This window comes from Orbicella faveolata, unplaced genomic scaffold (assembly GCF_042242905.1).
Source record: "Orbicella faveolata isolate gen_17 unplaced genomic scaffold, um_ofav_v1 contig_2, whole genome shotgun sequence".
Taxonomy (NCBI): Eukaryota; Metazoa; Cnidaria; class Anthozoa; order Scleractinia; family Merulinidae; genus Orbicella; species Orbicella faveolata.
The window spans coordinates 24,393,282-24,964,567 of record NW_028301547.1 but is presented as its reverse complement, the minus strand read 5'-3'; the positions used below and the strand labels follow the sequence as shown (position 1 = coordinate 24,964,567).

The 571,286-nt window shown below is 39.0% G+C and overlaps 40 protein-coding genes, 4 long non-coding RNA genes, 1 other non-coding gene and 4 pseudogenes across 67 annotated transcripts; 29 read left to right on the top strand and 20 right to left on the bottom strand.

Annotated features, from left to right (window-relative positions):
• Nucleotides 1-14,646: 14,646 nt before the first annotated feature.
• Nucleotides 14,647-17,884, top strand: LOC149112583 (uncharacterized). Its single transcript, XM_089288986.1, has 5 exons — nt 14,647-14,830; nt 14,924-15,144; nt 15,377-15,467; nt 15,686-15,835; nt 16,284-17,884. Exons 1-5 carry the CDS (start codon nt 14,647-14,649, stop codon nt 16,820-16,822), a joined length of 1,185 nt encoding a protein of 394 aa, XP_089145112.1. The 3' UTR covers nt 16,823-17,884.
• Nucleotides 17,885-21,533: 3,649 nt separating this feature from the next.
• LOC110056295 (uncharacterized) lies at nt 21,534-23,280 on the top strand (annotated as a pseudogene).
• Nucleotides 23,281-27,946: 4,666 nt separating this feature from the next.
• LOC149112582 (TNF receptor-associated factor 5-like) lies at nt 27,947-32,209 on the top strand. The gene is made up of 5 exons (XM_089288992.1): nt 27,947-28,299; nt 28,778-29,251; nt 29,372-29,531; nt 30,449-30,642; nt 31,264-32,209. The coding sequence occupies exons 1-5, from the start codon at nt 28,235-28,237 to the stop codon at nt 31,439-31,441; spliced, it is 1,071 nt and encodes a 356-aa protein (XP_089145118.1). The 5' UTR covers nt 27,947-28,234; the 3' UTR covers nt 31,442-32,209.
• Nucleotides 32,210-37,032: 4,823 nt separating this feature from the next.
• On the top strand, nt 37,033-39,231 carry LOC149112581 (uncharacterized). The gene is made up of 4 exons (XM_089289344.1): nt 37,033-37,037; nt 37,584-37,665; nt 38,505-38,561; nt 38,896-39,231. The coding sequence occupies exons 1-4, from the start codon at nt 37,033-37,035 to the stop codon at nt 39,139-39,141; spliced, it is 390 nt and encodes a 129-aa protein (XP_089145470.1). The 3' UTR covers nt 39,142-39,231.
• Nucleotides 39,232-41,965: 2,734 nt separating this feature from the next.
• LOC110056297 (gamma-glutamyl hydrolase-like) lies at nt 41,966-56,700 on the bottom strand. 2 transcript variants are annotated; one of them, XM_089288998.1, is made up of 8 exons: nt 56,398-56,700; nt 55,153-55,267; nt 53,867-53,917; nt 52,129-52,355; nt 51,643-51,749; nt 49,936-50,032; nt 49,023-49,160; nt 41,966-42,522 (listed from the first exon to the last, which is right to left on the bottom strand). In XM_089288998.1, exons 1-8 carry the CDS (start codon nt 56,507-56,509, stop codon nt 42,476-42,478), a joined length of 894 nt encoding a protein of 297 aa, XP_089145124.1. In that variant the 5' UTR covers nt 56,510-56,700; the 3' UTR covers nt 41,966-42,475. The 2 variants fall into 2 exon arrangements, with proteins under 2 accessions (XP_089145124.1, XP_020618410.2); XM_020762751.2 differs by lacking the exon at nt 41,966-42,522 and adding an exon at nt 46,885-47,953.
• Nucleotides 56,701-56,720: 20 nt separating this feature from the next.
• Nucleotides 56,721-61,858, top strand: LOC110056298 (NADPH-dependent 3-demethoxyubiquinone 3-hydroxylase, mitochondrial-like). 2 transcript variants are annotated; one of them, XM_020762752.2, is made up of 6 exons: nt 56,721-56,912; nt 57,433-57,547; nt 58,608-58,692; nt 59,329-59,389; nt 60,510-60,578; nt 61,115-61,858. In XM_020762752.2, exons 1-6 carry the CDS (start codon nt 56,721-56,723, stop codon nt 61,190-61,192), a joined length of 600 nt encoding a protein of 199 aa, XP_020618411.1. In that variant the 3' UTR covers nt 61,193-61,858. The 2 variants fall into 2 exon arrangements, with proteins under 2 accessions (XP_020618411.1, XP_089145134.1); XM_089289008.1 differs by lacking the exon at nt 61,115-61,858 and having other exon boundaries at nt 60,510-61,069.
• An 869-nt stretch (nt 61,859-62,727) lies between these two features.
• LOC110056296 (uncharacterized) lies at nt 62,728-82,788 on the bottom strand. Of its 3 annotated transcripts, none has more exons than XM_020762750.2 (8): nt 78,650-82,788; nt 73,389-73,437; nt 72,531-72,773; nt 68,981-70,662; nt 68,627-68,758; nt 68,215-68,346; nt 67,508-67,705; nt 62,728-64,585 (listed from the first exon to the last, which is right to left on the bottom strand). In XM_020762750.2, the coding sequence occupies exons 1-8, from the start codon at nt 78,695-78,697 to the stop codon at nt 64,223-64,225; spliced, it is 2,847 nt and encodes a 948-aa protein (XP_020618409.2). In that variant the 5' UTR covers nt 78,698-82,788; the 3' UTR covers nt 62,728-64,222. The 3 variants fall into 3 exon arrangements, with proteins under 3 accessions (XP_020618409.2, XP_020618408.2, XP_089145099.1); XM_020762749.2 differs by lacking the exon at nt 78,650-82,788 and adding an exon at nt 73,771-73,907; XM_089288973.1 differs by lacking the exons at nt 72,531-72,773; nt 73,389-73,437; nt 78,650-82,788 and adding an exon at nt 71,510-71,890.
• On the top strand, nt 77,650-79,043 carry LOC149112580 (uncharacterized). The gene is made up of 2 exons (XR_016207055.1): nt 77,650-77,752; nt 78,577-79,043. It is a non-coding gene; the product is annotated as an uncharacterized LOC149112580 (long non-coding RNA).
• A 679-nt stretch (nt 82,789-83,467) lies between the features above and the next one.
• Nucleotides 83,468-90,634, bottom strand: LOC110056313 (centromere protein X-like). Of its 2 annotated transcripts, XM_020762768.2 has the most exons (6): nt 90,532-90,634; nt 90,254-90,308; nt 88,342-88,395; nt 87,507-87,538; nt 86,670-86,726; nt 83,468-85,418 (listed from the first exon to the last, which is right to left on the bottom strand). In XM_020762768.2, the coding sequence occupies exons 1-6, from the start codon at nt 90,553-90,555 to the stop codon at nt 85,404-85,406; spliced, it is 237 nt and encodes a 78-aa protein (XP_020618427.1). In that variant the 5' UTR covers nt 90,556-90,634; the 3' UTR covers nt 83,468-85,403. The 2 variants fall into 2 exon arrangements, with proteins under 2 accessions (XP_020618427.1, XP_089145143.1); XM_089289017.1 differs by lacking the exons at nt 83,468-85,418; nt 86,670-86,726; nt 90,532-90,634 and having other exon boundaries at nt 87,414-87,538; nt 90,254-90,367.
• Nucleotides 90,635-90,668: 34 nt separating this feature from the next.
• LOC110056312 (BUB3-interacting and GLEBS motif-containing protein ZNF207-like) lies at nt 90,669-99,642 on the top strand. Its single transcript, XM_020762766.2, has 8 exons — nt 90,669-90,822; nt 92,193-92,458; nt 94,257-94,418; nt 94,646-94,715; nt 95,173-95,311; nt 95,812-95,929; nt 96,475-96,587; nt 96,717-99,642. The coding sequence occupies exons 1-8, from the start codon at nt 90,782-90,784 to the stop codon at nt 97,257-97,259; spliced, it is 1,452 nt and encodes a 483-aa protein (XP_020618425.2). The 5' UTR covers nt 90,669-90,781; the 3' UTR covers nt 97,260-99,642.
• Nucleotides 99,643-104,922: 5,280 nt separating this feature from the next.
• LOC110056303 (GATOR1 complex protein NPRL3-like) lies at nt 104,923-119,746 on the bottom strand. Its single transcript, XM_089288976.1, has 17 exons — nt 119,529-119,746; nt 119,383-119,437; nt 118,401-118,436; nt 117,448-117,586; nt 116,513-116,581; nt 115,849-115,931; nt 114,833-114,903; nt 113,720-113,795; nt 112,979-113,087; nt 112,485-112,519; nt 112,171-112,284; nt 111,361-111,403; nt 110,246-110,352; nt 109,674-109,803; nt 109,180-109,233; nt 108,078-108,358; nt 104,923-105,403 (listed from the first exon to the last, which is right to left on the bottom strand). Exons 1-17 carry the CDS (start codon nt 119,641-119,643, stop codon nt 105,244-105,246), a joined length of 1,677 nt encoding a protein of 558 aa, XP_089145102.1. The 5' UTR covers nt 119,644-119,746; the 3' UTR covers nt 104,923-105,243.
• Nucleotides 119,747-121,115: 1,369 nt separating this feature from the next.
• Nucleotides 121,116-135,669, bottom strand: LOC110056311 (nuclear protein localization protein 4 homolog). Its single transcript, XM_089288974.1, has 17 exons — nt 135,559-135,669; nt 135,391-135,471; nt 133,867-133,979; nt 133,020-133,184; nt 132,164-132,212; nt 130,771-130,865; nt 130,315-130,438; nt 129,531-129,617; nt 129,029-129,121; nt 127,033-127,318; nt 126,446-126,483; nt 125,768-125,890; nt 125,586-125,657; nt 124,145-124,246; nt 123,485-123,601; nt 122,723-122,837; nt 121,116-121,678 (listed from the first exon to the last, which is right to left on the bottom strand). The coding sequence occupies exons 1-17, from the start codon at nt 135,568-135,570 to the stop codon at nt 121,527-121,529; spliced, it is 1,824 nt and encodes a 607-aa protein (XP_089145100.1). The 5' UTR covers nt 135,571-135,669; the 3' UTR covers nt 121,116-121,526.
• A 35-nt stretch (nt 135,670-135,704) lies between these two features.
• Nucleotides 135,705-137,858, top strand: LOC110056309 (baculoviral IAP repeat-containing protein 5-like). The gene is made up of 4 exons (XM_020762764.2): nt 135,705-135,879; nt 135,993-136,102; nt 136,577-136,694; nt 137,588-137,858. Exons 1-4 carry the CDS (start codon nt 135,769-135,771, stop codon nt 137,666-137,668), a joined length of 420 nt encoding a protein of 139 aa, XP_020618423.1. The 5' UTR covers nt 135,705-135,768; the 3' UTR covers nt 137,669-137,858.
• Nucleotides 137,859-141,097: 3,239 nt separating this feature from the next.
• On the top strand, nt 141,098-164,078 carry LOC110056302 (meiosis regulator and mRNA stability factor 1-like). The gene is made up of 21 exons (XM_089288970.1): nt 141,098-141,540; nt 141,686-141,809; nt 143,076-143,248; nt 144,263-144,719; nt 146,401-146,645; nt 146,972-147,256; nt 147,566-147,744; nt 148,478-149,162; nt 149,723-150,326; nt 150,828-151,027; nt 151,814-152,041; nt 152,625-152,670; nt 152,854-153,065; nt 153,997-154,215; nt 154,783-154,837; nt 155,385-155,578; nt 156,238-156,465; nt 156,932-157,214; nt 157,447-157,527; nt 157,633-157,674; nt 158,066-164,078. Exons 1-21 carry the CDS (start codon nt 141,166-141,168, stop codon nt 158,734-158,736), a joined length of 5,586 nt encoding a protein of 1,861 aa, XP_089145096.1. The 5' UTR covers nt 141,098-141,165; the 3' UTR covers nt 158,737-164,078.
• Nucleotides 164,079-165,517: 1,439 nt separating this feature from the next.
• LOC110056307 (uncharacterized) lies at nt 165,518-168,144 on the top strand. Its single transcript, XM_020762762.2, has one exon. It carries the CDS (start codon nt 165,539-165,541, stop codon nt 166,214-166,216), a length of 678 nt encoding a protein of 225 aa, XP_020618421.2. The 5' UTR covers nt 165,518-165,538; the 3' UTR covers nt 166,217-168,144.
• A 283-nt stretch (nt 168,145-168,427) lies between these two features.
• On the bottom strand, nt 168,428-182,899 carry LOC110056301 (UNC93-like protein MFSD11). Its single transcript, XM_089288980.1, has 18 exons — nt 182,601-182,899; nt 181,660-181,702; nt 180,850-180,871; nt 179,973-180,080; nt 179,535-179,614; nt 178,657-178,753; nt 177,847-177,905; nt 177,016-177,110; nt 176,759-176,808; nt 176,461-176,507; nt 175,388-175,453; nt 175,046-175,090; nt 174,278-174,355; nt 173,312-173,495; nt 172,365-172,428; nt 171,915-171,986; nt 171,388-171,456; nt 168,428-170,758 (listed from the first exon to the last, which is right to left on the bottom strand). Exons 1-18 carry the CDS (start codon nt 182,691-182,693, stop codon nt 170,663-170,665), a joined length of 1,368 nt encoding a protein of 455 aa, XP_089145106.1. The 5' UTR covers nt 182,694-182,899; the 3' UTR covers nt 168,428-170,662.
• A 40-nt stretch (nt 182,900-182,939) lies between these two features.
• Nucleotides 182,940-188,355, top strand: LOC110056306 (membrane protein BRI3-like). 5 transcript variants are annotated; one of them, XM_089289015.1, is made up of 4 exons: nt 182,940-183,008; nt 183,132-183,226; nt 185,428-185,601; nt 187,234-188,355. In XM_089289015.1, the coding sequence occupies exons 3-4, from the start codon at nt 185,451-185,453 to the stop codon at nt 187,461-187,463; spliced, it is 381 nt and encodes a 126-aa protein (XP_089145141.1). In that variant the 5' UTR covers nt 182,940-183,008; nt 183,132-183,226; nt 185,428-185,450; the 3' UTR covers nt 187,464-188,355. The 5 variants fall into 5 exon arrangements, 4 of the variants coding, with proteins under 4 accessions (XP_089145141.1, XP_089145142.1, XP_020618419.2 ...); XM_089289016.1 differs by having other exon boundaries at nt 185,410-185,601; XM_020762760.2 differs by lacking the exon at nt 182,940-183,008 and having other exon boundaries at nt 183,015-183,226.
• A 4,290-nt stretch (nt 188,356-192,645) lies between these two features.
• Nucleotides 192,646-215,242, top strand: LOC110056314 (BAR/IMD domain-containing adapter protein 2-like 1). Its single transcript, XM_089288978.1, has 17 exons — nt 192,646-192,838; nt 192,910-192,982; nt 193,105-193,194; nt 195,552-195,613; nt 197,660-197,731; nt 198,942-198,986; nt 199,551-199,643; nt 203,348-203,413; nt 203,609-203,695; nt 204,189-204,263; nt 205,744-205,787; nt 206,710-206,773; nt 208,305-208,375; nt 208,732-208,785; nt 209,296-209,498; nt 209,818-209,989; nt 213,147-215,242. Exons 1-17 carry the CDS (start codon nt 192,767-192,769, stop codon nt 213,211-213,213), a joined length of 1,410 nt encoding a protein of 469 aa, XP_089145104.1. The 5' UTR covers nt 192,646-192,766; the 3' UTR covers nt 213,214-215,242.
• On the top strand, nt 198,323-198,426 carry LOC149112579 (U6 spliceosomal RNA). The gene has a single exon (XR_016207581.1). It is a non-coding gene; the product is annotated as a U6 spliceosomal RNA (small nuclear RNA).
• Nucleotides 215,243-219,586: 4,344 nt separating the features above from the next.
• Nucleotides 219,587-243,739, top strand: LOC110056317 (uncharacterized). Its single transcript, XM_089288971.1, has 3 exons — nt 219,587-219,772; nt 235,231-235,945; nt 237,583-243,739. Exons 2-3 carry the CDS (start codon nt 235,243-235,245, stop codon nt 240,663-240,665), a joined length of 3,786 nt encoding a protein of 1,261 aa, XP_089145097.1. The 5' UTR covers nt 219,587-219,772; nt 235,231-235,242; the 3' UTR covers nt 240,666-243,739.
• A 10,517-nt stretch (nt 243,740-254,256) lies between these two features.
• On the top strand, nt 254,257-259,482 carry LOC149112578 (uncharacterized). Of its 3 annotated transcripts, XR_016207051.1 has the most exons (7): nt 254,257-254,586; nt 255,288-255,615; nt 256,520-256,607; nt 257,086-257,157; nt 257,649-257,850; nt 258,171-258,340; nt 258,564-259,482. It is a non-coding gene; the product is annotated as an uncharacterized LOC149112578 (long non-coding RNA). The 3 variants fall into 3 exon arrangements; XR_016207050.1 differs by lacking the exon at nt 256,520-256,607 and having other exon boundaries at nt 254,261-254,482; nt 255,570-255,615; XR_016207049.1 differs by lacking the exon at nt 256,520-256,607 and having other exon boundaries at nt 254,263-254,586.
• Nucleotides 259,483-266,913: 7,431 nt separating this feature from the next.
• LOC149112576 (uncharacterized) lies at nt 266,914-303,307 on the top strand. Its single transcript, XM_089288972.1, has 3 exons — nt 266,914-267,067; nt 292,507-293,221; nt 299,311-303,307. Exons 2-3 carry the CDS (start codon nt 292,519-292,521, stop codon nt 302,190-302,192), a joined length of 3,585 nt encoding a protein of 1,194 aa, XP_089145098.1. The 5' UTR covers nt 266,914-267,067; nt 292,507-292,518; the 3' UTR covers nt 302,193-303,307.
• On the bottom strand, nt 281,205-287,453 carry LOC149112577 (uncharacterized). Of its 2 annotated transcripts, none has more exons than XR_016207052.1 (2): nt 287,237-287,453; nt 281,205-283,133 (listed from the first exon to the last, which is right to left on the bottom strand). It is a non-coding gene; the product is annotated as an uncharacterized LOC149112577 (long non-coding RNA). The 2 variants fall into 2 exon arrangements; XR_016207053.1 differs by lacking the exon at nt 281,205-283,133 and adding an exon at nt 286,498-286,997.
• Nucleotides 303,308-309,889: 6,582 nt separating the features above from the next.
• LOC110060289 (uncharacterized) lies at nt 309,890-326,134 on the top strand. 3 transcript variants are annotated; one of them, XM_089288982.1, is made up of 14 exons: nt 309,891-310,221; nt 310,518-310,539; nt 312,554-312,623; nt 313,611-313,720; nt 314,757-314,879; nt 317,249-317,416; nt 317,810-317,855; nt 318,462-318,606; nt 319,498-319,608; nt 320,327-320,409; nt 321,544-321,702; nt 322,066-322,141; nt 324,311-324,360; nt 325,021-326,134. In XM_089288982.1, exons 1-14 carry the CDS (start codon nt 310,143-310,145, stop codon nt 325,123-325,125), a joined length of 1,347 nt encoding a protein of 448 aa, XP_089145108.1. In that variant the 5' UTR covers nt 309,891-310,142; the 3' UTR covers nt 325,126-326,134. The 3 variants fall into 3 exon arrangements, with proteins under 3 accessions (XP_089145109.1, XP_089145108.1, XP_089145110.1); XM_089288983.1 differs by lacking the exon at nt 314,757-314,879 and having other exon boundaries at nt 309,890-310,221; XM_089288984.1 differs by lacking the exon at nt 313,611-313,720.
• Nucleotides 326,135-326,605: 471 nt separating this feature from the next.
• LOC110060284 (voltage-dependent T-type calcium channel subunit alpha-1H-like) lies at nt 326,606-350,352 on the bottom strand. Of its 2 annotated transcripts, none has more exons than XM_089288967.1 (26): nt 350,116-350,352; nt 349,457-349,551; nt 349,026-349,197; nt 347,057-347,363; nt 346,460-346,552; nt 344,645-345,706; nt 344,128-344,279; nt 343,223-343,526; nt 341,217-341,375; nt 340,149-340,388; nt 339,489-339,635; nt 338,912-339,018; nt 337,739-337,862; nt 336,993-337,061; nt 336,422-336,606; nt 335,417-335,543; nt 334,865-334,990; nt 334,097-334,186; nt 333,025-333,208; nt 332,348-332,496; nt 331,425-331,534; nt 330,861-330,988; nt 330,120-330,190; nt 329,773-329,851; nt 329,374-329,495; nt 326,606-328,738 (listed from the first exon to the last, which is right to left on the bottom strand). In XM_089288967.1, the coding sequence occupies exons 1-26, from the start codon at nt 350,244-350,246 to the stop codon at nt 327,563-327,565; spliced, it is 5,709 nt and encodes a 1,902-aa protein (XP_089145093.1). In that variant the 5' UTR covers nt 350,247-350,352; the 3' UTR covers nt 326,606-327,562. The 2 variants fall into 2 exon arrangements, with proteins under 2 accessions (XP_089145093.1, XP_089145094.1); XM_089288968.1 differs by having other exon boundaries at nt 340,278-340,388.
• A 3,551-nt stretch (nt 350,353-353,903) lies between these two features.
• Nucleotides 353,904-355,686, bottom strand: LOC149112575 (uncharacterized). The gene is made up of 2 exons (XR_016207056.1): nt 354,737-355,686; nt 353,904-354,374 (listed from the first exon to the last, which is right to left on the bottom strand). It is a non-coding gene; the product is annotated as an uncharacterized LOC149112575 (long non-coding RNA).
• Nucleotides 355,687-366,982: 11,296 nt separating this feature from the next.
• On the bottom strand, nt 366,983-380,221 carry LOC110060312 (COP9 signalosome complex subunit 1-like). The gene is made up of 18 exons (XM_089288979.1): nt 380,106-380,221; nt 378,225-378,311; nt 378,026-378,126; nt 377,378-377,455; nt 376,929-377,004; nt 376,395-376,456; nt 375,869-375,919; nt 374,885-374,969; nt 374,601-374,678; nt 373,852-373,906; nt 372,833-372,918; nt 372,202-372,296; nt 371,230-371,335; nt 370,992-371,072; nt 370,187-370,324; nt 369,282-369,368; nt 368,751-368,798; nt 366,983-368,313 (listed from the first exon to the last, which is right to left on the bottom strand). The coding sequence occupies exons 1-18, from the start codon at nt 380,139-380,141 to the stop codon at nt 368,260-368,262; spliced, it is 1,404 nt and encodes a 467-aa protein (XP_089145105.1). The 5' UTR covers nt 380,142-380,221; the 3' UTR covers nt 366,983-368,259.
• Nucleotides 380,222-381,471: 1,250 nt separating this feature from the next.
• LOC110060231 (melanocyte-stimulating hormone receptor-like) lies at nt 381,472-383,541 on the top strand. Its single transcript, XM_020766978.2, has one exon. It carries the CDS (start codon nt 381,721-381,723, stop codon nt 382,630-382,632), a length of 912 nt encoding a protein of 303 aa, XP_020622637.2. The 5' UTR covers nt 381,472-381,720; the 3' UTR covers nt 382,633-383,541.
• A 2,325-nt stretch (nt 383,542-385,866) lies between these two features.
• Nucleotides 385,867-386,805, top strand: LOC110060244 (melanocyte-stimulating hormone receptor-like). The gene has a single exon (XM_020766997.2). The coding sequence runs from the start codon at nt 385,867-385,869 to the stop codon at nt 386,761-386,763; it is 897 nt and encodes a 298-aa protein (XP_020622656.2). The 3' UTR covers nt 386,764-386,805.
• A 3,219-nt stretch (nt 386,806-390,024) lies between these two features.
• On the top strand, nt 390,025-390,947 carry LOC149112574 (trace amine-associated receptor 365-like). The gene has a single exon (XM_089289004.1). The coding sequence runs from the start codon at nt 390,044-390,046 to the stop codon at nt 390,935-390,937; it is 894 nt and encodes a 297-aa protein (XP_089145130.1). The 5' UTR covers nt 390,025-390,043; the 3' UTR covers nt 390,938-390,947.
• A 3,076-nt stretch (nt 390,948-394,023) lies between these two features.
• Nucleotides 394,024-395,938, top strand: LOC110060238 (melanopsin-like; annotated as a pseudogene).
• Nucleotides 395,939-398,723: 2,785 nt separating this feature from the next.
• LOC110060283 (tachykinin-like peptides receptor 86C) lies at nt 398,724-406,071 on the top strand. 2 transcript variants are annotated; one of them, XM_089288995.1, is made up of 5 exons: nt 398,724-398,935; nt 400,928-401,073; nt 402,813-403,083; nt 404,261-404,509; nt 405,091-406,071. In XM_089288995.1, exons 2-5 carry the CDS (start codon nt 400,946-400,948, stop codon nt 405,466-405,468), a joined length of 1,026 nt encoding a protein of 341 aa, XP_089145121.1. In that variant the 5' UTR covers nt 398,724-398,935; nt 400,928-400,945; the 3' UTR covers nt 405,469-406,071. The 2 variants fall into 2 exon arrangements, with proteins under 2 accessions (XP_089145121.1, XP_089145122.1); XM_089288996.1 differs by lacking the exon at nt 398,724-398,935 and having other exon boundaries at nt 400,410-401,073.
• Nucleotides 406,072-410,151: 4,080 nt separating this feature from the next.
• Nucleotides 410,152-418,332, top strand: LOC110060225 (uncharacterized). 2 transcript variants are annotated; one of them, XM_020766973.2, is made up of 4 exons: nt 410,152-410,235; nt 415,076-415,345; nt 415,951-416,032; nt 417,176-418,332. In XM_020766973.2, exons 2-4 carry the CDS (start codon nt 415,093-415,095, stop codon nt 417,228-417,230), a joined length of 390 nt encoding a protein of 129 aa, XP_020622632.1. In that variant the 5' UTR covers nt 410,152-410,235; nt 415,076-415,092; the 3' UTR covers nt 417,231-418,332. The 2 variants fall into 2 exon arrangements, with proteins under 2 accessions (XP_020622632.1, XP_089145140.1); XM_089289014.1 differs by lacking the exon at nt 410,152-410,235 and adding an exon at nt 413,344-413,431.
• A 1,516-nt stretch (nt 418,333-419,848) lies between these two features.
• LOC110060224 (uncharacterized) lies at nt 419,849-423,650 on the bottom strand. The gene is made up of 3 exons (XM_020766972.2): nt 423,230-423,650; nt 421,636-421,926; nt 419,849-420,288 (listed from the first exon to the last, which is right to left on the bottom strand). The coding sequence occupies exons 1-3, from the start codon at nt 423,648-423,650 to the stop codon at nt 420,044-420,046; spliced, it is 957 nt and encodes a 318-aa protein (XP_020622631.1). The 3' UTR covers nt 419,849-420,043.
• A 101-nt stretch (nt 423,651-423,751) lies between these two features.
• On the top strand, nt 423,752-440,322 carry LOC110060221 (intraflagellar transport protein 56-like). Its single transcript, XM_089288975.1, has 22 exons — nt 423,752-423,892; nt 424,048-424,194; nt 426,793-426,885; nt 427,965-428,079; nt 429,580-429,629; nt 430,009-430,071; nt 431,027-431,109; nt 431,506-431,575; nt 431,856-431,893; nt 432,130-432,193; nt 432,369-432,443; nt 432,744-432,824; nt 432,966-432,987; nt 433,741-433,796; nt 434,086-434,139; nt 435,582-435,645; nt 436,148-436,236; nt 437,491-437,574; nt 437,930-437,999; nt 438,438-438,544; nt 438,926-439,059; nt 439,770-440,322. The coding sequence occupies exons 1-22, from the start codon at nt 423,890-423,892 to the stop codon at nt 439,882-439,884; spliced, it is 1,677 nt and encodes a 558-aa protein (XP_089145101.1). The 5' UTR covers nt 423,752-423,889; the 3' UTR covers nt 439,885-440,322.
• A 559-nt stretch (nt 440,323-440,881) lies between these two features.
• On the bottom strand, nt 440,882-449,509 carry LOC110060222 (actin-related protein 2/3 complex subunit 1A-A-like). Its single transcript, XM_020766970.2, has 12 exons — nt 449,314-449,509; nt 449,024-449,109; nt 447,680-447,745; nt 447,188-447,293; nt 446,389-446,458; nt 444,092-444,139; nt 443,655-443,714; nt 443,426-443,535; nt 442,874-443,053; nt 442,031-442,235; nt 441,644-441,734; nt 440,882-441,077 (listed from the first exon to the last, which is right to left on the bottom strand). The coding sequence occupies exons 1-12, from the start codon at nt 449,384-449,386 to the stop codon at nt 441,039-441,041; spliced, it is 1,134 nt and encodes a 377-aa protein (XP_020622629.1). The 5' UTR covers nt 449,387-449,509; the 3' UTR covers nt 440,882-441,038.
• Nucleotides 449,510-449,605: 96 nt separating this feature from the next.
• Nucleotides 449,606-458,578, top strand: LOC110060223 (ketimine reductase mu-crystallin-like). Of its 2 annotated transcripts, none has more exons than XM_089289000.1 (9): nt 449,606-449,877; nt 451,645-451,795; nt 454,001-454,063; nt 454,190-454,291; nt 454,955-455,132; nt 455,938-456,059; nt 456,575-456,659; nt 457,158-457,214; nt 458,096-458,578. In XM_089289000.1, the coding sequence occupies exons 1-9, from the start codon at nt 449,702-449,704 to the stop codon at nt 458,113-458,115; spliced, it is 954 nt and encodes a 317-aa protein (XP_089145126.1). In that variant the 5' UTR covers nt 449,606-449,701; the 3' UTR covers nt 458,116-458,578. The 2 variants fall into 2 exon arrangements, with proteins under 2 accessions (XP_089145126.1, XP_089145125.1); XM_089288999.1 differs by having other exon boundaries at nt 449,608-449,877; nt 457,158-457,265.
• Nucleotides 458,579-459,221: 643 nt separating this feature from the next.
• On the bottom strand, nt 459,222-466,418 carry LOC110060263 (hemagglutinin/amebocyte aggregation factor-like). 3 transcript variants are annotated; one of them, XM_020767020.2, is made up of 5 exons: nt 466,268-466,418; nt 462,918-463,311; nt 461,793-461,975; nt 460,237-460,426; nt 459,222-459,568 (listed from the first exon to the last, which is right to left on the bottom strand). In XM_020767020.2, the coding sequence occupies exons 2-5, from the start codon at nt 463,303-463,305 to the stop codon at nt 459,463-459,465; spliced, it is 867 nt and encodes a 288-aa protein (XP_020622679.1). In that variant the 5' UTR covers nt 463,306-463,311; nt 466,268-466,418; the 3' UTR covers nt 459,222-459,462. The 3 variants fall into 3 exon arrangements, with proteins under 3 accessions (XP_020622679.1, XP_020622680.1, XP_089145129.1); XM_020767021.2 differs by having other exon boundaries at nt 466,141-466,394; XM_089289003.1 differs by lacking the exon at nt 466,268-466,418 and having other exon boundaries at nt 462,918-463,362.
• Nucleotides 466,419-475,232: 8,814 nt separating this feature from the next.
• Nucleotides 475,233-482,793, bottom strand: LOC110060253 (PRKCA-binding protein-like). Its single transcript, XM_020767008.2, has 13 exons — nt 482,664-482,793; nt 482,320-482,560; nt 481,696-481,762; nt 481,132-481,221; nt 480,622-480,675; nt 480,439-480,501; nt 479,863-479,950; nt 479,488-479,566; nt 478,819-478,878; nt 478,380-478,430; nt 477,871-477,920; nt 477,058-477,152; nt 475,233-476,753 (listed from the first exon to the last, which is right to left on the bottom strand). Exons 1-13 carry the CDS (start codon nt 482,693-482,695, stop codon nt 476,608-476,610), a joined length of 1,116 nt encoding a protein of 371 aa, XP_020622667.1. The 5' UTR covers nt 482,696-482,793; the 3' UTR covers nt 475,233-476,607.
• A 27-nt stretch (nt 482,794-482,820) lies between these two features.
• LOC110060252 (dynein regulatory complex subunit 3-like) lies at nt 482,821-493,160 on the top strand. The gene is made up of 11 exons (XM_089288977.1): nt 482,821-483,111; nt 483,214-483,330; nt 484,685-484,851; nt 486,679-486,945; nt 487,490-487,602; nt 488,121-488,295; nt 488,572-488,703; nt 489,104-489,175; nt 489,683-489,805; nt 490,866-490,943; nt 492,193-493,160. The coding sequence occupies exons 1-11, from the start codon at nt 482,952-482,954 to the stop codon at nt 492,355-492,357; spliced, it is 1,569 nt and encodes a 522-aa protein (XP_089145103.1). The 5' UTR covers nt 482,821-482,951; the 3' UTR covers nt 492,358-493,160.
• LOC110060254 (uncharacterized) lies at nt 493,103-495,198 on the bottom strand. The gene has a single exon (XM_020767009.2). The coding sequence runs from the start codon at nt 494,857-494,859 to the stop codon at nt 493,819-493,821; it is 1,041 nt and encodes a 346-aa protein (XP_020622668.1). The 5' UTR covers nt 494,860-495,198; the 3' UTR covers nt 493,103-493,818.
• A 13,251-nt stretch (nt 495,199-508,449) lies between these two features.
• On the bottom strand, nt 508,450-511,212 carry LOC110060313 (uncharacterized). The gene has a single exon (XM_089289009.1). The coding sequence runs from the start codon at nt 511,066-511,068 to the stop codon at nt 510,331-510,333; it is 738 nt and encodes a 245-aa protein (XP_089145135.1). The 5' UTR covers nt 511,069-511,212; the 3' UTR covers nt 508,450-510,330.
• A 3,986-nt stretch (nt 511,213-515,198) lies between these two features.
• LOC110060232 (uncharacterized) lies at nt 515,199-519,645 on the top strand. Of its 2 annotated transcripts, XM_020766981.2 has the most exons (5): nt 515,578-515,707; nt 516,076-516,140; nt 517,115-517,225; nt 517,665-517,805; nt 518,436-519,645. In XM_020766981.2, exons 3-5 carry the CDS (start codon nt 517,195-517,197, stop codon nt 518,909-518,911), a joined length of 648 nt encoding a protein of 215 aa, XP_020622640.1. In that variant the 5' UTR covers nt 515,578-515,707; nt 516,076-516,140; nt 517,115-517,194; the 3' UTR covers nt 518,912-519,645. The 2 variants fall into 2 exon arrangements, with proteins under 2 accessions (XP_089145138.1, XP_020622640.1); XM_089289012.1 differs by having other exon boundaries at nt 515,199-515,707; nt 516,018-517,225.
• Nucleotides 519,646-523,147: 3,502 nt separating this feature from the next.
• LOC110060282 (uncharacterized) lies at nt 523,148-528,236 on the top strand. 2 transcript variants are annotated; one of them, XM_089288991.1, is made up of 5 exons: nt 523,148-523,597; nt 523,967-524,031; nt 524,970-525,068; nt 525,620-525,766; nt 526,400-528,236. In XM_089288991.1, the coding sequence occupies exons 1-5, from the start codon at nt 523,305-523,307 to the stop codon at nt 526,876-526,878; spliced, it is 1,083 nt and encodes a 360-aa protein (XP_089145117.1). In that variant the 5' UTR covers nt 523,148-523,304; the 3' UTR covers nt 526,879-528,236. The 2 variants fall into 2 exon arrangements, with proteins under 2 accessions (XP_089145117.1, XP_089145116.1); XM_089288990.1 differs by having other exon boundaries at nt 524,958-525,068.
• Nucleotides 528,237-530,141: 1,905 nt separating this feature from the next.
• Nucleotides 530,142-532,150, bottom strand: LOC110060294 (uncharacterized). Its single transcript, XM_020767053.2, has one exon. The coding sequence runs from the start codon at nt 531,942-531,944 to the stop codon at nt 531,315-531,317; it is 630 nt and encodes a 209-aa protein (XP_020622712.1). The 5' UTR covers nt 531,945-532,150; the 3' UTR covers nt 530,142-531,314.
• A 5,434-nt stretch (nt 532,151-537,584) lies between these two features.
• Nucleotides 537,585-539,222, bottom strand: LOC149112573 (uncharacterized). The gene has a single exon (XM_089289005.1). The coding sequence runs from the start codon at nt 539,051-539,053 to the stop codon at nt 538,163-538,165; it is 891 nt and encodes a 296-aa protein (XP_089145131.1). The 5' UTR covers nt 539,054-539,222; the 3' UTR covers nt 537,585-538,162.
• A 7,766-nt stretch (nt 539,223-546,988) lies between these two features.
• On the bottom strand, nt 546,989-548,136 carry LOC110060280 (uncharacterized). Its single transcript, XM_089289343.1, has 2 exons — nt 548,121-548,136; nt 546,989-547,652 (listed from the first exon to the last, which is right to left on the bottom strand). Exons 1-2 carry the CDS (start codon nt 548,134-548,136, stop codon nt 547,084-547,086), a joined length of 585 nt encoding a protein of 194 aa, XP_089145469.1. The 3' UTR covers nt 546,989-547,083.
• A 6,078-nt stretch (nt 548,137-554,214) lies between these two features.
• LOC149112572 (uncharacterized) lies at nt 554,215-557,722 on the bottom strand (annotated as a pseudogene).
• Nucleotides 557,723-562,515: 4,793 nt separating this feature from the next.
• On the top strand, nt 562,516-566,395 carry LOC149112571 (uncharacterized; annotated as a pseudogene).
• Nucleotides 566,396-571,286: the final 4,891 nt, after the last annotated feature.

Sequence of the window (571,286 nt, the reverse complement as noted above, 5' to 3'; positions counted from 1 at the left end):
TGACGTAACAAAGCACACGAGATCTCCGTTGGCGGATTTTATGATTTATGGTGCTTCCATATCTTTAACAGCCAAGGACGATTAAACATTTTTTCCGTTCTAGATGAGCGATGTTAAACGATGCTAAAAATGTTTCATTTAACTAAAAAGACAAACAGTAAAACCATTACCGTGACGTAATTAGCTGAGTGGTGTATTGCTCGATCCTGTGTACCTAGTAATTATAAAACAAAGCCGGGCAGTTGGTAGGATTTGTCATTGTAAGGCACTTTCCTCAACCTAGCCAAGTTCGAAACATTATCGCCGATAATAGCTTTGAACAAATAACGCAGCCTAACCTGGCCTCTGGTGATTTCTGGAAAGTCTCTGTTCGTTAAGACCTTGGTACAATGATGACTTATAATTGACTAAACAGAACATATTTACCTAGGCCAAGAGAACATGAACGGTACAAGAGTTTATTCGTCACACAGGCGTTTTTCCCAAAGTAATCTCTCTCAAGTCATTTTTATCACTCCCAGTTTCAGAAATATCAGGAATATCCAGAGAGAGCGAATCCTGCGACGGGGATTTCCCTCACTTGGACAGCATCCTACACGAAAATATCCACGCAACGCGAGTGGGAACACTATCCACGGACGATCTGAGTTCCACGCCCAAAACTAACTTGAGAGATTACTTTAGGAATAAAGCCTATCTAGAGGATTAACTCTCTCACCCTTCAAGCTAACTTGCTTAAGCTATTAAACACTAGTAATAGTTATCATAAAATCTGCCCACGCTTTCTTTTATTTCTGCTAATTGAAAACAATAATATTGAACATTTTTGTATGAACTAAAATTTTTTTTTTTGTAAACTATATCACTCATACTGTTCCAGTAACTTAGGCATCTTACCATGAATATGATCCAAACAATCAACTAATAAGTTAACTAAACCAAAACATTCTGTTTAACTCGTTCTATAAAATGATATTCTTTACATAATACTCTCACGAAGCATTTACAGCAGAGCAGTTTACCATATCTCGTTAGAAAGGAAGCAAAAAGTACCTTCTGGAAAAAAAGGTTGCATTGCCTTCCTGGAAACTCATATTTCTTTTACAAAAATTCCACTCAGTAGAACTTTATCGGGAAAAAAAGGTTAAAAATCCATAGCGAAACAAAAAATCAAGTCAAACTACTCTGCTGTTCCAATTTGATGCTGAAACAAACCATTTGTCTTGATATACGAGCAAACGTATCTCGAAAGCAGAACGGAAGTCGATTTTTTTGCGAGTCGTAAACAGAAGAATCGCGTTACAGTCACCATATATGCAAATTAGAGTCAAGCTTTTTGACCTCAACGAAAACGCTGCAAAAAAATTGCATTTACATTTGGGATCCCTGCAAAGTCACCCAATCGTCACATGAGCTCTACGCCACGTAGGATTTCTCAATACAAATAAGCGATCCGAATAAACCAGATGCCAAAGGTAAAACTGGCCATCGGAAGGGTATTTAACACTGGCCTCGAATTTCTAGTATACTTCAGAATTTCTTACGATACCTTCTGAGTTGTTTTTGTCCAGGAGCCATAACCGGGGACGGAGACCGCAAGTCTCGGGATTCGCGCGCACCTATGATATGGGACAATTTTTCTATTTTTAGAACAAATTGCGCCATCCTGACGTCATATCTCCGCGCGGATTCACGCACATGTCAGGGGCTCTCGCGTGGATGTTGTCACGTTGCGTGATCAAATGGTGAGAGTTGAGAGATTCTCTTGCGTATTTTTCACAGCGATGGCAGGGAATAAGGCAGGGAATACGAACCAGGGCGCTTATATGTAGTTTTATGCTCTGAGCTAACGGAAAAGGTGGGTTTTTCAGGGTCGAAAACAAGACTTCAATCTCGCGCTGGAAATGAATAATAAGATCTGCTCACGCTAGTTGTAAGCTTACGCGTATGCTTAAGAATATAGCAAGAAAACTCTCTACTCTGGTAACGAGTTAATTTGTGAGTTTCTCAGACAATGTTTAATCATAACCAAAACCTGTTTTGATGGTTTCTTATTGTCTCTGCTTGTTTGGTGAGTTTGCAAAAGTTTTTGAAAGGAAAGTCTGACGCGTACAATTAGCTCATTTGCATAGTGCATGTAGCTCGTGCACTTTTAAGTCCGAGTCGGTGTTTTCAATTGTCAACAAATCTTGACAAAGATTTCTTTCGTTATCTTTTGTGCTGAGATGCTGCAACAAATTTCACGAATGCAAAAAAGGCTTCTAACATCATGTGTGTTTCTTCAACATAAGCATAGTGAAGTTTTACACTGCGAAAATGAAAATAGACAAGGCGTTTTGATAACTCGATCATCTAAATCGAAATCGTTATTCCAAGTTGATTAAAGAAAGCGTCATCGTAACTTTGCTGATTGTTTCTGCTTTATTCACATATTTTCAGCTTAGCTTTTAATATGTTCTCAAACATTTATCAGTCTTAAACATATTTAAAAACTATAGAGCTATTGTTTGAGTTCGATGTACGCTTTCACATGAAAGTGCGGCGGAAGTACAATTTGTCATGTTTACTGACTGTACAAAACACGCATCGGCGGGCGCTCTCATTCATCGACAACAGAGAATTTACTGGATTTTTACACCAATAAAGCTGAGCAGTATCTACGGACGTAAAGTTGTTGGGACTTGATGAAACATCAAGCGTTGCTTACAATTCAAGCGAAACTCAAACTAGCAATTATTTTGTTTTACTTTTCGGTCGCGATAGACTGACAAATTCCTCGCAAGCGTGTGGCAAGAGGAGCTAGGAAACTATGAAGTCCTGAAGCTCTGCTATATTTAAATATATCCAGCTAGTTTTTTGCTGTGTAATGGAAAAGCTGTTAATCTTCAACACATGTGAAATTTAAAGTGGAGTAATGTACAGCTCATGTAAAAGAAGCATCAGTCGGAACACAACTTGGTCAGCGATATATATAAGCTTACAGCGGAACATACCTAAATTCGACACTGTCTTACTTCACTCAAACTGGAGCAGCTTACGACGAAAATACTTAAGCAAAATGCCAACAGACGTAAACGCGTTGAGTTGTGGGGCAAAAACATCATGTGAAACATTTCGGGAATTTTGGACGCCATTTCCCCCGCGCGACATCCGCAAAAATCCTCGCAGCATGTACGCGCGTGTGTCGCAGGCGATGGCGCAATTTGTTCTAAAAATAGAATTATTGTCCCATATCATGGGGACAACCCCAATACTTGAAATGGCGCGCGCTTACGGTCTCCGTCCCCGATTATGGCTCCTGTTTTCTCCCAAAATCCATCTTCAGGATCTTTGAAATCGTTTTCAGTTTGTCCTAGATGAGAATCTCGGCCATTTCGAAGCGAATTCATTTGATCGCGCTAAAATCGTCATGCAGGCCATATTGCTGCATATTGTAATTGGAGAGTATTTTTTGACCTTGAAATGCTGCTCGAAGACGGCGAAATGCAAACTCGTGGTTGGGAGACCTTGAAATGCTGCTCGAAGATGGCGAAACGCGAACTCGTGGCTGCAAGAACCTTGAAATCAAGAATTTCATGTACCCGACACCACTCCAGCCGTTTTGTGAGCCCGCGTTCCTTGCCCCACATTACCCGAGACCACCGTGCGCGCCTAGTCTCATCAAATCGAGAACGCTTCGCATACTACCAACACATTTCTCACTTTTTTGACATTCCTTGTATGTATACAAGCGGGGAATCCTAGGATGCCTCCTCGGGTTTTGGCCTCTGGGCCAAAACCCTGCGGATGCAATTATAAATAAGAAAACTTGGCGACTAGGGATGGCCAGACATGCTTTTTCTACGGCAGTGACTGCATTTCAAACACCGCTTTATTTTCTAAGGTTAATGAACGTTTTCTTTAATACAGGTTCAGTGTTCAAGTTCTGATCAATGTTTACAATCACCCAACTATAATAAATAGCTACAGTGAACTGAACAAGTAGCTATGAAGTTAACTGCGTCTGTTTCGTGTCTTAATGATCTGAGGAAGAAGTGGAGAAACAGAAAGAAGCGTCCTGTTTGGGTTAAATATTAGATCGCCAGTAAGTGGGAGATGGAAGATAATTGCTCACGCTACAAATCTTGATAGCTAGGACAGCTAGCCTTGCATACGACCGATGCGCCTGCTATTAGAATTGGCCAATCAGGATTCAGCAGGTGGGAAAACTGCACTGTCCTGACGTCAAATGCATGTTTTAAAACAGGAAAGGCATTGAAGACGGCCACCTTTTCTCACTAGAGGCGGCATATTAAATATTCAAGAAAAGGGATTTATAATTCCAAAAACCATTTCAAATTGTTGAAAGTGAAAAATATGAAACATTTTGAGTCAACAGGCTTTTAATTTGGCGCCAAAAATACGCTAGCTGACCAAATTCGGCAACTCGCTCTTCGATCGCTATCACCAGGTAGCATAATAGTAGTGTCATTTTGAACAAAATATGCTGTTCCTCGTCAAATTAAACCCAGAATTCTCCATTTAAACATTAATAGAGGCCAAACAGCTTTAGCATTCCCTCTATTTTCTGTTAACTGCGAAGAGAAAGACTATGATTGTGTGGTTTCGGGCCGTTTCGGTAGGACGGCTGAGGACAGCTCGGTTTTGACTGCCGCTCGTACCACGGGAGTAGCAACCATATAAAAAAAGTTACAATATCTGGAGGGGAAGCCACATCAGCCTTAGGTGGTTTTCATGAGGGTCTTTTATACTGGTCGAATTGGAATTTAGAGTGTTGTTTTTTTTAGAGGGTGGAAAACCGCAGAAAAACCCTCGGAGCAAGGGGAGACCCAACAACAAACTCAACCCACATATGGCATCGGACCGGAATCGAACCCGGACCACATTGGTGGGAGGCGAGCGCTCTCATCACTGCGCTTCTCTGCTCCCCAAGGGAATGGGCGGAGCATTTAACTTTTTTGGGAGGAGGGAGGAGGTGGGCGAAAAAAGTATCCTGCAAGCATACTTGTCAGCAAAAAATTCATGCACACGACCACTGCCGAAAAAAAATTCTCGTACGTTCAGTTTGCCGAAAAAAATCATGTTACACGGAGAAAAAATACTATGAATACACACGTCCGGAGAAAAATTCCTAGTACATGAAAGGGTTAAAAAAAAGTTCGTGCCTGTACCAAATCATACACACAACCCCTCAAAAGTCAACCGGTCCACCCCTTACAATAGATTTCCACGGCTCAGACAATTAAATATTCAAACTTCGCCACAACTAGCTACCTCTCATCGTCCGCCTTGTGCACTATGTGAAATCTCCGTCGGTTGACGAACACGGATATATCGTAACTGATTCTAAAAAAAGTGAAATATGCCCATAATTGAAGTCGTCCAGCTGCGTGATTTGAAGACTGGTGATCAAATTGCTGTGATGGCAAACGTTGTTGATCTTAATCCGTCACTTCTCCCGTTAATGGATCACACTAATGGTATATACTTTCACCATGGCATTTTCGACAAGGAAAAATTGGAGGTGATCGACTTCCATGGAGATAGCAAGGCCGCTGCCAAGCCGAAGAGGCGCTCCGTCCTTGAATTCGCCGCTGGACGTTCCCAACTTTTTCGCGTTGTTCACGAAAATTGTCTGCCAGTGGAGACAACTGTGAAGATGGCGAACGAGGCAGCGGACCAACATAGCTATTGGCCAGGGTACGATCTGATCACAAACAACTGCGAAACCTTTGCCACTTATGAAGACATTCAGCACAGGCTTCTGCAGCTCTTTCAAATCTCTTTAGCAATGCGGCTGCCTTTACTGAAGCAGCAGTAGCAGCTGGATCGATATCTGTTTGTTCAATCGGGAGCCTGCGCTAATAAACGATGCAAGGAGTGAATAACGAACGAACATTTACGAGGCTTCAAATACTTTGATGTTTGAAAACATTTAATAGAAGTTTTTGTATTAGAGGAATCACATAAAGCTTAAAAAGCTCCCTGTTATAGAACTAATATCAAGCACACTTCGGGTCTGAACTGCGCCCGTTATCTAAACGTATGTTTTACAGTTGACTGCACAGGTAATATTTATCACTTGAATGTAAAATTAAACTTTTTCCAAATCGATTTACCAAGCAAGTAAGCATATCATTCGGATTCAGTGGAATAAACTTAGCTTTACATTAAAAAACTGAAACTTTGTAAAATTATCAGTGTGTTTCCTTTGCAAAACAAAGCCATCAATTCTTAGAAAAGCCTTTTGTCTGTAATAGTTGTCAGGCCTCATTTGAACTTTTGTCAGTTTTTACGTTTTGTCTGTATTTCTTGGAATAAGCAACCGCATTAAAGATAGTCACGATCTCATGGCATGTTTAACCTCAAATATCCTCTTAGTTATTTCAGGCTAGGTCTTTTTGTTAGTCTTCTTTTTTTCGAAAGCTAAATTTGATCTCGGCAAGGCCGAAATCTGAGCGAGATTTGGGTAAAATTGACGCTGTCGCGTCCATGTAAATTTCTTGTCTACCGATTCAAGGCAAATAATATGTACTCCTTTAACTTTCTATGACATTTTGTTCTCTTAAATTTTAAGCAAGTTGTAATTGTAAAACGTCTCGAATTTTGTCGAGTCATGTTTCTCGTGCATGTTTCTCGAGTTATGTTTTCACGATGAAAGTCAACAATTCTCTGACACTTGGGGTGAGTAATGTAAATTTAAACTCTATCCGGCCTTGGACAAGCAGGCGGTGGTCTGAGAGGCGGTAGGATGTCTCAATATCTCGTGAAACTAAACAATATCACATGAACAATATAAGGAGAAAACTGTTAGTTTCTTTTTTCACCGGATTCAGATCTGCCTAACTCAGATACCGTTGAGTTCAAACCATTCATATGATCCGCGAAAGAACCTAAAAATAGATTTCTCATTGTTTTATCGTCGTGTAGTTTTGGACAGGTATTTTCGTTGAGCTAAGGACGTCGTTATGTTTTCTTAGTTTTCCATTAAATAAATTAACATTTCAATAAGTTTCCTGTTTTTATTTTTGGAAATGCAGCCATGTAGGGAAGGCACAGGGAGACGTCCATTCAACCAAAAACTCCGAAACTCTCAAAACAGGAGAAAATGGTGCGAAACCAAATTGAACCGAAAATTCCGGACATTCCGCGAGGAATATCACACGAGATAGAAATTTCTGGTTAGAACTTTTGCAAAATTAATATTTCGGTAAAGCTCGTGAGGTTGTCCTCTTCTCGAGAAATTCTAAAAATTGTTGTTCCATTCGCCACTGGAAATTTCTGGAAATGCAAACCGGAATTTTTGGTAGAATTGAAAGCGCCCACAAATTAATTGAGAGGGATTAACTCTCTCACCGTTAATACTGTCTTGCAAAGCTAATAAAAATTCATGGCTGGCGATGAGATGGCGGCCGCCAGCTCCGTAATCCCAACCGTGGCGAAAGTATTCGAACGGGTCGTTTATGACCAACTTTATCATTATCTAATCAAAAATCATATTCCCTTCCCGTTACCAATCTGGTTTTCGTTCCTAACATTCTACTGTAACCGCTTTGCTTGAGGCTACAGACAGTTGGACAATGAATATTGATCATGGTCACGTCAGTACCGTTGTTTTCTCAGACTTAAAAAAAGGTTTTGATACTGTTGACCATGATATATTGTTGACGAAATTACAATACTATGGACTACGTGGTCCCTGTTACGAATGGTTTATTGTTTTTATTGGATATCAATGACCTGTCAAATTGCTTACATTTTGCACAACCTATTGCAGAATGTATGCAGATGACACCAGCAGTGCCGATTCTTTTACATTATAATACAATAATTAACTGGAATATAATACAATTTCCATTGGTGTGAAGCATGGCAAAATCATGAAAAGCATACGGAACATTCTCGGTTGACAAAAAAAGAAATTTATCTGGTCCACAACTACATATCAGTCCTGTACTCCGGGACTTAGAAATTTGGAACTTTTAATCTCTAAGAAATAAAACAAGAAATAATATTTGCCTGTGTGCGGTTAGGCGTTATAAACATGTTGTTCTTGTTGTTCTTTTGAAGTAATGATTGTAATGCTTCTTTTCACATTTTTGATGAGGCTTACCATTTTACGCCCTCTTAAACATCATAACGTGTTCACACCTTGACTGGCCTCCCTGAGCTCGTTATCACCGCTCTACCAGTAGTAATCGTAGATTAAAGAGTGCGTTCGAGTATTGGTAGATCTGGTAGGTTAAAAAAGCAAAAAACGTGGCAACAGCATTTTGTGGCAGAGCTGTTAGGTAAACGTGAAATTGGCCTCCCTCCAGTACGGGTGAAAACAAATGAATTGATCGCGAAGCACGTGCATACGAGAGGGTTTGTTCTCGTTTACACATGTGTTACGTGATATTAGTTAAGACCGCCCCGTAGGTCCACAGTCTGCAGTCCGCAGTCCGCAGTCCGCAGTCCGCAGTCCGCAGTCCGCAGTCCGCAGTCCGCAGTCCGCAGTTCGCAGTCCGCAGTCCGCAGTCCGCAGTCCTTGTTTTATACTGACCGGAAACCCACGATTCTCGACCGTGTAAATCGACACAAACGTTGGCCGTTCCGTCGGTATGCGAGACGACATGCATTTACTACCAAAACTTGGACAATTATTCCGTCTACAAGTAGACGGAATATAGAAAGCTGAGATACACAAAATCTCTACTTTTTCCCTTACCCGATTAGAACTGCGTTCTCTCGAACGCAACTAGTGACTAGTTCTTCCGATTCAACAGCTAAATGATCATCACGATACGCAAATGGAGTTCTCTACAAGACATTTGAGACCTTTAATTTGCGCCAATTTGTTTTTTCTTTTTTCTTACGGTTAACGGTTTTCTTTTTGTTTCACGGCTAACGGTTAAGATTTAAGCCTTTTTAGTGCCTAACGGTCAGGTTTTTGGACCTTTTACAGCACACGGTTAAACCCCATTGAGACCCTCCACTGAGTATCATCAGTTCCTGAGCTGCTAAAAGAAAAAGCACATTTATCCAAGGAGAGTCTGAAGTCCTTCACGATACTTTGAACTAAAAACGAAACAAATACAAGGATTGATGGCACACCTTGCTCGAGCCATAAAAAGGGCAACAAAGAATTGTTTCGTTGATTTATATCAATTTCGTTCATTGACATTTGATTACTTAATTAGCCGCGTGATTGAGGGTCGATGGCGTAATCGCTAGGTAAGTTGATCTTCGAGTTAGAATGACACGTTTTAAGAACCACGAAATCAGAGACAAAGGTTACAAAGCGTTTTTTGTACCTGACGTTCAGCATCGCTATCCTGTAGTGTTTTGCTGCTCGATCTGCTGACCCGTTTCGCTGACCTGTTACTGAAATACGTTTGACTGGATATCGCCACAGAAGTAAGTAATTTGTTTTTGTAACCGGTTGAATTTTGAGAATTATATTTTCCATGTCATTTTATGAGGTTTCTTAAGAATTATGTATCTCCCTTATAGATCGAATAAAACAATGCAAAGATTATACGATTCCGTATCCAGTCATTCATCCGAGAACCATTTTCCTCTGGACCAGAATACGAAACGAAAGACCATATGTCCGATGCAAAGTGGCCGAGAAACGAGTAAATAGAGAAGGACAGCCAGTATACTGCACACCCTAACACAATGCAATGGCTATCTTTAACACGTTTCTTTCCCTTTCTGGCGTTGTTGTCCAGCGTTGAGCGATTGCTCGCCTGGACTCTTTTATGACTTGAGCTTTAAACAGATGATAATGTAAAGTGTGGCTATCCACACCAACGGGATAAATACGAATAACTAAACTGGTCCCGAGGTAAATCTTAAAGAATGAGGACTCTCCAAAGACTTCATTCAAATACAGTGCACACGCCAACCCTCCTGGGTATTGAACAACTTTGACGGTGACGAGCTCTGGGGACGCAACAGCCATCCCAACGATCCAAGCGGCTAGAATGAAGAACGGGCACAGCTTTGAACTGATAAGTGGGGAACAGAGAGGATATACCACAGCTCCAAATCGATCCACTGCTATCAGAACCAGGCTTTGAACAGGTACAACAGTGGAGAAGGTTGATAAGAAGTAAACTAGCTTACATAAAAGGCCTGGCCAAGAGGACCACCGATCAGCCACGAGTCTATGGAGCGTATGCACATGACGTCAGGGCAGCTATATTGGTGTTCCAAAACAATGAAACGGCGGCCATGTTGGCGTACCAAACCAATCCTGTGGGAGTTCAACTCTTTTGTTATGTAAACACTTTCTTTTCTTCCAATAAATTTGCATGGCTGCTGGACACGTGAGTGAATACTCTTCAGATAGCGCAGTTGCATCTCGGGGAGAACCACAAAAATCGGAAAGAGCAGATCAGACATGGCTATGTTTACGATTAAATAGTTGATTGGTTTTCTCATGGTTTTCGTCTCGCAGACAATAGTTATTCCGATGACGGTGTTCCCAGCCAACGAAACAAGGCAAATCACGCAGAAAGCAAAGGTTTTTCCGAATTTGTCTGCTGTAGGATTGCTGGAGCAGCTCGATGGCTCTATGCCATTTATGGTTGTTTTCGCGTTTTCTTTATCCTTTTTCTCGCTCACAAATTATTTTTTTTCAGTTGGCAACGTCACTCTATTCATATTCTAGAGAAGATGGGATAATTGTTCGGCTTGATGTCGTCTTTCTCGGGGTAACAATGAAGTATTAGGAATTCATTGGGGGGATTCTTTTTATTAGCCTTCCGTTGCCCAAATTTCAACAATAATTAGGTTTTCCTATTTCGTGAGAAGTTCAACAGAATGAACTCAATGAAGTGACCTATCAGCTTGCACCACAAATTGCCTTAACATCGACGAAATTGGCAGAGGACAGTGTTCTGTAACAATGTCACTGCTGCGCCAGATGGAGCAGCGACATGTAGCTGCGTTGCCCCTTTTAACTTCACCTCGGCGTGAAGCCTGATAAAGAGTGAGCCAGTGAGAACACAAGATATTACTAACTTTCGGGGATAACCAAGCAAAATTCAGTCAACGTCACAGGAAAGACGCTATGATCAACAACAAATGCACGAATACATGTTCAGCGTTATTCAGACTGCGAGTTTGAACCGATCAGTGGAGAGCTGCAGCCACTTGGACCAGCGTGAAATACCACACTGCAGTTATCAAACTGATTCGTTGTGAGGAACCTGTGCTGAAAACTGCTGGCGTTGTTACCGAGCGTTTATTCAGGTCGAAGCTGTACCTGGTCGGCCTCGGTGAAGCTGGAAGTCAGAGAGCTGCATTGAGATTCTGTTGAGAAAGAGGAAAGCTGCTTGAATCGCCCTTTTCACAGTTACCTTTGCTCATTTGCGTTACAATAAAATCTAGCATGTATGTGAGACAATTTTGGGCTATTTTGTAGTTTTAGCCCGAAATTACCTCGCATCCACGTTGGATTACATTGCAATGTAAATGAGAAAAATTAATCGTGAAAGGGCTATTCTTGGCGTTGGCCGAGTTGCTCTGTGATGATGTGAGAGATTTGTCGTTGCTCGGTCCTCATTACCTTCGTCGTGGTCATCCAAGGACTGCCATGTGCATATGACCAGTGACATGTATGATCGTCAAGCGCTCAACATTATTGGATCACAACTTCTTCACCAGTGGTTTTCTTGCGCTATGGTTTGTCAATCGCGTTGAAGAATTTTTCAGTGGTTGGTCTTTAACCACTGTCTTCATTATTTTGGCAGTTCCATTCTTACTAAGGTTTTGACGCTTGAACCAAACATTTGTTTGGGAATTTTGCATCGGTGCAAGGTAAAATGAACCTGTTGACTTCTTAATTACTTTTTATTTATAAAAAGCCACAAGGCATGTGTCGTCGCCGATAGCGAACATTTTTGGCAGTTGTTTTCTTTGCTTGATGTGCAGACTTCCTTCACGAGTTTTAGTCGGGTTCCCACGAAAAGCTACAAACTCAAGGCCATTGTCATCCCGACTCAGCTCGAAATCTTCAACAGCCATGCTGTGGCGCTCTTGTCTGCCGCGCAGCAAAGTTTCTCGAGTTTGTTAGCCCACCACTACATTTCCTGTTCTTGAAGCGTTAGAGTTTTCTCTGCGTTCGGTCTTTTGAAACGCCCAGGGTTACAAAGGTAACGCGCTTTTCCTTCAAGCACTTTCTTTGACTAGGAGAATTCTGTGTCTCGAGTTATCGAGAAATGATACTTGATACCTTGAAATGATACTTGACGTGTGTATATAACTTATTAATTTAAAAAAAAAAACAAAAAATCAACAAAAAAACAAACTAGAGTAGGAAAGTAAAGCTTACCGCGCTTTTTGTCTCCCATGGATCTGTCAGCATGGCCGCTGTTTATCAGCTGAAGATAAAATATGATCAGGACAAATTTGGAGCGGTTTTTTAGACCCATTCGACACGATAAGCTTTCCTCATGAAGATAAACACGTTATGAATGAACATCACGCAATACGAAAAAGTCATGACGCCGCACAGGAAAAATGTCCTTACGTGATGCATTTCAATGTACCGCGTGATTGGTTTGAAACAAACTCGCGGCATCAAAAACGTTAAGCCCTGGTCAAACGGCGCATGATAGTTGATGATAGTTGATTCTCTCCTAAATATCATCAACTATACCAACTATCACTCACATGGTCAAACCGCCAAAGAAGTTCGTGATAGTTGACGATAGTTCACCGACAGTCACGCGAGCAAAGTCACACGAGCAGCTAGTTCCAGGCTCTTTCCGCGTAAAATGTGGACACTAAATTGACTTCGCGTGTGACAAACTTGTAAAAGTATGAATTTTTCGCGACGAAAGAGTGCGGCAGCTTGTTTACCGGTAATCGATTTGTTGGAGGAATGTACGGAAGATGAATCTGGAGAGAGTTGGTGGAAGAGAGGACGGACAGGGGAATGGAACAAGAGGAGAAACGAAAGCGGGATGATGAAATTGGTGGAAGAATTGCGAGTGGAGGACACTGCCGCTTACAAGGAAATGTTGCGAATGAACTGTGAAACATTTGAGAAAATATTGACCGCTATCGGGCCTGTGATTACCAAAACAGCTGACCAAAAAACTATCATGAACTATCATACGCGTGGTCAAACAAGAAAAACTATCATCGACTATCATGAAGAACTTGAACAAGCGCTTAATCTGAAGGCGACAAAAAAATGCGTAGGTGTCGCGGTCTACTGGGAAGAGTAGTAACACATTGTCGCCAGCCATCTGTCTTTGTTGCGCAGTCTAACTTAATGTCCTCCTTTAAAATTATTTTTAGACAGTAAATTGTCTTTTGTGTTATTCCCCTAAACCTCGGAGTCAAGTTAGAATTTTAATATATCAAAATTGGCCTATTTATCTCGAGTTCCCGAAGTGATACTTTGGTCTGCGAGTTTCTGAAGTACGTTTGACATACAAGAGCACTCTCCACCTGCAGTGACGGACAGAGTTCTAAATTTAATCTGTTTCTCACTCCTCAAAATGTGACATAACGGACCGTGTCATCACTAAATTAATATACAAACCATTGTAAAATGACTGTGTTAAGGCAGGCGTAAAGGAAACCGGCCCTGCTTAAGTTGTAACGAAGTGTGTAACAATGAATTGTAAATAATCATGATGATTGTGTCACGATATGTTAGAGCATTTTAAAGTCCTTACACGGTAACATTCTTAATTTATAAGATAGCGCAAAGAAATATTGGCGAAAGAAAACAAATATAATTGTGGACTCCAGAATGTCGTTATGGAAAACATCCATAAAGAGGAAGTTCTTTTTATGAAAGCAGCTGTATGCCAAACAAAGGCGAGAATGGTGAACAATGTGAATGTTTCGAGACACAAACCTTTCAGTCTTTTAGTATGTCTTTTCCTTTAAAGTAAGTGAATGATTTCATTGCAGTCTCAGCGCACTTTCAAGCAAAGAACGTTGCTAGCTTTGATGTACCATCAAAAATATTTTATAGCCCTATGCGACAGTTTAATTAATTACGTGGTGATCTTGACATTTAGAATAGAGCAAACTAATTAAAAAGGACCGTTTTAACTTGATATAAATATAAACAAAGTAAATAAAAACCTGTAGGTATCTCCTTTGTTACTAAATACGTCTATTATTAATTATGGATAAACACGGCTTGGCATAAAAGTCTATCCGCTTTGGCCCAAATTCACAAAGAAACATTGAGCAAAACAAACAAACAAAGAACGGACTCCAGAATGTTGTTATGGAAAACATCCATAAACAGGAAGTTCTTTTCATGAAAGCAGCTGTATGCCAAACAAAGGCAAGAATGGTGAATAATGTGAATGTTTCGAGACACGAACCTTTTAGTCTTTTAGTATGTCATTTCCTTTAAAGTGAGTGAAGATTGTTTTTTATATACTATCTAAAATATTTTATGGCCCATGCGACAATTTAGTTAATTACGTGGTGATCCTGACATTAAGAATAGAGCAGACTAATTAAAAGGGACCATTAAACTTGATATAAATATAAAAAAAAGTGTATGAAAACCTGCAGGCATCTCCATGGTTACTAAATACGTCTATTATTAATTATGGATAAACACGACTTGGCATTAAAAGTTCAGTTTGGCCAAAATTCACAAAAGGAACTTGATGGATGCGTCAAACTTCGTTTCTCGACAACGTTTTGAACTGCTACAATCTGGCACACAACAAAACACCTTCGATGGCAGGCTCATGGCTAACTCAGCTGGCCTTTGCAGCTTTCAACATTCTGCTGGGAATGTTATTTGTGGCGGCAAACACAGACTTTTCTGCAAGCGTTTTTGAAACTCAAGTTGGTAAGTAAACACTTAAGAGACCCTCCTCTTTCCTTTTATTCAGTCTTTTTAGTTTGCATCAATAGAATTTTGATTTTTTTTTTCTTCTTTTAGACCATGTCTTACTTGGTCATGCCATGGACACGGTTACTGTTGTTGATGAGTTTGAATGCCAGCTTAAGTGCATCGGAAATAAAAGTTGCAAGTCGTTTAACGTTCGTATTGATGGCAACAATGTACAACGACGCATTTGTGAGCTTAACAACAAAACTCGACAGATGAAGCCAAGAGATTTTAAATGGAAGAAAGGATCCACATACTATGGCTCTGCTCAGGTCAGTTGAAAACTGTCATACATTCACATTTTCTATTTTAGTTAACTTCACCCGCGCTAACTTGTTCTTGTGCGGTCTTTCAGAATGAAATAGGCTGGCTTGTGTGGTTACAAAGAGTGAACATAGACTCATCCTAGACTCATATAAAGTTAATAGGTTAGGATATTAATACACCTTGTTGTTACTACTTAATTTATCGACTCGGTTTATTTCATATCTTAACCCAACACAGGCCTCCTGCATCGATGTTTCCCGTGAGCAAAACAAACAAACAAAGAACGGAGAGTGTTATCCAGGATACAAGGGGAAAAAATGTGAAAAACGTGAGTGTTGAAAATTTGTCTTGCAACGATATTTTGTATGATTTGATAAAGCAGGTTGAATTTTGTTTCAAAAGGTGCCCGCGTACTGCACAGTGCTTGTAAGAGCATTATTATTTTAGAGTAAAGTTAGCGATGTTGGCGGACTTTTTAGAAAGATTTCCCTTCTGCTTCAAAAGAATATGAAGAGTTTTATTTAAAACATGTTTTGCTTTTTGCAGCTATAAAAGGTTTGAATTCCAATCAGCCTGCTCATTCCTGTAAGGACATCCGGGACTCAGGAGACTCCAAAGGAGACGGCGAGTATTGGATCGACCCTGAGAAGAGTGGAAACCCTTTCAAGGTTTACTGTGACATGACAACGGACAGAGGTAAGTAATGGATAATGATATGAAAGTTAGAACTTTCTAAATTCTAAGGAATGAGTACACAAAGCCCCCACAGCTTCCCGAGAACAGCTTTGTATGGGTCTGTCCTCTCATTGCTGATAAATTGCGTCGTGACATTGTCAAATTATACTCATGGAGGTCCACGTCAAAATTTGACAAATACAAGTTCCTCTGTGGCCTTTCAGTTGGATTCAATCTCAAGAAAACGTCATCTTAAACAAAGCTCCCGTTTAGATGCAATTTGTCGATTATAATCGAGAAATGACAGCATTAAACAGGCTGTGAAAGTTTGGTAAAATTGTCAAGATCCACGCGTGATCCACACCTACTAATCGCTTTCTTGTTTCTTTTTCTTTTCGTGATAAAAGTAAATACAGTCCTCAACTGCTTTTATTTTTTCACGTGACCACTGAACTTTGTTTTATTGAAGGAGGTTGGCTTCTTGTCTCCAACGTTGTCATTGACAATCCGTCATCCCCAAAAATGTCAGTAAAGACGTCATACCGTGAAATCAGCAGTTACCATAACAACCAGACGTTTCTGACCAAGAGTGCCATGAATGAGCTCAGAACGCACCTGTCTTTCACTCAACTGAGATTCCACTGCAGTAAACAACAGGGACGTACTTTCCACGTGACCACGGTCGCTAACAGCACTGGTGAAGCTGTAGTCCAGTACTTCAGCGGTCAGACGGACGTCCAGCCCGATGCCTGTGGCTCGTTTGTTAGAATGGAGAATGACAACTCCGGATTGGCAGCAGTTTGCCGCCAGTGGGGATATAATGGTACGAGCCATTACGTCGGCAAATGGGGGTGGTATGCTGTAAATCAAGATAGATTGTACAACCATGTGGCTTATGTAGCATATTCGTATCACTGGCTGCTGACTCCAGATGGCTCAAGATGGGAATGTGACGACTATCTCGTTGGAGTGTCTTCTGGTGATTTCTGGAAAGTCTTTGTTCGTTAAGATCCTGGTCCACTGATCACTTGTAGCTGGACAAACGTTTTTATCTAATCTTCGATACATACAAAAATAACAATTTTAAGTTAAATAGAGTTGTGCGATTAGAAATTTTGTTTCACGTTTAAGGACCTTTTAGACAGTTATCAGCTCGCATAGAACGTCTATAAACACGGGAAATAACACCATCGTTAGCAAATCGAAAATGAAAATCCGATCGAAAATCCAATAAACGATGTGCAGCTTAATAATAAAATAAAACAAAACATAATTGTTTTATGGACAAATTAAATGTTCATCCTAGAGGGATTTGCTAAAAACTCTAAATAAACCAACTTTAGCTGAGCAGCGAGCTCGTAACATCGCTGCCTCGATTTTTAGAACAATCAACGGTCCTAGCCCGCCTGCTTGCGTGACTTAATACAACTTAGGAATTCGTCTTATAACTTGAGAGGTACTAACATTCTTAATATCCTTAAGGTGTACACCACTAAGTACGGCCTTAAATAATGGCGATATTTTGGACGCAAATTATGGAACAGTCTCCCGGACCTGAGCAGATCCTCGACCAGCTATAAAGCGTTTAGAACTGCTGCCATATATATGTGAACTAATGTTAACAATTTTTCCTTTTCATATCTTTTACGTGTAAACAGTTTTTGTCTGTACAGTTTATATACATTTTATAATCTTATACATTTTTAGATATTTTATATTAGCTAGTTATGTAATCTCTGTTTGTTTAGTTTAATATTTATTCCTAAATGTACGTTTTGACTTTGTTATTTTGTTTTCTTGGCGAACCTGTAAACTGGTGCGTCCTGTAGACTCTGCTTATCAAGTCTATAGGACGCACCGCTACCATAGCTAAGTGTACGATCAAGTTAAATAAACTATGCCCATGTCCATGTCTATAATAAAATAAAAGGTTGTAAAATAAAATGCTTTATGATGTTTTATGATCTTTTTTGTCGATATATTTGCTCTTATCATAACAATTTATCATTTCCTGTAACTCTACTGTCTGTCATGAATTAAATATGCAAAAACAGTTATGGTGCATGGTAACAGCGTTATATTGTCTTGTTTTACTTTAATTCGCAAACCGATGAAACTTCACACAAATACAATTCCCTGCGATATTAAAATTTCGATCACTCTAGGCTCTCATAATCCTGTAAAGAGCTTAATATTTGCTATTTTCTTTTCCGTTTAGAACTAACTGCGATCATGATCAGTGGTTTTTCTCGATTAGTTTATTTTTTTCTAGAAAATAACTTAAACAACAGGCAGCCCAGAATTAGAAAACAACGATATGTAAGACACATTGCGGTGACAAACATGACAAAACAACGTATGTCGTAAAAATTATGGTTTTGTGTTTGACTTTTCGTATGCTACAACATCATGGATCGCGTAGGGGGGGAGGGGCTAGGGGAGCCTTAGCCAACCCCCGCCCCCCTCAACCTCCACTTTCTCACAGTAAAAATTAAATAAGTAAAGCAAAACATAATATAATACAGCAACCTTTTATGAACACCATGCAGCTAGTCTTGTGTGTGCCTTGACGGGAAATTCCGTGGTCGTATTTATATACGTGGACGAATTATTGAGACCTAAGCTCAAATAATCACCTTTAGATGGGCTGAATTTAAAACAGCAGCAATGTTCCTACACATAATTTTGGAGAATAACTGTTCAGAGGACAAGGATGTCAGCTGTTTGTGGTGAACGAGTGGTTTATGTCCTGAGGAAGATGTAGAATGATGTAAGTTTGAAATCATTCTATGACGCGATTTTACTATAACCCTCCTGGCACTGAGAGGCAATGTTGCTGAAGCGAACGCGTACGCCAAGGAGAATTGAAATTGAGGAACCGTTCACTCTAATACATTCTAGAAATGATGCGTTTACGAAAACTATTCAAACATGTCCACAACACCGTTTCCCGGCAGCGTTTTCGCCATCCATCTGAAACCGCTCGAAAATACTGATACTCAAACGCCTCGGTTTTCGCTGTCGCCTTTAATAAGATAGAGTTCCGTTTTAAACTGTCTCCTGACTGTGGACACCGTTTTCGGATGTCTACATTTTTCGCTGACAACGATAAACGTCTGGAGAAAACGCATCAAATATACGTTTCACTGTGATAAAGTATTAGTATGGACAGGGCCAGCCGACTCGTTAACAATCCCCAGATGGCTTCTCTGGCCTTAGCAACTCCATAGTTTACCCAAGTTTCTATTTTCGTGTGAAATTTCAGCCGGTAAAATTCGTCGGCAGCTGGCCCTTAGCGACATCCTTTCCAGGCCTACTTTAGAACAGACAACCCACGTAAATACGAAACTGTTATATATCCTGTTGACTACAGCGTTTTAACCACCAAATGTTTTCAGCAGCAAACGCAACCCACATATGGAAACGGGCCGGAATAGAACCCGGACCACATTGGTGGGAAGCGAGCGCTCTCACCACTGCGCCACCACTGCGCCATCCCTGCTCCCCTGGAATTGGCCATTCTGCGTCTTCCAGAGGCATAAAATTGTAAACAGGTTTGTACATTAAACAGACGAACTTTAAACTGAACTGGGCAACCGCTCAAGCTGAAAATCGCAGGACAAAATGTTTAATGGACAGCGGGAGTTCTAAATCTTGATGCATTTTTTAGACTTGTTCGAAAGAGAATAAGGACAATTACCAAATTTCGATGTAATTTTCCACTGCTATTATATTCACCACTGATTTAACAAGTTCGACCGGAGCGATGTTCTTGCAGTGGTAGATTTTCAGTTTATTGCCTCTTTTCATGTGCCGTTGTCATATTCCGAAATAAAAATAAAACGTATCCTTCTGAGGTATGTAAGACCCTCTTAAAACTTGAAGTTTCATAGCTTTTTCGTTCTGTAATAGGGCCTTTTGAATTTCGAAACTTTTGAGTTGCAAAAATTGCGGCTCCATACAAAGCTCTATAAATTTGGGCGAACATATCTTTTTTATTATTGATTGCATGACAGGGAAAACCAGCAATTAATCGACGTTTATGCGTGCACTCAATGGTAATCAGGCTCCTTCCACACTGCGCCGGACGAATTTGAGAACGGAGTTTTCACACTGAATTGAATACGCATCAAATGTTTTCCGTCCACGTGCACGCAACGCAGGAGAAATTTAAAAATGCAACAATCACCGGTCATTTTGGATTTGTGTTTGAGGAAAACTCGGTCGTGGAAATCACGTGATTATCGTGATGTCATCGGTTTCGAAAAGCTCCATTTCCAAAATGTCTTCTATCCACACGAAAACGAAAAGCCGACGTTTTCAAATTCCTTCGGTTTGAAGAGCGTTTTCCTGACGGATTAGCGTGGACGGTAGGCCTAACCGTAGAAATAAAGCTGCGGTTTCTAATTTCTCCGGCCTAGTGTGGATGCTGCCTAAGTTATCAGCTGGGAGTACTTCAGCCCCATACTGTTAGAAACCGTGACGTCGTGACATTCTGCGTGACATTTGTGTGATTCAGATCAGTTTTCCAAAAAGTCGTTTCTTTCAGTTTAATTTACTTTTTGACTAAAAGGATCACAGTAAAGACAATGATTTGTGATAAGAAGAAACCACCAGAATAAGAACTTTTTTTTAAGCTGTCTCAATTGATGAAGGAACCAACAGGTGTTTTCACGTCATGATCGTTCCGTCGTGAACTCGCAATAGCCATGTCTTGGTTAAGAGCTAGAATTTTAAAATACAGAACATTTCGGTTTTCTCATATAAAAATGAGAATATCTCAGTGTTGCTTCAAGAATTTAGAGGGATATTGAGGAATGTCGAAAGCTAAGTGTTACTTGTTTTGCTTAACATGTGTTTGACACTTATCACCGCAAACCTTTGCGGTTTATGAGGTCTTGCTGTTCGCTTGTAACACGCCACGACCAAAGTATTTTTAAATAACACTAATCGACAGCAATCGACCATCAGCCGTTGTCTGAGAACATTTATTTTTATACAACGAATAACACTTCTTCCATCCAGTGAGTGATTATTTACTACTGCAAAACATTCCTTCCCTGAAGCATTATGCTACAACCCTTTGTTACTTGGAGGACGTCACAAGTTTCTGAAATGCAATTAGAACGAAAATTTGAATTCGTTTTTTCAACATTTCTTAAGCAATGCGTATCACTTGAAGCCAGCTGCGATGATTGAAAATGTCAAATACTCAAATGCGTCCAACTTTCTTGAACGCACATGTGAAAGCACTTCAACAGGTGCAAAGAGTTACGATGCCAAACAAACAATCAATTCGCGCTTGATTGAGCAATTCAAAGCAATATTTTCTTTCATTTTCAAAGGCGCCGAATGTCCTTTGTAAACCTCAACATAAAGGAAACTTGTTTTAATGAGGACAACATTCGCAAGTTTGCGTAAGACCTCTGATTAATTAAGCTAATTGCGAGCTGACCTCGATTATTTATTCTATGCCTAATGATCACGACACTCTCCATCAAGGTTGGCGTGAGATATTTGCAGTGATCTTAGCGTGACAAACGAAAACAAAAAAGTAAACAGAACCGATGTTTAACTTCTGAAAACTCCCGCGAACATTGCACAAATTGGTTGTTTAAATTCCTGCGACAGTTCAAAACACACTTGTCTTAGTACAATAGGCAAACGCTGTTTCCACCTGCTAGCCAATCAAACGCCGGTGCTCAAAATAAACTAGATTATCTAAATTTGCATATTGGAGTGTAAGTTCGTTTACTGCAGTGAAAATCGGCTGGTATCCATGTACAGACCCGAAAGGAAGACAAAATATTTTCGGTTTTTAAACTCGCTGGCTAAACTTAGCAACATTGCGAAGAAATTGCCTATTTAAACAGACGACATCGAGCAAAAGACTCTTCAAAAATTGCCGTGGAGACCTCTCACAATACTATACTCTAGATACAGCAACAACATCTTTATTACGATAATGGGAAATACGGTGATAGTTTCCGTACGTCGATTTCGCCCACGAATAAAGTTTCGTAGGCCTTTTCATGTGGTTATGCTAGGACTGGACAAGAGTGGAAAAACAGCCATTTTATACCGAAGTAAGTGGAAAGATTGGAAAGAAAGAATTGTGCCGACTCCTGTGTTTAACGTCGAAACTGTTCGACCGTCGAAAGACTTAAGATTTAAAATTTGGGATGTGAGCGGCAAGGAACATATCCGGCCGCTTTGGAAGGCGTACGTTCGGCAGGCAGATGCCATTATTTTCGTCGTTGATAGTGCAAACGAGGAGAGAATAGACGAAGCGAAGGAAGAACTGTTCAATCTTGTTAGCTCCGCTCAAATAAACGGCGCACCGATATTAATATTCGCTAACAAGCAAGATCTACCCAACGCATCGGCACCGGTGGAGGTTACGACCAAATTATCACTTCATAATCTGAGTTCGAGACACTTGTGGTATCTACAGCCTACCTCGGCCGTTTTAGGCGATGGGATTGTAGAAGGGCTACGCGTTCTGTCCGACATGATAGCGCAATGGAAGGCTGACATTAAAAACTTGAAGAGCGGCCGGCGAAAGAGGAAATTAGCCGCATCAAGAAGTAACTCCGTGAACAACATTTTATGATGATAGCGGTGTAAACTTAGAAAAAGAACATCAAAAATTGGTGTATTTAAGCCTAACAATTTTATTTGTGGCAATCTCAAGTTATAGACTAGTTATCTTTGCACGATTTGCAACCATCGATGATTCTTTTAATTATACCCGCTTCGGCTTGGAAAGTTTACACGATCGATAAGGCCGGTGCGATTAGATTCCGAAATTGTCGTAGAAAGTGCAATTTGTTGTCATTCAGTTTCTCACGATTTGTTCATTTTCAATGGCTGAGGAAACAGTTTTTCGACTGGCCCTAACAGTTTTGCTTTTTACAGAATAGCAATTCTTGATTCTACGGTTTTAGCGATGTTTACAGTTGTAATTATGTTTATTCATTTTGTCTCACGACATCGCGTAATTTTGAATTACCAAATGATGTGCTTTACAACTATGTTGCCTCAATTTTCAAGTTAAGATTTCATTGTATGCCATTTTTACTCACAACGAAGCTTTTTTTTTTCTTTTTAGTAAGCGCAGCCGGTTTAATGTTTTTGTTTTTCTTCACGGAACATTGAACATGTTGGATGCAGTGAAGGCCAAGACGTTTCACTTTGGATAATATATATGAAATTTGTATTCCAAACACGTTTTAGGAACAAGTAGTTTTCGCCTTTATTATTTCCTGGGCTTTCCTGAGCCGGATGAAGAAGAAATGTACATATAACTTTGTATTCTACCAAAGTGTATTTATTTCAGTTGTTAAAAACTATAAACTATTTATGATATAAATGTGAAACCCTTTTTCTATTCAATTTGTAGTAAACCATTGTGTTTCTCGGAAAAAAAATAAATGTCGCAGTTTCTGTGCGTGTGATTAATTTGAGACGTCGTGTGAGACAGGATATTTACTTCAATTAATTTTCTTGGTAACACTGGAGCATGGTCGTCATATTGTTGCGTAATCGAACATCTCGACATTTCTCGAGCGGGGTCCTCATAGATGTCGATGGTATGGGGAAAACTGGATGGTATAAACCCCCGGGGGGTGGGTACTCACTTACATGGGCTATATAGGTGTGAGGGTATGGTTTTTCAGTCATAAACATGGAATCGATTTTGGCCATTTCGGTCTTAATATACAAATAGGGTATGGTTTTTGCCAGTCTGGTCTTGAATTGGGTATGCATTGCCTAGAAGAAAATACTTTTTCATCATTATCGATAAGACCATCAACAAAAGCGCTTCACACATTATATTTATGGAAACTCCGTCAGGTCATAAATAGGGTATTTTTGTTCAGATAATAAATAGTGTAGGAAAAATCGCAGATTTTAGTCATAAATGGGGTTAAGGTTTTAGGAAACGGGCCTCACACCCCCACCCATTTTTTTCTGAGAGTATCCCTTGCGTCCCCGTGCTGTAAAAAATTTTGCCGCACTTTCGGGAAGTAGCTAGCTTTTTAGTTTCGAAACTATCGACGTATTGTATTGATAAAGTGCCGTTCTGGTCACAAAAAATACGGCTCAACGGAGTTATCAAAGTGACATTCGAAATTTACCCGAAGAAAGTAACACAGAAGCAAACTGCATACAGACATCTGTTGTTCGCCTTGAAGCAAAAGGAAATAAATGTACAGGAAAAACGAGTCACGGAAATAAGAAATATAAAACGAACCAGAGAAGCTGTCAACTCCAAGGCTGTTGTTGTTGTTGCCTGTTGTTGTTTTTTTTTTTTACATTTTCGAAGCCAAGTCTGCTCAATAGCTGGTCAACAACTTTGATTATGATGACCCTCCCGCGAATAAAGAAGCAAAAACCGCCATTGTTAGTATTTGAGAGCAAGGCAACTGCGAAATGAGAATCCGAACTCAATCCCGTCTAAATTTCCACAACGGTAGAGTTCTACGATCATTAGTGGCTTAACTGAATACCCCGCCTCTCTAATGAAATTCCGTAAGTCTTTCGTTGAGAAGCTAGTGACTGGCAAAGCAAACTTTTACTCAGTCACATAGCCATGTACTCTCAGTAAGAATGTTGATGTTATTTATTTTTGTTGACAGTTAAAATATATTTTGGAAGTATTTCACTGAGTTGCCAGTTAACAGATCAATCCTGATACTCTTAAAAATTACTCTTATTAAAGAGTTAACAAAGTAACTTTGAAGGAAACAGATAAACTGGAAAAGGCTTTCAGTTCCCAGTATACATTACATACGTGACAGCTCCTGCAGCCATAAGCGGTAAAGAGTACGAAATTCAAAGTCGAATAACTCGGAATAAAACAATGCCAAATATGAATTCAGAGCAAGCATTTTTTTGGAAACGAAATACGGTATTTCGTATGGGGCGCCGTTTGTAAATTTATTATTTAGACCGAATTTATGCCATTTTCCCCTTATTTATAAATAATTGGAAATGTCACAAAATTTGTTTATAAATAAGACACAAGAACTTGTCCGTTGATATGTAAATAATCATTTTAGGTACGTCCTGATTTATAAATAATCTTTTACCATAGAGTTATTATATATAAATAACAAACTAAACAACTTCAATTATTTATAAATCAGGTCATCTCTAAAATAGTTATTTACATATCATTAAGTTTGTAAATCCCATTATTTATAAATAAATTACTTCGCCGGGAGTGTAAATTAATTATTTATAGATAATGAACTTCACTAAGTGTGTAAATTCATTATTTAGAAATAATAAATTTCACCTCGCCGAGTGTAAATTTATTATTTATAAATAATGAACTTCACTGAGTGTGTAAATTCATTATTTAGAAATAATAAATTTCACCTCGCCGAGTGTAAATTTATTATTTAGAAATAATGAACTTCACTCAGTGTGTAAATTCATTATTTAGAAATAATGAACTTCACTGAGTATGTAAATTCATTATTTAGAAATAATGAAAGTATGAATGGCTGACTCAGCGTCTCTTGCCCGATCGATTTCGGAGGTTGTTTCTCGCGCCATAAGTGAGACAGTTAATGCTGCCCTTGCTCAGGTAGGTATGCAGCCTGAAATTCAGCAGTGGCGGATCTGGGTGAGGGGCCCGGGGACCCGTTCCCCCCCCCCCCCACCCCACGCTTCAAATATCTATTATGTCGTTCTTATTCACTCAACAATTCGGCAGCTCACACTGCAACAGGAACAACTACTCAAAGGCCGAGGTAACAAGTAAATTTTAAGAAAAGAAACTGCTGCATGAAGAAAATAAAAATCGCTTGGCGTGTTAAGTGAAAGGTCTGATTTCTATTGAAATAGACCTTTTTCGCTTGGGCGGTTTGTTGTTCCATTACAGACCACGTGATATTCTCTAGAGAATTGTTCTTTTATTCATCTAAAAGTTATTTGTTCATATACGCGCAACTATTTGAAAATTTGAAAGGAAGAATTCTCAAGAGTATCATCACATGGTCTGAAATGGGGCAACAAACCGCCCAGTCGAAAAAGGTCTATTCAACAATGGTCTAAACGTAAATTAATTTAGCTTTCCACGTGTACGATCTTTGGACTTGCCTGGAATAGACATGCTTAGCCGTGACTTGATCAAGCCAAACAAAGTGTGTCACACAGCTATCCGTCCAAAGGTCACAAAGGTCACAAAGGTCACAAAGAATTTAACCTGCGAGCATGCTCACGTTTGAGTCAAACGCACGAGTGACGAAGAGGAATAGCGATCGGCGGGAAAGAAGCGCCAAGAAAGTGACTTTCTCCTCTTGCGGCTTCGCCCGTCGATTTCTCGCTCTCAGCTACGCCGAGCGCGTTTGTGCTCCAACGTGAGCCTGTTCGCAGGCTACAAAGAATTATCTGAGCAAGTAAATACATTATTCGATTTCCCGATTTTAAAAGCTCTGCATTTTCTTCATGCAGCAATTTCTTGTCTTAAAATTTACCTGTTACCTCGGCCTTTGAGTAGTTGTTGTCGTTGTCGTTGTTCCTGTTGCAGTGTAAGCTGCCGAATTGTTGAGTGAATAAGAACTACACAATAGATATTTGAAGCGTGATTCTCGCTTAAACGCAATTATTCAAAATAAGGGGGGGGGGGGTGGGGGGAGCCTCCCCTGGATCTGTCACTGCTGAATTTCAGGCTGAATACCTACCTGAGCAAGGGCAGCATTAACTGTCTCACTTATGGCGCGAGAAACAGCCTCCGAAATCGATCGGGCAAGAGACGCTGGGTCAGCCATTCATACTTTCATTATTTCTAAATAATGAATTTACATACTCAGTGAAGTTCATTATTTCTAAGTAATAAATTTACCCTCGGCGAGATGAAACTTCATTATCTCTAAATAATGAATTTCTAAATAATGAATTTACACACACGGTTAAATTCATTATTTCTAAATAATAAATTTACAGTCGGCGAGATGAAACTTCAATATTTCTAAATAATGAATTTACACACTCAGTGGAGTTCATTATTTATAAATAGTAAATTTACAGTCGGTGAGGTGAAATTCATTATTTCTAAATAATGAATTTACACACTCAGTGAAGTTCATTATTTCTAAATAATGAATTTACACTCGGCGAGGTGAAATTCATTATTTCTAAATAATGAATTTACACACTCAGTAAAGTTCATTATTTATAAATAATAAATTTACACTCGGCGAGGTGAAATTTATTATTTCTAAATGATGAATTTACACTCCCGGCGAAGTAATTTATTTATAAATAATGGGATTTACAAACTTTATGATATGTAAATAACTATTTTAGAGATGACCTGATTTATAAATAATTGAAGTTGTTTAGTTTGTTATTTATATATAATAACTCTATGGTAAAAGATTATTTATAAATCAGGACGTACTTAAAATAATTATTTACATATCAACGGACAAGTTCTTGTGTCTTATTTATGAACAAATTTTGTGGCATTTCCAATTATTTATAAATAAGGGGAAAATGGCATAAATTCGGTCTAAATAATAAATTTACAAACGGCGCCCCATAATTTCGACGTCAGTATCGGTCACGTAATCTTTTTTTCCACGTAACGATTCTTAGCTATCAACCTTTGGACAAGAGAGGCAATAGAAACAGCCTGGGATCGAGGAAGACCTATGTGAGGTGGTACGCCGGACTACAATGAACGTCACAAAAACGTCATTAGAGTTAAACTGTTCTTCCTCCTAACACGAGACCGCAAGTTATGCCGCTCGAAAGTGGTCCCATACAAATGGCCTAAAGAAGTATGACGCGCCATCTGTAGCAAAATTACTTTTCGACATATTACGACTCATATTACGACATATCACGACTCATCATGTGTCGAAAAGACATGATACAGGTCGAAATAGGTCGAAATAGGTCGAAATAAGTAATGTGATATCATCATGTCATGTAATTCTATCTCGAAATAAGTTGGTTGTCATGGCTATACCATGTAATGCGAAGCTCGTAATGACTCATACCATGTAACGTGAAGCCGGTAGTGACGTTCGAACCCTTGGTTACCGCCTGTTGTTAAGGACGGAAACTGTTCTCCTACACGAGGCCTATTTACCCCAGTTCCTCTCGGTTCGATACAGTTCCGCCATATTTTGATCGTTTCGCTCTTTGCCCGATCGTCTTCTCGTGGAAGTGACCATTCAAGCTCACAGTTCGCTCGATAGGATTATTGCCGCTATATATTTACATTTAGTTCTTTTGATTTATTGCATTATTTATTTAGAGTTAGTTCCTCGATCTGTTCCTCTCGCACGTGCTTGATCGTTGCTGCCCTCAATCATTCTCTGTTCGATCCATCTTTCTTGTCTGTCTTTTCGCTCATTTTTGTTCGTAATTTTTAAGTCTTAACTGTCCGACAGAATCATGTCTGGGTATGCTCCTGAATTGTTTGTGGAAAATGTGGACCAAGAGTTTCTCTGCAGTATCTGGTGAGTGAATGTTATTCTTGCATATTTTCCAGCAATTTAAGAGTTCTCTGCCAACCCTGGAACGGTTTCAAAGACGTTACCATCCTTTGACAGGCCTAGTTTTACTTGTAGAGACCTCTTTCGCTTGGGCGGATTGTTGTCCTATTACAGACCACGTGATATTCCCGAGAGATTTGTTCTTTTATCCATCTAAGAATTATTTGTTCATATACACGCAGCTATTTGGAAAATTTGAAGGAAGAATTCTCAAGAGTATCATCACATGGTCTGAAATGGGGCAACAAACCGCCCAGTCAAAAAAGGTCTTTTCCGATTTATAAGTAATGCCATCAACTTTTCCATCGAAAATTGCGGAATTTTTCTTAGACGTATTTTTAGAATCAATTTTTAAGGCTGTGACAGCATCAATTTTGTGGCTACTGCCAAATTTTTTGGAATAAATTGTGAAATGTGTTTTTTGTTGTTGTTATTGTTGCAGTTATGGTGTGTTCAACAAGCCAGTCTCTTGTCAAGATGGGCATTCCTTCTGCCACCACTGCATCACCCAGTGGCAGTCAAATAACAATCATTGTCCAGTCGACAGGAGCGTTTTAAGTGGCACTTTGGTTAGAAATCTTGCAGTTGAAGGTGCTATTAGCAGGAGAGTAATGAAGTGTCCGTCAACGATCTCTCTTCCTGGTGGCTGCAGCTGGACTGGGCCAACAGCTGGTCTGGAGAATCACCTTTCAAATTGCAACATGAAGATTGTGGAATGCAATTTTAAAGGTAGAGGATGCATTCTTCGTTCTTACCAACGTGAACTTGCCCAGCTTCTGCTAATCTGCCCTCACAGGACAGAGAAGTGCCCTTCCTGTGGTGTGGACGTTCCACATAGTGATCAAATAGGTCATGATGAGCTTTGTGTTCGCAAATTGGTGCCATGTCCGAACAATTGTGGGATTCAGGTGGAAAGGTAGATTTTAGTCAATTATGTATTGTTATTGATGGGAGCTACTTGTGTTAGATAGTCTTCATTTGCTCTTTATCTAAAATGTTTCTTTCTCCTAAATCCTTTCCACTCATTTTTCTTTAGATGCAAGATGCTCTCCCATTTGGCTTTTGTGTGTTCAAAGGAAGGGCGACCCTGCCCCCTCTATGCTGTAGGATGTACTGAGGTGCACTCATTAGCTGATTCAGATTCCTCAAGCCACCTCAAGCTTCTCCTCGAAGCTCCTGTTTCTGGGGCATGTGGAGTAAGTCTTTATAGCAAAGATTTAGTTAGTAAATATCCATCAATGAACATACCATTTAACAAAATAATATTTGTCATTACACATGTCGTCATGTAAACCTACTACATTCAAAGCCATAGTAAGCTGCCACTCTCGGGGAAATGGGAGGTGGGTGTTTAATAGTGGTTGTTCATTATTTTTCGTCATCGGGCTAACTGCTTAGAACTAAATCATCATCAATGTGTGTTTGAGTGATTTTATTAGGCGTCCCTTTCTATTAAGGACTCTTATATATATATATATATATATATATATATATATATATATATCTATATCTATATCTATATCTATATCTATATCTATATCTATATCTATATCTATATCTATATCTATATCTATCTATATCTATATCTATATCTATATATATATATATATATATATATATATATATATATATAGACCTGTATTAAACTTTGGATGACCATTTAATAGGGTTTTTGTTTGTAGTAGTTAGGGAAAATTATTTCTCGATAAATGGCTAGTTAATAAGGGGTGGCTGTTTAATAAGGGGTGACAACTTAACGGGTGGCCGTTTAACATAGGTTCCCCCCAAAAAAATTTTTACAAGCAGCTGTGACTAAGGAATGGTACATTGGTAGTTAACATTAATTTTGTATATATTGTTTTATGTGTTAAATGGCAGTATTCATTGTTCATGTAACTTATAAGAGGCAAGGAGAATATTCTTCTCTGAAATTTCTCCCCTTCCACAGTCTTTTACCTTGTTTAAATGGCAATCATTTCTGGTTGTTTTGAAGACAATTGAAAATCATGGCTAGAATTTGCCCAAAAGAAAAACATTTCATTGCCTATGTGAATGCTTGGTCTGTAGTCATATGGATTTTTCATGGATTTAACTTCCGTATTTTGTCCCTTAGATTCCTAGTCCAGGTCTAGATGGCATGTCTTTTGCTGGGTCATGGCGAATTGGTGGTGAAGTCACTCTGCCTATTTGCAGTCCATTGTACAAAGGTCATGCAGGCTTGGTGAGGCTTGAAATACGCAGTGGTATTTCTCTGAAGCTTTTTTTTGAATCAAAGTTGCAGTTGCCTTGTTATGGTATTGTTTTGAGGTTTGTATTTCATTTTTGAATTACATGGTTGTATTTTACTTAATTTCTCTTTACACCGTATTGATTCGATTTCACACCTCCTACCATCTAGCGTGTTCTTCTTAATAAGCATCCACCGTAACTGTTTGTTCAATAAGTGCACCAATTTGAAACTGACATTGTTGATGGTGTTATCAGTATGACTCCTACTTTCTTCCTTTCCATTGGCAGAGAGCCCACCACCCGACCTGCTCACACGTAGTGCCATGTAAACATGTTTTGCTGTAGACAATATTCTGCTATGCGTAAATTACTGAAATCACGCTACAGAATCCATCAGAGAGTGATGTAAATATGAGAACAATCATTGTGATTGAATGACAAAACAATCATTGAACTTGGTTATTGCAAAATATGTTTTGTCAGTGTCTTGCTGATCAATTCATGTGGTCATCACCAACAAACCACAATATTTTGCTCAAAATGATCAACTCATTGCAGTTGCATCTACTGTCCAATGCACACATGTGTATATCTTCATGTGTGTGGATTTAGATGTACATTATACATCTCCTAGAGTTTGTTATGTAACCCGTCAATATAACTCTAAGGTCACCTTGATGTCACCTTGTCTATTTGCAGGTGTTGTTTCCGTTGTGGAACGGACAAAGTTAAGTTCAGTGCCCCTCAAGATTTAATGTGCCAAGCTTCTGTTGCATGCATTGAAATGCAGAATGTTTGCCCCGAGAACAAATTTTATGAGATGGCTCGTAACAACGATCCAGTTTTTTTGGACTTTCTTCTTACCATGTGTGCTTGAAAAACTTTTCAATGTGTAATTTCAAACATTACCAAGGGATATGTGGGTCACGTTGGCTCCTGAATATATGTGTTTGACAGTGTCCTCTTCTCGCAGATAACTTCAGTTGAGTTCCGCAGCATGCGCTATCCTAGGATTAAGGATAAGTACAAGATGCTGACTCCTGATGTACATGTTTGTGGAGATGCATGTTTAATCAGTTGAGGTCTGCAGCATCCAACATCCTTAGACAATTATTGAGTCATTTGTGCTTACCACCCAGAAACCTGTGTTGTTTCCTTTTTTTATTGGAATTTTGAAGAAGTTTTATTTGGTGTTCTATGGCAATGCAAAACCTAACATCTTTGCTATAGTTGTCTGCGTTTTTTTTCTGATGATTGTAATTTGATTTCTATTGGTCAAAACATCCTGGCCACAATGAGTTGAGTTGGTTACTCGATGATACCCCCTGTGTCTTAGTGTGCAACTTTTTCAGTGAGGGAATGAAAATTTCCTACTGAGACTGAAACTTTTATGAGGGTGACATACTACTAGTCCAATGGGATTTTCACCTAAGACAACAGGTTAATATCCTCTGGGGGAAGAGGAGGGGACTAGGAAACCGAAAATTATAAATAAAGAAACCCACACTTCTTTGACCTTCATATTCACCATTTCCCAATAAGCCATTTCTTCCTTTTCTCGGGTGGTTTTTTCATCAAATTGATCAATGATGAATAAAGATTGTAAAATTTTGATGTTAGCTCACATTAATAAATGATTATGACATAGACCTGAGGGTTTACTGGAAAACTCACCATTGGTAAAATTCATACCGAACTACATCTGTGACCCGAGCGGCGTATTTTCCATATCCTGGCCTGTAAACATATTGAAAGCGTCATTTTCCGTCTATTTATAGCTGGTTTTTCAACATCCAGTTTTCGATATAATAAATAGAAAATTGCAAAGTGGCTTGAAGATATGAATTTTATTTTCGCGTCTTTACTACAATATTGTACTCACTCGCTGCATTCTTTCGCTGCCGTGTAATGTCCTCCATTTATTATTTATAAAATAAGTGAGCTATTACGTGCGCTCTCATCGGTGTATAGGTGTGTTTAGATGAGAGCATGTAAACACAGTTGTGACGTTTTAGATTCGCACAGATTTTTTAGAATTATCTCATAACAGTAATACAGCACTTTTTCCATGTTTATATAGCCTCGGCTAAACACTCGTGAGGTCTATTCTTGAAAATTATGCAAAACCTCCACTATGTCTCGGGTTTTCATAACTGTCTTGAATTCTCACCACCCCCCTGACGTTTAGATGAGGCTATGTAAACACGGAAAAAGTGATCTATTGCTTAAATAGACACGCGCGTTGTGCTGGAAAATACACCACTCTTAAATTCATAGGCATCCACATCTACATTTAATAGGAAACCACATCTGGGACTCGTGTCATTAGTTATCATCGTTGGTCTTCGAAAATTTGCGGTAATTTTTTGTAAACGTTCGTGTGGCCTTTGGACATTTCCCGGAGAATCCTCGTAAATCTTCGGATAGTGTTCGGAAAATCTTTGAAAAGTCGTCAAGAACGCCGTTATCCGATCGGTTCTATATATCGAATATCTCTTCTCTTGTTTCACTTGGTATCTCAATCGTGAGATATCGAGTTCAAAACTGGAAGAGATATTCCATAGCTCGTACGCGCGCCCATGTATTGTCCTCTCTACATTCCCTGGAAATAGCGTCAATTCAACAAGCATTTTAAAGGGTATAAAGGGTGCAAAGCTTTGCCATGGAGGATCCTTCGACATGACTAACATACGGATTGAGATATTGTAATCTGAAATAATGACCTTCTGGCTAAACCTTTCTTAACTTTTTCTTTTACTTGAGGGTGCTCTCAAGAGTTTTTGCCGGTGGTGATTGTTGCGTTTTGAAAACATCTGATACGTTTTCGAAGTTCAAGCGCCTTTTTTTGTTAAATTTCTTAAGTATAGGAAGGACGGGGCCTCAGTTTGCTGAAGTTGTTTGTGGATCCATGACCAGTAAAGATCAGTAAATGAATGGTTAATCTAGTGATTGCGGTCCAACCACGGGCACGAAGAAAATTAGGCTTAATAAAAAAAAAAATGAAACTCCCTATCCTCGGTAAAGGTAGGACAAATTTTAGTAGGATCAAGTAATTAAATATCAGAACAAAAAACAAATGAAATATATCTCGCGGGGTAGGAGGCAGTACAAGCTTGATCCGGAAAAATAGCTCTTGCACGGTATCATGACAGGGACATACTCGACCTTATTAACTCTTCTCTTTGTTTATGGAAAGTACAAACAATTACAAACCTTTGTCCCTTCTGTAATTTATTACATGGGCAAGCAAAAGAAAAAGTAAACAAATTTGCCCGCTTTTTTTTCCTTTTTTTTTTTCACAAGTCCGCGGTAAGTGACGAAGCTTGTGTAGACACTTACAAAATACTTCAAAAATAATCGTGCTTTTTTTTTATTCAACTTTCCAATTTGTTTCGCCATTATTTGTTACTTGGAAAAATTTCAGGCTTGTAACTTGTTTTCGACTTGCGACGCACCGGTGGAAAATAGAAATATGTGTTCCACCTTTTTTCATGTGTATTCCTTTTGGCTACAAAATTCCGTGCATCCCTTTGATGAACTAGAGGCTTGGGAAACACTAAGAAGAACCACGAGGACTTCAATTAATTTCGTTGAGTACAAATAACGAGCGACGATTGTTCTAGTGCCGGTTAGATGGTATCTTATTATGTTCGACAGGTCGATTTTTCAGTTCATTTTCATTTCTGCTTCTCCAAGACTTAGCTTCCACTCATGTTTTTATAACTCGATAGAAACACGGAAAATGTTTTGTGTCTCTTCAATGGAAACTGGGCTTGCGCGGGCTTCTTTAAGAGTTTTCACGAGTCTGTGTTAGTAATTAACGCCAGCTTTTTATTTTTGTTCTCAGTGGGAGGAGAGATGCATAAAACCGACTTCAACAGTTTTTTTCCAAGGGAGAACCAGGGGTTCCTTTGGTTTCTAATTGACCCAAAAAGGATCCAGCGTAGACATACCATTTGAGATCACTAGGAAAAAGTGCGTTGCATCATCTCGATGGCGTCATCTCTGTCTGTATAATTATTATTTAGAATCGTTTAATTCGACAGTTATTTTAAAAAGTCTTCTTGCCTTCAGGCTTGTACATGTAGTATTCTATATATAAAATTTATAACTTATAAGTGGTTACACCTATGTCTTTACAAGGGTAGAATTAAGAAGTGCCGAAAAACTAAGATAAAAATGTTGGGTATTGGCCGTATTATTTTCATTTTAACTTGTCGTGCTTTTAACTGCTTTAACTCCTTTTCGTACCTCGATCGCAAAAATAGCTCTTTTTTCGATGCCTCTTAATTTTTGCGATTTTCAGGTGGAATCGTTTAATTGGAATACAAGATTTTCGTATTCTATTTAACTAAGCTTACAATCGATACGTGAAGCAACACGCAGAGATGTCAAACATGATAATCGTTGTCTCTCTATTAAATATGGGTTTAAAAGTAAGGTAAATATGGCTGTATTGCGTTCTATATTCTTATTGCGCGATTCCTACTTAATTCTTCGCACTTTGATAGGAAACTTCAAACGCGCAACGCCAACCGCAATATCATTTTCACTCTTATGGTGGATTTGTTTATAAATTCATCTGAATAGAAGAAGGATTTTAGCTAAAAGCTACGAACAAGATTTTATATGTTACCTTTTATTGTATAATACTTCGATTTTTTTGCGGGGGGGGGGGGGGGGCGGGGGCGGGTAATACCGTGGATTTAGGTTTTTTCTCAGTTCGTGAGCGGGCGGTTTTAAAAAAATCCTGCAATCTATTTGGTTCGTCGCGTTGATCTATTTTCGTGAGCAAATTTGCGATAATTAATCGTTAGTCTTTTGCCCTTTTTACTCCTCCATCGACTATTAATCAACGCAAGTTTTTCTTTATTAACACGAGAGAAACAAAAGTGATCGTGTGAGTGTGATGTGTGTGTGTGTGTGTGTGTGTGTGTGTGTGTGATTCAACAAACTGTGGCGACTCGAATTCTAGAATTTGTACTTCAGGTCTCACACAACAGTGAAGCAGCTAAGGAAAAAACGCGGTTTAAAATCGATTTCATTTTTCTCTTTTTTCCTATAAATGACATGTTCCCCAATGTTCTCGTATTTTGCAATTTAGAATAATTTTGGTATACAATAAACAATGATTTTTTCCAATTTTTTTTATTTTATAATACTTCAGAAGAATTTTGATTTGGCAATAATAACTAATTTTTCAACTTTCTCCGATTTTCCAGTGCCAATAGATTATGATAATATTTTCTTGCCAACACTGTACAATAATTTCGCTTTTTTATAAGTTTCTCGTAATATCTAATGTAAAATAAATTTTCCATTTTCTCAATTTTCCAATAAATATTTCTTCATATTTTTCAGGAAATTTGTTATATTTCACAATAAAAAACAATTTTACAAATAGAACCATAGAATATTTTCAAATTTCATCTCTCTTCCAATATACAGTGATTTTACATTTTTACTTTTTTCTTATTTAACGATGTAAAAAAGTTTCTTTTTCAACTTCCAATTTCCTATAATAACTTATTTTTCAAAAACAGTGTGTCATGATTTTATTTAAAGATCATAGTAACTGTCTCTCCGTACTGTCAGTGACGGTACTTTGAAAATCTTTTTTCCAAATTTTGTGGAGTCGGATTTTTTTACTTCCTTGTAAAAGTTATTATTAGTGAATTTCTTCTTCATTGGCCGCTCTTGCTCAAAACTACTCCAAAGTAAAATTTTCCTTTCTAAGATTTCTGCCTAGTTCCTGCTTGTCCAGAAAGCATAAATATGACCGGAAAATTGCATCGTTACTCAAAATTGGTATATCTTTCAGTCGAGTATATGAATAGTGCCTAAAAAGTTCACACAAACTCTTTATTCGATAGCGCGTCTTTTGCTAGCCGACTTTTGTCGGTCAATCTCGTTCCCAGGGTTTCTCTTCTTCCCAGCCCCTGGAGCGAGAGAGGGGCCGGAAGAAAATAGACCCTGGGAACGAGGTTATTTGTCTGATATTTTTGTGTCTATTTTGTTATTATTTTTTTAACGCGGTCAAATAAAAGTAAGACTCCCCGTTTCTCTTGACAGCTAGATCCCTAAAAAAAGAAGAACGCACGAAAAATAGTGGAACTACCCCGGTGAGAAGGGAGACTGCCTGCCAGACGTTTAAGTTTCAAGTGCATGCGATTGGAGCGTCTACGCGAGGTTGCGAGCGCGGAGAAAAGAGATTTTTTTTTCTCCGATTTGCCGCCTTTGAAACCTGTTTGATTGCCGGTTCCGCCCAAGTTTGATCGATCGCGTAATAGTGAACACTTCGAGTTTAGTTGAGTTCGTTCTTCGTTTTCAGTGGACGTTTTAACTGTAAACCCTTGGAATGATGGAATGAGCTATGAGAAACACCAAACAAGTGTCCCTAAAAGAGAGACGATATCGACTTTTCGTGATTTTCTGTTCGCTTCTTTCTCTAATTTTACATAACATTAAATGAGGTACAACCGACTACCCGTATCCTCTAGAGACCTCTAGGGTGAAGGGGAAAACTTAAAATGGAGGGTCTCTGAGCAACTATGCATCTTAACGGAATGTAGGCTGAAGTTATTCAACGTGTGGGCTGTAAACTCTACCAGTCCCTGCCCGTCGCCCGCTCGCTTTAATTTTCGATCGACCCCACTGACCGAGGCTGACCTCTTCCCCAGGCTCTCTCGGCTTTCGGATCCGTTCGTCCCGTTTTCGCGGCTACTTGCAACCAGCTTTCTTGTTGTGCTCTTTCAGCACATGTAGGCTAATATCCCGGGTATTTGTACAGTTCAGTGTAGCGATGGACCCATTGAACACGACAAAAACGAGACTCCTTCGAGTTGCGGGTGAACTCCTTTCTCTAGCTGATCAAAGTAAGTAAACGCATCTTATTTGTTGTACCTATTTTTATTTAAGTTTTTAATGAAGTACAAGGCATCAATCCATGAATCCCTCAATCGATCAATCAATCTATCTATCAATCCATCACCTTTTCATTGTGCAATATTAATTCATAGGCTCAGACTACAAGAGGAAAGGGAACTGAAGAGGCAGCAGGATCTGGACTATGAAGAGTCACTCCAGAATGACAGAGAGAAGGTGTGAAAAACTAGCAGCACTTTGGCACTCCATGATATGAAAAGAACTGTACAATAATTTTTAAATACTGGCTAATTATATGGCAAGATTTCCGTATAACCCCATACATTTATTATGCATACAGTTCTTTGTTTAACTAAACAATAACGAAAACAATAGCGCTCCTTTGAGACTTATCTGATTTGAATAACTCTAAATTTTACCAAGTGTCGCATACTTTTAGACTTAAATTTTTTTTCGAATTTTCTATCTAAAATACGCAAAAACGGAACGATTTCTTGGAGACTTAGAATAATTTTTCGAGTTTTAGGTCTAAATTACGGAAAATCGAAACGAAATATCATAATTTTGGGCGCATTTACCGTATTTGTAAACTGAGCGCAGGGTTAAAACTGCTTAAAATAATAGCGATTTAGACCTGTTCGCTAGTTTAAAAAAGCTTAAAATACTGTTTTAGGCCTAAGCAAGAGGTGTGCGAAAGGTAAGTGGTTCGAGACCTGATGGGGTACAAGAAAAAAAAGGGAAAAAAAATCCGTAAGGAGCCTGGGTAATATGGAGAAGAAAAAGAGGGAAGAGGGGAGCTAGGGGAAGAAGAGAATCGGCGAAAAGACAACGCGCAATAGCGCGCTATCAAATCCTCTTCTATTCACACAGTAAGTAGTAATTATCAATGTATATATTCAATACCTTAGGGAGTTGCTATTGTCTTCAAAAACAATAGAGCGCATACATAATTAATAATTCAGCATGCATAATAAATGTATGGGGTTATACGGAAATCTTTCCAATTATATCAAGTGATGTTCTAGCACATCTGATTAGTTCCTTATTTGCTTCAGGCAAAAAGGCAGAGGAATACAAAAGCCTGTCAGACAGACGATGAACCAGCCCCTGAGGTATCACATTTGATATTAGTAATGCAACAGATGAACTATTCTCTTGTTGCTTCTTGCTAATTCAAGCCATTGCCATGGTTAATGGCTGTAATGCATGTACCTCTATCATGACCTTACCACTGTAGAAAACAGGGTTGTTGGTTTTTTCTGTACCATGAAAAATATTTCGACGGCATTATTTTGGAAGCATAGATGTCCAGCATATATATACACCATCTTTCAAGGTGTTTCTCAAGCCGAAATAAGTTATTAATTAACAAATCATACCAGACAAATTTAAATCCAATAATGAATAATGGGTAATACATTTATAATCTGTGAATTTGTATTCCAGCCACAACCAGAACTAGATGAGGCCACAAATCCACCACCAACAAAGAGGCTGAGATCGGATGAATTGACTCGTGTCATCATTATTTTGCCAGATGGAGAAAGGCACCAGTTGGATATTTCATGGGAAAGTCCATTGAAGGTGGGTAATGTGAATACTCTGAAGAAATGCAGATTTCAATGCCTTTCATTTACCATTAATATTATAACCCAGATGTATGCACAAGACCACATAATTTGTTGTTTCTAATGTAGCCTGCATCACTTGGTTTGTTGTTGCCCCTTCAATATTGGAAAGTTTTGATGGTGAAATTCAATTTGCCCTTGTCTCAAGGCTCCCCTTTTTATCATATGACACCATGGAGTCATGGATATGCTATTCAAAAATATCATCCTAAGGGGCTCAATTTATGATGCTATGGGCAGTTAAGGTGCATGTGAACAATGTTTCCCCCAAAATAGGCTTTTTTATTTGAACAAAACTGTGTCATGAGCCATCGAAATGTAAACGGCCATGAGTTTTTAAGTCTCAGGCCCATGTTTCTTGTTATTCAATGCAGCCTAATCTTGAATCACACACTTCCAAGAGAGACAACTGAAACAATGAACCACTATAATGCAATATACTGAAGTCACTATTGGAAAAACTAAGCAGTAATTAGGGAGTAACTACAAAGTTAAGGATATAGAGTGGTAAAATCAGAGACGTGCCCATATCCTCATTTAAAATCCCAGACCTAGGCTGATTGGAGAACTTTTTTTTTTCACAATTCTCGCATGTCAGATGCCATGATTATTCCCATCATAAAATTAATGACCGCAACTGAACTTTTTAAAATTTCCATTATAAAAGAAGTAATCAGGAAATATCAACTTGACATCAATGTACAGCAGATGTCTCTCTCAGGTGTTTGCAACTCCAGGAGATGGCTGAAATTTAAGCTGTGTATAACCTCTTCTGGGAAATCAAAGAATATTATCGGTGTGAGTGGGTGGGCACAATCCATTGTCTACTAAAATAATATATTTGTTGTTATGTAAAGCAATTTGGTGAGATACTACTTCTAAGGGCCTCTTATCTCATCTGCTTGCATTTTAAATTAAACACAGGAGTTGCACCAACAAGTCAGAAATTTGCTACCTGAAGGCTCAACAACCATCTCCCTAGCCTAGCAAGTTGACGGAAACATCTGGAGACTAGTTCCTGACCATGAAACCATGTCTGTGGCACAGTTTCAAATCGAGCCAAATTGTGTCCTGAGGTCCAGTTATGGGGAAGACTTGAATGAAACTGATCCCTGAAATGACCATTTTCATTTGAGTCAAGAACCTAGCTCAATGAAGGAAATGCCTGACTTGTTTCTTCAGAGAATGGATATGTGGGAAATGCTGACGCCTGAAATTCTCTTGTGAGTGTTTCCAGTTGAGACTTGCAGCACACACTATCTTTAGCCAATTTAAAATGCTGACTCCTGAATCAGTTGAGAACTGCAGCATTCATTGAAATTACAAGGTTTTTCATTGATTTTAGCATATTTAAAACATGCTTTGGCGTGATTTATCAACCAGGGAAACTCAACAGACTTTTTAAACTTTTCTGCACCAAGCAAATGGAAAATTTATTCACTTATGTTTTAACAGATTGGTACCACTGAGTTTTTGATTTCATGCATTTATATTACTACTTAAATGAAAGTCAAGATCAGCATTCTTTCAATGAGCAACGATTTGAAGCATATTTCCGTTTTATACAAACTAACTGATCTACTCATAGTTTACACCTGTAAATCACGCCAGAGCATAAATGTGCCATTATTGACCTTTTTACAATCTTTTTATGCCTGGCAACAATGAGTCAAGTTGGTTACTTGATGATACCTCCTGAGACTTGGAATGCTACTCCATATCTATTGTGAAACATTTGGTCACACTACACACAGTTGAGTAGAGTAAGAGAATTCCAATGTACATCTGACCAAAGAAAGCAGGATAATACCCTCTTAGAAATGAGGGGGGGACCAGGAAACCATTGCCATAATAATGGGTCTGTCTTTGTTTAGTATAAGTATATAATTGGTATTGTTTGTCTAACTCCACAAAATATACTAACTGCCTTAGCCTTAAGTATGATTAGCAGCCTTATGGTCCCTTCCACAGTACACAAGGTAAATTTGAAAACACATGCAACTTTATTTTTAAGTTAGGCCTACTGTCCAAAATATAATCTGTCAGGGAAATGGAACTTTTCTAAAATGCTCTGCTCTACAAACTGGAGGAATTTGAAAATGCCAGTATGAATGAAAAAGTTTGAAAATGAAGCTTTTCGAAGATGATGGTATCACAAAAACCGTGTGATTTCTCTGCACGAGTTTACCTCAAACACAAGCAATCTCAAATTTCTCTGGTGTAGTGTGAAGGTCACAGTTTGTATTGAAAAGTATTCAAAATTAAAAACGGAAAAACATTGAAAAATATCATACTCTTCCTATAGTTAGGGTGTAGCCCAAACTACAGCTTAATTTGCAGCTAGCTTTTGATGTGTGGCTTATATAGACTACATACGAAAACATGCCAGGATACTTTTCCGTGAAAATTATCTGTTCTGAGGAGCGCACACAGGTTTTTGAGAGGACCAATGTGGTCTTTGAGGAACAGATGATGTCCATGGACAAATAGATGCGAATATTTTCCTGCCAAATGAAGGCTGTTGTGTTTATTGTCTATTGAATATTTTTCGCAACACGCTAAGTTTTGAAAATTGGGGAACATCACCTCAGTTTTATCTGGTGTATAATCAGTCACGTGACACATTTACACCAACTGCATGCTAGCTAAAATATCTGATGGATTATAATACCAGATATTAACTTGTCCTCAAGTGTGTAAGAGGGAAAAGTCGTTAATGTAAATGGTAAGAGAGGTTAAAGTCTCGTGTAGAATGGGTGTATGATTTTCTGCTTTCAAAAGACAGAGCTGTCCAAAATTGTTTTGCTGTTATCTTTTGATATCAAATATTGCCTGCTTAATGACATTTTGCAGGGCACAGAAAAGAAACTGAATACAGTCAGCAGAAGTATGATTATCATTGAAAGTTTAATGTTAGGTCTGATTCGATGAATGTTGATTGAAATAATTCTTATAAAAATCCTTATCTCCCTTAGTTGACAAAACAGAACATAGATTCTGAAAAGAAGTATTTACAAAAATTGATAAGTGAATAATGGATGGAGAGTTATTTTTCTTGGTAAGCATGGACAAAAGATAAAACATAAAGGTAACTTAGACTAGGAGATTTATACTAAAACAATTAGATTATTTGCTCTTGATTTCTATGTGTGATAGTCGACGAGGGCGCAGCACGCGATAGAAATCTCTAGCTCATAATCTAATTGCTTAAAGTAGTTGGTAGGCCTTAGCCTTTTGTCCAGGAGAAAAGGGTCTGGTTGTCAAAATAAGGTTCGGATAACAAGATGTTTGTACATGTCAGTTGCAAAAAGAATGAAATCAAGCAAAACTCGCTATTCTAAGACCCATCCTGTCCATTTTAATATCTTTTAGTGTTGAACAGTCGGATTTCCTCTTGTTCAGCTACACTCCCGCTGAAGTAACATTCCAGTATCACTCAGATCACCTATAGCAAGAAAGTATATTATTTTTTAACAGTGAGTTGACATTCAAAGACAATAAAGTCTGACCTGACAAGAAATTTTCATGTTGGTCATGTTTTTAGTGGAAAGGAGCACAGAGGCAGTTAATGGAAACATTATCGGGGTGGCAAAAGTAAAGTGATAGGGGGTGGCACAAGGAAAGTGATAATTTAAAAAGGGTAAGGGGAAGCTGTGAAAAGCCTGCATGAGAATATATGTAGACCCAAACATAACCCTGCCCAATTTAGTTGCACAGCAAGCTTTCCAAAAAAATCAGTTGGAGACAAGTAAAAGGCACACTGTGGCAGCCATTATAAATCACACCATGTACTCATTACAAATTGACTCTAGGGTCAAGGTGTTCATTGGAGCTTATTGCCAATACAGTGCCATTGTGAACAATATCATATGCTCATTTCGGAAAGCATTTGGCCCACAATTTTTTCCAAAGGAAACAAGTAATCCAAATAAGGAACTTTATTATCAGCAAAAGATACTGGTAATTACAAATTAATTTTCTGCAACAAAATAGTCTTTGATCTAACACGATAAACTATTCAAATGATAGAATATGGAACAAGTTGAAGAATTCACTTTATGTGCACATACCCTGAATTTCCTTTAAGAAGTTGCTTAAAGTATGAAAATAACTCAAATATCTCAAGCCACAATTTAAAGTTATCTCTTGTGATATACTGTCAGTAGTTACCTGTATGTTGCTCGTGTAACAGAAAAATGTTGACTTATATTTTGTCCCTATCAAGCTTCACTGGCACGGGAGCATGTGCTCGTGCACTCTAATAGAGGCGAAAAACTCAGTGAAATAAACTTAACAAACATACTGCAATACTGAAAACGAAATTTTGTTTAGTACAGAAAGAGGTGAAAAAATCGTCAAGGGAAAAGTCAGGAAATTTTAACTGAATAAAGGGAAAAATAACAACGTGAAGAACATTGACAGGAAATTTAAAAATGTCAACAGACCTGATTTAATCGTCTGGAAGAAACATTTGGTGTCACCGTGAATTTCATGATATTTTTACATAACAAAGAAGAAAAATTTGATGAAAACTAGCCAGTCTCTGTTACAGTCATCAGAATAAAAAAGGGCTGTAATTTGAGGTCAGAAACAGCCACTAAATCTGACATTTCATATTTGGTCATGGAAAATTTCATTATGATCAGAGAAGGGTAAGGGAATTTTGAAAAGTGATGTCCATAGCAACCATGTAACTAAGATAACTAGCAAACCAGCACTTGTCCTGTAGATGTTACCTTTTTTTTTACTTGCAAGCATGTAATTATTGAAAATGAGGAAAAATAAGACAACACCAGTTCGGGTTATTACTGTGTCATGAAATATGATATTTCTTTAACACTTGAAGCAATCCGTCCTTGCATTTGAAAAAAAGGAAGTGATGACTCACTGTTCCAACAATAATTATGCCAGTTCACGAACTCCAGACACACAAACATCCTTGCACTAAAACATGACTGACAGAAACAAGGTATGATGAATAGTACAAGTGAAACTTATCAAAAAAGCTGCCATCCTCAACTGAAATGACACTTGTCTGTAAATTTCAGGAGTCAGCTTTTACCACATATTCCTTGTCTGAGGATAGTGTATGCTGCAACAGTCTCTACTAAAATTCCATGCTCATGAAATTTAGGAGCCAGCATTTGCCCACATATCCATATTCTTGCAGATCTGAATCCAGCTTGATTTAATGGTTAAATTGTAGAACCAAAATAAAGCAGTAGAAATTGCCTGACTTGAAAATAAACATTAATTCCCTGGTTTCCATTCTCCTCCTCTGGATGAAATGATTCTTGTAGCACCATAATGACATGTTCTGGAACATATAGTGAAATTGGAGCCACCTCCACTCCTGATAATTCATTCTCCTGAGGTAGTGGTGCATCGGGGTCATCCCCATACATGACTAAATCATCTGGCAGGCTATCGTCCATAATACCTCTTACACCAGAGTAATTGGAAGAATGATGTTGCAGAATACCAGAAATCCATAACTGATGTGGAGAAAGGCTATGCTCAGTAGAGAGTCCATGATTATTAAATGTCTCAATAAACTGTGCTAGTGCATTATTGATCCTTGGGGTGTAAACATAATGTACGGCAAAGAGATCAATATTATTATTGCGACTAAGTAACCCAATTTGCTCCATATGTAAAAATAATCTTTCAATCCTTGTGTTGTGAAAACTCGGCCCGGTGATGAAACTTCCATGACCTTCACCCCTGTATTGAATCATTAGGTCACCAACTGCGATGTTTTCTCCTCCGTCATCTGCTCTGACTCTAGAAGGCAATCCCCAGGTATTGATTGATTCTTGAAACAAGGCAAGCACTGTTGCTGCCCTGTTGTTGTTACTGCACCTGAGATAAACAATCAACCGAGAGTAACCGTCAATGCAACTGTGGATGACAAATCGCCAGTGACGCAATTTCAGGTTGCTGTCAATGTGCCAGAGAAAATTGGGATGTGGCACTCTGTAAGGCCTACATGGTATTTGCTGTGCCCAGCGACAAGCTCTACCAATTGGATCCAGGGTGATGAGGGCATCACGCACCCGCCATCTCTGGACGCAGATCCCACATCTTCGTAGTGCACCTTGCATGTATCTTTCTCCACAACGAGGCATTGAAACAAGCTCCTCTTGCACAATTTGCTGCAATTCTACTTGCTGTATTGGGGAATATGTTAAAAATGAAGGAGGTATGTCTAGATCAATGGCCCGCCTACGTATGGTCCATCTAGACACACCAAGAATGTTAGCAATGCTGGTCCACAAAAAGTAACAGGAACGTAAAAGCATGATCTGTTCTCTAGAAATTTCATAAGAAGGACGGCCTACAGCGCCTGTATACCTAATGGGGGCATGGTAGGAGCTGGGAGTGAAAACAGGTAGCGCCCTAAATAAATCCTTGATTAAGCTGAGCTCTCTGGATAGCTGTCTTAGGTTGTTGACATCATTTTGTGAAAACTCAGGGGATCTTTCAACAAAGGCAATGACATGATGCATGTGACGCATTGCACCTCCCAGTCTAAGGAGCAAAACCTCTGCATTCTCCCTATCCAAAGGAGAATCGTGGCACCTATTTAATTCCTGCAGAAGGGACAAAATGGATGCCACAAAGCGCTGCAGTTGCCTGTTGGCATCTTGCCTAAACACAATGCATAGGAAAGTAACAAACAAAAACATGAACAGGAGTTAAAATGGCAGAAATATTCCCTCCGACCCCAGGCTAGATTTTAGATGTCATTTCCGCACTTAATTTTCATTAACTATCACCATTAAAATAAATATAGGGATAAAATAGAAACCAATTATTGTCAGCACATCACAATTTAAGCTTCACTTTATATTTAAAGTCCACATACGACTTTTTAAAATAATGTGTGTGAAAGAAGAAACTCAACATTAACGCAAGGCAAATAGACGGAATTGTAAAAATAAAGATATCTTAATAAGGATCTACATTAAAATTATCTCACCTTTCCACATAAACCACAGAAATCAGAAACAAAACCACGAAGATCTTCGTAGGAGTCATTGCACCACAACACTTTAAAAGCGCAAGATGTGTTGGTGACCCTCGGTGCGACAAGAAAAAGGAGATTAAAACGATATGGATAAGAAAAGCGACTTCTTTTGCCGAGATAAATCTTCGAAACACCTAAAGTCGAAGATCAAAATATGGCGGAACTGTATCGAGCCGAGAGGAACTGGGGTAAATAGGCTTCGTGTAGGAGAACAGTTTCCGTCCTTAACAACAGGCGGTAACCAAGGGTTCGAACGTCACTACCGGCTTCACGTTACATGGTATGAGTCATTACGAGCTTCGCATTACATGGTATAGCCATGACAACCATCTTATTTCGAGATAGAATTACATGACATGATGATATCACATTACTTATTTCGACCTATTTCGACCTATTTCGACCTGTTTCATGTCTTTTCGACACATGATGAGTCGTAATGTGTCGTAATATGAGTCGTAATATGTCGTAATATGTCGAAAAGTAATTTTGCTACAGATGGCGCGCCATAAAAGAAGAAGCCCACTGGGGAAATTCCCATTCCGTGACAACGACACCCGCTGGGTCAGCCTCATTGGAGAACATTTGCAGTATTTGCGCTCATCGCCTTTCAGTACATTATTTATGTTGGTCCACTCTCAAGAAAAAAAAAAAAAAAAATGACGGTAGTCTATCCAAAAGCGACATTCACACCAAACGCTTTGACCAACTCCACTCATGGTTTTTTCTTTTTTATAATTTCCAGTTGTCAACAGAGGAAATCCAAGTCAGCAGACGTGGCATTTGTGATTTACTTTATTATTTAAACCCCATAAAATGAAAAGGTTATGCATGTAAAAATACATTTGTTTTACAATTGTTAACATGAATTTTATTATCGCGGTAGAAACTGAATGAGCAATGCAGCCATTATAAAACTCCGTAAGAATTCTAAAATAAAAGACTTGAAAAAATATTAAATGGAAATCGGGAATAAATGCTTTAAGTACAAAAAGTAGATCTAACTTGTGACATATTTCCACCATAAACGCTGACATTATATACAATCACAAAAAAATTTCTTCCCCCCCCCCCTCCTAATCTTATATTTGAAATTATTGTAGCAATACTGTAAGTAATTAACATTACACTGATACTATGAAATAACCCCTCCTACAACTGAGCTGCCATTTATAAACATTACCACTCTCCCCTGTGGGGGTAGGGTTCAATCGACCGTAATATCGTAGATAATCGCCTTGCACCGGGAACTTGAACCTTATAAAAAAGAATTAAAACCGACGAGGGAAAGAGTGACACCAAAGTTGTTTATAGAAGATACAATTTCGACCATAGACCACTTTACTCTACCGACGATCAAGAGAGTTTTCTTTCATTCAGCTAGGAAAATTTGCTGCCCAGCAAATCTTTTTTTGTGATGACTTAATGGTTCAGCGAGTGCTTTTTAGGGGTCGTCACGCAAGGTCACGCAAGGTTACAAGGTGAGGATGATTACGTGACGGCCCGAAGTACAGATCACTCGGACGAGATTCTGCAGTTTGGACCTTGAAGTGTGAAGCAGGCACAAACTCTCTTGCTACACAAGCTTACATCCTAACTTAGTTTAATTGTTAGTTATTTTTTGAAGTCAGTCAAATTTTAAAAACAAGAGAATCGTTTGAAGTTTCAGGCGAAAATTCTGCAAAATTTCATGAATAACCAATCCTTTTTCCGCGTGCAAGCCTCTAGAAGAAGTAGCACTGTTCGAAGTTTGTTATTTGTACATCGCAGTAGACTACAGGGTACTTATAAATCAATGCATCTTCTTCTTCTTCATGGCTTGGGAAGCTATGTCCACTAAGACGAGCTGAAAAGCAAACCAATACCACAGGGTCACCACCCTCAGCTTAGCCACAGCCTTCGCTGTTTTTAAGTACTCTTAGTGACGGTCATTATCAGCCACTTAAAAACGAGAGAAAATCTAAGACGAGTCTCGTCTCGCGGTCTCGTTACTTGGGACAGTATGACTTCTCATCTTTTGTCCTGTCCCTAGTAACCGCCCCACAAGCCACTGCGAGATACGACTCACCCCCGATTTTTTTTTTTTTATTTCTCGTTCTTTAGGCACAGAGAAAGGTAAAATTGCGGGCGTGATGAAAAAAAAAAATTGTTTTTTCCTTGTTCTTCTGACCACAAGAATGCAGTGCTGTAGAAGGGTTAGTTTCACTCACTTTTCAGTTCGAAAAATAGTTTTCTCAGTCAGTAAGGGCGAACCGCCTTTGGGAGAATCATCTTCCGCGCAAAACAACCGCATTTTATCAACGGGGGTTTAGTTGTTAAAAACGTGGTAAGGTCCGGTTTATTTGCTAGTTGTTATATTGTTTCCGCATGGTAAGGTGTACGAGAGCGTTTCTTCAAGTTCACAGTCCGCGTGTGCCTCAAACAGAGTTCGCACCAGCTGTTTGCATTCCGAGAACACGGAACTCCGTTCCACTCTTTCTAAATCGTTTTGGCCCGCTTGTCTATCATAGTAAACTTTTAACTTGAAATTACGGTTTCCTTTGATTGGAAGACAAATCCTTACCTGAAGCGAAAATATCTGAAAAATTCTGAACTATCCGAAAAATTCGCTCAAGGATGACTCCCTTGTAAAAATGACAAGGGGTAATCGTCGTACCATTGGCGTCAAATTTGTCGATTGATATCTAAAAAGACCGCTGTTAGCGTTTCGCGGTATCTTTTAGGGTTTTGGGGCGAAAGATTGTCACCGCCAATTTATTTGTTGTACCCCTCAGGGGGGTGAAAATGACTATTTGAGCCACGCTTTAAAAACGAGAGTTTGGTATCTTTCAGGATTTTCCCCCACTACTTCCGATAACGCTGCCCAGCTCTTTTTATAGAGGAGTTTACAACAGATCTCGCACAACAGATCTCACCTTGATCGACAAAGAAATCCGCCATGTACTGCGTTACCAACACCGCTTCTTTGGAATGATTTATAGCTTCCGCAGTTGTCCATTCGAAAGAATTCTTCTCGGGATGCCACTGAACAGCATAGAATGGGTAATCATACGCTAGAGAAAGAATAAATTTATCACTTGTAAGACTAGGAGCAGTTCTTAATTACCTCCATAGAATCATAGAGTGAGAAGCCAGCACAATCAACAACAACAACAGCAAAAAGAGCGGGAGAAATAGCCAGGAAAAAAACCGCGCACAGGAACAGGGCGTGCCATTTTTCCGCAGCGGCAGCTTTCGCTTGTCAGTAATGATCTTTGAGAGTAAGGTCAGTAAGTTGATCTATGAATCTTCTGTATCCTCAGTGTAGGGACATCACTGGTTATATAAATAAAACCAACTCAAAGTCAAACTTCCCGCTCAGATGTCTGCGTAAGGCACGTATTATATGAAAAACTAGGCGGAAAGTTTTGCGGTCCATATAAAAAGTAACCTTTCGATAAGCATAGAATAAAGATGGAGATGGAAGAAGGATAAGACAACGAAAGGCATACTGATCGTTAATAAAAGGTTAAGTCTGCATATGAGCCAAGTGGCCCATCAGGCCGGAGCTTATCCCGTTTTCTGAAGCATGAAGCAACTAGGAGTATTTATACTCCCCCCTGGATGGGATGCTAGTCCATCGCAGGGTTACCCCCAGCATCAAATTCGCCAGTACCCATTTATACACCTGGGTGGAGAGAGGCACTGTGAGAGTAAGGTGTCTTGCCCAAGAACACAACACAATGTCCCTGGCCAGGGCTCAAACCCGGACCGCTTGATCCAGGGGTGAGCACACTAACCATGAGGCTTCTGCCCTCTAGATGCATGAAGAAGTTTAGTTCTGATCACCTTCAATGGTTGAAACATATTCTTTCTTTCCTTCTTTGTCTCTGTTGGTTGACAAACGCTTGTAAAACTTGTGAAGCTTCTCATTACTGTTGTATGTCTAGAGGATGAACATTGCACATTGATTTTTTTAAAAATTTAACTACAATGAACCTTTTACCAATGTCAAGCAATTACAAAACTACCTCAGATCAATTTATCTGGATTTATCATACAGAATTTAGTATTGCAATTAATTTAGTAGTAGTAAATTGCAATTAATTTAGTAGTAATTATGCAATAAGTTTCATAAAAATCCATATTACAAACACATGAAAATAGGAAATCCAAACTTACCAATTGTTATAAAGAAATGTATGCGAGGGGGTGGGGAGGGAGGGGCAGAAAGCATTGCCACCTGGCACACGTTTCTTTGCAAAAATGTAACTGTAGAGGGTAGCAAAGGGAAATTGTGATCCCATTTTGCATATTCAATAAAGTTTTAAAAACAAAATTATGCAAGCCACGTCTTTCAGTTGCTTTTCATGCATTATGTACTCTATAATTTTTGCCGTTATCATGTGTCATGCAAAACCCCATTTCCACCTTCAATGTATTCATGCTGTAAGGAATTACATGTTACCAAATCAGTCTTGGAACTTATTACTAACAGTACTTCCACTGAACAGGAATCAATATGAACCCCACAGAAGCATTTCCATCTTAATATCACAGGTCACAACTTACTTCCTAATTTTGGGTTTATTCAAGATTTCACATGTGAAATTACAAAATTGCCATGGCAACATTTGGTGCAAAGTTTCTCAATACTCAATGCGCAAGTCATTAAAACCCAAGATTATACACATAAGTGTACTTTGTCACCCATGATATTAAAAGGTAATTACGTACATAGTATCCTTCCGAAAATTTAGAAAATAATAATTATTTTGCTTGTGTTTTGTCAAAAATTATTCAAATCATTTCTGTCAACTAAAGGCTTGGTAAATTATAAGAATTTTAACAAAACACACACAAAATTATTTCCTAATTTCACTTGACACCATTTGATTATCCATACAGACAAAATAAACAAAAGAAAACTTTCATTGTTGCCATGGCAACATTTGGCACAAACTTTCTCAATACACAATGCACAAGTCATTAAAACCCATGACTGTAAGTGTACTTTGTCACCCATGATATTAAAAGGTAATTACGTACATAGTATACTTCCAAAAATTCAGGAAATAATCTTGCTTGCGTTTTGTCAAAAATTATTCAAATCATCTTTCTTGCCTAAAGGCTTGGGAAATTATAAGAATTTTAACAAGACAAGCATGAAATTATTTCCTAATTTCACTTGTCACCATTTGATTATCCATACAGACAAAATAAACGAAAGAAAACTTTCATTGTTGCCATGGCAACATTTGGTGCAAACTTTTTCAATACACAATGCACCAGTCATTAAAACTCATGACTGTAAGTGTACTTTGTCACCCATGATATTAAAAGGTAATTATGTACATAGTATACTTCCGAAAATTTAGAAAATAATTTTGCTTGCGTTTTGTCAAAAATTATCCAAATCATTTCTCTCACCTAAAGGCTTGGGAATCACAAGAACTTTAACAAAACACACATAAAATTATTTCCTACTTTCACTTGTCACCATTTGATTATCCATACAGAAAAAAAAATGAAAGGAAGCTTTCAAAATTTACTTACATCAGAGGAAATACAGTTACGATGATGGTTATAAGTAACATCCAGGGTTTTCAGGTAGGTTATTATCTGTTCAGAGGCAGATCCAAGGAGTCTGCTAGACCCATAACCTTGAAGAAAATCAAAATGTTCAGTTGTGTGAACAAAATTTTTTTAACTATTAGATGGATCCAATTAAAAACTATTCATGAAGGAACCAGCTCTGGTTTCTACATACTTGGTCCCTATCATTTAAAATTATCAACTAAAACAGACGGTTTTCCTGATTATAAATCTCAGTTAACCCATGTGCAAAGTTTCTGATGTCTAAAGAACCTGTTGTACTAGTCTTTTGTAATCTAGCATCATTGAAATTTTTTTTTGGAGAGTTTCTCTTACATAGGGATAAACTGGATATAACTCCTTTTCCAAATCTATACAACATTCAATGTATTTTTTTTTGTTTATGAATTTGAGTAAAGGGTAAGCATGCAAAGTTGATCAACCAACCTAGACTGAGGTTTAAAGGAACGCTGTAATCTTCAGCATCCACTGATGATGTTACGTTTTCACCGCCAGCGCCAAGACTCATGAGCAACTCGAATCCATTACATGTTCCCCAGAGTGGAAACACATCACCAGCATCATTTGCCTTCACAGCAAGATTGAAAAGTATTTTGGCTGTTCTTTCATAAGGGGAACCATAGATATTTGCAGAACCTCCAGGAAGTAAGACACTTAAAAAACATAAAACAGAACAGTTTAATGACAAACTGCTAAGCTAAGAAACACATAATAATTGTAACAAAATTTCTACAAGAAGACAAAATTATGTTACAAATGGCTGAAAAAGTAAAAAACCAAACATTTTCGACATGATGTTACCTTCGGGGTAAAAAAGGCTGTCTGCTACTCACATAATTTACATCTGTTAGGTAATTCCAGACAGAAATAGTTTTGCCATGTAACCGTGAATTTGTTCGTTCAAGCTGGGTTGCCATTGCAATGAAAGAAACTTAACTGCTTAACATGAGAAAAACTAGGCTCAATTTCCCCACGATTTTCTTGGGTTCAGTCCAGAGTCTGGACCGGACTACATATGTTCCTCCCTGAACAGCAGCTGGTTATCAAGCCTAGAGAATACTTAAACTTACCTGGAATGTGGGTCAAAACCAGGGGTACCCCCCATATATTAGTCACGAGTTTATTTAAGGTGTTCAGAGTATTGTAAACTTCATTTTGACAGGGTACAATTTTCTTTTGCCCTGAGGTGACTGTGAATACATACACTGTATGTATTACTACATAAAATTAATTATATATATTTACAATAATATTGTAGTATTGTTTTAAACAAATGAAATTTACTGTAAGGATAAGTCTGCATTCAAACCTAATTACCTTTCAGGCCAGCACTTGCCTCTGGTTTCAGTAGCATGAAGCAACTGATTAGAAGTATATATATTACCTATTACATATATCTTAGGTTTCAGATAAATTCTAAATTTTTATGACTCCATTAGCACATTAGATCCTTTGTTGAACAACCCCACGAGTTTTGTAGCTTTGAAAACTATCGTTTTAAAATAAAGGTTGATTGATTGATTATATGCATACATGTACTCCCTGCCGGATGGGATTTCTAGTCCACTGCAGGTTCACCCCACAGCATTAACTTTGCCAGTGCCCATTCACACACCTGGGTGGAGAGAGGCACTCAGAGAGTAAAGTGTTTAATGCCAAAGTACACAATGCAATAACTCTGGTCAGGGCTTAACCACAGACACTCACTCTCAAGTCCAGCAAAATAACCATTAAGCTAGTGTGCCTCCCAAACCAGAATAAAATGTACTATCTAATAAGCCAACTACAAGCTCTAGTGTATGTAAGTTGATATTAACTATTAGTATAATCTACTAGCGTTCTATCATCAATGCCGTTTTCTGATTGGCTATGCTACTCACTATCTATTCATTGATAGATAGTGAGTAGCGTAGCAGAGTGCCCTTGTTAACAAAATGACGGCTGCTTCTTGGCGTTTTCGAAGTGTCTGTGAGAGGATTTAGATTAAGTTTCGAACGACTAGTAGACTTATACTAAAACAATTAGATTATTCACTCTCGATTTCTATTGTACAATAGTTGACTTGGGCTGTGCCCTCATCCACCATCACGCGATAGAAATCAAGAGTGAATAATCTAATTGTTTTATAGACAGTATGTATATATTAGAGGGAAAGGAGTCTTACCCATTTATAGAATGAAAGAGCTCTTCCACTTGCTCCTCAGTCAGGTTGTTTCTGTCATGAGTTAAGACTACCATTTGTTTCTTGTATAATTTATTAAATGATTTTAAAATACTGTGGCCCACAGCCTTTAAGGCTCCTAACAAAGAATGGCAACCCCCTTTTTTAGGTTTAAGGCTTGTAACCTACTTTCTCTAACATTTGCCTTGCCAAAAAGGACTTAGACTGAAATAATATTAGGGAACTGGGGTTTTCTGTTAGCTACAAAGTTAGATAAAATGTGTGTCATGGAAATCCATGATAAGGGTATTAATATTTCCTTTCCCAATTTCCCATCAACAAAACAAGGACACAAATCAGAGCAAATGAAGACCAAGACTTCTACTTATCTTTACCAAGACAATCTATCTACTTATCTCTATGAACCAATGTTTAACTACATGCGTCATCAACTTTGATCATTGCAAGGTCCAGTTCCATGGTTATTTCATTAACACACAACTTTGCGCATACAGTACTGTAGAAGGCATCATGCTAGACATGAATTGACTAAAACTTTTCTTATCAAGAGCTTGTGAAACTTGGTAATTGGTGAAATTTTGGGCTCTTTGGGTGTAATATTTGGGGAGAACTTTCTGGGTGGCAAAAGCCCTAATGAAGTCATACATTCTTTGTAAAATTTTGAGTTTTAAAACAGGCGTCGTGCAAAAACTATTCAATACATTGGGCTCAAATTCCTTGGGACAGTTAAGCGTGCTATGCCCTTTCAATAATCAGAACTAATGTTTTAGTACCTCCATCAGAAACTGTACCGCTTATGCTAATGAGACAAATAAAGTAAACAAAGATTCTAGTATAAAAAGAGGGAAATGTCATGTATGTAGTAACTTCATGCTACTCTAGATGTATAGGGTAGGTAATGTCTGCATACAAGCCAAATGGCCCATCAGGCCAGAGCTTATCCTGGTTTCTGTAGCATGAAGTGACTAGGAGTATTTCTACTCCCCCCTGGATAAGATGCTAGTCCACTGCAGGGTTACCCCCAGCATTAATTTCGCCGGTACCCATTTATACACCTGGGTGGAGAGAGGCATTATGAGAGTAAGGTGTCTTGCCCAAGAACACAACAAAATGTTCCCAGCCAGGGCTCGAACCTGGACCACGCAATCCAGAGACGAGCGCACTAACCATGAGGCCACTGAGCCTCCAGATGTTTAGATATCTAGAGAACTGTTTGACAGTATGTGATGTGAAAGTCTGTTTCTGTGTTCTCTATCTTTGAAGGATACCTTATTGGTACAACTCTGCCTCCCGCAGACTCTATGTACTTGACGTAAGAAGCAGCAATGTATGTTGGACCAAAGTTCTTCTTCATGTACCCGAATGTGTCCTGGGCCAGTATTCCTTTAACGCCACAATTCAGTCAAACACTCAAAAAAAATTGTTATGCCACTTGTGAAAAGTATCCACATGCCACAGCTAGTTGCTGCTTCTAATTCTAAATCTTTACTGTGCAAGAAACTCCCTCGGGTGGGGGAGGGAGGGGGGCTATAATAGGCGAAAGCAGGAGCCCATCACTAGAAGCGTGCAACTCCCATACTAAGCCTACATGTATGTCACCGCATTTTTATGGACCGGTCTATTTTTAGGCTTCTTGCCCCACGAAACAAGTCAGTTTCGGTCTACAAGAGTGTGCATCCATTAAGAAAACATGGCCATTTTTCTATTTAATCTTTTGGTAAAATTATGACGTCAGTCAAAAATTAAGTCCATACTTGTGATTGGTCACCAAGGCTCCTGCGGGGGTCTGAATTCACGGTAAATTCAAACTAAATATAGATCGGTCTGTGAAAACCCCATGACAGGAATATGGGATAGTTGCATGCTCCACAGATCCTTCAGTGTGACTGCGCCCACTCTGTGGAACGCTCTTCCTGTTAGCCTCCGCATGATCAAATTATTTCCACTTTTAAGTCAAATCTTAAAACTTATCTTTTTAAATTAGCTTTTAATATTTCTTAAATATGCATATATAAATAAATGATGTAGTGTTTTTTTTTTTATTGTTTTTAAATTTTATTGTAGATTTTTAATACTTGTATAGTTTTAGGTTATTTATTGTTGTAATGCGCTTTTGATCACCTGGTATGTTAAAAAGCGCACTATAAATCAATAAATTATTATTATTATTGCTCCTAGTGATGGGCTCCTGGCAAAAGGGTATGGTTCTTTGGCCACAACCCCACCTAATTTTCTGCGAGTGCCCTCCCCCCTCCCCCCTCCCCCCCCCCCCCCTCCGTGCCGGGGAATCATCCTAATTAAGTGGGATTCTACATGTCTACTGGAACAACAGTTTATTGATAACTCAAGACTTTTGATTTAGTAATAGAAGCTGAAATCTTAGCTGATCTTCGGTATGTAATTTTGAGATGCCCTAAATAAACAAATTTAAGGCTGAAAGTGTAAAGGTTCTCATTATCGTTCGTAGATTTCTTGCAAAAAAAGCATATCACGAGTTTCAAACGCTCACTTACCTATGATGGGTCGATCTTTCTTTTGCTGGAACGATCTGAGCTGAGGTCGAGCATGAGTCAGCACAAGACAAGAGTATAAGGAAACTAACACAATCCATCCACTTGAATGCATTTTTGTAGCTGCTTCCCCAAGGCCGATGCTGTCTGCACGCTATGCAACTCAGGAACAGTATATCAGCGATGTATATGTTAAAACCGCCAATCCTCTTTTTGCAAGATCCGATATGGAAACATCACATGCTTCCTTCGTGACACTGTCGCAAAGTTTTTAACGAGGCTTCACACCACTAGTAACCAATCCCCTCGCTTAAGCGGCATTCAAAATGGCGGCGCCGGTGATGAGAATTTGTCGAAGGTGTATTTGTTCTCAGGCCAAAAAAACACATGTTAAACGAGCGAACCCTCATATAGATAGAATAGTTCGTGTAGACCATGCTGGAGAACTTGGAGCAGATCGTATTTACGCAGGGCAGATGGCAATCCTCGGAAGAACCAGTGTTGGGCCGACTATCCAGGTACGGCACGTTATGTAAGAATTAGGCATGTCAGTTTTTATTATCATTTTATTTTTTTCCTGTTTCACTTTCATATTCCTCTCTGTTAGACCAAGATAGAATCAAGCATAAAAACTTGAAAAACACTGTGATTGAACCAGGCCGTAACGAGAGACTCTATTATTAACCTTGCTGACTAGGGTGGCCCGTTTTCCAAGATCTTGAATCGTGATCTTTCTCTGTGGAAAAAAAAAAATGTTTTCATCTGAGGAGGCAAGCTAGCACTAAGATTGCAGTTTTTGATACTAAGATCTTGGTAACTGGCTGGATGTCTTACTCATATGGACACTATATGGCCTAGACATCAAGACAAGAAAGCTTTGAATGTTGAGGGTATCACAGTACTAAAATTCTTTCATTTTGCCAGTCAGGACTCTAACCAGAACCACAAGGAGTATTGGGTCACAGTGTCTCTATTGCTTGTACAGGTTTCATCTAAACCTTTTTTGACAAACTTTCTGTTTCTGTTGTAACTTGACAGCATATGTGGGACCAAGAAAAGGAACATCTTAAAAAGTTTGAGCAGATTGTAACTGAGAGAAGGGTGCGGCCCACAGTTCTTGTACCACTTTGGAACATAGCAGGATATGTTTTAGGTATAGTGAAATAATGTAAGTGTTAGAAGACCAATATGTAGATTTAGCCAAGCCTAAAAGCAGAGCTCTTGATTACAATTTAACCTAGCTTGAGCCTGCGATTCCATCAAAAACCAGTGCCTGGGCAGTGGTCAACTTGAAAGAAACACGCAGTCTCAATGAGCTCTAAACCTGAGCCCACGATATGGTCATGTGATACTAGTCAGCAGATACCAGGTTTTCACAGTGGTCAATTGACCGTAACATGGATTTTAAAAGATATACTGTAAACCAAGGCTGCCTGTCTGGAGTATGGCTGCCATGTTGCGTGACATCATTGTCATCATCATTGTCTTCATCGTGCGCATGTGCTGACAAGCAATACCACTAGCCATGATGACCATGAGAAAAGCCATTCACGGGTTCCTATGAGTATGGTGCTCTGCTTGGTGGCCCTACGGGTTGCCCAAGCTCTGCTATTAAAAGATGGTAAATATATAAAAGCAGAAGTGAGGAAATTACCTGTAATGTGAGCTATTTCGTGTCATGATGAGATGGTTATGAGTATCAACGTAGAGCACTGAGCAGTGTTCTTCCCAGACAGATCTTACATGCTTTTTTTGAACCTTCATCAAATTTAGGCGCTCATGAACATGCTAATCAAAATTCAGTATACAAAACTGGAGGTCACTGGATTCATGTTTGAGTTAAAAGCCCTTAAGAGTAAAATCGTGTTTTTAATGGGCTATTCTATTGCTATGGCAACCATTCACAACAAGAAGAAGGCCACAACTTGTTCACCAGTGACTGGGAATTTGTTTGATACCATCATTGTAGCATCAACTAAGAATGAGAGAATGAAAAGAAGTGTTGAAAATAATACTGGAAACTGTTATGAGCTACCTGAAGTAAGCTTAATTAAATAGATCTGTATTATTTTGTACATTGTGATTTTACAAAAATTAGTCCTTTATGGAATATTAAAGTATAAGTATATTTTGAGAGCACTGTGTCATACCAGATTTTCACTGTAGTTTACATGCTTCTGGTCTTTGTTTAGTTCATTGTGATTGCCATACAGGTGCAGGGACAGCACTGTTGGGAAAGGAAGCAGCCATGGCTTGCACTGTAGCTGTGGAAGAAGTGATTAGTGAACATTATGACAAGTGAGCATCATAGTCGTAGAGTTCCTCTCCACTGGGTATCGTAAATCCAAAACCAAAGTAATCACTCTGGCTGATCACAAAGGGAACACCCAGACAATGTAGTTAACTAATCAAATCTCGAAGAAAATACATGTAGCTCCATGTAGCACTGGGAAATAAACTAATCTGTGTAAGCAAGTCAAGATTGCTTTTGGTTTTACTTCTGATTGGATGACAAATTGGCACAAGTTTCTTTACGTAATTGCGTAGTATAGAAATGCAAGGCCAAAGCTAAATAATGCAAATTACTTTCAACACTCAAGTAAAAACCACTCTTGATGAATAATTAATTTGTTATTAAAGATATCTGAATGCATATAATATGAGGTATCAATCTCTTTTGTTCAAACCAAACTGATTTCTCTCACACATAATTTTAAGTTTTATATGTTTACTCTGCATATCATAGTCAGCCATTCCAGAATTTTTTAGAAAATAAAATAAATTCTTATAATTTTTAAATGAGGTTTGCACTAAAAACTACAATTCTTTATGTTTGTTGTCGATTGATGAGCTGCAGACCCACCATTTGTTCAACAAGGAAATTTAATTTACAGTTAGCTGATGAAAAATGTACTTGTTATTTTTCAATTTCAGTCAGCTCAGAGAACTGTTGTCATCAGAGGGTGTAACAGATGAAAATAAAGAATTATTAGATGTAAGTCAAAAGTCCTGTTATTTTCTTTGGTAATATAACTTCACCAAATTGTAAAGGAGTTACTGGTAGTACCGGTAGATGCCAGTAGCAATTACCATTGCATTATGATAAGGTTTTTCCAAAAGCAGCAAGCCAACCAAAAGAGATGGCTTGTGCCATTAGATTCATGATTCAGTTGAATTGTTTCCCCTTGAAGAGAGACAGGAAATGGTGAGGAAAATTTTAAATGGAAAAACAGGAGTACCTTTGGAGTTAGTCCACAATTTCTGAACAGATTTTCAGAAAGAATTAATTACTCTTAAGTTGACTCTCAGGTAATATATCAAACAGGAAAGACTGGGTTTGACCACATTAAACACCAAGAGAGTTGAAAATAAGACATGTACTGGTCAGGAGTGTTTCCCATGAACTTTGAGGTGTTTGGAAATATGGTCAGACACAGTCTTGAGTGAAAGTGAAGATGATCATCGCAGTAAATTTTCCGATTTAAGCAATTGGAAAGAAGAAGCCTGAAAAAAATCAGCGCTTCATGAAATAATTCATATTTCATAAATTATTTCATATATGCTTCACATCATTTCACTCCTCATGGGAAGATATGAACTCAATTAATTGACCTTGCTCCCAATGTGTGGCTTCATAGCTCAGTTGGTAGAGCATCGCACCGGTATCGCGGAGGTCACGGGTTCGAATCCTGTTGAAGCCCTAATTTTTTTTCAGGCTTCTTCTTTCCAATTGCTTAAATTGGAAAATTTACTGCGATGATCATTCTTCACTTTCATCTACAACCGCAGTTCAAATATGAATTATTTCATATATACTTCACAGTCTTGAGTGTTAGATATATCTTATCAATCGAGACTAAAACCTAAGGAGAAAATCGAGGAATAATATAATATTGTTTAAATCTATCCTGATTAAAATCAGATATCCAAACACCGTCACAGTCATGTTTTCCTTAGTATAAACTTGTCATGATGAATTTTTAATTAACTGAGTTTGAGAACAGATATTTCTGCAGTCTTCAGCTAAGTGGTTAGCACACAGTGTATACACATATTTTTTTAATTTGAAAAATAATTTTCCTAAAGGAACATTGTGGTCTTTCCCCAAATACTAGACAATAAAACAGTTCCGTGATGAGGAGCTGGAACACCAACATATTGGAGAAGAGAATGATGCTGAACAGGTGAGGCCTTTGAAACATTTGAAATATTCTCAACTGTGGAGGAGTTATTTTGGAAATTCTTGGGATGCAAATGGTAAAAGTTTGAAATCCACAACATCCAGCAAGCAGAATTTAACATCATTAAACTCTTCACTTTCACTTTTTACCATGATCCCTTGCAGGTACTGGGCCAGAAATTCTCCTTGGCTGTGCCACTTGGTTAGCCTCCTTAGCAGGCATTCATTTTGAAATGCATGCGAAGGAAATGAAACTGTGAGTGATTGTGAGTGCGAAAAATATAAAGGAGCAGTGGGAGGGGTTGGGTCACTTCCACCATTTTTTGCTCAACCAGGCATGCTTGTTTGCTCGCTCGCTTGCTCATTTTTCCCGCCTAGAAAATAAAAAGGAAACCTCTGCTATGTAGGCTAGCACTCTGTCACATACAAACACTGCTACCTTGCTGACCACAACACATAAACCTGCTATATTGTTACACATGCAGTTTACAAATCCAATTTGAAGGTTGCCACTAGACCTGTTTGATGTTTGCCTTTCAGGCACCAATGTATCATGCACTGTCAACAGTCATACAGACAGGTTGTAAGGCTGCCATTTGGTTATCAGAGAGGATATAGAAGAGATGTACTTTACTTAGAGCTACTTCACATGCAGGGGAGCCACTTCCTGGTTGGTCTCATTGAAGCAGCTAGTAACTTATGAAAGAACAAGCCTATTTTGTTTCAGTGACATTGGTGGCGTTACTTTGGCAGTAATCATTAGCATGGATAGAGAGATCAACTCAGCCTTCTGCAGGTGCAACACTATTCACTTGGGAGACTATTTCCTCTTTTAGTGGACACAGAGAAGAAGCTCTGGTCTTAGGAGTAACATACAGTAAACAAGAGTTGGAGGAAAGATTTTTTTACCTTCAGTCAAACAAGCTGCGAGTACATGTACACTAGCCATGAGGGTAAACATTGCCTACCTTTCAAAGAGTCAGTCTCCTGAACTCTTGAATATCCCAGTTTAACTAGGTTAAGACACCAGTCAAGAGTGAATTGAGTTAGCAATCACAAATTCATGTTTTAACACCTTTTGACCCATTTCCATGCAAGTTAGCCCTCACATGTAATGTTGATATTAAAGTTCACAATAGTTGCAAACTTAAAACTTGTCAGGTACTGGGAGAAGTGGTTATGAATCAAGGAAACACATGTTTGTTGTTATTTTGTTTACTTGTGTGGCTACCAGGTAAATGTTTTCAGTAACGTGGGTTGCAAATAAAATTAATCTCTGATGCTGGTAAATGCCTTTTTACTCTGGCTATTGGTATTGGTCAAAATTGAATTTACAGTACTCAAAAAAATTGAATTGTTTGTTGTAGAAAGCCAATTGAAGAAGGGACTGTTATATCTGTGTATAGTGTATAGAAACGGCAAACATGACAAGTTCATATTAAATGAAAATAAGCGGCAAAAAAGGTAAGTTTCTTTTGTAAGTCACTCAACATCTCTCTTATGTGGCTGGGGGCGGGGGAGCGGGCAGAAGAGGGTAAAAGCTAAGTTTGTTTTTGAACCAAGTGATGCATCCTTGCAGTGCTCATATCTGGTTTCTGTAGCGTGACGAGATGAAGAGTATTTCTACTCCTGCCTGAATGCTATGCCGGTCCACTGTGCAGTTCCAGAAAATATTCATTCAAAAGGGATTGGAATTTCCTGGAGGTGGCAGGGGGGGGGGGGGGGGTCTTTAAGACTGAAACATTTAAAGAACTGTATCAAGCTTAATTGGAATTTCCAGAGGGGTGGGGGGGAAGAAGTCTTTCAAAAAAATCCCTTCCATCGGGGAGGTATAGATATTTTCTGGAAATACAGATTGCACAGTTACCCCCTGTATTTAATTCACCAGTACTTGTTTACACACCTGGGTGAAGAAATGCAATGCCAGAATAAAGTGTCTTGAGAGAAAGCACACTTACTGAAGAGCCAGCCAGGGCTCAAACCTGAGTTGAGTGCACTAGTTAGCCATGAGGCCACAGCACCTCTCATGGGTGGAAAAGAAAGAGTTGTAATAGACACACTTCACTGTTTCATATGGAAATAATAAAAAAAAAGTATTGAACAATTTGATTGTGGTCTCTCCAAGAAGTAGCTTGTCAACAACACTTAACAGATACATGGGACAAATTCCTTTATTTAACAATTTTGATACAATACACTACAATACAGTACAATAGAATACAGCACACGTGTTCATGCTATAGGGTTTTGTGCTGTTGTAGAAAAACACTATTCATAAATTTATAGTAACTCTGGAGTTGCTAGAGTTAATACAGCAGCCAACATGCATTTCAACTGCAAACTCTGTAGTCTCTAAAAGTTAGTACAACATTAATTTTCTCTTTTCTGCTTTGGGATATATACCTCCCACAGGGAGATACTGAATTATGGACCTAGCCAAAGATTGATAGTTAACATTGAACATTTCCTGTAAGGGAACACTTAACCAGTCCCATTATGAGACAATTTTTAAACTTGCTAACTATTACATTTATTTACTTGATAAATTTATCTTTGTTAAAAATTATATTAAAATTTTGTAAATGTACACACTTTCATTTTATGGGACTTACATGTATAGATTTGGAATATTCAGGGAATCTTTACGACATTGCTTCCACAATACATAAGATACATTGATTGTTTTAAAATCTAAAAGGAGTCAAGATAAATACCAATATATACAGTACAAAAAAGTAAAAATTGTTCAGACAAGTTCAAGGCAATTAGAGCGGTTTTCAATTGAGTGTTGTAAAATCAGAACTAAAGTAATCACTTTGACCATCACAAAGGACAGACAATCCAGTGAACCAATCAAAACTCCAAGAAAAGAGGTATTACTGATGAGAAGCGTGGAAAACAATGTGTGAGCAAGTCATGGTTTTGGTTTAACTTCTCATTGGTTGAAAAGTGGTGTGAGCTTTTTAAACCAATCACTTAGGCTGGAAATGCAAAACCAATGCGAATTAAAAGTTCTTTTGACACTCAAGTGAAAACCCCTCTGATGTCAATAGAAAAGACTACTACAAACAAGACATGTGAATAGACTAACAGCTCATTAAGTCTAGTAGCCAAATTTTTGCTTGCTCAATGGACTAGTTAGGTTCAAATTTGCTTGCCTACCAGTAGGCAATGTGATTTCTAAACAGGCTTAAATTTCTGGCAAGGGAATCCTGGATTGTACAATAATTTTTGAATGTATGCTTTAATATTGGAGAAGTTTTGCTTGCCATATTAGCATGAACATTTTAATCTTTGATCAAGCTACCGATACACATGTTCAAACCCTGCAAACTGAAAGGCCATGATGCAGTTACTGGTAGATGTCCCATGAAATTAGAGTCTGATATATTAAACACTTTAAGTGTGATGTATATATTTAAAAACTTGAAATTTTAGAAAGAAAATACAGACTCATCAGCTTTTCTTGTTGCAGAACCACCGTCAACAGTTGCTAATTTTCACAAGCCCTGTAAATGTTTGGATTCAATAATATCTAGTAAACTGTATGATGCTTCCTCTATGCACAGTCATGAATGTGGTAACACATCAAAAAGTGAACATCAAAATCAGGATAAACTACCCTGTAAGCAAACTTTGTGGGGACATTTACGAGCTTTCCAAATCCAAAGAAAACCCAAGATCACTGATGATGTCAGGTCGTTGGATGTCTCGTAAAATGCCAACAAGTCTATCTAAGCTGCATCCAGGATCTCTCTGTTCCCATATGGTAAGAATGTGCTCCATGGGTGAAAAGTTGGGGCATTTCTGCGCCTTGTCATCTAAGCTCTTTATTTCTTCCACATGAAAGCCTAGGTGTCCAGCAACATCTCGCCAGTTGTTTCGTGAGTACAAGGTAATGTCCAGTTTCGTGCAAATTTCCTTCCTCTTGGTATAATTGGGAATTACCGGTTTCCAAACCTGGTTTCCACTGGTGTGGTGATTTCCATGTTGATCACAACTACAGTTTTGCTAAAAATGAATTTCACACAAGTTCATGTCAGAAATTCAAACTGTCGGACATCAGGAATGGTGGCTGTTAATTTCCACTTTTACAGGTACTCTTTCAATGCATGAATCACCCCCATGCTTCTCAAAAATAAAATGCACTGAATGTTAACCCTTGAAATTTGACAATGATTTTGGTAAAATATCAACAAAAGATACACATCCCATAAAGTTTTGTTAAATCTGAATTAGTTAATGACTGGGTGGAAAGGGTGGCTTAAAGCGCAACTAACCCCCCCCCCCCAATTTTTTTTGCTTAAATAAATCTCCTTGTTTTTCTGATCACCACTGCAAAAAATTTATCATTCTCCCTACATGATTTTTCAAAGTTCCTAAAATTGGCCGTTTTGGCGCCCCATGGCCAAGCAATAGCCCAGAATGGGGCGAGTTGGCCTGTGACGTCATCGAAGGACTAACAAAATTTCGCTTATGAGGAGAATGTATGTGAACATGCAATAGTGCGAATCAAAATCATCACAGAATGCAAGGTAGATGTGTTGTTGGAGGGAGTAGCAGTGCAGCAAGCTCAGGAGAGAGATATCCTCTTTCTTCGATACCTCTGCATCGATGGCACTCGTCCAGAAACGAGAAGAAGATGAAAGAAGTGTGCTGACTTGTGTGAAGTCGGACCGAAACAGGGAGTCATCGAGCAGTTCTTCGATCTTGGGTTCGCCACTAGTGTAAAAACCTAGAGATTTTCATGGCCTGTATACTATACTCTAGCTTCTAGTACAAAGCTCAACATTGTCAGGGTAGATAGACATGAATTTGGGATAAGCTGAGAGCCATCTGACTATTTTATCAAAATGAGCCCCAGAGTCGCAGACCAAAACAATGGAAACTAGGTGAGATAAATATAAGGCAAATCATTCGCATCACGTTTTTTGCCCTTGAAATAGAGAGTATTGTAATCAAATAGTCAACGACACATATATCCTACAACAAAGTGATTAAGATTAGTGAGGCTTCAAACTGCTGAACTAGCTATGTATTTTTGGATTTTATATACAACCACACGCAAGCTACATGCACGAGGTCAACAATGCGAGTTTCTTAAAGGCCCTTTCCCATACACAATTGTTTTGTTCTTTGAGGAAACAGATATATCTGTTTCAGTTACAAACTTAAGACGAATCAAGCATTGATAAGTATATATAAGTAAAGTAAAACAAACCATAAAGACTCGACTTTACGCACAGAGATTGAAGCACTGAAAGGAGAATGTGCTTGTTTTCGACCGAAATGCAACACTCGGGTTATTAGCGTACTAAAAAAGACTCTTAAGGTCATTCCTCACATTTGCATTGCGCATCCTTACTGCGCATAATTTATGGCGTCATTAGCGTGCGCTTGTGCATGCGCATATTGAAAACATGACGGATTTGCCTTGATATTGAGCTCTGTCAGTTGAAAAATGGCTCTAGCTCACCAACGAGCACGGGCACCCCAATGTTTTTCCCAGTCATTGTAATCAACTAATCATAAGCTTTGCGTGAGAAAAGACTGATTTAATTTCTATTGCTGAAAATTGAATAAATAAGAAAAATAGCAGATACACTGTGGCCTTTTCTATTTTGCAGTCGGTAACCACGTCAAGAAATTTGGTTCAAATTTTTAATCAAGGATTTAGCTTTCTGTCTGAATCAAACTTAAAACGTTTATTTTTGTCCGACACATTGTATTGACTGTAGTTTAATGTGTGTTCTTATGAGTCCGGGCTCACAAAGATGTTACAATTACTGGGAATGCGTTCTTATGATGAGCATTAAATAATGCCAAAATGGGGCATTTTCAATGCCTCACTGCTCCTTAATGAGCATGGGCACCCACCTTTTTTATTTCAAAATTGAAGTTATCATATGGCAAATATTCAGTGGACAAAGTTTGAACAAAAATCTATTGTAACTTTTATTTCAGAGGAATTACCTTAAAACAAAAGAACAGTGAAGGAGAAATGCATTCATTTATACCATACTGAACCTTTGGTCAAGATCTTCTCGAACGATTTTTAATTACTAGAATGAAATAGGCAAATTTGGGTAACTCATAATGTTTATGTTCACACAACTAATTCAGTACTTGACTTTGTATACATACGGTCAGTTGGCAATAACGAAGCGAACAGACGAATTTTTCCGTGAATATACTCATGTTCATTGACATTTTTATAACTCCTCAATAGTTGTAAGTTAACTCTTCATCCACAGTTTTAACCTTTATAAGCCAAAAGGGCCTGCAAATTGTCGATCGTGACTGATAGTGTGGTGGGCTCGACTTGTGACTCGCACTTCAAAATCGAAAAAATATATATAGATCGTAGCCATGCTAATCGTGGCTAGACTCCGAATTGTATTGCTAGATGATACAGTTCTTTCATTTAAAAGCTTGTCCATTTTCGATATAATATGAAGCACAAATACCCCAAATATGTTTTCACAGCGCTCGAAACTCAGTCTCTTGAGTGTTTTGAGCCATGTCCTTCAATGACATCAGAAGAGGCCCGACCCAGATCCCACCATGCTCGGTCCTGGGGTAAGAAATTACAACTTTAAATGCCTGTAGAATTGCAGGGATTTTATCAATCAAGATAATTTTTTTGCTGAAGTAATATAAAAAACTAGTAGTTTTCATTAAAGGAAAAACAAATTTGGGGGTTAGTTGCACTTTAAGGGGAGGCTGGAAGATGCTGCTATATCTGACATTTTGTATTTATTTGGTCAGGAAAATTTTATTTTTATCAGGAAAAAGTCAAGAAATTTTGAAAAGTGATGTTGGTGAACCATGTTGTCAAGTCTTGTAATCAAAGTTGTTTTTAGGATTTGCATTTAGAAGATAACATTTTCTAATGTCGACATTCAAGTATAGTGATGATCAAAGATGACTTACCTTCATTTCAAAGTCTTCAGTGATGCCAAGATAGACTCTCTTGTTTACAGGACACTTTTCACCAACAGGAAGATCTTTGGGTTCTACGCAGACATTCCCCACAAACTGGTCTGCGTCACTTCCCATGTGTGCCAAGTGGAACTCAATAACAAACCAAAAACCATGCACAAGATTCTCAATGATGTTGTAACCAACCTCCTGTTGACATGAATGCAGAAAAAATGATCAGTTCTATTTACAGTCAACTCTCTGGCACAGCTTAAGCGTACATTAACAGAAATGTTCAGGTTTGTAGAAAGGATTTGAACCAAAGTTTGAGACTTGTTCCTGACATCTAAGGGGCTAGGTCACTCATCAAAACTGGCAAATCATTAATCAGAATGAGAATAAGTTATCCAAAACCTCTCATGGTTATAATTAATTTGGTTTGTCTATCAAAATTGATGAATATTATTGATGAGTTTGAGAATTTGATTTTCTACACTACATGCAAATCTATGATTTTTCAGAGGACATGTTCATGCATGGCCTGTCTGTATGAGCACATCAACTGATAACCCAAATAATCACTACCTTGCTATCACCAGTGCAATCCTCAACCCTACGTCAATTTTTACTCACAGCTAAAATCCATTTTTTTTTAGTTTAAATTATGGACATTTAAGAGATTTCATCCATTATGTAAAAAGTACTAAGTCAGCTCTTACTTGGTAGTCTTCACTGGTAAGTTTAAACTGCAGGCACTGATGTTTCAATGAGACAACAATATCTGATGAAATGCAGAAAGGGTAGGTCTGTATCAGGTGATATTTGCTGGCAATTTCACGGTCCTTCACCATCTAAACAAAAACAACAAGTTGATAATCATTTAGAAGCAAGGCAAGTGTGTTCTTACTGTCGAAATTATTACAATACAAAATAGCGAGTGCTTGCATCTTGATATCCTTGCAAGGCATCGTTATCACAATTTTTTTCCAGATTTGCAACTTAAAAGGTCAACTCAACTTGTTTACTTGCAGCCTGAAGTAATGTTTTCCTTATTGTTATGGAAAAGAACTAAGAGACTTTGGCAAAATAATGGTAAGTCAAAGAGCTGCAGATATTTGAAAGTGGCATTACCTTGAATGTGGTGTCATCTGGATCATGTTTCATTACCACAATCCGCAGGAACCACACTCGACCTGAAACAGCTTTGGAAGCAAAAACAGCAATTGTGACTTGAATGTCTTGTTGAGCAATTGATAAACCCTCCTGAAACAAAAATGAATTATTCATTACTCATAACATTTAAAAATCTGTATTTATCAAAGAAAAATGCTCCATGTAAGAGGTTACAATAATACATGAGGCAACCCAAAAACAGCGCAGTGCACCAGTCCTGGCTATGCCATATAGTGAAAGCATTTTTCAGACCATACCACCAACAATGAAGGTAAAGGAATGAACTTACATGTTGAAATTTTAATTACATACCTTGGTAACCGATGCTTGTTTCTTGGGTGGGCGAGGGGGAGGTGGCCCACAGGAATCTCTTGTTTGCACAGGAAGCGCAACTGGAGGCTTCTGTGCTCCTTTTGAATCTTTTGGTACCCTCCTTGGTATTCTAGGTGGTGGCGGACGAGGTTGAAGAGCTGGAGGAGGAAGTGGTGGCGGAGATGTGCTCTCTTCTGACGCTACAGCTGTTTCAAACTTCTCACTGTAATACTGTTGCACATTTTCATAAATGCCTTTCATGCTGCGACTCATGAAAACATGACTGACACAACTTGCAGCCTCCTTAGGTGCTATCCTTGGATCAGGAAGATTCATGTAAAGATAACAGCTTGGTCTGGAGCCCTCTGGTAGATTTACATAATGACAAGTGCTGTCTGAACTATCCAGTTTATCTTTAAGTTGGCTTTTTTCATCAACAGCTTGGGTGTCACCATTAGAAGGTGCTGGCATGCAATAAGTGTGAGTTAAAGCCCTACTTTTTACACTTGTAGGCTTGAAGTCAAAGGTGTCTACACCATCCTGAGTTACCGCACAGCTAATGTTATTCCTTTGATCCTGTTTGGGTGGACAGACACTTTTCCTTGCCTCGGTGTCTGCTGCCCTGTTTGCTTGTAAATCCCTGTATGTGTCAAGGCAGTTTGCAGGCCTGGAATGTGGCTGGTCAAGGCATATTGGTTGAACAAGCTCAGTTATTGCAGTCTCTGTTACAGTAAGTGACGACTCACTTTTGAAGCGCTGTCTTTTTGGAGAAGATGGGGGTTGTTCAACAATCTGGAAGCTGCGTGACCTTTGAATCACCAACTCCTCTCCATGGATACTGTGATCTGAACACTTGGTATTATCCTGCAACTCATTCTTTACTTGCTCGGTACATGTACTTGCAGGTTTAAGTTTCCGTTGTGGAATGGGTGGTGGTGGGTGTTCATCTTGAATGTGATTCTCCCTGGTGCTCGATTCCTCTCCATCCTTAGTTCCATTTCTATCAGCATGCTTTTTATGAGCCGTTAACTCCAGTTGCGTTTGAACATTAAGCTCATTGTCACTATTTAAACCCTGCTCTGTGCTTGCTGACAACCTTGAATTAGTTGAACCATATTCGTCCTCACAAATGCTTCCATCAGATGAAAGTGGTGACTTTGCTTGTATATTAGAAGGTAAATGGCTCAATGAAGATAACTCCCCTAAACTAAATGATGGCTTTACCTTTGTAGGTGGAAAGATTTTAGATTTAGAAGGCAAAGGTTCAAAATGTATTTGATGTTCCCACTCACAACTTTTGCTTAGACTTGAAGCTGACATAATATTGGAATTGCCATCACATTGGTGTACTGCAGCCACTGAAGTGCTATATTGAAATTGTTGATGGTCAGCTGGTGCTAGGCACCGACGCCGTTCAGTTAATTTTGAACAAATCTCATGTCCTCTTTCAGTCCTTAAAAGAAGTGTCTTCTCTTCTTGTGCTTCACTCGTCACGTTCAAAGTAACACCCCTGTGTGTCATAAGTTGTTGTGAAAGAGAATCAATTTGCCATTCTCCAAGGAGTTTGAAGTCATATTCTAGGTTTGTTGATAAACATATGCTGTCATTGCAGATATGAAGCTGGGCTTTGGTCAAAGGAGAGCTTTTGGGTGTTTCATCAAAATCCACGTCAAAAGAAACGACTGTGGGTAAAAATGGAACACAAAATTATTGGCATTGTTGTCAATGGTGGTTAAACACAATAAAATTATTGTGACAGGTGTAACTATAAAAAACGCTATATTCCACTTGCAAATTTAACAACTGGCCACAAGTTTGAATATTGATTATACAGCTAGCAGGTGTTCAACTGTAGTAAGTTTCAACTGTCACTGCAAAAAGTTTTTAACTTGCAGAATTATATTACAAGATAATTTTACACATTGGAACCCTTATAAAAACACACTTTATCGCAAAAATTAATTGCCATCGACCAATAATGTCCAGTAACTGCCCAAAATGTAAGCAAATATTTTCCTGACCAGAAAACAATTTCTACTAACTATAAAAGGCCTGATGAAATGGAAAGTAGCTAATTCTTTATCAGGGCTCAAAATTTTCTGTCACATTAATTAAAAGTTCAAAAACAAAATAATTTCCCTGATATTGTTTTGCATTTGACATAAGTCAACAAAGTCTGTTAACGTATTGGATAATTTAAATATTGAGTTCTGCCGATTCTCCTGACCATCGAGCTACGTATAATTGCATTGTGTCTATAGTCAGTGGGTGGAAAGCCTTAAAGCCTTCCACCTGGAAAATGAGCAGTGTTGAGGTCGAAAGAGTTGTCAGGGAAATAAAGTTTCCAGGGTAAATGTAAAATTTTGAGGATATTCTTTTCTTATAGTTGCACATCTTTTCTCATACTTTACTAGCTTTTAATTATAATATAGATAGGACCCTGTGTGTGCTCTAATTGGTCAAAAACCCATGTTTTATCAGAGTATAAAACATAGAAAAAGTGTGTTTTATTGCTTTTTGCCACATTACCTCTGGTCAACATTTTTGTTAAAGATGGCGAAAAACATTTTCTTTGAAGAAATTTGTGATGGAGTTCTCTGTGAATCAGCAGACAGTTTTGAAGACAAGGCATATAGCACTTCAGTGGTATTAAATTGGGTCAGTTTGTCAATCTGTGTGCTTTGTTGTTTCTACTTGCGGAGTGTACAATCTATATAATAAACCAAATGAAGAAGGCTGGGCCGTGTACTACACTGTGATAAAACACTTCAGACATTTGAGAAAACTTGAGAAAATGTAGAAACACTTATCTGCGGCTTGTGTTTTCTATATTTCCCTCCTATTCTCAAATACCTGTCGTGTTTTATCAGACTGTAATACACGGCTTAAGCTTCTTTATTAGTTAAACAAAAAGCCATTTTAAAAGAAAAAAAAACACTAGTATTATCAAATGCAAATTTGCAATAATTTGTCTTTCATTTCTGTAAAACTGTTTAAATAACTGACATTTTTCTTGAATGTTTCACACCTGAACTTAATTCAAACAGAATAATTTAAAATTTGCATTTGATCACGGTGACAAAATGACGCATGTACTAGCCTTTTATAAAATTTCCTTCAATCAGAAGATGATACTTACGGCAGTGTCCTTTGAACAAAATTCAATGTAATTTGACTTGTTTTCTCAAACAGCATTGTGATAAAAAACAGATTAATGGCCCGAAATGTCTGACTTTGTTTGTTTTGTCCTCTTCTAGAAAATTTGCCCGGCCAAGGATATCAAATAGGATGGGATTCCTTGCCTAATACTAGTCATCTGATTTTGTGCCATGTGATGTGTTTTGTCCAATGGAGGGCCCAGATGACATTTCACTGGCCAGGCCTACAAATATTCATACTACAATATTTGTTTTAGTCTACTAATTGGCATTGGATGATACAAGTAATAAGTTTAAACTTGTTTATCTCAATAAGATGATATGCTCAATATTAATCCATGGTAACAACCAAACTGTTGTACTGAACAAAAGTCTCAAAACAAATACCTTACCATCACAACACTTTGCAAGAAGAACTTTGAGGTTATCAAGCTTTTCTCCACATTCAGATGAAAAAAAATGTCCTCGTATTTGGCTGCCTCCTCTCAGAGGTAGAATTCCGATAACATTCCTTTGATTTCCAAAGGAATCCAGGTGAACTATGGCATGACTGTTGGAAATTAGTTCAACAGTTTCAGGCCTCTTTGGTCTCAACAAACTGCGTTTTTTCTGGATCGGTGCAACCTTCACTAAATCTGACAACAGGAAGTGTAATGAAAGGAGAACCATTAGTCAGATGATTCTTGTTCTGATAAGTGCTAAGTAAAATATTTAGCAATTAAACACATTTTGAATAATAAAATTGAGGGTCACAAAAACTTGTGATCCAGTCTTCATATCTCTGAACCTTTTGTAATGACCCACAAAGGTGTCATTCTTGTGAGTTTCAATCTGCCACTCAGTCTGAAAATAGTGAAGTCTCAGTCCCGGTTTTCAAATAAAGGTCTCAGCATCTCAAAGCCTTCTATATAGTTTGATTTGGAACCTCAGGGAGTAGGGGATGATAATATGCAAATCACATGTTGACAACCATGCATCATGCACATTGTAAGCCAACTTCCTCAAAGTTTTCTTTTCGATTTGATTTTCGCTTTAATTGTGTCACAGACAATGCATTTAAGATGTCAAAATGACAACTGCAGACTAAATGGTTGATCGCACAAAAGAACTGAATCTTGCCGTTCAAAATAGCAACGTACAAAAGCTTCACATAAACTTAAATTGAAAAAAAAAGCTTAAATTAAACAAAAAAACCCACACATCAGCTTAATGTTATGCATGTTAAACCAGGGTACAGACAAAACACTCACATTTTCCGTTGCATCCACTCCTTTTAATGCTAACACTTCTTCGTTCCCACTGTTATCGGAGAAGGAAAAAAACAACAGTCATTCATTTGTCGTGCGGTAAAGTAAACGGCCAAAGTTGAAAGAAGTAAACTAAGCAAGATGGCCGACCGACGAATCAAACAGCATCATGACACTACGATTCGATATTGTCTGAAATTTTCATTCTTCAGTCTGCTCGAAAGTTAGTCCAAGTATAGATCCCTGGTTCTATAATGTTTTCGAAATTGCACAAATAAGAGACTTAAGTTATACAGAACGCTGTTATGCTATTTTGATGCGCTGGGACGCGAATGCGCCGAAGTATAAATTAGCTTTTAAAGACGAACCATTAACATTAGCATACCTTATGTTTCCTTTTCCCGCGATTACTATGATAAAGAACGTGTTCACAAACAAAGGGTTCCTTGCACGTGGACATGGCCACAGAATCTCTCTGCAAACCGGCGAATCCAGCGCCCAAAATAAAGCAGGCTAACCTTTCTGGGACCTTATATAGAAAGAGAAGGAAGTGGAACAGTTTGACGTCACGGAAACGTGACGTTTACGTACGTGGGTGGGGGAGTCCCCAGCCTTCGAAATCTTCTGTAAGATCAGATGGATGGCGTCTGAGTTATTTACTGAGATTTCATCGATATTGCTTGCTGTTTTAGAAGAAACGATGCCATGCCGAACCAAGTCTAAAGCAGTTTTTGGACAGAAGGAGAAGCATTTGCAAGAGCATTTATCAAATTGAAGCACCTGAACACGTGGATTAGGTGTGTCGAAACGGGTTTTCCCTTTTAGATGGTGAACAAGGAGATCAGTGGTCCATATCCGAACTCTGATTACGCTGTACAAAATTTCCGATAAAATTCGGTGAACCACATCACGCTAGATCTGAACGATATTACAATTTTCAGGGAATTTTAGTTTAAGGCTTGTGATTTCTACATTCATTGAGAAAGCAGCAACATTTAAGTAGGTAAGTTGAGTTGTAATGCGCATTTGAAGGAGCATATCCACATGAAATTTGCTTCAACAAATTGTACACTATTTTCATTATTTATTATATTATATGGTCTTCATTTTGTCAATTGTCGAACGAAAGAAAGCGAATCAATTTTATGAGCAAATCGAGAATTTGGCCGCAGAATTTCATAAGTATCGAGAAATTCAATTTACGTTGTTGACATTCTTTACTTTGGGCATGGTCAAATGAGAGCCGACTTAGGAAGAGTAAAGTTTAATCTTGCTCTCAGAGTTAACGGAAGTCAATGTAAACGTGGAAAGTTTGCTGGAATCCGGTCAGATCGTTCCGCTGTATACGTATGGTCAGAACGTTCCACAATACGCATGGTCACACTTGGAAATTGTTAGATGTCATGAAGTGCACACGTGTGAAGTTTCGGTCGAAACTCTTGAAAGGATCAGCTTTGATTCGATAAATTCAAAATGTGTTGGGTGAACACGGTGTAAACACACCTTGAGAGGAACTGTCATAAGAGGATTTTGGAAATAAAAAATATATCGCATTTGTTTTGTGCCAGTTTAGTGGCCGCCTGTTGGCCCTGGATACGTTGCTTCCATGATCCACGCAGTGAAATTATCTAGGTCGGTGGAGCTACTTAGTGTAGCTTGAATATGTCTTAGAAATCTCTAGTCACTTAGCTTTCAACCGACTGATTGAGGACCATTGAAGGTAGAATTCTATGGGGATAGGCGGGAGAAAACAATTTATTTATATGAGACGGAAAACAGTCGATTTGGCAGTAATTGCATCCCGTTATAGTGAAATACGGCATGATTTTTTGGATACTTATCGCATCGTGACCGCGGAACCGGAAGGGGATACTACCTAAAGATTTTGGTGGCGGCGGGAGCCCGAACCTTGAAACCTGTACTTTATTTCAGACCAAAATCTGATTTTCCATACATGTGCACCCTATTTCAGACCTGAGCTAAAAATCGATACCCCATTTTAGACCTCTAAAATTAGTACATGGCTCTAAAAATATGCACCCAGCTAACCAGAAATGGCTTCCATTTCCGCATAGTTCCGTCTACCAATTATGATTAACATTTGAAAAGGCTTCAAATTTTTCAATGTTGACGCGGAAAAAAGAGTTCCAATGTCAAGCAAAAGTGAAAAGGATACCTTATTTCAAGCCAAAATGGTCAAAATCTATACCTTCTTTTTTGACCAAAAACCATACCCTTTAGGGCCTCACACGCCCATATGAAAACAAGTCTCCATTTGGCGCGAAAATATGCTTGGATAGTTGTCCGCGGACATTATCCGTTCCAAGAAGCGAACAGTCTTCCGAGCACGTAGCTCGAGGAAAACTGTGAGCTTTGAGGAACAGATAATGTCCAAGGAAAAATATCTGAACATATTTCCGCGCCAAATGGAGACTATGGTGTTTATTATCCTTCAAATATTTTTCGCAACACGCGCAGTTTTGAAAATTGCGGAATACATCGGAGTACCTCCCAGCCTGTACATCCGAGTTTACTTACATGGCACGGAAAGATACCGGGATCGTCACTCCTAATCCTTTTCGTCCATACTGCTCTTTTGCGTTCGTGTTCACAAACAAACACACGGCTGGCCGCAAAAGAAAAGACTGGCTAACAGCAGTAATTTAAAATCTGTGGGGATTTATATGTACTGGATAAAAAAAATATTTACAAGAGACAATTAGCACTGGTAAATTATGAAGTTATCTTGATTACGCTGCGACCTGACGGCGCCGGAAACACGGCACGAGGTATAGGTTATCTAACGAAAGCTGACCTCTAAATAATTTAGTTTTGAGAAATCTACTTTCACTTAGCTATAGAAATAACACATTTTGGTTAAATATCCCTTCTAAAAAGACATTTGAAGCCGATGTGAAAAAGCAATCTCACAATACACACGCGCAGTCCGTGACACTGAAGATAAGCGTTTTTTTTTTTCAGTTTATCGATCAGAACACAGTGAGTAACTGTGATCAGAACGATCAACTGTTTTGAGGATCAAGGAGTAAATGTATTCATAGACCTCGACCCCTTGAAGTTCGTTGTTGTACATCCGACCTAGTTTTCGATGAATTTAACTTACCAAGCTTAATATCAAGTGCAACAATATCAACAAGTTGGAGTGACCTTGGAAGTTTAAAATAAGGTGCAGTTTCAGAGGGGGAAAAAAGTGTTATCGTTAGCATACTTTGCATCCTCCGACTGTCGGGCTTAGCTTGCGGACCATCGACCCATTTTCAGTGCAAAAAGAAACTGCTGAGTTTATTTTTAAATATCATCCGATAGACTGCTCGATCTATTTACGTTTTGTGTTTTGTATCAACATATAGCCTGGGGGCTCAAGAGATAACGGAAGTCAAATCTGAATTTTTGCCTGGTTGCATTTTAAAAATTGTTTATGCATGACAACTTGACTCGGAAATTTGAGCCATCGCTTAGAACACTATCGCATATGACAAAACTACGAATAGATCAATTTCACGTAAACAGTTAAGGAGTTAGAGGTCAGTAATTCTTCGACAGTTTCCGAGGTGGATATTTGCTGCCAGTTTCCCGAAAAAAAGAAAAAAAGAGAGAAAAAAAAAAAAAAAAGCGCGGCATTTTTATGACTTTAATCTGTCGGTGACGAAACGGCCTTCGAGTGCAACAGGATCACAACCCCACGCACGCAACGCTCAAACCACTGCACCAGAACGGAAGAAAAACGTCGAAAAACATAACACACGTCAAGTAAAAAGATCTTTAGACGGTATTTAGAGTTTGATCTGACTGTCGAGTACGATACATTTTTCCTTGGCATGTGGTGCTCACAGCACAGCCACTTTTTTAATGGAAAATAAGTCCTTATCATAACCTGTGTATGTCCGTCCCCTCCCCTTAACAAAATTGGGAAGTAGGTGCTCCTCCCCGATTTTCTGGACGGGAGGGGACGGATGTTCCCTTGCTACAGGCTAGTGAGACTTGTAGTCGGTGGGTGAAATGAAAGTATGAACGCGATCTTTAAAATTGAAGTTCATTTGTTTTCGTTTTGTGTTCTAAAAAATGCGAGCTCGTGTAATAAGTTTTCGTTTTCAAAAAAGAAAGTTATTAAAATAAATGCACATGTGTCAGTTCAAGGCCGTGGGGACTCCGGGAAGGAGTAGGTGGGAATTCAAGCAGGAGGTGGCCTCGTAACGTGATTGGCATTTTATACCATCTTGCGGTTTGGAACAGGAAAAAGTAAGAAACTTCCGTCACTGCTGTGCAAAGCTGTTCAACAAAGGCCCTTGTCAGAGAAAACATAAATACATGTATACATGAAACTTTCCTTGTGGAAACCTTTTCAGGTAAGACAATGCTTGCTCGTGATGTATTCCAGTATAAAGGTCGGCGCACACGAGGGGACTAGACCCTGGGACTAGTCTTTGCAACTAGTCCCCTGAAGAGTTTACACGAACGGACTGGTCGAAAGGACTTGTCCCACGAACAGTTCACACGAAGCGTTTTGAAGAACAAGTAGCCACTTTGAGTTCGTGGGACTAGTCGCAAGGACCAAACTTTGGTCCCTGCGACTGGATTTTGAAGCAAAAGTGGCTGGTCCACACGATGGGACTTGTCCCCGCGACTTGTTGCAGGGCTAGTCGCAGGGACCAGTCCCCTCGTGTGTGCCGACCTTAAGAGTAATCGATAGTCACAGGCAAAAAAACTTGTGGCTATGAAGAACTTGTAAGTTCTAATTTACAGTGTGCTCATAAGAACAAGAAATGATTTAAAACATGTTCTGAGCCAGTCTGAGTTACAAAATGTAAATTGTAATGCCAGCCAAGTTGGGCGCTCTGACTTACGCCACAGCTAATCGTGCTTAGATGTGTTTTTTATATGTTTCGTGAACATGTTCGGCCAAATCACAATAATCGTTATTAATTTCCTAACTGACTGTTGTAAAGCAGAAACTAAATAATAACACAACCGCTGGAGTGAAATTTAGTGTTCATTTAGAACGCTATAAGCTAGACTGCTGACAACTGTTCTTTTCTCTAAGGGTCAAGCGATAATCCCTGCCTGATTTCGAGAGAAATTCAGACTTGCTAGCGGTCTCAAACAAAAAACAGGCAAAATGCGGAAAAAGGATTATTAAAATAAAGTTATATCATTTCTTATCTATTTACAGTTCACTACTACCTAGGAGGAAATGTTTTCATGATAATTATGCAGATATTGTACTAGGTATTTTCAATGATCACCTGAGCAGATTCAATCCAGCCAGAAGCAGACTCCATTCCAACCAACATAAGAATACCAAGAGCTGGAGATCAACAGGATGCCAACACAGGAGAACCAACTTTCAAAAAGTACTCAGCACAAGCACCAGATTGTAACTAACTGAGCTCGGTAGATCATGAATACAAGTCTAAGTTGAAATGTGAGAACATCCTGTTTACATATATTGAATAGGTATGCAGCAGCTACCCGCAGATTTCCTTACGTGGTTGAGCCACATGCAAAGCAAAGGTAACTTGATTGACTGCATGTTCCTGTTTCTTTTAAGAAGGAAATTCACAGGGCTATTTTGAGAAATTACATGTCTCACAACTTTGTAATTGTTGTGAGTTCATATTAAATATCATCTTCACTGGTTACAGCCTTGGCATCAATGTTTATTTTTTTTTTTAGTAGTAACTGTCCAGAGATCTTGCATAACAAAAATTTTTTCGGCTTAACTCCAGAATACCCGGCCACTTATTAGCATCTCATTGAATAAGAATAGCAACTATTGTTATATACCTCGTTCTTCAAAGCCCACCGGCACATGTAAATAAAGTGGCCGGGTATTCTGAAGTTGCTCCCGCAAGTCGCCAGCTCGGCGACTAACATTAGCGTGACCTATGCGTCAGGAGCTTGAGCGGACTATCATCCGGAGCGAAAAGAAAAACGTTATGAGCATTAAGAATTCACTTTGCAAAGCTAGTTGTTGTGGGATTTTAACCAACAGAAATGGAGACTGAATAAAATGAAATGTTACACGGTAAACAAAGATCAAGGAATTGCATTCAGTTGACCTTGGGACGCGACGAAATTCGTTCCACTCGACTGAACTTTGGCACGTGACAATTTTACCTGGAAGCGTGAGACAACGCACGCAATCCGGTCATTTGCCATCGAAAAGAAGAGGAATTGCAAAAGCTTGGAAAGCTCGACGGTGACAGGATCCACAATATATTTGAGAAACATCCAGATGTATTTGAGAAACGTATTTTGTTTCAGTGGACACGAAAATACTTGACTTTACAGCAAACTTGATAACACAAGCACGGGGGATTCTATAAATAAAAAAAACTGTGATGAAAAGCGGCTCGCAGTTGTAAATAAATTTCACTTGTGTGAACGAACCTGGGTTTATTTTTAAATTGTCAAAGATTTCATCAATAAAAAATATCCGTCTTAGTGATTGCCCTAAAACTTGTGAAAGTATTTTCGCGTTGAGTATTCGCGTTCCGCGGTTCGCATATTAAATTCAAAACGACAAACAATTTGAGCGTGAACTTTTCTGTCCATTTCAATACAGTCTTTAATTTTCAGATGAAGTTTTACATCGTTTGCTTATTCAAGCAAAAAACGAGGTTGAACATTTAAAAAAGATCATAAGTGATAAGGTACAAATAGTGTTCACTTTATGGTCTCAGCAAGAATTTGATGCCGCCTTGATAAACATTGGAAAACTTTCCGCCATTCAGCTGCGAATGAGGCTATCTATTTGTGATCAACTCACAACACTGTTGCAATAATATAGTACTTTTTCATTGTGATCAGAAGCTATTTCATTTGATCATCAATCATTCCAATAAAAGCATATTTGAATCAACATTAGGTAGTTCTTTCACTGAACGGGACTTCAATTTACTTGGTGGCTTAAGGAAAATGTTATTAATAATAGTTACATAATAATAAGATTATTATTTGTTATTAATTAATTATTAATTTATGCATATATTTTGGCGACTAAAATTTTTCACTGGCGACCAAACCTGAACAGTCAGTGGCCAAATGGCCACTAAGGAAAAAAGTTAACTTGGAGGGTTGTATTAGAAGAAATGCAAATAATTTATTTTAATAAGGAATTACAGTCAAACCCATAAAGTTGTGAACCCCTAAAATGTGTCTGGAATGTTTCTTGTGTCATGACCAATCACAAGCGAGATATTCAGAACACAGAAGCCACAGAAACCACAGAAAACAGATGAGTTTCTGTCAGTCTCAGAACAAATTTGCTTTGTTTTGAAATAGACCCTCTGTTTTTGGTATACAGGAATTTAGATCATTGCTGTCCCACACCACATGAACACAAGCAATTTTCATGTTTTTTTTTTTCAATGTGAGGGGCTGAGTGCTGGTACGACTGGCAGTTGAACCACTCAAGGGCGTACGATCCAAATTAGTAGTAACAACTGATCTGCCAATGTATAATTATGATAATTTAAGAAGGGTCGTTATTTGAAGAAGCTAGTCATAAAAGGGAATAAGTGACGATTTTGGTTGCTTTTCTTTTTTCTTGCTCCAAATTAGCTGAAGTTTTGCATGTGGTCTTCAATGTAATAGAAAAATGTGGTTCTGTATTTTTGTCGCTGGTTTTTGCTTTGTTTTCGAGTTAAAACGTAGGCAAAAAACTTGGCTTTTCCTAGCCATGTCTTTAGGAGTTTATTTGTTGAACAGCAAACAGGCAGACTGTTTATAGTGTATGAAGTCAAAACCAAATCCCACAGCATATAGAGCGGAAATCTGGGAACGGATTGTTTACACCGGTTATTGTGACGTGAACACAACACGTGAATCGATCGAGCGTCAAACGAAATGCCATCAAACAAAAAAGAGATGTGCCGCATTAGAGCTCTGTCAACTAATATCTTAAGCATTGTTTTAAAGTACCTTGTGTGCCTACCTGGTGGTTGAGAGGCATCATAAAGCCTCGATAAACCCGTAAGTCATCAGCACGTTTTAAAGAATCAAAATGTGTTCTGAAACTTCGAAGGCAGCTGATATACCGTAATCGTGTTATCAGCGTTCGAAGTCAGATCGAGCCAGGTAGCAAAGTCCAAGAGCAGTTCTTGCCCAAGAAAAATACCCTCTGGTGAGTTGTGGCCCATTTGCCAAGCGTTGCTAGCGTCAAAGTTTGGAAAGCGAGAACTGGTTTTAGAGTGATAAAATTTGTCTTGTATCGACCGCCATGTCTCCCCGCGCACGAGGTGAAAAGACCCTTCCCGGCATGCATTGCGATTACGTTCTGCGGACGTTTCTCGAACTGGTAACTAGATTTAAACATAATAATGGCCAGCAAGTGGCGATCGATTGTAACAGATCTGTGATCCAGTTTGCGTTGATTTTATTTCAAATCGGCATGATTTGTAGTGTTTTGAGCTTCTGGGATCAGGGGACATGCAGATGTATGGAGACCCGTACGTTGCGCAGAAGGGTTCATCTGTTAATCTGTCAGCCCTATTTATAGAGCGTTTTCACGTGGAGTCATCAAATTCTTAAATCCAAAACTAAACAGCCGCCAAAGTTGTTATCCTCATCAGGCATAAGAGGTACCAGCGCATTTTGAACTTGGAAGTTATGGCGGTGCGTGACATCAAGCTACGATCGCGTTTGTCGAAAACTATGTTTTATCTCGTGATTTTTTAGCCATTGAAGACGTTGCCGTATTTGAAAAAGTGTTTATTGAAATGTTTATTTGTTTCATTTTATTTTTATTTACACCTTTTTTTGACCTGAAATCAGCATTTTTGAGCTTATACGTTGCGTGAAATTACCATTTTCAGGAGCCCATCATGGGCTCCTACCATTTTGCTGTTTTCTAAGTGAAACCAACATCCTTGCCGTCACGCGTTAACGTCAAATTAACATTTTAACCTATTTAGACCTGAAATCAACATCATCGAGCTTATGCGCTGCGTAAAATTGACATTTTGCTAGTTTCTAAGTGAAACCAACATCCTTGCCGTCACGCGTCAACGTGAAATCAACATTTAAACCTTTTTTGACCTAAAAGCAACATTTTTGAGCTTATACGTTGCGTGGAATTGACATTTTGCTGGTTTCTAAGAGAAATCAACCTCCTTGCCGTCACGCGTTAACGCGAAATCAACATTTTAACCTATTTAGACCTGAAATCAACATCATTGAGCTTATGCGCTGCGTGAAATTGACATTTTGCTGGTTTCTAAGTGAAACCAACATCCTTGCCGTCACGCGTTAACGCGAAATCAACATCTTAACCTATTTAGACCTGAAATCAACATCATTGAGCTTATGCGCTGCGTGAAATTGACATTTTGCTGGTCTCTAAGTGAAACCAACATCCTTGCCGACACGCGTTAACGTGAAATCAACATTTTAACCTATTTAGACCTGAAATCAACATCATTGAGCTTATGCGTTGCGTGAAATTGACATTTTGCTGGTTTCTAAGTGAAACCAACATCCTTGCCGTCACGCGTTAACGTGAAATCAACATTTAAACTTTTTTTGACCTAAAATCAACATTTTTGAGCTTATACGTTGCGTGGAATTGACATTTTGCTGGTTTCTAAGAGAAATCAACCTCCTTGCCGTCACGCGCTAACGTGAAATCAACATTTTAACCTACTTAGACCTGAAATCAACATCATTGAGCTTATGCGCTGCGTAAAATTGACATTTTGCTGGTTTCTAAGTGAAACCAACATCCTTGCCGTCACGCGTTAACGTGAAATCAACATTTAAACCTTCTTTGACCTAAAATCAACATTTTTGAGCTTATACGTTGCGTGAAATTGACATTTTGCCGCTTTCTAAGTGACATCAAAGTCCCTGCGGTCGCGGCGGGCCGATCCTTTGTTATGATGAACCGAGGCGAGACTTCGACTTATAACAAAGGCTTGGCTTGGTTATTATAACAAAGGATCGGCTCTGTTTATCATAACAGAGGCCCGGCTTCGTTTATTTGCAGCCTCGGCGGGAAAAGGGCGTTAGGTATTTTAATCAAAAGTGAACTTTGTCGAAAACGCTCCAAATTTCGCATAGAGTTTTGTTTAGGTATGTTTAGCAATGTCCCGTAGTTTTTGCGCTAAACCTTGCTTCGTTTTCAGGATATTGCGTATGCAAAAAACCACTCGGTTTTCCTAGCGGCGTCTTTATAAAGCGAAGCAAAAACCAGCGGCAAAAATACAGGAACACGTTTTTCTATTACATTGAAGACCACATGCAAAAATTCAGCTAATTTGGAGCAAGAAAAAAGAAAAGCAACCAAAATCGTCACTTATCCCCTTTTATGACTAGCTTCTTCATTTGGTAAAAATGAAAAGCAACGAGGAACATTCTGCATGAAAATGGAAGTCTTGATTTTAATTTTTTGATATGTAAATCAAGTGCAATTCATTTGCAAAGGAACAGAGAAAATTGGGGTGTTACTGTTAGTCATGACTCATTCCAACAATAGCAAACATTTGAAGTTCTCATCATCAATCTTCCCAGAGTCTTTCAGTCAACAAACCACCGGCCTAAAGGATCGTAATTGTTTGCCAAATTAACTTGAATAAATTAGTAACTTAACTAAACATGACAGCAAGGTTTATGTAACCTGTAGTAAAATTACTAGAATTTTATAGGTTTAATCATCCCTATTTATAGTAGTGTCAAATGAGCCAATGCATCTCCCTAGTAACTGTATATGTCAGCTTGTCATTTTTTCCCCAAATTTCTCAGACCATGTCATGGATGCCTGGGGGGGGGGGGGGTACTTCTGGGTGGGGATGTGCCACTGGGACCCTGGAACCCTTAGCCTATACCAGAGCTAGTTCAGTTGAATTTTGCTAACCTATACTAGAGTAAACTCTCCAAATCCCCCCATCTATGGACACTGTTGAGGCTGATTTGTGTAAATTTAAACTTGCCGATTTGATTTTTTTATATTTTTGAGTGGCAATTTCTGGTTTCCTTACTCTAGATAAAATCTTCAACCAACCAGTCAGTTTTGTGAAAAATGATACCCTATTCTAGACCCAAACGCTCTGATTTATATACCCTATCCTAGAGTAAACTGCTTGAAAACCATACCCTTCAAAGCGGCACATACCTATATAGCCCATATATGGCAGTGCCCCCCCCCCCCCAGGAATGGATGTGGCCCTTCATATGAAGGTATACATGTAGCTGCAATTAATTAGACTTTCAGTAATATATAAAAGAGGTTGTATCTTGAGACAAGTGCAAACCAAAATCTAAATTAATTTTGGAGTTTTGTGACCAATGGAAACTCATCCATTTTCAGTGGTTTCCATGATCTGGAAGATTTCAATTAATGAGATATCAATAATCTCATTACCAATAATCGTATTAAAAACAGGATAAACATTCCAGGCATATTAGTTGTTCACAGTTTGATGAGTTTGACTATATAACAATGAACGTTTTATACATGTAATTGAAAATTCATGAAGAGGGTTTTAAGCATGAGAAAAGCTTATTTGCATTCTCTTACCTCAGTGCAGATATGATAAAGAGGAGGTTACAACACCTCCTCAGCTCAGGAGCTATGAGACCACTAGAATGAATGAATGAATCTAGATAAAGGTACCCTGGCTAGAATGGTACCTTCTTTCTACTAGATCCCCATACGATTCATCCTTACACAACACTTGTTCTTGTTCAGTGGACTATTTCTTTACTTACTAATTTGCACTAGCTAGTTCTAAGGGACCACTTTCAGACATTTTTACAAACTATGATGAGCTACGAGGAACTAGTATCAAGTTAATTATACTTGTAATAAAGTACTTGATAAAATCCCTGTTTTAAAAGGAATTTTTTTAGAGGGCTTTAACACCTTTGAGATATTTCCATGTTCTTCAACCTGATAATAAGATTTGACTTTGCAGTAAATGTACATCTCTTTCCTTTGTTGTTGATCAATGTAGAAATTAGTGTTCCACCTCTAGAAATTTTGTGCAGGTCTTTCAAATGTTAAAAATCCAGAAGCTGTTAAAGTAAAGAAAACACAATCAAAAACGGTTTTTGATAAGCCAAGTCTAATAAAATTAGACTAGTTATCTAGTATTTTGTATTTTAGTTTTTATCGCTTACGTTTTGTAACGCTTAGTGTTTGCTTACATAATATTAATATCGCTTTTCAAATTCTCATGTCTTAATTTTACTCATATTATATGCAAAATTTTATTCACTAGACATCGAAACATTGTTTTTTATCTCTAGTTTTTATCCTAAAATGTGTTTCGAAACTAATCATTAAAATTAGTTTAACCCAAGATATAATATAGACAATTCAGCAATTTGTACATGTTCCACCAAGGGTTTCATTAATGTTTTAAACAGGAAGGCAATACGTTTTCACAGACAGGCAACACTTTTTGAACTGAACTACTTTATAAAAAGACCTTCTCTCTAGATGGTCAAACCAGGCGGGCAGGATCGTCTCCACACCTGGTCAATTTGCCTGGGTCTGAAACCCCAGCATCAGGACAATGTTAAATACTACAGTATTTTCTCTAGAATTTTTTGGAAAAGCTCAAATTTGCACTAGGAATTTGAGAGGAGGGCCAGAGAGATGGCAAGAATACAATTCATCTAATTAGATTTATCTCATTACAGTGGCTAAATTATGTCATACAATTAGTGCCCTGTTGCTTGTACAAATCTAAGCAACATTGATGGTGATTTTCACAACCATTTTTGAATTGTTTACCCAGGAAACCCAGATGGATGAACCGTCAGCCATCACAAACAGTCATTATCATGTGAAAATATTTTTAGTATCTTAAGAGTCCAGGGGTTTCCCCCAGGGGGGGGGGGGGAACTCTGGGCTCTAAAAAAGACGGGGGTGCTTGTTGTACCTTTTAGGGAGAAAAAGGTTTGGTGTCTCCTAGGGTGTTCAACCTAAAGAGGTCCACAGCAGGAGCTTTTGCTGTACCTTTTAGGATTTTGAGCCGACCTGGAAAACGTCAGTGTCAGTTAAAGTGTTTAGAATTGGTACCTCCTAAAGGGGTGAAAGAAATTCTAAGGCATACCCACAAAACAGAATCTTGGCACCTCTTATGGTGTTGTTTTCAAAATTTGCAACGAGCATCCCTGTCCTCTTTATATTAGAATCCCCCCCCTTGGGAGTTTTCCATCATTTCTTACAAATTATTATCTAATAATCAAGACACTAACTGTTAGTGATGAAACCACTCTTCTCTATACTTTGCTTTGTTCATTCAATCAATTCCTTACCAACTGCGGCAAAATCTTTTCCAAATGATCTGTTTCTACTGTTGGTGATGATTCAACCTACAGGTGCAAAGTATATACTTCAAATGTGACGTCCATCAACATTTTCCTATTAACTTGTCGGGTGACATAGCTGACTATGTCAAGTTTTTGATTTGAGACCTGTCTCTGATCTGAAAGAACGCTATGGTTGTTTAGTTTACATTTCCTTTAATTATTAGTCATGGATGATATTCATCTACATGTATGTCACAAGAATTAAGAGGGTGATTGCCAGAGAGATTCAATTCATTAATTTTCATTTGATGTATGTTCAAATACTGTCACCTAGCACATAGAGAGCTTTTCAATAAATCAAAACCAAAACCAAAGTTATCACTCTGACTAATCACAAAGGACACAGATAATACAGTGAACCAAACAAAACTTGAAGCAAATACGTGTAGCGGAGGCCAAACGTGGGAAAAAGGTTAAATGTGACTGAGGCAGTCATGATTGGTAAAATTGGTTTTACTGTACTTCTGATTGGATGTCAAAGTGGCACAAGTGTTTTAATTCCTTTGTGCAGTAATGCAAAACCAAATCAAATGTGAATGATTTTCAAAACTCAAGCAAAAACTGCTCTGCTTAATGAAACAAAAGCAATTCCATTTGGGAGAATTAGAAACAGGGCATTTGGGGCTTAAATATTAATACTATACAATTTGGCATGACCTCAAGTTCCAGAGGTGTTTTAGAGTTAGTGGCTTAAAAATCTGAAGATGGCCTGTAGATGGGAACTGGAAATAAATATGTGAAAAGTATCTTATACCCTCTGCATGAGACATAAACCAAAACTACCTTAGCTTGTTGTGCTGCTCTTGCTGCCCCCTCTGAAGCAAAAACAAAGTAATTAGTGCTCTTAATGTAACTATTTTATTTATTGCTTAGATTTGTACATATAGAAGGTATATTGACATTATGGTTACCAACATGGAGAGTGTTCGACCCTGGATCAGGAAGCCTTTTATCAGAGTGAAGCCTGGTGTATTGACCCCCCTCAATCTGTTTCTTCACACATGTAGAATCATTGCTCTGTTCATACTCTCTATAAGAGAAGGGCCATGCATTGGCAAGTTTTAGTTTAGGAAGGGCCTTGTTTAAATTTGGTGAGGCAAAAACAATCTCAGCAGCCAGAGCTTTAATTTCTAGGTCTCTTTACAGAGACAGAGTGATCAATCTCGTCTTCAGAGACACAGTGTCCTAACCATGAGCTCACTGGACATTCAATGAAGTAATCCATGTTTAAATGCTTGCAGGAGTCATCGCATTGTGATCTTGGGCAAGACGTTATACTCTCAGTCACGGTGCCTCTCTCCACACAGATGTATAAATGGGTACGGCAAATCTAATTCTGGGGGTAATGCTGTGATGGATTAGCATGTCATCGAGGGGAGAGTAGAAATACTCCTAGTCACTTAATGTAACAGAAATAGGGATAAGCTCTAGCAATTTTGATCACTTGGCGAAATGCAAACTGCTTAGATCTTACTGAGCCATCCAGAGGGAAATAACTGCTGATGGCAACCATCTCATCTAGTTGGTGTCACATTATAGTTTTAGCTGTTTCACTTAATACACAATAAAGGAAGTTTTTATCAATTAAATGTACAGATTATTTGCAGTTTACATGTACCTGCAATAAATATTCTCAAAAGTTCTGCCATGAGTTTTAGTGCATCTCCCGTGCCTGTAAAGCACAACGAAAGATGTCAGAACAACATAAATACTATAACCATGTTTATTACTTTGGGTGGGGCAAAGAAAATTTGGGAAAAAAATTCAGATCATGTGTACTAAAGGCATCTACAGTTGAGTGTTGATCGATACCCTCACTAGACCCTTGATTGACTATAGACACACTGGTTGATACTCAGTCAACACCCCATCAACATCTTGGTCAAGAGTTGACTAATTTTTGCGTATTAATGCCATTGAGTGTCGATTGATACATATGAGTTGGTTGTCACTCGGCTAACTATTGACTGAGTGTGGATCAAGTGTTAATTGAGATGTGGATTGAGTGTCGACTGACTATCGACCGACTGTCAATCAAGTGTTGATTGAGATGTTGATTGAGTGTCGACTGAGTATCAATCATGATGGTCATCGAGTGTTGAGACATGCTGTCGATCAAAGGTCAATCAAAGGTATCAATTATTGACACTTGACCAGAGGTGCCTTAAGTACACATGATCCAAATAATCAGACGAGTGAGTATATCTTACACTTAACTCAGTGGGCTATCTTAATACAGGATTGTTAAAGGAATCTGGCTGCCAGCAAAAATTATCAAAGACTTGATGATCTCAGCATGCTATGCTGCTGGGTAATTCAACTGATTCTTTAGAAAAAGATGGCACAATCAGCCACCTACTCCAACAAAAAAGCTGCCTTCTTCTGAACTTTTAATATAATATAATAAAGTACCAAAATATGATTGCAACAAGCCAAGCCATTGGTTTAGCCAGGGTAAATGTACAACGAATAGACTTGGCTCATGAAATCAGCTGCCAATTTTTGTTCGTATGCAGCTTTTTTCCACAAGTTACCAATAGGGAAATTTCATGATTAGAAATTTATCTACCCAAAAAAAACAAAACAAAACAAAAGACTTGGGATAATATTCAAGGTGTGCAGAGCAGACAGGGCAGAACAATGATTGAGCTTGTTATGAACCTGGTTACTTTTTTTTTTCCTCAGCTGCATCCATAGGAACTACTTTCTGTTTTGGTTCTTAATACTGAAGCAATGAAAATGAATTAAGGTCATGCTTACATTCTGATACCTTAAATGATTTGGGGATTTCATAATTTTGAGTAATCATCCTGCTACTGTTACAAGGGTGTGCCCCAGGCCTAGAATATATCTGGTAAAATATAATGTAAATCTCAGTAATGTGTCAGGTGAAAGTTGGCACACAGGTTACCGATAGCTGAAAATGGGAGCTATTGTTCATCATTACCGCAGAAAGCAAGCTGGAAATGGCCATTTGACGGTGTTTGCCTCTGACAGTGTTTGAAAAAATGACATTTACTTAGTATAGGGTGGTGTGCACTGGAGGACAATATGCAACTGTACAAATTATTTCCAGTTACAGTATGTAGTGTAATACATATTTCATTTCTAATTAACCCTCTCTCAAAATGAGGTCCATTGTGCACGATTTGCATTCATTTTGCCCAAAAGCCAGTTTACCGGATGCTAGTTCACCTGGACTGACGCTCGGTTCGCCCAGACTGTTAGCTCCATGGTCAATGTGGATTAAAGAACGAGAAATAAACAGGTCTGTTTTTTTTTGTCTGTGTTACATTATGCCCACAATGTTGTCTGTTTACATGTAGCTCTGTTAGCAATAATAGCATCTTTTACGACAAATAGATTCTGTCTTTGAACTTTCAGTCTAGGTGAACAGACTGTTAGTCCGGGCAAACTGACATCTGGCAAACCGGCTATTGGGCGAAACGACTGGTAACCTTGTACAAGACCTTTTACGTGCATGGATTTCATGCAAGAGATTTTGCACAGCCAGTACTTTAAAAACTCACATTTTGTTTTTTGTTTGTCACGAAAAAACTGCTGCAACAACTTGTTTACTGTTTCCTGTGAGAAGAAGAACACAGCCATTATCCACATTCATTCAAATAAAAATAAGTTAAGCTTAGCTATTCACATTGAGTAAGTCAAAACAAATCACAAATAATGAGACAGGAAGGCACAGGTAAGTGGAATGAGTAAGGTTAGCCAGAAAGGACAATTTACTCGTGCTCTTTCAGTTAACAGCATATAAAAAAGTTTAAGATAAACGCTAAGCGATTTAACTTACCGATTTAAATGTTGGATCGTCCATCGGTTTCCTACTTTTGCCCAAAATTGCTGTAGGACTTGAACGAAATTTACTCCACTCTTTGTTTTTACCGCCAAAGGTGGGCACTGTCCCAGCGTTCCTTGCTGCCTGATATCCGGGACTTTGCGTATGACGGCCATTGAAGTCCGAGATAGAGCACGTTGTTCGTTTTGTTGGGGGTGATTTTGTAGTTTTTTTTAGACCAGCTTTCCAGACTTCTTTTCGTGAAATGGGCCGCAAAAAGAAGAAGGCGACAAAGCCCTGGTGTTGGTATCCTTAACTAATTCTAATGTTATTTTACACCTGAATGTAGCATTTAGGTAACTACATAAAATCCAGTGACGAAGCAGAACGTTAACCAGGCGAACTAAACCGGCCGGCTTTGGTAAAAGCTGAGGGTTGTGAGGTTTTTATTTCCCAGTTCGCGTCTTCTGGGGCTTGTTTACGAGGAATAAATCGATCAAGGTTTGGCAAAAATCATCCAATGTGCTGAACAGTGAGAAATTGTCCGGGAAATATTTCGTTCATTCCATTCTACAAGTCTAGCGTAGTATGGAGTGTGTATGTCATCGTTCAGGTTGATTATGGATGCCTTGTTTTAATTTATCGTTTTGTTGGTTAAGTCTTAAAGTTTATGTCATATCGTTACGTAGATAAGGTTACATAGTTCAAGTTGAAAACTTGTGTCATGAAAAGTTGATACCAGACCGAATGCTTATTTTAAAAAGTTTGATATTGTTCCTACTATAATTCTCTAGAGAAGAGAGGGACTGTATTTTCGCTATAAAATATGGCTCATTGGAAAGTGCTTGCTAAAAGCCTTTTTTCTTGTTCAGTGACTCTGTTTAACACAAAACTAACTCGAGCAGTGGGGGATATATATTTAACGTTTTGATAATAATTGTTAAAACATGCAAGTGATTTTTTTATCCTTCCTTCAGGGTGTTATCCAAGACAAATGATTCCATGTTTCTATTGAGTTTTAGTATAAATGTACAAGCATTCCATTGCCAATACTGTCCTTTCATTGGACATGCTACCCACCATTTATTCTGAGTAGCCTAACAGTGTTCGGTTGTTGACTGAAATGGCAGCCACCTCTTTGCATTTTCAAAGTGTCTGTGAGTTGGCTTCAGATTATTCTCTTTTGATTTCTATGCATGATCCTCAATTAACATTTGATGGAAATCTCCAGCTGATAATCAAAGAATTATTATTGTTAAGTAGAAACATTCATTAGATCTTGGGAGAACTTGAAAAAGCAGTGGAAACAGTCATTATTTAGTCATCTTCCTATAGCATTACTTGTTCTTCAAACTTCCATAAATAATAAAAATATAAAAACTTCCCCACAAAATTTCATGTAAGCTTATCGTATTTGTAGAGCATGGTAACATGGTTCTTATACCGCAATCACTAAGGCAATGAAAACTCTTGAATTGCGTCATCTAATGATCCAGTTTTTTAATAATACCAGTTATCCTATTTACACTTTCTAAACATTATACATATGAATGATACAAATGCTAATATTTAAACATGGTGCCAGCAGTTTCTCACCATAGTACTGATTATGATGAGCATTTCAATGCTTGGGAGAGTTTCAGCTATGGTCAGTGTAGTCCTTAACCACATTGAAGGTATTGTAACCGTGACTTTGATGAGGAGAAAATATTGATCCAGCATCAAAAGGCTAAGCACTTCAAGTGTCCAATATGCCACAAGAAGTTATACACAGGCCCAGGGCTGGCCATTCACTGTATGCAAGTACACAAGGAAACCATAAGCACCATTCCAAACTCTGTGCCGAACAGGGGAGACCCAGAAATAGAGATCTATGGCATGGAAGGTATTCCTGAAAAAGACATGAAAGAACGTCAACAGAGGGGTAATAATACAGGCGATGGTGAGTGGTTGTCTGAACTATCGAAATGTGCTAGGATATATCCTAGTTATGCAATGCTTTTGAGTAGTATACCATTGAATATCCTAAGAGTCACTTGAGTCTTCTCAGTTTACTCACAAGCCTTTAGGTGAGTGTGTATTACCAAGCGATAATACAAATGACAAGTGGGATATTCCATGGTAAACCACAGGAGAGCATTGCATAAATGAAGAAGCTAGTCATAAAAGGGGATAAGTGACGATTTTGGTTGCTTTTCTTTTTTCTTGCTCCAAATTAGCTGAATTTTTGCATGTGGTCTTCAATGTAATAGAAAAACGTGTTCCTGTATTTTTGCTGCTGGTTTTTGCTTCACTTTATAAAGACGCCGCTAGGAAAACCGAGTGGTTTTTTGCATACGCAATATCCTGAAAACGAAGCAAAGTTTAGCGGAAAAACTACGGGACATTGCTAAACATACCTCAACAAAACTCTATGCGAAATTTGGAGCATTTTCGACAAAGTTCACTTTTGATTAAAATACCTAACGCCCTTTTCCCGCCGAAGCTGCAAATAAACGAAGCCGGGCCTTTGTTATGATAAACAGAGCCGATCCTTTGTTATAATAACCAAGCCAAGCCTTTGTTATAAGTCGAAGTCTCGCCTCGGTTTATCATAACAAAGGATCGGCCCGCCGCGACCGCGGGGACTTTGATCTCACTTAGAAAGCAGCAAAATGTCAATTTCACGCAACGTATAAACTCAAAAATGTTAATTTTAGGTCAAAAAAGGTTTAAATGTTGATTTCACGTTAACGCGTGACGACAAGGAGGTTGATTTCACTTAGAAACCAGCAAAATGTCAATTTCACGCAACGCATAAGCTTAATGATGTTGATTTCAAAACAAAGCAAAAACCAGCGACAAAAATACAGAACCATGTTTTTCTATTACATTGAAGACCACATGCAGAAATTCAGCTTATTTGGAGCAAGAAAAAAGAAAAGCAACCAAAATCGTCACTTATCCCCTTTTATGACTAGCTTCTTCAAATGTTGTATACCATGCCATAGAAAATACAGTGGCCAACAAAATTAATGTGAGATACATGCGGCACATGATAGGAAGGTTGGATGTAATAACTTCAAATACACAGTTTGGTTTTCCTGTTTTCTGATTGGCTGTATTTTCTATAGCATGGTATAAAGTAATTGTACAATGCTCTCTCGTGGCATACCATGGAATATCCCACTTATGACTTGTATTGAAAAATGCTTTTCAAAACCTTCACCAAGAGGTGACAGATGAGACTTGCACAAGAGTTTTTAAGTGTCAGGCAAACAAGAGTAAACTCTAGACAAGTATGAAGAAAAAAATACGAGTAAATATTAGTTCACAGAGGGTTCATGAGATTCACTAAGAGTTCATAAGAGATCTTATTAAATGAAGGTGTGTGACTGCGAATGAGGTCACCTACTGCTTCTGTTTGGCCAAGGCTTAACAGAGATGTCTGAAATGTTAACATGTTCAACATTGATAAGGTGCACTTCAGAAGTGTTGAGTCACTTATAGTAATGAAGTGTAATCTGCTATTAAAACAGCTGCACTTTATGCTATCGTTTACTGATTGTGCAGTTGCAGTGTTTATCAACTTTGATGTCGTGAAAAACCTTTGCAAACAATGCCTCTTTAACATTCATGTTATTTTGATATTATTGTGCAAGACCCTGAGAGCTTATTGTTTGAATTAAAAGTTTTCAAGAGATACTTTAATCTGTGTCATACATTTATGTGTGGTCAATTTTGTTATTTTATTGGCATAGATGATGAACCAGAAAAGAAAAAGGTCAAGAGTGAGGGTCAGGCCCAAGCCACGGCGGTGACAGCAGCTATTCCCGGTGCTGTACCTATGGTGCATATGATGCCTGTGCCAGGAATGCCTGTTCCTCCAGGTTTCCCTCAAGTTCCATTCCAACCAATTCCAGGTAAAATATTTTCCCAACAAGGCTGCATTATTTTTTGTGAGAAATCATCCACCAGGGAAGACACAAATGTAATGATTTCAAATTGGCATCTGAAGAAACGTGCACATGCAATACAATGTGAACAAGATAACAGTTGTCTTTGAACCTGTGGTGTCTATTCAATGGACTGATAAATGTGCTTCACTGTAGTTGTCTTCTCAGAAACTATAAATTGTTTTGCTTTGCAGGTGCACCACACATGCCACCTATGGGATTTCCAGGTCAGATTCCTGTTCCCATGCAAATGCCAGGCCCAGGGTATGTCAGCTTCTTTGATCTATCTGTTCTTGTGACAATGTCTCTTTGTGCATTTTTGAAGCTCATGTATTATCCATTCATCTAAATCTCCTGTTAACTGTTCAACTACAGTGGTGAACATGATATGATTAGATTTGGCAACAAAATATATACTTTGCCTGTTCAACTAGTATGCCTGAAAACCAGCTAACTGGAGACAAAATGAGACATGATCATTGAAGACTATCCACTTTCAACCCTTTACCGTCACTTACATGTGGTTCCTCACACTGTCATGCAAACAGGATGAGTGTTACAAAAATATTATTGTCAACTGCTCTGAGAGATACATGTAAATATTTATTGTCTCAATGTACCACCAAATTTTAAGACCTACACATAACATTTAAAAGAGGTGTATTGCATTTAATAAGGACAAAAATGAAAAGGATTGATGAATTGCTGGATGTTCTTTCAGCATGCCATACCCACATCCTGGAATGCCTCCAAGTACCATGCCATCATCAAGCACAGCCACAACCACTGCTCAACTACAAAAAGGTCCTGTTATAGGGCCTCAGGTACCCAACACCAAACCCCTCTTCCCTGCAGCACAGGTAAGCTTCTTTTTCTTAGTTCAGGGATTGTCTGCTTTTTTCCCACTAACAGTAAGTACATGTACAAAGCTTGTAGTATACTCTACTTTCACAAACCAAGTCTTAGGATATTCGTATCTGTAAGAATGATAAGGTCTTGCCTTTTTACATGTATGTGGTAAAGGGATTTTTTTTTGTTGGGAGGAAAGGGGGGAGGGGTCACCCTTCATTTCTACAATCTATGACCTGCCTGCCTCAAAGACATTATACCAGGGAAACAGAATAGTAGCAATATGATGCAAAGTCACTTCTGGGGATGTAAGCCTTGTTATTTAAAGTCATGTGTTCAAACCAACTAGCTGCTTGTGTATTTAAGCTATAGGTAGATTGCTTATTGAGGATGATATTACTACATTCTCACTTTATTGACTTTCCAGTATGTAGCAGATTTTTAAGCATAGCTGTTAAATATTTACCATGTTATGTTTAAAGAACATTGTTTTCCTGTTTACTCTGTCCAGAATGTAAATGGCACTGCTAAATCCAGTGCTTCATCAGGCCCTGTGGGTGCAGACTTTAAACCACTACAAACAACTGCAACAGCCACTAGTTATCAAAGCCCACCAGTCACTTCTACAGGTAACTACCCAGTGAATAAGTCACATGAATGCCAAAGTCATTCCCAGCCCATTCAATGACTTCTTGTAACATATCAAACACAAAAGACCATGTTTGACCACATTTCCAAACACCGATAACAGAGTTGAAAGTACATGTACAATGACCAGTGGAGTATTTTTGATGAACCTCGAAGTGTTTTGAAATGTGGTCAAACATTGTTTTGAGTGTTTGATATATCTTCTTAATAGAAACTAAAACCAAGGAGAAAATGGAGAATTAAAATTGCAAAAATCTATGCTAATTAAGAACAGATATCCAAACACCACCATGGTCATGATTTCCTTCGTTCAAACCTAATGAATTATTAGTGAGTTTGAGAAGTAATGTTATTGTCCTAGCAGGTTCTAGTTTTCTATTTTGATTCATGGTGGTGATTATTGTACTGGTTATCACACATTTAATAAATAAAACCCTTCTGCACTGAAGTGTCCCCATAGCCTGACATTCTCATACCTGATTTAGACTGACCCACAATATTTTGTGTGGTTGTTTTCATTTTGTAGGTAAACCAGTTGTTCCACCTCCAACATCAGCTCCTGTTGTTTCTAAGCCTGCCACCATTGTTGCACCAGGAGCAACCAGCCGTTTGATTCATCCTGATGAAGACATCTCACTGGTATAAACTCATTTGTTTCCTTGGAAGTCCAAACATTTGCTGTTGAGCTTACTCTGTACATCTGGTGTTCCAAGCCACGTTTAGAGCTGTCTTCAAGATGCTAAAACACTTCAATACTTTATTTTTCAGGAAGAGCGACGAGCATCACTTTCTAAATATGCTCCAAAGACACCTAGCATGCCTTCATCAAACCCACCCACCATGGGAAGTGCTCCTCCTCTGCAGATGCAGGCTCCTGGAAGCCATCCCCCCATGGCGCCCATGCCCTTGATGCCTAACATGCAACAACCTCCAGTAGCTATGTCATCAGCACCCACAGGGCCAATGCAAGGAGGGCCAATACAGGGAGGACCAATGCAGGGCGGACCAATGCATGGAGGACCTGGAGGTCCCATTCCTGGTGGTCCAATGCCTCCTGGAATGCGACCTCCTGGATTTCCACCCAATATGCCAGGACCACCACCACATCAACAAGGGATTCCTCCAGGGATGCCTCCAAGACCACTTGGCAACTTTCAAGGGCCACCATCGCTCATGGGACCACTACCACAAGGCCCCGGTGGAGGGCCTCCTCGTGGACCCCCTCCAAGAGGGGGGATGGGACTCCTTGGGCCACACCCAGGCGGTAGGCCACCTATGAGATTACCTATGGGTGCACCTAGAAGGTTTTAGAGAGTTGTAAAATTTATTTGATTAGTTGTTACAGAAATGCCAGATGATTTTACCTTGTAAAGTAGTTTATCCTTTTTGACTAGCTACAAGCATGAAGAAGTTCTACCCTTTTGTTTGTCTTCTGTCATGTATGTACATCTACATTGTGCTAGTTTAAAGCTTTTGAATTTCTTTAAGTTATCAAATAAGTCTTTTCATATTTAGACATAAGTTCACAACAGGTATTCACATTGCTGTATGTGCATGTGCCATGTTAACATTTTGAGCTGACATAAGGTGAGTCCATTTTTGCCTTTAAGTCCTCAACTGATCAATGTCTAGCCTTTCGTAACATTGTTGACGTAAATAATTGTCTAGCTGGAAGGTGACAAGAATAAACTAAATCATTAAGTAGGGCATATGGCATTGGTAGACTGCCATGTTTTGAGAACTGAAATTGATGAGGAAAGATGTATGGCCATCCGTTACAGTGCAGGAGAGTCTTAAGTGCTTTCTCTCCTGGTCTTTCATCTGGCATTCCTGTTAAATTCTTGATAAATAAGTTTTTATTTCCTCAACTACTTAGATTCCTTGTTAGATGTTCTTTTGACTTGTCCTGTCTATACGTCCTTCCCAGGAGGAAAGAGTCTTTGTGACAGGTCAAATGAATGTCTGTATGAGAAGCTGTTTAACTTAAGGAACAGCATGATAAAAGGTAGTGTGTCAAACTAAGTCAAACGTTCATTGTAGATTTTCTTTGTGTAACTCTATACTCGTTAGAAAAAGGTAGGTGTGAACTGATTTATTGAAATTATAGAAGAGTGACTGTGTATATCAAGTGCCAAATTATTACCATATTACATGATTTGGATATTTTCGCTAGTATATGTCACATATATACAGTAATTTTTTAAACTAAGTGGTTCTTCTTGTGTGCCTTAGTTTTGCTACATTCAATAATTCTTTTTTCAAACTTGTTAAGCCATCCAAGAAAAATGGAAATGCTGCACCTGGTGTATCCTCTGTAAATACAACGTAAATAGATCGCTAGCAGGTTTGACTTAGGTCATGTACAATAAACATAGTAGTTGTAAAATTAACTTGTCTTTGTCGGTTAATTTTATTTATGGAATAGATAACTGCGGCTTTGTTATTGCATAGCCCGATTCTCAAGTGTTTTTGGGATAATTCAAATGTGTCCACGTTGGTCTTGCATATACTTCTGAGTTCTCCCAAACTCTCTTATGTTTGCTTCAGGCTATGCCAACGAGGATGTGCAACAATTATTATGAAAGGATATGTAGTTCGCACTATTTCTTACCCGGGAAGCTCAGTTGGAAGTTGTTGCAATTTGATACAAAATAAGCCTGCTAGGATCGACATTGCTGAGTTCTCCATAATGTAGAATACATGTAGTAATAACATGTTATCATCCATCGCTTGAGTAACTACTCATCGCAACAATATACATTTACTTGTAAGCAATAGGGCTTGAAGTGGTCCCAAAAATTTGCATTAATTATTAAATTTGTGGAAGAACCTAGTAAGGTAGGTCAGTTGGGATGTAATTTTTTTCAATGGGTATTATGAATAAATATTTTAAAGTCAAATGCTTTACATGTAAATTGTAATTTTTGCAAACTTTTGGTCTAAATGGCAGTTCTTTTACTTTCAAGACGGTATTGATCGTTACTGTACATTGTATTAGATATTACTGCACGTAGGTACTGCTTTATATTTTTCCAAGTCTTGTAGTACGTTATTTTGGCGAGCATGAAATACAAATGACAAGTATTAATGTATGGTGATACTAAAGTCAAACTTTGAACTGTGGGAAAACTTAGAGGACATCATGAAACCTCGTAGACCCGTATCCTGGTAATCCTGCGTTATTTGTACTTATCTGAGTGTAGTTATCTTCTTGCTGTAAGTGCCAGTGGTCACTTGAAAGCTTCAAAACTCCCATAAGCCCTTCATTCAGAGCGTTAATTAATTCAGTGCTTTTGCCTGACCATCTCTTGATATAAGAAGTGGAGAAATATCCCACCTCACCCCCTCCCCGCTCTGTAAAAGCATCAACCGTTAAACGTTTGGGAAGAAATATGGTTTTTAAGTGACCACTAATCACTACGTACTTAACCATCCACTATTCCGTAGCTCATTAGATCATTTTTTTTCTAAAGCAATGACTTGTCATATTGACGTGCACTTCGCAAGGTAGGGTTCAATCATTGCTGATTAGTTTGGGTGCACTTATCTTTCCATTGGCAGAACTTTCCAACCATGTTTGTTCAAATTTGTGGAAAGGTAGGGCCACGTTATCCAGGTTTGGTAATCTTTAAACTTTATCTGTAAAATCAGTTTTGATGAAATTGGTCTAATTTAATAAAAGTAAACATTCAAAGTCTGGTTGTACCGTGTCCTTTGTACAGTGGTGCCTGTTTCTTTGTAAGGGCCTGTTCACATGGAATTGGGGGACCGCGGGCAGCTGAGTTCCCCCGCCTTGGTTGGGTAACCAATCTATCCATACAATCTCTCTTTTTTTCTTGATCGCGTTCACATGTGAGGTGGGATACCCCACCAAGGCGAGTTACCCGGTCACCCGGTCCAGGTAGTCCGCTTCGGTGGGGTGAGTTTTCTCCATGTGAAAGCTGTGGGAAAACTTAGGACATCATGAAACCTCGTAGACCCGTATCCTGGTAATCCTGCGTGTTAATTCGGGTTACATTTCATTCTGTTGAATGTAAACAAGTCGAGGACATTATAAATGCAATGCCTTCTAATAAGGCTCCTGGGATTGATAAAGTGCCAACTCGAGTCATTAAAGACTGCCTGCCGATTATACTCCCTTTTGTTACATCAATCATCAATGCTTCTCTTTCATCTTCAACATTCCCAGGGATCTGGAAAACAGCCGAAATCACACCTATTCCCAAACAAGGCAATCACGAACTTCCTAACAATAATAGACCAATTTCGCTACTACCTGTGTTGTCAAAGGTCTGTGAAAGAGTCGCTTATAATCAGTTTGTCACCTATTTGACAACAAAGAAGAGGCTGACGACAAAACAAAATGGAAGCAGAAAATGGCACTCTACTGAAACATCATTACTTCGCACGACTGATGCATTTCTTAAAGGAATAGATAAAAAGAAATTAACTGCCTGTGTTCTCCTAGATATGAGCAAAGCGTTTGATAGTGTCGACCACCAAATACTGTTACGAAAACTACAAGACGTTGGCGCCTCAACTAGTGTGCTACAATGGGTTAACAGCTATCTCACAAATAGATATCAAGTTGTACGAATTCACTCCACTGTTTCCAATCCAATACCAATTGAATATGGAGTACCTCAGGGTAGCATCCTGGGCCCCTTATTATTTAGTATATACGTTAATGATCTACCGGAAGCTCCACGGAATTGCTCTACTGAATGTTATGTAGATGATACAAAATTGTTTGTTTCTTTTCATTCACAAGACACCCAACAGATTGTTGAGGAGATGAACGAAGACCTCCTCGGTGTGCGCAACTGGTGCTTCAGAAATCGGCTATTACTAAATCCAGACAAGACGAAATTAATTGTTTTCGGGAGCCGACAGATGACTTCGAAGCTCCATGATTTTCGTTTGTCTTTGTTGGGAAAAGACATCTCCCCAGTACAATCAGCCAAAGATCTCGGCGTGATTTTGGATTCGAACTTGACATTTGATGATCATATTAAGACCACAGTATCGGAATGTATCGCACGCCTAGCGCAAATTAGCCGTGTCAAACATTGTCTTGACAGAACGTCGTTGTTAACCATGATAAATGCCTTGCTTTTCAGTAAGTTGTACTACTGCTCGAACGTCTGGGCAAATACCACAGAGAAAAATATAAGGAAATTACAGGCTGTGCAGAACTACGCATGTCGAATCGTTAGTGGTGCGAGAAAGTACGATCATGTAACTCCCCACTTAAAAAGTTTGTCTTGGTTACCCGTTAAGGACCAACTATACTACCGCCAAGCTACCATGGCTTTTAAATGCATTTCCGGACACGCCCCCAAATATCTGACGTCACAATTCATTACCCGCGAGCAAGTTACCAAGCGTACAACTAGGAGTGGCCAAAAGCTTGATATACCTTTTTTTAAAACAGCTTCAGGACAAAGAACATTTTATTATTACACCCCTTTTAAAAATCAAGCTGTTCAGTTCAAGTTTTTAAACGTATCTTAAAGAATAAGCTTTTAGACAATTTTGTAAATACTCCCTAAACTTCATTTATTTTTAGTATTTTTCGCGACTACAAAGCTTAGATAATGTTGTAAATGTTTTTTCAATTTGATTAATTTTGATTGTGTAGTTATTAGTAACTTAGTAATTTAAGTAATTGTTCCTGAAAAGCTCCATTGGGGAGGTAACAATAAAGTATGTATGTATGTATGTAACCCACCTAACGGGGGTATTCAAATCACTGCGCCAAAGCCCGCCAAAACACTCGGCAGAACAACATGGCTGCCTCGACGATTTCACCGCTAAAACGCTAATGAAACTGACAGTGCTGGCGACAATTTAAGCGCGGAATCGGGTAGTCGGGTTAGTAGGCTAATTTATTATTTAATAAATAAATAAAAAGTCAGCGGAATCAAACTGAAGTTTTGCCTGCAACGACGACCTTGAAGCGAAAGGCAGCTTCATCGGAACGAACGAACGTACCTCAGAACAAATCTGCGATGAGGTCAAACCGAAAACCGCCGAAAGTCAGGGTAGGGACTCCCGAACGTGTTGAACTGTCACTGAAATATCTTACATGCGACCGTGCGATTGCATTTTGGACCTCACTCCGCGTTTCCGGGGTTGCATGTGAAGACAAGTATTTCTTTACCGCGGGTAGGTGAGGTACCTCACCTCTTTGGGGTCCCCCGCTTCCATGTAAACAGGCCCTTAGTTTTCCGTTTTCTGACTGTTCCCATAGTACGTTCCATGTTCCATTACCCCGGATGCTGCTTCCTGCTCATCAAGTTAACTTCGCTTAGGGGTTGAACAGGTGATGTGAAACGTCTTGCGTTAACTCAAGTCATAAACACTGGGTACGTCTTACGAAGGCGGAGGGGAGAAGACGTGGAGAGGGATTCCTGTATGGAAAGCATTTCCCACTCTACCCGTCTATCAATTTTTTTTCCCTCCCTCTTTCGCCCTAATGGACTAGCAGATCATCTCCCTTCTAAGGGGCAGTAGAAATACTCCTAGTCGCTTCATGCTATAGAAACCAGGGTAAGCTTCGACCTGATGGGCCACTTGGCTCGTATGCAGACTTTCGTCCTTTCGCCCTAGCGTGTCGCACTCCCTTGGCGAGAAAGTAAAGACTGCTTTTTGGGTTATAGTAACGCGGCCTCAAACTTCATCCATAGTGTTTCGCTGAACTATAAAAACGTTAAGATAAAGTTTATGGTATGTTATTATTAAGTAATGGAGTCTTCCCGGGAGCTGAACCATTAAAACCAAGTGTTACCACATAGATTCCTTAATAGCTCTATTTTCGCTCTACAGCTACATCCACATATGTGATCTGCAAAGCGATTTTCCCATCACCACAGATTTAAAGAAAAACAATAGGAAGTAAATGTAACTAAATCACAATTGGGCTAAAAGGAGACGAGACTCACCTTAAACGCCTCGACACTCGGTTGGTCTATCGCTTTAGCAGGAAGTGTGTACTTCGCTCAAGTATAGTTCCTTCATAAAAAACTGATTTTGTAAGTATTGCTCACACAGGTTAAATGTGTGAATTTCATGGGATGGTACTGGTAATTGAAGTTACATAAATCAGTGAAGCAACAAACATTAAACAGGCCTTTCCATCTTTTCCCCCAGTTGACAATGGTTTCCAGCCCTCTAATTGCAACACGAACACGTTGATACAGTGGGATAGAAGAAGACAACTCTGGTTACAAGGCATAAAATAGACCTTGAGCTTGAGTTTCTAGTACTGAAAGAAACTGACATTGGTTTCGCTTCCGTCACTGTCAGTACAGTCGAGCCTCTCCATACGGTCACTTCCAATACGGACAGTTTCCTATGTACTGACAAAATTCTCGTACATTTCCTCTAAAAAAGCTCTGTAATACGGACCCTCTCTAAGACGGGGAGGCGCGGTGGCCTCATGGTTAGTGGGCTCGTCCCCGGAGCGAGCGGTCTGGGTTCGAGTCCTGGCCGGGCAGATCAGATGGTGTTGTGGTCTTGGACAAGACACTTAACTCTCACAGTGCCTCTCTCCATCCAGGAGTATAAATGGGTACCGGCGAATTGTTGGGGGAACCTAACAAAGTGCGGGGGCGTGACCTGCGATGGACTAGCATCCCGTCCAGGGGGAGTAGAAATACTCCTAGCCGCTTCACGCTACAGTAACCGGAATAAGCTCTGGCAGCTATGAGCCATCGGCTCCAAGGCTTCACATTCTCTAAAACGGACAACGGACACTAAATCTCGGCCCTAGGGAGCAAATTCATACAAATTTAACCTCTTTATTACGGACACTCCGGGGACCAGGTGTCGATAATTTACGGTATCTACCATTTCCCGTTGGCTATTATACAAACAATGACACTTTATCCTTAGATTCAGAAATTCACAAGACACTCACTTTTGGGCCTGATTTTAGATACTACACACTCTAAACTGTCAGTGGAGACTTGAAAGTGACGTCACTACAGTGACCTCTCCAATACGGAAACTTCGCTCTGCCCCTTCGGTGTCCGTATCAGAGGTTCGACTGTAGTGCTTTTGGCTATTAGTCAAAGAGCTGCCGCCCACTCCAAAGTTATTTCAGTTTCTGTGACTTCGTGACATTGAACAAGGAGTCCCCCACTCAGCAGCGCATCTTAATAGAGCTACGGAGAGCTGCCTAATACAGAAAAGGCTAAGTTTACAATAAGTAAAGTTTATAAAGGAAAACAGGAACGATAAAAGAAGTGTCAAAAATAGCAATATACACAGCAGAAAACTGTCACTCACCTTCCCACACTGCGACCAACGATGCGAGAGAGAGCACAAGATCAGACTGCGCATCTTAATGCTGCCATTCACGCATACCCACAATTCCTTGCGCCTTTGATCTTAAGGCTACCACAATTCCTTGCGTTTTGCAAGAACGTGCAAGGCCCCTACATTGTGACCTTTTCCCCATCAGAGAGCTGCCTCGTTCGTTCGCTTCAGGCTTACTCACTGCGGCAGCAATTAACCGAGAGTGAGGTCTTTACGGGAAAATCAGACCAAGACCTTACCGTGTTGACTGTGCGATAGCAAGGTCCATACGGCAAGATCGAGATTTCAGATTTTCTCGTAAAGAGCGAACGTTCGAGGTTAATAAGTTGCTTGTTATATGGATTTTGGCTTTGTTTTTGCGAGGCTGTAATCGCCCCGTGGGCATTACGGGAGAATAATGCCCTACAGTTGGCCAATCAGAGAGCGCATTATATCGGCTACAAGAACAAGCCATTTACAGTGAAACATGTATTAAGCGGACCCCATAATAAGCGGACACTTTCCATTAAGTTGACACCAGCTGGAGTCCCTAAATTTTCTTCCCACAGTTACTGTAAAATAAACCTGCATTCAGCGGACACCTCTGTTAAGCGGACTCGGACAATAAGCTCGGCCAAACGTTGCAGACTGCCTTCAGCACTCTGAAGATAGCTAACTTTTTCAGAATGCTTTTATTACTTTTAGGTTATTTTCAGACCTGCTAGTGTTAATGTTTAAAACATATTCGAGGCCCTGCTAGGGGTTTTAGGGATAAGGAATAACTGACTAAATAATTATAGGGATAAGGGATAACTGAGATAGTTTTAGGGATGACAGAAAAATAGCTTTGATTTCTCAATTGTCACACGTTTGGTCACTTTTGCCAGGCAGAGCAAGGCCAAGTCATGTCATTTGTCGTCGGTGTGGTGAACGTTCCATATTAATGTTCCCATATCTCCTTCTTCACTGTTCACTTGAACTTTTATATTCAATGTCATCTGTTGTAGAAATACAACGTGACTGGGTCTTCGTGCTGGCAAGAGAACAGGACATCCCTGAACTTCTCTATAAGTGTCAGAAGCTGGGATCTTCTCAGATTCTCGTAATACATCACTTCCTCCAGGTGATGGCTTCCTCGAAAATAAGGCGTCAATCTAAAAAGAAATCTCTGTTTAGATTTAGATTGCGAGGGCTTTAAATTATCAATAATGAGCAGATCGCGCTTTAGGGACGGAAAATTATTTTTTGAGGGAGGGGTTGTGCAATTTTCTGGGGCGTGAAATTTTTTCTCACCGTAATTGCCCATTCCCCCTCCCCCCCCCCTCAAAAAAATAATGAACCGTCCTTACATCATTCTTCCCACGACAAATGCGGATAGGTCCTTAAAACCTCCGTCATCCGTCTGTTCAAGAAATGAAGAAAAAGCAAGCTGACTATAGTATATTTTCTGTTTCACGGAGATTGAACCTTGCAAACAACTGGACTCTCAAGAATCTGATACTGAGTTGTTTATATTATTTTTATGAACAAAGCAAATGTGCTATTTTTTAGAAGCGCATAAATGGCTCACTTCCGAACTATCTCAATGAACACTTAGGAGGCCCTGCGCCTAAGAAACGACCGATGATTTCCGGCTAAAAAATAAAATCGGCCGATTTTTATCTCCCAAGTAGAGGTTACCTAATACTATTTAAAAATGAATTTCTTTTGTTTCAGTTTCGCTTTAAACCAAAAATATCGAGCCGCAAACTTTTTCCGTCTGATAGCAGCAAAATCAGGCCGAAAATAAGGCCCCGCAAAATACTGTTCAGAAATTACTATCGCAACGCAAAATAATGAGAAAACTACAGTGTTGAAGAAAAAGGCCTTTTAATGCAATATCATTCGATAAACATCAAAAACCTGCCGAAGCGATTAAAAAATAACGTTTCAAATGTTGCATACTAAATTAGATGGAGCGTTGGAGCTGATTTTAAAATAATTATTTCTCAAAAGTCCAACGCTTTTGAAAGCAATCACAGTGATGAATTAGACATTGGAGGGATACACATCACGTCTCTGGAAAAACATTTTTCGGCCAAAGTATATTGACCTTGTACAAAGCGTTCAAAGTTACCGTGTTTACCGTTATCCTGCTACTTCGGCGAAACACTTTTCTTTTGCCAATACGGCCGTGGATAGCGTGTTAACCGCCACTTTAAACCTTGCTAGGCATTCAAAGACCATCCTGAGTAGAAGGACGTAGAATTGAAAGAGACAGGAAGATGAAAAATACGCAGAAAAAGAAAATAACTCGAAATTACCATCTGCTAACGAAAGTTGAATCTGGAAAATGTCGTGGCGTGACAGCGGCCATTGACGTCATTTGTACAAATAGCGGCGGAATGCAAACGAATGTACAAATAGGGAAACAATTTTTCCCGGCCAGAAAACGTTTAGTGGAACAATGTTATGTTATTTTTCACCAATGATGGTCACTCAAAAAGAAAAACTTCCCCAACCGCCACACCGTTTTGGCCGCAGCGTGATCTGAGTTATGGGGTCACGACTGGATCCCTAGCCGCTGACCGCCCGAAGGACATTGCAGACTCGTTTTCCCACGCTCTTGCGACTTGACGTGACAAATGACGTCAATGGCCGTTGTCACACGACGACATTTTCCAGATTCAACTTTCGTTAGCAGACGGTAATTTCGAGTTATTTTCTTTTTCTGCGTATTTTTCATCTTCCTTTCTCTTTCAATTCTACATCCTTCTACTCAGGATGGTCTTTGAATGCCTAGCAAGGTTTAAAGTGGCGTTTAACACGCTATCCACGGCCGTATTGGCAAAAGAAAAGTGTTTCGCCGAAGTAACAGGATAACGGTAAACACGGTAACTTTGAACGCTTTGTACAAGGTCAATATACTTTGGCCGAAAAATGTTTTTCCAGAAACGTGATGTGTATCCTTCCAATGTCTAATTCATCACTGTGATTGCTTTCAACAGCGTTGGACTTTTGAGAAATAATTATTTTAAAATCAGCTCCAACGCTCCATCTAATTTAGTATGCAACATTTGAAACGTTATTTTTTAATCGCTTCGGCAGTTTTGTGATGTTTATCGAATGATATTGCATTGAAAGGCCTTTTTCTTCAACACTGTGTAGTTTTCTCATTATTTTGCGTTGCGATAGTAATTTCTGAACAGTATTTTGCGGGGCTTATTTTCGGCCTGATTTTGCTGCTATCAGACGGAAAAAGTTTGCGGCTCGATATTTTTGGTTTAAAGCGAAACTGAAACAAAAGAAATTCATTTTTAAATAGTATTCGGTAACCTCTACTTGGGAGATAAAAATCGGCCGATTTTATTTTTTAGCCGGAAATCATCGGTCGTTTCTTAGGCGCAGGGCCTCTTAGTAATTAACAATACACAACATAACAGAAGCACGCGGTATGCCAGCAGAAGCATATCACCTCATATGCTTCTGATGCCAGCTATAATTCTATCTGCTCTTATTATAAGCGTGAGACTGAAGGAGGCCGTTCTTTTGCTGTATCAGCTGTAAGACTTTGAAATAATGTGCCTCTAAACAGCGCAGCAACATTTTGGACCATTTTAGGACTTACCTTTTTAAATTTAAGTTTTTAATCTTATTGTAATTAATATACTCGCGTCTCTCATAAGTTTAGGTTTTTAACTTTTATTATATTATATATTTGTATTCATAGTTTTATTTTCTGAGGGCCACAAGTTTATTAGCCTTTAGCTATGAAGTGTTTAACCCTCCTTAAATAAAGTCTTTATTCTTCTTCTTCTTCTTCTTATTCTTCTTATTATAAAGCCTCACCTAGTAAATAACTTTAAATCTTCCGAGTCTAATGCAGCCGGCACTTGTAACACACTCTTCCTTTCGGCGTATGTCAAACCCTTAAGTTCCTCTTCTAATTCGGGATGTGTTTCGTTTTCGTTCGGTTCCTGTTGGTCAGCGGCAAACGACGACAGATCATCCGGGAAACTGTCACCAAATATCCAGCGTACCCTGCGGCCTCCTCGACCCAGGCCTCCGTTTTTAACATCAGGCCACTGGTCAGATTGGACGGTAGGTACCAGGAACACATAAGTGTGAAGCTGTAGTATAGCAACAGTAAGTAGACGGAGGTAAAGAAAAGAAAGTTACTAAAATCATTTGGAAAATTGTTTGCACCGTGCACAAAATTTTGCAATGGTTTAGGTTTACAGCCATACGCATCAGACAAACTTTGCACTTCCAGCACTTCATTCGTTTTTCGGTCGAATCACAATATGACCATTGAAACTCCTCGAGCCATTTAAGACAAAATTTGCGTTTCTTCACCTGGGTATCATCCCCCCGATCTGTATCACTTTCAGGTTTCTTTAATGTTGAAGGCTGAACGATATCGAATAAACTCTTTTGTGTAGACATGACCCGACGAATAACAAAATGACGGCTCGAAGGACATGCCATGATGATCGCAGAGATTTTTGGGTAGGGCCCGCCAGACCCAGTTTCTTAACTAGTCGGAACTTTTTTCTTGCGTCCCAAGGACGCACTTTGCCAAAAAACCGTGCATCCTTTTCATTTTTTGTACGTATAAGACGCACGCCTGTGCGTTAATGGGAACTCTGAATACTAGCTTTCACGCCATACGACAACTACCTTCAGCTGTTATCTTTTTGCCTGGTTTTAGCCAGTATCTGGGGGCCACAGCCCTAAAAAAATGTACCCAGGGTACTCCCGGAAAGTACGCAAAAGAACTTTATTCCTCCATCGTTTAAACGTCTCTCGGAAAGATTTACCATTTTTAAACGTTTCTGTGACGAGAAGTATGTGCTATTACAGGAGGCAACTCAATAAACCTAGCTAAACCTAAGTTGTTCTGTGATTTACAGGTCTATTTCTCGATATTTCCATGGACAAAACGCAATACCTGTATCAGCAGCCTTCGTTGCAACATCCACACAACCATTTGCACTTGCTCAGCCTGGGAAAACGAACACAAATTATCCAAGTTTCAAACCCTGTCGCTTAACATCAAAGACAGTCGTCACTGGAAGATTAAACTTAAAGTTTTCATTATAGGGAGTTCCGAAATCAAAGCTTGAAGATAGAACTAGGCTCGATTTTGAGTCCGGTCAAGCGCGGGCTCCTTTCCCGAACAGCGGCTGGTATATGTCCTGGTATATCGAGCCTAATACATCCATAACGTGTATAAGGTGGGGGAGAAAAGGGACAAGGAAGGGGGGGGGGGTGTATAGGACGAGAACGACGCCACTTAGATACTTTCCAGAGGCCTCTGAAAAGAAATGAGCGCTCTCTAGTTTCAAAACAGATTGCAACATTTTCTTTATTACCATGAAATAAATAAGACTATCTGTGAGAACAGTTTTAATAGAATTCAACAAGAATGAGAGGGGAATGTACCTGTTGCTGTGGTAAACCCAGTGGATTGTTATGTTCACTGAGAGGAGTTGGTAATGAGAACTCTGATAAGACGTTGAGCAAAGACATGCCAGGAAAGCGTGAGGTGAACTCTTTCACCAGAGGAGACAATCTAGAGAGCAGAAAAGATAGATACTGGCTCATTGTATTTGGCTGGTGTTTCGAGTACTCGGCAGACCAAACGAAAGAACAAACGAGAGACTGAACTAACGACGAAACGAATCAACAATTAATCAATAGACCGAACGAACGACCGAGCGAACAAACTATCGACAGATCGAATGGCCGACCGAACGAAAGAACGAACGAACGATCGATCGATCGACAGAATGAACGAACGAACGAACGACCGACCGATTGGCCACAGGAACGAACGACCAACTGATCGACCGACCGACCGACCGACCGACCGACCGAACGTAACGTAACATAACGAACGAACGAAAGAACGAACCAATGAACGAACACAAGCACTAACAAATGCAGGCAAACACGTTCGAGCGACCGAACTAGCGAATAGAATAAGTATAAAGAGCCATACATTGTCAACATACATGCTAGTGGAGGAGTCTGGTGCGACGACATACACGTTACTCTCGCAGAGAGGGTAAATGATCGTCGCCATTCCCCAGTACACCAGATGAGCTGCGATGGCAAACACCTGTGGATAACACAGAATGTTAAAAATACGACCAGCTGTATTGATTCATACATTAATTCATCTAAGACTGAAATGGTATAATGAACACTTACTGATGCGAACAATTTTTTTTACGAGTGCATCCCAGCGGGAGGGGTACTTCCTAACAAATTTAGATGGGGGTGTGGTGCATGGTACATGAAGCGACCTTCCTAACCCTATTTTAGGCCAACGTAGGTTATTTGCCCTACCCTATATCAGACCCACTCAAAATTGGATACCTTGCTCCAGAACAGACCCTACAGGAACTGCTTCGGTTTGCGTTAGCCTGTGAGAAGGACTCCATTCTCGTCCCCAGAGGCCGCGCTCCTTTAGGTCAACACCAAGAATCGCGACCTATGGCCGCACCTGATTTTCTGAGCACACGCAGAGTATTCGTTTCGCATTCTCAGCCTATCAGATTTGTTAGACTTGACGGGAAGTCCATGAATCGCGGACTTCCGGTGTTGGACCAGCCCAGAGGTCGCGATTCTTGGTGCTGACCAAAAGGAGCGCGGCCTCTGGGGACTCCTGATACATTTCTCGAGATCATAAAAATGATGGTTCTTCTAAGAACCATTCCCAGTTGTTGAACAGAGCATAAAAACTATACACCATTTCAGACTAATGTTTTTCCTTAGGCGCCCTACATGCATACAATCTCGTTTCTCAAGTCTTCGCTCCTTAATACAGAAGCTTCACGACAAGAGCGAATCTCAAGAGTTCTATTACAGGATCGATTTTGATTGGTTTTAAAGACATTGAAAGTGACCGAAGGCGGAAGTAAAACACCAGACTCGATTGAGCAGGATTGAGCCACGTGTTTGTCAGCAAGGCACGCGCAATTCAACCGCAAGTCCAATATTTTTGGACTCCCAATCAGAACTTTCCAGGGTCACTCCCTTCCCGACCGCTGGTCGAGGGCAACGAAGACTCAGGGTACGAGGCTGGTTTATGTAAGGGAGTACCCCTTGGGAATGACATGCGTACCTGGGATAGTGGAATATCGGTATCCTGTGATAATGTTTGAAAGCTGTTGATATAAAAATGAACACAATGAGTTGACTGTCGCAGAATTGTGCTCAGCAAGTTAAGCAGTGATTCTTGTTATTTCATTGGGACTTTGCTCTTCTCCAGCAGTCATCAATTGAGAATAGGGACCTTAGTAAAGATACGAGGACGGGAAGGCCAGGATGGGAACGGCAGTGGAAGCGGAAAACTCTTGGGGGTCCCATCGTGTCGCCAAAGACAAAAATAGCTAGGATGTGTATTGCTGAGAGGGGATGAAAGCCTTGTTAAAAGCTGTACTAGATTGCCTTGTGGAGGAGAAATGAATGGTTGTAACAACGAAGATTGGGAAACGAAATACGAAAACAAGCAAAACAAAAACGGACGCCAGAAAAGGAAAAATTCCGAACAGAATAGTGTTAGGATCCGGCTAAGGCTCGAACAATTTTACTTCCTTATCAAGCAAGCTAATCTGCTAAGCGCTCACATACTAAGAGAAGCCAGCCTACAAGAACAGGCATGAGGAATTCAAGTTAGGAAACAAAAGTCTAGCCTAAATTTCACCCACCTCTTCTGTTCAAGTAAACTGAAATTTGGGCTTAAATTTTAAAATACCTCGGTGGGATGTTAACCAAAACCTTCGAAAAACATCATTCATTGCACTACCGACTGAGCTGCGGGCCCAGCAGAGGGTAGGCTGCGTGTAGAGATAAAAGATAATTCCTTGCGAAAAAAATTGGAGCCCGGCTTTTGCTCAAGGTGGTTGTGTTGCACAGTGGGCACATGTTATACCTCTTGAGCGGACTGGCCATTCTTACAAGCCTAGTGACTGCTGGGGAACAATCCCCAGGGAGGGAGTCTACCAGGTATCCTTCATTCACTAGAAATAGAAGCGTGTGGTACGGCCTGCAGAGAGAAAGAACAAAGTACTTTGGTTCATTCAGTGAGTCTGTAGGCTACACTGCTTTTCAAAAACCAGTAAATCTTGAAACATACTGTTCGTCTGTAGAAACTTCCTCTGAACCAGTACAAGATGTAGATAAACAATTACAAATAACAATAACAAAAACAACAACAACAACAACAACAAACAGATCAAGACAAACCTGATGGCCGCAAGCGACTTATGTATGGTTTCGGGCTGGAAAGAAAAAAAAAAGCCTTATCCTTAAGTTGTTGTTGGTTATATTAAAAGTCAAGTTTACGTTCAAGTTTCATTGTTCCATTAATGTAGAGTACATTACAACTACATTGTATACCACAATTTATAATGTATAATTGTACAGCTAATGTAGGTTTGTAATGCAATGTAACCCTTCCCTTAGGGAACCCCATGTGGTGAAAACTGTGCTTTACCTGAGTATCAATGCCTTTAGCCATCACTGCATCTTTCACGGGAAGAAATAAAACAAACCACCATAATTTCCCCCTCGTGTGGTTTAACATGATCAGGCTCAACGTGATTTAAATTTCTTAAAAGCACTGAATGAGAATTTCCTGATGAGAATTCTACCCTACCCAGCCTGTCAGATTCTTGCATATTGTACTTTATCTCTGAGCATTTCTGTTTAATGATGCCTCTTCTCTGCAAAAAACTTACCTTGATGTGAATTGATCCCTGGTTCAAGTTGTGAACTTTGTGAGGAAGACAGAAGCTTACATTCACCCAGCCATTGATTTTAAGGCGCACAGATCCAGTAGCACACAAGCTGAAGAAAACAAGGACAAAAGAAATGAAAAATACATCTGTCAGGCTGGGTCGTAACATTGTAAACTGAAAGCACCCTAAGATAACTCTGGGGAAAAACCTTGTACAGGAAATATCCAAGGATCTTTCTGAATTTTTTTTAAGAATCCTGAATCCTGACATGATAACAGTTGGGTTTTTGGAAAGATCCACATGATTGGCCTGAAACCCTTTGAGAACAAACAACAGAAACAATGAGCCCCAAAACAAAAACATCTGCTACACTAAACTCATTCCCAGGGTATCTCTTCCTCTCCACACCCCTCCCCTGCCCACCCCTGTCAAGAGCACAAGAGATGCACAAAGAAGAAAGACGCTGGGAACAACATTCCTCCAACATTATGATGACAAATAGGATGACGGAGTGAAAAGCTTCCAGGCACTGCTACACTTACACAAAATAAGATTATTAGCTGATCTCTAAGGAAATTTCTTGACACAACCCTTAAAAAAACCCTGGCAAGAATTGTGAAAATCCTTGAGAATCTTTGAATTGTAAAAATCCTCATTACTTTATTTTTAAGATCCTTGCTGAAAGCTTCACTTTTTGTTGCTCTATTTTTCCCACATTTTACTTGATTGTGATCGACAAACCTTTTGAATACATCTTGTAAGTCTCTTGCCAGCTTGCTTTTAGGAAGGATGTGTTGAAATGGTGATTCTGCACAATCTGTTATAATAAAATTGGTTGGGTTACACTTAATCAATGTCTAGGAAGACCATTATCTACATGCTCGTATTTTACACAAATTTTAAAAGGAGAAAGAGTTTATCCAGGATTAAAATTTTCTTTTTTCCCCCTGTATAAAAATTGAGCAATAATTATTAAAGTTCAGACTACCCAAAGTCAAAATTGATAGGCTGATAATTCATAAATTTAATGACTAAATAATATATCAAACTGACAAATACATCAAACAGATTCAGACCACTTCTCTGCTCAGTCGGGCTCATTATTGATAGCGGAGCTCTGGCGGCCCGAAGGGCCACCAAGTGGAGCCCCATACTCATATAGGAAAGAAAAGGAAACCCATGAGTTGATTTTCTCACAGTTATCATGGCTAGCAGTATTGCTCGCAGGCGCGTACGCACGATGGTGACGATGATGACAATGACGGAGTTGCACAACATGGTGGCCATACTCCAAATGATAGGTTGACAGAGACATGCAGCCTTGGCTTACCATGTATTTCTTTGATATTGGACATCCATGTTACGATCAGTTGACATCTGTCAAAATAAGGTATCCGCTGACCAGTATCACGTGACCATATCACGGGCTCAAGTTCACAGCTCATCAAGGTCACGTGTTTTTTAAGTTGACCGCTGACCAAGTGCTGGTTTTTGATTGGATCGCAGGCTCATTTCAGGTTAAAGTGTTGAAAACAGGGCAGGATTGTTCAGAAGCCGGTTAATGCTGACCCAGGATTAAAAGTTAACCAAATCATAACTCTTTCTTCTATACAAATGTTTTTTGCTGCTTTGTTTTGTGTATATAGTGATTATTAACACTCAAAACAGAAGGCCAAACAATATACTAATACAGAAACCTCAACGCAAAGTTACAAAACTCAAATCAAAATTCTACCTTTTCCTGGGCTAGCTTACCGGTAATTTGGCTCTGAACAACCTGGCCCAGGAGCTATGCTTTTAGGCTGGCCTAAATCTATATATTAGTCAAGCTTGCTAACTCTTAAAATACCATACCTTCTGGCATTGATGACATTTCATCATGTACAGCAAGCATAGTTTCCCTTTCAGAGCTCAGATACCTACACCTAAAAATATCAATATTTAGAAACAATTATTTCTTAATATTTGGGAGCTACAAGTTGATGTCACAAAATGAATGTTAATCATGAAGATCTTATTTTTTAGTCCATGAGATTCTCCAAGGTATGATATCATATGACAGTTTGATAAATATTTAAGTTACGACTTCCAAACCATAACAAATTCATAATCATTCTATGTCTTATGAGGGACTACTTTAGGTGAAAAAGACTGCATAAGGGGTTGAGTGAACTGAAGGAGGGCAATTTACTAGCATTGCTTAAGGGGAGGTGACACTTGATGGCACTGTTAATCTAATCAAGCAGATTTGTGAGAAATTGTGATCTATATGCAAGGGATATCTACAAGATTGTGAGAGTCCTCTTAGGAACAAGCCAGTAGAACATTAACCTTTAGGAGCATATACGATCAGCTGGCCAAATACAAACTAACAGTGAATTATTTTGATTCAATTTTTGATCTTCCTATCTCCTAAATCAATATTGGAATATTGGGTCAACATGAAACCAGTCAACATCAACATTGTGTCAGGGATGGGGAGGGGAATATACTGTAAAGACATTTGAAGACAATTTGTTGGCAGAAAGCCAGAAGTACTTCTGATCAGGAATGCAACTGGTTGAATGCTGTGTTATGGCTTTTATGCAAAAAGAATCATTTAAAATATACAGTGCTCAAAAAATGTGCCGTCTGGTCATCTGGGACAAGTAGACTTTCCTGCAGGGCAAGTGACCTTTCATCCTGAGCTCACTTGCCCTCTAGGCAAGAGCCCAGGCAAGTTGTCTGCCAACTTAATCAAGAAAAGTAAACTAAGATTTGCCCAAAATTTGAGAACTGCCAGTCCAAAGGGCAAGCTGGAAATCAAGGTTTGTTTGAGCCATGAATTTGTAGGTAATAAGTGGACTTCCCTGGCAAATCAGTTACTGTACCTTATTTCTTCGTGTTTTAGGGCAATTGCTATTCTCTTTGACAAGTCATGATAGCAGTGAACCACAGATGGTTCCACACTTGCCTATAAAGAATGATATACAAGAATGACTGAGTGTTAACTTTCTTTTTTAACATGATATTGATGCCAAGGCTTCAGGTTTGAATCTTCTTAATGACATTTTATTCTTAATGTATGAAATCCTAATTGCAGTTAAAGAATGAACGAGTTAGAACGTAAGAGTGCAAAAGACATAAATTTCCATGTCCATGATCATCTTGACTTGTGCTCCTCTAAAAATGGTCCATGAGCCATGTTCTAGCCAGTTATGCACCACAATGTTATTATTAAAAAAGTTTCTAGAAAGTAGAAAGTATTTTTGACATAGATTTTTTCCTTTCCCAACGTAACACCAGGCCAGTCCAGCCCCTATAAAGTGGCCACCCATTAAACAGCCACCCCTATTAGGCAGCCAGTAACCAAAGTCCCCATGAGGGCTTTTCTATTGTTTTAACCTCTATTTTAATTTAAGTGACCAACCCCTTTTAAGCAGCCACTATACATTTCCCTGAGGGTGGCCATTTGGTAAGGGTTGAACTGCATTTTAGATGACGCAGGAAATAACTTATTAATAACATTGCATGCCAAAATGAATCTACAAGTACCTGAAGAACAAAGACAACATTGAAGAGCTTCATTATCACATCATCTTTCCTTGATGAGGAATCATTTCTCTATGAGCAGGTGAATTCCAGTCATTAAAATTATTATGATTCCGTGAAATTATTTAATGATCAAGTCGATCCTCTTTAATACAGACACCAAAGGTGCAAATCTAAGTGTCTGTATTAAGGTGTCTGTATCATTATACATAGAAGCAAAATGGTGAAAGGCAAAGTCTTCATACAAGCCAAGTGGCCCATCAGGCTTGAGTTTAAGCCAGTTTCCGCGGCATGAAGCGACTAGGTATATTTCTATCCCCCCCCCCCCCCCCCTGGATGGGATGCCAATCCATCGAAGGGTTACTCCCAGCACTAAATTCACCAGCACCCGTTTGCACACCTGGGTGGAGAGAGGCACCATGAGAGTAAAGTGTCTTGCCCAAAAACAAAACGCAATGTCCCTGGCCAGGGCTCAAACCTGGTCTGCTCAGCCAGAGTTGAGCTCACTGAGCATAAGGCCGCTGTGCCTCCACAATATATATTAATTTCCATTTTCTTTGGGACCAGGTGAACTGTCTGATATATAGAGGAGTCTGCATCATGGATGTGTCAATAAGTAGAGGTTCAACTGCTTACTTACTGCCTCATAGTTTTCATTGGTATGTTGACACACTTATCATTCACTCCTACACTAAAAAGGCAGAGCCACTTTATTCATCGTTGTAATAAATAGCACCACATAAATTAATTAAAGTACTCTCAAGAGGCACTGATTTGATTAGTCACACACCAAGACCACTTCATATACTGTTGGTTAAATCATGTTTGACTGCACTCTTTAAAAATTGATGAACAAAATACTTACTCATTTCTAAAGAAACTGTTGGGCTGAATCAAAATGGTGAGTATAAGCTAAGAACTGTCAGAACACTACTTACCTTGAATTCACGGTCATGTCTTTCATGTGCCAGGGTTGGATGGCCCACAAACAGCACCTCATCAACTTTCAACTCAAATTTGGTACCACAGGCATCAGACTTGGGCGACAATATGTTTGCTAGTGTGCTGTCCGAGAAACTTGGTAAAAAGAATATTCGACATTTCTTTGCTTTTTTATCAATTAACAAAATGAACATCATCTTCATCCCCAGAGGCCGCACTACTTTTGGTCAGAACCAAGAATCACCACCTATGGACAGACCGGATTCTCTGAGCATGCGCAGCGTATGTGTTTGGCATTCTCAGCCAATCAGATTTGCCAGATTTGACTGGAAGTCTATGAATCACGGACTTCCAGTGTTGGACCAGCCATTCTTGGTGCTGACCAAAAGGAGCACAGCCTCTGATGATGAGAATGAATGACCATGTGCATTGATAATTTATAAGCTATTAATCTGAAGATTCTTGTCCATTATAGTCCAACTAAATGGATTTTTTGTACAACAGCTTTTGCGAAGAAAGCAAATTTGACTGCATTTGCTCAAATTTGATTTGAATTTCCAAGTTGCTCCAAGCAAACTGTAACAACAGATCTAGAGCAAAACAGCATGTGACAACATATTGGCAAAGTTGCATAGCAAAGACCAAACAGATTGATTGCAAAACAGTGTGTTATGTAACATATTTGCAAAGATATACGGCAAAGAATGACCAAATTGACTGCAATAAATATTGTAAATGATTCTCATGAAGTCCTTCAAACCTCCTCTTGTTTAGAGTAACATCAAAATTCTTTGCTAAATATTATTTGGTCCATGTAACAAATACGCCATAATTGTATTGCACATTTGTTGTTAGGTACAACTGTATTTTTAGCCAGTCAACACTAAGTAGCTCTTTCAGAGTGCATTTATATTATAAACACTGCTCCTTTAATTATAATTTTTCTTACCCAATCAGGTGGCCGTCTTTAATACCAGAAAAATTTCTGAAGGAAACAAAAGCAAATAGAGTATTTTAGCACTTTTCACATCTATGGGACTCAGACATAGATGCCAAATGGTTTGCATGATGGACTCCAGATAAAAAGATCCATCAGGTGGCTACCGTCATGAAATTATAACATAAAAATTCACTGACATTTCTTTGACCACAAATTTAAGTGCATAAATAGCTTTGAATTGAATATACACTGCATGAACCTGGCTCTTAAAGAAGTCACCCTTCCCTAAGGTAGACCTAATTATGCTTTCTGTGTCATATGTATCATATCCTAAAGAATCATGGAGTTCATTTGATAGTTGTACATTGTGTTTCACAAATAATATTATGTTATGTTGCTCTTTAACTTAGAGATATTCTTGAAGCCCGCCTGAACAGAAAACTTTTCAGATACCAAATCTGTACCAAATATAATCCCAAAGATATTCCTTCTGAGAATGCCACTTTGTCCCTGGTAATGGACCATTCCATTTAATGTCTGCACCCCCCCCCCCCCCTCACCCCTCCCCCTCCATTGAGGTTTTCCATGAAACCTCTGACTTCAGATAACAAGTTTTGAGAGTGTAACCATATGATTTTTGTGATTTCCCTCCCCCCTCCAGAAATTCTGCGACTGCCTAAGTACTAAGGATTGTTACACTGTCTACATTTTTTCTTCTACAGTGCAAACTCATATTAAAAGGCACCCTTCGGAATCCTTCAAAGAAATTTTCCACATACTCCTTCAGACTTCTCACTTGTAAGTTCATCTTGTCTGTGATGATCCAAACCCAGATTTTTGCCCTCTTCACTATTAAATGGAATGGTCCAGTAAACCCCTCCCACCCAGCTCCCACGGAAGTAAATTATAAGCTTAAGCCAGACACAATTAAATCCTATTGCACAAATAAATTTCTGGTCATTTCACAGTATGATTTTTTTTTAATCTGTACCTTGTATCAGTATTTTCTTCCACTTTACCCAACGCAAAGCGATTCTTGGGAATTTCTGCAACCCAAATTTTAATACAAAGTCACTAAGCTACCTTACACCGTACACGAAGTAGCTGGAAATAGTTCCAGAAGCTCGAACTTTTTACCTTTTTCTCTTCGCTCCGTCTGGCATGGTGGTAGAAATGGATAACGAAATAACAGACTCTGCCCTCTACTGCCAGCTGTTACCAAAATAATGCTTACGGGATCGCAAAGATCCATTCACGACCAACTGCAATTCCTTGTGTCACATGCACAGCGAGTCAGATTGTCCGCCATATTTTATTTCTCCGAGCCCCAGTCTCTGCGGCCCTCTCACGAAATTCGTCCACACTAGAGTAAAGACTGGGGCGGGATAACCTCGCAACACTGGCGACACACGAGCTCCGTCCAAGGCACGAGTCTTCCAGGTTACAACTACTTTGAATCTACGTTGTGGGATGACAGGGGCTATAATTTCCGTTTTACCGGTGACTATTGAATAACTTGAAAAAGAACGTTAGGTTTTTTTTTGTTTCAATGTTTTTTGTTTATGAATTTTGTTAGCAGCAACGGGTTCTAGACATGCGACCGCCAGAGTCGAAAGCAACGGTCCTACTGTTTAAATTTTCAGCCTGATCTCACCACGATTGAAGTACCTTTGCTACGATAGTCCATGCCAATAATGCATATCACTCGGGGGGGGGGGGGGGTGGGGGGACGGGGGTGCTCGTTGTACCTCTCAGGATGTTCAACCTCAAAAGGTTCACCGCAGGAGCTTTTGCGGTCCCTTTTAGGGTGTTGGGCCGAAAAATATGACAGGAGATAATGCGTTGTTTTAGAATTGGTACCTCTTATAATCAGGCTTAGGGGTGAAAAAAATTTTAAGCCACACCCAACAAACGGGATCTAGGTACTGTCTCCTCCACGGGCTTTTCTTATTTTTCTCAGCTCAAGGAGCGATAGGGAGACCGGGAGTGAGCATGAAGGCGCGGGCGGGAGCTGATAGCGCCCCTCATCACTTTTTTTTTTTTTTAGACGAGCATCCCCTTCCTTTTTATATGGAAGTCCCGCAAGAGTAGAATAAACTTTAAACTATTTTGTTTTAATTTTCGGGGCTTACCCATTTGTTACAAGGATCGCTGTTTTAAAATAGAAAGTGGAGAAGTTCATTGCTCCGGCAATTTGAAGCAGGAAGAAAAAAAAATCGATACGAGGATTAAAGGTGGTGAAGAAGAGTACGAATGGGATATTTAGAAATATTCAAAGCTTTTTTCGTCTAGCCCTGTGTTTTCCTCGCTATTTTCTTGAAACAACAGGCATTTCTAAGTCAGAAACAATCCAGTTCAGAAAAAAATGTATTCCGTATCACTAAACGCGCTATTAAGAACAGCATTTTTTCATCCTGGTAGCATCAACGTGCCTGAATCTTCTTCCTCAATTCCTACTACCGCAAGACAAACTTGAAAATTTTGGGGCTGCACATACCTATGTAGGCCATCTAAGGGAGACCTCCCGCCACCCCAGGGGGAAGCACTGTTCATAAAGTGGAGTCGAGGGAAGGGTTCGAGAAGATGAGCGTGAGAGGCTTCACAAGAAACCGGAACACAAGGGCGACAAGATCTGGGCTTCAAACAAGGGCGGGTACAGAAATCTAGCAACACAAAGACCATTTGATAAGGGAAAGATAACTAAAGGAAGACAGGGCTGTCGACTGCTCGAAATGATGGCTGTTTTATTTGCTGTTGTGAAGCGTCTTCTCCGTGTAATCTTTCCGTATCCTCCTTTACACCGTTACGCCAGGACCTGAACGTGTCTAAATGTTTGGCGAATAGTTTAATTTCCTTTCAGAATCAAGACGTATCTCTCAATCTTGCAGTTGAGTTGACGTGGTTTTGAATGGCGCTTAAATAAACAGCGACAGAAACAAGTCCGCTGGAATCAAATTTAACGCGCGGACAGTCTTCCCACTTCTTGGACTAAACGTCTCAAACAGGCAAACATTCCTCAAGTGGTTGACAGCTGACTTCAAATAACGATACTTTTTAATCCCCTTCCTTGTGCCTTGTCCCTCAGTGTGTTCTTGCTAATGACATCGAGCCATCTCTTAACAGCGCAATCGTTGCTCAGTGTTCGGGAAGACCGCACATGTCGCAGTTCTCGTGCCCGTGTTGGTTAATATAGGTACAATGCTTGCACGTCCAGCCTGCACCACTGGGGGACTGAGACATATCGACCATGTCCACATCTCCTCCACCACGAGGTTCTGGAGATGGAGCTGAAAAAATAGGATCAAACGGGATTGAAGTATGAAAAATAAAAATTAGAGGCTCGAGTTTTTCAATGTTTAATACACAATTTTGCTAATGCTAGCTCCAGTCCCTTGTGGGAGGCAAAATTTGATATATTTAATGAATTAATGAGGCCATTTTTGGCCCAGTGATCACTTCTTGCCCCCACAAGGCAATGGAACTAGGAAATATTTGCATTTATTTAGCAAAATGGCCTATTACAAAACATCTGAGGGCGGTTGTTCAATTGAGAGTCACAAAACCAAACCAAAGTAATCAGTCGAACCAATCACAAACGACACTGACAATCCAGTGAACCAATCAAAAACACGAAGTTATAACCTGTACGACACACAAAGCGCGGGAAAACGCGTGCAAGCGAGTCACGATTGGCTTTGGTTTTACTTCTGATTGGATGACAAAGTGGCGCGAGTTTCTTAAGCCAATCGCTTAGCATAATAATGCAAAACCGAAGCGAATGCGAATTATTTTCGACACTCAAGTGAAAACCGCTCTAACACAACACGAAATTCCTTTGCCTTTTATCACTTATTTCTAAAAAGACATAGCGAAAAAAACTTTCGCGAGGTTTTATGTATTTTCTTTTGATGTTTATAGTTCGTGAGGCCGAACACAGCTTCAACTGAATAAAACGATTTTAGTATCCATGAAGAAAAAGGAAATCATAACCGTGAGGTGGTTTGAACGATATTATTTTTCCTTTCACTCCTTTGTTGTCATTTAGATGGGCAGTGCATTAAACACCACAGACAGTGTTTAATCACATTTCCAAAAACCAGCTGGAACTTCGTCAAAAGTACTCCGCTACGCGTCGTATTTCCAACTCTCCTCTTGGAGTCTGGAAATGTGACGGAACACTGTCTCTCGCGTTGGGTACAATTCTTAAAACAATTTTCCCGACTTGAAACCGTTTCAGTTATTCAACAAACTTTACAAGCAATCCTATTTAACGTAATGCGCAAAACAACTACGTTTTATAATAAAAAAAAAATCCGTATAAATTTTCTTACCATTTGCAGCTTGCATGAGCTGTACCACTGTGGACCACTGCTCGCTTTTACTCCAGCGGTGTGCGGCGTTTGTATCTTTATTTTTAACTGCTGCACACAGTTCTCCTAAATGATCCTACCACACAGCAAAGTGTACAAGCAAATTAATAGACAACAGACTCAACCCAAACTGAGCTGACTTATGACAGTAAGGAAGTGAACTTGACTGGTATCAATAGGGGCCTTGCTTAACTTCTGACTACTACTAAATAAAAAGACAAAGAGCGCTTTCCATTCGACCAAACAGAATTTCCGGAAATTTTTAGTGACGGATAGATCAACATTTTCCGAAATTTACGTTAAACAGGAGAGCGTCGCAAGGGTATACCAAAATTTTCGAAAATGTCTTACAGGGAATTTTCATTCCATTTGAATTTTCTCGCGGAATTTCTGGAAATTTCGGTCAAATAGTTCGAATCTCGGTAATTGGACAATTTTGGGGATGTCCAGAAACTTTCGAAGGACACTTCCATGCAATTCACCCCCATTTCGAAAGTTCCGCAATTTTTGGAGGAATAGAAAGCGCCCAAGGACACAAATAAACCTGTCCGCTCGGAGATCGAAACTTCAGCTCTCATTACTGGTCCTTAGCTATTTCTCTGATGTGAGTATGGTGAATTCACTTCAGTTTTTTGTCCAACGCTCGTCAGAAAACGAACAGTAACTTACTACAATGATTCATTTACTATGCACTGGCATTTAAAACACTGACAGTGCACTCACCTTTAAAGGAAGCATATCACATGTCGCGAGGAATACCAGAAGATGAAAATTTGACATGGCAGACAGGAAGTCATCAGGAGAAAACTGGTTCAAGTATCTTACTAAGGCGTTAAAATCCTGTGCACAAGGAAACAAGAGTATTACTAAGCAACGAAACTACAACATGTATTAAAGATGGAGGAGTAACCAGGATTGCAAACGTGACAGATTCCACAACAGAGCTCAAGAGCGCTTCTGTCAGCACTACACAATTTAACTTCGAATGCAGGAGAAATACTGAGAGAAATACCGTAATTTTAAATCTCACTCTCTCCTAGCTGACGTTGATAAGAAAGCTGTTGAATTTCTTAAGCAATACCAAATGTACAATAAATAAAGAAAGCGATGTTCATTTGAGTGTCCAAGGTAATTTGCAACTGCTTTGGTTTTGGATTATTACGCTAAACGATTGGCTTAAAATACTCACGCCGCTTTGTCACCTAATTAGAAATAAAGCTCACGCTCGCACACGTTTTCCTGCGCTCCGTGCGGCTTGATGCATTCACTTCGAGCTGTGATTGGTTCACTTGACTCTCTAAGTCCTTAGTGATTGGCCAGAGATCTTACTTTGGTTCTGGTTTTACGTCACGCAATGTGAAACCTTACTAACGATTTTCTTACCTGTAATTCTCCCATTCTAGAGCGGTTTTCCAACGGAAAAGGTTCTCCTTGTATCTGGTTGGAAAAAGTGAACTGAGGTTCTACAGGGAAAGCAGTTGGCACCTGCGAGAAACAAGACCGTACAGGACGAACATCAACTCACATGCAACTCAAATATTTTGCGAGACAGAACTGATTTTACCACCAGCTTCGAAAGACTCCGACCTTAATGACTGGTTCAAGAGAAATTGTCTTGACCAATCATAAGAAGGTAGTTGTCTTCTTGACCAATCACGCGCAAAAACCCAGAGCTATTGCGCGTCGTTTTCCCGCGCTTAGCATCAGTTGCATGTTCTTCCCACTCTCCGCCAGTTACGTGATTTAGATTTTCCCGCGCATTTCGAGATGTTGTACCCGCAGGTTTTCCCTCCCTTAGAATGCCTCGAATACATGCATGATCTCCCGCATAGCCCTCCGGTTGCATGTTTCTAATTTTCCCACGTTCCTCAATGGTTTAAAGACACGGTTTTCCCACACTTCTTGTCAGTTAAGGTTGAACATAAATTTGAGTTTCCTTTTCCCGCACCTGCAACAGGTTTCCATGTTTCCAAACGCGTACCCTCTGTTTAATGCGCCTACTGTCAGTTACATCTTCTTCATTTTTTTGTACTTAATTACTATTAGATTCATGTGTTTGTATCGCATTCTCACTAGTTATATATATTTCTTTGAGTCGCAGTAAAAGGATGTTTTACCCTTTTAACAAACGGAATAAAAAGCCGCTCTCTTAGGTCTCTTAGTTACATAACTTGAAAGAAATTTCGGACGATAAAATTACGGACGTTTAAGTTTCAGACACTTTTTATCTTATTTCGGATAAATTTCGGACAAAAAATTCGTACACTTTACTCAAACATAATTAAGGTAAACTCATGCCTACAAAACATGAATAACACTGAAACAACATCTGTGTAAATAATAGTTTTACTGCCCCCTCAAGGTTTTACAGATACACCGACGAGAAAATAACACAGATTCTATCAAGCCGTTACGTATCTCAAGCAGTGTATCAACTGGAGTTCACTCCACAAAGGAAACTAAGAGCTTTGGAGCTACTTTAAAGTTTCATACGATTATAAATAGTTCGGACGCTGAAAAATTCGGGCGCTTACTGCGCTTTTCAATAACATGCGGCCTCTAAAATTCAAAGCTCAACCGACAAATGCGTTTTTCGCTACCGTCAATCAAATATTCGGCGGCTCCTCCCAGCTTCCGACTATGTTGTCTGAACTGTACTCGACGACTTGATTTGATTACCGCGCGCTCGGAAGTAGTCGGAAGTTTGGGAGGAACCGCCTGTTTTATTGGACTGTTTTATTTTCGGACTTTTCTTTTGTAAAATCGTCGATAGTTTTTGCGAGTAAGGTAATCTCCTTGAGCGAACGTAATAAACGACACCTACCTGAACTAAAACATACTCAATAGGCATAGGGCGTGCTAGTAGGGTCACTTCATTGCCGTAGGAATCTGTAGTCTACAAAGAAAACAACAAAATTAACACGAAAGCAAAATCAAAAAAAAAAAAAAATCTTACGATGTTCACAAGTTCACTTAGGTTCAAGTGAATATCCCCAAAGCACCAACCTTATAGAAGACATCCGGGACGTACTGACCGCTTGAGGATTCCCGGATATAGCCTAGGCCTGGTTCGTCTATTGTGGGTACCAGGCAGTCATCGCGTACTAAAGCCATGCATTGATTAGACACCTGAGGAGAACGTGAAAAAGAATCCAGTCAAACCCCTTGGGGACAGAGAAAAGTGGTCGTTGCCGCGAGATGGCCGTTATGGAGAGGTAGGGGTGTAATATGACACCTGTTTTTTCGGGGGTGCAACATTTTCGTATTTAAAAAATGCTTATTGTTGCATAGAAATACCTAACACAATCAAAATATACTAATAAGACAGAAGCGACGTGCGGTGCAGATCAAGTTCCGTGACCGTTTACAATATAACATAGGGTTTAAACTTTGTTTTGGTATACATCGTTCGTCAGTCGTTGATTAACTGGCTGTTGTGTTCAGGTTATTTTGGTGGTTTGGGACGCGCTTTGGTGGTCGTTGCCATCGTCGAGAGGTGGCCGTTGTAGAGAGCTTACAATGAGAGGGAATGCATGGACTGTCCGCCGGGACCAAAAAAAGTGGCCGCTACAAAGAGATGGTCGTTGTAGGGAGGTGGCCGTTGAAGTGTAGGTTCAACTATACACACAGTATCAACAAAGACGAGAGAGACTTGTCTGATGGACGAAGAGAGCAAAACTGTACCTGAAAGCCATCAAAGCCCACTTGGTTGTCCATATTGCCTACAACACAAACCAAAAAGAACGTGTTTTAGGCGCAAAGTTTGTGCCGGCAGGTTGAATGAAACAGTGCACCGGTTTCAGTCGAAAACACTAATATCTGGCAATTTATTATTATGTACTCTATACAAAATCTGTCATCCTCGCTGCCGAGACGCGGATTGAGGCATCCAAAAAACAATGGAAAAACAAGCTTGACTAGTTGAGGTCATCTTGTTTTGGATTTTGGACGCCATTTTGTTTTGGCTGTCGTCATCCAGCGACAGACAGACAGACAGATAGATGGACAGACAGACAGACAACATAGCAAGATTAAAATTAAAGCACAGTAGCTCATGGGGTCGTGCAAAAAAAACATAATAAAATAAGAATTAAATTAAACTTCGTAAAAAGTGTATACATGATAGATACAATTAACCTAAAATTTGTCGAATTTTGCAGTCGGATCAGTGCTCCATCATAAGAAAGAGTAAAACAAACTGCGGGAACAAACTAAACGTTTTCTGGAGAAAGCGCAAGAATGTCGGAGGCGTTAACAGACGGAGAACATACCTGAAACAACAACAGTGGAAAACTTCGATCCAAACTTGCCATTAGACGATAATTTACACGGTGAAGGGTGTTGATTCTGTAACTGTCCTGCGAGGATGCACTCTTCGGCTGTGAGGAAGTGCGTATTGATATCTCGTAGGTGTTTTACCGTGCCCTTCCGAACATCATCTGCTACAAGGTCTGTAAATATCCAGCCGACCTTCTGAAGGCCAAGCTCAGCGGCTAGTTTATCGACGACTGCCTCAGCGGGGTCTGGTAAAAGCTTTATACTGTCTGGAGTATCTTCCTGAAAAATTGTCACTTTTAAATAAGGCCCAAAGAAGTCACCGACGCGCGACCGACGCACTGCCGACACACCACCGACGCATCTTCTACGTTATAAGGATACACAGTGGCCAACCCGTCGGGCGACTATCGGCCGACTGTTGACCGACCCTTTGGTGGGACCGGGTTCTTTACCTTGACCCAGAACTGTGTGCATATTTACACTTAGCAATACGCTCTTGATTTTCATATTTATCAAGTAGATTGTGAGCTCGAGATTTCTATGAGGTAATAGTTGATGAGGCTGAAGGCCGAATCAACTATCAACTCATAGAAATCGAGAGCGAATAATCTAATTGTTTTAGCAGAATTCTTCCTTAAATTTCCTTCAGCTAACCATTTCCAATTGTTTTTGTACAACGCATTTAACTTAACGCTTTAGAAAAATCGCGCGGACTGAATTGTCGTTTGGAATTTCCTGTTGTTTACGCGCGCTCATCAGTTTTTTCAACATTTTCTAATTTTTTAAAGTCACAAAACTGTGAATGCCCTTCAGTTTAGTCTTCTCAGAAGTTTAATTATCCATTTGTATTTGAATCCCGGGGGGAGGGGGGTACTCCCTTATATGGGCTATATAGGTATGTGCGGCCCCAAAGGGTATGGTTTTTCAGCCGTTTTGGTCATAAAAAGGGTATCGATTTTAGCTGATTTTGGCCATTTTGGCCATAAATAGGGTATGGTTTTTGCACTCTAGCCTTGATATGGGTATGCTTTTAAACGAAGCCACTTTTTCGCCATTATCGAAAAGAAAATCAACAAAAGCGCTTCACAAATTATGTTTACGGTAATCTAACATTGGTCTGAACTAGTTAACTTATTATACCGCAGGTCTGAAACAGGGTTTTGATTTAAGGATTAGGTCATAAATAGGGTTTCGAATTTTTGGTCAGGTCATAAATAGGGTAGGGAATATCGCAGATTTTGGTCATAAATAGGGTAAGGGTTTTGGGAAGCGGGCCGCACACCCCCCACCCGATTTTTCTGGGAGTACCCCCTCCCCGATTAGAATTTGTTTGAATAATCCGTAACTTCGCGAAAACGAGAAAACACCGCTATTTTTTAAGACGACCTTTAACCACTGCATTCTAATAAACAATTAGGTCGTGTTCTATTGGGATCAATCTTTTTTGGTTGGTTGGGTTGGTCGAGTTTCTTCGTGTTCTATTGGGGGAAAACCGTTTTCGGTTGATTTGGTTGATCACCTTTTTTCAACCGGCCTCAAACCAGGTTGAAACAGTTGAAAACGCATTTGCGTGTTTATGTGGCGTGATTGTAGTTTGCGTAAGGACCATTCCCAGGAGTTACCGCGTTTCAACCAAAACCGGTTGAAAAAGCGTTCTATTGAGAAACGTCAACTGTATCAACCCAAACCGGTTGCGGTTGAAACGGTTGATCCCAATAGAACATGACCTTAGATTATGAGCTCGAGATTTCTATCCCGTGATAGTTGACGAGGGCGCAGCCCTTGTCGACTACCACGCATAGAAATCGAAATTTAGTATAAATCTACCAGTCGTTCAAAACTTTATCTAGCCTGCGAACACAGACGGATTTCCCGCTTTTGTTTCACGCGGCCTAAAGCCAGAAATCCGTCTGTCTTCGCAAACAAACCCCATTGAAGTACTACTGCTAGAGTGCTGGTTCCTAAGACAAATTTCTAGAGAGTACGTACCTGTGGGGGCTCATAAATGGCTGCGACAGAAGCTCGTATTCCAAGGGGTACATCTTTATGGTGCTCATAACGGCCATACAGAAATCCCATCCTCTAAGGACACAATATGACGCTGTTATTGGAAAATTGTCAGTGCTTATAACAACGTTAAATGTGGCTGCTATAAACTTACGGTGCTATCTGCTGTTGTTGCTGCCAAGGAAATGCCTCTCTCCTCCCCCGGTGTCTGTATTTGGGAGGTGTATAATATACACTTCCAAAATATAAAGAGTATGCAGGTCTGGAAAATATCCATACTACCCCCACAGAGGGGATTAAAATTTCCAGTGGGGTGGGGGTTCTTAGAGAATTTCCCTTTCGTGAAGGAGGTATTTAGATATTACTACAATAGTACTATAAATAGTTGCATGGAAGAAAAACTAACTAACTGTCCCCAGCGTGCCACGTGGCACCTAGGGCCGCATGGGACACAAAGCAAACATTTGAAAGTAAATCTGCTTGCCTGATTTCCTGTTTTTCTCCAGTAGTTCAGAAATGGTTCCACAATAAAGGGATTTTCAAATAAGATGTTATCTACATGTCTGTACACCTGCAAGAAAGAATAAAATGTGGAAAGCCATTTAACAAATTGCACTCCAAAAAATCTAAATGTTACTTCAGTAAAAACTTATGGTGAAAATACCCTTCTCGAGGTGATTCCTTAGGAATGCAAAAATTTGTGCGTAACTAGGACGTGCACACCAAGCAAATGGCAGCTTTTTCTTTGTGGCTTAGCTTGCCACAAACACAAATGGTCACTTCTAAAAAAATGGTTGTGGTGACCTATAATTTTTTTCTTTATATTGAGTCTAGCAACATTGAACACGGAACCACAGCCTTATTTAAAATGGACACAATTTGTGCCACAGTTGCACAGAAGACTCAAAGATTGTAGCTTTACTTCAAGTATTATCTTCACCAGGGTTTTTGAAAAATCCTCAACCTCATATATGACCATACTAAAATCAACTCTTGTAATGATCCTTGAAGGATCTCTAATTTCTTTAGAATCATTGGCAGGTCTTTAAAGATTTCCAGAGAGCCTTAGTTATATTTTCAACTCTGAGCTCAAATAGGAATTCTCCTTACAGAATGCATTTTGTGTTTCAGTGTTTATTCAGAGAATTTAGTGATAGATCGATATTATCCAATGGTTAATGATCTTCTTCATTAGCTTCCCTCTAGGGAGAAATAAAAATTAATGTTGATCATTCTGAGTCTTATATATGAGTGTTTAAACAACTTACTTGTCTCTTCAGTGTAATAGCACTAGGTTGACATTTTGTACAAATTCCACCAGGCCATGGTGGATGTTCTGTACATCCAGGTTTTATTCTACAACTAGTGTCCTCCAGTACTGTAAACTTTCCTCTATTTCCAAGAAAATATTCAAAGAAAATATCCATCACTTGGCATCCTATATTATTTAGGTGAATAAATACTTGAAACCTTTGAGAAAAATAATTTAAAAAGTAGATCTCAAAATAGGTTGATAATATAACCACCCTAAAATAGAGTATTAGTTCTTGGGTGCTCTAATTTGGTTTGAAACTCTCACCCGTTTTTACTTATTTGGCCCACGCCTGCTCATGGCTGAGTAAAATTCACATGCAAGTTTCATTTTTTAAATATGCAAAGTTCTATGGGTGACTCTTGTTCTCATATGAAATTCCTTAAGTGCAATTTGTTGCATGATCACCCACCTGTCTGTACCTCCACCTAGCTTCTTAAGGAATGCATGGAATGACATGTGTTTGATGGGCGGCTTGTGATTCTTTAAGTACTCTTCATCATAAGGCTAACAAAATAACAAAACAAAAAGTGTATCAAGGGATGGTGAATGGTAAAAAATTAATGCCCAACTTTGCGATAAGGCGAGACTAGCATTATTCTTTGCAAGCCTGAGACATTTAAACATTTAAATTGCCAGACCAAGACTTCAGTGTTTTAACTATGAGCGACAAACTAACAAACAAAATTGGGACTTTGAGTTTTTCTTCACCTTGCCAAAACTCGAAACTCCAAGATGGCTTTGTGAAAAAAATCAAGAACTTGTAAGACACACACATAGCCGCTAAAAGACTGAAACTATGACTGAGACAATTTACTGAGACCCATGGTTTGTGAAAGACCTTTCGTCACAATTTTTTTGACTGATCAGATAACTGGTAAACATGCAACTGTTCTCTATGGTCAAAATATATCCTGCACAGCAAAATGCACTTGATACATAGGAGATAATACATGGGCGTGCACAGATATGGAATTTCAGTGGTGTTAAATATATAATAAAATCAGTTACAATAATTGCAACTGATTTTATTATTTTTATTCTTTTTTATTATTATTTTTTTATTGTCCATCATACCCTTATCAGGCAATGTCAAACTCATTAGTTTAATGACTGGGCAAGTGAAAATAATGCACATCAACCAATGATGACAGTGGTTTCAATATCTGGCTTTAATCAACATAAATTTTTGACAGTGCTATTTCTTTATTTCCATAGTTTTTCCATAGTTTAACTGTAAATATAATAAAATAAGTTAAATAATAATTATGGTTGATGTGTGTTTCATCTCAATAGACTGTAAGCAGTCTCTTTCTTTTCCTAGCATGCACGAAGTTAAAAGTTTCAAAAGTGTGCAATTGAGTTGCAAGCACCGAAGCCATGAGCTGCGAGAGGTGCAGGCATAGTTTTTTTTCCTGCCTCTCCCCATTCCCTCCTCATTTTGTTCCTAATTTATATAATATTAACTAAGTTCTGCACGCAGAGGATTTCAGGAACAAAAACCACTACTTAAAACTACTTGTAGTCAACATTTCCAAAGACCTCAGATTTTATCACAAACACTATCCTGCATAACGTTATTTCAACTCTCTTCTGGCAAATGATGTGATGAAACACTACCTCTCCTGTTTGACATAAAATCCACTCAGATATAGTTCGCTTCTTACATTGGATTCTTATAAAAATGTCCCATGCAGACACCTTCAATTTCTCAAATCCTACCATTTTATTTGATATAAAAAATTTACACAGAACACTGCTACTTACAGTGACTTCATGACCTGTACTTTTTCCAAGAATCTTACCTCAAGAGGTACACAATGAATACATTTGCTGTTTGGATTGTGATGACATCTGTAAAATATGCAGCATGATTATATTAAATGCTTCATTCTTTGCAGCTACAAAAAGATCAACTTGTAACTTGATCTATCAAAGTAGCAAATTATACTGATTTGTTTTAGTCGGCATCAATACATGAAGTACAGTGTTGAGCAGGCAGCAAATAATTTACCCCAAGCAAAATTACTAGCTGCTGACACATTTTTATAGCAGAGCTCCGGCAGCGCAAAGGTCTGCCACGTAAAGCAGCATACTCATAGGAACTCCTGAATTACTTTTCTTATGGTCATCATGGCCAGCTGAATTGCTCGTGGGTATGTATGCCTGACGACAATGACGATGAAGATATTGATGACGAGGACCATGATGACCAAGTCACACAACATGGCGGCCATACTCCAGCTAATAGGTCGACCAGGGCATGCAGCCTTGGTTTACAGAGTACATCTTTGATATTGGAAATCCATGTTATGGTCAATTGACACCTGTCAAGTATCCACTGACCAGTATCACGTGACCATATCAATGGCTCAAGTTTGGAGCTTATCGAAGTTGATCACTGCCCAGGTACTGATTTTCAATTGGACCACAGGCCCAAGCCAGGTTACCTTATTGTAATCAGGAGCTCCATTTTTGAGCTTGGCTAAATCTATATTATACTAGGACAGAGTGCACTAACCAGTTGGCTACCCCAATTCCCAACTTTACACATGTGGCTCTTATCGAGTAATAAGACAGTAATATGGTAGAGATCACTTCTTGCAGAGCACTGAAAACTTTTATCACCCTACGACTATTCTTTCAAGACTTCCTACTTACAGCTGAGGATCTCGTTCTCTATGGATTAGACCATTTTGCTTGGAAAGAAAACTATCTATTTCATCTTCCTTGACATTATTAGATGAGGTAAGGTGAGCTGAATTTGCTGGCACCTCTTTATCAGCTGCTGAAATTTCCTGAGACAAGAAAAGCATATCACCATGCCTGACAAGAAAAAAGGAAAAAGGTTAGTAAAGAATTTATCTCATGCCTTGAGAACTATAGCCAATAGCTTCTACAAGTACTTGACAATTCTTTTTCAACAAACAAGTCATGTAAACTCATGCCCCAAAACTTTTTTTGTCAGAGTCCCCGATCCTTTCTGGGCTCAATCTGTACTGTCATGACAGGACTACATAATTACAGCCGAACCTCGATTATCTGTACTTCGATTATCCAAATTTCTCAATTATCCGGACTTTTTCTCCAGTCCCAATTATGCCATGAAAATTTGTTAGTCATGATCAAGATCCGTAGCCATATTCTTTTCAAAACTACAGCATTGAAAAGTGCAGTCAAAAGTGAGTCTGTTGTGCTTTCAAATTTAAGAGTAAAAGTAGTACTGTGTAATACACACTATAAAGGTATTCACAATGGACAGTGAAGTTGTAGACCATATTGTTTTCCAAATGATTTGTAAAAGTGTTGTTTCATGTTTAACTGTTGCTTTCTTAATTTAATTAGTTTTGTTCTTCATTAACATTCATATTTTCGATTATCCAGACCCTCGGTTATCCGGACTATTTCATCTAGTCCCAACAAGTCCAGATAATCGAGGTTTGACTGTATATATCTATGCACCTGTAATCTAAAGAGATTACTAATTACATGTATATGTTCAACATACTTTATTCCAAGTGAAGACAGAGTCTTCCGTGTAGAGGTCTTAATCTCTCCCTTTTTGTCTCTATTTTGAAATAGGGTCCATCCTCTTCTTGGAAGGGCAAGCTCTTCTGCAACCTAACCAATCAAATTTACACTCTTGAGTACATGGTACACAAATTGATTCCTCTAGATGGTTAAACCAGGCGGGCAAGAATATCCTCACAGCTGGTCAATTTTCCTGTTACCCAGCTCTTAATGAAACCCCTGACACTGACCTTTTAGTTAATAGACTTGTCAAAGATTTCATGAGGAAAGTAGATGTCTCATTTGATTGACAAGACCCTGGGCATGTTAATGCTACCAACCTCCTGCCATCCTCAAGGATTGGCTGAGGGGCGACAACCCTCAGGATGGATGCTGATAACTGCATTACGATTTAAAAACCTGTCATCAGCATTCTAAGGTCATATCAAGTTTGCCCAGTGGGTCAACAAAATGCTAAACTGAATGTCTAATTTATCTCTGATCACAACTGCTATCAAATTGTTGAGATCAGCAGTTACAGCTTCATTTTGAAAACTGCAACGAATACCGTCCAAACAACAGTACAAATATACAGCAATATTGTACAGATATTTGTACAGTAAAAAAGCTGTATGCCGTACAGGTTGGAGCACGCATGCAAAACTCTCACACTCTCCCTCTTTCATTGATAAATTTATTGACTACAGCAGTTGGATAATACATCTCTAATTAGGTGTTTTGGTGTGTAGTATCGCTTTATATTTTTACTTGTTGTTTGTATTTTGACTCACCCTGCTGGCTTGTCAAAATACGGCACAACTCGTAAAAATATACAGCGATACTACACACCAAAACATCTAGTAAGATATATATATTGAAAACTGCATGGGAAATAAAAGTCATCGTCTACAAAAATAAGGCTCTGCCAAGGTTACCTTATACTTGTTAATTTCTCATAGATAACTAACCAAGGAACGATTCACATGTTAATATGTGATCAATGCCATGAGCACATTTAAATTTCTCGCATGGTGTGATGGAGAGTACTCACTTGCTGCAATCAAAGATTTCCCCAAAATGGTTTATAAAATATACTGAATTATTGCTATTGCTTACAGGACAATTATGCTTAAGAAGAAGAACAGCCACAGTTGTACAAAGTACTGTACACACACAGCTGGCTGTCACAGTTGCAGTATGACCTTTCAAACTTTTATAATCTTAAAATTTAGCCTATTATTGGGATGTTTGGACTCAAACTGTATGTGCTTCGGATTCCTTTTCCACTCAAACCAAGCGTTCTGGCCAAATTGAGGTTTCTTTAAAAAAAATTCCGGTATTAAGCTTTAAGTACATGCATGTACATTTGTAAATTTTAAACTTTTACAGAAGCTTTTCTTTGATCGTGCATGTACGCATACAAGGAAGTCTGCACTTCAGTCCCACGAAACAAAGCTCCGTGTAGAAACCGTTAGTTTAACGACATTGGATGACTTGATAATTCCCCACAAGGGTGTCTTACCTTAGTTAGAAATGAGGAGATAGTGTCCGTGATACAGCACTTTATTCTACATGTCCCTTCACGGGATTGCACACGAACAATCTATGGCAAAGGAAACATAGAAAACAGATTACACTGCAGTAGCACAGATAAGAGGAATCGTTCACTTAAAAATGACTCATTACTTACAATTTGAGACATGCTGTTGTCTTCAGGAAGTAGATTTAGTCCAATTTTATTTCGCTTTTCTTTTCCCTCGCCATGACATTACGTGTAACCGAGTGATGTAATTTGACGCCAGAGACTAAGTTCAAGTTTGGACGAGAGGTACTGGGACATAGCTTTCTTATCGTTGAACCGCCATTTTCAAAACGTCTGTTTAATTTCGAGGGACCGGTCATGGCTGAGTTAAACTATGATTTCAACATGAACCAGTTTAAGAATCGGTTGGAGACATTTAAAGACTGGCCCTTTACTGAGGAGACGGGCTCTAGTTGCACTGCTAGGAAGGTATATGCCGTTTTTCTGACTTCGAGACAACGCAGTTCACTACAGAACGTCTTCTGTTCACGGTGTAGACTTAAACTTTTTTCGCAACAAAACTGTTCTTTTTGTCTCGTCAGATGGCAGAAGCAGGATTTTTTCATTCTTCCAACGATCGTGATCCTGATATTGCGCGCTGTTTTGTTTGTTTCAAGGAACTTGAAGGATGGGAACCTGAGGACAATCCTTTGTACGTAGGAACTTTACGAAATTTACTCGTATATAGCTACTATAAGCTTGTATAGCAAAACAGAAGCTTATCACCCCGCTCAAGGTGACAAGCTGGCTGGTGTAAGAGAGAAGTGTGAAACCTCTTATATGGTGGGGACTTTGACGGGGACGGCAACACGACACGGGGCGGGGAGGTAGGTGTAAGTCAGAGATACAAACCTAAAAAAATTAAATCGAAATCCGACAAATCACCAATTTTTCCTTCTTAAACCCTGACAAAAGTTCGAAGTAGAGCTTCGCCAATTTAGGCAGAAAAACGCATCAAAGGTCCAACGTTTTTTTTTTAAAAAAAATGTCTTGCACTGTATTTTGTAAGCTGCTCTTTATTTCTCAGCCTTGGTCTATTTTCTGATGGAGTGAAACAGACTTTATGATGACGTAATTAAACGTATAAATGACAACTTGTCAAATGTCTTGTTTTTCATTCTTTTAGGGAAGAGCACAGGACTCACTCACCAAAGTGTGAATTTCTGTCATTAAACAAGAAAGAAGAAGACTGGACAGTGGAGGACTTCCTTGAGCTAGAAACCAAAAGACAAATCAACAGAATGGTAATATTTTCTATTAAATTAGCCAAAGGCTTGTTGCTTCCTTTTATTAGTGCAAACTTATTCTACGCATCACAAGATGGTTCTGGTCTTTGTTTTAGGTGTTTTTTTAAATATTTTATTTGATGTTTGTTTGCCAAGCATATTGATTAAGGGGAAAAACTGATGGTAAATTTATGGGCTAAACCATAGCGAAAGCTTGAAAACAATTGAACAGATCTCCAGCAAAGTCATCTCATGATGTGCAGAGGCCTATTGCCCTTAAATGCAAATTTCCCCAATGAGGTAAATACAGTTGAACCTCCAGCTGCAACCACCCCTCGTAAGTGACCACCTCTCCTCGGCAGCCAGTCTTCCAAAATACCAAGTTTCCACGTCAAATCACTATTTCTGGAACCCCTGTAAGTGACCACCTCTTGTAAGTGACGCAACCACTTTCAGAGCTAAAAGTTTGAATTTTCTTTTATTTGTTTTTAACCTCTTATACGCGAGCACTTGAGTGATGATAAAGCAGAAATTGGATAATAAGGTGTTGTAACATTATCGCATTCCTGGGTAGTACAAGAGATAGAAATTTCTCAATGGGAAGTAACACAGTTTTTCTCAAAATTGACTTTTCACAATGACATGAATAAAACATTTAAAACAAGGGGTAAGTCGATAGTCTCTGCAGTTACCATATGCTCTAATTTCATCTCATCCCTCATCATGCCCCGCAGGACACCCAAGGCCATATTTATTAGACAAATAACATTTATTCAATAAATATTGAAATTTTCAAGGATGTCACAGTTGATGGTTGCATGAAACCAAGTGCAATCATCATGTTACATGTTATTTATTTATTTGTTTGTTTTTTTTAATTATTGAAGTTACCTCTAACTTTCAATTTTCAGCAAAAGATAATTGAACTCAAGGTGAAGGAATACAAGGAACTAGCTCAGCATGCCCAGAGTGAAATGGAGAAACTTGTTTGAAGCACACTTAGTTACATGTACACCTTTGTGTTTTTTTGAATAAATATCAGCTGTAAATAGATTAAAAGTTGCAGTAGCAGCATGGACATTGCTTCATACTTATAATTATTTGCTAATACTAATCTGTCAGTGTGATTTATATTAAATAATGCTGTTAATGAAATAAATAAAAATTTAAAAAATCGTGTCATTGTGACTCCAAATTTGATTGAATTTTAGTATTACGTATTGACATTTATTTTCATCTTATTACTGTTTGGATGACTTTTTTCTGATAGTTTGTTCCCGCAAATCTTGCAGATACCATTTATAGCACATGACCTGTAGTTGACTTGCTTTCCTCAGTCTCAAACAGGCACAAATTGTATGCAACCTGTGAACAGGGTCTTATGTTTGGGTTTCATGTTGACTTTTGTACAAGAGCAAGACCCCAGACATGTAATACAAGGCTTTACAGATTACTGAGCTATGCAAGGATCTACAGGGTTACAGGAGTATGCAAGGGTTTTCTAGGGCATGGAAGGGTTTACATGGGCTTGCAAGGGTTTTTATGGATATACAAGGGTTTACAGGAGTATGCAATATTCATAGGGGTATATCAGGGGGTTTCAGGGGTACATAAACAATAGCCTCCATTTGGCACAAAAAATGCTCAGGTATTTGTCTGCAGACATTAATTGTTCAGTGCTTTGAGGGAAAGGTAATGTCCAAGGACAAACATTTTTGCTCCAAATAGAGGCTATTTTGTTTATTGTGCTTCAAATATTTTTTTTTAACACACATGGTTTTGAAAATTGGTGAATATCAGTCAGATACAGTAATAGCCCAAGTATAAGAATGTGAATTTTTCAATTTAGCCTAAATAGGTTCTTATATAAATGGTACTTAAAGCAAATTTAGGCTACCAAGGTTCTTAAAATAGGTTCTTATATTTTCATATGAATTTCATCTGAATATACTATATACATTATAAATATCATCTCATAATACAGTATAAATCATTTATTTGTACCATAGAGCAATGCCTATAGACAGTGCAGGTACAGTTAACAAAACATAACAAAGAAACTCCTGTTGCCACCAAATTCATAAAAAGTTCAAGCAATGAGCTTGAAAGAAAAAAAAGTTATGTCAAGTTACTTTTAAATAGATGACGATCTTAATTCTACCTATACAGTTTTACAGCAACCCCACTGATAAGAACCTAACTTAAAATTTTAGCCTTAATAGGTTCTTATGTGGAGGGAGCTTAAAATGAAAATTTTAGCCTAACACTTACAGGTTCGTAAAACCCAGGTTCTTATACATGGGCTATTACTGTATTCCCAGTTTTAACTGTAGCATATTCAGTGATGTGACACATTAGGCCACTCATGTGCATGCAAAAATGTTTGTTAGATTAGATATGCATTATTGCCCCTGCAGGGTTTTGGCCCAAATACCCGAGGAAGCACCCTAGGATTCCCCGCTTGTATACATACAAGGAATTTCAGAAAAGTAAGAAATGTGTTGGTAGAATGTAGCCTGCAAACACAGACTTATTTCCGGCTGTCGCTTGTCTCTGCCGAAAATAACGTCTGTGAACCTGAGCCAGGAAACAATTTCTGTGACGTAATGACTTTTGTTTCTCCTTGGCCAATCAGATTCCATGATAGAATGAAACTCGAGTGCTCCTTGCAGCGAATACCCCGCGCAGTAGTTCTGGGGCTACTTGAGCTAAACTGTGACTGGCTTAAAATTCCTACATCACAGAAATCATTTCCTGGCAAGCATTCACCAGACATTATTTTTGGCGAAGACAAGCAACAGCTGGAAATACGTCTGCGTTCGCAGGCTAGCTAGTATGCAAAGCATTCTCGTTTTGATGAAACTAGGCACGCACAGTGGTCTTGGGTAATGTGGGGCAAGGAACGCGGGCTCGCAAAACGGCTGGAGTGTTGCCGGGTACATGAAATTCTTGATTTCAAGGTTCTAATGCAACCACAAGTTTGCATTTTGCAATCTAGCAGCATTTCAAGGTTCTTGTAACCATGAGTTCGCGTTTCGCCATCTTCAAGCAGCATTTCAAGGTCTCCCAACTACGAGTTCGCATTTTGCAATCTTCAAGCAGCATTTCAAAGTCAAAAATACACTCCAATCTGCCGTAGGAAAAAAAGATGGCGACTGGTACATTTATCCATAATTTTTAGTGCACGGAAACTTGAGCAACGCTCATAAAAACATACAGAAAAGTTCTAAAACCTTCAAGCCTTAAAGACACAATGTTGTTAGCACAGGGAAAAAACTGCAAAAATATGGCTTTCCTTGTACTTTACGGGCTGTATTAGGTTCGCATGGTATTGTGGTAAAATGTACAGCCACCATCTTTTTTCCTATGGAGGATTACAATATGGCCTGCATGACGATTTTGGCGCAATCAAATAAATTTGCCTTGAAATGGCCAAGATTCTCATCTAGGACAAATTTAAAAAGATTTCAAAGATCCTGAAGATGGATTTTGGGAGAAAAACAACTCAGTATACTAGAAATTCGAGGCCAGTGTGGTTCAATTGCAACTAAATAGCTAAATACTATTCCGGTCGCCAGTTTTACCTTTGGCATCTTGTTTATTCATGTCAGTTATTTGTATTGAGTAATCCTACATGGCATAGAGTTCATGTCACGGCTGGGTGACTTTGCAGGGATCTAAATGTGAATGTTTTGCAGCGTTTTCGTTGAGGTCAAAAAGCTTGACTCTAATTTGTATAGATGGTGACTGTAATGCGATACTCCTGTTTACGTCTCGGAAAAACAACTTGACTTCCCTTCTGCTTTCAAGATACATTTGCCCGTATATCAAAACAATGGTTTGTTTCAGCATAAAATTGGAACAGCAGAGTAGGTTGACTTAACTTTTTGTTTCGCTATAATTTTTTAAACTTCTTTTTCCCTATAAAGTTCTACTAAGTGAAATTTTTGTAAAAGAAATATTAGTTTCCATGAAGGCAACCTATTTTTTTTTCCAGAAAATACTTTTTGTGTCCTTTCTTACAAGATATGGTAGACTGCTCTGCTGTAAATGCTTCGTGAGAGTATTATGTAAAGAATATCATGTGATAGAATGAGTTAAACAGAATGTGTTGGTTTAGTGAACTAAGTTGATTGTTTTGATCATATTCATGGCAAGATGCCTAAGTTACTGGAACAGTATGACTGATATAGTTTACAAAAAAAAAAATTAGTTCATACAATAATGTTCAATATCATTGTTTTTGATCTGGAGAAATAAAAGAAAGTGGGGCAGATTTAGAGATAACTATTACTAGTTAAGGATGTCAGGGGTGACTGCATAGGCCACTATATACATGTAAACGCCTGTGTAAACCCACTGCATCGTGCATTGCTTATGATTGGCAAGCCCGAAGTCACGTGACTTGGCTCTAATACGCTGAGCCTTCTGGGAAGCTATGTGATATATCCCGGCACACATCTTGGCCGGCGAGGGAAGATGGGTAAAGATGGCCGACTTTCCTGTGTGGGTCGGTGGACTGTCCTTAGATGTGAAAGAAAATGTACTGCATAGCTTATTTCACAAATTTGGGCCTATAAAAAATATAGTGATACTTAAAGATGAATGTGGAAGGTCGAAACAGTGTGGTTTCGTGAATTTCTTGTCGGAAGAAGTCGCCGAGCTTGCAGCGAAGAAATTAGATGGATGTCAGGTTTTGGGACAGGCGATTAAAACCAAGGGACCATTGGAACTTTTATCTACAGGAAGAAGTACAACCTTTGTGCCTTCAACGACTGGAAATTTAGAGAAGAAGGATTACAGACCCTTAACGGACTGCCCGTATTTTGTCGAGAATCGTGAATGTTTCCCGAAACCTGGCGAGGTACCTACGTAAGCTTACAAAAACGTATGCACAAGTTATGAAAATGATTTTGAGGGGGTAGCCTCCACAGTAATGTGAATGTTTCATGCAAGTCACTGTGTGTTGTGGACATTTGCTAACAGGAACGATTTTCGTCTTCATACAGTGCTCTTTTCGTCACTGCCTGGCGGCCCGCGAAACTGATGTTGTGTGCGAAAAATGGATACAGAAAAAATGTACAGATATTTCTTGCTGTAGGAGGCATCCTAAACTCATCAAACAACAATCAGGTACGAAGAAAAAACGAAACGATGTAGTCGTTATAACCTGCAGGGGCAGAAATTTTTTTCACAACGAGTGTAATTACTATGATGCCTTTGGATGAGTCGAGTTTGTTATGTAACACAATACTTGTCACACAATCGCACCATAGGTCACGTCTTTCCTTATAAACTTGGTTTATTACGTTATACACAAAAGAAAAACAAAACAGATCTTGGACAGCCAACTTATTTTTGCTTTTTCTTTTCTTTACATAAATGATTGAATTAAAAATCTTGCCCTTTGTATTAAGAAAACCCAGGTTGTAACTATCGGATACTAGTAAATCTCATCTCCAAAATACAAATGAATGAATGAATGAGTGAATTTTTATTTCCCATAATTTTACCATAGCTTTCAACATTCTACACCAAACTACATGTAAGTCATTGCTTGCCCATGTATGACAAGCACTGCCTTAACCAGATGTTAGTGTACAGCATGCCAAGGACCATGAAATAAAGCAGTAGCCATGTTCTTTTGAAACCCATGGTGCATAATCTACATTAAAGGAGCTCAGTCATGATGTTTTGAGTTATTATGGCCATGTACAAAATTAACTTTGAATTGAAGGAAACCTGAAAATAAAAGTACTAAAATAGAAAAATGCCAAAAAGATAATAATAAACCATAAAGGAACAAGGGTGGCTAAAGATGGAAAAGATTAGCACAGATTTCAAATGAAAATTTTAGGCTTAACTTTTCAAGATGCACAAAACACGACACAGCTCTGTTAAATACACCCAGGTTTTAAACAAAATGGTAAAAGAAGAGGCTAAAAAGACTCAAAATGTTGGTGAACGATATTATGGTGAGGAAACCGTGACATGGTTCATTGAAGGAGCTCAGTCACGATGTTTTGAGTTATTATGGCCATGTACAAAATTAACTTTGAATTGAAGGAAACCTGAAAATAAAAGTACTAAAATAGAAAAATGCCAAAAAGATAATAATAAACTATAAAGGAACAAGGGTGGCTAAAGATGGAAAAGATTAGCACAGATTTCAAATGAAAATTTTAGGCTTAACTTTTCAAGATGCACAAAACACGACACAGCTCCGTTAAATACACCCAGGTTTTAAACAAAATGGTAAAAGAACAGGCTAAAAAGACTCAAAATGTTGGTGAACGATATTATGGTGAGGAAACCGTGACATGGTTCATTGAGATAATAGAAATCTGATGTTGTTTATGACATGACTTAAGGCATGAATTATCCATTCTTACTTGACAGATCATGTTGTTAAAGTAACTCCTTTGCGATGCCCATCCCACAATGCATTCAAATGTACTGGTGAGTGTGGTTTTGATGACTGCAATACTCATTTTATGGAGCAAGAAGCTTTACAAGAGCACATCAACAGAGGAAGAGAGAAGAAGTTTTCCCTTACATCTTCATGTTCTCAGGTATTATTTATCACACCTATACAATGTGTTACCTGGTTCTGACCTATTGGGTTATATGCATATGTTGATAAATATACATGTAATCCTTTTTTAATTCTCATAAAAATACAAAACGTGTGAACACTTGTAGATATAATCAAACCACAGGGTAATTAAAAGGATATAATACAGTACCATTGGCGACAAAGTACTCCTTAACTTTGGCGCAAAATTTCAGCATTAATGTATAATGTTTTCACATGTGAAATTACAATATTTTTATGGCAACATTTGGTGTGAAATTGCTCAATACAATAAGCAAGTCATAAATAAGTGTAACATGTCATTGTGGTATTAAAAAGTAATCCAATAGTATACTAGCTAAATTATATCCTTAATTTCACTCATCACCATTTGATTACCCATGTTAATTAATCTATTAGTCTGACTGCAAAATCCAGTAACCCAAGACTTTCAGACACAGCGTTCTTTGTATGTTGTTTCTTCATGTGTCATTTGGTAAGGTATGGCTCTTATAAGGAACCAATTGAAAATACATTTAACAACTGCCTTGCAAAGTGGAGGTTGGGTGCCCAAGGCATCCAGGAGCTTCCGCTATTGGTAGCCAGCTCCTAGATGGAGACTGCTCCCATGGCTAGCAAATCCTGGACACCCAGCCATGGAGGGGAGAAAGCAGGCACCCATCACACTGATAAAACTGTGGAAAGAGAAGGGAGGGACAAGGGAGGGGAAACAACCTCTGGGCAGAGTCCCTGTGCTTGAGATTTAGACACTCAAGGAAAACGCTGACCATGTTAAACTACTTGAACACCTTGTGGCCCAAGAACACATGGAATCCTGGCACATGCGCAGATCTAAACACCACTGACCACAAAGGCAAGACCTGCGCTCCTTGTTGTTAACTCTGTTAAATTGTATTTAATTTGTATTTAACTGTATTTATTGTGAGTATTTTCAATTGGTAACTTACATGTATATAAAATAAAACAAGCTGTTCTATTTACTTTGTTTCAGTGCAAGGCTATTTTCTTCAGTGAACAGGAGAGACAACAGCATTCTTGTCTAAACGCTGCAAAGGGATCTTTATCTAGTTTACATGGTGTAGCTTCCTCTGCCTTTAATTTTCTTCAATCATCAAGTTTGCTAGCAAAAGAGAACAGTCCTGTTATGTTTACAAGCAGCTCTCCTCAGAATCTTATTAAACCCCATCGTCTATACAAAGCACCCAACAGTTCCCTGATGAATCATCACAACCACTGTGCCAATAGATTCTGTGATTGTTCTAGAAATCACACAGATTGTACTGGTAAAGCTAAAGGATCATTTTGTGTTTGCTCTTCTTGTGGAAAAACGTATGAAAACTCTGGGGATTCTTTAAGTGATTTTGATTTATCTGTTGATTCTGCGGGTACTGGAGGCCATAAATGTCCAAATTCACCTTCTGTAAGAGGAATCATCAGTGATGCAGACGGTATGTTTATTTAAATTATTATTAATAATGCTTTTGAAATACATATTTAAGCAAGTGACAAGTAAAAACTAACAATATAAAGTGAAGTTAAATCTACAGGTCTTACCTCATTAGAACTTGCTCTCATATGGTTGGTTTGCAGTGTCACACCATCAAAAATAAAAATCATATCCATTCAATAAATTAAATCAAGAAGCTGGGATATGAAAGATGATTGATAAATAAACAACCTCGTCAAGATTTAGTTCTGTGCGGTTTTTCATTCTCCAGTTATTCGGAGAAGTGTTTCACTCAAATTTATAGAGCTTCGTATGGAGTCGCTATGTTTGTGCCCCTCGGAGGGACACAAACATGGTGGCCGTAAAGTAACAGAAACATCTGTCATTGAGTTTTGCCATTGAAAGGAAAAGTTATTACTCTAGAGCTCCGACACATTGAAATTAACACTTCCTATAGAGCAACAACTGTCTAGTTAGCAAAAACTTGAGCAATAACTCATCTTTTGACCTATTCGAGAGTCTTATCGGGCCGCCATTTTAATGTCACAGAACGCATAAACTTGGAAATTCAATCGTGCCCTATTTCAAAATGAGGAACTCTGTCAAGCTTAAACGCAGCAAAACGTCAAGTTATTAGAGGGCCTTACATCTGATGAAACTTAAACTTCAGAGGGATTGGTAATTTCTTATTTTGGAAAATGATGACGTCACATGAAAAGCGGCAATATTTGCTTCTTGATAATGGCATCATGAGGCCACCAAAACTTTGGGACAATATATCAGTAGTTTCTACTTGCTTATTTATCATTGTTTAGTAATATTATTATTGAGATGATCATTTTTATTTATTTCTGATTCATTGCTGAGTAAGTGTATTGAGTAAATTGTCCTTGGGGGCTACTTCTATGTGAAAAGAGTTATAATCTTCTCACTCGCGATGTAAAGTGCACTTGATATTTTATGGAAAGTCATGCTATATAAATTCTAAATATTATTTTTCTGAATAATTTTTTCTCAGATTTAGGTATAGAGTAGTTGATAAGATTGTAGTTTTAGAAGACTGGGAGGATAAATAAACAGTAGCCTCCATTTGGCACAAAAAATATGCTCAGATATTTGTCCGTGGACACTGTCTGTTCGTTTCAAGGAACAGATAATGTCCAAGGACAAATATCCAAGCATATTTTAGTGCCAAATGGAGGCTATTGTGTTTATTATCCTTCAAATCTTTTTCGCAACATGTGCAGTTTTGAAAATTGGGGAATATTCTCGGATATTCCCCAGTTTTAGCGGGGGAATATTTGGTCACATGCATGTTTAGACCAATTGTGGGAGCAAAAATATTTGATGGATTATGCCACTGAGTGAGAGAGATCTGATTCAGTGTTTCTTTCTCATCCATTTTGTAGCATTCAGTATTGGAAAAACCAACTACTTGCAGAGTATTGGCTCCCTCTTCTTTTCCAGTTTATAAAATGTTTGTGCACAATCAGTGACTATCCATGAACATGCAAAGTCAGCATAATTATACAGTAGGCTCAACATTCTCCCAGTTTTGTACTTGATTTATAAAATAAGATATTGCACAAATGTGCATGCTTACATTTTCATCCCATACTAATCTTTCTAAAAGCCTAAATGGATTTTTTTTAGTGGTGATCACATCATGTTCTTATTCACAGCCTTGGCATTCAAGAGTTCTTTGACTGGATCTCCGAGCCAAGGGTCCACAGCTCCTGAACCAGAACCGATAGGTGTGTTCTGGGATATTGAAAACTGCCCTGTACCACGTGGCAAGTCTGCGTCAGCTGTCGTTCAGAAGATAAGAAAGGAATTTTTCAGTGGAAAGAGGGAGGTTGAGTTCATGTGTGTTTGTGATATCAACAAAGAAAAGAAAGAAGTCATTGAAGAACTTAACAAAGCTCAGGTAAAGATTTCAAATTCCTTGGACATGCAGTGTCTTTGTCAATCTCACTAGAACCTTGGATGAGGCTTGTGGAAACAAGCGTGAACCACTCATCATTGTAGTTGAGATGACCAAGATCAGGTGGTACGGTTACCTCCTCATGGACACCTTTATTTTATAGACAGGTCACTTTGTTTCAGTTCATAACTTCTCTTCCCTTGTATTTCAGACACCTTAAAACTATGCCCACTCAGCTCTCTCCCAGATATAACTGTAATTCTTTGTGGGTTTAAAGGAGCAATGAATGCAATTGCCTCCCAGACTAACAGTCCTGTGCTTTACTATAGGTAACTGTAGTTCACATCAATGCCACTTCAAAGAATGCAGCAGATGACAAGTTGCGTCAAAGTTTACGACGATTTCCACAGTCCTATCCTCCTCCAGCTACCGTCATCTTGGTATCTGGGGACATCAACTTTGCAGCTGAACTGTCTGATTTACGTCATCGGCACAACCTAGAAGTGATCTGTCTTCATAACGCCCAGGCTCAGGCTGCGTTACTGGCTTGTGCTCACAAGGCGAGACGATTTGATCATTTTACTGCTGATCTCCCTGTGGTCTTCCTTCCAAAGGTATATTCATGTTACAGTATGTGATTTTGTGATTCTTAAGAATTGATCACTGTAAATCAGTTTTTTGTTCACGTAGCATCCTGAATCAGTATGTTTGCTCAGTGCTTTCCAGTATTAAAGCAGTTTATTTCTCAGGTGATCGAATCCCCAATACAGAAAGTATATGAAGGTATTTATTTAGTAGTCACTAGTTGGTAAGTGTCTAAGTACAAATTTTGCACATAACTGTATATAGTTTGTGTGACTGATTGATTATTCTTTTGCTTTTTAATATAATTATTGTAAAGACAATTGTCCCATTTGTTCCAGGTTCCTGATGAGACTGAATTATCGTCAGAGCTTCTTGTACTAAATCTTCCAATGGGAAAGGATGTTACTCAAGTCAGGAACAGACTGAAGAAACTTTCTGACAATTGTGGAGGAAAGGTTGTAAGCATCTCTGGACGCACTTCTGTTCTAAGATTTCCAAATCCTGCTAGTGCTGCAAGGTAAACTTGAATCACAAGAAGTAGACTTGAGCAGAGTTACTTCACGTAAATGTACAGGGATAGGGATTTAGAAAACGCCCTATAAAAAAGTTCACCTTGACAGCAATGATGGTATAAAATGCCACTGTAAAACTAAAGACGCCAATCTTGCTCTTGGTAGTTGGTTTTTGTAAATGCATAGAACATAAAATTTTTCTCACTTTTAATTAATGAATGTCAGCATCTAATAACACAAGGCAGTATGCAGAGAAAGTCCTGTCCGATAGTCTAAAGGCTCATGGATTTTCAAGTGAAGTTTTTTGGGAAACGTTTTGAGGAATTTCAGATTACAGAAGGCATTGTGCATGTAAGAGATGAAATTTATGGGCCTATTGAGAGTGAATTATAGTCTAAGTATAACAAACAACTGTAGTTAAAGGCTGGCACTAAGGGTACATTTCCTGGGAAAATTTTTGAGGAAATTCAAATCACAGATTGAAGTGCTATATGAGGTGAAATTTATGAGGCTAGTTCATCATACATGTTCAACTGTAGGTACAGCTTGCACAAAGGGCAATCCTGAAAATTGGTTTTCTTCGCACATTCATTTGACAAAATACATACTTAAAATTGTATTGAATTTACAGGTTATAAAATATTTTTGTTATTTCTTTCTTTTATCTATTTTTTAATTTTTTGATGTTCATGTGATGCAGTCTCGTATAATATACACTGGGCAAATTCTTTCCATCAGGGCAAGGAGAAGAATGGACAAAGAGGATGTCTTTGGATCCACAATCCAAGTTGTGTATTCAACAACCAGTCAAGGAAATGCTTGTAGTCCCCAAAAGAACAAGAAAACACAACCATTGGAAACCACTGGTAATCTAACAAATAAAGGCAGAGATCCCTCAACACAACCCCCATACAACCCATTACAAAAGGAAAAGACAGGCTCTAACTGTGCAATGCTGGATGATTTCGTCATTGGGAATGGCTCGTCATCTAGGAGAGGTGCGAAACAGGAGACCACGCTCAGTACCACACCTGTAGATGATAGCCCAGATTCAGGTGACAGTACTGAGGAAAATGAAGGCAAGCAAGGAGCCTCCCTTGCAAGTTCCACTGGCCCCCAGTTCATCAGTCATCAAACCATGTTTAGCAATGGATCTTATGCCGGCATTTGGCCACACCCTATCTACCAGAACTTTATGAATTTACCAACACAGAGCACAAGTTTTCCAGGCATCACTCCCCTTGCCCCTCCACTGATGGGAGGACCACACCTTGCAGCCTCTTGGTTAGCTAGCCTGCATAACTTTACAGTTTTGGACCAGCAACGAGGAGGAATAGATTTGCTTGTCACAAATTTAGATGAGAGTGTGAGCAAGAAAGAGCTAAAGAAGAAACTGGCATCTGTGTTTCGAGAGCATTGTAAGGTACATGTGAGTGTATGTCAGATAATTCAGATTTAATTTCTATTTTCTATGATAGTTTTATTTCTTAGTACCAACGGTATCATTAATTTTTACCACTGTACATGTGAGAGGACGTATACAGATTTAACAATAGTCACTGTCACAGTCACTGTGGTTAAATTGATTGGTAAATTGGTTGGTTACAAGTTAAAATGAACAATGTTGGAGTTACCTGAAAATGTTATAAATGTTCATGTTGATTAATAGGATGTTTTCATCTAGTGATGCTACAATCTTCAAAATTTCTGTCGGACGTTGTTTGGCATGATGGACATGTACACTAAGGGTGTATACATGGAAGCTCCCTGTTGGTAAATTGACGCTGCAGCTGTTATTTTATTGTGTCAAACACACATACACATGTACAAAGATATATGACTTCCAATACTGGGAATGACCATTTTAGTTCATTTAGCTGGTCTACATGTTTAAACTACATGTATAGCATGCCTGCACAAAATACATGTAGGTTTTTATGTTGATCAAATTAATTCCAAGGTTGGGATTGTTCTTTTTTGTAGGTTCTTTCAGTCATTCTTCACAGTGGGGAAGGCATTCCTTTGAGAGCTTTTGTCAAAGTGCCAAAACCATCTGACGCACAACTGGCCATCTGCAAAGTTCACCAGAAGAAAATTTTCAACACTCTCGTCACTGTTAACATAGCAACAGACAAAGAGAAAGCTCTCTGCTTTCTGCGTTGTGAAGTCACCTCCATTCTCAAAGAGGCTCCATTGCATTTCTTGCCATTGAACAAATTCCTCAGTGATTACTACGAGAAATGTTCTCGTGCATTTGATATGAGCTCCATTGGACTTATTCACGATCTAGTTGTGATCACTGGAAAGCCAGGTAATCAGGCGATAAGCCTTGTGACACGAGCCATTGGCAGTGTAAAGGTGTCTGTTGAACCTGAAGAGTTTGCTAGAGATGTTCATGCACTTCTCAAATCCTGTGAGGGTTCACTGCCATTGGTTAGTTTTGCCGCTTCATATTGGCTTTACTTGGACAAGAAGATAGAGTCAAATGAACATGGAGCTGCCCTTGCTGATGTCCTCAGCTCTGTTCCAAATGTCAAAATATCAGACTCTTTGATGGTGTCTTGGGCTAAGCAAGCTATCAAAAATGGTATGTTGTAATTGTGGAACTGCTCTGTAGAACACTGAGATCTCTTGAGTGTATGCTACACATAACTCACAGGGGGGAGGCTTAGGGGACTTCCTCGTGAAAAAGTTGGGGATGCTCATCGCAAAATTTGAATGAAGCCTCTAGAGGAGACCAATATGGGCATGGCTCAGGCTGTATTTGACTCCTAAAAGATATCACTTAAAACAGAATTGGCTTGATTACCAGCCACTGTTTGAGAAAGTGGCATGCGCTAGAAGACAAGTTAAAGTTATTTATGCAACAACCATGACCCTAAAAAGAAAAAACAACAACAACAAAATGGATTGACATCCACCAAGCACAACTGGTAAACAAGGTTGTTTAAACTGTTAACAAACATTTTTTCTTGCCAATGTAAGCCATGTAAACTGTATGGAAAAATTAGTTAATGAAGTTCATACTTCAGAGTTCACATGCTGTAGCAATATTTTAGCTTAGAACTTTGTCTTCCTTTTTCAACAGGAGGGAATGTGGGGAAGCTTCTTGAACTAAGTAAAGACCTACATGAGTTGTTACTGACGCAGGAGGAATTTAAACTTCCCCTTAGTGCGGTTATCTCTGAGTACCAGTTGTGGTTTGGGAAGAAGACTCCATTTGATCCTGTTGTTTATGGATTCACCTCTATTGTGACTTTACTGGAAGCTTTGCCAGCTCTAGCACAGGTCAGTACATGTAGATGTGGAATATTTGTAAAATATTACACGAACATGTTGTTTGGATGCAATATTTTTTGTAATTTGGTTTGCCAGTTTATTTTGAGTCACTATTAAAAATTGTCATGATCAAGTAGTTGTTTTATGAAAATTCTGACATGTTCTTCTCAAACTCATTAATTATTTGCCAAGTTTAAACAAAGAAAATCATGACTGGTGATGTTTGGATATCTGATCTTAATTAGCATAGCTTGTTACGATTTTATTGCTCCATTTTTTTGTTTTCGAGAAGATATATCTATCACGTGACGGTGTTTGACCACGTTTCCAAACACCTTGAAGTTCTTCAAAAATACTCCGCTGCACGTCATATTTTTAAATCTCTTTTCGGTGTTTAGAAATGTGGTCAAACACGTTCTTTCATGTTTGATATATTACATGCAAACCCACCTAGGATGGGGTACTTGTGCTGGACTATACAGGCAAGTGCTACTTGTTACAGGCTGGAGGTACAGTAAATAAAAGGGAAGGGATTCATCCACAACCTACATGTTTGAATGGGTAAGGGTCTCTCTGGACCTGGCGAGCGATTTTCCCCACATTAAAGTTTGTTGAGTCCCCCAACCTCCAGTCATGTAAGTCACAACCCTGGAAACAGAAAATTAAAGTACGATAAGATTAATAAGGAGTACAAGTATTCTTACAGTGAATGTACAGTTTTCTATGTGAGTGTTTTGCAATCAAGTTTATTTCTTACTGTAAATATATAATTATATATTTTTGATTGTAATACAGGTAGCAGTACAAGGCTCCGAGAGATGGCTTATTCTTTCACAGCCCTTAAAACTCAAAGCCTTTGAGAGAAACCTTCAGATGTTACTCGATAGCCAACCTGATGGAATGATTGCATTGGGAAACTTTGTGTCAACTTACATGAAGTTCTTTGGTCAGAAGTGCAAGATTGCAACGTTTGGATTTTCAAAGCTGACAGACCTGATTGAAGCTGTACCCAAAGTTGCCAAGGTTCCACTCATTCTGTTTCTTTATCCTTAGATAAACTATAATGTTGTATAAGATGTATTATTAAGTTTATATGTTACACACTTAGTACAGTACAGGAATTTGTACCATACCACAGAAAACGTAGCCAATGAAAATATGTACCTAAAAAGCTCATATGTATACCGAGAAAATCCAATTGGCTTGTAGGATATTTCATGTTTTACCACCGGAAAGCATTGCACGAGAAAAAAGTCTGCATATGAGCCTAGAGGCCCACCAGGCCAGCACTTATCTCAGTTTTCAGTAGCATGAAGCAACGAGGAGTATTTCTACTCCCCCCTGGATGGGATGCTAGTCCATCGCAGGGTACCCCCAGCATTTTGTTCACTGGTACCAATTTATACACCTGGGTGGAGGGAGGCACTGTGAGAGTAAATTGTCATTCCCAAGAACACAACACAATGTCCCCGGCCAGGGCTCGAAACCGGACCGCTCGATCCGGAGTCAAGCACACTAACCATGTGGCCATCACGCTTCCTATGGAAATGTTGCATAACTAGTACGTGTTTGATTTTTGTTGTTTGTGATTATCTTTGTATCCTAGATCCAAGGGACTGGAGATCAACGACTGATCTGTTTAGTAGAAAAAGGTAAAACTTTGACTTTGCTAGAATGTTCAACTCAGTTTTGCATCAACTACTTTTATTTCTGTTGAGTTTTGATTGATTCACTGGATTGTCTGTGTCCTTTGTGATATGCTAGAGTGATTTTGGTTTTATGACACTTGCTTGAAAAACCGCTCTATGAGCAACCTTTACTTTTGCACTCTACAGACAAGAGCTCCAAGCCAGAGAAACGTAGCGAAAAGCAGACCCTTGTTAAAGAACTGAAAGAGCTGCTGTCCAGTTGTGAAGGTCAGAGAGTTCCTGTTGCGACAGTACTAGCAAGGTACTATCAGCATTTTGGCCGACTTCTCAAGATCGGAGATTATGGCGCCCGACGCCTTGAGGACCTTATAGATGGTTTACCTTCAGGTTCATTACAGGTAAGTGTAACGTGGCTAGCTCCGCGAGCAGCAAGATGAATCAGATCCTGCACTGCTACCCAAGCGGGGCAAGATAAGCCGCTGTGTCCCGCAAGAAAATGGTGTTCTTTGTGCCATAGAATAAATTTTTTACTGCCCAAACTCGGTCAAGATGACTGGATATTAACTCACTTTTTGTGTGTTTATGGACTTGGACTGAGTCTTGGTTCGTAAACGCACAAAAGACCACGCACTTGGCCATTAAAACCCATATTTGCAGTGGTACAAGTGTACGTTGTATATGGAGTGTCTTGAACCCATTGACCATGGTGTTTGGAATCCGTTAACATCATTCTTCAATTTTACCCATTCTTCAAGTTTACCCATCCTTGCCTCTCTTTGAGTTATTAAGTCTAATGCATCTCTTCTATATTAAACGTGATTTATTACCTATCCTTCCTTTTTGATTTGTATATTTTTCATAATAAACTCTTCTGATTACTAGTCCGTCAACGCTATTGAAAAATTTATCAACAACTGTATGAAAAACTTAAAATCTTGCGACTTTACATTTTGATTCAACTTCAAGCTGCCAGTACAATTAGACCTCCTATTATAATAGTTACCCCTTGCCCGGTATCTAAAATTTTAAATTCTTGCGGTTCGATTTGCGTTGCTTGAAGAGCATAAAATCGCGACTACACTTTAAGTGTCTAGGACATCTGGATCCCTGAATGCATTTGTTCATTTAAGCTTCCTTCTTACGGTATCTGAGGTCTGCAGTTGATAAATATTACAGATCAAGAAGTTGAAGATTCACGTTAGTTTTGTTTTCCTTTAGAAATACTCTGTTTTTCGCCATGTTCATACTCTCTTCCCTGTATTTCATCGTGAAAAACCTCGACATAATCAGCTTTTAAACTTGTCGTAAATGTTATCTTTTCTGTCTAAGATTACGGAGATCTGCAGCGAAAGGTACCTGACCCTCGCACCCAGGCTCACTCTGCAGTCTTTACAGAAAGACGTGGTGGAGCTTTTGGAACTTCAGGAAGGCAAATTTCTTCTGATTTCTCGCCTCGCTGCCACTTTTCGTAAACATCATGGCCGAAAGTTTCCGCTGGGCCAGGCTAAGTTGGAGGAGTTTCTTCGGAGTCTGGAGGGAATAGCAAAGGTACGCTGAGGTGACTCGTTTCTTTGGAATATGATCTTATGTTTTTTTTCCCTTCGAGAGTTGTTTTCCACTTTAAAACCAAGAAGGGAGACGTGAGTAAACTGTAAGGCGGCTCGTAATCAGAATTGGCTTTCCAGTCCGTGACCTTGGGATTTTTTTCTTAACATTCCCCGTGAATCTCTTGACCAGGCTATCTCGGGACCGTACTGGTATAGATTATCGCTCCTTTGTTTGCCTTTTTTAGCCTCGCTCGATCCATACTGTGAATGGTCATGCACCCCTCTCGGCATTTCCCTCTGTGACGCGCAAGAGCGATGGTGTTCTTTAAATCGTTTATTTGCCAAAGTTTTTCGCTCAAGTTGGCTGGATATTGTCCTTGCTCTTGTTTTGTGTAAATTCGCAAGAAATAGCTTTAGCAATATCCAGCCATGTTGAATGGCAAAGCCTGCGAGTATTAACCTAATGAGTATTGCCGTGATCACGATAAAACGAAACTTTTTGAAGGTCCTAACTATTTCACCTAGAAAAGAGTTTGAGTCGTTTATTTATTTGTTTTTGAATGATTAGGTGAAAGGATCTGGTAGTGATCGAATTCTTCTTCTTCCTGTTTTGCCAGCGAAAGGTTGGTCATAATACAGTTGTAAGGTTGTGAGAAATATAAGCAGGGTTGCTACAGGAAATGATCAGGGAAAAATATTATTCAAGGTCAGCGAACAGTCAGGGAGTTTTATTTCGAGTCAGGGAGAATTGATATTTTGAAGAAAGTCAGGGAAAATTGAAATAATTTAATACGGCTGATTTGGTACCATTGAAGGCTAGAAGAAACATTTGGGGTCATTGTGATCTCAACTATATTTTTCCTTAATGAAGAAGGAAAATTTGTTGAAAATTATCACTGTTAATCAACGGGTGGAAGAAGAAGCCGCTACTAGAACTGACATTTTGCATTTCTTTGGTGAGGGAAATATTATTTTTATCAGAGAAAAGTCAGGGAATTTTGAAAAGGGATGTCTGTGGCAACCATGATTAGCTTTGAATCCGAGTGTGATCACTTGACGAGCAGCAACGTGATTTGATCGCCCACAAACGTTGCATGATTTCTATTTTGAAAACGTGACAGATAACGCTACCATGCGGTCCTAACTGGTACAGTGTATCTTTACTTGCAGATAAAATGTCACCCACATTACGACCCCTTGCTGATAAGATCACGGCATTGTTACTTAAGTATCCCGGATGCCGAGTCGCACAGTTCGCTTTCTCTGATATTTTCCTGCGGGAGTATGGACGCGTGTTGAAGCCGAAGGACTGGGGCTGTACAGGCATGAACGCCTTAATCCGTGCCCTTGGGGATGTTGTTGAGGTTAGGCAGAGTTCTTGGATATTGCTTTTGTTGCTCTGTTCCCGTCGTAAAAAATAGTGATTGCTTTTTTTACAGACTGTTTCGAATTCAAGATTCAAATTTCAGTTGGTAAAGCGTTCGAACGTAAAGCATCCTAAACCAAACGGAACCACTTGTTGGTTCTAAGTGCTGCTCAGTAGTTCTCATTCGACTGGTGATGGCCCAAGGTCTCACGCAGAATGAAAAGTTAAAATTTACTTGTACATGTACTGTGTAGAAGACAGTACTCACCACATGAAAGTACTGCTCAATAGCTTTCATTTGAATGGTCACACACTAGGGTTTCATTCACAGACTTAAAAGTTAGAACCACCTTTAACAGCGTAATAAACAGTACCACATGAAAGTACTGCTCAACAGCTTTCATTTTAATGGTCACACACTAGGGTTTCATCTACAGACTTAAATGTTAGAACCACCTTTTACAGCGTAATAAACAGTACTACATGAAAGTACTGCTCAAAAGCTTCGATTGAATGGTCACGCACTTGACTAGGGTTTTATTCACAGTCTTGAAAATTAGACGCACATTGCCAATTCGAGAAAGTAAAAAAAAAAAAACTGTTTAAAAAAAATTCGATGAAGTAAACTGATCTTAACATTGCAACGTTTTCTTGCAGGTCCAGGGTAGCGGCAACACAGCGGCGATTTGCCTAAAACATGAACATCTTGTTAAGGTGTTTTCACTTCACGTGATTCATGTATTAACTGAGCAGCCCGACAAGACTATTCCTGTGTCCAAGTTTGTGGCTGCGTATGAGAAGCTCTACAACCACAAGCTTCGTGCACAGAACTTCGGCTTTGCTACACTCGAAGAGCTGCTTTCTGTGATATCATCTGTTGTCAAAGTAAGCAGAACAATTCAATCGTTTTGTTGCAAGGAGTGATTTTCAGGGGTTTGAAATTGAAATAAAGTAGCGGGGGAGGGGGGGGTCGTAAAGTAGGTGGAGCTTATTCCGTGAAGATGATGGTGGTCTAATTGTGGGGGAGAGTGCCAAAGTGGGTTACTCCCTCTTGCGTGGGGTACAAGGAGCAGGCCCTGACAAAATAAAACGAAAATCTGCGGGTCTTGAGCTGTAGTCTGGTGCATTTGTAGCACCCATGACTGAAACCGGCGTAAATGCTTGAAGTTGCCGGTGACTTTCGTCGGGTAGCGGCGTGTTTTGAAAACCTTGCAGTGAAACATAGAAATTCACGGTAAAGAAGCTCAAAGGAACATAGAAGTTCCACTCTAAAGATAGTATGGCTTTGTTTTTACTGTTTTTTTTTCTAAGTACAATCCTGCAGCTCGCATTAATGTTCCCTCTTAAACAGGTGGACAGGAAAGAAGGCACAGTATTCTTAACACCACTGCAGTGTTTTGCGATTGAGACGAGGGACCTCCTGAAACACCTTGACGATTGTGTGTCGCTGAACCGCTTTGCACCCAACTTCCAACAGATGTACGGTCGACCCTGCAAGGCTTCAGACTACGGCTTCAGTCGCATATCAGAGGTGATTGATGCTGTTTTTAATGTGGCTGAGGTGCGTGGCAAGGGTGCTGAGAAGATTGTTGTGTTGGTGGATGGAGATGATGTAACACTTCATGGACGAGAGGGTAGCTTGATATTTGTTGCTTTTCCCTCTGCTTTAGTATTTTTATTATTGATTACTGGGTATTATTGATATGGCCGCTTGAATATGATATGTTGCTTAGCAACATTCCATGCCAAAACACTGCAGAAGAGGATTCCAACCGAGAAACAAATTTGTTACCACCAGTAAAAGAAAAATCTCTAGTAAAAAATATTTTTTCAAACGTTTCACCCTGTTTTGTTCATCTTGCACAGATACAAATCCCAAGCAGAGCAAGGAACTGTTAGAGGGCTGTAAGTTAACTGACTTTTCGGCTTCTGTCAACGTGGAAGAAGGTGAGATCAATCAACGTACAGGTAGCGCCAGTATTCCACCCGTTCAAATCTGATTATTCGGTAGCCAAATAACCATTTCATTGTCAAATTTTGCTTTTATTGCAGATGATGAAGTTGTAGTTACCATTGACGACAAAGAAGAAGAAGGTAAGATAATCTAAGTCGTGGCAGAAACGCACAATTAGCACGAACTGCTGACGAAATGTTAGCGCGAGCATTTTCATAATCGAAATATACGAGTGATTTCATTTTATTTTTCTCGGGTTGTGTTGTCAAAAAACTGGGAAACATTTTCCTGTGATACTTTCGAGTCATGGGAACCCTTTTCGAGTTTTATAAACACTCTAAAAAGCCGTGGAAGCACTCGACTGCTGCTCGTGTCAACACAATTTTTCTCGTTCTCCCAAACTTCACTTATGTCCCTATAACTTGATGGAAACACGGAAAATGTTTTCTATTTCTTAATAATGTTACTTTCAGCAACTTGATCTTATTGTCGCTTCTCTCGTGACGAGTTTGTCCATTTTGTGTTATGCAGACTTGATAGTTCTTGATGGTGAAGCATCCGGGACGTTTCCAGACGTGGCAGTCACTGATGATTGGTTGATGGCACCCGTGCCTGAATCCCTTCCAGAGCCAGAACTACAACCTGCAATTCCCGAGCCACCCTCTGTAGGGGATCTGATCTCTTTTACAGAGTTTGACATGGACGTGTTGTTTGCAGCTTTTGACAACATGGGACTTCCTAACCCACTAAGTGCTGCTGGCCCAGGCGGTGACTTGAGTGAGTTACTAGCAGACTCAAACGAACTGTCAGGTGAATACAATGGTGCAACATCACCACTTCCCAACCTCAAGGTGTCTCCTAGAGAAAGACACTCCGCTGCAGAAGCCGACCTCAAGGATTTGGAGTTGTCGTTTGTCTCCCCAGCTCATGTACATGTAAGAAGCGTCACGGAAGCACAAGCAAGTCCATCTCCTCGGAAGACCGGAGTGCGGTTACTCTCTGAAGTAGAAGCTGATATCCTTTCCAACTGCAATTCAGAATCTGAATTGCCTAGAAACCTCGCTGCATCATTTGAAGGTGAAAGTGTAGAAAGGCCTGTTGTTGAGCGTAAGACTTCTGATGACAAGAAAGCAAAACCCAAAAAGTTTTCAATGCCTAAAGTCAAGTTAGCTGTTAATTTCAGCAAGGCACCAGCCAAATGAGGAAGTCGTTTTGTTTCCAAAGAGCTATTGAAAGAAAGGAAGAATAATTGGTATTTTCTATCTGTAGTTATGATAACTTCGGTGTTATTTTCTGTTGGTTATTTTTTTGTTGTTGCATGTTTCCAGATCGTCGTCTGCACTTTTATAGTGGTGCTTTTTTTTGCTTTTCATCAACTGCCGGGATTGCCACAGTAATGCGGAATGGCGAAAAATCCAGATTGGTTATTTCACTCGCACGACATCTTGAAGGAGCTCAGTCACGGTTTGCACATCTTGAAAGTTTAGCCTACATTTTTCAAATTCGTTGCTTGCAATCCGTGTCAATCTTCGCCATCCTTGACCATCCTTGTTCCTCTATGGTTTAGTATTATCTCTTTGATGTTTTTCTATCTTAGTAAACTATTATTTTCAGGTTTCTTTCCATTTAAAAGAGATTTGGTACGTGGCCAAAACAACTCAAACCACCGTGACTGAGGTCCTTTAAATTTTGAATGGTCTAAACGAACGGAACCTATCGGAAGGTTTTCAAAAAGGTTCTAAAAGTCAATCTCAGAACGTTTTGCAGTGGCAAGGGTCCTTCTCGCATCAGTCGAGTGTGTGTTAACTATGTGGAGGAAGTCTGAAAGCGTGTCATCAATTTAGTGCGTTGGCTTTTGATGCAGTTTATTTGCTATGTTGCCTTTATTTATGTAAGTGAACTAACCTAATCGCATGGTTCTCTTCAACTGGTGATGTTCGTTTACAATTGAACGTTTATTTTCTCATGCAGGTTATTAACCTTCCCACTGTAAGGGTGCCGAATTTCCAAATTCTCTCAAAATTCACGTTAGAAGTCACGAAAAAACAAGCAGTGCCACATGAAAGAACTGCTCAAGAGGTCACACGTAATACTCCCAAATCTCCACATAGTTGACTCAGGTTTTCTCTCTGACTGTAAAAGGTTTAAATGCACAGCATTACGGGCTCATTTATTTTCATTTTTCGATTGCACTTTTCGCAACAACTTCTTTAAGGGGTCCTTTAACTAAAATTGGTACAAATTTTGGTCCGAAGAAAAGTGCTTGAGTTAAGTAGTTCAATTTACTTGATTTCCTAAAAAGTCCAAAAGGAATGGCATGGTTGGATATTAAATTAATTTAGTTCCTGTTATAGTAAGGTATGTTTTACCAAGAGATCGCTAATGTGGTTTAATGTGAAGCAAAGTTCTGCTACTTTGTGTGAGCGGACGGTTAGGTATGGAGCAGTGAATCATCACAAATGAAACATCTCTTCCTCTTCGCTAAACATATGTATGTCTTCAGACTTGGGGTTTATTATACTTGTTCACTTGTACAGTAGTACTTTCAGAGCTGTTGTTGCTACTGTGGTGAACATTTTCTTGGATATTCATCCCGGTGGGAGAGCTGTTGCTAAACTAAAAAACAAAAAAAAATCTGAGCTGCAGTTGTTGTCATTCTCGACCTGTATAAACGGTGTTATTTTTTTCACGTATTCAAGTGTTTACATTAACCTTTTACCAAATTTTCACACTTTTGAAATCAGGGAAAAGACAGTTTCCAGGGTACAAAGACGGCTAAAACAGAATGCAAGTTCTCATAATGCAATCTTAATCTTTTTCACTTGCCACGCGTGCTTTCGTTGTGTTTCTCTGTTAGTTTTCTCTTACTTGTCAGCCACCATCCCTCCAGGGAGTGGTAGCCTCATTATTTTTCTTTTGAGCCCGTCAACTGGTTGGCGGGAAGATCCTTCAGTTTGATTGGACGCCATGGAACGGTCCATTGACGTCATCAGTGGCGTAGTTCCAGTCCTTTCTGTGTACATGAAGGATGGTGACGTGTCAGTATTTGTAGCGTTTTGTGTTTGTGTTGTTTCAAGCATGCGTGGTTCCTTGTTCTTTTCAAGGAAAGTACTCACGTGACTGGTAGATTTGAGATGCTGGACGAAAAATGGATTTGATTGACGAGGGGCACGAAGTCTGCTTTGGATTTCTAAAAGCTGGACGTAAGATTAGACAGGACGGCATATGTGTTATCGAGAAGATGAACTTGATACGTTTGTGTGCAACAAGTGTAAAACCTGGTTTTTCAATTTGGATGAGTCTTGCGGACGTTTGCTGTGAACACGCACCTTGGAAGGAAGAATCACGAGCGAGGAGCTTGTACAGATTTTTGTTGAGGATAGTAATTTTTGGATAATGAGTGCTTTTGCAGTGGCGAACTAAGAAGGTTTAAAAATATTATTCTTGTTGTTTAAAGAAGGGATTTTTCTTTCTTTGCAGAGTAAAATTTAGTTCAACTTTTTAATTGTTGAAATATAAAGCTGAGAAAAGGCGTGAACATCGTTAGAGTTTATAGAAAGTAGGTAATATTATATCATTTCCAGAGATAACTTCTCCAGCCACCTTGCGGCAAAACGTGTTAGAGTGTTTTGAAAGTCACTCGACAACTTGATATGCAAGAAGCAGGTGAAAAGGCTAAAAGACTCGAGTTGCATGTAAGAACTAGGAAAATCACGAGCAAGAGGCTCGCACATATTCTAACTGAATGATAGCGCTTGTGTGAAATATCTACTCTTACAGCTGCGAACTAAGAAGGGTTGGATAATGAGTCGCTTTCATGTTAAAAGAGGCAGTTGAAGAAGGGATTTTTTTCCCCTTTGCGGAGTAAAAGTTTAGTTTGAAACATAACGTGAAGTAATGACGTGAGGAAGCACAAGAGAACAGTGTAAGCAGCACACGATTTGCGAAACAGTGCTGACCGAACTTGGACAAGGGAACATTAGAAGATATTACTTGGCTTGACACCCGGCGACACATTTGATGCTGGACGTGGCAACACAACCTTGATAGAAAGGAAATAGGTTTAAAGACTACTAACGGCCGGTCAAAGCTGTTTGATAAATTTTGGTTGTGCTCTGAACAGCACACGAAGTTATTTTGCATCGCTCGTTAAAAAATGCTTGACATACTCCTGGAAAAAAATTACCACAAAGCAGATGACTGCTCTCGATACCATTTGGCGTATTGTGGCGGAGAATCTCGTCACTTTGGTTCTTCAGCGGGTGCCAAAAACAACACAAGTGAGCGACGCTTAACGTGAAAGAATGATGCATGACAGTAAGGTTGCATTTCATTGTCACAAGCGACAAGGATGAAGAGAGTTGTTGCATTACAGAATCTTAACTGAATTTCGTAGTTTACTGTTTTTTATGCTGAAATAGAAGTAGCAGTATTGGCGTCAGCAGCGCAAGAATTTCATTTTGTTTGGTGTATAAAAAAATAGCTGATAGAATATGGAATAAATGAACTTTACCACGTTTTGCAGCTTGTGCCGAAGAAGACATAAGGCAGCCCTAAAATGTAAAAGAAAGCTTCGAAATTGTCATTTGGAATCGTGCTGTCGATAAAATATATAATTTTGTTTTAGTGCATAGTTTTTTAACTACTTTTTATGCTAGTGTATCATATAAGTTGTGTTGTATAAGTTGATGCAACGACATGAGCTTCACTCAGTTTCCACTTTGCCTCGCGTACAGAACCGTTTTTGATGGCTTTCTAAAGAAGTGCGTATGTCATGATCTGTTTGACGGACGCCTTGGCATTACGCTACTTACAAGAAAGGAAATAACGTGTTGTCAACAGATCAAGATGGTTAAAAAAAGAGATGCCGGCAATAGACGAAAAGGTTAGACCACACTGGAGCTCACTGGAGCGATTGCTTACATGGTTACAGATGAAAAAATTCAAGCGAGAGCTTTTTAAATAATCGCATGGAAGAGAGAATGGTTTCTCCCATTTTGTACGAGTGATTTCAGACAACGGTGACGCTGACCGAAGAGGAGAGACTAATCGCGAACGAAAACTGGATAACGAGTCCTTTGTGGTCTTACGTTTACAGGGCGTGTTCGTTTTCCAAGTACAAAGGATCAGATTGCTGGACACATATGAGATAGTAATGTTGAGATCAACACAACAAGACCCCTTGAGGAAAAGCATTTCAACGCAGATGTGGGAAAAGGAGGCATGAGAAACTTGAACATTTTTATCGGCTGTTATGTAAGCAGTGTAAATGCATTGGAATAACAGACTGTGATGTGATTCGGCGTAAGTGCAATCTTTGGAACAAGTTGCAAACCAAGGTGTGTTGCGGCTTTCGTTCAGTTGTTTGTTCGATAAAAGGCTCGACTTTCACACTAACTGTTATTGGTTCGGAGAAATGGCGAGGAACAAGAGAATATGAAGCAGAAATAAAGTGAAAAATAGGTGACGACGAGGAATTGACAGACTGGTGACTAAACGCGAATATCGCTGGAATGAAGAAACGACTGAGGTGGAAAGGGACATTGAGAAGTCTAGTATGCCATAAACGAATGAGAAAACAGAATTAATTGGAGTTGTTGGAACTGGTGGAAAGGAATGGAGGTGGAAATGATAGAAAGGTTTAAAGTAGTGGGAAATGACTGCAATTTAAAAGGAGCACATTGAGAAAATTTGAACGTTTGAAACGTATCTACCGAGGATAGAAGCACTAAGGAACTATAGAGAGCTTGTCTTCATGGAATTTACAGTGTATGTATTTTCTGTTTTTAGCATTCTACCTTGAATGCAGGTGGGGATTGGGAGCAAATTTCAAGACTGACTTTTCCCTGATTTTGAATAAAGCACACTGAGATTATGGAGTTTAAGAGTTAATCTGTTCGTGAGCAGCTCCTCTCCGGAATGAATGTCCAAAGGAATAAAGTAATACCTGGTAAGCTGACTCGACGAACTTTGAGACAATTTTTCTTTATCCACACAAAAGTAACTACGTGGTTTAAAATAATCATATTTTTTTGTCTGAAATAATTTAGAAACTTCAACTTTGAGGTATTGATCTTTGTTTCCAGCACTGAAACTCTTTACCTTTGCGAGTGAAGTCCTATGTGTAATACAGCTAAGAAGATATATTACTCTCTCTATAGTGTAATATTTTAGTTTTGTGTTTTCTCGTTGGCTGACTTTTTCTTCCTGTTAATAGTTTTTAATGGTTCCATTGTATGAGTAGTATATTCTGTGGTAATTTAACCCATATTTACACGCGGGTCACACAGTTAAGTTTCAGAATTAAATAAGTAAACCCCTAAATCTTAAAAGAAAATATATCTGTCAGGCTCGTCTTTACAACGATGGTCAGCCATTGATGCACCAAAGAAAATGCTCAATGCCATTTTCTTTGATTGCCATCAAGAAATCTTGTAATTCGTGTGCCAAACGTTTAAGATTATTATTTTTTGTTTGTAAGCTTTAGGTTGTAACAATATTATCTGTGCTATCCGTCCGTCTCAATAAAACTAACGTTCACAAACGGTGGTGTTTTAGTCATTGGATAAGTTTTGAATCACCAAAGTATCTGAGGATGTCCCAACTCCACTTAGCCGTTGAGACTTGTTTACCATCCATATCCTTCTGTCTTTGGCAGAGGAAGTTTAGTGTGGCTTGGCTGGTATCTGCGCATTTCCTGGAACTGATTAAAAATGTACGTTATCGTAAAAACACAAACAAGTTTCGAAAAGTTATATTCTTCCTTTTCCTAGGTTCATTTAGACCCAGCAGGGGTGGAGGGCGGGGCCATTGTTTACAGTTGTTACGCGGTATGAATGAAGAGTGGTTTTATCTTAGACGCATGGACTATTTTTGTTCCGGTTTTCCCGAAAACTCCGGTAAACATTTGCGGAAATTTTACGCGGTATGAATGGAGAGTGGTTTTATCTTAGATGCATGGACTATTTTTGTTCCGGTTTTCCCGAAAACTCCGGTAAACATTTGCGGAAATTTTCCGTGGCGAGTGGAACAGCATTCAAGCCTCGCTACATTTTCCGAAAAAAGGGACAACATCCAGAGCTAAATTGTCGTCAATTTCCATGACCAAGCTTGTCCAATACTAGCCACTTGTTCATGTAGCGAAGGTTAAGCGGGTTATTCATCGATGAATGTGGTACTTTTCAGTGAAATGAAATCGTGTTATTTTACGAACAATAAACATGTCAGTGTGTAATTTACTTCAGAAACTGCTTGATCAACTGGATTTTCTGTGTCCTTTGTAACTGGCCAGAGTGTTCCTGCTCGAAATTTTACAACAACTGTTAGATTTAACTTGTGGAATTATCATCCATGTGTTTCCTAGCTATCAAGCCAACTGGGAGCCAACCCACAACGAGACCAGCTCCCTGTAGGCTTGAAAGCTCAGTTGGTACAACACTGCACCGGTATCGCAGGGATCACGGGTTAGAATCCAGTTAAAGCCAGATTTCGACAGTTTCATTCCCGAAAATATCCATTGGTTTATTTCTGACTAAAACCGTTCAATTTCAGCCCCCAAAGAAACAGAAGTGATTCTGGTGGGAAGAAGCATTTGTGTCTTGTTCATGGAGGACTGCACTGAAAAGTCTCTCGGAAGCTTGTTTATACTTCCTGTCCCTTGCGGTGATCGAGCAGATCAACCAGTGGATATTTTTGGTTATGAAACCAGCATTGAATAGACCAATCTCGATACATTAAAATTTAGCCTAAAACAGTAGACCTTAGTACGAGGCTCTGGGGAATAACTAGAGTTTGTGGGGTTTATTCCCCAGAGCCCTGAATTTTAATGTATCGAAATTGGTCTATCAGCGAAGCGCTTAAGCCTAGTAAGCCTGTATTTCCAGAGTCACCTTTTCCTCGTGCCAAGGCCCTGCTGGCAAAGAGGGACAGGTGGATCTGGGGACGATAAAAATCATGTAGACTCGATGTAATAAATTACACGAAGAGAAAAACAAGAAAACAAGTATGGCTGCTGTCTTGCCTTCTCTTGCAAGCTTCGATTTTCCAAGGGTACTTCGGATATCCTGGCTTATTGGAGTCCTAGCCCATACGACTTATGTTTTTATCAAAAGCGTGAAAGATTCCATTGAATCGGTTCCGGAAAAGACGTTAAATGATCAATCTACCTCGCAAATACTGTTCTTCCCAGACAAAATGCTTGCGTGCAAGCAGTTTATCTTCGAAGGAGGCTGCAACCGAAAGAACTGCCAGTTTGCACACGAAGAAACGTCTCTAAGTAAGTTAGTAAGAGTGCTCTTAGAAGCTAAGGAAAGCCTGGACGTTTGCGTGTTTACCATCAACTGTCGCGAACTAGCAGACGCCACTATTCAGCTTCATAAGAGTGGTGTTGTAGTCAGAGTGTTAACAGACGATGAACAGATGGGTTCAACTGGCTCACAGATTGAGAAGTTTAGACGTGAAGGGATTCAAGTACGCCACGATCTCTCCTCATTCTTCATGCATCACAAGTTTGTTGTCATTGACCGCAAACGTCTCGTTAACGGCTCTTTCAACTGGACTAGGCAGGCAGTGACTGGAAATCGGGAGAACGTGGTGATTTCAAGCGATAAAGAAGTAGTGGAAGCTTTTTCAGAAGAGTTTGAAAGATTATGGGAGGTCTACGACCCTTCTAAGAGATTATGAATGCCCTGAGAACAGTGCACACGTTTTAGAATTTTATCGTTGAGCGATCAAGACTCTTATGTTTAATGTTTGGTTTTGGATTAATTTAATCCGAGTAGCTGGCTTTTTAGGCGGGGGAAGGGTTGGGGATAAAAGAGGAGAGAGAAAAGGGAAGCCTTACACATTTTTAGTTTTTAGTTTGGCTGCTTTATGAATATTTATTTATTGTAAATCAATAGGCCCTTTGCACGACCTTGTCCCATGGTATAAGTGGGACTTCCATGCACAGTGGAAAGTGTGCTTTGTTTTGGAAATCCCAGTGTAACTTGCATCCCAGTATGGCTGGCTTTGCAATGTGACTGGGTTGTGCAAAGAATGTAATTCCCATCAGCTTTTTCACCTCTACATTTTAGGCCATCACATTAATTGCATTAGAAGTTATAGCAGACTACACAGAGTTTGTAGTGAAATTTTTATCATTGTTATTTGGAATAATTATTCTAATTTTCAGTGACATCATGATCTGCCTCTGCAAAGCTGTTTATGTTGCAGTTTAATTTTACCCTTGTACAATTTGATATCTTCCTTTGTTCAGCTGTATGGTAATTTACTACATGACGAAGTTAGTTCAGAGGGCTAATACAGTAAAAACCCTTATATAAGAACCTAAACTTTAAGAACCTGTTAGGCTAAAATTTTCATTTTAAACCCCCTTCTCATAAGAACTTATTTAGCCTAAAATTTTCAATAAATTCTTATTTTATAAAAATGAAGGCACAGATGAAAATACAGAAAAAATTTTAGTCTAGGTTTCAGTCAGAAAGATTCAAAGAATGAACTAAAATGAAAACCATATCATGTCTTTGCCAATACTGGTTATTTAATACAGCACTATGCTTATTCCATATCACATAGGCCCTGTAGTAGTTATCTGTGCCAATTGCTAGTGCCCTTATCAAATGAAGAACCTATTTAAGAACCTAGGTAGCCTAAAATTCCAACATTTCTATAAGAACCTATTTAGGCTAGGTTGGAAATTAAATCTGGGTTCTTATATGCAGGTTTTTACTGTAGCTAAAATTAACCAATCAGATTACTCCATTGCCCGTCCACTATTCTCTAAGTATTGGATCAGGCACCGTCCTGAATTATCCAACATGATCCCTCTTGAGATTTTCTGGTAGTTTTGTGGTTTATGTTTCTGGAAGAACCTGTTTCACATAAAAGATTCCTTTTCTTTTTCTTCCAACTCTTTCCCTTTTGTTTTGTTTAACATCAGAAATAAGTATACTCCAAGTTAGCTCCTATGCTCCTATTTTTTTCTTTGAAAAACATTTTCAGTCATGTAGTAAATCTCTTGACCAAGCTTACAGATTCATCAAGATCAGAAGTGGATCAAATTGACCTAAAAGCTTTTGCCTGAGGAAGACTGGGGAAAGGTTCACTTTGACCTTTCTTATAGTGGTGCATCACTTTTGTTGCTGTGAGTGAAACAATGCCTTTGCCTTTTGGTGCTTTATTGTTACAAAAGCAGCCTTTTTGTGGCCTAACTATGGTATCGGTGTGTCACAACATTCCCAGTGCAAAAAGATGGAGTTTCATTGCCCCTCTGTATGGAGATGGAGATGGATCTGGCGAGAGCACATAATCTTACTCAAAAACACAATACAATGACCCTGACCAGTGCTTGAAAAACACTGGTAACCCAAAAGTGCCGTCTGTAGTAAAGTATTTCGTGCAGTGTAGTAATTCACATTACTACACAAAGCAGTTGACTTAAAACACTAGCACTGTCCAATAATAAATTGTCATTTTCAAGGGAAAATGTTTGGAATATTTGCTGATGGATTTCTGTGGTCGAATCAGTGAGTTCTACTTTCAACGACGTTTTTAGGGACGAGAAAGTAAAATTTGTGATGTACTCAATTCTTTTTATGTGACGTGTGATTGGTGAAAAAATTCTCTGTGAAGCGTGATTTAATAGAAAAATTCAGTGTGATGCATGATTGGTACCCTTCCCCCCAACCCTTTGCCACCCTCTTTACTATGACCTTGTACTGGTTCATAAGATTGTCAGTCTGTGTCTGTGTCTTGACCAGAGTGATTACTTTCAATTGGTTTTGGTTTTACAACAATCAACTGAAAACTGCCCTTAGCCCAAAAAGCAGTCATTCATAAGTACATAATTTATCCTCAATAATTTACTACAAAGACAATCAAAAATACAGAATACCCCACAAAAAAATGGCAGTCTTAAATTAATAGAAACTTACATGAAATTTAATGAAACCAGCAAGGAGAATTTCTACAGTGACAACAGGGCAATACAAATTAAATAATAATTGACACTAAGCATCGAACATTGTCATTCTGTAGCATATTGGATAATCTAGTGTTCTTCTGAGTAAACTATGGTATATACTTCAGTACATGTATTTATTATATGGCTAGCTCCGTGAGCAGACAAGATCAACCAAATCCTGCTCTGTGATTGGCCATCCGAGTGGGCAAGATGGAGCTATTTGCCTGCTTGGGACTACCTGCCGTGTCCCGCAAGAAAAATTTCCTCAAAAGCCATAAATAAATCCTTTATTGACCAAGCTTGTTCGGTCGAGATGGCTTGATATTGGCCTCATTCCTTTTTTGCGTGTTTATGGACCTTGACTCTGTCTTGGTATATAAACACGCAAAAAAAGAACTTGGCCAATATCCAGCTATCTTGACCTCACACTTTGTCAATAACCCATATATAGTATCGAAAGAACACTAGATAATTGAAACCGTACATGAAATTGTTCTTTTTAAAATTAGTAGTAAGCCTTGAAAAATATTGCATTTTGTCAAAAATTATTACAATGTGACTACTCCGACCACGGCCTCTCAAGCGAATTCACTGGCATTTTCAAAGTTTGAAATAGTTAGTAATCAAAATGACCACAAATCTGTTGCAAATACAGCTTGATTACATGGATTATTATACATAGAACTCACTATCTCTTCTCTGACTGACCGAAAGCAAATTTTGGAAATCAGTGCAGGTGACATCATCTAGTTGCACATTATACAATAATCATGTCAAGGACACCCAAGGTCACGGGTAATCACATCACATGTGACCCCGGTACATGATTTCTAAGGATAATCACATCAAGTTTGTGCACTTGTGATGCTTGCCATCAGTGAAGAAGCAAAAACATGACTTCCATTTTTTTTTATGCAATGTATAATAAAACAATTATTGGAGGAGGTTTTTGTGATATCCAATAAGGTCTCCGTAAGGGTTATCAGCCTCAGCCTTCAGCTGCGGCTGATAACCTCTAATGCGACCTTGATTATTCTGGATATCACAAAAACCTCATCCAATAATTATTGTTTAATTGTTTGTTAAATTTGTAGAGAATTTTGTCGGGCAGCCTTGGTCAGAGTAGCCTCACTGTAATGAACCAATTATAAATTTCTTTGACCATATATACAAATCAATAGCAAACCAAAGCAAAGGCATTGGAACAAGATTTTATGCACGTACAGTGTAGTGTACTTTGACCTCTTACTATGTACATAGAAAATAATTCCATGCATGTGCTTTGTGAAAACTGCAGCTTCCTGAGAGGTCCTTTTTGCCCTTAATACATGGAAAATGATTTCTTCCTTAATCTACTGTTCTCCTGTTTTCAAAATCTTTTACGCAAAATGAAAGCCATTTTCCTAAATTACTTACCAATGCCACAGACAAATTTAGTCACCTCACCCCACCCTTCCCCCCCCCTAAACACCCCCACTGAAGTTTAGGAGCACTTTCATTTTTAAAGGAATAACAAACTCAAAGGAGCTACGTTGCCACCACACATCTTGAAAAGCTTAACCTAAATTTTTCAAGTCTGTTATTTGCAATCAGTGTGATCTTCCTCATATTAACCATCCTTGTTCCATTATGGTTTATTCTCATCTCTTTGGTGTTTTTCTATCTTAGTAAACTACTATTTTCAGGTTTCCTTTCATTTAAAGGTAATTTTGTACATGGCCAAAATAACTCAAAATACAGTGACTGGACTCCTTTAATGTAATATTTGCTTATGGCAAACTCTGCAAGTATGAATTCAAAAATTAATGATGTCCTCACTTGTGAAACTATAAGCACTTAATGACTGGCCCCAGGGGAAACAGTTTCCCATGGGGCCAGTCATTAAGTGTTTTGTTACATCTCCAAACTCAAAAATAGAAGAAAAATTGCAAAGAAATTGTTTGCTTGATGCTGCCTGGCTCCAAAATTTACTGCGGTTTCAAGGAGCACAACCTGATCATGTGGAAGTCAAAAGTTCAACTTATTGTTTCCCTAGGGAGCTAGTGAGTTTTGTTTGCCCTAGATATGTAACATGTGTCTAGGGAAACGTATTTGAGTTGAGAGGTGTAACAACACAGTTTCACCTGGTAGGTAAAATATATATTTACTATATTTTTAAAGGGATATTAACTTGCAATAGGAAGATATCCCTGCCTAGCAGTTCGTCTTACTTTCCACTCCACAAGGAAAAATCCAATTGTACCAAAGAACGAAGAAATAACCTGCAAAACAGAATCATATGCATTGATGTTGCAATCCTTTCTAGTGAGACATCAATGTACAAGAATGCCTTCTCAGGGGACCTGTGTCCTTTAAATTTAAGCATGCTAAGAAAAAAATTGATATACCTGAGTTTTAACATGATTTGGGACATCTTGAGAGTAATTTGCATCATTGAGGTGGCAAATTTATGAAGTGTAGAAGAAACTGAACCACAGAATAACATCTCTTAATTTAAACTGTCATTTTTGTTTTGATGTTCTTCTGCCCTATGATAGATTAAAGGTGTTGACATTGTTGGCATACATCCTTAAAGTACACAGATCTTTGGCCGATCACACAGTCTACCCTCACATAAAGTCAGCTACATTAGTGCATGTATGCAGGAGGTAACATGGGGCAAAAGGATGTTTTTCTTCATTATGCAATACCTGACCATAAGTGAAACACCCACAGTACTGAGTCTTCCATACCAACAAAATAGGCCAGCTTACTACAAGTGAATCAAACCTATCAACAAGGGATGACTCCTCGTATGGAAAGTGCCGCACATCACAGTCTAATGTATTCTCTTCATAAGACTTTCATTGTAATTATAACTATTAATACATGTAATGATGCTATAACTCACTAAAATAAGAAGCTGCCATTTGAGGACAAGCTTTAGGCTGTAGAAGAATGCAATTGCCGCAGTAAGGGACTGTAAAAAACAAAATAACAAAAGATTAAGCTGCAAATATGTCTAAAAGGTATTTCAGGTTATTCATGCATGCAGCTTCTAATGACTACTTAATAATTATTAGCTTTTTATCACTAAATGTACCATGTGCAGGAGATCTTTTAATCATTATTTCTAATATTATCAGGTCAATGGTGGTGTAAATGCTTGTCTTTTCTTCAAGGATATCGCTGTAATTTCAAACATTTTAGAACAAACTTTTTGAAGATAATTCACAAAATTTCAATATGCAAAAAATCATCTCCCAAGTTGAACATTGCCTGTTAACCAAAAGGCAAAAAATATTTAAAACATAGCATACACCAGTATAGTGCCTGCCAAGGAAGATTAGATATTGTTCTGGCTCGTAATCTGATGGTTGTGAAGAACAACAACACACAACACAATGAACATGCTGACAACAGAAGGCATAAACAAACCTGTACAAATTTGAACAATGCAAAAGCTGGGGCACTGTCATCTCCATACAGTGAACCTAAAATGGAGTATATCTGGGAAGAAAATAGCAGTAGAATTTCACTAAATACAATCGACTTTAGCCACAAAATTGTGGTTAATTAAAGAGGCTCCAAAGAGAAGAAAAGGACTGACTAAGCATTCTCTTTGGACTGAAAAAAGTGGCCATAATAATGACATGGTTGTCTTAATGGTGTGATCATAAGATGTCTAGGTTCCCCTTTATCCACAATTAAATTTCTGACAATACAAAAACTAGATTACACATGGATATAGAATAAATGGAATACTAGCTGATTAACAGCAATTTTCACATTAATTTTATTCTTCTGAGTTGATGTTTTACAGACTGTTAATACAGAATTATTATCAATAATCAATAATCAATAATACATGGATACAATTAGATGTACCTGTGTGTTAAAGCTGCTGTCGCCTAAGCCCAACAGAAAACCACAAAGCATAGCAACTTGCAAACTGCAGATGACCGACACAAACAAATATCATCAAACATGTTTTAATTAAGTAATCAATTCTTGATCAATAATGACATCTTAAAACATCAACAAACAAATATTAAAGTTAACAGCCGACGCTTCAGCACATCATGACACCATTCTCAAGGTAAAGTGTATAAATTAAATTAACGCAAAGATTTGATTCACTTTTACAGTCTCTACAAATTAGCATAATAACGAAGGCTCACAAGTTCTTCAAGTGAATACCTTTGACGAATCAAGTCTGTTTACATGTTTAGAGATGGTTTGAGCTTTTGTATATTGTTTGTTTATTTATTCACTTTGCCTTGAGAATGGTGTCATGATGACATCAAAATGTCAGCTGTTAACTTTAATATTCGCTCATTTATGTTTTAAAAATAAAATAATTTTAAAAATTCTAAATCGTTGTGCAATGTAATTTGTTTTTTTTTTTTGTTCATGTAAATCTAAGTAACTAATGGACTCAGGAGCCCAAACTAAATTTGGGATAAACTAATGCCGAAAAAGCTCTTGAAAGTGTCAAATAGTTGGCGTTAACTAGCCCTTTTTCAGTATGAGTGCGACACAGCATACAAAAAACCAGTGCGCATACATGTACATGTACATGTGTACACATGAAGTACAGAGTAAACAAAGGTGTGTTCGTGTTGTGACATGAAAAACATAGTTTTACAGTGTGCATGTAAACTATGTGCAAGAAACTTTTCACAATTAATGTAATAGATCATCAACCCAAGTTATTAACTTCAACCTAAATTTATTTCAATCCCAGCCAAACAACAACAAAGTTTGTCTTTGACATGAGCCTCAACTCAATATTTGATCAACAAAAACTAAATGACATAACATTATGTACTCACTTAGGTTCAGAAAATACATGATAAGAACCAGCTGAAGCTGTAGTAGCAGTTTTAGGAGTGTTATCAGGAATATTGAGAAAGATAAGCAGAAAGCATATCCAGTGCACAGCAGCTCCAAACAATACAATTGGATCTCTACCAAATTTGTTGCTTCTTTTACCAAAAATACCAAACAGAAGGCCACCTGCAGGAAAACAGTATTACACTTCTAAGCCAGACAGTCAACCTTTAACTCAAAAAATAATGATAAGATAAACAGCAACAGTTAACATTGGAAAGTTAATGGGCACCTTGGTTCGCAATGTATAATTAATATTATCCCGAAAACTTAGATCTTGGCACTTCATGTTGCTGCTTTCCAGCAGGTAAAAATATGCTCTAGGTATTAAAATTTATCGATGAAAATTATATTATGCTGTAACACGCAATGCAAGCAGAGCCTTTTCTTATGTGCTGTCAGTAGTACTTTATTTGCCCCCAGGGTGGCTATAACACTGGTCAGTCAAAAACCTTTGAATTGTAATTGCAACATACTTCACATTGTCACTGAGCACAGTGGTTACCTAGTTACATTTAAATTAAATTTGTTGATTCAGTATTTTGATCATTTTGTTGCAGTTGTTACATTCAATAGTTTGCTTGTTTGTTTGTTTTTTGTCTGAATGTTTGTTAATTTGTTCAGTTATTCCTTTACTCATACATTCCCTTGTTCACTCATTCACCATTCAAACTTATACATTCACTCATTAATATCTAATATTTGTTCAGTCCTTCCATTTAACACATGCAACTGATTGAAGTTCAATCGGAAATAGTGTAATGCATAATTATTGGCATATAGTATGGAAATTAAACATAAATTTCATAAAAGATTGTCATATATTCATTTAGAGTAGCTGCAATCTTTTTCATTTAACACAAACTAATTAAAATAAAGCAAACTCTAATCATGATTATGACACTAACCAATAATCTCTCCACAACCAATAAACATTCCTACCAGTCCAATTTGACGTTTAGAATGTTCAAACTTCTTTGTATTGCCTTACAAACAAGTTAATAACAAAAATCACTATTAATTTATTAATGAGTACTAAAATTGAATGGGTTAGTCAAAAACTACCAAATGCTAAGTGGAAAATTTTTGTGAATTTTTCTTCCTCAAAAGAGCCTGAATAAAGTAAAATTATAGTGTCTGTGGATCTGTTAAATTCTCATTAAATCATGCAAGGTCTAGTTCTTACTGGTCAGCAGTATGTTTTCTTTTGTGCCCCAGGTGGTACATGTGTTTTGCATGAGAATATTCTCCATTCTAGTAAATTATGGGTTTTTTGTAGTCTTGCGATTCTCATAATTCTTGTTACTACACACAGTGCTGATTATTTGCCTTGCATTCTCATCCCCAGAGGTTGCAATCCTTGTAGTCAGCACCAAGAGTCATGACTCTGGCCAGAGCAAATTTCTGAACCTGAGTGTTTACTTCAAAATTAATTCTCAGTCAATCAGATCTGTCTGATTTATCAGATTTGATAGGAGATCCAAGAATCGCAGACATCCTGTGTTTGATGGTCCTCCAAGAGGTTATGATTCTTGGTGATGACTAAAAGGATCACAGACCCTGGGACCAAGAATGTTTGAATTTTTTTCTTTTTGATCTAAGAAGTGGGAATTAAAAATTATCAGTTCTCATCCTGACCAGTAATCTGTATTGCACTGTTTGCTCTGACAACTTACCTACACATGTGCCATACACACCACTGAAGAAAGTAAGCTCAATACCTGGAAAAAATTGCAAGAAGCCAAAAAAAAAAAATAATAATAATTTACATGGACAAAGGATACTGAGATCTGAATAAAACTAGTTTGGAATAAGAACAATTATTATGTATACGGGCTATAAGGTCTTCATAAGGATAGTAATCCACAGCTGCCGATTGTCCACAGTTCACTAGTAAAACAGTCAATGACTACAGTACAGGACTCCAATTTGGAAGAATCCTGGTACGAAGCTGAATCAGCATAGTGCCATTTACAACAATTATTTACAACAGTTTTGGGCAGTAACTGCCAACCCACCAGTATATGCAAAACACAAGCTGAGCAACAACATGTCCTTTGTGAAAAATATCTTCACAGCAATTTCTGTGAAAAAAAAAGTAACAGCAGAAAAAATTATATGAAGTATTCATACATTGAAGCAGGAAACACAATCACAGCCAAAGTCAGAGTACGCCATAATATTATTGTACCTTGCAGAAATTGAAGGGGTGCTTGGAATAAGCCTTAAGTGACTTTTGGAAAACTTTGAGATAGCCAGCATTGAAATACCTTCCAGCCATTGTTACAGTTTACTCTGGTTTTCATTATTGTCTCAAAAGAACTAGTAATAATTAAGAGTTCTTTTTAGTCACTGTCATGATTTATTTTCTTAGGTATCCTTCCTTACCATGTCATATAATCTGCTTATAATTAAGTTTTTTTTCCTTCTTTTTTGGAATTATTATTTACTAACAACTATGGCTGGTTTGCTGTGTCACACCATCAAAAATAAAAATCGTAAACATTTAATAAATTAATTCAAGAAGCTGGGATATGAAAGATGATTGATATAATTATAACCAACCTCACCAAGATTTAGGTCTGTGCGGTTTTTCATTCACACGCTATTTGGACAAGTGTTTCACTCAGATTTATAGAACTTTGTATGGAGTCACCATGTTTCTGCCCCTCGGAGGGACACAAGCATGGCGGTCATAAAGTAACAGAAACATCTGTCATTGAGTTTTGCCATTGAAACAAAAATTTATTACTCTAGAGCTCCAACACATTGAAATTAATACTTCTTCTTGAGCAAGAATTGTTCAGTTAGCAAAAACTTGAGCAATAACTGTCATTTTAATGTCACACAACGCATAAACTTGGAAATTCAGACATGGTCTATTACATGAGGAACCCTGTCAGGCTTAAATGTTGCAAAAAGTCAAGTTATTAGAGGTTCTTACATCTGATGAAATTAAAACTTCAGAGGGATTCATTCATGGTAATTTCTGATTTTGGAAAATGATGACATCACATGAAAACCGGCAATTATTCCTAATCTATGGTAAATAAGATAAAAAAGATCATTAAAGATAAAGATTTTGACTCACTAAATGATTCTAAAGCAGTTCTTCTTCCAGTAGTGCCACTGGACTGTCTAAGATTAAAAAAGACAGTTGACATGAAATTACTACAATCACTGTACATGTACATTGAAAATTTGTGAAATTAACCCTACATTATGTATATATTATTAATATAATTATTATATATTACTATATAAGTCATTGTTACAGTTTGGCTAATGGTAGAGTTCCAGTAATTACAGTATAAGCACCAGGTAGGTTTACTTGTAAACAACAACAACTACTGGCTGGAAGAGATGAGATAGCAAGACAAGCAGCTCACCTGATACTTTGACTCAGCTCTTCGTCTCCATTTCCATCTCCATGTGATGTCTATGACAGAAAGGTACAACTCAAGTTAAGTACAGAGTGATGGCGCTTTTCACTGAACACAGTCACCAGCAAGTTAACAGTTCTTTCACACAAATTATGGACTGTTTTACCAATTTTGTGGCAGTTCCGTTACATTACCTAATAATTTTACAAGTGATACAAATTATTTTCAAATGAAAATTTTATGACATTGTACTCATTTCTTACCAGATCTCTTGGTTTCCGTAAAAGAAATAAAAGACATATTCCTAGGCCACACACGGTTGTAAACACTGTATACACAGTTCTTCTTACAGAGTCACCTAAAACAAACATCATAAATTATTACAAAGATCGATATAAAATTCACATTATCTGTCTGTGAGTCAATGTACATGTACCAGTGATTACTCTGATATTTTGAGATGGATAAATAATTTGAATTCTCATATTGCTACCATTCACTCACTAAGTATTTCAAATCACGTTTAAGAATGCAAACACAAATATTACCGCTAACTTATTTTTTTTATTATTGATGATTTTTATTTTTACTTTGAGCTGTGCAGTGCATAAATTACTTAAATGCAGTGACTGTATGTCTTGAATTTAGAGCCTACTTTCACATGATTGCATTTTGCAATAATTATGATTAGTTACTCAATTTGCTTCACCACAATGCAATGGCACATGCAATTTCAAACTTAACACTTTTAAATGTTATTTTAAATAGACAACTAAAGATTTATCAGGGCAAACAAATTCACCGGTTTGGTTGCCTGGCTTGCCAGAAATTTTGTTACAACCAACTTAAAACCACTATCACTTGAACACTATGAACCACTCTAGTGCTAGCTAGAGTGCAGGGGGCTGCAGGTATATACAATTCTATTATTTAATATATGCCCTATGCTGTAGGCCTCATGCCTGGCATGGTGCAATAAGGACAGGTGATCATAACGACAATGATGATGATGATGGTTGTATAATTCCCTTTGCGTACATTACAGTAATTCCCAGTACATTGCCAGGTAATAAGACTTCTAAACACTGACTTACTAATTGTTTGTGATTCATCCTTGAACTGGAAGTACACATACATGTTTCCAAAAAGCAAGCTGCAAAGAAGGTAGTAAATTTAATGAAACTTTAATGCAAAAACTAGATGACGTAGATGTACATGATTGTATGTTTTTATATTCTGGATAAAAATGGCAATATAAAACACAAATGGTAGAAAGCTTGCATGCTTATGACAAATAGTCTATTCGTCATATTCGTGCAAGTTTTCTTACCATTTGTGTTTATATTAGGCACTGTTATGGCTCCCTTATTTCATTACCAACTGACCTATATTCACCAAAAACATAAACCTGACCATAATTGAGAAGATGTAGTGATCATTGTGACCAGAAATTATTACTAATTAATGTGTTCCTCAGGGAGGTGGGGTTATGCAAATGATTATGTACATGTTTTGTATACAATGCATGTGTATGCCATTTTCATCTGAGCATCAAAAGTTATTTGTATTTGCTTTCAATATTGGTTTTACATTACTATATATGTTACACGACAAACATGCACCACTTTGTCATCCAATCAGAGGTTAATACACCAAAACCAAAAATTTGTAACTGAGTCGCTCACATACAATTTCCAGCACTTCACGTCAGCTACATAAATTTGCTTCAAATTTTAATTGGTTTACTGCATTTTATAATATGTCCTTTGTTACTGGCCAGATAACCTTGGGTTTTGTTTTACGATACTTGTGACCACTGAAAACTACTATTAATAATTGCATTAGAGCCAATGAAAGGTCACATTGCATTAGTGAACTGATCTTCTGGAGTCTTTCTCACTTACCTGCATTGTAGCAAAGCCCAAAAGATACCACTGTTTCTTGAAATGGTTTCAGGAGTAGAATTTATTGTTAGAAAGTTACCTTGGCCTGTCCATATAACTAGGGAGAAAACAATTTTAAAGAATTGTCCTGAAGTTATACTTTTAATTAATCACAGGGTCTGGATTGCAACCTGGTTCGGTTGTTGTTGTTCAGGTAAATTTTAAAACAGTGTCTTTCCTCGCTGACACTGTTTATCTCAAACATGTTTCAGAAACACCCTGCCACATGATTTCAAAAGCAGTGCATCCACATCTTAAATTTAGGTATAGTGCCACATCTGGAAGGACAAGGCTTCGTGTTTCATATCAAACTCATTCAAAAACTACAAACGGAAGTAGCATATCATTGTTGGTTAGTAACTCAGTCCAGCTCCCAACAAATGCATTTTTTTTAATTTACAGTCTGTAAATAAACCCTTTGACATCTATGACAGTCATACTCATAAAAATCAAATAGAATTAACCCAGTAAAATAAAGAGACATGAGTACTGTAACAAGACCATAAAAATATTTGCAAGGATCATAGAAATTGAACACTTTTAACCAATGAGCCCACGACTTGAAACATTTAAAATCCATTGTATTGTTTCCTAACATAATCTAGTATAAAGTTAATTGCATGTCTAATTTTTACACTCTCCTTTGTTTGCAAGACAGTATGAATTTTCACACCTTTTCCAAAGCAGGAAAATCACGAAATTTGGTATGTGCAAAAATTAGTACAAACAAAGTACCATACATGCCTGAAAAATACAATGGACCACCCCTTATCCATAATACTGAGAGTAAAAAACCTTCAGCATGTTTTTGTCACATTAAAATAAACAAAGAAAATTACCACTGGCTCCATAACCAATAACAACTGAGCCCAGGTACACACTCCAAGCTTTTGGCTGAATGAGACTTGCTATAAACAAACTGAAAATCAAAAGCAATAGTTATCATTATATTGGTGAATAACTCTTAAGTCAGTGCACCGATTAAAAACTCTCAATTCAGTCCCTACCCATGTAGCACAAAACCATGTGTTGATCTCATTAATTTCACTCTAAATCATCACCACAGGCAGACCAAATGTATACAAATTAATAGGGTTTCAGCCATTTAGGAAAATGTACAAGAATGCTTTGAAAATTGCTCTAAATGCAGTGTAGAAATAAACAAAAATAAAAGTGGGCATTAAAAAATAAACCAGCGTTGTGCACATGCTAGTTTCAAGTGAAAATAGTTCTTTACTATCTTATGTATTAATAACAATGAAGAAGGAGTCCCTTACGCATAGCAGATCCCACCCACTATCATGGACACCCTTGGTCCAAATAATCCAACAAAGGATGGTGCCAGCCAGTTAGCCACAGTGAATACAGCATAGATGATACCGAGGCTATAAAGATTAAAAGAGCACACATTAAATGCACATTTTAAACAACGTGATGTTGATAACAAAATGTGTTCTGACTCAATAAAGTATTACTTGTAATTAAAAAAACCCTGACTGTTCAGTTTGCCTCCAGAACAACTTCATAATAATTACTTACTATAGATACATGTGTATTCATACATGCATCTAATGCTAACTGCGGGTTGAGTGAATTTTATTTCTCGTTTACTTCATTGTTCATATTCCTTTATTTTGTTATGTTTCGCTTTCTGTTTGTATTAATAAATTGTTCTTGCTGTTGTTTTTACATTAATAAATACATAGGCTATATTAGTTGTTTTTTTTTTTAAAAAGATATCTTTGTGGTCAAGTGTATGTTGAGAAAAAACCTGGCTACAGCCTGTGATCAACTGATGACATATTGCTACTGGTATCTGAAAGTAACACAAAGAAGTCTCTAGGAGATCAGACATTTGGCATAGCAGTGATGTTGATATTTGACCAGGGTATAGTAATAGAATGGACTGCCATCACCATTTGGAATGAGGCAAATTTTAACGGGTTTAAGCAGCTGTTAATGACAGCTATATAGTTAAATTTTTTAAGATGTAAAGCACACTTGATCATTTTATGGAAAGTTGCACAGACAAATTTTTAATTCTATAATTATGATATTTTTAAACTACTGGTAATTTTGTTTCAATTGCCTTTTTCAAGCCTATTTGAAAAGACAGGATTGTCCCTCACCAGAAGCATATGCTTCTGCCCTTACCTAACATATCCATCTATCTTTTCTGAAAAAGAAAGTAAACATAAACATAAGGAAACATATTTTTGCAATATTTGTCCCTGTGCTAATGGCATCGTGTATGCCAGGTTTTCTGTGCATCTCTATGGGCTTGCATTACTAATAATAGGTTTTTGTGTGCTAAGAATTGTAGATAAATACCAGTCACCATAATTTTTTCTACAAAGGATGGATTGCAATCTAAAGTTCATTTTTAATAACCAATCACAGCTTGTATTAAATGCAACATTTTTGGTGAAAATTGTATGCAATAAAATATCAGAGTGAGAGATTTGTTTTTCAGAGTACACACTAGGCAGGGCTGTGCTCTAGAGGAGCCCAGGTGCCAAAGGTGACTAACTTTTGCCTTTTGGCAACTGGACAAATTTTCTATTTTCATACAAGCTAAGTACTGGACGCCCAGGATTTCATGGTTAGGAACCTTTGGGCTCCTCGTAATTTTTCTTCAACCATGGCCTTGCAGGGGTTTCATTGACTTTTTCAGCAGGAGGGTAACTGGTTTTCACAGATGGACAAAAATCTTTGGACTGAACTTCTTTATGTGAAAAACGTTCCTCTTGATGGTCAAACTAGGTGGGCAAAATCATCCTCAAAGCCAGTCAATTTGCCCAGTGCCTGGCTCTTAATAAAACCCCTGACACACAAGCCTTTAGGAGAGTGTGTAGTATGGGATATACATGTACCTTTATTCCATACCTCATTTAAAACAGGTTATCTACTTTAATTATTGCACTCATAGAAACACACATGTGCATTGTAAGAATTCCGACTTACCATCTTTGTTGGTACTATTTCTGAAACTCTGTAACACTGTGGGCTGAAAGCAGAGAAGAGGTAATTCATGAAAATAATAAGAAAACAGTCCCTGTGTGAATGAGCAAGTTTCTATGTAATATGCAATAGAAACCCAGAACTAGCATGAGCTAGTGCAAAGAACTAGAATTAATTTTATATTGTGATAATCAAAATTAAATATTAACAGTGCCATGACTTCAGCTGCGGTCACCTAAGAGTTTTTAACCAAATTATCACAGCATAATAATTATTGTTAAAGAAAGTCTGAGTTTGTTTGTGATCTCACCAATATTAATCCTGTTTTAGGATTAAGATTTTTTTTTTTTCATGCAATTTTGATTGGCTGCTGAATACTTTCAAATTTTGTTGGTTTCAACGGCATCCATGACAACCAAACATCCAGAGTAATTTTAATTGAAGCCAGTGCATAGAAGACTTGAACTCTTCACACTCCAGTGACAAAATCATAACTTGAAACAAAACAATAATTCTTGACTTGACTGAAAAGTTTGGTTCAGTCCAGTGGGTCCCCTGGGCAAAATTACAAAGAGGTTTCATTGGCATGCAGCCACTGAACTTTTAAGTACCTGAACAATGCTGAACTCTACTTTCAGATAATTGATACATTATGTAAGCTTAAGCTCAAAAGCTCTAACACTATAAGGTTGATTGAGGGGACCTTAAATCGAAGGCACATCAGCGCCGCTTTTATTCTCATTTTACAGTTTTTACTTTATCTATATGTGACTTAAGCTTGTGTAAGTTTACTTTGTTGGCCAGATTCGCACCATGTCACACAAGAGTCACAGCACAAGAGGAAACAGAAGAAAGCCATGGATTTGACGAAAACCTTAAATAAGGAGAGTTTAGCCCATCTAATATTAAAACTAAGTTCTAGAAAAGACAATTAATATATTTACCTCGATCATGGTTGTCGTTTGAAACGCTGTGAACATGAACATGAAGGCAAAACCCATGACAAGGACGTTCCACATGCCAACATCGACCGCCATCTTGCTGAAGAATGAACCGATAATGCTCACCCAGCCCTTGTAAGGTTGCAAATGCTCTTCATACCCCAGGGTTCTTACCACTCTTCAGTATGGTACTGAACAATTAAACGCTCAAAATTCTCATCGAAAATTTAATTTGAACGAGTATTTTACTTATTTTGTAACAATTTGCGACAAATTTCTCTGTTTTAAAGCTTTAAATCAAAAGCAATAACTCCTTTGTAGGGTACATAGGGGATGTCTGATGACCGGCCGTAACGTCTGTCACATGACAATATTAACGGTGATGTCATTACACAGGTTCCCGAGTTCCAGGTAAGTCCATTTTAAGCTTATATTGAAATTTAACTGTGGCTTTTGATCAGAATCTTTTCTTAGGAAGTGAAACCTTTCATTTTTAGACAGATAGTAGTAATATTTTCGTGATGAATATTTCAGAAAATGACTAGCACTGAATCATCATAATCAACGAACTGAGTTATCGTGTAAATAAACCCAGGAACTAGAGGAGGGCTGCTGCTCCAGATCACTTTGTAAGTATATGCCAGAAATAGTGAAAAACATGACAAGGAACTATTCATAGTGAAGTTCGCCGTGGCAATGCTTATTAGAAATTGTATTAAACGATCCGAAATGAGTTATCTTTGTAAGTATATGTAAGATCACATGAGCACACTTGTTGGAGGGGTCCTTCTTAACTACCAATTGGTCATGAGTGTGTTACTAAGTAAGGTTTCTAACAGTCATATTTTGAAAACCACACCTCCTAAGGATAAGCTTTTCGCACAGGTTAGTTCCATTGAAGACTACTGCCAAAGTTTCAAATCACGGCCATATTTGACCAGTCATGTGACCAGAATAGAAGAAAACCTAAAACTTAAAAGCCATCTAAATCCGAAAATTTGTCAGTGTCAATAGATTAAGAACGTCTAGGTGCTTAATGCTGCATATGGGTTTTTTGAAACTCGCATTATTGTAGAAGTTATGAGGTAATAAACCCCCATATTACTAGACTTTCTCAGTAGCTTTCCTGTTTTATGTGTAAACAGTAATTCCATACATACAGTTATATAAAGAAGGCTAAGTTATTTTTGATTCATGAGAAAAATTGCAACTCTTGCAACCTGGGGGGAGGGGGGGACTCATACAAAATGGATGAGGGTGCTTGGTGTACCTTATAGGGGTTAAAAAAGCAGTTTTGGTAGCTCTTAGGGTGCCAGCCTCAAAAGGTCCACAGCAGGAGCTTTTGCAGTACCTTTTAAGGGTATTGAGCAAAAAAAAAAAAAAAAATGACACGAGATATTTGAAATTCAACTGATCTATTTTTTGGTCTCAGAATTGGTACCTCTTAGGGGTGAAAAAAATTTCAAGCCACACTCACAAAACAGGATCTTGGTACCTCTTAGGGGTTCTTTTCAAAATTACCGACGAGCATCCCCCTCCTTTTTATATGAGAGTTCCCCCCCAGGCTCCTACATCAGGTTTCCTCAAAAAAATTTCCCAAGAAGCTTCCCTTGCTCATTGGGCAAGTCGACAGACAGAACATATTTGCCTTACTGGAAAATCCTTTAGCCCTGGGCTATCAGACAGGACTTTCAGTGCACACCAAATACCATAAGTGAACTATGAGCTGAAGCACTTTGCTTTTTCGTCAACTCTCTCACTCTCACATATTTGCAAGAAAAAGTTACAGGGTTCACAAAGATCATGGAAAAGCTGGAAAGTTGAGAAATTTAGTTACGTTTGGGTCATTCAAAGTCATGGAAAAGCAGCATGCTAAATCTGAAAATATTTTAATTTATTTTTTTTTATTTTTTTTTTATTTGCCACACAAACAAAAAGAGAATTAGGGTACAATGATTTATAAATAACAAATAAAATTAATATACAAGATTGCAATGACGATACAAAACTATAAATAAAAAGATAAGAAAATTAACAGTTGAAAAAAATACAGAATAGTCAGAAAACATATTTTAACTTCAGAGAAATAAACACTAGGAGTAGTAATGTGTATTTTGTGTGTCGTAATCATGGTACCCTATTTCAGAGTGATAACGTAAAAAACCATAGTCTATCCTGTGATTCATTGCTTGTAGCATACTTGAATGAAATGCTGGAGTGCCCCTTACCTCGCCCAGGCTGCCCTCTGCGTAGTCAATCCCAGTGCTGGATTTTCATTGGTTTATCTTGCCTGCTTATAGTGGCACTCAAGCCATGTAATAAAAATTAGGCATTATTACCTGGGCCAACAGAGTCCCAAGTGAAGGTTTATTCTACATTTTTTCTCTCTGTTATATCATGTTTCTGTTTTCGGTTGCGAACTAAATTAAATAAATTAACCAGTTGCTATATGTTCGCAATGAACGTATTATTAATGCCTGGTCTTAGTGTTGGTTACTCCTAACTTCTTGTTTTATAATTATATAATCCAAGTTGAGAGCAAAATAACCACTGAAAACTTGGCATAAAATTTAAACCCACCCATACTGTTTAATTCTAATGTAACCAATCTCCAGCTGATTACAAATTGTCATAGAGCTCACCATGTTAGTAAATCACCATAAATTGTTAGTACTTAATGTTAGGTGCTGTTAACAATATGCAAAATTTTTTTATTGTATAAAAGTGAAAACATAAATAAATGAAAATAAATAAATAAATAAATAAATAAATCACCTGAAATAATTTATTACCTACTGTTTTAACTTTACAGTATTGTTATTTGGGGCAGTTTTTTGAAGGTAAAATCACAACATGTCAGCTCCCCCGCCATACACCCCAGGACATCAGGGATACCAACAGGGATACCAACAGGGATACCAACAGGGATACCAACAGGTGCCTCAGGGTTACCAGCAGGGCCCACCTCCAATCACGAATGCTCCCGGCACAGGATACATGCCAAGTAAGCTGGTTTTTAATTCTGTTCATCAGCAGTAACGCTGCCAATTAAATATCTGCAGCTGGAAAGAGATAATCTTCCTTGGTGTCACTTGCAATCAATAGGGAGTTTAAGAAACCATGACTGCGACGCTGAGGACAATGTCAATTGAAAAGTGAACTTATATTTTACCCACGAATCTTGCAATAGATCGCTTTCACTGTCATGCAATAAAAAATAAATCGAAAACCATCCAGTGGAAAAAGCTACGAAATTATGATGTTACAGAAAATAACTAAATGAGCCACTTCTCCAAGTTTTAGGTCTGTGTGTTTCCCCAAACTTCAGATATTCGTTGCAATGTTTCGCCAATATTTACAGAGCCCAGGATGAAAACGCCATGTTGGTGTACCTCCGTGGTACACCAATATGGCGGCCGGAAAATAGTTCAAACATCTGGAACTTACTTTGGCTATCTAGGCAACTGATTATCAGTACTGATCAAACAAGCAGTTACATAAGCACTTTTCCTAATGCCTTAACTTCTAAAAAGGCTCAAAATCATGGGATAAGTATATATTTTTCGACAAACTCAATCATAGCCTTGTGTCGTGCACCTCCATAATTCAAAATGCTCTGGATTCCAAACAAAGCACGCTATTGAGCTGTAAAATTGTAAACAGATATAAATATACCGCCTTTTGTGCCTGATGAGGACAAAAACTTTGGTGGCTCTTTCGTTTTGGATTTTAGAAAGTGATGACGTCACATGAAAACGATCTATACTCTAAAGTCTTTTAGTTTGTTTATCACTGTCAAAACTATCTAGACACTCAAAATAGAAATTTAAAAATTAGTCATCATCGTTCACCTTTTCCAGACAACGCAGAATTTGGTCGTTTCACGCTGCTGTTTTGCAGAGAATGGCAAAGAAATGTACCAAGAATTATAAGGCATGCCATTGTTCTGTCCATTAAACTCCCTAGTAATGGTGTTTGAACAACATTCTTTTGTCAGTCAGGATCTCTGAAAGGAACCCATCATGAAGATATGTTAGGAAGCCAGACAAGTGTTGTAGAAATCCATTCAAGGAACCTGCTCAGAGCATTGATACTAATCCGTTCAAATGAAAAGTACGAGTTACTCAGCCAGGATAACTTACTGAAGCCTTCAATGTATTAATTATTAAAATAGGATTTCATTCAGTCTTATTTTATTCAGTTGTAACTTATGTACCCTGTCTAGAGGCCCTGTTAGGGGTTTTTGGGATACGCAAATTAAGGTAATCAATTAATGGCCGATACGGAATATTTTAGGGAAAATTAATGGCATATTAGGGATATTTAGAACAGATTTTCTGGGATATTGAGCAATCAAAATTGTTAGTTTTTGAAATTATTTAAATTTACGGAAGAAAGGACATTTAGGCCAAAGATTAATGGGATGTGGGATACACAGACCCCCCGCCCCCCCCTAATATATGGGCCTCAGTCTAAAATGTATCAGGATACTACTTATAGTTGACAAGTGTATTACTGGCTCTGTTATTAACCTGTAAGCTCCTAAACATCTAAACATAACATTGTTACATGTATGCTCATGTATAAAGAGGCATCATTGGTGATTAAAGTTTGTTTGTTTTGTCATTGTCAAAAGGTTACCAGAGTGGAGCCCCACCAAGATACCAAACCATTCCGGCACCACCAGCTTCAACCACATATGTTTATGTTCGAGGGAACTGCCCCGCTTGCCAGACAGGAACACTTCAGGATGAGTACACTGGTCTGGGAATTTGCTTAGCCATCTTCTTCTTCCCCCTTGGCGTCCTCTGTTGTCTTTTGCTCACTGAAAAGCGATGCACCCACTGTGGAATGAGATACTCCTGAGTGACACTTTAAACAAGGAATATTTTCTCAATGGTTCATGTATTTTGTGTTTAACACAGATTTACGCAGTCTAGTACAAATCTAGGCAAATAGTTATTAAATAGCTTTAGAATAAGACAGTGGATTCTGAATTTCAAGTTAGAGACAGAGATTTTGTTAATAATACTTCTTACTAGTACCTCTGTGGTCCCTGTGTTGTCTGACGACAGGGGATTGATTTAAAACTTTGCAGCTTGGACATGAGATGTGGGGGCAGATCAAGAGAGGTTTTCAGCCTCAGCTTATCTTGAAGTATTTTGCTATGTGTGAGAACAAGCTCTGGTACACAGTAGTTCAGTTGTTTAATATGTTTTATTCCAAGGGCAAATGACAATTACAAGATTGTTATTGACTATATTGTGTCAATGAAGTATAAAATGTTTTTCATGTTTGCTCTTTATTTAACCACCCCTACCTGATAAGGGAGTAAGAGGTAACAGGATGTGCCTTGCAGCATACAAAAAAAAAACTATCTTAGGCTAGGGAGAAGACGTAGAGTCTTATAATATTATTAAGCAGTAGCTGGGGTCTTCTATATCTTAAATTTTTATATGGATTTCTAATTAATTTTATTAGACAGTATTTATGTCTTAAAATAATTTCTCATGTATTTAATGCCAAGCCATATATAATTTGCTTTGCATGTACTTTAATTACATGGCAGTCATATTAAATAGAGCTAGAAAATTGTCATACTTTTAAATTGTTTTGTGTTGTAATGCAAAGCAAACTGTATTTATTAGTTGACTTGTTATTAACTGTTAATTGTAATCTGGTCTGTAAAATTATTTTATCCAGGGCCTGACCAGTTGTAAATTAATAAATGTGGTACGAAACTTAAGTTTTCAAACCTCTGGGCTTGTCAGGACTTCATACATAATAATTTGAAAAGATGTTTATTTTTGCCAAATTTTTGTAGCAGTAAGATTGAAATCAAACATTTAAAAAAGACGACACACTGTTTAAATTTGTAAGACATGTTTCGGATACTCAGTGTCCATCTTCATCCATCTTTTATTTTTGTAGCTAATAGTATGTTAAGTGCCATTTGACATCATTTTAGCTTGTTTGTTGAACTCATCAAATCAATGAAATTGCAGCTATAATCTAATCAGCCTGTGGGACACGACTAGGTGACATTTGCTCCAAACATGCAAGAGTGCTAAATCAAGCAACTCACGCTTATAAACTACAGTGTATTTGGAAAGAAAAGATTTTAATATGTGTTTCAGGGACGTGGGTCTCGGTGGATGTAATAGTCACTTGTGACATCACTAATTTGCATGCTGCCCCCTCCCCCCCCCCCCCCGCTCCCCCGTAAAAGATTTTGTTGCCTGTGATATCTTAAGTTTTTTCAGGCTCTTGGGTTTTCAAAATACATCTCTCCACATTGCTACCTCTAAGGGGAGCAGGGACGGCGCAGTGGTGAGAGCCCTTGTCTCCCACCAATGCGGCCTGGGTTCGATTCCGGCCCAGTGTTATATGTGGGCTGAGTTTATTGTTGGCTCACGACTTGCTCCAAGGGTTTTATCCGGGTTTTTCTTCCTCCCCACCCCTCCCCCCTCCCCCCTCCCCCCCAAAAATCTGCATCTTCAAATTCCAATTTGACCAGGATGGAGGACCCGCATGAAAATCATCTAAGACAGCTGTGGCTTACTCTCTAAATAATTACGAACATTAACTTGAGCAACAGGGATATTTCTGGAAAAGTTCCATGAACGTAGGATATTTGCCATATGTGGAACTCCCCCGCACCCGGGACTCGCGTTGTCCTCTTTTCAGCTAACCCGTTGCCCTTAACATGCCAGTGTAGGGGTCATTTTCCGGTGAAGAATTCTCCGAAATTTCATCTTAAAAGACACAAAAAGACGAAAGATGATTCCTAGGCCAATCGCTATAAAATGGTTAACTTATCCAACCCATCCAACCGACCAAATTTTATCGAAGGTGAAAAAAAAATATTATAATCACTGTTATCTTTTTCGGGTTCGTCTCACTTTGCATACACCTGTAAGTAAACGAATCCACCAAACGATGTTAATTTTTGATTACTTTTTAGAGTCAGAGAGGCACATGCCACATCCGATGCCAAAATGGGTCAGTATCGCGAGGAAGGTAAGATCGCTTTTTGCCGTCATTTCACTTTTTTGTCGATAGATGAGAAGACGATGGCTCGCTAAAACAAAAGATGATCATCCAAATCTTACGCATTTCATATGCACACTAAAATCACAGTCACAATATGAAATAGAAACAAAAAGTGGAGACAGAGAAATGGAAACCTCTTACAGGATATATGAGGATTTATTTAATATTTTAGATTATATTTTCTATACCTATCGGCATCTATCTCCTACCCATTAGTCTATTTCTAATCTCCTGTCAGATGCATAACTCATTTTACCTTTAATGTTCCACATGCCTTTGGTCTGTTTTTTTATGTTTCTATAGCACAGCCTCAAGCTGTAATGATAACTATCTATTTTTCTTCTTGTTTTTCTTTGCCCCTTGCCGTTACTGTATTTGTTAGTAGTGTAAGTCATGTAACTGTATTTGTTAGTAGTGTAAGTCGTTTAGATATTGTAATTTAAATAGTGTAAATAATTAGAGCAAGATAATGTAATAGAGCTAGTGTTGTAAGTAAGCATTGTTTTCCCTTGTGTTATTGCAAATAAAAAAAAAACTCTTAAAGGTTTAGTTGAAAGACACACACACACAGAGGCTGACCTTGTCTACTAGGGTCAATTATTATAGTGACATTACTTGTAGAGAGTGAAATAAACGTGCAACCGGTACAAGGTTGAGAGAATATGCATCATGAGGAATTGACAGTGTTTACCCCCCTCCCCCCACCCAGCCGAGGGCGAGCGAAATTTTTATACACTTTTCACATAATCCAAGTAGACCCTTTCATCATAGTTGACACAGGCCAGGGGATGGTTGTGAAGCGCGGCAAACATCAAAGGAACAAACAAAGATGCCAAGATTTATGTTGGAAGGTCCACGACTATGGACAATCTTTTGTTTTGAGCTCATACACTTCGCATGAGTTACGCAACCAAAGCGTTGTTATTGGTTGGTTCCTCTGTCAGTAGTAAACAACTATTGTGTTTTGTGCACGGTCAAGGCCAAAAAAGAGAACAAAAACATTCAACAAAGAACTTTGTCGAGTTTCATGACCATTCCCCTCGATTAAATATGCTTTCTTCGTTTTGCTCGCTTCGCTCGCCATCCCGCACCCGACCCTCGCGTGCTTCGCGCTCGCTTTGCTGGCTTTTTCTTTCGCGTACGTTGAAAAATAGAGAGGCTGTGAAAAGTCTAAGGGTTATGCAAAGGCACTACTACGTGAAAATTTTCACGTGAGTTTACTGATCCAAAAGGTTCGTAATGATATTGCTTTTGTTATGACAACGTCTTTAAAGTGGGGAAGCGGGCTTGGGTGAGGCGGTGCGGAGTGAGTGTTCTGATCATTTTTGGATAACTCATTTGATTCTGATGTTGAAACCAGTGATTCTGCGGTAAATCATTCCAAAACTTACTCAAATTAAACAATTTTAAGAACAATTTAGGGAGATTGCCCCAATTTTTGAACCAAACCTAATTTGCGAAAGTGTCAGAGCAAATTCGATTGCTTATCGTTCGAAATGCTTTATGTCAAGAAACTCAGGCCTACCTTGAATACCAAGACGGACTCAATACGTAGGAAACTTTTTGTTTAACAAGTAGCATTTTCTTTGTTACTATTTCTTAACAAGCAACCATTGCTCTTATTAGTATTTTAAGATCATGTAATTTCTTAACTTTTTGACTTAATAATAATGTTGTGAAAACGTCGAAGCATCGTCTAGCTTTTGAGCTCTTTTAGCTTTTTTATAATGTTTCTAAAACACTGAAGTATTTTATCGCAGTCTTTTATAGCTAAATGTTTTTCAAAACCTATCCTTCTCGATCGTAAAGCTAGTTTCAAGGATTTTCCCTTGAAGCGCTTAACTACCGGGGTATTTGATTATTTCAGATAAAGATTAATAAACCGCCTTAGCGTTTCCAGGGGTTTCCAGTGTTAGCCAGCACATGCTAACACTCGAATCGTTTATAGCCTCACTAACTCGGTTAACTAACCTTTATCAACTTCAGCCAGTGCAAGTTGATAAATCACCGACTGTAGCTAAATGTTTCATTCGTCCCCTACACAGAACCCGAGACTCCACGAGTCTAAACTAAAGTACCGTGAACACGAAAAAACAGTATACATGCACTGAGACCACCAGGTGTTTGGAGTCCTTGGTAAAATTTATTTAGTGATATCTTACTAGTCATCCCTTGCTGTTACTCTTTAACACGCGCTTGTAGAAAAGCAGTAGGTGCCCATGGTCTAAGTGTCAAAGCCATGCCAATTTTATACGAAAATTTACGCCGAGTTGATCCCAAGAAAGGATCAGCTGAGTACAAACAATTACAAACAGACAACAACATTTGCATCCGGTCGGTTTATTTTTCATTATATTCACAAGAATTTTCAATTCGAAACCCCCGACAATTTTGCTGTATGAAGGAGTTTATAAGAAAGAACTGGAAAAGGGGTTTGCTATTTCTTGATGAGGAGCTTTCTAAACCCCTGCTATACCCAGGACCGGCGTCGAGGACGGTAAGAGAAGTTACATAATTATGTCGGTATTTTATTTTACCGGCCTTCTTTTCGGAATATAAATAACCCAACACTATTGTACTCGTTCGTTGGCGTTTATAAAACTGAATAAACAAAAAGACATCACTTTTTTTCTCTTCTCTACTATTAATAAAAACGCATCCATTTATACAATTCTGGCAGGTGATTCAATTCAAATCCGTCAAATTTCATGATCTTTATCGGGTAATATTAATTACAACAACCTTTGCAGATACTAATTTTTTTTTTCATAACGGATGTACATAGTGGGTTTAAAAAGCAAAGCTGAATTCTGAAAAAACAAATGTCTAAAGCTACATATTGTCAAGACTCAATGCCGTTTTGACGACTTAATCCCGTAAATCCTTATGAATTAATTACAAAATTTTTCAATTCTACGTTGTCGAGTTTGCGTCAAGTTTTATCTAAACAAACCGGGGTAATTAGTAACCGCGAGTTATTTTGCCAAGTGGGCAACGATAATTCTGCTACTGACCGGTGGGGCGTGCAATTTTCTCTGCACGAAAGCGAGACACCGCCGGTAGCTCTCTCGCAACTTTCGCAATTGTCATGAAACACTTGAGGTTTAGTCGATAAAATGGATGTCTTGAAGGATTTAGAGACGAAAACAGAACAGGAGCTTCATGATATCACGATATCGACGTACCAAGTAAGATAAACGTCGTTTTCTTTCGCTTCGGCAAACTTGAAGGTGTGTTGACTGCTTGCTTCTAATCATAGAATGTCATTGACCTATCCCCGCTGCTGAAAGAGCTCTCTACAAACGCCAAGAATTACCTCAAATCATTGCAAAGTAAGTATTTCTTTGTGCCTTTTCATTGAAGAGAATATAATTTTTACTTCTCTTTTTGGAGATTGGTAGCATTGATATCTCACTTTTTCACGTCGTTGTGCGGTAATTTTTTTTGTCGTCAGATGTCGGACAAACTGCATTTTCATTCTTCGATTCCCTTGGTAAAGTCTCACAAATGGCGACCCAGTCCAAAGGAATTGCATCTTCACTTGGTAAGAAGTTAATGCCAGTGTATGAAGATTTCTAGTAAAGACGGTTTGTGTGTTCAGGATTCTTTAATTGTTATCGTAACTTGGTTTGAGTTGTTTAAGCTTTAACGCAAGAATAATTTGTGGACGTTCGATTTTCGAAGACTAACAGCTGTGGAGAGGAGTCCAGCTAGGCCGTGAAAATTAATTTTTACCCTTGAGCAATCGAGCATGGAACGGCAATAGAAGTGATTAGCTTAAAATGGTGTGCTTAATAACCGTAAACGCCCGAGTCTAATTCAAATATTCAAGCCTATTCAACAGAAACATCGTAATCTAATGAAGAGTTCTAGGTTCATTCCCAACGCATGTTATGTAAGCTTATTCGTAACGTCCTAAAACGATAAGAAGTGCTTCCAAATATCGTGGAAAACCTTCCTGTAAATGAAAAACCAATTCAGTCATGGTAAATTATGAATCAGAGAAAACAATACTTAATACGATGCATCGATCGATGAGTGCCTCTCACAGATATTTATAGCCATGAATAAATGTATTAAAGCTTTGTATTGCTTCTAATTTGAAGATACAAGTAATTAGGGCTTTTGAACCGAAAATGATAATATCTTACGTGAATATATCGCACAGACTGTCTCAGGATCACTTCTGTGTGGTTCATAAGTAGAAAAGTGTAAAGAAATCTTAGATTGTCGAAGAAATAATATTGTAGCAATAAACATTCCACAGGCTCTCTGTAAACACTTCAGCAAAAACATCATATGATAAAGTTTACAATTTAGTGACAAACTTTATATTTAAGTATTTTAACATTACAATTTATGACACTGTTTAATGTTGACTGGTAATTAACCAGTAAAGACAACTTTTCTTGCTCAAGGTCTGCATGTTTTTTATTAACTAAACAACAAAATAAACTATTTAAAATCTAAAACCAAGAATGAAAGCAGAATAGGGTGATATCTTTTATTCCAGTAATTCCTTTATACAGGAAAGCTGGAAGGAGAATATTGTTTAAACTCAAGTATGTTTTAGTGCCTGATACAAACTGTTACAAGTTATTGCCTCTTAACTCTTATGGCAGGTTCTCACTAGTGCATAAACAGAAGCCAACATACCCAGATGCCCTAAGGCCAAGTTCAGATGCCGTACTTCACATGAACCTAATCAAATGCAAATGAGAAAATCCTTTGTTCTCCCTCATTAGCATTCCAATTCGGCTCATGTGAAGTACGGCATCTGAACTTGACCTAAGATGCTCATAATTAACACCTTTTGTTTGAAATTTTCCAAACAAAAGGCGCTAATTATCAGCATCTAATTGCGTCTACATATGTCGGCTTCTGCTAATGCGCTAGTAAGGACCAGCCTTTAAACATTAAAACTTATTTTATTGAAAGAAACTAATTAAAACTTTTATAATGAATCAGTCTTGTAAGACATACCCTGCTTACCCTAGATAATGCTGTTATCAAAAAGCAGTAAAACAAAGCTATTGAACAAAGATATTTGAGCACTGAGGGGTTGAAAAGGCTTAATCCAGGCAAGGGGGCCAAGTTTCCTGTTGATCCTATTGTGAATGTGATCCACATGAAATTTCTGTGTAATAGTCCACCAAAATAAGAGAATGAGTTTACTTCCTCTGAGGGCTTGCTACCAGCCAAAATCACAAGCTTGATTAGGTGAGCAGTGGTGCTGCGTAACATAGAATATTGATGCTCTTTGTTCAAGGTGAACCAGTAAGCTTGCATCCAGATGCCATCATTTCCCTTTGCTCCCCTTTCCTTCACCCTCCATCCCCCTTCTCTTGGTCTCTGTAATGATACAATTCTGGATCGTAACACAATGATATTATTGTTACCTCACTGCTTAACTTGTAAGCAGTAATCTAAGATTAGGACATCCATTGTGTTACACTTTCTGAGTGACTTTTAGATGGCACCATAAAATACCAGTTAAAAGCCCACCTCCCCCTCAACTTGAAAATAAGTCCCACCCAAAAATAATCCCTCAATTTTGTAAGATGCAAAATGCTTTCAAAGTAAAAATGAAAAAAAGGCCTTCCAGAAAGTGCCTGTTAAACAGAAATTTGACTAAGTTGTGTTAATTGTAATGTTTCAATGTTACAGTAAACTTCAGTCAGTAGTTAATTTCATTTTCAGGGTGGCCCGAGTGCTACACACAGCATTCTATATTCACTACACATTTGAGCATTCAACTCATGATTTGTACGTAATCAGGCATAAAGCCACTTTCCACTGGTCTCAATGTTTGTATGCCAGAATCTTTGTACTAAATAACAGAAGTGTACATATTAGATAATCAAGTTAAGGTCTTGAATTGGTTTTTATTGTTTTATGCAGGGGAAGCTATAACGGATTTGGTAACTGTGAAGAGAGTCATAGAAACAAGGCATCTTGATGTGGTATGTTTAAGTTAGCAATGATATAAATTATTAATAATATTATAATTACTGAACAAGCTTGTTTGGTTTAGGAGGCTGGATTTCGGCCTCATTCTGTGGACTGAGGAGCATAAACACTCAGAAAAAGAATGTGACCAATATTCAGGCATCTTGACTTTACGTTTGGTCAGTAGCCCATAATATATTTATTAACTGGGGAAAATATTTCCAAGTTCTATGAACTGAACAGGAGTCGAACCTATTTAGCCAACTTTCTGCACAGCGGTCAAATGCTTTACCATACACTAGGACACTCTGGGGTGCTAGGTCGCCTTCAATACATTTATAAGCCAGAGGAACAACAATCAAGCTTTTTTTTGCTTGAATAAAATGTTTCTTTAATAGATAGGTAAAGTTGATCATGACTAGTTTACTCTTGTCTTCTCTTAATTAAAATGTGTTGTGTAACTGAGGATTGTTGAAATTTGATGTGTCCATGCTTTTTCAAAAAAGACTTGATCTTCATAGTAGACCATATTAATAAGAAAAAAGTAAAATTTGAAAATTGTCAATAAATGTTTCAGAGATGATGTGATGATCTTAATTTTGTGTAATCCTTTTCAAGGCTGTAACATTGTGTGTGATTAACTTTTTGATAATCCTGGTCATAAATATTGACACCTTATTGTAAAAACATAGTTGAGGTACAAGTAGTATATGACCCTAAAAAAACAATATCTAAGGCATTTGTTTATCTATTTGTTTTATTGGGTGGAATAATTACGGTGTGGATTACAATCACAATAATTTATTATGAAATCCTAGCCATACAGTGTATATATAATAAATAATCAGTTTGGATAAAGGAAGCAAAATATTGTTTTTGCACCAATGCAAGCAGTGTGCACAGAAGAAAGCCAAATATTTTTGCTGATTGAACAAAATTTAAAGTAATGCTTGCTGAAGCATTTATCATGTTGAAGTTTTTTCCCTTTATTTAATTTGATCATTATTTAAACTTGAGTAACCATTTGAGTAGAATAAATGGGAAATTATTAAAAGTTTTTATTTGAATGAGTTGATAAACTGGAACGCTATCACAAATTATTAGCTTAAAATAAATACTAGCATTCAAGATAACTGTTTGTATGTCTCAAATATGCCATACTGATGATCAGGTAACCATCTCAACGTTTATTTTTCTGAATGTTGGAGCACTCTTTATGGGACACAGTTAACGTGACAGTTAAACCAAAGTTCTACACAGCAATTCTCAAACAGTCATATGCATTGCCATAAATAACACCTACTGTTTATTGTTTTAAAGTTTGACCTTGACTCAGGTTTTCTTTGTAAATTATATTTTTCAATAACATTCAGACTTTGACAAATGCTTGTAACAGAACCTGAAAGTCGGGTATAAAACTGATCTGGATTTAATTTATTTTTTGGAGCTTTAACACATGTATCTTTATTTATTCATAAACTAGGAACATAATGATCTAGAATTAATTATTAATTGCACAGATTATCTATGCAAAGAAGAGAAAATGTATATGATATATAGACTGTCAGATAATTTCTGAACCCCACTCCAAGCTTCTCTCAAAAATGCATTGCACTGTCTTATACTTTTGTGAGGTTTTGCAAATCACATATTATGAGCTTACACACTTACTGGCTGAGAGGGAAAACAGGGCGGCAGAAGCTACATGCAAGCTACAGCATGCTAGACAACAATGTGTTTTATCATTATACATAAAACCACCAGGACTTGAGCGAGCCAGTTTTACTTTAAAATTGAACAGTTGTATGTAAAAACAAAATGTTTTGAATTATCTCATTAATGGTCAGCTGGACGCAGTGACAAGCTCATGTCAAACTGTTCAAACCGGGTCACTCACATCAGCTGTGCTCTTGAGTTCTATTGGATTGTATTAATTAGGAGAAAAATTGGATGGTAAGAATTCTCCCTCGCATTATTAAACATTTATCATTTTTTAATCAATACATGTACATGTACTTAGTGGTTAAGATGAAATGTCAAATAGTTTGTCTACTTTTTAGTTAAAGTACCTTCAGAATGACCTCATAACTCCATTGGAAAGGCTTGTTGAGTTCGATGTTCTGAACATCAAGGTAAACCGAATATTACTTGATCGATTCATGAGTATCAGATTGTACAAATTCTTACAGTGTATAAAAAATTGTTATTTTTTTTTTTTCAGTAATTTTTAATTTGCAAAACACGATAATTACATATTTCATTGCTTACGATACAAGTCTGTGAAACTGCTGACATTACAATACTCTGCTTACAGAACCTTTCCTACAATATTTACCAAGGCTCGAAATTAAAAAAAAATTCCAAGTCACCTTTTGGCAACTATCAAAAACAAATTGGTCACCAAATGCAAATCGCAATTTTGAGCCCTGTTTACAATTAATACAGGTTACATGTGCAGAAAATACAAAATTTACTCAAGTACAATACTGGCTACTTACCTTTAGCTACTAAAAATATTTACCGGGTATTATGCAGGTGCCATTTAGTATCTTTATTGATTCTTATTAAGTACTTATTTAAAGAGTTTGCTTGTTATTATATTGAATTCTTATACTTGTACCTATATGTATGTTAATAAAAGGCGCTTTAGTTTGGGATATAGATTTAGTAAGCAGAGAAATATTATTACATGTAATGAAATGAAATTCATTTTAGTATATGTGATGCTTAACAGCAGCACATATACTAAAATTGGAACGATAAAGAGAAGATTAGCACGGCCCTGCGTAAGGATGAAATGCAAATTCGTGAAGCATTCCAAATTTTTTTAAGGGAGGCGCACTCATCTCTGGATCGAGCGGTCCGGGTTCGAGCCCTGGCTGGGGACATTGTGTTGTATACTTGGGCAAGACACTTAACTCTCACAGTGCCTCTCTCTACCCAGGTGTATAAATGGGTACCGGCGAACTTAATGGTGGGGGTAACCCCGCGATGGACTAGCAACCCATCCAGGGGGGAGTAGAAATACTCCTAGTCACTTCATGCTACGGAAACCGGGATAAGCTCCGGCCTGATGGGCCACTTGGCTTGTATACAGCCTTACCTACCAGACAAAAATAACAAAATTAATGTGAGCTGCATTTGTACCAATCTCCAGGAAATAATATTTATTAGCTAATTTTTGATATATTGAGACACATACTGGATTTGGTTGTCCAAATCTTCCTTGGTAGCTAAAATGTTTTTGTGCTTAACTATCCTTCCTACTAGAAATAGTTTTTGCTGATTAAGCTTGCTGTGAGTGGAAGCCCTAGTTGAAAGTTAATTTCATTTTTTTTTTAGTCTGCTCAGAAGAACTACAACCAAGAGAACAAAACTAGAAGTGAGGTTAGTTCCTGGTACATTAAATGGAGAGAAATATTCAAGATACCTGACAGAGGGGAAGTGTAGTTGATTTGTGTGAAGCAAAATGATTAATAAACCCACATCCTTGCATTATTCAAGCCATGTTTTATTTTATATCATGAGGAATCATAAGATTAGACTTAGTATTGAACAACTACCCAGTCCTTGACATCACAAGAAGTTTGTGGCCATCTGGTTTTGATGTTTCGGGTAACAGGATCGAGTGCTTTAAAAAAATAATAATTTAATACTTTTGTGTTGTTTTGTTTTTGGAGGGGATAGAGGGGGTGCGGTTGGCTTGCTTAATTAGACCTCAGTTATTATTTTTTCTTGACCTGGGTAAACACTGTTCAAGATTGATTAGTGCCCATGTTTGGTCTAGATAAGACGAAAAAGCTATCAGACTGAAATAATTTTCAGTAACAGTGTGGTTCCTGTTTACCATGTTCTGGGCAGTAAATTAATGGTGAATAGGATACTGTTACTCTTTTAATTAAGCCTTTGAACTCTGTGATTTTCTTTCTTTTTTTTTTTTTTCTGCTGTAGTTAGTGGAGAAAGCCAAGGGGGAATTACTTAAGGTCAGGAAAAAGAGTCAAAGGAAAAAGCCAACAGAGAAATATGAAGAGAAAGAGAAACAGGTACAAGCTGTAAATTTTTAGGGTGATCAGAGTGCAGAGTGAAAACAAGCACTCCAGGTTTTCCTTTGGATTAGTCCGAGCTGTTGTTTGCCAACTAAAAGATCAAAATTGTTGTTTGGTGAATCTGCTAAATTCCAACAGAAAAATCCAGCCACAAGGTTGTACTTTCTGTGCACACTGGTGGTGTTGTGGTTCAATATTACCCTGGGTATGATTTCTGATTTTTGTTTGTTTCATATTCATTGTGAGGGCTAAAAAAATTAGGGAGATGCTATTTTGCAAGCATGCAAGCTCAAGCCTTGAGCCGCAGGCCATGAGTCTCTTTTTGTGACCCCTGAAAGATTCCTGCCCAAAAATCCAAAAACGGGCGTAATGCCCTAGTATGATATTTATTACATGCGGGATGCTTCCATTATCCCAATACCCGAGGAAAATAGAACAACACTTTCAGACGAAACATGGTTAACAAAGCGGAATTGGAATTGGAATTGGCCAAGTTTTTAGGAAAGGGGCAAATAAACCGAAAGCTACAGAAGGAAAAAATGCATCAGGGTACCAAGGAAAATAAAGCAGTTTATTAGGATCTATGAAAAAATTTAATAGTAAGTGCTTTTTGAAGGGTTTTTAATCAATAAAGTTTCTTTTGAATCAGATACAAGTATGAAGAATCCGTGCATAACAAGAGAGCAATCCTTAGGCCTACATGACGTAGTGAATGATCAAGGGTTTGCAATGCATTGTAGGGTGACTTCAAACTTGGTCAGCCATCTGGAAGTTTTCGGATATGAGAGGATCAATACAGTAAAGCAAAAGGACGGATTGACTTCTTTTCTTATGTTGAATGTTTTAGAAACAAAGATCTTTCAATATGATTTTCTAGAAGGACATAATGTGTGACAAAATAACCATTATTGATCATCAACACAGAGAAATGTAGTCGCCATTATGCCGTACTATGGCAACTAAACCAGAATTTTTGGTCGTCAAGGATGAAATGCTTGTTGCATTGGCAACCGTATTGATCACAATTTCCAGCCCTGGGATGGCTTTTAAAATGTTATGCCTGTGTTAAGCCTGCAGTCTTGTAAAAGGAAAGGGCCAAATTGGCCCTTATTTCATTTTTCTGGGGGCCATCCCTGAGTGTAACACGGGATTCCCGCAATGGCACGCTGTAGCGGAAACACTATAGCTGCAAGCGAGGTAAATGGAAGTGTCGTGATAGCATGACATTTCATATTAAAGTTGACAGCTAGGATCATTAGATTCGTAAACATTGTAATCGGAGACACGAGTGATTTGCGAAATAGGTTTTTTTTAGAGAACACAGAAAATAGGACACGTTGTAACACTGGAAGAGAATTAAACAAGGATTTGTCGAGTACAAGTGAGTTGTGACTGTGCGAGTTAAGGTGTACCCCACAAGTTTGGTTCAGAGGTCAACTTTTGCCAATCTTTAATTAGTTTACAAGGAGTTGTGATTTTTTTCAGTGCAGTAAATTATACTGACTTTAACTGGGCTGGGAAGATGGGTTTTATCCCCATGCCAAACTTTTGAATTGCTCAAAATAAGCAGTCATCGAGTCCTTCGATTTTACAGGGGAACTATTAAGAAAAAAAATAATTAAGAGCCTGCTTTCCTGAGAGTCAAAACAACGGGCAACTGGGAGCCAAAAAAAAATAAATTATGAATCTTTCATGGCGGTGCTTCTCGATATATCATCTTTATATTTACCTAAAATTTGCCTCACTTGAACGTTTCCCTGTTTATATTTGGATGTTAGTCAATTTTACATACTGGTAATCAACATTTTGATACGAAAATTTGCGAGGGAAACTCAAAATTTCACTCTTATCTGAAACTATAAACTTACCTTCAAAATCTGTTTTGAAACAGACGGAAGAACTACTTGCGCTGAATTTCAAGAAAGAAAATCGAAAACTTTTGTTTCTTCTGCTGAGTGTAGCATTTACTGAGCAAAATATTAATGTTAAATTAAAAACTCAAAAAAAGAAAAAGAAAAAAATACGTAGTGGCTTGCAAAAATAGGCTTGTGGCTTGTGGCTCCGGCTCGCAGGCTCGCACATTAGTTACACTCAAAAAATTGAGGTGATTCCCCAGTATTGCATTGCGCATCCCTAGTGTGCATAATTTCATGCACGATTAGCATGCACGCAAATGTGAGCAAATGATCGAAGTAGCCAGCAACTTGTCTCAAAAACCCTGCATAGACTGGAACAACTTTAGGAAAATTGTACAACTTAAGAGTAAGATTGAAACTCAACATATATGACAGTAGTACAGTTATATAAATAAGCAAGGATAAAATCTGAGAGGTACATTGTGGAACTGGAGGGTTGATTATTCCCCACATCACCAAAGGCAGTCAATGACCTTTATCCTAGTGCAGTTTCCATAGCATAAAGCAACTAGATGAGATGCTAGCTAACAGATTACGTCTTGTTCATAATATTTAAGAAATAGAAAACATGTACCGTGTTTCTATTGAGTTATAGAAACACAAGTGGAAGTTTGGGAGAACGAGAAATGCTGTGGGAACACGAGCCGCAGGCGAGTGTTTCCACAATGTTTTCGAGTTCTTCCAAACTTTCACGAGTGTTTCAGTCTATAACTCTATAGAAACGTGGGGGAACATGTTTTCTATTTCTTTTAGGAAACACCATGACGATAAAAAGGAAAACAACTTGTTAACTCTGATTATCGAAATGTAAATTCTCTTTGCTTGCGTCACCATCACGTCAACAGCTCATGCTAGTTCTGTGTTTCTATTGAGTTATAGACACATGGTTTTTAACCAATCAGCGCGTGTATTTTCTTAGAACTGTTTTCTAAATTGATATCTAAAACTCTTGTAGAGTGGAGAAAGGCACTGTAATATTGAATGTCTTTTCCAAGACCACAAGATAGTGAGCCTCCCTCCTTTTGCAATAGCCATTTTCAGTCCACATTCAGTGCTCTCCTTTTCAGGCGTTAACCGGTAAAATTTGCTGCCTGTAGCACCACTCATTACCGCCTAAAATCCCTTGGAATTCATGAAATCACGAAATGCTCCACATTCAGGTCAAAAGTGTTTAAAATCTATTTTCAGACGATGTTTTGAGAGAATTCTTGACAATAACACCCTTCCAGAACGTGAATGAAAACGAACATGCAGCGATTTCGTTTGGTTTTGAGAGACGGCCGCTGATTTTGTAGTGACACTTCATGTAAGCACAGCGAGGATACCCTGGAAGTGGCTTTTGCCTATTTTTTTGTGACTTTAGGGCAAGAAAATTAAGACAAAGAACAAAACACTTAAAAATGAAAATGCTCTTCGATTTCATTTGACATCTAAAGCCAAAGGTGTAAAATTAGTAAACTGTAATGCATATTAGATGGAGGTCTTTTCAAAGAAAATGTTTTTATTAGGAAATGACAACATCGGCGATGAAGTGGCTTTGCAACTCGAGAAAGAAACACCTGTCTTGGAAAGCACATCATCTACATTGATTTGAATTCCATGTAATGTACAGAGCAGACCTAATAAACAAGGCTGCGATTCACCTGATTGATTTACCGGTTTAAAGTGCTCTTTTACCTGTTGTACTGAAAACAATGGAGAACCCTGCACATTGTCTCCAAGACTGATATGAGTTTAATGTGCATTTTAAATATCTGCATTTTGAGCTTATTCTTTCTTTTACAGTGTGAAGAACAAGTAGAATCGTGCAAGAGAGAACTCCAAGAATTTAGACTTATTAGCTGCAGAAAGGTATTAATAATATTAATTATTAATATTGTTATCATAACAAGTATAAAACAATTTCAATTTCAGACTGTCAATGTTGAATATTTTCTGGTTATTAAGTCAATTTTTCCTGGAACAGTTTAACATCTGCATCACAGGTTTGTACCTGTAATTTACTTTACAGTAACTGTTGTGATATTTGAGTTCTTTTTTTATTAGGCTATGGCAGAAGAAAGCAAAAGATACTGTTTTGTTCTTGATAAATGTAGTATTGTTTCCAAAAGCACAATGGAATTTTGTGAACATGTAAGTAGTGGTATTAAAGTATATCATATTTTTTTTGTAGGAAATTAGTTTTGACTTTACAGTAATTGCATGTTAAAGACACTCTGCAAGATAGTGATATTGTGAGCAAATAGAAGTGAACTAAACATCGTCAATTTTTTTAAAAAAAAAATTCATTCCTTTTTCTTACAAAGTTTTCTAGTAGAAATAATTTAAGATTTTCTATGTGATTCTCTACAGCTATATAAAAACAAGACTTGGAAGTGTGGCAGAATGAGAAAAGCCATGGGAACATTGAGCCACCAACAAGTGCTTCCATTACTCTTTTGAGTTCTCCCAAACTTTCACTCATATTAACATACTATAACTATAGACTGAGAATGTTTTTTTTTTCGTCTGAAATAATTGATATGATTTTATGAATATATAATTTTGTGCTATGTAATTTAAAGAAGCTTGTTTCCAGTTGTAACACATAATTTCTATCCACATTTATCATACATGTAATTGACAGAAAGCTCAAATACTAAGAGAAAAGCTTCCAGTTTGGTTTTCACATGTGAAAAGAAAAGGTGATCCTGATTCTCAGGTAAATATTTTAATTTGTTTGGTGTAATGTGAGTGAGCTTATTACAAGTAACATTTGTAGGTTTTGTATGTAATAGGTAAAAAAATTCTTGAGGACTGCCAAAATTGGGCAAAGACCTGGGGCAAGTGCAATTTGAAAGTCAGAATTTTTTTTTAATTCAGTTATTTCCGCACTGAACCAGTATGTAGTCATATAACTGTCACTATTAGGAAGCTGTTGTAAGCAATATCACCAAATATCATGGTCAGGTCAACCTCTGACTGAGGTCATAATATATTAACTTAGTATATACCACACAAGTGAATAGTGCTTTTCGCACGCTCTTGATTGGTTAACTCAGAGGTGATTAGCAAGTACTATTCACCTCCGAGCAGCCGGCAGGAGAGATTTTAATATTTCCGACCGCTTGTCACACATAAAATAACGTTTTGGTCTGCTAATTATTCAGCTTGTGTGGTATAAACTAAAACAATTATTCACCTCAGTGTAAGTGAAAGTGATGGATGTTTACCTCCACTTCGGTGAATAATTGTTATGTTGTTTTACTGGACAAGGCATGTTTGGAGGCATGGTGGCCTCATGCTTGGTGCACTTATCTCCAGATCAAGCGGTGTGGGTTCAAGCCCTGGCCAGGGTCATTGTGTTGTGTTTTCGGGCAAGACACTTTACTCTCACAGTGCCTCTCTCCACCCAGGTGTATAAATGGGTACCAGCAAATTAAATGCTGGGGGTAGCCCCGCAATAGACTAGTTTCCCATCCAAGGGGAAGCAGTAATACTCCTAAGCTCCAGCCTGATGGGCCACTTGGCTTGTATGTGGACAACCTTACGGGACAAGGCACTTTACCAACACTGCCTCTCTACATCCAGGTGTAGACTGGCAGAGAGCCAGGAATTTTATGCTTGAGGTAACCCTTTGATAGAGTACCAAGGTTCGTACGGGTCCTGGAAAACCTGGAAAGTCCTGGAATTTTATTGTGAGATTTTCCAGGACTGGAAAGTCCTGGAAAAGGGCTGCTGGTCCTGGAAAGCTCTGGAAATCTGTAAACTCAAGTGAAAAAATATGAAATGTATGGCAGACAGTAAGGAGAATTAACTTTAAGATCTTGGGAGTGAAAGGGTTAATGTGAATTTTAGAGTCCTGGAAATTCGTTTCGGAAAAAGGGTACAAGCCCTGAGTGCATGTACTATTCCATCTTTAGAGTTGAAACGCTCTTACTTATATGTGTGTGGTTACGTCAATGCAACTGAAACTGGAGAAAAGTGAGAACCTGATCACAACAACAACAACTTAGTTTATTTGTACTCATTGTTACAGAAAATGTACTGTACATTATTATTACACAGACCTTACTGACTAGAGCATTTTTAGCGGTTTTCATATCTTTCATATCTTTATGAACATTTGCATCCTTTCCTTTTTTTCCTCAACTGTGAGTTTGTTGTTGAGTTTGAAAACTAGTTATGTTTTATATTTCCAGGTTAATGGCTCCATAATGCATGCAGAGACTGAAAAGACTGAAAGGTACTGAAGGTTACTTTATAGCATAACCTTAACTCCGGACATTTAAGAACACTTGAGAAATGTACAAAACACTCACCTGCGGCTCATGTTTTCTACATTTCTCTCGTGTTCTTGAATGCCTGTTGTGTTTTATCACAGTGTAATACACGGCTTAGGTTTCTTTTTTTGCTTTATGATATAGACTGAGGAAATACAGCAAAAAACAATAAACCATGCTTTTTCTATGTTTTATACTTTGACAAAACATGGGTTTTTGACCAATCAGAGCATGCGCAGGGTCCTAACTATATTACAAATGTTTTTATCAGTAAACATTCTCTAAATAATTTCATTACACTTTTGGATTGTGTAAGGTGCTGCTGCTGTTGAAAATAATAATCCATCCCCCTCCTACTAAGGCTTTTTGATTTGAACTCCCCCTCCCGCTGGAAATTCCAGTTTTGGTTCACACTTTCGTTTAAACATTTTGGCTTTTGAGATCTTCCTCCCCCTTGGAATTTTCTAAACCCCTTCTTGGGGTGGGTATTGGTATTTTCTGGAACCACACAAGAGGCCACATTCATATTGTCAGTACTGGACTGGAACTAGCTTGTAACTGAGGCTAATGCAGGGAGTCTTTTCAAATGCAAATGACATTCATCATCATATATCCGTTCTCCAAGTGGAGAATTGGGCCGTAAGCTCTCTGCCTCCAGGCTGTTCTGTCCTCCGCAGCCGATGCTGCTGCTGCCCATGTTCTTAAACCTTCCTTTTAAAAAATGTAAATGACATTAACATCTTTTTAATGATATTTCCCCGCATGGGCCTCCAATCCAAGATAGTTCCAGTCCAATCGTGAGAATACAACTAAGCTGTATATTGTCGAAATCTAAAATTATTGTTTGTGCATAGTGATAAGATGTTAATGTTGTTCTTTTTGTAGAATGAAGCTAAGAGCAAATTTTGCCCACACAGCAGTTGAAATGTCGCAGCTTAGTTTTAAAGTGGTATGTTCATGTTCTACATTTGATGCAAGAGCACATTTTAAAGATGTTCCCTTGAGAAATGTGTATGAAATTTAATTACAGTTGAACCCCTGTTAAGCAACCAGTTATTAAAGTCCTGAAATTGTTGTTAGTAAAATACTGGAAGTAAAACCCCTATTAACTGGTGCACCCTTTGGCCGTCCTGATGAGAGTTTTTCATTGTCCCTACCTCTGTGATGTGGCCACCCAAAATTTAATACAGTTGAAGTTTAGCTTTGTTTAGGACAAGCATATAACAGATAAGAGTCAGAAATAGAAAGTGATCATTGATTAAAATGCATTGTATTTATTGTCTTCATGTGATTATATGTTGCCCTAAAGCAAGTTGGTATTTGAATAAAATGACTTTTCTATTAAGCCTCATACTAATTCCTGAAGAACCCCTATTACACCCGCTTTCAGTGTTATGTGCATTGGTGACATCTTTCAACCATCTTTCGATGTGCCATCTATCGACATGCTATGTAAACGACTTAAAAACCGTTTAACTGTGAGACTGGCAATTTTTCTGGTTATTAGTAGAAGAAATGACAAATGATAATTAGTGGCCTCAAATGGCTGAAGAAGATTGTGGACTTTGCATGTTTTCTGATTTACATGTACAAGACAAGTCAAATGATTTGGGTGTAGTTGATCGGCTCTCAATAGTGACTTCCAGTAGAATTGGGCTGCTACCGCTTTTAATATTTGAAAGATGTAAACATTCAAAACAGTTGATTTATCTCTCACAGAATGACTTCTTAATGATACTCCTAGCGTTATTCAGATCTCAAATAAATCCATCTTTCATGACTAAAAGTCGAGTTTGACCATGAAGAAGTCCGTCGTGCTTACATTTTGGACATAGGTCAGGTTACATAGCATGTCTAGAGATGGCATGTTGAAAGATGGTCGAAAGATGTCACCTACTATGCATGTAACACTGAGAGCAGGTATAAGTGGCCATTTCCCAGAGGGCGGCCACGTAGTAGGGGTTTGACTGTATCTGTCAGACAATTTCATAATTGGTAAATTTAAATCATTATAAGTAATATCAAGGATATAATTCATGCATTTATCATCGTCTGTTGATTTTAGATAAGGGAAGAGTGTAAGTTGTGATTAGACAATGTCCGGTGAATTATAACTTTGCCATGTTGGTGATATTCATGAATTTGCACAACATTAAGACATAGCATGAGCCAAACTTAATGCTGAATGTGATGTGATTTCATGTAATGTTAGTCAGGGGTTTCATTAAGGGCCAGGCACCAGGAAAATTGGCCAGCTGTAAGGACACTACTTTGCCTGGCTGGTTTGACCATCTAGCAGAAAGTTTTTCTTACAAAGTAGTTCAGTTCTGATAGCTTTGCCCGCTTGTGAAAACCAGGTGACTTCCTGCTGAAAATGTTAATTAAACCCCTGATTCACGTAAAAATTATTGTCTGGTTATAGTTTTATTTGTAGTCATTTGAGAAAAATTTGACATAATTTTCCTCCCATCCTTCTTTAGGGTGATTTAATACATCCTATTAGTGAAGTGGTGTCAGGATGGCAGTATGGAGAAAACTTGAAAACTAACAGGTATATACAGTCTGGTGCAGGAAATTCACACAGCAGTTTGTGTTATTTATTTGCAGCATCTGATAATTCTGTGCAGGATGTTGAGCTTTTAGTTTTCTTTGTACACTTAACAAGTGCTTTATGAATAACGTGAAATAATGTTCTGATAGCTTAAAGATTATTCAAGAGTTGTAGACATGAGTTCACGAATGCAAGTTTCTCTTAAGTGTAAGATAAATACTTCACATGTTCAAGTACATTTTGGGCTAATAAAAATATTTATTAGGTAATGAATCTTTTTGCAAAAATGGCAAGCACTTCCATCATACTGACAGTTTATTAGGGATTTCAACTTGATATCTTTATGTTAATTGCAGATCAGGCTGGTTTCCAGCTGCGTATACTGAACAAGTTCTTGCTGTTGCAACTGGGTAAGTTTCAAACAAGGTTGCAGATCAATAATTATTAATCATAACAAATCGTAAAGTTTTACATCTATAGTTATATATTAATATTTATTACATGGCAAACTGGTCCACAATGAAAGAGAGAATTCTGGTTGGTTCCCTGAAAAGTCCTCATTTTACAATATAGACCCCTAAGGTGGCCAATCATGAATTTCACTGTAGTTTCAGAGCATTGTGTTTCAAAAAACATTGAAAGTGACCTGAAAAACACTAATGTATGCCTGACTTTGATATGTGCTTGCCAAGATCTCATGCATCATGCATCAAGCTCAAAGTGTGATTTTCCATGGAGGTTACCATGTAATCCTTTGGAGTGGAAGCTTAAGAGAACAAGAAGTGCTGTGGTAACAGTAACACATGCTTTGAGCCAGTGCTCGAACCCTTGAGACAAGTTATCATGCACCGGGGCATAGAGGAAAATAATAACTAAGTGCCTTTTATTAATATTATTGTATTACTGCCTTCTTTTCATAGTCCCACTATAAGTCATACATTGCCTTCCAGTGGATTGCATCCTCGTCCTCCATTAGAGACCAACGGTGGTCACAAGTCATTAAAGCGTTATTCAAGTGCAGGACCTGATGCCATGAATTTCCCTCCTCCAGACTACCCTGGTGACTTGGAGAACAAACCAGGAGCTAATCATTTGCCATCTCTGGACACTCTTGATCAATCAGGTAGTCGACAACTCTACAGTTGGTACATGTCGGTAATAGTTGATTCTGTCAGCTGGAGTTTACCCAATTAAATTTTGATCTCCAACGCAATTTCTTTTCAAACATCATTCTTAAAGCTGTAAAAGGGCTAAAACAGCCATTTCCGTGTTGTCTATTTCTTTGTTGATGTTTACCCTCATATTTGCAGAGGTTAAGTTCTGGCTTAGACAAGCTTGGAGGTCAGTTTATAAGACCATAAATAGCCCCAGTCTGACACTTATCGAGAGTCTTGCTTCTTGATAATAATTGAAACATATATTTATTTGTTTCCCTTTTTCAGGAAACCAAGTCATGACACAAGTCACAAGTATGGCACCCCACTTTCCAGGTTTAAATGGGAACAACAGTATCTCCCAGACCATCTGGTCACCGATGATACCACCTCCACCTCCACCGCCTCTTCCCCCTCCTATGATTTTGTTAGAAGGAACTAGAGGAAACAACACACAGAAGTAAGTTATGAAAACGCCTTCGCTAGAGGCAGTGCTGCTTAGATAAAATGAAGTTTCATATCCTTGGCAGATATAGAAACACGGAAAAATAGTTACTACCCCTTTTAACCCTTTACCCCCTAAGGAGAACGGCAGTTTTTCCGAAATCAGCAAATCAAGACTCTCTGCTTGTGTGCAATATACCATTTGAAAGCCACTGATCAGCTTATTTAAGAACTGACATCAGCAGCTATGAAGGAGGTAGTTTTTTGGGAGAAATTGTTTTAAAATGTGAAACTGAAAATTTTCCAAGACGTATCAATTTTCAAATATTATAGGTATACCCCTGAACAATAGCTTATTTTGCAGGTCATAGTACATAGCTTGATGGGAAACAAGTCTTGCATTCCATGTGCATCTCAAAAAAGAAATTGGAAAATCATGGGGGTGGTCAGCCATGTCTTAGATAGGGAGGGGGGTCCAAAATTTTATGCCTTCAATGAGCAGATCTTTACAAGACCATTTCTGTGGCAAAAATTCATAGAAATGTAAGAAAAATGTATACTTAGGGACCGTTCATTTTTTATGAGGTGGGGGGGGGGGCTGGTGGGATTTGGGGGGGGGGGCCATGCGAAAAAAAATGGCTTTCGAGGGGGGGCCATCCCAAAAAAATAAGGGGAAAAGGGGGGGTCACGTGAAATATTTTAGTAAAACTTTAAAATGGCATCATGTTTGAATATCAAAAAAATTGCTGTAGAATAAACATAGAAGGCAAGATACAAATTTATTACAAACTTTCCTTCTGCTTTAAAAAAACGTTTGGCGACAAAAAGCATTTGTAGCTACTGAAAAGAAGTATTTAACACTGTTATTTTCGAATGCAACTTTCACTGGCACTCATCTTCATCTCCGCTGTCGTCGAGTTCTTCGTCGCCGCTTGTGCTGCTATGGGAGTCTCTTTCACCAATGCTGCAAGAAGCAGCAATGCTTTCCGTCAGAGTGTACTCTTCAGGGTACATGAAGGTGTAAACATTATCTCTGACTTCCCGTTCAAGGTTGGTGGTGATTCTGCTTCTTGCAACATTGGTGAAATAATTCCCTTCCAAGAGCTGTGCGATGTATGGCCCATCTCTTCTAAATATCGACGTGGCAACATCCTCAACTTTAAGACACTCTTCCGGGACGGCCGTTCTAGGAGGGTACACAAGGCATTGTGGAAGATCATTTCCTAACGGGTTTCCAACACAGATTCCATAAACTCGTTGGACGTTGTTTTCAGTCCGCTTCCTCTTTCTTTCATTTGACTTTCTGCGGTTTTCTTTTTTCCTTCTCCTTTTGTTGATGTGCTGTTTGAGTATGCCTTTGAATATGCTGTTATAATTGCTCTTCTTATTTTCTAGTGCTTCCATGTCCTGCGTGACCTTCGTCAACTTAGCTTCTGTACATTTGATCTGTTTTACATTAAAACTGTGGGCAAATTCTCCGCCCTGCTTTAAAGCAAGCCCATTGGACTGAAAGAGTGTGGAATCGTGTTCCTTTACATCTTTCAATATGACATTCAACTTTTCCACCATTGCTCTGTGCTCTTTGATGGAGAAGTTCAGTTTTCTTCCATCACTGGGCTTCAACTGGTACCCTTGCATGGAAAACTCACTCGCCCTTTCTGAACAGCCATCCGCACTTAGAAAGATTGCTTCTTTTGCTTGTAAGATGTCAAACTGCCTGGATCGTTCAGCTCTAAACCTTTTCTTAAACGATTCGTCGCTTTCGCCATTATTGCGCATTTTGGAATGAGCCTCTTTCATGATGCTCATGTAGTAATGCGCTCTTTCCCCGATTGGATTAACAATATAAAGAAGAAAGAGCATGGAAGTGGCAGGCTGGTTTTATCTGACCCAGAGAGCGTTGCTCTATTTGCAGATAAGTTTATTGTCAAATCGAAGTTTGTGGTGGATTATCTTCAGCATCTTGAAGTGCTGGAATTTAAAAGGAAAAAGAGAGCAGAAGAAAAGGCAAAGTTAAGTAGGGAGGAGGATTATCCTTGGACTGAGTTGTGCGAAGATCTAACCAAGCTTAAAAAGCTACGTGTTCCAGAACTAAACAAGTACTCAAACCACCACGGGCTGAAGCAGCATTTGAAAAGCAGTAAGAGTGAGAAAGTAAAGGCAATTGTAAGACATTCATGCTTGCAGCAGAAGAGTCCTCTCAGAGCTGGCCAACCAACACTGAGAAATGCCAGGACATCGACACAAAATGACCACAGGGCAAGTGCTGACAGCAGTGAAAGGGATGAAAGTGACAATGATGAGTATGACAGTGATGCCATTGACTCTGGGGGAGACGATGATTCAAGTGACGTCATTCTTGCATTCATCAATTCAGATGAGGAAGATGCCAGTGAGAGGCCAAATGCCACATGCTCAGGGCGAGCCACAACTAGGAGATCCGAAATTGACTTCTCTTTCTTTTGATTTGTTTTTTAAACAACAGCTCTCTGTCGTGTAGAGATTGTAAATATTGTCTTCATAGTGAGCACAATAACGTGAAGTAGGGGGATAATAGAGAAATATTAAAAAAGTTGAAATCTAAATATTGTTTGTTCAATTTTTTTTTTTTGGGGGGGGGTCATCCCAAAAAATGACCGCTATAAGGGGGGGCCATGTGAAAAAATTGGTAAGCTGAGGGGAGGTCATGCGATTTTTAAATGGCGCTTCCCAAATCCCACCAGCCCCCCCTCCCTCATAAAAAATGAACGGTCCCTTAATTGGCCACTCCCCATCGGGGCTTTTCAGGACCAATGTAAACAAACAATGATAAATAAATATTCAAATAAACATAACTAGGTTAAGAATCCCAACTGGCGGGAGGCAGACCAGTTGGCTATTCACAAGCGCAGCCGAGAAGTTGTACTCGGGGCTACCGAGAACAACATCAGCTAGTGGTCAGAACGGGATTTTAACCCAGGACCTACGGATTTCAAATCCGGCCTTTTAACCACTCGGCCACGCTGCCTCCCTCAAATTTTCCCAAAGTTATGACGTTGTGTGCCAAATGGCACTTGTAGGGAGTAATGGGTTAAGAGTTGCAACTGCCATGTTGATGGGCACATTGAAAGTTTCACTTTGCTTCATCTTTTTTTTTTCCTTTTTTGCTAAAATTCATTTTTGCATCTTTTTAGTCCTGGCACTGTAACAGAATCAAATGACGTGGTCATAAATAGTTCACCAGACGTGAGTCACGTGTAACACTGACACAAAGAATCATTGTGATAGAGACAATTTTGTGTGGTGAATCATAGCTAGTGCAACTTGGTGTTGTGCGACAGAGAAGATGAAAGAAGCCTTTACATCTGGCAATATTTAATTTTAATGGTGATTTTTTCAGTACAAGATTTAAATCATTGTCATTGTGATTGTCGTTTTTGATCTGGTCACAAGACCAACTCATGGAAAGGGCTCCTTCTGTTCGTGATCGACAGAGCAGTAGAACCTCATCTGTAAAGAGATACTGTAAATGCTCAATCCGTTTAATTTATTTGTCAAGTTGAACTGAAGCCAATAGCATAATTAGTCTTCATGTACATAAATCATTCATGATTCAAGTTCATGTTTAATTTGGCAGATTAAGAGCTCGGTGGGTGGACTCCCGTGTAGAAAAGATGGAGGTGCTTGTTGGAAATTTTGAAAAGAACCCCTTAGCGGTACCAAGATCCTCTTTTGTGTGCGTGGCTTTAAATTTTTCTCTCCCCTAAGAGATACCAATTCTTACATAACACATTATCTCTTGTCATATTTTTTCCCCTCAATACCCTAGAAGGTAACGCAAAAGCTCCCGCTGTGGACCTTTTGAGGCTGAACACCCTGAGAGATACCAAAACCATGTTTTTAACCCCTAAAAGGTATGACGAGCACCGCCGTCATTTTGTATGGTGGTTTCCCACCCCGCCTCCTGGAATTTATTGATCGTGTATAATTTATCAGCATTATGGCTGAAATTATTTTAGGAAGAGAGCTAATATATTGTGGATGAAGTTGCTTAAATTATTTTTGTGAGCTGTAGATGATAAAAGATGAAAGGAAATATTGTAAATTATACATCATCTTGTTGAAACTTGTGAATTCCCTGAAGAAGAGCATAACTGGTGTAGAATTGTACGTGATTTGTATTTGTATGATTTCCCCCTCTAGGGCGTTATCACATTCACAATATGGAAGTGTGTTTGAAATGTTAGACCCATTTTTTAAAAAAACTTAAATACCTTTGTTGTACAAAGTAATACATCAGTCAAATCCAGTAATGCCCAACCCCTCACCTGGCCAACTCTCAGGAACTTTTTTTCAAAGAGTGAATTTTTGAGGGTGAAGACAAGTAAGTGGGTCGCATGCCCTGAGATGAGAGCAACAAAGAAGGCAAACGCCCAACTCTGGGATTACCCGGGGGTTGGGGTGGGTACTGCTGGATTTGACTGATGCATAAAATCAGCGTGGGAGAACCTGTCTGAGTAAGAGGTTCTTCCAGCACAAGGTTGGGTTTGTTTAAAGGAAACACATTTATAACGTTTATCTGGTAAAGTCTTGGGGCTGGTGTTACTTCTGTTAAACGATTTAGATATAGGCATGCGACAGCCCAGTGGGTGTGGTTTTGGAGACGTTTTAGTCTCTGTATGAAGACATGTAGGTTCTTTTCTCATCTTTAGTGGTATCGAATGTTGCATATTGTAGTCCCTTTTCAAGTGATAGTGCATACTGGGCAATTAGATCTGGATACGCTAGATCTGGCAACTATATCTGTATTCTCTAAAGAAACTCTTTGTTCGACGCCGAGCTTATTGTCAACTGAGAATTGCCAGGGTAGAGTTACCGCCATTTTAGATCAAAATCAATATCATCTCTTACATTCCCGACTTTGTGGCAGAGGTAGTTCTGTCCCGCTCTAGCGTATTCCACGTGATGAAAAAATTACCAAGTAACGTTACTTGCGATTTCGTAGATTCTGACTGGTAGGCCACGACAGACCTCTTTTGGTGCGTAACCCAAACTGAGTAAAAATTGCGTGACGAGTCGCGGACTTGCACCAATGTTGTTTTATTGCCCCCCACGGTTGTTTCCAAACTTCTATTTTGAATTTTTTGGGCACTGTGCAATTATTTAAATGAGTATTTTATCACGACAATCTACCTTTTTATTCAGAAGTTAAAAGAATTATTTTTCTTTAACTCATGATCAGGTAGTAGGGCTATAATTTCAAATGACTGCAATAAAACATTTTTAAATACCCCTGCTTGATCAGACTCTCGGTGAATAAATCCTTTCTTTTCATTTCTAATAATTCTGGAAACAGTTAAGGAACGTACTTAGTTAATTACAGACTTAGCGAATCCTCGGCACATCTTATTTGTGGTCTCGTTTAATCCACTGTTGAGACCGTTGATGCGAGGCAATTTCAGGCAGAAACTATAAAATTGCCTGACCAGTTTGTAGTTTCTGCCCGAAATTGCCTCGCATACATGCTGAAGTATATTGAAATGCAGATAAGAGTTAACCGTGAAAAGAAAAGGGCCATTGCATCGTGTTCACAACCCGGAGGGGGGTAGGGGGGGACGGGGTGGGGGACTCTCATACGAAAAGGTCGGGCTCCTTTCTCGAACAGCGGCTGGTAATCAAGCCTAATTCAAATAAATCTCGAGCCACACGTTGATTGGTCTCCCTTAGGGGTTTAATCCAATTTTCCTGCGACTATCCCCGACCTTTTCACATGGGGGTTCCCCCGGAGTTCTTAACGCCAAAGGGAATTGTTCCTGTGTCCTCTGTACAAAACAAGAGAGAAATAAAGGAGACGGCAGAGGAAGGATTCAGCAGCGAAGCACGTGCCCGGTGCGCCTAGTTATCTCCCCGATTTTCGGCAAACTCGAGTTTGTCTGTGGACGAGAGTCAAGTGACCAAAAGAAATTCTACTAAGATGACTGGGCACTAGTTTAGATCCTATAGATGAGAGGATTGGGTGCTAGTTCGTTTAAAGACACTGCATTTTTATTTTCTTAACTTTCAGTTGCCAAGGTAGGTTTTTTCTTTTATAGCTTGTTTTGAAATGCGGCACGTCTGTTTGCATGTATTGAAAAGCTGTCTTCGCATCCTTCGTAATTTCGTTCGAAACTTGAAATGTTCAGACGGAATTTTTCAAGCTTGAATTCGGCAAATTCAAAATGGTGTCGACTAGTGGAGCCAGTCGTGGTGTGTGAACAAGGGGAATTTGGCTGCGATGAATAGCCCATGCTGTTAAAACATGGGGAGAAAGCTGTCCTAAAGGGATAATTTTGAAGGAGAACTATTTCGTTGTTGTTTTGGACAAGTTTAGTTACCGCTTGTTACGGTTCTTCCACGCAGCCTGAAATGCAGAGTCTCGGCCAGTTGAGGTACTCAGCGAATCTTGACCTCCTTGTCATAATTGTCACGAGAATCTGTATTTTCTTAGCTTTTAAATGACGCATTGAGCGAAGAATATTGTGGAGATATGCCAGAGAAAACAATTGAAAAATGACGCATAACAGTCAATTTGACGGTTATTTCAGTGAAATACGGCATGATGTTTTGACTCTGTCGCATCGTGGCCTTAAAATCGTAGCGTGGTACTAAATCTCCATTCACTTAGTTTTCAATTGGTGTATTAAATTTAGAAATCCGTCGAGATGTACTGGAGAAAAAATATTTGCACGACACGGTAAGCATTGTAAAGTTGAAAGATATATGATTGTGTTACAATTCGACAGTACCTAGAGGGAAATACGGCATGATTTTTGGGCTATTTAACGCATTTTGACTTTCAAATCGTTACGTTCTCCGGAATCAGCATTCAGGTAGCTTTGATGTTGCGCATGAAACTTAGAAATCTGTGGAGAATTATTGAAGAAAAAAATTATTTACACGAGACGGTTAGCATCGTTAATTTTTTAAAAATTTTTGTAAAGAATTTTTAAAACTTTTTAAATTTTTTAAATTCTTTTAAAAGTTAAACCAGTGGGCTTGTATCAAAACGCCTTGTATCAGAACGACTCTGTATCGAAACAGTCCATCGGACACCATTTCTTTGATCGGGCTACATTTCTCTTTGAGCTCTTTTGTCGACCTCGAATTAGCGGTTGAGTTCGTTGGCTTCATATTTTCTTCCTCTTCAAAAAGCGACGGCAGAGTTCAGTCGTGCGGTTTCTTTGCAATTTATACTACATGATTTACAGAACAGAATTGACTTCCTGTAAAATTCCTTCACGCAAATAGTGTCTGAAGACGCAATCAGAGCTCGATACAAGGGGACAGCGTTTACGTATGCTATTAACCCTTTGACTCCCAACTACGCATATACGCGTACTTAAGGCGGGAGTAAACGTGAAGGCTGTTTTGACGTTGCTTAATATGGCCTTTCTGCCAATATCTCGTTCGCGTTTCGAGCAACGCCAAATCCCTCTACTTATCTCATTAACCAATGTTTTGCGGTTTTGTGTAAATTTTTGGGTGATTTTTAGGCATTTTTGGAAAGAGATATTTTTTCAATAATTTAACTATGAAACATTGCGATAAGACAAAAGTTAAAACCATCATGGTTAAAATCTCTAAAAACTGTAAAAAACTCTAAAAAGCGACGACGTTTCGACGTTTACTCAACGTCATTTTCAGGTCAAAATGAATAACAGAACGTTATTTGAATATAAATGTACAAAACAAATCCTTAGAGACTTAAATAAAACACTATTAAATGCAAGAAATATTTGCACGCAGTGTCACGTAAACAGCTTAGCACGAACGGAGTCCTTCTGGGTATTTAGCCCAGGTTTTAGCTCCTTAATAAACAACATCTCGAATATTAAGCAGTCAAACTTCGTTCTACATTTCCTCAAAATCGAGAATTGCTTGTCCTTCAAATCAAACTTCGATAGGCCATGGTCTTCCAAGTGTCTTCCAATTGCAGAATGTTTATGCTCGCCAATGCGTTGGTGCAAGTGTCGGGTTGTGTACCCGACATAATCTGTGTCGCACAGATCACATTGAAATTTGTAGACCACGCACTGATTGTTGACAATCGGCGGCTTCTTCTCTTTCGGGGCAAGGACTTGACTGATCTTTTTTGACTGAAAGACAGGCTTTATTTGTACTCCAATTTTCGCGTTCAGATTATTATTAAGGAACTAAAACCTTATTGACAAAGCCTATTCTTTTAGATATTTTTTTCTCAAAAGATAAGTCAAATTGGGGTAAATATGAAATGTTGAAGATTTGATGGATTTGGGAAATTGGAATTTGAAGTAAAAATTGTAGATTTTCACCAAACAGTCCCCTACCAACCAGGGGCTCTCTTTTGAGGGGTCAAATGTCTGGTAGTGTTTCCAACCCCCTTTTTAACTTAACAATTTCCTCTTAAAACTACTTCAATTTTCACTCCTATTCATGTGTACCCCCGCCTTCATGGTCGTGCTCTTTGTACCACTTGTGACGTCATCAATTTAAATGTCACCAGATATTCTTGATAAGCAGATAGTAGAGCTAGGATAGACCTCTCCGTACTACGGCCGGTTTTGAATATCGACGACATTCTGACGTAGCAAATTGAAAAACAACGTCATCAGTTTTGGTGCAAGATGGTGGTAAAATGGTTCACTATGCCTATAATTGATCAAGGTCCCGTTTCTAGGCTTTGCCCATAATTAACACCCAACTTTTTACGAAAGAATATGCAACGCAAAAGGTAGCGAGAGTAAAAGGGCCGAGAAAATGGAAAGGAAAGGGGCAAGAAAAAAATTGAGAACGGTATTTTGGCTTACGCGCATGCACCGAATTGAAATATTGCACAATATTGTACCTAATCTTCGGGAAATCTATATTTTTGGTAAAAAAATAACTTTTTCTAGCAAAACTCAGGCCCATTTAGCGTCATGAAATCCAAAAAAACTGATTCAACGGTTAAAAACTGTATTTTTTGCTGAAACTTTGGCTGTCAAAGGGTCAAATTTACCGTTTGCGTATTTAAAATCAGGTTTGTTAGAAAGAGTAGAAACTGCTCAGACTGACTGTCAGTTTTAATTTATATCTAGACATAACGTCAACGCTGCAATGATCTGATTGTATAAGTTTGTAGTGTTTGAGATTGTGTGGTTCCAACAAAAAGGCTGTTCCGAAAACGCGGAGAGCGGAGTATTGATTTCAAGAAACGTTTTGACGAGAAGACAGTATCACTCTCTAAACAGCGCTACTTAATTGAGACTTGGATTCACAAACTGAAAAATTTTGCGCAAACATAAATGGTTTCGACTTTTTTCGTGAACTGCGCGCGTGAACGTTTGGGAGAACTCGAAAAAGTTGTGGAAACATTCGCCTAACGGCTCGTGTTCCCACAGTATTTTTCGTTATCCCAAACTTTCACTCGTGTTTCTGTGACTCGATCGAAAGACACATGGAACATGTTTCTGTTTCTTAAATAGTGTTTTTACCAATCTCATATAGTGATTTCCCAATCTCACATATCGATCACTGCAACTCGATATCAACCCACCTTTGTCATGTTTGGCTAGGCTTGCCATATATGCATAGCTTGGGTACAATTTCACTTCCTTGTTTCCAGGGTCTCTCTTCTTGCTGCCCTCGTCATGTGATTGCTAAGCGTTTGTCATTTGTATTTGTATCCTTGATGTCTGATGGTCGCATTCAAGTTACCTGTGATTTGAACGAAAACAAACCATCTTTATGTGGTTGATAGCATCTTGGAGGCAAGTGCTTCTGAAAAGGCTTTCGACTTGAAGCTCTGAGCCAGCTATTCAAGGTAAGACTTCCTGTGTTTCTAGTTTCATTTTCCACTGTCCTCATGGGAGTCATAGGAAGGAAGTGTGATCACTTTCGCTCTGTTCAATCGTTAGATGTACTAAGGCCCAGTTTAGACGTCGTGCTTTTGCCGTGTCGAACTAAATTGCAATTTGGTTCGACTGTAGCACGGCAAAGAAACAACTGTGATTCAGACGACACGTCGTGCCAGAGTCGAATCAATTTAGGATTTACTGAAGCCTGGTAACAATTCTCCTAACTCCTGTCAGGGAACGCAATCTCGCCAAAACACATTATCATAATTTATGAATTTAGTATGGCGCGACAGAAGCACGACGTTTGAATCACTGTCATGTCAGAGTCGTGTAGCACTTAATTGCTTGCCGAGCTTAATTCAAAAGTTTGATTCAGACGCCATGCTTTTGTCGAATATAATTCCTGAATTTAGTTCGGCACGACAGAGGCACGACGTCTGAACTGCGCCTAACTGTTCGAAAACTCCTCACAACGTTAAATGGCTGGTCGGTTTATGTATTTTCACTTGGAACAAGAAGCGTCTTTGGGGTAGTCTCTCTCTCAAAACCCGGAGCACTACTGACAGCTCGAGCGATCGGTAGAGTTGGATTCACAGTTAGTAAACCCAGTGGAATTCGATCTCAATTTTTGATCAAGGTTTTCTTCTGAACACAATCAAATTCACGTAGCGAGAAATTTTTGAAGCGATGGAGCAAATTAGACCTGATACTAGCAGAGGTGTAACGATTCATATTCCTTGCGATTCAATTTAATTTCGATTATTATTGCCTTTTGATTTCGATTATTTCGATTCCATTATGCAAAATAGCAAATTTTTTTCACTGAGCTAATTTTGCAGCTAGTTTTAGACTTGTCTGTTGTACCGTCTTTAGCAGGAAAACCATAATATTTCCACACTGTACAGCAGATCTAAAAGTAGGTGGATTGGTCATTCGCACCCTGTGAGCAGAGCCTCTTTTATCTCTTTTTGCTTTATTTGTTTTTACACAGTACAAAGTATATGTACCATAAGTAAAGGCTCTGCTGGTGTGTCATTCATTGGGTTATTCCAGAAAAAATACACACCCCCCCAGCAGATGGCAAACTGGAAATTCTCGCGGGAGGCGGGGTTGATGGCTCGGGAAATTTGGGCGGGAGGGGGGATCTGAAGCTAACAATTCTTCCTCGGGGGTCACTTTTAAATTAACCTCGATCAATATATTTTAACCATTTAAAAAAAGAACTTTGCAATGGGAAATCTTGTAGTCTTTCAGTTTATAGTGTTCTTGCCTCATATGTTTTAAGTTTACCTTCATAGGTCCTGTTAATTATGAAGAACCAGCACAATAAATGGATAACAACTGCTTTAAGACCGGATAAAACACTGTCGACTGAGCACGCAATGCCTGGAACATTTTTACAGTACCCAGGCCACCCGTGCCTGTCCTTTGTAACATCCCCAAAAATGCGAAGAAAAGACAATTAGGCTGGGAGTCAGTTGTACTTTTCTGCTTTATTCAAACAACCCAAGAACTCGTTTTGCTGGCTGACATGCGTATGCACAATTTGGGTGTAATTTCTTTCTGACCTCTTACAATGTGTAACCGTAAAATTGTGGATACGATACCGCCATGCAAAATAATTAGATCCGCCGAAACAATTAGTTTTCTTGTGGAATCCAGGTTGTCGAAAATTATGCTCATGGTAAATGCCGCGATATACCCCAGTATTAAGTTCTTTAAGGTTACAGTATACCTTCGGGTCGGCAATTTTCTTCAAATTTGGATTTTTGGGTCAAAATAGTTGTCGAAGAATAATCTCTAATTTCTGAAAAAAAAAAATTGAAAAAGGCTAAATATTGGCGGAGAAATGGCGGTTTTACGTTTTCACCGGAAGTAAAAGTTTACCTCTTGATTGACAGCCCTATGGCGCGTATGCAATCAACCGAGACGATTTTCGCGGGAATTACCTCTATGGATGTCACGAATTGACTACTCAGTTTATCAGCATTGTTGTTCTGACTACCCAGCATTTTTGGTATTAGACGTGTCTCTATTAAGTTAAAAGTAAACATAGACCACGTTTAAACCATGGACCAGTTCGAAAAAGCGAAAACAGCGAAGAACGAATGAAAATACATCAATGAGTGAAGAAGCGATAGTTCGCCACGCGGATGAAGCTATAGTTATCGTATAAGGCGGGCAAATATTCGTGGTAAGAGAAAAGAAAGGTTCTGTAAAAATTTCGGAACTTGACAGCAATAACAGGGATGCTGAGTCCGATATCGACGAATCGTCGGACTCATTGAGACCATTTGAAATATTATCCATGCACAGTTGCCCACACACAGTTGCTCTCTGCGCTTTCTTTTGTTTGTTTCCTTCGCTCAGCCACTCTAGCGTTCGTATCCTTTTTAGTCTTTCCCATTTTGCCAGACCAGCTTCAAGAAAAACCGAGCTACAGAAAAATTATCTTTCTGCCTTCGGTTCCTTGAGCGCATTGCTAAACACAAGAGTTTTTTAGAGATTCGCGCGTAAATTTCACCAGGAGGTTAACGGTAGTAAACTTTCCCTGCACTGATTGGCTTAGTTATCTGAGAACCCAGTTGAAGGCGTTTGTGGGCGGAGTTTGTTTGCGAAGCATAAAATTTTTCTTAGCGCTGTTTTCTCGAATAAATTTTTTCACTTGAAGCAGACACTTTAAAGAGTTATAACTCAAAGGGATTTTGTTCAATTGCTCTTAAATTTGGACAGTGGCTAGTTTAACATATAAACTACAAAAGCGTGTCTGGGAATTGTTAATTTCGAGATACTTTTTCTTCGAGAGCGATTTTTGTACGATCACTCCACATTTTTTTAATCCTATTTCGAAAATGTTCTGTAACTTTTTACTGCAATTGAATATGCCAAAACGCAGACACGTTTTTTAAGCGCTTTGGGCCCTGAAACCGAGGAAAAAATTAAATTGGCGAAAAACGAAATTCGCTTTGACTTGTAGCTTTCGAAAGGTGATTCGGGCGCTCGCATTTAGTGGTCGTGAAAAATTCGACAATTCATTTTCTTTCAAAATTCTTGGTATAGTTTGATAGCCAGCTCCATAAGCTTTAATTTGATATAGGGGTTTAGGTATCTACAGCTTAAACTGCACGCGCTACATCGCTTGCGCGCGAGACACCCCTGAAGGTATACTGTAACCTTAAGTATTTTGCATTCAAGATTCCTGGTCAGATCTACAAGAGGTTTAAGCAGTTTTATCTAGGCTACTTCCACTTTATTATCTGTGCCTTATGATCCATTTGGTGAAAGGCAAGTTTATAGAAGCCAGAACTTGGGCATTAGGCATAAAAACTTGAATGCTTGAAAGAAAGGCAAGAGTTCCAGTTGACCTACAGACCCATAAAGGTAATGGGGAAATTTAAAATTAGTCTAGTTCTTAAATGTTACACTAACAGTCCTAACAACGGGGACTCGATCTTGTAAACGCGTGCCAATGTAGGCCATCTTGTCACCGAAAACTGAAATTATAGTCTTTATTTACAGTTGCCTTAAGGACTTTTTGGCTGTCATTTACATAATTTTTAAGATTTACGAATTTCTTATCTTGTACATTTGTTGTGGTACAGAAAAAGGCAAATGGCGTTTTAGAGGAGAATGTGAGATCACTCAAACATTAAACACGATCATTTGGATATTCTGATTTAAAAAAAATGTTGAAATTTAACCCCCAAAATTCGCAATATTTGCCGAGCTTTTAAAATTAGAATAAACAGGGATCTTTTGGATGAAATGTTACGTCAGACTCTTCTATTGCCTGTTGTTTCCGGTTACGGCCTTTAAAAAAAATGGAAATTGGGGCAAGAGGGGGGGAATCCTTGAGCTTGGAAATCCGGGTGGGAGGGGGCTCTAGCGGTCTGGGAAATCCAGTCAGAAGGGGGGGGGGGGGGGTCAAAAATGCTTGCCATCGGTTGGGGGTGTGTGCATTTTTTCTGGAATAACCCATTGCCATGTTCGAGAACATGACAATGCAGACAATGAGGGTGTCGCACATGGTTTGCCTTATTTGGAAGTTCTCAAGGGGTGGTAGAAGGGCAACATTTTTACCAAGCAACACAAAATGGCACACAAACTGCAAACGTCTTTGACTTCTGGATTCTCATTTTGCAATGTAATAACTCACAGAGGGAACCTGGAAAAGATATGCAAAGAATTGAACCAAAATCAAAATGTGGAATCAAATAATGATACCATGGATCGAACCGAATGGTCATAATTGGGATTAATAGAGAATTTGACTAATAAATACTAGTAGTAATGAAAGATTTATAGCGCAGTGCATTTTGCATGTTTGGTCTACTTTGGTGGCATTCAAATCCCTCGATAGAAAACTAAGTTTGATCAAATGACAGATAACAATTTGCACATGAAGTTCACAGAAGCCTGCAGTAATAGGGGTTTTAATTGATTAAGTATTTAGAACTTGTACTGGACAAAATATTTTCCAGGAAAGGCATTTGAACTGTTGGTGACACTTTCAATTTCAGATTGCCAACACTTGTAACAAATATTTCTTGAGAAATAAAGTTTGACTTGCGACCCTGCAAGACAGCGCGTCACCAAATGTTTCTAAATTTTGTGTTTGTATTTCATTACATTGCTCGAATTTACATCTTTTTTTCACAAATGCAAAAGGTGAATGAACCATTCTGACCACAAAACACTGCCTATTGGCGAGTTACACAACACTGAAAGTTTGTTTTCTAACAACCAATTATGGCTACAAGGAATTTGCTGAGCTACAAACCTGAAAATTTATGTTCTGACCACAGATCTGACAGTCATCATGGCCATTTGCTGAGCTAAATAGGAGATTTGTTTTCTTACCACAACTCATGGCCATTTGCCGTTGCCGAGCTACAAAACATTCTTTCCCAATGACACAGGTAGCTTTAGTTACTTGCTGTTGAAGGGTAGTGGGTCAAAATACATGCAGCTTTGCAGAGGTCATACACACTTCAAATCAATGCAGCAAATGCGTGACCGTGTGCATATATGTCCCTGCTGTGAGGAGAGGGGGGGGGGGAGTTAGGGGGGGTGCAAATTGGCAAACAAATCCGTCACAAACATTCTCAATACAAACTGGATTAGGATTTGCCTTACACTATATGTGAACACAGTAATTGGTGCAACAAAAGAAATGATCGATGTCAGCATTCATATAAAAAATAGGTTCGCATTGTATACATGTGTTTGTTTAGCGTACAATGAAGTTGCTGAATTTTGATCTCTTTAGGAACCTTGGGAGGGGGGGGGGGTGCATATTGGAAACAGGCTTTTTTATTTGGATAGGGTGCTAATTTTGTTTGTTAGTTCATTTTAGTTTTTTCCAGGTCTTTTTTGGTTGGCTAGTTAGTTTACCTGAAATATTTTTATTGCCCAAAACAAATTCATGGTGCTGTATGAAGATTTCTATTAGTTCCTGGTGCACTGAGTTTAGGTTAGTTTTGAGTTTAGGAAGGGAGTATAATGTAGAGTGCACGTATTGGAATCAGCAGTGGGCTGTTCTTATAACGTCTTATAAAAATAAGGTTTGGGTGTTCAATAAATAGGGCTTTGTTTTATAAGGACAGAGGAAACTTTTTATTGACAGTAATGAGCAGCATTACTCAGATTGATTTACAAATTCATGAATTTAGAACTGCAAGGGAAAATTTATTGTGATTGTTAATCAGCTAATTGAAGTGCTGACTGATGTGTTTTTCTTTTTGCCTGTAGACGAAAAGTAGTCTGCTTTACACAACTCAGTCAGCTTTACTTTTACGCTACTCAACACCGATAGAGTTCTCACACTGTTGCACGTTGATTTTTTTGACAACAAATATGTTTAGCTGTATTGTATATGTTTCGATATTCGTTTTATTGTATTTTGTAATTGGTGTAAGTCATTGTTCCTGAAAAGCCCCACTAAGGAGGTAACAATAATCTAGTATGTATGTATCTATGTACTGATCTTTAGAGAAAGGGATCATTTTTTTCTTAATATTGCCCGTTGATTCATTATATATGCAAAATAATAATATGGTATTGAATTAAAAGCCTGAGGACTAATTTTATTTGAGTAGTTGCTACGAGCCTTAATGAGAAAAACACTATTTTTGACAGACCATGTGGGCCTGGCTATTTTTTATCCATATTCTTTTCATTGGAGATCATTTTGAGAAGATGCAGTTAGGATCAGTGGCAGTAGTTGACAATTTGTGTCCCCATAATGACTTATCTTTCACCAATTTGTGTTTTGAGAAGATGGATCAAAGATAGCATGCAGATCAGTTAAGATTTTTATTCTCTTCACTAGAGTTAGCATGGCAAATGCAATTTTATCAATCGCTGGAAGTAACCATCAAAGTCATGACAAATTAGTGATATTTCCAGGGGAAGACAGTACTCTTTTATGGGTTTTTCAGCATTGTTATGTGCACAGTCATTTCCAGTGCGGTACTGTCGACCAAATTTTAATCAAAGGAGATAGGATGCGCTTGATAGTCAAAGTGTTCTGGATACAGAGAAATCGTCCTGATTTATTTACCAAGTCAAGCTCACTGGACAGTTCAGTCACCCAGTGAGGTCACAGAACAAAATCACCTGGTGATGAAGGAGCTGAGGGATCACCCCTTCAGGAAAGTAATTTTAAAGAAATTGTAGAGGCACAAACTATTTTGAACAAATCGCCCATCATGGTGACAAAAACTGATCTTCTCATTGTGATTGAGCCCACTGAGGCACAAATCAATGAAAATAATGACAACCCATTGTGGCTAATGTTGAATGGGCTAGATTGTAGAATGTGAAGATTTTACCAGCGAAGAGTCAATTTTAGTCCATACCTTTTACTTTACACTCAGCCTTGGTGTGAATGTTCTCAGTGACATTAGTTAATGTGCATATTTTATAGCGGAGCTTTTGGGCCATCAAGTGGAGCCCCAGTTACTCATAGAAATTTCTCACTGGTAAAAATGTCTAGTGGTATTGCTTGTGGGCATGTACACATGGCAACAACAGTGACGATAACGATGATGACGTTGTACAACATGACGGCCATACTCCAGCTAATAGGACATGGCGGCCTCAGTTAACAGCTTACATCTTTGATATTGGACATCCATTTTATGGTCAATAGACACCTGTCAAAACAAGGTATCTGCTGACTAGTGTCACGTGACCATATTGCAGGTTTAAGCTCATCAAGGTCATGTGTTTTTTTTAAACTAAACTGCTGAGCAAAGCACTGGCTTTTCAATTGGATTGGGAGCTCAAACCAGGTTAAGTTACTATCATCAGGGCCGGGTTGTTGGGAACTGAGCTGGTTAACACTAACCCAGAATTAAAGGTTACCCGAAGTATAAATTTTTCTGGGATAAAAATGTTTTTTCACTGCTTATGTTTTGTGTAGTTTGAGATTATTCAAACTCAGGAGGCCAAACAATATAAGCAGAAACCCTCACTGCCAAGTTAAGAAAAAATCAAATCAAAATTCTCACTTATCCTGGGTTAGCTTTTAAAATCAGGCTTTTAACAATCCAGCCCAGGAGCTCGGCTTTTAGACTTGGCTAACTCTGTATATTTATTTAATACTGGGAGTTTATATTATGGCCTTGAGTAGTACTGAAAATATGATTGTGTGAATGTCAGTGCGTTAGAGCAATTTTATTTACGTTCAGTTTCCTTTCTTTTTATCAGCTACTGAAGATGACACCACTGATTTACTCCTTGATGTCAAAAAAAACAAAAACATTCAGCTGAGACAAAACATTGATGGATTAGGGTCATTGACATCACCACTTACTAGATTTAAAATATACATGTACATGTACTGTTGTTGAGATTTTCTCAAAGGCTCGTGTTGAACATTTTGGTACTGACATTACAAGGTAATCATTGTATCATTGATCTACATCTTGATGCCAAAACAGCCAGCTGCAACAAAAACATTGATGGATTAGGATCACTGAAATCATCACTAACTGCAAACCAAGACAGATGCTGTTGTTGCTATTGTTTTTTTTTGTTAATGTACAGAGACTACATAAAACATAAGCTGTGAAAAACATTTGCTTTGAAGAAAAATTTATACTTTGGTTAACTTTTAATCCTCAGGGTTAGTGTTAACCAGCTCAGTTCTGAACAATCCGGTCCTGATTACAGTAAGTTAACCTGGTTTGAACACGGGATCCAATTAAAAGCCTGTTCTTAGTCAGCAGTTAACTTTAAAAAGAAAACGTGACCTCAATGAGCTCAAAACTTATAGTCACGTGACACTGGTCTGTGGATACCTTGTTTTGACAGGTGTCAATTGACCCTAAAATGGATGTACAATATTAAAGGTGTACGCTGTTAACTAAGGCCGCCATGTCCTATTAGCTGGAGTATGGCCACCATGTTGTGCAATGTCCTCATCGCTGTTGTCGCTGTCATTGCCATGCGTACGTGCCTGGGTGCACAAGCAATGCCGCTAGCCATTTTTACCATGAGAAAAGCGATTCATGGGTTTCTATGAGTATGGGGCTCCACTTGACGGCCCAAAAGCTCTGCTGTAAAATATGTATGGCTGAGTGTAAAGTTGAAGATATGGACCAACCTTGTAAACTCTTTACATTCTACAATCTAGCCCATTCAACAAACGACAAACATGGCTTGTCATTATTTGTATTGAATTGTGCCTCAGCGGGCTCAATCACAATGAGTAGATCAGTTTTTGCCACCATATATAATGGGTGATTTGTTAAAAGAAGTTTGTGCCTCATACAATTTCTTTAAAATTACTTTCCTGAACAGGTGATTCCTCAGCTCCTTCATCAGCAGGTGATTTTGGTGGCCCCAGCGGGCAGTTGATTTTGTTCTGTGACTAGTCACTGGGTGATTGAACTGTTCAGTGAGCTTGACTTGGTAAATAAATCAGGACAAATTGTCTCTGTATCTAGAACACTTTGACTATCAAGTGCATCCTAAGAGTAGAGTAGTGTGAAAACGGTGCAGACTACTTTTCATCTACAGGCAAAAAGAAAAACATATCAGGCAACACTTCAATTAGCCAATTACCACTCACAATAAATTTTCCTTTCTATACATTCATGAATCTGTAAATCAATCTGAGTGATGTTGCTCATCTTCTGTCATATAAGACCTTTCAAGAACACCCCAATACTTAGATTCCAACATGTGCACGTAACATTAGTCCCCCTTCCTAGACTCAAAACTAACCAAAACCCAATATGCTAGGAAATAAATATCTAGATTTAGCTAAGCCTAAATCAGGGAATGTGAGAAATGTGATTTGAGTTTTCTAACTTTGTAGTGAGATTCTCTGTTTATATTGTTTGGCCTTCTCTTTTGAGTTTTAATAACTTCAAACTACACAAAACACAAGCAGTGAAAAACATTTTTATGCAAGAAAAAATTTATACTTCAGCTAACTTTTAATCCTGGGTTAGCATTAATCGGCCTCAGAGAAACCTGGCCTTGATTTTAACATGTTAACCTCGTATTAGCCCGTGATCCAATCGAAAACCAGTATTTTGTCAGCAGTCAATTAAAAAAAAAAAACACCTGAACTTGATGAGCTCTAAACTTGAGCCCACGATATGGTCATGTAGTAGTGGTCAGCAGAGATACCTTGTTTTGACAGGTGTCAATTGACCATAACATGTATGTCCAAAATCAAAGATGTACGTTGTAAACCAAGGCTGCATGACTTACATTTACATGTAGCTGGAGTAGGGCTGCCATGTTGTGTAGCGTCCTATTTTTTCATTCGTTGGGCGACCGTGCCCATGATCCACACCGCTAGCCATGTGAACCATAGAAAAAAAGTTGCATGGTTTTCTATGCGTGCATGTGGTTCTGTTCCTACAGTTATGGTGCTATGCTTGGTGGCCCTTCAGGCTGCCGGATCTCTGCTATTATGCAGTTCTGAAACATTTTTATGTTAAAAAATAAGAGTCCGCATAGGGTGCCTTGCATAGCCTATGGGCCTAAGTGGCAGTGACTACACGAACCATCTACAAAGGAATGTAAATCTACTAAAATACATCTATAGATAATTACAAATCAACAAGGATTGTGGGAAAGTTCTTATTATAATGTAGGGAATAATACCTGCGCGTGCGTAGATATGGAATTTCCCTTCGAGTGTTCAACTCGATATCTCAGGAGTGAGTGCAGCAAACGAATGAGATATCAAGTTCAACACGAGAAGAGAAATTTCATATCTACAAGTTCTATTTATTATTTTTTTAAACATACTAATGACATGTGATGCAAATTACAGGCTGTTCATACAGACTACTTATAAATTTTAAAGTAGAAAATATTTATTAATTTTGATTGGCATTGAAAAATAATTATTATTATATTAGTGTCAATTGACTTCTACACTTTGTTGCACAAGGAAACCATTAAGAGTTCACCATAATGACCAGTCCCAAATTAACACCCAGTCAGAGTTGTTGGTTATAATATGTATAATATTAGTGAGTCAGCAGTGCATTTTGGGTCAAGGTAATTTGGTTGTGGTGCTTCTTCAGTTAACATTCGAGTGTTGCATTATGAAAAGGCTGTATTGCAACTATGCAGAAAGTATGTCACATGGTTTTGACATTCATAATTTTAAGACAGTCAGCTTGAGAATGCCAAAAATATTTTGCACAATTTTACTTCAGTGGGATGCGGATATTACGAGGGATCCACTGTAATTGGCTAGGCTGTAGTGGTCTCCCTGCCTAATAATAAACATTTTTGTATATAAGTATTTTAGGGGTGGCGAATGGTCCTTCAAAAACTCTGGGTCTCGTAAAATTTTAGTCGAATTTCACGGGTCTCGCAGTCTCGTTTTTTAGCGGTTATGTGCGTCTCGCAGTCTCGATTTTTATACGAAGCTGTCTCGGAGTCTCGATTTTTCGCAAGGCTAAGGGTCTCGAAGTCCCGATTCGTTCCTTTATCTGTTTTTATAAATGACGTCTTCCGGCCTCACTTGATTTTGAATTTCAATGAAGCAACTTACAAATTTTCCGAGAAAAAGTTAATCCTACCTTTTAATTCTCCTAAATTGTCTTAATTCTACAAATAGTTACAAAACCTACCGCAACGTTCGTTTTGGCGCCAGAAAAACAGTTAAATTTCTCTAGGATATCATAACGTAGTGTGTTATAATCGAATTTCCAGTTCCAGTCAGTTCCAAGAAGGTGGCTAAAGGCTGTACAAGCTCATTCTAGCCCTCAACTAAATCTGGGGCTCGAATTTTAAGAGTCTGAACGTTTTGAAGTCTCGGTCTCGCAATCTAAAAAGTCAGTGTCTCAGGCTCGCATAGAAAAACGCTCTTCTCGCCGTCTCGCAAAGACCCGCATTTACCATTCGCCACACCTTATTTTACTTAGTTAGGCAAAGTTGAATTAAAAAAAATAAAGGATATTGCAAACATGAACAATTTGATTTTAGGTAGTCGGTAAATGGGAATAGACAGAAAAGTATTTCTGCAAATATTTTAAGAATCATTTCAAACAGTTTTCACCATCCCTCCCAGAAAGGGCTACTTGAAAAAGCTTGGCTGAAAATGATACTCTGCCGTGAAATCCCTTGCTACATCTTGTACCAAAAAGTCCAATTTTGTTTTCGAATTTGAACCCAGAGTGAAGTGGATGTTTTTATTTACAGTTATATAAGTTTTCTCCATGTAACTATGCTCAGGGGGAGGGAGAAGGGATCTTAGTAATGCCCAAGGAGGCTCTGCCCCAAGGTCATTATGCTTTCCCTTTTGTATAGTGTTTTTTCCAGAAAAGGTTACCCTTTCATATACATGTAGCTTTAAACTTGAAACCCCTTTCACATATCTACAGTAGACCCATTACTTCTCTTTTCGTGGATAAATTAGCAATGCATGTTTACAATCCCTGCCTTTTTGTCATACCTCCCGCCTGATAAAAAGTACACCTTGAGTCAACTATAGGGAGTCCCCTCAGCTTGATGCAATACAAAATAAGAAGGGTATTGCAGATTGTAATGGACACAATAAAAATAACTGTAGTTTTCTTTCTTGGAAACGGAAATCAAAACATTTTATTCCTATCTTGGCAATTGTTTGTGTTCATTTCACGAGCAATGCAGAAATATTCAAAACTATTATTGACAGATACAATTAATATCTATTTCAAGTTTTGATTCCAGTTGTTTACATATCTCGTTTCTATAACAAAAATAAGATTATACATACATCACCAGCCACTATACCTGTTTGACATGGCTTGTGTTTGACATGTTGCACACTAAGTCTCTCTCGCAAAAACTAGATCTACACAGTCTCTTGGATGCTAATTTGTCTATCCATCACTCAAATTTTAGAGCATATTTACTCGATCGTGGATGCTGACTTGTATACCACATTCTTGAAGAAATGCTCACGCTGGTCGAAGTGTATAGAATACAGAAGAAATGTAGTGTGAAGAACAACGAAATTAAAAGATTAAGTAATTTGAATGTTTTACTTGAACTGAGCTTATTTTTAAAACACAAAATAATTAAACCACACGTTTCAAATTTAAGATACGAGCACCGCCAGCATTTCAATGTGTAGATAAAAAAATGCAATACAGAAACAGGCTACTTTAGGCTTACCTTGGACTCTAGAAGGAGAGAAAGCGAGTGAAATTCTCTAGCCAAGAAAAAAGCTATGAGCCACGTCTGGTCAACACGATCTCACTTTCTGACTTTGACTTGTGACAATTCTACATGATCATAAATAGAGTGTGTGCATTGTCACGCAGTAAACAATAAAATCAAAAACCATTCCGTGGATAAAGTCAAGAAATTGTGATATCATAGACGATAAATGAAGAAGACATTTCTCCAAGTTTAAGCTGTGTGCGCTGCCCTAAAGTTGAGATATTCGTTGAAATGTTCCGAGCAAATTTTTAGAGCCTGAGATGGAGCCGCCATATTGGAGGACCTGCTTACTCCTCCAATATGGCGGCCGTAAAGTAGTGTAAACATCTGGAACTTGCTTTGGCTATTTAGGCAACTGAACCAAAAAACCATTTACACAAGCACTTTTCCTGATACGTTTACTCCAAAATGGCTAAAAATCACGAGATAAGTGTATATTTTTCGACAAACGTGATCTTAGCTTCATGTCACGCATCGCCATAACTCTGAAATTCAAAATGCGCTGGTTTCCAAACGAAGGACGCTATTGAGCCAGAAAGTTGTAAACAGATATAAATTTAGCACCTCTTATGACTGATGAGGATAAAACCTATTTAGGGGCTCTTTAGTTTTGGATTTGAGAATTTGATGACGTCACGTGCACACAATATACCTGAGCTTTGATCTACGTGTGAGCAAAAGCCCTAGGCAAACTACTACATATTTACAAAAGCAAAACACTAGAACCAAAATGGCCGCTCTCGATTGCCGCTCTCAACTTTGGAGGTCTTCGAGAAACTGGTGCCCAGGCTCTCCATGTTATCGGCCAAAAAGTTTACATTTGAGTGAGTGATACATTTGCTAGACTGTTCACAGTCCCCTATATTTCCGTGAGATCGTAGATGTCGATCGTTGAGCCATTATGGTCTCTTGATGCGAGCGAAACTGGAGAGAGTACAAAGTGCCCGTGGGTAGGGGTGGTGGAGGGCACGGCTGGCGGAAAAAATAGGGAGACTGTAAGAGCTTCACTCTGTCTCCCTATTTTTTCCGCCCCGTCACCCCCACGCTATTTACCCCACCGCTACTACCCACGGGCATTTTGTACTCTCCCCAGTTTCGCTCGCATCGAGAGACCAAGATGGCGGCCCATCGAACTCAACGATCGACATACGATCTCACGGAAAATTAGGGGACTGTGAACAGTCTACACATTTGCATATTTTGCCTCATAACAATAGTCGTTACTAAGCTTCGCGTATCCACGACTAAAAACTGAATCATTGGATAAGGCAATAGCTGGTTTCCACATGACGTCACTAAAATTCAAACTACAAAACTATTGATCTTCCTGAGATTTTACTTAAATGATGTATAAGAGCAGCTGAAAACTTATATTCATACAAATTTTCGCTCCGAATGGGTTCTTGGTTTTGTGATACACTACGGTTGAATTTCTAAACTTTTGCGTGACGCGGAATTTACATGACGTCCTAGAGAGCTGTCATGATGGTTAAAAAAGTGACTTATTTCGGGGAATTTGGCTATCTGAACAGTTTATGTCTTAGAAAAAGTATTATTTTAATGTTTTAGAGTTCCTCGAGAGATAAGTTCACGCTTTTGTAGCAAAACTCAGTGACAGATGTTTCGGTTGGTTTCCGGCCGCCATGTTGGTGCTCATACGGATGGCCACCAGCATGGCGTCTCCATACAAATCTCTATAAATTTGGGTAAAAAATTTCTCCGCATATCTTGCATAAAAAAAAATTGCTGTGACCAGAATCTTGGCGAGAGTCTTTGCATATTTACCTTCTTTCATTTCCCAGACTCTGTACTTTATCGATGGAACGGTTTTTAGTTTTATTTCAGTGATCTATTGAATGGCGTGACACTGAAAACCAGCATTTCGAGAGTTTTCATTGGCTTAGCCACCATGGGTTAATAAACATTTAATGACTGGCCCCAAGGGAAACAGTAAGTTTTCTTTGCCCAAGACCTTACACCGCGAGTAGTCTCTCTTTCGCTTAGTCCGTCGTGCGCGACGCGAAAGAAAACCACGAGAAAACCGCGCGAAATCCTGGGGACGACCATTTTTTTCTCGCGGTTTCCTTTTGCGTCACGCACGACGGACTAAGCGAAAGAGGGACTACTCGTAGTCTACCAAGACTGTCAATGTTTGAGATCGGGGGGAAACAGAACTCACTGTTTCCCGCAGGACTAGTCATTAAGTGTTTTGTTATATCTCCCAACTCAAAAATGGAAAAAAAGCTGCAAAGAAATCGTTTACTTGACGCCGGCTGGCCAACGAATTTGCCGCGGTTTCAAGGAGCACTTCCTGATCACGTGCAAGTCGAAAGTTCAAGTTGTTTCCCTAGGGAGTTAGTGAGTTTTGACCCACGACACGTGACACGCTCTCCTCTAATCGGAAAACATATTTGAGTCGGAAGGTATACCATGCTCTACAAATATGGTGAGTGTACGCGTGAGTTTTTGAGGCGTTTTAAGTTTTATCTCAATCTAGTTATCTATATTTTGGGGGCATTTTTAATAAAACAATTTTTCACTCGCGCTTGTTGGATATGAGTTGATTATAGCCAACTCATACCCAACGCGAGCTCGTGGAATAATTCTTGAATAGTCCATAGGTCTTTGCAGCCTAAGCTAAACCTCGGTCCCAATATGTTGTAATTAAGGTAACGCACTAATATATGTATGGTATAAAATTGTCTAACTGTTATTCTTTCCTCTATGACTTGCAAAGGCGTCATTATCCATGGCTTCTGCACTACCAACATTTCATTCCACAAAGGAAACTACCAATTACGCCAGGTTATGTCGCCTTCTGGTAGATGTTGGTGCACGTGTCCTGAGAGAAACGTTTGACAAGAAGCGTCCAACAGGGAGCCTGGACACTGTCTTGTCAACTCCTCCAACACACGCTATATTGCAAACACTTCGAAAGAAAAGAGTCCTGAATCCTTTACAATGGGGCAAACTGTATCCTGCCATCAAATCTTCAGTTTCATCAGTAACCTTTGACATCACTTTACTCGTGGTCCTGCTAAGGAATATCTGTGGTTTTGTTCCCCCGGCTACAGGTTGGGACAGTCCTCCAGCAGCGACAGATTTATCACTGGAAGCTGATGTTGTTCGCATCAAGAACTACAGAAACACAGTTTACGGTCATGCCAGCGAGGCCTCAGTTGATGACGCAACATTCAATCAATACTGGAAGGACATCCAGGATGCATTGGTGAGATTGGGAGGAACGTGTTACCAAGATGCTATGGACCATCTGAAGACGGAATGCATGGACCCTGAGTATGAGGAACACTATCAAGAGCTTCTTAAACAGTCGGTTAAGGATGAAATAAGCATCAAGGAAAAATTGGATCAAATCGAAGAAAAGGTTGCAAAGAAGCTAGATGACTGGAGAGAATCGATGGTGAATTCTAAAAGGAAAACAAGCGATGAAGGTCAGAAGCCGAGTGTATTCAGTTTAACCATTGATATTGAATAGATTATTTTTATAGTTAATAGAGAGAATAGTTAAGAAGCCAGGTAAACATCAAAGAAGCTAACAAATAGGCTAAGATTTATGTTGAAAGGTCGTTGACCCTGCACAGCTTTTGTTTTATGCTTCTTGACTATGCATAACCACCCTTTGTATTTTATCAGGTTTTGTGCAGGGTGAACCCTGAAAATGAACGATTTATTCCATAAACGCAACAAAATTTATAACAATATTCATCTGCTCTTCGACCCGAACGTCCAGCTCACGTTTCTTCGTTTGCAACATGTCATCACTCGGACCTAGTCTCCACTCGGTAAATAGGCAACGCGCCTTACACAAAATGAACACAAAATTTCAGTTCGGAACAAACCCCAACAAAAACATGTAACAAAGAACTTTGTCAAATTCATAACCATTTTCCTCTATTAACTACGCTTAAATCAATTATGAATCATACATCCAAACTTTAGTGTGTAAACATTGATCAAAGTACATGCTTATTTTTTTTAAAGCCAGCAACCACAATCTGGTTTGTGTTTAAGATTCATTTTTAACATCATAACGTGTAACTAAGTTAATCTGGTGAATCAACAAGGTTCTGATGTGAGAAACGTCTTTTAGGAGAGAGCGCTGTGAAAGTTACTGAGTTGCTGTAAAACTCAGCTCAGAAAACCGTGAACACCGGAAATATTTATGGTGTATTATTGTGTGGGAAGAAAAAACCCAATTAGGCGTGAGAAAACTAAACCGCAAAGAGCAACGGTTATTAGTTTGTGGTCATTTGAGGTTCGCTCGCGTGTCCTGAACTTCATGGTGATTGGTTAGTACACAACTGACCTGTCACAATCAAATCAAAGCGTTCACGGTTCTTTTTCACTCGCGCAGTAAAAGCGGAATCTTTCGATGCCATTGACCGCGCGATATAAATCACTCGGCCACCTAATCTACCATATTCATTAGTGATTTGATTTGATTTGATTTGATAGCTATCTTAAAGTGAAACTCAGCGCATAATTATCCAAATTAACCCATAACCCCAACCTAGTACCCAGAGTCTTTGTTCCCCTTGACCAGCGGCCAGGAAACGAGCGACCATTGGTAATACGAAAATATCCAACTTCCGGTTGAATTGCGCATGTCTAGCAGACATGTTGCTTAATCGAGTCGCTTGTCAATTTCGTTTTTATGGATCGCGATGCTTTTGGTTGTAACCACAAAATAAAATCCAGACCTCTGAGACAAATCGAATGTGAGCCAAGATTAGTTACTCTTTACGTATGTGCAGACACTGTTCTTTATCTGAGTTTGAACGCATGCGCGCAGATAAACAGGAAGCGGGATTTTCTGGTTTGGTCCAGAGCCTCCCGTGTTTGGTTACCGCTGACAGGTAAAGTGCGGGCTCTAGGAACGATTGGTCGCTGGTGTTTTATTTCCGCTCATTTCCATTGTGCAAGAACGAGCCATCTATGTATAACTTAGAAAAAAAAACAACAAATTAAACAGGACAGTGGGTTTTCTGCAGTACATCTGACATGGCAAACAAGGTATTTACTTCCATTTAACTTTGTAAATGCATGCTGTTCTTTGTTTTCTGTTCAGATGTTACAGCCTACACGAACGCATTAAAGGCATCAATTAGAAGACAAACCGAGTTCCAGACCAAATCGATATCCTCTTCCACCATTTCCAGCGTCAAAACGGACGACATATTCACTAATCTTCTTATACAGCATGGAAGAAAGCCTGTTGAGGACGACTTTCATTTGGAAAGAAAGGAATTCCTTCGGCGATACGGTCAAGTAAGTGAGACTCGCCAAGTCAAACATTGTCAAGAAATATTCGTCCGTACCAACGATGACGACCGCAATCCCAAATCTATCCTTCTCACAGGGAAGGCAGGGATTGGCAAAACGCTGTTTTCCCAAAAGCTGATTCGAGATTGGGCTGATGACAACTTATTTCAGGTGAACACCAAAGCTGAAGTTCCAGATTTCAAGTTTGCATACTTGCTGACTTTCCGTCAGTTGAATCTTTTGGGAGATGACCCTGTTACCATAAGAGAAATCTTGAACCGTTCTTCAGTGCTGGATGACCACTCGATTATTGATGAATCTTTATTTGAGTACATAGCAAATCATCCTGAGGAGGTGTTGATTGTCATTGACGGGTTTGACGAGTATTCACAACAAGATTACATCGCTAGCCATTTGGATGAAAAGTACCCAAACAGCGCTCAAGAGCAAATGCCAGTAGCTGCTCTGTGTGGCAAGCTGATCAAAGGAGACATTCTGAGTGGTTCTGTTGTCATAACAACGTCAAGAGCCGACGAATCTGATCAATTGAAGCCTGGAGTTCGCTTTGATCGTTTTGTAGAAATTGCAGGATTTTCAGAAGAACAGGTGAAAGAATACATCAAAAAGTATTTCAAAGAAGATGAAAACATGAAGAGCACTGTACTTGATCACATCGCGAGAAATGAAGAACTTGCCAGTTTTGCCCACATCCCTGTGCTTTGTTTTCTGATGTGTTCTTACATGGAGTATCTTCTAAAGGAATCAGGGAGCGCTGATTCTCTCCCTGTCAAAGCAAGTGACGTTTATTTTGAGGTTTTCAACAAATTTGTACAGGACCACAAGAGAAAGGAAATTCCATCTGAAAGTACACTGAATAAACTTTCAGAGCTAGCAGCGCAATTGCTTGTAAAGAAGAAGTTTCTTTTTGTTAAAGAAGACATGACAAAGTTTGATTTACTTGAAGTTGAAAGTCTGAGAGCAAGTGGCATTCTTCATTGTGGACCTCCTTTCAGGAAATCTGCCTTTGAAGAGACGAAACATTTTTGTTTTACACACCTTACTCTGCAGGAGTATTTGGCGGCTCGTTGGTTTGTGGAGAGAGGAGAGATTCCCTCCACGCGAATAGTGTCTTCAATGGTTATGCAGTTCATGGCTGGTATTTTGTCGAAGAAAAAAGACAATGAATTCATGGAAAAATTACTTGAAGTACTGCAATCAGAAGAAAGCGACGGAGACGGCCTTCCCATTGGAGTTAAGTGTCTCGCTGAGTATGAAGACAAAGCTTTCGCAAAAAATTTCATAAAGAAGCATCCCTTTCAATTCAGGAGTTACACATTCCGCCGCTTAACTGATATGGACTGCATTGCTGTTTCTTTTTTGTTAGATGTGTTTTGTGAATTGAATGAAGAAGCCACTAAAAAACATCAACCATTTACTGACCAGCTATTGTTTGTTAACGAGAAGTTGTCTATCTCACATTCAAATCTAACACGGTCTGGAATTACACGAATCTGTAAAACTTTGGAAAAAGAATTTTGTCCAGTCGTAACACTGGAGCTGATTCATGATCGAATCACCGATGCCGGTGTTACCAGATTGAGTCAAGCATTACAGTCACCAGCCTGTAAAGTAACCACACTAGACCTGGGTGATAATCAGATCACTGATGCCAGTGTTACCAGATTGAGTCAAGCATTACAGTCACCAGCCTGTAAAGTAACCACACTAAACCTGGGTGATAATCGGATCACTGATGCTGGTGTTACCAGATTGAGTCAAGCATTACAGTCACCAGCCTGTAAAGTAACCACACTAGACCTGAGGTACAATCAGATCACTCATGCCGGTGTTACCAGTTTGAGTCAAGCATTACAGTCACCAGCCTGTAAAGTAACCACACTAGTCCTGGAACGTAATCAGATCACTGATGCCGGTGTTACCAGTTTGAGTCAAGCATTACAGTCACCAGCCTGTAAAGTAACCACACTAGTCCTGGAACGTAATCAGATCACTGATGCCGGTGTTACCAGTTTGAGTCAAGCATTACAGTCACCAGCCTGTAAAGTAACCACACTAGACCTGAGGTACAATCAGATCACTGATGCCGGTGTTACCAGTTTGAGTCAAGCATTACAGTCACCAGCCTGTAAAGTAACCACACTAGTCCTGGAACGTAATCAGATCACTGATGCCGGTGTTACCAGTTTGAGTCAAGCATTACAGTCACCAGCCTGTAAAGTAACCACACTAGACCTGAGACTTAATGAGATCACTGATGCCGGTCTTACCAGTTTGAGTCAAGTATTACAGTCACCAGCCTGTAAAGTAACCACACTAGACCTGTGTGCTAATCAGATCACTGATGCCGGTGTTACCAGTTTGAGTCAAGCATTACAGTCACCAGCCTGTAAAGTAACCACACTAGACCTGGGTGGTAATCAGATCACTGATGCCGGTGTTACCAGTTTGAGTCAAGCATTACAGTCACCAGCCTGTAAAGTAACCACACTAGACCTGAGACTTAATGAGATCACTGATGCCGGTGTTACCAGTTTGAGTCAAGCATTACAGTCACCAGCCTGTAAAGTAACCACACTAGACCTGAGACTTAATAAGATCACTGATGCCGGTCTTACCAGTTTGAGTCAAGAATTACAGTCACCAGCCTGTAAAGTAACCACACTAGACCTGAGTTATAATCAGATCACTGATGCCGGTGTTACCAGTTTGAGTCAAGCATTACAGTCACCAGCCTGTAAAGTAGCCACACTAAACCTGGAGGGAAATCGGATCGCGTATACTGTTCAGGAAAGTCTTAGAAATCTGAAACTCCGGAAACCAGATCTTGAAATCAAATTTAGAACAATAGAGCCAAAGAAGAAATCCTAAGGAATCGCTTTAAGCTGGATAGACAGAGTTGACAAGTCATTGCTGATATAGCTTAACTGATAATTTTTTTCCGTGTAACCTTTACGAAAATCTGTTGTTAGAATTCTTTAAGGGAAAAAACAATTACAAACATTTTGCACCATTAAAATAACATTTATTGAATCAGTTAATAATGACTAAGGGTTACCAAAGGTTGTTGTAATGCTGGGGGTTTGTGCTTTACTTTTGTCTTGATAAGAAGTCATATTTTGTGTTTTCGAAGTTACTGCTGCTAGGCATGCAGGTAACCACTATGTCATGATGTGTGCAAGTAAGGAGGGTGTCCAATTTTCGGATTGTGTTGGGAACTATTCGGTCTTCTGCGACTGGTAATCGAACGGAAGTCGGTGCTTCGTTCAAAATCAGAAAATATTCGAACATATAATATTGGTTTTCTCTCGGTTTTACAGGACCTATAATCGGACGTCAAACGCAGTTTCATCTCGGATTATACGACAGTCATAGGCGTACGGGCCGGGGAGGGGCGGGGGGAGGTTGCAGCTTCCCCTAGTTTCAGAAATGTTTGAAATTTTTCGGGCAGACGCTGATGATTCGGGCAAGAGTACTCGGGAGAAAACATTCTTAAAGGTAGTCAAGGCCAGGCTTGTAGGCTACTTTCTGTGACGTTTGCCTTGTCAAAACGGAGTTAAGGTCAAATGATATAAGGATGCAGGTATTCTGTTTTGGAAAAGCCACATTCCGTTTAAATGTGTATTGTGGAAATATACGATATGGATATTATTTCAGGGCTTTCCACAAGTTGCTAGAGATTTCACAAAAAGTTGCCTGCAATTTCTCAAAAAGTTGCTCAAAAGTTCAGTGCTCAAAACAAAGTCAAAAGTTGCTTTTTGTAAACAAAGTTGCTCAAATTTTGCTCCAAAAACAAACAAAAAAAATCATTTTGTTGCTCTCTTCCTCTATTTGGTTTGGTGCAAAAATATGCAAACTGCACAACAAAAAGTAAGATTTCTAAGCATTTTTGAGCAATTTTGCGGCGTAACCAGCGTTGCTAAATAGCTTTGTCCTCAATTAAAACCAATAAATGTACGAGTAAAAACTACTAATCTTAGTCCTGCAAAAATTCTTCACCTGAGACACTCAAGTCGGTCGAGTGGGAATCTTTGTCCGCTGAAGCTAGCAGCCCGGCTGCATGCATCTTGTACCCATCATCTTCCCCAGGGGGAGGGGGTATCTGGCTCCTTTTTCACAGGAAATTCATTGTGTCCACTAAAACATTGTGAAATATGGAAGCAAGGCCAATTTAAGTACTAGAAGCTGCTCCGATTTCTCAGAATTGATAAAAAACTAGAAATTGCTCAGAATGCAAAAGTTGCTCGAAACTCAAAAAGTTACTCGAAATACCAAAAGTTGCCAAAAGAAAATTGCCGAGCAACTTATGGAAAGCCCTATATTACTAACATCAAGAAAACAGTGACGAAAGAATTAAAGCAAACGAAGATCAAGGCTTTTGTTCTTGTGGTGGATTTGAATGTTTTGAATGGCTCCACAAAGCCGTTTTAAAATTTTTTTCTGGAACTTTTTGTACGAGAAAGAATTAACTGTTTCTTTCAATGAGTTTCTGATTTTACTAGGCTGTCGATCAAGGTAAATAGAATCTGCGTGGTTTCAAAATAACTAATTTTGGAATGATATCAGTTTCATTAGACGTGAGAATTGTGAACGTTTTTGGTGTTACTGCGATTTGAGTGCGAACTTTGTGTAATGTTTTTCGGGCAATAAATAAGGTCACCGCCCTCCCCCCCAAGTCCAAAGGTGCTCGTCCGCCTATGACGACAGTGCCGAACTGATGCCGAACGACGAGCGAGGCTAAACTTAAGCTTCTGTAGCTAATGATCGACTATAAATCGACTCCTCACACACAACCTATAGAAAACGTTCCGGTTGCGAGCTCGAGTTGTAAAGGAAGAGTCTATATTTATGATGTTTTTCCTATTCTGGACTAGTTATCAGGCACAGCATTCAAACAATGTGTTCAGTGTTTCACAGTAAAGAGTGTTTTAGATTTCTCGAAAGCGTGAATAGATTTTTTATCAGAAAAACTTTCTCAGAATCGCTGACATATGTGAAACGGCCGTGATGGCCGAGTGATTTGTACAGCTCAGGATCGTGCAAAATGCTCCGTGTACAGGATCTGGCAACTGATTCATAAACCCTTTCCGAGGTCATGTAATCCCCTTCGGGGAACGAAGTATTTCCTTCGGGAAACGATTTATTCCATTTGGAGAAAAAATATTTATCCAGCAAGACAGAAAAATAGACCCATCGGTAAATGATGATTGCTCTTCGGAGAACGAATAGTCCCTTTGGAGACACCAATCTGAACACGGGACAATTGCATTCGTCAGTGTTTACCAATACCTTTGGGCATTACCTAATGAACACGGGCAACTGCATTCGTTAGTGTTTACCAATACCTTTAGGCATTACGCAATCCTTTTGTTTTACTTGCTATCGTACATTTTTCATATATTAGTTTTTCGTTCACAAAGTTAAAATTCTAATCCTCGGTGTGTGTGGTACGAATCGGAACTTCTTGGGCATTTTCGAATATCGAGGACACTTGGACTGTAAGGGCATCGTTTAAAAGTTTGGTTTATAAAATCGTGTGGAATAGAATAAATGTTTAATCTGGTAAACACAATATCTCTTTCTGGAAAACAAAGTATTTCCTTTGGGAAACGATGAAATCCCTTCAGGAGACTAGAGAGATCATTGGTAGTGGAACACAGAGCAATAATACTGACAACATCCTTGGTTGCTATATGCTGTACATGCGAAGCAAAATAAGTTGCTGGACACTGACACGTGCTTGGCAGCTGTGCCTGGTGTGGAAGGTTCCTTGTGCTGTGGATTGGTTTTATAATTCAGTAGGAAATAGCAATCTCTATAAAGATGAAGGGACTGTTTTTATTCCAGAATCAGTAGTCGATACAATGAAGACATTTTACAACATGAAAATGTTTAAAATGTTGTATATATAAACAATAAGCAACAATAAATCAAAATAGCCATAATGTTGAGTCACAAAAATAGGTGATGAAGATAAAACACATATCTAGGAGGGTTTCTGTAACCATTTTTTCCGTCCCGAATCTCAACTCTTAGCGTAGCCCCGATGCGGGAAAAAAGAGACTAACAGAACCCCCCTGTATGCTGTATTTGTCTGGGCCCCGAATCTGGACTCCAAGCGTCGACTCGATTCGGGAAAAAATGCCACCGCAACATGGGGTAACATCAGGAGCCATAATCGGAGACGGAGACCGTAAGTATTGGGATCCGCGCACACCTATGATGTGGGACTATTTTTCTATTTTTAGAACAAATTGCGCTATCCCTGACGACATATGTCCGCGCGGACGTTGTAATGTTGTGAGATCAAATGACGACAGCTTGCGGATTTTCACAGCGATGGCAAGGAATAAGGTAGGGAATAAGAACCAGGGCCCTTATATGTAGTTTTATGCTCTGAGCTTACGGAAAAGGTGAGTTTTTCAGGGTCGAAAACAAGACTTTAATTTCGCGCTGTGAATGAATAATATCTGCTCGTGTTATAGTTGTACGCGTAAGCTTTTGCGTTTGTTCTGACTTAGAATAAAACTTATGTAAGAAAACACTCTACTCTAAAGTATCGAGTTAATTTGTGAGTTTTTCAAACAATGCTTAATCATAACCAAACCCTGTTTTTGATAGTTTCTTGAGTATTGTTTCTGCTTGTTTGGCGAGTTAGCAAAGTTTTTGAAACGAAAGTGTGACGTGTACAAGTAGCTCGAGCGTGTGCACTTTCAAGTCCGAGTCGGTGTTTTCAATTGCACAGAAATCTCGACAAAGATTTCTTTCGTTATCTTTTGTGCTGAGATGCTGCAAAAATTTTCACCAACGCCAAAAGACTAACATCATGTAACTTATGTTTCTGCAACATAGTGAAATATTACACTGCGAAAATAAAATAGAGAAGGAGTTTTGATAACTAAAGCGATAAAGAAAAAGAAAGCGTCATCGTATCTTTGCTGATTATTTCCGCCGTATTCACATATTTTCAGCTAAGCTTTTAATATTCTCTCATAATATATTTTAAAGCTAGAGATATTGTAAGAGTTCGATGTACGTTTTCACACGAAGTGCGGAAATCCAATTTGTCATGTTTTACTGCATGACTGTACAAAACACGCATCGGCGGGCGCAATTTATTGGACTTAACACAAACAAAACTGGGCAGTATCTACAGACGTAAACTTATCGGGCCTTGATGAAACATCAAGCGTTGCTTATAATTCAGGTGAAACTCAAGCTGGCGGGTTTTTTTTTTTTGACTTTTCGGTCCCTATAGACTCTGGCGAAATGCCCGCAAGCGTGTGACAAGCAGGGAGAGAAACTTTGAAGACCTGACACGCTGCTATATCCAAATATATCCAACTAGATTTTTTGCTGTGTTATGGAAAAGCTGTTAATCTTCAACGTATGTGAAATTTAGAGTAAAGTAAGGTGGAGCTCTTTTAAAAGAAGCAGCGGAACACAACTTGCATATAAAGCGGGACATACCTAGATTCGACACTGTCGTACTTCACTCAAATTGGAGCAGCTTACGACGAAAATGCTGAAGTAAAGTTCCAACAGACATAAACGTGTTGAGTTGTGGGCCAAAAGCATCAAACAGCTCAGGAATTTCGGAAGCCATTTTCCCCGCGCGACATCAGTAAAAATCCTCGCAGCATGTACGCGCGTGTGCCGTATGCGATGGCGCAATTTGTTCTAAAAATAGAAAAATTGTCCCATATCATACGGACAGCCCCAATATTAGAAATGGCACGCGCTTACGGCCTCCGTTCCCGATTATGGCTCCTGGTAACATAATTATGTTGTATGAAGACATCAATGATCATCGCAGTTATATACACAACTTAAGCAGTTGTGAACTTAGAGCCTTGAAAAGATTCAGGTCCGGACGGGTGTCAAGCCCATGACCTCTGCGAAACCGGTGCAGTGCTCTGTCAACTGAGCTATCAAGCCAACTAGGAGCTGATCATGTTGTGAGTTTGTAATATACCCGTAGATTGTAAAGAATGCGAGTAAATATATGAAAGATCATATATTTGAACTGCGGAGAAAGATATGAAGACATCAATGATCATCGCAATTATATACACAACTTAAGCAGTTGTGAAATTAAAAGGGGCCGCGCATAATGAATGCAGATGTACCCTGAAGCTCAGATTGAATTCAACTGAAAACGATTCCAATCCGAGTTGCATTTAATAACTTGAAAGGTCATGATGGACACCTTTTGACGCAGAAAGGCAATGTCGAGAGTGAACGGAGAAATAAAATGTGTACCAAACAACATGGAAAAGTACAGTTCATTCTCACTGGGAAATAGACTTAGATTCATAGCTGGTATTCTATTTCACAACACTCCCATTCATACTCAGTTGAAATAAGATATGGGAATAATGATTTACCATCATACTAGGCCAAGATGGAACAGCTTGGCTTAGGGGAGGTCGAGTCTAGCGGTACGACCTACGCGATGACGGTGGGCCGTTCCCTTATCCGCGCGCCGCCGGAAAACGGGGTGGAAAACCGAGCACGAATGGAGTGAACAAGTCGTCTCGGTATTTTTGTTTTTTTGCAGAACGTTTACGTAGCTAGTGCGAAGAATGTTCACCTATTTGATAAAACTTCATTGTTGTTCCTTATTTCACGTTTGCATATTATTTTGAGCGTTGTGAATGGTAAAAGTTTTTTGCTAAGTAGTCTGGATTGTTTTGTAGAAGGCAGTGGCCCCAAGTCTTTCAAAATAACAGCATTATTATAAGTGGCATAAAAAGAAAAAGAAAAAATGAAGCTGCTTGTGAAGAAAGGAATTTACCTATACAAATACATGGATTCTTTTGAAAGGTTCTGTGAGGCAAAGCTACTTGCAAAAGAGGCGTTTTGAACCAAGCTGCAGGACCAGAGAGTTTCAGAAGAAGAGTTTGAGCACGCGCAGAAAGCATGGGAAGCATTCGGGCACAACATTGGTGACTATCACGATTTGTACGTTTACAACAGACGAGTTACTGTTAGCGAATGTTTCCAAGAACTTTAGAAAGGTGTGCATAGAAAAATACGGGTTGGATCCAGCGCATTATTACAGTTCTCCAGGCTTGAACTGGGATGCTTTTCTGAAAATGACAGGTGTGGAGCTTGAGCTCCTGACGGATCAAGACATGCTCCTTTTCATAGAAACGGGAATGCGAAGAGGCATCGCAATGGTGAGTAAGGGCTATTTAAAGGCGATCAACCCTCTGGTTAAAGGATATGACCTTGGTAAACCAAGAAATTATATATTAACTTGCTTTGATGCGAATAACCTTTACGGCTGGGTGATGAGCTTGCCACCGGCAAAAAGTGGTTTCAAGTGGAAGTGAGTCATGCCCGAAGAAGAGCAAACAATGAAAATGAAAGGAAATTCAAAGAAGTGGTGGATAGTAAAGGTGGACCTAGATTACCCTGAAGAGCTGCACGAAGAGCAAAACAGCTATCCACTTGCGTCGGAGAAAAAGCAAGAAGTTGGTGCAGACGCTGGAGTACATAAAAAATTACGTGGTCCACCACAGAAACCTGCAGTTTTATCTCAAACAAGGGATGCGTTTGAAAAAAGTGCATAGCACGATAGAGTTCGAACAAGGACGCTTGATGGAGTCATACATCCGGATGAACACGTAAATATGGAAGAAAGCAATGATCGACTTTAAATCGACTCCTCACACACAACCTATAGAAAACGCAAGAGTATTCGGCGGCTCGTTGGTTTGTGGAGAGAGGAGAGATCTTCAATGATTATGCAGTTCATGGTTGGTATTTTATGGAAGAAAAAAGACAATGAATTCATGGAAAAATTACCTGAAGTACTGCAATCAGAAGAAAGCGGCGGAGACGGCCTTCCCATTAGAGTTAAGTTGAGTATGAAGACAAAGATTTCGCAAAAAATTTCATAAAGAGACATCCCTCATTCAGGATTGCCATATTCCAAAACGTAACTGATGTGGACTGTATTGCTGTTTCATTTTTGTTTGATTGTGTGTTTTGTGAATGAATGAAGAAGCCACTAAGAAACATCAACCATTAACTGAACATCCATCGATTACTAGGGGGTTGAGTTTCACATTTTCAAATCTAACACAGTCTGGAATAAGACGAATCTGTAAACCTTCGGGAAAAAAAAATCCAGTAGTAACACTGCAGCTGAGTCATTGTGGCTTGAATGACGAATGCGTCGATTGCATGAGAGAATTAATTTCAAGTAGATTAACTGAACTAGTACTAGAAGTCAATGCAATCACTGATGTCGGTGTAATCCGTTTGAGTGAAGCATTACAATCACCAACCTGTAAAGTAACCGCACTAGACCTGGGATATAATGCCGGTAGGTAATGTCTTAGAAATCTGTAAAGTAAGCACACTAAAACTGGGTAATTATCAGATCACCGATGCCGGTGTTACCAGTTTGAGTGATGCATTACAGTCATCAACATGCAAAGTAACCACACTATTCCTGTGGAGCAGTCAGATCACCGATTCCGGTAGGTAATGTCTTAGAAATCTGAAGCACCAAAAACCAGATCTTGAATTAAACTGTTAGAACAATAGAGACAAAGAAGAAATCCTAAGGAATCGTTTTAAGCTGGGTAGACAGAGTTCACAAGTAACTGCTGATATAGCTTTAGTGTCGAATTTTTCGAAACCTTACTGAAAATCTCTTGTTAGAATATTTTAAGACAAGAAACCATTGCAAACATTTTGAACCATTAAAATAACATTTATTCAATTAGTTAATAGTGACTGAGGTTTACTACAGAGATTGTTGTAATGTTGAGTTTTTTGTGTTTTGCTTTTGTGTCTATAAGAAGCCTTGTTCTTTGTAAATAAAGAGTTTGTTAATATCAGTGATCGACTGAACTTTGTTTGAGCTCTGTCTCGAGGTGGGGTGATGATATTTAGGTCTAGAAGTCGTTTTTCAATACAAGACGCTTGAGGGATTGGGAAGAAAATATGGAAAAATCCCCGTAAATTGATGACACCAGAAATAACAATGATAAAACATCGAGAATCGTTGCAATAAGGCGTTTCTGTTTACTTTTTTTACTCGTGTAAATCAAGGTTAAAGTATAAGCAGTCTGAAATGCTTGATAATACGTTTTTAAAAGTAGATAACAATGTATTTAATAGTAATAACAATATAGTCATTTTATCTTTATTTTTTCCCATATCGCTACAAAACAGTAAGGTATTGCAGTGGATGAATTGTAAACTGCCTTAACAATTGGTCCGCGATCAACGATTGTCGCTGGTTTGGATTTTCTTTTTCGATTCTCTCTCACGGGGCGTGAATCGAATGAGCCGGCAAGAATAAATATTTGCGTAAATATACATCGGCAATGGAGGCGTTTAAAGGGAGGGTTTCGCGGTTCGGCGCATGTCTCTAAATCATGATGCGGCAAGATTTCCGTATAACCCCATACATTTATCATGCATACAGTTCTTTGTTTAACTAAACAATAGCGAAAACAATAGCGCTCCTTTGAGACTTATCTGATTTGAATAACTCTAAATTTTACCTTTTTTTTTCTAAGTGTCGCATACTTTTAGACTTATTCTATCTAAAATACGCAAAAACGGAACGATTTCTTGGAGACTTAGAATAATTTTTCGAGTTTTAGGTCTAAATTACGGAAAACCGAAACGAAATATCATAATTTTGGGCGCATTTACCGTATTTGTAAACTGAGCGCAGGCTTAAAACTGCTTAAAATAATAGCGATTTAGACCTGTTCACTAGTTTAAAAAAGCTTAAAATACTGTTTTAGGCCTAAGCAAAACCGGCTGCTTGCGGTTAGCTATAATCTGTTGCGCGGGTTAGCGACTATTATCCTAATTTTGTAAATGTAAACAAAGTGAAATAAAATTCTAGCTTACCTGCCGCGTCTCTCCGCGTTTTTTTCCCTTTGATTTCCTTCCTCGAATTCGGACCCATGCGATGAAGCTATGTATTTTGTTTCTTTCCTCCATGAAGTGGCCATCAGATCACGAACTGTGCATACAGTGGTACGAGGAACACTTTACGCATCTTTGCACACTTCGTATAAGTCGGCGATATGCTTGATAATGTTTCCAAAAGGATCATCTCCATAGTGCTGACGCCACGACCATTCCTGTAGATAGCTTTCGAAGAGATCTTTGAATGTTCCTTTACGAGGCATACTTTGTTTGACTCCCCACCATGTATTTTCAATGCGTTTAGTGTGCGCACCTGTGTCTGGGTCTACGAAGTTTAGGCTGTGGTTGACTGTGAGAAGCGATTGGGAGAAAGAAAGAAATCACCCACCCCCCCCCCCCCTTTTATTCACCTGGGACCCGCACATGCGATGCATGTTTTCGTGCAGCGTGCAACATGCGTTAAACACATGAATAAGTAAATTGTAATGTTAATTTTTTGGAATGCGAACTAGTCAAGTAAAATAAAAATTATTTTTGGAGGGGTAATTTTCAACTGAACCTCGTAGTGTAGTGGTGTAGAAGAGAGACTGGTAAGCGAGAGGTGTGCGAAAGGTAAGTGGTTCGAGACCTGATGGGGTACAAGAAAAAAAAAGGAAAAAAAATCCGTAAGGAGCCTGGGTAATATGGAGAAGAAAAAGAGGGAAGAGGGGAGCTAGGGGAAGAAGAGAATCGGCGAAAAGACAACGCGCAATCAAATCCTCTTTTATTCACACAGTAAGTAGTAATTATCAATGTATATATTCAATACCTTAGGGAGTTGCTATTGTCTTCAAAAACAATAGAGCGCATACATAATTAATAATTCAGCATGCATAATAAATGTATGGGGTTATACGGAAATCTTTCCGGAATGAAAATAGATGAAGTCAATTTTAAAAAAAAAATGCTTAACACAACTTAAAACTAAGCTAAAAAAAATTGTGTCTTTATACATTCATTCGCAGGGAAGAGAATTGATGGAGTTTGGTATGTGCTTTTACCATAAGCTTATTAAGTTTGATTTGTTCCTTAATTTAGTTTCCTTGGACATAAATGTGACCTACTTGTGTTCCTTCTTTGCGTTACATTAAGTGTGCAGTAAATTTCTTGCGGCGCTACATACATGTACGTGTAAGTCGAATTTGTTTTCTGACTTGAAGGCATACAGGCTTGGTTTGCTACGATAGAGAATTCTTTTATGGTGGTGATGGCATATCCAGTTGTTCTCCAGTAAGTGCTGTACTCATGTAATCACGAACTATATTACTGTAGCGACTGGTTGTCAAGCGAAGCATGCTGTAAGAGTTGACCCCTAAAACGTATTGGATGGTGTTTACTAAAGGTGTCTGCAGTCGAGTGTCGCTCGATATCCTCTATGAACCCTCGATCAACACTTGATCAACAATCAATCAACATGCTGCTTGACAATTAAGAGCAACACTTGATCAGCATCTCAGTTGACAATTGGTAGAGAGTCAGAAGACTAATGTTTGATTGATACCTATGAGTCGGTTGACACTCTATCGACTATCTGCCGACTATCCACCGACTGTCGATTGGGTGTTGACTTAGGGTCGACCAAGTATCGATTGGGATGTTGATCAAGTGTCAATGAAGTTGTCGATGGAGTGTTGAGTGAGGGTCCACTGGGGGTATTGATCAAGGTTATCGCTTGCCTCTGAACTGTAGATGCCTTCAGTACACATGATTCAACTTATCTAGGCTTTCCAAGGTGTTAAGGCTAGTTGCCACGTTACCAAATTACATTTGAGTACCGCTGTTACTTAGTGTTGCAATCCATTGACCTTTTCAGCAATAGAGGGGACATTTTGAATTCTCTTGTGAGATGTTCAGGGGACAAATTAGTATGTATTTGCCCCCTAAGCATTCCATAATAGTTATTTGAAACAATAGAATTCAAAATAGCTGCCGTATCACTGAAAAGGTCCATTATGAACATTTACTTTGAAAATTACCTTCAAACTTAAGTTTCGTGCCCTATTGATATTCTATAAATAAAGCCAAGACTAGGGCTAGAACTCAGACTGTTCAATCTGGAGGCGAGGACACTAACCATGAGGTCACTGCACTTCCCAAAGCTAAGTCAGTATGGTGTTTATTATAATTATGGCACTTGACAGCTTAAAAAAAAAAAGAACAGAAAATTCATGGCTTATGACTGTTTCAAAAATCCCGACCAAGAAAGAACCAATCAGAATGCTTGGATTAACCTCAAGACTATCTTGCCATATAATAAAGATCTTTATTCATCCCCATTGATTCGTAACCAGTTTTGATAGGGTTTTTCTTTGTACTTCTTTTAGTTAAATTGTGTAGTTCCAGAAAATATCCATACTTCCCCCACTGATAGGATTAAAATTTCCTGGGTGGGGGGGGGGGGGAGGGGGAGAGGGGGGGTCTGTAAGACCAAACAATTTAAAGTAATGTATGATTACTTGGCTTAATTGGAATTTCCAGAGGGGTAGGGACCTTCCCTTCCATGGGGGAGGTATGGATATTGTCTCAGTTTGGTATAACTGATATTATTCTTATATTCATGTTGTGCAATGATTATTGATTTTTTGAGGGTGGAACAATTCTTGGTAGCCCAGATGAGATGCTTGATCTTGGAGACACAGAGGTCATCCAAGATGTTTTTATGGATTTCTTAAGTAGAATTGAACAACAAAATTTTAGGTTTGTCACCAAACCCCAGCTGGGTACTCCGGATTTCAAGTGACAGGGAGGATCGAAGGATTTCAATTGAGGCTTGAAATTTTTGATTTCGGGGATTTTTTAGGGGTAGGAAAATTTTGGCAAGTATTTGTTTGGGTAGCTTGATTTAAATAGGGATTTTTTGGGTATTCCAAACAATCTGAAGATTCATGGAACAGTAGTTCCCAGATGGTGTGATGGATAAACAAACATAAACATTCCATTACTAATGTTTCTATTTTTTGAGTTATATCATTTAGCACTTTCAGGAAATTATTATGACTTGGAAATTTGGCATGGGATTTTTTTGGAGTTAAATTTTGGTCCGGGGATTTTTTGGGGTTTTGTTTGAAGCCTTAGGGATTTTTGGGGGTTTTGTTTGAAGCCTGAGGGATTTTTTGGGGTTTTGATTTTTGCCCCCATTTGATCATCCCTGTCACTTGAAATCCAGAGTAACCTTCCTGGGACTAAAACTAGCACTTAACAAATCATTCCCATCCCAAAAAATATTCAGTAAAAATCATTTAATGGGATTTTGATTTAACATTACCTAAGTAATAGGTTATGGTAAGGTGCAGTTGAATATTTTTACAGAAACTGTGCAGTATAAATTTTAATGTTATTATTACCATTAATATTTTTAAATGACAAAGTTATGTAAACTTGTTGTAAAGTAGCCGATCTGGAATAAGGGTGCTAATTGCAAAATGGCTTTGAATGGGGGGTGGGGGGTACCATGTTACTTCTTTTGAAAAAAGAGGACTCTAAATGTGAATAATAATTCTGGTGAAGAAATATAAAACAATTTATACTTGTAACAAATGCCATGATAATTTTATAAAATACAACATACTTAATTTATGCATGTAAAACGTTGTAATTTGTTGTTGTTGTTCATTCCTAACAGAGGTGACAATTACCACCTTTTTAAACGCAACTGCAATAGCTTCTCTTCAGAAGTTGCCATGTTCTTGACAGGCAATAGGATACCTCAACATATTCAGGATCTAAATCCCTCAGAAGTTCTCAACACATAAGCTTTTATTCATACAGTATGTTTGCAGTACTTTGGTTTTGCCAGAAAGGGTTCACAGTGCGACTTTGTGGACTGGGCCACTTTGAAAAGAGTTAACCAATCAGAATGTTACTTGAGAACTAAGGATTAAGTCATCTACAATGCATATGCATCAATTACCAATAACATCGAAGAATATAAACAATAGTTGTACACCAAAGTATTATTAAAAACTCAGCAAAAATTAAAAGTGTGAAGTAAAGCGTACCTCTCAGGAATCTTTGCCATTTGTCGGTGGTTAGTTTGAACCTAAATCTTGTTTACTTTTCAACAGTTTTGCTTTAGGTTTTGCAAAACAATTTTTCAAGCTAAATTTTTTGGGTAAAATTTATAATTCACCGACTGAAGGATTGAAATATTCTGTAGAGTGACTACATAACACAGAGGAGCTGATAGTATCTAATATGTATTCATATCAAACAGCCCTTACTTGCTCTCAGCTTATGACTTGATTGATTAGTTTTCTTGAATTTGAAGGTGGCCTGTCAAGTAGTCACATTCTAACATTTCAATAGCAATACATTTTTTTTATAATAAATGTGTTCAGCATTTTGATGGGTGGTCCAGTCTAATGTTGTATTATTACAAGGTTGTCAGTGAGGTTGATACCACCCTTTAAATTTACCATGTATTTAGTTTTATTTAGTCTTAAGAAATGCTATAAACTGCTTCCTGCAAAAGCCACATTTTGAATCTGAGGTATTTTGATCTGATTATGTAACTGTATATGATCATAACCACAATATTTTTGTAAGCCAAGTGCTTAACTTCTTTTTTTTCAGGGTCTGTGGTCAGATGATAAGACCCATTATCAACTCCATATCAGTGAGACTATCTGGAGGGACATCAGTATCAGGCTCGGCAACATCGTTAAGAGACCCAGAAACGATATTTGAACCAAGAGATACCCCTTCTTCACAGACGGGTCACTGAGACATCAGCCTCATGGCTGGTGAGTACTGATACAGCACAGTGTAGTACTTAAAGTCACTGCAAAATTATCAAATAAATAGTCACTGCAAAATTAATCCAGTAATTGATGAAAATTAGATACAGGTTGTGAGATTTATACGAAATAATTCATATACGAACTGCGGTCGTAGATGAAAGTGAAGAATGATCATCGCAGTTAATTTTCCAATTTAAGCAATTGGAAAGAAGAAGCCTGAAAAAAATTTTTTTCAGGCTTCTTCTTTCCAATTGCTTAAATTGGAAAATTAACTGCAATGATCATTCTTCACTTTCATCTACGACCGCAGTTCATATGTGAATTATTTCGTATAAATCTCACATCATTTCACTCCTCACGGGAAGATATGAACTCAACTAATTGACCTCGCTCCCAATGTGTGGCTTCATAGCTCAGTTGATAGAGCATCGCACCGGTATCGTGGATGTCACGGGTTCGAATCCCGTTGAAGCCCTGATTTTTTTCAGGCTTCTTCTTTCCAATTGCTTAAATTGGAAAATTAACTGCGATGATCATTCTTCACTTTCATCTACGACCGCAGTTCATATGTGAATTATTTCGTATAAATCTCACATCATTTCACTCCTCACGGGAAGATATGAACTCAACTAATTGACCTCGCTCCCAATGTGTGGCTTCATAGCTCAGTTGGTAGAGCATCGCACCGGTATCGCGGAGGTCACGGGTTCGAATCCTGTTGAAGCCCTGATTTTTTTCAGGCTTCTTCTTTCCAATTGCTTAAATTGGAAAATTAACTGCGATGATCATTCTTCACTTTTAGATACAGGTTGTTGCAGGCTCTCCAAAGGTGTTTATTACAAAATAATAATCTTAAGCTGTTACTGGTTAATTGCTAGGTACTTATTACACTGATTTTAAAGTAGAAGAATTTTTGTAGGCTGCATACAGAGATTCACAAAAATCAGTGACAAAATTTACACTACATGTGAGCTCAACAAACGGTTTACAGCTGTACTTTACCCGAGTGTTTGCTAAGCAAAATTTGTGTATATCAGATATTTTTTCAATAACTTCCTTGACCAATTTATTCTTTTTCTCTCAATATGAGTCAAAGTGCAGTGCTGAGGAAACCTAATGTATACAAGGAAATTGCTGTAAGTCAGTTTATTTGTGCATGCATGCATTATGAGATCTAAAGAAGATGCATTTAAGTTACTTTACTCCCATGGTCAGGATTAATTGATATTTAGTTGTACTTTAAGTCATAGTGCAGGTTATGAAAAAAAAAACTATGTTTGAGAAATTTCATGAAGCCTGTTATACTTTAATATTGTCTTCTGTTAACTAGTACATGTACATGTCGTACATGTACCAGCACTGGATTCTCTGAACCTGACCTGGTGGGAATGGAGAGAGGCACGGTAGCCTTAAGGTCATTCCTCACATTTGCATTGCGCATCTGTACTGCGCATAATTTATGGTGTCATTAGCGTGCGCTCGTCCATGCGCATATTGAAAACATGACCGATTTGCCTTGATATTGAGTTCTGTCAGTTGAAAAATGGCTCTAGCTCACCAACGAGCATGGGCACCCCAATTTTTTCTCCAGTCATTGTAATCAACTAATCATAAGCTTTGTGTGAGAAAAGACTGATCTAATTTCTATTGCTGAAAATTGAATAAATAAGAAAAATAGCGGACACACTGTAGTCTTTTCTATTTTGCAGTCGGTAACCACGTCAAGAAATTTGGTTCAAATTTTTAATCAAGGATTTAGCTTTCTGCCTGAATCAAACTTAAAATGTTTATTTGTGTTCAACACAATGCATTGACTGTAGTTTAATGCGTATTCTTATGAGTCTGGGTTCACAAAGATTTTACAATTACTGGGAATGCGTTCTTATAATAAGCATCAAATAATGCCAAAATAGGGCATTTTCAATGTCTCACTGGTCCATAATGAGCATGGGCACCCCCCTTTATATTTCAAAATTGAAGTTATAACAAATATTCGGTGGACAAAGTTTGAACAAAACTCTATTGTCACTTTTATTTCAGAGGAATTACCTTAAGGGTAGGGTGCTGGACTCCTGATCAAGCAATCTGGGTTTGAGCCCTGGCTAGGGTCATTGTGTTGTTTTCTTAGGTAAGACACAATTCAATCTCACGGTGCCTCTCTCTGCTTGCAAGTTTAACACTGGAAGTAACCCTGCAATAGACTAGCAACCCATACTGGGGAAAGTAGAAATAGTCATAGTTGCTTCATGCTACAGAAGCTGGAGTTAAGCACGGCGGCCTGATGAACCACTTAAGGCCTGAATGCAGACCTCACATTACTTATTTAGTGCTCTTCTGGCAGTGAAGAAAATTTATATATTTGCAATTAGAGATGACAATATCATAGATTTTATTTGATTATTAATACCATGATAATTAAATTTAGCACCTGGGGTGCTAAATTTTACTGTTTGTAATTCAAGACAGGGTGCTTATTTGAAATGCAGGCCTACTGGTATAAAATGTTTATAAGGAAATGAATCGTACTGCAAAAATGGCAAGCACTTCTATCATACTGACAATTTATAAGTGATTTCAACTTGATATGTTTCATATGTTAATTGCAGATCTGGCTGGTTTCCTGCTGCTAATATACTGATCAAGTTCTTGCTGTTACAACTGCATAAGTTTCAAACAAGGTTAGAGACAATAATTATTAATCATAGCAAATTGTAAAGTTTTACATATATTAATATGTATTACATGGCAAACTGTTCCGCAATGAAAGGGAGAATTCTGATTGGTTCCCTGAAAAGTCCTCATTTTACAATATAGACCCTGATAATAAGGAGGCCAATCATGAATTTCACTGTAGTTTCAAAGCATTGTGTTTCAAAACCATTGAAAGTGGCCTGAAAAACACTAATGTATGTCTGACTTTGTATGTGCTTACCAAGATCTGATGCATCATACATCAAGCTCAAAGTGTGGTTGTCCATAGAGGTTGCCATGTATTCTTTTGGAGTGTAAGCTTAAGAGAACAAGAAGTGTTGTGTTAACACACCCTTTGAGCCAATGCTCAAAGACTTGAGTCAAATTGTCATGCACTGAGGAATAGAAGAAATAAATATTAACTAATTAAAGATATTTTATTAATTGTATTGACTGTATTATATTCTTCTTTTTGTAGTTCCACTGTAAGTCATACATTGCTTGCCGGTAGATTGTTTCCTCGTCCTCCATTAGAGACCAATGCTGGACACAACATCGTTAGTGTTATTCAAGTGTGGGACCTGGTGCCTTGCATTTCCCTCCTCCAGACTATCCTGGTGACTTGGAGAACTAACTAGAAGCTAAGAATTTACCGTCTGTGGACACTCTCGGCCAATCAGGTAGTTGGTAACTCTACAGTTGGTAAATGTTGGTAAAAGTTTCCTGTTAATTGGAGTTTATCTAATTAAATTTTGATCTCCAATACAATTTCTTTTGAAAAATCATTCTTAAAGCTGTAAAAGGGCTAAAACAGTCATTTCCGTGTAGTCTTCTTTGTTAATGTTTACCCTCATATTTGCAGAGGTTAAGTTCTGGCTTAGACAAGCTTGGAGGTCAGCTTATAAGACCATAAATAGCTCCAGTCTGACACTTGTGGAGAGTCTTGCTTCTTGATAATAATTAAAAGTTAACATATTATTTATTTGTTTCCCTTTTACAGGAAACCAAGTCAGGACACAAGTCACAAGTACAGCATCCCACTCTCCAGGTTTAAACAGGAACAACAGCAGGTGCCTCCCAGGCCAGCCGGTCACCAATGATACCACCTCCACAGCATATTCTCCCTCCTATCATTTTGTTAAAAGAAACTAAAGGAAACAACACACAGAAGTAAGTTATGATAATGTCTTTTTGCTAGAAGCAGTGCTGCTTAGATAAAATGAAGTTTCATATCCCTGGATAGAGGAATGGATGGATAGAGAAACACGGAAAAAATAGTTACTTACTACCCCTTGTAACAGTTGTAACTGCCATGTCGATGGGCGCATTGAAAGTTTCACTTTATTTCATCTTTTTTTCTTTTTTGCTAAAATTCATTTTTGTATCCTTTTAGTCCTGATGCTGACACAGAATCAAATGACGTGGTCACAAATAATTCACCAGACGTGAGTCACTTGTAACATGGACACAAAGAATCATTGTGAGAGAGACAATTTTGCGTGGTGAATCATAGCTAGTGCAACTTGGTGTTGTGCGACAGAGAAGATGAAAGAAGCCTTGGCATCTGGCAATGTTTCATTTTAATGGTAATTTTTTCAGTACAAGGCTTTAGTAATTGTCATTGTGATTGTCGTTCTTGATCTGGTTGCAAGACCAACTCATGGAAAGGGCCCCTTCTGTTCGTGATTGACTGAGCAGTAGAACCTCATCAGTGTAAAGAGGTACTGTAGGCACTCAATCCATTTATTTTTTTTTGTCAAGTTGAACTGAAGTCTATAGCATAATTAGTCTTCATGTACATAAATCATACATGATTCAAGTTCATGTTTAATTTGGCAGATTAAATGCCCGGTGTGGGGACTCCCGTATAAAAAAGACAGAGGTGCTCGTCTAAAATTTTGAAAAGAGCCCCTAAGAAGTACCAAGATCCTCTTTTGTGTGCGTAACTTGAAATTTTTTCTCTCCCCTAAGAGGTACCAATTCTTACATAGCACATTATCTCTTGTAATATTTTTTCGGCTCAATACCCTGAAAGGTACTGCAAGAGCTCCCACTGTGGACCTTTGAGGCTGAACACCCTAAGAAGTACCAAAACTGTGTTTTTAATTCCTAAGAGGTATGACAAGTACCGCTGTCATTTTGTAAGGGAGTTCTCCACCCCCCTACCGGAATTTATTGATTGTGTATAAATTTATCAGCATTATGGCTGGAATTGTTTTAGGAAGAGAGCTAATATATTGTGGATGAAGTTGCTTAAATTATTTTTGTGAGCTGTAGATGATAAAAGATGAAAGGAAATATTGTAAATTACACATGATCTTGTTGAAACTTGTGAATTCCCTGAAGAAGAGCATAACTGGTGTAGAGTTGTACGTGATTTGTATTTGTATGATTTCTCCCTCTAGGGCTTTACCACATTCATAATATGGAAGTGTGTTTGAAATGTTAGACCCATTTCTTGAAAAACTTAAATACCTTTGCTGTACAAAGTAATACATCAATCAAATCCAGTAGTGCCCAACCCCTTACCTGGGCCAACTCTCAGGAACCTTTTTTCAAAGAGTGAATTTTTGGGGGTGAGACAAGTAAGTGGGTCGAATGCCCTAAGATGAGAGCAACGAAGAAGGCAAACGCCCACCTCTGGGATTAAGATGTGAGCAAATGGCCAGCTATTACTCGGAGGTTGGGGTGGGTACTGCTGGAATTGACTGATGCATAAAATCAGCATGGGAGAACCTGTCTGAGTAAGACGTTCTTCCAGCACAAGTTTGGGCTTGTTTAAAGGAAACACATTTATAACGTTTATCTGGATAAGGTCTTTGAAGGGGGGGGGGGGGGGTTGGGTGATAGTTCTGTTAGACGATTTAAATATAAGCATGCGACAGCCCAGTGGGTGTGGTTTTGGAGACGTTTTAGTCTCTGTATGAAGACATGTAGGTTTTTTCTCATTTTTAGTGGTATCGAATGTTGCATATTGTAGTCCTTTTTGAAGTGATAGTGCATGCTGGGCACTTAGATCTGGATGCGCTAGATCTGGCAGCTATATCTGTATTCTCTAAAGAAACTCGTTCTTCGACGCTGAGCTTATTGTCAACTGAGAATTGGCAGGGTAGAGTAACCGCCATTTTATATCAAATTCAATATCATCTCTTACATTCCCGACTTTGTAGCAGAGGTAGTTCTGTCCCGCTCTAGCGTATTCCACGTGATGAAAAAATTACCAAGTAATGTTACTTGCGATTTCGTAGATTCTGACTGGCAGGCCACGACAGACCTCTTTTGTTGCGTAACGCAAACTGAGGAAAAGTTGCGTGACGAGTCACGGACTTGCGCCAGTGTTGTTTTATTGCCCCCCACGGTTGTTTCCAAACTTCTATTTTGATTTTTTTTGGCACTGCAATTATTTAAATGAGTATTTTATCACGACAATCTACCTTTTTATTCAGAAGTTAAAAGAATTATTTTTCTTTAACTCATGATCAGGTAGTAGGGCTATAATTTCAAATGACTGCAATAAAACATTTGTAAATACCCCTGCTTGATCAGACTGTCAGTGAATAAATCCTTTCTTTTCATTTCTAATAATTCTGGACACAGTTAAGGAACGTACTTAGTTAACTACAGACGTAGCGAATCCTCGGCACATCTTATTTGTGGTCTCGTTTAATCCACTGTTGAGACCGTTGAGGCGAGGCAATTTCAGGCAGAAACTATAAAATTGCCCGATCAGTTTGTAGTTTCTGCCCGAAATTGCCTCGAATACATGCCGGATTATATTGAAATGCAAATGAGAGTTAACCGTGAAAAGAAAAAGGCCATTGCATTGTGTTCACAGCCCGGAGAGTGGGGGAGGGGGGGAGGGGAGGGGGGGGGGGACTCATACGAAAAGGTCGGGACTCCTTTCTCGAACAGCGGCTGGTAATCGAGCCTAATTCAAATAAATCTCGAGTTACACCCAGATTGGTCTCCTTTAGAGGATTAATTCAAATTTTCCCTCGTGCATCCCCGACCTTTTCAAATGGGAATCCCCCGGGGTTCTTAACGCCAAAGGGAATTGTCCCTCTGTCCTCTGTACAAAACGAGAGAGAGTAAAGGAGACGGCAGAGGAAGGATTCAGCAGCGAAGCACATGCCCGGTGCACCTAGTTATCTCCCCGATTTTCGGTTAACTCGAGTTTGTCTGTGGACGAGAGTCACGTTACCGAAAGAAATTCTACTAAGATGACTGGGCACTAGTTTAGATCCTATAGATGAGAGGATTGGGTGCTAGTTCGTTTAGACCGCTTTATTGTGTACCGTTTATTGGTTTAAAGATACTGCATTTTTATTTTCTTAACTTTCAGTTGCCAAGGTAGGTTTTTCTTTTATAGCTTGTTTTGAAATGCGGCACGTTGTCTGTTTGTATGCATTGAAAAGCTGTCTTCGCATCCTTCCTAATTTCGTTCGAAACTTGAAATGTTCAGACGGAATTTTTCAAGTTTGAATTCGGCAAATTCAAAATGGCGTCGACTAGTGGAGCCAATCGTGGTGTGTGAACAAGGGGAATTTGGCTGCGATGAATAGCCCATGCTGTTAAAACACGGGGAGAAAGCTTTCATAAAGGAATAATTTTGAAGGAGAACTACTCCGTTGTTGTTTTGGACAAGTTTAGTTACCGCATGTTACGGTTCTTCCACGCAGCCTGAAATGCAGAGTCTCGGCCAGTTGAGGTACTCAGCGAATCTTGACCTCCTTGTCATAATTGTCATGAGAATCTGTATTTTCTTAGCTTTTAAATGACGCATTGAGCGAAGAATATTGTGGAGATATGCCAGAGAAAACAATTGAAAAATGACGCATAACAGTCAATTTGACGGTTATTTCAGTGAAATACGGCATGATGTTTTGACTCTGTCGCATCGTGGCCTTAAAATCGTAGCGTAGTACCAAATCTGCATTCACTTAGTTTTCAATTGGTGTATTAAATTTAGAAATCCGTCGAGATATACTGGAGAAAAAATATTTGCGCGACACGGTAAGCATCGTAAAGTTGAAAGATATATGATTGTGTTGCAATTCGACAGTAACTAGAGGGAAATACGGCATGATTTTTAGGCTATTTAACGCATTTTGACTTTCAAATCGTTACGTTCTCCGGAATCAGCATTCAGGTAGCTTTGATGTTGCGTATGAAACTTAAAAATATGTGGAGAATTATTGAAGAAAAAAATTGTTTACATGAGACGGTTAGCATTGTTAATTTTTTAAACATTTTTTAAAAATTTTTGTAAAGAATTTAAAAATTTTTTTTAAATTTTTAAATTATTTTAAAAGTTAAACCAGTGAGCAGCACTTCTGCGAACTGTTTGAGTTGTAAAACTGTTCTAGTTTCTACTACTCGTTTCGTGTGGCTGAAACACTTCATCGGGGAGTTTTACAATACAGCATAGCATGCCTGCATTTACACCCAGAAACTAATCAAATTTCACGTTTTGTAAAAAACATACCTACGGACTTGCGTATAAGAACAACAAACCCCGCGATAAGGCGTCTAAGAAACAGGCGGTAGAAATAGTCAAGGTGTGACATATTTTGCGCGTGAAATAATTTTTAGGGCCACAGTTTTAGCCCTTGGCAAATTCTATAATAATTTTAGACTGCCGGGTATGTAGTTTTTTGAAAACAATTCTGGGGTGCCGAGTATCTAGGCCCAATGTTTTATTCAGCTTAATGTTTACTTGCGAAGTTTCTGTAGCGAAACTACTCGTATCTATGTAAATGGGAGTTGTATGGAATCGCCGTTAGATGTGCAGGATGAGTATCGAATCGACTTCGACTTGTGTCAAAACGTCTTGTATCCTGAGAATGACTCTGTATCGAAACAGTCGACCGGACACCATTTCTTTGATCGGGCTACATTTCTCTTCTTTGAGCTCTTTTGTCGAGCTCGAATTAGCGGTTGAGTACGTTGGCTTTATATTTTGTTCCTCTTCAAAAAGCGACGGCAGAGTTCAGTCGTGCGGTTTCTTTGCAATTTATACTACATGATTTACAGAACAGAATTGACTTCCTGTAAAATTCCTTCACGCAAATAGTGTCTGAAGACGCAATCAGAGTTCGATACAAGGAGACAGCGTTTACGTATGCTATTAACCCTTCGACTCCCAACTACGCATATAGCGTACTTTTGGCGGGGGTAAACGTGAAGGCTGTTTTGACGTCGCTTAATATGGCCTTTCTGCCAATATCTCGTTCGCGTTTCGAGCAACGCCAAATCCCTCTACTTTTCTCATTAACCAATGTTTTACGGTTTTGTGTAAATTTTTGGGTGATTTTTAGGCATTTTTGGAAGAGATTTTTTTTCTCAAAGGATAAGTCAAATTGGGGTAAATATGAAATGTTGAAGATTTGATGGATTTGGGAAATTGGAATTTGAAGTAAAAAATTGTAGATTTTCACCAAACAGTCCCCTACCAACCAGGGGCTCTCTTTTGGGGGGTCAAATGTCTGGTAGTGTTTCCAACCCATTTTTATTTTAACAATTTCCTTTTAAAACTACTTCAATTTTCACTCCTATTCATGTGTACCCCCGCCTTCATGGTCGTGCTCTTTGTACCACTTGTGACGTCATCAATTTAAATGTCACCAGATATTCTTGATAAGCAGATAGTAGAGCTAGGATAGACCTTTCCGTACAACGGTCGGTTTTGGATATCGACGACATTCTGACGTAGCAAATTGAAAAACAACGTCATCAGTTTTGGTCAGGTGCAAAATGGTGGTAAAATGGTCCACTATGCCTATAATTGATCAAGGTCCAATTTCTAGGCTTTGCCCATAATTAACACCCAACTTTTTACGGCAGCCAGAAAGAATATGCAACGCAAAAGGTAGCGAGAGTAAAAGGGCCGAGAAAATGGAAAGGAAAGGGGCAAGAAAAAAATTGAGAACGGTATTTTGGCTTATGCGCATGTACCGAATTGAAATATTGCACAATATTGTACCTAATCTTCGGAAAATCTATATTTTTGGTAAAAAAAAATAGCTTTTTCTAGCAAAACTCACGCCCATTTAGCGTCATGGAATCCCAAAAAACTGATTCAACGGGTAAAAACTGTATTTTTTGCTGAAACTTTGGCAGTCAAAGGGTTAAATTTACCGTTTGCGTATTTAAAATCAGGTTTGTTAGAAAGAGTAGAAACTGCTCAGACTGACTGTCAGTTTTAATTTATATCTAGACATAACGTCAACGCTGCAATGATCTGATTGTATAAGTTTGTAGTGTTTGAGATTGTGTGGTTCCAACAAAAAGGCTGTTCCGAAAACGCGGAATGCGGAGTATTGATTTCAAGAAACGTTTTGACGAGAGGACAGTATTACTCCGTAAACAGCGCTACTTAATTGAGACTTGGATTCACAAACTGAAAAATTTTGCGCAAACATAAATACTTACTTACTTACTTTATTTTTATTTAATAAGTAGGTCGATAAAATTGGCAGCTAAAAGCTGATGTGGACCTACAATTAGTATATTACATTCTAAATAACAATTTACAATAAATCTAAAACTAAAATCTTTACAATAACGTGAGGAATGAATGAAAATAAAGTAATTAAAGTAATTATACTGAAAAATTAACTATAATAAAATTTTAGTATACATAATTAACAGTGTCTTTATTCGTTCCAGATAGTCCGTTAACAGGGACGTAGCCAGGGGAGGGTTCCAGGGGTTCTGGAACCCCCCCCCCCCTTTTGGGTTATGAAAATGGATTTTATTTCAAGAGGAAAAAAAGTATCGGAACCCCCCTTTCGAAATTCCGCGAGACGAGATTTTCGTTTTTGAAGAAGAACAAAAGAAAATCAATTTAAAAAGGCATCACATGCTATATCGCAGGTTACAATATTATAAGGGTACATAAATTCGACGGATCATACGAGCCTCCCGTGCCTACTTCCAGCCTTGCTAGTTTCTCGAGAAGGAAACCCTGTACAAGCCGCTTTGCAGTACTATGCAGATGGCCTACCATTACCCCAGGTTTTTCATGTGGAATTTTCCGTTGGCGGGGCAAGTGGCTAAACGTGGATCAAGACCTACCCAGCAGTGCAGTTCAGGCATCAGAGGAATGCAACCATGAATTCTTTCCAAACGTACATAAGTTGCTGCGTATCTTATGTACGTTGCCAATTACTCTGCAGAATGTGAGCGATTGTTCAGCACATTGCGGCGACTGAAAACCTATCTGAGGGCGACCATGACCAGTGAGCGAGAGTCTGGACTTGCGCTAATGAACATCCATTATGATAGGCAAATTAACATTGGTGGAACGGACATTTTTGCACGGAAGCATCCACGGCGCCTCCTTCTTTCTGATTTTCTGGCTGAGTGAACGGTAAATCACAAGTCTACAGCATTTAATGAAGTATTTAATATGTTAAACAATTATTATATTATCCATTTTTAATATTATTACGGTCCATCTCTTCAGGAAGTGAGATTTACAATCCCCTGTTAGAAATGCTAGCTACGTTTGGAGCTGAATATATTTGAAATTTGTGCTCAGAATCAAGGAAACACCATTTCTGAAGATCCAAAATTCAAAAATTTTTCCGGGGAGCGTGCCTCCGGACGCCCCTAGTAAAGAGCGCCTCCAGCGTTCGATTGTCAATCGGGCAAGCAATATACATTGGGAACCCCTCTCTGCAAAAAGGCTGGCTACGCCCCTGGTTAAAGGTAATTTTGTCTAAAAAATCAGAATTTTCTTTAAGTGCAAGTTTAAAAGAGCCTAGATTCGGTTTGTTTTTTAAGTGTAGGGGCAGGTTATTCCAAAGAATTGACGCACGATGTGAAAATGAATAACGGAGAAAGTCAGTATTGGGTCGTTGAATTAAGAGTTTCAGGTTGTCTCTATGATTTCTCAGTGAAGAGTGTCTTGTAAATAGAGAGTTTATGCCAGCTGGAACTTTCTTGTAAAACGCTTGATAGGCAATATTTGCAATTCTTTTCTTGTAAAGGTGGTCTAACGATTTCCAATTTGCCATTTTTAACACTTCGGTGTCTAGAACGGTTTCCTCAATGTTAAAGATAAACCTCGCTGCTCTATTGTGAATTTGTTCGAGGGACTGAAGTGACTTTGTAGATCCCCACAGTGCAATTGAATAAGTAACACTTGGAATTATACCTTTAAAATAAATTGATTCTAAGATGTGTTTGTCGAGACCATTTAAACGCTTAAGTTTCTTTAGTCTTGCCGAGAAACGCTTGCTCAGAGATTTTACGTGTGGTGACCAACATAGCTTGTTGTCCAATTGAACTCCCAGACATGTAGTTTTGGAGACAAAGGACAGCTCATTAGGTCCTAAACAAATGTTTGGTAAGGGCCCAATAAAATTTTTTTTGGACAACAATATTAGGTCAGTTTTTGCAGGATGTATGATGGTTTCGGCTTTTTTCGTGAACTCGAAAAAGCTGTGGAAACACTCGCCTAACGGCTCGTGTTCCCACGGTATTTTTCGTTTTCCAAACTTTTACTCGTGTTTCTGTGACTCGATCGAAAGACACATGGAACATGTTTCTGTTTCTTAAATAATGTTTTAACCAATCTCATATAGTGATTTCCCAATCTCACATATCGATCACTGCAACTCGATATCAACCCACCTTTGTCATGTTTGGCTAGGCTTGCCATAGCTTGGGTACAATTTCACTTCCTTGTTTCCAGGGTCTCTCTTCTTACTGCCCTCGTCATGTGATTACTAAGGTTTGTCTCTTGTATTTGTATCCTTGATGTCTGATGGTCGCATTTAAGTTGCTCGTGATTTGAACGAAAACAAACCGTCTTTATGTGGTTGATAGCATCTTGGAGGCAAGTGCTTCTGAAAAGGCTTTCGACTTGAAGCTCTGAGCCAGCTATTCAAGGTAAGACTTCCTGTGTTTCTAGTTTCATTTTCGACTGTCCTCATGGGAGTCATAGGAAGGAAGTGTGATCACTTTCGCTCTGTTCAATCGTTAGATGTGCTAAGGCCCAGTTCAGACGTCGTGCTTCTGCCGTGCCGAACTAAATTGCAATTTGGTTCGACTGTAGCACGGCAAAGAAACAACTCTGATTCAGACGACACGTCGTGCCAGAGTCGAGTCAATTCAGGATTTACTGAAGCCTAGTAACAATTCTCCTCCTAACTCCCGTCAGGGAACGCAGTCTCGCCAAAACACATTATCATAATTTATGAATTTAGTATGGCGCGACAGAAGCACGACGTTTGAATCACTGTCACGTCAGAGTCGTGTAGCACTTAATTGCTTGCCGAGCTTAATTCAAAAGTTTGATTCAGACGCCATGCTTTTGTCGAATATAATTCCTGAATTTAGTTCGGCACGACAGAGGAACGACGTCTGAACTGCGCCTAACTGTTCGAAAACTCCTCACAACGTTAAATGGCTGGTCGGTTTATTTATTTTCACTTGGAACAAGAAGCGTCTTTGGGGTAGTCTCCCTCTCAAAATCCGGAGCACTACTGACAGCTCGAGCGATCGGTAGAGTTGGATTCACAGTTAGTAAACCCAGTGGAATTCGATGTCAATTTTTGATCAAGGTTTTCTTCTCAAGGTCAAGGTCAACTTTATTTAGGCAGGGTGGCCCAATCAGCACTTGACTGGTATCAAAAGGGGCCCTGCGTAAATTAAGACTACATTAAATTTCTATACATAGAGATTAACGTTTACAATTATAAAATTAAAAATAAAAACTACTCTCTAAAATAAAGTCTAAGAAGATTTTTAAAAATGGGGAGCGATGTTGCTTCTTTTATTGTAGTGGGTAAATTATTAAAATGAAGCGCACCAGAGTATCTGAAAGTCCTTTTCCCTAGCGTTAACTTGGGTTTCGGCAAGTGCATGTCGTTCCTTTTCCTCGTGTTGTAAGAATGAACGTTGCAATTTCTAATAAAATAATCTGACAAATATGGAGGAGCTAAATTATTTAAACATTTAAAAACTAAAATGCATTTGTGGGCTTTTCTTTGGGTTTCCAAATCCACCCACCCTAACATTTTAAAAGATACTTCGGTTGTTGCCCTCCTTTGTATAATGCGTGCTGCTCTGTTTTGCAGACGTTGCAAGCTGTTACTGCAACCGATTGACAGCCCATCCCATACCGTGTTAGTGTAATCAAAAATCGGCTGAACTAAACAATTATACACGCATTTAGCAGCTTTTAAAGTAAGGTAGGGTCGTATGCGTGACAGCAGGCCGAGACGTTTTCTTACTCTCTTACAAATCAATTCTACATGTTCGTTCCATGAAAGATTCTCATCTAGTGTTACCCCTAAATAACAGAAGCTTGATACTCTGTCAATGTTTTTCCCGTGAAGCTCTATTTTATAGTCTGGACAGTGTTCTAGTTTTTGCCTAGTTCCAAACAGCATCCATTTAGTTTTACTCTGATTGAGTATCAGCCTGTTGCTTACTAACCATTTCTCAACATTGGTAAGATCGTTTTGAAGAACCTGCTTGATGATATCTGGACAGGAATCAGAGAAATATATAACAGTATCGTCGGCATACATGCCTATTTGTGACTTCAGTAGACTTTGCGGGAGATCATTGATGTATATCACAAATAGTATCGGACCCAGTATGGATCCTTGGGGAACCCCATAACTAATAGTTAAGCTCGATGATTCATCTTGGTTGTATTTGACCTTCTGGGATCGAGCTGTAAGGTAGTCTTCGAACCATTTCAAACTTTTCCCTCTAATTCCATAATGTTCTAGTTTGTGGAGCAGGCAGAGGTGGTCAACGAGATCGAACGCTTTTTTTAGGTCTATAAAAATAGACCCGGTAATCATCTGTTTATCCATTTGTTCTAAAATGTGATCAACAAAGTGTACAGTGGCTGTTTCAGTGGAGTGTTTCTTACGGAATCCTGATTGATGCACTGACAAGGAATGGTTTCTGATTAGAAATGCTACAAGTTGTGATTGAATTGCTCGTTCCATTACTTTAGAAATCAACGGAAGGACTGAAATCGGACGATAATTATTTGGGTCGCTCTTATCGCCCGATTTGTATATTGGAGTTACCTTCGCAGTTTTCCATTCAGATGGTATCATACAGGTAGAAATTGTTAAATTTATGAGGTAGGCGACTGGTCTAGATATTTCATTTGCTGCATCTTTCAGTAATCGAGCAGGAATTCCATCGAGGCCAGTAGCTTTAGTTGACTTCATTTTGAGCAATTCTTTTTGAACAAATCCGGATGACACCTCTTCAAGGACAAAGTCTTGTTCAACTCTAGTTGACATAACTTTTGGCAGAGTACAATGTTCAAAATGGCTGCTCAGAGAGTTTGCGATCGATGTAAAAAAGCCATTGAATCTTGAGGCTGTAAGACCATCACTGCTTGAAGGTACTGATTTGATTTTTTGGGGGACGATTTTATGCAAAGTTCGCCACATCACCTTTGGGTCTTTTTCATCTGCCAGTTGATTTGCATAATAGTCAATTTTTTCTTTATGCATTCTTGTGTTTATGGTGTTGCGTAACCGCTTATAATTGCTCCAATGTTGTTCTTTGTTTGTACTTAGGGCCTTTTTGTGGTGGTAATCACGCTCTTGCATAAGTTTCTTTAGATCGCTTGTTAACCACGGCACTGAATATCCACGGGCGCGACGCGTAACAATGGGTGCGTGTTTGTCGGCAGCTGTTAGAAAAAGGTCTTTAAAGGCGTTCCAACTTCCCTCTGGTGTTTCTTCGAGTTCAATGATTTCCCATGGGATGTGTTTTAGGTCGTCACGAAACAATGCTGGATTATAATGTTTATAATTTCTCGTTTCAATAATTTTTGGTGGAGGGCGTTTCATCCTGTGTAGCTTTCTTACCCCAAAAATAGCACTATGGTCAGAAAAACCAACTGGTACAACACCGGCGAAATAAAGTTCTGGCCTTGAGGTGAAAAATAAATCAATTAAAGTTCTGGTGTGCTGCGTTACTCTTGTAAATCCTTTGATTAACTGTTTTAGGCAAAATGACTTGGTTATCTGTTGAAGGTGTTTATAAGATGTTGTTGATTTGGAGAAATCAACATTTAAGTCCCCCATGAGTACCGTTTCCGCACCGATACTCTTAAGGTTGTTTAGGGTCTTCTCCAAACTCGAATTAAAAGCGGAAATATCCAAATTTGGTGATCTGTAAATAGAGCCAACCAACAGCTTCTTTGATTTCGGTTGAGACAATTCAAACCAAATTGCTTCTAAATCTGCACACATTAGTTCGGGATTTGCTTCGTCCAGTCGATTGAAGCTCAGGTGTTCAGCGATGTAAACTGCTAATCCACCCCCATGGCAATTTCTATCTTTCCTCAGTAAATTGAAGCCTGGAAGCCAAATTTCTTCGTCTGAAAATGACTCATCCAACCATGTTTCGTTTATCGATAGCACATGAGGTTTGTGTGTTTCGCAGAACAGTCGAAGCTCGTCCACCTTATTTCTTAGGCTGCAGATATTCAAATGGAATAGACGCAAGCCCCTCATTTCACGATGTTGAATAGGCCCAGGGCCTGGATTTAGTTGTATATCATTCGATAATAAAATGACATTTGCAATCATGGCTGTATTTAGAAGGCGTATAAAGCGAATCAGCTTCATGGTCTTCGTTGCGTTCGCCATGCTGGTTGCGAGGGATCTCGGAGTTGACTTTGCTGGATAAACGTTGAGCTTCACTTCATTTGCGTCTTTTGTAGCCATAAGAATTTGAAGGTTACTGTGTTGGGTTCCTTGAGGGCAAAACTTCGAGACTTGAGCAAGGAGTAAACATATTATTAAATAAAATGTAAGAGAGCTCGCAAAACTCGACCAACCCGCCATCTTGACCACGTGCAATCACACAATCAAACACAAACAACACAATCAAATTCACGTAGCGAGAAATTTTTGAAGCGATGGAGCAAATTAGACCTGATACTAGCAGGGGTGTAACGATTCATATTCCTTGCGATTCAATTTAATTTCGATTATTATTGCCTTTTGATTTTGATTATTTCGATTCCATTACGCAAAATAGCAAATTTTTTTTGCTGAGCTAATTTTGCAGATAGTTTTAGACTTGTCTGTTGTACCGTCTTTAGCAGGAAAACCATAATATTTCCATACTGTACAGCAGATCTAAAAGCAGGTGGATTGGTCATTCGCACCCTGTGAGCAGAGCCTCTTTTATCTCTTTTTGCTTTATTTGTTTTTACACAGTACAAAGCATATGTACTGTAAGTAAAGGCTCTGCTGGTGTGTCATTCATTGGGTTATTCCAGAAAAAATACACACCCCCCCCAACAGATGGCAAACTGGAAATTCTCGCGGGAGGCGGGGTTGATGGCTCGGGAAATTCAGGCAGGAGGGGGAATCTGAACCTAACAATTCTTCCTTGGGGGTCACTTTTAAATTAACCTCGATCAATGTATTTTAACCATTTAAAAAATGAACTTTGCAATGGGAAATCTTGTAGTCTTTCACTTTATAGTGTTCTTGCCTCATATGTTTTAAGTTTACCTTCGTAGGTCCTGTTAATTATGAAGAACCAGCACAATAAATGGATAACAACAGCTTTGAGACTGGATAAAACACTGTTGACTGAGCACGCAAAGCCTGGAACATTTTTACGGTACCCGGGCCACCCACACCTGTGCTTTGTAATATCCCCAAAAATGCGAAGAAAGGACGATTAGGCTGGGAGTCAGTTGTACTTTTCTGCTTTATTCAGGCAACCCAAGAACTCGTTTTGCTGGCTGACATGCGTATGCACAATTTGGGTGTAATTTCTTTCTGACCTCTTACAATGTGTAACCGTAAAATTGTGGATACGATACTGCTATGCAAAATAATTAGATCCGCCAAAACAATTAGTTTTCTTGTGGAATCCAGGTTGTCCAAAATTATGCTCATGGTAAATGTGGCGATATACCCCAGTATTAAGTTCTTTAAGTATTTCGCATTCAAGATTCCTGGTCAGATCTACAAGAGTTTTAAGCAGTTTTATCTAGGCTACTTCCACTTTATTATCTGCGCCTTACGATCCATTTGGTGAAAGACAAGTTTATAGAAGCCAGAATGTGGGCATTAGGCAGAAAAACTTGAATGCTTGAAAGAAAGGCAAGAGTTCCAGTTGACCTACAGACCCATAAAAGTAACAGGGAAATTTAAAATTAGTCTAGTTCTTAAATGCCACACTAACAGCCCTAACAACGGGGACTCGATCTTGTAAACGTGTGCCAATGTAGGCCATCTTGTCACCGAAAACTGAAATTATAGTTTTTATTGATAATCGCCTTAAGGACTTTTTGGCTGTCATGTACATAATTTTTAAGATTTACGAATTTCTTATCTTGTACATTTGTTGTGGTACAGAAAAAGGCAAATGGCATTTTAGACGAGAGTGTGAGATCACTCAAATGTTAAACACGATCATTTGAATATTCTGATTTAAAAAAAATGTTGAAATTTAACCCCCAAAATTCGCAATATTTGCCGAGCTTTTAAAGTTATAATAAACAGGGATCTTTTGGATGAAATGTTACGTCAGACTCTTCTATTGCCTGTTGTTTCCGGTTAGGGCCTTTAAAAAAAATGGAAATCGGGGCAAGAGGGGGGGAGTCCTTGAGCTTGGAAATCCGGGCGGGAGGGGGGCTCTAGCGGTCTGGGAAATCCAGTCAGAAGGGGGGTTCAAAAATGCTTGCCATCGGTTGGGGGTGTGTGCATTTTTTCTGGAACAACCCATTGCCATGTTCGAGAACGTGACAATGCAGACAATGAGGGTGTTGCACATGGTTTGCCGTATTTGGAAGTTCTCAAGGGGTGGTAAAAGGGCAACATTTTTACCAAGCAACACAAAATGGCACGCAAACTGCAAACATCTTTGAGTTCTGGATTCTGATTTCACAATGTAATAACTCACAGAGGGAACCTGGGAAAGATATGCAAAGAATTGAACCAAAATCAAAATGTGGAATCAAATAATGATACCATGGATCGAACCGAATGGTCATAATTGGGATTAATAGAGAATTTGACTACTAAATACTAGTAGTAATGAAAGATTTATAGCGCAGTGCATTTTGCATGTTTGGTCTACTTTGGTGGCATTGAAATCCCTCGATAGAAAACTAAGTTTGATCAAATGAGAGATAACAATTTGCGCATGAAGTTCACAGAAGCCTTCAGTAAAGGGGTTTTTAATTGATTAAGTATTTAGAACTTGTACTGGACAAAATATTTTCCAGGAAAGGCATTTGAACTGTTGGTGACACTTTCAATTTCAGATCACCAACACTTGTAACAAATATTTCTTGAGAAATAAAGTTTGACCTGCGACCCTGCAAGACAGTGCATCACCAAACGTTTCTAAATTTTGTGTTTGTCTTTCTTTACATTGCTCGAATTTACATCTTGTTTTTGCAAATGCAAAAGGTGAATGAACCATTCTGACCACAAAACACTGCCTATTGGCGAGTTACACAACACTGAAAGTTTGTTTTCTGACAACCAATTATGGCTACAAGGAATTTGCTGAGCTAGAAATCTGAAAATTTATTTTCTGACCACAGATCTGACAGTCATCATGGCCATTTGCTGAGCTAAACAGGAGATTTGTTTTCTTGCCACAACTCATGGCCATTTGCCGTTGCTGAGCTACAAAACATTCTTTCCCAATGACACAGGTAGCTTTAGTAACTTGCTGTTGAAGGGTAGCGGGTCAAAATACATGCAGCTTTGCAGAGGTCATACACACTTCAAATCAATGCAGCAAATGCGTGACCGTGTGCATATATGTCCCTGCTGTGAGGAGGGGGGGGGGGGTTTAGGGGGGGTGCAAATTGGCAAACAAATCCGTCCCAAACATTCTCAATACAAACTGGATTAGGATTGCCTTACACTATATGTGAAAGCAGTAATTGGTGCAACAAAAGAAATGATCGATGTCAGCATTCATATAAAAAATAGGTTCGCATTGTATACATGTGTTTGTTTAGCATACAATGAAGTTGCTGAATTTTGATATCTTTAGGAACCTTGGGAGGGGGGGGGGGGTGCAAATTGGAAACAGGCTGTTTTATTTGGATAGGGTGCTAATTTTGTTTGTTAGTTCATTTTAGTTTTTTCCAGGTCTTTTTCTGTTGGCTAGTTAGTTTACCTGAAATATTTTTATTGCCCAAAACAAATTCATGGTGCTGTATGAAGATTTCTATTAGTTCCTGGTGCACTGAGTTTAGGTTAGTTTTGAGTTTAGGAAGGGAGTATAATGTAGAGTGCACGTATTGGAATCAGCAGTGGGCTGTTCTTATAACGTCTTATAAAAATAAGGTTTGGGTGTTCAATAAATAGGGCTTTGTTTTATAAGGACAGAGGAAACTTTTTATTGACAGTAATGAGCAGCATTACTCAGATTGATTTACAAGTTCATGAATTTAGAACTGCAAGGGAAAATTTATTGTGATTGTTAATCAGCTAATTGAAGTGCTGACTGATGTGTTTTTCTTTTTGCCTGTAGATGAAAAGTAGTCTGCTTTAGACAACTCAGTCAGCTTTACTTTTACGCTACTCAACACCGATAGAGTTCTCACACTGTTGCACATTGATTTTTTTGACAACAAATATGTTTAGCTGTATTGTATATGTTTGGATATTCGTTTTATTGTATTTTGTAATTGGTGTAAGTCATTGTTCCTGAAAAGCCCCACTAAGGAGGTAACAATAATCTAGTATGTATGTATCTATGTACTGATCTTTAGAGAAAGGGATCATTTTTTTCTTAATATTGCCTGTTGATTCATTATATATGCAAAATAATAATATGGTATTGAATTAAAAGCCTGGGGACTAATTTTATTTGAGTATTTGCTACGAGCCTTAGTGAGAAAAACACTATTTTTGACAGACCATGTGGGCCTGGCTATTTTTTATCCATATTCTTTTCATTGGAGATCATTTTGAGAAGATGCAGTTAGGATCAGTGGCAGTAGTTGATAATTTGTGTCCCCATAATGACTTATCTTTCACCAATTTGTGTTTCGAGAAGATGGATCAAAGATAGCATGCAGATCAGTTAAGATTTTTATTCTCTTCACTAGAGTTAGCATGGCAAATGCAATTTTATCAATTGCTGGAAGTAACCATCAAAGTCATGACAAATTAGTGATATTTCCAGGGGAAGACAGTACTCTTTTATGGGTTTTTCAGCATTGTTATGTGCACAGTCATTTCCAGTGCGGTACTGTCGACCAAATTTTAATCAAAGGAGATAGGATGCGCTTGATAGTCAAAGTGTTCTGGATACAGAGAAATTGTCCTGATTTATTTACCAAGTCAAGCTCACTGGACAGTTCAGTCACCCAGTGAGGTCACAGAACAAAATCACCTGGTGATGAAGGAGCTGAGGGATCACCCCTTCAGGAAAGTAATTTTAAAGAAATTGTAGAGGCACAAACTATTTTGAACAAATCGCCCATCATGGTGACAAAAACTGATCTTCTCATTGTGATTGAGCCCACTGAGGCACAAATCAATGCAAATAATGACAACCCATTGTGGTTAATGTTGAATGGGCTAGATTGTAGAATGTGAAGATTTTACCAGCGAAGAGTCAATTTTAGTCCATACCTTTTACTTTACACTCAGCCTTGGTGTGAATGTTCTCAGTGACATTAGTTAATGTGCATATTTTATAGCGGAGCTTTTGGGCCATCAAGTGGAGCCCCAGTTACTCATAGAAATTTCTCACTGGTAAAAATGTCTAGCGGTATTGCTTGTGGGCATGTACACATGGCAACAACAGTGACGATAACGATGACGACGTCGCACAACATGACGGCCATACTCCAGCTAATAGGACACGGGGGCCTTAGTTAACAGCTTACATCTTTGATATTGGACATCCATTTTATGGTCAATAGACACCTGTCAAAACAAGGTATCTGCTGACTAGTATCACGTGACCATATTGCAGGTTTAAGCTCATCAAGGTCATGTGTTTTTTTTAAACTAAACTGCTGAGCGAAACACTGGTTTTTCAATTGGATTGGGAACTCAAACCAGGTTAAGTTACTATCATCAGGGCCGGGTTGTTGGGAACTGAGCTGGTTAACACTAACCCAGAATTAAAGGTTACCCGAAGTATAAATTTTTCTGGGATAAAAATGTTTTTTCACTGCTCATGTTTTGTGTAGTTTGAGATTATTCAAACTCAGGAGGCCAAACAATATAAGCAGAAACCCTCACTGCCAAGTTAAGAAAAAATCAAATCAAAATTCTCACTTATCCTGGGTTAGCTTTTAAAATCAGGCTTTTAACAATCCGACCCAGGAGCTCGGCTTTTAGACTTGGCTAACTCTGTATATTTATTTAATACTGGGAGTTTATATTATGGCCTTGAGTAGTACTGTAGATTATAGTGTATATAAGGTTATGCTTATCCAAATGGCACTGCTGTTGTCATGAAATCAGAAAATATGATTGTGTGAATGTCTGAGTGCGTTAGAGCAATTTTATTTACGTTCAGTTTCCTTTCTTTTTATCAGCTACTGAAGATGACACCACTGATTTACTCCTTGATGCCAAAAAAAAAACAACAAAAACATTCAGCTGAGACAAAACATTGATGGATTAGGGTCATTGACATCACCACTTACTAGATTTAAAATATTCATGTACATGTACTGTTGTTGAGATTTTCTCAAAGGCTCATGTTGAACATTTTGGTACTGACATTACAAGGTAATCATTGCATCATTGATCTACATCTTGATGCCAAAACAGTCAGCTGCAACAGAAACATTGATGGATTAGGATCACTGAAATCATCACTAACTGCAAACCAAGACAGATGCTGTTGTTGCTGTCGTTTTTTTTTGTAATGTATAGAGACTACATAAAACATAAGCTGTGAAAAACATTTTTATAGAAGAAAAATTTATACTTTGGTTAACTTTTAATCCTCAGGGTTAGTGTTAACCAGCTCAGTTCTGAACAATCCGGTCCTGATTACAGTAAGTTAACCTTGTTTGAGTCCAGGATCCAATCAAAAAGCCTGTACTTGGTCAGTGGTTAACTTTAAAAAAAAACATCTGACCTCAATAAGCATAAAACTTAAGTCCGTGATGTGGTCACGTGACACTGGTCAGTGGATACCTTATTTTGACAGGTGTCAATTGACCATAAAATGGATGTACAATATTAAAGATGTACGCTGGTAACTAAGGCCACCATGCCCCATTAGCTGGAGTATGGCCGCCATGTTGTGCAATGTCCTCATCGCTGTTGTTGCTGTTGTTGCCGTACGTATGTGCCTGAGTGCACAAGCAATGTCGCTAGCCATTTTTACCATGAGAAAAGTGATTCATGGGTTTCTATGAGTATGGGGCTCCACTTGACGGCCCAAAAGCTCTGCTATTAAATATTCATAACTAATGTCACTGCATGAGAGCATTCACCAAGGCTGAGTGTAAAGTGAAAGATATGTACCAACCTTGTAACCACTTTACATTCTACAATCTAGCCCATTCAACAAACAGCAAACATGGCTTGTCATTATTTGCATTGAATTGTGCCTCAGCGGGCTCAATCACAATGAGTAGATCAGTTTTTGCCACAATATATAATGGGTGATTTGTTAAAACTGGTTTGTGCCTCTTGCAATTACTTTCCTGAACAGGTGATTCCTCAGCTCCTTCATGAGCAGGCAATTTGTGTGGCCCCAGTGGGCAGTTGACTTTGTTGTGTGACCATTCACTGGGTGATTGAACTGTCCAGTGAGCTTGACGGTAAATAAATCAGGACAAATTGTCTCTGTATCTAAAACACTTTGACTATCAAGTGCATCCTAAGAGTAGAGTAGGGTAAAAACAGTGCGACTGAGTTGTGTAAAGCAGACTACTTTTCATCTACAGGCAAAAAGAAAAACATATCAGGCAACACTTCAATTAGAGATTAACACACAATAAATTTTCCCTTCTAAATTCATGAATTTGTAAATCAATCTGAGTGATGTTGCTCATCTACTGTCATCTAAGACCTTATAAGAACACCCCAATACTTAGATTCTAATATGTACACTTATATTTATTAGCTCCTGGTATACTGAGTTGAGGTTAGTTAAATTATAGGTTAGTTACATTATACTCCCTTCCTAAACTCAAAACTAATCTAAACTCAGTATACCAGGAGCTAATAAACAAATAGCCTTAGCTAAGCCTTATATGCACTAGTCAATTGAAACCCCCACCCCTTTGGTCCTGGGGAGGGGTAGGGGATTTGACATTGACCCTGGTCAAAAGGCATCAGTATCCCTACCCCCTGAGGCCAGAGTTCAGATCAAACGCCCTTCCCCCTCAGGTGAGAAAGTTGAAACTGTCAAAAGTTTCAAGGAAAAAGAAATGCATTTAAATGTTCGTCTTCCAAGTTTACATGCATACAGCTTTGATTATTATGATTATTAGTACAATAGTAAGTTCACATTCAGATGTGTATGTCATATTTTTGGAAAATTATTCATGCTTCAACAGGCTAAAACACTCTTTAGCTTTACAGCAACATCCTCATTTTGCCAGAGATCTAGAACCTTATGGCTATCTTGGTATTGGAATAAAACCTGTAGAAATTGAAAGATGAGAACACGTCATGACATGAACCCTTCGACCTTCCGGATATCATTTGAATTTCAATGCAAATTACTTGCTTCAGATTGAATATCAATTATAGTGGATGATGAAGTGAAAGCAAGATATGCGTGGCTCAAACCACTCTTATCTTTCTCATGCCTTCCCCCATCTTTGAAGTTCCATACGTAGAACTAGTACCCAGTTTCTCTATTGCTAGCACGCCCCACGTAGGGACGGAACCAGGAACCCAAAGTCGAAATTAGTCAAATGAACCAACCTAGGGGACAGATTGTTGTTCAAAAGTGATTTAATTCCCCTATTATCCGCTACCCTTCCCCTGGACCCAAAGCGTGAGGGTTTCAATTGACTAGTGCATAAGCGGAGCTCACGGGTCGGTTTGTTCAGAAACCAATTAATCTAAATCAGGATAAACGAGAAATTTGACACGAGTTTTCTAACTTTGCGGTGAGGTTCTCTGTTTATATTGTTTGGCCGTCTCTTTTGAGTTTTATTAATTTCAAACTACACAAAACATAAGCAGTGAAAAAAATCTTTATGCAAGCAAATTATACTTCGGTTAACTTTTAATCCTCGGTTAGCGTTTATCAGCTTAAGAGAAACCTGGCCTTGATTTCAACAAGTTAACCTCGCTTTAGCCCGCGATCCAATCAAAAACTAGAACTTGGTCAGCAGTCAAGTTAAAAAAACACCTGAACTTGATGAGCTCTAAACTTGAGCCCATGATATGGTCATGTGATACTGGTCAGCGGATATACCTTGTTTTGACAGGTGTCAATTGATCATGACATGTATATCCAATATCAAAGATGTTCGCTGTAAAGCAAGGCTGCATGACTTACATGATGTAGCTGGAGTATGCCCACCATGTTGTGCGGCGTCTTTTTTTTATTTCGTTCGTTGGGCGCAGGCGCTCGTGATCCACACCGCTAGCCATGTTGACCGTGAAAAAAGAGTTGCATGGTTTTCTATGCGTGCATGTAGTTCTCTTCCTATAATTATGGTGCTACGCTTGGCGGCCTTTCAGGCCGCCGGAGCTCCGCTATTATGCAGTTCTTAAACATCTGTATGCTAAAAAATAAGAGTCCGCAAAGGGTGCCTGCATAGCCCATGGGCCTAAGTGACCGTGACTGCATGAACCATCTACAAAGGAATGTAAATCTACTAAAAACATCTATAGATAATTACAAATAGTAAAAAAATCAACAAGGATCGTGGGAAAGTTCTTATTATAATATAGAGAATAATACCTACGCGTGCGTAGATATGGAATTTGTCTTCGAATGTTCAACTCGATATCTCAGGAGTGAGCGCAGCGAAAGAGTTAGATATCAAGTTGAACACGAGAGGAGAAATTCCATATCTACAAGCGCCCGTGTAGTTTTTTTTTTATTATTATATTACACTGGAAAAGTTGAAAATTTACAGAGTATGTAAATAACATGTAATTAACATGTAAATAATCAAAAAAAGACTGTAAAGAATGATTTACATGATTTTTCCCCTTTTACATGTTTTGGAGGTTTCATGTAAATAACATGTAAATATTTTAAGTGAAACATGTAAATGATGAAGAAAACACTGTAAATGTTTCAAAGCAAAGGGCTAAGATCATGTAAATAACATGTAAACTGTTCGTGCAAATACTGTAAATAGCCTGTAAATTTCTTGTGATTCAACCTGGAAACCCGTAATACAGGGAGGGTGCCATACTGTAAATAACATGTAAATAAAAAAGGGAAGGCTGTAAACAACATGTAAATAAAAAAAGGGAGGCTATAAATAACATGGAAAATGAAAACAGGAGCCTGTAAATAACATGTAAATCGAAGAAGGGAGCCTGTAAATAACATGTAAATCGAAAAAGGGAGCCTGTAAATAACGTGTAAATTGAAAAAGGGAGTCTGTAAATAACATGGAAATCAAAAAAGGAGCCCATAAAGAACATGTAAATCGAAAAAGGGAGCCTGTAAATAACATGTAAATCAAAAAAGGGAGCCTGTAAATAACATGTAAATCGAAAAAGGGAGCCTGTAAATAACATGTAAATCGAAGAAGGGAGCCTGTAAATAACATGTAAATCGAAAAAGGGAGCCTGTAAATAACATGTAAATGGAAAAAGGGAGCCTGTAAATAACATGGAAATCGAAAAGGGGAGCCTGTAAAGAGCATGTAAATGGAAAAAGGGAGCCTGTAAATAACATGGAAATCGAAAAAGGGAACCTGTAAATAACATGCAAACTGAAAAGGGGAGCCTGTAAATAACCTGTAAATTGAAAAAGGGAGCCTGCAAATAACCTGTAAATTGAAAAAGGGAGCCTGTAAATAACATGAAAATCGAAAAAGGGAGGCAGAAACCCTGTGCAATAAATGTGTAAATAATCACTTGAGGAAAAATGCATGGAATGTACTGTTTTATTGTAATCAAATCTGTTGACCTTAATTATAATAGTAGAAAATATGTAAATTTATACAGAATCAGAAATTTATTGCAATCAGAAAAAACTCAGTAAAATTCAAATAGTTTTTATATGCCATGAATAAGGTTTACAGTGTATACGTTGCAACAAATAAAACATGTTTTCTTTTCTATCTATTCATAACAAGACGACTTAAATGTAATTTTGTGCATGGCCAAAATATTTTAAAATACCATGACTGAGCTCCTTTAACCAAATTCAAGCACTTTTCAAGAAGACTACTAAAATTCAAGACCTTTTCAAGATTGTGCGAAACCATGTCATATTCAGCTCTATTTAATTCATAAATAATAAAATGATTAAGAACTATACTGTTGTCAGCTACAACTAGTAAAAATTTTGCAATTTAGGTGTATTACTAAATTAAAATTGTTTGCGAATGGATACCTCTCTTAAATATATACTAAATCCACAAAGTCAAATGTAACGTAATGATAATACCTTTGTCATAAAATGAATGAATAAACTGTTTTTTCTTACTAAGTAATTAATGTAGGATTAAATTAGCCTTAACAATGAAAAATGGGGGAGGCACGATGGCCTCGTAGTTACATGTAGTGCGCTCAACTCCTGATCGAGCGATCCGGGTTCAAGCTCTAGGCGGGTACATTCTGTTGTGTTGTTAGGCAACACACTTTATTCTCAGTGTCTCTCCACCCAGGTGTATAAGTGGGTAGCAGCGAATTTCATGGTTGGGTAACCCTGCAGTGGACTGGCATCTCATCCAGGGGGAGTAGAAATAGTCCTAGTCGCTTCCTGCTACAGAAAGCGGGATAAGCTCCAGCCTGTTGGGCCATGTGGCTCGTATGCAGACTTTACCTTTACCTTATTATGAAAATTACTGCAATGTAAGTGTGAAGTATTGATCAACTTTTTTCATAGAGTGAATTGTTCTTGTTTGAAATAACAGAAAATAGGGAGAAAAAACATTTACCACAAGATAGAGATTGACATTTTAAATTCATCATAAAAACATTCATGCCAAAGGAATACTACATTGCATAACATAAAACAAGGCTTGTGACATCTTTTAGGCTATGTTTACAAAGTCACAGTTTCCTTCTTTTTCCAAAACTGTACGGAATCCAAACAGTACAAACATTTTGGACCCCTGACAAAACGTTCACTGTAAACAATATTCAAAATTTTACTTTTTCTTTTTGTGATAAAAAACTGTACTGTAAAAAAAAAATTCATAGGGGCCTGTTGAAATTGAAAGGCCTATCAGTACCATAGTTCCCATAACACATCATGGTACTACATGTATGTAAACATAGCCTTTTCTTTTTATGATGAAATCTTATAGCTGCTGTATTGAACAATAAGTATCAACCTAGTAATCTAAGATATTTAAATTTGATGCTAATTCACTAACACAGGTACAGTGTAAGTGATACTTCAAAGCATTAAAAAATAATGTTTAAAGTGGTTGAATTTATGCCAGAAAGCTGCCAGAGCATATCAAAGTGTTGAAGGTCACCATGTTAGACTGTAATGCACCAGGGACCCATTTCTCGAAGGTCCCAAAAAGTTTTCGCACCCAGAAAGCCATACCAAAATCTGAAATCTTATGCTTACAGAGCTGTTTTAATCGCTTATTCTCAATATGAACAGAGGTTTCCTTCACACAAGAAGTTTCAGGCATATACAGCTCTTAGTTTTTAGACACAGCTCAATTAAAGATGGCTTTGTGGGCCCGAAAAGTTTCCAGGGCCTTCAAGAAATGGGCCTTGGACCCCTTATAGAGTCATAAGTACTGTAGACTTCTCAGTGGCTGATTTTTTCCTGATCAAGCATCAATGCCAAGGAGTATGCATGTATTGACCACTCTCAATTTTACTTCATCCTACAAGTAACATAAAACATTTCGTTATATAAGATAAGTTATGTCTGAGTATGAATCAGCAAATTCTGTGTATGATATCAATCACTGAATTTAACATTGGAGTTATTATTTTGTTTCTTATCATTCCAATTTATACTGTGACCTTTGAAATCGGACTGTAGCCGGTCATGTTGACTGGCCAAAGTAATTTTAGCTCGGTCACGTCTCGTTTCTGACCGGTCAGGATATTTATGCAAAAATCAAGTACATGTAATGTGAGCCAAATTAAACCCACAAATATAGTTTATTTGTTCCAGTCACTGCTAGACCGTTTAAAAATTGGCTTAATATTAACCCCAGTCACTTGAATGGCATTCCTATCGATCTTGAACGCATGATAAACAGCAAGCGAATGGTCTTTAGCCATTCGAACAGATACATGTATGCATTGGTGTATGTTTTCATTAGAGGTCATAATAAAAAAGAGATTAAAAACTCTCAGATTTACAGTTGGGGATTTGATTGTTTATTCAAGAATGAACAACGTGACCGTCTCAACATGACATGACTGGTCAACATGACTGGCGAGTGAAGTTTTTGGCCAGTCAAGTGACCATTCTGGCCAGACATTGCCCGTTGACCGGCCATTATTTTGAGCCCTGAATATTCATCAATCAAACAGATCTTAATCTACATTTGTAGCTACTGTGTGACAAAAACTTTGCATCTCTGATTGGAAGGCACTGAATGTCAGAGGATGTAGAAGAACTAAACTCAAAATGTGTGGCAGTAAATATTCAATGTTCACTATCTTCTACATTGTAATATTCATGCACAATAAATCAAACTCCTATCAAACAATGTTTAAATAATAAGTCAAGTTATTTGCAGGCACAATTTGATTGTTTCTTACATGTACTTATGCTCTATTGGTGGACAAAGGTACAGCTGATGTCATAAATGTTTGTTTTTGTTTCTTTGTTATGTATTATGAAGCAGATAGATTCTACGTTGTCGCGCATCTGTTCAGTAATAGATGGCAGAAGACATCAAAATGTGGTAAGAACATCAGTGACACACGCCTGAAAAATTCACAGATTCTGTGACACACTCTGGTAATGGCTTATGTGAATATTTTTTTGTTTTTACCACATTTTGGTGTTATCTGTGATCTACTCAGGGCAGGAAAAAACCAGATCTGATTTACTCAGCCAAGTAAATTTTGCTCTTGGGCAAGTGAAAATAGAAGTTCAGTGGCCCAGTGGGCAAGTGAAATTACAATGTAGCCTCAGTAGTCTTGTGAGTCTGACTAAAAATGCAAGCTTGATAAATGATAATTTCCAGTCATTCCATTTCAAAACTTAAGACCTAAAGATTAGTTAATTATTAGGTTGAAAGCAAGAATTAGTTAGGAATCCGAGCGTACTTCATTCGCATTTGTCCTCTGATTTCCTTACTGGCCACCACACTGGCAACTAATATTTAAATGGGGGCAAGCGAAAACTGAAATTGACTGGCCCACTGGGCAAGTGACTTACAATTTTTTTTCCTGTCCTGCTACAGATGAATGAACAGATGCATGACACATGAAACCTGCATGTATTTGGTAAGAGCCCAATTTCATACAAGTAAAATGTACAGCTGTAACAGGTCTCTAAAATGCTGTCTGGTCATCCCAGGGTAAGGCAATCGATTGAAATTGATCCATAAATTGATATAAATCAATAAATTGAAATTAATGTAAGTGTTGTCAGTGCTATCAATCAACTGAAAGAAATTCATACTCACATGCTAGAGAAGTTTCAAGTTATCAATTTGATTTTACCAAATTTATCAGTCATTAGAGAATCAATTGAAAGTTGGCCTCTCTTTGTTAGTTCACATAAACTGTAGAAAAATTGTGTCCCTCAACACAATGTTTGATTGTAACTTTTTTATGTAGATTTCAAAGGCACTACCAAAGACCCCTAAAACATAGTCCCCAATACATGTATGCCAGCAAAATATTCTGTTTACAAGATACAATGTTACAGTACCGCTCAAAAGTAAGTTACTTTAACTTTACTTCAGTAGAAAGGTGCTGTATACATGAAAGACAGGTTAACAGTGACATGTTTAAAAGCAAACACGGACCGTTCAGGACCATTCTTGGCCTTCGAGGGGTTCACAATTTTCATAACCGTGTTTCGATCGCTGATCGACGCGCGTTGCTAACTTTGCAGTTAAGCGAGCTCTGTGACACAGCTTATCTCGCAGCATTTGCTATTAAAAACTCCTATAAAGCCATTTCATTTTTTAAACGTTTCTCTTTGTTTGTAGGGTTCTCCGAAAGCCTTTTATCGATCGATGTACATGTAGGCGAGTTCAACATCAACACAACTAATTTGACCAAAGGATCGCAATCTTTCCATCAATCGCTCAACAGACTTTGTCTCTCTTGGTGAGCGCGTTTAACAAGGAAATTAGGATCAACATAACTTTCAGTATTCAAACTGACGTCTTCTGCGTTCCATTTCACGTTCCAATTCCTTGAACACTTCTACCACGTGCGATTGTTATTTTAGCAAAGGACGCGTGCATAAAGTCAAAGTCACGTTTTCGATTTGTTATGTAATCAAAAATTCACTTCCTTTCTCGCTGTCAGACGAAACATGTACAGATTTACCGAAGTTCTCTTTCCGGTGGTTAATATTTCGATTTTTATGACTGATTACATTCAATTTTATGGATGAAAACAACGGTTTTACGATTCAAAAGCGAGTTCAAAGGACATGCACACTTACGCAAATTCACTGCGTTACGGACTAAAAATAATCCGTAAACTATTGACACTTTACTCATCGATTGCTCAAGCACTTTCACCAACGTCTTGATTTGAGAATAAAAAGCAATGTTTCCATTCAGTTTCTTCATTTGCGATGATTGTATTGGGTCTTACGAAGCAAGTTTCCACTTAAAAGCTGTCGTTCATATTTACGCAAAGTCAACACGCTGCAATGAAATAACTAAAGCGACCGCCGAACTCGAGTTTCGGCGAACGTCTTTGCCGTTCGTTTTTCATCACTTTCATTTAAGTTTTTCGCTTGTAAGTTAAAGTTGGCTCCCTTGAAGTGGCGTGTGAAACAAGAGCCTACAAAACCAGATGCTCTCGCGGGGTAAACTTCACCGCGTCGCGAGAATTTAATCGTTTTCTCGCAAGCTAATTGCTTGTAATTCATTCCAAAATATACGCTTCAATGGTTCTCGCGAGACGAGAGTCTCGTCTCGCGAGAAACGAGACGAGAGGTGGTAACTTACTTTTGAGCGGTACTGTATGTTTTTATGCAATTGTATTCATGATTTCATATTTCACTTTATATCTTTTGTTCATTTCTTTCTTATTAAATGTTGCTTAAAAGATAAGCTGGTATCAGCAAAATTGATAATGCTTATTGAAAATTTGATCACAATCGATTACTCATGACAAATCCTTTTATTGATTTCTGATATCATTGACTAATTCCTATTGATTGTTATGAAATAATCGATTGACTATACTGTGTCGTCCAAGACAAGTAGATTTTCCTGCCTGGGCAAGTTACTCTTCCTTTTTTTTTCAAGTCCTGTGTAGTTTTCATGACAGTTTGAGGTACATGTATACCTCTTTATAAAGTATCGTCGTGTTTTTTTTGTGAAAGAAAATTTCACAACATTTAACTTACTATCAGCACCAGTGGGTGCAATGTCCATGTACAGTTGTGTAGCATATTGTAACTTGCATGTAGGTACAACTGTAGACACTTGAGTAACTTCAGAATACTTACACTAGCATAAGAGAAATTTCTCTGCTGAAGATGGCACATTACATTTTAGCTTACTAGCATTCACATCAGAGGGCAACATAACCTTACAAGAGAATGCATCAGCCAATAAGCCAATAACAAATGTCACATGCTCTTACTCGGTTATCGAGAACAGATAAGAACAGATAATAAATCTCTTTATGCACAGCAGGTAAACATCAATAAAGTCGATTCCACAAGCAATGTAACTTCTCCTTGATAATGACACATTCACAACCAAAGACAAAACGAAATGTATACGTATCTTGACGTTACTTTACTCTACTCGTTCAATTTGCTTACCTGTTGTTGTTGTTGCCTGTAATCGCTATCTTCAGCTTCTGGGTAACGGAAAACTTTGCCTTGAAACTGTGCACGATGACGAAGCGAAGGTAGAGTGGATTTTGGCCCGCTGAAACAGAGCTCGAGTTCGATGCAAGTTCCAACGAACTGCCAAACATGGCGGGAGAACCGAGAGGACCTGGTACCTAACATGAAGACCGCTGATTCCTGTTTGTTGGAGATCGGGCAATCACAACGCTGGTACGCTCTTATAAAGGGACTGGGATAACAGTGACGGCAATGAAAGCACAGAACGGTAGAAATCACAAAAAAAAACCAAAACAAAACAAAAAAACAAAATGTCATTTTGGGTACCGAAAAAAAGTCAGCTATCATTTTCGGAAAGGCTATAAGTCCTAACGTTTTCGGGAAATGGACAAAAAAGCCCTAATAAGTACGAGATACACAAGCTCCTCTAGAATAACCGAACAGATATATTTTTTTTTGCGCTACCTAAAATTAACCTACAGAGCTTTGAAAGTACACCAGATAGCCTAAAACAGCGTTTCAAAGCATTCGAGAGAAAACGGTCGTTGGGCCGGCCGTGTCCCTTATGGTTCCCTGCCTAACCTAACTCGCGTCAGTTCAAACTCGGTCACCGGGGCTCTTTCCGTATTGAACTCACACAACACGTGACGCTTTCATGGTCCTTCGTGAATAAATACGTACATGTCCGAGAATTAATTTTTCCCTTTTCTAGAGGCGTAAGCTTGGGACGCCTGCATGTGCAGTAACAATTCTAGTTTTATTTTGTCGTTGTGGATGCGCGGAAAGTTCACAAGAAGACAGCTTCGTGCGGTGTCGATCAATGCAGCGATTTAGTTTGGTGCATACCCTCTAACCCAACTTCAATTTAAAGCACACTATAGCACACGCTTGGATTTTAGAGAAGTTCAAATGCTTCAACGTAAAAGGCACCTTAATGGAGGCTTCACGGTAGGTTTACGGAGCTCTAGGGCGGTGTTACGTTTTAACTTTACGCGCCTTTAAAAGGTCCCATTTATATGTTCTCGGTTACCCGTGACAACCCTTCCTCTCTCTCCCCCCGTCCCCCAAGTTTACCCTGGCCGGGGTAACTTTTCATTTATTTCTTTGCAAAATCCAACCAACCGTTTACAAGAGGATAGCGAACCTGTCGGTAACTTGGAATTTACATCATTTCAACAGTCTCCGTTGGTTGAACCATTACACCAGAGTTATATTAAATAAGCCCACTTTTCCGTTACATGGTTTTTGCAGGGTTTAGGCAGGCCTTCTCTTAAATTTAGATCTTTTTTTTCTAAGAGTCTCCATTTTACATTAACGTGGTTTTAACAGTTTTTCGAAAAGCCCCCATTAGCTCATTTAAATTGTTTTCACAGCCTTTGCAAGGTCCCCCTTTTTAATTTACATGTTTTTAACAGGCTATTTACAGTCCCCCACTGCACCCGTGCAACTTCTAGGTTTTCCATTTACATGGTTTTTACATGTTTCTTACAGGCTCCCTTTCTTTCATTTACATTGTTTTTACATGTTTCTTACAGGCCCCCTTTTTTCATTTACATGGTTTTAACATGTTTCTTACAGGCCCCCTTTTTTCATTTACATGGTTTTTACATGTTTCTTACAGGCCCCCTTTTTTCATTTACATGGTTTTTACATGTTTCTTACAGGCCCCCTTTTTTCATTTACATGGTTTTTACATGTTTCTTACCGGCCGCCTTTTTTCATTTACATGGTTTTTACATCTTTCTTACAGGCCCCCTTTTTTCATTTACATGGTTTTTACAGGGTTACAAACATAACATTTCCAGACTTTTTACAGCATTCGCTTGAATTATTTACATGTTTCTTACATGGTTTAGCAAAGCAATTTACATGTTTTTTACAAAGGCAGATACTGTAAAAGTGTGTAAAATATTTTACAGGTTTTTACATGTTCTTCAAATGATCATTGTCGACAAAGACAATGTAAATCACTATTTACAGAACATTTACATGTTGTACTAAAAGCTGTAAATTTCCTGTAAATTTATTTTACAAAACCCTAACATGTAAATTGTAATTTACAAAGAATGTAAATCAATATTTACATGCTGTAAATTAAAATTGACATGTCCATGTAAATTTTCAACTTTTCCAGTGTTAACATACTAATGACGACGTTTTTGAGGATTTTCCGAAGATTTCCGAAGATTTTCCAAAATTGTTTCGAGGGCCAGACGAACGTTTCCGAACATTTTCCTTCCCTCTTAGCAGAGGCCATTTTCCTGGTGTTCGCTGACGGGAGAGAAGAGGCCTCTGCTATGGGTCGAAAATGGCTATATTGAGCGTGCTCCGTGCACGTGAATTAGCGACCAAGCCGTCACGTGAGGTTCGTAGCACGTGACGAAAATAGAACCTTTCACTCAAACTGGCGCGAAAAACCCACGCAGATGGCGCGTTATGTCTCACACCCCAGTTAGCTAACTCTCTGTGTATAAAACAGAGGAAAATATCGACTAGATTGCCAAAAACGCCACTTAGAAAAGTACCAAAATCGTCAAGAGATAATCGTTGTCTGATCTGTGGTATTGACTTCAAGTTAGCTGGACAGGGAAGCTTTTTCAACACAACCACAACTGCAGGACTCAAAGAAAATTTAACAGTGGTCGGAGAGTCGCCAGATTTTTCCTCGTCATCCCGATGGGTTTGCAAATACTGTAAACAAAAGGCTGACTCAGTTATAAAGAGAACATTGATTCTCGAACAAGACAAAGCATTTCTCATCGACAGCTATCGGAATAATTCTACAAGCTCGAGGCAATGCGCTAGAGAAACCGCTGAACTCTCACCGTCAGATGTGAGCGCATTTAGCGGTGAAACAACCACAACAGGTGGGTTCGATGGCAGAATTTTCACCTTTCCTATTCGTGCAACAAGTACAGCATTCTGGTAGATCAGAGTTTTCCCATGCCCGGTCGCGAAGCACGTAAACGCGTCTCGCTCATTTAAAAAATGAAACAGGGCCTTGAACTGCTTGCCACTCAATTTTTTCTTATGTTTCCATGGTCGAGGTTATCCAAAACGGAAGAAAGCAAAGTTAGTAACTCTTTACGATTGAACTCTTTCGTGAACGCCGATGTGTATCCCTTGTTTACAATGTCGGCTCATAATTGACAGCGAAATTAATGTAAAGAAATGCGCGAGATGCAACGGGCTCAAGTTCCAGTCAGCAAACAATGCAAGGAGCATGCGTTTTAAATAGAGCTGTCCATGACTGTGGACGGCGGTTAAATCAAAGCCATTTTCGACCCATGGCAGAGGTCTCTTTCTTCCCGTCAACGAACACCAGGAAAAGAGCCTCTGCTGGCAGGGAGACATTTTCCGAACATTACCAAAGATGACCGAAGATTGCCGAAGACGACCGAAGAAGATTCGAAGATGTTTCGATCATTCACCAGCAAATTTAAGTGTAGCTAAAGGGACAAAAGAAAAATGCTATCAAAAATGATATCTTCACATGTTATTAATTTTCACAGTGTGAAGATATCATGTTTATGCACTAAAGCTTACCTCACTGGTATTTCACTGGTCTTTACATAATAAATTGTTTTTCAGTATTACTATTATTATTATTATTATTATTATTATTATTATCATCATTATTATTATTCATAATTATTTTATTTTCAATATTACAAGTGGGACTGTGCTTATAAAAGTGATATATAATTTAATTTATCCAGTGGTGTCTTATGATTAAAAGTGATTACATTGTATGCCTGATTGCTGTATATTTTTTATTTTAAAAAATAATAGATCTCAACTTAACGTGAAAAATGCCGTCATCATGCTAAGTTTGATATCAGAGTTATTTTACTTGAAATTTTTTTTCTTAAGGTATAGTATAGGTCTGGACTTCAAAATGACGATTTTATTTAACATTTCAAACATTACAGCTGCGAGGGATTCTGGGTAGTTTCATTATTTCATAAACTGCCTCGCAGCACTTGACTTGCTGTTTTAGTATTTTCTAATTCTGAAAATAATGTGTAGTGTAATTGTAAATTCGCCTTATAAATTTGATGAAAGTCTGAATCTAAATACAAAATCATGAAGGATACGAAAACTAATTTTCGATGCGTACGAACAGACAAAGGACCACATCTCAAAACAAGCAAAAACTGAAAGTTGGGAAATAAGTATGAAGTCTCTCGAAAACGATTAATTATAAACGTACACAAAAGCGAAGCCAACATGAAGGAGGGGAAATCCACTTGAAGAGGCCAACTGGTACCCGATTTTCTTATTTACAGGCTCTAAACAAATGCACAGTCATCTTTGTAGAATTCTTTTGAACCACGTGACTTTCATAACCTGACAAACTTCTCAGCTGCTGACTTAATGTGAGCTTCACACACACACAGACACCAACAGCCTTCATTTGAGCATATTTTTGCGCCAAATGGAGGCTATTGTGTTTATTATTCATCAAATATGTTTCACAACATACTAGATTGGGGAATATCACTTGGATATTCCTCCAGTTTTAGCTGGGGCATATTCGGTCACGTGATGCATTAAGACATTGTTTGCAAGCGAAAATATTTGATAAATTATAAACTGCAATATACACAACATGCATTCTAAGTGGCAATTTGAAGTATAATTAGCTTGTACATGTTAGTAGTGATTCTAGTTTGCTTAGGTGATTTCATGAACTGTTTAATACAAGATCGCATTTGAAAAATGGATGCCATGGCACAAATGAGAAAATTTGCATCGATTGTCTTTGATCGCCAAACAAGATTGAATTTTTATTAATAGACTCATTTCAAGATTAGTGAATGACTTGCTCTAAATTAGATGTAAGGTTCAAATATCTGCTGGTACCCTGTTATAGGAAATTAACGCTTAATGTTAATTTCCGCGCTGTTAATTAAGTTGCGGGTTAATTTCCGCGACGTTAATTACCGTTATTTTTCCTCAAATCTGTGACACATCACAGACATTCTTGGCACAGCCAAACAATAAATTTTATTCGCGCACTTTACATTTCACATCAATCTTTCACATTAGCAAATCGTTTACTGTACTTCAGCTGAATTTTGTTCGTTCGTTCGAATTTTTGTTCTTATGTTAAATAGTCCGTAGTTCTTTGCAGCCTAAGTTAAACCTCGGTCCCAATATGTTGCAATTAATGTAACGCGGTAATATATGTATGGTATAAAATGGTCTAACTGTTATTTTTTCCTCTATGACTTGTATAGGCGTCATTACCCATGGCTTCTGCAGCACCAACATTACATTCCACAAAGGAAACTACCAATTACGCCAGGTTATGTCGCCTTCTGGTAGATGTTGGTGCACATGTCCTGCGAGAAACGTTTGACAAGAAGCGTCCAACGGGGGGCCTTGACACCGTCTTGTCAACTCCTCCAGCACACGCTATATTGCAGTCTCTTCGAGCGAAAAGAGTCCTGAATCCTACACAATGGGGCAAACTGTATCCTGCCATCAAATCTTCAGTTTCATCAACGAAGTTTGACATCACTCTACTCATGGTCCTGCTAAGGAATATCTGTGGTCTTGTTCCCCCGGCTACAGGTTGGGACAGTCTTCCAGCAGCGACAGATTTATCACCTGAAGCTGACATTGTTCGTATCAAGTACTACAGAAACATAGTTTACGGTCATGCCAGCGAAGCCTCAGTTGATGACGCAACATTCAGTCAATACTGGAAGGTAATCCGGGATGCATTGGTGAGATTGGGAGGAACGCGTTGCCAAGATGCTATTGACGATCTGAAGACTGAATGCATGGACCCTGAGTTTGAGGAACACTACCAAGAGCTTCTTAAACAGTGGGTAAAGGATGAAATTAGCATCAAGGAAAAATTGGATCAAATCGAAGAAAAGTTTGAAAAGAAGCTAGATGATTTGAGAGAATCGATGGTGAATTCTAAAAGGAAACCAAGCGATGAAGGTCAGAAGTGTATTCAGTATAAACATTAAAATTGAATAGATTATTTATATAGTTAATAGAGGGAATGATTAAGAAGCCAGGTAAGCATCAAAGAAGCAAACAAATAGGCTAAGATTTATGTTGAAAGGTCCTTGACCTTCATTGACTACGCATAACCACCTTTTGTATTTTATATTTTGTCAGGTTTTGTGCAGGGTCAACCCCTAAAATAGCCAATAAAAACATGTAACAAAGAACTTTGCAAAATTTCGTAACCATTTCCCTCTATTAGCTATGCTTAAAGTGGCTCCCTATAGTTTTACGATCGCACGCGCGCTGAGGACGAAATCTCAAGTAATTTGCGCGCGCTCGAAGGAAAACGTCACTGTTTTTGGATATTTTCTGACGTCAACATGAGCACAAAAAGCAAAACTGACAGTGAATTTTCTCGCGTTTCCTTCGGTGAAATTTCGTAAAATTTGGCAGATTGGTGGTAAATATTTTACTTTAGTCGGAGCTCGTTTTTCAGGGAAATCTATAAGACCAGATTTTTGCAGCGGTAAAGACATAAATTTCAAAAAATCGAAAAACTGCCTTTACAAACCCTACTTTTTTCGTGTTTAAAATTCGTATCCCGTTGGAAGCGATTTATTGTAAAAATTTTGGAAGATTTCACCGAAGAAAATTCAAGAAAATCACAAATGAAGCCACACAAACAGTAATAAACACATTTGTTTGGGCATTTATAATTCAAGACTAAAACCCAAAATTTTAACAGAGATGATAGCAAACCACTATTTAATCATTCGTTATTACATGTAATAAGTGTGAAAGGACTGGGTGTGAAAGCGAATGCAAAAACAGCACTAAAAACATAACACTTGCGCGCGCAACGCCATAAATGATTACCCTATGAAGCCACCTTAAATCAATTATGAATCATAAATCCAAAACTTTCTTGTCTAAGCATGAAGCAAAGTACATGTATATTTTTTAAGCCAGCAACAATGTAGTTCGTGTTTAAGATTACTTTTTAGCGTTATAACGTATAACTGCACTGAGTTAATCTGGTGAATCAAGAAGATTCTGATGTGAGAAACGTCAGACTCTATTAGGAGACTGAGAGCACTGTGAAAGTTACTGCTTTATTGTGAAACTCAGAAAACCTTGAACACCTGAAACATTTATGGTATGTACTGCGTAGCAAGGAAAAACCCAGTTAGGGAAAACTAAACCGCAAAGAGCAACGGTTATCATAGTTTGTGGTCATTTGAGGTTTCCTCTCGTGCACTGAACTTCATTGTGATTGGTTAGTACACAACTGACCTGTCAGAATCAAATCAAAGCTTTCACGATTTTTTGACTCGCACAGGAAAACCGGAATCTTTCGATGCCATTAACCGCGTGATATAAATCACACAGCCACACAAACCAGCATATTCATTTGTGATTTGATTTGATTTGATTTGATAGTTATCATAAACTCATCACCTAATTTCCAAACTAACCCATAACCCCAGCCTCATACCGAGAATCTTTGTTACCCTTGACCAGCGGTCAGGAAGCGAGTGACCATTGTTAGTTCGAAAATATCCGACGTCCGGTTGAATTGCGCATGTTTCGCAGACATGTTAGTTAACATTCTCGTCCCCAGTGCTACTCGTCTTAAAATGTCGTTGACGAGTAGCACTGGACGCACCAAAAATTTTGAATTTTTTCATTGGCTGACAAAAAATGAATGCGCAGCAGAAATGAAAATTGCAAAGCTCTACGCATTCCATTTTACTTCCGGCCCGGATTGCGGCACCTTCGCTCAGTTGACACAGACGCGCTTTACGAAAAAAAAAAAAACGCAAAACAAATGGTGACCCTTCCCGATCGATCCGAAGGAATCGTTAAAGTTTCCACGTAACCAAAGAAATACGTCGCCTGCAGCGATGTCATTCACGATCGTAATCATCGTCCTTTGTTGTGGCAGCCGAGAAGGTGGGAAGAAACGTTTAAAACTGAGAATCAACCAGCTAATGCAACAATTACTTTGTCGCTGACCATACCCCAAGAAATCAAGAAATTAAGTTCGAATCGGCAGTGGGTTTCAAGAAACGTTTGTCTTCCTTTATGAAAAGCTCAAAAGGAAACTTAGAGCCAGGTGAAAAGACGAAGAAATATCACCCTTGCTAAGCATATGTGGCACTGGAAATCTGAAGCTGAGTGTGTTTTTCTCTCTCTGAAAGATCAAGCAGATCAGATTCTAGCAGTCCAAAATGTATTGATATTAAATTGCCAGAATGAGTCAAAGGTCCGTGTTATAATACTCTGCTACGTACCTGGATGATGTAGCAAATGATCTGAACATGAAGTTTGGTTTGTTTCTTCCACATATTGTTATGTATGTATCTTTTACTATCTGTTAAGAAGCTTCTGCTGTTATAGATATATATAATATCTGTTTTTTAGCTCTCCTCTCTTTATTATTGACACCTCCCCTATAGTCTCCCCCCAAAAAACACGAACAAACCTTTTGTGGTCAGGCAAGAGTTTAGTTTGCTTTAGAGCCTTCACCGAAATGTATTTATTTTTTTTTTTTATAATTTACTTGAGGAAATGATGTGTAAAGGAAAATAACCATAGGTAACCATAGCTGAAATTTGGGGCCCTTTCCTCTCTCCCCACTTTAGTTAGGAAGCAACTGCAACTAGCAAAACTTTATTCCGTCACAATAACATTAATCAGTAAATAACAAGAATTTATTATCCATGCAAATAACTGTGAACAAACATAAGAGACAATTATTTATACATGTACAACTGATAACGAATCATCAGGACTAGTGGGTTTCTAAATGTAATGTGGGAATTATCTCTACTAAAAACAAATCAAACATTAAAGGTGTACAGAGTTACATTAATATCCCCATAAGAAAAATATCATAATCTTTTTGTTAGCCTTTGAACGATAATTTATTTCCCACCATTATTTACTATTCTTTGTTAATTTTCAGACCATAATAGTGCTACATAAATTCCTCGAAGGATGACCATATATGGATAATTCAAATAGGAATGTTGCTCTTGCAGTTCAATAAATAATACTGAAAAAAAAAGGAGATGGAGATAGAACCATTGTTAATAGTAAAGCTATGTGGCTGATGTTATGATCAACCACAAGACGTAGAAAGTATGCATTTGAGATTTGTTGTTGTACATGGTTGTATAACAGGCTGAAGAGCCTTATTACCATGAAGTAACATGAATTGTAAAAGAGCAATGACATTGCATTGTTTCCCATTCATTTTGTTCATGCAGTTTCCTTAAAAAAATCTTCCTTAATGTACATTGAGGCACACCAATATGAATCACTCTCTTCACATCAGGAACCTCTACATGTATACCAATGCCAAATACTAATGTTATAGTTACATCATTTTAGCTGTATTATATTTTTGGTAACACCATGTTCTCGTATGGGAAAACTAAAATAAATTGGTGTTGTTGTTGTTGTTGTTGTTGAAAGCACCCAAAAGATTAAACTTTATATAAGCTGGTTGAAAGGTATAAAATGAACAAAAACAATTACATCAACAAAAGCAGTTGGGGGTGGGGGACAAAATGGTGGGAATAGCCCTATATCTAGTTTTGTAATGTCTGCAGGCTTTTCTCAAGCCTCGATGTACAAATATCATCATTAGATGTTCCAGATAAGCTAATTAAAATTGCTGCAGAGCCATTATGGAAGCCCCCAGCACACATATATAACCACTCGATAACAACTGGCATAGGACGTTTGTTTTTTTCTTGGCGTTTTTCTTAACATGGTAGTAACCACTTCAAAAGGCCAATTGCTACCCTATACCCTGGTTACCACACACATATTTTTTTATTCTTTCCATAGCCATATGCAAAATAGATTTCTCTTCTCATATTTATTTAATTATAATACTGATGGAAATTAATTCTGTAAATAATACACAATAAAAGTTGATTGATTGATTTAATTTGACAGTTTAATGATCTGTTGATTGTGTAAGACCCTTTTTTGTAAAAAAAAAAAATAGAACAGAATGTGGTTACTTGAAAAAATGAGGACATGAAAGATCATATCAAGGAAACATGAGCAAAACTCCAATACAACAAAACTTCCTGAGTTCAACAGATTTTTATTCTGCTGCAGCTTACAAACCTATGTAAATAACCAGGAAGTAAATAGTTCTTACCATTAAAAAATTTTCCCTTCAGCTATCAGCACGGCTTATATTTAAATCCTCTGGTCAGTGATGCAATTTGCGCGGCTGATTTCTACAAACGTGTCCATAAACAAATTTTACCGTGTCATCGATAGACGTAATACATGCCGTATCCTGATAACTTTGCTTGAAAGCTTTCACAACTGCACCTCGCTCTTTAAACTTCTCCTTTTTATCGAATATGAAGAGAAGAAACAACAAGAACACAGCTATCGATCCCTGAATTTTTCTAGACGGTCCACCACAAAATGCACCGCGAAACCCGTTGGTAAAATATTACACAAGCTGGCAATCGTGTTTGAAGCGGCGACGACATTTCAGGCCGCTTTCTGCTCTCTTTTTAACTCTAAATCACCTAACTTCAGCGAAGTGAAAAGACATGTCAGCGTTCCGATCTGTTTACATCCGAAGTATATACTCTATTCCTCTCTCCCCTCCCTCAGGATTAGTTTCTGAGCATGAGCAGATATGCAGGCCAAAATTACGCATGCGTTATCGGATGTCCGTGATTTACGGACATCCGGTAATGGCTGCTACCAGAGCTACCGTTTCTCCGACCACGTGACCAAAAGAAACGGAGGCTCTGGGGACGAGAATGGTTAGTTAATAGAGTCGCTTGCCAATCTCGTTTCGATGGGCCGCAATCCTTTTGGTTCTAACCACCTCAAAATCCAGACCTCTGGGACAAACTGTAATGCGAACTAACATTAGTTACTATCTACGTATGTTCAAACACTGTTATTGCGTTTGAACGCATGTGCGCAGATCAACAGGAACCAGGATTTTCTGGTTTCGTGAGGAGCGTCCTTTGTTTAAGGTGGCCGAACACAGTTTTCGCGCGCGCTTTTGCTGATGCAATTCAGCGCGCGCACCCTTTTGCTGATGCAATTCAGCGCGCGCACAAGTATTGCAAAAAACAAACATGCCGTCAATAGAGCGATCATTTGATTTACTCAACACTCGCACTATCTGTGCTATTTTTCTCTATAATTGAACGCAGTGTATTGAAGACTTTAGTCTTTTATTACAAAGATATGTTAGAAAAGGTAACGATGCAAAGAACCCAGCAATTCTCAGCTTTCTCTTTTTTACCGAAAGAACCCAGTTAAATGCAGCGCATGCGTAGTAGGTCAAAGAACTGCGATTGAATGAAAAATTGCACTCTCGGAATACGCCTATTTCTCGAGAGCCGCTCATTAGAATTTCACGAAATTTTGCCCGAAAATACTTTATGAAATAAGTAACTGGAGTATTGAAAATAATGGAACTTTAACAAAGGAAACTCTAGATATTCCAGTGAACCTTCAACAAGGCATAATCAAAGATCTCTCTGTTAAATCATTAGCAAAATGATGTTAACTTGTGAGAATCGTTACAAGCTTGTTGCATGCAAATTATAAAGAAAATCTAATGACTAGATTTTCCACAAATAAACAAAACCGATTTTAAAGGCCTCTTTATATTTATTCATGTTGCCATGGCAACGGCACGTGCGTCAACTTAACCTTCAATAAAGTTTGTATTGTTAACTTGCTTGCTGCCATATTTGGCGACCGAGGGATCAAGGGTTTTGGAGAAAAAGGTGAATGAAACACAGGTATCAAAACTGTGTCCAGCCACCTTAATAGTGCACCATTTACCGATAACGTGCGGGTTCTAGGAACGCGATTGGTCGATGGTGTTTTACTTCCGCTTATGTCCATTTTCGAAAATTGCAGTAAGAAACGAAGATTGCCCATAATCCGTCCATTACTAAAAAAAATTAAAACAGGACAATGGGTTTTCTGCAGTATATCTAACATGGCAAACAAGGTATTTACATCCATTTAACTTTGTAAATGCATGTTGTTGTTGGTTTGCTTTTCAGATGTAACAGCCTACACGAGCGCATTAAAGGCATCAATTAGAAGACAAACCGAGTTCCAGACCAAATCGGTAGCCTCTTCCACCATTTCCAGCGTCAAAACGGACGACATATTCACTAATCTTCTTATACAGCGTGGAAGAAAGCCTGTTGAGGACGACTTTCATTTGGAAAGAAAGGAATTCCTTCGTCGATACGGTCAAGTAAATGAGACTCACCAAGTCAAACACTGTCAAGAAATATTCGTCCGTACCAACAATGACGAGAGCAATCCCAAATCTATCCTTCTCACAGGGAAGGCAGGGATTGGCAAAACGCTGTTTTCCCAAAAGCTGATTCGAGATTGGGCTGATAACAACTTATTTCAGGTGAACACCAAAGCTGAAGTTCCAGATTTCAAGTTTGCATACTTGCTGACTTTCCGTCAGTTGAATCTTTTGGGAGATAACCCTGTTACCTTAAGAGAAATCTTGAACCGTTCTTCAGTGCTGGATGACCACTCGATTATTGATGAATCTTTATATGAGTACATCGCAAATCATCCTGAGGAGGTGTTGATTGTCATTGACGGGTTTGACGAGTATTCACAACAAGATTACATCGCTAGCCATTTGGATGAAAAGTACCCAAACAGCGCTCAAGAGAAAATGCCAGTAGCTGCTCTGTGTGGCAAGCTGATCAAAGGAGACATTCTGAGTGGTTCTGTTGTCATAACAACGTCAAGACCCGACGAATCTGATCAATTGAAGCCTGGAGTTCGCTTTGATCGTTTTGGAGAAATTGCAGGATTTTCAGAAGAACAGGTAAAAGAATACATCGAAAAGTATTTCAAAGAAGATGAAAACATGAAGAACACTGTACTTGATCACATCGCGAGAAATAAAGAACTTGCCAGTTTTGCCCACATCCCTGTGCTTTGTTTTCTGATGTGTTCTTACATGGAGTATCTTCTAAAGAAATCACGGACCGCTGATTCTCTCCCTGTCAAAGCAAGTGACGTTTATTTTGAGGTTTTCAACAAATTTGTACAGGACCACAAGAGAAAGGAAATTCCATCTGAAAGTACACTGAATAAACTTTCAGAGCTAGCAGCGCAATTGCTTCTAAAGAAGAAGTTTCTTTTTGTTAAAGAAGACATGACAAAGTTTGATTTACTTGAAGTTGAAAGTCTGAGAGCAAGTGGCATTCTTCATTGTGGACCTCCTTTCAGGAAATCTGCCTTTGAAGAGACGAAACATTTTTGTTTTACACACCTTACTCTGCAGGAGTATTTGGCGGCTCGTTGGTTTGTGGAGAGAGGAGAGATTCCCTCCACGCGAATAATGTCTTCAATGGTTATGCAGTTCATGGCTGGTATTTTGTCGAAGAAAAAAGACAATGAATTCATGGAAAAATTACTTGAAGTACTGCAATCAGAGGAAAGCAGCGGAGGCGACCTTCCCATTGGAGTTAAGTGTCTCGCTGAGTATGAAGACAAAGCTTTCGCAAAAAATTTCATAAAGAAACATCCCTTTCAATTCAGGATCGACACATTCCAAAAGTTAACTGATGTGGACTGTATTGCTGTTTCATTTTTGTTAGATGTGTTTTGTGAATTGAATGAAGAAGCCACTAAAAAACATCAACCATTTACTGACCAGCCATTGTTTGTTCACGAGGAGTTGTCTATCTCACATTCAAATCTAACACAGTCTGGAATTACACGAATCTGTAAAACTTTGGAAAAAGAATTTTGTCCAGTCGTAACACTGGAGCTGATTAATGATCGGATCACCGATGCCGGTGTTACCAGATTGAGTCAAGCATTACAGTCACCAGCCTGTAAAGTAACCACACTAGACCTGGGTGGTAATAAGATCACTGGTGCCGGTGTTACCAGTTTGAGTCAAGTATTACAGTCACCAGCCTGTAAAGTAACCACACTAGACCTGGGTGGTAATAAGATCACTGGTGCCGGTGTTACCAGTTTGAGTCAAGCATTACAGTCACCAGCCTGTAAAGTAACCACACTAGACCTGGGTGGTAATCAGATCACTGATGCTGGTGTTACCAGTTTGAGCCAAGCATTACAGTCACCAGCCTGTAAAGTAACCACACTAGACCTGAGGTATAATGAGATCACTGATGCCGGTGTTACCAGTTTGAGTCAAGTATTACAGTCACCAGCCTGTAAAGTAACCACACTAGACCTGGGTGGTAATCAGATCACTGATGCCGGTGTTACCAGTTTGAGTCAAGCATTACAGTCACCAGCCTGTAAAGTAACCACACTAGACCTGAGGTATAATCAGATCACTGATGCCGGTGTTACCAGTTTGAGTCAAGCATTACAGTCACCAGCCTGTAAAGTAACCACACTAGACCTGAGTGATAATCAGATCACTGATGCCGGTGTTACCAGTTTGAGTCAAGCATTACAGTCACCAGCCTGTAAAGTAACCACACTAGAACTGAGTATTAATCAGATCACTGATGCCGGTGTTACCAGTTTGAGTCAAGCATTACAGTCACCAGCCTGTAAAGTAACCACACTAGACCTGAGGTATAATGAGATCACTGATGCCGGTGTTACCAGTTTGAGTCAAGCATTACAGTCACCAGCCTGTAAAGTAACCACACTAGACCTGAGGTATAATGAGATCACTGGTGCCGGTGTTACCAGTTTGAGTCAAGCATTACAGTCACCAGCCTGTAAAGTAACCACACTAGACCTGAGGTATAATGAGATCACTGATGCCGGTGTTACCAGTTTGAGTCAAGCATTACATTCACCAGCCTGTAAAGTAACCATACTAGACCTGCGGGGAAGTCGGATCGCGTATACTGGTGAGGAAAGTCTTAGAAATCTGAAACACCGAAAACCAGATCTTGAAATTAAGTATTAGAACAATAGAGCCAAAGAAGAAATCCTAAGGAATCACTTTAAGCTGGATAGACAGAGTTGACAATCTGATATAGCTTAACTGATTTTTTTTCCGTGTAACCCTTACGAAAATCTGCTGCAGAATTCTTTAAGAGAAAAAACAATTAGAAACATTTTGCATCATTAAAATAACATTTATTCAACCAGGTAATAATGACTGAGGTTTACCTGAGATTGTTGTAATGCTGAGGTTTTGTGCTTTACTTTTGTCTTGATAAGAAGTCATGTTTTGTGTTTTTGTGATTACTGCTGCTAGGCATGCAGGTAACCACTATGTCATCATGGGTGAAAGCAAGTAGGGTGTCCAATTTTCGGATTGTGTTCGGAACTATTCGGTCTTCTGCGACTAGTGATCGAACGGAAGTCGGTGCTTTTTTCAGAATCAGAAATATTCGAACATATAATATCGGTTTTCTCTCGAATTTACAAGACCTATAATCGGAGATCAAACGCGGTTTCACCTCGCATTATACGACAGTCAGGTGTACGTGCCGGGGAGGGGCGGGGGGAGGCTGTAGCTCCCCCTAGTTTCAGACATTTTTGAAATTTTTCGGGCAGACGCTGATGATTCGGGCAAAAGTACTCGGTAGGAAACATCCTAAAAGGTAGTCAAGGCCAGGCTTAAGGCTACTTTATCTGACGTTTCCCTGTCAAAACGGAGTTAAGGTCAATTAATATAAGGATGCAGGTATTCTGTTTTGAAATAGCCACATTCTGTTTAAATGTGTATCGTGGAAATCCACGATGCGGATATTATTTTAGGGCTTTCCACAAGTTGCTAGAGATTTCCCAAAAAGTTGCCTGCAGTTTCTCAAAAAGTTGCTCAAAAGTTCAGTGCTCAAAAAAAGTCAGAAGTTGCTTTTTTTAAACAAAGTTGCTCAAATTTTGCTCCAAAAACAACAAAAAAAGTCATTTTGTTGCTCTCTTCCCCTATTTGGTTTGGTGCAAAAATATGCAAACTGCACAACAAAAAGTAAGATTTCTAAGCCTTTTTGAGCAATTTTGCGGCGTAACCAGCGTTGCTAAATAGCTTTGTCCTCAATTAAAACCAATAAATGTACGAGTAAAAACTACTAATCTTAGTCGTGCAAAGATTCTTAACCTGAGACACTCGAGTCAGTCGAGTGAGGATCTTTGTCCGCTGACCGAGCAGCCGGGCTGCATGCATCTTGTACCCATCATCTGCCCCAGGGGGAGGAGGTATCTGGCTCCTTTTTCACAGGAAATTCATTAATTGTGTCCACTAAAACATTATGAAATATGGAAGCAAGGCCAATTTAAGTACTAGAAGCTGCTCCGATTTCTCAGAATTGATAGAAAACTAGAAATTGCTCAGAATGCAAAAGTTGCTCGAAATTGAAAAAGTTACTCGAAATACCAAAAGTTGCCAAAAGAAAATTGCCGAGCAACTTGTGGAAAGCCCTATATTACTTACATCAAGAAAACAGTGACGAAAGAATCAAAGCAAACGAAGATCAAGGCTTTTGTTCTTGTGGTGGATTTGAATATTTTGAATGGCTCCACAAAGAGCCGTTTTAAAATTTTTTTTCTGGAACTTTTTGTACGAGAAAGAATTAACCGTTTCTTTCAATAAGTTTCTGATTTTACTAGGCTGTCGATCAAGGTAACTAGAATATGCGTGGTTTCCAAATTACTTATTTTGGAATGATATCAGTTTCATTAGACGTGAGAATTGTGAACGTTTTTGGTTTTACTGTGATTTGAGTGCGAACTTTGTGTAATGTTTTTCGGGGAATAAATAAGGTCACCGCCCACCCCCCCCCCCCCCCCCCCCAAGTCCGAAGGTGCTCGTGCGCCTATGGCGACAGTGCCGAACTGATGCCGAACGACGAGCGAGGCTTAACTTTAGCTTCTGTAGCTAATGATCGACTTTAAATCGACTCCTCACACACAACCTATAGAAAACGTTCTGGTTGCGAGCTCGAGTTGTAAAGGAAGAGTCTACATTTATGATGTTTTTCCTATTGACATATTCTGGACTAGTTATCAGGCCCAGCATTCAAACAATGCGTACAGTGTTTCTTAGTTAAGAGTGTTTTAGATTTCTCGAAAGCGTGAATAGATTTTTCATCAGAAAAACTTTCCCAGAATCGCTGACGTGTGTGAAACGGCCGTGATGGCCGAGTGATTTGTACAGCTCAGGATCGCGCGAAATGCTCCGTGTACAGGATCTGGCAACTGATTCATAAACCCTTTCCGAGGTCATGTAATCCCCTTCGGGGAACGAAGTATTTCCTTCGAGAAACGATTCATTCCATTTGGAGAAAAAAATATCTGTCCAGCGAGACACAAAATATACCCTTCGGTAACTGATGATTTGTTTTGGAGAACAAAGAGAACAATCTGGAGAACAACTGAAATTTCCTTTAGGAAACGATGAAATCCCTTCGGCAGACTAGAGAGATCGTTGATGGTGAAACACAGAGCAATAATACTGACAACATCCTTGGTTGCTATATGCTGTATATGCGAAGCAAAAGAGCTTGCTGGACACTGACACGTGCTTGGCAGCTGTGCCTGGTGTGGAAGGTTCCTTGTGCTGCAGATTGGTTGTATAATTATAGGAAATAGCAATCTCTATAAAGATGGAGGGACTGTTTTTAATCCAGAATCAGTAGTCGATACAATGAAGAAATTTCGCAACATGAAAATGTTTAAAATGTTGTACATATAAACAATAAGCAACAATAAATCAAAATAGCCATAATGTTGAGTCAAAAAAATAGGTGATGAAGATGAAACACATATCTAGGAGGGTTTCTGTTATCATTTTTTCCTTCCCGAGTCTCAACTCCTAGCGTAGCCTCGATGAGGGAAAAAATAGAATAACAGAACCCCCCTGTATATTGTATTTGTCTGGGCCCCGAATCTGGACTCCAAGCGTCGACTCGATTCGGGGAAAAATGCCACCGCAACATGGGGTAACATCAGTAGCCATAATGAGGGACGGAGACCGTAAGTATTGGGATCCGCGCGCACCTATGATGTGGGACAATTTTTCTATTTTTAGAACAAATTGCGCTACCCCTGACGACATATATCCGCGCGGACGTTGTAATGTTTGTGATCAAATGACGAGAGCTTGCGGATTTTTCACAGCGATGGCAAGGAATAAGGTAGGGAATAAGAACCAGGGCCCCTATATGTAGTTTTATGCTCCGAGCTTAATGAAAAGGTGAATTTTTCAGGGTCGAAAACAAGACTTCAATTTCGCGCTGTGAATGAATAATATCTGCTCGCGTTATAGTTGTACTCGTAAGCTTTTGCGTTTGTTCTGACTTAGAATAAAGCTTATGTAAGAAAACACTCTACTCTAAAGTATCGAGTTAATTTGTGAGTTTTTCAAACAATGCTTAATCATAACCAAACCCTGTTTTTGATAGTTTCTTATTGTTTCTGCTTGTTTGGCCAGTTAGCAAAGTTTTTGAAACGAAAGTGTGACGCGTACAAGTAGCTCGAGCGTGTGCACTTTCAAGTCCGAGTCGGTGTTTTCAATTGTTTTCAGTGAACAGAAATATCGACAAAGATTTCTTTCGTTATCTTTTGTGCTGAGATGCTGCAACAATTTTCACCAACGCCAGAAGACTACTAACATCATGTAACTTATGTTTCTGCAACACAGTGAAATATTACACTGCGAAAAAAAAATAGAGGAGTTTTGATAACTAAACCAATAAAATCGAAATCTTTTTTCGAGTTGATTAAAGAAAGCGTCATCGTATCTTTGCTGATTATTTCCCCCGTATTCACATATTTTCAGCTAAGCTTTTAATACAGTTTTCCCATAACATATTTTAAAGCTAGAGATATTGTATGAGTTCGATGTACGTTTTCACACGAAGTGCGGAAATCCAATTTGTCATGTTTTACTGCATGACTGTACAAAACACGCATCGGCGGGCGTTCTTATTCGTCGACAACTTAGACAATTTATTGGACTTAACACAAACAAAACTGGGCAGTATCTACAGACGTAAACTTATCGGGCCTTGATAAAACACCAAGCGTTGCTTATAATTCAGGTGAAACTCAAACTAGCGGCATTTTTTTTTTTTTTTTTGACTTTTCAGTCGCGATAGACTCTGGCGAAATGCCCGCAAGCGTGTTGCAAGCGCGGAGGGAAACTTTGAAGACCTGAAACGCTGCTATATCCAAATATATCCAACTAGATTTTTCGCTGTGCTATGGAAAAGCTGTTAATCTTCAACGTATGTGAAATTTAGAGTGGAGTAATGTGGAGCTCTTGTGAAAGAAGCAGCGGAACACAACTTGTATATAAAGTGGGACATACCTAAATTCGACACTGTCTTACTTCACTCAAATTGGAGCAGCTTACGACGAAAATACTTAAGCAAAATTCCAACAGACATAAACGCGTTGAGTTGTGGGCCAAAAGCATAAAATATTTCAGGAATTTCGGACGCCATTTTCCCCGCACGACATCAGTAAAAATCAGAGCGCTTATATGTAGGTTTTTCCGCCCTGGTAAAAATCCTCGCAGCATGTACGCGCGTGTGCCGTATGCGATGGCGCAATTTGTTCTAAAAATAGAAAATTGTCCCATACCATAGGGACAGCCCCAATACTAGAAATGGCACGCGCTTACGGTCTCCGTCCCCGATTATGGCTCCTGGTAACATAATTACATTGTATGAAGACATCAATGATCATCACAGTTATATACACAACTTAAGCAGTTGTGAACTTAGAGCCTTGAAAAGATTCAGGCCCGAACGGGTGTGAAGCCCATGACCTCTGCGAAACCGGTGCAGTGCTCTGTCAACTGAGCTATCAAGCCAACTAAGAGCTGATCATGTTTTGAGCTCGTAATATACCCGTAGATGGTGAAGAATGCGAGTAAATATATGAAAGATCATAAATTTGAACTGCGGAGAAAGATATGAAGACATCAATGATCATCGCAGTTATATACACAACTTTAAAAGCAGTTGTGAAACTAAAGGGGCCGCGCATAATGAATGCATATGTAACCTGAAGCTCAGATTGAACTCAACTGAAAACGATTCCAATCCGAGTTGCATTTCATAACTTGAAAGGTCATGATGGACACCTTTTGACGCAGAAAGGCACTTTCGAGAGTGAACGGAGAAATAAAATGTATACCAAACATGGAAAAATACAGTTCATTCTCACTGGGAAATAGACTTAGATTCATCGGTAGTATTCTATTTCACAACACTCCCATTCATACTCAGTTGAAATAAGATATGGGAATAATGATTGACCATCATACTAGGCCAAGATGGAACAGCTTGGCTTAGGGGAGGTCGAGTCTAGCGGTACGACCTACGCGATGACGGTGGGCCGTTCCCTTATCCGAGCGCCGCCGGAAAACGGGGTGGAAAACCGAGCACGAATGGAGTGAACAAGTCGTCTCGGTATTTTTTTATTGCAGAACGTTTACGTAACTAGTGCGAGGAATGTTCACCTATTTGATAAAACTTCATTGTTGTTCCTTATTTCAAGTTTGCATATTATTTTGAGCGTTGTGAATGGTGAAAGTTTCTTGCTGAGTAGTCTGGATTGTTTTGTAAAAGGCAGTGCCCCAAGTCTTTCAAAATAACAGCATTATTATAGGTGGCATAAAAAGAGAAAGAAAAAATGAAGCTGCTTGTGAAGAAAGGAATTTACCTATGCAAATACATGGATTCTTTTGAAAGGTTCTGTGAGGCAAAGTTGCTTGCAAAAGAGGCGTTTTGAACCAAGCTGCAGGACCAGAGAGTTTCAGAAGAAGAGTTTGAGCACGCGCAGAAAGCATGGGAAGCATTCGGGCACAACATTAATGACTATCACGATTTGTACGTTTACAACAGACGAGTTGCCGTTAGCGAATGTTTCCAAGAACTTTAGAAAGGTGTGCATAGAAAAATACGGGTTGGATCCAGCGCATTCTTACAGTTCTCCAGGCTTGAGTTGGGATGCTCTTCTGAAAATGACAGGTGTGGAGCTTGAGCTCCTGACGGATCAAGACATGCTCCTTTTCATTGAAAGAGGAATACGAAGAGGCATCGCAATGGTGAGTAAGGGCTATTTAAAGGCGATCAACCCTCTGGTTAAAGGATATGACCTTGGTAAACCAAGAAATTATATATTAACTTGCTTTGATGCGAATAACCTTTACGGCTGGATGATGAGCTTGCCACCGGCAAAAAGTGGTTTCAAGTGGAAGTGAGTCATGCCCGGAGAAGAGCAAATAATGAAAATGAAAGGAAATTCAAAGAAGTGGTGGATACTAATGGTGGACCTAGAGTACCCTGAAGAGCTACACGAAGAGCACAACAGCTCAGTATCCACTTGCGCCGGAGAAAAAGCAAGAAGTTGGTGCAGACGCTGGAGGACATAAAAAATTACGTGGTCCACAACAGAAACCTGCAGTTTTATCTCAAAGAAGGAATGCGTTTGAAAAAAGTGCATAGCGCGATAGAGTTCGAACAAGAACGCTTGATGGAGCCATACATCCGGATGAACACGTAAATATGGAAGAAAGCAATGATCGACTTTAAATCGACTCCTCACACACAACCTATAGAAAACGCAAGAGTATTCGGCGGATCGTTGGTTTGTGGAGAGAGGAGAGATCGTCAATGATTATGCAGTTCATGGCTGGTATTTTATGGAAGAAAAAAGACAATGAATTCATGGAAAAATTACTTGAAGTACTGCAATCAGAAGAAAGCGGCAGAGACGGCCTTCCCATTGGAGTTAAGTGTCTCGCTGAGTATGAAGACAAAGATTTCGCAAAAAAATTTCATAAAGAGACATCCCTCATTCAGGATTGCATATTCCAAAACGTACCTGATGTGGACTGTATTGCTGTTTCATTTTTGTTTGATGTGTTTTGTGAATTGAATGAAGAAGCCACTAAAAAACATCAAATTGTATTAACTGAACATCCATCGATTACTAGGGGGTTGAGTTTCACATTTTCAAATCTAACACAGTCTGGAATAAGACGAATCTGTAAACCTTTGGGAAAAAAAAATTTATCCAGTAGTAACACTGCAGCTGAGTCATTGTGGCTTGAATGACGAATGCGTCGATTGCATGAGAGAATTAATTTCAAGTAGATTAACTGAACTAGTACTAGAAGTCAGTGCGATCACTGATGTCGGTGTAATCCGTTTGAGTGAAGCATTACAGTCACCAATCTGTAAAGTAACCACACTAGACCTGGGATGTAATGTCGGTAGGTAATGTCTTAGAAATCTGTAAAGTAACCACACTAAAACTGGGTAATTATCAGATCACTGATGCCGGTGTTACCAGTTTGAGTGATGCATTACAAAAAGTGTGCACAGGCGAATAAAATAATAATATAGAAATGCGCCGAACCGTGAAACCATCCCTTAAAGGTCAACTGAAATATACACTGCAGTAAATATGCTTACAAAGCATTACATGTCTCAACTTCCCGAAGGCATTCGTTTCGTTCATTTCTAGGGCATTATATCTACCGGGGGAGGAGGTGGAGCTGTGTGGATGGGTGTGTCATGGTGTGTTCGAAATATTCAGTGACTGGACTGGGGTGGGTGTTTTCTTTTTTGGGGGGGGGGGGTGGGCAGGCAATGAAACAAAAAAAAAAAAAACCTTTTTAAAGAGTCGTCGGTCTGTGCATCAATCCGTGCTATCTTCCAGACATATTAAATGCACCGTGGATCCAACAAGTTAAAATCAAAGCTTAGAAATGTAATACAGTGAAGGGTCAGTGAAGACAAAGACAGACTGGTTTTGGTTGGTGAATAGTCCGCTTTCTCATTCCCAGGCTCTTTTCTTCTTCGCTTTTTCCTCTTCTAGCACCAGTCCCCGACGGTTTTTCTCGAGTCAAAACAAATATACAACGTAATTTGTCAGGCTATGCTAAGCTTTTTCAATGGAGAAATTTCCAGTCAAATTGTATGTATATGATATTTCCAGGGGTTTAGCCAGGCAACTGTCTCCCCTTCTACTCGGTAAGTTTGTACCATGGGTTTCGAGAGAAGATTATGTATTCTTTATGCCGTTTTCTTACGCGGCTGTGTGACTCAGCAAATAGGTTAAATTTGTCATGACGTATAAGTTAAAACTTAAGCTTTAGCAAAAGTGCCCGAAACCGATAAATTTAGAAGTATTAGAAGGTTATTAGGAAAGGTATGAAAATAGATGAAGTCAATTTTTCAAAACAACTGGATCAATTACCAGCAGTTTAATGCCTAACACAACTTAAAACTAAGCTAAAACTTGTGTCTTTATACATTTTCATTCGCAGGGAAGAGAATTGATGGAGTTTGGTATGTGCTTTTGCCATAAACTTATTAAGTTTGATTTGTACCGGAATTTATTTTCCTTGGACATAAATGTGACCTATTTGTGTTCCTTCTTTGCATTATATCAAGTGTGCAGTAAATTTCTTGCGGTGTCACAGTGATTTAGGTATCCCAGTGTTTTGGGTACCCAAAACACTGAAAGCGTAAAACTGGGGCAAGTGAAATCATCCACAATTCTGCTCAAAACCCATTTATCTTCTTACGAAGCTTTGGCTCAATAAATTAAAGCATTCTTTTGCTTGATATAAACACTATACGTCTCTGAAAATAGTCGCAATTCCCAACAGACTGTCTGATCTGAGTCCGCAGTTATAACGAAATACAAAACCGGATTGACGCGCCAAAGATCCTTGTGTAAACATGTGCTTTGTGCCTATCGATAACCCTTGAAATGCACGTTATTTTAAACGAGAAAGGCGCTTTTTAAACCTCGGATGGTGCGGTGATTGAATTTAATCAATATGCGAACGAACACACTGAGATGTGACCGTCACGCAATATGCAGATCTCAGGCTGTGACTGACCTCTGTGTATGTTGCCAGTCAGAGATAAACTTTGTCTTAGACTTGTATGTTGCTCTTTCCTTGACCATCCCTCCTAGTAGATTTTGCCGGTGAACAGTTCTCTTTGCCATTAAAGGAGTTTTTTGTTTCAGAGACAAAACCAAAATAAATCTAAATAACATAGACAAGGCTAAACTTTGGATATAGGGAAACAAATAGAAGTTAAGGATACCCAAATCCCTAGTGATATGGGTATCCCCTTCTGAAGTGTTGGCTTGGAATCATTTCTTTAATCCAGGGTAGCCAAATCCACCGAAGATAAAAAGGGAAAGCAAACTTACCAAGAGGAAAGGCAATTTCAAGAGAGGAAAGGACTAGAGAAATGCCAAACTCTAGGGGATACCCAAATCCCTAGTGATATGGGTATCCCCTTCCAGAGAGTTTGTTTGTCCTCGTTTCTTTAATTCAGAGTAGCCAAATGAACCGAAGGTTAAAAGGAAAAGCACACTTAGAAACACAAAAGGCATTCCACTGAGTAAAGGACTAGAAATGCTAAAATGTAAGGGATACCCAAATCCCTAGTGATATGGGTATCCCCTTCCAATATGTTTAGTTGTTATTGTTTCTTTAATTCTAGGGTAGCCAAATTGGCCAAAGATTAAAAGGAAAAGCAAACTTAAAAAGATGAAAGTTATTCCAGTGAGGAAAGGACTAGAAATGCTAAAATGTTGGGGATAGAGTTTCACTACTATGCGAGCCAGCGAGTCATGTGAGTCACAGTGCGAGCAATGTGAGTCACAGGCAGACCCTTGGGGATACCCAAATCCCTAGTGATATGGGTATCCCCTTCCAATATGATTAGTTGTCATCGTTTCTTTAGTTCAAGGTAGCCAAATCGACCGAAGATAAAAAGGTTTGCTTTGCCTTTTAATCCTCGGTCAATTTGGCTACCTTGAACTGAAGAAATGATAACAAACAAACACTCTAGAAAGGGATACCCATATCACTAGGGATTTGGGCCCCTTACATTTTAACATTTCTAAATCCTTTTGTCATTGGAATGACTTTTGTCTTTGTAAGTTAGCTTTGCCTTTTTACCTTTGGTTGATTTGGCTACACTGAATTAAAGAAAAGATAACAAGCAAGCATATTGGAAAGGGATACCCATATCACCAGGCATTTGGGTATCCCACTTTCCCAGTGTTCAAAGGACTTAGCCTTGTCTACTTAATTTGCATTTTTTACACATGTCTTCGAAGAACAAACTGCTTTAATGGCAAAATCTAGTAGGAGGGATTCACGTGCCCCAGTCTGTGATATTTAATGCTCTCAGTGTTTTGGGTACCCAAAACACCAGGGATTTGGGTACGAGGGTACCCAAAACATGGGGATGCCCAAATCACTGTGACAGCAGCACTTTGTACATAAGTCGAAGGGGACTGGGCCTTAATTTAAATTTGTTTTCTGACTTGTAGGCATACAGGTTTGGTTTGCTATGATAGAGAATTCTTTTATGGTGGTGATGGCATATCCAGTTGTTCTCCAGTAAGTGTTGTACACATGTAGACACACACTGTATTATAGGTTTATGTCTGTAGTGACTGGCTGTCAACTGAAGCATGCTGTAAGAGTTGGCCACTATAAAACGTATCGGATTGTGTTAACTAAACTCGGTGTCTGCTGTTGAGTGTCGATCGATACCCTCAATCAATATCTTCTATGGGCCCTCGATCAACACTTGATCAACAATCAATCGACATGTTGTTAACACTTAAGAGCGACACCAGATGAACATCTCAGTTGACAGTGGATAGAGAGTCAACTAATGTTCGATTAATACATATGAGTCAGTTGAAATTCTGCCGACTATTGACCGACTGTTGATAGAGTGTTGAGCGAGGGTTGACCGAGTATCGATTGGGATGTTGAGCGAGTGTCAATCAAGATGTTGATCGAGTGTCGATCAAGATGTTGATGGAGTGTCAATTGAGGGCCCATCAAAGGTGTCGATTGAGGGTATCGATCCAACCATAGATGTGTTAAGTGTACATGATCCAACCTATCTAGGCCTTCCAAGGTGTAGGCTAGTTGCCATGTTACCAATTTGAAATTGGATCTGAGTACCAATGTTGCTCAGTGTTGCTATGGACCTTTTCAGCAAATTATACGGTGACCATTTTCAATTGAATTCTATTATGAGATGTCCAGGGGGAAAATTAGAATGTATTTGCCCCCTAAGCATCCTATAATAACTATTTGAAACAAGAATTCAAAATGGCTGCCATATTGCTGAAAAGGACTCCATTATGAACATTTGCTTTGAATACCTTCAAACTTAGAAAGTTTGGCAGGCAGTTCTTTGCATATAACCAAAAGATTTAAAGTAATGTCTGATTAAGCTTAATTGGAATTTCCAGAGGGGTAGGGGGCCTTCCCCTCTGTGGGGGAGGTATCGATATTGTCTCATTTTTTTATAACTGATATTATTCTTCAATTCATGTTGTGCAATAATTATTGTTTTTTTTTTTTGAGGGTGGAACAATTCTTGGTAGCCCAGACAAGGAGCTTGATCTTGGAGACACAGAGGTCACCCAAGATGTTTTTATGGATTTCTTAAGTGGAATTGAACAAAAAAATTTTAGGTTTGTCACTATAACCCCAGGGGGGGGGGGTACTCTGGATTTCAAGTGATGGGAATGATCGAAGGATTTTATTGGGTTTGAAAGTTTTGATTTTGGGATTTTGATTTCGGAAAATTTTGGCAAGTATTTTTTTTGGGTAGCTTGATTTCATGTCATTAGAGACATGTCTATTATTCATCATGGTGTAAGATAGGACAGATGAATTTTACTCATCTGTCTCACGATGGAGTCACTTTGAGATGTCGATTGAGACTTTTTGACTGCTATACTGCAAGTCTTCATCAGGTGACGAGGTCAATTGTTTTGTGTCGCTATTTGTAGCACCTTGGTGTGCTGCTATTGGTGCATTTCTATCCCCGTTATGTAACTGACAAGCTGTTGTACTTTTTGATTGTAGGCATCTATGCTTCAGGAATTTCAATTCCACTATCGCTATTGATGTTATTTGGATGAGGTCTTCAATGAATAGTTTCCTTGACCCTCCGCATGTACCAGTGAGGGTCACAGTCAATAAACTTGACTTTGTCCTAAATGGGTAAATGATCCTCCCTGTCACTTGAAATCAGGAGTACCCCCCTGGGGCTAAAACTACCATAACAGATTTAACAAATCATTTTCATCCAAAACAAAAGTTCAGTAAACATTATTTAATGGGATTTTAATGTAATATCCATTAACAGATTATGGTAAGGTGCAGTTGAATATTTTTACAGAAACTGTGCAGTATAAATTTTAATTATTACCATTAACATTGTTAAATGACAAAGTAATGTAAACTTGTTGTAAAATACCTGATTTGGAGTAAGGGTGCTAATTACAAAATGCCTTTGAATGGGGGGAGGGGGTGGAGGGCAGCATTTTTAATTACTTTGTTTGAAAAAAGAGGGCACTAAATTTGAATAATAATTGTGGTGAAGAAATGTAAATTAAACAATTTATACTTGTAACAAATGCCACAATAGTATTATAAAATACGACATACTTAATTTATGTATGTAAAACTATGTAATTTGTTGTTGTTGTTCATTCCTAACAGAGGTGACAATTACCACCTGTTTGAACACAACTGTAATAGCTTCTCTTCAGAAGTTGCCATGTTCTTGACGGGCAATAGGATACCTCAACATATTCAAGATCTCCCCTCAGAAGTTCTCAGCACGTAAGCTTTTATTCGTGCAGTAGATGTATGTTATGCATTACTTTTGTTTGGCTAGGAAGGTTTTACAGTGCGACTTCAGGAACTGGGCTGCTTTAAAAAGAGGGCTACAAGTTCATCAGTAATGTTACATGTAGTCACTGTTACGTGTCACCCTTATAAAATAAAGATTTTTTTTATTTTTTATTTTTTTAAAGAGTTAACCAATCAGAGCGTTACTTGAGAACAAAGGATAGCCATCAATGAACCATTAACATTGAAGAATACAAGCAAATTATTTTGCAGTTTTGCACCAAAACATTATTGGAAACCCATCAAAAAAGTGAAGTATGGCTTTCCTCTCAGGAATCAGCTTTGACATTTATTGGTTGGTTAGTTTTGATCCTAAATCTTGTTTACTTTTCAACAGGTTTGCTTTAGTTGTCACAAAACAATTTTCAAACTAGCTTTTTTGAGTGAAATTTACAATATTATAATTCACCGACTGAAGGACTGAATCTGAAGAGTGACTACAATCAACAGAGATGGGCTGATAGTATTTAAATGTATTCATGTCAAACAAATTACCCTTACTGTACTTGTTCTAAGCTTACGATTTGATTGGTTAGTTTACTTGTAGGCAGCCTGTCAAGAAGTCGCACCCTAAAATATTGGTAGTATTTACAACTTTCTTTTATAGATGTGTTCAGCATTTGAAGGGTAGCCAGTTTAATGTCGTATTGCAAGATTATCTGCGAGGTTGATACCACCCTTAAAATTTACCATGTATTTAGTTTTATTTACTCCTAAGAAATGCTATAAATTTACAAACTGCTTCCTGCAAACACTACATTTTGGATCTGAAGTATTTTAATCTATTACAGCGGCTGCCACAATATTAAGCCAAGTGCTTAGGGTATCATGGTAGCTGGTATATTTCTATGAAAAATGCGAAAAATCTTTTTTTTGCTGTTCAAATTGAGAAGACTGAGATAAATATTTTGCAAAAAGAATGGGAAGAAAAACTTTTTTACTTTTTAAGATAACGAGAAAAAACTATTTTTGAATCTCATTAACCCCTTATGGCACGTCGGCACCTCTAATTAAAATTCACCACCAGTTGTCACGTGAAAGGCAAATTGTGGTGTGATATTTCATTTGTGCATGTGAAGTATTCTCAATCTGGTTGTTTCGTTGCAAGATAGCTTTCGTTCTTGTCAAATTTCTTTATGTCAAGATGAAAATGCAAGAAAACTTCTTGCCCATTTTCGTCTTCGAAGAAGCCGATTAGAGGCGAAAATCTGGAGGAACCCACCTCTAGGTTCAGTGTTGAACAAGATCTTTGGCTCTGAGTGAGCAGAGCGACCATGGTTGCTTTGAAACTAAGGAGAATGGTTGAAGGGACTCGAGGACACTTAGTCCCGCCAATGAAGCTGAAGGACAATGACAAGTGCCAGTCGCACAAAATTGCTGGAGAACAGACATGATTCCAAAACTTCCACACCGAGAGAGTCAAGCGAATATGTAGATGTAGATTAGTTAAACCTCAAGATTTCCTCTTTTTGGCTCAGTTCACGAGGCATGGTTTCAAAGAATGTCTAAACTTGAGCAACATAATACCAATGCCACCGACAAAGTCTTCTTAGTAAAAGAAGTCACAGCAGTTTAAATACAAACCTGTATAAAGCTCTTGGTAGTTTGTCGCTTCTCGGATGATTGTAACACTGGGATGGGTTTCCGTGTCTGACTTGTAGATGTCTGTTTATTGCAAGTTGTCATAAACCATTGTTGTGGTAAACTGACCCCTGCCGACATCTGTCAGTGCAGAGGAGTTTTTAACCCCTAATCATACCAATCTCATAAAAGGTTTTTTGTCTTTTTCTTGATAAAATAAAACTGCATATAAGGATGAACAGGATGAAAAAAAATACCTCCTTTGAAAAAAGGTGTGGGCTTTGTTTAATTTTGCTTCCGTTTCAAAGTTAATGGCCTCTTTAGTAGAAGGAAATGTCCACATTGAAAGTATCAAACTTTAGGAGGGTGTACAAAAAAGCAAACCACATCTGGAAAATCGCCGACACCCATTTTGAGGGTGATGTGTGAGAGAACATTTCTGATGTTAATCGGGCTGCTCCGATAATTCATGCGCGGAAGCGAACCAGTTTAAGTGAAGCGGTGTTTCTGGGTATTTCTTTTAATATCACTGCGACAATAACTCTGTAAAAAATTTCAAAGATCTGATTGTATTCTATAACTATTAAACTTTCAGAAAATGTACAGGTTGGTGGGGTTTTCTTTCAAAGCGCCAGCCTTAGAGCATGATCTCCAAACACTGTCAATCCACCTACCATGATGATGATACCTTAACTTCTGTCAGTAATTTTCTTTTTCAGTTCCTTTGGTCAGATGATAAGACCCATTATCGACTCCATATCAGTGAGACCATCTGGAGGGACATCAGTATCAGGTTCGGCAACATCGTCGAGAGGCCCAGAAACAATATTTGAACCAAGAGGTTCCCCTTCTGCACAGACTGCGCTGAGAGATCAACCTGATGGCTGGTGAGTACTGATACAATGCAGTGTCGTACTTAGTAACTTAGTTCCAAAATTATAGTCACTGCAAAATTAATCCACTGTAATTGGTCAATGAAAATTGCCAATTGCACGCTTTTGTAAGCTCTTAAAAGGTGTAAAATAATAATCTTTAAGCTGTTACTGATTAATTGCTAGGTATAATACATGATTTTAAAGTTAATATTTTCTTTTACCATAGAGTGATTCACATTGTCAAAAATCAGGGACAAAATTTGCACTACTAACATGTTTGCTCAAAACATACAGTTAAAACTTTGGGGTGAAAAACTGAGTGTTTGCTAAGCAACATTTGTGTATATCAGATAATTTTTTAGATACATTCCTTGACCAATTTATTCTCTTTTCTCTCAACATTAGTCAAAGTGCAGTGCTGAGGAAACCTAATGTATACAAGGAAATTACTGTAAGTCAGTTCATTTGTGCATGCGTTAATTATTACCACTAAATCTGAAGAAGGGGTATACATGTAAGTTACTTTGCCTCCATGGCCAGGATTATTATTTAATTATAAATTTATTTGTGAATGAGTCATACAATAGTGCAGGTTATAAAAAAAATATTTGGTTGTTTATAATAAGTGTTCATTGAGGCATTTAGATCACAATGCACATTGTGTAAAATTCTCACTTGTCTAGTTGCTCCAATGTCAATCCCTTGAATGTCACTCAACCTCTATACTAGGTTTGCTTATTTCTCAGGGGGAACTCCATACAAAAAAGACGGGGGTGCCTGTCAGAATGTCTAAAATAACCCCTAAGTGGTACCAAGATCCTGTTTTGTGGGCGTGGCTTGAAACTTTTGTCTCCCCTAGGAGGTACCAATTCTTGCATCTCACATTATCTCCTGTCATATTTTTTCCGGTCAATACCCTAAAAGGTACTGCAAAAGCTTCTGCAAAAGCTTCTGCTGTGGACCTTTTGAGGCTGAACACCCTAAGAGTTGCCAAAAACACTTTTTTAATCCCTAAACTAACAGGAAAATAACATTTGCGTATCTCTTCTCTGACCAGGTACCATTAGCTATTACTGATCTTAAAGAAAGCCTACAAACACTGGAATTCACAGATGAAGATCTAATTCACCTTGATGAGCTAAAAAATTATTTTGAAAATGATAATCTTCCTGAAGTAAAAGAAAGCCAAATACATGTACTTGGTAAGTTAACACAGATGTCTTTCAACAACTGAATGAGCTTCAGAATAAAGAGTAGCGAGATAAAAACATGACATTTAGGTGACAACATGTCACCATTATCAAATGCAAATTATTATGTGTTCATTGGCATGGGTAACGTTATATAAAGAATATAGAGTGGGAAAATACATTAGAATAAATGAGGCGGGGATAAACAAAAGAATGAGAAGAATTTAAATAAAAAGTTTTGTGGGAATGGAGTCCTTTTGAGTGTTCAGAGTGGGACTCTTTTTCTGTATAAAAAGCATCTGATAAATAAGGCACTCAAACTTTCCACAGCATTTCTTTAAGGTATATAACGTTACCCAACACATAATAATTTGCATTTGATAATGGTGACATGTCGCCGAAATGTCATGTTTTTATCTCACTACTCTTTATTCTGAAATGTTTTTCAAAACCTTTTGTTATGAATGAGCTTGGACCGAACAATAAATTAATAACATTAAATTGGCCAAGATATATATTCACTGTGCTTGGCAAATAGTTGCATTCAGATTTTCCCATAATGCCATGCCCATAGGTACCATAAGCAATTGCCCGCTGCATAGAGATTTAGGATTGTGTACTTCTCAACACTCGATTGACATCTCCATCAATACTTGGTCCACTTAGATAACCTTGTGTATGGATTAAGATATTTGGAGTGAAAGCCTGTGTGTGTGGGGGGTTCTCCCTCATATGGGCTTTATACATGTAGGTTCATGTGTATGTGCGACCTTGAAGAGAATGGATTTTCAGCTGTTTTGGTCAGAGAGAGGGTGTCAGTTTTAGAGTGACAGGTATCATGTTGCTGATTGTATTATCATAATGTTTATCAATGATTTGATGACACATGTTTTCTTTTAACAGATCAAATACTTGAAAAACATTTAAAACAAGACGAGAATCATATTCTACATCTCACTTTACAACTTTTGCAAGTGCTATTGTTATGTGAGAAGTTATTTTCTTCTTCTACTGGTGAGTTCAGCTTAGAAATAATCTGACAAATTAAGAAATAAAGACTGATGTTCCACAGAAGATACAGAATTGTTTTATCTTCTCAAACTTCACTTTCACTATTAACCTGCTTGTCATTTATGACACAGATGCAAATACTGTGAAATGAAGTCTAACTTAGTGCATCACATGTACAAATCAAATTTGCAGACTGCTTATTTGTGATAGCACAAGAATAAATAGTGCACTTGGTACAGTCAAATTCAAAGCAGTGTTTCATTAATTTTAAATTCATTCTTTAAAATATTTTAAAATAAAATATTTCCAAATATACATGTAAAATAAAATATTTCCAAATATACATATTCATGTTATTACTATTTGTTAAACATTAATCACCTTGTTCTGATGACTCCTTCTTGATTGCCAATTTCCATGTATAATTCTTATAGTGCAAATAAAATGCCAAAACCGAGTGGATAAAGATTGAGAAGAATATTTTAATTGCAAAGCCATCATTTTCCTGTGGTTTGATAGATTATCTCACTGGCCCCAGTCAAATCAAAGTATTCTTGTTTTTCCGTCGCATTTGCACAGTAACCAAAAAAGTTAATAATAATAGTAAGACTGTCCCCTAGATAAGTCTTTGCGGAGTAACTCTGTACCCCCATCCTGCCCTTGCTTTTTCAAGTGATTGCTTCTATGTAAAATATATAAATGTCACATATTTTAATTACAGGACTGCAAGAGATTGTGAACAAGACCTGTAGGGATTATTCAAGCATTACATCTTGTTCGATTCAAGTTGATTGCATCAAGTTGGTCAGTAAATATTAAATGAAGCTGGAAAATAGGTTAAATTATATTGCCCAATATCAGATATAGAAGCTAAATGAGAAAGATGTCATTTTCATCATGAAATGAGCGTAACACTAAGAATAAAATCTTAGTCTATATCTCTTCCTGGTGTTTGAGAAGTCACGGCTTCAAAATCCGGTTGAGGACTCATAATTTTTTTTTTTTTTGGCCCATGTTCGTAACATGATGGACATCACATCTTGAAATCTCTAAAATCTCTAAAATCTTTCTTTGTTCATCACCACATAGTATGCTTTTGACATTGCTACTCCTAGCAGTATGCAGGACACATGTAGCATACATGTATGAACCTAGAAAATGAACCAGCTCAAAACAAGTCTCCTCTATAGTCCAGTGGATAGAGCGCGTGCACGCTCAGTGGTTTGAATCCCGTCAGAGACATTTTTTCTCTTTGTCCCTCACTCATGACATGATGAGCATTACATCATTGCACTACCAAGCTTAAAATCTATCATGACTTTCTTTATTTAGTTGCTTCCCAAATCAAGTCAAAACTTGTTAGGTAAACTTAATAGAGTATAAGCTTAACAGTTATGTGCGCTGCAACACATAAAAAAATGTTCACATTGCACTCGTACTTAGTTGGCCTAAATAAAGACATAAACTCCCAGGTGAAACAAAGGCAATGTATAAGTATAGTGTCTTGTCCAAGGACACAACTCAGTTACCACGGTCAGGGCACGAACCAGGACCGCTTAATCCAACAGGCTAAAATTAATGTATCAGGCCAGTGCACCTCCCTATCCACGCTCTTATTTTCCCGCTCTATCTTTTCTCTTTGTGTTTTTAGTTTTTTCTTTCTCAAAGACTTACAGAGAAAACAAGGAGTGTAGAACTTGAAGTCTAGAATTTTGTTACATTAGAGTCACTGTTCACCATGTGCATCAAATACATGATGATAGATGCCAATGCAGCCATAACACTACTGGAAAAAAGACTTGAAAAATTTTTTAAGCTCTGAACGGGATTCGAACCCACGACCATTGCATCAAATACAGTTTTCCCAAGTTACATGTTGGTTAAATCAGTATTAGATTCGTTGCTGTAGTTGAGTTTTTTGTTTCTTTTGTGTTGTAGTTTTGCTGTGCTGTCAGCCATCAGACAGGCCACTCATCCATGCTGAAAGAACATCACTCCACGCCACTGCTTGCTGTCACCATTAACTGTCTTCTTAGCAAAGATGGCGAACTTCAAAATGTAGGAGCTGCGCTAGCTTCCAATATTGCTAGATTTAAGGTAAATAGACGATCTTTTTCCTTAGTTTATAGATAACAAAACTGTACAGGAACGCATATGATATTGTCAGACCCATTTGCTTATGCAGATTTTCACCTTTTCGAGCATGGGACAAAAAAAGTCTGAGTCCACCGGGGTTTTCTTATGTGACATGCGTCGCGCATACTGCTAGGATCATGAAAAAAAAATCTGACCTAGAATTCTGCAAAACGATTCGTACCTGGGCAGAAAGTGGTATATTATAAGGTCCGGAACGTGAATGAAAAAATTTTGAATGAGATTGTAAAGGACAACAGTTCTGGTTTTCAGTCTACTATGAGTGACGATTGCTTTATTCGTTTTTTCCCAAAATGTTTTTATCAGATACAAGAGGACATTGCACTGGAGTGTTCCACAGCCATTATTGAACTTCTCACCAAGGATGTGTCCCAGGAGACAGGTTGGTTAGACTTAATCTAAATCTCATTACCCAGGATGCCATAGGTTGTTCTTTCCAGTTCCATTCCCGAAACGTCTCACGGCGCGCCGCGATAACCAGGCTAGTAAATCTTTCTCGTGTACTGAAATGAAACCAGTTTTCACAGGTGAAAACTGCTCTGACTAATAGATTAATACACTCTTGAAAGAACTAGTCTCAGAATCTAATCAATGTAATGGTAGTTCACCTGAGTACAAAACTCTTCTCACTGCTCACGTTTGTGTTGTAAAAAGTTTCTCGAGATCGCTTGGGGTAGTTCACAGTAGGGAGTTTACGAAACCACGACGGCGACGCCGAAGATAACGTCGATTAAAAAATAGATTTACATTTTACCTACGAATCTCGCGATACTCTTAAGTCATTTACTTGGTTTATCACTGTCAACATTATCGCAAAACTAAATCCGGAACACTGCGATAAATTTGAAATAAAAATTTTAAATATTAGCCGTCGTGGTTCACGTTCTCCAGACAACGCAAAATTTGGTCATTTCATGTTGTTGTCTTGCAAAGGACGGCAAAGAAATGTACCAAGAATTATAATTAAATTGTAACGCACGTGCACAGCCATTGTTTTGCGCATGAATTCTTTTGTTCAGTGACGTGGCCGTTACCGCGTTGCCGTCGTGGTTTCGTAAACTCCCTAGTTATTCCACGAACGCACACTGGGTATGAAATGGTAAAGAGCCAACGATGCGCGTAGCGCCGAGTTAGCTGTAATCATCTCATATCCAACAAGCGCGAGTGGAATAATTGTCTTATTAAAAACGTCCCCAGAAAGAAAAAAAAAAAAAAAAAAACTGAATAAAATGAAAATAAAAACGCGTCCCCAAAATTACGCGTACGGTTATCACATTTGTAGAGCATGGTATAATGGCTCATATCCCGTGATGGCTCAGCCAATGAAAATCTCGAGTTGCATTATTCAATGATCTAGTTTTTAATAATGATCATTAAATACCGCACTGGCTTAAAATTATAACGGAATATCGAATATTTCAATCTTCCATCACCTATTAGTAGAATTCTACTAGTATACTAATGCAAATGCTGCAATCTGATTGGCTGAGCTACTGGCATACTATCAGCCATTATATCAGAGTACAGTTAATCGTTTTTCCGAAGTTTTGGAAGAAAGTTTAGATGTAAATAGATAGTTAAATTCCTGAGAAGATTGAAAGAAGGAAATTAACGGTTTCTTTACTTTAAAAACCGGGTGGGCGCGCGTAAACAACTGCAAATTTACCAAGGACAATGCCATACGTGCGATTTTGTGAAAGCGTGAAGTTCAATAATGCGTAGAAAAATAATTGGAAACCGTTATTTGCGTGAATTGCAGTTAGATTACTACTAAAACAATTAGATTATTCGCTCTCGATTTCTATCGGGCCTCGGCCTCATCAACTATCACCTCATAGAAATCTCGAGCTCATAATCTAATTATTAAAAATTAACAGTGAATGAGGATTGAACTCGCATATTATCCACCAGAATTGAATAGCAATGATTTTAAAGTATTTTGCGTCGTCTTTCAGTCGGCTATCTCCGTTGTAGTTCGGACCTGTTCGTAAGGTGGACATAGTTTGCTTGCCAAATTTCAGGTGTTTGTCCTTAATTGAACTCTGTGTAAGATGGATCTAAGTATGTCCGTCATAGAGAGGGTTAACTGTAACCATCTTGTCGTATCGGTTTCAACTTTGCACCAAGTTTGTTTTATCTTTGGTTCATAACAAGCTTACGTATCTTTATGTGAAGCGTAACACGGACGGCTGTGACTGTGTGACGATCTAGCTACAAAAAAAAGCAAGGTAAAAGGTTAAGTCTTCATACGACCTGAGTGGCTGATCAGGTCGGCGCTTATCTCCAGTTTCTGTAGCATGAAGCGACTAGGAGTATAGTCCATCGCAGGGTTACCCCCAGCATTTAATTCGTCGATAGACATTTATACACCTGAGTGGAGAGAGGCACTGTGAGAGTAAAGTTTATTGCCCAAGAACACAGCACAATGTTCCCGACCAGGGCTCGAACCCGGACCGCTCGATCCGGAGGCCAGCGCGCCTCCACAAAAAAGTAAAGCATTTGTGTAAATTACATATCACGACTCTAATTCTGAAGTACTGTTTATTTCCAGTGCATAATTGTTTGTACGCTTTGAGAAGATTTATGGATTACAATTCTGAGGTAGGTTTTTATTTGTGTACTAGCAGGGGATTAAGTAAATATTTTTTTGAAGAACTTTTTTTTTTCCATTTCCATTTTCTCGTATTGTTGTCCTTATTGAATCCTATTGTTCATGTGCAAGTTTATTCTTGACCGTTATCGAGAGATGGCAATCTCAATTTCCAGAAAAAGAATTTTCAACTCTTGCCCCCCAGAAATCGATCTGGCGCCCGCACTTCTGTTAACTTTGGCAACTAGTTGGCTTATTAAGGACGGAGGAGTGTCATGAGAGGATGTTGTAAAGTACTCTTATGGCTTATGGCTATGAGGAACGTTTACTAGAGTTTATAATAGAGCTGCTGTAGACTCGCATTGGATCGTCAGCGCACATTATTTCAGAAACTGAACACTGAAAACCATCTTCTGTTTGGTTAAGAAGCGCTTGTTACTGGCCAAATTTTCTCTAATGGGGCTGTTTAGAATTGCGGGGGCTCTTACTAGAGGGAGGGCCCTAAATCGGATTACAGTTTCCAAGTCACAACTTTCCAATGTTAGCTTTACGCTTGAAATCTTAAATGTGACCTCTACTGAGGTGACTTAAATAAGGAGAAGCCTTATGACGTTGTGTTTTTCTAAAAATCTTTTCTTTTTTTTTTTTTTGCATGTGGTTTGTTCCTTTAGGTGGCTGGTCTTGCAAGTGTGATGGGTGTTACCGTAGACAAGTTCAAAGGAAGCTCCTCTGAGATTGATCAACTTTGTAGTGACCTGGAAAAGTTACTCAGCTGACATCGCGATCTCTCTGCCGTAAACCTGTGGACTGTCTTCCCTGTGAGGAAGATTACCAGTTGTAAAGCTACATTTTATAGAATGCTCTAAGCACTTGTTACCATTTTATTCGCTGGAACAGGTGATAGTCGACATGGCGAAAACCCTTCATCTTAAATTGAATGATCCCGCGGTTTCCGTAACAGAGGTTGCTAAGCAACATAACCTGGAGCACTCGTGAGTACTCGTGAGTACTTTTTAGCAGTCAGCTGTCGTGGGTACTCGTTAGCTCTCGTGAGTATCTGCGCTAGATTTTGATTGGATAATACGAGTTGGAAATACTTCGACTGTCGTATACTGAAAATGGCTATTTAAACATGTTTTGCACAGGCCTTGAAAAGTCTTTGAAAATTTGCCATAACCCTGGGAAAGTCCATGAAAATTTCTTATGATATTTTTCCAAGCTGTCCTTGATAAATTATAAGAATAAAAAACCCAGAACTTTGCCACCAAAAGAGTTCCTGTAATGGACATTTTGAGGAGTACATTGCCGGTTAGTCTCAAAACGTTGGTTCGGTAACCCTCTTTCCTGGACAAATTTTAGATGCGATTCCGGTTTAATATTGTTGAATTGTCCCAGAAAAGGACTTGAAAATGAATCTTAAACCATGCTTAATACCTTTATTTGAAACCAAGATTTCAAGGAATTCTCACAGGCAAACAAAGGTAAAAAAAATTGTACTTACTCGAAAGGGTGTATTTAATGTTTAATTACTGGAAAATATTCTCTGCCCGGCATATTACGGGTTATTTAACATTATTAAGGCTAATTCGTATTACGCCAAACATGGTGAAATTGGTTGGAGTGGATTTTTCGCTGCTCTAAATTCAATTCGTTAGGAATATGCTCTAACTTAATGAATGGTTTATCTCTCTTGAGAAGAAATGTTTTTTTAGACTGGGTACTTTGACTATGACAAAGTAAAACCCGAAGTATTTGTCAAGAATAAAAGTGAAAGGTTATAAATTAGAGCTGCTCTGCCATATGTGCATGTGGTGGTTTTTTTCATGACCTGTTTCATACGCATGCGTTGTAGGACAAAATATGGTCTCGGGCCTGAGAGCCGCTCAGTTCTGGCAGGTACTGGTTGTCTTCATATCAGTAAGGTTTTTTAGTAATTCATAGGTGACAGATCAAGTACGTTTGTCTCCTCGGGTAGTACCGGGACCCAGAACATCGACCCTCAGTCCAACCTCGTTCCAAGGGTCGTTAATCTTCCCGCCCTAAGAAGACGAGAGACCCTGGGAACGAGGTTGCCCTGAGTCGAGGTCCTTTCATTACTCCCCTCACCGAGTTCGATATGCTCCATCAAGGCTCAGGGCCGATATTTATCCAGTACGACTCTTGCGTTTGGTTCTGAATGAGATGTATCAGAAATGTATGGGAAATGATGGTGGAGGTTGCAGATGAAAAGAGAGACAAATAAGCAACATTCGAAACCACTATTTTCAATGTTTTATTCTGTTGTTAAAAACCATAGAACAAGAAGTTCTGCAAATTATATCCTTTACACATCTTTCTTTGCATATCTCGTGAGATGCAGGTTAGTGTCTACGAGATTCCACCACCATGTTTCTTTTTACACGTTTAAGAGCCGTTCACTCCTATTTACAATGATCAACTCCTACAAAAATAAAAACTCCACAATTCGAAGGGTTTCTGTTCGATTAATTGAAAAGTTTTCGTAGTCTAAAATTATTTTAAGATCAATCTTTGGACTGCCACGAGAGCTTGTGCAGATTGAACAAGATAAAGGTACTCCGCTGCAATTTCCTTGTACCGCGGTCGTAGCTCTAACGAGCAGGCGCAAACGGGCTTACTGATCTTTCTACAGGCAAACTAAGCTATCGCCTTAAGCGACTACGAAATAGTTAAAATAGAAGGGTTTTGGTCTGAGAGCGCAAAGCCAGAATATCCAAAGAATTATAATTAATGCACCGTTAACACCAACATGTTAAACATGTTGAAAAGTGGTGTAACTAAACAAGGTTTAAAATGAGCTGCTCATCGGCATCCACACCCCACAACTTGACGAGGTAAAAAACTGCTTGATTAAAATATGTTAGCAAGGTGGTTTGAAATTTGCCTTCTCAAAATGACTGTAAAGCGTAATCTACAAACTGGAAAACCTAAACTTGCTTAAGTTAAACTAGTTTAGTTGGTGTGAACGGGGCATTATAGATACGACCAACATACGCATGAAAAAGAATCTCTCGCAGGTCACTCTGAGGATTTCCCAACGACTACACAATGAACAGCTTTCACATTATAGCCGGCATTATAGAAGGACAGTTTTTATATATTTGACTAAGTGCGACCACAGTATGCCCGAGTGTTCGAGTGAAACCCGTAAATTAAAGCTTAGGTGCATGACATCCCATTAAACTTGACGTGTCATCAGCGGTTGAAGTGTCGAAAATACACGCCACCGCACCGTCTTCTCTGAGAGTAGAAACATCTGCATCCAATCGGAGATGTGAGCGTCTGTCTCACATAGCTTTGCATTTGATAGCTCGTGTCTTTGTCATCTTTATTTTTTGGTTCTGTTTCACCGAGTCTCATTTCTTCTTTCCCTTTTCCTACTCCCGCAAACACCGGAGCAGCCCACCTAGAGTCGGGTTTGACCGGTTTTCCGCCCTGTTTAGCCGGTTTACTTTCCGTTTTGGGCGACACAATTGAAGTCGCTTTTGGTTCCTTCTTGAAAGCCTTCCCTCTTAAAGGAAAAGGTTTCTTAAGAGAAAACTTCTTCCTTTTGTCTTCATCTTCGCTGCTCGAGTGTGGTGAAGGTGAACGCACTGATCCTTTTGATTTAGCAGCTCTGTCAACTGGCCTAAACACTCTTCCTCGGTCTCGATTAACTTCCATACTGCTGTCATTTAAGTCACTGTCTTCACTCATGACGTATATGGGAGCCCGAGGAGATATTTGACCATCCAGCCGACTTTTGGCAGGCTTTTCAGTTTCGGGACTAGATAGTCCCGACAACGATGAATCATCGATTTTCTCCGAGCTTTTACCGATCTTATTAAGTCCACTTAATTGGCTCCCTATCGGTGGAAGTCGTAAGGTAGCAAGACTCGGGCTTTGCTCTGGTTTCGTGTAATCAACTGGGGGAAGCCGCTTTCGTAAGTCCCCGCCGTCTCCGACAGTTTGTACATTATGATCAAAAGAACTCAAACTACTGTCCGAGTCATTTGATTGACGAAGAAACCCAACTACAGGGACCACGACCATAGCGTTATTGTTAGATTCCGATTTGGTCCCACTCCCTCCCGGACGAGAAGGATCTGTGTAAAAATCTCCATCTTTGGATGAATGACCCTGTATGGAGTCCACGCCTGGGTTCCAGTCCACTTGCAAGCCTGGTACATTATCAGTTACTTCCTGTGACGAATTAATGGGGAGTTCTTCTTTGGCTTCTTCCAAGTGCTTCATTAACACGGCTACCACAACATTCAGCAGCACGAACTGTGTCGCTAGAACAAAGATTGCAAAGTAGATTGGAGCGATGTGCTCTAGTACGGTGCAGCCTGGTGTAGGATCGAGTTCACAACGTTTCTTGTTGATGATATCCTGTTGGCAAGACAGAAAACATAGAATTAAAAAAAATGAAAGTGAAAGAAAGGAGATAAAATCCCACTGTCTCACACGAGTCCAAGCCGACTTATCCAGGCTTTCCATAGTTCCTGCTGCCCCCAGTTCCTAAATCGATGCTCAGTAACGAGAGGAAACTGATCCTCACAGTTAAAAGAGAAGGGATAGAAACGAAAACAAACAAACAAACAAACCACAACAAAAAAAACAGTCCATTATAGTTGCCCGATATCTCGAACTAAGGTGCTACAAAAGAAAAATCAATACAAACGTAAGCGGACCGTATTTCATATAAGAATTTTATAAAAGTGGTAATAGGAGTGAGTAAAGTCCAAATTCGTCTGTAATCCACCCCTTTTTTCACCCTATAGTCTTGTAGTGATGGGTATATCCCCTTGCAAGGCCCTCCCCCGCTGTGTAGATCTAGATCTAGTTGGAGTTCAGCTTTATTCAATCGCGAGTACAATGACAGACAGGACTGAATGACACAAAGTCTTGTTACCAATTAATCAATACCATAACAAAGTTTGATAGCCATAATTATCAGCTAAATGCCTCCAGTTGATAAATAATGATTTTACTCCAAGCGATGAAATAAGGGCAAATTTGAATACCTTGAGGATTCCATTCCAGTTGTCCCCAGTTGACACTCGAAACAAAGTCAACATCGAGAAGCCAAAATTCTTGAAGTGCGCATGATTGTCCAGTCCTTCGCAGGGTACCTCGTCCGTGCAGTCTTGGGTACAAGAGTAGTTAAAAACAATTAGTTTCGTCAAGAGACTTTCATTACAATCTCTTGGTTTTGTGACAAAATTTTCATTGCTTTGAAATTCTGGGGGACAGTTTCTACAAATGGTTTGGTTGTAGTCAAGTGTGTTTTGGCAAACTAAATAAAGAAGGTTTAGCAATCTTTTACATGAGTTAGCTAATCATATCATTATTTATTCGGAGAAATATACGAAGAATACTAGCTAACGCGACCAGTTTATATGAATCATGTTTTCATGACTTACCAATCTGACCAAATAGTTCCATACCCAAGGCGGCAAAGATAAAGAACATCAGAAGGAACAATAGACCTAAGTTTCCAACCTATATCAGGAGAAGAAAAAACAAAACTCGATCAGTTTAGCCTGTTACCTGTTTCGGTCGGCAACGAGTCCTTAATCGTAAAGAAGAAACAAAATGCCGATGTAAATTTCAGGACTATGAAGGCATAACCAAGTGACGTCATGTGCTAGATTTTGTTCTGATAGATGACTGGAAAGGAACTAACGTGCGTAATATCGAGTCTTGCAAAATGATGAATTAGAGGCAAAGTTGCAGTTTCATGTTAAAATTCAGACTTAGGACCACTTACCTGTGGTAGGGCCTCGGCAACAGTGTCAAGCAGCTTTCGGATTCCTTCAGCTGTCTTCAGAAGTTTAAGCACTATAGTTGAAGAGAAGAAAAATGCTAGCAAAATGTGCCTTGCAACAATAAACAAGGGGTCAGTGTTACGAGTATCGTCGTAGAGCAGGGTTGTTTCCAGACAGAACTCAGTATCGCCGGTAACAGCAACAAACTAATTTATTTCCGTAAGATAACTTCGCGAATTTAAAGCACTAAGCTTATTGAAATTTGAATCAATCTCTCTCACAGAAGAAACGCTCGCTCTAATATACATGAGGCTTATGGGTCTAGAAACTTCTATTAGGAGCTAAATTAAGTAGTTTGACACAGTTTTTAATCTGAGTAATTACATAAGGATCAGAATGTTCTGGAATGTTCTTATACAAATTGGTCACGGCTGAATGACTTCCGGTTCTAGATTATTCTAGAAATTAACTTAGACAATTTTTCGTAACAGTCAGTTTTCTCATAACAAAAAAAATTAAATTGCTTTCGATACGCGCGGCCAGTTTGACATTTTGCAGACTTTTCAGCCAACCAGGAGACACTTCATAGATGAGCATATAGCCATGTCATCAGTATGTTTCTTCCTTCGGCTCGAATTCTGTTGGGGGAGGGCGGGGGTTGTTGGAGGTTGGAAGGGGGAGGCTGGTTTTCATTCTTTGCCCAGTATGATTGTATGGTTTGAGTAAAAAAAGGAGGAACCCACCTCGAGCGATTCTGAGCACTCGCATGACCCGGATGATAGTCGGGTTGATTGGCAGCTCAGAGTTCATCTCTTCCAAAACAATTCCGACAATTGATAGCAAAATGATGAACAAGTCCAACTGATTCCACCTGTTAACGATAAGAATCATTGTTACCGAGGGTGCTTTTCATTATACCAAAAAGTCCGGGGATTTCGGTCGGAATTCAAATGGAGAGGTCTGTTTCGGTTTATTTGAGGTAGTCTACTTTGATCGGTCGGACCGGCCGGACAATAATGCGCCGCTCTATTTTGACAGATCGTTTCATTGTCCTTCCTCTCTTCAGTAGATTTCTGTAATGTGGGGATCGGGAAAACGAATAGAAAATGGCAAGAGCCGTTCCTCACGGCTGGCCTGGTGTGATCGGAGAGTGTCGTTCCACATTTTTCCTTAGCTAGTCCAACTGGTCTCTGATCGGTCGGTCTGGCATAATGGAAAGCACCCTGAGATGAACACTGATGATGCATTCTGATGACGACTTACAGCATTGCAGTAATAGACGCAATGAGCCATTCATACTGTTTTACCTTTCTTTGATGTATTTCCTGAATCCTAGAGCGTAGATCTTTAAAACGCCTTCCACAATGAAGATAGCCGTGAAAACGTAATTGGCATACTTTAGAAACACACTCATTTCCTAGAAAGTGTAAGAATTGGGTAACAAAGGGATCATGTTACAAGGTAAATAATTGCACTGCACTCTGAGCTGAGAACCAAATCCATAAATCTGAGTATAGGAAACATGCTAGGCCTGTAAGTCTGAGTAAGATCTGATTTATGAATTATATACGCTAGAACCTGTCACCACCTCTAAGTGGGGGCTAAATTGTATTTTTAGAACGTGTGGACGAGTTGCAATTTATGCAGTCCGCATTAAACATTTAATGTTCAGCTCGGGATACGACCGATGCTTTTTGAATGCTCCCTGTTAATCAGTACATGGTTCCATAGCACACCAAATAGCTGCAGTCGGTGTAGCCGAAGATGGAGTCTCATGAAACTGCAAAGCAAAATTTTCGTGGTTTTTTGTTTATCTCATGACACTTTAAAGGTCGTCCATGCTCACTTTTCAGGCCTTATGTCGTATCAGTTTCTCTCGCTTGACTCGCACGTTGTCCGAGAAAATATGGATTTTCTGAATGCTGGCATGACATAGCAAATGGTAGCAATGCAATAACAAAATGGAGAGGAAAGCCCCTTTCCAGAAACGATATCTAAACTTCAGTTGAACTGAGACGCCCAAGGGACTCTGCCAATTAATTTCACCTGGATTGTCAGCTGAAAGACAAATGACATTGCAACCCACGTCACTTCTAAACAATCCCTCCTCTCCCCCCCGCACCCCCCCCCCCAAAAAAAAACTGACGGTAAGCCATGTACAGGCACATGTAGTTGTATCAAAATACACAAGGCTGTAGAACACAAGATTACTAAGAAGAAGATTTCTTACCTCGGGTTGATTGTAATGCTCCATAGCCATACAAATGACATTTAGAACAATGACAGCCGATATTCCCAGGTCAAAGTACCCGTGGGTACAGATCCGGTGGAAAAACCGCCGAGGTTGTGGGAATTCTCCGCCCTCTTCCTCGTTGGATTCTGTGAGAGGGAAAAAATGACAAATTAGACCAATTTTTTTAGGTCTTGAAAAAATGGCGTTTCTCTCTTTCTGAAATAGAATCTAAAATTCAATTCGAAGTGCAAGTAACTGTACAAAGATCGGTGTAGCGTCGACAATTGCGCGCGTAACCAACAACCAATCCGCACAGACCATACACAGGTGTCTGAAAAATAGGCCATTTCCGAGCTACTTTTTGCCTCTGTTTCAAAACGAGTCTTCGTACAAAAATGAGTTTGGTTTGCATGAAAATGAAACTATGGTCGAAACATATTTTCATGCGAATGGTTTGACACTATGACTCGTTTTGACACAGAGGCAAGAGGTAACTCCGGAATAGCCTATTGCGTCATCAGTATGGCATTTGTCTTGTGGAGTCCGGAAAGGAAAGAAATCTTATGACTTATTCCAGCTAAGCTAACTGAAACTAAAACCTTAATTAGCTACCTTGGGAAAAGAATGATGGTTCGTTAACTTATTTGAGATTTAAATAAACTGCATGAACCCACCTGATCGCAGTTTTTCAGCTTTCTTTTTTTGTTTCTCTGCCAAGCGCTCTTTTTCTATCATGTCACGGCACTTTTGGAAATTTTCCACAACTACACCAACCAACATGTTGAGGACCACGAAACCAGCCAACAACAAAAATGCCACAAAAAACAGCACGTTCCACTTGTTGTTGTCTCTTATTGGCTGAAAAAATAAACAAAAACAAAAACAAAAAACGTCAATAAGCAGTGTTTCGTGGATTTTCGCTGTGTTCTTTTTTCTGGGACCTACAAGCTAAAGAGACACAATCACTTTTTTCCAAAACTATTACTTATAAATGGAGTAAACGTGCACTAAATTAACAGTGTGAGACCTCTGAAGACATTGCAGAGCGTTGAAAATTAAAGCCATGTCATCACATTTGTCCACAGCGTGATGTAACCCATTTTAATATTTGCCATCTTTAGCCATCGTCCCTTCATAATAGTTTCATATCATTTGTATGTCGAATAATGTTCTACGAAAACAAACCAGGGAGGGTACATTTCCTCATCGTAGCTGGATTGGGGGAATGCTAACCTCCCAGAGGAGACCCCAGCGGAACATTTTCCTGGAGCCGGGCATCTCAATCATTCTGTCTTGACTGTACACCATCCCCGAGGGGGTACTCACTTATATGGGCTCTATAGGTATATGCGGCCCCAAAGGGTAGGGTTTTTCAACCGTTTTGGTCATAAATAGGGTATCGCGTTTTGGCCATTTTGGTCATAAATAGGGTCAGTGGGTTTTGCACTCTAGTCTTGAATTGGGTATGTTTTTTGAGAAAAAGCTACTCTTGACAAATTATCTTTAGGGCAACTGCGCCAGCCACAATGGTCATGAATAGGGTGTCGGATGTTTGGTCAGGTCATAAATAGGGTAGGGAAAATCGTCGATTTTGGTCATCAATAGGGTAAGGGTTTTGGGAAGCGGGCCGCAGAAGCCATCCAATATTTCTGGGAGTAACCCCTGGGATACCAACACAGGGCTATTTAACTAATCCTTTAAAGTTCAATAATCCCAGTTACATTCAATAACGTCTTTTATGTGTACCTGTTTGTCGATACCGACAGCATCTATCCCATCATACATTATGGTCACCCAGCCGTCTTTAGTTGAGAACACGAACAATGTCAATAACGCCTGTCAGAGAAAAGGAGAGTGAATCATTTGACAACTGAATGTTTCTACATACAGGCCATTTGCATACGATATCCGGAGCTGTTTTAATTCAAGGTTATGGTATTTTATTTGTCACAATTCGGGTATAAGGTATCTAGTTTCTTTTCCTGGATTTCAAGTATTTGGTATATAGACATGAAATAAATGTAAATAATTTTAGGTTGTTTTATGAGTCATACATCACGTGTTTTTAATATGAATGTAATTAGACAATTTGAATTTATTCTATTTCCTTTTTACTCGATGTAAATTAATTCTGAAAAACCTATTTGGGAGAATAAATAAAATACATTGTATTGTATTGTATTGCATTGCATTGTTGTTAGCATCACACGTTTTACAATTTTGAGGTATATTGGTATCTTATGGGGAAAAAAATCGGTTACCTATTGGTATCCCAATATCCCCCCCTGGCCGGAGCTCTTCACAAGAACTCTCTAATAGGATTTAAAAACTATATTAGTATGGTATCGCTCGTTAACCTCCCTCTGCTCATGTGTGATAACGTCAAGTTTCATGGCAACGTAACTGAGCTAGAAATGAAAAAATCGCTGGCTTGTCGCTTAACCCCCCCCCCCTAAAAAAAGGAAAATAAATCAAATCAAATCAAAACAAAACAAAACATAAAAAACAGTTCACCTTCGCCAAGTTATCAAAGTTGTATTCCTTGTTTTCCCAAGTGTATCCTCGATGTAGACAGTCTTCTTTTGTTATCACAGTTGGATATTCGGCTTCCTTGCAATAGTGGAACTTTCCTTTAAACAACTGCAAACAAATTTCAATCACGTGATCAATGAGTGCAACGTTATAAAATCTCTCAAGCACGATTAATTGTCCCAAGAAGTTTGACTCCCATGAATCGAAAACAATTTTGTGTGACCTGGGTTTATATTTAGAGAATGTGTTAGCTAATTAGATATGTTACAGTTTTTGAAAGCCAATATCTCCTTCAATATTACAACGAAATGGCTTAAAATGCTACCAACATGTGACTTTCTCAAACCGGCCTATAAATGTTTGAAGTCAACTGACATCTAGTATGACGACTTCGGTTCGAGTCGCATGCTGATGGGGAATAAATGCAAACAGTGACGTCATCAAAGATCCTCTCATAAAAACGCTGTCCTTAATAAAATGACAATGCAGAATATTACATGTACTAGTTACAGTAATTGCCTTGCAGATTTTTACCTGTACGCCAAGAATGCCAAAGATGATGAAAAATGTCGCAGCTATAAGCACAATGTTTCCAATTGGTTTTAATGATGATATTAATGTCTCCACGACAATCTTTAGACCGGGCGCTCTACTGATGACCCTAACATAACAACAAAACAAGTTGTATTAACGATTGTCCTTTCTGAACAAGTCTTCAGCTCATAAATATTGCAATTTTCTTCAGCAAACGAAAAGGCAACAGTTCTCCCCGCCTCTCCTCCATTCAATCTTGAGTTTGTCACGCCAACCTTTCTATTATACTTTAACTTTCAAAATTCTCGCTACAGAATATTTCGTTTCGAAAGTAGTATTCTGTCTGAAGGAGTTTTGACGAGTCTTGCAACTGGGTAAATTGCCTAGGAGTCAGTTCGTGTTCAAGACAACTTCCGTAAGTGTTAAAGTAGTATAGTAAGCTAGATAAGACATTGACTTGCAACAATTAGCTGGAAGAAACGTATGTCTTTAAATTGCAGAATAATCAAAGAAAGTTCGGTAACGTTGTTTTCAGTGTTAAACATGATAGATCTGATCTACAACTTTAGCATTTAAGGGACAGTGTCATTTCTGGCTGATTTCTGGAAGTTCTCTTTCCTAATCTCAATATATTACTGGAAGATGCCTCTAAATATACCAATAAATTGGATAAAAAGACTGTGGGAGCAAACAGAATCGGTATTTACCGGGAGGAGTATATTATTACAAGGAAACAAGTTTTCTGTCTCTTGACAGGGTATCAAGAAACAAAAGTGACAGCTTGGTGAAATTTTGTCATTGAACAGTTTTTTTCCCTTTTAGTTTACATTCCTTAGTTTCCACCACTCCTGGCAAGGTTTTCCTTCCATTGCAAAATAACAAAGCTAGTTTTTAAAAAGCTCCCCGCTACACTGATTAAAACACGACACATCAGCCTGGAGACTGTCCCTTCAAGCATTTTATAGCACGCAGAACAAAGCACAGCTGGGCATGATCGAAACTTACCTTAGAGGTCTGAGTGTTCTTAGTGCTCGAAACACGCGTAGCACACCCAGAATGGAACTTTGCGTGTCGGTTGTCAGGGAAACGATGACGTCAACCCAAGACACGATCACCAGAAAGCCGTCCATAACATTCCATGCACTGCGCATGTACGTATCACGTCCAATCCAAAAACCAAGAGCAATCACCTGGAGAGGGGAGGGTGGAAACGTAGAGAGCTGGTATAATTTATCACTCTGGTTGCACTGTGGGGAGGGGCGGGGGACAAGGGTAGGGTGGGTATTGGTTACAGGTGACTGTTAAAACTTTGTACAAATATGGCAAAGGACAGCAAACGATGATGTTGCTGGTATACGCAGGATCTGTAACAACAGTTTTGATCAGCCAAAAATAGCAATAAAAAAACAATTTAGCAAGGCTAATGACACATGCAACCGTGTACAGTTTGTTTTGACCTTGTTGGGTGTCGTCAGCAGGATGTATCTTGGCTCTCAGTTTGGACTCTATCATGTCACTGTCGCGAAACGTTTTTGGTATCGACCTTGTTTAATTGCCATTCTGTTAAAAATTTTACCTTGATAATCATTTCTAATGTGAAGATCGCCAGGAAGATATACATGCAAATAGTAATCACTTTCTTCATCTGCAACAGAATGAACAGCCACAAGGTAAAAATGGAATAAAAACAAACTACACGAACAGGAAAGAGAATTTATGTTAAACAGCGAGCAATAAAAGAAAGTTCTCTCTTTCTTTTTCCTTGACCACTTGAATATCTCATCTTCTTATCCATTAATTAGCAAATTGAATTTACTACTTAAATAAACAAGCAATTATATTTTTCATTTTGTTTGCTTTAACATGAAGAGAGCACCCGAGGAAAGAATGGGAAATTTTACCAAGCGATCAAACTTTGCTTGTCAATTCTAGTAAGTTTTTTACTGAACAAACCACAATTAATCTAGGAACTCGTTGAATAGTCCGGTGATCCTACTCGCTTAGTCTCTCGCTCAAAGAACTGAAAAATTCTCCAAAAGACATTTTTACGTTTGCACTTACTCCAAGGAAAATCCCGCTTAACACCGAAGACAATTGAATTAGTGTAGGTACCAGTATGAATACGACTGTGATTTAAGATTACAATACGAGTAATATTTGAAAATTCTTTCAAAATTGGACGAGCCTTTTTCGCGCGCGTTCACTGGCACTGCACTGCAAATTAAATGTTAACGCTAAATCGGCCTGTTCTTTTCAATGGTGTAATTTTCTCAGTCATATAATAAAGACTGTAACAGATCGAGATCAATGTGGCTAACTAACCGTGCTGTCGCTGGGTAGATCCGGTCTTTCAAGGGCCATAACAATACAGTTCAAAAGAATGAAAACCAGTACCACGCGGTCAAACCACTTGTTTCTGTACACCGTCACCATCCATGTGCGAAACCTGTAAAACAATTGTTATTCACATTCTTTCAGAACATGGTAGTTTGAAATTCGTCCGTAACTAAAACATTTCTGTTCAAAGATAAGTAAGTAAGCAACTAGCTAGTGACTAAACAAAGTATTTTTTGCAGCAGTATATTATATTTATTTTCATGGGCATTGCCGACTCAATGATCTTATCGTATTTAGGGCGTCAACAACAACAACAACAACAACATCTTTATTTCTCAGTACAAATTATTAGAGTTTCGTCCTTCGTTCTAACCAACGCAATGATCAGTTTTTGGAATTCTTGAACATCCAGAGAACCAAACTAATTTGTTTTCTAGCTTTACTGTCGAGCTTCGCGAACGTATAAAAAATTGAGCTTCACGTAACCCTGTGGATTTGATAAACATCTGATTTCTGTTATAAGTATCATGTAGACAAGTATAAAGATTAAAGAATATCATCTACTTATCAAATAGATTCCATGTCGCAGTGCGTCTGTTCAGTATTAGCATAAATCTACTAGTTTTCTATCACGAATGCTGTTCTCTGATTGACTACGCTACTCACTATCTATTCTGCGATAAATAGTGAGTAGCGTAGCAGTGTACACTTCATAGTGTCAACAAAATGACGGCCGCTTCATAGCGTTTTCGATGTGTCTGTGAAGATGATTTAGATAATTTAATTTTTGAACGACTAGTAGATTTATACTAAAGCAATTAGATTATTCGCTCTCGATTTCTATCGCGCGATAGAAATCTCGAGCTCACAATCTAATTGCTTAGTAGATCACAGGTGACGTCAAAATGTGGTAAGAACAAAAAAGTGGCACACGAGGCGATTGCCGACTCTGTCACCGATGGCAGAAATTTGTGTCCTCTGTGGTTGGTGATTCTCAAATCAGTTTGATATAGTGTCGGGGACACCTTATAGCTGCGAGTTGGCCGTGAGCTGTAGTGAAAGAGAGCGCCTGTGTTTATTACATGTAACTCTACTTAGCAGTTTCAAGTTAATAGTCCACCATGACCAATTATAGTGGTGCTTTCTACGCATGCGTACCTATTGGATGGCGAAAAAAGAAACAATGACCAGTTCCTTCGCTTGTGACAACAGGTCGAGCCGTCCTGGATCCTAACGACAGCCTCGTCATCCTCCTTGGCACTAGTCTGTTACAAGAAAACGAAGAAAAATATCACGCCATTTGTCGCAAATTCATCCTGGGTATGCTTTTTAATATGTGCTCGCTTTTGCCCCATCTTGACCTGCGTCGCCCAGTCCAGTCACATATGACTTATAGCTGCATTCTTAAATAGCGCTATCACGGGATTTGTCCTCCTACATGTCTGGTCAAAACGATGCTTGAAACATGACTAAGCACCTTCGCTCTTACACGTAACGCGCCTCCAACACCAAGATGAAGATTTGAGTGAATCACTTTGGAATTTTTCCTAGAGACAGGATAGAAACTTGGAACTAAGATTGCGCGACCTTTTCAATCCGAGATAAAAAAAAACCTATGCATGCATAACGTAGACCATTATTTTTAGGATTACATTGATGTAGAAAATTCTTTTTAGGGAGGTCCTTTTGGCTTTATCATGCTTATTATGGCGAGCCTTTATCTATCTATAAACACCTCGTTTTCATCATCAGAAGTAATACATCTTTCTGCCTGGGCGGGGTTAGCGATCACCATGGTTTTTGTATCACCAAATGACAGGGTCTTACGAGTGACGTTTGGCGAAGTGCTGGCCGGGGAGGCTGGAGCCGACGCGTGACATTCCTAAGAAAAAAAACCGCGATAGATCAAATTGCGCAAAATGCTTGAATCATAACTCAGTACCAGTCTTCAATAATGGATCGATCCGATGAAGTTCGCGGAATTTATTAAATGTTGCCTTGCTACTGAAACACTGCAAAAGTTTGATTTTTACTTGTTAATTAAGGATACAAATTATGCGATAAAATAAATTTCAAAGCTCAGAGGAATCGTGCCAACACAGGTCAAATTTTATCATCAGTTTCGTTTCACCAATACTTTCGAGAGTTTTATGTGAATTTCGAAATTTGTTTTCGATATCTGGTGTTGATAGAAATGAGATTTTTTGAGAATATTTTTAAAATAGTCGCACAGAAGTTTGCAACACAACGTAAATAAACTCAGTATAAAGTTTTGGTCCATTTGTTATTCGAACATCTGGTGGAATCCTTCTTAATTTCTCCTGAAAGGTCCGCATTTTGACGGTTAGCCTGAATAAGTGACTGGATGCGAAAAACCCTACATCTTTAAACTCACATCTCTAAATAGTGAACATTTAGGTGACAAAGAAGGGAATGAACAGCGCATATGGTGCACTGGCTCAGCGGTTTCCCTATAATCATCTCTTGTCGCGACGTCATGGGATGGTGTGGGACTCACGCATACCCGTGGGGTAACCATGGGATACGGGGCCATGCCTTTGCACGTCTCGTAGTCTCCGTCGTGCTTTATGGAATAAGATCGTGATTTCACACTCCAACTGCTACTACTTTTTTCCTAATAAAGAAAAAGAAAACAAAAATGTGCTTTCGTCTTTCAGTGTTGACAGCACGAGAGGACCAGAAGTAATACTTCCAATAATATACATGAAAAAATTACTCGATTCTGATTGGCTGAGAACAGTGCAGTTCAAGTGTAACACCAGTGTAAATTACACATCGTAATTCTGGATTATGATTGGTTGAAAGACAAGAGGAAATTTCCTGAGCCAATGAAATCATGAAAAATGACGACGGAACGTTTGCGCGGAAACTTTGAAAAACTCACTCGTGCAAATTAATTCCAAATTAAACTCAAAACCGTATGATTACCTACACAAACCCTGGATGTTATACTAATCTAATTCGGGCTATTCCCAGTCTTCTCAACATTTTGGTTGGTCCCCCTTTGGGTAATGAGACGAATAGTGGGAGGAAAGTGTAAGAGCACAACAGAAAAACTCGGCGTCTAAGGCTCGAACTCAGTTGCAGACTTATCGATCCGCACGCAGTCCAACGCTTTAGTCACAAGGCCACTGCGCCATCAGCAAAGCCTCCCTTTATCTTTATGTATTTATATTGGCCGGCACCTTAGGCATCTTTGAATTTGCTTACCCGAGGTACTTCGACATCGACGGCCGGAAGCTTCTGGGCTAACAGAAATAATAATCTAACTCTTTCTTAAGGAGTAAGAGAGTATGTGTAGTAAAAAGGTAAAGTCTGCGTACAAACCAAGCAGCCCAACAGGTCGGAACTTATCCCGGTTTCTGTTGCATGAAGTGACCAGGAGTATGAATAAACAGTCACGTGATAAATAGCTTCCAAAGGACACGTGAAGTAATCTTACCGGTTGATTGGCAAATCCTTCAACCAAGATGGCGACCAATAAGTTAAATAGTATATAATTCCCGATAGTCATCAGCAGTATGAAGTACAGCGCAGCCCATTTAGATGTAGCTCGCATCCCATCGTACATGACCGTGTTCCAGTCCTCCTGGGTCAACACCTGCATTAGAAAGAAAACAACATCAGTCTGAGAATAGAGCGGTGGCGCTTTCCATTGAACCAAAAATTACCGAGCTTCATTAGTGGAGCCTAATGGTACGGAAATTTCGTGGGAAAGTTTCCGGAAATTCCGAACATTTTAAATTTCCGGAATGCGGACCATTCAACTGAGGAAAGCCAAATGGAACGGAATTCTTGGTAACAAAGTTTTGAAAATTTGGGTTTACCTCGCGAGATTGCGCTTTTTTCTGTAAAAATGCTGTTTCATTCGCTACTGGAAACTTCCGAAAGCTCAAGTGGGAAGTTTTGCTCGAACAGAAAGCACTCCTAGAGACCCTGGAACAGTTAAGGCGCGGCTTTTGTGCGCTTGCTTGGTTTTTAAGTAGGTCTGTAGTCAGGTTGACATAATAACAATCTCGTGGTAAGGACAGGTGAGAGTCGATTGTGTGACTAGTCTGTCTGGCACACATCCACGATAAACAGCCACAAGGGAGCTTAAGCAAACCATTACGGCAATTGCAACGAGAACGTCAAAAAACAAAAGGTTTAATGAGCAGAATAGTGACTATGCACGTGCGTTAGAAATCTTTGTGCATTACGTGGCAATCTTTTGCAAAACAGCAACGTGAAATGACTAAGTTCTGCGTATTTTGGAGAACGTGTGAGCCACGATGGTTTATTTTTCGTATTCCTTTTGGACTTATCCTTAGCATTTGTTCTGCGGCATTTTGTAATAACTACGCATTTTGTAATACCTTACGCATTTTGTAATAAAAGTTGCAGCATTTTGCAATTACCTGCAGTATTTTGTATTAAATGCAAACGACGCATTTTGTAATAAGAGCTGCAGCATTTTGTAATAAACGTCAGTCTACGCAATTTGTAATAACGTGGTGACGCAAATTGTAATAAGTCTCTTCACACGATAATTTCACCAAGCATACAGATTGGCTGGATTCCCTTCAACACCAACCTGATGGAAAATCAGTTATTATATTATTGCAGGATTTTTTAAACTGAATATGAGTACAGTATCTGCATGGGTATTTGTACAGTAGATGCACGCGATTTTTTAGATAAGTTCTTTTTTCTCACTTTTGTCCAAGTCTTGGAATCAAGTTAGGTTCACGAAAAAGAAAGTAATAAAACGTCAACATTTGCGTGACAATGGGTGGAACTATTTCACCTGGTGGTATTCCATTCTCCATTATGAAGATTTAGGAAATTTTTAAGGAATTGAGAATTTTATTTTCCAAAATTTATACACCTCTCAGACTAAAATTATGCCACATGCTTATTGAAAATATAGATTTGCATAGAAGTATGTGGGTTGTTTAGCTCCCAATATCTGCTAAAAGAGAGCACTTGACAAACTATATTAAGCCAGTGTTGAAGGGAATCCAGCCAATCTGTATGCTTGGTGAAATTATCGTGTGAAGAGACTTATTACAATTTGCGTCACCACGTTATTACAAATTGCGTAGACTGACGTTTATTACAAAATGCTGCAGCTCTTATTACAAAATGCGTCGTTTGCATTTAATACAAAATACTGCAGGTAATTACAAAATGCTGCAACTTTTATTACAAAATGCGTAAGGTATTACAAAATGCGTAGTTATTACAAAATGCCGCAGAACAGCATTACATGTTTACTTTGAGCAAGTCTTTAGACCGATCAGCCTAATTGACAGATCTATAGAAAACTGCGAAATTCGAAGGCTAACTATAAATTCATTTTTTACCAGACGTTGTCCTTGGCGTAGCCGTCGTCATTCCTTAAGCTCCCTCATCACTTGGCAATAACTATTACCTCAGCAAAAATTACTGTGTCGCTAGGACCCTTACCTGGAAAACTGTTACCAGGGCCCAAAACAGGTCATCAAAATTAGCCCGTGCTGCGGTCTCGACCCCATCCTCATCCGGGAACATATACTTGCCTCCAAAGAGGTTCATTCCCAGGATACTGGCCGTGAATATAAAGAGTACCAACAGAGCTAGAAACGTCATCACGTTGTCCATCGTGTGGATCATTACAAGCAGCTGTCGTCTGAGCGCCGGCAGAAAACGGACCAACTTGAATATGCGCAGTAAACGAAAAGACCGCAGCACTGAGATACTGCTGTCACCTCCACCAAATAGTTCCACGATGCTGCAAAAGTTTGAAAAAGATCTGAAGATGAATGTCAATTCACACGTTTCCCCGATGTAAAACGAGTTTAGCAAATGTGAGGACAGGACTTCAATTCAGGGACACCTTTAGTTTTTGTTGCAGTTAATCATACCGAGTTTCGTTGCACTTCAGTTTAATAGGCCAATTTCCGAGTTGCATTTTGTCGAAACGAGTCTTCGTGCAGAACCACCATTTGTAGGAAATGCGTTTCGACTACAGGTAATTTTTATACAACTCCAACTCATATTCATATGGGAAGTTTTGCACAAAGACTTGCTTTGAAACCGAGGCAAAAGGTAACTCAGAAATAGCCTGTTAAAGCTTGTATTTTTTTCAGAAAAAACGATATTTTTAAATTCGGCTGTTTGTAAGAAATTAAATAGCAATCAAATCAAAGAAAATCCCAAAGATCCCCAAAGAGGAGCAGACAAGCAAAAAGGGGAAAAGGTTGTCATGTTATGAAAGACTTTGATTAGGTTAAATTGCTCGCGATGCCCGCGCGTTAAGTCGGCGCTTCAAAAATAAAATTAACTCAGGCCTTCGATCTATATATCAGGTTAATCAGTTTTAAAACACTGACCTCATTATGACGATAAAGCCGTCAAACAAGTTGAAAGGATCCTTAATATATCCATAGGGACCCAGGCCCATCAGCTTGAGAAGCATTTCAAAACCAAATATAGCCGTGAAGATGTAATTCAGAATTTCCAGCACCTCCGTCATCTTTAAAGGCTATGAATACAACAAAAGAGAACGTAAGGCAAGTTTGATTGCATGGAGTTGTTCTAATAGCAATAAATACAACTAACAATAGCAGTGTTGCTCCTCTCTCAACTTTTCTCCCTGTTTTTTTTTTTTTTTTCAGGAAGAGCCTTCAATTTCTTCACCTTCACACGTTAAGTATCTGCTTATTTGCCAGACGTTTTCAAAAATTTTCCGGAACCCATTTCTTCACCTCTGTAAGAGAGAGCCACTGTGAAAAAAAGCTGTCTTGCTCAAGAACACGACACTATGACAAATTGAGTCTGCCGCACCAGCCTTGATATTGAGAAAGATAAACGCCTTAAGAAACTATTGCGCTCAGAATGTTTGCTTACCTGTCCATGATATTCAATACCCATGCTCAAGGTATTAAGGAAGATTGCACCCATGATTATGTACATAAACCATTTACTATCCACGCTATTGCGGCACATGTGACGAAAACGGGAAAATGGTGTTTTCTTACGTTGGGCGCCTTCTTCGACCTCATCATCAGTGTATTCGCTCTCACTGCCAGCATCTTCCTCATAAACGCACTCAGATTCATAATCCACCTTGATGTCTTCCTCCACGTGCTCCACTGCACACGTGCAAACATTATGTATTGCTGACGCCGCGGCGGCGCTAGCCGTAGCCGTTGCGGCTGCGCTAGAAAGTGAAGCCGCTGATAAGAAAGTGTGCGCTGAGATATCAGCCACTGCAGATTTCCCGTTTATGGCCACAGCTGCAGTTGCTGTGGTGATCATTTCCCCACCAGGCGCAGAGGAAGACGGTTCTTTCTTCACGGAACAAGAAGATCCCGTTACAATAGAAATCGTTGGTATTCCTCCCGCCTCGTTGCTGTTTTCCTGTTTATCGATGTTCGGTACTTGCCCAGGCACAGTTAGGGTATTACCATCCGGTTTTACCGGTTTGGATTGAACGCGTCGAATATCCACCGAAGATGTGCTAGGTGTAACCTGCACACTTCCTGGATGAACGTTGGAAAACTGCTGACCTATTTTACCGCACTGACATCCGGGATCTGTGCAATGCACGTGATGGTGATAATGATGATGATGGTGGTGATGATGGTGATGATGATAAACAAGTTTCTTTTTCCTTCTTCGGCGTTTTCTGTGCCTTGAAGTTTTCTTCCATTTACTTTCACTATCGCAATATTTCCAGTTAAATCGTCTATGGATTCTGCGTTTAAACCTCCTTATTAAGTGCTCAATGTACTTAAGTATTTCCACCCAGCAGCCATCTTTTCCATACCGGCTGCTTGCTATTGTACTCGTGCTCGCGCCCTCTCGACGGCGGCTCGCGCGTAGGAGTTCATTTTCTCGCTGTTTTGTTTCTTGAAACTGCGTTGTAATGACGACTAGACACAAATTGGTCATAAAATACGAAGCGATCTGAAATTGAAGGAAGTGATCGTCAGTCATGATATCAACCTGCAAATTCTCCTCATTGATCTCCCATACATTTCTGTTTATGAGTTGTGAAAGTTTTGTTATTAATATAGGAGATGAACCTCGGCCCTCATGTCCAATGTTCTCACATAATAACAGGAACTGTATCGGTGGAGTCTTAAAGGTTCTTGCTTGATACAGCTTAGTGATTCCTTGCCTCTTCTGTCTATTTGCAGATATTTAATAATAAAGAAATCGACGCTTCTATTCTGCTGTCACATTGAGAACACGATAGAAAGTTACGAAGCATGTACAAGGTGTACATGTGTGGGTATTACGATTTATACCATACCATAGAAAATTCAGCCAATCAGAATACAGGGAAGCCGGTGTATACTCGGCGGTATTACACCCAACTTTCCAATCCTGCGCTGCAGTGATTCTGTTGGTGACTCTATTTTCTATGGCATGGTGTCGAGTAGTCAAAAGGTGAGTTTGTATACCGCGCTGAAAAGATACAAGTGTCAAGTGGAATATTCCATGGTATACCAAGAGAAAGTGTTGTATAACTAGACAGCATGTATAAGAATGTATAAGAATGTCTTGGATAGACTAATAAGTTCTCTATAGTGTGATTTATGAGACGGTTTTTAGAGGTCCCTTCTAATACTTCGAATACACACCGTCCATTACATCGAGGATGACTACATGCCTTCTGTGATCCGACGTTCGAGTTTCGAGAAACAGAGTACTTACTACGATAAGAATGACAAAATAAATCCAGTTCCACAAGCCATGCGCGTCTTGAACATAATACATGATATCTGTCCAGCCCTCAAGTGTAATAACCTGAGTACACAAGGCAGTAACGAAAAATTACAAGATGTTTCATGTATAGCATGTTTTATTGTGTGTTATTACTGATGCAGAACCCATTTAGGGCTAAATGGACAACCCTGTTAACATATTATACCAAGCTTCTGTAACTTGTCAGTATATTAAAGCCTCGTTTGGATAATACGACCAGATAAATTTAAAGTAAACCTTGATTTTCAAAAGCTTGATTAATCAGGGAGACGAACCTTGCTCGTTTAAAACATTATTTTACTACTTCTTCAATTAGCAGTAATAAATTATCTATATGTTCATCAACTCTCGTCGTTTTATTTTCTCCTGTGGTTAATTTTTTCGTTGTTGTGTTCCGCATATTATAACCTTAGTTTGAAGATTTTAATGTACATCGGGCAATATTTTCTAATCTGAGTCTCGCTAGTGAACAACTTTAATTCTTTAACCTGTCTGCTTAAAACTTTACCGCTATTCAGTGTCACAAAATTAGACGTTGATATTTACCTGAAATATAGCTACCCAGGCGATAAAAATGTTATCAAACCCAATGGCTCCCCAGGATGGGTTATCGCCTTCTTTTCGGCACTGACTGTAATATTGATTCCAGTTGACGCAAGCATTGGAATTATTTGACCTCTTTGTTTCGATTAGATATGCTTCATAGCTTAAAGTGCACATTCGTCCAGATATTTCATCTTTCAGGGGCGGTATTGACTCACTGTTACAGCTTTGCATGCCTGGAACACCCTTCATGGCACATACAAAGTCAGGTTCGTCAAAAGACGGAACGTAAAAGTCTGTCAAGTTGTAACTGGAAGAAGACAAGAAGAACTTGTCAACATTTAGTCATGAAATTAGGGTGGTTTTCAATCGAGTGTCATAAAAATTACCAAACCAAAGTAATCACTCAAGCCAATCACAAAGGACACAGACAATCCAATGAACCAATCAAAACACAACGTAAATACATGTAACTGCCGCAAAGCGCGGGAAAACGTACGCGTGCGAGCGAGTCACGATATGGTTTGGGTTTTACTTCTGATCTCATGAAAACGTGGCGCAAGTTTCTTAAGCCAATTGCGTAGCACCTTAAGTACAAAACCAATTACTTTTCGACACTCAAGCGAAAACCGCCTTGTCATACATTTTCGCTCTTGTTTCTTTTTGTTTTTTTCTCTTTTTGAAGTCAGATTTCGCCTATCGACAGAAATTTTCCCTATTTTCGTTTTTCTTGAGCAGCATTATCGAATTGCGACGTTTTGAATCCAATTTCTGATCATTTACATTATATTTTAGCTTCCCGAGAATCCAAGATCGCAGATCTGACAGAGTGGTTCAAATGACGCCGCGTAACGTCACAAGACGTCGGAGGAATCAAAAATATGCCATGCTAAGGGCTAGATACTAACTGCAGAATAACTTTGAAACAAATATTGGACGAAGTTAAGTAAAATATTGTAATTTGTCTGAGGCGAGCAGATGAATTATTTGGCCGAAGTCGAAGGCGAAGGTAAATAATTATCGTACCGGACACAAATAATTGTTCTGGGAGACACTGACAAATCACGATGTTTTGCAATAACCGAGGTCTATAATTGTTTTATCACTCGATCTCCAAGTTTTTTTTCATTTTAAAATGACTCTCTGCTCAGGGAAGCGATCTGCCATTTTTCACACAAGAGCGTGGTTACAATTACGTGTGAGCAGAACATCCGGCAGCAAAACACATTTAGACGGTATTACGCATCAACAGATCATTATTTGTAGGTAGTTATTTGCAGGTCACGTGGTGGGCTCTCAGCCAATAAAAAGGAAGAAAAAAATTCGTCGAATGATAACTTTTAATGATCAAGAGGATTCCAATCACCCCTCCCTTCCTCTATTTGCTTGTATGTCCTAGGATTAAAGTAGTTAGAGATTGCGTCAAATCTTCTCATTTAAAAACCCTGGGTTTCTCTGCACTGTTAACAAGATTCTTTGTAATTGGTCAACTAAAACAATAGATAAAGAACACAGACAATGTCCCTTCTAGCCCTAAGAATAAAAGAGGTGCAGATTAACAAAAACGAATCAAAATAGAGGATTTAAAGGTGTGCAGGTCAACTGAAATCCTTTTGAGGGTTAGGGTTAGAGTTGGGGGAGCAGGGTTGGCGCAGTGGAGAGAGCGCTCGCCTCCCACCAGGGTCGCCCGGGTTCGATTTCGACCCGGTGTGATATGTGGGTTAAGTTAGCTGTTTGTTCTGGCCTTGTTCTGAGGGTTTTTCTCAGGGTTCTCCGGTTTTCCTCCCTTCACAAAACTAACATCTCCAAATTCCAGTTCGATCAGGACAGAGGATCTGCATGAAAACCAGCTAAGGCTGCATGATGTGGCTTCCCTTCTAAATATTATAATTTGTTTATTATTTATTTATTTTATGATTCTTATCCCTTTTGACGTATACACTCCCGGATTAATAACTTTTTTTACGCTCACCTATCTCGGGAGACGTTCGCCGGTAGTTCAAGGAAGCATCTTCCTCTTAGCGCCCCTCGCCATAACTGAACAGCAACAATACCAAAGATAGCAAAGATGAAGAAACAGATAGCCAAGACATTCCACAACATCGGGAGTGTGTCCAACAATAACGTCACAAGAATCCGTATACCTGAGATTAAAAGACGAAAAAATTAAATGAAAAAGCGAATAAAATTACAAGACTTAGATAGGCTCCCCCGGTTTTCTCATTTTAGCACGAAAGGCAGGCTTCGATAATGAGCGATAACATTTGTTCTGCATGGTTTTACGACTTTAGGTTAAAAACTGTTCTATACACTATGACTGCAACTCGTTTATCGATCAATTGTTTTTTAACCATGCTGGTAATCCCAGCGGCTAACAAGGCCGAGTGAGACCTGGGAACTTACTTGGAACTCTGTTAATGGCGCGGAGTGGCCTGAGTACACGAATAGCGCGAACAGCACTCAGATATTCCCCCTGGTTATACAGCAGCTCAAACGTGCTAAAAAACAACAAAAATAACGAAGAGTTGAAAAATTCTGTAAGTCTGCATTCCGAGGAAAATCAGCAGATCCGAAATGGCGTCCCACTGGAGTTCTTCATTGAAGCAGAACTACTAAAATGTTTCTCTTTTGTAGCTGTTAGATGCCCAGTAAGTTTTTTACTGAGTAAGGAGAACAAAATAAGTACACTTTCGAAATAAGAAATGTTTGGTTTCAGATTACTTTTAAGAAGCAAAACTTAAAAAAGGCAGTCATTTGAAACGGAGAAATGCAAATAATTTTTATATAATCTCTATCGCCACGATCCCACAGAGCTTTGTGTGCGTCGAGTTTTAATATTTAAAAACATTTTATCACAATACTTCATCATAATCAACATTTAGAGGACCTCACAAATAGCTTGTCAATGTTCTTAATAGAATTGGGAACCTTTTAGAAAAAGAATAATTAAATCTAATTTTCCATTTAATACGCCCCTTGGTCTTGACCCTCTGCATTGACCGCTCAAACAATAAGTGTTTTATTTTATGACAGAAGCGACAGGCAAATTATTTTTTTCTTACCCCGCAGCCACAATGAAGCAATCAAGGCGATTCCAGGACTCGGCAAAATAAGCCAGCTTTCCAAACAGACCCATGGCTATCCATTTGCACAGCATTTCCGCCAAAAAGAACGTGTAGATGACTTTTTCCATGGCGTCCAGTGTCTGACATCTTTGTGTTTTACACTCTGGATCAAACGGATCGTAAAGTCCCAGAGTGACACAGTTCACAAGTATTACTAGAATACTTAAACGCTCAAAGTAATTGAATAGTGTTAAGGAAATATAGTCGAAGGCTTTAAAGCCCACGGCAGGCCAAAAAGAGTCAGACAAGTCTTTTTCGATTCTTTGCGTGACGGCGGTAATTTACAGGAGAACGAGAAAATAGTGGAAAAATACACTTGCAATTACGTGTGCTTAAAGAAGCTTTTACATCTCCAAGTAACTTTACATTGAAATTATTTCCTAAGAGTAGAAAGTCTCCAAAGTTTTATATAGCAAGCAAACTACAGAAATTTAAAAGGACAAAATTTAATAGTAAAACGTATACATTCAATAGAAGCTGAAATATTGGTATAAACCCCTGGACTATAATTAAACATTATCTCGACAATTATCTGAAGCTCCATGAAATATTTACCGTTTGAATTTCTACTACGCGGGGTGAGGATAAATATTTATTTTGTAAATGAGAATGGAAGAAAGTCTGGTTTAATTAACGCAACATATGAATTTTAACAAAACAAAGGGAAGATTCTCGAAATTACTGTAAGGACTGTTAGCACAGACTTCAAATAAGTTCAGTTGTGAGAAAGTTGTTCGGTTATTTAGGCGTTTTATAAAACAAAAGAAAAAAGAAGGATGCGGTTACTAAAGGGAAGAGCAGATAATAGAGTGAGAGAAACCTTGGGCGTAACGAAAAATGTTATTTTACAAACGAGTTTAAGGTTGTAATTACTGCCTCTCAAGTATACTTTGACAATTTACTTGTTCGACATGCGGTAGGCAAATATCTCACTCGGAGAGGAAGAATGAAAGCAAATTTCAATTAACGAATTGGCCAAAAACAAAGTGAAATAAGCCAAATTGTCAATGAAATGTTCGCATTAATTGACACCAGCATAATTTGACAACAAGCTGTCTTTCATAGTCGTTAAAAAGACCTTATTCAAATACCTCAATGATTCTCTGACATTTGGCTTAGACTTCGACATTTCATAAATATACCCGAGTCTGGTGAAATATAAGAATTGGACTATTTTAATTTTCTTTATTTTCATCGAAAAATTTCTTAGTGTGCTTGAAAAAGCAAGTTCGAGTGTACACGATTTAAATCATTTTCTTAACCTTGTTGATTTCCCAGAAACAAAGCTGTAAATTATCTTGGGTGCAAAATTTCTGATTTAAAACCCTGTGGGAGGGGAGTGTCATATAGTTTAATTTAAAAATTCACACTCACTGAGCTTGCCTGGTCGTCACAATGTCATGTTGCGTGACTTAATTTTTTGGAAATGATTAAGTATAAACAGGGCTTGAAAGTTCGAAAGTAGAATGTCTCGTTATCGCTACCAAATTGTAGTCTTCAGTGAAATCGTATGCAATTCGGTGGTCTCATATTGCCGGTCTGTGCTGCGGTAATTTCAAGGAAATTTGCCCGTCCAAACCATGATATACAAACCAAACTTGATTGTAAAGAAACTTGATATTGCAACCAAGCGCGCCTCCGGAAGAGCCACTGAGAACAGAGGCTCTTGATGGACTATTGAGTTGCCCAAACATTTTAACAACTTACTAACGAGCCTGCGCAAATATACCCCTTGTAAAAACAACGAAGTTGAGTAATTCGATATACGTCTCGGTAATTCCTATTGATTTAACACATTGGTATTAAATTCACCGCCGCAATCATCAATGAAATGGAATAATAAACTTCAGATTTTTTTGTTTTTCAGTTCCGTTAACAAAGAAGCCGCTAAGAGCGTCCTTACATCAATGAAAGCTTGCTCTTTTGACCAGTGACATTTGCCTAATGTGACTTTACAATCACTTTTAGAATCGGTTTCCTTCCGAGGACAGATAACGAAAAAAAGCGCGTCCATATGCACGCAATCGTGCACTTACAGTTCATTTTTAACACAATGATACTTCGTAAAAATCAAAGTTGCCACGTAGAATGAAAAGATAAATAACTTCTATAATACGACTTACGCGTATTCCACCTCTCTTTGCGTTTTTTTTTTTTTTAATCGAAGCACCTTCTGCAGCACGTTTTAATTACATAATTATAATATCAAGCTTTTGATTCATTCTCGGATAGGTCACCGCATCTATAAGATTCGATCTGACCATTGTTAAACGTTTCTTTCCATTTAAAAAAATTGTTTTCATATTTAATTTCATCACGCGAAGAGATTGAGAGACGCTGCTCTACATAATTATTCACAATTGGCTTTCAATCGTGGGCATATGATTTAAATATATACTTGGACGAGTGAAAATCCACAGCTCTGTGATAGCATTACGTGCCCCAAGAAAAACCAAATAATTCACGATTTTAGCGGTAACAGAGAGCCACAAATGATAAAATAATACTACTGTAATAGAGTACTGTACGTAAGTAAAACAGATTCGACCGCGATGAAATGACGTAACACATAAAATATACAACTGGTTGAAAAATTTTGATTTGAAGAGGCAATTCAGAAATTCATTTCCTTGTTATCAAGAAAAAAAAAACAGCCAAATGACCGTCAGTTTTGCTTATGTTCTGATGCAAGAACGTGCGGGATGAAGCAATTTTCTGTCATTTGTTATATTTGCCAAGTGGGGACCGACTCGTTTTGAGGTTGGAATCGTTAACCCACATTTGAGTGGACAAATTGAATTGATAGCCCGTCCTCGGTTTAGTAGAACGGAGAAAGACTTTTGCTGCTTTTAAAGGTATTAAAAATTCAATATGGAAAAGTGTCAAAAATATATAATCACTAGGCTGCGTGAAATTAGGACTGACTGTGTTATTCAGTACAGAACCGGTATATATGAATGGTTATTTATAGCTACTGCGAAAATCCTTCAAAGAAAAGTCAATAACACACCTTGCACACAAGAGTTGAAAAAAAAAGGTCTGCGTGCTATAGAAATAAAATACAAAAAATGATATCGAAAAAATTATGAAACCCAGATTGTCTGTTATTTTACATTACAACCGAAAAAGAAACATCAAAATTTTAAATTTATGTAAAATTTCAACTCACGCCAGAAACCTTGCGATTTTTTTCGTAATAAATTTCTAGATTTAAAAAACCGGATCGACTAGAAAATTTGAACTTGAAAAAATATGTATAATTCAGTCCGAAAAAGACAACGCAACCTTTTCATCATCGTATTCACGAAATAACAGCAAGACTTATAAATATAAAAGTAATTATTTTAAAGCTTAAAAGGATATGGCCATGTAATAAGGCGAATGAACCACTTCCGAGGCCGCTTTTCGCGGTGAAGAAAAAAGAAAGCAACAGGCATAAAATCTTGAAAGACATCATGTTTTCCTTCGATGTTTCCATTTCCATAGTGAGGCCCTGTGCCTCTGTTAAGTTTACACTCTACCACCAAACTTGGATTGCTACGTATTTTTTCGGCGTCATCTTCGCGAGAAACCTCAGCGTTAAGTTTTTCTTCGCCTTGCATAACTCGTCAGCTCGGTCTCGTAAAAGCGGATAATCCTTTCTGGTGAGACCACGGAAAGCAAAATATCAGTTGCAAGCGATGACAATGCGGGATTTTAGCGCGACCCGCCGGCCATGAAGTTGATTGTCTTTATTTTGAAGATCGGTTGAGGTTTCACCTTTAGCATTTGTTGTCAAGCATGTACTTCGTTGAAATCCACCCATGTCCAGACAGGTCGCTGAAAATATTACATTTAACAGCACGGAAGGTTAGATACCGGCGATGTACATGCCATGATATCGACCTCGCGGACTGGTAAGGTAAGAGAAGATCAGCTTTTACCGGCTGGCAACTAGGCAAGAACTGTATTGAGCTGTACGATTTCACTCAGTAAGTGGCTCTGTATTGGGTAGCCTAGGAAACCACGCTTATTCTATAAAATGTAAACTTCAGTGACGGCAACTGGTTTAAATCACGCGTCTTGAGCTCATTCGATACACGCGCGCATAGACACCAAAACCCGACGGCGGCACACGAGCCAAAGTTCAGACAAAACACATAATTCCAAAAGAAGTGTCGTTGGTTAAAATTAGTAGAGAAGACTTCGATTGGCTCCTGAAAAAACAAACCAAAGAAGAGAAGTCGAAATTAGCATGAAATGTGACGGTCCGCCTTTCATTATCCCAGAGAAGACATCAAAATATGCCTGAATTTACCTCAATTGCCGGTTAAAATACGACAAAAACCCTTCACCGCGCACCGTCGACCAACGCCGAGCTGTTGTCACCGAATGAACATATTGGCTTATCCATTCACTGTAGTCAACAATGAACCTTAATTTGGCCTTGGTTAATGCGAAACGTGCCAGCTTTGATGTCTCAGATGTTAAATTTATTTACAACAAACTTGGCGAGAAAGATCGAAATGCAAATTACGGGCTCTTAAAAATAATCTGAAATGTAGTTTATTTTACCTACCTCACACGTGTACTGCGGTTAAGAATCCAGACCTCGCTCGGCATTTAAAGACCGGTCCTTAGAGAGCTGTGGTCGTAAAAGACAGAACACAAAAATCACAAAAACTTTAGAGTCGCGGACAGTTTGAACAGCTAGAAAAAACTGAGAAGAAAATAATATTCTGTACGACTACCAAAAAAAAAATCATATCAATACGTCTGTATTATAATTCAATTGCTTTGCGTTGTTCAAGCACCTGTTCGCCACGTGACTAAATGAACCACTTTGATTGGTCGTACGGAATTATTTCGCTGAAGGTTCTCGTTTCTCGTAGCGTGGTACGATAACTGACAAAAAAGAAAGCGATTAATGACAGCTCGTTAGTTTGTAGCACACTGAGCGCTATTCTACACTTATTTTAGTCGTCTGTCGAGGTTAGGTTCCCAAACTATACCGTTATGTCGTTGTTGGATTCTAACAACACAATAAAAAAAAAATGGACACAATTAAGGCAATGCAATATCGGTGATACCTTATAGCGAAACATGTAGTGGTGTTAGATTCATCTAGCTCAGTACTGTCAAAGTACACTCAGTGAGCCAGGAGTTGTATCTTTATTCACCTCCAATTCTAAACATTTCTAAGCTAGTAATTCTTGTACAAAAAATACATCAAGCTGACAATTCAACGAAAAGGAGAAAAATTTGCTCGCGAGGAAAATTCTTACTAGGGGACAATAGCTTTGAAAAAATTAAAGTGAATCTATTATGGAACTGACGTCAATAAGAAAGAAACATAATTATTTTCAATATATACCACGTCATAACTTTCACTTTACATTAGCTGGTTCATAATTTTTTGTGCCAAAATGTAACGGAGATGTCTTTATGTAGATATGCAAATATGGCTCTTGCGTAAGTCCAGGTTATATTTGTCTTGCATAAATATGATTTATCACATTGTCCCACTGTTTTTATGATGGTTGACACTGCACCTGACAAGTTTGAAAAACAACTGCTGAGGTTCAAATATAATTAGCACATGACTGTTTGCTCGCACGTAAATTCAGGGAGGATCTTAATTATTTCTCGTACAATGCCATTTCATCTTCTGTTTTTTTCTCATATTCTTTCCTGTGCTTGCTCAGTTCTTGTATCTCAATTCTCAGTTAAATAAAATAAAGAAATAAGTTGTATATGGCGGGTTAGATAGATGCAGAAAGCTGGTAAGGAAAAGAAACAAGCCGCCGCAAGATTTGAAGGCAAATTTTTAGGTTAATTACATTTATAGGAATAAGCTTCAAATATATTAGAGAGTACTTATGATACTAAATGTTGATTACATTTAACGGAAAAAATATTTTCTCTCCGTTCGAACGAACTTTATTGATTCGTACACTGGAGAACATAATCTAACGTCTTTTTTGTTAACGAAAAGAAATAATAGGACATTGCTAATAGCCGGGTGATACAGGCGGTTTCGATTTTTCAAGCTTACTAATGATATAAGAATTCTGAATAGACCATATTCGTATCCTCGGTATTAGACTGGAACTAGCTTGCAACTGAGGCTAATACAGGGTAGCTTTTCAAATGCAAATTAAATTCATTTCTTTTTAATGATATTCCGCCGCGCGAGCCTCCATTCCAAGCTAGTTCCAGTCCAATACCGAGAATATGAATATGGCCTATTGCGGAATCCGGGAGCGCTAACAAACGATCTCCCTGGTGCTTTACTTCCGGTCACTTTTATTCCTTTTAAACACCATGCCTAAATTAGTAATGGTTTAATGCGTAGTAGGATTAATTAACCATTTAGCTGGTTTAGAAACAATTATTAGATTTCACAGCACTAGACTACCAGAAATTTCATCTTTTAGCGAAGCGGAGATAAGCATACTTTTATTTCAGCCATGCGAACCAAAAACATGTACACAGCGGCTACGATTCTATCGTTACACCACGATGTCCGCTTGGAGCTCGAAGATCAAACATGTAATTCTTCTTACTAATTTTATACGTTAAGTCCGTAAACTTTGCATACGAGTCAAGTGGTCCATCAGGCCGGCGCTTATCTCCGGTTTCTGTAGCACGAAGCGACTACGAGTATTTCTAATCCCCCTTGGATGGGACGCCAGTCCATCGCAAGGTTACCCCAGCATTAAATTCGCCGGTAACTATTTGTGTACGAGAGGCAGTGTGAGAGTAAAGTGTCTTGCCCAAGAACACATCACAATGTCCCTAGCCAGGGCTCGAACCAGGACCGCTCGATCTAGAGTCATGCGCACTATAAACCATGAGGCCGCCGCGCCTCCTTTACAATTTTCATACATTGAAATTTCTACACTTTTTCATTAGCTGGTTAAGGATAAAATAGTAAATCCTCATTTATGGGTTGTCGTTTTGATTACATCAAATTCTCAAGTCTTACATAAAGATAAACATTTGACGGGTGGTATGGAGATTTTACATTTTGAGGTTGCACAGTGGAACTAGATGGGCTAACTTTTGTTGATGTTTTATTGCCGGACATAGTAGGGAAAATAAAAGAAAGAAAAGAACTTATGACTAGAAGCATCACAAACTAAGGTAGGGTATTATCTAGATCTATCTATTAGGAACAATTAACTAATGTAGAATCTAGAAGATTCTTTACTACAAATTCGAATGATGAAGTTTGTCTTATCGTTTATTGTTGAAGAAAAAATAATTTACAGGTTGGAATGACGTATAACGAAAGTTTTGTCCCCTATTCCTTATTACATTCTGATAATTGCAAATTCCCTTCATAAAATGCCCCTGCAAGGAGTAATAGTAGTCGTGTTTACTTGTGTAACAATGTACACTTTTGGAAATGTAAATAACGTGACTTGTTATTGTTGTTGTTGTCTTGCCTTCATTTATTTGCCTCGGGAAAAGTTATTTTTAAAAACAGGGTTAGGATATCCCCGGAAAACCACCTCACTAGATTTGTATTCCGATAACACTGCAAAAATTTATGTCAATTTTTCTTATTTGTAGTCATCATTGCTGAAGTTCAGTGTCCCTTCGATTTCGTCTTCCTCTTTGGTGTTTTCTACCTTGGTAAACTATATAACTTTGAGGATTCCTGACGCGATTTTTTTGTTTCACGAAGTTGGATGAAAGTTTTTAGTAGGAATAGAAATAAAAAACATCGAAGAGGCTACCTACTAACCGGCGACAGCATTTCGGGCTGTTAGCAGTCCATTTAGGTTTCTATCTAAATTATAATCATTTAGCAAAGACGCTTTCTGATTTCATGCCTCCATTAGATCTATATTTCTTCTCCATTTATCTCAAAACCATTTATCTCCTACCAGCATTCTCCTTTATACACAATTTTAAAAATTATCTAAAAAGTTCACGGTACCCTTCAGTGTTTCAAATCCGAGACTGCAAAATTTCCCCAACAAAATTGCTTCAAACTTCAGAGAGCAAGAAGCAAAAAGTTGGAAAATAGTGAGAGGGCATATGAAATTTTAAGATTTTGCCGTTCGCATTTAAGATACATGACCCTTTCCTAACGTTGACCTTAATTCCAGGTACAATACATATCAGATATTATTCTCAAGTTTCTTGGACTTTATGCTGGACATGAAGTGGCGTGAAAGCTAGCTTTCCCGGCTGAAAACAACAAGGACCTCAAATCTGCGTTGTTACTTCAGTGCGAGATTGAATTTAGCCAACTTGGCGAAACGAGATCACTGTAAATGCATCCAGTGTGCATTTTCAATACGGTCATTACGCGGATGAACGCTTGCGCAGTCATCAACATTATTTTCTCGTCACTGTGTGGATGGAGAATAGTGCCGGAAATTGCGCCACTGCTTAGTAAGCTATGTAATCTTCTCTAACAGGAAAATAACCGACTAGAAATATCGAATGCTTATCTAGAAGTTTCCTGGTTGCAACTTATCAAACTCAGACCACCAGGATAAACACCAAACATATTATCGATCCGTTTTCCTGGAAAAAACCAAAATGAATCAAGCTAGCTTAGAAACGAAGATATTTATCAACTAATACCCTCTCACAAGGGAAATATTTTTCGCTTTGTTTAGCCTGAAATACAACTTTTCAACAGTTTACAACGGTTCTTTCATCGTCTTGGGAACGAAAAGGTTTGTCTCAAAACATGAAATGATTTGTATCTTACTTTTCGAGACAGCGTCTGAACAAAACCGTTCTCGACAAGAGATTTGCCTCGCTGTCGACTGTTTAGATAAATATTGTGACATGAACTCTACACCAGCACCGTTACTCAGCTTAGTTCTCAGTTAACTTGAAACGAAATTTGATTTCCGTGTTGAAAATGACTTTCTTTGCTCTTGAGGTTTAATTTAACAGTGGAATCTTCTATTGACCTCACTAGTAACTGGGATACCGCCATGTTGAAAAAACAATTCAAAACAAAAGTATTACAAAATAACTTTAAGCATACCTTAGTTCTGCGCGCCACTGCGACCAAGAAAAACGATTTGATTTCCATTCACAGATGAAGAACTAAGAGCTTGAGGCGTCGAACACCACACCACGTCTCCTAGAATTGTTGTAAAGACGTCATGCGTTCGCCGGTAAACAGATTTTCATACTCGTGACTGGTAACACCTCTGGCTCATTTGCAATTTTAAATGATTGGAAATTTACATGTAATAATCTTAGTTACTTTGCTTGAGAGCGCTTTCGTATTGTCTTAATCCCTTGTGCGTAATGACACCATTGTGAGGCGACGCTTTCACGACGTAATTCTCAGCTGCATTTGTGTAATTACGCAGTGGTCGTGGTCGAACGAGGTTCAAAAGTTCATAAAAATCATGCAAATTACCTGCTAACAAGGTACCATGCATGGCTGTGTCAAGCGAAGAAGAAAGCAGCTCAACAGACTGAGTTATGAGCACCGCACATTGAATTGTTCAAATTGTTAATCCTTAAGAATAATTATTGTTTTCCTAATTATGAGTTCCCAACGAAATGATCGACGAAAGAACGCCTCATGAACTGAGACACAAAATTTTCCCAAAAATTGGGTCCTTTAAATGTCTTTCTTTCCAAAATATATGTTTTCCGATACGGCATACCTGAAAGATTGCGTGGAATTAGTTAAAAATAATTTTTTAAATGTGTATAATTAATTTTCTGTTCGTTCAAACGACTTACTCAGTAATCTGATAAGTGTTAGGTTTACAAGGACAGTTAAAAAGAAGCATGTTTACTTACCTAATTCCCAGACGAGCAGTTTTAAATCATAAAGAAAGGCAAAAAAGCCGGCTTTATGGGTGAAGCTCGAAACGAGATGAAATTGGTCGAACGCTTTGTTCTGTAAAGCATGACGTTGTTATAAAACTCTCTGTCACTGCCTCGGGCGACCACAATAAGTCTTCAAAATAGATAACTATTTTTAATTGAAAATGATTAATGCTTGTAAACAATTTTTGTCTCATCGGCGCATCAAAAACAAAGAAAAATCTCAATATTAAATTAAAACAACTGACTTCTCTGTAGGTCTGTTCTCAATTTTTCCTTTCTGTTATGATTTGTCTTGATCACTATCACATTAAAGAATCTTGTAAGGCATTTGTTGAGTTAAATGATCAAAACAAATGTTGGAGTTTGGCCGGGTTGTGTTATGGATAACTTTATAAGCGAGGTCTGTGACAGACAAAAGAAAAACAAGCCAAAACAACGTCAAGTGATCAAAGCGGCTTTTAAAAAGTTTATCACAGTGACATGTTTTCCTTTATATAAACAGGATGCTCCTGATATAAATGATTACACCACTAGAATGACCTGGAAGTCATAATATGTGTTACCCCACCCCCGGAGGGGTACTCCCATATAAAAAGGACGGGGGTAATCATCGGAAATTTTGAACAGAACCCCTACCCCTAAATATCAAGAGGTACTAATGTGAGATCCTGTTTTGTGGGCGTGGCTTGGAATTTTTTTTCACCCCTTAGAGGTACCAATTGCGTTTGATTGCACTCATGAAGAGAAAATAAATTTTGAAGGTTTTACTTAAAAACATAGCAACCAGCCACACCCTTTTGAGGTTTTAATTTGCAGCATTGACGCCAACTGTTCCTGCTCTTTTACAAAACAAGATTTGACATTCAAACAAGCACATCTTGTAAGTTTCTGTTTTGTTCTGTGCAATCAACCAAAGCTTTGACAGTTACCTCTCGTTTTCGGTGCCTTTTTTATCTGGAAATAACCTTATTTTGCACCAAACCCAGGGGACAAGTTTGCGGGTTGCATATCGGGGGAGTGTATAATGGTTGTTGTATTTTTAAAAAAGTTACCGCAGTTGTAGGAAATATTGCTTTTTATAAAGGAAATGAATGAGCCTGTGATGGTGTTTCAGGCAACGCTTTTCACAAGTAATTACAATTATCCAGTTGTACATGTCTTAACAGCTTTGTACAAACTATCTTTCATATTTGTTGAAACTGATCTATATTTGTGGTCAAACTGGGCTTTACATGTTATGATTTTTTAAAAAATTGCATTTTTCTGAATGTCGTCATTTTTTAGCCTATCGGGCCACTTGAAACGTCGAACGTTGACTAAGAAACGAACTTGGCTTATACGGATAATCTTTCTGTGTGTATTAAGGCCGGCATCAGACGAATTATGCGAGTGGATGGTTATGCCTGTTAGTGTAAAGTCGGGCAGAACACTGATAATTTGTCAAGACGAACTTACCATTACTTTTTGCACCTTGTACCACAAACTAAGGGTTTAAGTACATCTGCTAGTTTTTGCAAATAGACGTCCTAGACGTATAAAACAGCAGACCCTTAAAGAGGCTCGGTCACGGTGTTTTGAGTTGTTTTGGCCACGTACAAAATCTCCTTTAAATGCAAGGAACCTGAAAATAATAGTTTACTAAGATAGAAAACATCAAAGAGATAATAATAAACCATAAAGGAACAAGGATGGTCAAGGATGGCTAAGATTGACACGGATTGCAAACGACGACTTAGAAAACTTTACTGTAAGCTAAACTTTTCAAAATGTGCAAACCGTGATGGTGTTTCCTAAATGACATATTAATCACCTTGTTCGCTTTCTGTTTCAAATGACATTTTCTTGCATGTAAAACACAGTTCTGCACCCAGACTAAATAAATAAATAAAATTTCAGTTAAAGAGGAAAATTCTCTTAATTTTTCCAGGGGAAATTCTTCAATGGAAAGTTTCAGCCGTCGGCATACCACTTGCTTCTAGAAGTGTTGCTTACAATTTACAGGGTTGACACAGCCGCAGTGTGACGAATAACGAGTTAGACTTTAGCGACATTAAACTCATGATGGCCAAATCTAATGTAGTGAAGTATCATTTAGAAAATTCAGAAAAAGTGAGTGTTACGTAATGACAGATTATTGCATTCGGTTTTCTCGTGATAACAAGATATCAAGACCAGGCGGCCTGTTTGTGTAATCTGTTTCAACCGTTTATCTCGATAATCGTGATCAGACCATAGCGAATCCAGAGATTGTTTATTATAATCACCACCACGATACTGCTCTCCGTTACAACATTTCTCAAAATAAGCTATGAATTTTGATTCATTCTGAAAATTAAACCACCGTGCGACCGAGACAGCTTGCTCATTCACTGTGTTCCCATGAATGGACCTTGCCAGAAATTCTCTCCAAGTTGTTGTTGTTCGGTGTGAAAATCCAAAAAAGTTCGAGTGAGAAGGGACACAGAAACACTTCAAAAACCGATGTTAATAAATAATTCGTCTGACATGGCGCTTATGGATACTATTTTGCAAAATAAACAATAGCAAACTGTACCAAATGTTATGAAAACTCAACGCACTGGAAACAACAAAGTAAATGTAATACACATCATTATCTGTCCACATCGAAGTATAAATGCTAAAATAACAAGCCAGAAGAAATGGTTTTGTTACAAAAAGCAAACAGACTATTATTAAAATCTAAACAAATCGAGAACGAGCGAGTTCTACACTGAAAATGTGATACTCAAACTGATCGAAAACATTGGGCGAAACTCAACTAAAATATACTTGACTATCTTCGAAGTAACGTGAACAATATGTTGGAATAACAAGCACTACATTTGTGGCATTAAAACAACAAGTTAGAGAACGAAGCAAAGACGTTTCACTCTCAAAGCAACTGATCTCTCGCTTACCGCTTGATGTGAGGTTAGGTGAAGGACCGGGCGAAATTTCAAAATACAGCAAGCTATGGTTATTAAACTGATGTCCACTATTCTCGTGTTTTCGTCTTTACAAAACCCACACTCATTTCCTATGGTTCCAGTTGCTGAAGCATTATCTCTATATCGGTTAAAACTTAATGTGTTTTGTCGGACCACTGCAGGGCAATGAAAATTTAACGACAAGTTGGTTCATTTTGAAAATATCAGCCTGTCAATAAAAACGGTATTTTGTACTGCAAATGTGGAATTTGAAAATACAAACGAAAATTAGTTTTACGATATATATTAAAAAGCCGCTTCTAAGTCCAATAATACTTTTTTCTCCGAGCTACTGTAGCTTTTCTTTCTTTTCGACGTCACTTTGGTGAGGTTTAGCTTAGTGTACCGTTTGAAACTTCGATTTTCAAAACAACACTTCGTTTAGAAAAACTCTTCACTTAAGAATCGATTAGAACCAACACTCCACAGAGCTCGGCTCTGAAAGCACCAGCAGGTCAGTATGCAAGAAAAAAAAAATGGACAGAAGGACAGCCTTGCGTTGTAAATTGTTTAAATAGCGAGCTATTTAGAGATACTAAAAAAATGTTAATAAATAAATATATATTGCCATTAAGGTCTTTAGTAAACTTTAATCCAGCTTCCTTTACAGCTTTAAGGAAGTGTCAACAATTTATGAGATGCGGTTTTCACAATTACTCCCTGCTTTACGTCACGGTTTAGAGCCTTGACGCATGTTATATTATTGCACTGAAAGATTCGTTGTCACAATGCTGTAGACTTGTAGTCAGAGAAGACTTCATGTTATTTCACTATAACTGAATCATGAATGAACCAATTAGGTCTTGAATGTATAGCCACGAGCAAACTGCCTCAAGAAACGGCTATATTCATTATTAATTAGCGTTCGTGATCGCGGCTTAGACAAGGAAGTTTAAGTGAACCTCTCAATCATCATTACTCAAACGCAGTGATCTTTGCTCAGTTAATTAGGTAAATTACAGTGTCACGATTACAGGACCATTCTCGTCCCAAGAGCTCAGTTCCTCTCTTAGCCGGCATGGCCTAAGCCCGAGATCGTGCCCAGGCCATTCCGGTAAACATAGACAATGGGCTCTGGGGACGAGAACGAGAGTGGAGCGAAATTCAAAAACTTACAGATTAACAGCAAGGTACACAGTTTCAAATATTAGTTAATATTCTACATAAACAGCAGTTACAGTCTTCGAGCTGTAGGATTCCACGTGCGAATTTTTATTTTAGCTTGCCATTTATATATGCAAATTAGGGCTATTTAAACGCAACGGTTTCCTAGCGCGCCAATCTTTTCAACGTTTTCTCTAGCTTCAAGTTAATATTGTTGCGGAATCTATTCTATCTAGCTTCACCGTCATCGCTACAGTCAGGAAACATTTGTAAGTCTTTATACTCTGTCCTTTATTTTTCATATCGCTCGGCTCTTCTTCACATGTATTTTTATTTATTTTTCTAGTCGAACCTCGCTCGCTCTATCGTTCAATTCTCAACGGGCTCCTCGAGTCTCTTCAACAGAGCGTGAGTTCGAAATCTCTAGACGTAGCGTCAACAAGAACTGTAGGCTACACGAGCCACTACAGATTCTTGGCATATTGAAGTAGTCGAGGGTGTAGACATAAACAAAACTGTGTTATGAATAAAATTGCAAATTGCAATTAGCAATTCATTCACCATCGCGTTCGGCGTTTCTCTGACGATTTCGAGCCGCCATTCAAGTTCCCCAAAGTATTAAGTTATCCCCATAAGAACTCGCGCTGATACTTTGGGCCCAGGCTGTCACGCCTTTAAAAAAATGACTTTTTTTTAAGGAAAGAAGACTAAGCTGTAATAAATTAATTGTCGCTTTTCCACTGGAGTGTCCAAATCATAATTATGCAATGTGGTTGTGGGTTCCCCTTTGTCTTCAGGAACCAGCTGGCTGGCGTTTTGTTTCTGGCTGTGTAAACGACCTCTACCGTGTTTTAGTGGATTTTGCCGGCAAAGGATGGAAACTACCGCATTCACTAACCCTCGGGCGCGTTCACGCGGCTTGAGTTTACACTATTGTTTAGTGCGTGTCGTTACAAGCATGCGAAAATGTTTTCTCTTTCAAACTCTTTTAGCTTTAAATCAGTTTCTTCTTTTCGACAAATGTTTCACTCTAAAGCGAAACCCTTCGTGGTACTGCTGTAGTCTGGGTTTATTTCACCAGACATACGATTATTTACAATGCTTGGCCGGAAAAATTTTGGCGTCTTAACTCTCCTAAACATACTGTACTTTTGGACGAGGAATTTTGAGATCTGCCCCTCATTAGTAAAAATTTATAGTTTCACGGAAGGGACGAAAGCAAAATCGAGTGTACGCGAAACTTGAGAAGAATCTTCAACAGACAGTATTCTGATTCTAATTTACTTCGCGCGGTGCACTAACATAACTTTTGATATCTTAGTATCACACTGTGCGAACGTTTTTTGAACACGGTTTATCGATGAAGATAGCGCCTTGATTAAAATTAATCTCATTTTTCTACTTACTTCACAAAGGGAGCAGCTAGCTTGTGGCCGCGAAGAAAACGCACAGAGGTTTAACATCAACGTTTTAGAATTTTCCTCGAGATATCAAACACCTTATGTAAATAGCATGTCTAATAACAGCGGGTAACATATCAATTATTAAAGACGTTAAAAATTTAGGCCATAGCTGATGTCTGTTCAGAGCTTTAATGATTCGTCTGAAACGCGTTTGAAAAATCGAAGCAAATTTACCTGACAGAAAAGTATTTAGAAAAAAGAGGAATGTCTGTACAGGATTTTTGTCGAATCAACGTGATTTATTTTGTGAGAGCTGTGCAATAGGCATGAAACAGGCAAAGTTAAATTTGGATCTGATATTAATTTCAAAAAGACCTTCTATTATTTATCCAGACTTTGAAGTAGCTATCCTGTGGTTTTCCGAAATAACCCACAGAACCATTAACAACGACAATTACCCTCAATAATTCAGTTTCTCTTTTCTAGTTGATTCAAGGTTGAGAAATTTTTAGCACTTCGTATTATTATAAATATTTGCTACTTTATATTGTTTTTCGCACCCAGCGCTTTTGTGACCAACATCAAAGCTTCAAACATAGTTTCCTGGAGTTTACTTCGCGTCGGACGCATATATAATGTAGTTATTTTTCCCTTTTCTTTACCACATGAACTTTACACTATATATTTTTTATACCAAGCTACAAACCACTCATACAGGGAAGAGAAACAAAATAAACGATGATTATGAAGCATATTACCAAGCGAACAAGTTTAATGAAACTAAACAAAACTAAACTTAGCACTGAGGAAGGGCTAGGCCCGAATCGAAACGTCTGCTATAAATTGAGTTTATTTTGGCGTGACCAATATGTTACCTTTTTCACTAATTCACGCGTCGCGCAAGTTTCGCCTGCAACACGGCCGTCACATTTAGTTACAGCCTGTGACAGTATCGTACCATAAATCAGGTTCCTGGCTTTCTTATTTAATTCCTCTCAGTTGTTAGTAAGTTGAAATTCAATCCGAGCGTGTGTGGTAATGGTGTAAGTACACCGACAACTAAATGGCGCTTTTCTATTGAACGAGAAAGTACCACGTGACGCCAGGTCACGTGATCATAAAACTATACCAGCGGATACACATCTTCCTCGACTTCGACTGCAATCGCAAAAACAAAGATTTTGTGCGCATTTAAGGATCGGATTCGTTAACACTGTGTCACATTGACAACAGTTTAACAAGTTTTATTTCTTGATAATATAGGATATAGCGTTCTCTGGTAAAAAGTATTTAAAAACGTTAGCTTTCGACAGCCGGTCTACTGTCTCCGACGGGTCAAAATTTTCAAATCCGTTGAAGACAGTAGACCGGCTGTCGAAAGCTTGTTTTTAAAAACTTTTTACCAGAGAACGCTATATCCATATCAAGATCAATTCTGGTAACGGATCCGCGGTATTTTAAAGTATTTTTCTGACTGTTTGGTAAAAAAAGCAAAAGTCCGGCAGCCTTAGTTTCAAAGCTAATTTATTTACCAACGTAAGTTCTAAGTTCAACATGATTTGACTCCGTTCGACTCAGCACATTTTAGTATAACATGAGCTCCAGGTTGATTCACAGAATCTAGAAGGACTGAAACACTGGAGGCATGCGGCTATTTGGACGATTTAAGATGTTCCTAAGTCAATGGACAGTTCTCTTTGACTCTTTCACTTCCGAGAATGCCAAGATTTCACCAGGTATTTAGAACTATAACCTCACGAACGCACTGCTCAATTGCACGCAACGGAATGGTCACACAGTAGAGTAACATCACCAAGATTAAGACTTCACAATCTTGTACAGCATAATAAACAGTATCATATGAAAGTACTGCTCAGTAGCTTTCATTTGAGTGGTCTCCCCCTAGAGTTTCATCCACAAACTTCTGGCTGTGACACACAAGGACTGGGAACTACAGAATTAATGAATTGGATATGCTAAAATCAATATTTATCGTCGCGGTCTAGATTTTCTCATCTAGACCGGTTACATTTTGCGGTGAAAAAGTTGCACACTAAAATACAAAAAAATTGACTATTTTCTTCTAAAAATATTAGCAGAAGTTCCAAAAAGCCTGATGAGAAAAAAGGTAAAGAGGACGAGCAAACTTTGGAAGATTTAAGTTCAGCTCATTGCCGTTCGCAAGCAAAATGTCAGCTAGTACGTACAAACCAGTTACATTAAACGAATTAAATTTTTCTTGGTTGCCATACAATAAACATCTTATTAACCGAGCTTAGTCGGTCTGTATGGGAGAATCTTGACCACGGTCGTGTGTACAGACCTCACTGCGTTCGGTCTGTACTTACGATCTCGGTCAAGATTCTCCCATACAGACCTCCTGCTTGGTTATTAAGAGCTAAGTACAGTACAAGAAAGAGTAGCACATGGAAGTGCTGCTAAATAGCTTTTATTTTGCATGGTAATACACCAGGACTTCATCCAAAGGCTTGCAAGTTAAAACCACCTTGTACTACAGTACCATAACCATAACAAAGGTACTACTCAGCACTTTTCATTTGAACGATCTGAAAGGTCTCGCTCACAAAGGGTTACTTATTTACCTATTTTAATACTTGAAGCTTGGCTCCAAAAGTGAAAAGGTTACCTTTTGATTTTGATATTGTTTTACACAACGTCAACACCTTTAAAATCTCTCTTGACAAAAAGAAATCTGATGTTATCGAAAAGACTAGCAAAAGACGAAATATTCTTCATGGTGACGCTGTTCATACTTAGGGCCTCTATCTAGCAACTGGCATAGACACATCACCAGAACTGGGCTCTCTTGGGGGGCTCTGAGGAAAAAAAGAAAAAAAGTAAAGTCTGCATACGAGCCAAGTGGCCCAACAGGCTCTCCGGTTTCTATAGCATCAAGAGACTAGGAGTATTTCTAACCCCCCCCCCCCCACCCCACCCCCGCGATGGGATGCTAGTCCATCGTAGGGTTACCTCCAGCATTAAATTCACCGGAACCCATTTGTACACCCGGCTGAAGAGAGGCACTGTGAGAGTTAAGTGTCTTGCCCAAGAACACAACACAATGATCCCGGCCAGGGCCCGGACTGCTCGATCCGAACACATCGTTGAAAATTACATTGATAATATGGTTATTAATAATAATATGTTTACTCAAGCTTCTTGCAGCACATAGGGACTGGATCACAGGTTTGGTCAGTGATGAAATTCACAGAGTTGAACGTTAATAGTAGAAGCGAAGTGAAGAAGTACTTACTTTAACGACAATTTGGTTACGAAGGATGGCGCCACGGAGAATCAAAGCCTGAAATCACATTGAAAGGTTGTTTGTCAGTTCTAAGAAAACTGTCGCGTTTCTCTCGCTTGAAACATAAAATGCTAGACTTCGAAATGCAGAGCTTTTAGACTACACCAATATAAATATAATCACAGACTATTTAGCACAGTTTTTGGAGTGATTACTATATGACAGGATCAGAAGTGTAGTAAAGCACTTTTGGAGGTTTTTGGCTCGACAGATTCGTATTACTGGAATCCTCAGCGAGAAGCGACTAAGAGTATTGCTTTGTCCACTCGACGGGAAGCTGGTCCATCACAGCCTACCGACCCCTCCCTCTCGCAGTTCCCTGGAACCCATTTTACCTTGGTGGAGAGAGGCACAGTGTGACAGGAGAGCGTATCTAAGAACACAACAGTAGGGCTGGAGCCCAGACCACTCTGTCCAGAGTGCAGCAAACCAGCCACAGCACCTCTCGTGTGAGAGGGACTGAGGACTACACTAACTAACCTTGGTTCTCTTGTGATATTCTTTTCCCATCTCTAACGCCTTCTCGAACGTGACACTTCTCTGATCAACATTACGCGCGAACAGTACCTTCAGAAACAAGAAGTAAAGAATACATGTAGACGGTGAGGTTCAACTCCTTTGTATGTAGAGCTGTATCCTTTCCCGTCCGTCCCCCGATAATAACCCTTCTAAAAATATAAGAACATGGCTTATCTCACGGTATTTTAATCAACTAGATACCTGTTTTGTTTTCTAATTTGATTTCTGTTTGGTCGAGAATTGCAACAGCAATTGGAATATGATTTTGAAATCAACTTTTTTCGGGAGGAATTTTGCGTGTCCAAAAATGTTTCGGTGAGGGATGATTGCATGTGAATACTTTTGGTGCATACAAGAATATCGCATGGTAAAACACTCTTGGCATGTTGCAATATAAAGCTAATGGTCTGTAAACACACTCTAATGACATAAATACAAACCAAGTTATACAATAACTAGGGGATCTATAATTTGAAGATGTTTTGTACTTCTTCAAGAGCTGTATAGTTTTAAGGAGCTACGTGACGGTTTCACTTTGCGCATCTTGAAAAGTTTAGCCTAAATTAGTTTTCCAAGTTCGTCGTTTGTAATCCGTGTTATTCTTCTCCATCCTTAACCATCCTTGTTCCTTTATGATTAATTATTATCTCTTTGTTGTTTTTCTATCTTAGTAAGCTATTATTTTCAGGTTTGCTTCAATTTAAAGGTGATTTTCTACGCGGCCATTAAACAACTCAAAATACTGTGACTGAGCTCCTTAAGTGAAACCCTTGTATTTAAAGCAACAGGGCCGTGATCGTTGGGATAGTTTTCAGAGGGGCTGCTTTATTATCGGTATTTTACGAAATCGTAGGAGATAATTTTACTTTGTTATGCGAGTCGATCCTGGCCTGAATCTGTCCATCAAGTATCAGCTGTGACAGCTCATCTTCCAAGTTTGTCACTGTTGTGTTGAACGCATGCGCCATCTTCTCCATGTCCGCTGACACGTAAGGACTGAAGTACTACAACGAAACAACAACCGCTTAAACCGTGATACCACAACACAAACAACAACATGAAAATTACGGCAGACCTGCCCAAAGCTAGTAACCTGCAGCAGCACACAACTAAGACAGCTAAAAGGGCCAGGAACTAGAATTAGTAAATGAGATTGCTCTATTGCTGGTCAAATACAGGTATTTCCCAGGTATTGGAGTCGATTTGGTTTTTACCTTTTAGTCATACAATAGAGTAATAAATCACTCATCGACCATACTTGCTGGAGCCACGCCGTGTTTCCTTACACAAATTTAAAACATTTTACAGTTGCAGAAAGTCGAACGCCCGGGAAAGTTTGGGAGAACTCGAAAGAGCCGTGGAGAGTGACACTCGCCTGCTGTGTTCCCACGTTATTTCTCGTTCTCTCAAAAATCCACTTTCTGTTTCTCTAGCTCGATAGAAACACGGAGAAAAGTCTTGTCTTTCGTAAGTTTACATTTCGGTACATTTGCAACGTATTCTGCGGGCTCGTAACGTCACGCCCTCGCTCGGTTGCTGGTTGGTAGGAAAATAACTGCGCGAACAATTGTTCTGAAACACTATCTATGGGTTTCCTATAGGCATGTTCTAGAAAAGCTCAAATACTAGATGATGGTGGAACCGAAAAATATAGACATAAATACTACTAACCTGCACAAGCGCTCTGTTTCTGATCTGACTGTACAAGGTGTTCACATGAGGAGCTAGATACATGTCTAACATGAAGTTATCCTGTAACAAATAACATTGGAAAATTGTCCTGATTGTTTTCCTAGTTTGTTTTAAATACACGACAGCATGGTTCGTCACTCTTCAGTATGCATGCAGGCGCAGCAATTTAAGAGTGTGGACAAAATCAGTCCGTCAGGATTGACTCTTGTATTTGTACCTTCATTTCATCCAGGAGTTTCAGACAAGCAGCATACTGCGACTCGTGGAACTTGTACAGAACATCTCTCAACTGCGGCTCCAACTCCAGGAAAAGCTTAAATGAACTATGATGACAACAAAATGAATAGATGATTGGCCAAACATTGCCAAGTCATGTACGTGTATAGTGTATGAACTGATCAAACCAAAATACCAGAATTTATTTTCCGCAGCAATGTTCCTAAAACAAATTTCCACCATGATAAAAATAAACGTTGCCGTATAAATCATAATCGCTTTGGAAGTTCCTTGCAGTCAAAACTGAGCTGACCTACCGAAACGACACGACAATAGTCCTTATCTTCGAAGCTAACAAAAAATATAGGCACTGCTAAGTTGGTTTTATTTGACGAGGGACAGCATGTTTTGTTCAAGATGACAAAACTTTTATCGTACCTGGCGACAGCGATCGAAGAGCGAGTTGCCGAACGCGGGCGACCCATTTTTGGCGCCAAATCAAAAACTTGGAGACACAAAATGTTTCATCTTTTTTAAATTTTTACAATCTGATATGGTTTTTGGAATTGTAAATCTCTTTTTCGTGAATATTGTTGGCCCGACTTCAATGCCTTTCCTGTTAACATACATTGACGTCAGGACAGTACAGCTTTTCCCGCCTGTTGAATCCTGATTGGTCAATTCAAATTTCCGGCGCACCGGCCGTATGCAAGGTTGTATGTCGAGGTCACGAAGAATCACCAAAAACGCATTCAAGCTGTTAAGCTTGTGAAATCCTTGGCTCGTCTTCTGAATATCTCGGTTCACTTAAAGTTAACCGGTTTAAGTCTCTGTGTCATTTTCGGAAGTCTTCGGGGACTCAACTTTGGAAATCCTTGATTTATACCCCTACGCGAGACGACGAGCATCCCCGACGTTTATGGGGGTCCCCGCTCCCCGGGGGATCCATATAGGTAGGTAACAGTGGACATACCTGCTTGATAAAACCTTCTTTTGTAGCTCCTGCCTGTCAAACGAAGCCAGTGCACATAGTCCTCCGTACACAGCCACATTATTAGGTGAAATTATCTGTGTACATGAACCACAAAATGCACTTGGACAAATGCCTTAAGCAAGTTACATGGAAGCATTCACAACAGGTAACGTGCCAAACATTACTTTTGTAGTTCGTATAGTGTGATCGTCCGGGTGAGGGTAGTTCTGAAAAGAACTGTTGTTGGTGACTGACGTTTCGACAACCTGAGCGGGAGTCATCTTCAGAGTCAAGTGAATGGTGTTTGTCAGTTGATGATGTTATAACTCTACCAATACACGGATCGAAACTTACTAGAACCGACCAATGACTGCTGATACCATCACCGCTAAACTGACCAATCACTTCCAACGGACCATACTTATAACACCATCGAAAGACTAACACTATTCACTTGACTCTGAAGATGACTTCCGCTCAGGTTGTCGAAACGTCAGTCACCAACAACTTTTCAGAACTACGCTCACCCGCGGACGATCACACTATACGAACTGCTGATACTCCTGGGTTCAAACCATTTACTATGAAACATGACTTTTCTCTCACTGTAACAGTAGTGTCAGTTACTAACCTCTGGGCATTCACAGTTGTCAAATGAAGCTTGCAAGAAATTCCTGGCAGCTGACTTGTATTTTCTTGCCGCAAGCTCTGCAAGGCCTATGAAGAAGAACAGTTTTAATTGAGTTTGTATTGTGTTTTTAACACGTCATACACGTAGAAACAGAAGTGGAGGTTTGGGAGAACTACATGCCGAAATGCGAAAGCGAGTGTTTCCACAGTTTTTGTGAGTTCTTTCAAGTTTCCAGGGATGTTGAAAAACTCGAGAATAACATCCAGAGAAATCGTGTGTTATTCAGCCTCTTTGGCAGCAATGCAATTTTCACCGTCATTATTGTATTATGTCAGGGTTCAAATTGCATTTGAACAAGAAAGTGTTATGCGGTGGTTTACACTTTTACTTTCGGATGAAACCTGCTTCACACGGTTTAAATTTAAGACGTGCTTGTCCGTTAGTACACAGTTACAAATTTGATATAAAATTTCACGATCAATAATTTCTATGCCGACAATCAATCGGTAACTTACTGACGAAATTACTAATTGTTTTTGGGTTTTTCAAAACCATTTTGCTGATCGGGTCTAATACTATACTCCTGCCTTTTCTACAGCAAACTTTTTGTTTTAGAAACTGTCGGTAACCTGTCGGTAATGTGTCGGCAACTTGTCGGTAAGCTTTCGGCCGACAGCTTACCGACGGTGAGGTCGGTTTCGGGACCTCTCCTTCTGCGTTTCTAAAGAACTACAGTATAGATGAAACGTTTTCGCGGGAGCAATGTTAATGTGTGTTTTCTACAAAAATTGTAGACTTTTCATGACTTGCACATTACACATTGTATTTCTCACAAGTCATGACAGCATGACAGCAGTTTAGCAAGTGCATCTCTACAGCATTTGAATTTGTTACTATTTGTTTTTCCCAAATATTTTTAATCTACTTTCTTGATTGTTTGAGAAGATTGTTGAAGATATAGAGAACTCCAAAACTGTGTAGATGTATTTCCTAAATAAAATTGGCACACTACCATTTACCTGCAGCACACTTGAGTCTTGTAAGAGTCACCAAGTTTGGTCTCCTGTCTTTCTGCTGTAACAACAAATAAGCAAACCAAATATAAAAAATAAACCACAAAAAGAAAACGAGAAAAAAAAATGTTGTAAAAATGGTTAGTATAAAACACAGACTGCAAACTGCAGATGGGGGTAAAATGCAAACTGCAGACTACAAACTTATTAAGTATATATTGTGTCATTTTCATTATCGAGTGCTAACTGTAAACAGGGTTATTCAGGCTAATCGAAGTGAAAATCTGCACTCAGGTCTGCTTAGCCTGAATATTACTCTGGTAAGACTGAATATCACTCCAGTTACTCAGTTAGCCTGGATATCTTTCAGGTTAGCCTAAATAACACTCTGTTTAGCCTGTTTATCGTTAGCTGTCAATGATGGCAATGGTAACACGATTCAGTTGAAAAGTCTACAGTCTGCAGTCTGCATTTTACCCCTGGTCTGCAGTCTACATTTTACCCTCAGTCTGCATCCTATCCCCGGTCTGCAGTCTGCAGTTGGCAGTCTGCATTTTAAACTGACCGACCGGTTGTAAAACCCAGTCAGTGATACAAGACTACTTGGAAATTTTCTCCAAATACATTTACCTTGTATCACTGACTGATACTTTACCGCACTTTAAGCATCACCATTATTTGTTTCCATATTGAAGGCTTTTCACTTGCTTTAATGAGCAATATATTTAATTTGTACATATAACTTGCGTCCTCACCTCAGCAAGCTCTGAAGTGTTTTCTGCCTTGTTGACATAATTTAACACATGTGACCAGTTACCCAAGTGAATACTGACCTGTCAATCATAAACATGACAATGTCAATCAAACTGCATTGTGTTTACAAATAATTCTTTTTTCTGTGTGTCAAGAATGCAATAAACAAGAAAATTGAAAAACATTTCATATTTCACTCCATATATGCATGACAAATGTTCTATACATAGATATTATTACAAGAAACAGCACATTTAATTGAAGAATTCAATCTCTATGCATTTACCTTGATGACATTAACACACATGTTAACAACATGTTTAGCTGTGGTGCAGTAATCTCTTGCTCTTGAGTAACACTTTAAAGCATTGCTGTTAATTGACAAGAAAATAAGATCCAAAAAAAAAAAACAATATTTATTTATAAGTCGCAAGTCTCCTAAATTACAATGATATTAAAGAAAAAAACAAACAACAAAAAAAAAACAGGTACAAAAGATCCATCAAACTGCTGCTATACTGTATATGCAAACAACTGAACAGAGTTCTCAACAGAATTTTTCACACACAGCCAATCAAGCATTACAGGTGGTTAGAAGATACTACTAGAACATGAAGCTTCTAAGAGTGGGGACTTAGGGAAATTAAAATTATAGATTGCCAAAGATGTGCTTTCATAGGGGGGGGGGGGGGGGGGAGGGCAAAAGAGAGAAATGAGTTGTTCATAAGCATAAAATAAGCTGTATCACGTGTTCCATATAAAGTCGAACCCCTATTAAGTGGCCACCTATTTAAACGGCCACCCCTGTCAGGCGGCCAGTAATCAAAGTTCTGATGAGGGCTTTTCTATTGCTTTTGACCTCTATTAAGCAGCCAGCCTCCTTTAAGCGACCACTATCCCTCTCCCCAAGGGTGGCCATTTAATAGCGGTTGAACTGTAGATGAATTCAATGACATAGTTTAATGACTGGACCAGGTGGCTACATGTATGTACATTTGTTTTCACAGCTGGCAGAATTCAGCCAGCTGTCTACTTTTACTGAAAACCTTAAACGAATGAATATATAAATAAACAAAAAATGAACACCTTGCATTGTACAATATAACAGTTATCAATAAGAGTGGAACCCCACCATGCCGTGTAATAACATTGACTACAGAGCTTTTCATAAGCACATGGCAGTTATTTTGGGCAGAAAGAACTCTGTCAGGAGTGAATCGTGTTTCAATTACATGTAAGATTAATTTGTTAATATTGTTGTTGTACTAACTTTAGGTCTCCACACTCAAAGTAATGATCACCCAGGTCATCATGTCCTCGTCTGTCAAACAGATATAACAAGTAGTGAGTATAATGTAGTACATTGCAGGGCTGTGCTCTAGAAGTGCCTGGGTGCCACAGGTGACTAACTTTTACCTTTGGGTGACTGGAAAAACTCACTCTTTTCATATAAGCTTCATTGTTAGTGATTCATGAGATTTTTGGCCTGAAGGATTAAATTATAGTCATCTTTGAAAACTGGACAGCTAGTAAAAGTAATCCCTACACAATACAGTGTGCCTTGCTTAAAACAAGGTTCATGTACCAATAATTAATTATTTATGTTTTATTTTTAGCCTACACCCAAAGATTCTTGACGTAATCAATCATTCCTGATTTACTAGTAAGAACCATTGCTTAACTTCTGGTTTTCAGTCAAGTACTGTTGCAATTGTGATTGCCAGCAGTATACATGTGAAACACCTCCATCAGTAATCATGGCAACTTTATTACTGATAACAATTTAAACCAGTTACCTGATACTCTCTTTGATGGAGTTACTCTTGTAGTTTTTCAAGTCTGTATCTAGCTTCTCAAGCTGTCACAGAGAAAAAAAAACTCATTAAATACACTTTCAAGGCCATCAATGATTAATGAGTGTGGGAAAGGTTCCTATGAGAGGAGCTACAAACAGTGTACTACAAGCCAGCCCAGGTGCAGGTGGTAACCATCACAAGCCTGCGAACAACAGCTGCACCTGTAGTAACAAAAGTGTTGTCCAACATGTAACAAGAAAAGAGAAATGGCCTGACCTCAACAAGAGAGCTGTAAATTCAAAGTGGCCCCTGTAAAAACACTCCAGATCACATCAGGAAACCTCCATCTCTCATGATTAAAAATGAGGAATGGCTAGTGCGAGTAGTTCATACCATATTTCACAAAAAAATAATCACAATCCTGGTCCTCCATCAAAAGCCAATGGCTTTTGCAGACACAAATTAATATCTAGTAATTTTCATTTTTAATTATCTTTGAAGATATTTCATAAACAAATAGGTATTGTAAATCACCTTTAATGCAGCCTTTTTACTTGTAGTTTCTATCCATGTTGTGTCCATGGGTGGGCATTCCAATTCACTACGACTGCTGTATTGTAGGTAAAAATTTGACACAAAATTGACAGAAATTTTCAAATGTATGCACTTCCATGTCTGTCACTAATCAATATCCCAAGTACATGTATCGAATCATATAGTTACATTGTAAAATATGTCTGTAAAAATCATTAAAAAAAATTAAACTAAGCAATCAATGTTATAAAAATTAATTGACCATCACAATGGAATAATCTTGGATGTATGCATTCTGCACATTAGCTTCACAGGAAAATCTTCAGCCACACAAAATAAGGTTAGAATGAATGTTCAGTTTTCAATAACTTTCTTGTGAGTCCCTAAAAGTTAAGAGAGAACGACATTTTTAAATGAACAAAATTTCTACACTGATGTAAAACACTAACCATGCTTCTGTCATCCTTGTCACAATTTCCTGGTACAACTGGACATTAAATGTTTGCTTCACATAACTGAGAGCTATCCTAGAGAAATAAACACAGAGAAATAACTTTCATTGGTACAAGTCATTGTTAAGAATATTTAAACTTAGATTGATTGCTAAAGGGTAAAGTTAATTGAAGAATCTGATCCCACTGACGCATCAGCTGAAGTATTGACCAACCCGTTGGTCGACACACTACCAACACCACAGACACACTACCAATGGGTCAGCTAACACACTTAGTCTAGCTCCTTAACGTTTTGGCCAACACACTGGCATTGGTGTGGTGGCCTCATGGTTAGTGTGCTCGACTCCAGATTGAGCGGTCCAGGCTTGAGCACTGGTTGGTGACATTGTGTTGTGTTCTTGGGCACTTTACTCTCACGTGCCTCTCTCCACCGAGGTGGAGCACCAGCAAATTTAATGCTGGGGTTAACCCTGTGATGGACTGGCATCCCATCCAGGCAGGAGAAGAAAAATTCTTGGTCGCTTCATGCTACAGAAACTGAGATTAGCTCTGGCCTGATGGACCACTTGGCTCACTTTGACTCGACCTTACCTACGGACGGTACGTAAAAATACAGTGTATATAATGTGAAGTTTTCTTTACCTCAATGCATCAACCTCTAGGGACGGACAATGTTTGGCAACAAACATTAGCCTGTTCAGCTTTGTTAGGCTGGTGTAGTTTGACGCATAGACATCAAGATCCTGAAAGCATAGGTGGAATAATTTATTGGAATAAAAGTTATCAGACACAGAAATTACTGTAAACAGCAAAACCTCATGTAAATCATTCAGCCACTTACCAAAGTTGCAGATTCAATGATGAAGTTGTCTTCATGAGGAGAATGGTCACTCTCAGGTATGTCTACCTGCATGGGTTCAATTGGATTCTACAGAAAAAGAAAATACTCCAATTTAGAAAATATATCCTTACTGGATTCATGTGTAAGTGCATAATGAAAGCTTTGCTACTGTTTATCGAAATGATTAGAAGTTTGATGATTCCATTGCCTGATAACTAGTGAGGCCACTTTGTGAGGTCAGCTAGTTAGTGAGGTCAACTATCAAAATGTTAAGTCGTAAAAAAAACTTTAGGGGAATCTGAGTCTTGCTAAAAAAAAAATGTTCTCACTTATATTGGCCAGTGTATGATTAATTAATATGGATATACAACATTGAATTTGGTTTGTATGTAGGTTTTATTTCAATCATAATGGTAAAGGCTACTAAACACAGCCTCCCAGTTCTTCTACTGATCAACAAAAGATGCCTAGTTAGCCAATTGCAATAAGATTGTCAAACAGACAGCTTATGGGTTACAATAAAACTTAAACCCATTGACTCCCAGAGCTTTTTGCCAAAAATGCATTTTTGGACATTTTGGAGATTTTCAGCCTGGATATGGGCCAAATTAGCTCCAATCTACTCCAAAATGCATTTGCAACATGACAGCATGCATTTCTTTCCACTAGCATCAGGTTTTTACCGCATTTTTCCTTGGGCATGCACAGAAATAAAAATTTTAAGAAAGTGACCTATGTGTACGTCTTTAGACTTTTCATTTTTAAAATTTTTTTTAACCTTTCCTTTTTCTCCTTTTCTTAACTTTTTGCTGCAGTGATTGACCTTCTACTGTGCTTGCTTCCAGTTCAAAAATTTCTGACAAAGCATCATCGAGACAGGCAATTTTTACTATGGAGTAGTTTAGCTTAGTGTAGTTGCAGGAAATTTTGCAGGGAAAAATATCTACCAATATACTGGACAATGTGTTTTGATAATCTGAGGTAAGCTGTTATTTGCTGTACATGTAGATTGCTTAGTTCAACTTTACTGTGACAGATATTTAATATAGTTCAGTTGATCATTGTAGATAAATTTGTTCTCCTTAGCAGGCTATGAGTCAGAATTTGAAAAGTGGCCGTCCAAAATGTGCTATAGGGCCTGCTCAAATGAGCAATTTATAAGCCAACATATGAAAAATAAAAAGATTTTCTATAGAAAATGGCTGTCCATAGGATCCCTGGACACCCATCTGGGTAAAAGTCTGGGCAGCTATCATGAATTACTATTAGACCTTCACTCATAACATCATAAAGAGATCAAAAATACAGTCAACTCTCGCCTTTCAAACATTTTACTCTTATACACGGACACTGACTATTATTGATAGAAGCTACATGTACATGCCCGGCAAAAGCTATAAACAAACGTACATCAACTACATGTATGGAAAAAATCCTGCTGTAATGGACTCTCCCTATTACGAAATTACAGACACTTCAACATTTACATGCTCTTCTCTCAAACAACTTCAACGGACAACTAGGAGATATCAAATAACATAATAATTCTGCAGTCTTGAAATGTTTACTGGTATGTACACTATTTTGAGCTAAGCTTATACATCATATGATTATGAATCAAAGTTAAATGTATACTACAAATTAAAAGAGACGGGAAATCTGAAAAGAGGATAGGAATCCAATACACTTCACAATCAAAAGTTTTCTTTTTCGTTTCACCCCGCTACTGGGGAGTCTCGCTATTACGGGCCCAAGGGTGTCCGCTATAACGAGAGTTGGCAAAGTACGCTAAGCTGTCGAAAGATATTTCATCTTTGCTCTTCTTTCAACGGCTTTTTAAACCTCAGATGCAATAATAACGCTACAAATAACATCACATACCTCATGGGACCGACCTATTCTAGCTGGTAATGGCATATTTTTGTTGTCACAGTTGTCTTTTCCAAATTTCAGCTAGCAGTTGATATGTAGGTCATGTGCGACATCACCGAAATATGGTCAGCGGTTAACGAATGTATAATTTGCTCGTCATGTACCAGAACCGGGTTCGACTCCCGGTGTGAAAATTCACTCTTTTGCCTGAAGATTTCTCGAAAATCTTCCGCAAAATCCATGATAAAATTTCACATGCGATTTAAAAGGGTTAATCGTATAACGAGAAAAAATTTACGACAGATTTTAAGCTATTTTTTGAACATTTTCCTAGTTTCCAAAACGTTGGTCTGACAAAATTACAGAAATTATAGCGAAGCTCCGGCGGCCCTGTTTTTCTTTTCTTTCTATTGAGCTCCGTGCTCGCCGTCGCTCTTCACGATCGTCAATGTAACGCATTATTATTACCATTTCAGATGGCTTTAATGTCATTTATCATTTTCAATCGGCAAATTTTTCTTTCAGTTGTTGCTAGCCGGATTCCTAGTCTTCCTATTGTACCTGCAGCGAAAAATGGCGGCTACAAACCAAACCGAAACTGAACTCCATCAGATTAAACATATAATTCACTTGGTGTTGTAGGTTGTCCTGGTGAAAAGGTAGAGTTTGTGCTCTTCTTCCTCAGGAACACAAACGATCGAATGTCGCAAATCAAAAGGCCCAATCAGGGTAGCAGACACTTAAATAAAGTTCATTCATTCTTTCCAGATTGGCCCATGATATCTCTTTGGCGAAAATAACGACCTATCTTTTTTATTGTATTTATCGAAACGTGCTTGGTAGGGAACATTCAGGGAAAATTTCAAATATATCGTTCCACCACTTTTATTTCTTCAAGATACGCAAACTCAAATTTGTTGCAAATGCCGACCTTAAAATTGGTCGAGTCCCGCCCTTGCGGAGACAGAGTTGAACAGTACAGTCAGGACCTTTCGCATTGACTCAGATCAGGTTGTGTAAAAAACGTGATCTGATTTTGATGCGTCTGAGTGATTGAGCTTATAAGTAATTCTCCTCCCTCTGTAAGCAGACACTTCAATTCCTTTTTTCTCAAGTCATTTTTATTTACTTTAGCATGTTCAAAATCGTGGCTCGAAAGAGATCTCAATATCAATAAAGTAAACAACACACACCTTGCAAATTGCTTTGCTACAATTTTGTTTTATTTTTCACTCGTTGAGGTGTATTAGAGTCTACGCTCTCTCATTGCCCTTGCTAGTTGGTTTTCTAATTCTGGAACTCCTTGGCGACTGATATAAAGATCATAAATATAAATTTTCCGTGAATTAATCTTTATTTTCAGTTGTGGCATGAACTAGAGGTAAAGCTTCAGAATTTCATCTTACTGCTGCCACTAATATAATTGATATTCATGAGACATCGAAATGCTGGACATGAATTGAAATCTTTGTTCAAATTTATTGTGCAGCTGGAACTATAAGTTTACACAAAACAGGATTTTACGGAGGCGATTGCGATTGTTGAACTACAAAGCGATGACACCACGTTAACACAATTGTACAGCCAGGTGCCAGACTGCAATCGACCTCGTTAAAACTGAGAAATGTTTTGTTATGTAATATTTCCGCAGTTTCGTGAAACATCTACCGCTGTTGCGATGTATACGTTTCTAGGCATTTCAAGTGTTGTACTGGCACTCTTAACAGTCGTTGGGAATTTGCTTATTTTGTGCGCGATACGTAAATGTCAGACGTTGCACGCCCCAACCAAAGCGTTACTGTGCAACTTGGCCTTCTCAGATCTGGGAGTGGGAATCGTTGTATACCCGCTGTTTGCGGCTCACTGGTTTGCTGTGGTACTCAACAACATCCGAGCATTCTGTGCTGTTCTTGATCCGTACGTAATTGCAGCTTATATCATGGGATCGGTGTCTTTGTATACAATGACGGCAATCTCTTTGGACAAATATTACGCATTTACTTTGAGGTTAAGGTACCACCGGATTGTTACCTTCAAAAGGGTCGTGCTTGCAATGGGCGGGTGTTGGATCGTCGGCTTTACTATGCCTTTCTTATGGCTACTCAGCGAAACGGGTACCCGCATTCTGGGTGCTGTACTCATTTTTTTTTGCATTGTGATAACATCGATATGTTACATCAAAGTAATTATTGGGATACGTCGCCATCAGCGACAAATCCAGGAACTAAAGGCAACCTCGGCATCACAGCATCATGGCGGAAGTCTCCTCCGTATTGGTCGATACAAAAGGTCGCTGAACACCATGATTTTGTTATTTTGGCTTCAGATTGCGTGTTATCTTCCATTCTTTATTGCTGCAGCTGCTACCATGGGAATAGGGGCAAACTCGAACAAAATGCTGGCGTTGAACATCACCAAGGCGTTTATTTATTTCAAGTCTTTGTTGAACCCGCTTGCGTATTGCCTGAGAATGAGGGAAATCAGGCGTCAAGTGCTCACGTCTCTTTCGTGCTTTGTTAGATTTATGCGTTGTTAAGGTGTGATTTGATCATGAAAGCTTTTCCGTTTCTCAATAGCTCGCAAAAAATATCGGTTGTATCAAATTTTGAACAAAGAAGTCAAAACATGCCGAGTGCAAGCTTAAAAATAATAATAAAGAAAAATAAATCATAGCGGAGCTCCGGCGGCCCGAAGGGCCACCAAGCGGAGCCCCATACTCATATAGGAAAGAAAAGGAAACCCATGAACTGATTTTCTCATGGTTATCATGGCTAGCTGTATTGCTCGTGGACGGCGTACGCACGACCGCGGCGACGACGGAGTTGCCCAAGACGGCGGCCATACTCCAGCTAACTGGTTAAAAGAGACATTCAGCCTTGGTTTATAACGTCCTTCTTTGATATTGGACATCCACCGTTATGGTCAATTGACACCTGTCAAAAAAGGTTACCGCTGACCAGTATTACATGACCATATTGCGGGCTCAAGTTTAGAGCTCATCGAGGTCACGTGGATTTTTGAAGCTCACAGCTAACCAAGTGCTGGTTTTCGATTGGACTGCGGGCTCATGTCAGGTTAACTTGTTGTAACTTGTTCGGAAGCCGGTTAATGCTAACCAATGATTAAAAGTTAACCGAAGTATAAATTTTTCTTGTAGACAAATGTTTTTCAGTTCTTTTGTTTAGTGTATTTTTAGATTATTCAAACACTATACAGAAAACTTCACCGCGAATTTCGAAGTTACAAAACTCAAATGAAAATTCTCGCTTATCTTGGGTTAGCTTAATCGGGCTTTGAACAACCCCGCCCAGGAGTTCCGCTTTTAGGCTTGGCTAAATCTCTTCATTAGTATTTAGAGAGGAAGCCACATCAGTCTTACCTGGTTTTCATGCGGGTCCTCTATCCTGGTCGAATCGAAATTTGGAAATGTTGGTTTTTCAGGGGGGGGGGGAGAAGAAAACCACAGTATCGGGAGAAAGACCCTCAGAGCAAGACGAGAACCAACAACAAACTTAACCCACACATGGCGCCTGGGGCCCTTTTCTCTAAAACCCCGGAAGCTTTTCGGGCCCATAAAGCCATTTTTAGTTTCTCTGTACCTAAAAACCGACAGGTGTACACGCCTGAAAGTTCTTGTGTGAAGGGAACCTCTGTTGATATTGAGAATGTGTGAATAAAACAGCTCTGTAATCATAAGGTTTGAGATTTTGTTGCGGCTTTCCGGATTCGAAAACTTTTCGGGACCTTCAGTCGAGAAACGGGCTGTTTGGAATTTTGTAAGACTGTAATCGTACGGGGTGATTATTATTAATAGAGAATGTATTAGTATTAGGCATGGAGGAAGGGTAAATTGGCCCCTTCAATCCCGCTGTATTGGTCGCCACATACCAAATTACATTAACTGTAATTTAGGTTAAATTAGATTAAACTTATAGAATTCATTTAAAAAACATCTAGACTGGATCGAAATGTTGGATTTCTACGTCGTTAAACCGCGTAACAATCACAAAAGGAAAGCTAATGAATTCTTGGCTTGATATTGAGTGAAGAGAAGAAATAGCAATGAGAGAGTGCAATTTGAAAAAATATATCCATTCGAATAAGAAAATTAATTTTGTAATAAACAACAGATAAACATTTCTAAAGCGATTTACCAGTTGTTGTTAAAGCTACATTTGTTATCATCATCCCAGGAGAAACATGTCTGAACTTTTCCCACACCCCAGTAAGTTCCCTGAAAAAAATTTCTAGCAGGTAGTAAGGGCGGATTGTGGGTGGATGGTACCTTTGGGCTGTGGAATTAATGGGCATGCCCCAAAAATGGTTCAATTTGAGAATTGGAAACTAATTTAAAACTGTTACACCAGAAATACTAACAATACCACAATTAGAAATAACATTGAGGTAACTGTCCACAGTGTTTCCCTTCATTTCTACTATATTTATTTCAATTTTTTATTTTTGCTTTTTCATAACTGGGGTGGTTAGACGCCCGATCCATTCTCCACTAAATCCGACCCTGAGGTAGAGATAGGCAAATTTAACTCAACCTCACGACAAACTACTCGGCAAAATAATTGGATGACCTCAGCCAGGAAGTCATCTATGCCGAAACTCCTCACATTGCGTGTTTTGGTTGACAACTTGACATTTCATTAGACACGCCCTACTATAGTCAGTGAAACATTAAAAGGAGGAGCAAAGATCTTGCCACCTATTCTCAGTGTAGATATTACGGTCATTATTTCAGGTTTTTGCACATTGTGCAACGCAATTTGTGACTGTTCGTAATTCGCAACCTATAGTACTGGTCCCAGTTGTACAAATAAGTAAAATAATCCGGAAACAATTGCAATGATAATTTTCAATGGTACCTTTTTTCAATTTACCTTTTCTTGAATCTCACCTTAAAGGGGCAGGTGTTTTGTAATAGTTTAACAATTCATATTCAAATGTGGTAAGATGGCACTGGAAAAAATATTACACCGATGCGAAGGTAGCCCAGGGATATGTCTTTTTATCGATTTTTAAAATTATCTCGGAAAGCAAGGCTATTTCGAATGTACCAAATGCCCCCCAAAGTGGGGGATTTTCGTGATGTAAGAAGTCAAATCTTCTCTTGATTCTTCGATGCTTTTATTGTCTTGCAAATAAGGAACCCTCTCAATGAAAAGATTTAATTACTCTCGGCCAATTTCCGCACGCAGTCTGAAAAAACATTTGCAATCCAATTAAATTCGGCTAGCAAAAGCACTAAAAACAGTATGTTAAAAAATTACCCTGCTGCTTTCACGCAATTTTCCGTAAAACACTTTTAGTCCTTAGAGCAAAAATCGTTCGTGATTTATGTCTTTTGTAGAAAGATAATTTGTCTAAAAAAGGTCAATTAGAAGCATCAAAGTCGTTCCAAGCCAAGTCGAAGGTGAAAATATCTTTTTATGAAGTTTTGTTTTGTGTTGCTTTATAACTATGACAAGTTGGAGAACTCGTTCTGCCGGTTTATAAACTGATTAAGTGAAACTAAAAAAAAAGCTAGTGGTGAGACTAGTAAAATTATTAGGTGAAGCTACCAGGGACGTAGACACTTGTAATGTCACAATGACAGTATCGACTTTTAGTCGTAATTCTTGTTCAATTTCCTTGCCCTCGCAGCTGCTGACAGGTTTACATAATCAAGACCAATTCAGTCTCAAAGGCAAAGGTCAGGAATGGGCTTTTCACCGATGAAAACGCGATTACCGTGCAGGTGAGGTCGACCCGGTTGACAAGAATGAATTGTCACGAAAGGTTCTCCCAGTTTCGTGAAACCTCTACGACCATTGCTGCGTATACAGTTCTAGGCATTTCAAGCATTGTTTTTGCAGTCTTTACAGTATTTGGGAACTTGCTAATTCTGCACGCACTTCGTAAATGCCAAACCTTACACGCTCCAACTAAAGTGCTATTTTGCAGCTTGGCCTTCTCAGATCTTGGAGTCGGCATCATTGTTTACCCGTTATTTGCAACGTACTGTTTTGCGGCGGTACTTGACGATATTGAAGCATTCTGTGCCATTCGAGGACCTTACACCATTGCAGGGTACTGTTTGGCATCTGTGTCTTTTTTCACTATGACAGTGCTATCTTTGGATAGATTTTATGCTTTTACCACGAGATTGAGATACCATCAGCTCGTTACCTTCGAGAGGGCTGTATTTCTATTGGCTGCGTGTTGGATATTTGGATTTATCTGGCCTTTTTCGTGGCTGCTAAACGAGAAAATAGCCATGATCGTGGCGGCTTTGCTAATTTTCTGTTGCGTTGTTACAACTTCGATATCGTACTTCAAAATAACAATTGGAATACGTCGACATCAGCGTCGAATCCAAGAACAACAGACAATTCCAGAGCTACAGCATCATGGTGGAAGTCATTTTAGCATCAATCAATACAAACAGACACTAAAGACCATGATAATGGTATTTTGCCTTCTAATTGCCTGCTATCTTCCTTTTTTTGCTGTTTTGCCATTTACCATGTCAGAGCCAAATTCCTATTCGATGTTGGCGTTAAACATCACTTCTGCGATAATTAAATCAAATTCCCTGCTGAACCCCCTTGTGTGCAGTTGGAGAATGAGAGAGATTAGACGCGAAGTAGCGATTACTCTGCAGTGTGTTTCGTGCTGAACATTTGGTCCATGATCTTATGGGCACCAGTGGTGGGCCAAGGTAGGGTGCCCTACGCTGGGTCCCATAAACGCTTTCCATCTCAGACCCTGCTCTATTTGCACCCCAGAATTATTTATTCCTGTCCAAAAGAGTTTGATCTGTACAACTGGTAGCCCGATTAAGTAAACTTAACGTTACCATTGGCTGAAAAAAACAAGTACGGTTGTAATATAAATTAGTATAAATCTACTAGCGTTCGATCACCAATGCCGTTCTCTCCGCATTGGTTACGCTATGCACTATCTATTCTGTTGTAGGTAGTGGACAACCCGGCAGTGTACATATACGGTTGTTTAAGCAACTGTGACGGCCGTCTCTTTGCGTTTTCTAAGTATCTGTGAAGAAGATTTAGAATAGTAGATTTGTACTAAAACTGAATTTGATTATAAGGCTGACGATTTCTACGGATATGTGTGAAAGTTGAATCAGGCTGCGTCTTCGTTAATTGTCACGCAATTCTGAGTTTATAATCTAATAGTTAAAGAGTTTTTCATATATTTTCTGGATTTTTACGCTAGCGACATTGAGCGCGGAAGTCGTATCATTGCTTTAGGCAGCAATATCTCATGAATTTGGCCGATTAAGGTACAAAACTCCGTTTCACTGGTCTGTTAACGGCGTTAATAAATTTTAAGCTCTAGTCTACTTAAATATTCGCTTTCTTATCCTTATCTTCTCGTGATAATGGCGCTATGATGACTTCGCAATGTCGAGAATCAAATCTTTCAGTGATTTTTGCATGTCTTTGCTTTAGCAAATCTCTTTTGATGAGAACTATGTAGAGCCTAAAATTCATAGCAAGTCGCTCTTCTTCAGACTACTGATCGCGGAATTCTCTTTCAGGTGTCCGGACAGTTTTTCGTAACCGTCACGCCTAGAATTAGCTAAGTTTCAAATATAGTCGAACCTCCCGTAAGCGACCATCCAAAATGTCAAGCCTAGGTGGTCGCTTACAAGAGCTTAGACCATATTGGGTCAAAATACCGTACTTTACGAGCACGCGTATTGCACACAGTAAAAACAAATAAAAGAATCAGAGAGTTCCGCTTAGATAGTTACTATTCAAGTTGCTTCGTGAGTATCCTCCTGAATCCAATCGCAAGTTGTAAGCTCAAAATATTTTGCTTCAAGAATCAAGCACAGCTGTCTGGCCGTCGATAAAACCAGGAACATGGAACATCCCGGAAAATCGAATAATTATAATAATTATGAGGAAAATATGTAACATTAAATTTTCAAAAATAAAACAACAAAAAAATAAGCTGGTATCAGCTCGAAATATGAATAGATATTTTGGGGGGTACGGAATCGGTAGGGGAGGAGTAGCGAGCGCCGAGTATTCATTCAACTGCTGACCACAATGAGTGCAGGCTCCTCTTTTTTCCCGCCAATTGCGTCACGTGGTTTTACAGCACTTTGTTTTTCAACACAATGATGGACGACTCGGACGATGAATGCCAGGTAATTCATTGCGTTTCCTTTGTTGATCCCTGATTTCTTCAACATCTGAGGTGTTCGTCTGCGCATCATATAGTTGCTTGTTAAGTCAGTAGCCATACTTTTGTCACTGTTCCGTCTTCATGTTGCACTTAGATCATCCCCAGTTTTCGCGCTTTTCGCTAGGAACGCTTGGCACTATGACCCACCGGCCTGACCTATCAAGTGCAGACTCGGCCTTTCCGGAAGCCCGAGTAACAAACAAGTTATTATTAATAAATCATCAGCGTTCGAGCAGCCCGAACTAGTTTAGACAAGAAACTCGATGCCGAAGAGTTTCTATTTCTATCTCAGAGAGAACCTATTTCTTCGTGAGAAATCGTGTATATCCTGGTGTATACGCATATCTTTAAATTGACGTAACGAATTGAATAAAGACATGACAGTTGTGTACCCATATTTTGAGTTCGAATGCCACCATCTTGGTTTTCAATGGAGAACGAAATCTGGGAATAAGGGACGGAAGGAATGGATTAGTCCTCTAATCAGTCATTGCAGTCATTTTCATTTTTCTCTCTTTCTTTTTTTTATTTCCTTCCTTTTTTGTTATGTCTCTGTTTTATTTTTTGTATTCCGAGCTGATACCAGTTTATTTTTGTTTAATTTAAGTTTTGAACATTTTATTTTACATATTTTTCTCATAATTATTATAATTATTCGATGTTCCGGGATGTTCCGTGTTCCGGTTTTATCGACGCCCCAGCTGACTGCGCAGTTATGGAGAACTTGTTTGCAAAGAATTTTCCAGGTCTTTTTACAACTTATGGTGATTACATTGTACATGCTAGCAGAAATTGCACGAAGTTCGTTTACTGGTCGCGGCGATCCGAGTGAATTGTGCGGCTGAACATCTTTGCCGTGTTGCTATCTTAAACCCTTTTCAAGAGTTATAACTCCTCTGGAGAGCGAATAATCTCTTTCGAGAGAGCCAAAACGAACCATGATAAACTCCTTGGCCACTCGTCCAGTTCGTGTCACGCAACATGATTTTCTTTAGCAGTCAGACAGTTTCCTAAAAGAATTGGCGATTGCTAAGACTGCTAAGTATATTTGTACAACTAGTGAAATAAATTTGGCTAAACTATTGTCAATGCAGATTTTCCTTAGGACTTGGCAAGAACATTGGTTCGTCAATAATCCCGCAAAATTCCCCGCACAATCAAAGTCTTAATTTTCTCGCACAATTTGCCTCCAGAAATCACACAATTTTTTTTTCCTGCACCCTACTAGAAAGCCAGCTAACTTGGAGGTAAGATATTTAATTCAAGTTACCGAAATTCTTATCTTTACAAATTTGGACTGAGATCGACATATTTTGCACGGTGCAAGAAACAAGTCGACATGTTTTTCTTGGAGTTTACTATTATGAATCAATTTAAAATGTATGTGTAAACCTCATTCAGCTTTCTCAGTTGCCTCTTTTAGATATGTACAGATGAACTGCTTGTTATTACACTGGATGGTTTTCCTGCAAAAAGGTGTCATGCACACGTTACGTATCAGAAAATTTCCCTTCAATACCTGCAAAATGTGAAAAAAATAATATTGATTTTGTGCTATTGTTTTGTCACTTCGGAATATTTAATTGCTTCATGCAGTTGCAGCTGTAACCAAGTTCTAAAGAAACCGTAAATATAGCCCTAAATAATAAATGTATCAAATGGCAGTAGTTAAAATGACAAGCGGACTGCGTCCACTCTGATTAATAGGTGCTAAGGACAAACGATCTTGGCTCCCAAAAATGTCCTGTCATCAGAGGTTCTCTTTTTCACATGAAAAAAGCACAAGTATATCATTGTTTACATTTCTTGGCATTTCAAGTTCCATATTGGCAATCTGCACGATCTTTGCAAACATTCTTATTCTGCGCGCTCTTCGAAAATGCCAAAATTTACACACCCCGACCAAAGCGTTGCTGTGTGGTTTGGCTTTCTCGGATCTTGGGATTGGAATCTTTGTTTATCCATCTTTTGCAGGGTATTCTTTTGCCGCGGCATTCGATAACATCGAGGCATTCTGTGCCATTCAAGGTCCCTACACCATTGCAGCCTATTGCTTAGGATCGGTGTCTTTTTTGACAATGACTGCAATCTCTTTGGACAGATTTTATGCGTTTAACATGAGATTGAGGTATCATCAAATCGTGACCTTCAAGCGGATTGTGTTACTTCTAACTGCGTTTTGGTTATTTGGACTGATTTGGCCTTTTTCGTGGCTGATAAGCACAAAAATTGCTAACTTGATAGCCGCTGTGGTAATTTTAACTTGTATTGTGATTTCATCGATTTCGTACATTAATGTAACTACTGGATTGCGTCGCCATCAGCGCCAAATCCAAAAACAATGCTCAGTTACCCAGCAACATGGCGGAAATCTATTCCGTTTTGGGCAATACAAAAATTCAGTAAACACCATGATTTTAATCTTTTGCCTTCTGCTTGCCTGCTATCTTCCGTACTTTATTGTTGCTATAGTTACCATGGTAATGGGTAAAAGTTCAAGTACGATGTTGGCATGGAACATGACGTCTGCGTTTGTTTATCTCAACTCTCTGTTAAACCCACTTGTTTACTGTTGGCGAATGGGAGAAATCAGGCGTCCAGTGGTTATTGCCTTGAAGTGTTTTGCACGTTGAATCTTTCACTGGCAGATTATTCCACCCCGACTTGGAGATTTCGCAAAGAATTTTGAACTGAGAAACACAAAACAGAAGATTTGTCAGTAGAGGTTGTATCGTTCTTTCACCCTGTTTGACGTGTTTTCACTATCGTCTGCACTGAAATGCCGGAAAACGCTAATGAAAACAGAAACTATCGACAATGAAGTGCAGTCTTTTGAAAACGCATCGTTTTGTAGACGCTCCGTTTCTAGTGTGGGCAGGTGTATACGAAGACTTTTGTGTCGAAAAATCGACATATACTATCTCTTTCATTAGCGTTTTAGTGTGGACGTTAGGCGAAAACACATAAAAAGTATACTTTTTGAATGAAAACGTATTATTCCGTGGCGGATCCAGACCTGAGCTGAGGGGAGGGGTGGGGGGAGAGGGCGGTTTTGTTTTGCTTGTCATTTCTTCTTTTTTCACTCAAAAATAAGAGGGGGGGGGGGGGGTGGAGGGGCGGGCCTCCTCGAGATCCGCCATTGTTATTGCGGAGAGATGAAAAGCAGACGAAAATGCTAGTGCGGGCGAAATATTTTTCTTCGTTTTGGTTGGGACGAAAGCGAATACTTTTAAAAATGCGTTAGTGTGGTCGGCGTCTTAATTATAACCCAAAATGGTTTTAATTTGAAGGTGTTTTTTAAGTCACACTTTACACTTTTCTTCATTATGACTGAATGTAGAGATAATTTAAGTATATCAGTGTACCCCAAATGACTGTCATTGCTTGGCGCCACTTTACGATCGGACGTTTGAAGTAAATCCCACTAAAATATATGTTTTCTGAAACCTTACATTTGACTTTTTTTGTTATCATCGACTGAAAGACCAATCAGATTATACTTAGCCTTATCGAGGAACTCAGAACCGACACCTCTATAAGACGAACATCTCTCTAAATCAAACAGGAGTTAGTCCCTGTAGAATTTCACACATTTCATTGTTCAAGCCATTTGATGTTATCATCGCAACCGTATTTTGAAAGGCATGTTAATAAATTTTGAATTGTCTTGGTTTTAATTTGCAGCACTTTTAATTTTTTTCAGGCAAACTTTAACCTATTTAACGATTTTCACCTCGACAATTTTGGTGATTTTGATCATGAAACAGGATGTAATATATCTCTGGAGATGTAATTGTTTTCAGCGCAATTTGTGTGTTGTTTGTGTGTGAGCCTGAATAAATGAAGTAAAAATTGTAATCTTGTTGCACGTCTTGATATGCCTGGGTGCTTTTGGAGAAAGCAATGACAATGATAAATAAAATGAAATAAATAAATGAATAAATAACGGGATGGCGAATCTAAGATGGCGGCTGTGCGGAACTAAAAAGATCATTTCTCAGTTTTATGTCGCCATCATTTTAATAATGTTTGAACCTTCAAGGGAAACACTTTTGGACATGCTATATATTAGCCAAATTTCCTTCATTGTTACTGAGTTTTAATAACATCGGAGTTACAGGAAAAGCCTTTCCCTTTCCCGGTCCGAGAAGACCAAACAAAAGTTCACCCTGAATAGAGTTATGGTCTTATTCCAGTCTGGAGTTAAAAAAGGTAAAGTCTGTATACGGGCCAAGTGGTCCATCAGGCCGGAGCTTAGGCCGACGGACGCCGACGTCCCCGACGGTACAAATTTGAGTTTTCATTTGCCCAGCACGAACTAAATTTTATCAGGCTCGAAAAATCACATACAAATAGTTTAATTTTTTTTTCCAGTCGTATCTTTTCTTTGGTAATTTGCTAGAATAGTTCTTATGCGTTTCACAATGAACTGAACTTATCAATAAAAACTGCCTTTATCGTCAAAGCTTTTCGTTTTTCTCAGAACCAAATTAAAACGTGCCAGACTTAAAGTGAATAAATTACTGCATTGCGTCAGCAAACATGTAAAATGTCACTTGAGGAATTATACCCAATGCATTATATTGTTTGAACTTGCTTTTCCTGACATTGACAAGTTGTAAATAGTAATACCTAGCTTTCCGAGAACGAATCATCTAGAAATTTACGTGCACGTCTCCCTATTTTTTTTTACTGATGAGGCAGTTCGGAACCCGGATTTGTATTTGGAATTGTCACTATTGCAGCATAACGAGATCACGAGGATATAATGAGATATGCGGCGATGGGATGGGTTTATCACTTTGTAAATAACGAAATGCATACAGGATGTAAATGAAAGTTCGCGGTTGGGAAGGGTACACGCAAACCTACAGAACTATTTGGAAATCACGTGCTTTAGAAATTCTGTTGGAGACTAAGGTGCGAAAGTGACTGACATAAAAATGGGGCAAAAAGAAGACCAAATTTTTTTTTTCTGTCTTTCTCAGACAAGCCGAAAGAATAAAACGACAACGCTTTACATATATTTGTTTGTAGTCAGCTATTAAACGTCAGATAGCTAGGGTCATTAGACGTTTTATACGAGCCATTTTTCTTATCTTAATGGCCATTTTAATGTTGTAAGGTCTATAAAAGAAGCTTTATTGCTACGAAGTAGGAAACTGATTGCGGGAAAAGATGAAGAAATATTACATAATACCGAAATTACATATCGTTAAATGATTTTACGTTTTCTTCTAGATGACAATATAATAATTTAAATAATTTGCTTTTAACCTTTTGAATAATGGATTTGTAGATTACGAAATTTATATAAGATGTAGATGAAAGTTCGCGGTTGGGAAGGGTACACGCAAACCTACAGAGCTATTTGGAAATCACATGTTATTGTTAAATGATTTTATGTTTTCTTCTAGATGACAATATAATAATTTAAATAATTTGTGTTTAACCTTTTGAATAAAATTAAAACCTTTAGTTTTACGCAATAAATTTTGTCTATCCATGAACATTTAAGCTGAAAAAAATGCATTTCCGTATATTTGAATGCGTACTACTTTTGGCTAAAGACATTTCATTGTATTCTCCATTGGTTAAGTGTATGACCGAAATTTTACGATCTCAGCAAGACCACAATGCCCTTAACTAACGTGCTAGGTGGTTGTAATTTGGAAGTGGGAGGGCATTGTTCAATTAAGGCGATAAATTTACCCACGTACTATTCAACACCTTTCTTAGCTAGGCGTTATGGGAACGGCTTGATAGAATAGCTTTTTTCAGTATTATGTTAATCAGGTAATTTGAAAATTTGAGGTGGTCAAATAAGGACAATGCTCATCGGAAGAACAACGACGTTTTGACAAGATAAAAACTTAACTATTGTACAGCTGCCCGGTTTCACATCATATCGAAGCTCGAAGCGCTAGTTGACGCATCAGGCAGTAAATATAATCGATCAAACGTCGCTCAGTGACGATTACTTTGAGCTATATAATGGAAACGATTTCAGTGAACATTACGAGCGAAAAAAATTTGAGTGTTCAGCCAGAATCTTGCTATTATCTCGATCGGTTTCAGATCTTCCACGCTGGGCCACCGACCACTGAGTACATCGTCAACTGTACGCTAAATGCCATCCTAGCAATCGCAGCCATTCTTGGGAACGGGATGATTCTTCACGCCATTCGGAAATCTGCGGCGCTTCGCCCTCCATCAAGAGCACTGCTCTACAGTCTGGCTGCCTCTGATTTTGGCGTTGGGCTTATTGTTCAACCATTTTACGTTCTTTACAAAACAGCAGAACTTAAGAACAATCACCTGCTCTACTGTGTAGGAGGGATTGGATTTCATTTGTCCGCAAACGTGTTCTCCGCCGTTTCTTTTCTGACCGTGACAGCCATCGCCATTGACCGAGTTCTTGCCCTTCTTCTTAGAGCCAAATATCAAACAACAGTATCGCTGAGGAGGGTAATAAAAGTCTTATTGACCATCTGGGCGCTTACGGGTCTGTGGGTGTTCAACTGGATTTGGAATTTGGAAACTTACCAAGTGTTTAATATCACCGTGATCAGTGTATGTTTGTTGATTTGTTCAGTGTCCTATATAACACTCTGGGTAACTCTTTGCCAACTCCGAAAAAAGACAGTTTCAAGACGGAATGGCGGGGAAATTACACCAAACGGGGAAAATAACGTGGGTTCACGGACATTGTTAGTATACAAAAGATCTGTCACCAATATGTTTTGCGTTTATGCGTTAATGCTTGTTTGCTATGTGCCATACTTGGCCATGTTTTTTGTCATACAAACTACAAAAGTAAATTCAACTAAAATCCTGGCACTGAGTTACACGATGACCGTGTTATTCGCGAATTCTGCTTTTAACCCTTTCTTGTACTGTTGGCGCTAAAAGAAATTAGAAATGAAGTACTTTTAACGCTCACTAAGTTTGCCTGTAAGAGTGAGTAAAAATTGATCAGTAATGTCCTGTTGTTATCAATACCACGGGTGGAAATTGAGATGAAGCTTTTCAGGAAATTGTTAAATTGGATTTCAAAACTGGAAACGAATCACACAAAAAAATTTGTTATCTGTTACTAACATTGATTTTCACTGATATTTGTTATTGCTGACAATGCCCGCGGGTAGTTGACTAAATATATGTTCATAACGAGAACGACAACTGAAATTTGCACACTGATGCACATTGAAATTTGCATTTAAATACATTTTTTGTATTTTTTAATAGCATGGTAAAAGGCACAGGGCTAGCGCTCTGATGCGTTTTCGTAGCTGATCCGCAACACTATCACTGTTATGAAAAGCTATATTGTAAACAGAATTAAGCCCGGTGATATACGAAGTGTTGTTTACTCAAAACCGAGGAAACGAATTCGAATTATGTTACAAATTTAGCATCAGAAATGCTTAAGATCTAGAGGTTTGTGATGATGTTTGGGAAATTGGTTACTTTCGAAGTATCATATTTATGTCTTATATACATATATGTATTGGCTCTCAGTTTTAAGACCATTTATGACAGTTAGGCTGAGAAGAGCTGAGAAAATAATTTATGTACCTTTTCTGTGAAATTGTGAAATACCATGAGAATAATAAAATTACTCGTAATTAAACTGAGAAGCTTTCAAATTGTCTTCTTCGGGTTTGTACTGCAACAATAAAAATATGACGGGATGAAAAGCTATATTATATCATCTTGAGAGACCACTAAAGATAATAAGATAAGAGATTGGGGACTTTCTCTCAAAGGAACATATGTCAAAAGATTAAAAAAGAATAAACAGGAACAATAAGGCTGATCAGAAAACAGCGACCTGCAAAAATTCCAAGCCGGTACACATGAACATTTTTTATTTCAAAATGATTTGAGGCTCAACAAAGAATGAAACAAGAAGTATATTTATCACATATGTGTGATAGCAGGCTATTTATGCTACCAGTAAGATTGCGATGAAGTGTTCTTAAATGTTTGACTGTTTTAGTATGCAAGTCGATTGGTTTCCATGATGTAAAATTTCAGAAGGGATATATCCTTAGCATAAAATTGATTGGCAGTAATATAAGTTCTGCCAATTCTTAGAATGTAAGTCGATTAGTTTTCCTGTAAAACTTCAGAAAGGATCTGTCCTGAGCATAAAATTGATTTGCAATAATGAAACTCAGTCCTAGCAGCCAAAAAGCTGCGGTCAGCCTTTCATAGAATACTGCCGCCGGCTGCCGATTAAGCGTTTGCTGTTGATGGACATACGGTAGCCACACTGATCAAATCTTTCCAAGCGGTGCCTGAATAGACCTTTTAATGGTTTTTGATGCCATCTTGCTTGGGGGGCAAACACAGCAAAAATTGCAGTAAATGTATTAGAAAAGTTAAAAGTTCGACGCCCATACATTAACTCGAGAGTGACTGAAGTTCTGAGTATTTAATGGGTTGCAAGGAAACGATATCCTACGAAATGCTTTGTTGACCAAATTGGAAGAACATAGACTTGCTGTGAAGCGAGGAATTGCACTTTTAATTTCTCATACAAGTGTCTGTAGTTTTCGAATTACGACTCGGTTTTAGAGACACATGTATGGAAAAATTAAAACCTTAGATGTGACTTTTCTAGCAAGGTGATTTTTCTCGATTTCCTTCAGATGTGAACTGAAAATTCGTTTACCTAGTATCTTTAGTGCTTAATTCGTGAATACTTCAGAACAAGAATTTTCCGTAAGTTGTTAGACATTAGTTTCTCCATTTTCCCCATACATTTACTATACTTTTTGCCCTGTTGGCCCCCAAGCAAGATGGCGTCAGAAGCCGTGAAAAGCTTTTTTTTGACTGAGTACGTTTGGCTGTGCCCAAGATCCTCCTTGAACACCAACACAAAGATAACAAATGAATTGTTGTTGGGAGAGAAAATTCTAAGTAATTTTCAGCGATGTTTACGAGGCAATACGAAACCATTTGAAAAAGCCTGCTGGACTTTTTCAATGGCCTAATTTGACCTATTTTGGCCTATTTTAGTTTTCACAAAGTATAAACAAAAAAACACACCAAAGATCAATTCATCATGCTGAGTTTAGTGAATATTCGAAATTTCATAAGAATCTGGTGGAAACGCATGTAAATATGGGACCCCAAAATGGCCAATTTTTACAAAGAAATGTATGTTTACAAGGCAACACGAAACCATTTGACAAGGCCTGCTGGACTTTTTCAATGGGCTATTTTGACAATATCGCGTAGTTTCACTTTTTCTTAGTTTTCACAAAGTATAAACAAAAAAATAGCACCAAAGATCAATTCATCATGCTGAGTTTAGTGAATAACGAAATTTCATAAGAATCTGTTATACACGCATGTAAATATGGAACTCCAAAATGGCCAATTTTTTCAAAGAAATGTATGTCGGGGGGCAACGCTCGCTTCCTTGCGTACATTTCGTTATAAAGCTGGCCATTATAAAAAAAATTGAAACGCCTGACATGGTCAAGAAGGTCCATTCAATATCGTTTGACTTTCCAAGGTCACGTTCATGGTACTACTGTTGACAGATTAGTGAAGAAAATTCTGTAATCTGTAAGGTTATAATCGTGTTGAAAATGCTGTTGTTAATGTTAAATGTCAGCAGAAAAATGTATTCACTTTTAAAAAAGCGAAAATAAAGGTAATACACATAATGTTTGTGGTTATACAATTGGTTGTAAGGAGACTAAGCTTTTTGGCAATTTTTTTCGCCGTGATACTCCACGCTCTTTAATTGAATTTTGTCGCAAAATTGCAAAAACCTGGGTTCATTTTGAATCCACAAATTCATACTAAAAGTTCATCAATTAGGTACTGGGTTAGATCTGAAAGGTCCAACTACCCGCAACCCCTAGCTTATCAGAAAAGTGAACTGATAGTAAGTAAGTAAGCTTTACACTCGCTGTTTTTTCAAGTTTTCTGCTTTAGAAAGAAAAGGCAATGTTTTCCTCTCGAGTAGCTCCACTGAAATCAAAGCTTCGGTGTTATTGCACTTTTTTGCCGAAAAACCTAATCTCCCGACTTATCATTAAGATATTTCTTTTAATTTCCTGTCTTATTTGCTTCCTCACGTAAAGGTAATGTTAAGTACGGTAGCAAGAGGTTTGATATAATTGAATCTCTTGGGTGACTTTACCCGTTGCTACTTACCTTTTATTGCACACTTAACTGCTCTCTCGAACAGAATGAATGAACAAATAAGACACCGTTTTCCCAGCTTCTATATGTGTTTCTATACAGTGTCAAAGAGAAAACTATATCACCTTTGGAGAGTAATAAAACAAAATCCGCGAAAGCTATTGTGAACGTCAATCTCCACAAATAGGTCGTGATGATTCTTAAGTGCTGCTGCTAGACTGATTAAAGGATGGAAATCAAAAAGTTACCTGTTTTGTGGATGGTTTTGATCTGAGTATATCGTGGTTTAAGCTTTTCTCGCCCACTAAATATCACTATGAATTGAAGGCCAAATGGACTAGAAACTCAACTCAAGTGGTAAATTTCGGGAAATTGTTGTTAAACGTGTCTAGTTTTCATTGTCTGTTGCAACTTCCTGTTATTTGGTCAAGACTAAAAAACTTTATCACGCAACTGTTTCGAAGGTAGGTCAAATGCATGTTCAGTGTTTGCTCTATGACACGAACAAATCTTCAGTTTCTTTCTTTACATTAACGTCTTATTGCAATCCCGAGATGACTTGGGCAGGACCAGAGCAAACCACACTATTGATAAACGATTTCAGTGTTAATTTTTTACGATATGCATTGCTTGTAAGGCCCTATCTGATAGTTGACGGGATTGGTTTGTTTTCTATAAGCTATTTTGAGAAGTAAGACACTCTCGCTCCTCAGTTCCATCTATTTTCATGACTAGATGGTTATGATCATTACGATATCGCAGAGGTTCGCTTCATCTGCTATCGTGGCATCGTGGTCGCACCTTGACTTGATTCATTTGTCGATAAAAAAAAATCAGTCTAGAAATAAAGTGTAATAAAAAGTGAAGTACGACAGGAAGCAGCATTTTACTCATTTCGAGTTATGGTTCTTATCGCAATTTTGACGCAACTTAATTAGAAATTTTCATCTGCAAGTCTAGCTCTGCAATGGGACCAACTGACTTACAGGCAAGTTACGCATCCATGTCCAAATAGAGCAGAAAAAAGGGCTGTTGATTATTACAAGACGTCTTCAAAGAAATCTTTACTTAATCGGAGATCTTGAAACTTTTTTCACAATATGAGATAATTTTGCTTTGTTCAAGACGTCGTATGTCGTCGTTAAATCCACCCCGCATTTTCAATCAACCATCTTGGATTTTAATTTTTTTGTTCAGTTTTATCTTATGGACCATTACAAACTTGTTCCACAAATAAAAAAATTGTAAGCTAAGCGAAGAAGCGAATAAAAAGTAGCAGTATTCCCAGCGATTAAATTATAGGCTAACCTTGATTTAACAAAACGTGATAATTCGAGTGTCATCGACAAAGGTTCTTTTCGCATTTGAAAAACTTTGGAGGCTTGGCACACCTCTGCTACTAAGCATGCTGACAATAATTCTAAGCCGATCCCAAACCAGTATAGTATTCTTTTAAACAATATAATAGTCACCTAATTTACACATTTTTACTTTGCTTTTGTTCTTCTTATTATTTTTATCTCGCCTTTTCTTGCATATATTTTATCATTCTGCATTCCATTTTTATCCGTCGAAGGCTGTAGATTGACAGCCGAAAGCTCATGTTCTTTTTGAAATTTTTAGCCAGCGAAAATTTTTATCGTAATTAAAAATTTTGATAAACAGAAGTCAAATCGAAATGTCCAAATAGAACTCACATCAAAATGTAACACCCACTTAAATCTCAGAAGGTTTCATCTATCCTTACCCTTTTTGACCATGAACGTCTGATAATTAAGTGCGGCTGCTTAATCAAAATTTAATTCAAACATTCTCTGCCAGACACTTAAAAATCACGAAGAGCCTGAGGTAAGTATTTTAGTTTGTCTCATTACTTTGATGCCGCATATGGACTTGTAGAGGAACTTAACGTTTCGATGGCTTTGTCTGTTTTGCGTATTCTATATAATCTTAACTCAACATCTTCCTGACTCGAACAGCGCATCTGTTTTATGGGTCTTCTCTGACCTGGGAAGCATAGAATAAGACATTACTGAGTTGCTGTTACCTCTGTTTCAAAACTAGTCTTGGTGCATGCACACAACCTTTGTCTTGCAAATCAAACACATTTCCATATGAAAGGTTCTGCACCAGGACGGCTCGGTTTCAAAAAGAGGTTTAATTCGCCTTGCAGGGGCGGATCTACGATAAACGGTGATAAATGATAAATGGGCATGCTCCCCAGAAAATCTTTTGGATTTTAACACCCTTACTGTCGCCTTTCCTGGGTTTATGAAACATTCTGAAAAAAATTACCGATTTCCGTAAAACGATGAGTCCGCCCCTGTCTTTCTTTCTGTATTTAACTTGACAGATAACACATCGACTTAGACCAACTGTCTGTGCATCTTCGAGATAACGTCTGCCAGAAAGAAATCTCTCCGTTTAACATAAGTTTTATTTTCACAACGTTTTAGGTAAAAGACGCACGAGTCATGTGGTATTCTACGGAGACAAAGGCCGCTCAAATCGGTCTCACTGCTATGTTCTCAGTGCTCACAATCACAGACATTGCTGGTAATGCGATTGTATGCCTGCTGATAATTAAATTCAAAGACATGAGGTTGGTAACAGGGGAAGCATTTATTAAACAAAATAATCATTACGATAAGGGGTGGAGGGCTTGCATGATGCTTATCCGTCTGATACATTCTATTTTTATAGGTATATTGTTTTTCCGGTCGAGGCTGAATATTCTTATTTTTTTTACCGGTTTTAGGCTGAAAATATTCTTGTGAATATTCTTAGATTATAGCGTATGACATTTCCGTTTTCGAATGTATTTGTTGTCTGGATAGTGGTAATTTTGGAACCAGCCTAAAAGCATTAAAACCTGATAGGACGCACACAACTTCTTGCTGAAGTGCTATTGGCATTGAACATGCGGATCATGCTGTTTTTGTTACTTTTTTTGCCAGTTTTGCCTTTTAAAGAAAGGAAGAATTTTATACGATTTAGTTAAAAACATATAACAGTAATGTATTGTGATGTGAAGTATGTATGGAATAATTCATATTTGAACCGCAGTTGTGGATGAAAGTGAAGAATGATCATCGCAGTAAATTTTCCAATTTAAGTAACTGGAATGAAGAAGCCAGAAAGAAAGGAAAAAAAACAAAAACAAAACAAAAAACAAAAAACAAAAAAACGGAGGGATTCGAACCCGTGACCTCCGCGAATACCGGTGCGATGCTCTACCAACGGAGTTATGAAGTCACACATTAGATGTCTTCCCCTGAGGAGTGAAATGAAGCCCTGATGTTTTTTTCAGGCTTCTTCCTTCCAAATGCTTAAATTGGAAAATTTACTGAGATGATCATTCTTCACTTTTAGTACTGTATTGTATTTACAAATTTTCAACAAACAAAATTATATTTTTTTCCAAATCTCAGCCTCGGGTATATTCTTGAAATAATCTTAAAATTTCGCAAATTTAAGCCTCGATATTCTTGTAAAATACATTTCTATAAAAAAGAAAGAGTGTAAGGGAATGTGTGTCGTCAAATTTGTTGGCCATGGACACGACAAATGTGAAATATGAAATAGTATTTTAGTATAACAATTCAAGGGGCAATACGACGCAATATTTCAATTTTAACTAGACGCTTGCTGCGTGTACCCAGGCAGTCGTTATACTGAGAAGCACTAGCTATATTGCAATTGAGCCAAATGTTCTGCATTTGAAGTCGTACGAAATTCAATCGAATCGATGTGCTCAAGCTATTCTGCCTTTGATTGCATTTCTTGGAATCGATTAATAGCTTATTACTAGTTTGCAGGTCTTTAGGGAGTGAAATGAGTCAAGGTCTTTATAGCAGCCTATGAACGTTTCACCATAACTTTGGGAATATATAACCCATTATATCGCCTCGAAGCACCCCTTCAGTGCACTTGCATCATGTTTAACAAAATTAGATTATTAACTGACCATAGAATTAACTGGAATGTTACAATAAGGGATTAAAACCAAGGCCGGGGTTAAAACTGCAGAAGAATTCAAAAGGAGCATACAAACACAGAAACAAGTAAGCAAAACGCATGCAAAACAAAAAGTGATATGGATAGGCAAATTTGGAGTACATATTGAAACGGATTGAACTTGAAACTGACATCGCCCAGTGACTACTTTTAGATAATTTGTTAAAAAGTGCTATTTATAATGCTCGGAAATTATTCTTCTTCGATATGTCGTCGAGATTTTACCAATGAAAGACTGCTGCCTCAGCCAACTTGAAACTTAAAATGTTAAGTTCTATTTCCACAACTCAGAACTAACCATACCACGTATTGAACCGTTTTCAGAATTCCCATGAATTACTTAATCTTGAATCTGGCAGTAGCAGACATCATGGTAGCGTTGTTCATAGTCCCACGGTTCATCTTTGTCCACATTTTCAACCATCCAGACGGAATGACGGGCACAGTTCTGTGTAAGCTGTTGACTGGCGGTAATCTCATTTGGATTGGATCAGTCGCCACTGCCTTTACACTGGTTGTTGTCGCTATTGAACGATATCATGCGGTCATAAACTCGCACTCAAACCAAGGGCAGTTAACGGCTACAAAGGTTGAGGTGAGCGGCAAAGGAGACTGCAGATGTCCCTTCAAGAACGCACATATAGACCGGGAGAATATACTCCCAGAAAAATTGGTTGGTGGTGCGCAGCCCGCTTCCCAAAACCCTTACCCTATTCATGACCAAAACGGCTGAAAAACCATACCCTTTAGGGCCGCGCACACCCCTATATAGCCTATATAAGGGAGTACCCCCCGGGTAATACCAGCGTCGGTTCCCCCCCCCCAAAAAAAGTCTGAAATCTCTCCTTGATTGCAAAGGAAATGTGTTCATAAATATACATGGATGACAAATTACTCCTTAATTTTGGCGCGAAATTTCAGCGTTACCTAATTTATAATTTCACACTTGAAATTACAAAATTGCCATGGCAAAGTTTGCTGACACAATAAACGAATCAAAATCCCATGATTGTTAGGGTTATTTGTCAGCCATGATATTCAAAGGGAATCAAATGGTATACTCGTAAAATTAGGAAATAATTTCACTTTATACGTTTTGTCAAAATTCAAATTATTATAAGAATTTTGACAAAACGCGCGTAAAATTATTCCGTGATTTCACTCGTCACCATTTGATTAACCATACTAGTTTTTACCTCGGTAAATTTCTCCCCAAACCCTCCACATCATCACCTTTGTCTGTACTTTTCTGAAAAAATATTTTGATGAATATGTAAATTTACCTTTAAATAATGGTTGTCTTTCATCTCTTTAAAATATATATCTCCCGCAGTTCAAATCTGTGTTTCATTTTAGTGGCCTCTTTCACACCTTAATGGTTCTATGAAAGCATGCTTTAATACCGTTATTTGTTTTCAAATAATATATCAGCATACGAGCCAAGTGGCCCATCAGGCCGGAGCTTATCTTGGTTTCAGTAGTATGAAGTGACTGGGAGTGTTTCTACACCCCCCTGGATGGGTTGCTAGTCCATCGCAGGGTTACACCCCTCCAGCATTAAGTTCGCCGGTACCCATTTATACACCTGGGTGGACAGAGGCACTGTGAGAGTAAAGTGTCTTACCCAAGAACACAACACAATGGGTCCCCGGCCATGGCTCAAACCCGGACCGCTCGATCCGGAGTCGAGCTCACTAACCATGAGGCCACCGCGCCTCCACTTTTAAATAATAGTTAATGCTAACTAATCTCAATACTTCATGTCATTACAGATAATCGTTCCTGTGATTTGGCTCGTCGCGATTTTGTTCAATCTGCCTCTTCTGTTGACCATCTATTACAACAAACAGAGTGACTTCTGCATGCAGTACTGGCCTCAGAAATGGATGGTTAAAGCCAACACCATCGTATGGTTTTTGGTGACTGGAGTAATCCCAATCGTCCTGATGACCGTCCTGTATTCAAGAGTCATCAATGCTCTTTGGTTTCAGAACGAGGATAGTAGCGACAATGTTCGACAGGTAAGCATAAGTTCCACTGAGTCGTCATTTGACTCTTGCGACACTTAGCCATGGCTACACAGGAGAACATTTTAGTACGGATTTCAAGATTTTGCTGGATTTCCTCATTCTCGAGCTCTCGGCGGCCAAGAAGCTCTACCGCCGCCCAAATTTTACCACCACTCCAAGAAATCCTACCAGCTGCAGAGGCTACGAAGAATGTGATCATGACTTTCGTTTCCCCATGTAGATTGCCTCAGTAGAACTTTTCCAGATCGGTTTGCTTGGTTGAGAAAGCTCTTTCTGTATTATAAGGTCTGCTGGTTGTTACACTTGGTAAGTGAAGAATAAATGGTTTCTTCTTCGTATTCGGCTGAGAACAAAAATATATTCGATATTTACTAGAGTTCTCAGCGGTCGGGAATCCTGAATCCTTAAATCTGATTGGCCCATCGCGCGCGCTCTGGGCAGTCCTAATTTTCCCATCCGGACCCCGAGTACGGACCGCTCCGAAATTATTTGCTCTAAGTATTAAAGTATTATGTAGCTTTTCATGCCATGTCCTCATATGAGATAGTAATAATGTTTTCATTCTGTTTTAGGCAGTGCTAAAAATCCGACGGAGGGTCACCAAGATGGTTGTAACTGTGAGCGTTACCTTTGTATTGTGCCGTCTTCCTGCTTTGACAATGTACATGGTGAGTTACTTCAGTCCTTCACAAGTCTACAGTGACGTACTACACATACTGTCAGTTGCCCTGGTCACCCTTAACTCCGCCATTAACCCCTTCATATATGCCCTCGTGAACCAGCGCTTTAGACAGCACATCAAGGAGCTGATATGCTGTGTTGGTGCATGCAGAAACAACGTAACCGACGTTAGTCCAGGCATCACTGGAGTTCAGGATGGAAACCGAAACACTACACCTGTACAGATAATGGAGCTGCAGCAAGTGTCGCAAGCGGATTTACCCCCCTGATGTAGCTCATCTGAGTCTTACGTTTGCTATCACAAGCGACCGTATCCGTGTCAGTGAGAGCCCTTTCGTCTTGTTCAAGTTGATTCAAAAAGGCAGTGTGATAGTCATCAAGACCATTTCAGTCCGTTTTACGAGGTGTAGCTACATACACTCTCAATCGCTAGTAAGAACAATCGTAGAGAATATCGCAAAGCGATAACCCACCTTCATCGTGCATGGTCAGTGTGCGACCGATGGCCGATCCTTTGATTGATCCACAATCTTCCTCTGTTCTTTGAGTTGAAACATATTCTCTTCCCCTTTAATAGCGAGTATTTGTATCAAGATTATAATGTGGAAAATGGAGGTCAGTGCCTTGAGCTTGCAAGATGATGTAGCAGCGCGCAATGCATCCAGAGTAAAAAAGTAACTTCCTGTCAATTGTGTGCCGATGACAGCATTTTTTATTGTTTTGTTTAGTCTTAGGTGTCTTTAAGGTAGTTCGGATCCTTTACATAAACCTTATAGGCTTCCCTGGGCTTCCTTGCCTTATGCGTTGATAGTTTGTAAACATATTTATAAATAGCATAAAAAAAAATAAATAAAAAATAGGCGAAATCCTAATATACCCTACCTCTTCAGTTCCATCTCTTTTTATGGAATTTTGGCAGAACGAGTAAATGTTGAGGAACTCGAACCGCAGGCGAGCTGAGTTTTCTGCAGCTTTTTCGAGTTCTCCCAAACTTTCTTGAGTGTTCCCATGAACTATGTCCTGAACTTTTTCCTCGTGAACTATCACGCATAGAAATTGAGAGCGAATAACCTAATTGTCTAAGTATGAATCTACAAATCCTTCAAAACTTTATCTTAATCTCGGTAAATCCTCTTCACAGACACTTCGAAAATGCGAAGACGCGACCGTCACTGTTGTTTACAACCACACTATCTATTAAGCAATTAGATTATGAGCTCGAGATTTCTATCGCGTGATAGTTGACGAGGGCGCAACCCGAGTCAACTACCACGTGTGGAAATCGAGGGCGAATAATCTAATTGTATTATTATAAATTTACTAGTCGTTCAAAACTTTGTCTAAATCCTCTTCACAGACACTTCGAAAACGCCAAGAAGCGGTCGCCAGCTCGTTAACAAGCGCACACTGCTACGCTACTCATATCTATCACAGAATTACTGGTTTTCAGTGTCACGCTATTCAAAATAGATCAAAATAATAATCAAAGCCGGTTAATAGATAAAGTCCAGAATCTGGGAAATGAAAGAAGGTAAATATGCAAAGACTCTCGCCAAAATTCTGGTCACAGCAATTTTTCTTATGCGAGATATGCGGAGAAATGTTCTTCCCAAATTTATAGAGATTTGTATGGAGACGCCATGCTGGTGCCCATCCGTATGGGCACCAACATGGCGGCCGGAAACCAACAGAAACATCTGTCACTGAGTTTTGCTACAAAAGCGTGAATTTATCCCTCGAGAAACTCTAATACATTAAAATAATACTTTTTCTGAGACATGAACTGTTCAGATAGCCAAGTTCCCCGAAATAAGACACTTTTTTAACCATCATGACAGCTCTCTAGGCCGTCATGTAAATGCCGCGTCACGCAAAAGCTGAGAAATTCAAGCGTAGTGTATCACAAAAACAAGAACCCTTTCGGAGCAAAAATTTGTATGAATATTAGTTCTCAGCTGCTCTTATACATCATTAAAGTAAAATCTCAGAAAGATCAATAGTTTTGTAGTTCGAATTTTAGTGACGTCATGTGAAAACCAGCTATAGATAGTGAGTAGCGTAGCCAATCAGCGAATGGCATTCGTGATAGAACGCTAGTAGATTTATACTAAAACAGAATAGACGTGCGCAGCGTAGGCAACGAGAGAATGGCATTCGTGATAGAACTCTAGTAGATTTGTACTAAAACTCGATAGAAACACGGATAAAATGCTCCCCTTATCTTTTAGCCGGAAATTACCGCGAGGAAAAGAAAGGAAAATCATGCATTCGTAACAAGATGAAAATTCTCTTCGCACGCTGAAATAACATTACTTACATTTACAGGTTTTCACTCTTTAGGCGCTTTTCATCCTTTTTATCTAAATTAGTCCAAGATAGTATGTCTGAGGTGGAGGCTGTTTTTCATAAATAGGACCGTCCTTTTCTCCGTCTTTTGAAGCTGACGTGCTGTGGATCGTGTGGGCCTCCCCCGTCACAAAAGGCAAGAAAAAAAATCCCGGTCTGAACAGAACTAAGAACTTCAAATAGCTTTATTGACGCTGAGACGGCCGTAAAAGACACTTAGCCCTTCAATCTTTTGCACTCGCTTGGCCATCAACTCTCACTTCTCACTTGACAATGCACGAATATCAAAACAAAACAGAAAAAGAAAGAACAGAAGAACTATTGATTTCCATCTCTTTGAATTTTTAACCTTCAGAAATACGTTCTAAGAGTGGACGAGAAATCTTGTTCATTTGACAGGCAGACCATGTCAGCTCCCGTTGGCGTATTAGTCAATTTGCATTCTCATTTATCAACTCGAGTTTCTGATGATAAGGCAAATGACCTGACCGCCTTATATCTTGTCCACACTACGTCGGACAAAAATTTGACAACGCAACTTTATTTCTACGGTTCAGGCCTAGCGTCCACTCTAATTTGTCACGAAAACTAAGCATTTCGAGAACGTTCTTCAAACAGGAGGAATTTGAAAAAGCCGGCTTTCATTTGCTTTTAATGTGGACGGAAAACATTTTGAAAGCTGAGCTTTTTGAGAACGATGGCATCACGATTATTATGTGTGATCTCCCTCAGTCCCGAGGTTTCCTAAAATACAAATCCAAAATGACTATACTGATTGCTGCGTTTTCAAATTTCTCTGGCGTGGTGTAGGCTCGATTACGTCTCCTCTCGGGGAGGAACGTAGACTCGGGACTCGAGAAAGCGGCGGAAATCGAGCCTAGGCCTGGTGTGGACGGGGCCTCACCCAACATTATTGGCTTAAATTTCCCCTTCTCTCAACAAAAATATTAGACATGAAAAAAGAAAAAAAAAAGACACGTAGAAAGGATTCAGTTCATTTAATTTCGTGAAGTTGTTACTGAAGTAAGATTATAATAGCAATGAAAGTACTTTTTGAAGTCACCGCCGTTGGAGTCTGCGGAATGTAAAACTAGTCAATTTTATTTATTTGTCCTGCAGGCAATGTCAACGTGCTGCGATTCACGCCAAGATATTTGTTTATTCTATTCATGATAAGATGAAAAAGAGTCGGAAAAGAGTTCTAATTGAGTTCTATGGCAAAATTGTATACTGAAATGGAAAAAAAAAAAGGCGTTTTGTCTTCTTCTCAGAAAAGTGTTACGAAGGAAAAGACATTTTCAGCGTACGATTTGAATTGTCGCTAACAAATTATACGTTTTCTTGGAGAGAGGCTCATTTGTGTGTGCTCAGTGTAGTTTATCTTTGCGACATGCCGCTGTATACATTCTTCGTAAGAACACCTCATCACTAAGAGATATCTCATCACAGCAATTATGAAGCGTACTTGCGAAAATATCACATTGACAATGTAGTAGTTTTTCTCATGTGAACGAAAACGTCGTTGACAGAAAAGTAATGACACTTGTTAAATAAGAGATAAAATGCTAGTTTATCGTAAGCTTCCCTCAACCTCCCTATTCCTTACCTGAGCATTTTGTGAATTTGCTTTAACTACCCAGGAATTATGTAAAAATACATGGATTTCGGAGAACAGGAGAGAGATACAGCAAGAGTAAGGTGTCTTTCCCAATAGTATAACACATATATACTTTTCGGTCAGTGCTCGTATCCCGGAGTCCAAGGGGCTCATTATTAAATCACTGCGCCATTTTTTTTTCCTATTCCAATTCAGTTGAAATAGTTGATTTGAGAAGTTGAAAATTGCTCAGTAGTTTATGACAAGCTAAATTAATCAATGACTTGATATTTCTTTGTTTAAAAGTGTCGTTTCCCAGGCACATGTTTAACTAAGACGAAAGGGAGTCAAATACAGTGGAAGTCAGCTCATTACAAATTACGTAATGACTAGCTGTGATGACCACTGGCGAATCTCGGTTAAAACGAACTACAACAATGCCGATAGGAGGTTTTAGCTCAAGCAGTTGTCATAAACTGCTTTACATAAAAAAAAGAAAACTCTATATCAGTACGTGGGCATTATTAAGAAAAAAAAAAAAAAATTCCTCGTAATAAGGAACTGAAGTTGTTAAATTAAAGTACGTATGTTTGTTTGTCCTTGACACCTGAAAACCTATTGTGATTGGTCGACCGCTTGTTGCACGAAAGCCCCGTTGCCGTGCAACCGATTGTAGCCAATCGGGTTTCATGATTAATTCGAAGTTTATTGCGTACCAAATTAACGTGTTGTGCAATCTTTCGGATGTTTATGTACTCACTCGCAATGCTTTAGTACCGTGTAATCAAGAATTTTGAGTACTCGCGATTTGGAAATCATGTACGATCCTGGAGGAATAATAAGTTCCCGACACAGATCCATTCTCTTCCAAATTTCTTCGCAGCCAAACTTGAAAAGGCATCGTCGTCAGTAAAATGGCTATTCAAGAATTTGGTTGTCTATTTAAGAAAATATTTGTCAAAGCCAACGCTAATAAAGTTATTAAACAGAGCGATATTTAAGTCATGACTTCGAAAGTTCCGAGCTCAAATTGATTCCAGGCGATCACTGCTGATCTGAGTTGATTCCATTCCCGTTGCTTCTTCAGCGAAAGGTAAGTATATTTCAATCCAGTTTTCTGTGCCTTTTTCCTTGATTGTTCAGCTCGAGCTCATCAAAAGAGGACCGGATTTATTGAACGGTAGCTAATCGTAGAAAATACAAAGTTTCCAAGGTTCGAAAGGCTTGTTTTAAGAAACATCTATTCAGTCCAAATTGGTTTTGCAGCATCTCTTTGAACCATTAAGCCCACGAGCTGAAAGGTGAATGGCATCTCGTTTCGGGTCAAGTTTTTGGACAACCTGTTTTTAAAGAGTTCAAATCACTTTTTTGATCAGATTATGAAAATAACATTCTTCGAAAGAACACCTCGTCACCGTCGCTAAGAGAAATATCTTTTAAGACCTGTAACCCTTAAATCGCTTTCTAAGACTCGTTCTCCCTCTTGAGCTTCAAGCCCTTCCTTGAGATTTGAACCCACTCAAATTTTAAGAGTCGACCGTGGTTTTCGCTCGTTTAAAAGGCAGACAATGACAACTCCTTCTAACTACTCAAGCCGCACCCGGATGATATAAAGTTGAAGATCAAACTTTCGTGTAACTCCTATCTACCAACCCTGGTAGACGCTGGCTTTAAGGTAAAAAATATATAGCTAAAGCCAGAAAGAAAAAGAAACCTATGGCAAAAGCAAACTTTTAAGCAGCTAGCCTTAACCGACCCAAGAGTTCGATTTCGATAGTTCCTTGTTGAGGTTGAAACGAAGATTTCACGGCAGAGTTGATTTCCATGGTTTTTTCGTTAAAAGGATAGTCGTTTTTCGTCCCATTTTAGGTTTTCTTCTGTTTACAAAAGGCGACCGGCCTTACATTATCTAAGACACAAAACCTCTTGTAATGTTAGAGAGGCGTTACAGAAAACGACTTTTATGCGATCACTATATGTACTAGCTGGGACTATAGTTTTGCAAAATTCTACAATAAATGTGCGAATGACCTGTTAGGCCTGTAAGCAAAGGTGAAAAGGTTTTTCTCGTCGGTTAATGCACGTGACTCTTCAACCCTATGCGAGACCTAAGGCTGGACCGGGAAAGGAACTTTCGAGGTACCCACCAACTTTGAACCGTTGTAACTGAAGCGACGAACTCCAAAATTTAGTGACCATTCCTGACATATAATTGTTTGAGAAATTTCAGCAAGAGCCTGGTTGAATCAACGATCGTAATGTTTCCATGGCAACCGTATTTCAGAGAGGCATGTTTTTCAAATTTCGCTGATTTCCCTGAATTTAACGAGAATGTTACTTACACCTTTAAAACTACTTCTTAGATACTCTCGTTATTTTTTGTTTATAAATCTTGAAATCCAGGATGGCTGTTCAGAAGTAATGAGGTATTTTCTTAAAAGAAAGAAAGAAAGAAAGAAAGAAAGAAAGAAAGAAAACAAGAAAAGTCTTATTTCCCCTTTTTCGTGCAGGCACGGTCTCGAGCTCGAGAGCTCTCTTCGAGTTTGAACCTGCTCAAATCAGTTTTAAGAGTGGGTGAAGGTAGCTCTTCTTCATTTGACCAGACCATGTCAGGTCAACCTTAGTTTGCTTACTTCTCGACTTGCGCCTTCTCGTCCATCAGTTCGCGTTATCGATGGTCAGTGGAACTCGGACCTGATCATCGTACTTAAAAGTTTTGGTTCAAAACCCACTCCTCCTAACAGGAATAATCGAAAATGTCCTAACAGGAACAGTGGAAAATGAAAGAGAAGTAATAGGAAGAAACTGGAAATTATAAAGCATGTCAAAGTGCTTTTTGAAGCTAGCGCCTATATTGACTTTGGACTATGTACAATGAAACACTTGTGAAGTTCCGCGATTCACGCCAGGATATTTGTTTATTTCATTCTTGATGTCATGAAAAAGAGTCCAAGGAGGGATCGAATTAGGTCAAGGCGAAATTGTATGCTAAAACGGTTATAATCTCTACGACTGGAACAAAAGCAGTGTCCTTTGGGAATAGTGTGACGGAGAAATTGGAAAAGAGTTCTTCAGCGTATGATCTGAGTTGCCGGTATAAATTTATACAGTTAATTGCCCGGAGAGAGGCTTATTTGTGTGTGCTCAGTGATGTTAATCTTTTCGACATGCCGCCGTGTACATTCTTCGTAAGAATACCTCGTCGCTAAGAGATATCTCATCACAGCAATTATGAAGCTTACTTATGTAATATTAGATTGACACTGCAGAAATTTTCTTACGTGAACGAAGACTTCTTTGACAGCAACGCTGTGATTCTTCTTAAATAAGAAAATAAAACTTAGTCTATCAGAGGTTGCTCTAACCCTCCCACCCCTCCCCCCTCACCTGGGCATTTTGTTAAGCTGTTTTTACCATCCAAGGATCATCAAACTAAAAAATTGCGAGACAGAAAGAGGCGCTACAAGAGTAAGGTATCTTGCCCAATGGTATATTAATAAACACAAACTTTTCGCTCAACGCTCGTACCCCGACCGTTCTAACCATTATACATCACCGCGACTGTTTTGTTCGAATTAGCTGAGATAAGCAAGTTAAGTAAACTGATTTAACAGATGAAAAGTTATTTGAGAAGTTTAAAACAAGCTAAAGCAATTAATGACTTAACATTTCTTTGTTTAAAAGTGTTTCCCAGGCACTTACTCAAATAAGAAAGTGTATCAAATGAAGTTTGCTTATTACAAATTGCATAACGACTAGTTGTCATGATCGTTCGAGAATCTCGGTTAAAACGAACTACAACAATGTCGAAAAGACCTCCCTGCGATCCACAGCCGTAGATTGCATCTACAAATGTAACCAATCACCTTTCAGGATTATTTCAAAGTCTATTGCTTTCCTGTATAGTTGATGTTTATATTATCATTCGTAATACTTTAGTCGTGACCGTGAAATTAAGAATTTTAAATTCTTGCGATTTCTGATCTGGAATTCATATATTCTGGAGGAAGCTAAATTATTCTCAGTTCCGACACGGATCTGTTCTACTTCAAACTCCTTGCCTGCCAAACTTAAAACACAACGATCGTCATTGGTAACTAGGCTATTCAAGAATTTCCTGTAATTAAAACTGATTGTGTACTTTAATTTAAAAAAATATTTGTCAACGCCCTTGCTAATAAAACCGATAGAGCAATATTTTACGACATAAAGTCGATAGTTTCGAGGTCAAATTGACTCGACACGATTACTGCTGAATTGATTCAAGTCCCTTTGCTCTTTCGCCAAAGGTAAGTATATTTCAAGTTTTCCGGTACTTTAATTTATATTTTCTTTAGTTCATAAAAGGCTTTTGAGAACCTATTGTGCAATCCAAATCTACCCTACAGTTTTTCTTAGCGGGTTTTGCAGCAACTTAACAATGCATGCATGGCATGGGCATTTATTTTTTGTTAACTTCGATATACCTATTTTTGAAGACTTCAAATCACTTTTTTGATTCTAAAAATGACAGCAAAAGACCTTTAACCCTTTCACTCTCATTCGCGCCGTCGCGCATTGACTCAGTGTCGCGGGCTCCCTTTAAATTTGCTAAAGAGTCGACGCGGTGTTTTCGCTCCTTTGGAAGCCAGACCATGTCAGCTCCCGTGTGTTACTCGACCCGCATCCAGACGATAAAAGTCACTAAACTAAGCTAAAGCTTAAGTCACTAAACTGCATGAGTAAACTGTTTAGCAGCCAACGCCTTTATTAACGCATGCAAGAGATTGCTGAATTCTTACTTGCGATTTCATTGTAATGTATGTTTGCTTCCCTTGATTGAATGAAACGATTCGGATGGCTTATAAGGAAAAGAGTATTTCTGCGCAACACGTCGTTGAAGAAGACTCGTTTGACGGAGGTAGAGTGATACTAACAGAGGGTGAGATATGCGACGAGAATATAAATCCAAATTGTTAATATGCCTAAACAAAAGCAGGCAAGGTTGCAAATACCAAAACATGAAATCATTTTGTACACGCTTTCTGCACCAAATTAGAAAAAATCAAGATACTAAGACATGTATCATTAGCAATCATTGAAAAATGTAAATTTCCGAGTTGATGCTCTTCTAGAATAGATTGATAGTCGACCAATGTACTTCACACCACTTAACCCTTTCCTAAATGTTTTACAACGTTCCTTAATTAAACAATCCATCGATTCGAATTGTTGGTACCAACCGATTTATACTCGTGTATGGCGAGAGACTCTCCTAGAGTGACGTGTCCTTAGCTGAACAGAAACAACCCAGCAGGAGAACATCACAACAGCATTGTACATTGCTTAATTTTCAGTCACTTTTTATCTTATTTCGGACAAATTTCGGACAAAACTTTCGGACACTGTGATGAAACACGAATTAGACAGAAGCAACATCTGTGAAAATGATAGTCTCACTGCACCCTCAAGGTTTTTGGAGATATACCGAGGAGAAAATAACACAGTTCTATCAAGCCGTTACGTATACCTACGTTACGTATACGTACGTTACGTTTCTCAACTAGAGTTCGCCCCACAAAGGAAACTAAGAGCGTTGGAGCTACAAATAATTTTATACTGTTCTGAAAATATTTCGGACGCTTGAAAACTTCGGACGGTTATATTTTCAGACACGTTTTTAGTCCGAAATTAATATCGTCCGATATTTTTTGGCAATGACGTATCTTCACAGTTCGGAGTCTAGTAGAGCGGCCACCGCCAACAGGAAATATTCGGACCCGAAAAAATTCATCTAAGAAATTTTGCGGGCTAGATGTGCCCAAACGTATAAGGAAATTACAAATTCTGTGCTATCAAGTATCTTTTTAAAGTACCCATACGTTTTTTCTCTGAGATAATAGAATACTATCCAAACAGTTCAGGTGTGAATTTGTCGCTGTTCTCTAATGCAGGTAAACTGAGGTAAAACATGGCTCGCTGGGTTATCAAGTGTCTCTTCCTTGCTGCATTATTGTCCATCACTCTGGGTGCCAAGCTCGTTTCAGACAGCAAGGAGAACGAATCCAAAGACAAGCGTGTGACTGTCACCAACAACAATAACAATAACAACAACAATAACAACAACAATAACAACAATAACAACAACAATAACAACAACAACAACAACAACTGGCAGGCGAATCAAATAAACGGGCCTCTTCTTCAGTTTCAGTGCCCGAGAGGTAATGACAGATATTGTGTATTAACTATAGTACAACCTTTTCCCCAAGGCGCTATTCCCTTTAAATGTGTGGCCCTTCCTACATTTGAAGGAAAAAACGCCCTGGGGATTGGACGAGTTTGCCCTGGGAACGAGTCTGTAGGTAGTGCTGGCCAAAATCATTGTGGATTACTTCTGGCCAGTTCTTTCCATGAGACTCGCCTGCAGGCCGAGATCATGGTAGTTGTATTCAACAGAACCGAGTCTAACACTTGGTAACGATGATTACAAATATAAAATAATTCTTTGCAGGTGCGATAGTAAATTGCCAATTTTGACTGCTTGTTGATTGGAAAAAAAAAAGCGTTTTGAGGGGTGCGACAAATGGCTGTGTGGATAACTTTTTTCAGTCACATTCACTTGAATAAGTTTCGAATGTTTCTTGGTATTAGAATTGGCATTGGTACTGGTATTGGGGGTAAAAAACCGTGAATATCAGAAGAGGTCCTGGTGGCTTATACACCCTGGATGAAAACTTCTGCCAGGAAACTTCCCTCTGAAAAAGAATTGCGGTTGCTTCATTTTCATACTCATTTTTAATTTTGATTGTGATTGAATTGTTTCCAGGACAGTCTGTCTCTCAGATTTGGATCGACCCAAGTGGAAAATGGAACGTTCTGTGCACCCCGAGCCAGGCTACCTGTAACCGGTATCGATAACATTTGTTCCAACTCCTATTATGGAACGGTGGCCTCATAGCTAGTGTGATCGTCTCCGGATCGAGCGATCCGGGTTCGAGCCCTGACTGGGGACAATGTGTCGTGTTCTTGGTCAAAACACTTAACACTAACAATGCCTCTCTCCACCCAGGTGTATAAATGGGTACCGGCGAACTTAATGCTGGGGGTGACCCTGCGATGGACTATTATCCCATCCAGGGGTAGTAGAAATATTCCTAGTCCCTTCATGCTACAGAAACCGGGATAAGCTCCGGCTTGATGAAACACTTGGCTCGTATGCAGACTTTGCCTACCTACCTATTGTGATACCATAATTCAATAGGCTATTTTCGATATATTTTAATTCTAACTTCACTACGAGGTTAGGCAAGTGAAGTAGTATTCGCGTCTGGCGTGTGCGCAAAAGCCCCAAAAGTGCAAATTTGTCCCAAGCCTTTAGTCCATGATTGTAGGCTGGCTCTTCTGCGAACATCCCAATCAGGACGTTATAACGAGATCGATTTGTAAGACCGGTTAATGATCGTTTTCAGCACCCTGTTCGCGCTTTATACCCAGCTTGAGGCCCCATTAGAGGGGGATAGTGGCTCTGCGTATCCCTCATTCCGTCAATTGTTGGCCTAAAATTTTCGTACTTGATATCCTGGTATATCTGTTTTAAATATCCCATTCGCCATTAATAATTCACCCAAATATTCTGTATCTAAAAAATGTCACAACCGTGAAGGAGGTTTGGATAGTGGAAGAGGTTTCGGTCTTAATTAGCATAGATCTTGATGATTTTACTTCTCCGTTTACTCCTTAGTTTTTGTTTCGATTGAGAAGAAATATCAAACACTCGAGACAGTGTTTCATCGGCTATCCAAACACCTCGAATCTCGGCAAAAATATTCCGCTGTACATCGTAATTTCAACTCTCCTCTCGGATTTGGATATCCCGATGAAATGGTGTCTCTCGTGTTTGATATATTACATCCCGTATCCCGAACACCCCTAGGACCTCCGTTTCGCCCGCTTCCCGTCCCGTTATTGCGCAGGTTATGGCTACTGTATATAAACAGAAGTCTCTGAATCGCAGTTTTATAACGTCCTTGTTTTCTGCTCTTCTGTTTTAGTTATTGCGTCTGGTATTTCCAAAATTGCCACCTGACGACCACACCGATCGGATAAAGAACCAGTGTTATCAGCAAAACCGCACACAAGTAGTTTAGAAGCTATGTGGGTAGACTTGATTATGTAGAAAGTTAGAGGCAAACCAGAGGATGTCTGAATCCGCTTAGATTACTGAGTATATACCCGGGAGTATAGTGCGGGTTCGTGGTTTCCTGTCTTAATTATAGGTACAAATGTTTTGATTCAACGCGTAAATTCAATGTGACAGGGTAGATGTGATTTTAAAGATCCTTAGTTATATCCTCACCTGTTGTAAGTTAGAGGGAAAATTAAAGTAACTAAAAGGGAAATGTTATAGTCAGTTAAAGGGAAAGCACTACATGGCTGGTAGTTAATTTTACGGCATAATTAGCAGAAAAAATATTTTGATTCTGGGCCTGGCAATTAAACTATTAAAAATAGTGAACTCAACGCGTTGGTGGTAAAGCGTAACATATTTCAGTTGTCGCGTGCCCTTCACACTTTATTTATAACCTGATTATCATCGTATTCTTAGATCTACAGACCTTACCACAAATTCGGAGAAGTACTCCCGAAATTTTCGTTAGGGGCGATCGACCTGCTTTCTCAACTCTAATCCTATTTCAGACCAAACTACGTGTGTTTGTTAGAGACCAAAACTTACGATGTTATTTCTGATCTCTAAAAGCAGAACACGTCTCTAATACGCGCCCTTAGCAATACAGGAGAGGCTTCCATTTGTGAAAACATTTGAGAAACGCCTAAAATTTCTACAATGTTAATGGACAAACTGAAAATAGTTCCTGTATAAAAACACACCTTATTCCAGGTTGTCGCATACCTACAAAAAATAGATGTGAGAGAATACCTCTCGAGACTACTAATACAAATTTAGTCTCTTATCACAAGCTTCTTTCTCCTTTTTATCCGTTTTACACTGTAGTATGAAGTATTATAAACAATTAGACAACGAACTCAAGGGCTCATTAACAACAGATAGCTTTCAGCAAGACGCAGTTCTTGTTCTCAAGACTATTTTCTTTTTACGCGATCAACTCGTGACGTTTTCTTTAGAGATCAACCATTTACTGCTGTATATGTTGCGTTGATAATAAAATCACTCGTTGAGTTCAAAAAACTCATGCCTGATCAATTCTGTTGCATTGGTAACGATCCCGTAAAGCAACAATAAACACGCTGACACAATCCCTTAAGAAAGAGCGGCCTGTGAAATGTAGTTTGCATCAGTGTCCGTTTAGTCCAGGAACAACTCAAACGATTTACAGTCTTCACAGCGAAAGGAACGCTAGCGGTCGGAAGGAGGGGGAACGGGTGGGAGAGCAGCATCGTCTCTTATTCAGTTTTGGTTTTTAGCACTTGTTCAACTAACCCAACGCCCAAAACAGTCTCTGAAAGCGGTCTCTTGGTAGCGTCAAGCTAAACATGAGGTCTAAAAAGCCTGCTGTTTCCCCAGAGGAAACTCTCAAACAAACACTCGTCGACAACGTGCGGATGGTGAGTCCCTAAGGCTACCGAACTCTCGATTTGTGGGTGTAGGTGAAGTACGCTATGCTCTTTCATGTTGATTGGCAAAAGGTTAATTCAAAAGATTTAGACAATTATAGCCCGCAGAGCACGGTTCTACCACGCTAAAGCGTCTGTTCCACAAGCAAGAAAATAATACGAAAACAGAAGAAACTTATTTTCTCTTGACGAAAAAAATAAGGTACACCCGGCTGGCAAATCGTGTTCTTAAAAACTTTGTTATTGGACCCGTAGGTTTTCTTTGCAGAACTAACCATGCGATAATTAATAAGTCCAACGCCACAACAACGAAAGAACAATTCCAAACAACTAGGCCCCGATGTCCCCTAGTTTAAACCCAGAGAGCCCATCATTTCGCACGGCATAGTGTATATCTATGCCATCACTGCTAATCGGTCACATCCTTCAAGAAGAGTTTAAGCGGAATTTCGTTGCCTGAACAGAAGAGTTGACAGAATTTTGAGCGGAAAACACCACGATTTAACTCGTCGCCATGTTACGAGCAGAACCAGTCTCCAAAACATGTTTCCAATGCGAAAACTTGCCATGTCATACAGCCTTGAATATCATAGTCATATTTCAGTATTCTGCGTTTTCACTGGCTTCAATCGTTTAACTCTCGTAACGAGAAACTTCACTAGGGTTCTCTAGCAGCGGGGAAACGACAACTGTAATAATGTATGAGAATAACAACAGCAATACGAATGACAGGCGAGTGGTCCAAGGATAGCAGACCCCCCACCCACCCGATGGCGAGAAACTAACCAAACCATGAAATCAGTCCAATATTTCGGCCGAAATTGCCTTTCCATCCTTGTCCTACTGCACTAATAATTTCTGACTACATTTCGATACATTGTACATGTAGATCTGCCAAGTTTACCTACAGAAATTCCACAATTGCATATCACTGAAAGTTGTGATTGTTCTCTTTTGTATAGATATTGAGCAAGGAAGCTCAGGGAAGCCAACAAGGCTTAGGTAAAGGACTATATGTACCTTAAATGTACCTATGACTTAATTGAAACGGAAGATCATAAAAGTTCAAAACTATATGGCCATAAATTGCTGTAGAAATCTCATGGGAATCAAGTAACCACACACCTGAAGCAGGTTACCTAGGTTTGTCTTTATTCGTACTCCTTCGTATTTTGTAGGTTTGAAAAAATAACTGTTTTTTTTGTTTTTGGTTTTTGCTTTGTTTTACATACAAATCGTTATAATATTATTTCAAATATTCCATAACCTGATGTACTACTGTATGTGCAAGGATGCTCATTTCCAAGCTTGGGCCACCTGTGATGCTACCCATCCAAAGACCATCGCCAGATCTTGATTTTCTTGTCAAGCGACCCCGACACTATGACTTGTTCAGAAGGATGGACATGGCAGCACAACACAGGTCGTGTGTGTCCTGTCAGTTTTCCGACCACTTGGCGGGTCTTAACGTCCCATATATAAAGGTGATTATCCTCAGATCCAGATATCACCCACTTGCCATTTACGGTACTAAAGCAACCCATAACACAGAAGTCTTTGTTTAGGTGCCCTGCAAGTCAGTGCATAGAAAAAACGTAAGAGACAAAATCATTAATTCTCTCACTAGTAAGGACATCTGTTAAAGATTGAAATCTTTGTCTTCTACATGAAACAATACTTAGTGACATCATAGGCATACGGGCACCTTTGGACTTGGGGGAGCAGTGACCTTCTTGCCCGAAAAAATTACGCAATTCAGAACATGTGAATGTTGAAATTGGGATGCATAACGCACTCAAATTGCAATAGCTGGGGAGCTGCAGCCCCCTCCCCCAGCATGTACGATTATGGGTAATATAAATATTGATAAAATTACACTGTTTGGCTGAGACTGAGCAACTTTTGCTTGGAGTTACTAAGAGGTTTGAGCAGGGAATGGGGAGCAGGAATGGCCTGGTGACCCTAGTTTGATTCTGTCCAGGTGCCCTATGTGGATCGAGTTTGTTGTTGGTTCTTGCCTTGCTCCGAGGCTTTTTTCTCCGGGTTCTCCAGTTTTCCTTCCTCCACAAAAACCAACATCTCCAAATAAATTCCAATTAGACCAGGATAAAGGACCCCCATAATATCCAGTTAAGGTTGATGTGGCTTCCTTTCTAAAAAAACTGTAATTCAATTGGGCTTCCACTGTACATGCAAGCCTTAGAAACTGAGGTCTGACCATGTTCCATGAAGTAAAGTCTATGTTTACAATGGATTTGGTTTTGATCTGAAGTTTATATGAAATAATTCATATATATGAACTGCGGTTGAAGATGAAAGTGAAGAATGATCATCGCAGTAAATTTTCCAATTTAAGCAATTGGAAAGAAGAAGCCTGAAAAAATCAGGGCTTCAACGGGATTTGAACCCATGACCACCGTGATACCCATGCGATGCTCTACCAACTGAGCTAGCTCAGTTGGTAGAGCATCGCACCTGTATCGCGGAGGTCACAGATTTGGTTTTGTCCAAATTTGAAATAATTATTTAAGTTATTATGTGGCAAGGCAGTCTTGAAGAAAATACAAGGTTCTTCCTTGGTCAGGGTTGCATCATAAGTCATGGCCCACGGTCAGTCGCTCTTGTATGGACTTCGCTGGGTTCAGTAGTACTGCTATGACATTAGGCCAACACCACTATTGTAGAGCTCATGGGCTCAATTCCCGTTCAAGCCTGAATTTTTTCAGTCTTTAATTTCACAACTGCTTATGTTGTGTGTAATTTAACTGCGATGATAAATCATGCCTTCATATCTTTCGTCGCAGTTCAAATACGGGATCTTTCATATATGCACTTGCAATGGCAAAAGGCATTCTTTAAAAACTATTTTAGACTATATAGCTCTCTGATTTGCTGTTGAAGAATGGCATATTTGTACCTTCATAGGTTTTCACTATCCTTCCTTGTCCTGTCTTATAATCCCACAACCTTATCCTGCTGTCTAGGGTTGACATGAGCAGATATTTTCCATTCGGGGATATCACTGCATGTGATATGGGCAAAGGTGGGTCTTCACTTGTCGAGATCGTTTTTAAACAGCAACCTGACAATACATCCCAGACACAGCACTTGCCGTCATAACTGCAGGATATGACAAGCGTTCCATCCAGGTTAAACTGCACTGCAGTAACTGCACTTCTGTGACCTACTAAAGTTTTGAGGCAGGAACCTGATAAACAGAAAGGCTAACATCAGATTCAGTGTTACCATGCAATTTTGATAAGTGATTAATAACTACTTAATAACCGAGAGTGAGGTCGTTACGGGAAAATCTCAAACTGAGGCCTTGCCGTATTGACCGAGCGATAGCGAGGTCAATACGGTAGGCCGAGGTTTGAGATTTTCCTGTAACGACCAAATGGTCGAGGTTATTAAGTTGTTTATTATATGGCTCATCAATAAAGAGAAAAATCATTCGAGCAGAAGTCGTCAATTTACATCCGGCGATGCGCGCGTTTACCGATTCATTCATCGTCTCAAACCTAGGGCAAAACTACACAGTCAGTGAATTTCACCACTGTATTACGTATTCCGTTAAAAACACTCATTTCTTTACGGAAAAGTCACTGTTACAGCCTCATAAACGTATTTTAGTATCGTGGTACCACAAGTTGATGGTGAAGTTTTTCCGACTTTTGGGGCGAAACGTCAACGCATATAGAAAAGACAGCAAGTGCTTCAAAATTGTCCAAACCAAAGTAAGCTTAACTCGATCTTCGCATTCACTTTCGACAACATATCTTCGCCCTCTTCATTCTGGGATTTATGGATGAACATTTCAAGCCTTGTGAACGTCTGCAGTTATCAGAAACACTGCTACCGACAGAAACCGCCCGATTATTTACATCTGATGATCCTGGAAGCTGATTTACAATTGCTTGTGTCAAAGCGAGGGAATCTATTTGATGAGAACTTTGACGGAGTTCAATACTTCGGTAATTGCTGTGACTAAGATGATAACTTATAAGTTTCTTTGTGGTGTTCTGCTCAGGATGCATGGCAGATCTGCCGATGGTGTTTATTACTTAGCGATTTTAGCTTTACTTAAGACTAGGCAAACTTTGATTGTTTTTCACTAGTGCCCGCCAAGGTTACCGACTGGTAAGTCATCTATATAAATTTTATTAAAGAAATATCTCTAAACTTTTAGCTACTGATATTCTCGTACTGATTTTAATCGGCTTTCATCGCTTCAGTGCGCTTGAATTTTCAGAACCGGGCTCTTCCTAATTTGCATAATCCGTAATCGGCCCGTGGGCATTACGGGAGAATAATGCCCTACAATTCAGTGACAATTAACCAATCAGAGCGCGCGTTATATCGGCCACAAGCCAAAGCCATATAATAAAATTTAATAATTACCACTTCTTGGGTCATTTACTGTCAGTTAGTATTAGAATTGGTATCCAGCAGCCACATCAGAGACCATATTTCATAAAAAGATAAAATGATTAAATAACTTAACTGTGCACCTTCAGATACATCCCAGATCTTAATGCTTTCATCAAATGAGCCTGACACAACCAATGTTGTCTTCATATTGAAGGAGCAACAAAAAGCGTAGTCTTGATGACCAAGAAGTGTTGTAACGCGCGTTTTGTTGGAGAGATCCCATATTCTTACACTAGTGTCATCTGATGCCGAAACAAGAAGTCGGCTTTCTGAATTCCAAGCAACTTCTGAGACTTCTAGCTTGTGTCCTTTCAATGTCCCTTCCAATTTTCCCGCAAAGCTCCATATTTTGATCAGTTTGTCGGCTGACGATGAAGCTATTAATTGTCCATTTGGACTAATTTTAACACATGAAACTCCTTTACGATGAGCTGTAATGGAAATTTCCTCTCGACCATTGAATTTGGGCCTATTGTTGGCCAATTCACCAGTGTCTTCCATGTTGCCATTTAGCCGCCATATTGTCAACTTCCCCACCTCACCATAGAGAGTGAATATTTTGCCGCATGATCTTGAGGCTGTGTGTAAGAGTGGGCAAAATGGCGGCCGTAGCGACCAAACATCAAACGAAATGTTCCAGTTAAAAAATCCTTTTACAACGGCCTGTCCAAAGTAAAAGTCAGTTTGCTGAAAAACAAACGTATCAGGTTGTTCTCTGTTCAAGAAATTCCGTCGACAAAATGGTAAGACCTTCTTTTTTTGGTGGAAACGCAGTTTGTTGTATGGCAACCGACAACAAAATAATTGATTGAACTCGTACAGTCAACAATCCAAACCTGTGCGGTTTCAAAAATCTCGCTTTTATGGTTCATGATCCTGTTTTGGTGGAATCTTACAGATGCTTTCAAGGAAGAAGCCGGCCGTAGGCCCCGGCTCAGGAAATACAGTGTCATCCGCTAAGGACTCGAAAAAGAAAAGGAAATTACCCAAACTGGACGATTTCTTGCAGATGAGGGACTATACCGGAGCGAGCACTTTGTTAGAGGTATTGTCAGTTGTTATCCTTGTGTTACAAGGTAAATGGTGTTTCTATTACCTGGGCCAGGGGAAGGGTGGTTGGGTTTTTTTAGGGGAGTTGCAATCTATTTTGGAAAATAGCTCAAAGAAAATATGTATACTGGTTGGTTTAGGATTGTGTATCTATTACAATTAGATTATGAGCTGGAGATTTCTATCGCTTGATATTTGGTGAGGGCACAGCCCGAGCCAACTATCATGCATAGAAATCGAGAGCGAATAATCTAACTGTTTTAGTATAAATCTACTAGTCTTTCAAAATGTTATTTAAATCCTCCTCACAGACACTTCGAAAATGCAAAGTAGTGGCCGTCATTTTGTTAACAAGCGCAGAATGCTACGCTACTTACCATCTACAACCAGAATAGGTAGTGAGTAGTATAGTCAATCAGTGAACAGCATTCTTGATAGAACGCTAGTGGATTTATGCTAAAACTCGATAGAAACATGGTACTGTACAAGTTTTCTATTTCTTAAATATAAAGGTAACAAGATCTTTGCCTCGTTTTAGTAAACAGCTAGTGGGGGAATTGCATATATGTAGATTAGTGGTCTGATATGATCAGTGATGGTTGACATGCTGGACTTGAGATTGAGGGGTTTGGGTTTGAGCCCAGGGCCAGGTTGTTTGAAAACTGGTTAAAGCTAACCAAGGGTTTAAAGTAATCTGATGTGTTACTTTATATATTATGGAAATGTCTTTCACTGCTCATGTTTTGTATAGTTTGAGATTATTCAATCCCAAAACTGAAGAATAGGCAATATAACCAGAAAACCTCACTGAGACATTTGCAGAACAGAAATCAAAATTCACACTAATCCTTTATTAGCTTAATCAGGCCCGGCCCTGGCTGGGTCATAGCCCATTGGAAAAACGTGAGAGGACTGGGATGAGTGTGTTATATTGATTAGATTGAAAATCTAAACATTTCAACTGAAGTGTTACTGAATGAAAAGCTACCCAGTCAAGTTTGAGAGTTTTTAGTGGAAAATTGTCTAAATGGGAGCCTTGCAAAAGTTGCAAAATTCCATACAAACCCTTACAATTTTGTGGCCTGTCTACCCAATCCATAAAAACTCTCTATTTTAGGTGATATTTGAAGAGCTATTATTTTGCCCTTTTCCTCCTCCAAATACTTCTATTCTTGCTTAAGACTCTCAAATTTAGTTGATCTTTCATTTGAATATCTTAGTTTTTTCAAACAAACGGAAAACAGCCATACTCTTTCCTAGTCCTCTCACATTTTTGCAATGGGCTATTGCATATTTGTGTTCTTGGACAAGATACATGTAATTAATTTTACTCTTCCAGTGCCTCTCTCCAGGTGTGCAAATAGGTAGCGACAATGTTTTTTTTATCCAGGACGGGGGGAGGGGTATAATGTGATAGACTTAACTCATTTTCGTCTACCTAAGAAAATGGGCGTGGAAAAGGTCATAAGGTTATTCATTAATATCTCAGCAAATATTTACAGGAGAATAATCTACTATATCTCATTTAAAAGAGCATAAAAAATACTCTCTTGAAAAAAAAAGTTTTCCTTCATGGAAGCTAGTAGTAATTTTTAAACAATTTAAAGAAATCAAACTTCACAAAAAAAAAGGAAAAAATGTAAAAAAATATTTAAAAAATGTATTTGCACTCCACTGGTCAAATTTGATGTAGAAATAACTAATTTCCTTAATTTATCAGCAAACATATCCCGAAAACAGAGCGAAAAACCATCGAAACCGAAATTTTTTAGAATATTTTTTTTTATCTAATTAAAAATCTCGCATTTCCGTCACCATGGCAACAGCCAGTTGAATATTAACTCGAATCGAGTTACGTGTCTTTTCGAAAAGTGTGTTTACTCAACAAAACGAAGCTTTTTTCCAAAGTTCCTGAGCTCTACGATCCCAAAAACGATTCAAGACACATAATTCAAGAATTATTTGAGATTGCAAACGGAAAAACGGCGGTCCGAAGGGAATTTAGTCGCATTTGAACAACATGCGTGGATTTGAGTAGCACATGGCGAAGGTCATGCAAGCTCACTTACCTAAAATTTTCGCTTCTAATTTCTTGCTAACCGTAAAATTACATTCGTATTTACTTCAAATACCTTTAGGAATGTTGTCCGCTTCCGAAAACATCTTCAGGACGTTGAAATCATGGACATTGCTCGCTCAACAAAACGCCGCCATTTTGACTTAAAATTGGGTGATTTCGCAATGTCGTCATGTAAGCCACATTGAAGCATTCCACGTGAAACTAGCCATGTGCTTAGGTAATTATCTCTAGTTTTATGTCTCCAAATTTCAGGGGAAACGATAATAATCCGATTTTTTTAGAATTTTTTTAGTCATCAATCCTGAAGTATTGAAATTTATAGAGCCGGACAGGGAAGAGTTAAGTCACCCATTCAGGCAGAGTTAGAGCAAATTAAAATACATGCATTCTTTGGATCTCTGGCAATTTGAAACTTGCTTAGGTTTGGATTGCAATCTGCTTTTCTTTGCGACGATCTCTCTGTCTCTTATACACCCTGTGTTTGAACAGATGAAGTGAACTTCTTTGTTTCAGTTTAATCGAAATTCTGGAAAGGCAAGTGAGGAGACAAATCTTTGGATTGCTTACACAGCATTTCATTTGGGAGATTACAAGAAAAGCATGGAGGTAAATTGTAATGAAGTGTGGTTGCTTGTCATGCACAGAGCCAAAGAACAGATTTCCTACAGCATTTTACTGCTGCACATGATGTTTTACAACATACATGTACACTAGACTGAAGAATACCATATGATATAGTTCCACCATACAGATTTTTAGTGCCACACCATTGAACAATGATGCAGAACTTACATGTACTTGAATAGTCTGTCCATACTGAGACGTACATGTATATTTTTTGGTACAAGTTATTTTCCTTTGAGCACATAAGCAATGTGAGCTTGGAGCGAAATTAAACGTCTGTAGACTTCTTTGGAAAAAAGGTCCATGCTTTTTGATCTCCTCCCCATGTCATCACCTTGTCATTATCATCATCACCTTTGTTCCCTATAAAATTAAATCGAGCAACATCTGAAAGGATCAAAATACAAAGCAACAACTGTACAGTGTCACACGTGTGTTGGAGTATGCAGTGTCAAAGTTATTTCACCTTGGACAAAAAGCAAGTGAGGTGGTAAATAGAAACCATCTGACTTCCATATATTATGAAGGTGACATTTTCTGTCTATGCTAGTTTTTGGAAACCATGAACTTGTCATAAAAGATACATTGTATGAAAAGAAAAAAAAGATATATTGTATGAAACGTAACAGACCTCCCATGCAATCTAACATCTGGACAGTTGACGGCACGGTGGCCCCATGGTTAGTGCGCTCAACTCTGGAGTGAATGTTCAGGGTTCAAGCCCTGGCTGGGGACATTGTGTTGTGTTCTTGGGCAAGACACTTTATTCTGACAGTGCCTCTCTCCACCCAGGAGTATAAATGGGTACTGGCGAATTTAATGCTGGGAGTAACCCTGCGATGGACTAGCATCCCATCCAGGGGGGAGTAGAAACACTCTTAGTCGCTTCATGCCACTGAAACCATGATAAGCTCCAGCCTAATGGGCCATTTGGCTCGTATGTAGACTTAACCTACCTTACCTACCAAGTAGATATTGGAAAATGTCTCATGACTAAATAACAAGTTATTTTTCTCCTGTCATCAACTTGTCAAATTTTTGTTACTACTGACATTTTTTAGGAATACTTGGCACTGACCAAAAGTGAAGCTTGCCATCCAGATGTTTGGGTTAATTTGGCTTGCTGTTATTTTTTCCTTGGAATGTACAAGGAGGGTGATGAGATGGCTTTGAAAGGTGAGTCTCCAAACTGCATGTAGCAGGTTATGCAAGGGCAAGTGGTGAGCACTGAACATCCTTTGGTTTATATTTTTTGAAAGGTTAATATTAATTACGTACTACTACATGTACTAAGGTAAAAAGAATAACTATTTCTAACGGCCTTTCTAATAATTTAAAATGTTTAACACTTACTGTCTAGCAATTTTTCACTCATCTGGCCAGCAGCCTTGCAAATTTATTGGAACAAAAGGTAGACTGCGAGCAGTCTCTCTTTCGCTCGAAAATCTGTGGGGAAGAACGCAAATCAAGTGAACGTGTGAGCGTGACTGCGAGCGTGTACGCATGTGATGCTCGCACGCTCAATGTTGTTTTGTGTTCTTCGTTACATTCTTCCCCACGGATTTGCGAGCAAAAGAGAGACTGCTCCCAGTCTTAACAAAAGGAAGTGTTAACTAACATTAAAAATAGTTCAACTGCCTCATGATTGGTTTAGGACGCCAACATGGCTGGCACCAGTTCATTGTTTTGGGACATCAATACAACTGTATGCCAGTGCAGCCTGGGATACTATAATAATGATAAAATAACATAAAAATCTTTATTTATCCTCATAAAAAAAAACAACAACAACAACCGATCAGCTGAACTAAGAGAGCAGCTGGTATAAACTGGTGATAAGCAATATAAAATATATCAATCTAAAAATACATAATTTCACACAATAATATCAGAATAATATTAAAAATCAGAAATATATGTACACCTGCTAACAAGCAGTACAGTTATGTTCCTTGAGATCTACATCTTAAAAATACTTACTAAAAACCTTATTTTTAAAGCTAAAAACAGTGCTGAGTTCCCTTAACTCTTTGGGAAGATCATTCCAGTCCTTTGCAGCAGCATGCTTAAATGAAGATTGTCCCATTGCTGAAGACATAGTTTCCCCTAAATCTAATAACTAAGGTAGTATCCCTTAAAGATCTACTATATGCTTGTACTTTCCCTTAATTTGTGGATTTGTCATGGCTTAGGTGTTTAATATTATTTAGCTCCCATATCGGCCAACTAAGCTCAGTTAATAAGATGTTTTTTATATGGCGCAAACAAGAACAATTTAATTCGTTTAATGTAACTGGTTTGTACCTACTAACTGACATTTTCATGTGAACGGCAATGAGCTCAATTTAATTCCGCCAAAGTTTGCTCGTCCTCTTTACTTTTTTTTTCTCATCAGGCTTTTTGGCACTTCCATAAATAAATATTGTTAGATGAAAATAGTCAGTGATTTTGCATTTTAGTTTGCAACTTTTTCACTGCAAAACATTAACAGTCCAGATGCCAGTCTAGATGGAAAAATCTAGACCGCTTTTAATATCAATTTCAGCCAATCAAATTTGTGAATTTGGTAGTTCCCAGTCCTTGTGAGACTGAGCCATATAATAATAGCAAGTATTAATTATATTTATTTAATAAATTACTAACAAAGTTGATGACACAAAAACTTGTTTTGATCAGGTCCAAAGAGCAGACTTCAAAACAGATTGCTGTTTCACCTTTCCCACAAGGTATTAGATCTGGAAAACCAGTATTTAACTTCTAAGAACATGATTGAAGATGTTGTTTAGTGTCTGAATATCATTGTTAGAGATGCTGACCTAAGAAAATCAAAATCCAATTTTACCTTCTCTTGACCCCCCCCCCCCCCCCAAAAAAAACAAACAAACAAACAAACAGTTTTCCCTAGAAAATGCTAAAAATCTGCAAAAATAGTCTGAAAATGTAATTTTAGCACTTTCCTTCATATCTGGGTGAATTGGTGACCTGTACAGGAGAGTAGGAAGTTCGGTCTGTATCCAGGAGAGTTGGCATAGATGCAATAATGTGTAATCAGTAGTCAACAGATTAAGATTGTTACTCATGCATGAATTGTGAACTGATCCACAGTTTAATGATGAGAAGAGGCTCATGACCCATCATCAGGCCCTTCAGGATATTATCGAGGACCAGGTATGTGATTAATTTAATTTAAATAGTTATTAAAAGTATTTAATAGATTGTTAACTGTGTCCTGGTTACATGTATTTAAACTGTTGCAATTATCTACTGGTAGTCTATCCACAGACCCTCTACCACTATATGTTTTCTTGAGTTTGTTGAGATTGCAAGCAAAATATTAACCTTGAGGGATATGGACAAGCCAAAACACAATGGGGTAGGCCTGAGGAAAGACTTCATAGTCGCTCTTGCACAATCAAAGGAAAATAACTCACAGAAAAACCAATTGTAGACCTGTGGATAGACTACAATTGCTAGTCTTGGTCAACAAAACAATCTTTTCATTCAAAGTACAATATTTGAATGTTTGATTGACTAGTTTCAGTCTGAACTTTGTTTATGAATATTTACTGATATTTATTGTGGAATCTTGATCAGCCTTTTGTTCAGACCCAGAAACATTTTAAACTGCTAATTACAACATAAGCACAGGCAGCCCAAGCTCAAACTGCCAGTCAACAGACATGATACACTGTAGTAATAACATCAGAGTTTGTATGGGGGTATGGTAATTATCTATGATTTGTTTAGGGAACCAGGAATACTAAAAAAAATTTGAACCAAAAATGCGTGAGGTACGGTGTGTTACTTGCTGTGATATTTGTCTACTGTGCTGATTTTAGGTGATTTTAGCCAGTTAATGCCTCTTAGCTTAGTATAGTCCTTTCAGGGGGGATTATTCAATTATTCCCTGTCTGAATTTCTACTGTTTTATGTTGCGATTTTGAAAGTCGATATTTCACAGATGGAATTTCAACACAATTCTTGTTGTTTATTGACAATTTGCCACTACTTTTGATTCTCAGTATTTATGAAATAACTTAATAGGGTCTTGAAATGAATTGATTGCTGATTCTATGTAACAGTTGTACCATTAATGATTTAATAATTCTTTGGATTTGGATAGTTGAGCTTGGCATCTATTCACTACCTGAGAAGTCATTACCAAGAAGCTATTGACATCTACAAGAGGATTCTTCTTGACAACAGGTACAGTGTACATGTAGTATTTATTTAGTATCAATAGTGTGTGAGTTATAAACTGTATGTGGTTTAAAAAAGAATAGTAAAATAAAATATTAAGAAAGTATTAAATTAATGTTAGACAAGTATACATACATGACATTTTGGCATCATCTTGTCACCAATTTATCAAATGCAAATTTTAATATCTTACACAGACCAAAAAAAATAACCTTATTTACACAAGCTGACTCCATTTGTGCAAAACTGTTAATTTATCACCTTGAGGTTATATTAAGCGATCAAGTCTTCTGGTGGTGAATTTGTTGAAAAACTACAGTAACTATTACAATGAACTAGTTGTATTACATCAAAGTCCACTGTCATTCACTGTTTTGTTGTGACCATTGTCATTGTCATTAGGGATTACCTGGCTTTAAATGTGTATGTTGCACTGTGCTACTACAAGCTGGACTATTATGATGTCTCCCAGGCAAGTATTTAATTTAATTTTTTTGTTCTTCTCTGAGTCAAATCTTGTACCAATAAATATAACTCAAGGTGGTGCAGGTATTTTTGGATTGTGATAGCACAAAGGTGTGTAAATCAAATTGCAGTGAAAACGAGATGTGGTCAGTTTTATTTTTCATTGGAAAAAAAAAAAGAATTTTTACCTACAATAACAACATATGATTTACTTTTATTACCAATACATGCACAAGTAATGTCATGTGATTTTGTAATGCAAATTTTTATTTGATATTTTCATACAGGAAGTCTTAGCAGTTTATCTGCAACATTATCCTGACAGGTAACTGTTTAACTTAGTAATAGTTGTGGTGTTGAACTTTAATTTGAGTTGAGTTTCAAAAGAGTTAAGATACAGTATTGGTATTTCATATTAATAGTGATGGTGAGTTTCACATGTTATGATAATAACAAAAAAACATGATTGAAATGCCTCTTGATTTCCTTGTTTTCAATTTTTTTATAAGTTTTAATTACATACAGCTATTTTGACTGAACTGTGTTTTCTTTTTATGATAGTGCAATTGCTGTAAACTTGAAAGCTTGCAACCACTTTAGACTGTATAATGGGAAAGCAGCTGAGGTGAGATTTGCCTCTGTCTGTCTGTCTGTTCTGTCTATTTGTCTGTCTGTCTCTCTGTCTGTCTGTCTGTCTGTCTGTCTGTCCTGTCTATTTGCTTGTCTGTCCAACCATGTGTCTTGATATTATATTAGTTAGAAGCACTTTAACTTTTTGGCTTCTTTTGTTTCTTTCTCAGGCAGAGCTGAAGACACTACAGGAGACAGCAAGTCCTTCTTTCAGTTTTGCCAATGATCTCATCAAACACAATCTGGTGAGCAATGTCAAACACTTTTCTCTGTCGTGGGAAATGTCTTTAACTAATAAAATGTCATGATGTACACATACAGTATAATCAAAGTCTTTGAAGAGTGACCTTAACCAGTTTACCCAACTGTCTGGCCAACTGCATGTAATGGCTTTTGATTTACTTCTGCTTCATTGTGTAAACGAATGATATACAATGGCCACACATGTACATGTCATATGTATATGATTGATTTACGAATTATGTTGGATGACACGATGTGTCTTATTATTTAGTGACTGATTATGCTGTTTTCTGTTCCGTTAGGTGGTGTTTAGAGGAGGTGAGGGAGCCTTACAAGTTTTACCACCTCTGGTTGATGTTATTCCAGAAGCCCGCCTTAATCTGGTAAGTACTTGATAACTCCCAAGTGCATCATCTGACAGCAAGTTTATTCAAATTATGCAAAAATTGTTAAGTTCAAATTATTAAAGACTGTTGATATTAGTAAATTAAATTGATTAAACCAGTTTTTGTTTCAATTTGCAGGTTATTTATTACTTGAGACAAGGTATGGAATCTGATATGATAAATTTTGCTCATGTCTGGTTAAATAATAGTAATATGATTCATAATGATAATAACAATGGACCTTTTTACCAATGTTGCACACTATCAATAATTATTTATAGCTTTCATATAACCAAAAAAAGCAGCTCCATAGATCAATTTATCATGCCGAATTTAGAAAATATGTGAAGTTTCATAAAAATCTGTTGCAAACTCGTGAAAACATGTGACCCCAAACTTGCCAATTTTTACAAAGAAATGTATTGCGTTGCCCCCGGCATATATTCTTTGTAAAAATGAGCAAGTTTGGGGTCCCATATTTTCATGAGTTTGCAACAAATTCTCTTGAAACTTCACATAAATGTTTACTCAATTCAGCATGATAAATCAAGCGGTGAGGCTTTTTTTGTTTGAATTAAAAAATTGTTAAAGCATGACATTGGTAGAAAGGTCCATTATCTTCTTCCTCATGCAAAAAGTGTCAAATCTTGTTACCTGGTTTTCAAGAGTCATCTTGCTCATGAGCAAGGTCAAATAAATTATATTGGTGGTTTGAAGTAAATTAATGATTACGATTAACATTTTTTGTACAACCAGGGATTAGTTTGATTGTTAAAGAGCACTAAGCTGTTTACTCACAGGAGGGTCTTTTAAGACTATCTCTGCTTTTCTGAAGAAAGTTATAGAAGGCAGAACACACAGAACACTTATGTTTTTATTAAATCATGACTTATTGAATTTCTTGTTTTATCAGATGATGTTGTGGAAGCCTACAATCTTATCAAAGATCTGGAACCAACAACTCCTCAGGTAACCATTGATCATCATTTATGATCAAGCTTGAGTAGTGCTTTTCTTAGGAAGATAAATTAACTGTATACATTGGAAGTTCTACAAGAAGGGCTACCCCACAACTTTGGCCTCGCCTTTGATATGTTCCTCATTTTTCAGACAACAAAGGCCGTGTCTTCACTTGCCAACCCTTCTTGTCTCAAGTACCTCTGGATCTGGCATTGACTGATACTGGTTGTCATTATTTTAACTCTAAGGGTTTGTAGACAGTTGTCTTAGTAATACACGTTATTCCCTTACATTGCAGGAATACATTCTTAAGGGTGTGGTCAATGCAGCTTTGGGACAGGAACAGGGCTCTGTAAGTTGCCTCATGCAAGTCTTGTTGAACTGATTTTATTGCGTTTTGTGTGATGCATCTGGATTGATTGATTAGACTGCTTGACGTATGCTTAGTTCCTTCCTTTCAAACTTCCAAGGTTTCTGTGCAGTCACATTTCAGAAATAGAAAACGTATACTGGGTACTTACCATTTACATGGGAAAACTGGAAATTCAAATGGTTCACGCCATTCCGTTTGGGAAGCTTCAGAAAATATGGGCTGTGATTTGAGGTGATGCTATTTTTCTACTCTTTTAAGTCTCTCTAGCTGATGTGGATACAGTTTATAGCGATTCCCTCTCCCACAACTTCGCATTCAACTGTTTAATGTTTTTGCCTGAAATTTCCAACCAGATGGTTTCTGTAAATGGTAAGCACCCACTGTCTTTCTATCGAGTTGGGGAAACACTCGCCTGTTGGCTCTCGTTATCCCAAACTTTCACAAGTGTTTCCATTAAACAATTACATTATGAGCTTGAGATTTCTATCGCATGATAGTTGACGATCATGCATTGAAATCTCAAGCTTATAATCGATTTGTTTAAGGTGGCTCCCTAGAGTATTTAAGAACACCCTCCCCATAGAGCACGAGTTAGAAGAGGAAACTTAGTTAATTTCTCTTAAAGTTTTCTCTGTAGAGATTTACCAGTATGCATACTGTTAAAATAAGGCTTATTTTTTTGGTTGTCAGTTTTTGGATTAAGGCTGTTACCATGGCAACATCTCATCTAATGACAGGCAGATATGTTCCTCATTTTGGCCTAAACTCCTTAATATTTATACTTTCCCTCGCTGAAATTTTTTCATACTTTGCCACATCATGGAAATGATATTGCCTGATATTTTAAATTGGTAAAAAGTCAAGGTTGTTCAGACGGTTTTTCCAATAATTTTATCCTGTAATTTGTCATTCTTCTAAATCAGCTGTCTAAATATGTTAGATTAGCTCTGACAGATTTTAACAATAATAGGGTATTTTATAGGCATTGTATGTAGTTACAACTGAGCCAAATTTAAAAATAATTCACCGAAGGAAACGCGAGAAAATTCACTGTCAGTTTTGCTTTTTGTGCCCATGTTGACGTAATAAAAACCGAAAAACACTGACGTTTTCCTTGAGCGTGCGCAGATAAACTTGAGCTTTCGTCTCATGCGCGCGTCAATCATAAAACTATCGGGAGCCACCTTGATAGAAACACGATTTTAAACCAATCAGCGCGCGTATTTTCGTTGGGCTATTTTCTAATACATATTGGATAAATTTATTGATTGTGAGGAAGTTTACTAGATGGCCATCATCCTAGAAATACCACAAGTGATGATGACACTCTGAGCCATTCTCATGAAGTATTCAGTGCTGAAAGTAATTCCACCAGCATGCAGCTGTATAATCACAAACCTTATTTTGTTTTATTGTTTTAGAGAGAACACTTAAAGATCGCTCAACAGTACTTCCAGCTGGTGGGAGGATCAGCCAGCGAGTGTGGTTAGTTTTTTTGTAGCCCGTTTTTGCTTTTTGTTAGTTTCTAGCAATTGCCCTTCTGCAGGATGTTTTCCTTGCTGCGATGAGCAGTTGCCTAGTGGATTATAGATTTTGCTATGTCAAGTAAGATTTTCTCTATTTTGGCGTGTTGATTAGCTATAGACTAATAGTGTACTCGTTTTCTACAGTAAGTGTGGTCAAAAAAAGGTCAAGGCTTCATACGAGCCAAGTGGCCCATCAGGCCGGCACTCTGCAGTATGAAGTGACTAGGAATATTTCTACTCATCCCTGGGTGGGATGCTAGCCCATGTTCGCCAGTACCATGGGTGGAGAAAGGCACTGTGAGAGTTCAGTGTCTTGCCCGAGAACACAACACAATGCCACCGGCCATGACTTGAACCCGGACCGCTCGATCCGGAGACGAGCGCACTAACTATGAGGCCATCGCGCCTCCTTAAGTTTTGAGTGATTGTCGATAATTGCGTGCTGGTATATTTCATCATAGATACCATCCCAGGAAGACAGTGCATGGCATCTTGTTTTTTTCTCTTGAAACAATTTGAAGATGTTCTTATTTACCTTAACTCCATTAAGGTAAGAGTCATAGGAGGCCATTGGTTCAAGTGAGGACTGTGTCTTCTTTTTTAAGTCTCTCTTTTTTCCTCCCAAATGGTAGCGGCCGGGCGCTTAATTCTCGAGCAAGGAGTCGCAAAGTCACAAGAGTCGCTTGGGCGAGAGTTGCGAGAGTTATGTGGGCGAGAGTCGCGCGAGTCGCGTGGTAAGGGAATCACCACCGACATCCACGCGATTCTCGCGGATCGCAGTTACTCCTTGTGATCGTTATGTTAAGGCGCCGTCGGTGGAGAATGTGTGTTATTTTGGACTCAAATTATTTCTATAACGTTACAGTTCGTTTTACAAAACTGTTGTTTAAAGTTTTCCGAAGCTCGTTTACTTCACAAAATTCCCATGGTGATACAGATGCTCCCAGACTAACGAAGTTCCTAACGAATTCGAAGTTCGCGTTTCAAACTTCGGAAATTTCAACGAACTTTCGAAACTGTTTGTCAAAACTTTGCAAAGTTATGTGAAACACACTGTAAGAGAACGGTCGACGGAACAGCTTGGAACGTTCTGTTCTTCATTTTGTTGGAGTGGTTTTCATCTGAGTGTCGAAAAGTAATTCGTTTTACATCACTACGTAACACGATTGGCGTAAAAAAAACTCGCGCCCGCTTTCTCGTCCAATCAGGAGTCAAGCCAAAACCAATCGCAACTCGTTCGCACACGTTTCCCCGCGCTTTGTGTAAGCTACATGTAATTCGAGTTTTGGTTGGTTCACTGGATTTTCTGCGTCCTCTGTGATAGGCTAGTGATTACTTTGGTTTTGGTATAGACAATGCATTTTAGTCTGTGATCTATGGTTTCGCGACTAGAATGAGGCCTCGTCCACAGTACGCCCGAAGAATTTGAAAACGCAACATCCACCGGTCATTTTGGATTTGTGTTTGAGGAAAACTTGGCCATGGAAGTCGTGACTTCATCGTTTTCGAAAAGCATCGTTTTCAAAACGTTTTCCGTCCACACGAAAACGAAAAGCTGGCATTTCCAAATTCCTCCAGTTTGAAGAGCGTTTTTGAAAAGCTCCGTTTCCGTGACGGATTAGTGTGGACGGTAGGCCTAACCGGAGAAATAAAGCTGCGTTTTCAAATTTCTCCGGCCTAGTGTGCACGCTGCCCGAGTGTTCCGTTTGTGAACATATCACATGGCCCGCGTTTCTGACTACGTTACTTCAACCTTTTGCGAGCGATAGTTTTAAAATGTCTCTGTTGTATTTTTGTATGGCAGAGTTACTTTTACAATGACGATACGTTTAATTTCAACTACGCTCAAGCCAAGGCGGCAGTTGGAAATTACAAAGAAGCTGAGGAGGTTGGTTATCATTTCAGTATGTTTACAGTAATTAAATAATTCATTTTTTACTCCAACCTGGAATACATTTTCCCCCGAAAATCCGTGGCAAAAGTTAAGGTAATCTATTCTTGAAATAAGTTGTACTATAGCAAGAGAAAGTCGGTCTCTATCTTGACTGTCACAGCCCTCTATTTCCTCGCGCGCGGGTAGGATCGAGAGAGAACTGGACGCCGGTGCAAAACGGGAGACTTGACAGGGTAGGGGGTAAGCGCTCGCTTTTTCCTTCGCGTGCGTTGAAAAATAGAGAGGCCGTGCGCATGAACAGTCTGGTCTCTCAGCAGCTATTTGTTTCCCTGTTTTTGTTTTTCCTTAGATTTTTCTGCTGATTCAGTCGGAGAAAATTAAGAATGACTACACGTACCTAAGCTGGCTGGCGCGATGCTGTAAGTGATATAAAGTGATATAACAACATAGTGGTTCGGTATTGGAGTCAGTAGTATTTTTAAATACAAACACGGGAGGCCGACTCGATAACCAGCCGCTGTTCGGGAACGGTGGTCGCGCTCCTTCCCCGAAGGCGAGAAACGAAGACCGGACCCAGCGGCGGAAATCGAGCCAACACGTGAGGCCGAAATGAAACTACCTGGACAAGGTCAACGAAAATCGAGGATTGAACTTAGATTATTCCATCTTAACTCTTCCATCTTTTTCTGTAACTGTTCTAATCTGAATTAATGTCTGAGTTTTTTCTTTAGAAAGGGATCCTAACCGCTACCATCCTTTAAAAGGGCGTTTAGTTTACACATGTTTGATCAACTTCTATTATGTAGTGTTATTTGTCCGCGATCACTTATTGCCCTGAATTCTGGTGAATTTTTCAGACATCATGAGCCATAAAGCCCGGCCGGCATGGGAACTGTACCTCAAGATGGAGACATCCGGCGAATCTTTCAGTTTGCTGCAGCTTATTGCAAACGACTGTTATAAGGTCAGTTGTAAGATTCGATAAATGACAGGTGCCAATTAGAAGTAAGCGTGACGATGATTAATATTCTCCAATTTATTTTCTACGAAAATCCCGGTTGAGGATGGAAATACTTATCGCGTTCTACGTAGCGGCTCCCTTTGAAGCGGTGCACAAGAACGAGAAGCGGGTGCGTTTGACCAGATGGTCAAACATCGAGATCTCAAATCTCGCATGGCTTCGCTCAAGAATTGCAGTGAGAGCAAACGTTAACTTGGATAAACAGAGGGAGCTTTTTTTCTTGCTACTATACAACTATGGGTTAAAGAGTTTTGTTTTCAATTTAGTAAATCTTATGCGTGCAGTACGTTGTATCAAACGTAACCTGATGTCCTTTTTCCGCAGATGGGTCAGTTTTACTATGCTGCTAAAGCCTTTGATGTGTTGGAGAGACTGGACCCTAACCCGGAGTACTGGGAAGGAAAGAGAGGGGCCTGCGTCGGAATCTTTCAGCAAATCATCGCTGGTCACGAGCCAAGGTTGGACTTATCGCATCACCGCACTCATGCCCCCGGGGCTCTCCCATAAATTTCGGATAGGTGTAGGCCGCGAAGGGTCTTAAACCCGGACCCTGTTTGAGGGTCGAGAACCGCAAATACCATACCCTATCCCCCGGCAAACCTATATTGTATGGGGCAGTCCAAAGGAAGCGTGTTCGACAATAAGAACAAGAAAATAGTAACCTTGCGCTGTTTAAATGAAACACTTTCAAAACTTTCGCGTTTGTGACGTACTGATTATCAGAATCAAAACGTTGACATTTCCCGCGTACTTCTTACCGTCACCCCCCACTTTTCCGGGCATTTTACTTCAGAGGTTGAAGTCGGTGTAGCAAATAAAGGAGCTCACTCACGGTATTTTGAGTTTTTTTGGCCAGTACAAAATTACCTTTGAATTGAAGGAAACTTGAAAATAAAAGTTAACAAAGATAGACAAACAACAATTATAAAATAACTGAGATACTACGCGCGCTCTCATTGGTCGATAGGTGTGTTTATGTAAACACGGTTGTGACGTTTTAGATTCGCGCGTATTTTTGAGAATTATTTTATAAAAGCAATAGAGCACTTTTTCCGTGTTTACATAGCCTCATCTAAACACGAAGAGGGTTGGGAGAATTCGAGAAATTCGAGTGGTTGCATTAGGATAAAATAATGTGATGTGACAGTTTTTTCTATTCTTTTCTCAGGGAGACGTTAAGAGACGTTCTGCAAATTCTTCGTAACACAGGAAATCCTCAAGTCGAGTACATCATCCGCAATATGAAGAAATGGGCAAAGGAGAACAGAATACCTGTTTCATGATCCCTTCAAAACTGACCTATGTACATTTGAAGCATATCCTTGCATTGCATTTTACACGCGCGTGTTTTTCTTTTCCAAATGGCGTTTGTCTTTAACGCTCAGAGACCTGTTGCAGAGTCGTAGTCGCAGATAAGAGAACTTCTCTGTTAAGTTCCATTTTGGTTGGAACCCTTTCCCGTAACGATAAGAACTAATTAAACAACCCAGTCCAGGTCTGCGGGGCAACATAGCAAGTTAAATGACAGCTTGATCGCCAAATTTTAGCTTGTTTTCCAGACGGTCCGAGTTCATCGATGAAACCCCCCCTGGGATAGGTAGTGAGTGAAATGGTAGAGAGCAAGAGCGAGCCAGTGACCTCGAACCGTCTGAGTAACGTACTACACAGATGTTTGTACAAATAAAATTTGTAAATATTAAACGGTATTTGTCACGTTCAAAGGTGTGTGGCACTGGTTTTCTTATGCAGTACACATGCAGTATAATCACATTCACCAAAACAAATGAATTAACGTAGGTGTAGGTTGAACCAATACGATTCTGCTTCGTCATTCTAGTGTAGCCTGCATAGCAAGCGTTCCCGTACGAGGAGCTTTTTCTGCATTCTGGCCGCGCGCAAATTGGAGCGAAACCCCTTCCCCCTCCCCCATGATCTCAATGTTTTTCTTTGACGCAGAGGGCAACTTTTTATCAGTCCCGAATAAGTGGGCGGAAAGGACGGCTATAACAAGAGACTGGAGGCCGCTACTATATCTGACATTTTGTAGTTACATTGATATCTTTCTTTATAAGGAAAAATCAGGGAACTTTGAAAACGGATGTCAGTGGGATCCGTGTGTTGACTTACGATGCCTTGACTTTGAACTTGACGTAAGAAATACTTCCCCCAACCTCGATCCCAGACTCTCTCTCCAGGCAAAGGAGAGAATGTCAGGGTCGAGGATGTACTTCCCCCAAAATGCTTTCTAGGATTTCGCGCATGCAAACAGCTGCCAACGAATTAGAAAATTTAAGAAACTTTTATTGAATCAATGACAGTTGCATTTTAAATGTAGTAAAGTATCGCTTTGCAACTTATTAATAAAACTGACAGAACTTCTGAAAACAAGGGCACATTTTTCGCCAGGAGTAGTTGAAACAAATTTTCAACTGTTTACTTAAGAGATCCTCAAACCAGCAATGGAAGACTCCAAGGTCTGCAACAAACAAACGAGCAAACAAAATATAAACAGGGCTGTACATGGCCATTCAGACAAGTGTATTAAACAAAAACAAGGATACCATACAATACGGTTGAACCCGCTACTTCGAACTCTCAGGGAAAACAAAAAATACTTCAAATTAGTGGGAGTTCGATATAGCCGATAGCAAATAACTGAAGGACAAATCCAAGGGAAATGGTTTTGGGTTAGAAATAATGGGGAATTCAAAATAACCGAGTTCAAATCAACAGGGTCCAACTGTAGTTAATCTCAGAAATGTTTCCGAGGGTCACAGTACAATATTGTTACTTGCTTGAATATTGGACTGAAATATCCCTTGACTGCACTGACTAAGCCCAGGGTTCCGTCAAAGATATTGCAAAGTATCTTGACATATCCCTGATCGGAGTGCTCATTCCACCTTAGACTACTCAAAAGTAGCTCGATTGTCACTATGGTGAACGCTCCTCGTGTATTTCTTCAAGAATCTTAACATCAAAACTACCATGCCTGAAGTAGGAGTCGCAGGAGAGCCTTCCAAAATTTTCAGCTTAATTTACCTTGACATCCCAAATGACAATACGCCCATCAACACCAGAGGTCACAAACTTAGTGGCACCCGCTTTAGTTCCACTGTAGATCTGCACTTGACTGGAAAAAGAACAGAACAATATCATTTAAATTAACTGTTCTTATCAAAAGATCATGCAAGAAAAGAGAGTCCAAAAGAATCATGTTACCTTCTCTTCCACATAATCATTACCACTAGTCGTTTCTTATACAAATACTGACTCTTCACCACTAGTGACAAAATTCTCACCTGCCTTAATATGTACCAGATGGTTACAATCTATTTAAATAAGAATGAGGATGTCTGGTTACAACCCTTCCCTAATCCTTCCAGAGTGAATAAAGAAAACAGAGGAACATGAAGGAGAATTTCTCACTTGATTGCATTTTGGTGAGTGGTATTCACCCCAGAGCCAGAACCACTTTCATCTGCACTTTGAGCTCTTTTGTCCATAGTACGGAACTTGGCCATGGCACTGACTGCTCCAGAGTCTTCCTTCTTCTTAGGAACATCTAGCTTCTGGCCCAGACTCAAACTATCCTTGTCATCGTGGCTGAACAGTATTGGGACATAGTCATACCCTGCCATAACAAAAATTTATGTCAACAATAACTTGGCTGTGGAAAGAATCGGCACAAACAGCTGTAGAGATCTACAGTGAGATTTACCATGAGCACTTACCTGTTAAAGGCCACGATTCCAAACTTCAAAGTTACTGTCATTGAAAATATATTGTCATAAATTTGGGAAATCTATCCAAGTGAACTTAACATGCCACAGACAATGCAAAAGTTGGATTTTAAGTTATAAGTTAAATTGCTTTTAGCTTACATATAGGTACACAGCCACTGTAGGACTAAACCGGATGATGGACGACCATGCATCAGCTTTAATAAGTAACATCTACATTACAGATTTCAGACGAGCACTGTATTACTAGTGGGAGGCGCAGTGGCCTCATGGTTAGTGCGCTTGTCCCTGGAGCGAGCAGTCTGGGTTCAAGCCACTTCATGCTACAGAAACCGGGATAAGCTCCAGGAGTTATGAGGCATTGGCTCCAAGGCTTCACTACATTACTATATAATTGCTGTTTCAATTTGGGACCCGAACAAAAGTTCTAAGTGCTCCAAAATCGACTAAAACAACATCTGAAAGCCCAGTTGGTGGCTAGATATTAAAAGTTGCTTTATAACCCCGATAGCAAAAGGGCAATCATTACCGGCAGTGATGATGCTGTTTTCTGTGACCCACACACATGCTGCAAAAGGCAAGAAGTCTCCTTGGATGGTAGCCACCTTGCACTCATTGGCAGCATTCACAACACTGATGCTGGAGTCATGACCAACCCAGGCCAGTTTGTTCCCTGAGGCAGAGAAACTAACACCGTGCACCCATCCACCTGCAAAAACACACCAAGTTGTCAGCGCACAATAAAAGGGCTTGGCCTGGGCTAACACTAGGCCAAGCGGCCTTAACAATTTTTTCCCCCTGTGAGTCGAATCACATTCACATTTGGCCTGTGGCATTCACTTTGGTCAAATAACATTAATGCCAGGTTCTTTTCACTGTTTTGCGTCAGCTTGAGGTAATCAGGGGTTGAGAATTTAGAGCCATATAATTGACAGGTGTAAAGACACTCTTTTCTCACAGATTGATGAATTCCCATAGTAGCATAATGTAGTAATAAAAACAATGGGAAAGTTCAAAAAACATTTGCAAGGGCAATCATTATTTTGTGGGCTAGTTATCTCTATACTAGTGATCTCTATACCTCGGCCATTAGAGAACTCTTTCAAACAACTTCCAAAGCTGGACTTCTTTCCCCAGATAGTGTCAGTGTTTGCTTTTCCATCCACTTCTTTGATGAAGGCTGAGAAAACCCTGTGATCATTTGAGAAAGAAATGAGACATTGACGCAAGCTCTTGTAGTTCAGTTATCAACACAATTCTCTATCTGTTTGACAGAAATTCTAACAAGCTACATCAGTTTGTAAACCTACCTGGTCTTGAAGTCAGAAGACCCAGCAGCCAGCAACAAGTTGTTGGGATGCCAATCAAGGCTACGAAAAGAGTGATAATTACACAAATCAATAACATGAAACTTATTTCACTTTTTTGTGTCATGATAGTGATTTCTAGCATATACAACATGCTGCATACATCCAAGACTACTATCAGCTCTTCATATAATCTGGCTGGCAGAGCTCTGTCCCTGATGACAATGTAGATGCACCCTGCAGAAATGTCAGTGCCTTGTGCTGCACTGTATTTTGACTGATCAGCTATATGCAGGAGTGGCATTCTCTGCTGCAGCCTTGGCAGACAAAGTTGGTTTTCTGAGGAGAAGAGGCTTGCAGAAAAACCTCTTTGTTTGTACAGAATACAGAAAAATAATGGCCTTCTCAATAGGGAACACAAGTAAGGAAATAAAGCTCACCACAGCACAGTTGAACGAATTGGCTTCTTGATATGCTTGCTGACCCACCTAGGTACAGTAAAAAAAAAGAAAGAGTCACAGCACAAAATTAAGGATAAAATATTACAAATACGCACATAAAAAATGCAAAGTTTTTAACCTAGATACTTCCCCAATCAGTACAGTTAGATGCAAGAACAGGCCTCGCGCACGATGTTGGTGTACAATTGCATAACAAAAACGGTCTCACGCTAGATTTATTATTTCTCGTCATTCTTAAAGCCAGTGGTCGTAAAACTTTGCAGAATTAAACTTCCATCTATGTGCACCCCGAAAAGCAAAATAATATTTTCCGTCTGAAAGAGATTTATTAGAAGAACAATAACAAAATTCCAAAAACAGGTTAGGCAAAAAGTGCCGTTTTTCCCCCATTTTTTGACCAAAATGGAAAGTGCATTATTATAATTTTTAACTTCTTAGTGTGAACAATTCAATTCAAGAAGGTGTCTCCAAAGTGCACCTAAATTTTGCTTTAAAATGGTGGGATTCTTTCATTTGTGGTTGTATCTGTCAAAAAAATATGATTAAAAAACTAGCATGAGACCACGTTTTTAATTTAAAAACTTTGTCATTTTATCGCGCCTTTGTTCGCACGTTTCGAGCACTTTTGTCCTTTTTTGCCCTTCACGCAAATTTTGCGTTTTGCCAATCGTGCCTCTGGCATCGCGCATTTTTTTGGCCTTTCAGGCCCGCGCTATTTTTGCCATTTTGTCGTTTTGCTAATTTTGCCTCGTGGCGCTTTTGCCGCTAGAGCGCTGGCGAACAACACCGTAATAAAGGCTGGAGTACGCGAGCAGTGCAAAGTACTGACAAAAAGCCGAAGCAAGCATTATTTTTATGATACTTTTAGTGATGCTATTTTCACAGGCGAATGCTCAGTTGAGATTGAACGTTATCCTCGCCGATCCTTCCGCAAAGTTGGCGAACAACACCGTAATAAAGGTCAACCAACACATCAATGTTTTGTTTTGTTTTCTCTTCATGCGGAAACCTTTCAATCCCAGTCTAACTCAACTCGTCCATCCATTTCCTTATTTGGACATAATTTGGGCTTGTTGTAAATAACAAAATGGCCGCGATGAACACGAAATGGACAAGAAGATGCAGGGAACTTGCTTGCTTAGTGCGTGTAAAAAGAAATAAAAAAAGACATAAGATGATTCGTTCTGTCATTTTCTCAAGATCGCCGGGCTGGACAAAAATTGGACAAACATGTGTTTAAAGTTACATCGTTTCCAAATCCTTGGTAAGCACTCTGATAGCGATATATAGCGTAACTTACTAGCATGTGATGTTCTCTTATAGTTTGTGTTCTGGAGAACGCTTTTCTCCATTTTTGTGATTCCATTTTTGTGATTCAAAAGAGCTCCTTTAACAATAATTTGCAACGTTTTGCCTTGCGAAACCTGTATTATGATTAAGGAAGCTTACATTCAGAATTGAACCAACTCAGTTTGCTGGACTCAGAATAAAGGCAAAATACGCAAAAAGCCAAAAGGGCGCGATGTTTTTGCTGGCGCGAAAGGCAAAAGCAAAAACCACCAAAAGGAGTAACGTGCGCGATTTTGGCAAAAAGCAAAATTTGCCAAAAAGGCAAAAATGGCAAATCGCGCCTGCAATGGGCGCGATAAGAATAGCGTAAAATATGGCCCGAAGTGTTACGCTACTTGCGAAGATTAGAATGGAGAGTATGTGTGATTTTGACTCCTTACAAGAAAGGCACAAGTGCTTTTGAGACATAGCTAAGATGGAAGGAAACTACATGAAAATCGCTACAAGATGGTGCTCATTTGAAGAGAAAAAAATTAATTACCTGCGAATTACAGCATTTCTAAAACAAATTTTCGTCCAATTTTTGCTAATTTTGATTTGTACACCAACATCGTGCGCGAGGCCAACAATACGCCCAAATGTCCACATTGAGAAGGTTAAGTAATGTTAGTACAGATGTTAAGAAACAAAGGACACTCTCCATGATATGCGATAAAACATTTCAAATGAAGGCAAGGTTCTCAATGACCTCTTCATTTATTGTTGCAGTCATACAGATGAAAAACCAATAAGGGTGGCATACAGTCAACAGGCCTTCTTTACCCTGTTTCAAAACAGTTCTTGCACATAGTCTGCAATAATCATACCTCACACGTAGGTTACAAATAGCTCTTTAACTGTGTGCAAAGAAAAGATCTAAAGGGGAGGGTCTGCTACACAATCTTCATCTAATGTATACATCTAAGAACTATGAAAATAATACTGACCAGTCATTCTCTTTTTCAAAGTAGCACACTGAAATCAGGCGTGCACTACTTCCCACAGCAAACTTGTCCTCTGTAGATTAAACCAAAAACTTGTTTTTAATCATTAGAATACACAATATACCTGCTAACTCCCACATCCTACATGTAGGTGCGAGTCTCACACCTAGAGCTTGGCAACTTTGATCATGTCTACTCATGTCTATGAGTGGGAGGAGATGGGATTGCAGTCATGGGCTGCCCCAACAGCATCTGCCAGAGACCAAGATGAGTGGAGAGCATTTCTGAATGGCCTTAGGTGTCCTGCGGGGCACGACCAGGGATGATGATGACCCATGTCTATGGACAAATGCTTTATGTTTGTTACAGCCTTAACTAACACCATTTGAAAAAGGTATAAACTTAAACCAATCAACGAAAAAGGTCATCTTTGAAAATCCTGGTAATCCCAGGATAAAAATCCCAAGCCTGCGACTTGGAAAAAGTTGGAAGGTATACACATGACTACACTTGAAGGAAGAATAGATCTACCAATTACACATCATGTGTTAAGAAACTTCAACATTTTAATAACAAACACAAAAAACAAAACCTTGCACATTAAGAAGTCCTTGACACTAAATTGTTTGCTACTAACAGATTCACTTTCAGAGTATACAAACTCTCCCAATTAAACTGTACAATATGAGTTGAAAACAACAGTATTGATACAGTACTACATACATGTACATTCAGAGTCCCCTCATTATTCTCAAGAGTAAAGTACTTGCTGTTTTAAATTCCTTGCATTCTCAGGCCTTACCTTTTGGAGACCAGCAGACATAAGTTGCGGCACGATTGATGCGCAAGATAACAAGCATTGGCTTCCACTTGCCATCTTGTAGATTCCAAACATAAGCATTTCTGTCCTAGCAACAGAGAAACATTAAACATATAAAATTAACAAAACCAGTTTACAAAGGAAAAAAATTTTCAACTTTGACATGTACATATAAAATGCATTATAAGGTGCATGCATGCACTTGCATCACTGAGAATGACTTGGAGTTGTTCTTACTGCCAAGAATGAATTGCAAAAGTATTAATTTATATATTATTTTCAAGATGACAACAAATGTTAAAAAAGGTCTTGACTAAAACTAATAAACAAGGAAGAATCATCTCATGTACTGTTTTTTTTTCTTATTGGATGAGGCAAGGTAAGATATTGAGGGGAAATGACTACATGAAAACAAGGAGGGAAAAATATTATGTTTTAATGCACACAGTGATATTCAGTACATTATTCACTTACTGCTCCACATGTGACCAGCCTGTTGCTGTTCGGGGCCCAAGCCATCCCTGTTACACGTTGGCCATGCTAACCAAAACAACAATCGCACTAACATTACAAAAACTATGGTTTGAAAACCTTTGAATGTCTGCCGCAAAGTTGCATGTGCTCATTGGTGAAAGGAATGAATACAAGGGTACATTTACCAGTCTAAGTACCCAGATATTACAATTCACACATCACATAACTAATTAGGCAAGGAGTGAAACCCTTAAATTTAATTTAAGTGTTTCATCATAATTATGAACTTAAAGTTGATAAAACTTAAATGACTATATTATAATGACTATATTATCATCATATAGCTGAGGAAGGACCACAGCTGTGACAAGGGTTAACTGAATAATTTTGCAAAAGAAGTGGATAACTTAACTTTATTACTTTGAAGTTGATAATCAACTTTTTCTTCATATACATGTAGATATACAGTTGAAACTCTTAACTACATATGGACATATGGACCCCTGTAGGCAGGTAGACAATTCCATACGGACATTATGGACCACTGTAGGTAGACAGTTCCCATAAGCAGAAACTTAGTAACAACCTCAGTAACAAACAAACATTACATTTTTTAACCTGTCATCAGGAAAGAAATCTCCTAAATCTCTTAAGCAAACACTTTTTCAGACCCCAAGGATTTCTGCTTACAAACTGTATGTTTAAGATATTCCATTCTCAAACTCATAATTAATTCATCAAGTTTAAACAAAGGAAATCATGACTGTGACAGTGTTTGGATATCTGTTCTTAATTAGCATAGATTTTTACAACTTTAGTAATTTTCTCCATTTTCTCCTTAGTTTTAGTTTTGATTGGGAAGATATTTCAAACACTCAAGACAGTGTTTGACCACATTTCTGAACACCTTGAAGTTGGTCAAAAATACTCCGCTGCGCATCGTATTTTCAACTATCTTCTCCGCGTTTGGAAATGTGGTCAAACACATGTGGTCTTAAGTGTTTGATATATTACGTCAATGTTATTTTACATGTACACACAGTATACAAATCACCATTTACATGAATCTTTCGATGCATGTATGCGTGAAAACTACAAACACCCTACCCAGCCAACATGCAATCAAGATAGACAGCTGTCACTTACAGCTGATCGACCTTGATTCGTTCACGATGGTACTTGTAAGGAGAACTTCTTATGTCAGGGATTATCTTGCATTCCACTTTTTTCGTAAATGCAGTTAGTCAAGCTTGAAAGGTTCACTAACTGGGTTTACCACAAAAGTGGAGAATTCCCTCACAATCTGATTATATTAAAAAAGAATTTTTACTAAACCATGCTCACCTCAGTCAACACAAAACCTTTCTCCCATTTGTTTCCCGCCTTCTTGTGAATATGCACTGTATTGTCATTTGGAGAAAAGGCAAGCTCTGAAAGAGGAAGTACACCATTTCACTCTTCACTGCTTCAAACATAATTTTAATGAACCTGATCATATAGCTTAGCCTCACTCTTTTCTTTAAAACGAAGGTTTAGCTACACCATTTAAAAAGTTGCCAAGAAAACAACAAATCGAGTAAGCAATCGCCGTAAAGGACACTACATCGGCTCTGAGCGGAAATAAAAAAACTTACGGCTACAGTCCTTGTTGAAGCTGAAACAAGTAATTGGTCGAATGGAGAGCTCGTGCACTTCCTTCCCCGACATTTCCAGCCCAAAAAAAAAGTCAACTATCACTTAAAGAGCAATATTTTTCAACGATTATTGCCACGGACTCTGGCCAGTCTACGCAGCAAGATGGCGACCCAAAACACATCCGCCTTCCTATGAAGGCGTGGCTTTAGTAAAAAGTAATGCTTTTGTTGATTGGTTAGGGGACAACATGTGACCAATCAAAACGCCGATTAGGTTTACTTTTTAATGTAGTACTGCTGGCTAGAGTATCAACTTACTGCACATTCAGATTGTGATATTGGGTGCAAGATCGTAGTGAAGCGCGCGGTTGTTTCTCTTGGTTACAGAATGGCTCATCCTGTGGTTGAACCTCCTAAATATGTCACTGCCTCGCGTGTGAAAGAAGTTCTAAAGTATGAGGATCTCATTCCCGTTCTGGAAGAGGCTTTGGTAAATTTTTCCGCTCGCGAGGGCGGTGGAGTTGTTCAGCCCGTGCGCACAGCCGTGCAAATGGAAGATCGCGGGTAAATAAGCTTGATTATAAGCTTACATACAAAGTGTAAATTGCTAAGAACATGTGATAATAATTACTGTTGAAATTAGCGAGTTATCTGCGAGATTCCTAAAAAACTTGTGTTGGGGTTGTCTTGCTCTATACACAGGCGGATCCAGGGGAGGGGTTGATGGGTGTGCACCCCCTCCCCCCTTCCTCCTGTTTGAGCAGTATTTCTTTGTTGTTATTTGTTTGACTCATCATAAAAATAATGTAACAAAATAGTTTCATACGTAGTTTGTCTGACTTCCACCGACTGACTGATTATCAAGTTAGGAAAAGAAAATACACATATTTTCACATCTTCATTATCATTTTTGGTTTTCTGTTTACCAGAAGGGAAACTCCAGATTTGATATCATGCCTTCGTAAACATCTTTCAAGAGTCAGGAATGCTGGAAAACATGTTTTAGAGGGTTAAATTACTGCAAAAATTTTGACCTTGACCCCCCCACCCCAACTACGTGCCCACGCCTTCAACATTTGCCATCCACACCAATGGCGCCAAAAGGTACTAAGGTTTTACAACCCCTGATCCACTGCTGCTATGCAAAGGTTCCCTGTCAGTTGAAACAACATCTCTTGCCGGGTGACCTATAGGCATCTGAACTTTCACATGGTCAATTTAAAACTTTAATTCTCCCCCCCCCCCCCCCCCCCCCTCCCTTCACCCTCTCAGCCTCCCAGGAATTTGATATTTTGGATTTCTGCCCGGTCAAAATCCCATCTTCTGAGTTAACATTGACGCGGTAAAATTATAGCCCCACCATATGCATAGGGTCATATAATTATTAGGTGACAACATTTTCCTACCCTCAGGAGGGACAGACTGAGAAGAGAGTGATTAATAGGGAAAAAATTTCCTTTATTTGGCAAAACAATGTTAACATACTTTGATGTGGAAAATTTGATTTTCACATTCCCCACTACCTGCCTTACATGTGATATCAAATTGCTCTCCTTAAAATTATACAATAAATAACATCAACCTGGCAAACATCCAATACAGCATCTATATCACATAGGAGGAGCTTCAGAACCCTCTGATATGTATAGTAAGGTATACAATAGCCCAACTGGCAGTGTCGACAGTTAATGACCAATTCCCTCTATGAGATGCAGCCCTGGGAGAGGGGGGGGGAGGGGAGGGGTACTTCCTTATATGGACTATATAGGTATGTGCAGCCCCAAAGGGTGTGGTTTTTCAGCCATTTTGGTTATAAATAGGGTATTGATTTTGGCCATTTTGGTTTGAAACGGGGTATGGTTTTAGCACTCTGGTCTTGAACTAAGTATGTTTTTTAGAATTAGAAGAAGCTACTTTTTCATCATTATCAATAAGACCATTAACGAAAGCCCTTCACAAATTATGCTTAGAGCAACTGTGCCAGCCGCAATGGCCATAAATAGTGTATCAAATTTCTGGTCAGGTCATCAATAGGGTAAGGAAAATTGGAGATTTTGGTCATAAATAAGGTAAGGGTTTTGGGAAGCAGGCAACTCAACCCCACCCAATTTTTCTGGGAGTGCCCCTCCCAGGGATGCACGTGCAAGGAATCATGGTAGTTGTATTTATCAAAACAAATATCCAGTTCAAGATGATCATTCATTCATTCATTCATTCGTTTATGAATACAACTACCATGATTCCCTGCAGGTGCATCTCATCTATAGTGGGAAATTGGGCCATTTGGTGCAACTCAACCTGATAACTGCTTATTGTGTTCTATATCTGTAGATTTCTTCTTGTCATGCCAGCATATTCAGCTAAGGACAGTGCTCTTGCTGTCAAACTGGTCACAGGCTTTCCAGAAAATGAGAAACAGGGCCTCCCTTCATTCATTGCCAATGTTATGGTCCTTGACCCCAGAAATGGTTTGCCACAAGCAGTAAGTTAAAACTTAGAGGTTTTTTTTCTGTGTTTACATAGCCTCATCTAAACACTTGGGGGGAAACACTTATGGCGGGGGGGGGGGGGGGGGGTAGAGGGGTGGTTGAGAGAATTCTTGAAAGTTATGCACACCCAAGATTCGTATTAACTATCTTCCCCCCACGTGTGAAGATGAGGCTCTTTTTTAATCATGGAAAAAAATCCTCTATTGCATAAGGGTTATTACTGTGTATACAAAGTAGCTGCTATTATTTAATTTGCATTTTTGCTCTAGTCATCAGACAAGTCTTGGTGCACAAATGAATGTTAAATACATATCAATCAAAAATATGTAGGGGTTATTGACCAAGTGTGAGGTCAAGATGGCTGGATATTGTCCAAGTTCTTTTTTTGCGTCTTTATGGACCTCGACTCTGTCTTGGTCCATAAACTCGCAAAAAGAGAACGAGGCCAATATGAAGAAGCTAGTCATAAAAGGGGATAAGTTATGATTTTGGTTGCTTTTCTTTTTTTTTGCTCCAAATTAGCTGAATTTTTGCATGTGGTCTTCAATGTAATAGAAAAACGTGTCCCTGTATTTTTGCCGCTGGTTTTTGCTTCGCTTTATTAAGACACTGCTAGGAAAACCGAGTGGTTTTTTGCGTACGCAATATCCCAAAAACGAAGCAAAGTTTAGCAGAAAAACTACGGAACATTGCTAAACATACCTAAACAAAACTGCATACGAAATTTGGAGCGTTTTCGACAAAGTTCACTTTCGATTAAAATACCTAACGCCCTTTTCCCGCCGAGGCTGCAAATAAACGAAGCCGGGTCTTTGTTATGATAAACAGAGCCTTTGTTATAAGTCAAAGTCTCGCCTCGGTTTATCATAACAAAGGCTCGGCCCGCCGCCACCGCAAGGACTTTGATTTCACTTAGAAAGCAGCAAAATGTCAATTTCACGTAACGTATAAGCTCAAAAATGTTAATTTTAGGTCAAAAAAGGTTTAAATGTTGATTTCACGTTAACGTGTGACGGCAAGGAGGTTGATTTCACTTAGAAACCAGCAAAATGTCAATTTCATGCAACGCATAAGCTCAATGATGTTGAATTCAGGTCTAAATAGGTTAAAATGTTGATTTCACGTTAACGCGTGACGGCAAGGATGTTGATTTCTCTTAGAAACCAGCAAAATGTCAATTTCACGCAACGCATAAGCTCAATGATGTTGATTTCAGGCCTAAATAGGTTAAAATGTTGATTTCACGTTAACGCGTGACGGCAAGGATGTTGGTTTCACTTAGAAACCAGCAAAATGTCAATTTCACGCAGCGCATAAGCTCAATGATGTTGATTTCAGGTCTAAATAGGTTAAAATGTTGATTTCACGTTAACGCGTGACGGCAAGGATGTTGGTTTCACTTAGAAACCAGCAAAATGTCAATTTCACGCAGCGCATAAGCTCAATGATGTTGATTCCAGGTCTAAATAAGTTAAAATGTTGATTTCACGTTAACGCATGACGGCAAGAATGTTGGTTTCACTTAGAAACCAGCAAAATGGTAATTTTCAGGAGCCCATCATGGGCTCCTACCATTTTGCTGTTTTCTAAGTGACCTGTTTGCTGTTCAACAAATAAACTCCTAAAGACATGGCTAGGAAAAGCCAAGTTTTTTGCCTATGTTTTAACTCGAAAACAAAGCAAAAACCAGCGACAAAAATACAGAACCACGTTTTTCTATTACATTGAAGACCACATGCAAAAATTCAGCCAATTTCGAGCAAAAAAAAGAAAAGCAACCAAAATCGTCACTTATCCCCTTTTATGACTAGCTTCTTCATATACAGTTATCTTGACTGAACAAGCTTGGTCAATAAAGGATTTATTATATGGCTTTCCGGGAAATTTTTCTCGTGGGACACGGCGGGTAGTCCCGAGCGGGCAAGATAGCTCCATCTTGCCTGCTCATGGAGCTAGCCTTATAATAAATATTAATATTACGTATGGATTTGCGTATTTTTTATTTCAATCTTTGTTTTGCAGATCAAACTCATTTTGAGCTATATCCCTGAAACTCATGAATATCAGACTCATTTTGATATGAAACGTAGATCATTTTAGAATTCCCAGTGTGTAGTTGAGAAACCTGTAAGAGTCCTTTTCAACTCTTTGTGCTTTTAATTATGTATTGATTTTCATTCATTGAATTTGAATTAAAGATTGTGGATGGTATTGTAATCACAGACATGCGGACTGCAGCTGCCTCGGCAGTTGCAACCAAGGTGAGGAGAGAGACAGATTTGAATTATGGCTTCACTTATGTCAAACCAATAGTTGCTACATAGTTTTATTTTACTGTGATTAATATTTTAAATGGGAACAAACTTTTAGTTGTCTTTTTATCTCAGTACCTTGCCCCTGAGGATGCAAGAGTGTTGTGTATCCTGGGATCTGGTGCTCAGGCAAGAAGTCATGTCCAGGCACTTCAGCATGTGAGACCTTTCACTGAGGTATGTGAAGTGACTGCATAATCCGTATGAAAGATCAAGAGTACATTTGAACCAGGTGGACCAACAATCTGGCATAGATCTCTGGTTTCCATGGCATTAGAGGACGAGTATTTCTAGTCAGTCCCCATGGATGAAAGTGGAAGTACAGTGGCCTCATGGTTAATGTGTTCGTCTCCAGTGTGAGGCGTCCAGGTTCGAACCCTGGCCGAATACATTGTGTTCTGTTCTTGGGCAAGACACTTAACTCTCACAGTGCCTCTCTCCACCCAGGTGTATAAATGGGTACCGGCAAATTTAATGCTGGGGGTAACCCTGCAATGGACTAGCATCCCATCCAGGGGAGAGCAGAAATACTCCTAGTTGCTTTGTGATACTGAAACCAGGGATAAGCTCCAGCCTGATGGGCCACTTGGTTCGTATGCAGACTTTACCCACCTACCTATGCCAATTTACTCATCTTCCTGGGTAGGGCGAGGCAATGTGAGGGTAAAGTGTCTTACTCAAGGACACAACACAATGATCTCAGCCAAGGCTTGATCCTGGAGCGCTTGTCCAGAGTCCAGTACACCAACCATAAGGTCTTCATGCCTGCTTATGAGGCCACCAGCAATGGTGTTATCAACTGACCATGGTCTCACTAAAATAAACCTCCTTTATTTTAAGGTCAGGATATGGAGTAGAACCTTTGCCAATGCACAAAAGCTGGCTAATGAGGTTGGTGCAAAAGCTTGTGCAACAGTCGAAGAGGCAGCATCAGGTGCTGATGTTATAGTGACTGTAACGTTAGCAACAAGTCCGATTCTATGTGGAAAGTGGGTCAAGTCTGGTGCCTTAATAAACTGTAAGTGATCCTTTGTTACATTCAGGCACTTTATCTGTAACTAAGCTTTATATATTTATATGCAGTTAAATGCAATTTATTTAAGTTAGCAACAAAGAAAAGCTAGCATTCATCAGGCAGTTAGCGGTTCTTTGATGTTAGCGCAGGCACAGTGTGCCCCATATTAGAGTGATCGAGCATAGCATAGTTAAGCCGTTTTTCAGTAGAACTCTTACAGGTAGCTATTTGGCCTTGTTTTTATCTGCATCTCCCTCTCCATCCTCTTTTCCACTGTTGGTTCAGTGTAGCAGGTGCTTGAATTGATAACTGTACGTGGGGATTTCTGGCTGGATTGTGGGGATTGCCACCCTTGGGAGCATGCTTGCTCTCTAGGGACTGGCTGATCACAGTGGAGGGGCCCCGGACTTCCCGGGCACCCACCTTCCATACAGCTTGATTCAGTTATTAACAGAAATAAAATAATTTTCTTTCCAAGTCGAGGCATGTTACATGCTTCTTTGAGCCATAGTGAATGAGTGGTGACTTATTATGTGTTGGACCCACCTTAAGGTAATCATCATTGTGATCATTTTGTTGAAGGTGTCTCTCCTTCGAGTTGTTACTGTATGAAAACTGAAATTTAATTATGGAAATCATCTTACAAAATAAGGTGATCTATGACCACATGTGTTTGCATCTAGGAATTTAATACTTGTTTCCTTGTGCAGGGCCTGGGAAACCTAAGTAAAGTGATGGCCTTCTAACTTCAGGACAGTAATCTGTTAAGTTTTTCCATTAACAATAGTTTAAATGTTAAATTTGTTAGCTGTTGGTGCACCTCGGCCAACATGGAGGGAGTTAGATGATGAGGTAATGCACAACAGTTTTATAGTGGCAGACAGTAGTGAAGCAGCTATGAAGGAAGCTGGAGATGTGATTCTTTCCAAGGTCAGTCTGTCCAAATTACTGTTAAGAAACTCTAAGGTGCAGTAGCATAATAGTTGACATGTTAGACTTCCTCCAAACTGAGGGGTCTGGCTCTGGCTCTAGGCTCTGGTATGTAGAAGTCTGTTGTATTGTTCACACAAGACACCAAACTCTTACAGTGCCTTCCAGTCCTCACCCAGGAAAATAAATGGGTACTTGCCTAGTAAATTAATGAGGTAACTTGCAAGTGGACCTATATGTATCTATACGTGAATGGGGTGTAGCTAGCCTGCATATCATGCTTTGGCCCTGCCAATGCACTTGTTTTGCAGGCTAGGGTGTAGCTATCCAGTAAGAAGAGAGCAGAGTTAAGTCCTGGCACGATTTAAAGCCACTTCCTAAATCAGAATAGGCTTTACTTATGGAAATAAGGACTCCAACTAAGTTGTGAATAGAGTTCATTTGAACATTGTAATAAAATTGTACAAGAGATTGCTTGTCATTCTGAAGTTTTCAATATTTTGTTGTGTAACAAGGCAACAGTGTCTGGAGAGATTGGTGATGTGATTTCAGGAAAACTGGCTGTTCCCGAAGGAAAAACAATCATCTTCAAATCTCTAGGTAAGCTGGAGTTCAAAAATCTTGTAACCCTGAGCTTCATAGTCTGATCCAGTACTGCAATCAGTTTATCTTAAATGAGGCGAGCCAGGAAGTGAGGAAATCATGCTTAGTCTGTTTTAATGTCCTAGGACGTTTTCTTACTAGACAAAATCTTTGCCTAAATCAGCAGCTAAATCAACCCTCAGCTCATTGCCTTGCTTTGCATGTGATTTCAAATAATGATGTCTTTAGGTAGAGAATCTTTATTGTTATTAATTAAATCTGTACCACAGTTGCCACAGTACTTAGCGAAGAACTGTTAGTACAGTGTTACTATTATAGTGCCTGTGCTAAACAGGGTGTACTTGCTAGGGTGTGGTTTTCGTCATAATGTAATGGTAAACCAGCTGCCCCTTGGTAATTTAAAATAGTGAAATCATCATGATCCCTTGGATTGGCTTAGAACTGTAAGATTTGTATGTCACAGACTATTTAATGTTGTTTTTGTTGTCTTAATAGGCATGGCTGTGGAAGATGTTGTATCTGCTAAGTTGGTGTTGAGCAAGCTCAAAGAAGGTGGAGCACCTCTCAATGCACTATAGCCTGTGATCATGGTTTCTTTTTAGGGTGGGGAGAAAATGTCATCAGTGCTTATTCAATTAATTTTAGCAACAACAACAAAAGACATTATTTTGTTTACTCTCAGGAAGTGATTAAACCCCCCCCCCCGGGGGGGGGAACCCTATAAAGTTATATGGGGAGGCTCTGCCCAGAGGTCTAACCCCTTACTTTTTTTATACCAATTCGGCAGAAAAGGCACCGTTTTTGTATACCTTGAAATAATTAGAGAAATGTACCCCTTTCACATACTCTCATAACTGGCCTGGCCCGTATTACGATTAAAACGCCAAGAAAGGAAGGAAGTTTTCGTGTACTACCTACTAATTTAAATGATACTTCCATAAGGTGTGTCTGTTCGAAATATTTTAATTAAAGTCCCATTAAAATGACTAAATGACAGATCGCACTACCCCTTCATAGACCTAAACTTGTGAATTCCCCACCCTTTGATATACCTGAAAAAGGTACCCCCTTCGGGTGGAGCCTCACTGTATAGACCATTATAGGGAGTACCCTCCCCTCGGGAATTAAGCGCAAGTGCTGATGGGACTAAGCATAAAGATATTAGAAACAAATATGTCCAGTTTAACATGAAATGGTTAAAAGTTCCAACTGGGAGGAGGCGAACAAGTTATCTATTAACAAACATGGCCGAGGAATGGAACTTGGGTCTACTAAGAAACAGTTCTACCTTTTGGTTAGAACAGCACTTGTATCCGCGATCTCTGGATTACAAGTTTGTACGCTTTCTCCGACGAAAAGTTAATATAACTTAAAGACGAAGTCTTTAAAAAATACAGAAATGAAGATTAATATAACATTTGATGATATTACAGAATTGTGTAAATCTCATTGACCAAGCACGAAGTTCCTCCGAGTCTTGAACAGTACGAACTCAGTGCAGCGACCAAAGCTGATATTCTCCAAGTATCGTTCCGAGCAAGTTTCGATTATGGTTTGGAAAAATCCGACGGACCGGAATCAATTGCACATTTCTGATTGAGAGCCAACGTGGAGTTTACTCACGTTTAACGTGTTCAACGAAAACAACAAAAAAAGGAAAGGTGGGCGAAAAAAAAAAATTGTTTATGTGTAAGTTAATTCTAAGGAAAGTATAAAGTCATAAAACTACAAGGAAACCGCGCGGGATCCTTCGGGATAGAGTCCAGTACTTGGATTAATTAGACCGGCAATAAAGCAGTCCGATTTGTTGGTTTAAGCTGTTGACTTTCTGAACTGACTTGGTTTTGTAATAAAAAAGAGTTAGTAAACTGTGGATAAGGACCGGAGTATTTGAAATCAAAATTACAAAATAGGAACTTTTGTTTCTCTGCAGTCTCTTTATAATCAGCTCGTTCGTCGTGGCTAGTTTGGCCTCCGAGCAGGCTCACGTTGGAGCACAAGCGCGTGCGGCGTATTGTTTGATGTGTGAGTCGTTGTGCGCTTAACGTAACAGACACCTTTGAACAGGGAGCCCGTGAGGTCGAGTGTCTCACATTTGCATAGACCCGTGATATCCCACTTGTGATGATTGTGTATATTAGTCTGTCCAGACTCTATTTTGTCTTAGGTTCGTCGACATCGCGAGCAAAAGCATTAATCGCAGGGGATTTGAAAAGTCGAAAAAGGCCGAGCGCAAAAAATACATCGTAGCAAAAAAAAAAAAAAGGTCTGTGGACAGATTGTGTTGGGCAATGTGCCGGTGATGTTGGCTAGCAGGTTGACACTTGTATGATGGTAGGGTGACGGTGGTAATTTTGGTCATTAAGGCTCGTTTATAGGGCCTGTGTGTGTATAGGTAGGGGGTGTAACGGGTTCTTTCTCGGTCCGCCCGCCCCCCTCCCACGAGCTGTGGAGCTGCTCCACTTGCGAAAGTCTCAGTAATGGCCGACAAAGTAGCGCCTGTGCTTCATTTCTCTAGCTGGTGAAGTATGAAAACATTTATGAGGTATTGGTAAGGTATTGACAACTTTCCAGGCTTTTAATGCAGTTACATGATTTTACAACTCCGATGTGGGCTTCTTTCGCTACCTAATATATACTCAAAAATTGAAAGAACAAGAAGCTCATCTGATATGTCTTTGCTACAAAACTACTTGTTGGTCAGTATCCGCGCTACCTTCAATGACTGTGATTACTAAGAGAACAAGGTTAGAGTCTAAGTGCAGCTTAATATTCAGATCGTCTTGGGCATAACAAGTGTTTAGTTCTCGATGACATCTGATTCCTCGGGGTCACTGACGAAACCTTCACCCGAACCGAAGTATTCTGGTTCAGACTTGCAGTAGTCAATCTTCCAGTTTCTATCCCTGTGGTAGAGAAGTCGATGCAATTTATTTAGCTCTAAACTGCATTCTAACCTTAATATAATATCAATCGATATCAATTTACTAGAACTGAAGCTATCGTGCAAGCCATGAGCTAAATATTTCATCCAAAAAATATCTACATGGAAAACTGAAAATCACTTAATTAGTCTGCATACGAGCCAAGTGGCCCATCAGGCCGGAGCTTATCCTGGTTTCTGTAACATGAAGCAACTAGGAGTATCTCTGCTCTCTCGTGAATTGAATGCTAGTCCATCGCAGGGTTACCCCCAGCATTGAGTTTGCCGGTACCTAGTTATACACTTGGGTGGAGAGAGGCACTGTGAAAGTAAAGTGTCTTCCCCAAGAGCACAACACAATGTCCCCGGCCATGGCTCGAACCCGGACCGCTCGATTCGGAGACGAGCGCACTAACCATGAGGTCACGGTACCTCCCTAACTTAATATGCCATCTTGTGGGCTCATAGACTGGTAGTTGGTCTCAATAGCACAGGTACAGCCGTGGAGGAGCGCGTATTTTTTTAATGACATTTGGAAAACTTCATTTGTCAAATAGACCTTATTTGCAAAAGTTGCAACTCGGAAGGGTTGCATGGTTCTGGGGCCCTCCTCTGGGTACGCCCTAGCCGGCAAGGCATAAACATAGTTACCCTTTCCCGACGATGAAGTAGCTGTTAATGCCAGTGATATAAAACCGCTTGTCGCGATCCACTTTGTAGTCGAAGTCGCCTTTAAGCAGACGCGAATGGTGGCAATCCACGTGGTCAAACTCTTCGTCGTTGCAGCATTTGAAAGTAAAGCGTCGATCTCCGTGCCCGCTAAAAAAATCGCTGCTGACACCTACGCGTGAAAACAAGAAGAAAAGAAGATTGGTTAAGTAAGGGCCATTATCTGCAACCTCAGTCAGTTTCTCTTATTCCCACCGCTCTCTTTCACGCGCTCTGTGGCGCGGGAGTTTTAGTTCTTACTGCAACAATAACATTACATTACAATACAAAAATTACCTGCACTAGTTGGGAGTTCGAAAGACTGGGAACGAAGTCTGAGCACGTCAATGTTTGCGCATCTTGAAAAGGTTAGCCTAAACTTTTCACGTTTGTCGTTTACAGTTCTTGTTAACCATCCTTGTTCCTTTATGGCTTATTTTTTTATTTTTATTTTTTTTATCTCTATGGCGTTTTTCTATCTCAGTAAACTACTATTTGTGGGTTTCCTTCAATTGTAAGGTAATTTTGTATGCCGCCAAAAGAACTCAAAATACAGTGACTGAGTTCCTTTATTAGAGGATAATAATAAACCCAACAAAGTTCATTGTTGATTAAACAACAAACCAATAGAAACGCTTTGATTGTTCACGCACGTTTTATGAGTGCAAAATAAAGGACTGCACATCTTTGTTTGCGCATTTGATGTTTGCCGAGCTTCATAACCATACAGTGCCCTCTAGATCTGGGCAGGTGCGAGTCTAGGTTGTTCCAGTCGTTCGGTTGGCAGTTAAGGAGCCGCGTGAAAAATTCACAGCGTTGGTGCGGAGAAAAATACGCGAACAGGCGCTGAAAACTTTGGAAGTTGTGAGAAAGTACCTTAGATTGAAAGATCTGTTCCATCTAACACAATAATGGGTGAAAACGGTTCTCTATGTTTCAAAGAAACAGGAAAAACCCGTGCTGTGTGTTAATCTTACTCTCGCTTATGCTTTTAGCCCGTTCCAGGATCTCGGTCAGTGGGCAGGACGATGGAAAAAGCGGGCGCGCGACAAGCGGGGTCTGGGACTGACCAAGAGCCTGGAACAGACTATTATGGTTTATTATGCTTTACCAGGAGCCCATCACTAGGAGCGTGCAACTACCCCATATTCCTGTCACGGCGTTTTCACAGACCGATGTATTTTTAGTTTGAATTTGCGGCGAATTCAGACCCCCGCAGGAACCTCAGTGATCAATCACAAGCACGGACTTTATTTTTAATTATTCTGTTGACATATGCATGTCCAACTCAGGCCGCCACTTTTTTCCTTGCCGATGCACTCTCATATAGACCGGAACTGACCTATTTGGAGAGAAAAGAAGCCTAAAAATAGACAGGTCTGTAAAAATACGGAGACAGAGGCTTAGTATGGCAGTTGCACGCTCTTCGTGATATGCCTCTGGCTTCACACTGCGCGTCGCGCCAAAGGGATGTCTGAGAACTAAGGCGGGGCTGTTACCTGCAATGAAACCGTGATTGGGGCAGTTGAAGAAGATGCCCTTTTTCGGATCGTTGACGTATCCATGGTCCCAGTGACAGTGACCTCTGGAAGTGGAAGCCTCATTGTAACCGCAGCCGAATTCCCAAATACGGTCATGCTGGCAATCTCTGAAAACACTCTTTATAGAGATGATAGTGCTGCCTGTAAATCAACATCGCATAGTATCATATCACAGAAACGGAGTAATGACACGAAAAATGTAACGAGCTACATAACTCTTTCACTAAACACTATTCGCTTAGTAAAGTAATGGCAAACAAACAGTGTGAAATTCAGCCTGTTTCACACACTTTTATACGCAAACACAAACAGAAAGAATGGATTCTTTTTGTCATTTCCTTGCTCTTGTTTGACCTGTAAGTGGAAGTAAAACCACTGAGCATAAACGCGGAACACTATCTCTGAAAAGTACAATGAAAACCCGCGTGTAACTGAAGAACCTAGTGGTTTAAGAACCTGCTGGCAGAAATTTACAACTCAATTCTGATACCTAAAATATAAGAACCTGTTTAGCTAAGCAAGATCAAGCACTTTAGGTTCTTCCATATGTGTGGGTTGCAGTTAAATTATGATAAACATTTTAACCAAAGACTGTGATTTGAGCTTATGATTCAGTTTACCATCATAGTATAGCAGCTGTTGCTTGCTCCATTTAGTGTTCTCCCAAACGTATTGAACCATTCATGTGACCTCTCTCCTCCGCGAAGGCTCGAACGTTCGTTTTTCAGTGTAGTTGCATAGCCTGCACTTATAATTAGCCCTGCGACTGTCCTCACATCGCTCAGCGGATTCTCTCCACCCGAAGAAAAACCGTTTGAGCGACTCTTTGAGCCTATGCGGGGGAGAAAGTCACGTGGCAGCTTGCGAAAGCTGCTCCCTGACCTAAAGTAGGCACAATCCTTCAAAAACCTTCAAGTTTTCTCAAATCTATTCAGGGATTGATCAATTAATTTTTCATGCTGTCTCTTTAATTTTCACGTCTGGTATATCTGTAGTGCCACCATTTTCAGTTTCATTATTTTCACGAACACGAAAAAGTCGTTCAACATTGGGCCCATTGTAACGCGAATAGTTCTGTCTTACCTCTAGGACACTCAAAAAACATGTGCCCCTGCCAGTCATTAGCCCACTCCCCATCAGTCGGAGGTCTGGACGTAGAACAGGGCTGTTCATCAGGCGTGGGTGGAGTTGGAGTAGGTTTTGGTTTCTGTGTCGGATATGGTTTGTTACGTCGGTATCTCGACCGCCTGTACCTGTACCTTTTTCTGCCTGCTCTGTACCTATAGCGCCATTTGGGATCATTCACGGTCTCTTCTTTCTTCTCGTCCTCAGGGGCATCAGCCACGTCAGATTCTATGTCAGGAAGTAAAGATTCGCCTTCTTGGCGCTTTTCAGTGTCAGCCTCTTTGCCGAACACATAGGCGAGCCCCAAGACCACTGCCAGTGTTATTAGAGTATTCCCACGGATCATTGTTTCCTGGAAAACAAGTATGGGCACAAGATGATAAAACATTACAGTAAATAACTACCGCATTTATTCGAATAAGCGCCCAACCTCGAATTAGCGCCCATTTCGAATAGGCGCCTATCCTAGGGGAAGTAAAAGTTACTAAGCCCCCAGCCTCGAATAAGCGCCCACCTCCACCCCATCCCCTTCCCCTCCCTCTCAAACTGGAATAAGCGCCCACCCCCACCCTACCCCCGCTTATTGACTTGAGTGACAATGAGATTGAAATTGAACTTGAATAAGTACTAATAAGAGACTTCCCGAGGACGGAGTTTTTTTCAGAGTATAGACCCTTTTCATAAATGGCTGCCAATTTAAAACTCTTTTGTATGTATTTAGATTAGCCTCAATAAACTCGTTTGGGAGTAAAAATTCTTTTGAATTATCAACTCAAGAACGAGGTTAGTCAGGCTAATTTTAATACTTACAATAGAATTTATAATTTGCAGCCATTTATGAAAAGGGTCTATTTTACAGAAACCTTGCTTTGTTACATCTTCGCGTTTTGTTATCACCATTTAAATGAACATACTACACGTGCTGAAAATGGTAAAAATTTAATTAGCGCCCAGCCTCGAATAAGCGCCCACTTTCAAGGTCCAAAAATTTAATGAACTCCCAGGGAGATTAATCGAATAAATTCGGTATTTACACTATTATATTTCTGTATGACCCTGTATGTCCCTTTAATCGTCTCAAATTTTCAGTTAGCCAATCAGAATCACCGAACTGATATTCTGAATGTTTGACCGAATTTATGTATGGTAGTAAATAGCTTATTGTACCTATTAGGTACGTTTCAGCAGGAAATCAGACTTGTTTGGACTCGCCATAGGTATTTTAGCTTATCTACGTTTTGCCAAAATACTAACCATGGCTCGACCAAACTCGAAAGCAAAAAGCATTTGTAGACGATCCTTTGAATTCTCGTGTTTCCTGTGGCTGTGTACACAGTCAAGCCTGTTTGAAAGCAGCTTTTTGAAATTTAGTCAAAACTATGTAAGTTCTGAAAAACTGAATGAGTACGGAACTCGTGCACTGTGTGGATAAGGCAGTGCTTGCGCCAACGGATGGCATCATTCATTACGGATGAGGTCACTCTTGGCTCTTTGATCTGACTTAGCTTACAGTATTTCAATTAGACGGATATAGAGCGTTTTCACTCACTTGTCTAGCTACCAGCCGTGTAAATTTATTGGAACAAAACAAAGTGTTTACAAAAAAAATTTTCAACTCCCTCTGGATTGAGACTAGTGATTTCGCGCGGTCATTTTTTCCCTCAAAGTTTTCTTTCGCGTCTCGCACGACAGACTAAGCGAAAGAGGGACTACCCGTGGTCTACTCAGGATTGGTTTGGGCCTGCGTAGCTGGCGGTTTATTAGTTGGTTGGGACATAGGACCGTATAGAGCGTAATCCGCGAAAACGAGCGGCGAAGCCGCGAGTGTCCCACCAGGCTCCTAGCTGCATCGCCGCTCAACGCCGCTTGAGTCAGGGTTTGGGACACCAACATGGCCGCCGTTTATTGTTCTGCCATGGCTGCTGTGACGTCATGTGAAAACCCTCTGTACTTCGAAAAATTCTACTAGGTTCTTCGTCGATCATTTTATGGAGGAGTTCTGTCGCCAAGAATGTCCCAAATCATAAACTAGCTATAACAGAACGGTATGATTAATGCAATTGCGTCTGGATACTATAAAAACAATCAAATGGATATTTGCAGGTGTCAAGTTCCATTAGTTATATTAGCGTGGACTGACGGTAAAGTAATTTCCAGAACTGTCATGCCGCAGCAAACAAACCAAGCACTGATCAATTAAAACGCATAGCAACCTAGTAACTTTGAACGCTTGCATATTTTGCATTCCACCGATGCTCCGAAGCTGCTTTTTTTTACCAGTCTTCGATGTTAAAAATGTCTTTCTTCTTGTATCATTTTAGCTCGTTTATAAAAGAAACGTAAAGGACCCGAGAAGGTTTTACCGTACGCAGCATTAAAACTATCATCCGAAATCATTTCAGCTTTGGCCGACTGATGTGGGATCACGGCACTTTCAATTGCATGGAAAAAGAGTTCATACCTTATTATAATCGTTGCATTTACTTGTTATATTGTAGGAAAATTCCGGCGTAAAAATGGAGCTGAAGTTTAATGAAGTATGAAACACCTCTAGACAACCGGAAATTAACAGCTAAAGTGTCTTCGAGAATACTTCACGAGTCTCCGTCGCACAAAGTTAAAATGTTAAAAGTAAACACTCCCACAAAATAGTTTAGGAATTAAATCTTAAACTGACAGCAGCAAAACTTGAAATTGTAACGCAATACTTTTCTTCATAAACCAATAGAATACAAGGCACCTGATTATAGGAAAGCTATTTTTTCTGCAAAATAATACCTAGTTCTATCGAGTTCTTTTTGACTTCTTTTTCTCCTTTGGAATTTGTTTACATTGCATTTAAATCTTCTTCCCTTTAAAGTTGACACTTTGGTCTCTAAACAAGGCTGCTTGAATTTGTTAAAGAAGCGTTGCAGTTTAATACTTTTCCTTACAGTCTGCAAGTGAAAAAATTGTGTAAAATAAATGATTTTTTGGTAAACATATTCCTACCCTATTCATCCATATCATTTACCTTAAAGTCAATTTTAATCGCTCGATTTACAGAAGAATGTGTATCGGCAATACGTTTGCTCTGAATTCCTAGTAATGCTGAATAAAAAAATTTATGTGAAAAAATTTGTCGGAATCCAAAGAGCTACACTTCTAATTAAAGTGTCTTAGCGCATTATACAAACTATACCTGTGAATTGCGCCACTCCTTCAACAGTTCAGCTTAACGAAGCAACTCTCTGTGCTACAGCCAGGCTGCACAACTTAATTACCTTGGACTGACTTACTGAAAAACGGTCAGAAGTGAGTGATCGTACCTTTGAGAGATGGACGCAAACGGTGACAATGTACTATACCAGTTGCTGATCGACTCGGCAAGTTCAGTGTGTGGGGACACTACAGTGAGTCAAAGTTGCTCGGTACTCCTACAGAATAATTTACATACCTCTGCCAAATGTTGATTCTGAAATGTTTACTTTGCAAACACCAAAAGCTGCATACCGCAAATGTGTATGAGATATATATCTTTCGGCTTTTGTTGGAAAGAGTACATTTAGTTTAACCTTAGTCTTTGCAGGTCTTGCAATACAATGCGAATAGAATTACGTTAATGATTCTTGCCAGACGTCTAATCAAAGTTGTATAGTCAAATTTTGCCGACAAAGAAAGTAGTTAAAATACAAAATAACTAAGTACTGAATTGTAGCGAAAGGTTATAACCCAAAAATGCTGACAATTTCAATGGAAAATCTCAACGAATTTCATGTGACAGCATCACACATGCAATTACGTGTATATGTGCACAGATACGGACGCGCGTGCGTGGGAGAACTAACATTAATTACAAACGACAATTAAATGTGAGCTCAACCTGTAGTACGTGCGTGCTATTCTCACCCCAAAGTTTCGGCAAGACACGGGGACTCTGGGAACACCTATATCTAGCTACGCTGGCTTCATGGCGCATACCCCAAGTATGAGACCAAAACAGCGACGCAAAATAAAAGTGAGACATGCTTGAGCTTAAAGGCTGGTTAGCACTAGCGACGGAATCGTAATCTTTGTCGGAGTCGTTAAGAGTGGATCTATGACCTGGTGAAAATCGGAGTCATCAGCGGAGTCATAAACTCGACGGCATCGGAGTCGGAAGAATCAGAACGTTTCTATTTCTTTTGTTTCCGTTTACGACTTCATCGCTTCTGATTCACTGGGAGCTAGATTTTCAGAGTCAGAAGCAGAGACGGAAGAACCAACCAATCTCAAGGCCCGAGCATTGTGATTGATTTATTCTTCGGCTTCTGCTTCCGACTCCGAAAATGTAGATCACAACCGACGGGGTCATCAGCGGAATCAGTAAGGACCTTGCGCACATACGACGACGACGGCGAGGAAGACGCCTAGAAAAAAATGTGTTTCTATTTTACTTTAGAATTTCGCATTTATTTAGAACTATCCAGAGTGTCTGTCGGTATTAAAACTTGCCCCTGCTGAATATGCTACGAATGCGTTCAATGCCAAATAGAAATACGAAAAATTAGCCGTTGTAGTTCACGTTCTCCAGACAACGCAGAATTTGGTCATTTCACGTCGCTGTTTTGTAGAGGACGGCAAAGAAAAGTACCAAGAATTATAACGCACGTGCACAGCCATTGTTCTGCTCATGAAACCTTTTGTTTGGTGACGTTCTCGTTGCCGTTGTCGTCGTGTTTTGCGTAAGGTCCCTAGTATTCTACTTCCGACACCCCTGGTTGGATTTTCTCTAGATCGTATCACTGCGCTTCTGTTTACGGCTCCAACTACGAATCTGTCACAGGTAAAAAATCAGCCTTAACTAAGGAGTTTAACTGCCACAGACAGACACCAACATGGCCGCCATTTCATTGTTTTGAGACACCAATATGGCTGCCGTGACGTCATGTGAAAACACTCTATAGTACTGCCAGGAAAATGATACAACTGACTCTTTGAGTTCTTTGTCTTTAATTGATACCTGTAATGCAGCTAAACGATTCTCCCTCACCGAGGAACCAAAACTGGTTTGTGATTCTTACTATTCCCTATAACGAGTCAATATCTAAAATCACTGAAGGTCCCGTCGTAAACCAACCGTATGTGAAAATATTAATTCCCATTTTAAACTGATCTTGTGCTCAGTTGGCTCTACATAGCTGTATAGCTCAAGAGCGCTTTTAGTTAATCGTTCAGTTTTTCTTCCCACATCTCTTCTTGCAAGATTTGACATTCCAGCGACGAGGCCTGAAACCGAGAAGAAAGCAGTGCCGAATGATCTGTATGACACGAGAGGAACACGGGGGAAGCAAGTACAAGGCGTCAATAGGATGTTAAAGTGATCATCGGCTGATTGAAGATATTTTCAAATCTCGTACCAAGTTCCTCATTGAGAATATGAGGCTAGTGCAGTTTATGTTGTTCGTGGCTAGTTTTGGCGTTTAGATAAAGGAAGAATTTTATACAGTTTAGTTAAAAACACTTAACGTGCGTTCCTTTGGGGTGATCTGGATCAGGATCCTGAGTGATCCAAGATCTGCCTGGATCATGGTGCATCAGAGGAACCGATGAATCTACTCTGGTCATGGATTCATTGGTTTCTTTGATGCACCATGATCCAGACAGATCTTCTAGTGGATCACTAATCCTGTTCCAGATCACCCCAAAGTAACGCATCCTTAGTTAAAGTAATAGTTGACTCGGGCTACGCCCTCGACCTAGTCTAATTGTTAAATAGAAAAGGGCTACAAATGAATGTTATTGATACCTGCGACAGATCTTGCCGGCTTTTTTAGCGCATTGAACCTTCCAGATATTTCTTCCGCTTACTCGATCATATGAGGCAGAAATTGTGATAACAGAATTTCCTGCAAAAAATTTTTAAGAAAACAATCAGAATTTAAAACCATGAAACAAAGCAACAACAATTCTTTTTTAGATTTCCATAGAATAAATTGGCAAACGCTTCGCCTGTTATGTAAATAACAATAAAACGTTCCTTCTTGGTATTTCACCATCTTCGTCCTTGTCGTCGTCATCATCACGTTTATTTACTTTAAAGGAGCTACGTCACGGTTCGCGCATATCGAAAAGTTTAGCCTAATTATTTTTTCTTAAGTTCATCGTTTGTAATCCGTATTAATCTTTTCCATCTTTGACCGTCCTTGTTTCTTTATGGTTTATTTTTTTCTCTTTGGTGTTTTTCTGGCTTAGTAAACTACTATTTTCAGGTTTCCTTCGATCAATTTATTATTTTGCACGTGGGCAAAAGAACTGAACGAGCTCCTTTAAAAGAAGAATTTATTTACATTTTGATGGTTAACCACTCCTTCGAGTGAATGAGAAAGAGGATCGACTTAACAAGTGGCTAAAAGGATACTTTCTCGTGCTGAGATCGTTGACAAAAATGGATCATGCCCAGCTTCTTCTTTGAGACGTCCTAACAGGGAATCACTTTGTTCAGCTCAAATTTACCAAGTCATGACTTGCTCTGTTGAATGCTCTGTTCATCTTTCAAGATGGCTGTGAAGACCTATCTTTTCAGGGCCGCGTTCGAATGTAACTACCATGCATGAGCCCCTTCAGGTGTACCTCACGAAGGAACTGAGCATTCGTAGCCTACAATGTTTCACGCAACACCATGTAAATACTTTTAAATTATATATCTCATTACCTCCTGGGCAAGCGAATTGAAGAAAGGACCCATCTATGACATTCAGCCATCCGTTGTTGTTATTATTGTTGTTGTTATTGTTATTGTTATTGTTGTTATTATTGTTGTTGTTGTTATTGTTGTTGTTATTGTTGTTATTGTTATTATTGTTGTTGTTATTATTATTGTTATTGTTGTTATTGTTGTTATTGTTATTGTTATTGTTGTTGTTATGATTAAAGTTAAACCACAAACGCTTGACTTTTGATTCGCTCTCCTCCTTGCTTGGTGACGTCACTTTGGAAGCCAGTGTGACTGACACCAATCCAACAAAGAACAGGCATGTGATAACCCAGCGAGCCATGATCTGCGACGGTTTATCTGTAAGAGAAGAACGTTAAATGCCCATCATAGATGTTTTACAGTGAGGGGACAATTTATGTGAGTACAGTGAAAACTAGATACGAACAGGCTCCGGGCGAGGAGATAAAAAACATTGGCGAGCCGACGTGGGCGAAAAACAAAATTCGGCAAGCGGCACGTCGCGGGATCGAGAGGCTTCCCCGACCTGACCCGCTCGCCTCGATTTCCGGTTCATTTTTTTCGCGCTCGTCGTCTCCCTTTGTTCGCCAAATTCTTTTTCGTCCTCGCCGGAAGCCTGTTCGCCGACGGATCTAAAATACAGGTCACGGGTCATTGTTTTACCAATGCTGGAACAACCCTAACCCCTTCCTAATGCTAACCTTAGGCCTATACGCTACTCCAAGACAACGTTTTAGGCCTAAATACTACACTAAGACAATTTTTAGGCTTTACGGTTAGTATTAGTAAAGGTTTAAGGTTATGCCAGTATTAGTAAAACAATGACCCGCGACCTGTGTTTTAAACCCGCCACATTTGCGGGCTAATTGAAAACGAGCAGCTGCGTCTTTATGATTCCTGGGGTAGTTACATAATCGATAGCAGTGCCTAAATACAGAACGTGCACAAAGACACATACATATATGGTACGCGGTTGCTTAGGAAGACATTTCAACCCTCTTCTTTGCAAGGATACGATATTTGAGGGAATTCTGTTTATTTTCGTCAAGTATCAGGTCTGACTTCAAATCAGTGCGACAATCTTTTTTGGCAAGATAAAGGCCACATAAAGGCTGGTTTTCTCTTACGAATAAGCATAAGCATAAGCCGACATACGCATATGCCCTAAGATGCTGATAATTAGCACCTTTTGTAGGGGAAATATAAATAAGTAAATATGTGAAGTCTCATTAGAATGCGTTGCGTTGTAATGTCCAACAACCACAGTCAAAAAGATGCATTTGTAAGAAGCCTTACGATACGTGCTACTGGCACGAATGATGAGCTACTCAGTCGATTGGTGTATCATTTGTAAACTGCGTCTCATTAACACTTGAGAGCGTGTGAAAATGATTTGCCGATTGGTGCTATTGGCTCCATTGGTACAAATCAATACAAATGGAAAAGTAGTCAGTCGATTGGTACACCATTTATAAACTGCATATATTAACACTTGAGAGCTGCGCAGAAACTATTTGTCAATTGGACCATCGGCATAGACGGAAAAAGTAGGCAGCCGATCGGTATACTATTACCGGTCAAGGGCAAACCTGAAATCTAGCATCTTTACTAGAAACATTTTGTCACAAATCGATGTCAATTTTCAAACCGTCCAGATCTCAGATAGTGACATCGTGTACTTTTCTATTGCCTTAAGAAACACATTATACCAAACTTCAATCCATTTCTAGTTACTGCTGTAATTTTCATTTCGATGCGATCACGACTAAAGAGAAAATTTGAAAACTTGATCGAAAATACATGGTACGGTCCAGAAAAAAAAAAAAAACTGTATCAAGATACCTTAACGCGGAACGAAGAATATACATTGTGTTTAACGTGTTTGGGCTTTCACTTGTTTATGCAGTTTTTAAATAGTTCTACTAAACCTTTTTATTTTCCAGGAAAGAAAACAAATGTAAGTCAATTGCACCTTTGATACGTTCAGTGTTTGTCACACCTAAATATAGTGAACTTTTTTTGTCAACATTTCAATGAAACTTTCTTCAACGTAAGGTAATGGACTGCAATGAACCGGTTTGCGGTTTGACATTCAAACATATGTTTAGCACGAGTAAAGTTTTGTCTCGGAAATTCTCCAAAGCAGTAGAGTGCAGTAGTATGTGCATTTTTGTATGGTGAATAACTCACTGACTTACCTCAAGTGCTTGACTTGCGTTGAAAGTTCTTGTGGCTAAAGCCTCTTCAAGTGAAATGACATTTAAATCACTTCGGCTGTCTTTTTTTTTTTAAATACACTATTTAAAAAATAAACAATTGTAAATAGATGGCATGGATATCTGACTGTGCTGCTTGGAATGGTGATTGAAACAACCGACAAAGGGGCATTGTCCGACTTCTATATGCGGTGCAATTAGGGCGTGGGTGAAAAGTTGAGTGCAAAGAAGAGGACGCGTGGCGTATGGTTAATTAGAAAAAGTTATTGTCATCAAATTAAAGCAAATTTCTTTTGTTTTGTGTTTTTTTTTTTTTTTCGGTTAAGTCATTTGAATTCAAATTGATTCTCTGGTTGAAACAGATCGGTGATACATCATTAGTATTAGCTGATTAGCTTTTGTATACAGTATTGTCCGTTTGGTAAACGGAAACTTTCCACGCAGGGCATTAGCAAAAGCCAATATGCCCAAGTGAAGTTCAGCTCATGCGTTAATTCTTCAACCTTTTTAATGTTGACAGAATATTGTTTTCTCATCGTTTCTGAGGATTTTAGGCTGAAAACATTCTGGTAAATATTCTTAGATTATAGCATATGGCATTTCTGTTTTCGAATGTCTTTGGCGTCTAACTGGTGGTAAAGTAATTTTGGAGCCAGCCTGCAGGTATAAATTAAGCCTGATCATGTCACGCACAACTCAACATAAATGTGATTAACACAAATGTACAACTAGTGCTGAATTTGTTGCTTTTTGACAAGTTTTGCCGTTTAGAGAAAGGAATAATTCTATACGGTTTGGTTGGTACAAAGTACAGCACAAAATTATATTCTTTACAAAATCTCAGTCCCGGCCGGTTTATTCAGCCTCGATATTCTTTTAAAATGGTCTTCCTTTAAAAAAGAAAGAATGTTAAGGTTGCCTGTATTTCATGTTCGTTCATGCATGAAAAGTATGTCTGCGAATCTGTACCTTTAATTTGGCGTCCTTTATCTGCACTTGAACGCACTTTGTTTCAATAATGAAACAGGGCCTTGGAGACACACTGTGCCGTGTGGAATGCTGGCTCTCTGATTGCCGGCACAAAAGACATCCCGGCCGAATTGAGTACATTGTTTGTGGAGCTATGTTTTTAAGAAAGCTTAGTTTTAGCAAGCCACGTATGTGGAACACTCAGTTCTTGAACGCCTCTTCCGTTTTCGTTAGAACAATTTCATTCTAGAACTTCATGTTCGGGCATTCACCTGTGTACATGTTTATGTCGTTCTTGCGACCTTGGCTTCTACCTCCACCTCCCCTAGCTAGATCCAAGGTTAGCTAATGATAAAGATTATTCTGTTTTGCTTGTTTTCAATTCGTTAATTTCTGCTTGCCTTATCAAGTCAGCTTTGTTCGTTTAGGATTTACAACCGAGTACTTTGTTTTGTACCATCTGACTTTACCTTTGGCTTGAGTCCCGGATGTACCTAGAGTAAGAATAAAGGCGGGAGCATTGTTCAGTTGTATTGAGTAGAAGCAGCAGAGAAAGTAGAAATGGCGGAAGAAGTAGAAGTCTAGAAGATTAAAGATTAAGTCTCAGGGTCTCGATATCTCTAGCTTGTTGGTGACCAGTTAGCCGTCTACCATACAATATTTTGCCTTCACTACACAACCCAGCACACTCAAAGGTTGAGGCATGGGCGCGTTGGTCAGCCAGGCTCAAGATATGTTTTAATTGTGACAATAAGCTTACGACGAGGGACTCCATTATGTAACTGAGGGGATTATTAAACGGAGCCTGATCATGAATAGTCCCTTCGACGCTCATGTCGTAAACAAAATTAGTTCAGCAGCCAATAACACGTGATCGGCTCCTTAATTACAAACGACAACGGATTAACAAGAGTAGACTGCTGGCAGTCCATGTTTCGCTCGAAATTTATCAGGGGTTTTGAGGCAAAACCCCTGGGGCAAACTCTACATAGTTTTATTCAGGAGGCTCCGCCCCAAGGTCCAACCCCTTACCCTTTCGTATACCATTTGGTCAGGAAAGGTAGCCCTTTCAAATGCCTTTTATCATAAAGGTACCCGTTTCACATACCTTTTTTACGAACACTACGCCCCTTTTCTAAAGCCTTGGAATGAAGTATATGAACAATAGAGTCGTTTTACTTAACCCGTGAAATAGATAGTGGAAACTTTCTTGGGGCCTCTTCACCAGACTCCTTCCCGCCGGATTGCTTTGTTCCTCGCCGCTCCCGCAAAGGTGAGCATGCTCGCAGGCTAAATTGTACACGCCACAACTTCTTATTAGTTCCTACTACCCTCCTACAGCTAGTAATTCTTTTGATTCTAGTCTTTGTTTTTGTAAACCACGCACTGATAATAATTAGCACACAATATTACGCACAAATTAACATGTAGTTTCTGTTTCACTGGTTCAGTAAAATTACTCTATTACCAGAAAACATCAAACATAAGCAGAAGAGATGTTACACAGAAAAACGAGTATTTTATATTCAGTTCATGTTCACAGTTCATGTTCACGGAGTCCCCTACCCTTTCATACACCTCAGCTTGTGAAATCCCAAACCTTTTATATACCTCTACTTGTGAAAACCCTGTCCTTTTTTTTTATTAAATAATGGATGATGCAATTCGAGAGTTTTCATTAGTGATGTGAAGTATATATGAAATAATTCATATTTGAACTGCGGTTGTAGATGAAAGTGAAGAATTCACTCCTCGCGGGAAGATATGAACTCAATTAATTGACCTCGCACCCAACGTGTAGCTTCATAGTTCAGTTGGTAGAACATCGCACCGGTATCGCGGAGGTCACGGGTTCGAATCCCGTTGAAGCCCTGAATTTTTTTCAGGCTTCTTTCCAATTGCTTAAATTGGAAAATTTATTGCGATGATCATTCTTCACTTTCAGTTTTCATTAGCTTAGCCATCATGAGTTCTGAGCCATTTATACCATGCTCTACAAATATGGTAAGCGTGCGCGTGATTTTTTGGGGCATTTCTATTTTTTAGTCTAGTTTTCTATAATTTTGGGGACGTTTTTAATAAAACAATTATTCCACTCGCGCTTGTTGGATATGAGACGGTTATAGCCATCTCAGCGCTACGCGCCTCGTTGGCTATCTACCATCCCATTTCCAATGCGCGTTCGTGGAATAATTGTTAAATATACCTGAAGCCCGTAAAAGGTACCCCTTTCGGGCGGAGCCTCCCCGTATAGGTCATCATAAGGAGTACCCTCGGGGGCTCGAAACGCTTTAGCCTCAAGGGGAATGGGACGAGGCACAGCTGAACACTCGTCTACATGACCCTTAGCAGCCTGGGAAAATTACGTCCACGCACGGAAACAAGAAACAAGGCTTTGACAATGTGCAATATTTTTAATATTTATTTGTTTATATAACCATGAGATAAACACATACATTACTTTGATCATTATTTAGTGCATTTTAAAGTGTTACTACAGTTGTGTTTTCACCGTAGTTGTGTATTGCACAAATGTTTATTTCTTCTCTCTTGCAGCACCCTTTCATTTATACTAAATAACCTTAACAAGCTTACAAGGGTCAGCAAGAGCTGATTAATGAACCGTATACTATAAACATCTCCACTGTTTGTACAATTTTATTTTCTTTCCTGAAACTACCTTCTTTGTAATAAATAAAGTGTATTCTTATGTTTTAGAAAGATGTTAATCAGTCAATGACATTGATAAACATATTTCTCCTTTTCCACCAAGTCAAAGGAACTCAGTCACGGTATTTTGAGTTATTTTGGCCACGAACAAAATTGACTTTAAATCCAAGGAAACTTGAAAATAGTAGTTTATTAAGATAGAAAAAAAAAACACCAAAGAGATAATAATAAACCATAAAGACACAAGGATGGTCAAGGATGGAGAAGATTGACACGGATTACAAACGACAGACTTGAAAAATGTAGGCTAAACTTTTCAAGATGTGCAAACTGTGACATAGCTCCTTTAAGCAATCACGCACTATTTCTTTCCATAACTGTTATGACAACTGTTGTTGTCATCATCGTCGTCGTGTTGGCGTTTATTTCCACCCATCCTCACCACATGAGACCTTTGTCAAAAACGAAATTCCAATAAAACTGGATAAGGTACAAATTGTCGACAATTTAAACCAAAGAAACTGCAAGTACAGAATGCAATTAAGCACAGTTATTTGGTCTTAAAATAACCATATTTGTCTGAAGATTTGAAAAGAATGAAAAATTTGAGACTTCACTCAAATAGTTAATTATGGCAACTATTAACTTAAGAAAACGGACGACGCTAACTTTTGCGCCTTTTTCAGAAAGACGGGTCATAAAACTTCTCCAACCCTTTTTTTCTGTCAGAACTGGAAGTTCTAATCGGTTGAAAACCTTGACTCTCTAAAATGAGCATAACAAGGCCTACAAAATTTGCCTAAAATAGCATAAACTAAAACCGAGTGGAAACTCCAACTAGCAGTCAGGCCGAGATATTCTTATCGGCTTCTCAAAAGTTGCTAAACTTAGCAATGGCGACATAGAATAAGAACGTGGCAGCACTCAGAGTAACCTGGGCCGCCAATAGATCCCTCAAATGACACGCAACCACATAAATTTATTGCTACACCAGTTTTCACCAACTCCTTAATTCCACTGCAATCCATTTTTGGTTGGTTGTCATTTTGGGAATGATAGTATCATTTTTTCCTTGTCATCGAGTCCAAAGAAATCCAATTTATTTCAGCGTGTTTCCGAGTGCTCCTCTGGTTAAATCGACCTCAATGGGGAATACATTGGCCTCCTTTAGCACAGAGTAACAGTTCTCGTGGTACTCTGTTACAGCTGCGACAAACCGCTGAAGTTGAAAAACGATGTCTTGCACTGTGGAAATGACGGATAATAAAGAGAAATATTACAATCAATGAAGAACAGTGAATTAGTAACAAGAGATTATTTAAGTCTGCTTTGTACCACCAAGAATTAGCAGAATTGTTCGCGTGAGGGTAGTATTCGGCAGAGGAGCCAAATCAACAAATGTCCTAACTGCAAGGGGACGCTCGTAGATTCAGCTCCGCCACTAAATTGTCATTGTATGAACAACCCTACCATGCACACCATGTAGGTTTAGGTGGATTCAAATGGCAGTGAATGCATACTGCAACAAATCAACTGCATTAAAACTCACCATGTTTTTGGTCGAGAAGCTCAAGCTTCACAAGAACATCTGATCGTAGCTTTGCAAATCTTTCTCTTGCTAACTGACGACAACGCAAAACCACCCTACAAAATTACATATTAAATAAAAAAGAACAGGAGTTAAACCTCTCATTCCCACGAGTGATGAACAACTAATTTCTCACAAGTCACTACAAGGAAATCAGATTGAACATAAGCAACTAGGGGTTGCATACATGTCTTACTGTTAACAGGGTTCGTACCTTTTTTCAGAAACAAATTTCCAGGACTTTTCCAGGACTCAAATTGATTTTTCCAGGACTCTAAAATTCTTATTAAACTTTTCCCTCTCTAAATCTCAATGTTAATTCTCCTTACTGTCTGCCATACATTTCATATTTTTTACTTGAGTTAAACAGATTTTCAAAACTTTCCAGGACCAGTAGCCTTTTTCCAGAACTTTCCAGTCCTGGAAAATGCTACAATAAAATTCCAGGACTTTCTACGTTTTCTAGGAGCTGTGCGAACCCTGTGTGAACTGCAGAAATCCGTGAACACTTTGACTTGAATCTGACAGGTCAATTTTGTCCTGACCAATCACAGTAGAGTTCAGGACATGCGAGCTAACCTCAAAACTACAAAGTAAGTGCCGTCGCTGTTTGCGGTTTAGTTTTCTCACGCCTAATAAAATTGGCTTTTATCTTGCTTCACAATAACCATCCATAAATATTTCTGGTGTTCGCAGTTTTCTGAGTTTGATAGACAAGAATGGATGGAAAACTGTCAAAAGCAAAAATATTCCTATCACTTCACATTTGTGTACCTGTAATCGTAGTTTCCAGTCTCCACTCTGTAAAGTGATTCATGTAATGCCTAGAGAAAATATTGCATGCTGTGTTATCAGTATAAAATTTAATATTACAATGATTACAAAGGTTTTCATTCGGGTGTCATAAAACCAAAATCAAAATAATCCCTCTGGCCAACCACAAAGGACACAGACAATCCAATGAACCAATCAAAACTCCAAGCAAATACATGTAGCTTATACAAAGAGCAGGAAAATGTTGTCAAGTGAGCCTTGATTGGTTTTGGTTTTACTTCTGATTGGATGACAAAATGGTGAAAGTTTTTATGCAAATTGATAGCATACTGAGTGTACTTAATGCAAGAACAGGGCAAATGCCAACACTCAAGTGAAAACTGCTCTACTGTGGGAAGGCCTCATGGAATTATGTGGGTGGAATGCTTGTCCATCATATAGTCTGATACAACAACAAGGTACATACTACAAATTGTGTAAAACATCAAAAACTAGTCTTCAGAACTTACTGCGTATGCATACTCTTCATCATCCATCTCCTTGACTTTCAGGCAGTAAGACTACAACGAAAGTACACATAACTGTTATGACAGATTGATCTTTCACAGTAGTGTAACTACTGAATGGTACAACTACAGCTGTAGCACAATACATGTACAACACAGTTAGAGTATGTTTCTCAAGACTGATAATGTTTGGCATTAACTTAATGATGATTACAAAGTAGTCGTGGTACTGACTTCTCATAATAAGGTTACAGACATAATTTATAACTTCTTTACATCAAGAAAATCAGGCATTTAAATTACCTATCAAAAATATTATTTTATTAACAATGAACAACCTTGACTTTATTGTTTTTCAGATTCAAATATTATTTTCATAATTTACCAATTTACCAGAATATGTAATATTTTAAAACAATAGCTTGTTGTTTGGTAAACTGACCAGATACTCAAATTTTGCATCAGCATACTTCTTGATGGTTAGTTTGGTGTCTGGGATTGCCTGGAAAACAAAAGCATTCAAACAATGTTAAGAGTTTTTAACCTAGTCATAGATTTTAATAATTGCATCTTTTAGTTAGGTTTTTATTCTTTTTAATCATATGCAATTGTAAGCGCATTGAGAATTCTAAATGCACCATAAGAACCTTCTTCTTATAATTACTATTATAAGAGGTCAGTTTTGCAAATGTGATTCTTATATTCAATCATCTTTTTGGAACAATTTGGCAGTATATCAGGTGAGTTTGGTTGAGCCATGGTTTGTTTGTATTTATTCAAAATTATTATCATTTTGGCAAAAGACAGTCCAGCCGAAATATCTATGATCATGCCAAACAAGCCTGCTATTTACCATTCCAAAAAGGTACAAGGGTATTTACCATACCTACATCAGCCAAAATCTCTGGTTCTGGTTGGCAAATTACAACTTGGGAACAGTAATGTGAAATAAGGAAATCAAGAGATAACTGGCCAAAAGTATTCAAGAGCAAATAATATTCCTCAGTCTACAAAGAGAAAACCGAGAAATCATAGCTCAGCGGATATTTTCACTGGAACGGTTACACAATGGTCATTACACAGTCACGTTGATAAAATGTTTGACACCAACCTTGGAAAGATAGGTGTTTAGATCACTTAGCATGGGCTTGACTTTCTTCAAGTAATCTAGTCCAAGCTTCTCAAAGTTCCTGAGCAAAACAAGTTTCAAAATAATTATTGTAAGTGGAGGGCAAGCAAAATTGAATTCCCAAAAATCTCTAAAAGTACTTACTTCATTACACTGTAACAGCATTCTTACATGTACAATAAAAAGTAGATATTTCATACAGCAAGGTAAATGAACACAATAAGAGGCTTTTTCACGTGATAGGTTAATAAAAGGAATTCTTTGCTTTTCAATTCACTAATCTGGGAACTTCTCAGAGACATACATGTACAGTCAAGTATGTAATTATTTCAGCCATAAATCTGTTGGTTAGCATACCTGTGAGCCTCACTAAAAATTGCAAATGCCTCACTCGCATTTGGTTGTAATTCTCGCACGCCAATGGAAGCAAATATCTCTCCAAGTTCTATAAAAGGGAATAACATTAATGAAAAATTAGCCTGATATTTACACTTGATTATAATTAATCAAAATTATTTTACATTACTGAGTACCATGCTAAGTTGCCACTTAACAAAGTTGCTGGTTAATTTATGATATCTTTTCTATTTAACATCTTTTTAACAACTTTCTGATGATGTTAAGGATGGAGAATTTACAAATGTTGGAGGCAAATATGGAATTTGTCTCAGATACAATAGTTCTACATTTTGTTTGGGCATTTCAAATAGCAGCCATCCAAAAGAATGCTACCAAAAAGAAAGCTAAAGAGTTATTACAAATTAATCAAAAGCTGAGTCAAGTGACAATTAATGGTACTGTGTATAGCACTGTAATAAAAGCTCAGACAACTTTATTACTGCAGCCGAGTTGTATTGACAGAATGCAATGCTACAGTCAAGAACAGTCAATTGAAATAACATACAATCATGCAGTAACAACTGTTTGGCATACCCTTATGTGTCTGTGCTAAGTTATAAAAGCTTTGAAGAAACTGTCTCGCATGATCCAGAAGACCTGAAACGCAAACAGTGAGAGTAAAATCAACATCATGTCAACAGTTTATCACAAAGAGGGTGAAAACAGTTTATGGGAAAGCCTTCAAATCAAGGTTAAAAAATACATGTAGCTTCTTACCCTTGTAAATATTGGCATTTTGCTCCAATTCCTCTAGCTTCTTTACCAGACCATCTGAAAGGAAAAAAATTTACAGGACTCTTTCTACAATCGTGAAACCAAGGTTTGACCCCTGAAGAGATGAAAAAGTTGTACATTTTAAGAGTCCAATAACATTATGGATTAGAGTTGTTTCAACCCACTGACTGAAGGTTAGAAACATTTAGCCTGCGATTTACATTACGTGATTGTGTACACATGTAATAAGTGCTTCACTGGGTCAGATCTACCAGTAATTGGCACTCAGATAGGAGAACAAGTACCAATTTATGGCAAAATTCAATCTATGATGAATGACCAATTCAAGCTTACAGTTTTCATCACCAAAATCAATAGTTGGCAACATGGTTTATGCTCGTTGTGCTGTAAGGTGTGCAAACATTCCTAATGATCCAACAAACATTTGCCAAAATGACAGTTTTTGACAACTGGCAATTTTTACAATTAATTAATGTAAATCATAAAACTCACCATTGCATAAAATTGCTCTGCTGAGGCCTAAAGCGTCTGCTGTGGATGAACTCATGTGCTCTACAATCCGGTGCTTCATTTTCTTCATGACTGTGTTCAAGGGACAACAAATATCTTTATGCTTGGTAGAAACACCTGCCTGATGTTTCTCACTAAGCACATCTAACACTATATGTCACTAGTCAGTATTAAAATATAATATTATTATCAACAGGGCATGGATGTGTTCACACGCATGCCATGCTGCGTGTATTTCAGCAGTTTTCAACTGAATTTCCAATCTAATCTGGTATTACCAGGACTCAAGACTACTGTGTGTAATAGTAGCCAACTATTGTGTACAGACTTGTGAAAACAAATGTTTACCTGGTACAATGTAAGTGTTGTACAGTGTATTTACATTAGCCTCTTTGGCTAGTGAAAAACAGTTATTCTCTACATTGTACATGTAATATTAGATGAAAATCAAATTTGGCATGGTTGTCACTTGTGATTGCAAGTAAGAAAGATCAACACATTTGGAAATTATGGCAAATGGTAGATAATTTTATTCTAATTACTCACTGATGTCCAATGTTTTTCCTTCTGTTGGTTCAGCATGTAATTTGACATAGTTGATTGTCACTTCATCCTGATTCAAAACAGTACATGTATAAATTTGTTGTTATCCTATTAATTTTCAAAATTGAGTTTGAAGTTCAGACTGTCAAGACTTAAGGGAGGGTGCTGGTGAGGCTATTAGTCTTAAAACTGTGCTGGTAAGGACTAGAAAGAAAATAACTAGTCCTAAGCTGTCAGATGTAATCTCTAATGCAACTAAATTGCAACAATTAAAGAGGTTCCATAGTACAATGTACATGTAATTCTAAAAATTATCATGAACAGAACAGCTAGGGCTATTTACAGGAAGCTAGTCTGAACAAACTGGAATGTGGATGATGTATTTGTTGTTTACCATCATAGTGTAATACCAGAGGTTAACAAGAGATTGATCTCCCATAATAGAGTTTGACATCAATAATTAATGACACGTATGAACAATAATAAAATCAAGATCACTCATTCATGAAAAGCTCAACTACAAAATATTACATGCAAATAATTTCATCATTAGTAATTTTCAGTTAAGGGAGGGCTTGCTAATATTTATCCCTTTCTTGCAAAATATAGCTCGTCAAGATAGCTTACTTTGACTGCTTGAATAGCCCTAGCCACGTCGACTTTCGTCTTTCCTCGCAGAGATTTTCCATTTACTCCAACAATTTCATCGCCAGCTTGAAGAACGCCTTCTCGGGACGCTGGCGTGTTGTCAAACACTTGAACCACATAAAGGCATGGACACAGAGGAGCTCCTCCTCCGATGCTTATTCCGATTAAATTTTGTTTGTCTTTTTTCAAGACAACTGATCCTGGTTTACCTTGTAAACCCCTGCGGGACAGTACGAGAAGAATTAGAACGAAAACAGAACTGATTTAAAGTAAACGTCGATCTCATTGAATTTCAATACCATCTATTAGTTTCTAGTACATACCTGGGGTCTATTTCGTACTCGTATTCCATCATTTTGACCAAGTATAATCTTTACAAACGATTGTAAATTTTCCCTCGGTCTTGAAAATTTTGATTCTTTTGCTTTCGTGAGCCCACAATACGCTAGCAGACTTCTTATGGAGCATGAGCAGTGTTAATTTTCAGTACCAGTCTTTTATGAACGGCCTGCGTTGTCCAGGACAACAAGTAACAGTGCGAATTTTGAAAGTTTTTCGTGCTTTCATTGTACAAATGTAGCGTATCAGCCTAATTCTCCTTTCTTTGCAAGATGAGTCGTCTTTACGACACGATAGAACCCTCTGTGATCGATGAGCAGATGCTCAAAAATGCCGTGGAGGAACAAGGACCCAAAGGAGAAGCTGGAAGGATAGCAAAACAAGAAGGCATTGATTTTGCAGATGTGATTTCTTTGAGACTCGACTTCAAAAGTAGGTTTGAGATGCCCTTTAGAACAATCTGTTGTCTGGAAACTTGTCTTTATCAATAGGAATTCGCTTTAACGCCAATATTTTTGTGTTTTCTTTGCGAAGATATTCTAAAAATTGACAACTTGTGGAGCTTAGTCAACCTAACCAAGTTGCAAATGGACAACAACATAATTGAAAGGATAGAGGGCCTGGATATGCTTGTTAACTTGGAGTGGTTAGGTATGAAATTTCACATAACTTACAGTAATAAAATAATAATAATAATATTATGAATTGAAATGGAAAATATGCGCTGCCAGGGTTGTTCAAGACCTTTACCCGCGACAATCAATGTAAACAATGAAATCAGTCAACACTGTACTAACAATCAATTCACATGTAGGTTTTTAGCCATGTCTTTTTGATATTACAGACATTGGTTTTTTCCTATATGAATGATGCAGAAATTAAGGTTCAAATCAGGCAGAAAGTGTGTTTGTACAAGGCCTGAGTGTTATGTACAAGCTCTTCACCCCTTCACACACTCAATAAGCCATTTCTGTGTTTCCCTTACAGATGCCTTGGTAATGAGTTTTTCTTGCATGTTCAGTGTTCAGTCAAACTCATTTCCATGTGAAAGGTTGTGCACCAGGACTCAGTTTGAAACAACTTGGAAAGCAACTCGGAAATTGCTTATACCAGTAATATTATAAATGCACAGGGCCTGTGGTGACCATATACATGTATCCACGTATGCATGTGTATACATGCACCTCCAGAATTCCAGTACAAATATATATACATTTAGATATATTCTTGGAGAAATGCATCTTCATTAAAATGTTTCGAGAATCTCTAGTCTCCTCAGGTTAGCAAACCTACTACATGTATATAATGTCCCAAAGGTCGAAATCTAAACAACATAAGTTACCAAATACTTGACGTTCCTTCATGGTTTTACTTATAAAACTGTTCCAAGGAAAACGTGGGAAACAGCACCTCCCGGAACCCCTAAAAATAAATCTTTCCTGGGGATATACCCCCAACCCTCCTATAGCTGGCAGCTCATGCCTTTGGCGCTTGATTGAACTCTCTCCTTGGTATATACTCCATGGAAAGGGAGACATCTGAGAATCAACCTGAAAAATTCCTTTCTGTCAGAAGTGTCTCTGAGTTGTTCTTGCTTGGTTGTGAATTTCTTCATGTGAGTATTAAACAGCTTGTAGGAGAAACTGCATGCCTTGGATGGCTATACAGCTACATAGGGAGTTGGCAGCAAATAGTACATAGGAAATTTTGGGTCTTAGAAACTTTTGATCTGATTTCGGATGATTTAAAAAGCCTCATTTTTGTGTGTTTCTTTCTACATTGGAATCTAAAACCATTCATTTACAAGTCTCAAAGTGGGATTTTCGAATAGGGGTCTTGGCATTTTGGCAACTCTCAGATTTTTCCATTTGTCACCCCTCTGCATGTGTGTCATCGACAGGAGTACAATATTATACATGTAGTTACAGAGACGCTATTTTGTAAAACAAGACTTATATTTTCAACTAAACTACCATTTGATACACAATTCTTTGTTTTGTTGCAGATCTTTCATTTAACAATATTGAAGTCATTGAGGGACTTGATAAACTAACCAAATTGAAGGATCTCACACTCTACAATAACAGGATATCAAAGATTGAACACATGGAATCTCTCACTCAGCTTCATGTGTTTTCTATTGGGAATAATAGTCTTAAACAGCTGGATAATGTAAGTACATGTATTATGTAAATGTTAATTTTACACGACCCCACAAGCTTTGAGCTTTAAATCTTATCGTGTTTAAATAAAGGATACATGTAAGTATGCGTATGTATGCACAGAGAATTCTCCTGATTCAAATCTTGCTACAACTGTAGTCAGCATCTTGCTCTGTGCCATATATCTGAGTGTATGTAAAGAAAATTTAAAATGCAAAAGAATCATACCCACATTAAATTAATTCCTGTAGCTGTATTCCTGTAGCTGTATTCCTGTAGCTGTTCTGCTTGCAAGCTTGGTTCATGCATGAATGATTCTGTCCAACACGTTCTTTTCTTCAGTTCGCAGATCCTTATTGAATATTACTGCATCACATCAGTGTATAGTAATACTGTAAAACAGGCCAATGTCTGGCTTGAATGCTTTATAATTGAGATATTTTGTAGTTCAACTTGTCAGAGGCTTTATCCATTAGCAGGAATTGCAGTTGTTTTGCCAACGAGTTGTTTAGCCAACGACTTGTTTGCCAACATCTTAGGTCGATTCACCAACGTCCTAAGTCGCTTCGCCAACGTCCTACTGGTCAATTCGCCAACGTCAGATATCCAGTACTAACAAAAAAAACCCTGCTTATTGATGTTTGGAATGCAATCCTGATCCTTGGGTGATCCTTGGGTCAAGAAATTTTAAGTCACTGCCAGTTTCGCTTTAGATCAATTTGCATGTTTTTGATAGTTTCACTAGTCGGCTCATGAGCACTACATCGCAGTAATTTTCACGGTGAAAATTGACTGTTGAATACCAAAGTCTGATGGCTTCCAAAAGTTTTGCAAATACCGTTCTAATTCGCTGATAATGCATTACGATGTAAATTAACATTATATCTTTTCCTTTTTCTCAGAAGCAAACAGAGTTTGTTTTCATTTTCCAGCCATATAATTGAGTTAGAAATAAAATGGAATGTCAAGTAAATAACAACGTTACAGTAATTTTATTACAATATATACATATAGTATCAAATATTTACAAGCACAAAAAACCTATGAAACCTATTTACAAAACCTGATTCAAACCTCTATTTATCTGAAACCAATTTATCCTATTTACAGAGAAGTTCTAGTTCGCACTGGCTGGTCCGTTACTGAGCCGAGAACAAGTCTTGAGTAGTTGGGCGGCAGTCTTTTCGTTGTTCTCATACTTTTCCCAACTTGCAAATAGCTTAGCCTGGATATTCCTAGTGACACTACGTTGAATTCGTTTAAGTTTATTGTCTGATACAAGCCTGATTGTCACAGCTGTAAGTTTTGCCTCCCTATCAAGCAACTTGATTAATAAACACAATGGCAAACCGCTTTGACCCCCTGCTTGGCAATTGCAAGAGAACTACCGTCATAAATAATGAGTTGCTCTTGCACGCACGCATAGGAAATGATTCCAGGTGAGGGAATGAAATAAATGACAACATACACAAGTGAAGGTAAACTTTTATTTAGACATTGGCGAATTGACCAGTAGGACATTGGCAAAGTGACTTAGGACGTTGGCGAATCGACCTAAGACGTTGGCGAACGAGACATTGGCTAAACAACTTGTTGGCGAAACAACCAGATACCATTAGCAGAACTCTTAGAACGGTACCATTCTTCTATTGACTTCATTTAAATATCTGTAAGTATTTTTCAGAAATATCAAATTCAGTTGTCTGACTGTTCCGTTTCATTTCACTAACACAAAAGATAGTAAGTAAGCAATTAGCTAAATCTTACAAGGACTACAAAGAAGACTTCACTATGGATAACGGACATGTAATGAAATAAGCTATTTTCATTTTACTAGGTTGTTTATCTCAGACAATTTAAATCCTTGAGAACTTTAAACCTGAGTGGAAATCCCTTTTCTGAGGAAGCAAATTACAAAGAATATGTGATCGCACATCTGCCAGATCTTGTTTACTTGGACTTCCGTTTGATTGATGAGTCAGCTCGTGAAGCTGCTACAGAAAGGTACAAGTATTCCATAGAGGAGCTGGTCCATGACGAGACCATAGCGAGGAGAAAACAAGAAGAACTGGAGCAGAAACTGCAGGAGAGGCAGCTGCATAAGGTACATGTATATTTAGTATAAAGGAGGTGTCATCTCAAATGATATTTGAATGATTGTGTTTTTATAATCACGTATTAAGACTTACTCTGTAAAGCCTGGGCTTTAAGACTAGGCTGCTGGCAACCAGTCGTTTCTCTGAGTACCAGGATGAGTTTTGATGTCAGCAAAAAGGAGAGTGTGGACATGCCACGCCCATGTCTCGTCCCAATTTCTTTTAGCCCAAAGGTATCTTGCCTTATTGTCCCTGCTGAATTTTGAGAGAAAAGCAGACTAGGTTTAGATTTGATGTATCCATTTATTGTTTTAGATGTAGTTTGAGGTGCATGTACAGCATTTGAAGTCTTCACGTTATGATTTCAAAGTGGTTATTGACTTATGAAATAATTTTGTATCTGGGTGCAAGGGGCATGTTCATTTAGGAGGGGGTGAAGGAAAGTGGTAGGGGGGTCGTCAATGGGTTGGAGCACAAGGAATGGCAGTGATCAGACTTGGAGAGAGATTAAGCGTGATAAGTATGTAAACAAAGTTTATTTTAAATTTTTAGTTGGCCTATGTGGAGGATCTCAATGGACCATGGCTGTTTGATAGCATGTACACTGATGATCCTGAAGCTGAGAAGTTGGCAGCTCTTCCAGGAATGGAAGAACTTCTTGCAGCGTATCCTTACAAGCAGGCCTACAGAGAGAGTTATGAATATAATCAGATAGGAGATTTGCCTCTTCCTTTTATGAATTTATCTGTGACAAATAATAATAATAATAATACATGTATTTCAAGACACATATTGATGTTTTGTAATCCAATCCCCCAGGGATACAGAATATCCCAGTAACAGAGAAAGTAATAGCACCTCTCCCTAGCCCTTGGAGATAGAGAATGGTCATAGAGATACTGTCTTGCATGTGTTTTTCATCAATCTATATACAGTCTGAGGTCTTTGAAAATTTTGATACCCTAAAATTTCTGGCCAAAAAGTATGGAGTCCAGTTTAAGCAATCGTAAACCAGGCAAGGATATGGTATAAATTTCTTCACAATTAGCTTTGGAGTAGGGTTAAAAAAATATCAGCAATGACTGCTCAGGTCTGACAGATCAGCAGACCAAAGTTATCAAGTTATCACTGTATCATTATTTCATGTTCATTGTGGATTCAGTGTCACCTTAACATAACCAAGATACAAAGAGAAGTTTACAGCTGTCTGTCAAGAGATATATGAGTTTGGTTTGAAAGAGCATGAGAAAAGAGAGGCAGAAATTGCTTCATTCTTCTCCTGTTTGGAGGAAGCAACACAAGACAACAACAATGCTGGTGTTAAACACATCCACAACTATATTGAATACAAGAAAAAGGTGAGCCAGGTAGCTTTCTTACATTGTAGTACCGTGGTCCCCCAGTTGTTGCACATAATATATAAAGCCTATGACTGTTTTGCTAATGGACTTGTGATGAAAATGCTATCTCCCTTAAAAATTACCATCACCATTATTTTTTCTATTTGGTTATTTTTAAAGTGAACGTGGAATCACGTCAAGATAATAATAATTACGGCGATTTTAAGATTTCTGACACGTTGTGACTTTATAAGTTAGTAAGTGGTTTCTTATTTCTCCTGGTTGCCTGTTCAGGTATTTGTGGACTACACCAGCATGACAGACCAACGTCTCCTGGAAAGCTTGATGAAGGAAGTAACAGAAGAAATCAGAAAACTATGGGACACTCTAATGGGATTGGAAATGGAGTTAGTGGACCAGTTAGAGGTATTTGATTCAAATTCAATGTCTTCCTTCAGGGGTAAAATCCCTCAATGAAACTCAGAGAAGGACAAACAATGAAAGTTCTTCCAGGTTTTTACCGAAATACATGTAGTTGTATATCAACGATCGATTTTCTTGTGTGCTTGGTTATTGTTTCTTTCCTTTTTTTCTTTCTTTAACTCAAGTGTATTTCTAAGTTAAAATTATGAACTTTTCCATAGGTTTTCTTATAGAAATACAAGCCAGTAAAGGTCTTCTTTTGCCTATATCAATTTTTAGCCTGTTAAACATTTTCCTCTTTTCTCCCTCAATTAACGCCCACACAAGCTTAAAGCACAACGTTATATCACTTTAAAGATACATGTATACATAAGCCAAACTCGTGTATTCTTTCTCTATACAGGACACACATAAAGATTTTGAACGGAACATGGCAGACCTTGTGACCGCATTTGTTGAGCAAGTGCAAGGATTATATCCTTTTGATCTCTCAATTTTTTCCGCTTATTTTCCCGTTCCTTTTTACCTATTCGTTTTCTGCTGGCCAACTTCCTGGTTATTATCTCCCATTCTCCATCTTAAACTTCTGAGTGGAGTCAAACTTATTTCGGGTCAAAACAACCTGACCCTAAATTTAACCCAGTTGCTGAATCCCATTTTGATTTTCACCAGAAAATGCCTCCACTTAATTTGGCGCGGTTATTTCTCTCTTCTTGATCTCAATTCAACGTAGCACCAAACGACGACGCGAAACTCCGCTCGAAATAGTCTGAACACGAATTTATTTTGAATTCCAATGCTCGCGCTGCTGCCCCTCCTCAGGATGACAGCATTTTGCAACTTTCACTTCACCAAAAATACGACGATGTTTTATAACCTTTGCGCGATTTATTGTTGCAGCTTTGTGTTATTTTTGTTACTTGTGAAGCGGTTTGTCCTGGTCTCTTCACAATGACGAGATATATTCTTAACGTTGTTCACAATGACGCAGTTGCGTGACCTGGAAAACGCGCATTACGAAAAAGTGTCAGACATTGCTGTTGTCACGCTCGAAAAACTTATGAAGAACGAACTGGAAGAAGATCTTCCAGATGACTTGAGAATGGTAGGTTAGCTTTAGTTCGTCCATAAAACAAGCAGCTATTCCGACGTGAATCCTGTGTTGTCAAAGTAGATCCTAGCCCTGTAACTGACTGGATGAAAATTGCAAAGCTTTTGCGAGAGAAGCTGCTAAGCAAGAGGACGTTCCCCCCGGGGGGAACTCCCATACAAAAAGGACGGGGATGCTAGTTGGAAATTTTGAAAAGAACCTTTAAGAGATACCAAGATCCTGTTTTGTGAGCGTGGCTTGAAATTACTTTCACCCCTAAGAGGTACTTTTCTAAAGCGGCACATTATCTCCTGTCATATCTTTTTTTTCGGCTCAATACCCTAAATGGTGCCACCAAAGTTCCCCCCGGGGACCTTTCGAGGCTGAACAACTTAAGAGGTACCAAAACAAAAGGTACCCCCGTCCCTTCAATGTGGGAGTTCCCCCGGGGGACGTTTCCTTGTGGCATCATACTTTTTTTTTACCTAAACTCTTTCGGAGAACCCGCAAGTGTGCCTCCGTTACATTTCCGTTATTTTCCTCTCCCTTTTGTTTGAATTCTTTTTTTTTTTTTTTTGTCCGTCGGTAATGAAAATTCCGTTCACACTGACATTAGCTAGACAAGGCCGCTCTATGAGGTGCTCTTCGAATTTGGAATCGGAAATTGTTCCACTGTTTCTATGTACAATTTACCTGATTATTTTTCATCAATCAAGCTAATCAGTTTAGTTCTTGTTCATTATGCTGCTAATTAGAAACTCCAGTTATTGCCCAAACCATAATCACGCAATTCTTTGCAAATTGCAATGACCAAATTGAACGGTACCGTGCCGTAATTTGATTTAGCAGTTATTCTAACTGTCAAAAAATTGGCAGTCTTTAGAAATTGTTATTATTCAGTTGTTCTGGTAATTGGAGAAATTGGACAGCTCAAGATATGAAACATTCAGTACAGAACATGGAGGCCCCTTCACAATTAGTTCTCCTTTGGACTCTAATCTAGCGCGTCCAAGTCATTTTAAATGGGCAATGCTTTAGTAAAAAATGTTTATGTTTTCTGTTTTCTTTTTTATAGCTATTTGTTGATAAGGACACCATAATGAATGCAGTCAGTGCCTCTCACGACACTCATCTTCTGAAGATTGACAACAAGGTACGAATTTAATGGCGATAAAGCCTGTCAGTATAAATGAAGTTTTTATTGAAGTCTATTGAGTCTGTACAATCGAAATCATGAATATCATGAATAAAAGTAAGATCATTACAATATAAAATCCACACAAGTTTAATAAAACGTCTGTTCATAAACGCGTTTTATATCATATAAAACGCGTAGGGAGTTGGAATTCATATATTCAGCTTAGTGGTTTAGTCTAAATGCCTGGCCAGACACGGGCGCTAGCAGTCACAAGTATTTACAAGTTTAACATGAGTACAGACTTGCGTTGGGTGGCCAAACGGACTAACAAGTCACAAGTTCCTCAGTGCACTAGCCTGCGAACAGGCTCCTGGTGAGCCCGAACGAAGTTCGCTTTGTTCTCCGAATTCTTCTGTTTCGCGCTCGCCCAAATTTTTTTCTGCCGTCGCCGGGAGCCTGTTCGCAGGCAATCAGTGCACTCAACTTACAATATCAATCGAACGAATGAAATGCGGTCAACTTGCGTTAACTTGCGCGCCTACTTGCGTGCAAATTTCATCTCAAACAAAGTGAACACAAGGGCGCGCACGTTCTATTAGAATGGAGTTTACAGGCCTGCACGAATCCCAAGCGCGTATTTTAAACTTTTTCATAGTTTGGCTCTCACAAGTGTATCTTTGAGCGAACGCCCTCTTTTGTATGAAAAGAGGGGCGGATCTTTGTAGATTTCGCTCAGTAGTGTTGTTCTATCAAATGCCATTTTTGCGTAAAGATTTGTTTAAGGTTTGGCAACGATGGTTGATACTGTGTGACAAAAGGCAAGATTCGTTTGTTTTTTCTCTGTTTTGGTTGAATTTCTGGTTTCTTCTCTTCTTAAGATTCTCTGGGTAACCTCTCTCACTAAGGTGTGATCAGAAGGTTTTGATTTTCTCTTTAAATATTTCCTTAGGAGAGTTTGTTCTGAGGAGTCTTAGAGCCTCTCCTTTGATAAAACCTTTTTTTAAACCTTTCTTTTTTGGGTGCGATGAAGTGAAGTGTATATATTGAAACGTCTCAGTAGCCTTTAAGTGGGTACGCACATAAAATAGTCTCGTAAGACGTGTGTTAAAAACGTTTTATTTCGTTCTAAACATTCTCAATGACACCAAACTCCGTAAGATTGTATTTTAAACACCCTTAAAATAGAGTTTCCCACAGAACCTCCGGGGGCAGAGGCCCTGCGGTTATGACGCGTCAATAACTGATGATGTTATGGTGATTGTAGGAGGACGATGTATTGACCCGCGCCACCACCAGAATGCAGTCACTCAACGAAAAGATCCACAATGACGAGGTAGTAAGAAATCGCAACAGAGTCGCGGAAATCAACAACCTAGTGGATCACTTTAGAGACGAGGCTGAAAGTTATGAAGTGTCTGGGCCCATGTAGCGCATTACACTCTTCTAGTGTGAACACCAACAACTGGCGTAATTACGCGCGTTTAACTGTCAACTGTGGTGTAAACGATACTTGCGATGCGCATTTGTGGGTAGCTGTTACGAATACTATTCACCTATTTTTAGCGATGAAGATGAGTTTTTAACTTTTGGTTGCGCCCAGTTATTCATGCCTGTGTAAAAAACTTATCATAAATTTACTCAGAATGTCAATAGTCCAGCTTGCAGTTACAAACACTGACGTGAAATTCTCTAGCGATTTTAATTTCTGATTAATTGGTCAGCCACGAGGTAACGTAACACAAAACATCTCTAGAGGTATATAAATTGGTCTAAATATGTCCCGTTGGCTTCAAACATGATTTGGCGCAACGTATGAGCGGTATCGCCTTGGGCTTCTGTTGTTTGTGAGCTAAACCCCGCCCACACCATGTTTACCAACCCATGCAACAGATCTGTCCATTCTGTGACTGTTAGGGGATGAATTTACTCCTCTTTCATGAAGATCAGATAAAAAGCTGAACAAAGTACAAAAGGTTTCTTGTTAAGGGTAGCATTGTTATACAACCAAGCAAGAACTGAAGCGTAGCATCTTTTCCAGGAGAGCATGTGCTCAGTCGCCTGAGAATTTCATGCAGAAATTTCTTGCACAGAAGCAAGTGTAAATGTGTAAAGTATACAATTCAAGGAGTGTTGCATAAATTCTCGCAAAGTAAACATCATTACACAACACAGAGTTTTTCAACGTGTAAATATGTACTTATGTAATTGAAAGTTGTCAATTTTCATTTTGCACATCTTTGTTTCGAGTCTCATTTTTTCAGAACTGTTAAAATTTTGACAAAGCGTACACCATTTCGAAGACGTTTGGCATTTATCTTTCTTCCACTCCACACCTTGGTTCAACTCGTCTTAAAGCTGTTCTGTGGTTTCTGGATGCTATATGAGTTCTGGTTCCTGAGGGTTCAGTGTGCAGGGTGGTGAAAACTTGTATCGTGTAATTACTGAATTATCAAACGAAAGGGACTATTTTCCGCGGTTTAAAATTGCTGGAATTTAACCTTGTTAGACTTGTTAGCCCTAAGGGCTGTTTTTCGCGCAATGTCTTTAATTCGCCGCATTGCACGAGTTCGGTTTCAAGGCAAGATGTTTATCCAGAAGTGATCCCAATTTTATCGTCATTAGTTGCCACCCTGAATGTATTGAAGACCGTAAAGGAGGCATGGAAAAATCAGTGTACAGAATTCAAGAAGGCCGCTATTAACGCTAACATGATAAACGAACTCTGCGCGTCACGTGCTGTAGAGTTGGTAAACAAAACAGTTTTAGTCAGGATTAAAATTTGGTTTTATTTTTAGTGGCCGCTCTCTCTGTAAACACTGTTAAAAGTTAATTTTAAATCAGTAATTTTGTTACTTGAATATTTCATATGTATCTTTTCTTTCGTCCGTTATCAAACGGATTCATTGTCGTCCATTCTTTTTATCCGTAAGTAACGGCAATAGTGAAGGTCTTCTGTAGAGTGTTTAGCATCCAGAGATTTACTCACGCCAATCCGCACATGTGTGTTTACAAAGTTCTTGTCACATTTTTTGCCTTGCTCTTTGCCTTTCGATTCTTGAAGGTAAATCGGAGGGAGTTTTATTGGAGGAAGGAGATCAGATAGGGGTTTCTTAACGGGACACTTTTGCTCTTCCTCGGTGGGCGTCAGTCGTTTCGTGTCAAAGTTTCCTCTAGTACAAACCGTATGCCGCCGCTGTTTTCCCGTAAGCTTTGAAGTCGAGGAGCTGTGGGTCTGTAAAGCTTCGTTTGTCAGCGTAGTGCTTTTAGGATTGAAACTGTTGGATCGTGCGACTGTATGTCTTCGTACCCTCGGACGAGAGGCGTTGCTAATAGCACAGGTTGCCCTCTGTGAAGAAAGATTTCCCTCGGAGCTAGCCTTACTCATGTCGCTTCTTGCGTCCCAGTTATCCACCGCATTAGTCCTTCCTGCCCAGCTTATCTTACGCTTTGGTAGTGTTTTCGATGAAACGGGCTCCGTTTTAACGGCCGAAGATTGATCAAAGTGTGCAACTTTGTCCGCCCATTGTTGTTTGTGCCTTAGATTTCGTTCTGACCTAGTACAAGCGTCGTCCGCAACTTGTGAGCTCGAAAGATTCTTCGGTGCGGAAAACAGAGTCGTTTCCCAGGATGATGTATCAGGAGCATCAAAGGTAGAGCCATTTTCGATGACTCTTTGCTCTTCATCCGAATCACTGTGATATTCGCTCAAAGCATACGTTTGCCCTTCCAAAAGTAAACCATGAGCTCGAGAGAGCAGGTGAGATCGTGTCTTAGAAAAGTCACTGACGAGTTCCTCTTTCTCTTTGTCCAGTTGTTTGTGGAAGTTCTTAAGCTCAGAATTTTTCCGTGCGTTGCTGGCAAGCAACTCTTTGATGGTCAGTTTTGGCAAGGCATAGCCCTCGTAAACTAGGTCACGTTTTCCTTTACTCATGTTGGGAAGCTACTCGTTCATGAAGTCCTAAAAGAGAGTGTAAGGGGTCCAATGTTTGTCTTGCCGTATCGATGGAAATCTGTGTAACATTCTACCGCGTGTTTGGGTTGTCTGCGGAGACGACTTATCTCGGAAGTGACCCCGAAAATAATACCTTTTGTTCCAAGATGACAACAGTTTGACCTGCGTCTTTAAATATTTTTTTATCAAGAGATTCCACACATAGTTTGGCTTCTACCCAACCACATTGCGAAAGTAGTTGACCTGCACTGACCTGGTGCGTCCTCTTTGGAAAGAGTTGTACAATTGTCACGTCCGAAACACTGCACGTCAGAGGTTTCATCGGGCAAATTGACCGGCTGTGAGGAGGATTTTGCTCGCCTGGTTTGACCATCTACAGGACTGAGAGTTTTTCTTATAAAGAATTTCAGTTCAAAAAGTTTTGCCCGCCTGTGAAAACCGATTGCCCTCCGGCTGTAAACGTTAATGAAACCTCTGAGGCTGTCGCCTTTAAGCTAACTGTTGTCCATGCTAGGGAAGAAACTTTTCGTTATGTGCATAAAGGACTTTGCGGGCAAATTAGAAACTAAGAAATTACAGGCGATCGTGGAATCAGATCCTTACCCAGCTGTTACAGGTGTGTAAGTGACACCTTTGAGAGTCTCGTTTATAGTGTCAAGCAGGTTTCTAGCTTGGCATTTCCTGCGTCGTGCAACCTGCCGATGTCTCCGTTAAAAATTTTTCTTGGAGACATTTCTCATTCTATCAGAAGCAACAGCAATTACGTCACTCGCCAAACAGCACAATGTACAATATCAACTGTAGTGCCAGATTCATTTTCGATTTTTTTTTTTTTTTTTCAGTCGCCCACGATAAGTCATGAGTATTAGCAATAGAATTGACTCCCTGTCATATACACTAGCCAAGGTGAACAAGTTCGAGGTTTCGTCTCGCCTGATGCGTGACATACGTCTTGTTAACAGAAAGCCGTGCGCGTCGACAGTTATCTTTCTGGTGATATCCTGCACGCACCAAACGCGATTTACGGTCTGTTACTTGGTCACGTTAACGAGACAAAGCTGAATAGATTTTTCAAGAACCGTCAAGGCAGCCTTATCAATATTGCCTACAATCTTGGACAAAATAAATGTAACATCTGGACCCCCCCCCCCCCCCCCCATTTCAATTACGCCAAAATGGCGCGTTTTTGCTCCTTCGCGCCTTCGTCGTTGCTTTGGTGGGGGATGGGGGATAATTGTTCCATTTTATTCTGTCCAAGATTGTAGCCTACGTGTGGACGTACCCACCCCTCCTGGATGGTACGGCTACACGTAGGCTAATGTTGCCGAGAATTTGATCTGGAAACGGAATTGTTTGCGCGCATCTTTTACTCTCGTTCCAGATCCTTCTTTGGAGGTCGCCTTCCCGCCGCAACATACTGTGGGGGACCGGGCGCGATCTTCAAGTGGTAGCGCTCAAAGAACTGATTTCACCCTCTGATATTTCTCAACTATCAGTGAACAAAAACAAAACCGTAATTAGTCTCGCGTTACTCCGCAATTAGTTTAGGATACACCAAATTTAGACCATCCAGATCGTGCCCGATATTGCCGAGCCGGGTGTTAATTAATTACTTCTCAGCTGTCATCAACTCGAATAGCTTACCAGGATAAGTAGACCAGCTAGACTGATAAAAATTAAAAAGATCATATAACGACTCGCAGATGTTTATTTTAATGCCAGTCATCCGTGATTGCGTGAATAAATTTCTAACATTCCTGTCAAACTAATTGGCTGATTTCCGAGATGAGAGCTATTCCACCTTTAGCTAACCGGGTTAAACATGAAACAAACTCACACTGCAATGATCTGTTTAAAGCCGGCTTGATGTGAGGCAAAACGTTATATGTATCCGCATGTAGCTGAATCAAGACTGTAATATCTTCGCATCTGTGTGATTTACCTAGACAAGTATGCATATTTTTAATTCAAAGGATGCAGGTGAAGTGCTATGAAATAACACAATCTATACTGTGAATGAAGTTTTCCTATAAAGTAAAATGGAACCCTTCGTTATCAACTATTCTTTATCTTTCACCTGCTGTGATCACGTGACCAGACAATGTGTTATGCAACCTCCAAAACTATAATCAAACACGAGAAAATCACGATTGTTTTAAGGTTTTGAGGGGACCAAGATTATCCCTAAACCTACAAAAAATATAAGAGACTTCTCGTTTACCAGGGTAAGCAGTTAGTTCTGTTGAAGTTCGAGAGTAATTCGTGTGCCATTTTCACTGGACAAAATTAAGTCTTCAAGGAAAAATGATCAGTCGATAGTCTCCGTGATCGAGACGGAAGCGATAACATTCCGTGATCCCCTTGCAAGGGATTATCCTACTTGACTCATCAGTCTGTTTATCGTAAATGGGGGTAAAGACCGTGAAAAAAACGAACAAACAAACAAACAAAAAAACAAGCGTTTGACCCTTGCAAATCGATTCCATGCTGACAATTTTGAGCATAAGTGCTTTTGCATCTGTGTTATCACTTGTAGAATCACGAGTCTGGCAAAGAATTGTTGTAGTACGGGGGGAGGTACTCCCTCATATGGGCTATGTAGGTATGTGCGGCCCCAAAGGGTATGGTTTTCAGCTGTTTTGCTCATAAATAATTAACAATTTTTCACCGAAGGGGCGGTGAATAGTGGTGGATATATCCATCACTTTCACCGACACTGAGGTGAATAATTGTTTTAGTATATACCACACAAGCTGAATAATTAGCGGACCAAAACTTTATTTTATGTGTGACAAGCAGTCGGAAATTTTAAAATCTCTCGCGCCGGCTGCTCGGAGGTGAACAGTACTTGCTAATCACCTCGGAGGTAACGAATCAGAACGCGCGAAAAACACTATTCACTTGGGTGGTATATACTAAGGTATGTTGTTTAGAAGAAGCCACTTTTTTATCCGTAGTGGTAAGACCATGAGCAAAAGTCCTTCAAAAATTATATTTAGGGCAATTGTGTCGGCCGCAACTGTCATAAAAAGGGTATCGAATTTCTGGTCAGGTCATAAATAGGGGAGGGAAAATCTCAGATTTTGGTCATAAATATGGTAAGGGTTTTGGGAAGCGGGCCGCACACCCCCACCAAATTTTTCTGGGAGTACTCCCCTCCCCGCGGGAGTATTGATCAATCACTGAAAGTAGGAAGAGGGGCAAAGAGCTGGAAACTCTTTCCAGCTACCTTACAGGCGTATTTTTCTGTCGAGGGTCGTCTTCTTGATCCACTTGATCATCATCCTCCTGTATATGACGTGAAAGTGAACGCTCCTTTACGATCAGATGCTCTCAGTGGATGGGGAGAGGGGAGCGTGAGCCCAGGAGAACAGCGGGTGCGGGAGGGGTGCGTGAGACAGGAAAGAAAAGGGTGAGAACTGGGAGAAGACTTGTCTCTGGCTCCTGTTCCCACAACCATGGAAGAGAACATAGAGACGGGAACCCGCCAGTATGTGGGACGGGAGTGGTATAGGAGACGGGATGGCGAAAGTTTTAAGAGGGCGGAAAGCGAGAGGTAAATGCAAGCCGCAAAATTTTTTGCGCCGAGCGTCCACCGAGGCTTTGGGCAAAATATTATCTCCGAACTACGAACAAACGAAAATTCGCTCTCGGACTCGAAACAAAACCAGGCTGACTTCCGGTGAAAATGCATGTACAGCCCTTAGCGTTATTTACGTTTTTGGTCATGACGTCTAATTTACCTGGCATGGGCCCAGGAGTAACGCGAAAAAGTGCGGGTGTCAAAAAACAAGGGTCCGAGAGGCGGAAGAGCATGGTACGGGAAGTGGGAGGTTCTGGCCTCAGTACGTCTCCGCCTTTCCTGGCTCCTTCCGCCGCAATAAACACCGTTTTAATAAATAATCTAATGGATAGCAGAATCGTTACTTCAGGCTGTTTACGGATGAGGTCGACAGAAGACCGGCCGATGAGTGATCGGAAATTTCAACCGAGAACCTCGACGTTACAGTCGAAGCCCCATTACGCGGCCACCTATTAAACGGCCATCCCTATTAGGTAGCCAGAAATCAGTCCCAATGACGGCTTTCCTATTTTTTATTTTTTTATTTTTTTCACTTCTGTTAAGCGGCCAACCCCTTTTAAGGTGGCCAAACTTAATTTCCGTGCGCGCTCTTGCTAATGCCATTCAGCGCGCGCACAAGGATTGTACAAAGCAACCGTGGCGTCGATACAGCGATCATTTTATTTGGTGAATGTCCTCGCCGTCTGTACTTTCTTCATAATTGAACACAGTGTATTTATGGCTTTACTCTTTTTATCAAAAATGTATGTTAGAAAAGGTAACGATGCAAAGAACCCAGCAATTCTCAGATTTTTCTTTTTTACCGAAAGAACTCAGTTAGATGCAGCGCATGCGTAGTAAGGTAAAAAATTGCGATTGAATGCGGAATAGCTTTCTTGGAAATATGCATATTTCTCGAGAACCACTCGTTAGAATTTTACGAAATTTAGCAAGAAAATACTTTAGAAAACAAGTAACTGGAATATGGAAAAAAATTGACAGAGGCGATTCTAGATGTTCCAGTTAAACGTCTGCAAGTGATAATTAAAGATCCCTCTATTAAACTATTATTAAAATAATGCCAACTTGTGAGCATTGTTACAATCTCGTTGCATGCAAATGAAAAAGAAAATCTAACGACTAGATTTTCTGCAAACAAACAAAACCGATTTTAAAGGCCTGTTTATATTTATTCCAGTTGCCATGGCAACTGCACTTACGTCAGCCTAGCTATCAAAAATGCGAAGTTTGTGTTGTTGACTTGCGTGTTGCCATTTTTGGCGACCAAAGGATCAAGGGTTTTAGAGAAAAAGGAGATTGAAACACAGGTATCTAAACTATGTTCGGCCACCTTAAGCGGCCACTATCCATTTCCCAGAGGGTGGCCATTTAATAGGGGTTGAACTGTATTAGCAAAATGTCAACTGTTAACACAGACACCATAGATGTTCAAATAGACGACAATTACACTGATATGAACCGGATTTGTTCGCGTTCCACCCCTAAGCCAGGGAAAAGACCCTGGGAACGAGGTTGAAAGGGCTTGTTACATGGGTGGGTGCCGGAGGACAAAAGAAAATTAGTATTAATGCCTGCTGCTGGAATGATCAATGTACCGATTGAACGCTTTTCTGCTCTGTCCACTCATAATAAGAGGTCAGAAACGGAAAAAAGTAAAGTGGAATAGTGTGTCAGATGAAAGTAAGAAATGTCTTGGACTCCATGCATGGGCGTATTGTGTGACACATAATTGCATCGCAGATTCCAATTTTTATTTCTTCCAAAAGACGAAGTGGACTACAAGTTTCCCACTATTCGGCAAAACTGTTTGTTCAGGCAACTAGTGCAATTCATTTCAGCTCTATTCAACAATTAGATTATGAGCTCGAGATTTCTATCGCGTGATAGAAATAGCGGAGAGCGAGTAATCTAATTGTTTTAGTATAAATCTACCAGTCGTCCAAAACTTAAGACGATCTAAATCCTCTTTACAGACACTTCGAAAACGCCAAGAAGCGGCCACCAATTTGTTAACAAGCGCACACTGCTACACTACACACCATCTACGACAGAATAGATAGTGAGTAGCGTAGCCGATCAGAGAACGCCGATCGTGATAGAACGCAAGTAGATTTATACTAATACCAGATAAATCAGCCACAGGACGCTTTTGTAAGACAGGACACATGTATTCTGTAACAGTGTAAGATCCGATGAATACCTAAATCTTAAGTAGCGTCACTGTAGTCCCGTGATGAGGCATTTGCCCACTGTACTTCGATCCTAGGCATCACAACTGTCCAGCCGCACCCGGCTGTTCCTATCACTTGTATAATTTCTGGCAAAAAAAAACACATTAAATGCCGTTAAATGCGGGTTGTCGACGCTTTTAACTCGGTGATTCAACCTCCCAGACGGCGAAAACCATGCGTTTGAGATCTTCATACAAACAGATCCAGCGTCAGAAGGCATAATGACTGTAATACTCGACTCATCCACATTAAACCAGTGCAACGGTCCCCTTGTTTATCTAGAAACTTTGACGAGGTTTATCAATCCATTCCATTTTAAAAAGTACATGAATAACCCTGCGGGCATGTAGAATTCAAGTTTTAAAAAAATAGAAATGTTCAGTTACGTGGAGTACATTCCTGAACCACAATTGCCAGCACTCTTGGAAGAAGTTCGCAAATCTGTTAAAGTTAGAGAGGGTAATTTGCGCTGCTTTCGTTTACCTCCTGATGCCGAAAGTTTCCCAGTCTTGACTGCGATCTGCTCAACCTTTTTATCTTCTAGAGCTTGTATATTTTGGAAAATAACTCTTAAAGCCTTTTGCATTTCTCTTTCGAAATCCATCTTCTTCGCTCTGGTCCTGATAAATTTTGTCTTTGCGAAAGGTTAGGTCTATAACGAAGTGACTGCTCTTCAATCATCAAACAACGGGGCTAAAGAGTTTTCCTGTTACCGTGTCTATAAATAATCAGTGGAAGAATAGAAAAGTGGCTGCGGTCATGTCAAGTAGAATAGCTGCATTTTTTCTATCTTAACAGGAGCTATATTAGGAGCGTTCAGCGTCTTTGTGAGGACAAGGGCTATGTGGCTACCAATCTGACTACGTAACAAATTTCGTCACTAGCGGGGTCACAAATGACCCAATAAATTTTAAGTAAATAATAATGAGTCAACCCCATCGTCGTCTCTTTCACACGAACAAAAGTCAGTTGGCTAAGTTTGGTTGACCCATAACACCTCAAGTACTTAATTGATCCAGTAAACAGCTTCCTTTACGTCTGAGAAAAATGCTGGAGGTGTCGGATGCAAATCAAGTTAGGCGTGACAAGTAACTTGTGGATGTGAACAAGTTTCTTTGGGGAGAGAAAAAATAATAATGATAATAAAAATTTTCCTACAGATTTATATTCTTAGTAGTTTTGATTGGCATCAATCATTTATCCACGTAGTTATTATCAGATTGCAACGGGGATCTGAGTTAGGTATTGATGCGATCAAGAAGTTAACCCCTCAAAGCTAATTTATTCACCACAAAATGACGCCCTGTTCCACACGTGGGTGACTGAAGGACAGGAAAAATCACTGACGAAGCCACTCAACGTGAACACGTAAGTAACGACAGAATTGTGCAACAGTGTTGTTATATTGACCGGAAATATCTAATACGAACAGTCAAACGAATAGAGTCTCATAACTTTAAGAACATTGGAGCAAGTTAGGAATTATTCTTTCACTCTGACATCAAACGTTTTCCAGATGCATCAAATGTTTTCCCTCAACACCAAGCCGGAGAAATTTGAAAACGCAACAATCACCAGGCATTTTGGAGTTGTGTTTGAGGAAGACTCTGGTAGGGAAATCACATGACTGCCGTGATGTCATCGTTTACGAAAAGCTTCGTTTTCAAAATGTTTTCCGTCCACGCTAAAACGCAAAGCCGGCGTTCAAGTTGTCAAATTTCTCCGGTTTGAGGAGCGTTTTCGTTTCCGAAAAGGACAGTACGTTTTGTGTGGAAGGTAGGCCTAACCGTAGAAATGAAGCTGCGTTTTCAAATTTCTCCGACGCAGTGTGGATGGGGCATTAGTGATGATCCATGTAATTGATTTTCCAGAGGGCGATCAGGACGGAAGAAGTTTAATGATGTTAATGTTTTATCAGGAATAGTATCAAAGTTCGTTTTGCCACACCCCCTCCAAATTTTGTCTTGTTCAATGAACTTGCACTCCATTCCATTTGGTGTTAAAGGGAGGAAATTGTAGGCCATCAGGTCTAAATCTAAGAATCGCGAGTAGTCAACACTCCACCTCTAATTTCCCTGGATTTCCTGCTACCTGTACATCGCTTGCCTCGGCGGAGACAAGCGACAGCAGGAAATACGTCTGTGTTCGTACGCTACACGCTACAAGGTGCTATAGATTATTCGATTAGTAGATCAGATACGAGCCAAGTGGTCCATCAAGCCAGCCAGCGCTTATCTACGGTTTCTATAGCATGAAGTGACTAGGAGTTTTCCTACTTCCCCCTCCCCCCTCCCCCCCTGAATAGCATGCTAGTCCATTTATACACCTGGGTAGAGAGGGGCACTGTGAGAGTAAAGTATCTTGCCCGAGAACACAACACAATGTCCCCAGCCAGGGCTCGAACCCGGACCGCTCGATCCGGAATCGAGCTTATACTAACAATGAGACCACCGTACCACCAACTAGCTGCTACGCTGCTGAAAATTATTAAAGCTTTGTTCTTGTACTGTAGCATTGTAAAGTAATAACGAAACAAAGGAAAGTTTCAATTTATTAGCGTTTCATTAGAATTTCATTCTCGTAAAAGCGATCATTTTACATTATTCAATCTCTTTCTTACCTTCTTCTTTTAATAATTTTTAATGTAATTCTAATTGTAATTTTTATTCTTTTGTAGGGGAGTTTTATTAATAGGGTTAACCTCTAAACTCCTTTTTCGAATTTATGCATATTTTTTGTATATATGAATTTGAATAAACATGTGGGTATGTATGTAAAACAATAACTTCACACTATTTAGACCTATTCTACTTGTATGTTGACGTGACGTGCCAGTTCTGTCTCGCTATACAGACATAATCAATCATAACTGAAGTCCTCTTCAGCATCACTGGCCATGCGATTGATTTCTCAGAGTTCTTTTTATGGAATAACAAAGTTCAGCACTTTCTCTGACAACCAGTTGCCGTAATTTTCAGTTAATGGCATCTTATCTCTTGTGGTTATACGCGCCCCGCGTTGCATGGTTCCGTTTCCCGTTTAGCTGACTGTTCATTATGCCTTGTGAATTCCTTTGACTCAGAACACTAGCTTTCACACGGCAGTACATTTCTGACATCAAACCCACTCTGTTGAGATTCTCTCTCAAACAACTGGGTGAACTGTTTTTTGCTTATTTTTTTTTTTTCTTTGTTGTCCTTCGCGCTAGCTGGCGGCGTTCATAACTCTCGGCCGACGCCTAACACCAGTTGAGGTATTTGTAGCCATCCGTCAGAATTCCTTCATGTTGAACCTCAGCCACAGAATTCTACCATGAATGGTTGTTTCACGTGTACATCTTATATAACGCCTGTACCACTGGCGCTAAATCATGTTCAGAAAGTAAAACCACGTACGGCATTTTGCAGGCTAAACAAACAGCATTTTACGTAGATTACTCACGGACCTAACCGAACCACAACAGGCATCACTCTCGGAGGAAGTCTGCGCCTCAGTGGATGAACGGCGTCTTTGTACTCGTTCCTTTGATTGCATCTAGAAAGTAGGTCATTCCTGAACTTGTTCGGTAGCTGAACTCTGTTATCTTCCAAAGCTTGAATGTTTTGAAAAATTATTTTTAAAGCCTTCTGCATTTCCTTTTCGAAATCCATTCTTATGCTCCACGCAACAGTTTCGTTTAGTGTGAAGTGGGTTAAGCCAAATGCGCGCCCTTCTGTGATTTAGCTCGTCTAAAAATACTACGATGATAACGTTGTTAAATATATATACAGTTTTAATGGAACATTACAATAAATATAATGGCAATGATCACGAGAATTTCCCTTAACCAATCAAATGGCTCCATTTGTCCTGAGTCATGCAATTGGTTATTCATCAATGCTTTTCATTATATAATTAAATTAATGAAGAAGTCAAGAAATGAATAAACCCTTTTATTTACAATCAGTTATGTCGAGCCCGATAATAAATATACGCCCTCGTGTGCTAAACAGCCATTTCTTTTTGGTGAGTTTCGTCTAATTGCCACTGTGTAGCGGTGATTTGGCGATCTCTTGGCCCAGCGGATTAATACATCACGGGTTACATCATGAACCCTTTAGTTATGCAATGTTGCGCTTCAGTCGCGTGAAAATCGTTTTGTGTGTGTCTTTTGTGATGGTGCGATAAGTTTTAGGCATTTGTTCGATCACTGTGTCTGTTTTACACTACCTTCAGCATTGTTAAGGTGTCTCGATACAGTTTTTTCTGGACCATACTAAACATTTCAAACAGGTCTGTACAAGTTCCTTAGTTGGATTGATGTAAAAATTACCCCAGTAATTGGAAATGGATTGAAGTTTGGTATAATGTATTTCCTAAAGCAATCGTTATTTCCATGGAAACGATAGACATAAACATTGAAGATCGGTAAAACATAAATTTTGCACCGACCAGATGTGATATAAAAAAGTTAATACCAGTGTCTTAAACTATGGTGTATGGCAAGTAGAACTGATCAAATTTAACGGTTAAGAAAGGAGTGTTTGAACCGACGAGAAAGCTGCGTCACTTCACGGTGTAAAAACTGATGCTAAATTAAAATATTCTTGTCACTGAATGTTGCATTCCTCTGTGATGCAAAAATGTGAACACAAAGACAAACCATGGAAAACAATATAGTGCGGTCGATTAAAACACAACGCACTAATATTTTAAAATAATTTTGCAAATCGTGAATTTGTAACGCAACGTTTTCGTCGGTACAAGTGCCTCCTTCACATCGGTAAATTTGAAAGTGTTCCAGTATATCATTATATACAAAAATTTGGACTATATCTGTTGGCATTATCAAACACGCATTGTTAACGATTTCAGTGAAAAATTTATCGAGCCGTTTTAGAGATTTTTGAAAAAGGACTTAAAATCAAACGTTAATCTTAAGAAAAAAGACTCGTTTTTGAGATCGCGAAAAAGAAAGCCAACAAGACTCGCGTGGGTACGAAACATAACTTTGAGACACATTTATGCCATCAAACCAGTGCTGATCTATCGCTACATTTACTATTATTAAGCAAAAAGTATGATTTGGAATGTTTTTGCAATTTACCCGAAATCAAACATACAGACCTTTTCTATTCTTGTACATTCTGTTTGCCATACACCATAGTTTAAGACATTGGTGTCAGCTCTATTATATCACATCTGGTTCGAGAAAAATCATGTTTTACCGATTTTTAATATTTAAATTATCTTTATTGTTTTTATTGAAAAATCGGTTGCTCTAGAAAATAAATTAGACCAAATTTAATTCAATCTATTTCCAAAACTGGTTAAATTTTCATATCGATCTGATTAAAGAAAAACTGGGAAAAAGCTCAATGAAAATGATTGGTATGGTCCAGAAAAAAACTGTATCGAGACACTGATGTAAGCGTTGAAGTTATTTCTAATAGACTCTTCCCGCTCTCTGATCCATCGAGAAGGCGCAGTGTTAAGGCTACTAGCCAACAGCCGTGGGCAGTTTCCCGGTATGGGGAAGTTAAAAAACGAGCAATTTGAACGAAAAAGAAGTTCCAAGTTCAATGGCAACTTGAGGCTGCCAACTTATTTTTCTTTCTTTCGGCTGGGCAGAGGACGTTTATCAGTTCTGTAGCAAAGCGTCTCGGAAGGCTGTACTGTGGTTGTTTCTTGTTAATTAGGTATCGTCATTTTGCAAGCCTACATTACAAGGAACATACTGAGGCTCCAATCTAATCACATTCGCAGAGGCAGAGCCCGCGAGGCTTTGTCTGCCCCAAGAATACAGGTCGTGAGTTTGTTCAGCGCTGACCGATAACGGAAACACTCCTTAAATGGTAAATCTCTTTTACTTTCGAACTCGACCTAAAAGTATACTAAACTCCGACTTTGTTGCTGGTTGAGAGGTGGATGGGCAGAATCAAGGGGCGCCACGTCAAACAACATTAATAGCAAGTGTAACAATCATTAACATGTGCATGTACAAACGGTATACGTAGCTGTAGGCTGGCAACGAAACTCGTGTAGTGTAAGGTAGACTGCCAGTCTCTATGTGCTGTAACAAAATGGTTTTCACTAGCGACGCAAGTACAAGCACAAGCAATAGGGATGACCCAAGTGAAAACGAAATAAGACGCAAACACAAGCACAAGCAAAATAATCCGAACATTCCAAATTGTTTAGGCGCGAGGTAATCTGGATCCAGTGTTTTCACTGGGGAAACATAACCACGTGTAACAAATACCCTTGTGCTGCGCTTGTGTTACGCCTGAGCGGTATTTCGTTCTCAGCTGTTGCAGCGCAAACGCAAGCATCAGCGCAAGCACAAGAAAAAGGAAACATTTTGATCCTTGTGCTTTTGACCGAAGTTTGGTCATTGTCAACCTTAAAAGTGAAGATAAAATTTTTTACATAAGTATAAATATAAAGCAAAGCAGTAAAAGTATGTACAGTAAAGTATGAAAATGCAAAAAAGAGTGTTAAGAACAATAAAATGCTTGCAAGAATAACATAATTAAAAATGATTAAAAACTTTCGAACTAATTGAGTCTGACTGTACTTTGAAACTTGGTCTCAGTTCATTAACAAAAAAAATTATAAATCAGACAGTTAAACTTGTTCTTGCACTTTTTTAAGGTGGTAAAATTCTTGATAAGATCCTTCGGCACATAAGAAAAAAATCCTAGCTCTGCAGGATTTTTTCTTCCTGGGCAAGTCCCTTGCACGAATTTATTTATTTATTATTTTCTTTTTTGTGGGGTGGGGGGGGGGGGAGGGGGGGAGTTGGAGGGGGAAATATTCTACTGCCGCAACCTTAAGTTGACACTCACCGCAATCTTAATGCCTGGAACAGGCTTCAAGGTCAACCAAATATTTTTCAACTTTTACACAGTCGTTTTGCTTTCCTGTCAAAATTATACTCGGGGGAAACATAACCATGTATCAGACACATCCAAGTGCTCTTGGCTGAAGTGGGGCGGCATTGCTTTTTTGGTTTGATGTTTAGGGAAATATCAATTTTATTGATTCATTACCCTGGCAATAAAATGCGTTCTTAGCATGCAGTGAATCAAGGTTTAAGCTAGGGTTCTGTGAGTGACCGTTCAGTAGCAAATATGGGATCGAAGGGCCTATTCAACTAGGGGGGTCTGAGGGCATTCCTTCCAGAAAAATTTGCAAAATTGAAGCATTTTTATTGCGTTTTCCACGATTTTCAGCCGATATATTTAAGCATTTTTGTTGCGTTTTCCGCAATTTTCAGCCGATGAATTTAATGTATCGATTGGACTTGAATGATAATTTTTTTTTGACACTTTAATTCTGATTCACACTACTTACAAACAATGGTACGTCTACCTACACTATTTACAAAGGTAATACACCACTAAAGTCCATTACATTACCGACAAAACGTTTTTATACAATTCAATTACTTACGCACTACTTACACTATATACAATTCAATGCAATTACAGGTGCTACTTACAACAATACAATTTGCATAACTTACTCTACAAAACAATACGATTACTTATTTAACTTACGATACCACTTCTTACACCGCTTACAAAATAATATGATTACTGATGCTACTTACATTCATATTAAAGCAATGAGCAACAGAATAAAAGATACATTCATATTAAAATAAAAAGGCAATAAAATAAGATGGGCATAATTAATTATATTGGAGTGAGCACCCATTTCTTTTCAAAGAAGTTTTTCTTGTTGATATTTTTTTCAGTTTCATATTTAATCTTAAGTTTTGATTGCAGTCCTTGAATTTTAGGAAGCGTTTGGCTTCTTCTGCAGTCCCACAAAAATAATTTTCCAATTACTATGAAATAGTTTAATAAATTTGATAAAGGACATTGTTTCAATAAAACTCCAAATAAAACGTTTTGTGCAGAAAGATGGATTGGCTGATCCGATAGATGGCACCAGTACGATTCGAAATCAGTCAAGAACGTTTTGGAGTGAGGGCATTCACAGAAAAGGTGATATAAATTCTCAGGTTCATCATTATAAAAAGTACATGCATCATTAATTCTAAATCCAATTTTGCATAGTTTGCTGTTAGTGTAGAGAATAGAATTAATTACTCTGTATTGGAAGGCCTTGACATATGACTCCAGTGCAACTGAATGTGGTAACGAGAAGATTTCTCTAAATTGTTGGGTTGTGAAATTAAAATCACTCTTCAATTTGTGGATAATATTAGGAGGTTGAGCTTTTTTTGAAACCAGCAGCGAGTAATAATCTTTGATTTTTTGTCTTTAATATCGAAAATTTTATTTTCAATTGTAAGGGATGTAGATGTGATTGGTGTATCTAGGCTGATTTCTTTTAAATGTGAAGGTATAGAATGACGGAGGCCCGCCCATTGTAGAAAATTGCTTTTGTCGATTTTGTTCAAAAAATAGTTATAGGAGTCTATTGTATCTAAGTTAAATAGAAGATCGTGTATGTAAATGATTCCCGACTTAAAGTAATTTTTATAATAAACCGGCTTGTTGTCTATTCGAATCTCTTTATTATTCCAAACAATATTTTTCCAATCACTTTCTGAAGCAAAAGATTCGCGGAACTCCGACCACCATAACAAAAGTTCGTGGTAGAATTGAGAACATATCGTGTAATCAGAAACTTCAAAATTACAATTAAGAAAGAACAGTCCTCCTACGGACTCTAACAGATGAAGTAAATACGTCTTCCATGTTGCATTTGGATCATTAAATAGTCGTTTTAGCCAGGCCAACCTCAAAGATTTCACCATGCTTTCCAAATCTATCATTTTTAGACCGCCTTTCTCATAATTGTTTTACTGACACGCGAGTTACTTTGTCTGTACAGACTTGAATGTTAATGCGTCGTTTACTTTGTCGAAAACCTAAAATAGATTGAAACAATAGCTAGATTGAAACAGCCCATACTAAGGGCGTCAGTTGTAAAATCACTCCTACATTTCTAGGCTTTCAAAACACGGTATGTGCTTGCAAACGAATCAAGCTGGCTGGTTGTTAATAGCACATTTTTTTTTTTTAACACTTTTACGCCATGGTTATCCGTAAGGGTTTCTCTATAAGGGTGTTTGGCTACAAGCGTCTATGATGAGGTTGCTACGCACAAAATGTATCAGCCTTGAAAGGGAACAATGTCGATTTTCCTAATTGTGGAGAAAACCATGTGAATGGGGGTTCCACCGTAAGAAATTAAAACTGCAGTATAAAGTGACTGCCAAGTTGCCATTCAGACGGGTACAGTTTGTAAGCCCGACATTGCAATTCACTCTGCAGAAATTTTTTTCCCTCACTTATTTGCACAATATTTTTTGCACTCACCCTCCCTTGCATGAATTTTTTTTTTTTTGCTTTTTCCCCACCCACCCCCATCACTTTTCTAATGGTCCGTCCCTAATTAAATAATTAACCTACAATTAGAACTGTAACTCTTTATTAAATATTTATTTTCCAAATTTATTTCCAATAGTGAATACACTAATCCAGAACATGGAACTACACACCTTTGCTGCCATTCTTAGATTTTACGAAACCACGACGAGATAATAATGCTAAAACAGATTTAGAAACATTGCAATCACCTGTGATCACGAAATCAGAGGTTTTGTTGACGATGATTTCAACTAAATTTACCTTTCCTAAGATATCGGCAGTCCCCCAAATCATCTACGAGAGTCAAAACTGCTGTCTGGTTCGTCCCAACGCCCTCGTAGCCTACAGCTGCATTCGCTTTTATTCGCTGGATCTCGGAATTTTTCCTCCTCTGTAATGGACTTGCGGACGATTTGTGTATTGGTGGGAGAATAAGCGGCGGTAATATGTCTGACAATGTCCTGGTGCGTTTAAGCTTCTCCTCTTCTGCAATGCGACCTGGATTCTCTGTAGCCCTTCTCACTATGTCTCCATCTTTTTCGACTGTTTCTCTCACGGTCGCCTCCTTTCCTTCATGTACATCGCGGTACTGCACTGGACATTTCGATCCCCGCAACTCGAAACTGGATGGCCCAAGCTCGGAATAACTCCTGCAGCGCGGGGTCGAAAATTTTCCAGATGCGCCGATTTGCAAATCCGCCAGTCTTTGCAAGGCCGAGTCATTGCACATTTCCGAATCACGACCATTTTTTCCAGAACGTTCTTTCATTTGGGATTCAAACTTCTGAAGTAAAAGTTTCTGCTTCTGTTGCTGAAAGTCCAGTTCTTTCGCTATTCTTTCCTTATCCAGCTGCCGAGTTACTTTGCCCAGCGCAATTCGATCGTTGGTGTTTTTCGTTAAGACATGTCGCACCAAGCCCCTTGATATCTTCCGCTGGTTTGGATTCTCGTCCAGAAGATTGCTCCTAGCTTTCCTAGCTTCCATTTGCAAGTTTACTTCACAGTGGAAAGTTCAGTTATTTTGCTTTAAGTAGCTAACTTCCACTTAATTATTTCACTCTCGCGTCCCTGGTTTAACCAAACGTCTGTCTTGTGTAGACAGACACTACAATGATATACGTCAAGATTTCACAACATGCTAATCAAACTGTCATCTAAATCACGCTGAAAGACAAGCCCACACCCAAATTGATGTCAAATCACTTTTATTTTCAGAATAGCGAGAGCACGAAAAAATGACTGCAACAGCTTCAAGTCCCTGTCAACAAAAAATCTTAATATGCAGACGCAAAAATATTTACTTTCCAGTGCGGCCTCTTTGTTTCAGATGGTATTTTGCTGGAGTAACTGCTTAATTGTGGCTTGGAAATAATAGTTCTGCCATTTTTCTCGATCCATTGACTACTTAGACTTACGGTGATTGATCAAGAGTTGTCTCCCTAGATCCTCTTGCACTGATGAACCATTGTTGTGCGAGTTCGAAAACAGCAGTATTAAAACGTTTAAAGCCTTGACTCCACTGGAATGAAGCGGTGAAGGAAGAGGTAATTTTGATTATTTGGATACGTCATTTGATTAGCAAACAAGCTTTATTGAATATCAAGGACTGTCTCGGCCCCCGTCCCCCGCGCGATAGCTAGTAAAAAGTATAATGATTAATTACTGAGGAGGAATGCAGGAAATCATCTTCCCATCGCTCCCTGCGCTCGCGCTCCTCACTCGCTTCCAGCTCCCGCTCGCACCCTTTTTCTCACTGCCAGTCTCCCAATCGCCCTTTGCGCTAAGAAAAAAATAAGAGAAGCCTGTGGAGAAGGCAGACTTTTAAAACTAGTGAGGTGAGCCTAAAACAGGACTATTTTTTAGCACTGTGGTATTCAAGAGAGTTATCACTACTCAGTCACAAACTTGATTTAACAACCCCGTGACAGGTTTACATCTATTTTTCGTCTCTTAGAAAGGAAAATGATAAATGCGCTTTACCATCCTCTATCCTGCTCTCCCATCTAAACCATCTTGTCGTTAGGCATTCACTCTTGTATCGGTGAGCGCGTAAAGCTTGGAGCTTGGGAGGTCGGCAAAGTGCTAAGAGGGCTATTCTATGACGTCACTGCACTCTTCACGACCAAGTTCGGGCTCAACTGGCCCTATGAAGGCCCTATGAAAACTGCATCTAAATAATTAATTAAGTGGGACAAGAAAAATGGATGTAAAACCGAAGAAGAAATGAGCCGTGACGTGGCCCTCCTGCTGTGTGTGGTCAGACACCCTTCCGTGTTCAGACAATACGGGTCTGACAACATTGGGATTTTATTCAAGAAGACAAAATATGTCAAATGCGCACACAACTCGCTCGCAGTTGTCATTTCACAAACATGCGCAGTAGATATTTTTTTTGTTTGTTTGTTTTGTTACAAGAATATAGGGATCTTAGAAGGTGTTAAGAGATGTACACGGAATAGCAATGTCGAAACGATGATCACGGTGCTATTTTCAACTTACCAGGAGTACATTAATCCTGATTCGCAAAGGTACACTATATGTGCTACGCTCTTCCAAAAGTACACCTGCTCACTGCCTGTCTGGCTAGTGCTTGTTGCTTAAGTTGTTGGAGAATCTTTGGACATTAATACAAATATTTCTCATGGTCATTTTATATTTATCTTCATTTTAAGTATTAGATGTCCCTAATTAATAGGCTCCCTGCTTTGGCAGTCGGCTGGTACACAATGTAGTTTTGACACACAAATGAAGTGGTTGAATTGTATTGTATTGAAGCCAAGTGTTTTCTGTACTCGGTGTTTTGTACAACTCACAAGTGTTTAGTTTACACTGAATCCTCCGATCAAACTCATAACAGGGCCAGTGATGCCCCATCGTAGCTTGTGACGCATTTAAGGTTTTGCTGCTATGATTTGTTTTGTTGCCATGGTGATCGAAGGCAGCATTTTGCATCTCAATTTCTCGAACCCTCATTTTTTCGATCCTCCCGATAACTCGAACCAAAAGCCGTTTCCTTCTCCTTAGTCGAACATTGCAATTTTATCCCCGATTTCTCGGACTAGTTTCGAACCAATTTTCGTTTCCATGGAGGTTCGAAAAATCGGGATTCCACTGTATTGTTATTAGCGGTTCACACACAAGGAACAAGGTCGAAAATGAGTAAATAAAACGCTTTCCCGAGATTGAGATTTCTTTCACTAGCTATATCAAGTAGTCGTAAAAAACAGCAGAGTAACAACAATTGTTAAAAAATACGTTGGGAGATCACGTAGATCGAATTAATTAATTAATTTCCTGAAGGCATTCATTCATTTGTTTTCAGCAGTCTTCCAGTTCAAGAACCCCTCCAGTACAGTTATTTCAGAGAGCAGCTTGCTGGATGGTCTTGGTAGTCTGAAAAATATGCCGTTGTTGCTGATCTACTGTTTTTGTGGCGCTTGTCATTCGTGGTATATCAGACTTGCTTCAGACTGTCCTTTCACCAGTTATGCTCAAACCTCATCTTTACGCTTCTTTAGATACTAAAACACCGTTCTTTGTGAGTACTTTGCTGTTCTACGAACTTGGCAGAAGTCCCCTGGGCTGGTAGAATCAGAGAGTGCCGCCATCGTTTAACTCTCATTCGCGAATCATTCAAGTCGACTGGCCTCTTATCTCTTCCCTTCAGAGCTTGAATATTCTGGCGGATAACTCTCAAAGACTTTTGCATTTCCTTTTCGAAGTCCATCTTCGGGTTTATAATAGTTATGTCTTTGCGTATTGCCGATGCTGTTAATTGGACAGACTTCGCTGTGATTTAGAGGATTAAAGTTGAACTGAAGCAGAGTTAATAACATTCCGCGGAGCATTTGATTTTGAGCCTATTCAGTTGTTAATGAAGCTATACAATATTTAAGTAATTGATTCGAAATTAATTGTTTTGAATAGGTTTCCCGACCAATAGAGGGCTCTCAATGGCGGTGTGTCGGTTTAGATACGTCATTTTCGGTTCGGCGATTAACCAACTGCATATAAGATGCTTTTTAGTTACTTGCTTGAGGGTGAAAGAATTAAAAGAAAATTAACATCTAGCCAAGAAACACTGAAATCAACTTCGGAAACATAATGGTCTTTGTCATTCCGGCCCAAAAGCTCTGCCAGGGAACCATAAAGCCACTGAGAGTCGAGATGAATTTAATTAATCAGTTAATTTACTATTTGAAATAGTTTTGGCTGTTTGTAATGTTCACGGTATGTGAACCGTCTTATTACGGCACGTGATGAAAAACGTGCATGCAGGTACGTCGGGAACGCGTGTCGAAGAAGTAGTTCTCGCCCCGGTGTGTTGGCACATTAGACCAGGGACAATCAAATGGTTCGGCAAGATATATGTGATTTATTAACTATGATCGTTAGCTAAAAAATAGGCGAAGTTAATAAGTAGTGTCCGTGCCGGATTAATCTTATGACTGACTGACTCTCATTAACATTCCCATGGAATTGTATTGATTAAGGTGATTGTAGTGATTAAGGTGACTGACTACAGTTTTGAGGAAGAAAAGTAATTCAACTTTTAACTCTTGTAAATTTACTGTTTGCTTAAGATTTTAATCCGTCAACTTAGATCGACCGAGGGCTTAAGGGAAGACTGGGCTTTACAATTTGTGTCTATCATACACTTAATATTAGAAAGTCGATAGACTGCATTGTCTTCTCGAATCGACCTGACCTCTCTATGCAGACTTCTCTCTTATTAATAAATGTCTAATAAACAATAAGATTATGAGCTCGAGATTTCTATCACGCATAGAAATCGAGAGCGAATAATCTAATTGTTTTAGTAGAAATCTTCTAGTCGTTCAATACTTTATCTAAATCCTCTTCACACCTCCAAAACGCAAAGAAGCGGCTGCCATTTTGTTAACAAGGGCAGACTGCTACGCTACCCTCTATCTATCCCAGAGTAGCGTAGCCAATCAGAGAACGGCATTCGTGATGGAACGCTAGTAGATTTATACTAATACAAAATATAGCTTTGGCCATATTAAAACACGTGGTTTTAATTATCTAGTTCAAGATTCATCTTGTCCGTGACGTCATGTCACAATCACTTCCCTGCTTAATGACGTCACTCGACAGAGCATAAAAGACATTTGTTTTGGTTTTGAGGAGTTGTGGCCTGCGAGAGCATCCAGTTTCATCGTCTCTTATTTCACGCGCCGTTATTTTCGGCGGAGACTTGCGACAGCCGGAGTTCGCAGGCTATTTTAGACGAGTTGCAATTTGAAACCGATCAAAGAATCTAAACAGGCGCCTGTAATTCAGGCTTGTAACTCGAAAGTCGAATCAACCATGGTTTTTCGGTCTTCCTCTGGTCATCATCAGTCATCACCATTAGTATTAGTTGTGACTGCTGTTTGCTTGATGCTGTTCAACTTGACGTTCCTGGTGTTTGTGTCCCGAATCAACAGTCGAATAGCAACACTCGAAAAGGAAAAGAGCGACGTCTGATCTTCCTCTCTGATTAATGATCAAAAATCGAGACGAGACTTGACGGATGTTGGTGAGGTTCGTGAGAGAAACAAGCGCGCCATTCAAACCTCGCTACGAGAGCTTAGCAGCAAAGTGGAATGGTTAGAACAGAGGTAAAGGAGCTGGATATTGCGTACTTGTGTAAAACAATACGTATTTGTTAAAGGTCAATTAACTTCCTTAGTGTGTTTGTGAAGCTAAAGTTGTGAGCGTCACCCTTGTTCAGACCAAAAAATGAAAACTCCGCTCGCCGCGGGTGTTGACCTAAGAAAATCAAACATAGATTTCAACAATAAAGGTTCTTTTAAAGAAAAGAGATCAGCCGAGGCTAGAGCACTGAATTATGGCGGTTATTATAGCAAAGTCAAATTGAGAGGATCCTTTAATTAAAATGCTTAAATTCATTTTTACTTTCTTGTTAAGGGTTCTGATGAGTTTCAGCCAGCCGTAGCTTGTACTCATATTCATGTTGTTCTGGCAGGCTGTTAAATGTGTCCAAACTGGAAACAGCCTCGGGGGATCCGTGTTTTCTGGCCGCATTTCGAGGTGGGTTATTTTGAGCCCCTTGCCCTCTTCCCGTTCTACGGTCCTTACCCCCAATCTCTCCTTCCCTTTTCCTCCACAACCGAAAGAGGAAATTACAAGGTGTATTGTGGCCTTACCGGCATATTCTGACCACCATTTCGAACCTGGTGCTTGGCCGCCTTCGTAGTAACAGATACTGATACTCGATAAGAACCGTAGCACTCCACTGATGGAAGCATGGCACACAAAAAAAAAATTAGCAGTAATTAACTGCTAACGTACTTACGTTTTGTTTGAACAAGCCTCACCCCCCCCCCCCCCAGCCACCACCATCTATTAACTGAGTCTCCTCTCCCTATTCTGGAGGCGTGGTGGCCTCATGGTTAGTGCGCTCGACTCCGGATCAAGCGGTCCGGGTTCGAGCCCTGTGGCATGGCCTGGGACATTGTGTTGTGTTCTTGGGCAAGATGCTTTACTCTCACAGTGCCTCTCTCCACCCAGGTGTATAAATGGGTACCGGCGAACTTAATGCTGGGGGTAACCCTGCGGTGGACTAGCATCCCATCCAGGGGGGAGTAGAAATACTCCTAGTCGCTTGCTGCTACAGAAACCGGGATAAGCTCCGGCCTGGTGGGCCACTTGGCTCGTATGCAGACTTTACCTTTACCTCTCCGTATTAACCCCCCCCCCCCCCCACCCCACCCCTCCGCCACCTCAAACTTGAAACAAGAGAAAATGGCCTGACCTGCTTGATTCACTCCAAGCAAGATTTTCGAAAAGGCTGTAACATGTATCAGTACAATGAGTAATATATAATGATAATAATAATGATAATGATGATGATAGTACAGAAAACAATAGTTAGTACAAAAAGTTAAAATAGTTAACTGAGCTATAAGGTATGCCAGGTAGCTGAGAACGTTTGCCTTTTGAGCGGTTTCCCTGAACTATTTCAAGTCTGACTCCATATCTGTAACAAGTTCAATTGTTTTGAGGTACCAAATCAGGTCGTGACGGACGAGATGGCAGAGATGGAAGAGATGGTGCAAAAGGGGACAGAGGGGAACCAGGCAAAATGGGACCTCAGGGGCCTGCTGGAGTAAAAGGTGAAACGGAATAAACAAGGTGATACGTTCAATACTCAGAGACGTTAGGAACTGTCTCTAAAAACTGTCATCACCAGGAATTAAAGATCGATAAGACAAAGGCCCTACCACACGCTGATAGTATTATTAAACATAATTATATCCTGACGCCCAAACACGTTCATGCACCCGAACACGAACAAAAACACGGACACGAACACGGACACGAGCACGGACACGGACACGAACACGAACACCGACACGGACACGGACACGGACACGGACACGAACACGGACACGAACACGCGCTTGTAGCGAAGGCTACACCCGTCCAGCTGGATACCCAACTTGGTATTTTATTATTTTGTTTTTGAGCGAAAGCTTAGGGTAGTATTGCGCGTCTATACAGTATACGCCTCATAGTCAAAATTAGGCTTTAATAAAGGCTGTTTGTTACCAGGTAACAAGGGACAACGAGGTAAATTGGGCTCCCCCGGAGTACCTGGCGATAATGACCATCACACCAATGTGACTACAGGGGTGGTGTACATTCGCTGGGGGCGGACATCATGCCCGGGGGACGCACGGCTGTTGTATAAAGGTAAGGCAGGTTTAGATTTAGGATGTAAGAACAGTGCACTTGAACAGGCAAAAACGGAGCGTCGACTCTAACCGGCAGACAGTAGCAGAGATCTTCCTTCAAATATTGAGACCCTTAGTTTCTTGTGATTACACAACAATCTCGCGTTGATTGTGCCTTCAGTGCCTTCGAGACAAGACATGCAGGTCATTTTCTGAGACTCATACTGATTTGTTAGTCAACAAGGCTTCAAATGCACATGTAGTAAACGAAAATAATTTTAGCCACAGAAGTGAAAGTCTCCACATCTCTTGTCAAGACGCTTTTGCGCCTTGTCTTGTGACTTGGTAGTACAAGAAAAGCGGGAGACTTAGTAGTAAGCTGTATTAGTTTATAATTCTTGTTTACCTTTTTCCATTATGGTCCTATAAAACATGATATGCTTTACAGTTATCAATATAAAATGTTTACTTTTTGGAACAATGAAGAATGTATCTACATAAATTTACTTGCACTGTGAAAACTAATTTTTAACATTTTAAAACAATTGTAATTCGATTTACAAGATTTCTGTTAACCTTAAGGAAAAGTAATGAACTGTTAGCAGTAAGAAAAGCCACCATCCCATTGAGATCCTCTTTGCATTCCCAGGTCGCATAGGCGGAAATTATTACAGTCACACTGGGGGCGGTTCGAACCATATCTGCCTTCCTGATCAGCCACTATACGCAAAGTACGATGACAGTTGGCAAGGTTCTTCTGCTGTGTATGGCGCCGAGTACGCCGTGAGTGATTTTAATCCGTTCAAGAAGCCTCTTAACAATTATGACGCCCCATGTGCAGTGTGCTACGTCGAGTCACGTGGTTCTCAGTTGATGATCCCTGCCAGGTATGATTGCCCCTCTGGGTGGACACGAGAGTACTGGGGCTACCTCATGACGAAGAGCTACTCGAGTAAGGGAAACACTGACTTTATTTGTGTTGATGAGGATGCAGAATATGTGCCGTTTACTCATGGAGCTCAAGGCGGAGTCAAGTTAACCCCGGTCCAAGGAGCCTGCTATGTGTTACCATGTGGCTGTTATGTTGAGGGTCGGCAACTGACATGCGCAGTTTGTACCAAGTAAAGAACATTTTTGAAATTAATTCATTGTGGAACTACCCCGTTAAAAATGTCAGTTTATCTTTAAGGAGGACGAGATACAATGTACTTTGAAAAATTACAAAATACACAAATTGTCAGAAACTAAGAAGATTGAAGATGCTGCTTTAATTCAGTTTGTCTTGCGTACTAATAATTGTTATTGCAGTTTCGCCATAGTATTAATCGAGTGGGAACCAAGCTGGGTGTGAACTTCAAACATCGTACGATTTTATTTTGTTTACACGGATAGAAATTTGACTCGAAAAAATGACAAGTAAATAGAAAATGAATACAACAATAATAAATGAAAGAAACTAGGCGAATAATAAAGAAAACCACAACAAACGCGACTTAAAGAACATCAACCAGAGTGATAAAGTAGAAACTGAACAGATCCTGGATACGTAGGCGATGCACAATTTGATAGAACGGATTTGCAAGCTATTTTAAAATCCGTAGCTCTTAAATTCGTAAAAGTACGCGCGCGAAAAATGTAAATTATTTGTCCCGTTGGGATATCGTGATTTGAAAAGAGAACGAAACAATAGAAAGCAACGCAAGAATGTCACAGTAATAAACATGGGCAAATTTAATCTTTGTAGAAGCTGACGCGAATTAAATTATTTTAGCACCGATAGAGAGTAATACTTCTGTCCAGCTGAAGATGGAACTGAAAAATTATTTAATAAATTATGGCTACTGAATAGATAAATCCCACCAATTTCGTTCGTTTTTGCCTGAGAAAACTAAGTATGGTTTAGCCTTTGTGGTAGCCGTTTCCTTTCCTTTTCCAGGCGGAGAGATCGAACATCGCTCCCTGCGGTCGCGCTCCTCACTCGCTTCCAGCTCCCGCTCGCACCCTTTTGCTCACTGCCAGTCTCCCAATCGCCCTTTGCGCTAAGAAAAAAAATTAAGAAAAGCCTGTGGAGAAGGCAGACTTTTTAAAACTAGTGAGGTGAACCTAAAACAGGACTATTTTTAGCACCGTGGTATTCAAGAGAGTTATCACTACTCAGTCACAAACTTGATTTAACAACCCCGTGACAGGTTTACATCTATTTTTCGTCTCTTAGAAAGGAAAATGATAAATGCGCTTTACCATCCTCTATCCTGCTCTCCCATCTAAACCATCTTGTCGTTAGGCATTCACTCTTGTATCGGTGAGCGCGTAAAGCTTGGAGCTTGGGAGGTTGGCAAAGTACTAAGAGGGCTATTCTATGACGTCACTGCACTCTTCACGACCAAGTTCGGGCTCAACTGGCCCTATGAAGGCCCTATGAAAACTGCATCTAAATAATTAATTAAGAGGGACAAGAAAATAGATGTAAAACCGAAGAAGAAATGAGCCGTGACGTGACCCTCCTGCTGTGTGTGGTCAGACACCCTTCTGTGTTCAGACAATACGGCCCTGATTCGCAAAGGCACACTATGTATGCTACGCTCTTCCAAAAGTACACCTGCTCACTGCCTGTCTGGCTAGTGCTTGTTGCTTAAGTTGTTGGAGAATCTTTAACATTAATACAAATATTTCTCATGGTCATTTTATATTTATCTTCATTTTAAACATTAGATGTCCCTAATTAATAGGCTCCCTGCTGCGGCAGTCGGCTGGTACACAATGTAGTTTTGACACACAAATGAAGTGGTTGAATTGTATTGTATTGAAGCCAAGCGTTTTCTGTACTCCGTGTTTTGTACAACTCACAAGTGTTTAGTTTAGACTGAATCTTCCGATCAAACTCATAACAGGGCCAGTGATCCCCGATCGTGGCTCGTGACGCATTTAAGGTTTTGTTGCTATGATTTGTTTTGTTGCCATGGTGATCGAAGGTAGCATTTTGCATCTCGATTTCTCGAACCCTCATTTTTTCGATCCCCCCGATAACTCGAACCAAAAGCCGTTTCCTTCTCCTTAGTCGAACACTGTAATTTTATCCCCGATTTCTCGACCTATCCGATTTTTCGAACCAATTTTCGTTTCCATGGAGGTTCGAAAAATCGGGATTCCACTATATTGCCATTAGCGGTTCACAACCAGGGAACAAGTTCGAAAATGAGTTAATAAAATGCTTTGCCGAGATTGAGATTTCTTTATAATAATAATAATAATAATAATAATAATAATAATAATAATAACTTTATTTGAGTGTCTAGTCTTCTAGCTAGCCTTAAGCTTACTAATCGGGGGCACTGTTAAAATTAAAATATAATATAAGTATAAAAACGATTCCTGTCTATTTACTATCTATATCAAGTAGTCGTAAAAAACAGCAGAGTAACAACAATTGTTAAAAAATACGTTGGGAGATCACATAGATCGAATTAATTAATTAATTTCCTGAAGGCATTCATTCATTTGTTATCAGCAGTCTCCCAGTTCAAGAACCCCTCCAGTACAGTTATTTCAGAGAGCAGCTTGCTGGATGGTCTTGGTAGTCTGAAAAATATGCCGTTGTTGCTGATCTACTGTTTTTGTGGCGCTTGTCATTCGTGGTATATCAGACTTGCTTCAGACTGTCCTTTCACCAGTTATGCTCAAACCTCATCTTTACGCTTCTTTAGATACTAAAACACCGTTCTTTGTGAGTACTTTGCTGTTCTACGAACTTGGCAGAAGTCCCCTGGGCTGGTAGAATCAGAGAGTGCCGCCATCGTTTAACTCTCATTCGCGAATCATTCAAGTCGACTGGCCTCTTATCTCTTCCCTTCAGAGCTTGAATATTCTGGCGGATAACTCTCAAAGACTTTTGCATTTCCTTTTCGAAGTCCATCTTCGGGTTTATAATAGTTATGTCTTTGCGTATTGCCGATGCTGTTAATTGGACCGACTTCGTTGTGATTTAGAGGATTAAAGTTGAACTGAAGCAGAGTTAATAACATTCCGCGGAGCATTTGATTTTGAGCCTATTCAGTTGTTAATGAAGCTATACAATATTTAAGTAATTGATTCGAAATCAATTGTTTCGAATAAGTTTCCCGACCAATAGAGGGCTCTCAATGGCGGTGTGTCGGTTTAGATACGTCATTTTCGGTTCGGCGATTAACCAACTGCATATAAGATGCTTTTTAGTTACTTGCTTGAGGGTGAAAGAATTAAAAGAAAATTAACATCTAGCCAAGAAACACTGAAATCAACTTCGGAAACATAATGGTCTTTGTCATTCCGGCCCAAAAGCTCTGCCAGGGAACCATAAAGCCACTGAGAGTCGAGATGAATTTAATTAATCAGTTAATTTACTATTTGAAATAGTTTTGGCTGTTTGTAATGTTCACGGTATGTGAACCGTCTTATTACGGCACGTGATGAAAAACGTGCATGCAGGTACGTCGGGAACGCGTGTCGAAGAAGTAGTTCTCGCCCCGGTGTGTTGGCACATTAGACCAGGGACAATCAAATGGTTCGGCAAGATATATGTGATTTATTAACTATGATTGTTAGCTAAAAAATAGGCGAAGTTAATAAGCAGTGTCCGTGCCGGATTAATCTTATGACTGACTGACTCTCATTAACATTCCCATGGAATTGTATTGATTAAGGTAATTGTAGTGATTAAGGTGACTGACTACAGTTTTGAGGAAGAAAAGTAATTCAACTTTTAACTCTTGTAAATTTACTGTTTGCTTAAGATTTTAATCCGTCAACTTAGATCGACCGAGGGCTTAAGGGAAGACTGGGCTTTACAATTTGTGTCTATCATACACTTAATATTAGAAAGTCGATAGACTGCATTGTCTTCTCGAATCGACCTGACCTCTCTATGCAGACATCACTCTTATTAATAAATGTCTAATAAACAATAAGATTATGAGCTTGAGATTTCTATCACGCATAGAAATCGAGAGCGAATAATCTAATTGTTTTAGTAGAAATCTACTAGTCGTTCAATACTTTATCTAAATCCTCTTCACACCTCGAAAATGCAAAGAAGCGGCTGCCATTTTGTTAACAAGGGCAGACTGCTACGCTACCCACTATCTATCCCAGAGTAGCGTAGCCAATCAGAGAACGGCATTCGTGATGGAACGCTAGTAGATTTATACTAATACAAAATATAGCTTTGGCCATATTAAAACACGTGGTTTTAATTATCTAGTTCAAGATTCATCTTGTCCGTGACGTCATGTCACAATCACTTCGAATTCCCTGCTTAATGACGTCACTCGACAGAGCATAAAAGACATTTGTTTTGGTTTTGAGGAGTTGTGGCCTGCGAGAGCATCCAGTTTCATCGTCTCTTATATCACGCGCCGTTATTTTCGGCGGAGACTTGCGACAGCCGGAGTTCGCAGGCTAGACGAGTTGCAATTTGAAACCGATCAAAGAATCTAAACAGGCGCCTGTAATTCAGGCTTGTAACTCGAAAGTCGAATCAACCATGGTTTTTCGGTCTTCCTCTGGTCATCATCAGTCATCACCATTAGTATTAGTTGTGACTGCTGTTTGCTTGATGCTGTTCAACTTGACGTTCCTGGTGTTTGTGTCCCGAATCGACAGTCGAATAGCAACACTCGAAAAGGAAAAGAGCGACGTCCGATCTTCCTCTCTGATTTATGATCAAGAAGCGAGACAAGACTTGACGGATGTTGGTGAGGTTCGTGAGAGAAACAAGCGCGCCATTCAAACCTCGCTACAAGAGCTTAGCAGCAAAGTGGAATGGTTAGAACAGAGGTAAAGGAGCTGGATATTGCGTACTTGTGTAAAACAATACGTATTTGTTAAAGGTCAGTTAACTTCCCTTAGTGTGTTTGTGAAGCTAAAGTTGTGAGCGTCACCCTTGTTCAGACCAAAAAATGAAAACTCCGCTCGCCGCGGGTGTTGACCTAAGCAAATCAGACATAGATTTCAACAATAAAGGTTCTTTTAAAGAAAAGAGATCAGCCGAGGCTAGAGCACTGAATTATGGCGGTTATTATAGCAAAGTCAAATTGAGAGGATCCTTTAATTAAAATGCTTAAATTCATTTTTACTTTCTTGTTAAGGGTTCTGATGAGTTTCAGCCAGCCGTAGCTTGTACTCATATTCATGTTGTTCTGGCAGGCTGTTAAATGTGTCCAAACTGGAAACAGCCTCGGGGGATCCGTGTTTTCTGGCCGCATTTCGAGGTGGGTTATTTTGAGCCCCTTGCCCTCTTCCCGTTCTACGGTCCTTACCCCCAATCTCTCCTTCCCTTTTCCTCCACAACCAAAAGAGGAAATTACAAGGTGTATTGTGGCCTTACCGGCATATTCTGACCACCATTTCGAACCCGGTGCTTGGCCGCCTTCGTAGTAACAGATACTGATACTCGATGAGAACCGTAGCACTCCACTGATGGAAGCATGGCACACAAAAAAAATAATTAGCAGTAATTAACTGCTAACCTACTTACGTTTTGTTTATTAACTGAGTCCCCTCTCCCTATTGTGGAGACGCGGTGGCCTCATGGTTAGTGCGCTCGACTCCGGATCAAGCGGTCCGGGTTCGATCCCTGTGGCATGGCCTGGGACATTGTGTTGTGTTCTTGGGTAAGATGCTTTACTCTCACAATGCCTCTCTCTACCCAGGTGTATAAATGGGTACCGGCGAACTTAATGCTGGGGGTAACCCTGCGATGGACTAGCATCCCATCCAGGGGGGAGTAGAAATACTCCTAGTCGCTTCCTGCTACAGAAACCGGGATAAGCTCCGGCCTGGTGGGCCACTTGGCTCGTATGCAGACTTTACCTTTACCTCTCCCTATTAACTCCCACCCCGCCTCCGCCACCTCAAACTTGAAACAAGAGAAAATGGCCTGACCTGCTTGATTCACTCCAAGCAAGATTTTCAAAAAGGCTGTAACATGTATCAGTACATTGAGTAATATATAATGATAATGATAATGATGATGATGATGATGATAGTACAGAAAACAATAGTTAGTACAAAAAGTTAAAATAGTTAACTGAGCTATAAGGTATGCCAGGTAGCTGAGAACGTTTGCCTTTTGAGCGGTTTCCCTGAACTATTTCAAGTCTGACTCCATTTCCGTAACAAGTTCGATTGTTTTGAGGTACCAAATCAGGTCGTGACGGACGAGATGGCAGAGATGGAAGAGATGGTGCAAAAGGGGACAGAGGGGAACCAGGCAAAATGGGACCTCAGGGGCCTGCTGGAGTAAAAGGTGAAACGGAATAAACAAGGTGATACGTTCAATACGCAGAGACGTCAGGAACTGTCTCTAAAAACTGTCATCACCAGGAATTAAAGATCGATAAGACAAAGGCCCTACCACACGCTGATAGTATTATTAAACATAATTCTATCGTGACGCCCAAACACATTCATGCACCTGAACACGAACAAAAACACGGACACGAACACGGACACGGACACGGACACGGACACCGACACGGACACGAACACCGACACGGACACGAACACCGACACGGACACGGACACGAACACGGACACGGACACGGACACGAACACCGACACGGACACGGACACGGACACGAACACGGACACGGACACGGACACGAACACCGACACGGACACGGACACGAACACGGACACGCGCTTGAAGGGAAGGCTACACCTGTCCAGCTGAATACCCAACTTGGTATTTTATTTATTTTTTTTTTTTTTAACGAAAGCCTAGGGTAGTATTGCGCGTTTACAGAGTATACGCCTCAAAGTCAAAATTAGTCTTTAATAAAGGCTGTTTGTTGCTAGGTAACAAGGGACAACGAGGTAAATTGGCCCCCCCCGGAGTACCCGGCGAAAAGGATAATGAACATCACACCAATGTGACTACAGGGGTGGTGTACATTCGCTGGGGGCGGACATCATGCCCGGGGGACGCACGGCTGTTGTATAAAGGTAAGGCAGGTTTAGATTTAGGATGTAAGAACAGCGCACTTGAACAGGCAAATACGGAGCATCGACTCTAACCGGCAGACATAGCAGAGATCTTCCTTCAAATATTGAGACCCTTAGTTTCTTGTGATTACACAACAATCTCGCGTTGATTGTGCCTTCAGTGCCTTCGAGACAAGACATGCAGGTCATTTTCTGAGACTCGTACTGATTTGTTGGTCAACAAGGCTTCAAATGCATATGTAGTAAACGAAAATAATTTTAGCCACAGAAGTGAAAGTCTCCACATCTCTTGTCAAGACGTTTTTGCGCCTTGTCTTGTGACTTGATAGTACAAGAAAAGCGGGAGACTTAGTAGTAAGCTGTATTAGTTTATAATTCTTGTTTACCTTTTTTCCATTATGGTCCTATAAAACATGATATGCTTTACAGTTATCAATATAAAATGTTTACTTTTTGAAACATTGAAAAATGTATCTCCTCCATATATTTACTTGCACAGTGAAAACTAATTTTTAGCATTTTAAAACAAAGGTAATTCGATTTACAAGATTCCTGTTAACCTTAAGGAAAAGTAATGAACTGTTAGCAGTAAGAAAAGCCACCATCCCATTGAGACCCTCTTTGCATTTCCAGGTCGCATAGGCGGAAATTATTACAGTCACACTGGGGGTGGCTCGAACCATATCTGCCTTCCTGATCAGCCACTATACGCAAAGTACGATGACAGTTGGCAAGGTTCTTCTTCCGCTGTATATGGCGCCGAGTACGCCGTGAGTGATTTTAATCCGTTCAAGAAACCTCTCGACAATTATGACGCCCCATGTGCAGTGTGCTACGTTGAGTCACGTGGTTGTCAGTTGATGATCCCTGCTAGGTATGCATGCCCCTCTGGGTGGACACGAGAGTACTGGGGCTACCTCATGACGAAGAGTTTCTCGAGTAAAGGAAACGCTGATTTTATTTGTGTTGATGAGGATGCAGAATATGTGCCGTTTACTCATGGAGCTCAAGGCGGAGTCAAATTAACCCCGGTCCAAGGACACTGCTATGTGTTACCGTGTGGCCCGTATGTTGTGGGTCGGGAACTGACATGCGCAGTTTGTACCAAGTAAAGAACATTTTGAAATTAATTCATTGTGGAACTACCCCGTTAAAAAAATTAGTTTATCTTTAAGGAGGACGAGATACAATGTACTTTGAAAAATTACAAAACACACAAATTGCCAGAAAGAAGATTGAAGGTGCTGCTTTAATTCAGTCCGTCTTGTGTACCAATACTAAGCATAGGGAAATTTAATCTTTGTAGAAGCTGACGCGAATTAAATTATTATAGCACCGATAGACAGTAATACTTATGTCCAGCTGAAGATGGAACTGCAAAGGCTGCAAAAATTAGTTAATAAAATAAATCCCTTCTTTCGTTCGTTTTTACCTTTTTTCTAAGCATGGTTTAGCTTGCGTAGCAGCCGTTTCTTTTCCTTTTCCAGGTAGAAAGATCGAACAAGCGAGCGAGCAAGCGGGCGAACGAAGGGGCGTGTCTAAGGTAAGCAAAGAAAGGGGAGAAATTGGAAGGGAATGCGCGAGAAGGGGAAGGAGTGGGGACCTTATTTTTCACATTCGCTCGCAGTTTCGTTCCCTTCGAGTGCTTTTTTGGAAACGCTTGCTGCGCAGGCTAAGCATGGTTGAGGAAAGGTAAGTGTTCGCTGACATCTTAACAAAATTACTTTGTATTAGTCCATGTTACATACGCTATTTAGAAAATAGCCCTATGCGAATACGCGTGCTGATTGGTTTAAAATCGTGTTACTATTAAACAATTAGATTATGAGCTCGAGATTTCTATCGCGGATAGTTGATGAGGGCGCAACTAAGTCTACTAGTCGTTCAAAACTATATCTAAATCTTCTTTGAAAACACTTCGAAAACGCCAAGAAGCGGCCGTCATTTTAATTTGTTACCAAGAGCTCACTGCTACAATATACTCCCTGTCTATCACAGATAAACAATAGAGTGTTTCTTTCGAGGAACTATCGGCTGATAGTTGCCCCGCGGAAATTTGATGTTCTTAAAACAAATATTTGCCCGAGAAGCGAAGCTTCGAGGGCAAATATGCTAGTTTTAAGAACATGAATTTCCAAGGGGCAACTATCAGACCGACAGTTCCGAAACATAAACACCCTATTGTCTTTATTGTTCACCACTAAATTTTCTTCCGCGCGCCAGTTCAAAAATCATGTTGAATTTTTCAACTTTTTTAGATGAAAGCCGTGAACGCCAAATGTAAAATTTGAAAAACAAAACAAACAAAAACCCTTTTAATACAATTTCAATTGTTTACTTTCTATTAGCCCGCTTGTTTACAGAAATAGTTTCACGGACGAGTACTATCCATCCGGGTACTTTCCTCGGACGGGCACTGTGGGCTGATAGTGTCTCTCCGCGGATGAACACTATCGCGTCACGTAATCAATTCAAACCAATAAGAATCAGAGAAAATTTAGTGGTGAACTATTAAATAGATAGTGGGTGGCGCAGCCAAATAGGGAACGGCATTCGTGATAGAACGCTAGAAGATTTATACTAAAACTCGCCTTTTCTTATGCATGCTACAGGTGACCAAAAGACTGATCGGCTAGAATAGCGGTATTTTTAGTGAATGTCCCAAGACCTTTTAGTAAGGATTGTCATGCCGCCTTACAGAAAAACGTAAAAATATTAATATAATTACAGGTTTTCTAGTCACTTGCAACGTCCAACAGATTTCAGCTACGGGAACATTTGTGTTTTGTTTGTCTTTTAATCCATAAACATTGCAGTAATTGGATTTATGTATCACTAGGAATTGAAGCCTATGAAACTTAACGACGCCAAGTAAACTCTCGAATTTGCACTGGGTTAGGTCCATTTTCGATATGGCAGATTTTGCTTCTGCCAAAACTATCGTATCGATGATTTTCAATATTAACTACCAAATAAAAGGATATTTTACGATGATACTCACTTAACCCTTGAATATCGTTTTTAACCGTTTAGTCAGGTTTTTTAGCTGCCATGACGCTAAATAAAATCAATTCTTTCTGGCTGCAGTGAAAAGTTGGATGTTAATTACGGGCGAAGCCTAGAAATGGACCTTGATCAATCATAGGCGTTGCGGACCATTTTACCACCGTTTTTGCACCAAAACTGATAACGTTGTTTTTCGATTTGCAACGTCGGAATGTCGTCGCTATCTAATCCTGACCATTGTGCGGAAAGGGCTAGCCTAGCACTACTATCTACTTATCAAGAATATCTGATGACATGTAAATTGATGACGTCACAAGTGGTGCAAAGGGTACGACCATTAATTACGCATATATGCGTAGTTGGTGTTCAAAGGGTTAACATGCCAGAAGCATTGATCTTTGTATTGTATTATTGAGTCGCTCTTTTACATTTTTGCCTGATGTCATTATTTCCACCTATTCCCGGCCAGATTTGAGACACGATCACCAATTTGGTCTGGCGGCACAAGTATACAGTTGCATCAAAGGCTAGCATTGGATAAATAAAGGGAAATCACGAAACGTTTAATATAACCGCAAAGAGCAAACAACAAGCCTTTAGATTAAACGCTTAATAGCTTTCGCCGAGGAGGCAATAATTCAAGGTTGCGCTTATATATAAAGGATACAGAGGCATATGAAGGAAATAAGGTATAAAGGTTAATCTACAGTCAGGATATACAGTTCATATAGTTCGTCGGGTAATGATGACGTTTCATCACTGAATGCCCGCACGGAATTGTCGGGTAATGATGACGTTTCATCACTGAACGCCCGCACGGAATCATTGGGTAACGGTGACGTTTCATCACTGAACGCCCGCACGGAATTGACGGGTAATGATGACGTTTCATCACTGAAAGTCCATACGGAATCGTCTACGAGTTTTTTTGCGGCGATGTTTTTCTCGCAGTTTTCTTTCGCGTAACGCATGACGGACTAAGCGGAAGAGGGACTACTCGTAGTCTAGGAATCGTTGGGTAACGATGACGTTTCATCGCTGAACGAACGCAAGGAATCGTTGGGTAATGATGACGTTTCATCTTTAAACGCCCGCAAGTATAAAATGAGTAATGATGACTAAACGGGTAATTGTGTCCTATGTTTAATCGTTTCATAAGTTGTCGTGCTTATATAATTGCTCCCGAGGTAAATTGTGGTATCTCCTAATTTCAGATAAGACGCGTGCAAGGAAGCAAACTGTTTCAAGTAGGAAGAGTGGCCTTTTTAAAAGTGAACAAGGAGTAAAAAAAGAATGAAATGTGAGCGGTATGCTTAACTTACCGCTCATGTTACATAAAGAAAGAAATCAATAAGAAGATAATCATACATGAGGAAACAAATGCAAACTAAAATTTTAATCGTAAAACCAGGGCTGCTGTAGTGTCAACTATTTAGTTCAGTTTTATATGATATTTATTTTAGGAACAAATGATCGTTTACGGTGAGTGGTCGGAGTAAAGGATTCTTGTATCTACAAACTTTGCCGCAAACATTCTATTGGTCAGAGACTGCTATGCGTTGCTGATCCCAAATTGCTAGCTTCGATGAACTATGGGCTTTAAACTAGTTGTAACCTCCTCTTCGTTATGTTAACAAATTATACAAAGGAAACCGACTTGATTGAAACTCTCCAAACTACAGGTGCAGATATTGGCGTGAGAACATAGAATCAGTGGAAATTTCTTGCCCAAATTGTAAATTATATTTCGTAATTATTAAAAAAGGATTTTATAGACAAATTGTAAAACTTTTAAAATAGCAAGCAAGCAACGTCAACTGTCTGCTAATTAAATGTAAATCTGGTGGGCAAATATCGTTAGCGGATGTCCTTAGATCCGATTCAATGGAATACTCAGATATGAGCACAATACACTCTGATATTAATGATCTCCATTAAACAACAGTTTGTAAATTAGAGACCTCTTGGTGTTTGTTTGTATTTGAAACAACAATCTGCAGCAATTTAAAAATGGGATGAACTGATACGAACTGAGAAATCGCTTATTTCTGTATAACGTGCTGAGACTACACTGCATGAATGGCTCTTGAGAGGACCTTACTTGAAATCATTTGTACAAGGAAGCACAAAATTCGATTTGAGGACACAATTCAAACAAGCGACGGAACACAACCCTATTACATAACAGTTGCACTAAATTTACAGCTGCAAACGAACTCTCAACTGATGACGATCGTTGAACGATCGAAACATGCCTTGTTACAAACTGAAAGTGGTTGTTAACTTTAAAAAAAAAATACCACTGGCTTCAAAAGCAGACTGCAAATTATTAACAATTCCATTTTTTTCTCAAATCGCCGGTCTGCGTGTGACACGGATCCTCTCGATGGGAGCATTTGATAGTTTTGCAAAATTAACCTCCCTGTCGACTTGAAAATATGACCAACCTTCTAGTTCAAGTTCTCTAAGAATACTGTCTTTCCGGAGTTTTTCGTTAAGCGCTCGTTATCACGCGACGCGTCACGTGCCATCCATCTAGTTCTTACTCTGGTGAACACGCGCGGAGATATCGACAATTTCGCAGCTCTTTCCATTCATCGAGAGCACAAACAGCCTCTGCAGTCTTCCCATTGTTAGGCGGCCGCCAAAGACGCTTTTTTTCAATATTTTTCTTTTCTCCCGTTAATCCAGCCGAGGTGGCACGTATATCTGGGAGACAAATCACCGAATTGCTGCGAGACAAAGATGAGAACGTATTTCTTCTCGGCCGAGGTGTGGACTCATTGTCATCTCCTTCGAAATCGGATGAAGAAAACGAAGAAGACGCGAGTCGTCTTTTGTTATTTCCATCAATCTCTTTCCTTCTTGGTTGAGGAGTCAGTACTCCGGCCAAATTTGTTTCGCTGTTCCATCTCGTGACTGCATTTTCCATTTGTAAGCTGCAAGAAGAAACCGGCCTTTGATGCCCCATTTCTGAAATGATCCTTGACTGCCTTTGTAAAATATGCTTCTTTTTCTTGAGAAATAATCTTTCTCCTGAGTTTCTCTCTTTCTGCAGTAGTTGAGCCTCTTTCTGTAGTGTCGCTTGATTGATTGCATTTCGCACTAGTAAAGTTTTCGCGTTGTTCCTTGATAAAAGTGCCAGAGGTTCTTTTTTACGGCTCGCTTCCATTGTCCAAGCTGTGGATAAACTTTTAGATTCGGAAAATATCCGCGGAAAATAATGAAATATCAGAGGATTAATCACACAAAATCCTAAGATATGGCCACTATCATCGATAACAGCATGCCGTGGCAGGTTTTACGACCACTGAAGAAACAATATCTCGTGCACGTGCAATATATTAAAGCACTTTGAAAATACCGGCGGCCTTATTGGAAAGCCACCTTCATAACTGCATGACGTCAAATTTCATGTGTCTGTTCAAAGGTCAGTCATTAAACTAAAAATAAAAGGGTCTATGAATTGATCAGCAGTAGTTAATAGGACGAAATTGTGATATGCGCGAATGATTGCATCGAGGTTTGAGGAGTCAGATTTGATTAAGTCGTGGTAGTATGAATACACACTGAATTGAGCGACACGAACACGGAGCCATTATACCAATCAGTCAATTAAGTAATCATACTACGAGAAAGAACAAATTCAAAGGGTATTATGAACTTTTGGATGAATAAAAGCACTGCAACGGTTGAGTTAGTTTTTAGATCCTCAAACAGAAAAGAAATTCGTTGAAGTGTAACAACCCAATATTAAACTGCGCATGCAAATGACGCATAAACTGTTTAACAATTGCTGGATATCGAAGCATGCGGGATAAACCAATCGGATTTGAGAAGTTACTTTTAACGCGTTTATTAGCTTGTAAATCGTAGCAAAAACATCAAAATAGTCTTGTTTTAAGTCACTGAAGATGATAAACAACATCTGATCAATAGTTGATTACTACATGCACTACAAAAAGGGGCTCGATCGTGTAGTTAGAATCAATACCATTCGACGCCGAATTCTGTGCATAATAACCCCAACAAAATAAACCACTTGGAATTTTTCAAGAGCACTCGAAAGGTTTCTTATTGAAGCCCCGTCCACAGTACGCCGGAGGCTAGGCGTACCGTTCACGCTAATCCGTCACGAAAACGGAACTTTTCGGAAATACTCTTTAAACCGAAGGAATTTGAGAACGCCGGCCTTGCGGTTTATGGACTTGCCACAAGTCGACCTCATGAGTTTCAGGGTAGAATAGCTAAGGACTTTTCTGAAAGTCCATGCGGTTTGGTGTGGACAGAAAACATTTTAAAAACGGAGCTTTTAAAAATCGATGACACCATAAAAAAGTGATTTCCCTGCCGGAGTTTCGCTCAAACACAAATTTAAAATGAACGGTGATTGTTGCGTATTCATATTTCCTCGACGTAGTGTGAACAGGTTCTTATTTTTTACCTTCGAGATATGATTAAAAGTATTTTCTTGCGTTCTTTCAACATCCTATTTATGTTGTTTATTGGAGGAATACGTGAAACACTACTTAAAAATAAATTCCGTCTTGTCGCCTCTTAACAATTACTCAGTGACAATTCCGTTCATCGCGACAGGTGTAAAATTAATAGAGACCTTTAGATCCACGTTTACCGCAAACGTCTAACTGCGGTTTGAGGTTAGACGTTTGGCTCTCGCCGTTCGAACGTTAGTCGATCTCTGAGACTGAAGTAAACTGGAAAGAACAGAAATCACCCTGTCAATGCATTGGAAATTATCAAAATGACGCCACTTTTTGTTTAAAAAAAAATTATGTTTTCTAGCAAGTCTAGTTTTCTTATGAAATAAAGCATCATAAAACACACACTCAGCTTCAGCCGCCGCCATTAGATTAGATTTCCATTTAGGATCAGTGACGTGCCTTTCTACAAACAACAACAAAAGGCTAGATAATTGCCTATTTGCTAAAAATTATAACCAATTCGTAGAAAAAAGGTTACTTTATTCGGTTTCAGCATTTAAAAGTGATATAAAATTTAAAATTTAAGGCAATAAAGCTTGAGGTAAACAACTTACCTGAAAACCTATACCTCTTGACGTCTGGTTCTGGTCACGCGACCCTTACCCCTTTGCCGTTTGTGGTAACCGAGGATCTATCTAAAAGTCTGTAATGTTTCATTAGTGACGTGAAACTAAATTGTTCTTTTTTTTAGTTTTTTTTTCTTTTAAGAATTCGCCAGATAGCAGTAAAACTCAGACTATTGGCCTATACAGCCGGAGCTTATTATCACGTCCGATTTCCGTTCTTGAAACGACTATAATATTTCTAACCTCCATCCTTCCCCAATGAGATTTTGTCAGCTTTGCCGAACACTGATGTCCAGTGTCGAAAGGAACGTACTGTGAGAGTCTAGCTCTCTCTTTGCGATCGATGTGTATCGGTTATTAATCAATAGTTGGACGTACAAATAGAATTACACTTCACTCAGATGTACTGACAGTGGATAAGGAGATCTTTTCAATTGCTAAGGCTGGGACAAGAGCGAACCGCCATGGTCGTTTGTAGCTGTTTGTCGTTTGTATCAGTAAGCGATTAATATCAAGTGCCTCGATACAGTTATTTCCAACTGATTCAGTTAAAAAACTGAAATGCTTTATTCAAGACTGCTTCAAATAGCTTCAAATCACTGACATCAGCGGTTAGAAATGCTAGCTCATCACATATTAGAAAGGGCATAGTACTTTATGCATGGATGATCACTAAAATTTAGAAGGAAAACCTCTCTCTTCCTCCCCCCCCCCCCCCCCGCTCCCTCTCTCCTCCTCAGAACCAAAACGCTCAGCACGTTCGTGCAAGAGATGCGTGACCTCGCAATATGGCAGCGCGCCAACAAGCTGCTCACTTCCCTCCTTCTGGAGAAATAAACACGTCCTACTTCAGCATAGAACCGCTCGCTACGTGTTGGTAATTCGCTTAAAAAGAATTAACGGTCGCCTGAGTAATGAGCCCGCGGGCTGTACATGTTTTGTCGCGCTCTGGGTTGCTAGAGACGTGAAAGGCTCTCACGAAGCGGAATAACCATAGCCCTGCGAATGAAGGAGTCACGGCTATAGAGAAGAGGAGTTGATCAAGGAGCTAGATTTGCTATCAATTACATGCAAACTAAATTATACGAGCCAAGTGGCCCATCAGCCGGGAGCTTATCCCGGTTTCCGTAGCATGAAGCGACTAGGAGTATTTCTACTCCCCCCTGGATGGGATGCCAACCATCACAGGGTTACCCCCAGCAGTAAAGTGTCTTGCCAAAGTACACAACACAATGTCCCCGGCCAGGGCTCGAACCCGGACCGCTCGATCCGGAGACGAGCGCAATAACCATGAGGCCACCGCACCGCCCACACATAATATAATCGCTTAACACCTGTATAATTACTGCTAGGTTAGAAAGTTTACTTCTCGATCATGGAAAACGCCATTCTATACACAGGTCGATCAAATTATCACAAAGAATTAAGCATGGAAAGTAATATTATACAAGTCTATTTTCTGCGGTTTTGAACAAGTCAATCTTGCTCAAACAACTTGTTATAAATGTTTACAAACCCACCAACTCAACTTGCATAGGTGACTTGACGTCATTTAAATTCACTGTAGGTTTTGTGACTTGGGGTCAACAAAAGTTAATATTTACTTAGTAAATCCACCAGCGTTTTTTGTTAAACATATTTTGAACTGCTTGTTTTCAATGTTCTTACGGTTAGCTAACTAGAATTTTTAGTTTCTCCAGGTGATCCGAAGGTACTGATTTAAACGGTCTTTATAATTTACAAGGTGTTTGGAATGAATTTCTCCGAATTGAAAGTCGTTTTAATGTTTTATCATTAGTTTCTTCTTTTCTGTCAGTGGAGACGTCTTTAATTTCTTCCATTTTCTTGCCTTGGTTTCTTGGGAGTATGCTGTACGTGTCGGTTGGATTGCTGGTAGAGTGCAACCAAATGATGTCGCACTTCGAGTCCAAGCTTGTCCTTGAATGGCTACAGAATATTGGACTGTACTGCTATGGTCAAGCAAAACTTCAGATGAATTTAGAGGCTTGTTATTCAAAATCATTCCTCGTTTTCTTCGGTTCTTCATAAAGAGTGCTTTGTCACTCCCTACCTCCCATTTCTCGGTCTCCACTTCATTTCTGCACAAAATCTTTCTGCCTAAAGTTGAATGTTACTTGAGGTGGCGGCGTTTGAATCTCTGGAATTTTAGGAGGCGTAGTAAGAGCCGTCCCCTTCTCTTTCAAAGCCTTTTTGTTCCTCTGATTTGGCTTTGTCTGACAGCAAAAACGTTTACCTTAACAACTCTTTCTCCCCAGCATTTCTTGTAAGTAGATATCTCGCAGTATTCCTGGATAAAACCTGCTCTGGTAACCCATGATAAGCGGCCATCTTTACAATTAAAGGTGGGCGAATGGTTGTTCCGTAAGAATCTGGCGAATTTTTAGTTCATCTCAAGGAATCTTTCGACTATTTGACAATGACACTAATTAATAGGACAGTCGAATCCTTTCCGCCGGACTTTAGCCAATTAACTGGTGTGTTTTAGAACACATGACGTCTGTCATGAGTAGGGCTGCTGCCCGTTTCACAAATAGCAGTTTTGATTCACGCTGATCTTGTGTTCTTGTCACAAATAATAATTACGATGATTGAAGAATATGTCAAATAAATCAAGTTGGCCAAACTTTAAAGCGAGAGTGTTCTTCAAACTACGTAAATGGAGAAATGTTACCATGTTAAAAACATTTCTTTGACGTGGTTGCAATCAGTAATGTTGAGTGTCGCACGGTTGGCCACTTTAGAAATTTCTTATTTAAACTCGGAATGTGCATTTAGGCTAAGTTAAGCTCTCTTTTCTTTTGCTAGTACGAAAGATTTTGACAGTTTGAGTGACGTGAACTGAAAACACTTCAGGATAGCAAAACATCATCTATTTGGTTGAAAGTTGTGAAAAATATATCAATATATCATGAATGTAATAGAAATGAGGAAAATACATCTTGATGGTAGCGCTTACAAAAGTTTTTTTTTCGAAGTCATGTTTAAGACAGGATAAAATCCATCTATTATTATCGTGTTCAAGTGTCTTTAAAAAAACCTTTAAAATGAAAGATGAATTCTTGTGGTAAAGATGAAATATTAAGACACCCCACATACGTAATCAGAGGCGGCAGGTTTCAGAGCAGCTTTGGATCAACGGACATCATTATTTATGGTCCTTATGGCGCTCCTGATTCCAAAATTATTCTCGGTGGCTGATTTCATACTTTCTGACTCTATCTGGCACGGTACGTGGTTAACTCGATACTGTATTCATTTCGATAATACAAGGTCTTCATCCTAAACCCTTAGTCAACGCTTTTGTTAATTTTTCAAACATCTTAAATTTTGTTTTCATGTCTCTTTGTATTTGGACTTTATTTCATAATTGAAATTCATCAGTTGACTAAACATTTTTTTCGTGATTTTCCGAGTGATTGGAAGCTGACCCTTTTGAACTTTTGGTAGATGTCATTCAATCACTTTGCGTCAACAAAATTGTTCCGGCTGTCAGTCTTGAAATTCATTCATTTAGCAAATACTTTATAATCAATCTTCGTGTAAAAGTTTCATGCCTTAACACTAATTTTCTAAGCTGCAAGTTGTTTAGTGCTGGTTAAGTGCACACGGAAAACTGTACCAACCATGAAGTCTCGAGCCGAATCCCCTTTTCGCCACAGGTTCAGCGACGAGGCGAATGGGGATAAGGCAGAGGGGATAAACAGATTGACCTGAAACATATGCTTATGAGGCACCCTCCAACAACAACGAGTTTATTTTTAAAAAAATTAAACTGATAGGCCTAAATACAGTGCAATATTAATACAATATCAATATAAATACAAATTACAATAAGACTATAATTTTGAAATAATGTGATTAATTAATAAAATCAAAACGTATAGCTGTAATGATCGAACTTTAGTAAAGGTATTTCACGTACGACTTTCTGAATGGTGTCATCAAGAGTCTACCATTGAATACATGCAGTTGATGGTATTGAACTGAAATCACTTCCTGAATGATGGCGAACTACATTTCTTATTGATCAGTACAAGCTGGTCATATAAACATACTCCGGTCGATCCACGAAGCCGTTTAACGTTACAAATTTTTCACGTTGCCCTGTTATCATATAGCTCAGTCCTTTATTTTAATTTGAGTATACTTTGTTTCATCGTCCAGTCCCGATTTCCCTTTTGGCAACTCCGCTACGTCTTTGCCGCTGACGAAAATTCTCCCACGCCTAACGTCCCTCTCGTTCGCCACTCTGTCAACGAAGCGAAAAAAATCACGTTTGAAGCCCGCCCGTTACACGCCGGCTAAGATTCTTTTGTGCGCAAGTATCGACACTTTTCTAACTCTTTCCAGTCCTTAGAGACACCAGTTTTCGAGTCCAAACTAGCTCCAGTCGTTTTCTTGTAAGAAACTTTTGACGTTTTGTTTGTGTCAGTGTTTTTCTTTCTCCCTGTTGTCTTATTCGTGCTAGCATGTATATCTGGAAGCGAACTGACGGTGACGGTAGGTGCCTTCCTCCGAGACTGAGGACTTGGTTGTTGAGCAGTTCCTACGGAAAGCAGAGGGAAAGAAGAGGACAAAACCGACTGCTTTTTGTAGTCACCAAACGTGCTTTTTCTTCTCGATTTCGGTGACAATTCCCCGGCCAAACTTGTTTCACTTTTCCATCTGGTGACAGCGCTCTCCGGTTGCAGTGAATTGCGAGAAGACAACGGTGTTTGGCCAATCTCGGAATTTCTTGCCGTCTGCTGTTTTATAAGATATTCCCTTTTCTTCAGGAACAACATTTCTTCTGAGTGTCTCTCTTTCTCCAGCTGTCGAGCCTCTTTAGTCAACGTCGCTTGATTCATTGTATTTCGTACAAGTAAAATTTTTACGCTAGTCTTTGTCAACATATGCACATCTTCGTCATAGTCACTTGGTTTCATTTTCTTTCCAGTTGCCTGAGTATAAGCCAGAGCTGGGAAATTTTGCAGCGCTTCTAATGGACGATTAGCTTTATCGCCGCGGACCTTAAACCTGTTGAATTGCACAAGGGAATCACGATTATCACCCCCGAGTTGTGGTTTATAAACATAACAGCGCCCACTATAAACGATAATGATGACGTCACTCGTACAAGTACCTTCCTTCCATATACCTCCCTTTTGAATGGAAGTTGTCGGCTGCGAAAAGCATTTGCTTAGCTGAATCATACTTTATTGACAGGGTCTTCATATAAATTTGTTCTCCCTTTTCTTCTACGTGACACGTAATTAACTGCCTCTTTTCGTGTCCGAAGCCAAAGTTAAAGAAAAACAAACAAAAAAAAATCAAAACGGGAAGGACATAAAATGTTTCTTTGTATGTGTGTATTTCTTATGTACATAAAACTCTATTATCAAAATGAATAAAAATGTTTCGTTTACGAAAAACTTACGAAATACAGGAATGTATGTTTTCTGCGACAAATACTAGATTGAATTGGGAAAATAACTGTTGAAAGAGCTACTTCTTTCCCATGAAACATCTCTGATTACCTTTTTCTTAACGCCGTGAAATACATAATTATTTATATTACACTTATCAAGCAGAACTTTCACTATTTTCAAGAAATATCGTGACCGATGTTTATTTTCATGTTGTGTGAGCGAACGTAAGCATGATTCAAGCGCGTATTTCCTGTGGGTTCATTTGTTTCCCGTTTGTTTTTATTATGTAAACTTTCTCTCATCTTCTGTTTTGTTAACCTTATTTATCCCTCACCCACTCAATTAGACTGCGCCACAACATGACTCAGTTTTTTAATGCAATTAAAGGGTGCCCGAGGGTTTGATGTCAATTTGAAAAAGTCGAGTGGGGTTTTCCAAACTCTTCTCTTTCTTCTTTGAAAAAAGCGCTAATTGAGTAATTGAGTTTTCCCTCGTCTCAACAGTTTACTTAATATCTTTACTTTATTGTACATGATCTAAGCGCATTGTGTAATAACCAAAAAACTGCTGCTGAAAATGCGGTCTTCCCGATGACCATTTTCGGCCATTAATTTTATTGGTAAAATACCCCAGGCAACACCCAATACCCTCTAAGCCGTAGCAAGTATTGAATGAAGGTTTTTTTTCCCTATGTCTTGCCTGGGAGAACCGTTTTATAATTGCAATTTTTATTTCTTTCATGCTGCGACCCTCAAGTTTGACAAATTTGTATAACAGTGAGACATTTACTATTAATGTTTCAATAGTGCCTGATGGTTCTCCTAATACGTGACCAAGTGTGAAACACCGTTTTGTTTTCTTTAAGATGATATTAATTCGCGTTTACTTATGTGTTGAATCAGTTGTGGAAGTCACGAACGTCTGAAAATTTAAAATCAACCAACAACAAATTATAGTTTTCCTTGGTTCAATCCAGTCACTCCCTCCAACATATGCCTCGCAAAAATCTGCTAGCCTTGACAAAGCTAGACAGAAGTCACCGAAATCCTAGTACACAGAGAACAGATCGGTTTAAGAAAACTTATTCAAAAACTCTTGTTTGATTCCTTGTATATTGGACAACACAAGCTGAGCATTAAGCAGTTTGGGTCATATGACTTCGCCATTGCGTATCGTATACGTGGCAATGGGGAGGAAACTTCAAGTGGAACGATAAAGAAGTATTTGTTTTCATATTTGGATGAGCATTTTACATAAATTTACGCTCTAGGTATCATAAATCACTTGGCAAACGTGTACAGTCTTTCAGTCAATTTGCTTAACAGGCTATGCTAAAAGCTAAAATATATTCAGACCAAGTGTACTACTCTGACCTATGACAAAACCACCGTGAAAATATATATATACCGTTATGCACTTCTGCATTCATACACACGACCACTGCCGAAAAACATTCGAGCACGTTCAATGAACCGAAAAAAAATTTCTAGTACATGAAAGGGTTAAAAAAACGTGCCTGCAACAAAACACCCACACTCCCCACCCGGCTCAAAAGTAAAATGGTCTACTAAAGTCGTTCCTTCAGGGGACGTCGATTGTTCTCCATTTAAAGTCTGCCTGGCGATTTCAAGAGAGAGAGGAACTATAACACCAGCTATATGAGCTTAGCTGGAGATAAACATGCGATTTCTCCTTAGAGTTTTTTGGGGAAACGAACTTCCTACTTTACTTTCGCTGTGCGTCTGCATGTCAAGCAAGCTCTCCAGCGAACTGTTTAAATGGATGAAAGAAACGCATTCTTCATGCAACCGACGCCGCCTAAGGATATGTATCAAATCATCAAAGCTGGTAATCTCATAGCAGTTAAACAACAAGGAGCACAAAGGTACGGATGCAAAAAAATCAACGCGAAGGCTTTTCCTTTACAACCCTGAGAACAAGGCTGCATGTTAGTAGCCTGCAGTACAGGCGGATAAGCGGGCTCTAGTGCGATACACGAGCGCGCGCGAAGCGCGAGACGAGAAATTTTTCTCGCCTCGATTTTTTCTCGCCTCCCGCTCCGCGCTCGTGTATCGCGCTAGAGCCCGCTAATCCGCCTGTACTGCAGGCTAGCATGTTAGTTGCAATGAAGCTTGACGTCACATGTGACGTATGCTGTACGTGCGAACGATTATCGACCGATAAACAATCAATCGAACAGTTCGATCACCTTCATACTCGTACAACTAGAAGATCACAGTGTAAAGCTTTTCCCTTACATAATTTATTTTTTGATGCAGGCTGTATTGATACAGGAAGCCATAGTTAACTATAAGGAAACAGAGGATTAAAGACGTGGAATTTTTGACTAAGGGACCGTTCATTTTTTATGAGGGAGGGGGGGCTGGTGGGATTTGGGAAGCACCATTTAAAAATCACATGACCCCCCTCAGCTTACCAATTTTTTCACATGCCCCCCCCCCCCTTATAGCGGTAATTTTTTGGGATGACCCCTCCCCCAAAAAAAATTGAACAAACAATATTTAGATTTCCACTTTTTTGATATTTCTCTATTATCCCCCTACTTCACGTTATTGTGCTCACTATGAAGACAATATTTACAATCCCTATACCACAGAGAGCTGTTGTTTAAAAAACAAATCAAAAGAAAGAGAAGTCAATTTCGGATCTCCTAGTTATGGCTCGCCCTGAGCGTGTGGCATTTGGCCTCTCATTGGCATCTTCCTCATCTGAATTGATGAATGCAAGAATGACGTCACTTGAGTCATCTTCTCCCCCAGAGTCAATGGCATCACTGTCATACTCATCATTGTCACTTTCATCCGTTTCACTGCTGTCAGCACTTGCCCTGTTGTCATTTTGTGTCAATGTCCTGGCATTTCTCAGTGTTGGTTGGCCAGCTCTGAGAGGACTCTTCTGCTGCAAGCATGAATGTCTTACAATTGCCTTTACTTTCTCACTCTTGCTGCTTTTCAAATGCTGCTTCAGCCCGAGGTGGTTCAAGTACTTGTTTAGTTCTGGAACACGTAGCGTTTGAAGCTTGGTTAGATCTTCGCACAACTCAGTCCAAGGATAATCCTCATATAATTTATCTTTTGCGTCCCTACTTAACTTTGCCTTCTCTTCTGCTCTCTTTTTCCTTTTAAATTCCAGCACTTCAAGATGCTGAAGATAATCCACCACAAACTTTGATTTGACAATAAACTTATCTGCAAATAGAGTAACGCTCTCTGGGTGAGATAAAACCAGTCTGCCACTTCCATGCTCTTTCTTCGCTTGGACCCTTGGCTGCCAGTCATCTGGATCACGCCCTTCTTTTGGGGTCTTCTGGTAGGAGAGGTAGTGGTATTCCGGTAGGCAGGAATGGTCAGGAACTGGTTTAAGAAAAAGAAGCAATCTCTCTAAGTGCGGATGACTGTTCAGAAAGGGCGAGTGAGTTTTCCATGCCAGGGTACCAGTTGAAACCCAGTGATGGAAGAAAACTGAACTTCTCCATCAAAGAGCACAGAGCAATGGTGGAAAAGTTGAATGTCATATTGAAAGATGTAAAGGAACACGATTCCACACTCTTTCAGTCCAATGGGCTTGCTTTAAAGCAGGGCGAAGAATTTGCCCACAGTATTAATGTAAAACAGATCAAATGTATAGAAGCTATGTTGACGAAGGTCACGCAGGACATGGAAGCACTAGAAAATAAGAAGAGCAATTATAACAGCATATTCAAGGGCATACTCAAACAGCACATCAACAAAAGGAGAAGGAAAAAAGAAAACCGCAGAAAGTCAAATAAAAAGAAAGAGGAAGCGGACTGAAAACAACGTCCAACGAGTTTATGGAATCTGTGTTGGAAACCCGCTAGGAAATGATCTTCCACAATGCCTTGTGTACCCTCCTAGAGCGGCCGTCCCAGAAGAGTGTATTAAAGTTGAGGATGTTGCCACGTCGTTATTTAGAAGAGATGGGCCATACGTCGCACAGCTCTTGGAAGGGAATTATTTCACCAATGCTGCAAGAAGCAGAATCACCACCAACCCTGAGCAGGAAGTTAGAGATTATGTTTACACCTTCATGTACCCTGAAGAGTACACTCTGACGGAAAGCATTGCTGCTTCTTGCAGCATTGGTGAAAGAGACTCCCAAAGCAGCACAAGCGGCGACGAAGAACTCGACGACAGCGAAGATGAAGATGAGTGCCAGTGAAAGTTGCATTCGAAAATAACAGCGTTAAATACTTTGTTTCAGTATCTACAAATGCTTTTTGTCGCCAAACGTTTTTTTAAAGCAGAAGGAAAGTTTGTAATAAATTTGTATCCTGCCTTCTATGTTTATTCTATAGCAATTTTTTTGATATTCAGACATTATGCCATTTTAAAGTTTTACTAAAATATTTCACGTGACCCCCCCTTTTTCCCTTATTTTTTTGGGATGGCCCCCCCTCGAAAGCCATTTTTTTTCGCATGGCTCCCCCCCAAATCCCACCAGCCCCCCCTATCTTATAAAAAATGAACGGTCCCTAAACAGAACTTTAACGCTCATTTTAAAGTCTGTGGAGAGTTCGCATTTTGAGTGAAGAGAAAATAATTCTAAAACACTTGATCAATAACATTTAATGCTCTTACTTTCCCCTGCCGAGGGACACAAAGATCCGATTTAAGATACTAAATGTTTGATAGCAATTCAACAAAATATTTTAGGGCTATACCCGAAGTGGAGAAAATCAATTAGTTTGGGCACGTTTATATGTTTAGCATGCACGCCAGCGACCAAGTCAAATCTTATCAACATTCTTCTAAAAAACAAGCGGTGGCTCGTTTTGTTTCAGCTACTTTACTTGTTGTTGTTTTTCTTTTCACATAAGAAATTGACTGGCTTACTGATTGATAGTAAAGTTCCCCTGCTTCAGATTTGAAGCTCAATGGATTCTTCGTTCTGCTGTGGGTAACTAGGACAGAAGTTTTATAAAGTTTTAATTTCGCAGATCTAGATTTTCTAATAACAATGAAGGAGTATCTAAACAGCGATTAACCTTTATATTTAATAGCCACTACGGTGTCTCGTTGTGGCTCTTAGATTTTTGCAGATTTCTTTGATGAAAAAAAAATAACATTTCGAAATAATTCTTGAGCCAGCCTAAGTAGAGAACATGTGACGTCGTTTTGCGAAGGGCACGTATCTACAGTTATGGTGGCATCGATTCACCAAACCGGCTAGTTAGGACACAGACAATCCAATGAACCAATCAAAACTCGAGGTAAATGCACGAAGCAGAGGCAAAGCGCGGGAAAACGAGTGTGGGTAGGTCACGATTGGTTTTGGTTTTACATGTGATTAGACGGAAATGTGGCGAACCGCTCTTTAAGCACAGTGAGTTCTGGTGTCCGATTCCAGACTGAGCGTGCATCTTCGCTCTGAATGTTTCTTGTTATCTTTTTTTAATTGGAATACAAGCATTATTTACAACACTAACATCACTAACAATAACAATATAACTAATAATAGTGTCATTGCTAAAAAAAGCCGTAACATTATTTGCGATACTAAGTCTATTTACAATACTAAAATTACTTACTAATGAACAATGCCACTCAGTTATTACTTACTTACTTACTTACTTACTTATAATATCTAAGTTACTCAGTAATATCTTTATAATATCATATTTATCTTAACATTACTTTGCGATACTAACATGATTCATATAAACTGCATAGTTACTAGTTATGCAATCAATTAATCAATCAGTAAACCTTATTTACTAATAAACCTTATTTACGTGTCTAAAACTTCTAGTCCGCCCGGAGACCGACTATTCGGGGACACTCCCAATAAAATTACTAACAAATTAAGTTAAGTCAAGTAAAGTTAAGTTAAGAGGTACCACTCTCGAGTGGTATACTTAACAAATAAAGAAACCTCGACTGTGCTCTGTTCTGTTGTGAAGCACGCAGGAAGTGGTAGAGCACGAAAGAAATGAATAGGGGGAAACACAAGACAAATATCGAGTGTTTCTCCCTACTTCTTGGCTTTTTATGATAGAGAATCCATTAATTTCCGAACACCTTCAGCTAATATTTTCAAACCAAACGATCGCTTTAAAGTTTGCTTTTCAGTTTTTAGTTTGGTTTACTGAAAATAGGGTTCTAAAAGTTTCTAATCTATAGGAATCCGGCCTCATTGTGGCCCATGAAAACGAGCACTTTTCCAATGGAAATTACGAAACAAAGAGCTCCAAGCTCGCGGATGAAAATGCGAAATGCTGAGTTGTATTTCAAAGGGGCTACAGTTATTTACGGCATGCAGCAGACTGCCCGGACTAGCGTCAAAGTTGGAAAGACTAAACTGCTCCCACTGATTCTACTCCGAGTACAGTAGAGAATATCAGACAAGCTTTCAACTGATCACTCGTCGGGTGAGCGTTGTAATTGTTGAGTTTCAGTTCGCAGTATTCGCTTTCACTTTCTATGGCATGGTATAAAATGCCACCTTTCTATTTTATTTTAGAGATACATTACTAACATATATTATGTAGAGCACATTATTTACAAAAGATAAATTATTTACTGACTTGTACACACTCCAAAAATTATTAACCGGTTTAATACGAAGTTGCAAAACACCTAATCGCGCTTGATAGCATGAACACTTTCGGAATACTCTAGATTGTTCGCGTTGCGTTTTGATTACCTAGCTGATAAGGATTGGAAACTAATTACGAGAGCTTCAGCAGTCCAAGCCACGACAAGATCGCTGTCCGGCGCAAGCAACTGAAAGAGCTGACTGATATTCTTCTCTTACAACTAACTATGACAGATATTTATGAGAACATGAGAGCCATTTCGTTATTCTTCTAAATTGCCCAAGTACCTGCTTCAAATAACATTCAGTTTTAGCCCCTGTACATGTATAAAATGAATGAACATGGAATGAGCCTCCGTCGAGGGCATGAAATAGGATTCTTAGAGAGATTCCTTTCAGGTTTTGTTCTGGGAAATATGCACAGCCGTGGATGTTTAGATAAATATCGTAAAATGTTTTGGTTTGAACGGAATACATTTCATCACTGTCAGGGATGTAGCGAGCTTTCGCAATGGAGGTAGGGTTGAAAACCGAGCCAAAACACTTTTAAAAGACACATTTATGGGGATCAGGGGGTGAATCCTCCTGGGAAAGTTTTCAGATAATCGAAGATCCTTTTAAATATCTTCTTCATTTTTCTCTTGATTTTACCACAACTCGAAAACATCTCTAATAACAGAAGAAAGTGGCAAATTTCAGCCGCTGATTGCGCTAGGCAGTCACCTGGCAGTGGTGTTACTAAAAAAGCACTCATTGAAACTTTTGTATTTGACATACAACCTTGAAAATGCTTCAGCAAATTGTATTTCCTGCATTTTAAAAAAACAAGAGGGCGGACAAAAAGATTTGCAAGGGCTAGCCTAGGGGTCTGACCATCACCTACGCCCCTGAATTTAATCTCTGTGTGCAAAATGATCACATCTAACTTAACTTCTTTGTCATGACTAATAACAAACAAAGAAAAGTCAAAACTAGCGGGCAAAATTTTACAACAACCATCTACAAAACAAAGCTGAATTACCAACGTGCTTATAATTGGAACGCTTTTTGTTTTCTTGTTTGTACTACTAACAGCCTGTGTACATCCGCCCCTTCTCCTGTGAGAGAGGGGGTAGGTGCACACAAGCTATACTAATAGACGAGCAGCTGAAAATGCAAACAAAACTTTCTAAAAGCTTAAAATAAAACTGTGTTGAGTGCTCAAACAAAAACATGTCTACGGTCAATTTATCAAGCCTCTAGCGAACATAAATTTTCCAGAAATCACCAGCGTATACTCCACCGTGGAGTTCATCGCATTCCACTCTTCCGCCTTCTGGTGAAATCAGCCAATGATAGCCATACCAAACAAAAACAATATAGCGGTATAATCTTGATTCATTTTGTCCAGACCCGGACCATTTACCAACATTTTTTACGCCATTTTCTAGTCCCCACTTTTTGCAAACTTTCGCTGCTTTGGAGGTGTCATCGTCCATTGCAACAAATGAACTACACGAGTGTGGCATGACGTCAGTCTGACCACTGAAATACTGGACTACAGCTTCACCAATGCTGTTAGTGACCGTGGTCACGTGGAATGTACGTCCCCGTTGCTTACTGCAGGGAAATCTCATTTGAGTGAAAGACAAGTGAGTCCACAGCTCCTTCATGGCACTTTTCGTGAGAACTGTCTTGTTGTTATGGTAACTGCCGATTGCACGGTATGACGTCTCAACTGACAGCTGAAGGGATAGTGAGGTCTTCACAATGTTGGAAACAAGAAGCCAACCTCCTGAAAGCAAGGAAAATTTTGGTTTATCATAGCGAAGTCATAACGGACAAATAGCAATGACTCAGTTAGTTTCCGAATTGACGAAATACTTCGGAAAACTTGTCTGTGGTAACGAAAACAAAAAGCGCGGATGCCCATGCTGACTATGGCGAGTTTTATCAACCCTTAGAATCAATAATTACAAAGACAAGTGCGACCTATGTTTCCAGAGCAACAGTTTGTTAAATTATATAAACTTAAAAGAAGCAGGTTGGACTGACTAGGATTACAAACATTATTCAAACACACCTGGTGTCTCTGGATATATTTTTAGGTCATTTATATCTCTCAGAATTGAAAAAAATGCAGTTTTGAACCATTGATGTGCAAGTGTGAGATTTCATGGTTTAATAAAATTTCAACAGAATTTCTTTGCTGGGCCGCAAAGTTTGCCTTATGTCGCACACAAACATTATAAGAAGGTTAAGCTTTTTCTGTGTTCTTGTTTCCTCTGCATCTTACCTCCGTCAGTTGTCATGTCGCAATATACTTTCAAAGGGCATTGTTCTCAGGGTCGATCCAGTACTCCCCGTCTCCTTTAGAATCACCAGAGTCCCGGATGTCCTTACAGGAATCGGCAGGATGATGAGAATACCAACCTTTTGCTTCGATTGAAAACAAAAAGAGGTTAATTTTTAGCTCGAGACGGAGACATAAAATAATGTTTTAGCTTTTGAGATTTGCAATTTAATAAATCGAATGTAGTTTAGCGCGGTCTGCACTCTTATCGACAACGAGTATGCGTCGTCACAGTGGTCAAAATGTTGTGGACTTACGAGGCGCAACCGAGTGAGTTCACAACAAATTTTGACCACTGTGATTACGCATATCGTTGTCGATAAGAGTACAGACAACACTAAACCACATTCGATTTGTTTTTTACCACAATATCAACGTCAAAGGAAACTTTTGTTTTTCAGAGGGTGACCAATGCAAGAGCGTGACACATTGACGCGAGCAGCGTTGTGTGGACTCTTATCGACAACGGCAAATTAGCCAATCAGATTGCGAGATTAGTCGCAATTGTGGTAAACAAATTTTTTGATACATATCGGTGACGGTGTAGCCGGAGAAATTTGCGCTCTAGATTGCAATATTTACTGAAATAGCGGCCCTTTTAAAAGCCTTAGAATCAAAATTCCAGTGAAAATATTATGTTCTATCAAGCCAGTCTCTGAATAGACAGACGTTAGGGATATTTGACGAGCATGCATGGCCCTGTCTTGTTAGTCAACCTTCGTGTTCGCGTTTCAAAACTAAAAAAGAAGCCTGAGTAGGGTTTTTTCCTTAATCTGGCTTTTTGGACTTACAAGCAGGTAATGAATCGACTAAGGAAAAGTGGCTTTCCAGTTTGACAGCCAAGTTTAGTTATCTCGTGTACGGAATTTGGCAGCAAGCATAATCAAGTTATTAGGAAGGAAGACAGGTTGCTTTATAAAAACATATACAAGTGTCTTCAGTTGATAATCTAAATAAATAAACAGAAGACTAGTCAGGCCACAAACTCCTCCGATGGCGACTAGCGCATTTACCCATAATTCTCAGCGCATGAACTTTAACAACGCTCATAAACACGTACAGCAAAGTTCTAAAAACTTTAGCACGGGGACAAATATTAGAAAAAATTGGCTTTCCTCGAACCTTTTGGGCTGTGTAAGGTTCGCATGGTATTGTGGTAAAATGTACAGACGCCATCTTTTTTCCTACGGAGGATAGCGTATACTGTAATCTTAACCAATCATGCGCACGCATCATGTGACTTTACACGACAGGCCTGCTATGACAGTGGAGTCCCTGTAAAAAAGGCATTGCAATGGGCTGTATCTCATATTTTTTTTAGAATCTTGCCAGGACAACAAGTAAGTTGATATTATTTAGTAAAGCAAGTTTGAGTAGGACAATTGAAAAGTAAGTATGACCATTTCTTACCGATTTTTGTTTCGCATTTTTCTCCAGTCCAAGCTTTCTTACACAAACATAAATATTTTTGTTTCTTTTCGGCATTGTCACAGGATCCGCTATTTAAGCAGCCAGTCATGAGACATTCCTGAAAAGAATAAATGAGGAAAGACATCTGTGAGAATAGAAAGCTTTAAATTATGCCTCCGCTCCGAAGGGGGTTTCTCCCCGAAATTTGATGCTGGAGGGTGATGCATCTTTGAGCTCCTACCAAAAAGTCATTTTTCGAAATTCCTACTCTGTTCCAGATCTGACCCAGTAATTCAGACCAACCCTTAAACACGAACTGTTTCTGTTCGGGCTAACACTACAGAAGTGTTTATATAAGTTATATGAAGATATCATATAAATATCGTTATGTACGATGCTTATATTCTATGATGCTCAAACTTTCAGTAACTGTTCATTCCAGTCATCCTTTACCGAGATTTTGACGTGTTAGCTGTTTCTCTGCGTCATTTGGCATTGCCATAGCAACTGCATTTATCATCTTGGATGTTTGTTTTGATGAATACAACTACTATGATTCCCTGCAGGCGCGTCTTTTAGAGAGAATTGGCCACTGAGGCATGTCTTAATTTTGTGTTCATAAAACAACAGCGTTTGAGGTTTGGGCATGTAACAGCTAAAAAGAAAATTTTCGTTTTAGAGAAAATAAAATTTTACTTCCACGCTCACTTCGCACCTGCCTCATCAGTTTCATGTGTTGTGCCGTTTTTTCTGTCATGAAAATGTCAACATGTCATTTTTTAAAAACATTTTCTTGTTCGAACCAGTCTATACAATGTAACACTTAATTGACACATTCAAGCAAATTCAAATTTCAGGGTTTTAACCATAACACGGTGAATCCCATCTAGGCCGTTTAACTGCGCTTTTGGAATTACCGTCTCTCCCTTAACTTGGTTTTAAAATACTTTTACAAATGGAGAAATTAAAGTTAAGTTTCAAAGGCATTTTTCCTGTGGCAAACGTTTTGAGTCTACGCATCAACACCAAATATCGATCGAAACGCAGCTTTTTTGCATGCTAGCGTATTGTATGGTCTAGTATGAATTGAAACAGATTCATTACAACACATTTTACTCTATTCAATGAAACAGCTGAGTGGTTTTAAGGTTTGTTTGCATCTGCAAATAACCAGAAGCACTAAGGCGCTGTTTTCAATTGCAGGCATTAGCATCATTGAGGTGCTGTTGAGTAGCTGGTGCCTTTTGTTTGAAAATTTCCAAAAATTCCGAAAAATGTTCTCAATATCTTACTTCGTCTGCATATGTTGATTTTACCTTCTGAAGCACTGAAAAAGTGACCCCTTGTTGTTCGTAAAACTCGCTGTCAATGTTGATGGCTCCGTGTTTGTTCAATTCACAAGTTCCTCTGCCATTCTCGCTGGAGGTAGCCTCAAAATTTGTGGAAGTACACCAGGCGTTTCTCAAGCATAGATGGCTGCACGACATTAAACTATCTGACTCTAATCGTTTGACAACATGGCCTTCAAGTCGCTTGTTTTCTTGCGTCATGAGATAAGCGGAACGAGAAGATGTGGAGTTTTCTTCGACGGCGAAAACGAAGCAATTTACAAATCATTGACACAGTATGAGGGAGCAAAACAGTTTAGAGTTCATCGTTGGTCATGGACGTAGGTGTGAACTGGTAGACTGGATAAAAACAGTTAAATAAGACTCTTTAACGAGGTTGAGACATCCAGTTTTGGGGAACCAATAGTTTACATCACTGCTCTCTTTAATAAATAGATTCCATGTCGCCGTGCGTCTGGGCAGTAGCAGATCACAGATGACTTCAAAATATGGTAAGAACAAAAACGTGGCACATGAGCCGTTAGGCGAGTGTGTCACTAATATTCCTACAACATTTTGACGTCTCCTGTGATCTATTACTGAACAGACGCACGGCAACATGGAATCTACTTGTCAATCAAAAAATGTTAATGACGTCATCTATACGTCTGTCCTCCAATAGATCATATTAAGTAAACACCAATCAAAACGCGAGAATAATTTGACTCATTATACAAACATGACGCCACGATGCCAATCACCTTTTCGCAAGGGGAAGCATTTAATTACGCGAGAGTCATGTTTGACTTTTAAAACATTCAATTTCATTCATTCATTCATACATTCACCTAAACTTTCAAACAGCCAAACTTGAATAAATCATTATGTGACAACTTTGGCCTGATGTGGTCAAACTGTTTCAGTAGAGAACGTATCGTCTTCAACTTAGTCTTCAGTAGGAATGCAAATAAGTCAGAGTCAGTCAAGCAAGCCGGGAGGGATTGTATTTGAATCTTCATGATTGTTCGAGGAAATTACTTGTGATCCAGCATGGTAGAATTAAGGTGTTATTCGTATATGTGCGGCAGGACGTGAGTTGAAATGTCAAATTTCCATCAAATTGAACTTACCTATAAAGAAACGCACCTGCTGTTTCAGTTAGCCTTTTATTTCCAAAAAAAACCCACAGCAATTTGAATTAATCATTCTCTGAGGTTATCCGATCTGTGGTTTTCTGTTCTGAATTTTCGGTGGCCTCTGTCCACCTTCATCAGAGTTGCAATCTTAAGGTTCGTGAATTAATTACGGGGTTGTTATTTTGGCCACTATCATAACACGTACGAGCGACAAAGAAAATAAGCCGGGATACAAGAGTAATGATTGAGAAAGTTATTAAACTTGTGTGACTTAAAATAGCCGTTACTGCAGTTGTCAATGAGTTGGCATACAATACTAACGACGCGTTAAGGTGGTCAATTCTGCTTCGTCTAATTTGTATGCCTTTTTAAACCAAAGACATTTTGACTGCAGGCTCGACCTCTGAAGTAGTTCATTATTATTATATGGCTAACTAGACGAGCTGGTAAAATGAACTATAAAGTCTGTCTGGCAATTTTCTAAGATAGAGACGAGCTGAGCTATACAAGCTAACTTGGAGATAAAGATGCAATTTCTCCGTAATACTTTCTCATCAAGAGATTATGATCGTGCATCATATTCGCTCGTAATGGCGACGACGTCGCCTTTGGCAAAAAAAAAAATCTGTTGCCGCCGCTAATCACACTTCGTATTCAAGACACTGCTCGATTTATATTTAATAGGCACGCAAATCCTAAGGAACTTTAGTACAACTTATATGTAGTTACGAAAAAGATAGGTACAGGTACAGGCTAGAAGAGAAGTGAAGGGCTAAAGAGAAGATGTTAGGCCACCATGAAAAGCTGCCTTGTGTTCCAGTGATGGCTAATTTTAAGCAGTTGGTCTAATCAAAGAGGGAGTATGCCCAGTAGAATTAGTCATTCAGCAACTGACTGGGGTTACCTAGGCAATGAAAACAAAACCACCGTATACAGAATGGCAACAAAGAACTCCAGCTGCAAGTGTCATTTTTAAGCCAATCAGCTTTGAGTATGACATGTTCCAGTTTTTACTCAGTTGAAATTTGCTAACTTTTTTGGGAATACACTGGCATTATGCAAGTGCGAAGGTCGCACTGAGAGAATATCGGCCCGAGGTCTTGACAGCTGGAGGGACCAAGTGCTGCGTCCGCACAACAGACTCTGGACCGATTTTTTTTTCCCACTGCGGTCCCGAGCAAGCCTTGTAAATAATTAGCTCTTATTAACGGAGCAGGAGGTCTGTATGGGACAATCTTGACCGAGGTCAAGATTCTCCCATACAGACCGACTGAGCTCGGTTAATAGGATGTTTATTATATGGCAAACAAGAAACAAATGATTCGTTTAATGTAACTGGTTTGTACTAGCTGACATTTTGCTTGCGAACGGCGATGAGCTGAATTTCAATCTGCCAAAGTTTGCTTGTCCTCTTTACTGTTTTTTTTTTTTCATCAGGCTTTTTGTCATTTCCACTAATATTTGTACAAGAAAATAGTCAATATTTTTGTATCTTAGGTTGACACTTTTTCACCCAAAACGTAACCGGTCTAGATGGGAAAATCTAGACCGCGGTCAATATCGATTTAAGGAAATCAAATTCGTGAATTCGGTAGTTCCCAGTCCTTGTGAGATACAGCCATATAATAACAAGATTTATTGCACCACTGAAAATGTTCTGAAAAAATCCGACGTTCACGGACTAATTCTACTAATTTTGAGCTAGACCCGACTGAGCGTTTACTAACGTCCGACTTTTTTTTGGAGGAAAAATAAAATGTTACATGTAAGGTAATTATTTACAAAAGTAGGCCGCAAAACTACAAGTAAACCAAACAGGTGGGATCATTCTATCGGGACAGTGCTTGGAAAATATTGGACCGGCAACAGACCGATCTGATTGGTACATTTTTGTAATTAGCCCTCTAGACTAATTAAGTTAACGTGTAACAATGATTTTTATCGCCTAATAGTCGCACAGAAATTTCTTAAACGGAAGCAAACAAATGACTGGATAACTTTTTTATTGATATAAATGACCGCACACATAGTTTCCAGTACTAGCTATGATAATGTTAGAGGTTAAATCAAACCGTTTACACCATCTAAATTTCGAGTAGCTAAACTACATTTTAAAAACTTAAAATTGGTGAGACAACTGAAAGCCTCAGGTATACGTAAGGTTTAACACAACCAACAGAACTTAAACTGCTGAAACAAAGAGTTTTTTTGTTTTGTTTCATTGCCTGGAAACTGTGGTAACAAAAACAGTGTTTGCAAACTAATATCTTCACTGGAGCGAATATAATTACAGAGGTACGTATAAATGTTATTTTTGTGAGGCACGAGGTTTATTTTGTACAATAATGTAATGGTCACGTTGCCATGACCAGCTGTATTGTGACAGCAATCACTTTGCTGATCTTCTCCAACATTATAGGAACCTTCCCCTCCTCCACAGGAGTCATCTTCATCATTCCCACTTCTCCCCCCTAAGTAACCTTCACCACCTCCTCCACCCCTACCACCACTCCCACCCCCTCCAAAACCACCGTTTACTTAGCCGCCATCCCAAGATTTTCCACCCACCCCTCCCTGAAGAAATCCTTTACCCCCTTCCCCCTCCTTGTCCATAGCACCACTTCCTCCAATGGAGTAAAAACCGCCGCTGTCACCACCTGAAAAAGAAAAATCAATTGACTCATCAGGCTTTAAATATATTTCGCCATTCTAAATTCAGCAGTGTCAGCCAGTGGAGGTTTTCTGCCTAAATAGATTCTCACTTGCTCACCTTTCCTATAAACGAGATTTTTACCTGACCCTATTTACTGCGCTTTTCAATATCAAGAAAATACTGCAGTTCAAACTCAGCTCCGACAGTTGTGTTTTTGTTTCCTTCAATTTGAATGTTTGGTCGCTTCCAAAGTTTGAGAAGTGTATTTCGGACGCTGAAGTTCTCTCTTTTGACATGGATATAGTAAGCCAAATTTCTTCTTTTTTCAAAAAATTTATTGTTTTTCTATCAGTTTTCTCAGCCAACATTGCTGCATGCAGAATTGTACGTTTTGCTTATTTTGTAGCGTCAGTCGCATGGATAATTTGGTCAACTGCACTATCTTACAAACATTACAAGCCCTAACAACATCGAGAAAGAAATGGAGATATTTTGACTTTGCTGAAGTGAAAACATTCAGAGCAACAGGCCATTTCCGAGTTGCCTTTTGCCTCTTTGTCAAAACGAGTCTTCATATTCATATATGAAAATGATTTTGTCTTCAGGTTCATTTTCATGAAAATCAAACTCATTTTCATATGAAAAGTTTTGCACGAAGACTCGTTTTGAAACAGAGGCAAAAGGTAACTCCTATGGCCTATTCTCATCACTCTCACCTGACAACTTATCATCACCAGTCACTGCACCGTGTCCATTGCTGCCCCCTGACCAAGATTTATATCCAGGATTCCCTGACGTGCCGAGGTTGGCATCACATCCCGGGTGTCTTGAGGTTACAGCTCTGAGGCCTCCACTGCCCCCTGCCACTATCAAAGAAGTATTGATTCCTCTCACGACAAATTTTCCTCCACCACCTCCACCAACTCCGGAACTCCAGTCGTTGTGTCTGATTCCTCCCTCTTGACCAACCAGAATTTGAATGATTTCTCCTTGGGAGAGGTTGAAGGTTCCAATCATTCTTGCACCTCTTCCTCTGTATTGAGCACTGTTATCGTATGTATTGTACCCCCTGCTGCCCTTACTGCTTGTATTCGGTATTGACCAGTGTACGGCACAGTCCACTGTTGAATACCGCCGGACAGTGTAACTTAACCGTCATGATCCTGACCTTTTATCTGGCAATCGAAAAGACAGATGAACCTTCCAAAACTTCAACAAGAATTTAGAATGTATTTCGCGCTTGGCGCAGAATTTACACATTTTGACCTGTCTTTTTTAAAATACCCTGTAGACACCCATACAGCTCCACTCTCATTGATGCGTGGCCATATTTAGCCACTGGTTGAAAACGAATATACCGAGCTGTGATTGGTGGGTTAAGTGCATGATACACAACAGTGTCCTGGTCTGTATTTCCATCCATTGTGTTACTGAGTAAGTAACACAATGAAATGTTAGGCATAAACTTATTTGCTCAATAATTCACTGAAACCTTGTTAATCCGGTCATGAACGGGCCACAAAAATCTGACCATGTTAACGGGGTGGCCGTGTTAAAGGGGTTCTTCAAATAAGAAATTGGCTGACTGAACTTTTTTTTGGCCCAGAATAAAGTGGCTGTAATAACGAACTGCCCGCATTAGCGGGGTGGTAGCCCGGCGTGAGGCGGGGTTCCATTGTATCATGGTGACAAATTACTCATTAATTTTGGCGCAAATTTCAGCGTTATTAATTTATAATTTCCGGCATGTGAAATTACAAAATTGCCATGGCAACGTTTGGCGCGAAATTTCTCGATACAATAAGCAAGTCAAAAACCCACGATTGCAAGCGTAATTTGTTACCCATAATAATAAAATGTCATTCAAAGGTATACTCGTAAAATTAAAAAATGATTTCACTTGCGCGTTGCCAAAATTCAAAAATTTCCCTCGCCTAAAGGCTCGGAAATTATTGGAATTGTGACAAAACGCGCGTGAAATTGTTTCCTTATTTCACTCGTCACCATTTAGTTATCCACACTAATTTGCTTTCAGTTCTACTCCAAACTCAAACAAAGTATAGTCTGTTAATTGGAGATTAAGGACATTACGATATCGAGCAGCAGTTTAGCCATGAACACTTTAACTTTATTCTCTGAGAGTTTCGCTTAGTTACAAACTGTTAACTTCATATTTCCTTGGGAAAAATATTTCAATATTCCAATTTTAGCGCTCAGCGTTCCCTTTAAACCTCGTCCAATATTTGCTACAAATATTTCAGTTTAGTTTCGTTTTGTTCCTTCCGGTTTTGTTCCTTCTCGTTTTGTTCCTTCCGGTTCTCAGCTTTATTACGCGGATTCAGTCATTTTCATTATGTGTAACAGGATCATATAAAATAGCGCTTTCATTTCACTTCTGTTTTCTACTTTAACTACAGGAACTGATGAAACCTAATAAATCTGTAAAAAAAGGGCAGCGCTTTTTTTATAATTTAACGTGTTTTATTCGTATTAGACTCGACAGGATAACACCTATTGTACAAAACTTGTATATTATTTTGTATACTCAAATTCACTCTTGTTGTAACTGACGATGACAGAAGTTACTGTCGAAACAAGTATTTAAAACTGAAAAGCGTTGTCCTCTTTTAAACCTGAGAAGTATTAAGAACTTAAACTTTTCAGTAAAATTAAGCTATTTTTGCTTTCTCTGTGTCTTGTCCTGGTTCCCTGAAGTACTGGAATGCCACTCCGTTGTCTCCGTACTGGAGTTTGTACTTAGTTACCCACTGCGGATGATTCAAGGAATTCCTTCCTTGGTTTGCTACTCGCGTCACTTTAGTGTACCGAGCTCCCAGATCAACCTGTAGCCACGGATTATTATCAATTGCTTTAGCGGCCCAGGCTCCTGCTGTCTTGTTTGGAATTTCTTGAAAGTTTAGCCTTGCGCGCGAGGCTGCGTGTACAGCATTGTGTTCCGATGACGCGGTAATCTGTGCGTCGGTGATTGCTCGGCTTTCCATACCGAGAACATCTTGACATTCTGGGGGTTTTAAGAAAGACTACAAAGTGTAGTATGAGGGCCTTTCAGACTAACTAACAGAATTAAACCGCTTTCTTTGTCTCACAGAGTGTGCTATCAATTACAGTGGAACCCCTTTAACTCGGTCACCAACGGGCCGTGGAAATTTGGCCGTATTAAGAGGGTAGGATCAAATTTCATGACTGGTCAAAACTCAGTGACGTCTTAACAGAAATATCACAATTGCACTTCTAAACAACTGTTCTTTAATAAGCAACCGGAATGTAGATATAACTTTTAAAAATTGAAACTTGAATAGCCACATACAATATTAACAATTTAAAAAAAAAATGGACATAACTGGTTTGAGTGACCGTATAAACGGGGACAAATTGTAAAGGATTACAGATTGGGATTTCAGAATGTGGCCGTTTGCTACCCAAAAAGAGTAGCAATAAAGAAAGCTTAAATGAGTGCTTTGTACAAGGATATAGTAATACAGGTAAGAAACAGACCCAGATCTCTCAACACACTTACTGCCCTGCTAGGCCACTACACCTCTCAGTAACAGGTAACTTGGTATAATTAAGCACAGCACTTATTAAAGTCAGAACTTAGACAGAGTCAAAATAATCTTTTATTAGTCATTCTTTAACTTACTTTCTTTACCTCCTCCTCTGTGTAATCATAAGAAGACACTGAATCGTATCCATAAGATAGGCTGAAACTTTCTACCCAGTGATCTTGATCCTGTCTTCCTTGTACAGCCACTCGTGTTACTTTTCTCCAGCCACCAAAATGTACTTGTGAAAATTGAGCCTTGTCATTTCTTCGTGCTACCCAGCCACCCGTTCTGTCTGATGTGCGCAGTAAATGTAATCTTCCATAATATGCCTTGGTTACACTGTACCAATAAGAGGAAACTGTTATAGCAGAGTCTGAAATTTGTCCAACCTGCGTTCCAAGAGCTTCTGAACACGCTGGAGGCTTTGGCGTGGGAAAACCTATTTTAATAAAATAACACACTGGTAGTAAAAATAAAATGGAGACAACGTAGGATAATTAATATAAAAGTATCTGGAATAAGCAAAGTAACTGGCCGTTTAATGCCCTTTCATGACGGGACATGTAGGCACAGAGCTTCTACTGTAAGTACCGCAGAGAAATGGTAGGAAATTTTCCCAGCATTCCTTACATACTCTCTCTAGGGTTCTTCGTCTTGCGGCCAGGGAAGGCCTCAAAATCTGTTTCAATGACATGTTGATGCTATCAAATAAAAAATATACCAGAAAGGGCCGATGGAATATGAGACAAGCTTTAAAATGAAGTCACGATATTAATAGTGCTTTAAACGTAAATAGTGCGTTCGAGTCATTCCCGATGCTTTCAAATGATGGCGGACTCCACCGACGCCAATAATCTGGAACAAAACAAGGTCATTATATATCGGATCACGTCTAAACACACATGAAGAAAGACTTGGGTAGGAAAAAAATGTGAGCGGACAAAACCGGGGAATGCCAATAAATCAAGTAAGCCCGAAATGATGAACGAATTACACAACATGAACCTTCCTCTGCTTCTCCCCATGAACCAAGTTCAAATCTACGAACTGAACTTAAAGATACCAAAGTGCCTACGAATGGATGTTGAGCACGGCGAGCAGACGTAAATGTCTTGTTTATCCAATGAAAGCCATCACAATAAACTCTGAGCTTGCATCGAGATGCTTGTCTGGGCGTAAAGGAGCGTTTGATTAATCAATCTAACACAGATCTTAAGGAAAAAAAACCCAGATGATCTGGAATACTTGTCTGAGTATGTCGTTGGCAGTGGGAGCCACGTGCATTATTAGCATGCTCGGCAATTGAAGTTATTGTGTAGAAAATATCGCACAATTACACAGCCGAGGGCAAAAAAAAAACAAAGCGCGAGGAGAAACTTAGTACATGGAGCTAAGATGGATTGTCAGTGCTTTAGTAGACCATGTACGGCTACCAATGGCTTGGCCAATCGCTTGGCCAATGGCTCGTGCACGCAACTAAGGTTAAAAAGTATAATTATTTTTTCAATCAATAACCTCAATAACGTGCAATAAACTGATGACGATTCAACTAGGGAAGATATAGCCTAATCCAGGAGGCGTCATGAAGCGCCTGGTAAAACAAACCCCCGCAAAATTTACATCAAGTAACAAGAAGGTACCAACAGGACCTTGTTCAAATTAAAATTACTAAAACTGACAACTCTGCATCATTTTTACCAGGAACGGATAAAAAGAACGTTTAATCATATTGAAATTAAAAACTCGACCAGAGCAGTTAAATATTTATAAAGCAGACTAAGGTAGCAGTGCATCATGAACAGTAAAAATTGTTTAAGGTATCTTACATCACGGTCTACATATAAAGTGCCCACCCATGTGCCAGCAGCATAAATTTGATCTGGACTAAAGAATTTCTAAACGATTTATAAGAACTCAGTGTTTTTACGAATTACACGCACAGCCTTAGAGGAATACAGCCCTGTTCATATAAAAAACAAACAAACAAACAAAACACCAAGAGGAGATACTTCCAGTAGAAGTCATTCGCGTTCTCTCATGGGGTGAGAGATACTCGCCCATATCAACTGTCTTTTAACTCGTAAGTTCTCGCGCGTTTAGAGATGCGCCACACTCGCGTTTTAGTACCTTCTTGTTACTTTATTTTACGGGGTTTGTTTTACCAGGGCGCTTCATGACGCCTCCTGGAATAAGCTATACCCTCCTTAGTTGAATCTTCATCAGTTTATCGTACGTTATTCAGGTTATTGGTTGGAAAAATAATTATATTTTTGAACCTTAGTTCCTCTATTTTCAGGGGATGGGGGTGGGCTCACGTCTTTCGGAGGTCGTTACTTACGGACTTTTACGATTCGTTGCGTGTACGAGCCATTGACCAAGCCATTGGCCAAACCATTGGTAGCCGTGCATGGTCTACTAAAGCACTGACAATCTATCTTAGCTCCATGTACTAAGTTTCTCCTCGTGCATTTGTTTTCTGCCCTCGGCTGTGTAATTGTGCGATATTTTCTACACAATAACTTCAATTGCCGAGCATGCTAATAATGCACGTGGCTCCCACTGCCAACGACATACTCAGACAAGTATTCCAGATCATCTGGGTTTTTTTTCCTTAAGATCTGTGTTAGATTGATTAATCAAACGCTCCTTTACGCCCAGACAAGCATCTCGATGCAAGCTCAGAGTTTATTGTGATGGCTTTCATTGGATAAACAAGACATTTACGTCTGCTCGCCGTGCTCAACATCCATTCGTAGGCACTTTGGTATCTTTAAGTTCAGTTCGTAGATTTGAACTTGGTTCATGGGGAGAAGCAGAGGAAGGTTCATGTTGTGTAATTCGTTCATCATTTCGGGCTTACTTGATTTATCGGCATTCCCCAGTTTTGTCCGCTCACATTTTTTTCCTACTCAAGTCTTTCTTCACGTGTGTTTAGACGTGATCCGATATATAATGACCTTGTTTTGTTCCAGATTATTGGCGTCGGTGGAGTCCGCCATCATTTGAAAGCATCGGGAATGACTCGAACGCACTATTTACGTTTAAAGCACTATCAATATCGTGACTTCATTTTAAAGCTTGTCTCATATTCCATCAGCCCTTTCTGGTATATTTTTTATTTGATAGCATCAACATGTCACTGAAACAGATTATGAGGCCTTCCCTTGCCGCAAGACGAAGAACCCTAGAGAGAGTATGTAAGGAATGCTGGGAAAATTTCCTACCATTTCTCTGCGGTACTTACAGTAGAAGCCCCGTGCGTACGTGTCCCGTCATGAAAGGGCATTAAACGGCCAGTTACTTTGCTTATTCCAGATACTTTTATATTATCCTACGTTGTCTCCATTTTATTTTTACTACAGTGTGTTATTTTATTAAAATAGGTTTTCCCACGCCAAAGCCTCCAGCGTGTTCAGAAGCTCTTGGAACGCAGGTTGGACAAATTCCAGACTCTGCTATGACAGTTTCCTCTTATTGGTACAGTGGAACCAAGGCATATTATGGAAGATTACATTTACTGCGCACATCAGACAGAACGGGTGGCTGGGTAGCACGAAGAAATGACAAGGCTCAATTTTTACAAGTACATTTTGGTGGCTGGAGAAAAGTAACACGAGTAGCTGTACAAGGAAGACAGGATTAAGATCACTGGGTAGAAAGTTTCAGCCTATCTTATGGATACGATTCGGTGTCTTTTTATGATTACACAGAGGAGGAGGTAAAGAAAGTAAGTTAAAGAATGACTAATAAAAGATTATTTTGACTCTGTCTAAGTGCTGTGCTTAATTATACCAAGTTACCTGTTACTGAGAGGTGTAGTGGCCTAGCAGTGCAGTGAGTGTGTTGAGAGATCTGGGTCTGTTTCTTACCTGTATTACTATGTCCTTGTACAAAGCACTCATTTAAGCTTGTTTTATTTCTACTCTGTTCGGGTAGCTAAAGTAAATCGTGGACCATTTTTAGGAGTTCCAGTTTATATAATAATAATAATAATAATAATAATAATAATAATAATAATAATAGTAATAATGATAATCAACTTTATTTATTGTGGGTACTACACAACAGTAACCACTGGAAAACGTGACTTTTCTAATTTCGCGGTAAAATTAATCATTTTGAATTCTTCATTCTTTGAGGTATTGCCAGGAAATAATGATCGATATACATCTGTGAGTAATGATCTAAAATATCGTATTCATCCAGAAACATGGCATGGTCACATTGCTATGAGAGCACAGTTCTATGGCTGTAAGGAAGGTGAGAACTAGCAAATTCAATCACTTCTACTTTTCACGTAAATTAACCTGAACTATTTACTTCAATCAGAAACAAAAACGGAAAACGTTAAAAGCTTGACGAAACGACTCAATTGATAGGTAAGACCAGGAAAGAAGTGTTTTAAAAGTTTTACCCATGATACAGTGGAGCCCCTTCTTACGGTCACCTCATTATTACGGTCATCTCGTTATTACAGCCACTTTTTTGCCCCGACGAGACCCCATATATTTTCTAGTATGAAAAGCCTGTTATGGCGGCCACCCCATTAATACGGCAAACGGCCACATTCTGAAATCCCAATCTATGTAATCCTTTACAATTATACCCCGTGTATACGGCCACTCAAACCAGTTATGTCCATCTTTCTAAATTGTTAATATTGTGTGTAGCTATTCAAGTTTCAATTTTTACAAGTTATATATACATTTGTACATTTGTCTTCTTTTTAAGTTATCATTGTTATGTGTTTGGCTTTCTGCGTTTTTAAATTTTGTAATGTAACATTGACTCTGAAAAGCCCCGTGGGGACGAGCCAATAAAGTACGTATGTATCTATATCTGCATTCCGGTTGCTTGTTAAAGAACAGTTGTTTAGAAGTGCAATTGTGATGTTTCTGTTAAGAAGTCACTCAGTTTAGACTAGTCATGAAATTTGATCCAACCCCCTTAATACGGCCAAATTTCTATGGCCCGTTGGTGACCGAGTTAAAGGGGTTTCACTGTAATTGATAGCACACTCCGGGAGGCAAAGTAAACGGTTCAGTTCTGTAAGTTAGTCTTAAAGGCTCTCGTACTAAACTTTGTAGTCTTTCTTAAAACCCCCAGATCTAGAATGTCAAGATGCTCTCGGTATGAAAGCCGAGCAATCACCGACGCACAGATTACCGCGTCATCGGAACACAATGCTGTACACACAGCCTCGCGCGCAAGGCTAAACTTTCAAGAAATTCCAAACAAGACAGCAGGAGCCTAGGCCGCTAAAGCAATTGATAATAATCCGTGGTTACAGGTTGATCTGGGCGCTCGGTACACTAAAGTGACGCGAGTAGCAACCCAAGGAAGGAATTCCTTGAATCATCCGCAGTGGGTAACTAAGTACAAACTGCAGTACGGTGACAATGGCGTGGCATTCCAGTACTTCAGGGAACCAGGACAAGATACAGACAAAGTAAAAATAGCTTAATTTTACTGAAAAGTTTCATTTCTTAATACTTATCAGGTTTTAAAAAAGGACAACGCTTTTCAGTTTTAAGTACACGTTTCGACAGTAACTTCTGTCATCGACAGTTACAACTAGAGTGAATTTGAATATACAAAATAATATACAAGTTTTGTACAATAGGTGTTATCCTGTAGAATCTAATACGAATAAAACACGTTAAATTATATAAAAAAAAAGCGTTACCCTTTTTTACAAATTTATTAGGTTCCATCAATTCATGTAGATAAATAAGTAAACAGAAGTGAATTAAATGAAAGCGCTATTTTATATGATCCTGTTACACATAATGAAAATGACTGAATCCGCGTAATAATGCTGAGAACCGGAAGGAACAAATCCAGAAGGAACAAAAGCAGAAGAAACAAAACGAACTAAACTGAAATATTTGTAGCAAATATTGGACGAGGTTTAAAAGGAACGCTGAGCGCTAAGATTGGAATATTGGAATATTTTTACCAAAGAAATATGAAGTTTACAGCTATAAATTAATAACGCTGAAATTTGCGCCAAAATTAATGAGCAATCTGTCACCAATGATACAGTGGAACCCCGCCTTACGGCTACCATCCCGTTAATGCGGCCACCTTGTTATTGCAGTCACTTTATACTGAGCCGAAAAAGAGCTCAGCCAGTCAATTTCTTATTTAAAGAACCCCTTTACACGGCCACCCCGTTACTACGGTCAAATTTTTGTGGCCCGTTGACGACCGGATTAACAAGTTTTCACTAACTTATTAAGCAAATAACGGTTAATGTCTAACATGTCATTGTGTTACTTACTCAGATATTTGATGGAAACACAGACCAGGGCACTGTTTTGTATCATGCACTTAACCCACCAATCACAGCTCGGTATATTCGTTTTCAACCAGTGGCTAAATCTGGCCACGTATCAATGAGAGTGGAGCTGTATGGATGTCTACAAGGTATTTTAAAAAAGACAGGTCAAAATGTGTAAATTCTGCACCAAGCGCGATATACATTCTAAATTCTCGTTTAACTTTTACAAGGTTCATCTGTCTTTTCGATTGCCAGATAAAAGGTCAGGATCATGACGATTAAGTTATACTGTCCGGCGGTATTCAACAGTGGCCTGTGCCGTACACTGGTCAATACAGAGTAGAAGCAGTAGGAGCAGCAGGGGGTACAATACATACGATAACAGTGCTCAATACAGAGGAAGAGGTGCAAGAAAGGTTGGAGCCTTCAATCTCTGACAAGGAGATATAATTCAAATTCTGGTTGGTCAAGAGGGAGGAATCAGACACAACAACTGGAGTTCTGGAGTTAGTGGAGCTGGTGGAAGTGGTGGAGAAACATTTGTCCTGAGAGGAAGCAATTCGTCTTTGATAGTGGCAGGAAGCGGTGGAGGTCTCAGAGGTGTAACCTCAAGACACCAGGGATGTGATGCCAACATCAGCATATCAGGGAATCCTGGATATAAATCTTGGTCAGGGGGCAGCAATGGACACGATGCAGTGACTGGTGATGATAAGTTGTCAGGTGAGAGTGATGAGAATAGGCTATTTACGAGTTACCTTTTGCCTCTGTTTCAAAACGAGTCTTCGTGCAAAATCTTTCATATGAAAATGAGTTTCATTTTCATGGAAATGAACCTGAAGACAAAATCATTTTCATATATGAATGGTTTCACATGAAGACTCGTTTTGACAAAGAAGCAAAAGGCAGCTCGGAAATGGCCTGTTGCTATGAATGTTTTCACTTCAGCAAAGTCAAAATATCTCCATTTCTTTCTCGATGTCGTTAGGGCTTGTAATGTTTCCAAGATAGTGCAGTTAACAAAATTATCCACGACTGATGCTACAAAATAGGTAAAACGTACAATTCTGCAATGTTGAGTAGAAAAACTGGTAGAAACAATGAATTCTTTCAAAAAAGAAGAAATTTGGCTTCCTATATGCATGTCAAAAGAGACAATTTTAGCGTCCGAAATACACTTCTCAAACTTTGGAAGCCATCAAACATTTAATTGAAGGAAACAAAGACGCAAATGTCAGGAGCTGCGTTTGAACTGCAGTATTTTCTTGATATTGAAAAGCACACTAAATAGGGTCAGGTAAAAATCTCGTTTATAGGAGGGTGAGCAAGTGAGAATCTTTTTAGGCAGAAAACCCCCATTGCCTGACACTGGTGAATTTAGAATGGAGAAATATGTTTTAAAGGCTGATGAGTCAACTGAATTTTTGTTTTTTCAGGTGGCGTTGGCGGTTTTTACTCCATTGGAGGAAGTGGTGCTCTGGACAAGGACGGAGAAGGGGGTAACGGATTTCTTCATGGAGGGATGGGTGGAAAATCGTGGGATGGCCAAGCAAACGGTGGTTTTAGAGGGGGTGGGAGTGGTGGTAGGGGTGGAGGAGGTGGTGTAGGTTACTCAGGGGGGAGAAGTGGGAATGATGAAGATGACTCCTGTGGAGGACGGGAAGGTTCCTATAATCTTGGAAAAGATCATCAAAGTGATTGCTGTCACAGCTGGTCATGGCAAGGTGATCATTACATTACTGTAGAAAATAAACCTCGTGCCTCACAAAAATAACATTTATACGTACCACTGTAATTATATTCGCTCCAGTGAAGATATTAGTTTGCAAACACTGTTTTTGTTACCACAACTTCCAGGCAATGAAACAAAAAAAACTCTTTGCTTGAGCAGTTTAAGTTCTGTTGGTTGGCACGTTAATTGAGAAGCTAACTTTGTTCATCACTTAACTGTTTTTTTAAGCACCTGTAGGAATATCTTGTGCCGGTTAGTCTCGTGCTCATCCTCCGGCTGTCAGATAGTCAAGGTCATCCAACATAATTCTGTCCTTGTAAATGGTTTTGTTGCGCATGCCGGTTCGTTTTGTCTATGTTCAATTTTTCTTAACAATTGTACTCACGATGTATACAGTCAAGTTTCGGCAGTCTTGCTGACCTTGGTTGAAACCTCCATGAAAGTCTAAGTTATAGTTCGGTTTCCTGACGTTTTCATCGGCTCGTCACCAAATATTCGTATACGTTCCGTTGGTGTGTCTATTTTTTGTCTAAGCTAAGCCAGGGAGGTCTTCTTAGTTTGCACGGTCATTAAACCCGTACATGTCTACAATGAAAGAAACTGGAAAGCCTCGGGCTTGTAGATTCATCAGGTTAATCAGTCACAATGGCAGCAGTAAACTAAGTAGAATTTGTGCATGGAAAGTAAAGGCCGTTGATTCAGCTTAAGGGGGTTGACTGATTATTAACAGTCCAACGATACTGAGTAGGTAACGCTCGTGTTTTTCATCAGCATGAAGTTATTTTGTCTTCTATCCGACTGGCCATATCAACAATGTCACCTGAGGTTTTCAGTTGTCTCATTAATTTTAATTTTTTAAAATGTAGCTTAGCTACTCATAATTTAGATGGTGTAAACGGTTTGATTTAACTTCTAACATTACCCTAGCTAGTATACTGGAAACTACGTGAGCGGCCATTTATATCAATAAAAAAGTTATCCAGTCATTTGTTTGCTTCCGTTTTAGAAATTTCTGTACAACTATAACAACGATTAAAATCATTATTGCACGTTAAACTTAGTTAGTCCAGGGGGCTAATAAAAAAAGCGAACCAATCAGGTTGCTCTGTTGCCGGTCCAATATTTTACAAGTATTGGACCAACTACTCTCCCGATAGAGTGATCCCACCTGTTTGGCTTACTTGTAATTTTATGGCCTACTTTTGTAAAAGAATTACCTAACATGTAAAATATTTTTTCCCCAAATAGATATCAGACGTTAGTAAACGCTCAGTTGGGTCTCTCTCAAAAATACTAGAATTAGTCCGCGAACGCCGGATTTTTTCAGAACAGTTTCAGTCGTGCAATAAATCTTTTTATTTACAAGGCTTGTTCGGGACCGCACTGAGAAAAAAATCGGTTCTTGGTCTTCGTTGTGCGGACGCAGCACTTGGCCCTTCCAGCTGTCAAGACCTCGGGCCGATATTCCCCCAGTGCGACCTTCGCACTTGAATATTAATAATAATAATAATAATAATAATAATAATAATAATAATAATAATTGATATTTAAACAGGGTGACCCCTTCAGTCGCAGGACTGGTATCAACGGGGGCCCTGTATAAACAATGCAGTGTATTCCCAAAAAAATTAGCGAATTTCAACTTAGTAAAAATTGAAACATGTCATACTCAAAACTGATTGGCTTATAAATGGCACTTGCAGCTAGAATTCTTTGTTGCCATTCTGTACGGTGGTTTTGTTTTCATTCGCTAGGTAACCCCAGTCAGTTGCTAAATGACTTGAACAACCCCGCCTGATTCAAAGTAAATATAATTGCATTTCTACTGGGCATATTCTCTCTTTGATTGAACCAAACGCTTAAAATCAGCCATCACTGGAACACAAGGCAACTTTTCACGGTTGCATAACATCTTCTCTTTAACCCCTCCCTCCTACAACCTGTACCTGTACCTATCTTTTTCGTGACTACATATAAGTTGTACTAAAGATCCTTAGAATTTGCTTGCCCATTAAATATAAATCGAGCCATGTCTTGAGTACAAAGTGTGATTAGCAGCGGCAACAGATTGTTTTGACAAAAACGACGTCGTCGCCAATACGAATATAGTGCAGGATCATAATCTCTTGATAAGAAAGTATTACGGAGAAATTGCATTTTTATCTCCAAAAGGGAAAGGAAAGGGCTAACGTGGAGAGGTTGAGTGAAGAGGTAAGAAGAAGGAGATAGCGATTCATTAGACACATCCTCAGACAACAACCTGACAATGACTGTGTTACAGCCCTGACATGGACCCCAGAGGGAAAGAGAAAGACAGGCCGGCCAAGAACAACCTGGCGACGCACAGTAAAAAAGGAGAGGTCCAAAGCAGGGTGGCAGTCCTGGAGAGAGGTGCGCACTGCAGCTCAAGACAGGAATCGATGGAGAGCACATGTGGAGGCCCTATGCGCCAACTTGGCGCCAGGGGACAGGTGAAGGTGAGACTTACTTACTTAAGCCAAAAAGCGGACCTCCTGATTACAATAATTAACCATAACTGAAAAGAGGATATTTTTGCCTGGATCAGAAACTCAAAAAATGATCAATTGTGAGCATGTGATTGTTCAGCTAATGAGTGCTGTGACCCAAGATTGTAGAAATTACGTACGCAATATATCAAGGACTTTCCAAGATATGATTGTGCGAGGAATATGTCAGAAGAAAAGTCAACGCGTCAGGGTTTAATTTGCGCCGAAATTTTGTCTTTGCATGTTCTCCCTCACTCTCCCCTAGAGTAACAACCTGACTCGAGCCTGCGATTTAATCGAAAATCCATTCCCTGGTCAGCGGTCAACTTCAAAAAACATGAGCATGAGCATGATCTTGACTTGAGCCCGCGATATGGTCACGTGATACTGGTCAGCGGATATCTTGCTTTGACAGCTGTCAATTAATCATAACATAGAAGTCCAAGATCAATATTGTACCTATGGTAATGGTGCTACTCTCTTATTTTTCAAGGTATGGGACTTGGCGTACGGACGGACGTACGTACGGACAGTCAGGTGACAACCAAAATTTTTGAGATCTACGGGTCACCAAATTTTCTAAGGTATGGGGTTCCGCTATTAATGAGACGAAGCAGAACTGACCGCCTTGTGCGTCATTCGTATTGTATGCCAAACCACTGATAACTACTAACAGTAACAGCTATTTTAGTCGCACAAGTTCAACAGCTTTCTCAATCATTCCTTTTGTATCCCGGCTCATTTTCGTCCGTGTTATATAGTGGCCAAAATAACACTCCCGTTATTAATTCACGAAACCTTAAGATTGCAACTCTGATGAAGGTGGACAGAAGCCACCAAAAATTCAGAACAGAAAACAACAGTAGTTCGTATAGTGTGATCGTCCGGGTGAAGGTAGTTCTGAAAACTGAACTGTTGTTGGTGACTGAAGTTTCGACAACCTGAGCGGAAGTCATCTTCAGAGTCAAGTGAATAGTGTTTGTCAGTCGATGATGTTATAAGTCTGGTCCGTTGAACGTGATTGGTCAGTTTAGCCATGATAGTATTGGCTGAAAGACTCGTGTAAAGTTTGTTATCAGTCATTGGTCGGTTTCGATCCATCTACTGTTAGTGAAATTGGTCTGTTAGAAGTCCGTTTGTCGGTTTCGTTTCCGTCGTGGATAAGTCGTTTGTAAGGCACCGATAGTTGCTGACATCTGTTAAGAGGCTTCTGTTCTAGGTTAGTGTACCAGCTTTCAAGAGTCAGTCGTTGAAAACAGTTTGTACCGTAGGTTAGGCACTGAGCAGAGTCCCAGTCAAATCACATTATACGAGCTACTGATACTCCTGGGTTCAAATCATTTACTAATAAAACAACAGTTCGGATAACAAAAACCTTAGAGAATAATTAATTCAAATTGCTGGGTTTTTTTTTTTAAAAATAAAGGGTTAAACAGCAGGTGCATTTCTTTTTAGGTAAAGCCAATTTGATGGAAATTTGGCGTTTGAATTAACTTCCTGTCGCACGTATGCAACCGTAGACACGAGAATAAGACGTTAATTCTACCATGCTGGATCGCAAGTGATTTTCTCGAACAAGCATGAAGGTTAATACAATCCCTCCCGGCTTGCTTGAGTTGATCTCTGACTTCCTTGCATTTAGTTCTACTGAAGACCAAATTGAAGATGATCAAGACAGAAACACGACGCTCGTTATTGAAACAGTTTGACAACAATGGGCCAAAGTTGTCGAATAATGATTTATAAAATAACCGAGATACTACGCGCGCTCTCATTGGTCGATAGGTGTGTTTAGATGGGAGTATGTAAACACAGTTGTGACGTTTTAGATTCGCGCGTATTTTTGAGAATCATTTTATAAAAGCAATAGAGCACTTTTTCCGTGTTTACATAGCCTCATCTAAACACTCAGGAGGTTGGGAGAATTCTCGAAAGTTATGCAAACCCTCGACTACGTCTCGGGTTTGCATAACTGTCTCGAATTCTCCGAACCCTCCTCGTATTTAGATGAGGCTGTGGAGGAAAAGTGTTCTATTGCTTAAATATTCCATTTGGCTGTTTGAAATTTTAGGTTTGGTACATTGAATGTTTCTAAAAGTCATTCGTGACCCTCGAGTAATTAAATGCTCCCTCTTGCGAAAAGGTGATTGGAATCGTGGCGTCGTGTTTGTATAATGAGTCAAATTGTTCCGGCTCGCGTTTTGATTGGTTCTCACTAAACATGATCTATTGGAGAACAGACGTAAAGATGACGTCAATAACATTGTTTTGGTTTCTTTATCATATAAAACAAGAAGATTCCATGCTGCCGTGAGTTTGTTCAGTCATGATAGATCACAGAAGACATCAAAATGTGGGAAGAAAATCAGTGACACACTCGCTTAACGGCGTGTGCGATTTTTTTGTTCTCACCACATTTTGACGTCTGTGATCTATTATTGTACAGACGAAAGCAATTATGTAAACTATTGGTTCGCCAGTATTGGACGTTTTA

What these genes read in the sequence shown, in the direction of transcription:
- LOC149112583 (XM_089288986.1), top strand. Translation starts at nt 14,647, where the DNA reads ATGCGTCAAACTTCGTTTCTCGACAACGTTTTGAACTGCTACAATCTG. An exon ending in CGTTTTTGAAACTCAAGTTG is followed by an intron (nt 14,831 to 14,923) that starts GTAAGTAAACAC and finishes TTCTTCTTTTAG; the next exon opens with ACCATGTCTTACTTGGTCAT. An exon ending in TGACATGACAACGGACAGAG is followed by an intron (nt 15,836 to 16,283) that starts GTAAGTAATGGA and finishes GTTTTATTGAAG; the next exon opens with GAGGTTGGCTTCTTGTCTCC.
- LOC149112582 (XM_089288992.1), top strand. Translation starts at nt 28,235, where the DNA reads ATGTCTGGGTATGCTCCTGAATTGTTTGTGGAAAATGTGGACCAAGAG. An exon ending in GAGTTTCTCTGCAGTATCTG is followed by an intron (nt 28,300 to 28,777) that starts GTGAGTGAATGT and finishes TTATTGTTGCAG; the next exon opens with TTATGGTGTGTTCAACAAGC. An exon ending in CTGTTTCTGGGGCATGTGGA is followed by an intron (nt 29,532 to 30,448) that starts GTAAGTCTTTAT and finishes TTTGTCCCTTAG; the next exon opens with ATTCCTAGTCCAGGTCTAGA.
- LOC149112581 (XM_089289344.1), top strand. An exon ending in TCCAGAATGACAGAGAGAAG is followed by an intron (nt 37,666 to 38,504) that starts GTGTGAAAAACT and finishes TATTTGCTTCAG; the next exon opens with GCAAAAAGGCAGAGGAATAC. An exon ending in ACGATGAACCAGCCCCTGAG is followed by an intron (nt 38,562 to 38,895) that starts GTATCACATTTG and finishes TTTGTATTCCAG; the next exon opens with CCACAACCAGAACTAGATGA.
- LOC110056297 (XM_020762751.2), bottom strand. Translation starts at nt 56,509, where the DNA reads ATGCATTCAAGTGGATGGATTGTGTTAGTTTCCTTATACTCTTGTCTT. An exon ending in GGCAGAGTTGTACCAATAAG is followed by an intron (nt 53,918 to 55,152) that starts GTATCCTTCAAA and finishes AACTCATGACAG; the next exon opens with AAACAACCTGACTGAGGAGC. An exon ending in TCCTTTAAACCTCAGTCTAG is followed by an intron (nt 51,750 to 52,128) that starts GTTGGTTGATCA and finishes ATTTTCTTCAAG; the next exon opens with GTTATGGGTCTAGCAGACTC.
- LOC110056298 (XM_089289008.1), top strand. Translation starts at nt 56,721, where the DNA reads ATGGCGGCGCCGGTGATGAGAATTTGTCGAAGGTGTATTTGTTCTCAG. An exon ending in CATAGCAGGATATGTTTTAG is followed by an intron (nt 57,548 to 58,607) that starts GTATAGTGAAAT and finishes ATTGCCATACAG; the next exon opens with GTGCAGGGACAGCACTGTTG. An exon ending in ATTAGTGAACATTATGACAA is followed by an intron (nt 58,693 to 59,328) that starts GTGAGCATCATA and finishes TTTCAATTTCAG; the next exon opens with TCAGCTCAGAGAACTGTTGT.
- LOC110056296 (XM_020762749.2), bottom strand. Translation starts at nt 73,845, where the DNA reads ATGTCCACGTGCAAGGAACCCTTTGTTTGTGAACACGTTCTTTATCAT. An exon ending in TCTTGCAAAGTGTTGTGATG is followed by an intron (nt 70,663 to 72,530) that starts GTAAGGTATTTG and finishes TTTTACCCACAG; the next exon opens with TCGTTTCTTTTGACGTGGAT. An exon ending in CAGATGACACCACATTCAAG is followed by an intron (nt 68,347 to 68,626) that starts GTAATGCCACTT and finishes GTTTTTGTTTAG; the next exon opens with ATGGTGAAGGACCGTGAAAT.
- LOC110056313 (XM_089289017.1), bottom strand. Translation starts at nt 90,341, where the DNA reads ATGTGGATAATGGCTGTGTTCTTCTTCTCACAGGAAACAGTAAACAAG. An exon ending in TGACAAACAAAAAACAAAAT is followed by an intron (nt 88,396 to 90,253) that starts GTGAGTTTTTAA and finishes TGTGCTTTACAG; the next exon opens with GCACGGGAGATGCACTAAAA. An exon ending in TTTGAGAATATTTATTGCAG is followed by an intron (nt 87,539 to 88,341) that starts GTACATGTAAAC and finishes TTTTTGCTTCAG; the next exon opens with AGGGGGCAGCAAGAGCAGCA.
- LOC110056312 (XM_020762766.2), top strand. Translation starts at nt 90,782, where the DNA reads ATGGGCCGCAAAAAGAAGAAGGCGACAAAGCCCTGGTGTTG. An exon ending in GCGACAAAGCCCTGGTGTTG is followed by an intron (nt 90,823 to 92,192) that starts GTATCCTTAACT and finishes ACCACATTGAAG; the next exon opens with GTATTGTAACCGTGACTTTG. An exon ending in GGGTAATAATACAGGCGATG is followed by an intron (nt 92,459 to 94,256) that starts GTGAGTGGTTGT and finishes TTATTGGCATAG; the next exon opens with ATGATGAACCAGAAAAGAAA.
- LOC110056303 (XM_089288976.1), bottom strand. Translation starts at nt 119,643, where the DNA reads ATGGATCTTTGCGATCCCGTAAGCATTATTTTGGTAACAGCTGGCAGT. An exon ending in GACATGACCGTGAATTCAAG is followed by an intron (nt 116,582 to 117,447) that starts GTAAGTAGTGTT and finishes ACCTGCTCATAG; the next exon opens with AGAAATGATTCCTCATCAAG. An exon ending in AATGTCATCAATGCCAGAAG is followed by an intron (nt 113,796 to 114,832) that starts GTATGGTATTTT and finishes TTATTATAACAG; the next exon opens with ATTGTGCAGAATCACCATTT.
- LOC110056311 (XM_089288974.1), bottom strand. An exon ending in TCTCCTCATTTCTAACTAAG is followed by an intron (nt 133,980 to 135,390) that starts GTAAGACACCCT and finishes TTGATTGGTTAG; the next exon opens with GTTGCAGAAGAGCTTGCCCT. An exon ending in CTAGAATGGGAGAATTACAG is followed by an intron (nt 123,602 to 124,144) that starts GTAAGAAAATCG and finishes CCTTGTGCACAG; the next exon opens with GATTTTAACGCCTTAGTAAG.
- LOC110056309 (XM_020762764.2), top strand. Translation starts at nt 135,769, where the DNA reads ATGGCTGAGTTAAACTATGATTTCAACATGAACCAGTTTAAGAATCGG. An exon ending in CTAGTTGCACTGCTAGGAAG is followed by an intron (nt 135,880 to 135,992) that starts GTATATGCCGTT and finishes TTGTCTCGTCAG; the next exon opens with ATGGCAGAAGCAGGATTTTT. An exon ending in GAACCTGAGGACAATCCTTT is followed by an intron (nt 136,103 to 136,576) that starts GTACGTAGGAAC and finishes TCATTCTTTTAG; the next exon opens with GGAAGAGCACAGGACTCACT.
- LOC110056302 (XM_089288970.1), top strand. Translation starts at nt 141,166, where the DNA reads ATGGCCGACTTTCCTGTGTGGGTCGGTGGACTGTCCTTAGATGTGAAA. An exon ending in AATCCTGCTAGTGCTGCAAG is followed by an intron (nt 147,745 to 148,477) that starts GTAAACTTGAAT and finishes TCTTTCCATCAG; the next exon opens with GGCAAGGAGAAGAATGGACA. An exon ending in AACACTTCATGGACGAGAGG is followed by an intron (nt 157,215 to 157,446) that starts GTAGCTTGATAT and finishes CATCTTGCACAG; the next exon opens with ATACAAATCCCAAGCAGAGC.
- LOC110056307 (XM_020762762.2), top strand. Translation starts at nt 165,539, where the DNA reads ATGGCTGCTGTCTTGCCTTCTCTTGCAAGCTTCGATTTTCCAAGGGTA.
- LOC110056301 (XM_089288980.1), bottom strand. Translation starts at nt 182,693, where the DNA reads ATGGCGGTCGATGTTGGCATGTGGAACGTCCTTGTCATGGGTTTTGCC. An exon ending in GTGGGTGGGATCTGCTATGC is followed by an intron (nt 179,615 to 179,972) that starts GTAAGGGACTCC and finishes TTTGATTTTCAG; the next exon opens with TTTGTTTATAGCAAGTCTCA. An exon ending in AACTGCTTTAGAATCATTTA is followed by an intron (nt 175,454 to 176,460) that starts GTGAGTCAAAAT and finishes TTTTTTTCACAG; the next exon opens with AAATTGCTGTGAAGATATTT.
- LOC110056306 (XM_089289015.1), top strand. Translation starts at nt 185,451, where the DNA reads ATGTCAGCTCCCCCGCCATACACCCCAGGACATCAGGGATACCAACAG. An exon ending in CGGCACAGGATACATGCCAA is followed by an intron (nt 185,602 to 187,233) that starts GTAAGCTGGTTT and finishes CATTGTCAAAAG; the next exon opens with GTTACCAGAGTGGAGCCCCA.
- LOC110056314 (XM_089288978.1), top strand. Translation starts at nt 192,767, where the DNA reads ATGGATGTCTTGAAGGATTTAGAGACGAAAACAGAACAGGAGCTTCAT. An exon ending in TCACGATATCGACGTACCAA is followed by an intron (nt 192,839 to 192,909) that starts GTAAGATAAACG and finishes TTCTAATCATAG; the next exon opens with AATGTCATTGACCTATCCCC. An exon ending in ATGAAGAGAAAGAGAAACAG is followed by an intron (nt 199,644 to 203,347) that starts GTACAAGCTGTA and finishes TTTCTTTTACAG; the next exon opens with TGTGAAGAACAAGTAGAATC.
- LOC110056317 (XM_089288971.1), top strand. Translation starts at nt 235,243, where the DNA reads ATGGCTTCTGCACTACCAACATTTCATTCCACAAAGGAAACTACCAAT. An exon ending in AAGGAAAACAAGCGATGAAG is followed by an intron (nt 235,946 to 237,582) that starts GTCAGAAGCCGA and finishes TTTTCTGTTCAG; the next exon opens with ATGTTACAGCCTACACGAAC.
- LOC149112576 (XM_089288972.1), top strand. Translation starts at nt 292,519, where the DNA reads ATGGCTTCTGCAGCACCAACATTACATTCCACAAAGGAAACTACCAAT. An exon ending in AAGGAAACCAAGCGATGAAG is followed by an intron (nt 293,222 to 299,310) that starts GTCAGAAGTGTA and finishes TTTGCTTTTCAG; the next exon opens with ATGTAACAGCCTACACGAGC.
- LOC110060289 (XM_089288982.1), top strand. Translation starts at nt 310,143, where the DNA reads ATGGAGAAATTTCCAGTCAAATTGTATGTATATGATATTTCCAGGGGT. An exon ending in GGATGTGTCCCAGGAGACAG is followed by an intron (nt 322,142 to 324,310) that starts GTTGGTTAGACT and finishes GTTTATTTCCAG; the next exon opens with TGCATAATTGTTTGTACGCT. An exon ending in TTATGGATTACAATTCTGAG is followed by an intron (nt 324,361 to 325,020) that starts GTAGGTTTTTAT and finishes TTGTTCCTTTAG; the next exon opens with GTGGCTGGTCTTGCAAGTGT.
- LOC110060284 (XM_089288967.1), bottom strand. Translation starts at nt 350,246, where the DNA reads ATGGAAAAAGTCATCTACACGTTCTTTTTGGCGGAAATGCTGTGCAAA. An exon ending in GGCTTTATCGTCATAATGAG is followed by an intron (nt 343,527 to 344,127) that starts GTCAGTGTTTTA and finishes AAACTTTTGCAG; the next exon opens with CATCGTGGAACTATTTGGTG. An exon ending in CTTTTTTCGCCATCCAATAG is followed by an intron (nt 337,863 to 338,911) that starts GTACGCATGCGT and finishes ATTGTTTTACAG; the next exon opens with GTTTCGCACATGGATGGTGA.
- LOC110060312 (XM_089288979.1), bottom strand. Translation starts at nt 380,141, where the DNA reads ATGCCATTACCAGCTAGAATAGGTCGGTCCCATGAG. An exon ending in GGATCGACTCGCATAACAAA is followed by an intron (nt 369,369 to 370,186) that starts GTAAAATTATCT and finishes TTGTTTCTGAAG; the next exon opens with GTACTGTTCGCGCGTAATGT. An exon ending in GTAACCAAATTGTCGTTAAA is followed by an intron (nt 368,314 to 368,750) that starts GTAAGTACTTCT and finishes TTTTTTCCTCAG; the next exon opens with AGCCCCCCAAGAGAGCCCAG.
- LOC110060231 (XM_020766978.2), top strand. Translation starts at nt 381,721, where the DNA reads ATGTTTTGTTATGTAATATTTCCGCAGTTTCGTGAAACATCTACCGCT.
- LOC110060244 (XM_020766997.2), top strand. Translation starts at nt 385,867, where the DNA reads ATGAATTGTCACGAAAGGTTCTCCCAGTTTCGTGAAACCTCTACGACC.
- LOC149112574 (XM_089289004.1), top strand. Translation starts at nt 390,044, where the DNA reads ATGTCCTGTCATCAGAGGTTCTCTTTTTCACATGAAAAAAGCACAAGT.
- LOC110060283 (XM_089288995.1), top strand. Translation starts at nt 400,946, where the DNA reads ATGTGGTATTCTACGGAGACAAAGGCCGCTCAAATCGGTCTCACTGCT. An exon ending in TAACGGCTACAAAGGTTGAG is followed by an intron (nt 403,084 to 404,260) that starts GTGAGCGGCAAA and finishes ATGTCATTACAG; the next exon opens with ATAATCGTTCCTGTGATTTG. An exon ending in GTAGCGACAATGTTCGACAG is followed by an intron (nt 404,510 to 405,090) that starts GTAAGCATAAGT and finishes ATTCTGTTTTAG; the next exon opens with GCAGTGCTAAAAATCCGACG.
- LOC110060225 (XM_020766973.2), top strand. Translation starts at nt 415,093, where the DNA reads ATGGCTCGCTGGGTTATCAAGTGTCTCTTCCTTGCTGCATTATTGTCC. An exon ending in TCAGTTTCAGTGCCCGAGAG is followed by an intron (nt 415,346 to 415,950) that starts GTAATGACAGAT and finishes AATTGTTTCCAG; the next exon opens with GACAGTCTGTCTCTCAGATT. An exon ending in AGCCAGGCTACCTGTAACCG is followed by an intron (nt 416,033 to 417,175) that starts GTATCGATAACA and finishes CTTCTGTTTTAG; the next exon opens with TTATTGCGTCTGGTATTTCC.
- LOC110060224 (XM_020766972.2), bottom strand. Translation starts at nt 423,650, where the DNA reads ATGGAAGACACTGGTGAATTGGCCAACAATAGGCCCAAATTCAATGGT. An exon ending in GATCTGGGATGTATCTGAAG is followed by an intron (nt 421,927 to 423,229) that starts GTGCACAGTTAA and finishes TCTGTTTATCAG; the next exon opens with GTTCCTGCCTCAAAACTTTA. An exon ending in GATAGTGAAAACCTATGAAG is followed by an intron (nt 420,289 to 421,635) that starts GTACAAATATGC and finishes ACTGACTTGCAG; the next exon opens with GGCACCTAAACAAAGACTTC.
- LOC110060221 (XM_089288975.1), top strand. An exon ending in TGTTTCACCTTTCCCACAAG is followed by an intron (nt 429,630 to 430,008) that starts GTATTAGATCTG and finishes ACTGATCCACAG; the next exon opens with TTTAATGATGAGAAGAGGCT. An exon ending in ATAATGGGAAAGCAGCTGAG is followed by an intron (nt 432,194 to 432,368) that starts GTGAGATTTGCC and finishes TTTCTTTCTCAG; the next exon opens with GCAGAGCTGAAGACACTACA.
- LOC110060222 (XM_020766970.2), bottom strand. Translation starts at nt 449,386, where the DNA reads ATGTCGGGGAAGGAAGTGCACGAGCTCTCCATTCGACCAATTACTTGT. An exon ending in TGTCTGCTGGTCTCCAAAAG is followed by an intron (nt 446,459 to 447,187) that starts GTAAGGCCTGAG and finishes TTTAATCTACAG; the next exon opens with AGGACAAGTTTGCTGTGGGA. An exon ending in AAACAGCATCATCACTGCCG is followed by an intron (nt 442,236 to 442,873) that starts GTAATGATTGCC and finishes TTGTTATGGCAG; the next exon opens with GGTATGACTATGTCCCAATA.
- LOC110060223 (XM_089288999.1), top strand. Translation starts at nt 449,702, where the DNA reads ATGGCTCATCCTGTGGTTGAACCTCCTAAATATGTCACTGCCTCGCGT. An exon ending in ATGTGAGACCTTTCACTGAG is followed by an intron (nt 454,292 to 454,954) that starts GTATGTGAAGTG and finishes CTTTATTTTAAG; the next exon opens with GTCAGGATATGGAGTAGAAC. An exon ending in GTCTGGTGCCTTAATAAACT is followed by an intron (nt 455,133 to 455,937) that starts GTAAGTGATCCT and finishes TAAATTTGTTAG; the next exon opens with CTGTTGGTGCACCTCGGCCA.
- LOC110060263 (XM_089289003.1), bottom strand. Translation starts at nt 463,347, where the DNA reads ATGTTTTATCATCTTGTGCCCATACTTGTTTTCCAGGAAACAATGATC. An exon ending in GTTTTTTGAGTGTCCTAGAG is followed by an intron (nt 461,976 to 462,917) that starts GTAAGACAGAAC and finishes GTTGATTTACAG; the next exon opens with GCAGCACTATCATCTCTATA. An exon ending in CAATCACGGTTTCATTGCAG is followed by an intron (nt 460,427 to 461,792) that starts GTAACAGCCCCG and finishes TTTCACGCGTAG; the next exon opens with GTGTCAGCAGCGATTTTTTT.
- LOC110060253 (XM_020767008.2), bottom strand. Translation starts at nt 482,695, where the DNA reads ATGATGGAATACGAGTACGAAATAGACCCCAG. An exon ending in GGGCTATTCAAGCAGTCAAA is followed by an intron (nt 481,763 to 482,319) that starts GTAAGCTATCTT and finishes GTTTTGAATCAG; the next exon opens with GATGAAGTGACAATCAACTA. An exon ending in GCTTCTCGACCAAAAACATG is followed by an intron (nt 476,754 to 477,057) that starts GTGAGTTTTAAT and finishes TCATTTCCACAG; the next exon opens with TGCAAGACATCGTTTTTCAA.
- LOC110060252 (XM_089288977.1), top strand. Translation starts at nt 482,952, where the DNA reads ATGAGTCGTCTTTACGACACGATAGAACCCTCTGTGATCGATGAGCAG. An exon ending in GTCTTAAACAGCTGGATAAT is followed by an intron (nt 484,852 to 486,678) that starts GTAAGTACATGT and finishes TCATTTTACTAG; the next exon opens with GTTGTTTATCTCAGACAATT. An exon ending in TTCCAGATGACTTGAGAATG is followed by an intron (nt 489,806 to 490,865) that starts GTAGGTTAGCTT and finishes TCTTTTTTATAG; the next exon opens with CTATTTGTTGATAAGGACAC.
- LOC110060254 (XM_020767009.2), bottom strand. Translation starts at nt 494,859, where the DNA reads ATGAGTAAAGGAAAACGTGACCTAGTTTACGAGGGCTATGCCTTGCCA.
- LOC110060313 (XM_089289009.1), bottom strand. Translation starts at nt 511,068, where the DNA reads ATGGAAGCTAGGAAAGCTAGGAGCAATCTTCTGGACGAGAATCCAAAC.
- LOC110060232 (XM_089289012.1), top strand. Translation starts at nt 517,195, where the DNA reads ATGGGACCTCAGGGGCCTGCTGGAGTAAAAG. An exon ending in GGGGCCTGCTGGAGTAAAAG is followed by an intron (nt 517,226 to 517,664) that starts GTGAAACGGAAT and finishes GTTTGTTACCAG; the next exon opens with GTAACAAGGGACAACGAGGT. An exon ending in CGCACGGCTGTTGTATAAAG is followed by an intron (nt 517,806 to 518,435) that starts GTAAGGCAGGTT and finishes TTGCATTCCCAG; the next exon opens with GTCGCATAGGCGGAAATTAT.
- LOC110060282 (XM_089288990.1), top strand. Translation starts at nt 523,305, where the DNA reads ATGGTTTTTCGGTCTTCCTCTGGTCATCATCAGTCATCACCATTAGTA. An exon ending in GTGGAATGGTTAGAACAGAG is followed by an intron (nt 523,598 to 523,966) that starts GTAAAGGAGCTG and finishes TTGTTCTGGCAG; the next exon opens with GCTGTTAAATGTGTCCAAAC. An exon ending in GGGGCCTGCTGGAGTAAAAG is followed by an intron (nt 525,069 to 525,619) that starts GTGAAACGGAAT and finishes GTTTGTTGCTAG; the next exon opens with GTAACAAGGGACAACGAGGT.
- LOC110060294 (XM_020767053.2), bottom strand. Translation starts at nt 531,944, where the DNA reads ATGGAAGCGAGCCGTAAAAAAGAACCTCTGGCACTTTTATCAAGGAAC.
- LOC149112573 (XM_089289005.1), bottom strand. Translation starts at nt 539,053, where the DNA reads ATGATTCAGCTAAGCAAATGCTTTTCGCAGCCGACAACTTCCATTCAA.